General features: G+C 44.0%; 11 protein-coding genes and 2 long non-coding RNA genes across 25 annotated transcripts; 5 read left to right on the top strand and 8 right to left on the bottom strand.

Moving 5' to 3' along the window:
• Nucleotides 1-9,139: 9,139 nt before the first annotated feature.
• CHAC1 (ChaC glutathione specific gamma-glutamylcyclotransferase 1) lies at nt 9,140-11,628 on the bottom strand. Its single transcript, XM_021533625.3, has 3 exons — nt 11,333-11,628; nt 11,221-11,256; nt 9,140-10,971 (listed from the first exon to the last, which is right to left on the bottom strand). Exons 1-3 carry the CDS (start codon nt 11,576-11,578, stop codon nt 10,540-10,542), a joined length of 714 nt encoding a protein of 237 aa, XP_021389300.1. The 5' UTR covers nt 11,579-11,628; the 3' UTR covers nt 9,140-10,539.
• Nucleotides 11,629-38,501: 26,873 nt separating this feature from the next.
• On the bottom strand, nt 38,502-50,685 carry DLL4 (delta like canonical Notch ligand 4). Of its 2 annotated transcripts, XM_021533450.4 has the most exons (11): nt 49,471-50,685; nt 49,068-49,331; nt 48,586-48,643; nt 47,660-47,929; nt 46,912-46,972; nt 46,673-46,803; nt 45,171-45,340; nt 43,821-44,040; nt 42,669-43,377; nt 41,811-41,919; nt 38,502-40,358 (listed from the first exon to the last, which is right to left on the bottom strand). In XM_021533450.4, exons 1-11 carry the CDS (start codon nt 49,522-49,524, stop codon nt 40,353-40,355), a joined length of 2,052 nt encoding a protein of 683 aa, XP_021389125.1. In that variant the 5' UTR covers nt 49,525-50,685; the 3' UTR covers nt 38,502-40,352. The 2 variants fall into 2 exon arrangements, with proteins under 2 accessions (XP_021389125.1, XP_021389124.1); XM_021533449.4 differs by lacking the exon at nt 38,502-40,358 and having other exon boundaries at nt 40,366-41,919; nt 49,471-50,351.
• A 29,723-nt stretch (nt 50,686-80,408) lies between these two features.
• Nucleotides 80,409-113,353, top strand: LOC146767325 (uncharacterized). The gene is made up of 3 exons (XR_014955577.1): nt 80,409-105,451; nt 112,414-112,651; nt 113,185-113,353. It is a non-coding gene; the product is annotated as an uncharacterized LOC146767325 (long non-coding RNA).
• A 52,107-nt stretch (nt 113,354-165,460) lies between these two features.
• On the bottom strand, nt 165,461-172,449 carry LOC146767324 (uncharacterized). The gene is made up of 2 exons (XR_014956008.1): nt 171,487-172,449; nt 165,461-171,356 (listed from the first exon to the last, which is right to left on the bottom strand). It is a non-coding gene; the product is annotated as an uncharacterized LOC146767324 (long non-coding RNA).
• Nucleotides 172,450-182,849: 10,400 nt separating this feature from the next.
• VPS18 (VPS18 core subunit of CORVET and HOPS complexes) lies at nt 182,850-192,049 on the bottom strand. Its single transcript, XM_021533448.3, has 5 exons — nt 191,917-192,049; nt 188,964-189,105; nt 188,688-188,779; nt 186,131-188,001; nt 182,850-185,417 (listed from the first exon to the last, which is right to left on the bottom strand). The coding sequence occupies exons 1-5, from the start codon at nt 192,005-192,007 to the stop codon at nt 184,689-184,691; spliced, it is 2,925 nt and encodes a 974-aa protein (XP_021389123.3). The 5' UTR covers nt 192,008-192,049; the 3' UTR covers nt 182,850-184,688.
• Nucleotides 192,050-201,031: 8,982 nt separating this feature from the next.
• RHOV (ras homolog family member V) lies at nt 201,032-207,880 on the top strand. Its single transcript, XM_021533624.3, has 3 exons — nt 201,032-201,418; nt 204,671-204,729; nt 205,048-207,880. Exons 1-3 carry the CDS (start codon nt 201,223-201,225, stop codon nt 205,486-205,488), a joined length of 696 nt encoding a protein of 231 aa, XP_021389299.1. The 5' UTR covers nt 201,032-201,222; the 3' UTR covers nt 205,489-207,880.
• A 17,784-nt stretch (nt 207,881-225,664) lies between these two features.
• SPINT1 (serine peptidase inhibitor, Kunitz type 1) lies at nt 225,665-244,052 on the bottom strand. The gene is made up of 11 exons (XM_021533445.4): nt 243,935-244,052; nt 243,302-243,774; nt 235,676-235,827; nt 234,220-234,358; nt 232,960-233,130; nt 232,252-232,278; nt 231,222-231,347; nt 230,272-230,322; nt 229,292-229,462; nt 228,631-228,687; nt 225,665-227,574 (listed from the first exon to the last, which is right to left on the bottom strand). Exons 2-11 carry the CDS (start codon nt 243,729-243,731, stop codon nt 227,378-227,380), a joined length of 1,521 nt encoding a protein of 506 aa, XP_021389120.1. The 5' UTR covers nt 243,732-243,774; nt 243,935-244,052; the 3' UTR covers nt 225,665-227,377.
• Nucleotides 237,069-260,092, top strand: PPP1R14D (protein phosphatase 1 regulatory inhibitor subunit 14D). 4 transcript variants are annotated; one of them, XM_085581865.1, is made up of 6 exons: nt 244,134-244,315; nt 244,525-244,655; nt 252,552-252,886; nt 256,956-257,051; nt 257,236-257,268; nt 259,259-260,092. In XM_085581865.1, exons 3-6 carry the CDS (start codon nt 252,704-252,706, stop codon nt 259,325-259,327), a joined length of 381 nt encoding a protein of 126 aa, XP_085437991.1. In that variant the 5' UTR covers nt 244,134-244,315; nt 244,525-244,655; nt 252,552-252,703; the 3' UTR covers nt 259,328-260,092. The 4 variants fall into 4 exon arrangements, with proteins under 4 accessions (XP_085437987.1, XP_085437988.1, XP_085437991.1 ...); XM_085581864.1 differs by having other exon boundaries at nt 244,182-244,315; nt 244,525-245,005; XM_085581861.1 differs by lacking the exon at nt 244,134-244,315 and adding an exon at nt 237,069-242,853 and having other exon boundaries at nt 244,525-245,005; nt 257,236-260,092.
• Nucleotides 260,093-264,061: 3,969 nt separating this feature from the next.
• ZFYVE19 (zinc finger FYVE-type containing 19) lies at nt 264,062-276,275 on the bottom strand. 3 transcript variants are annotated; one of them, XM_021533442.4, is made up of 11 exons: nt 276,052-276,275; nt 275,401-275,522; nt 272,714-272,767; nt 272,053-272,213; nt 270,710-270,855; nt 269,705-269,819; nt 268,932-269,141; nt 268,358-268,437; nt 267,542-267,652; nt 265,973-266,115; nt 264,062-264,586 (listed from the first exon to the last, which is right to left on the bottom strand). In XM_021533442.4, the coding sequence occupies exons 1-11, from the start codon at nt 276,103-276,105 to the stop codon at nt 264,514-264,516; spliced, it is 1,269 nt and encodes a 422-aa protein (XP_021389117.3). In that variant the 5' UTR covers nt 276,106-276,275; the 3' UTR covers nt 264,062-264,513. The 3 variants fall into 3 exon arrangements, with proteins under 3 accessions (XP_021389117.3, XP_085437984.1, XP_085437983.1); XM_085581858.1 differs by lacking the exon at nt 275,401-275,522; XM_085581857.1 differs by lacking the exons at nt 275,401-275,522; nt 276,052-276,275 and adding an exon at nt 274,157-275,356.
• Nucleotides 276,276-278,253: 1,978 nt separating this feature from the next.
• On the bottom strand, nt 278,254-296,705 carry LOC110472151 (astacin-like metalloendopeptidase). Of its 2 annotated transcripts, XM_085581855.1 has the most exons (11): nt 293,518-296,673; nt 293,332-293,356; nt 292,291-292,428; nt 290,876-290,993; nt 290,138-290,316; nt 286,461-286,542; nt 285,424-285,551; nt 283,598-283,713; nt 282,968-283,193; nt 281,746-281,864; nt 278,254-281,167 (listed from the first exon to the last, which is right to left on the bottom strand). In XM_085581855.1, the coding sequence occupies exons 1-11, from the start codon at nt 293,695-293,697 to the stop codon at nt 280,937-280,939; spliced, it is 1,542 nt and encodes a 513-aa protein (XP_085437981.1). In that variant the 5' UTR covers nt 293,698-296,673; the 3' UTR covers nt 278,254-280,936. The 2 variants fall into 2 exon arrangements, with proteins under 2 accessions (XP_085437981.1, XP_085437980.1); XM_085581854.1 differs by lacking the exon at nt 278,254-281,167 and having other exon boundaries at nt 281,730-283,193; nt 293,518-296,705.
• Nucleotides 296,706-306,728: 10,023 nt separating this feature from the next.
• Nucleotides 306,729-508,340, top strand: LOC110472087 (transmembrane protein 263). Of its 6 annotated transcripts, none has more exons than XM_085581868.1 (4): nt 306,739-306,906; nt 320,172-320,262; nt 426,099-426,180; nt 503,468-508,340. In XM_085581868.1, exons 2-4 carry the CDS (start codon nt 320,200-320,202, stop codon nt 503,752-503,754), a joined length of 432 nt encoding a protein of 143 aa, XP_085437994.1. In that variant the 5' UTR covers nt 306,739-306,906; nt 320,172-320,199; the 3' UTR covers nt 503,755-508,340. The 6 variants fall into 6 exon arrangements, with proteins under 6 accessions (XP_021389114.1, XP_085437994.1, XP_085437993.1 ...); XM_085581867.1 differs by lacking the exon at nt 306,739-306,906 and adding an exon at nt 307,143-307,819; XM_085581866.1 differs by lacking the exon at nt 306,739-306,906 and adding an exon at nt 308,636-308,849.
• A 2,450-nt stretch (nt 508,341-510,790) lies between these two features.
• On the bottom strand, nt 510,791-512,736 carry CHST1 (carbohydrate sulfotransferase 1). Its single transcript, XM_021533437.3, has one exon. The coding sequence runs from the start codon at nt 512,734-512,736 to the stop codon at nt 511,477-511,479; it is 1,260 nt and encodes a 419-aa protein (XP_021389112.1). The 3' UTR covers nt 510,791-511,476.
• Nucleotides 512,737-512,776: 40 nt separating this feature from the next.
• On the top strand, nt 512,777-545,996 carry LOC146767323 (uncharacterized). The gene is made up of 4 exons (XM_085581859.1): nt 512,777-523,297; nt 534,864-534,953; nt 535,625-535,765; nt 544,587-545,996. The coding sequence occupies exon 1, from the start codon at nt 519,259-519,261 to the stop codon at nt 520,261-520,263; it is 1,005 nt and encodes a 334-aa protein (XP_085437985.1). The 5' UTR covers nt 512,777-519,258; the 3' UTR covers nt 520,264-523,297; nt 534,864-534,953; nt 535,625-535,765; nt 544,587-545,996.
• The last annotated feature ends 24,417 nt before the right edge of the window (nt 545,997-570,413 follow it).

Below are 570,413 nucleotides of genomic sequence, written 5' to 3'. Positions count from 1 at the left end.
AACTTTCAAATGCATGACCCTTATGCCTTGCACCTCTGTTGTGAGGACTGTGAATTAAGATAAAGCTAAACAGGAAAAGAAAAACTCTTACTGTTGCTCAGAGATTAGAATTTATTAGGAAGTTTACTATGGATTTGGATTGTTTCACAAAACTGATTTTTGAACTATTTGTTAAATTTATTATAATATTCATAACAAGAAATTAGCAGCTTTTTTCTCAAGATGTGTTTAAGAAATGCTCTCCTATTAGGTGAAGCAAATCCTGTTAATCTCACCTCTTATCTGTTTCTGTGGTTCCTCTACATCTTAACTTCCCGACTGGATCTTCCTCTAGGAAGAAATACATTACAAGTGGGAGCCCTCCATCCATACCTTGGTAGAATGTCATCTGTCTTTCAGGTAACTGTCGTCCAGGTTTCTTTTCAAGTGTGGTGTTACAGTTTCCCTTGATGTTACAGTAGAGTTCAAATACAGAAATTCTCATTTTTATTCAGTTTAGTGAGTACATTTTGGAGTTTTGCAGCTGCTGTGCAGACAAGTGGTTTTATGATGCTTGTTCTTCAACAGTGTTCCTGAAGAATTCCCCTCCCAGGTAAGCTCTCTGCTGAGGAAGAACTTTATGTTTGCTGGGAGCAACTATTCTATAATTCACAGTCTTCTGTAATTCAAGTAACTTTCCTCCATAGATAAGTCAAAATTTGTGTCAGGATTGGTCTAAACCCATCTGAATTCCTCACAGAAGTGCTTCCAAAGCAGTCACCTTTGGCAGCCCTTGTGCATCCCAGTCAGTCAGAAGCGGCAGCACAGAGTGCCTGTCTGTATGTCACTCAGCCTATGGAAGGCTGATGGGGGATTTTTTAAGAATGGGAGAGTCAGCACTTTTCACCTGTAGTTGGCTGAATGTTGCTGTGGGTTTTTTTTAAACTTCATTAAGGTTTTGGCATGTGACTGCAATTAGCTACGTGCTGATCAGCAGAGCGTGCTGCTGCACAGTAAATGCAATGGCACGTGGCCCAACACACCCTTGAGTGACGCTTCATTGTCTGTGACAAAGCTCCCAGGCTTTCCTTTGCAAGCAGGGGAAACAGAAGAGGTGCTCAGGTTATATGAACCATCAGAGAATTTCGAAAACCAACTAGCCAGAAATCTCTTGGGGGATTACTCCATGTATCTGGTGGGTGCTAATGGGAGGACTCTTCTGAGTCTTGTTCTTGCTGCTCCTGATCGTTCTTAGAGTTCATGTGAATGCTTTTTTGAACAATGTCAGCATTCCTGCAGACCTCCCTCTTCTTGCCATTTAATCGAGATTTTTCTTTGATTTATTTACAGTCATAGTCCTATGGTATTTCATAGAACTATAGAATGGTTTTAGTTGGAAGGGACCTTGAAGATCATCTACTTCCAAACCCACTGCTATGGGCAGGGACACCATTTTTGTATCTACTTCCAAACCCACTGCTATGGGCAGGGACACCATTTTTGTTGAAGTGGATCTCGAAATAGCTCTAAAGATGCCTAATGAGACATTCCAGTCTCTGGATTTTAAAGGCCCCTGACATAGTAATTCAGCTTCATAATGTCTGTTTATCCAGATGACTGCAGTCTTTCATCATTCTCTGCATGTTCAGAGTTTGGAAGAAACTACTGTAACTAAGTTGCAGTCACAAATTTAGTGAGATATTTATTTAATCTGGTTAGCACAATAAGAACAATTTTTCTTAGTATTCTAGTAATTTGACACTCAGATCAATTCCAATTGACTAATTGGAAGCTTACAGTGTGATTCTGAATCTGTAATGCACAAGGAGGTTTCTAAAACAGTGTTGATGTGGGACTGAAGTCCTGACAATTCCTTTTATTGGCTGCTTTCAAGTGCTTTACATGATTTCAAAACAACCAATCATGAGCTTTGCAGCTTCCCTGGCTTTGATAACTTGCTGTTAGTATATGCAATCAGGGGTATATATTGTATAATTAATGTAATTCAACTTCACTGCAGTTTGCTGTAGTTTGTATCATTGTGTCTGTGTGGAATCAAGTAACTAAATACTAAGATTGAAAACTAATTTGGGAGACTATTCACAGACAGATTAGAGAAGCCTAGCTCTGCTTTGCAATGATATAATTGATAGCATATGGGAAAAGTAATGTTTAAATTTTTAATTTAGACCAGATCTCATGTTTGAGGTGTTACAGGAATTAACGCAAGTGAGAAGTTTGGAACTGTCAGCAAGTAAAAGAGCTTGAGATACTGCAAGAAATGTAAGTGATGCCTATAAAGCAAAAGCACCCCAAGTTTTATAAAAATGTGTCTCTGCTGAGCTTAAATTTTAGTTGCTTTGATATGTAAAAGTTGAAGAATACTGAGAGCAAATCACTAAACTTGCAACCACAAAGATCCTCACTGAACAACCTCAAACATAAGAGTATCCATGAAAATACAAGATGACTCTTGCATGTTTGCATCAGGATGTAGTGCTGATTACAGGAGCACACACTGTTTCTTTTCCAGTGTGGTATTACTGAACACCCAATGTACAGTTCTGAGTACTCTGAAAAACATAATCTCTCAATATTTCACAATGTGCTTTGAAAGTCACTGTATGCTTTTGAAATCATATTCTTGATGTCTTGGCTCCCTGTCTGTACAACAGAAATTACACTTCTTCACAAAGGTCTCATGAAGAGGAATTTAAGCTTGCCAAGGTGCCACAGTGATGTGCAGATGTTGCTATAGTGATTTGCCAGAGAAAAGTCAAAGTGAGGAACAGTCCCCCCAGCATTTGTGTGCATAAAGACACAAACAAATATAGGACCATACAAGAGAAAAAGGAATTGAACTGCTGCTCATTTTCAAGGTCCTCCCATCAAATGAAACAAAGCAGCAGTCTTCTGGGAAAAAAATAGGGGATATTTATTCTGCATGAGCCTAGTTCCACAGTTACTTTTTCCCTCTCAGTCCTGAACTCATCTGCCCTCAAATTATAGGATGTATTCTCAGGAATAGATTCAGTATATATGTAGTTCAGAGACAGAAATGCTTCTAGAATCAACTGTGCTGCGCAGCAGCAAGAGGCACTTTAATCTGGTTCCTGCCCAACGTGTCCAGAGGTAATTGAGTCTCTTAACAGCTGCTGTCAAAGGAAAAATGAAAAGCAGTATCTATCATAGCTGTGGGGACCTGGGCACTCCTGCACTTTTCTCTCTCTTAAGATGGGATTGTGTGTTTGTGGGGAGAAACAACTTGAAGTAAAACACTCTTATAAAGCAGAGCAAAGAATGAGTGTATGAATAACCTAAAATGAATTTATGTACAATCAAAGAACCTGCTAGCTGTTTGAAACATACTTCTGCTCAATTTTACTTCAAGAAATGAGTGCTTCACTGGAAAACAAGAATAAGTGAGATATTTCAGCCCATGACGCCAGTAGAAGCACCCTGAGGACAGAGCTGCTGACGCCAGCTGTCTGTAACAGGATCTCCCACCCCTGTGCACCTCCAGCACGTCCAGCAGCGTGTCAGCCGCAGTCCGGGGAGGTCGCTTGCAGCGCCGGCTGTCGCTTGGTGCTGTGACACGTGGAAGCACACGTGTCAGCGCTGCCCGGGCGTGGGCAGGCCAGCGCGGCTCCCTGCCTCCCTGCATGCCTGCATGCCTGCCTGCCTCCCTCCCTGCCTGCCTGCCTGCCTCCCTGCCTGCCTGCATGCCTGCCTGCCTCCCTGCATGCCTGCCTGCCTGCCTGCCTCCCTCCCTCCCTGCCTGCCTCCCTCCCTGCCTCCCTGCCTGCCTTCTTCCCTGCCTGCCCCCCTCCCTGCCTCTCTCCCTCCCTGATTCCCTGCTTCCCTCCCTGCCTGCCTGCCTCCCTCCCTCCCTCCCTGCCTGCCTTCTTCCCTGCCTGCCTCCCTCCCTGCCTCCCTGCCTGCCTTCTTCCCTGCCTGCCCCCCTCCCTGCCTCTCTCCCTCCCTGATTCCCTGCTTCCCTCCCTGCCTGCCTCCCTGCCATGGCATCACGCTCTTCCTCGGTGTGGACTCACAGTTTGGAAAGGCTGGTACGCTGGTTAGACAAGGAGGGGATAAAAAGCTGCTTTAAAAAGTTTGTTTTCTAAGTGTTTTCAAATGTCACATATGGTTTGTGTAGACAGAGTTTAATATCAGCAGGCTGGCTGGGTCCCCCTCAGGCGGCTGGTTTGTAGACGAGGTTATAATTGCTGTAAAGTGGGCTGGATGTGCGTCTGTGAAATGACTTCCATGTATTCTGTGCTGTTGGTGTCTCAGTCCTCAGGCTCAGTTTAGGGCAAAGCAGAGAGCTGAGGCCAGAAGGTAGTGAAAGCTAGTGCTCAAGCTATCCTGGACCATTCCCTAGCCTCCCTTCACCTGGAATGAGGGCCCTGGGGCAGGTGTGGTGCCGTGCCAGTGAGCACATCCCATGGTGGTGTGGGCAGGTGCAGGGAAGCCCACGGACTGCACAGACAGAGATGTGGCTGGCAGTGCAGAGCGTGGCAGGTGCCCAGTGTGCCAGAGCTCTCTGCTTGCAGGGCACAGGTGAGCTGCACGTACCCAGCCTGTGCCCAGCCAGCTCAGGTTTGGGTTCATCATGTTTCTGAATCTGAGGCTTGCTAACCAGCACAGGTACATGAAACCTTTCCCCTCCAAGCTCTCCAAAAGTCACCCTCTGCCTTGTCTTTTTGTGAGTGAAACTCTTACAGATTTCCAGCTGCTTCAATAGCTGATACCTGCTTGTAGACAAAGCAGCACTTTGGGGCTTGCTCCTGCTATGTGAGTCAGCAGGATCTGGGTAGTGGGATAAAAACTTCCCTTTCCTTTGGTGACAGGGGTTTTAAGTGCCGGTAGTTACCAAGTGTCTACTCAGTTGTCAGGCTTAGGCCAAATTGATCCCTGGTGGTTTTAATTGAAACTTCATGGAAATGAGTCCTTTTAAAACACTGAGGTGAGGGAGGCAAAAAAGCAGAGTAAACAGGAGGACATAAGAGAGAAGTCTTTGTTCTTGTGTTCCCAGAGCAGCCCAGCGTGGTCTGGGAACAGTGTGGTGTCCCCAGCTAGGAAAACAGCACCTCTGTCTTTGAACTTCCCTGACCTTTTACATTATTTCAGTCTCATTCTGTAGAGTTCAAGGTACTGGCTGTGCTTCAGGAATTCACAAGCATAAACACTCATCAGTGTGGCTGGCACTACGATGAGATGAAAAGGGAGTTGAGAAGGGATAAAAAACATCCAAAAGCCAAACAAAAAGCGTACAGGGTTTGTAAACAAATCATGTAGAGTTTCCCCAGTGCTGCCCAGAATGCCCATATCCTTCCACCCTCCCTCTACTCCAGGACTCAAGGCTCCTTCAAACCCACAAGGGGCTTCTCTTGTAATTTTAATACAGCATATAAATCAGGGAGGTTTTCACTTAATGCAAGGCAACTAAGTTAGTAGGAAATTCCTAAGTCCTTTGAGCGGCAGCTAGCTTTGTTGCAAGTGTAGTTTTTCCACAGCTTGACTGTAAATCAATTTTGTTAATCCCTTCCTGTTCCTCCCATGCACAAGGACTGATTTTGTACTGAGCTGGGCTGAGTGCTGATGGCACATCACTGCTCAGTCATGCACTGGGGCTGTCCTTTTTATGCTGCATCACTCCTTGAGTTCTAGAAAACATTTGGATTTGGTGCTACTGAAGTCTGTGGCCTGTGTGAAAACTGGCAGCATCAAACTGACAAAGAAGTCAGACTCGGGGAACATCTCCCATCCAACTTCTGCTCATTTGCTTTCCTTTCTGCCTTTGGGGGGCAATTACTGCACTGAGTGTGATAAAACCTAATTTAACATTTCAGCCCTAGATTGAATACCAAGTTTTGGGACATGTCAGCTGTGCGCCCCTTCTGGTGCTGAACTATCTGGAATGTGTTACATGGAGAAGTGTCAAAGCACACAGGTGACCACGTCGGGATGCTTCATGCAAAGTCTGGCTGCCTTGTGCTGGTGCAGCTGTATACCCAGCAGACCCTCTTTCTTTCCCCTGCTTTCTTTTCCCTCCAAGCTTTCCTGGTAGCAGGAGCAGAAGAACAGCTCTTACCAAGCCAGACGTGCTTTCTGGACAGATCCAGCCTGTTCAGTGTGCACTTTGTGCACTCCCTCTGCTGCGAGGGGAGTGTGGCCAGCACAGCCTCCGCAGGCTCCATTACACGCAGCTCTGGCTGCAGGGACAACCTGGAGCAGCGATAAGCATTCTTTGGGGTTTTATCTTTTGCTATTCCTCTGCCTGTGAAGCATCTCTAGGCAATTAAATCCGTAATTCAGCCTGTCTCTTGAGCAGCAGGCTGACACATATGGAATAACGTGCTACATACAACCAGCTGCCGTTCCTGTAACAGATGCTAAGTCCAGCGTGTGCCGTTCCCTGTGACTTGCAGGCCACCTGCAAGACGCTCCCTGCCACACATGGCAGAGCCCCAGGGAGCCTCTCAAGCCTGTGGGCATCCATGCAGAGCTCTACCTTCCCCCTTCAGCTCCTCCTGGGACTGAGATCCTGGGCTGGCTCCTCAGTAGCCTTTGAAGTTTTTGCTGGCCCGACTCTTGGTATGCTGAAATGTGCCCGTTCCTCAGGTAGCTTTGACCAAGCCATTGGCTGCTTTCACGTCCATTTGAGGAAATCTGGTCTGTTCTCTCTCCTCTCCCCTCTCCTACCACTTCCTTCCCTTGCCAAGTTGCATGCATTTATTGCCATCAGCCACAAAGACGAATTTGGTCTTGTTAATTTTCTGATCTGGAGAAATACATGAAGCACAGGTAAGTTCACACCTTGGAGATGCTATATTTAAACTACATTTTTACTAAAGCTGGAATTACCTTGATGGATTTACCTGTGTGGTCTCCTCTGTTCTGGACACTCCACCTTGAAACTGCAATTATACTGTAGCATCTGAAAACCAGATTTTTTTTCTTGGTTTGGTCTTCTCTGAATCCTTTTAACATTGCTGAGTTTGCTTATCCTTTCCACCACCTTTTAAGTACTGTTTGCCCGCAGGGGTGCTTTAACATATGAAGGCTGGGGCTCTTTATTTACTTTATTTAGTGGGCTCGTGCCACTGCAAAGCAGCTGGGTAGGTCCTGTCTTAATGTACTCAAGGAAATGGTGACTCAGGCCCATGTTCCAAGTCCATGTGGGAACTGCTGGGTGGGAAAACAGAAAAGGCTGAAGGAGGAGCTGAAACCATATGAATTGTGCTGGTTTTAGACTTGGGAAATATGCAATTGATAGCACTTGCAAATGTGTTTCCATTGCAATTGGTTTCTAATGTGAGGTGATCTGATAGGCAATAGCTTGTCATAGGAAGTCAGAGAAAACTGACTTTTCCCAGGCCAGTTGTCAGTGGCAGAGCTGCCGGAAGCTGGAGCTGCACCCACAGCCAGCTGCAAGGCATGGCACAGGGACAGGAAAGCTACAGTGAAATATACCTGGGGCAGGACACTGTCCTGTGTGTCACCATCGACCTGGCACTCCCAAGTGCCATGGTTGTGAGACTGCCTCCAGGCAGCAATTATATCCCTCCCCCTTGGCTCATCAGAGGCAAGCAACCCCCACCTTTGTGTGGCAGTACAAATTCTGGGCATGTAGCAAATGTTGCAGGGTGCCATCTCTCCTCACTCACATGGCCAAAGTTCAAATCTGGGATGTTAACCTTTTAATTTAATCAACTGACCACAACATGAGCAGCTCTCAGACTCACAGGACACAGTAAAAGCCTTGAGAGAAAGTTAACAAATTACCTCAGTGTCTTACTGACTTGAAGATGCAGTGACAGGGTGACAGGACCAAGCTGCCATATTCACCGCTTCTGATGAGAAAATGGGGTCTTTTTTTTGGAAGTCCACTACAAAGAATTCCTTGGGAAGAAATGGTAGTTCAGTGGAGCAGTGTACCTGTGCTTAAAACAGTGAAGTTTTTCAGGAAGAAGAAACAGCCACCGAAGGAACATTGCTAGTGCAGCTGCATTGTTGACAAGCATTCACTGCTTGTCTTTTACCAGATGTGGAAGATCATGGAGCCAACCCAGGCTAGGTAGGACAAGGCAAGGGGCTCTCCCTGTGCAGTGGCAATGGAGGTTGCTCAGTGCACATCTGGTATTAATTCCTGTCAGTGGCATCCTTGTGCCTGTGAAGATTGGAAAGGTGTGAGGATGGTTTTGTTTTACCTGGAGTTATTCTGGAATCTGACCCAGTCTTTTACTAGTGAGGGAGTGCTTCTCTGCAGGTAAATTCAATCTTTAACTCTTTGATTTTCCAGCTGGAGGATACCCCAGTCCCCAGGGTGCAGCTGCTCAGTAAGAGCCTCCACAGGACAGTGAAAGTGTATTTTTCCCTAGTCTATTTTCCCTGCCTTTAATTAGTAGTATATTCAGTTGTTTCAATTAGTTTTCACTCCATCACTCAAGTTTTGAGGCAGGTTATACTGGTAGGTAAAGTGATCTGCTGGTGCTGAGAGAGCTGCCAACTGGAGGAATGGGAATGTGCACATTACCCCTGTACACACCACGTGAGGCACAAGGCAGAAAAAAACAACTGACTCCCTTACTGTAGCCAGCAGATCTGGCTGCAGCTGCAGTTTCTTGTCTGTCCACTATTACTTCTTGGAAACAGCAATGCCACATTACACTCAGAATGAAAATCCTTTCACCTGCCAAGGAAGAATTATATTTCTGTGCCTGCCCTGCAGAGTTTGGAGGGCTGGCTTGTGTCTGTTTTCAGCACCAGCACTCCACAATCAACAAGAGCTGGAAAGAGAAAGTCACTGAACCCCCTTTTCTCAAAGGGAAAGAATCAATCGGTTCTTCCACTATATTTGGCAGAGCCATGCTGCTCAGCAAGATGATTTAAAAAACCAAAACAAAACCACAAAAAAATCCATAGGAACTTCAGCAGCATTAGCAGTTAAGGCTTTGTTTAAAAGAAAAATCACCATTAAAAAAAACACAAAAAAATCCAAACAAACAAAAACCCACCAAAAAACCAACAAAAAGAACCACACACAAAAAAAACCCCAAAAACAAACAAACAAAAAACCCACAAAAAACCCCAAAACAAAAACTCCAAGAATTCTTAGTTTGAACTCTTAAGTCAATGAAAAAGACTAACACCAAAGTACATGAGACTGACTTTGTCAGTTTTTTTTATTACTGGGCACAGCACCGTACCACTTAATATGCATACAAGCCACAGTAATACAAACAGTCCCTAGCCTTTTTTATAATTAAAAAAACACATGGCATTTGGGAGGAGCCAGCAGTCCCAGGGGTCAGCTCTCAAGAGCTATTTTGCTGCAGTTGCAGTAGCAGCAGTTTTCTCACAAAATACTGTGGGTTTTCATGCTGTTAATATGTGAAGCTGAAAAGTCTGAGCTCGCAGCAGTGCCTCTGCTTAACACAATCAAGGCAGGCTTTTGAGCAGCTCACAGGCTTACAAGTATGCTCACTCATGGTGCTCTGCAGTCAAATGGAAGTGTGCCAGACAGACACCCCTGTATGGAACTAGAACCCTCAGATGTTTCTGCAGAAACCCATGTCATCCTGAAGAGGTTTATCCAGCACAGGACTAGTTAAAACTCTCCTGCATCCTGACAGTTTTCCTGCAGGCAGCACAGGCCTCCCACACAGGCAGGACCTTTTCTTACAGAGTCAGTTATGTCTGGAGCAGCACAAGGACAGTGAAGCTTGGAAAAAAAGCTTGTCATTAAAGCAGGCTTAGCTCCTCAGAAAACGGATTTAAAACTAGAAGGCACAAATGCAAGGTTGAGTGTGGGCTGCATACCACTGTGGCATGTGAGTAGTTTAGATACCCCTCCTAAGAGGAAATGTATCATATAATAAATACAGTATGACATTTTAGAAAATAAGTGCATTACTGTGATCCATCACAACGTAAGGAAGTAGGATCCACAAGAGCATAAATAGGATTGTTCACTTTATATTGCACAAACATTCTAAAATTTAGTGTCAGGTCATTGTATTGGAGGTGGGACAAGGCAGGGAAAAAAAATAAATGTTTTATTTGGCAGAATCCGCCAAAGTCTCCACCACCACACAAACAGCTTTTTGCCAATGTGAGGTAGAATTACATATATACTGCTTAAACCCAGTCAAGTCCTGCTCAACTAGTCTTCAAAAAAAAAAAAAAAAAACAAACAAAACAACAAAAGATAAGAAGAGAAAGTGCACAGAATAGATGAGCCTCTTTCTCTACAGAAAACGAGTGCCTCAGGTTTGATTCCCAGAAGCAGGTATTACAGAGCAGAGTTCCTGCGAAGATCCCAGCTCCTCAGCTGGAAAGCAGTGATGGGTATCATGATGCTACAGATATGGAGTGTAACAAGTACTAATTGCAAGTCCTATAGTGTTTTACTCTCCACTGTCTCCCTCCCCAACTACTTGCTAATTCTCCCTTTATTCACTCAGTCCAGTATATTTTATCAGAGTTAAGATTGTCCCCACTGCTTTCTTCTCCCTTACATCCCTTCTATTGAACCCTGCAAAAAAATTTCCTATCTCAACCCTTAGACTTCTGAGGGACACTTGCAGATTCTTCTAGAGACTCCTCTGTGTAGTATAGACAGGGAAGGATGGAAATAAGAGCCTCTTCGATGGAGAAGAGATGTTTATCCTCTGCTTGAGGACAGAAGTAGCGCATAAAGTCTGCCAGCCTCAGCAAGTACTCTATGTTATGACCAGCACAACCACTTGAGACAATGATTTGAGCTGCAATGTCCTCTTCAGATGCTGGGCCGAGGTAAGAAGGGTTCTGGGGTGTTGCAATGTAAACAAGAGCCAGGATGGGTTCCTCTGCATCTTTCTCCTGAGGGTGGAACTTCACCAGCTTGGTGTCATAGCCTCCCAGGACAGCTTCTCGCATGTTGAGATACTCGAGCGATGCAGCAATTTGTTCCCCACGGACTTCATAGGCTACACCCCACGTGCATGCCTAGAAGTCAAAGAGCAGGGTAGTTAGAGATGCTGTAAGCGCACTGGCCTGTCTAGCCGCCGCTAATGTTTCAAAACAAGGCTCCCTTACTCCGGGGGGTCTCCGCACAAGGCAGAAAAGGGCAGAGAAGGGTAACACACCGCACAACCCCCCAGGATCCCGGCGGGGCTCAGGAGCGCTCGGCTGCCACCGCGCCTTTCCAGGTGTGATGCCCCCCGCCCAGGCAGCCCCCAGCGCCCCGGTACTCACCCCGCGGTCCTCCAGCAGCGTCACCACCCGGCCGGGCTGTGGGCACGGAAAAGCAGCGCCGTTAGAGCCCAGCCGCGACACCGCGCCCCGCGCCCCGCGCCGCCCGCCTTACCGTCTTCTCGCTGCCGCGGTGGAAGGTGTCCCCCTGCCAGAAGCGGCGGCTGTACCCGCGGATGAAGCCCACCTTGCGCGACGTGAACTCGAAGCCCGGCCTCCACACCAGCGAGCCGTACCCGAAGATCCACACCGGCGCCGCCAGCTCCGCGCCCTCCGCCCGCCCCGAGGGCGAGGAGGGGGACAGGAGCGGGCGTGGCGGCGGCTCCGGGCGCTCCTCGGGGCGCTGCGGGTCGCGCTTCATGCCGGGCTGCGGCTGCGGGCGGTGCGGGGGCTCGGCCGCCGCGGCGCTTTAAAGGCGGCCCGGGCCGGCCGCCCCGCCCCGCCCCGCCCGGGTGATGCAAGGCGGGCGGGAGGTGTCGCGGCGCCGCGTGGGGCAAAGCGGGCCGCGGGTTGCGTCAGGCGGGAGCCCGGGCCGGGGTCGGCCCGTCCGGCGGCGCCGGGTGCGAGATGCCCCCGGGGATGCCGCGGGATCGGCCGCTGCCAGAACCCAGAGGCCCGCAAGGGAGAAGCTGCGCTGGAATGAGCGGGCCGGCCCCTCCTCGGGAGCCTGCCTCCCACTCCCGGCTGTGGCTTTACTCTAGAACCTGAGGTGCTGCGTTGAAAACCATGGGAACTGCTGGAAAACCAGGCAGTTAATGCTTAACAGGGTGGCGCGACAGCACCTGACATCCGCAGGGCCAAGGTGTAAGGCACATAGACAAAACGGAATAATAATATCCACACTAATGCGAGGACGTGGTGCTGAATCCAGCTACGTGAGTGCATTTTCCCTAGTACTATATCCAGGCTGGAGTGTCACCTTGTAATACGTAACATTTGTTACGTGGAGGGATGCAAGTGTTGTCTGTGTGTGGGATAGACACCCAGCTGTCAACCAGCTCTTGCCAAGTTGTGACAACCAAAGAGGTCCCTTTTTACATTACAAAGTGACTCCTTTTGGTGAGAGGAGGAGAAACAATCAGAAGCAAAATCACCAAAGTGTTTCTCATGATGGTTCTTGTCCTTTGCACTTAATCAATCTAAACCGTCTATTTACAGTCTTTTATTTAGTTTCCTGTTGGTCCCCATCCAACTGGCACCCACCTTTCCATTCCACTTAATAGGGCGTTGCAGCTGCAACACCCGCGGTCTGTGGTGGGCGCTCCCTGCGCTGTGGTGTGCTCGCCACGGGTGACAAGAGCCTGCATGGCTCTCACATCTGCACTCCTGTTCTGTGCCTCACACAGCACATCCTTTTCTCCTGCCCTGCACGAATGACTCTCTGACTTGTCACCGTGGGTGACCCTTAACAAGGTCAGCCTCGTTACGGAGCCCAAAGCTCCTTCATTTTCCTCTCCACTTGCGCTTTCCCCGGTCACCTTCTCTGTCTTACTCAGGCTCAAAGGCATGGGGTTGGCATGGCATGCTCCCAGCCCTTCACACCACACACCCATGCTGGCACAGGCTTGCAGCCTCTTAATCCTTTTCTGGTGGTCCCTTTCCACAGGCAGAAGGTGAATCCGTCTCCTGTCTGTACAGCTGCTCTCTTCAGAGTCCTTAGTCAGACCAGAAAATGCTCCAGAAACTGTTATCAGCTGTTTGTATCAAAGCTCCACCGTGCAAAACAAGAAATTAATCTCTAGTTTTATATTTTTTTCAGTCTTAGGGTTCTTGTCCCCTAACATACAAGATTCCTGCCTTAGCAGGAATTTTTCAGTGCTAAAATGATGTGGCCTTTCAATCAAATGAAACCAGTGTCCTCTGGCAATTAAACCAGTCTTCTGTGTCTCATTGTATATGTAAGGCAAGTGTATATTTTTCATATTTAGTTCTTTACTTTTTGTTTCCTGCTAAAATCAAGGATATTTGAGCAAACTCCCAATATGTAGTTAATAAAAGCATTAAAACACTTGTCTGTAGGTGCATCCTCATTATTAAGAGCACAAAAAGAGACAAATCAGTCTGAAAGATAAGATGAAAATCTTGCTAGGTTCTGGTCTCAGTGACACCAATAAAAAAAAAAAAGTCTGACCTCTTTCTTCGGCTTTTTCCAGGATGTGAATTTTATCCATTTTCTTGGTTTGTTCAGTCTGGAGGAGACTGAGGGGAGACCTCATTGTGATCTTCAACATCCTCATGAGGGGAAGCAAAGGGGCAAGTGTCAGTCTCTTCACTCTCACGACCAGGGACAGGACTTGAGGAAAAATCATAAAGCTGAGTCAGGGGAGATTTTGGTTGGATATCAGGAAAATGTTTTTCATCCAAAAGTAGCTGAGCAATGAGACAGGCTTCCCAAGGAAGTGGTCACAGGACCAGGCCTGTCTGGGTTCAAGAAGTGTTTGAATAACACTCTAAGGCACAGGGTGTGATTCTTGGGGTCAGGGCCAGGAGTTGGACTCGATGATCCTGATGGGTCCCTTCCAACTCAGCATCTTCTGTGATTGTGTGATCCGAGAAATGCACTGAATTATGCATGTGTGACAAATGAAGCTCTAGGTATCTTATCTGCTGGTACTAAGCTAAGGAAAATTGGACCAAGAAATTCAAAATTATATTACTGGGAAGTGACTCCATGCTTGCTGATGAAGGAGAAAAATTGCTCCTTTCCTTTGCAGAGCTGTCTCATTTGTGTGTCTACCTTTGCTAAAAGGCTCTGCTGCATGGCTAAGCCAGATTTGCAATGGAGAGCCAATGTGTACAGCAAAAGCCTCAGGGGACCAGCTTCAAATCCCACACCAGTTAAAGACTACAGGTCACTGCTGCCTGCAGTGCTGTACAACCAGATCAATGAGGTGTGAGGTTCAAAATGCCTTTTCAACGCCTTCCCTGATTTTCTTGTGTAAATTGGGATATTGCTCCATCATTAGGAGAACAGCCTGAGGGAAGACTTTAACTGAAGTTGTACCATATACAGCAAGAGGTTAAGAATTTGTTGTTGTTTCAAGATTTCTTTCATTCATTTATTGACTGTACCTTCACTGTACTTTGGTTAAATAAACTAAGGACACGAGGAACACCAGGGGCAAATGCCTGAGCAGAAAAGGTGTCTTGCAGGCAGTGTAGGTGCAGGTATGTAAGTGAAGCAGGTGGGTAAAAGGAGATGGCTGGAGCTTGTGTTCAAAAGGCCAGGGCAGCAGCCTGCCAAACTGAGCCACAGGAATGTTCAAACAGGTATGAGAGAGGTTGTGGAGCAGCAGTGGAGTTAGCTGTTAGGGAATATGATGTAGATTTTGTAGTACAACAAAAGGAGATGGAAAAAAGCCATAGAATTTCAGCAGTTTGAAAGTGCCTAAGGGAAAAAAGAAATTGAATATAATGGTCATACTCTGTTAATACCATGATAATTTAAAAAAAAAAAAAAAAAACAAAAAACCAGCAGTAAGAATGTTTGCTCTGCCCTGGAACCTTTGGGATAAAGGCAATCATAGCTTTATTTGTTACTCCTGAAACAAGTTTTTCCATGTTTCAGGAAAAGGAGGAGCTAGTTTCTCTTCAACAGCATGTGCTGTGCTTCCCCGGAGCAAGCACTCCCATGTTAGTGTGGGGTGACCAGCAGTGCCAGGGCTGCCTGTTTTTCAGGATACTGGTGAATCACTTTAGAGCCAGAGCAACCAGCAGCAGGGCTGGCATGACACATAGCAGTGGCTTGTGTGTCAGGCTCTTATTTACTTTAGTAAACTGAGGGCACATACTGGGTCTTACCAAAAGTTGATCTGTTCAGAAAATATTAGCTGGGGATAGGATTGCCAGATCATTTCCGGATACCACACATCTTCCAAAAGCTTGGCACTGCTTTCCTCTCTACAATGAGCAGACAGGAGAATATAAAGACTAATTATCCTCTTTTCCTGATGGCTTCAGTAAAGATTAAAGCTACTGGACTTGGAGATGAAGTTCAAACAATGCCACAGACTTTATAAAAAAATGTAAAACGGTGCTATTCACCTGATATTCACAAAGCCACATCCACGTGCATCACAGGGGGCTTACTCACTGCTGTTTGAGGAATCCAATTCTTATGGCATTCACAAATCCCCTCCAGATGTGAACACTTACCATAGAAACATGCAGTCAGCCTTGTTTCAAACATGGAAATGCAGAAGCTACATTGTCAAAGCTTCTGTATTAAAAACTGGGGATCAGGAAAGGCATATATAACAGTAGGAAATAGGTGTATTTGAATTTGTTTACTGCATTCAAAGGGAACACACTTCCATTGTTAAATGCATTAACTCATGGGGTTAAATACAGTCTTGAACAAAGAGAACTAAAAATGGCAAAGGACATACCAGTATGTTAGAGAGAACAAATGTAAAATCCAGAGGAAAAAGTACTGTAAGGACATCAGACTGAAAAACAAGTCCAGGACAAGGTGGTAATTTGGGTGATTCTTCTGCAGGACAGAACTTGAACTGATGCTGACCTACTCCACATTTAGTCTGTTTACCCCATGATTGCAACAGCTCTGACTGCTGTCAGCTGTCTTGGGAGATTTTGCAGTGTCCCCAGTTCACAGATGAGAATGACAAACTTGATGGAGACATTACAAACTTGATTTGTATTTGAATTAGTTATCTGAGGGGAAAAATAAATCAATATATCTAATGAGTCTTTTAACATGCCATCAATATTCAACCAGTGGCTTGGTAGTTGGATGAGGGCTCCCTTAAGAAACCCAGCACTGTCATTTTGGCTTTTGAGTTGTATACCAGTGTGATCTGCTGCACAATGGGTTTTGCTGAGTTGCCCCACCCTGTTCTCACTTCAAGCTAGTGGGCAGTTTTGACTCCTCTGGCAGGAGCTGGACTTGATTCCTCTGGTCATCCTGTCCCTCTCTCATATTCTGTGTTGCTGACAAAGTCCCTCCCAGCACTAGTACATAAAAAAATTATCTATAAAGAATTAGAACTACAATTTCAGATTTGTTTTTTTACTAGGTAAAGGTAGATATAGTGAGCAGAGACTGAAGAAACTGTGTAGAGTTGTAGCAGCTTAGGGAATTTTTCCTCCCTTCAGGGTAGGAAAGAATCTCAAACAGTTCATACTAGCTTAGCTTGAGAGACAAACAAATTGGACATTGAACTTAAAATCAGAGTACAGACTTGTGGAAACTCCTTTTGCTTGAGCCCACGGCATCCCAAACCCAGGTGCTCACCTGAGTGCCATGCTGTGAATCATGGACTAGACTGGCTCATCTTTTGGTACAGGATAACCTCTGCTCTGCTCCCATGGCCTCTCTGCTGCCAAACACTAGAGGGACATTTTGAGGGGTCATGTGGATGTCCACATTGGCAGCTTTAAGATGAGACAGGGATGGAGGAGGTGTGGGCTCACAAGGCCAGGGTTGGGAACTTCAGCCCTGGCTGTAAAAGTCAGCATCTTATTTAGGCTGATGTAATTTCATTTAGTTTTGCTTCAGGAAACAATTTAGATTCAGTTCCAATATAAAAAGAAGAAAAATGGGTTTACAGCTAAAATTTTAAAGAGCTCTCTGGAAAAACCTGAAGGAACTGGTTGATACAAGCAGGTAGACTGAAAAGTCCAAAGACAGAAATATGGCAGAACAGCAAAAATTTTAATTCAAAGGTAGAAAGCAAATCTGTGATTTGCATCCTAAGTAGGGAAACATAACTGTTTAGGGAAGTAACCAGCTGATTTCAATAATAGTTTAAGAAATAATGGGGAGTTCACAAAGGATGGAAAAGGAATAATGCAACAGAAAAACTTCTGTTTTGGCACTTGGCTATGTAATGAAGCAAGAACTGCAGAAGTTGGGGCCACTTTGCACATTTGCAAAGAGTTTAAAACCCAGTAAGAAGCTTTCTAGTCAAATAAAGAGAGGATTAAGATAAAAGTGAGATTACTGGCAGGGTTATGACTTTGGTCAACACCAAAGATACCTTCAATGCAAACCAATAAGAGACAGGATGGTGATTGCTGTGAGTCCTTTAAAAAATTACCACATCTGAAGGAAAAGCACTATCCTTAGAACTCCTGGTGCTTGTGTCAAGGGAGTTGGAAAAAAGAGACACAAGTGAAAAGTTTATTAGCAAAGGTACCATGACATGGAAATAAATCACAATTGAGGAAACTAAAGCCCTGTTATTGAGACTGAAATCACACAAAGGGATATGAGCATTAACCGGCCATGAGTGGCTTAGCTTGAAGATTAAGAAGAATATCCTAACATGCAGAGCAGCAAGTTTTTAAATCTGCATGCCTCACTCCTCCATGTGAAGGGACAATAACAGAAAAATAAGTTCTTTATGTAGATTCAACTGCAACAGAGGTTATTTGATTTCATTACCTCTATTACCCGCTGCCTTTCCATCCAGGGTGCTTGTTTGATGAGCAGAAAGTTTTCATTTCAGGAGTATCACAGGAAGCAGCTGGAGTATAGCCAAGCACCAGAATTTCCCCAGATATGTAGTGTCAGAGAGGCTTCATCAGTTTGCAGTGATGAGGTTTTGTCCTGATATGCTTGTAGCTGTTCTTGTCTGTTCTTCTGTGACCAGGTTGTCACAGTGTCTTCATAACAAGCTTTGCTTCTCTTCTGCTATGGATTCATTTTCTACAACACAGCTAGCTAGGGTATGACCACAAAGCTCTAAACAAGCCCAAACTGAGAGTTCTAAAATATCTGACTGACACATTAATGACAAAAGAAGGGCTGCAGAACAGATGCAAACCCTGAAACACCACCTCATCCCTTGACTACTGAGGAACCCCAGATAAAGCAACATTACAGTATCATCTGGAATTTTGAAGGGTAGAAGGAAGTTGCAATTCATATTCTACTTAGCAGTAGAGAAGTGAGCTGTAAAGTCATCCACCAAGCTTTAAGAAAGAACCACAAGTAGCCAGCATGCTTTTCAAAGAGAGGAAGCAGCAAGTTGCCAAGCATTATAAAGGCACAAGAGATTTCTCCTTGGGAAGAAAGCCCATAAAACACACAGTAAAGAGATGAGAGAGTGGCCTATAAAGAGAGAGTAAAGGCAAAGTCTGCAACAAGACTAAACAGCACAAAGAGGAACAAAGTCCTCCCTCTACCAGGCATCTGGTAACACTGACATACCCCACTGTAAGGAGGGAGGCAGCCTCCCAGCAGCCCTGCCCTTCTTTGTAATGGCCAGAGGGATGGATTTGCACCTGGAATAGTCACTAATAGTATTCATCTGAAAGAGGAAGAAAACCCACCTGCTACCTACTCATACAAATCCTTATCAAGGCAAAAAGGAGGGTAGGAACAGTGCTTTTGACTCTTGATTGCTCCAGGGCAGGAAGATGTGTGTGTCAACTTTTCAATCAAAGCAATAACCCAGCCACTCAATGTGTGGGGCTTATGAATCAGTGTGGAGAAAGAGTGAGAAGTAGCTATCTCAATAAGAACTTCCTCCTTCACTGCATCCCTTCTCTTTTACAGTTTTTAATGTGCCAATATGATTCACATATTTTGTATTCCACTCTTCTGAACATTTGAGCTGCAAGGAAATAACCTACCTAATGTGATGCTTAATTCAGAGGAAGACAGATGCTTTATGCTGTTGTATCAGTAAATGAGATTTATTTATTTATTTATATAATGACTAAAAGTCTCATTGCTGTGACCAAAACCCCAAAATAGTCCTGAGATTGTGGCTCATAGGAAGCAGATTATTGTTAGTGAAAAGTACTGGAATATTTTGCTTTTAATGTAGCCATGCTGAGCAGAATTTTGTGTTATGATGCAAAGACTACTCTGTCTGAGGGAAATTTGCAGTCCTGCTGAAAATATTTGCCTTTCTATTTGAGTATTTGAGTATCTCTGGCACATACATTGAAAACTGTTTGTGGTTTGGAAAATAGATGCAAATGTGTTGTATGTGATCTGGCATGTTTGGTTGTGTGGCATTAACAGGACAGATTCTGTCTCAACAATAGCTCCATTGCTTTTGTGATTTCCTGTCTAATTAGGTTTTGGGCACTTAGTTCTCAGGTGTCTCAGAATAAAAAGTGCTTTCTTTGCACTTTAATTTGGTAACTTAGGTCTGCAGTTTCCTTTTCTGAATCTTCCTGTGATTCAGGAGCAGATCCAAAGACCTGTCCTTCCTAATTACAGGTGCTCTTCCCAAAGAGGAGGAGCAGAACTTGCCAATGATCACCACCTTCCTTAAAGCCTAGTGCTATTTATTTAGAACAAAATGCTATGGAAAAAAAGCTACTTAATAAGCCAAGACATGACTCACACACCTGCTAAGTGTTGCCTGTCTTCCTTGTGGTGCCCTGGCAAATATGATAAGGAAGATCTGCCAGCTCTTTAATTCAGAGAGAGCATCTGTGTATCAGCTCGTGCTGTCTCTCCTCCAGAAGACAAAAATGAGTGCCAGGATAACAGGCATGAGAACTTGTGTGAAGACATGCAGGTTCCACAGAAACACTTCTCATTCAGCCTGGAGCACAAATGCATAAGTAACATGTGCTGCCCAGCAGTCAGTCCTGGAACATCCTGTGGGCCAGCAGTCAGTTCTGGAGCATCTCTGTGAAGCTGGGTAGACTCCTGCCTGTAACCAGTCATGCTGCTCTCTGAAATCAAGTGCCTGCCACCTTCTTGCATGTGGGAACAGCAAAAACTTGTGTGGCTGGACAGCTGAGAATACTCAGAAGTAATCTGTGGCTGTTGGATTTTGTGTATGGCCAATGATGGGCATTGTCCTCCTATGCTCAACCACATGCAAGATCAAAACAGGAAAAGCATCTGCCCGGACAGAGCTGTCCTGCCTGTTGGCTGTGGCCAGTCCTGGGTTGTCCTGGTGCATTCCATGCTTCATAACCTTTGTGGCAGTTTACTGTAGAAGCATTTGAAAGCTTGGTGTTATCATTTCCATCATGGGGATATCATGACCCTCAAATGCTTTAAAACCATTGCAGATTATGAAGATAAAATTATTTCAACATTAAACCTCTTTTGGTTGAGTTTTTAGCAGATATGATGCTTCCAGACCCTCTGGAATGGGAGGTCAGAAAGTGCAGCTGTAGCCCATGTGGAAACAAAAGTTTTCTAGTGAAATAAGATGAATCCTGTCTTGAAGAGAAGTCATGATTTTTGTGGACTTGTTACCAGACAGGCAGTGGCTCTGGTCACAGCCTCGTTGAAATCTGGTTTGGCTTTACAAGAACCCCATATATATGTGTGCCTCACTGTGCTCTTTTTGGGGAGGGAAGGTTTCCTTTCATGAACACGGGGGTCATGTGGCAGACATGTTGTGCTGTCCTGCACTAAGATGGAAACAGAGGCCTTCTGAGAACATATCAAGTCATAGGCTGTGGTGGTAACAGAAGGTAGGTAGGAGGAACACCAGTGTCCAGGCTTCAGGCACTTGACTGCCAGGCCAAGACTGCTGCTGGGGTGGCTGCAAAGGGAGAAGCTGATCAGCAGGGTGAGTCAGGCACTAGCATAAATTGAGGTGAATTCCCTGTGGCTGCACTGTGTGTAAGGGGGTGTGTTTGGGGGAAGCTGACTCCAGGCACGTATAAGACTGGGCTGATTCACCTGTGCTACCTGTGACACATGGCAGTGTCACTGCAGAGCCCTGCACTTCAGGGCTCTAGCAGCCGGGCTTACAGTGACCACTGGTGTTTCTGCCCCAGCTTTGTGTCACCCAGACATGCCTGTGCCTGCAGGCACTGCCTTCACTTCCCTCCTCCAGGCAGAAACCAGGAATCCCTACCCAGAAGCTGTGTCTTTGCTTTTGTTCTCTGGGCATAAGTGTTGGGTGTGCTTTGAGTACAATGGCAGCTCTGTTGCCATGCTGTGTCAGAATGCCTGAGCAAGCAGGGCTCCAGCAGCCCTGAGCAGCCTCTCCATGAGCTAATTATAACTTCTCTGCTCCCAGTGCATGTGTGAGAAGGTTTCTGTCAGCTTTTTGATGGAATGCATGGCAAGGAAGGGTAACTCAACAGCTTTTCTAGGTGCAGAGATGTTTCTGCTGCACCTTCTCTCCGTGTAAGCAGTGTGTGGGAAGTGTTGACAGTGCAGTTCTGTGGCTCCTAATTGGGAGGCAACAGGAAGGTGACTCATGAGACATTGCATCCTCTTCTGTGCAGGCAACATGGTGACTTGAAGAACAGGCACTGGACTGCACAGAAACTGAGCGATTGACAACAAAATGATATAGGCTGACAGTGACCAAGCTCTTGGCTGGTTAAGATCCCGACTGAAATCATCTGAGCTCCTCTTAGGAGTTCCTCATCTATCAATGACCTGTGGGCACCAGCAAATGGAGTTCTTCTCTGTCCAGAGCTGTCATACTTTGCCAGGGTTTTAACAGCTATGGCCGAAAAGAGCATCCAGTGTTGACAGAACAAGGTATTTACTGTTAACCTGTCTGCTTGCGTAACTTCTCCGTGCATGTAACTGCAGTGTCAGTCTGAACTCTTTCCTGCGCTCACCATGTCCTGATGTTGCTGCTCTTTTGGCCTGACCTATCAGTGCTCCCTGTGAGATTGCTTTTCTCTGTCTGGTCTGATTCTGCTATTGATCCTGTTCTGGCATTAACCTTTTCCAGCTCTGCCATGACACATCTCCATTGCAGATTTTAATTCTTCTCATGTTCCTAACCTTGTCTGAAACCCTGCTACCTGCTGAGTTTTTTGGAACTGATGTGAGAGCAGAAGCTCAGGTGAGCCATGCTGAATTCAGTAACTTCATCTCTTTATGTCAAAGCCAGAGATTTCCTTGTAATTCTTCCCATTCTAATGTCATCTCTCAGCAGCTCTCCAGTAGTTTGAGGTGCTGTGGTATCTTCCCAATGCCAAATACCCTGTGTAGTTATATCTGTCTGTATGTGGAGACAGTAACAATGTCACCAAAGCAGAATGTAAGTACAGTTTATCTGCCTTGTCTGGAGTAAAGGATAGTGTAGGGTGCAGTACTACCTGCATCTGGGCCCATTTGGCTCTTAAATAACAGTGGGACTTTTTTGAGAGGAGGTGGAAAAGAGGGAGAAGAGAGATTGTTTGGGTTTATGTGCTTTTTTAGATGTAATCTACTTAAATTAATCCAATCTGAATTCTACCTGCATCCCTGTAACAAGATTTGTTGTTTAACAACTCATTCCTTCAAAGCCAATTGTTACAGCACAGAGTAATGTGGTTTGGTGATGTGGTTTGGTTGAATCTGGATCCAGATTTTAGCAGGGCACCCTCCCTGTTTAATGGCCACTGTGAAATCTGGCAGTGAGTGGTACAGTGCTGACCATGGGGAATCTGTTGCTGAGCGAGACTAAACCTGCAGACACTCTGTTTGCATGGACACTGGAAGCTGATGACTGGTGTGTCAGTGGAATATCAAAATCATAGCTTGAGTGGTTGGTATGTTATGTAATGATTGGACTGGAATGTTGTACACAAGCAGAGGCACCGTCACCACCTGTTTACTAACTCTGATGTTACACATAGCCTGAGGTTACATCAGGCTAAAGAGCACACAGGCAGATTCTCATGAGGTGGGAACACTAGCTGGTGCCAGGACAGCAGCTGACAATGCCAGCTTTTTTTGAGAGGTATTTCCCTCCCCTCATTTCAAGGAAAAGCCTCTAAATGTTCCCTTGATGGTATCCTCAGTATAAGAGTTCAGGACTCTCAGCTAACACATATATTTCAAACGCTCAGAGATGTGTGAATCCCGCCTTGGTGCAGATTGCACTGTTGAGGAAAGACTCTGTCCCATTATCTTTGTGTTTTGTACAGAAACAATTCTTTGAGTCCATCTTCTCAGTAAAAGAATAAATAAGGTCTTACCCCAGAGCCTCCAGACCATTATAACAAGTGGCTGTACAGCTGCTTGTGTTCCAGTTTCTGATGAATGTGGCATTGCTATCAGCAGTGCTGGGACATGTACAACCTGTTCTTAATTTTGTACATATGTGTCATGCTGTGGAACAGTGAGTGGTTTCTAATATATTTTAATCTGTTCTAGTTGTGTTCCCATTTTAGGAAATCTGTGACAGCTAAGACAGAAAGGCTGTTGCCTTGTAGCTTTTAAGAGGTTAATGATTCTTCAGGATAATGATTTTCTCTTTTTAAAATTGCCCTCTAATCTCAGCTTCTTGAGAGCACTTGGCTACAATCTGCCAAGACCCCAGTCTAGCAGCAGGTAGCTTGCATCATCAGCTGGAGCACCTGGGCACTGTCTAGAGGAGAGAGGCTTCATGCAGAAGTGGATGCAGGGTGAAAAGACAGTAGTGTTCTCCTCTCTAGGATTTTGGTTGGCAGAAGCTTATTCCTAAAGTCTCTCACTGTAAGCTGATGCCAGAGCCTTTAGCTCTATTCCCTGTCACACAACCTCAAACTGTGGAATGGGCAGTGACAATGCTGCCCTCTCACAGACTGACCATCTGCATGTATATTGTTATGATCAGACTCTGATGTGTTTCAAAGCTTAGACAAGAAAAAAAGGATCAGAGGTTCCTGATTGAAGATTGATTAGAATGTTTTTAAAACACTTGATGCTGAATTGAATACCGTGCTTAAGATTAAGCAGTTAGTGATTCCTTTAATTTGAGTCTGAGCCTATGCATAAGAGAGATCTTCAGAGTGAGAAGTAGAAAGAATCCCTCCAAATCTGCCAGTACCTTTTCACTCTAATCCTGAAGATGGCTTAGTGATCACACTATTGCCCAAGGACCGTCTCATGCTGCGTCTCCAGCTAAGTCATCATCACCTATTCTTCTCCTGTCCCCCACTCCATTACCTTCTGTGCTGAAATGGGAGCCTCTAACACGAAGTTGTCTCAAACGAAGGCTGTGGGTGGCTGTTCTCCATCCCGATGGTGGGAAAGCTCCAGCTTTTATTGTTGCTTCTCCAGACCTGCTGGCAGAGCTGTGTGTATATGTTTTATCCTAAATGAGCAGGACAAGCAAACTGCTCTTCAGCAGTTTAAGATAGCATCTGATGGTACAGTAGCTTAGAGTGCACCTCCAAGCATCCCTCTTTTCCCTTAACTGCCTCATTAAACTGGCTTTACAAAATTTTCCCTTTTCTGTACTGCAAAGCATCACAGTAGAGCCTTAGGACTTCTTAGCCCTTGGATTTCCACAATGAGCAGACAAAGGGAAGAAGAGCAGACAATTATTGTGTGTCAAGGGCTTGGCTGTGAAAGAGCAGCTGTGGGTGGATGCACAGATAGGCAGGTTTAATGCAGCAGCAGAAAGGATTTAGATTTCACTTCAAGGTAATGGAATGGCTCCAAGCAGTGATGGTGTAGCTGAGGGAGGCTCCATTCATCTAACAAAGCCCATGTACTGCACTTCTTTGCAGTCAAGCAATGCAAATATGGGAGGCCATATCTAAGCCAAGAACCATCTCGTATCTTCCTCTCTTCAAGCAAGGGTGGCTTGGTGTATGTTGAACATAAATACAGCTTTGCCATGTGTCTTCTTTCAAACATCAGCAGGTGTGAGGTCTTCTAGTTCTGTCATAACACCGTTATGCACCAAAGAAAAGTCAAAGCTAGACTCCATAGCTCCTCTGTGGAGCCTTAAGCCTGAGAGGTAACCCCTCTGACAAATTTCAGCCACTTTCCTGTAACAGAGCTGGCCTATTTTCTTTGAGCTATTTTTGGCTGTTCTTTAGAGATATATGTGGTAGAAGAAGGTAATGAGAACAATTAAAGAGGAATTTCAAGGTGCTGTGCTGGAGGCAATGGAAAGAAGGCGTCATGATATGATTGTGCAATAGCCTCACGTTTTAGGTATTGCTCATGGTGGAACGTGCTGTGAGGGGACTCAGCACCTGAGTAAAAGGGTCATTGGGGCATGTTACAGCATCCATGATATATGTGGCAAAGACTGCATCATAAGAAGGCTGAGCATTAGCATCAAAGAGCATCTGAAGAGCCTTTAAGTGGGAGAAATCCATGTGGGAAGGCCAGCTGGTTTTCACATGTGGCTTTTCCCAGAAGATATCAGATCAAAATAGTTACAAGCTGAATCCCACAGTTTTTCTGTGTGTTTGTTGGGAACATAGTGCACTAGATTTGAAAACAATTGATTTCATGCTTTGTGACCAAGCTAGTCACAAAACAGCTACAAATGGGAAACTGAGAAACAAAGGCAGGGCAGGAAACAGAGCTGAGCTCTCAATATGACCCTTTAAATTGAAAAAGCTTAAAAGGCTGGCATAGATTTCATAAACAAGGGAGTTGGGGAACAACACAATTTGAAAGCATTATTGTCTTTTGTCAGATTTTTAGTACAAATCTTTTTCCTGGTATGTTGCCTCTGTATGAGAAATTAAAGAAACCTCTTAGATACTGTTATTTGACAAATATTGTACCAATGGATCCTCTTAAGAAAACTGAGTGGGCAAACTCCTCTTCTCATGCAGGTTTTTTTCCTCTGCTGATCTCTCATTCTCCTAATTTCCAAGGGCCCTAAGCAGGACCACTCAGAATCACAGAATATTCTGGTTTGGAAGGAACCCACAGGATCATCCAAGTTGAACTCCAGGTCCTGCACAGGACAGCTTCAAGAATCACATCACGTGCCTCTTAGCAAGCTCTAATCTGCATAGGGAGAGGTGATGTGAAAGAAAGATGCTGATGGCCATGGCATCTGAAATTAGTTTACGGCTTTAGTAGACCACAAGTATCATCAGAGTTTGTGTTGACCTTGCCCTATTCAGTGCTCTAGCCTGAGCATACCTGTTGCCTGAGCAGGCTCAGATGTTACATCAGTGTCCTCTAGTAATGAGCAGAACTCTTTTTACACCAGTTACTTGAGACTAACTATCCCTCTTGGCAGATGAGTGAGCCAGCCCCACCTTACACCTAAGAAGAGTGGGAAAGTGCTTGACCCAAGTTCAATTGGCAGTGTGAGCAATGTCAAATACCCTGTTTGCCTGCACCCGAGCCCTGTGCATGCAGAAATGGTGAAGTTCCTTGCAGAACATGGGAGAGGAGTTAAGTGTTGGGCTAACATTCTGTGTTAGATATTATATTGCATGTTGGGTAATGTGTTGAGAAATGCACGAGGGGAGTGGGCTCAGGGGCACAAGCTGCACTGCCAAGGAGAATAACAGTGCCAGTGACATGGTAGTCAGGCACCAGGCTTGCACTGGCCTGCTGAGCACTGGCAGCAGGACAGCCTGGGTAGTCTGATGGCAAAAGGGATGCTGGCCTCATTTCAACTGCTCAGCCTGGCTGCATCAGTGCCCTGGTTAGTATTTCCTTCCTTCCTTCTCCTCTAAAGAAAAGACAAGATAATTCAAAGCAAAAAGCCAAGACTTTGCCCTCTGGAGGGATTCCAGGGCTGCAGATGGACCGGGCTGTTCGCAGGGCTGCTGGAAAGCAATTACATTTGCAGTTCAGAGGAAGGAAAGAGGAGGAGGGAGAGTCACTGAACTGACAGCAGGGATAAGAAGGTAGCTCATTAGCACATCATCTTTTCTGCACCCTTCTGTGTGGGAGCAGATCTCCATATGATGACATTCAGAGTCTGGCAGGAATGTCATCCTGGAACTAGTAGGAATTTTTCTGCAAGAAAGTGTGAGCAAGTAGGTTTAAAGAGATCAAAAGTTAGTTCCTCTGTGGTCCAAAGAGCATAAAGGTTCCTCCTTCAAGGTTGTTCTCAAACTTCACCACCAGCTGCTAACCTGGATTATGAATACAAAGTGTGGAAGTAATGAGGTATTCATTAAAATAAAAAATACAAAAACCCCACAAACAAACAAACACCCTCCCCTCCGACCAAAGACCCCAAAACCAAGAAAAACCCCAAACCAACCAATCCAAACATCCTCTATGGTGGATGAATTTTTAACTGAATATTAGAATTAGAGAGCTGATAATATACTGAGCAGGTACTTGAGCTTGAAGAATTCCAGCAGAAGCCATGCAAAAAACCTTCTCTTCACAGCATTTAAAACAATTTGGAGAGCAAGTGAAGTGGCCTGTTGGAAACCCCACAGTACAGCGGTAATAAAGATATAATACACCTAATTATTCACTAAAGGGTGAATTCCTTATGGATTTATTCAAAAGACTCATGTGATTGCTTAACAACACTCCCATCCCCTGAGTCTGTATAGCCCCACAGGAAAAGATAGAAAAAACATACCTTAACTGTTCCCTAAAGGAAAGTTGAGACCGGGAAATGTGTGTCTCTCACATCAGGCGAGCAAAAAGTCTGTGCACTGAGACAGTCCTCGGTGGCAGAGCTGCTCTCCTTTTTATGAAGATTTTCGTTCGCGTGTGAAATTATGTGTAGGGATCTTGAGTCCTTCTGTTGCAACATGGATGAAGGGGCGAAAATGAACTCGTGCCGAAGGCTTTTGAAGCCAGGCAAACACCAACCCTTCCTACTTTCTCTTGGCTCTTCTGCCTCCTCAGCGCGGGAGCGCCGAGCGGGAGGGAGGCCGGGCGCCCGCGGGAGCGCAGCGCCGTGCCGCGGCCGCGCCCGCCCGCAGGAGCCTCCCGAGCGCCGCCGCTTCGGGATTCGCTTCCCGCCGGTGCAGCAGCTGTGCCGTTCGCTTGGGCGCACACGGTGCTGAGCGACAGCGAGGTGGAGGGCAGGACTGCACAGAGGCGTTTGTCCTTAATGTTAACACTTGCTTCCATGCACAGAGGCTCTCCAAGCACTGCACAAACCTGCTGTATCCTCCAGGGGATAAACAAAGCCTGATGGAGGACATGGTGGACAGAGAAACAGGGGATTCTGCAGAGGGCAGCTGCAGAGACTATATAGTAGGAGCTGGGAGAGAAGAGAAGGAATGGATCCCTAACCCTGAATCCCTCTCATCCTGATTTACACAAGTGTAACCGTTAGAGTCAGTGCAATTACATTACTAGGAAAGCTGGCTGAGAAATAAAAAAAATATCTCCACGTCACTTCATCAGTTGTTCTTTGTACTACTAGCAAAGCCTTCTTCACACTCCAGAACACACTCCATCCACTTTACAGAGAATTACATTCTGCAATGCTTTTTATATAAAACTAAGGCAGAGGACAAAAGGAGAACACAAGATGCGTGCATAAAACACTGCTCAGGTTAATGCAAAGGCATTTTGAACCTGATAATCACTCAGCTCTGCAAAATTACAGGTGAGGCTGCTCAGCACCCTGAAGGCAGATGTGTGCCTCCATGAAGAGGGTTCTCTTTCATTTGGCAACTGCAGCCTGTGGCATTAGCTGCCACAGGACACAGGGGGATGGCTGGACTAACAGTGTGTTAGTCCACACAGAGGTGGTGTTTATGGAAGTGCACCTAGAAAGATACAGAGCTTGGCATCCACCCTCCTGGGAAAGGGCTGATCTCTGCTGGTCTGGGGTGGTGTCTTCTCCTGAGGTATCTATCCTGTGTGGCTGCCTAGCAGTGCCTTGAATGCCTCTGCCTCTCCAGAACATGACTTAAAAAGGTCGGAGAGCTGCAGTTCGTTCCTCAGGAAGGAGGGAACAGGGTCTGAAGCAATGAAACAATAGTGAAAGACAAGCAGAGGTAGACAGTGAGAAATCCTTTTCAAAGGAGATGTACAGTGCAGCCATTTGCTATGACATTCTGGTGCCTTTTCTTAGAATCTCAGAATGTTTGGGTTGGAAGGGACCCTAAAGACCATCTAGTTCCAGTTGTCCTGCTATGGACAGGGACACCTTCAATTATACCAGGTTGCCCAAAGCCCAATCCAGCCTTGCCCTGGACACTTCCAGAGATGGGGCATCCATTTTTGATCAGGCTCTGCAATTGCCCACTGCAGAGTTCACCCTCTTTCTCTGTCTCCCACATTGCCCATCAGGTATTGTTATCTACTTCTGGTGTAGGCTTACAAATACCCCTTAAACTGTTCTAACTGCCCTTTCACTAGCATAATTCCAGCATGCAGCCTGAGAAAAGAAAAACTAAAGCTAACTAGCCAGACCCAAAACATCAGTGCTGCAGAAGTGACTAACTGTGCTGGACCCTGGTGACATCTTTAGCCACACCTAAAGAAGCACGTGGGGGTCAGGTTTTTTAGCCTGAAGTCCTACTGCCTCTCCTGCAAACCTTAAGAAGCCCTCTACTCCATGGCCTCTCTCCGTTTGCCTTAGAGGCACTGATCAAATAGCTGTATGTTAATGAGCCTCTGACAAGAAGCACAATGCTGCATGTACAGGTTGCTGTTTGGACGTCTGGAGCTGATTCCTGCCCCCTGAGGGCTCCAGTGCTGCCAAGGATCCTACTGCTGCTGAAGCAGCTGTACAGGTGCCCCCTAAACCAAAGGGGCATCTGAGAAAAGCAGAAAGCTTTTCTGTGCCTTCAAAGCACCAGCTGCAGGGTGGCTGTGCTGCAGCCTTCTGGTTCAAATATTTTCAGTCAGCTTTGTGATTGTGGGCTGGGGACAGCAACTTGCTCTCTCCCACACGGTGTTAGCCTGTCTTTTGTCACTGAGGAACTCCTCCTAGTGCTACAGCTGCAGCCCACCAATCCAGCTCATGGCCAGGGAGCACTCCAGAGGAGAGTCCTGGGGTGGGAATCTGGAACTGAGGGGGAGTGATGCTGTTTGCTCCCTGTGCCTGCTGCTCTGCAGTAATGTTCCCCATCTGGAGCTGCAGGCTGAAGCTGAAACATGAGCAGTGACTTTCAGAGAGATGCCCTTCCTGGCTCTGCACACTGGCACTGAATTAATGTGTGTTACCTGATGTGCTGCATCATGTCCCATGCACAAATTAGTCACTGAAGGCCAGGGTATAAAACTTCCCTGATCCCTGCGGGCTTTGGAAAGGGTAGAGTTTGATTTGTCTCTTTTAGCTTAGAGAGGGTGTTAACATTGAGTCTCATTGAAAATGCCTGAGTTGCCTTCCCTTGCCTGCTGGGGAACGTCCTGGTACCTGTCTGTGCTGTAAATTGGGTTTGGGTGCCACACACCCTCCTCCCATGACTACAACCTGACCCTTGAAGGCAATGTTTTGCAGTGCCTCAGTGCAGTTTCCATGGTTCTTTGTGACCTTGCAATTGGGGTTCCAGAGCTAACCAAAGCCTTTTAACTATGTTAAAACCCCCATTTTGGCCAGACATCTGCAGACTGTGACCGTGCAATGATGCACCTGTACTCCCAGTATTAGTAAGGGTTCCTCGCAGCCACAAATCTTGCAATATTTACCCTATGTTAGCCCCACTTTCCTGTTCCCCATGAGCCACAGTGGACAGAGACAGAGCTTTGTGTGCCTTCAGTTCCAAGAGAGCCACAGTTCTGCTCAGTTAAGGTGCCTTGTGACAGGCAGATGTAGTCTGCCCCTGCTCCAGCCGCTGCAGGCTCAGGCTGTGCTGGCTCTGCAGACCCCTGCCGGCTGAGCAGGGCTGCCCAGGGATGCTGCAGCACCGGCCCCCGGGGGCTGCAAGGCTTGTGGGACTGCTGCAAACACGTGCTCCCTTCTTCTGCTCTCTCCCCACTCTCTGGTACAGAAGAAGATGCTCAGCTTTCCCAGGAGAAAATCTGAGTGCAACAGCTTGTCCATGGTGAATAGTTCCTTCCACACCAGCACTCTCTCCACTCTCAGAGGCTGCCAGTTTGGGTTCACCTGGCAGGATCCATTCCTCTCCAGCCTGTTTTCAGCAGTGTGCCCCACAGCTACTCATTGTTGGAGAGTTTATTCTAAATATAATGCACAGAAAGTACCCTGCTACCTTTGCCTGCTCAGATTTCTCATAAGAACTCTCAAATGGAATGGTCATAAAGCTTTATACTGCAAGGGGACCGCTCATAGTGGTACAGTTTTATTGCCATGTTTTAGTGAGAAAACACTTAGTACAAACATGCATATTGTGTTCATTCAGAGTCAGCTAAGGAAATCAGCTTTTGTTTTTTATGTTATAGATCAGTTATTGTCACTTCCACGTTTTCACTTTGCAGTTTAGAATGCCCAGGGTCTTTCTTGTGTTGCATCTGTGAAACACCTGAATATTATGAAAGCTGCAGAAAAGGACAGGTCCTTCTTCAAATGCTTTACAATTTAAACAGACTGAACAGGCAAAAGGTGAGGGAACAGGAATGTTGGTTTTTGTTGGTTTTTTTTTGTTGCCTACTGTAGGTGAGATGTATGGAAATAAAAGTACTAGCTTAAAAGTTCCATACCTCTGATGTATGTCTGCAAAGCTATTCATTTTTCTTCATATCTGAAAAGTGGTGACACAACACAGTAAGTAACTGGAAGTATATATTATCTGGATCAAGCCCTGAACTGGGTACTGGAGGGGTAGGAACACCTACTAAGGCCCCTTACTGGTGGAAGGGACACCTTCTATGGGCCATGAGTTCCTTGGGTGCTTAAACAAGGGTGTAAAGAGTAGTAGGAGGAAAGTTTTCTTCCTGCCTAAGCCAGGGACCACACCTCAGCTTTAGAGGCTGTGGCATTCAAGGAGAGACTGAAAGGGCTCAGCTGCCTCAGGTACCAAAACAAGACTGGGAACATATGTTTATTACAAGTAATGAGAAAATACCACACACAAATAAGCCCTAAATAGAGTGGAGAAAGGCATAACCAGAAGTGTCTGGATGTTAAAAGCAAATCCAGTGATGGAAATGGAAGCATTTCTACCATGGGGGTGATGAGGCACTGGGGCTCACTGCTGGACACCACATTAATCCCTTGTACTCCAATGCCTTCCTGTGATTTCCCAGTGTTTGCTTTAGGCAGCTCGGTGCCAGGTGTCTGAGTGAGCAGAAAGTCCAGTGACAGAGGGGGTGTCTGTAGAGATGTCACCACCTTCTCTGTCCAGCTGACCCACGGTCTGCAGGGTACCATGCTGCCTTCTGCTGGCTTGCAAAAAGCCCTGGGAATTATCAGCACTTCGTTTTGTTCTCTCCCGCTTTATGGAATGTGTGGGAGTCACTTCTTTAGCTTGGGACTGGGCACCCCGGTGGGCAGGGCGAGGGCAGGTGACAGTGCGGGGGGAGGGCTGTGCTTCACATGGCAGCCAGGAGCGCGCTCTGCCCCCAGGACAGCGTCCACGATGGTGTTTTTGTACGAGTCGAAAGGGGGGTGCTGGGAAGCTGGTTCAGGCCTGGGAAAAGCAGTTGGCATGGTCATAATCAGGCAGGAAACGGGAAATGGTGTTGAGAGGTAACAAACAGGAAGCCATGATGGCAGAGCAGCGCACCAGCGTGGGCTCGAGCTCAAGGCAAACGCTGCTCGCTGCGAGGGACGTGCCCTGCGCCCTGCGCCCGCTCCCTGTGCCCACAGCTGCTTATCCTTAGCAGCTACTCAAACAATAAGAGCAAACCGGTGAAGGCTTGTTTACACTTCCACAGCCTTGAGGAGGACACTGAAGGAGATGAACGAGCCCTTACAACATCCTTCCAAGACGCATTGGCATTAACAATTCCAAATCTTATGTCAGGAGAGAGAAGCAGCCAGCCATAGAAGCAGAGACCTCCTCAAGGACATGTAGGGGTTAAGTGCCTGCATCCCATTCCCTTCAGAGAAGCACTGCCTGCTTCTCAAATTCATGTTTTAGGATGCCTCTTGCACAGCTCAAACCATCTTAAAAGCAGTTGTCAGGTTTCAGTTAACAACATCGACCCTTCCAAGCGTCATCCTTCCCCCTCAGTAATTTCAGATGTCTCTCCAGTAGCAAACATTGGAAGGATCTACCTTTCTCCATGAACCCTAGATAAGTCACACGGTTGGCTTAAATGAGACGCTTCACGCTTGGATGGCTGCAGTGAGGTGAGATGAATCTGCATCTGCTGGAGACAACTGAGAGCAGATTGTGCAGCAACTGCCAAAAAGATAAGGAAATTCTTCCTCCTAAATTTGAAAAATGTATATCTGATGCAAGGGTTCCTTAACATCACTGTCTCCACGAAAATGAAGATTTTTTGGAATTATAAGCACACAGATATTTCTACCTCCTCCTAGGATGTAAGTGAACTCTACCTCCAGAAAATCTGGACAGGCACTTTGAATTATATCTGCAGTTTTGAAGAACTTCAAAAACCTCCTCCTAAGCAACTTATGACAAGCATAAATACCATTAAAAGTGAGAAAATCGGTGTAATCTTCATGAAAGGAGAGGGTTGGGAGGAAGAAAAGAGCCTCTGTACTATAAGGAGACATGAGAGGACAGGAAACTATTGATGAAGAAATTAACACGAGAACCTGGTGGGCTGAATTGAAAGAGGGGATTAGAACAGGGCCATTTCTTTTTTAATTACCATGCTTTTATCTCATGTGGGTTTTTACCCCCCAGATACATGTTGTTCAAATTGTCTTTTGTTTCTTTGTTGACAATCTTCCAGAGAACAAATGAGTTTATGATCAAGAACAAAATGTTTTGGCAATGCTTCGGCATTTTCTGCCAAAGCAGAAAATGTAAGGCAAATATTAAATAGTGTTAATAGAGAAGTACTTTCAAATTCAAAGTGATTCATATCTGTGTCAGGAATTTCAACCCTCCTCACAAACCTCTGTGGGAGCCATGTGCCCCAGTACAGGGATCACCACAGCTCTTGTGTGATGCCAGGAATGGCCAAATCCTGTTCTGACTGGTGAAGGCCTCTCCAGCTATAAACCTAACTCTCAGCAGATCTGTTTGGATGTTAAATACAACTTAGTACAATTTCATTTATAAAAACACACATGGTGTCTCTATGACCTTCTAGGCAGTTAGTTAAAAATATAATCACCAAAACCACTGTGAAGCCAGCAACAAATAAGCCATAAATAATTCAACAAATAAGCTATAAAGTACAGCTAAAAGATGTCATCACCAAACAGCCTCTCCTCAAACTGCATGGTTTCCTCCATTAAACGTCTATTTGCAAAACATTATTATGAGCAAGGTGCTGCTTTTGAACCTTGGGACTCTCCCTGGGGATGACCTACCTGATCTTCATGCTGAGCACCTGGCAGGGTGGGTTGGCTGCAGGGATAGATGGAGTCTGAGCACTGTCTCCAACTTGGTTGGCAAGAGGAAAGACAGAATACTTGCAGAGGAAATGAAGAAGGATTAAGCCCTTCCATGGTGTTTATGTACTATGCTGCTATCTCTGTGAGAGGCAAGTCCATCTCTATTCTACAATCTGTGGAAAAGATAAAGTAGTCATGGGATCATTTGTGTGACGCAGGTCACACACCACCCAGGGCTGTGTTATCCCCAGGTGTAGAGCCCTCAGTGTGCCTTAGCTGTAGGTGTCCCCTCTCACGTGTCAGCCAGAAGTGACCCAGTCAGAGGGGAGGATGGGGAGATGGAGACTTGGGCAGCAGGAGTTATTTTCCAGACCATTCCATGCCCTGCACTTTTAAACTTGACCTACTCTTCCCATCCAGGGGAGCACTCCTGCAGGGTGGGGAGCTGTGCAGAGCCCGTCACCACCGAGTTCCTCGGGGACATGTGTGGAGTGCTGCTGGAAGGCAGTAAAGGCCCCTGGGTGGGAATGACTGCTGGGTGAGCTGTGTAATCAGTGCTGCATCTCTTTCCCTTTGTGTCTCCCGAGGGGTTAAAAGCTCGTTGGAGGGGACAACTGATGTATCTGAGAATGGAGCACCTCTGGGAAGCTGATGATCTGTCATCAAGATCTAAAAGGGAGGAAACAAGAGTACATTCCACAAAGTACAAAGGTCTTTGGAATCAAATGCTGAGTGGAACAATTGCATTGGCATCTGAAATTATTGCTGTGTACACAATCAATTACCTGATGGACCAGAGAGTTCCATCCTAACCCTGCAGCATAATAGACCAATGTGTTGCAGAAATATGCCCCAGAACTGTACAGGGGAAGAGGAGCAAGGATGGCAGTGGAAATGCTCAGCAGAGGCAGGAGAAAGAGATAGGTAGCTTTATGGTGCTTGGTCACATTGTTTCCCAGAGAAGGTCTGAGAGCAGAGTAGGATGGTTTAGAGCAAATGCAAGAGTGATCAAGGAGAAATCTCACTGTTTTGGGTGTCACTGACCAACCTGCCAGCTCTGGGAGCTGAACTGGCAAAACTTAAAAATAGATAGCAGGACTTGGGGAGGGAAAGGCACAACGTGGGCAGGGAATCTTGATGGCGAGGGTGTAAAATTGAAGTTTTGAAAACAGTGAAGTGTGGCAGAGGGCCACTGAGTGATGTCAATTCTCCACAACTGGAGTTTGGATTGAGAGCAAAATGTGCTGGGAGTGTCATATTTACTGCGTAAAACCACTGTGTATTTATGGGTCAGGTATGGGAGATAAGGGAATGACAGGCAAACACAGATACGCAACTGTCGCTTAGGCTGCTGTGGTGAAGATTTGTTAGTGACCATTCCGGCATAAATTATTGCAAGAAAAGACTGAGGAGCAATGAAAATACCTGATACAATTTTACAGAGATAGTTTCGTCTGTTGGACTAGATGGCTGCAATTGCGCAATAATTAATTTACTTTTCCTCGGCAGCTTTTTGAAGGCTGAAAGCTGTTGCTGGTCAAGTCTTGTGCATGTCCTGTATTGACCCTAGCTGCTAGAAGCACCCCTCCCCTACACTAATTTAAGTAAACTCCGTGCCCCGTGCCGTGTCCTGCTGCATGTTGTCTCAGCACCAGTGGGTGCTATAGCTACGGGGATATCCCGGCATCTGTCTCCCTTTGGCAGCCGAGTCGGCAAAGAGGAAAGTGATGCAGGGCTGGAGCCGAACATGAAGCCGCTCAGGGGAAGCACTGCCCGAGGCAGTACCCCTCTCACTCACTCCAGCCCCAAAATTACTTAGTCTGGAGGGCTCTGTGTGGCTGTGGAAAAGTTCTTAACAGGTGCTAATACAAGGGAACATGAAAGAGTTTCTCAGAAGCAGAGTCTGTTGTTAAAATCGTGGTTTTGTCACATGGCTTTCAAGTGAATTTGTGTATTTTAAAACTGAAGTCTTTTAAAACTGAATGCCAAATTTAGCTGCAGTCCTTGTGCCAAATCCATAATCTTACCATAGTTACTGCAAATTATGATGACAGCAATAAATTGTACAGTTTGGTCTGAGAAGTCTATAAGCTTGTCAAGAGCTTGTTAAGAGAAAAGGCACTGCTTATCACAATATTTTGGTCCTGACATGATCTGTGGTCCTCAAGAGGAATCTTTGAAACTGAGGTTGAGGAGTCTTTTCAGCCAGAAGGATCTTAGCTCCTGCTAGTGAATTCACACTCCGTGGCTCAGAGATGTACTCACCTGGGGGGAACCAGGCTGCTGAGCGGTCAGAGCCTCGGTGAGGAAGGTTTTGCCCAAAGATGTGGGTTAAATCCAGGTCTTATTATGTGTTCAGCTAACTTTCTTGTGGTTTCTTTGGCAAGGACTTGGGGATGTGCACACGTGCAGGGATTCACACATGCTTTCCATGTCCCCCTGTGTGGAAGCAGGCACCGCTCCTGTTTTTCCTGTGTAGGATCTGTGATCTATTCCGGTAGCTGCATCGTGCAGTGCTGCCTCCAGTAAATATTCACAGATTTCCTTGTAGGATGATGGTTTTTGTTTTTTTTCCCTCTCTCCTGTGTGGATACACAAAGGCATGTGGTGTACCTGCTTTACCCCATGGGATCTACATAATCAGGTCCACAGGTTTTAATGGATTTCAACTCCTTTCTGTCTGTGGGTACGGTTTCCTGTCATGTTTTGAGCAGGAAGAGCTGAGTCTTTTTTGGTCTAAGCATTCCTGCTTGCTTAGGCATTGGGAAGAGTTCTCTGTCTATTTTCCTGTTTGATTTTTGTGTGTGTTTTGTTTTAAGCAGGACAGAGTGCATGTGTGTATGTAATCCATGTGCTCAATTAAGAGAGGCATCTGTTGGGTTTATTTCACATTGCCGAGGAAGGACTGCAAGCAGGGAGCATCTGCTCAGCTTTTTGTCAATGGCTTGTTTTTCATAATTTGCTCTACAGGGTGAATGTTTGGGGAGGGGGAGGTGGCTTTTTATTTCTGAGTTTCATCTTAAATTTATTTTTTATGGTAGCTGGGGAAATTGGCTGGGATTTGAAAGTTAATTTCACTGTGAAAAGGTCTAAAGTGAGAGAAACAAAACCATCCAAAGTAAACAGTATTTATGTGACCCTAATAATACACTCAGAATGACCCTTATGAATCGTTATTTGCAGTATTTTAATGACAAAGTAAAAATAATTTGTTAGGGTGCTTTTAAAATGTCACTGGGGTTTTTAATTTTTCTCTTTTTTTGAAAAAAATTAGCAAATTTTGCTTAGATTTTATTTCGGGGAAAGATAGGAAAGGCATCCAATATTCAGATGAATTTTTGGCACTTTGTCAACAACAAGAAGAACCCCTGATTTTAAAATAGAGCAGCAGTAGTTTCCTGTTCTTATAGTTTTGCTTTTGTGCACTCAGACACTCAGATCTTGGCTCTATTGCACCTAGCTGATTTAGTGAGAGACTTAATTGCCTGTAAATGTATGTGCTTCAAAGGCTACTAAACCTGCTGGGAGTGTTTATACAAGTGTGCTTTTTACACTCTTTTTTTTTTTTTTTTTTTTTTTTTTTTTTTTTTTTTTTTTTTTTGTGGAAACGTCCTCCAAAAGGGCTGTAGAGGATAATGACTTTGTGATGCCCCGGGAGGACACAGCTGCTGATGTAGTGTAGGGAACTCAGGAGGAGAAAGCCTGAAACTCCCCCTAATCCCACAAGTGAAAGACAAATCTTACCCCTTGCAATCAAACAAACAAGGATACAACCTTACATGTGTAGGTGTAGATGCTGTGCCAGAGTAACCTGTGGACTAGATTTGGATCTTATTAAAAGTGTTTAAAGAAATAGGCTTAAAAGAGATGGTAAGAGTTTTGTTCTGGAAGTGAACCCCAAGACAACGTATTTATTAAGCCACTTTGAAATGGTATTAAATCTGCATCTTTTGTGTCATAAGCTGTCAGGGGAGAGGAAGAGTGAAGCATTAATAAAAATAGCTTTTGTGACAGTTCAATCCCACACCATAGCAGGAGAATGTGTGTATATATATGTGTGTGTGTATATATGTAATTTAAATATTATTTATCACAATATAAATATGTATAACATTTCAAAATGTCAGATGAATGCCACTCAGCTGAACAACTTTGTTGACATGTGTTAACACTGTAACTTTTTAAAATAAAAAGCAGCTGACATCAGTTGGTGTGCAAAATGTAAATGTAGGACTGCAGGGACCAGGAAGATGAGGTTATTTCTGGGGGGCTTCACTAACTTTGGCTGTCACAGAATAATGTGTAAAAGGACAAACCACAACAAACTTTCTAGTAGCAGGAAAGTATTTTCATTGCTTGAAAAAAAAAATAAAATTCAAACTTTTCATCACATTAAAAACATTACATGAGAAGTAATAAACATATTTACACTTCTGTTTTGATTATAAATATACATTATATACAAAATAATGTTATAAAACGTAGAAAGTTCAGTGCTTCTGATTTTTTTTTTAAATTACTGAAATACTAGTCTTCAAAATAAACTACAAACAGACAAACTAAAACCCATATTATTGATTTCTGAAGGTCATCTTCAAAATGGTCCTACGTGGTCAGAGCAGAAGGTCAGTAGTGGACGATATGAAGGGGTCTTGTCTGCACAATCCAAGGGAGTAGATGGGCTAGTCCAACAGGCTTTACAAGGGCAGGAATATCGCTGTCAGAGAGATAGCACAGTCCAGGTTTCCTCTAAGAGATCTTGTTTCTCCCTCCTCATTCTGCCCCATGCCCTGGTCTCATTCATGGGTGTCACGGCACTTTCCACTGGGGTGTCCGGTATTATTGCTGTAAATATGGATAGAAGAAAGGAGCTTCTGCCTGCCTCTGGTTTCCAGGGACAGACACAGCATATTTTCCATGTAGCAGTGGGTGGGTATGAAAGAAACAGGATGAGCCTAAAACCTTTTAACTTCAATTTCCACCCGTCCAGGCAGAGGGCATCTCAGTGGGTGCTTCACTACTGGGCATTTAGAACCAGGATGAAGGACAAGAGTTGGAGTTTTGCAACCAGATGGAGAAATGGCAGGGGAGTAAGTGGGTTGTGTCACACTGCTCCTCCTTCTTCAGAAAGTAACAGCTGCAATTTTGAGACTATTTGCAGTAAAAGGTGGCACCTAATTCAGAAACACTACATAAACCCCCAAATTTGTATCAAAATAAGGCAGGGGGAAGAGAATGAGGAAGGAGAAGAAAGTAAGTAATGTCTATTCACAATCACTGGTAGTGCAAAGGGCATGAAAACAGCTGAGACAGCTCAGCACATAAAAGTTCTAGGAGCTGATTGATTTAAAACGCATCTGTAAGGCCTTATATAGAGCTGGGATCCCCTCCTCCCTATCAATGGGGACAGGGCAGTACACATTCCTTATCACAACTTCCAGAAAAATCATGTTCCACATTGTGGCTTGAGTCAATCAGTTCTCCAAAGCATCACCAAATGAGTTGACATGTAAATTCAGTTTTCTTCTTTCCTCCTTCTCTCACCCCTTACACAGTATCCAGTATATGCAGCAGGAGAGAAGGGATGCAAATGGATGTTTAGCAGAAGTATCAACCACCTCTGCCCAGTATTGTTCAGGTAACTGCAAAAAGAGCAGTCAGGTTTCTGTTTGGGCTTGTTAGATATTTTTGACACATTATAGGCACTTTTAAACCCAGATAAAATTGAGACCTCATTTATACTGTATCCATTATCTGCATAGCAATGTGTCTTGCTTCACACCTTCCATGGCAACATCTGTGAAAGTTATGTGCCTCCTTAACTACCAGCACCCCCCATAACCAGAGTTCTGGAAAGCCAGGGGTCTGTCCATGAGGAACTGGCCTCAGCATCTTTTAAAACACCAACATCTCTTCCCTCTGCCTCCCCTTTTCAATAGCAAATTAGATTTCTAGTATCAAACTTCAAACAAGGGCAGTAAGAACAAAAAGGTGTATTGCATCTTTCAGTAAATTCACAGTCTGTCCAGTTCACTCAGTTCCATCCTCCGCCTGAGAGCAGCAAGTTGCATGTAATTAAAAACAGTCCAATCCAGTTCTGAATTGTAAACAATGCAGCAGGAACGTCCATCTACTGGCATCATCAAATCTGAGGTGCAAATGGTCTGATCTTCAGTCTTATACCTGTAAGGATATAAAATAACACCAGGAATGAGAAGGAATAACAGCATACAGAGTAGTGCAGAACTAACAAACTGTAATTCAGCTATGTCAAACCAAAGCAATTTAAGCCAAACACTACTGCAGTTTAACTCTCATTGCTTAATGTTTTCAGTTGGGTCCAGAGACAAAAAATCACCAGCAAAAATACAATAGTCATGTGTGTGATGAGAGGCTTCTCTACCTGGCCTGAGGGGAGAATGCTTACAAACTTGGATGCTTAACACTAGGGATCTGTAAAAAAGTACATGGTATAGTTAGATAGCTTGTGTTTAGAAGCATTAAGCCTGAATGGTGTGCAGAGATATTCTGAAAATAAAAGCATTTTTGGAGATGCCTGATGTAAATTTGGGAGCCTAGCTTTGGTCAGCAAAATCTCTGAAGACACAGTATTTAGATCACTTAATGGGAATGAAGCGTCTAGCTGTCATTTGTATCTGTCACTTAGTCTTAAACTTTTAATATTGTTGGTTGACTTGTGTTCCAGCTTGCTTTCAAGGGGAAATCTGATATCCACCTTGGAAAGGGAGACTGAATCCTGCAGATCCGACTTCACAGATCACTGGTGTATGGCACAGCAAGCTTCTCTTTCCTACAGGCTGAAATTAGTCCTAAAGATGACTACACCGAAGAAGGCAGGTATTGGTTAAAGTCAAATTGCCTTTAACTTCCACTGAGACATTTTCCAAAAGGCTGGTAGTTCTTCAGGAACTATTTGGTTCCTCAGTATCTGCTTTTCAAAGTCTTTAAAGTTCAGTGTTAGACCTTTTTTTGTGTATCCAACTTTTCAATATAATGTAAAAATTGAGAGGTTTTTATTAGTAACAGCATTAACTTCTGCTAGAGAAGATTTAGCTGCTAATTTTATCAGCATTAATTTCTGCTAGAAAGTATTTAGCTGGAGCTTAAATGCTAAGAGGTTGAAATTACCTTATAACAGACTTCCTAAATGGCTGTTATACCTATCCACTAACACATCCTGCTACCTTCCATCTTCAGCTAGAAATCTATAGCTTTGCCTGTTTTCACAGAACAAAGATTATCCATTGTAGTCACAGGAAAAAACATGGCTTTACATCAATGGGCCTAAGAATGATTATTATTTGCATTTTTTCCTGACCACCTATTTAAGAGGAAATAATCCTACAATGTGCTGGATTTTTATGGGCTGATGTTCTGTGTTTTCATCTACCACTGATTTATCTATGCCCAAAACCTCTGGTTTAATGAAGTCAGAGTGGCTTATTTTTTTATTTTTCCCACTGTATGTTCTGTGTGGGTTGCAGAAGAGAAGAGGAAAATATTGGAAGCATCATGATCCCTGGAAATAAAAGAACCTTCTCAGATACAATACTAAAGGATAATTTAGCCTTTTACCTTGTGAATTTATGCCTGTCCACCTCTGTACTTCCTTACCTCTGTGGCTATGATGCACTCATTCCTTTCTTCTGTTATCACAAAGACAGACTGGTACATTGAATCCCTCGGAGAGCATATAGTTGATATTCTGCATTCTGGCTTTTCACTAAGACAGGGCAGAGAAAAAAGAACATTAGCTGATTACTGACAAGCCTGACTCTCAAAATCTACCATGAATATGGAGCGCTGGAACAAGATAGCCATGAAAGTGTGGAAGGGAAGTGCATGGGATCAAGTTTCGCACATTCCATGTCTGTTGGGATATTGTGCTAGAGAAGTGGAAATAAGGAACAGTGAGAGCTGTTCTTCCTATGCTCCTGCCATGTCCAACCTAACAGCGGGTTCCTCAGAGCGCTCAGTGTAACAACCACACACAGATCCCAGACAAGACCTTCAGTACATGAATCAGAGACTGATAAGCCACTGAACACCTGCACTTTTCTCCTTTAGAAAAAGAGTAGTTGTTTGCACTCCATCATTCTTCTCAGTAAGCAGATCATCTTGCCTTCTTTCAAAGAGAAATACTTATGTTTAACCACTGTATGCCCTTACTGTTTATCCAAGATCTACTGACAAAGGAAAGATACTTCTTACTTTCACCACTGGCCTAGCCACTCCAGGTTCCTTAGTATCCATACTAACACCCTCCACAAACACTCAAATTAATTGACTTAGCTAAGGATAGCACTTGGCTGTGACACATGTACTCCAATATGAAGATTCCTGGCTTTGATCTCGTTTGTTTTGTATATTGTCTGCTTGAGGCTTCTTTTTCCCTCATATGCACACCTGCTTCTAGACTGATATGAAGATGAGTGGCTTTAAGAAAGAATGTAATAAAAACTGCATTCTCACCTGTGTAGTCGGAGGGGAGACTTCTCTCCTAAACACTTTTCACTTTTGTAATATTTATCTTCCGCTGTCCCTCTACTTGTCAGGTCTTTTACCAGATTGTAGTCCAGTTTATGGTTCTTGGGTTTGTAGTTTGATTTCTCCAGCCCACAGTCCACTTCAAGGTCTTTATTTTTATTGGTGTTTTTCAGCTGGGAAGCTGGAATGAGATTGTCCTTCTGGAAGTCAGACAGGTTGTTCATTGTCTCCAACTCCTGCTCTGGGTGCATCCTCATCTGCCTGATGACCATTGCTATCATGCAGAACAGTATGAGCAAAGCCACCAGCCCCACCCCCATGGATATAGCAATCCAGGGAACTGGTTTAGGAGGAAGTGTAACGGGCACTGAATAAACTGGCAATTCACAGCGGTTGCCCATGAAGCCAGAAGGACAGTAGCAAACAAAGTTGGCACTGTAAAGTCCACTGTAGCATGTGCCTCCATTCTCACATGGCCCAGAAGCACATTCATCTCTGGTTTTGATGTCACAGTTCCTGCCACTGTAGCCTGGCATGCATGTGCAGGTGTAATCGTTGATTAGATCATGACAAGTTCCTCCATTGGAACATGGGTTTCTGGCACAATCGTTGATGTTTATCTCACATTTCTGACCAGAGAAGCCAGCCCGACAGCGGCACACACGAATCTGCCCAAGGTAAAAGCAACTACCATCTGAGGGGGAAAAAAGTAAAGTAAAAATTAGTTTGCAATGCACTTCACTCAGAAATCTAAACCCTTCTCCAAGTCAGCATGTTATACTACCTCAAGGAGAGAGAGAGGTTATTTTACAAAACAACCGCACATCTAGAAGTTCATTCTACTTTACCTAATTGTATCATCGTGCCTTAAAATTATGCCCCTTCTAAATATGTAATACAGTTAATTTAATTCAATTCTGCCATCTTCCCCACCACGTGATAAACCTTATGCATTGTTTTGTTGCATAGAAAATGCCAGTGGAAGTCCCGCCCCAGAAAGAGACTAAAATTAGGGTGGATGTGGAATACAGCGGGGGAGAGACTAATGTTCTAGAGGTCAGATTGGATTTCTATCACTTCTGCACTGAAAAGCACAAATGAGTCAGGGTCATGAGATTTTCTTATAAAAAGACTCACCATTTGCACACGGGTTGCTTGTGCACCTGTCTACTTTTTTTTCACAGTTTGACCCTGTGAAGCCGAAAGGGCAAACACAAGTGTAGCTGGCCCCTTGCTCCTTTTCCAAGCACGTGCCACCGTTGAAGCACGGAGAATCTATACATGTCAGAGCGCTGTGCTCACAGTGAGTGCCATAGTAGCCAGGGGGGCACAGGCAGTGATAACCGTTCTCCATATCCTGCAAAACACAACATTAGGCCACTGTTATTTCATGGAAACAAATGATGGCTCCCTCCACACTTAGCAGCAGGGTCGGCAGCAAGCGCTGTTCAGGCCCCTCTCATGCACAGCCTGATGTGGCAAAAGCAACATCAGGAGAGTAAACAACTGCAGGTTGGACTGTGAGGGACAGAGGTGTGGATCAGCCCTGCTCAGCACACAGGAGTAATCGTGCCACTACACACACAGAGCAGATGCGGTTGTAGGCAGCACACAGGCAGCTACACAAAAACATTGCTAACACCACTACTGTCTAATGGCATCCAGAGGTCTTCCCAGATGTCTTCCCAGAGCAGAGTGGTATGTGTTGACCTCACAGCTGTGATCAGGCCATTTATTCTCAGTGTGAGAGCCCTTTTTATTTTACAAGGGTTTAAGTTGCTTTAGCTTGCTTAAGTTCCAACACTTAAATAATAACAAACTGTTTCTTCTTTCCAAGTACTGTATGTCCAAGGCCTTCGGAGAAGGGAGGTAGGGTCTTGTGCTTTAATCTAAAAATTGCATTGGCTTTAATCTAAACACGCATCAGATTACATTTGATATCTATAATCAATCAGCCTTTACCGATCATTGGTAAGAATCCATCATTAACTGGATCCAAAAGCAGGCTGAAACACTATACTAAACTGTGAGAATCCAGAAGTGTGGAATTCTGTTTTACAGAAAGTTTCAGCTGCTTGCTCCCATATTATTTGACACTATCTTTTCACTTTCTATAGCAGAAAGCAAAATTTTCTTTTATTTGCTATTAAAATGCAGACTTAGTGCATTTTTGTAAGAACAGTGGTTTGAGAAGCTTATTTTTAACAGATCTGCTCCCTCATCAACCCTGGATCTTGCCAAGTTCTCCTAATGGCTGCCACAGAAACCCAAGGATCAGTTGACTAGTTCTAATCGAGATGATACATCTCCTCCTGTAACAGACTTCCTCCCCTGACACCTCTCGGAGAGGGTTCAGCATGATGGTTGTGAGCGTCAGCAATGAACCTGTGTCCTATCAAATTCCCATTATGTTGTTACAGAACCATTTCTGAAAAGGTACACCAGGGCTTGCTTCACACAAAGGCTTTACATTTAAAATGCCCCTACCGTGCAACTGCCGCCATTCCTGCAGGGATTGCTGTCGCACTCGCTGATCTCGTGTTCGCAGTCCACGCCGGTGAAGCCGGGTTTGCATGCACATGTGTAGCTGCCCTGGCCAGTGTTCATGCAAGTTGCTCCATTTTTGCATGGCCTGTGGTGAGTGCAGTAGTTCAGATCTGCAAAGACACCAGGAGTTAGGAGAACACCTTTGATAGCTGGGAAAAGATATACATACAAAAAGGCTGTAATCAAGAAAAAAGACAGAATTTCCAACGAAGCATTTCATTTTGGTATCAATGGGAATATTGCAGATTGCTATCCAGGTTATTATCAGTCATAATCAGATTATCATCAATCACTTGAGCTCTGAATTTTGAGAAAGCTGGCAAAAATATAACTCTCTCAGCATTTTAGTACATTCTCTCCTTTTTGTGGACACAAAACTGTTAGCTGCAATGGGATTTAGGTACCAAACTGGAAAATGTACTTCTTAAGCATGTGTTCTCTGAAACACACACCACAGCACTATGGACACTTCATGTACAGCATGTTACACACGTGCTCTGAGGCACATTCTGGAAAGGTAGTGAGGAAAAACAAAAGATGTTTTGGCTTTGAGATTTAAACAAACACTAGAAATCTTTTATTGTTTATTTGCTCTCTTGTTATGGATGTTAGTAGATTAAACTGTCAAATGCCCTGCCAAGCTTGACAGTTTTATTTTTTTTCCTTTAAATTTGACACAGAGGTTAAGCATAAGTTCATAGGACGTAAGTAAGAAAAGCTTTATTATCTCTATAAATACTACAGAGTAATTTGAATGCAATTTATGCAAGTTAATAGATAACTATAAGCAGAAACAAAAAAAATCTGCAACTTTACTTTTCCTGCTTAATTCAGCTTCACCATCTTAATCCTATAACTGCCCTGGAAACACTTAGCCTGCTTTGAGCACTTAATGATCTCAGTGCCAGCAGTGCATATATGGCCTTGAGGACATGACTGCTCAGCTGGCTACGGTTCAGTGATTCAGTGGGTTGAATAGGTGGAAGTGGTCTGGTGTACCTTAAAATGGAACCTGTACTTTTCATTCTTGCTTACATGATTTTTCTCTCATGCTCCAGACTTATCACATGAGTTAACTTCCTTCTATGCAAAATAAGGAAGGCCCAAATGATGGTGTTTACTGCTGCAGGAATTATTTAGCAAACTCTTATACAAGGAATAAGTTTAACTTTGCTTGAGCAGGCAGAAAACTTGTCTGTTCAACACTCATCCAGATTGTTAGGTCTTTCTCCAAGAGAAACTTCTTTTGCAAGAGAAAAATTGCAGCTACCAAAAAGGTTTCCTTGTTTTCAGACAAAATTACTACAACAACTGGTATGTAAGGCTACAGCGCTACAAACGGATGTCTGTGAAGATGTACCTTGGGGAAATTTAATTCCAGATCCAGCGTAGTACTAAGGAGTACCCAACCTAGAGATGTAAGTGCAAGCTTCAGAACTAACCTTGATCACAGAAGAGGCCACCCCATCCTTCATCACATATGCACTGCCATTGTGTTTTACAAGTCCCGTGGCGGCAGCCTATATGGGGAATGCATTCATCACAGTAGCGGCCTTGCCAACCAGGACGGCAGCTAAAAGAAAAGTCCAATTAAAACATTAATGACATGGAGAAGAGCTTAAGTTTCTGTTACAAGGTGACATTTTAACTGATGTTCAGACTGCAATTGCCATCTACTCACATGCATTCGCCAGGCTTGTTGCAATATCCATTCTGTTCGGTACATCCAGCCAGACAGATGGCTGTGAAGAGAACATAAAAAAGCATAAATGTTTAGGTAAATACACATGGCAGCACAGAATACACTTTTGTAGGATAAAAAGCTTTCTAAAACTACATTTTTTACACTTTCAAAGCTTTGTTTTAAAACTTCTTGGTACAGGGAGTTCTGGAACAGGAAGAAGTGAACAGGGAGAGCCAACACTTGACAAGTTGTCCTTTAGTTTTTCTGTTTATGCAACAAACATGAACTCTTGCAACTCTCGCTAGAAAAGCAGCAAGAGAAAGCGGCTTTGGCTTGTGCTAACGAAAGGTTGAAAAACCCCAGTGACACCCTGAGCTCAGAGTAAATGTTCCCACTACTACACTGCGACACCCGTCTCACGTCCTTTGGCTTCAGGAATGGTTGGTGGCAGACTTTGTGCGAGCAAGCTGCTACCCTTTTACCTTGCAACAGCTACTGCTATTCAGGGCTATCAGCCAAGGTCCCTTCCTGCCAGCTCGCTCTATGCTGCTAAGGCTCGCAGAGGTGCAGCACAGCGCTGGGTGGCTGCAGCCAAAGGGGGCAAAGTCCTCAGCGCGCAACTTTGCCTCTCCAGTCAGGGAGCGGAGAGGTCGGCACGGAAACACGGCCCGGGCCACGGGAGGCCTCGGCGAGCCCTAGAGCCGCGGCCGCCCCGCCTAGCCCGCCGGCTGCCCGCGGCACTCACGGTCGGTGCAGTACTCGCCGGCCCAGCCGGGCAGGCAGGCCAGGCTCCCGTCCGCCGCGCACACGTAGTGCCCGAAGCGGTCGTCGCGGCGCTTGCAGAGGCGGGAGCAGCTCTCGCCGTAGTAGTTCTCGCTGCAGACCACGCGGTAGGAGTAGCGCAGCTTGGTCAGCGGCCCCTGATGCACGTCCTGCAACCAGTCCTCGCCCACGGACAGCGACCGCTGGATCGACATCTGGCTGATGAGCCACTCCTGCGGGGGTGGCCGGGAGCCTGCGGGACAGCGGCGCGGGTCAGCGGCTCCGAGCCCTCCGGGCCAGCGGAGCGGAACACCCCGCTCGCACATGTACACGCGTACGTACACACACACACACACACACACACACGTACACATATACACATATATACGTATACACAGGCACGCGCGTGGATGTCGATGTATGCAAGGGCACAAAAAGGTGGCCACCGGGGTGTGCGAACCCGGGCCAAAGGGACGCGCTCAGCCGAGGGGCCTGTGAAAGGAGGGCTGCTGTGAAATATCCTTTTCCTCTCCTCTCAGAAAAACATCCCAAAGCCATTATTCCTTTCCAAAGGGCGGAATTCGAGCAAGGTGTAAAATACAGGAAAAGGCGGACGGGGCTTGCTGGCAGGCTCCCGGCTTTCTCACCGCAGCCCGACTCGCTTTCCCACGCCAAAAATAAACCGGAGGAAACGCAATTGTGTTGGAGATTAGGCCGGGGCAGAATCAAAGCGGCCCCTGATGGATATCATTGGGGGACCGGCTCCTGATGGTGGGATAAAGCCGGCCCTGGAGTTATGGCATAAACAGCTGAGCCGGGGGGGCGCTGGGGGCGGGGGGACGCGCGGGACGGGCCCGAGCCGCTCCCGCCGCGCGGGCGCCCCCTGCCGGCGGCGCGCGCAGCATTCACCTTCCGGCAGGTAGTTGTCGGGCGCGTGCCAGGCCTGGATGATCAGGGAGAAGGTTCCCTGCGGAGAGAAAGCGGCGTCAGCGCGCACCCACCGCGCACAGCCGCGCCCCGCCGCACACCGGCCCTGCCCTGCCCGGCCCTGCCCTGCCCGGCCCCGCCGGGCCCCGCTTTTGCGCTCTCTCCCCGCGGCTACCCGCTTCCCTCCTTCCCTCCCTTCCTACAGACCATGGATACACATCCCTACCTCTAACCCCACCAGCCCCTTGCTTTATTTCTCTTAATAACATTAGTTATCCCAAGTGCTTCTAATCTGGATAAGCTTTTTCATTGCGCTTTTTTTTTTTTTCTTAAGGAAGTTCTGGAAATAAATCTTAAAGCAAAAGTAGTTTGTTTACATTACAGGTTATCAGCCCGCCGCGGTTAGCCTGCTCTTGCCACCCTCCTGCCCCACCGTGAAAATCGGGTTTAAAGTAGAATCTCACCGGCCACGTGAAGTTAAAGGGCAGCTTAATGGGGCTGTCAAATCTCTCTGTATCCTTGATGCTGAAGGAGTTTATTCCCAGAACCGGGGTGATGATGCTGCCGAAAGTGCAGGAGCCCGGGGAAACCACTGTCTGAAAATGCTTCAAACAAACGCGAAAGAAGGTCCTGCAGTGGGGGAAGCAGGGCTTCCCGCTGGCCAGAGACGCGTGGCTATTCACGAATTCGTGTAGCTCCAGCTGGAAGACGCCGGAGCCGGACACCCTCTGCACAAAGGGGAGACACACAAAATAGCCAAATCAGACCTTACCCGGCTTTGCCATGCAAACTTGCTTCCATCACCCACTTTACATTTCGCGAACCCTTTTTTTTTTTTTTTTTTTTTTTTTTTGCGTATGTGATTACCTGCTGCAAAATCGTTAACAGAAACGTCAAGCCAAAGATGCGCAAGGCTGTCATCCTTGTGTTATTCGAGCTTCCAGCTCTTAGTGGGTTTAGTTTTCCTTCTGTATTCCTCAAATGGACCAAGCGAGCGCTTCTCGGTCGAGGGAGAAAAGAGAGGCGTCACGGCGATTCTCTGGGAGCAACCTGCTCTTCCAAATACTCCCCGAGCACCAGCAGAAATCGGAAGGTAAAATCCAGGTGTCGATCCGTCCCCTTCTGGGAATTAATCCTGCAGCCAGCCACCGACCTCTGATCGCTGTCGTCGCCTTTATAAACTCCAAAGCCGGGTGGGTTTGGTGAGAGACGCGGAGGGGAGTGCTTAGTGTGGAACCGCTCCTCCTTTAACCGGTGCTAACAGCGCTCAGTAAATGGAAAACTTGCTTCGCTTCGAGCTGTTTATATAGTTGCCTCGCATCCTCACAAGCTCATTATGTAAACTGTCAGTCAGACTCACGGGCGATCCCTCCCCTTTTCCATCTTTCCTTTCTGGAAAAAAGAACCAAATGTTGCGGAGAGCCCTCATATCCCGAATTAATACCCTGCTGCCGCCGCCGCCGCCGCTGCTGCCGCGCTGCCCGCCGAGGAGCCGAGCTGATTACGAACGAGCCGAGCATCTGTTGAGATATTTACGGCGCTCACATTGGGAGAGAGAGTTCCCTCGAAAATCAGACGCCTCTCCACAGGGCAGCTTTCTACGGCGGCCGAACAATAGAGGATGAAATGTTTCAAAAATACGCTTGTTAGTTAGTTCGTTTGCTGGTTCCCCGTTGCCCTCCACCCCACAGCTCCACGCGTGTCCCCTTCCCCGGCGAGTCCCGGGCGGCGGGACGGGGCGACGTGGTGCCCTGCAGCCGCGGCCGGCCAGGAGCTGCCCTGCCCGGCGGGGGCTGGCCCCGACTAGAAACCAAAAGTAAAACGGTGTTTGCCCGGCAGGCGGGCACCCGAGGCGGCTCCCGGGGCGCAGCGCCCGGCTCTGGGGCGCCCGTGCCGCAGGCGCGGCCCCATTCCTGACCCGGCTGACGGAGCCCACCGAGGAAGGGGTGGATGATGGCAGGGGAGGCGGGCACGGCGGGGATCGACGGGCGCTCGGTCGCCCTTCCGAATTCGGTGGCGAACGAGCGCTCCTGCGAGGTGGCCGGGGTCGACGGCAGGGATGGAGCTGGGTTTTCCCCGAGCTGCTCAGGGGAAACATGGGCAAGGGGAACACTCGGGCGCCTGCAGGCAAGCGGGGCGGGAGCGGGGCCGCGGGCCGCGTCTGGCCGCCTGGCCGCGGCCGGGTTGCGGTCTGGCGTGTGCCATAAAGCCCTTGGCCTGATTGCAGCGTGCACTTATTGTTGGGTCGCGTGTCCCTCATTAAAGCCAAGCACAGAGAAGGCCTTTCATGTGGCTTTTTATTTCAGCTTGTTAAATGGATGGGAGGCCGGAGTGGGGGAGGGAAGGAGGGAGGGAGAGATAAACCCTCAGCTGTATGGTAATGAGGTCTTGCCACCTTTCTGCCAGCGCCGGGCGCGCCAGGCTGCGTGGGTCACCTGGGGAGCAACGCGAGGCGCAGAGAGCTGCCGGTCCCCTTCCGCCCCTCTGCTCTCCCAAAGGGTCTGTTCTCGTGGCGTTACTTCCCCACTCCGAGTTCTTTGTGGGGGGATAAGGAAAATCGGGGGTCTGGATCGTTTGGGGGTGAGGCAAGATGGGGAGGGCACACTCCAGTCAGTCCTCCCAGGCCGTCGCGCTGCCTGGTACGTTTAAAGCGGCTGCTCTCCCCGGAGACCGGCTTTGGCCCAGGGTGTGGTCAGGGCCCAAACGCCCGAGGTGTCACCGGGAGGGCCGGGGGAGGGAGGTGGGGAACACGACACGGCTTCGCAGAGAAAGCGTGGGGGAAAGCCACGGGCACCGCCGCCGCGGATTGGTTTGGGCAGAGGAGCGGGCTAGAAATCGGGGTCGCCACCAAAAGAGGATTAAAACTTCTCCTGGTCCCCAGTGCGCCTGTGAAAGGCGAAGCCGGGAGGCACAGGCTCTGGCAATGCTGAGGGACTGCATCCGAGGCCGGGCATCCTTGGCTTGGCTCCGTCCCGGGTAGCCTGGCTATCGCCTTGGGTACGTGTTTGTGCGGAGAGGAGCCGTGTCCGTGGTGGAGATAAACCGCGAGGCAGAGAGGCACAGGCGAGGAGCTCTTTTGTCTCGGCCTCGTAAACAAGTGGGAAGGAGGAATGTGTCGCCGCTGATGAACTCGGAATTTTGCAGCGATCCACCCGGCCAGATCCCGGCTTTACCAGAAGCAGCGTCAACTGTCAAAATCAAATCTGATGCTAATAGCTTCGGTACTAAATAAAATGAGAGGCCAGATAACATCAGTGCTTGATAAATGGTAATGAGTGTCTAACCTAGGGGAACAGAAGGGCTGTGGGACTCTTTAATTCAGTATTGAAAGGCTAGCTGGGTACTGCAGGCTCTAGCAGATGTTAGTATGTGTGTGTTTTGATTTTTGACTTGTATTGGACGTTTATTAGGCTAACCAGAGCCACCCCACGCATGGCCACTTGGTCCAGGCACCATCTGGCACAAGCAGGGCGGCGTGCAAGAATAGGGCCTTGCTTTGGTGCTGAGGATCCACAAGCAGCATCTACCATATGGACCCGGAGCTAATGTAGGTTAAAGCAAGACAAGCTCATCTCTGCTTTTCACAGCTCTGCCAAACCTCTCTGCCATCCTGGCGGAGTGCACCTTGGCGGCCGGAGAAGAACTGCCACCTCTGCCTTTCCCCAGGTCTGATGAAAGGGGTGCAAGCCCCCCAAGCACTCCTCAACCCACTCAACCACTCCTGAGTGGCCACTGTATTTTGAGTCAAGCTTTGCACCTAGCTTTGCTTGTACCCGGTGGGAGCACAAGTCACTCCAGCTCCCCATGTGTCATCCCCCCAAAAAATAAATATTTTCAGGAGATCGAGTGAGTGGTGCAAAACAGACGCTGAATCCTCATCAAAACTCCAGACCATTATTTTGATTGCAGCTATAAAAAGAGTTTGTAATAAAATAATAACAGGGGAATATAATAAACCACCTGCTGCATGTTGACACACACGCACAGGGAGTTCAGATTAAAAAAAAAAAAAAGAAAAAAAAAAAGAAAATAAGCAGTTTCATTAATAGCATCAAACAGCTGAGCCTGAAAGTCGGCCGAGAGCAGAGCAGATTAGAAGCACAACTCTTGCAAACTCTTTCCTGTGCCCAACATGCCATCCTGGGTCACTTGGAAAGCAACAGCCCAGTCACTTCCCCTAAGATCCTTGGCTCAGTTCGAGGGGTACCTGTGCTCGGGACGGGGGGAAAGCCCGCAGAGCCCTCGGCTTTGCCAAGGCGGGGTGCCCGCGGCCCCTATCGGGATGCTGGGCACTGACCGGACCGGACATACCCGGTGGTCGCTGCCTCCCCTCCTTTCCACCCTGCTCCCTCTCTCTCCAGCTCACTTACTCGAGGTCAGGGCTCTTTCTTCCCCTCTTTCGCGCCCCATTTGCTGCCGGTTTATCTCCAGGCTGGCCCGGCTCAACATACGCGTGGCCGGGCCAAACTCATCTCGCTAACGAGACAACGTTAATTAATTCCGGGCGGGTGAAAGTTGCCAGCCTGCCCAAGCCATCCCTCCCCCCGAGCCCTCGTGCCAGGCTGCCCTCCTCCGTTCCCGGGGGAACGTCCAGCGCTGCCCCACTCGCGGGATGTGCCCGAGCCCCCCCGTGCCCGCGGCCGCCCGTTTGGCAGGCTGCTCTCAGCCTGCCAAGCCCAGGGAAAGGGGCTGCGAAGAGCTCGCTATCGCCCGCACAGACGCAGCCAGCAGCACCTGCATGGCGACCATCAGCCCCGCTTTCCTCTTTTTCTGAGGGCTCCATGATTTCTAATCTTCCCACCTCACCCACGGGGCAAAACTCCCGCGAGGAGTGGGTCTGGCCGTGAGCGGCTCTCGGTGACGTTGTTACCACCGTGCGCTTTCTGCGTGGCTTCTGCTGGGCTGCTTTTAAGGTCCTGAAGATACAGGGCACCCGTACCTACGGCCAGGGCAGGACCTGCCTGATGCTCCGGCCGCACCGTAGTGCCACCCGAGGTTTTTGGAATGGGACAGGCCCGAGGCTGTCCCTGCCTCCCCTGTGTCCCAGATGTCCCGGGCTGTCCCCTAAAGCAACATGAAGCCACAGCCAGGCTGGCCTGGCTTCCTGTCCGGGTCGAGCTTAGGTGAGGGCGTCCTGCGTCTTCCCCTTTCCCTCAACTCTGACCCTTCCCTGTGCCCGGGAGCGCGAGGGGCACGGCTGCTCCCCCCTGCCTTCAGCGCCAGCCGCTGCTTCTCCACACTCATTTGGGAGCGGATCCCGGGGCGCGGAGGAGCGCACTCGCGCCTTGGAGCCCTTTGGTCACCTTTCCCCTGGAGCCGAACCCCTCACCCCAGGGTCGTGGGCTGCGGGGTGCCCAGAAACCCCTTGCAACTCCAGAGCCCTGCAGGCTAGACTACACTTATTCAAATTTATCATAACCATTTTGTCGGTCAATGCAGCATCCCTAGCGCCTGTACGAGTGCGGTGCGGTGTTTCACTGTGCACCGTGCGCGCCTTTCTCGGCAATGTTCCTGCTTCCTGGCACTGCAGTTTGTTTCAAGGCTGCCTCGCCTTTTTGATCACGGAGTGAGTTTGATCTCTTAGAGACTCGCCCATTTGTTGAGGGTTCGGCAGCCCTTCCATGTGCACAACCCGCTTTTTGAGAGGGATTCCCCGATGGCTTTAAAACCCCTTAGCTAGAAAGTTGCGCATCGATTCAGAGCTGACACACCCCGAGAGCCTCTAAAAAAAAAAAAAAAAAAAAAAAAAAGAAAGGAAAGAAGAGAAGAGAGAGAAAAAAAAAAAAAAAAAAATCCCCCTTGCTTGTTTTGTTTCTGCCTAAAAGCCCGTAGCGTGGAGCATCCCTCCAGGGAGCGCCGCTCCGAGGGGTGTTAATGTGGTCGATTTGGGGTACAAATGTTTGGAAATGTTTCCCGATTCGCACAGAAGGAGGGGGGATTTGCAAACTGTTGCTGCCACATGGCCCCTCCAGCCTGCCCATTCTCATTGTAATGAGGCCGGCGCGTGCCTCATCTGCCGCGGGGCGCTGCCACGGGCGGCCCGGGCACGCCGCGCCGCGCCTGGGGCGGGCGGCACCGGCACGCAGCGCCCGCCCGCGCGGGGCCGGCCCGGGCGCCGGGGGAGCCCGCGGCAGCCGCCGCCGGCGGGCCCGGCCCGGCCGCACTGCGCTCCCCGCTGCCCGCTCGCCCCGAGCCGCCCCGCGCCCAGCCCGTGAAAAAAAGCGCATTTCTGTTAAAGGCTGTAACGATCACCATTGAGCCTCTCGCTACAAATCGATGGCTTCTTTTCCATACAAATGCCTGCTTATGCCTTTATGTTCTCCATCTGTTTGTAGCTAACACCTGCCATTCAATAAATCGATTTGGCCATTTAATGTAACAGCTTCCCGGGACATTTTTTCATGCCAGATGCCACAGCAGCTCCAAACCTCTACCCCAGCCCAGCGCCCCACAGCACAGCCGCCCAGCAAGGGGCTGTGCCTTAGCAGAAACCTGCTGCCGGGGTGTGGAGCAGAGTTAAAAAGTAAAGGAAATATGTAAAAACGGCTTTATATATAAAAAAAACCCCAAACCACCAACCCCACCGATTTCACCTTTATCTCTAATACTCTGGTTTCTGTGTGCCTGTGGGAGTGGCGTCTGGTCCTTGCTACCAACGGCAGGTGTACGGGTGGTGATGGGATTCCTGTGGGTCACAGGCATCAGGACAGTCGGTGGCATTTTTGGTTCCCTTTTATTTTACTAACCAGTAGATACTTTGCATGTTTTAGGGAATTATATGTTTTAAGGACACAAAGACACTGTCTGCAGTTTATCACTCCATGACATGGGCAAGGTTCCTTACAGGGTCTTGCAGGATGAGGACCCCAACGTTCTACGTGTTTCAGGGGGTTGTCCCTCTTTGAGAGGCTGCTTTGACAGGCATCAAGGATGAGCTCTCCCAGCCTGCAGTCCCCAACAGGAAGAGCAAGGAGAGGTGAGTGCTCGTGCATACCTTGGAAAAGCTTTTGCTGCCCCAAAACACTTATCCTGCTAAACTGACACAAAGAGAAAGAAGTGGATCTCTCTAGGTGACACCCTGTAGGTCTCAGGGGAGGGAAAACAACATCTAGGGATATGAGAAAGTGATATAATGTAGCATGGGGAAGTCACAGCACTGTCTTCTCATTGAGGAAGTGGGCAGCTCTGGGCCAGCTGAGTTCCTCCAGAGGAAGTGATTTCAGTACTGCTGGGATTTTGTTTGACTGTATTTGTTGTATAATTTATTGTGCTTAGAGCCTTTGAAAGGTGCACTTGCTTTAAATTTGAATAAATACATAAAATGAAACAATACAAAAATAGTTAGGGATATGCACATATTTCAGCTATATGGGTCTGTTTCTTTCTCAGCTAATTTAGTGCAGACCACGGATACCATTTGTAAAAGCACCTGTAAAAGCCTTATTTGCTTTGAAATACACAAAGTCATGCAGTTATTTGGCACTTTTACCCAGGATAGCTGGATAAAAATGGGATTTCTCATAAAAAGCACCCCTGGAAGCTATGGAAGAAACTGAGAGTAGTTACCTGGGAGATGACCAAATCTTTATTTTGAGTCTGAGAGTTGTGGCTGAGTTTGGCAGGGGAGAGTTGGAGGGGAGATTTTTAACTTTGAGCAAAAGTTCCCACATTTTGTTTCATATACAAGTCATGTATGGATCAACATTCATGGATGGGACAGTGGCCTGAAGCAGCATAACAAAACAAGTACAAGCTGCCTTCTTAAAGGGGAAGAATTCCCTTTGCAGGCTCCATAGTAAATGTCCCATGGGCCAGGCTTTGGGAACTCCTGCATCAGAAGGTCTGTGTCTTCAAACAGATGGCCAGGCAGCCTTTGGCTACTTAGAATATGTTTGGGGCTATATTATATAGCACTGAGTAAAGAGATCTGTCACAGAAAAACAGTAAAAGGCAGTTTTAACCCTTCCCCTGGGGAGTGGTGTGGATCCACACTCTGCCTGTGTTAACAGTCCCTCCCCTCCCATCCCCCATCCCGAGCCCACGGGGTGTTTGGTAGGGGCCCAGCATTGTGGAGTTCTCTTCAGACAGTCAGAGGAGGAAGCCTCAGACCTCTGGCATGTGAGAGTTGGCAGAGCAAATCCCAGAGAATGGCCTCAGTGCAGCCACTGTGCAGCCTGTCCCAGAGGACAGAGGAGAGCAGAGCAGAGCTGGGAATAACTTCTGGAGTGGCGAGAGGTGCATGGCGCTCAACCCCGTACGTGTCGGAGGCTGATGAGATGCCATCATCCCAGTGGGGCTTGGGGCTGATCCCTTGTAGCAGGAGGTGTCCTGCCATCAAGGCATTGCGGCTGCACCGGGTGTTTGCTGAGCTCTTCTGCTTCCCTCACTCTTCTGCTAGTCTGTTAAACATCCAGGGCTGGATTTCTGGAGAGATGCATAGGCTAGTACTGGAAGGAAAAAGTCTGTGGGGCTCAGTGGAGTTGCACCTGCTTGTGCACCAGGATAAGCTGCAGCAAGGCAGCAGCAGCAGCAAACATCTCAGAGCTGCACATGGGTAAAAGTTGAAGGTATTTAAAATACAGCTGGCCACTTAAGTAAGAAAATCCACTTTGAAATCCCTTCACCAGAGGTAAAACTTGCTAATGACTGGAGAGAAAGACTTTCCTGACTTATATCCCTAGCAATTATATTTACTTCTAGTAAAAAAAGGCTTTAACCAGGACCAGCTGCTCCCACAGCCAATCAAAACTAGTCCTAGATTGTCCAGATGGAGTCACTCAAGACAGAGACTAGAATGAGAGCTGCCACCGGCTCCAGGATTTCTGGGTTTGTCCTATTTTAAGAAGATCTCACATCCTACAAACACTGCTTATGGGAAATGATTGGGTGCAGAAATCCTAGTGGGAGCCCATGAGGCAGCCTCATGTGAAGATGTGGCAATGTGGCATGCTGACATTTTGGCATAACGTGGTGATGATTTTATGTTAGCATCAGCCCTCCAAGAGGAAAGTAAATATGTGACATATTGTTCAGGGAAACAAAACAAACCAGACAATGAGGTCCTGTGCTGAGTGACTGATGTAGCCTCTGCAGGCCCATGCAAAACCTCTATTCCTTTGTCATCTGGGGGTGCTGGGAAAATGAGTGCATCAGGGTATCCAATACCATCCCTGGACCATCCAGCCCTCCTTGCTTTTTGTCTTTGTGTGCGGCCATGCAGGGAGCAAACACAGAGCCCCCGCTGAGTTTCTATTGTTTCTCCTGTCTAATGGCCCTACTTAGCCATGGAGGAGCGGGATGGATTTGCGCCTTGTGCACATTGTTCTTGGGGTTCAAAAGAATACTTAAACTAGAGCAGTAGTTAGTATGACAGTCGAATAGAAATGAACATTCACTCCAGTGGCTGTGGATGACACAGGGGCTTAGACAATGGGACAAGAGAGAAGAAAATTAATGAATCGGTCTGTTTGTCTGTTGACCTATCAGCATAAATATCTTGTCACTCATATATGACAGCAAATCTAGTTGGCTGGTAAAAGCCCGGCTTGCCTGAGCTCCCAGCTCTATTCTTTAAATCAGAAGTTTCATCAGGTAATTTAACAGACTGAAAAAAGATGGTACTTGACCACATAGTGAGCCCTAAATGGATGAGCAATAAACACTTCATTTGTGAATGTTGAATGATGTAAAACAATGGTTCACTAATGGCAGGGGTACCAACTCCTTCCTCCCGCTCTGTGCCCATGGATGATCACAGACTCGTCTTTTGCACCCTGCACAGGAGCCTTTCTTGAACTGAGCAACTGTGAGGGGTTCTGATGAGGCTCTTAAGTGCCCTTATATAGGACTATGCTGCCACCCTTAGCCAGCAGCCAGGGATCAAGAAATCTGTCACCTGCTGCTCTTTGTCAGAGGTTGCTTAAGGGTGGCAACAACTAAAGTCTCTCCAGGTGACCAGATCATCTGGAGGAGGGCAGACATCCATCACATCCTGGAGGGAATTAAGCTGTCCTGGAGGTGTCCTGAAGCTGTCCTAAAGGAGCAATTAAACAGTTGGGTAAGGCTGATACAGTGTCCTCTTTAAAAGCCTGGGATGAGGCAAGGGCTCATCCTGTGTGGTTCTTCTCACACATATACACACAAATGCTGTATGGAAACCCTGCTTCTCAGAGCCTCTTTACCAACATTTTAATAGGTACATAGGCTACATTAATTATCTACTTTTCCTCTTGAGTAAAGTCCCACTGAGAGGTGGGACTGTATCACTCATTCTGGGACAGGAGTCTGAGCTAGACAGGAGGAATCACCATCTGCAGAAACCCTTCCCTCTCCACTGACTCCAGAGCTCCCCACATGATTGATCAGGTGAGACCCCTTAATTTTAGAAAGCTAAGGCGAGGCGAGGTTGATCCCTTCCTTAGTGCCTCAGGAGAGCAGGGATGATGTGGTTTACCCTGACGCACAACAGCTCAGGTGGAATCTCAGCATCAGTCACTGGCCAGTGCTTGCAATGTCTACCTGAGATTAGGATCAGGAGTGTCTTATTTCTGTCAGGAGCACAGTCCTTATGACAAAACTTGCAAAATTTGGTATAAGGTATAAATAAATACAGTCTCATAGGTTGCTTGCACTTTGGCACTATTTCCATTGAAACCTGCCGTATGCCACAGCTGGATGCCTGAGTAAAAGGCATCACTACCACCCAGAAAGGGTGCAAGCTGGGATATCTGGATTAAGGCAGGGATCTCTACCACAATCATGGTGCTGAATGGATTAATTGGTAAAATCAGGTTGTGTGCTGTGGATTACATTTTGAGCACCCTTTCAACTTTGGGGGAAGGGGAGTCTTATACAGGATCTTGTTTTAGGCCCAATACTAATAAAATCTGGAGCATTGCAGAAAAGGTAGAGCAAAGAATGTTTCACATAACATGTACCAGAATTAATGAACTCTTTGTAGTTACAGAGCATTTACATTCTATTGTTTGTACATTGAGAATGCTCCGAAACAGATAGTGTGATGAATCAATACCTTTTAAAATATGTTTGGGTTTTATTACTTCATTAGGGGATCTCATAGTTAACCCTTGAATAATCAGCTTAAAAGCAGAAGGCAGATTTACTGGCATACGGTTTTACATGGACGCTCTGCTGGTCAGGTGCCAAGATATATAACAGTGTAGATGTCCAGTGTGTTTATTACGAGTATCTAGCAGAGTCTTTAGCTTTCACTCTCAAATGATACAGGGTGGACGCCCAATTGTTGGATATTATCACCAAACTGGGATTCTTTAACTCTTGTGCTGGGACACAACTTATTCTGTTCATGATGAAAAGACACTTTGCATGCTTATTTTGGTGCCTGCTTATTTCCCCAGTTAAGAGTTTTGGCTGCATTTTCATGTTGTGTTTTATTTAATTCTTGCTTCAGACCCCCTGTGGATGAGTGCTGCTTTTTGTCTCATTTTAGAAGCAATTCACAGATGATTAATTTCTGCTAACTCTTCCAGTTGATGAAAACAGTTAGCATTCATTTGCAAGGACTAATTGTGGCCTCAAAGTATTCCTAAATGTAGCTTTTTTATTTGAGTTTTTGCAAGGCCATTATGAGCCTTTTCCCTCATTATTTCCCATTTCTTCTTCCATCAGAAAGGGTAGGAAGAGTTGCAACAGGAGGGTAGTCTGTGTCCTATTGCCTTGAATTTTCACCACTATGATATCTCTGTTTTTCTCAGACCAAGTCTATATGACAGGAGACAACTTGCTTTATGTTAGCTCTCCAGCAGTGACTGCCACCAGTGGAGGTCTAAGAGGGAAGCAATGACAGAAGATGCTGAAAGTAAAAGTCTGTCAGGAGTACAATTTGGTAGTCCAAATTCTGCTTGCTCTCTCCTACCTGCTCTTCTTGCCTTGGAGGAGCCCACTTCACTGGAACACTAAGGGTAGGTGGCACAGGAGCCATATAATCCCACAAAATATCCTCTGTGATGAACCTGTTTCAAAGTATCTCTTCTTTCTTCAGATGGTGAGAAAATGGTTAAAAATAGGAAATATATTCACCTGGCAATGTACTTCTGTGGTTCTCATAAGGCTCTTACTGAAGGTGGCATCACAATTCTTACCCGAGGCAAGGCAACCCTGCCAGGAAGATCTTCCTAAACCCAGAGGCCGGTGTTCCATGTGATGTGCATTGACCTGAGCTCTGTTGCCAGCCAAGCACTACAGCAGGATAGGTGTGGTGAAATGGAGGGAGAAAAGCTGTGTGACATGAAAGACACTTATCCTTGGTCTCTTGCTGGTACAGCTTTGCTTGGAGATTGCAACTGAGGCCAGAGATTGTGGGATATTTTGGATGGAGAATAAGCACTTGAGAGGTGAAGGTGGTGTTTCTTACTAAGATCTCAGCATAAAGAATGAAGGAAAATTAAAAAGGACATAAGAAAACAGTAACAGGAGAAGAAGTATGGAGGTAATTTCTTTATGTGGGGTGGAGAAGGAGGTGGGACAGAGGGCAGGGGGTTGGATTTAAAGAGGTGCCCATGAAGTCTTCTTTAGCCTACAAAACCATGATATCCCAGATTTGGGTTTTTCTGCTCTTCTGAAGGCAACCATTTGGGGAAAAAAAAAATCAATCAACAACTGAGTGCCTTTGCTGTGCATTGGTTGGCATCAGTTCTCAGAATGGGTTCTTAGCTCTGACTCTTTCTCTTCTTATTTACAGATTTATGAACTAGTGAATTCAAGTTCAATTCTAAAGTTGCTGTGCACATTACTTTCATTCACATTACTTTTATCTGCACAGTCATTCAGAGGCAACCAGAAAGGGTGATTAGAAAATTCACAAAAAATCCCCACACTCAGAGTGGCTGCAGCCTGGATGAGGAAGTGCCGATAAAAGCTGCTGTACAAGTACAATATTTAAAAAACAAATACAATACTTTAAAAAACCTGTCTTGGCAAAACATAGCAAAGTTCACAGTATGGTTGAGTTTTGTGGCGTATCAGCACCAGAGTGTTTTCAGTTCACTCCTAAAATAGCAGAGATTGGCAAGTTTTGTTTTTTAGAAATCTGCTGGACAGTCAAAGCCTTGTATTGCTGTGGACATCAAAGCACCTCTAACAACAGACTCAGTGCTGCCATATTTATTGAAGTGCTTTGTGTAGAGCTTAGCTAGCCTGGAAATGTCCTGCCCATAATCCTATCAGACACTGTTAAACCAATGAAAGCAGCCACCAAATTCTGTGTCAGTGGGTCATGGTTCAGACCAGGTTCCTGTGATGCCCCAAACTAATTTTTTCTTGAATTCAGTGCAGCTGGAAGGCTTTTGACACACAATTTTATAGGCTGATACTCTCCCATACTAATGAATCCACTACAGCACAAGCAGACAAAGTGTAAGGTATTGTGTGCCACTCATCTGTTCTGGCTTAACTCCAGCCTCTCACTCACTCCCTCATGGTGGGATGGGGGAGAGAATCAGAAGGGCAAATGTGAGAAAACTGATGGCATGATATAAAGACATTTTACCAGGCAAAGCAAAAACTGCAGATGTAGGCAAAACAAAACAAGGAACTAATTCACTACATTCCATGGGCAGGGAGATATTCAGCTATTTACAGGAAAGCTGGGCTCAATCACACATAACACTGACTTGGGAAGACAAATGCCATAATTTCAAATATCCTCTTACTCTTTTTGTCCCCTCTTTCCCATCTACTCTATATACTGAACATGAAGCCATAAGGTATGGAATATCCCTTTGGTGAGTTTGGGTCAGCTGTCCCGGCCATGTCTGCTCCAAAATCTTGTGCACACATAGCCCACTAGCTGGTGGGGTGGGGCAAGAGGCAAGGAAAGTCTTAGCAACTGTGAAAGCACTTCTGTGCAGTACCAAAAACTTTCCCGTGGTATCAATGCTGTTTTCAGCACAAATCCAAAACATAGTCCCCTACTAGTTACTACAATGAAAACAAAATCTATCCCAGCCAAGGCCATCACATCATCTAGTGTTCCTTCATGGCAATGTGGAGGGGTAGCCAGTAGCATTAGGAAGTTTGTACTACACCCATCAGAAAAGTTGCTTGCACACTTTCTTGTGGATTGGTACCCATGGGCAGTAAGACAGAAGCCATCCAATTCATTGTATGTAAGACAGGTCTTATGTAGGGGTGGCAGTGTCTTTTGGTCACTGACGTGTTGGGTGATGACTTGAAGAGAAGCCACAAGTCCCTGAGCCAGCAGGTCTTGCTGGTGATTTTGCCAAGACTGCTGAGCTGCTGTTTTCCAGCAGTGGTTAACTTCGGTCATTGTAGTCTAAAATGGATGAAATGTGGAGCTCACAGTTGCTAACAGATGGAGATTGATTTACATTGCTTTGACCTGAAGGTTATTAAGTCACAGAAGTAATTTCTGTCTATGAGTCCTTTGTAATTTCAAGTCCTTGAAATGTGGAGTACTAAGTTTGTGGCTATACTTGGTAAATTGTGTAGGGATGGTCTGAAAGTACCTGACTCTCCAGAGTTGTTGTTTCTATCCTGTCCTAATACAATGCCACAGGAGTAGGAAGACTCCACTTAGCTGGGCTCAGGGCTGGGCTGTACATCAGAATTTAGATACTATTACTTTCCTCTCGCCTGTCTAGGTGAAATTGAACTCTGGGGTATTGGACTGCCATTGCCTGCTGGGATATCTGCAGAGGGAGAGCATTTGGGTAATAGGGAGCCAAGCAGCACCAAGCAGGCTGTAAGCCTAATTCAAACATGCAAATCAGGATCAATGATTTGAATTGATCAGAGAGGGTTTTTTTGAGAGACCCAGGTCTCCAGTGGCTGTAAGTGCTGAAAGCTAGTCTAGCAAAGGAAGCTATTTCTGTGGAGATAATAGCTGATAATCTGTGACAGTTCTTTATCAGTAAAGAAGCTCACAAGTCAGAGTAAACCAAAGCATGAAAACTCTGGGAGCGATGACTGTTTGGCCCTGGCCATTTCCCTGGAAACTGAGTGTGTGGATGTGTGGAAGTATGCATGCTAGTGTTCAACTGAGGTTTCTTACTGGACCTATTGTTAAAGTATGTTTTCTCTCTCCCCGAACCAGGGAGTTACTTAAATAAATTGCCAGAGGTTTATAGATATGTGAGGATTTCTGTGGAGTTTGGTAGTGAGCTTGCTGTCAACACCTAACCCTGGGTAGCTGTCTGTTTTGGTGGACTCTCATTCCAAAAGGATCAGAGAACCTCACCACTAATATCCAGGCTGAAAACCCACTGCTTTTCCAGGATATTACTGGATGCTGCATGGTAATAAAAGTCTTTCCCTTGCTCTGTGCATAGGCAGGGTCTGAGTCCCAGGTGACATTTGATGGCCCCATGTTATGTGGCAGCTGATCACTCCTGCCCACTGAATCTGTGAAGATCTCAATAGACCAAATTGTCTCATGCTTGCTGTTATTTTCACACCTTCCTTTAGGAACACACAGGTAGAATCTCAGAAGATTTTAGGACAGGACTTGGGGACAAAACACAGCTGCCTGTACTTCAGATCTGCAATGTTGTCAGCTTTGAAGCTCTGCACAGGGTTCTGGTCTTTCCCTCCACAGGAAAGGGACAGGAAAGGACTATAAAATATTTGAGGAGATGGAGTGGCAGCTCCACCCACATCTGCCAGCAGTGGAATGAGGGATCTGTGAGAACACACTCTGTGAAACCTGAAGACAAAGCTTGTACAGTGCAGTAACTGGCAATATACGTGAACTTGGACTGACACAATGAGAAGAGACTGGAAAATACACTCAGTGGTGTATTTTCCACATAGAGAGCAAATGAATGCTTAGCAGAAACTATATATTTATTGCTTCTGTCCATCCAGAAATCAAAACTATAGGAAACCACTAGAATAAGCAAGAGCTGCCCATTTCCTTGGTGCATTGCCACCCACACACAGTCAGGGGCTATTAATGTTTACAGCAAGTTAGCTTTCACCTACAAGCCCTGTGACTCAGCCCATTAATATGGTTTCTTTGAATCTTGGTTTTATCTTGATACAGCTATTTTAGTAATAGCTGAAGCTGCAGAGAGCTGCTATCACCTTGAGATTATGTTATAGTCTGGCTGCAGTGCAACTCAGAGAAACTGAAAGTGGGCTGTATATGCTCATTTATGGTAAATAAGAAGTTTGCTGAAAAAAGGTGGATTGTCTGTGAATCAACACCTGTACCTGCTTTTGTGGTGTGTCATACCCTGGTATTTGCTGGACTGTGCAGGAAGGGCTGCATCCTTGTTCCTGTTGTGATGAAGTGTTACCCCACCTGCCAGCAGGAACCTCTCTCAGCTGTACAGAGGGTCGTGCTGATGTTGTTTTGCTGGGAGCACAGAAATGGTGACTCTATGCAGTGGATCAGTGGATGTGTGGTAACTTTTTCTGCTTTTAAGTTCTCTCTCCAAGGAGAAAATTCACATTTTGCTTTTATTTTCCCTTTTTTTTTCTTTTTATTTTTTTTTTCCTAAAGTCATAGAATTGCAGCTGGCTCAACCAGGGCCCATCAGAACATGGTTTTGTTGACTCAGGAATATTAATACAGCAGATTTCCATTGGAGATGCTCACAAACGTGGGACTTTCTGGGTTAATCTTCATAAAAGACAGAAAAATTGGCAGCAGAAGGAATTTTTGAAAAAACAAATTAAAGTAAAGGAAAGAAGCGTGTGTGAAGTAAATTATTTGCCATGGAGTGTTTTCCTTTCTGAACTTGCAGAGAATGTAAGGGTATTTCCTGGGGACAAGAATGTCACCTTTAGAGGTGTCCTTCCTTTGCTAATAGAGAGGCAAAAATCCCTTAACAGTTAAATATTTCCTGCTCAAACATGCCCATTACAGGCAGAAGAGGTTCTGTGATTAGTGTTTACTGGACCTTTGGGTCTTTGGTTTAGTTCTCACATACATTTAATTTGTGCTGAAGAATAAAGCTGCAGTACAAATAATAAAGGAAGTTTTTCCAAATCATGTTATTGTTTCATTTTGCCTGAGCAATTCCTGCAAAGAAGGAAACATTAACTAATATAACATATTTATCTCATATCTCAGAGAAGGCTGAGGCCATTGCCAGAGGAGATTTCTGTTCATAAACCTGCCTATTGGGTTTTTCCACCAGAGAGAAAAAAATTTCAAGGTGGTAACTCATTTCAGTGCCCTGTCTTTTCGGTGTCTTTTTGAGAGCAGCTGAGCTCCTGTGAACCCTGAAGAACAGACTGTGTGCCACATAGTTCTTGAAACATCCTGGGGATTTTCATGCTACAGCAGGAGCTTTGGGTCCAAAACCTGGAGCTTTGGGTCCAAAACTTCTGGGGGCAAAGAGCCAGCAACATAAGAAATGAAAAGCAATCAGTGGATTTCTGTCATCTCCCAGGTCTAAGCAACTAGGTCAGGGCATAGCCTTTTCTGGTAGACTCTTTGAGTCTGATAGACCCTGACTATTTGCTGTCTCTTTATCCCTTATAACCTGATCTGGTTGAAGATGTCCTTGCTCATTGCAGGGTCATTGGGTTACATGAACTTGAAAGGTCCCTTACAACTAAAACTATTCCATGATTCTATATTGCAAGCAGAAACAGTGTTTTCTGTCTTTATATCAACATTTAGCTTAGGACTGGCTTCAGGATCTGGAGGAAAAGATGCAAGGCAGTTCTGATGTAGCTGATATGCTTATTTGAAGATAGCAGACATATCTAAAGAGTGAGTTTAGACCTTTTGGCTTTCACTGCTGCAGCCAGCTGCTCTTTCAGATGGGCTTGGACAAGTCTACCCTCAGCTTAGTGCCATGCCTGACTTGCAAAAAAATGGTACAATACTTGCTTTTTTCCTTAACAAGTAGGTTCTGCATGTTCCTCATATCTTGCAGTGGGTCTGGCTTTGTTGATGTCATGAGTTTTTTGCCTAAAGCAACCTGGAATGACGCTTCAGAAATGCTTCCTACACAAGGTCTCCAGTACTCTTGACTCCCTTCTGAGTGAAGAGCATCTTGAGAGCAGTTTTTCTGTCAGACCTGGGGAATGTAATCCCAGGTGTGATCCTGCCTTGCACTGTGAATGTGACCACATGTGTATGTGAGCGTGCAGGGGAGCAACACACTCAAAACTTCTGAAGCTGATGTTGAGCCTATGGAGGTCCCATTGAAAAATCACCCTTGCAATTTAATGTGTTCAGGAGAGTGCTGTGTAAACTGCAGAGCTTCTGTCCTGTTCTGGCTGAGGTACTTTGGGAGTTGAGCCTGTGGTTGTGCCCACTGCAGAAACACCATCACCCGAGAAGTGACAGGTTTGAGGGATGTGGGTATTTGGAGCTAGGAACAATTTAGATTCCAGGTTTCAAACACTGACTGTGAAATATGAAAGGCAGTTTTTAATCACCTTTCAGCCCATTGTATTTCTGTCATTAATCCTTCAGTGCAACTAACCTTCACAGTAGGTGAACTTTTTCCTTTTTCCACTTGTCATACATCTAGGTCCTACTTAGTGCCCATTCTAATTATTAGTGAAATACAGCATCTCTATGATGTCCTGGTAGTCCAGAGACTCCAGTCCAGGGCAGGAAATTCCCATCATTAAGGGTTTGCTGAACTCTCTCTCTCCAGAAAATGACATTTACTAATTACATCATTTTGATGTATATGATACCCAATCCAAACATGTTATAAATTAGCAAAAGCTCATTTGTTTCATGAAAAGTATTGTTCTTCTTTTATTCAATGACCTTTTTGTTCCTCTACATCCTGGACCAATCAAGTGGCGGTGCAGTCACTGACTTCTGAGCACAGACAATAGCTTATTCCGTCTATTCTGTTCAGATGACTGTAGGAATAGGCAGTCACTTTGTCATGTGGAGACTGGAGGTTGTATAAAACCCTTTTTCCCACCATTTACAGAGAGTCTGAATCCTGAGAGGAAAACCCTGTCATAATAATAATAATAATAATAATAATCCAGAAGCTAGAGCCCATTGAAGTTTTCTCAGCTTTATGATTTGGGTGGGGCTGGAATGCAGCCCTCCCCAGCCAAGGCTCCCCTGAATTTTTAGAGCTGTAGCGTGGATTGTGTTTCATTGCACTTCTAGCAGCAGGTTATGTATTCTTCAATGAGCTTCATATGCAGTTTTCACAGAGAATCTTCATTCACTCACAAATGCAGTAGGTCCAGGGGGTGACTGGTGCAAATCCATTGCGTTCTTCTCCAAACATCCTGGGACAGGGAGTGCCTTTCTCCTGTGCACTTGTCAAGCGGCCCAGCACAACAGTCCTGGGCTGGACTGGTGGTGGCTGCTGTTCAAACACACAATCCTCAGCCACCTTCTCAGTGCTGCAGAGCCTGTGGCCTGTTACCAAGGCATGGTGGAAGGCTCTGCTCCAGATGGAGAATTTCTCTAGGAAGGCTCTTGGACAGAGAATGGAAGGAGCAAGGTGATGAGGGAACTGGCACTGTAGCAAAATCCTTAAGCTTCTTTTGTGCATGGCCTCACAAACACCACCTTGGACTGGGGCAAAGGGTGTTGAAGTGCTGGGAAGATGCAGGTGGATGATGACAGGGGTTTCTTCTGTGCCAGGAGGCTCTGCCCGGCAGTGCTTTGTACCATCCATGCACCAAGACAGCTGCAAGACTGGTGTGGCCAGTGGAAGGGAGCGGGGTCCAGTGGAACCTCTTGGGCAAGATCAGAGCTCATGGCTGCCCCACACCCTCAGCCTGTGCAGCCTCAGCCTGCATCAGCCTCTCACCATGCCACAGGGTCCCAGGGAGCAGGCAGGGACAGAGTGAGCAGGGGGCAGAGGCAGGAGGAGGACTAGGACTGCTGTAAATCCCAGGAACGCAGCAGCGCTCCAGCGCCGCTGCTATCCACAGGGGAAGCCCTGAGACGCAAACTGAGAGGCGTCACATGTGTTTGGTAGGGCTAGGAGAGGGCTGAGAGACCTCATTAGCATCATTCATATATTTCTGAGCAGTCATTTGGTACTGCTCTTCTTCCTACCAGCCCTTTTGGAAGGCAGCGTGTACCATTCACAACAAGTGTTTACCTTCCATCTTTAAAGACGGACGTCAGAATATTTCCCTCCTTATTCATGCTCCGTTTTTTCTCACAGCCCAATTATTCATGACATCACCACCTTTTCCTCCTCAGCCCCAGACACAGTGTTTCTGTGGCTACAATTTCCTGGACAAGAGTTTCCAGTTTGCATTGTTGGGGGGGGGGGGGGGGGGGGTAACAGGAGGGGGAAAAAAGGTTGTTTCGTGTGGAAATATTAAATGAGAAACACAGCCATGGAAAACTCAGATGGACTCACTCACACACACACACATGCACACATGCAGAGCAACAACAACAACAACCGCCAAGGTTATTATAATTAATTTAAAATCTGTTTAGAAAAGGGTTCCTTTTATGTTGGACAGGCTCTTTAAGCAGCTCAAGGAGTATGAAAAACAGGAAATCAAACTGCCTCATTAGGAATTGACTCTGCTCAGTAATTAGAGGCTAGAAAACAAAACAAGGAAAAGCAGGTGGCGAGTGAGCTCCAAGCAAGCAGCTATTGTATCATTTAAATGTTTTGCAGGCTAACAGCATTATTTTTTTTTCAGAAAAGTGTTACTTCCATGAAAAAAATGACTATGAGAATCATCCAGAGTTTAATGGGAAAGTGCTGCTAGTTCAGAATCAATCCAGAGGCTGCTAACTTGGCTCAGCCTGGGGTTTAATTCATAATTAGGCAGTATTTTGCTGCATTTAAAATGACAACTCTATTCTCCAGCATCGACTGCTCTCCCACGAAAATCATGTTAAAAGTAATTACCAAGTGATCCCATATTTTGCTGATACAATCAGATGAGATAACCCTAGACATTAATATCAATTATATCTTCTCACAATAACCTTTGCTGAGAAAATGCTGCCAGTGATTTCCAGCAAATAGCTGTTTATGTTTTAGTCATGCCAGAATAAGGCTTTGCTTGCTGTACTCATTTATTCCTTCATTTTTGAAGGAGTTTGCTTTTTGCAGAGAGCTCATTTCCACCCACATTATTTGCCAAAATCAATTTTGAATGGTGTGAGAATAGTCATGCCTGGGGAGTGCCTGCTTTGTACCTCAGGGATGGTTGCAAGGCATTCACTGATCCAAGATCCAAGAATGTCCACATTGCAAAGGGTAAACAATTGCAGGGACTACGTAGCTCTTTAGTGATCCGTAATATAAGTTTGTTAATAAATCAAATAATTTCCCAACAATTAAGTAGATAGATGCAAAATATCTAAAAATCCAATACAAACATCATCAAACTTTTTTTTGTGTGGGGAATAATGATGACGGAAATGGCTCTCTTCACATGGCTCTTCTGTGGGCAGAAAATAGAAGCTACTTTTGTCGTACACAATTTTTTTCAGTGGGAATTTTAGTCCAGTTCTCTAAAAACAACAAATACCCACCAATGATAAAGCATGAGTATTTACCTACTGTTTACTGCTGACATCCTGTCAGGATATGGTGCAGCTGAGTGAGTGCACTTTGGCTCAAGATGGGCCTGGTGACTTTGCAGGAAGAAGCCCTTGATCAGGAATGCTGAGCAAATGGAGGCAGCAGAGCTGTGCAATTTATCCCCTTGCTGGATGGGTATTTCATGGCTCTCTGGTGGCCTGTCCCTTTGGGCAGCCAGAGGCTGTAGCTTGTGGAGAGGGTAATGCTTCCCAGAGTGTCTGCAAGGGTCAGGCATGGTGCGAGGCAAGTCTGGCAAAGGGAAGCTGGAAGACAGCTGCAATCAAAGCAGGTTCTCTGGTGTAAACAGGGTGTCAGTGAGATTAAAAATCAGCCTTCCTGTGGCTGAGCCGAGCCACAGAGCCAGGGAAGAGCCGCAATCGGCACCGGGCTGATTTACGCCAAGAGGGGTACTGTATGAGGGACTGCTGCTGCAGGGGTTTGTGATCTCTGGCATATTTTTTGTCCTGTAACAAAACTGAGATGGACAAAGAAGGAAGTGTCTGCTGGGTGTTAAAGTTGACTTAGGAGTAGCCTGCAGCCCGTTGCCCACAGGGACAGTGGGAGTATGGCTGCTTTATGCTTCTGGAGCAGTGCTCAAGGGGAGGATGTGTCACAGGTCTAGAAAACCCATCAAATAAAAAAACAAAATTAAAAAAAAAAAGAGAAAAGCAGTTATATTGTTTATTATTAATGATGAGTCCTTAAATCACTTATTTCTTCATGGGAAGGCTTCTAGCACCTAGGAGCGAACATGGCTGAACCTCTGCAGTTGTGAAAGGAGCTCCCTGTAGCTTGCTGCTCTGCTGTCAGCATTGAGCATGGGGACCTTTTTCATATGAGCTCTCTCCTTCAGGCTGCTGCCTGCCCTGGACAGGCTGCACAGGCAGGGCAAGGTCAGCAAGGGATGCAGCAGTGCACAGCCAGCCCAGAGCTGCCTATGCGCCGCCTTGGGAGGGAGCTTTGTGCTGAGCAGCTTTTGAAATTGAAGCCCAGGATACTTTTCTGTCCTGAAGACAGTTGCCTTGTAAAAGCTGGCGAGGCTGACTTCTCCTGTTTGCATGCAGCAAACATGCAGCAGAAACATGTTGTATATTGCTGGATTTATCCACTAAATCAAGCAATATCACATCTCCTGGCCAGCAGACTGATGTGATGAATCAGTCCCTTTGTGGAACACTGGCAAGTGCTATGTCTGGTGGAGGAGGAGGAGTGGGAGTGTCACCTTGCCAAAGGGTGCAGGTGAGCATTAGGAACACTCCCAGGTGCTTACAGGCTGCACACCCATATGGGAACTGTGTCCCTCTCACCCTGTGGCTGGTGGCTGCCTTGGAGTACAGTTGTGGGCTGCTGGAAACCACCGTGCTGAACAAAGAGACTTTGTGCTGGCAAGGAAGATCAGATATGCTGAAAGCACCACAGATTGCTAAACCTTGCCTTAGTGGAATAGCCCCAGAAAATGTGGGCGCAGATTTGATGGAGCTTTTCCCTCCTATCACCCACCTCAGTGGGTTTCCTTCTGTCAGGCTTGAGTTGCTTTCTTGTTGTGGTACATGTGTTTGCTGCAGGGCTAAAGGTTTCCTTACAGGCAAGTTGAACCTTATTGCCAGATCTATTGACATTTACTATAAATGCTTAAGCTGGGCAAATAATCCATGAATATATGTTGACATTTCTAAACCAATTTGCTTTGGCTACTGCTACACCTGTCTAGGGATTACTCTTTGCAAACATTCAATGGACTGACTTCTGCTGTAAGGAAAAGTCTTTCAGCATTTCAGAGGCCACATTTGAAATCAGCTCATAAATGTGTGAGGGTTGGACCTGCTACTCTGTGTATTTATTAGGGAGCAGATATACATTCATGGCTTAATTACCTGATTGCAAAGCAACATAGCTACTTAAAACCATGGTAACTGCAACAGGGAAGGCCTTTGAACCCTATATTGCTATGCCTAAAATACACAGCCAAACATTAGAAACTGCATGAACCAGCATCACAAACAAACCTATGAAAATCTTCAATATCTATAAACAAAGCAAAGAATCTCTGAACACATCAAATGTGAATAATTTGTTCAATTCAGAAGTTCTTAGCAGGCACAGCTAATGATTTCCTGTGGTTTCACAGCACAGTGGCCGAGAGGGATGTGGGAAGGAATGCCATACTGTCTCCCGTATTGTTTAAATCAGGCTCTTGTAGGTGAAATTTGTGAACTCATGAGAATGAAAGTTTCCCAGCCCTGGCAGGGATCCAGGCAGAGTTTGGTCAGACATTATGCAAACTTCCCCGTGCATCTCCAGGGGCTGATTTACTGCAGGATGAATGGGGTCCCCATCATCCCTGCTAGCCCAGCCCAGCATTGCCCACGTCTCCCAGTCTCATGGTGGATGAGTGTCTGGGCTGCCCATCATCGTGGCTCTGCCTCCTTCCATCCCTCTCTCCCTCAAGAGGAGGAGGTATTGCTCCCTCTTCCAAAGCAGCTTCTATCCTGATTTGCATCAGGCTTGCTATTTCAGTCCTGGGAACCCCAAAGATGCCAGATTAAGTTATTTCGTTGTTTTTACAAGTCCCTTTGGGGTCGAGCTGAACTGTTAAAAATAAGGCACTAAAAAGACAAATGGTTTCCGGGGGGGGTGGGGGGGGTTGGGAGGGGAAGGGGAGAAGGGAAGAGGCTTAGGACAGCTGTAAAATGCTGCAAGGTTAAATAAAACTTTTGACTGCTTGTATAGCTCTTCCTCATGTTCCTGAAACCACTGACGACCTGAAGAAGCTGGAGGAATCATTCTGCTTGCTGCATGTGGTTGTTTTGTTTTTGTTTTGTTTTGTTGTTTTTTTTTTTCTTAACTTGTTACACAAAACATTGTTTTCTTTCAGTTTCAGGAAGTCTCTTGATGCCCTTTGGTTGATTTTGTTTTGCTTGTTATCTGGACAACTAATATTTTTTCCTGTTAGGGGGAAAAAAAGATTTTCCCAAGCAGATTAAAGATGTTTTTAAGCATATGAATGGTGACATGGTTCACTTTCATTGCTTTGTTTATTTTTAATAATGAAAAACACCTTAATTTATCGTAGCAAGACGTCCATCCTGGAGTAAACCTTGAATTGAGTTTTCGCTTGTTTTTCTGATTTGTTTGTGGTTTCTTATCTCAGGGAGGGCTGCAAGTGTTTTCTCATGCTTTTCTGAAGTCAAGGCACGTGACAGAGTTTTCTTCACAGCACATCGATGTCCGCCAGCAATGACAAACACATATGCAAGAAGGGCTGACTTTATTTCATAGTTCTGAAGCTTACTCTAAATGAATTAGGTTAAACAAGGTAGGCCCATGCAGCCCCAATATCAGGTGGATTGTTTGATGTGGTCTCAGGCCTTTTTTAAAAAGAATAAAGGAAATGGCTTGTGAATGAGGTGCAGGTCTGCAAAAGGGCAGTCGAGGTAAAGCCAACCATGCACATTTTTGGGAATGAGGACCCCGGGTACCTTAGCCCCTTCTCCTTTGTGCCTTAGGTTTCTATTCTGTCCTTTGCAAAAGCAGCAACATTTCAGTGCCTTCAGGCTGGTGGTCTATTTTGCATCAATGCAGATGTAAACAAGGCAAGAGGAAATCAGGCTGTTAAACTTTAAAGGAGAAAGGCCAAAACTAAGAAGGTAATAGGAAAAGGCAAAAAAAAATCTTAATTGTATATTGTGAGTAAAACCCTAGATGCTGTATGCACCACTGGTGCGTGGATGCCAGAGGAGCCCCGTAAGGATGTCCTTTCCAGCCACAAATCCACAATCTCCCCGAGCTCATGCCAGGCTGGCTGCAAGGGCTGTGAGCAGCTGGGGCTTGCAGGGGGGTCTGCCAGACCCAGGGAAGCTGAAGTGCAGTGGCCACTGCGGCGAAGGGACACCGATCTCTGAAGCAGCAGGTGGGCGTGGGTGGGCATGCAGCCGCCTCCAGGCACAACACGTGTCCCTGTTTGTCCCCTTGCTCACCGGGCTGGAGGAAACCACTGGGGCTGTCCTGCTCACCGAAGGCTTGGAGGAAGTTTGGCCAAGGTATTTTTCTTGGCACAGGGAGCTCCAGCATTACAAGCCTGCACATGCTGCCTGACCCCAGCGAGCTGCCTCCTCCAGGGACTGAAAATCGTCTCCTCCTGCTCCAAAGGGGAGCCCTGCTGCCCCTGCATGCCAGTGATGGCATTGGCATCATGTGGGTCTTTTTCAGCTGAATAACAGCATTATCCTCCCCGAACCACACTGGTCCTTTCCCTGTAGGAGTCACTGAGTTTTAACTGCTTCATACATTCTCAACTACCAGTGCAAGTGATATCTTAAACTCATACTATGAATTAAAATCACAGAGAAATTGAGAAAATTTCATCTTCTGAAGTGGACATCCTCTCCCTCTCTAGTTATGTGGTTATTTGCCAAAGCTACAATAGGTATTTGCATTATCCTCAGTTCTGCAGGAACCTGCATTTTATTAAGCCAGCCTACATGCAAGATGCAGGCTAATTCTTACTGACCATTTCAATTGTACTGTAAGTACAGGGCAAGTTTGGAAAACAGGCACAGGTGGATTTATTAGTAGAGCCTGCAAGAGAGGTACAATCCCTTCCAAAATGAGAGCTCATCTTACTCCATAAAATGCCTGAAAGCAGGATTCAACTTTTGCCTTTTCTGACTATCTAATAACGAAACTGGCCATGCATCTCAAGCAAGTGCTTTCAAGGAAGAAAAACAAAATCCATCAGCATGTTTATGGCACAATTTCAACAGTAACTAAAAGGATCTGGGTCTGGTGGTGAGAACAGCTGCACCTAGAGACCTCTTGGACAAACAGCTGGACCAGACCCAAAAGAGAGCTGTAATTGCCACATTATTATGTTAGCCACTGAAACATGTAAGTTATTGCACATAATCTCTTTTCCAAATGATGGTGGTATAGCTACCACTATTTCTATAAGCTCTTACTGTGGCAATAAAAGCCCAAGTCAAGCCTGGAACCCTTGGGTAATAATTTCTGCACAAATGTGGGAAAAAACATTAACAGAAAGGAATGATGGAAAATCAAGATGGGCAAATATTAAAACCATGTTGTGCCTGTGTGTGCAGATATATGCTGTCCTTGCACAAGGGGATCACACCACCTCTGTCTGAAGGAAATGCCATTCTGGGAACAGAGACCAAGAGGAGGATCCAGCCAGTGGCTGTGCCAGGCCTCGAAGGCACTGAAAAACTGCAGAGGCCCTGACCAGTCTCATCTGGGGCTTGCCTACATCCATGGACCCAGGGCTCTATTTAAACTCAGCCCAGGGCTCCCAGCCTTTTAACCTCCTTGTCTTAACCTCTTTGTCAAATGCATTCAGAAGCTCATTGCCCTGTTTTCTACTGCTGACTTATCCAGCCTTTTGTCTGTTTGACCTCATGGCAAGTGTGGGAAAAAGCTGAGAGGGGAGCGATGGAGGATGGATGGGGGAGAGGGATAGGGAGGTTGTGAAGGACATGTCCCAAGTGGCAAACACCTTGCTGAGGTCTTGCTGCTAATGCAAGAGTTCAGACTGCTTGAAGAGGTTCATAGGTTTGCTCTACAGCAATTCTAAATTTCTGGAAAATGGAACACTTTTTAATAACAGGAGAACAAAAGCTGGAGAGGGTATAGCCAGCACTCCAAGCACGTAAAAATCAGAAAGGAAACCAAAATGTTTCTGATGAGGTTTAAATGTGGGCCTTGTAACAGTGCTGGGAAATGATGAAACATCCTAGGCATCCATCATTACCCTGATTTCGAGACAATAGGTCTGAGGGCCTACTTGGTGCAGGGTTAGGTCAGCCTTTCCTGCCAACCTTGCAGGCACAGTGAGCTGTGAGCCCGAGGACACCCCTGCCAGGGGCACAAGGGGAAGCACAGGGGTGATGCACGGAGTCGTGTGGACAACAGTTGAGCTGGTAATGCACAGCCAAGAGCTTTGAAGTGCAGATCCTGTTCCTGTGTCCTTCTTTACTCTGTGACTGCTGCTGCCTGGCTCACATGGGTGGCCTTTCCCATTCTTGACCCCATTTTATATGAACCCCAGAGACCCAGAGCAGAGGCTTGCTTTGCTGCTCCCACCACTGGTGTAGCAGCACTTGGCCTGTCTCAGGTCCTGTGTTTGTTAGGCAGAGGTGATTACTCTTGCCCTTGTCACAGGGCTGATGAGCTGTTGATGACTATAATCTCATTTGCTCAGTGCTTCAGTGTTACTCTGTGTGGACAGCGAGCACTTGCTTGCTTTTGCCAGTCTTCCCTCATCTCCTTGTTAAAAAGCTCCTTTCTGGTTTTCCCCAACTCCCTCGACAAAGACATACATGATATTTCACAGAGAGCCTTGGCTTTGAATTGGCACCTTCCCAAAGAGCTGCAGAGGGATGTTCAGCCCAGAGCAAGGCTTGGCTTTCTCTGTCTGATTTCACATGTTATTTGTACTTGCCATACTCTGCTGCTCATGCTAAATGAGTGACTGTGTAGGATGCTGTGATGCTTCTACCCTGACCTGGCACTCCAATTATGTACCCTGCAGCCAGCTGGCTTGCTAGGTGATGAGATCAACCTCTTCCCCTCCCTCTCCCTCCCTGTGATTCCTATTCCCTGTGCACAGTGCTTTGAGTGCTCTGGAAGGAAACTTGCACATGGAGTTGAGCCCTGTTGCCCTGAGGAGTTGCTGTTGCCCTTCTGCTCTGCAATCTGCAGCTCAGCAACCCCCAAGTGTGCATTCAGTCCTGACCACGGCACCATGGCCAGCTCAGGGAGCATGAGGGACCCATCTGAGACCAGGACTGCGTTTGCTCTGTACTAGGCAGGCAGAGCAAGACAAAGTTTAGCCAACATTTTCTCTTTCATGACAGCCACCCACAGGGCTTCAGAGAGCAGTGTGTGTGAGCGTGTGTGTCCAGGGACACAGGACGCGTGCTCCCACTTCAGCCCTTCAAGAACAGCAGTGTAAATGGGCTCCCCAGGGAGTCCTGGCTGCCTTGCTGCTGGAAGACACACAGCTGCAAAGCATCACTCAGAGAAGAAAGAGAATATGGGAGAAATGGACATTGTTTCATATGCCTTTAAACTGCTGATAGTATTGAAGTTGGAGCTACTGCTTACAGCCTATTCTCTTACTTGATTTTGGGGCAAGACATGGTGTGGTCATTGCTCACAGCTGTACAGCAGTCATTTTTAGGGATGCAGAACTATGAGTTATGATTCTGTGAGATAAAGTGGAAAGAAAATTTTGGTCTTGAAACAGGGAAAAGCCACTAAACAGTTAGGCTTACTGCAAAAATAACCAAGAGACCTAAAAAAAAACTTAGCCAAATATATTCCAGTATGTATAAATAAGCTCTCTTTTCTCCAATGTTCTTCACTACAAAAGGAAATGTCACATTGAGTCAACTTGTGACCCAGATGAAATTACATGTATTTGTTTGTTTTTCTTTTTCTCCTGTTTACAATGTGCTGCACTTGGTGGACATATTTTTGTGCATGCTATTGCACTCCAGTATCAATATTATCAAAATGCATTTTCATGTTTGCCACCCAGACACTGGCTGAAGAATTGTGATTCTGGGTACCAGTAATATAAATGAGCAAGGTCTGTGTGTGTTTTTGTGTGTGCATGTGCACTTGCTAACTCAGAACTCATAGCTCTGCAAACTAAACCTAATTATGCATGCAAAATAGTGACAAAAGACTTTCTGCTTTTTATCAGCTACATGATTTTAAGAAGGAGGAGGAGATAGGCTTGCTGCTCAGGCCATTTCCAGGAAAACGTTTCAATGGACACTACAATTAATTTTAACCCTTTGTTTTAGGGTGTATTATGTATAAGGCACTGTAAGATACCACTCCAAGAAATATATGGGATTATTCTTTCTGCTATCTAGTTATGTTTTTGTGGCTTTGCAATGACTTGCAAGCAGTGAATGTGTATGCTTTGGTTGATGGTGGACTTGGTGGAGGGGATGGCTGCTCCTGCTGTGTGTTTGCTGTGTGGCATTGTTTCGGAGTCCTCTTGGGGTGACGTGTGCCTCACAGGTGGGGATGTCTACCAACTGCTTGGGAATTATCCATAGCTGTAATGCATTATTTTGCTTGATAAGAAGCTATTTTCTCACTAGCCACCTGGATGCTTCACATAAAAACTGCACACCAAGAGTCTATTCATGTTGGCCTACACAATGGATTTCCTTTCCATGAGCATTCTTGGAAATAAAGCTCTGCTCCCTGAATGTTTGTGAATAACAAGGTTTATGGATCCCATCTAAACAAAGCAACAGTTTTAGTAGAAAGAGCATATTGTTTTGCAGCATTTTCCCAGCTCCAGGTTATTTCAGCAGCCCACCAGTGGCTCCAGCTTGTGTCTGAGTGTTACCACACTCAAGGGTTGGCTTGGAAAAGTATTGGCTCAGGAGAATGTTGCAGGATGGAGACCAAGAGCCCTGGATTGTTTTATTGCAGGAATTCGATTAACTCATATGAGCTCATTCTCTGGTCTTCGTTGCATTGTGTTTGGCAGTTCCTGCAGCATGATTGCATCTAGGTTAAGCGGCATTGTTCTGGAGTCAGTGAGGGAACAATCCTGTATTGACTAGGTGTGAGAGAAGGACAAGCTGATCTCATAAGTTTTCACCATTTTTGGTACCCATGTTTCACTTGTATGTCCATTCTTACTACCTTTTCTCTCTTCCTGAAGGTGATAATTCTCCAGATGCAATGGAGGGGCTTGCTTCACAAACAGTGGAGTCTGGCTCAACCAGGCTAGTGCATTTGCAGAACAACGTGCTCTCCATGAACACTGGCCAGGAGACATTCTTACCTAGTCAGGCACTGGACTATGGGCCTGCCTTAAGTAAGTGACTTGTCAGCCATCCATGTTTGTACTCGTCAGCAGTAACTATCCTTCTTTCCTCCTCCTCCACTGAGTCCTGCTCTCCTGAGGGGAGGTAATGGAAAAGTCACAGTGCACTGGTGCAGAGAAGACTCGGACTGTCTTGGGTGTCATCAAGAACTTCAAGGATTACGTCACTCAGGCTCACTGAGGTGCAGTGCACTGTGTTGTTCTGAGCAGACCTCACACTGTATAAGCTGCCTTAGGAGCATATGTGGAGCTCTATCACTATGGACTTGGACTTCCCTGGGAAAAAAAAGGACTGCATAAGACCAACAAAAGCATTTGGACAGCTAATGTCAAAAAATAAATTTCTGATGCTGTGGAACTCTGAGTCTTGCTTTCTTTGTTGCTGACATCCAAGCACTCTGCTTTTAAAGCCTTCATGGGTTAACGATTAAGTGCAGCTTCCACTGAACACATCAACTGTACATCATAGATCTGAGTACACATCAGGCAAGAAGTCTTGATTAAAGGCCAGAAAAAAATCTGCCTTGAACAATAAAAGTAGGGAAGTTTAGTTTTGACTTGAAGGTGAAAGAAACAGAAAGATCTCCTTTTTTTTTTACGTCTTCTCCCTGGAATCCTAACCTTAATTGTGAGAGTGTTTTAGGAGCAAGAATGTGAGTATGGAAGAAAGATTTTCCTATATCACTCTTCCAAAAGCAGCATTGGGTTTCTCTTAAAGATTTGGAGGAGCTTCTCCACATGATTTGTTTCTGGTTTTGTGTCTTTTTGGTGACTCTTTTTGCATTGAATGGGAGCATCTGTAGCTCTTGGAGGGAAGATGTTACAGAGGGGCTGATGAGAAGCAATGGTCCTGGGGGAAATGGGATGCCTGTTGGTGGAACAAAGAGTGTGGAGTCACTGTGTATGTTCCTCGGGTCTAAAGACTGATCAAGGAGAATTTAGGTTCTCCTAGGTTTGTCAGAGGTATGAGAAGCTCTGATCATCTCCCTGTTATGGTGATGACAGACTGGGATCTGCACCCACCACCCTGGTGGGATCTGCAGCACTTGGACCTCTGCAACTTTGAAGCACATAAACTTACTCCTGAACCTTCACAGAAACCCTGAAATAAGGAGTTGTTGACTTAGTTGGAGGCAGCTGTTGAAGGTGGATAGACCTTTCAGTCCTAAAAATGTTTCATGGAAAGAACTTTGTCACCAGGACTTCCTTTCTCCATCTCAATTTCTGTCTGTCAGCATCAGTTTCTGTGCAAACCCCAATAGTTTCTGTGCAAATCCAAAATTTCAGTTCAGAGACAACTAGAGTGGCTTAATCCCTGTCACAATATTTATTTTATCATAATCATGTTTTAAGCTGTGCTTCCTATGCACATGTGACACTCTGTATCTAGGGACATGTTGTATGTGCCAGTCAGTAGGAGGAGTCTTCCTCCCACTGGCTGCTGGACAGGAATTTGCCTGGGTCTCCCTCGTGCTGTGTTTTATGAACCTGCACTTCTGTGACCTATGGGTAGGTCAGATGCACCTGCCTGTGGGTCAGAAGCACCACAGGCATCTCTAGGATCTGGCTGCATGCTGCAAGGCAGGGTGAGCTGGAAGCATGGTAAGTCATGCTGGCAGTACTGGTTTAGGCTATTCTAAGGAAGCTGGGTGACAAAACTCTGTCCCAGGAGAATTTTAGAGGCTTTTCCTTTCTGCTATCACATTGGCAAGCTCCAAAGATATATTGCCTTTCCTGTTATAGGAAGCTACAAATACAACTTCTCATCCATTCACAGAGACTTATCCAGCTTGTGTTTTGCTAAAGACACCAAGGAATATCTTCTGAAAGGAAATCAGTGATATTTTCCCGTTCCAGTGAGAGAAACGGAGGCCCCAATCAGTGAAGTGATGAATAGACCAAGTGCAACTTGAACATTATAACATTATGTGCACATACTCTTACCAGGATGCCTCCCCACCACAGCCTCATGTATAAAACTCCAGCTAGGAGAGAGGGGCAGGGAGCTGAGCTTGCCAGAGGTGCAGAAAGGGAGAGGCAGCTTGCCTTGGGGATCAGCACAGAAAATAACCTTGCAGTGAGCAGTAGGTGCTGTTGCACAGGCATGTCAGGGAAAAGTCTATACCTGTCAGATACATTGGTGAAATTGTTTTGGAATGGTTCATTGGCATGAACATACATCCTCAAAATAATGTCGGGAGCAGAGAACTGTAGTGATACGAAGGCGACGTACCAGTTTTTGGCATTGGAGAGTAGGGTGATAGATTAAGAAAGAACATGGGTGCATTTACTTCTCCATTCTTTCCCAAATCTCTTAAAAAACCCTGGAAATGAGGATGGTTTCCCAGCCAAGGGTGGCCTCATGAACATACTAAAGCAAGGTAGACTTTTACTGACATTGTGAGATCATAAAAAAAATGCTATTCCCTATGGGGTTCCCTCATCTCTGGCAGACATCAAAAAGTGGGTGGAAGAAGCTGGTTAGGAGGTGGGATTTTTGGACTATATGGAGCTTGAAGAAGTAGATGAATCCTGGAGACCTAGGGAAATTTCAGACTCTTTTCCCAACTGCTCAGGTAGAATCAAGGCATGCTGTGGATGTGAGTGAGGGGAAGGGCTGTACAGCTACTCGATAGCTTGGGCACAGCAGTGCCCTTCCTGTGACAGGACAATGTGGCTGGAGGTTATTTTATTTTCAAAGGATTTTCAAAGGTTATTTTCAATGGATGGTATTGCTGTTTTCCCAGGCAACAGCAGGCCAGGAGGCAACTTGGATGGGCAGGTGATCAGGGCAAAGCAGAGAGCTACTATCTGCAGGCAAGATGGGGATGTTATTTACAATAAACAGGAAGCTGTAAGAGAAGGGAGGGAATGCGAGACGGAGCTGGGGAGATCTCCATGGAGACACTTAACCTGCTCCAATGGGTGCCTTCGGAGACTGGCACTGACCAAGCCCCTAGGAAAAAGGCACCTGGCATGGGCACAGCAGGATCCCTGCCACACGTCCTGTCTGTAATGAGATGGATATTTCCAGACCTGTTATTCAGCACAGAAGAAAAATGGCATTGAAATGACATTAAGGTTGGGACCCAAGCCATAGAAAACAAAGAAATTAAAGAAGTAACAGCCAGCTGTTTACTTTCAGCAAGGGGCCCAAAGCCCTGGGAGGGGGTGGAGTGGGCAGAGGAGAGGGAGGGCAGGGAAAGGATGCTGCCTCTGCTGGGCTGATAGTGTGGTGACTCGCTTTGTCTTTCAGGGCGGCAACAAGTATCCTCTATTACTATTTTGGAGCAATTATGAAATCCTCTGAATTTGTTATTATTCTCTTAATATTTTGGAGCAATTCTTGAGAGTGTGAGAGAGGTAAGAATTGAGAGGAGACTTTCCTGGAGGATAAAGCTCTAGATGGTAATTTTGTGATTGACCCGCAGGAACTCACAACACCTGTTCCCCTGCCTGGGGATATGGCTGATTCCACTGCCTCCTCCCTGCCTGTTCCAGCCCATTAGGAAGGCCTGGACTAATATCTGCAGCTAAGCTCTGACTACTTTACTTTGTGACACTGAAGTCAAAATTCCTCCCTCTCCCTTTCCAGCCCCGGGGAAAGTGAGGATGTGTGTCCTGGTGTACATTTCAGCTGTTAACAGTCTGGGTACACCCTCTGTCACTGCGGTGCCTAACCACCCTGTAGCCATGGTGCTCTGAGAGGGAGAAAGGGGTCTGAGGCTGTGGCTGCTCGCTTTGTGGTCTCAGAGGACGTCTGCATGTGACAAGACCAGACTTGTGACCCTAAGCTTACTCACAGCCAGCACACTGCAGCTGAAACCTTCAACCTCGGATTCAAATAGTCCCCTCGCTTTTCCTGAGGAAACTGAGAATGCCACCAGTTACTCCTCTGGAAGTGTTCTTCCAAATGGAAAGCAAGGTTCATGGCATTAGAAGCAGGTAAGATATGGAGCAGCTGCACTCGGTAAGCCATGGTACTTCTGTGGCAGGCACACTCCCAAGCTGTGCTGCACGAGCATTTGCAAGTGTCCTGTTTGAAGCAGGAAGGCTGAGGATGCAAGACTGCAGTTCCTATTTGCACTGGTGTGGGAGGGTGAAGGGAAATGACAGTGCAGAACCAGCCCTTTCACCTTCTTTCCAGGAGAGCCCACAACGCAGAATGCGCTGAGGCGATGCTATGGTCTGTGCTCGGGTGCCAAGAGCTGTGTCACACAGAGGTGGAAACCACCGAGTCCACCTAGCATAAACAAAGGAAATGGGGAAGTGATTTACTGTAAAATTAATAAAAAAGTGATCCATCTCAAAGGGGAAACGCACAGACCACACTTGGGGATTTGGGAAGCATCTACAAGATAGGAGGGGGAGCAGGCCAGAGAGAAAGGTTTCATCTGCAGCCTCAAGTTCAGCTTTTGCAGTGCTGCCATACTCTGGGGTCTCCTGGGAGCAGTACAGTGTGTCCAGGAGGACAGGCCTGAAGGAAAGTGGCACTGGTTCACACACTGAAGGTGTCAGTGGGCTCTGTCTCTGTATGTGGTGAGGGGGAAAGGATGAACCAAGCTATCCATCACACAGCACCAAAGCTCATTAAGTACTTTCTGGGGGAGTTTTCCTGTGAGTCTCAGGTCTGTCAATGCTAACAAATCTATGGCCTGAACAGAAGAAGAAGTGGGAGATGACCTCAGGACTAGAATGGCTTTTGGAGGGCATTACTCCTGACACTCATGTTATGTAGCCCAAGTGTCCTCTGACTTTCAAATGTTATCTTTGAGATCTCCAAAATATCTTCATCCTTACCCCCATGACAGTCCTCTAGGCCTTCCCCTTTGGGCTCTTTGGAAGAAAAGCTCCACAGGGGGGACAGAGAGGGATGAAAGAATGGCCACATTTGAATGGATACTATTTAGATCCAAAACAAGAGCAGTAGGCCACTGCTGAGGGTGTCAGGATGCACTGCTGTGACTCAGGACATGCAATCGTTAATTACCTGAATTACTAATTTGCATTTCCACATGAAAAGCCACTTCTCTGAGGTCTGGCATTGCATATAACCTCTAAAAGCTATGAAGTTATGTAAACTAAATGATTAATAGACCAAAGATTTTTAACATCATTTTCAACACGATGTTTCTTTAGTGAAGCAATGCCAGCTACTAACACAGCTACTAACTTCTTCTGGAAATGCTGGATAAATGCCTGCTCTTACTGGTTTTCCACACAGCTGGAGAAAATTCCTTGAGTGGAAAAGTCCCCGGGCAGAAAGCATACGTCAAAGAAGATCCTCTGTGGATGCCGTATGACCATGCACATCTTCAGAACCCTTCCCAGAAGCAGCATTGACCTGGGGAAGGTGATTGATGAGGGAGCTGGCTCTGCAGTGCTTGTCCAGAGATCCCCATTGGATGGTGGGGCAGAGCTGGGCTGGTGTTTGCTGCTTACAAGTGACCAGGGATTTTGTTCACAGACGATCTTCCAAGGAAGGCACACCTTCTCTTGAAGGATTTCTTTGGTGCCTTAGAGGCAACCTGTCAGAAAGCTTTCCAGCAGCTGTGTGGGATTATCCATGCTGGGACTTTGCTCTCCAGCAGGCTTGGCCCTGCTCGCTTTCCCACAGCCGTGTGGGCAGGTGCCATCACAGGTGTGTGTTTGTTGTCTCCCTCACAGCAGGGTCAGCAGGTCTGGGGGTCACCGTGCCCGCTCCAAGCTGCGGCACAGCTGGGCACTGGGACAGATGTGTACTGAAGGACTGGGAGACAGTGGGATCTGCCATACCTCTGCCTTGAGTAACAAGGGAGATGCAATGAATCACGAGCCTAGATCTTAGTCCTGTCCTGCCTTGGGAGATATTGGCTGTGGGCTGCCTGTGTTCAAGCAGTAAAGAACTGCTCCCACCAGGTAGAATGATTCACACAGACCCTTTTTTCCCTTTAACTTTCACCCTCTTCTCTATTTGCAGAGACCCCACAGTACTAGAAATAGTTTTGTTGAAGCATTTGGGTAGCTCTCTGATCCAGAAGATGGAAGCAAAATACTTTACTAGTTCAAAATAAAACCATTGCTACTGAGGCACAGGGGAATAGATGGGAGAGGCTATCTTTAGTAGTCTTAATGTATTGTAGTCTTGCAGTGGTTTTGTTCATTTAAATATAATTTGTCATTAAATACAATGTCTTCACATAGTGTGAAAAAATGGATGCTAGGATTCTTTTTCAGGACAGAGAACCTTAGATTAATTGACCAAAAATTATTGCTTGCACATAATCTTTCACTGCCAGACCATAATATTTTCTATAAATAAATGTAGGGCCCTCTGACAAATTGTAAGGGCTCCAGACTAGCTCTTGTAATGAAGCTGAGGCAGTCTGTTGAGCAAATCAGCTATTTCATCAGCCTGTATTTATATTACAAGAAACTACACTGTAGTATGACAAATTCACCATCTGGTCACTTACTGCTCTACACATCTGTATTGTATTACTGGCTTACACAGTGATGGCAGGACCCATTCTTTTTTTTGATTTAGAAGATAGGTGTTTAGTTGAAGTTGTGAGGAGGCATCTTCAAATATCAACCTAATTTCTTCTTCCCTGCTAATACCATTTATCTTGGGGTGGAATTAATTATCCTTTGGAAATACCTCTCTTTCTCCCTCCATTTACTTTGAACACTGCAAAGATGACTAGCCTAGACCAAATGACAAAGTGTTACATGGGCTTGGGCTGCATTGACATCTCCTCTGGCTAGGCATGCAGCGAATATGAACATGTGAATACAAAATATGTGTGTCAATATCTGCAGAGAAGGATGCTTTAAATGCACCCAGCTGGGCTCAGACTGTCAAAGACCCATAGCTAACAACCTAATGGTTTTATTTAGATATTAAATCACTTACTAGTTGAGGGGGTTGTCTGAATAAATGTTCTGGACCCAGCAGTCTGGATTTAGCCCCAGTGTAGAGTCATTTCCTGGAAGTTTTTCTTTTGTTGTGTCTCTTATAACTATGAATATCTCAATTTTCTATATTTACTTTCTTTCCCTCCTTTTGTGGAGTGCATTGTACAAATCCCTGGCTATGACAATGTCCTTTTTTTTTTCAGAAAATGCTCTGAGCATCACACCAGAGCAGCTGTTATTTAGTGGTGAAGTCATTTCAAGAGAAAGGTTTTGCAACACATGCAAGGTTTGTTTTGCCTGGAGACAGAAGACAAGGTCTGGGAACTCCAATCAAACAGGGCACACAGAGAAATGCTGATGAAACCTGTGCTGTACTGAAGTCTCCTCAGTAGGAAGAATGAGCAGAGTCCTTCGAGAAGAATATGGATTCCATGCATTTCCCAGGTGCATGTAATAAAGAAAAAAACCAGACTACCTGGAAAGCACAGAGCACATACAGCTTGTAGTCTGTGGGTCATTCTGGGTCATCATGGTTGTGTCCACTAAGAAACAATTGTCTCACTAAAATACAAGGATTGAGTTAAGTTTTCTTAAGATATTTGAGTCTTGCTTTCTGTCATTGATGGCCATTAAAAAAACCAAAGTCACTTGGTACTATCCTTGTTCTTTAAAACCGGTAAAAACAAGGCTGTGCACACTGAGTCCATGAATATGTCTGCCATGGATTGTGTCTCCTGCATTCAGAAAGGTCATCTGAAGCCACACTAATAGGGGCAGTATGAGGCATACAAGCCTGCCACAACATGGAGGCTGTTGAGAACATGTGGCCCTTCCTGAGGGATTTTTGTCTTCCACAGGCTGTTAGTGGGAAAGCTGCACCTGCCTGTTATCTCTGCTCCCCTCTGTGCATCCTCGCAGCCTGTGCCACCTGTTCAGCTCTAGCTCTGTCAGGAGCAGGCTTTTGGAGCTGTTCAAACAGCCACTAAATTGCACAGGCCACTCGAAATTGAGAATTTGCTGAGGTGGAGATTCATATGCAACCCACAGTTTCCATGAAAGGAAAGTTCTGGCTTTCTTAAACTGGTGCTTGTCCTGCAAAGGCACCATGCAAGAGTTATCAGCCTGCCAGGCTGAGTGGAGAACCAGAATCAAAATAGGATTTTTCCAGCCATGAACAAGACAGGCACATGGATGGATCAAACTGGAGGTATGTGAACACACATATATTAAGCCTAGATTGAATGGTGCAAACTAGATTGAATGAGCCTTGTTAGTAAGACATTACTAACTGAAGCATGCAGAAAGTTTTCTTCTTTGTTTTAGCAGTCTAAAACATTACTTCTTCATCTGGATCAGAGAATTGAGATGAAATATCACAAACTGTGCCTTCCTCTACACTTTCAGCAGCAGCAAAGCAAACAGTGCTTCACATTTGTTGCCAAATCCTATTGTAGTATCATTTATTCTTTTGTCTGGGAATGCACTGGCCTTCTCTGCCCTTCCACAGCACAAGCTCACTCTGATCCAAAGGCACCAGTGCTGCTGCAGGCTCTTCATCAGCAGTTTTGCACCCTGACACCTCATTTCTTATGAGAAAGTCTCAATGTGATGACACCATAGAAATGCAGCAGTCTCATGCTGGGAGCTCAGGGTATCTCGAATACAGGCTTTCATGTAGTGGTGCACAGTGCTCCACAAAAGCCAAGCACAGGCACTGTCTTGGTGCATCACCACTGAGTACTCTTGATGTGGATGTGGATGAATGGTTGATACCACATACGAGAAAAGTTTGGGTTTTTTTCAGTTCATTTTTCCTGTATCTCACTTAGCAAATCCAGTTAAAACTTGAAACATTTCCATCAACAGCCATCTCAGAAAGTTTATGCCTCCCCACACAGGCCAAGGAAGTTTATAGCTTGCTCTGAAAAAAGTTCATGAGAATAGGCAAAAACAGACAGTTCGCAAAAAAAATATTGATTTTTATGCATCTGTGGGGTGAAGTGAGATTCCCACTCAGCCTGAGCAGTACCACAGCCAGCCCCTGGAGTGTTCCTTTAAACAGCTCTCTGAAATTCCCAGAGTCGCTGTCTGAAACCAGCACTTCAGTGTGTGACCTTTGCGGGTTACAGTAGAGTTAGGCACTGGGCCACTCTCATGCAAGTTCCGCGAAACCTCAGCCCATTGCTAAACTTACATATTGATATATTTTCTGATTCCAGTGGTGCATAAAAGAAACAAACTCCAGAAAGCCCCACTCTGGATTTTCCCTTTTTCTTTTGTGAATCTTAAATCCATGGTGTTATTTGTTAGTATTGTCCATTCTCTCACACAGGTTCTGTTGGGTGTCCAGGAAGAGCTGCTCACCTTCCAATTGCTGATGTACTCAAAACCCAGAATGGAGTAGCTGAAGATAAACTTCAGCATGTTTCCTTTGCTTGGTTTTCATCTCAGTGACATATTTCTTCCTTTTTTTCCTCATTGTCTTTACATGGCAGGAAGTGATCACATTACATTTTGTCCCAATTCACCTGGGACAGCACCTGTGATGCTTCTTCATCAGTTTTACATTGAAGAAGGACAGCTTTTATCCTTCTCACCACTCTGTGCCTTTGCAGGTGCACTGCATATTTCTGCCTGCAAAAACACCTCAGATGCCAATGAGCTCACTCAGAAGAAGACTAGTCTTTGCAAGGGATCCTTTGGGAATGCAATCTCTGTGTAAGCATCTCCTTTGTCAAGCAACTGATCTTTGTTGTCCTGCTGACTCTGAGTACCCAGGTTAGCCCTTGGAAACATAAGTAACCCGCACAAATTGTGACCGCTGGGTACCTAAAGCCCAAAATGTAAAAGAGAACAAATCCTGCAGTTTTGCTGCATGCCCACTCATACGGGTGTTCATCTAATTGAGCCACTAATGTTTTTCATGCATTAGTGCCACTTCTCTTGCCCTGTCTCTTGCATCTTCTTCTGTGGTACCTCTAGCAGAAGGAATTCAAAGAAGGTCCTCCATGGCAGATGTGAAGTTAGATGTGATGAATGAGGACCCTGACAACTATGTTCCTACCTTCTTGGCACTAATGACTCCTGAGCCAAAATAGGTGGATAAAGAAGATGGAAAAGCCCATCCTGAAGCCCAGGAAGGGTTAATGCAGCTGCATCTGGCTGGCAAAGGAACACAGTAGCAGGAAGACCCAAAATGGGGACATATTTGCACACAGGGGACAGATAGGGATGGAAGTGCTGGGAGAGGCCATGCTGGAGCTGAGGCCAGTATGCCTTTGTTGCCACCTCATCCTCCCTGCAATGTCAGATCTTGCCACAGCTTTCAGTACTGCTAGTGCTTAATGACTTGAGTTCTCTGCAAATGAGAAAATGGGGAATGGGAAAGCAAACAAGTCCTTTCTTTACCCTTTGCACCTCTCTTTGATCTCTTCCCTCACCTTTCTGTTGAGCCTCTCCCTTTTCTGCAGGAATATCTCAGCATGGGTAGTGCCAGTCTTTTCTCCACTTGGGCTGCAGTGGTGTGTGGGATGTGCAACTGGCCTGGCTCATTGGGCACTGACTCATTGCAGCTCAGTGGCACATGGGAGAAAATAACCCTGGGAAGCCACACGGGGTGCCAGAGTAGAGGGCTTAAAGAGTACAAAAGAAAGATGTTGTTTGCACATGATGGAGCCTCTGTGAGCACCAAGGGTGGCTTGTCCTTTCCTGTCTGCCAAGCTCCCTGTGGGACACAAAAGAGTTGAAGAGCTCTGTTCACTTCAGCTATTTTGGGAGTAAATAACAAAAAAATTCTATTTAAGGTTTGCAGAAGTTTCTATGTTTTCTAACTCTCCTCTTCAGAAAAAAGAACCTATGAAAACCTTCTCAATGTCTATGTCTTTGTAAAAAAATTGCCTTTGACTAGTGTCCAAACAGCAACCCACAAAGAGAACAGTTCAATGTTAGTGAGTGAGCGCAGAGGGCCAGGATTACTGCTGAATGCATGATTTGTGGTTATTACTCAAGCCTACTTATATTGTCTCACAGTTTACCAGATGTCTTTGTTTCTTAATTTTCCACTTACAAAACTGGATAACAAAGATTAAAAATCCTGGATCCCTCTTTCCAGCTCTTTTCTTTTTGGTGGAAAGCTTCCTTCTTGGGCTCACGTTTCATCCAGGGAGAGCACTCATATCTCTCCCTGTCCAAGGCAGTGGCAGAGCACCATCTTATTGCTGTCCTGGAGACATGCAGATCCTCCTGCCTTGGGGTATCAGCCTTATGCTGGAGCGGGCCTGTTCAGTGCATGGGTATTGCAGCAGGGTGGGCTTTCTCCATATGAACCTAAACTGCAGTAGGAATGGAGCTGGAATTTCTCCCAGAGTTTTCTCAGCCTTCTGACAAACCCTAATTGCTCCCAAAAGGCATCGATGTTTCGGAGTCACAGTCGTGGGCAGCTACTTGTGCATTTCTTTGTAAGTATTTTCTCTCAAAATGTCTGATGTTTGCTGCTTAAGTTGTCTGTGGTGCTTGCCTGTTTTCATCACATGGTGTTGTTTCTATTTCCTAACTGGAGAGACAGGCCAGCCTTTTGAGCAAGTTTTCAAACATAGAAATTGGTTTATATGAAGCTTTACATCCACATTTTCCATGATGGAAAGATGCTCACGAGCAGAATGCTATCACAGTACTCTTTCCAGGCTTTGCAGGGCCTCAGTGCCAAATCAAACCAAAAATCACTTTTATTTTTTGCATCCTTTTCCAGTTAGAAAAGGTGAGGTTTGTTGTACTCTATGGCTTTTGTAGTGTGATTCCCCTAGAGCAGACAGGGAGTCTCTCCTCACCCCAGTGTTCCCAATGCCGGTTCTTCACCCCTGGCTTTGCCATTCCCTTCTCCTCCCACAAATGCATGTGATACGAGTCTCCCCCTTTTCCTCTCACTTCACCAGCCAGCCTGCCCACATGGAGAGGTCAGGCGCTCTGCAGGCAGGTGCTCAGAGGGAGCGCAGCGGCGCAGGGCCATGAGGGACAGGAAGCCTTTTACTCTAATTAGTCTTTGCAGAAGTTTGGCATTTCTCCGTGGAGCTGTTTCCCCACTGATGAGGAGCACGTATCCAGCTCTTCCTTCTCACCTCGCACGTCCGAGCCTCCCGCCGTCTCCTGCTGGGCTGCAGGGGTTCAGTCATGGATCACGTTGCTTGGAGGAAGCAGGCAGGGGGTATGTGAGGAGATAAACACTATTTTCTGATGCTGGGAGAGATTTCTTTCAACTCAGCCACGTTCACGACCTGAACCTGGATCATTTTTGCTACTCACTCCCATTTGACTCCTCCCTACTGGCCCAGACTCGCCAGGCTTTTGTCTGGTTAATAAGTACAACCCCTTCCAGGGCTTCCTGGGGGCTCTTTGGCCACTGGGTTATGAAGACCCATGAGTTCATTGTTTAAATTAAGTTCTTCTATATGGAAACACCACTGGTTTCCCATATGGTCTTGGCAAAGCCACCATCCGCTCCCCACCTAAATTAAATTTCACTAATTGAATTAGTTACCATTTTATCAGCTGCCGCTTTGCAGTACTTTGTGAACCCCCAGGGGCTCAGGCCACGCTCAGTCAAGAGCTTCCCCACCTCACTCTCTCATTTATCATCGTGACAATGCACAGCACTGGGAGAAGCAGGGGGGTGGAGTGTACTGTGCCCTTCCCAAGCATCCCAGCCATCTCTGAGCATCCTAATGATTGACCTCTGTAAGTGAAGCAGCCCTGCGCTGACCCCAGACTGCTGAAAGGAAGCATTCTCCCTTTGTAAAAATCCCCCTGCGATGGTGGCGTGGGCCAGGCTGAATGCAGAAGTGTCAGAAGGGAAGCCCCGCACGCAGGCAGTGGCGCCCTGGGACATTGCAGCTTCCATATGCCAGGGGACTAATAGCGACAGGCCTGGGCCTGGGGACAATGCCATCACGCTGTCCCGCTGGCGAGAAAGGGAGAGGAGACACGTGGAAAGGGACAGCCTGAAGTGGGTCTGCCAGCGTCTGGCAGTGGAGCGTGGAGTGTGAAGCGTGTCCCCTGCTCCAGCCCCGCCTTCCCTCAGCAGGCACCAGGGGCTCGGCTATTGTTGTACCCCAGCAGGATGCTGGGGACGCAGTGCCAGCGTGGGGCCGTGGGTGCCCAGCACTGCCACAGGTGCTTCTGGCTGCGCCCACTGCTCGGGGCTGTGGCTGTATGCAGGTGCCGATGGCCATTTGGAAAAGTATTGGCTCTCATGTTACAGCTTGGGGGAGCTAGGGAAGTGTAAGAGGCACAGAAGCATCATCACCCCATGCTTCCTGACCCCCTGTCACTGCACTATCATCTCCTCTCTGTGGGGGAGGAGAGGGGTGCACAGAAGCATTAGACAGACTGGGGATGTAACCCTCTGGACTCAAGCCTCCAGGATATGCTTTGTAGGAGCACTGCATAATCTTAGAGGTGTGGGAATGCCTCTGTGATGGAAACCAGGGATGGTAAGCCCAGCAGGGATACGCAGGCTTAGCAAGATGAGCTTAGTAACTCCACCAGTTTGCATTTAGATCCCTTGCTGAAGGTAGACCCCTTCACTTCACTCAGGTGCTGCCAGACCTGAATTTGCTTTGCAGATAAGGCAGAGACCCACCAGTAGTGACGATCAAGTTCCGTATTTGCAGGATGCATCCAAATAAGACCCATCAACGTCTACAGCTGAACTCCACCACTTTCAATAAAATGTGTCAAAAAGTGACTTGGTTTTCCTCTGTGGACCTGCAATGCAGAAGAAACTTAGATGTCCCTAAACAGAGGGAAAGCAAACCTGAGAATGAAGCTGCTACTGCAGTTTGGAGCAGGGACAGCATGGTTCTGTCCACAGCCACCCACACACTTTGCCTTTCTGAGGCACATATTTGAAAACAAAACAAACAAACAAAATCTGGTAAAAAAGGATTGAAACTGAATGTGCATTTCACTGAAGTCTGGCTAACACCCAATATATCACACATCCTTGATAAAATGCCGACTTGTTTCAGAAACTCCAAAATGGTGTTTGAATATCTGCAGAAAAACAGTCCAAGGAGTACTTGCTAGTCTTTCATGATCAGCAATGGGTTGATGCCTAGTCACTGATTTATAGCCCCAGACCAGTTTTAACTTTTCATCATAAATCATAAAAAAATAGAGAGGTCACAGCAACAAATTAGTCAGAAAGTGTTAAGAACAGATTTCTTGGATAGTAAGTGGGATTTATTCAATCTGATTACTGGTTTCACCTTTTTGATTCATATTGCAGGTTTTCATCTGGTTCTCTGTTAAGTCATATCTATTGGCTTCTATTTTTACCTCTGCAAATAGACTGTAACAAAGATCAGTATCGATTTTCAAATCAGACAGTGACTGCACTAGTGAGGTTATTAAATAATGAACATAAGCTGTGAAAATGTGTGCAAAGTCTGGCACCCATCAAAATACTACAAAAGCAGTAGGTTTGAAACCTCAGCATGGTTCAGAGGTTTGGATCTACATCAGTAGTGGTGATAGCAATAGGGGAGTGTCCAAGCTGGTGAGTTATTTAAAGCAGCAGCTCAGCACCAGCATGATGAAGAGGGTGTTGGGCCAGTGGTGGGAGCAGGAGGATGGGGTGGAGGAAACAGACACTTGGGGAGGGACACCTGGCTGTGAGGTGTTGAGCAGTGATGGCTGGGACAAGAAGCAATAAGGGGAGAAGGTGTGGGATGTGTACTCTAGGTGGCACTGGGATGTCTAACCAGCCTGCCTCACCTGACACTGTTGTGAGGCATGGATGGAGATGGCCTGTGAGTCCATCACCTCGGCACCTTCCGAGGCAACAAGTTTAAATGTTGCTGAAATTGGGTGCCGTCTCTGGACACGCCAGATGCATTGTTACAGGCCTGTACCACACCTCCACTCTCTCCCTGTCCATGCAGAGCTCTTGTTAAGCAATCCTCAAAATATTTCCTTTGCTTTTGGAAGACAATGGAAATTTACTCCAGAGTTTTACCTCATCTCTACTAGGACATCTGTGAGCAGCAGTGTTTCCAGCACCATTTTGCTTCTTCCTCTGTCTGGCTCCTCCTCTACCAGAGGCATCTGGCTTTGCAGCACTACTATTTCGCCCCAATTTAATTTAAACCCATTGCCTCCAGTACTTCTGTGAACATTTCATTCACATATTCTTCTGAATTTGCATCAGCCAAAACATTAGTCATTGAAACCTCCTCTCCTCTGCACTGAACAAAAACTGTCCTTTCCACAGATGAGCCCTGAGGAGCCAGGGGCACTGCATGGGATCACATTCCTTCTTCATGTGGTTCTGGCTGAGGGGCACCTCTAGGAGAGAAGACAGATTTGCCAGCACCCATGCGCTAGCTCCATCTAGTGAAAAGCCTACCGTAGCAGCCATATCAGCTTGGGGACGCGGGGCCAGCTCCTCAGACTCCCCGGGCCTCTGGCAGGATTGCCCTGGCTTCTTCAAATCCCCAGGTGGGTTGCACGGGGGAATGTGAAAGTGGCTTGAAACCTGTGGGCAAAGAGCCACCGTGGCTGTGGCCCCAGCAGGACATGGAGGAGTATGGGAGCAGGACAAGGCATGGTGTGTTGGCTCCATGGGTTCCATGGTTTCCTCGCTGAGTGAGGAGTGAGCCAGAGCATCTCCTACTGGTCTGGGGACCAGAGTGCTCCTTCTGCCAGGACAGTGAATTTACAGTGTGGCTGCAGAGTGAATTTGGTCTTTACACACATCTGCTTTCAACTGTCAATGTTTTCATGTGTCTTGGCACCACATTTCTGTGACGACCACTATCATCCACTGCCTGTCAGACATAGATGCCAGCACTAAGCACTTCCTTCTTCCCCTAGACTGGCTGCTGAGGACAGAAATATGAATGCAATTAACCTAAGTTTGCATCATCTGCAAGACAAAAATTGTGCTTTAGTGCGAGTCTATGTCTGCACAGGTTGAACAGTGTCCTGGTTCTTTTCACAGCAGACACAACACGGACCCCCACTGTGCAGAGCTGTATCATTCCCTGGGGGAAAGAGGTGCTTTTGTGCTGTCCAGAACTGACAAAGTCTTCCCTTTTCTGTTACCAGCACTCGTGGTTCACCTTTTGGCAAGCCATGCCCCACCCAATTACCTGTTTCTCTAAGCCTGTTAGGATGATGGCTTATCTTTGTATGTCCCCTTGGCTGCCAAACCCTTTGGCTTCAACCAGATTGTTTTTCCAAACTCTAATTGAAGTGCATGAGTTTTAAGGTGATCTAATACATCATAGTAATTTTAAATTCTGCAATAGCATGACAATTCTGAGCTTAAGATTTGAGACTGAGACTCCTGGCATATTCTTGGCTGCTGCTATTGGACAAGATTAGTAGAAGTAGGGATTCACCTGATATTTCCTTTGTTCACTCTGTAACTCTTTGCTTTAGTCAGCGCATTCCTTCAGTGACCAAAATTAAGGTTATTTTTCTAGTCTTCAGTTCTGCCACCTCATTGCCTATTGAATTAATCACTTTCATGGGAACAACACCCTGAAACATTGTAATCTGGGAAAGAAATGGGAATAATTATAGATAAACTTCTGGGTATGATGACTTAATATGACAATTTGGCAAAAAAATAAAAAGGTCTGTACTGTTCTCATGCTGTGCAAAAGGGGAAATCAGGGTGTGTCAGGAGGTCACTGAAAGGATGCACTTCTCTGGTGGGAACCACAATGGCTTATTGGGTCTGGCTCTGCTACCCATGCTTGGAGACTTTGAAGGAGGCTGAGAAATTACAGATGTGCCAGATAAGATCTAGAAGAGCAAAAAACCTACAATATTAAAACCCCTTCATTTAGTTTAACAACTATTGTCCTGCTTGAAGATGGTTGAAAGTGATTTTGTTTTTGCCTGTAAAAATCTAGATCAAAAGGAAATATCTGATATAATTTAATTCATTTAGTTAATGAGACTAATACTCTCAACTGGCTGGAGGTTTAGGAATCTAAATCTAGAATAAAGGTTACATTTTTAAGAATAAACATAACAGTTCTCTTCATTTGAGCAATCTGGGGAACTGCAGTGTTATTCATAGATTACATTCCTCTCTGCAATAGAAAAAGGATCATTAATCACTCTTGGTTTTTTAAGAGCAGCATTGTAGTAATTCCTATCTCCCTTCCAGGAAAAAGCTAAATTTTATGCAAGTTTTGAAAATCATTTTGTGCTTGGTTCTCTACTGTGTGACTCACAAAGTTTCTTGTGTTTCTCTATATTTTGTTTCATTCCCTCTCAAACGAAAGTATTGGGTTGAACCTTTCAGCAGTCTGCAGGTTAAACAGTGAAGGATATTTTTCACCCTCAGGCCATTTTATGGTTTAGCAAAGATGAAACCTTGTGCAAAACTGTCCAGTGGCATCTTCTCTCTCCCGTTCCCACTGCTTGGAGCACATACTCAGCAGCCATATCATGAGGTAAAAGAAAACAATGGCAAAAAGTGAATTCTGTCTAACCAAATTAGGTCTTCCACTAGAAGGAGAAAAACTATAGTCTTATGTCCTCTTTCTGTGTTGGTCAGGTTCTTCAACCTTGAAACTTAATTTTTCACTATAACCCTGCAGTGTGTCTCCTGTCTGGCAGCTTGATAGAGATTTAAGGAAATGTGGTGCATATACTCGCAGTAATAAAAGCCTTGCAAGAATGGGAAGATTCCAGGAATAGCAAATGTGGTATTACTCAATAAACATTAAGTAACAAACACCCCCTAAAGCCATAAAAGAAAAAAAAAGTTAATTGACCTTTTTGGATAACAATGATTATGAAAAGTGTGTGTGATTTGAAGACGTTTGATGTTCCTCTCCACTGTGAATGCTGGATTTATTTACCGGAATGTCTAAGGCTCAAACTGGAATGAGGGGAAGCAAGAGAGGGGTTTTCCTCTGTGCATACTATAAAGGAGAGAAGTCAAGTGTCTTTGCATTGTGCAACACACGATTTCTGTAACTTAATCAAAATGTGTGTGCAGGGTGGGGGGGGTGGGGAGAGTTAGATTGCGTTGATAGGGCATTGCTTAGAGAAATTCCAGTTCCTGAAGCTCTTAACAAAAGAATTCACCACAAGGAGGGGGAAAGGTTGGCAATGAAGGCCTTTTTTTCTCAAGAACTCCCATTTGGAACATATTATGCTCTTGCAACACGGGATAGATAAACACTGTATTAATGATTAGATGGAGACCAAGAGCTGAATTTGTTTGCGTTTGATAAAGCAGTTGTTCTATTGACCAAATGTCTTTACTCTGGGGAAGAAATAGCTGTTAAGAGAAAGCACGTCTCTTTGTGAGAATTAACTGGGCTCTGTGTAAAGGATGAACAGTCACTTGAACTTGCCTAAAGCCACTGACATTTTACCTCTGTGCAAGTTTCACTTTCAGAAACCAGCTGTCAAGTTATCAGGCTGAGAGATGATAGTTTCAATCTGCTAGGTTTCTGGTGATGTGCATGACAAGCATCACAGGACTGTCATGAACTGGAATCCAATGCATTGCAAGCAAAAGGAAAAAGAAACCATACACATTTATAAACAGCTAAATATAGAAGTGATGCATCACCTGGGCTGATGTGAAGGTGCACAGAAGCATCCAGATTTGCCTTATATAGAAATTCCAGCGTGTTCTTCTGTACCTTTTTCCTAAACCTACCTTTTGATTTTTAAACCACAGTCCTCAAGTTATCAGGTACTTTTTCCAGGTGCAAAATGTTTGGAAGAACCACACCAAAACCTGAGCAGAGCTTCCAGCTGATTGCCTGGACAGGCAGTCCTGCTCCCATTTGTCCTGATTGGCTAAGATGGGGAAGGGATCCCTCAAGAAAAATTGTTTTCCGTGTAACCCATACGGGCCCTGGAAAAGGCATAATTGAAACTGTTTTGCAAGATTTTGCACCTGCTGCTCTCCTACCAAAACTTATAGGAATTTTTTTCTCTACAACTTAAAAACAATTATTCACCTTTTAGATAGGAAATAATAAATTGGCAGCTTTTGACCTGGAATTTCTCTTGGACTTGTCTGTTCAGGAGAAAGACCAGCACTGGGATGACAGCATTAGACTAAAAAAATACATATATATATATATTACCCTCAGTTAAATTTGTAATTTATTTTCAAAATTAACCATATATTCTTTGCTGGTTTTCTCATTTTACTGAAGCTGTGTGGCTTTGGAAAATCTGAATTTTATCTACATGCTGAAGTTCATCCCAGGCATCACAAATAGTGACAAACTAATTCTCAATAAAGAACTTTAAGTTCTTGAGTATTAAAAAATACTGGTTTTTTTCATAAAATTAAATACTTTGTGAGAAGTTGTAACATCCCTAGATAATGATCTGCCAGTGCAAAGAAAGGTTTTATCTGTTGCCTCTCCAAGTGATTTTCTCCCTCCCTGAATCAAAAAGGAAAAAGGTTTCAATAAGCCTGAAGGACTGAAGAGGGCTACGTTTTGAGTTTTCCACCCTTCAGTATAAGGGAAAGTCATGTTCCTCTGCTATTTGGGAATGACTCCATGTCAGACCATAGGATAAATTCCATGAGTGTGGGTGAGATTGTTAGATTGAGAACAAATAAGACAGTGCAAAAAGAAATAGGCTGGAACATCTACAGACACTTGTGATTTCTCAGGAATCCCAGACGTGCAGGTGGAAGAGGAGATTATATATATGGCATGGTTGGGAAGGATGCAAAGTGGGGAGCAGAGATACTGTTCCAGTTGGAAGGAGAGTTGCTCAGGGAACTGCCAGGGTCCCTATGACCAAGAGCTGCCAAGCAACAAGGCATTCCCAAGACATGCTTGCCAAAGGAGGGACTGCTTCAAGTGTGAGCAGAAATTGGGCATATCTCAAACAGGCACATGGGAAGGACAATGGCCAGTAATTTGTCCAGATTAGACATGTTTCCAGGGGAAACACAGGAGATGGAGGCAGATCACTTGGATAGGCACCTCAGTGAATGTGTGAGAAGAGTGGAAAACAGAAGTGTGGGAGAAATTTGTGTGCCTCATAAGGACAATGTACAATGCAGATTTGTTGGGGCATCAAAACACTATCCAGGCAGGAACAGTTTTTGAAGGATTCAGACCTGAGAAGGGTGTAGTGATGAAGACCGTATTTTAGACATGATGTCTGGATGCTCCAGAGGTCTGGGGTTTTGGACCACTGGGTGCAGCAGAGCATAAGGGCTGCTCCTCTGTGCTGCATCTGGGAAGAGGGTTATCTTATCTGGATGTGAGTTACTGTTGTACCACCATCTAGGGTCCATGGTATCAAAAGCAAAAGGAAGAACTTCCAATAGAAGTTGTTCCTCTCTAAGGGATGGTTTACCTACTGCTTTCTACAGGAGGTTGCAATTGCTCTACTGCAGTGACTGCTAAAAAAGGAAATAACCCTAAAGGTTGGGAGCTGCTGCAAGATACTTGCAAGCGTGTCACATGCAATGACAAGGGCTAGGTGATGTCTTCTGCTGTTTTTATGCTTTGTGTTGAAACAAAGGAGAGGTAGGGTGTTTTTGTACTTCATTTTGAAAGGGAGCTCGTAGTTAGGTCAGTGTGCCATATGGAAAAACTCTTGCAAATGTCAGTTGCCAGGTAGCACATGTTGGAAAAGTTTTCTATGGCTTGATTCTGGGTGAAGTTCATATGTGCAGGGGAGTAACATTATGAAGACTTGTGCAGTCAGTAGCTATCTTGACCTAATACTGTGCTGCTAAATTCAGCTTGAAAGAACAGTTGGAGCTTTTTAAGCAACTCAGGAGCAGGCAAGGGAGTGTAATCAGAACCCAGAAGCCTTTCTGTTTCCCTACTCTGGACATTTGTTTTTAGTTCATTTATATCAGCATTTTATGTCTGTAGACACACTCATTACAGGGCATCTCAGAAATCCTCATTACTGACCACTGGTGGGAGATCATATATATGTAAGAGCCAGGTGTAGAAGGAAAAGGTTGGAATCAGACAAATTTGAAGGCCTTTGTGGCAATAGGAAGGATAACCTCTTCCAGCACATGCCTGAGATGCAATGAATGGTGAATGCAGATCTATGGAATCACAGCTAGAATATCCCCACAGTTGATTGCCAGGGAACCTTCTACATCCAAAGCAGGTCCCTCTTGATACTTCTCTAGGTTTTAGGCAAGCATCAACCTCCTCCTCAGCTATTGGTGTCCTGCACATATCTTGGCTCCTGACTGTGCCACTGCTCTCCAGATTTGCTTATGGGAAGTAAAAGCTGGTGCACCTACTGGGTTAATAAAGAAGAGAACTTCCCCAGGGCTTGCAGAGTCCTATTGGAAAATCATAAACTAGGCACCTGGTGAGAAAACAATCGTTTGAATACAAAAAGGATGCCCCCCTTCTCCTCACCAACAGTTTCCCAGGTTGTTTTCTGCATGTAATTTGCATTTTTGGAGACATTTAAAGTCTACCAGATACAGATGAGGGTTGCTGAGTGCTCTGGTTGGCAGCCTGGGAAAGCACTCTCCTAAAAGCCCCAGGAGGGAGCCTTCTGAGCAGAGTGCTGCCAGCTCTGGGCCCACAGGAGCAGGATCTCCGTGGGGTACCGCGCTTTCAGGCGGCCGCGCTGCACCGCGGGCTGAGGGCAGGCAGCAGGCGCCTGGCACAGCCACGACTCCTCTCACAGAGGCAGACCACGAGAGAGAACACAGCAGATAAAGGCTGTCCCTGGCAATGCTGGTGTGTATCAGAGGAGTCTGAAATGTTTTTCTCTACTGTTCCTTTAATGTGGAGCCTGGCAGCCTCAGGATCCAGGATCCAGTGAAGCATGGCCACACTCCATAAACTGTAGATTTTCAAACTTTATTGGACCTCAGTAGATGATCCATCTACCCTTCATAATTTTTATTAAAACCCTTATGGGATTTAATGCAGTTGTTTGATGTTACTAGCAACAGAGCTGCTATTTCCAAGTGTAGAGGAAAATCTCCAGCTGGTCTGATAGTAGTTTTCTCCTACTAAACAAGTGGACAAGCCAATGGTCACAGTGGATGAGGAGATAGGCTCTAATGTGCAAGTGGGACAGGCAGTGCCTGAATTGCAATGGGGAATGGCTGGTGTCCCTCACAGCAGCTTCCTCACACAACCGTCTGCACCAAGAAAGCTGCTCCACAGCATCATTTTCAGCCTCCTTAGCACTAAACCTTACAGCTTTAGGGTATTTACAGTACTACACACCGTCTTTACATTTGGTTTGGTACATGGGTGTAACAATCTCAACAAAATAATTTACTATTATTTAGCTCCAGATAAAATAGATCAGTATTAAAGTCATGCATGTTACTCAGAAACACAGTTAGAATGTTAAGGTAATATTATCTACTCTCCTATTATATGTCTTGTCTTGTGTGTTAAGGTATCGCTTTGGCTGCAGATAAGAGTGTTACTGTGCAATAGTCTCAACCACTTGTTTCTGGCTGACAAGTAGATCCCTTTTCTCTCCTTAGTTGTTCTGACCAAATAAATGTCTGACCAGATTTTCTTTCCTTAGTGCTGTTGCAAGACACCCATTTAAACCACTAAAGAGTTTAAAGCCGGGCGGAGGGGTGGAGCGTCTCCTGCAGCTGCAGCATGGTGGAGTGGAGCTGGCCACTCAGCTGAGAAGCTTGTCCAAGAGTGTCACAGCTGTGACAACTTGTATAACCATATTCATGACCACAGATCAGGATCCAGGAAAGGAGTGGTATATTTGCGTTCAAAAAATGACTGGACATGTCACTTAGTGGCCCAGTCTAGTTGACAAGGTGGTGATCAGTTGAAAGCTGGACTTGATGATCTTAGAGGTTTTTTCCAACCTAAATGATTCTGTGATTCTGTGATGTAATTCTTTGATAACAGCTATGGTGCACTGGCTTCCCAGGGTTAGCCCTTTAGGGAAAATTTTGCAAGAGTGCCGTTAGGGAGACATTCCTAATTACTTCAGTCCTAATCTGACTGCCCAGGAGCTCATGACTTTCCTCAGCACAAACAGATGCATATCAGGTTCCTCTGATGGCAGTGGCATCTTCACTGTGGAGTGCTGAGGATAAGAGGTGTGTCAATCATTAACATCAGGGGACAGTCCCAGTCCTAATCTCTGTTGAGGACCTCAGCAAGCTCTGAAAGATGGAGTTGACCTGGGGTGAAGAGCAGTATTTCTTATTTTTCTTAGTGAAATCCACAGCAAATTGTAACATATGTGGATGTGTGAAAGGCTGGCAAGAGCTCTTATCTTCAGGGCAGCACATAGTGGTTCTGCTGAGGTGGATTTATTGCCGTCAGTTCTCCTCAGCTGATACCAGCACCCCAGACATGGGAACTCTCTTTTATGGTGCCATTATCTTTGAGTCCCTGAAATCATTTGTGTGACTGAGATGCTGCAGAGACCTTTTGTTGTCCTGTCCAATTCCCAACAACAATAACAATGTGTAAACAAATACCATTCCTGTAAATTAGCATTTAATTATATTAGTGGAAGGAGTTCAGTGAGATGTAACCTAGAAACAAGATTTCACAGAGAGGTTCCTGTGGCTTCATGTCCTGAGCACGTCTGGCTCTGCAAGCAGGATGCTGAACCTGTTGGGAAGACTGTGCCATATATTTGCTGAGTGCCAGCATCATCCAGAGGGTCCCAGCAAAGGGGTTCAGTCCCAGCTCTGCTGGGTGGGGACTGCCCATCTGCAGGCTGCTTGTTGGGAACCTCCCCAGACATGCACAGTGCTTTTCAAGTACACTTGAGAACCACACCAAGGGGTGCCAGAGGTCTCCTTGCCTTGTAGCTACAGGACCTGCAGTGGCTGTTGCATCTACACTGACATCCATGCAGCAATGGCTGCCTGTGGCGCCTTGAACTTCAGGGTGACATAGATACAGATTACTGCAGATGTTAATTTCAGCATCCCATGAGGCTTTGTTTGGCTGAATCCTGCACTCACCCTGATCTTATTTCCCATTCTGGTCTGTTCTGTGTTTGCATTTGCTTTGCCTCCATCCCGAGGCTGCGCAGGATTTTGCTATGACACCACCTGTCTTTCTCTCACTTGTGTTGGAGGTGGAGGTAACTGCCTCCCACACAGGACATAATTTTTAAAATCAGTGCTTTTATGTCCTGGAATGGATATGGAAATGCATACACCAGGTTTCATTGAAGAGGACTCTCTTGTTCACACTGCTTCTGATCACAAGAAAAAGGGCAAGAAAGAAAGTTGCTTGAACATGCAAAAAATTCAAATACTTCTGTGAAGAACACATTGCAGTTCCTCCATTCATCACCAGTTATTTCCAGATAGTCCAGATTTTGTGTGCCAATATGGCTTGCCTTTCCCTGTGTTCCTCCCTGCTTCTCTAACACAAAGAAACAAGATGGAGTGCTCACTTCAACAGTTATTTCCAAACTGTTGTATTTTCTTTTCAGAGGCTCTCAGCAGAAGCAGGGAACAGCCTTCTGTACATGTTAGCATGAACTAGAACACTTCCTAGCTTGACCTGCTTCCAGCAGAGTAAACACAGATGCCTGAAATGTGAGTTAAAAACTGTACTGCACACACATAAATAATCTTCTAGCTATGGTAGTAAAATAACACAGCTGTGCTTCTCTAGAACTAAAAGAGTCAGACTCTCATGAGGAGACACACTGATTTAAGTGGCTGCTTCTCTGGTCTTCTGTTTCCCTGAAAGCTATTTTTTTACCCATGGAAGATAACACAGTCACCACTTCTTGGTTTTGAGAGCTATGATGGTGCTGGTCTGTAGTGATCTCCCTGTATGCTGTTGGCTGCTGCCTTGTGCTGTGCCTGGGGGTGGTGTTTCTCCTGGGCTGTGAGTCTGTCCAGTGCTCCTATAGCAGCAGGTGTGGTGGACTCTCTTGGACTCATGTTTTATCTGTGCTCTGACTGGTCCTGAGCTGGATGCAGCCACGTTCACTAGCCTGTACCCAGCCTCCTGCCAGTTCTGAGCAGGGTTGCTGCACCTCAAAACCCTCTTGCTTCAGTTAGCAAAAGCTGCAATGGAGCAAAACCCCCATACCTTGGTTTGCAGGGCAGAAATGCTGTTGCAGCAATGCCAAAATGCTGCCTTCCCTGTGATGGTAAAGGCAGGGAAGAAATGGTAAAGGCTTCGACCCTTCCTGTCAGGTGCCCAGGCCAGGTTTAGCTCATCTGTCTTCAACTGGGTAGCTTCAAGTATTCATGGTGCTGTTCAAGAGTGAAACAAGGTTCATAAAACAGCTGGGTTTCAGAGAACAGTCTTTTGTTTTTTTTGGTTATGTCTCAGGGATTGGTGAACTACAGAGCCCAGGGCAACAGACTTACAGCACTGCCTTCCATTGCTGCCCTAAAGATCTTCTGTTGTGGAGGAGGAAGGGGAAGGATTAGAGCTGGCAGTTTTTCAGTGCCAATTGAGTCAGGGCACTCTCAGCTCAGTCAGAGCACTGCTTTACTTGCCTCTTATCTTTATGTTAATCACATTTTATAATTTTTATGGTTAGGAAAAGGAAATAAAACCTTAGAGATACAGAAAACCTTGAACACAATATCCAGGCAAAGACTCTTCTGGCTGACGTAAATGCAGCTTCTGGTATTAGTTACATCCAGGCTTTGATCTTGCTCCATGTCAGCTCCTTATGCTATCAGAAATAGATATACATTTTGATTTACACCACTGCAAATAAGAGATGCTGTCCAACAATTCTGCATTGGTAGGAATAGTTTGGCCTGACTCACGTTTCAGTTTCTTCCAGAGACTTCTGGCTGTGGTGGAATTGCAGTGAGTTGATGCTCATCTGCAAAGAGGAGCTATTTTCTTACAGTCACATTTGCCAAATCATGACACACTAAATGGTCCATGAGTTTCAGCATGAAAGGGGAAATTCCCCCAAGTTTCCTTTACTACTCTAACAGAAGTCAGCCACATAGATTTTTACAGTTTTGGAGAAGCTTAGAAGCAAAGAATTTATGAGGGAGGAGAGAACTCATGAGATGTCAGATTTCCTTCTTGCTCTTTTCAAAACTCCTGGGATTTCCCTGTTGGTGAAAGACTCTGATGCTTTCCCCACTTCTCATTTCTGTGACTCCCTTAAGGCTGGGCTTGTCAAATCTGCAAGCTGCAGGTAATGCAGACCCAGTGGATCCAGGAGGGATGAGTTCTGTGGGAACAAGCACAATTGGGAGCTGATGGAAATGTCCCAACACAGTAGCTACAGGCTTCTGTGAACAAGCTCAGTTAGGGCAGGAAGGCAGGTGGGGCTGCGGCAGCTGCAGCTAATTTGGGAAGTGTTATTCTGCAGCTGCCGCAGCCCCACCTGCCTTCCTGCCCTAACTGAGCTCTGCAGTAGCTCTGCTTAAGCTCCTGCTACTGATATCTTCCTGTCCCTGCGTTGCAAAGGGTCTGGGCTGCTTCCCTTCCCTCTGTTTCCTTCCCCTGCCCCTTTGCAGACTCATCAAGTAGCTGAAAGGCAAGAGAGGAGCCAGTGCTTTGGCTGCAGGCATTTCTTGATGAGACACACATCCTGTGGGCACCACACAAAGGTGACACTGTCACAGGTAAGTATCCTCTTCAGTATGGATCTGGCAGATGGAGCATGCTCATAGCATGTGCATGGAAATTGTACACAGGACAGCTGGAATTTCATACTCTGAGTGAAGGTGAAACGCTTGGTGTGGAAGAAGCCAATTTCTGTTCTCTTGGATTTAGGTCCCTCATTCTAGGCAAGAAAATTTCAATATGAGAGCACCTGGTAATACTTTGCCACAGATAATGACCTATTTACAGAGAAAAGGAACTATACTCCCTTCTTGTGCACTTTCAAACCAGAGAAACAATTTCTGTATCATCATAGCAATCTAGCCAAGCCGAGATAATCCTTTTTATAGTCAAAATTACTTGATAGTGGCTGTCCAACTGTTAGAGTTGTCTTTTCTGTGCTCTCTGCTTGTTTATCTGACTCCTGGACTGCAGTTAGTCTCTGTTCAGCACCATTAGCTTGAAGAGCAGTTGACTTAACTTGCATTTTTCAGAGTCTTATCTCAGATGTGGATGTCATCATTTTAGCTCAGCCATAAGCCTGTCATTTTGCTTTGATGAGAAGTGATGTTTTTCAAAGTGGGGGGTTGGTATATGCACTTGGCAGGAGGGAAGTTCCTTTCCTTCCTTTTCTTTCCCCCTTTTTTCCTTGGGTTGAATTTTTTTTCTCTCTTAAAAATGGCTTTTTGTTTATTCACAGTCTTTACTCACATCCCTTCTTCTTACAGCTGTAATTCAGCTTTCTTCTTTATGCATCTTCAATGTTATGTTTTCCTAAAATATCTGAGCAGAATCTCTGAGTTACAAAGGAAGAGGAAGGTCTTCCTTAGCCCCCTTAACATACAGTAAATAAAGTGCTGAGAAAATGTTTTATTATCATGAATGAACAGCCACAGCTACTTCAAAATTATAACCCTAATGAAATGTTTTCACTTAATGGTAGAACCTTTAATGCCAAGATGATGTTTTTTTGTTCTGGGCTTCCCCAGAGGTTTCTCCCTGAAGCCAGCTGAGTTGCTGTTCACTTCCCAGCCCTGCTTGGGTTGGGAACAGATACTGTGGTGGCAGCAGCAGGCAAAAAGCTGAATGAGCTCAGCTGCTTCTCTGCCCAACCTAAGGGGAGACACAGGCCTCCACCATCAGGGCTTCAGGTCACAGTCTCTCCTTAATCTGGCAGATTAATCTCTGCAGTAACACTAATAGAGGGGGAAAAGAGGGTTTCCTGATGGTGAGCTGTATCTGAACTTTGCTGCTGTTGGTAGTGGAACTCACAGTGTTAAACAGGAGAGCTGTACTTGACGTTCGCGTGTTGGTTTTAGTTCAGCTCATGAATCTAACTGAAACATTGCTGGCTTCAACCACAGCGAGGATTGAGTGGGGCAGCAAAACAAACAGAAGCCTGAATATCTGCCCGGGTTATCAGCACCTCCCTTCCACCAGCAAATACCCTGGGATTGATCAGTCTGGGAGGTTCTAACCCCTACTCTGTTGTCTTTTTTATTACTAAAATTTCTCTTCAGGATTTCATTGTGAGGAATATTGACCAGGTGAAATACACAGAAATGAGAATAAATCATTACCTATGCTGCCAGCCAGAACTGAGGACAGACAGGTTGGTTTTTCAGTTCATACTGATGATTCCCTTTTTTGCTCTTATGTACAGGATTGACAGTTCGTTGTGACCTGAATAACACCATCTGTAGATAAAGTGCAGGTGCTGCAATTTCTGAAGGATATTTCTGATAATTTTATACCCGGAGTTCTTGTTTCCTTATCAATGCTGAAAAGCTTTCCTTCTTTCAATTTTGTCCTTTTATTTATTGGGAGGTGAGATGATTTTTAGAAAGCTTTCTTCTTCTGGATGGCTTAATTCAGATAGATCATGTTGACCCTGTTAGTGGCTGATCCTCTATACAATTCAGGACTAAGGCTCAGATCTTGGGAGGATGTGTTTTTAAATCAGTGAACCTCAGCTTCTCTCCAAGACCTGTACAGATGTTGCACAAGAAACTGTACTCATACCAGGAGGGTTACACCCATGCAAAATAGACATGAACAATGGGGACAACAGGGCTGTACAATGACCAGGAATAATATCTGTTGACCCTCAGGGTGCAGTTTCCCATTTAGTCTTAATCTGATTGACTGTGGGCTGCTGGTGAAAGGGTGGTCCTGCTCTTCCTGCCTGCTCCTACCCATGCGTTCTTGGCACTCCTTTGCACTGGAAGTTGTGATTCTAGAGGCTACAGAAAGAACCAACATAATTATATATATATATATATATATTTTTTTTTTTTTTTGTAAATTAGTTTTCTGTAGAATTAACAAGCAAATCCAAATCACTACTAGAACAATACCCCTAGGTACAATACAGGAGATCAACAGGTCACCTGAGACCTAGAACTGGACTGGATTAAGGATAATCAGAAAACAGATTATTCAATACCCACCTTTTACACTACAGCCTCTGGGGAATCACCCCTCTCTCCACCTGTCAATGTAACAACACAAAGCAAGTCCTGCTGAGTAGTCAACATGAGAGCAGGGAACCAGTATGAATCCCAGCTCTCTGTGCTCACCTGTGCTGCCCAAGCAGTCACTTTGTCTGCATTTCCCATGCTCTGTCTCCCACTGCGGTTCCAGCTGCACAAAGAACCAACCAGAAAATGCTTTTGAGGGAACCTGGAACACTTCCACAAGCTGTGTCTCCTTCAGCTGTGGTGGAAAAAAGAAATATGTGTAATAGTTTGATCTTGTTCTCTGCAGGTTCCTGGGAGGTTGGACGGCTGTGGGGAGGACAGTGATGTCCTGATTCTCAGACTGGAATACCCCTGCCTGTGATGTGGCATGGTGTGGAAGTAGATTTCTTCCTCATGGATGGCTGCCATCCTGCTCCTCTTGAGGCAGTGCAAAGGGACAATAGCTGCAAGAAAGCCCCTGCAGTTGTAGAGAGGTTTGTGAAAGATAATGGCCAAGCACGTGTAAGTGCACAGGAGAGCCAAAGCCATGGAAGGGGCTCTGAGTAGAAATATATTTTCCGAGGAGCTCTGAGTGGGAAGCCCATTTGCAAAGACATGCTGACAAATGCAGCCTTGGAGGTCTATGTATGTCCTGCAAAGAAGAGACATGCATGCTCAATAACACAGATTGCAAGTGGCAAAACCCAATGCAGCATCTCCTGGATGTTTCCCTGTGTTGTTTAGATGCACTCAGCTGTCCATTTATATTCTTAAAACCCAGCCTCCTGTGTTTCACCTCTGACATGGGTTTCTTCTCAGGTTAATTCCCTCTGGATTCTAGGAGAGCGGGATGTGACCCCTCCTGACATTTGTTTAGTGAGTTATGCTTGCCTTCCGGAGAACACAAACAAGCTGCTGGACTTCCTCCCTTTAACTTTAGCTCTGATCCAGCTCCTTGCTGCACTTACTCTGGCCTCATGCCGATACAGCAGAGATTGGCATCAGTCTTCTCAATTTCTGCTTGCAAAAGTGCCTGGGAGATTTAGAGTTTGTGCTCTGTTTCCATGAGGAACTTATGCCCAACCATATTAAAAGACACATAAGTATGTAATCCCCTTGATTTCACTCAAAGTGAGACTGTCTTTAAGGATCTGGTCTTAATCATTGGAGAAAGTCACTTAGATTTAGGTCTGTAAGTAGTGATGTTCTTTCTAAAAAATGCGCCCTATATTCCAAAGGCACCCTGTCAATGCCAACATTATCCCTCCTGTCCCATCCTGCCCAGCAGGCAATTTGAGGACTATTATGAGAAAAATAGAAATAATTTCAATCTCACAGCAGTCAGACCTGAATGTAATCACTGATGAAACTGTAAGCCCACCATCACAATAATGTTTGGAAACCAAAATGAAGCATCCTCTTTGCTCATGGGAACAGAAATTGTATTCACATAACAAAGAAATTAGGTAAAAGGAAGTATATTGAGGAACTCAGGAAGTGAAAAGTCTTTCATTGCTATATTCTTGCAAGAGCTAATACAAAGCAACATGATTATTCAGTTCTTCAGCAGCTTCCTATTTCCATCACCAGACTACTTTAATCTTTATGCTGCTGAACACTGTTTTTCTGAAGGTAATCTGGATGAACCTGATGCCTGGCAGCGTCTGACTGCGTCTCTGTGCACAGGTGTAGTATGGATGATCTCGTGGGGATCAGATTTCAGTGATATCTTTCACACCACTCATCAGACCTCTCTGCTCTCTTAACTTTTCATCTATCTCAGCCACAGCATCTCTTTGTAGAGGTGCTACTTCTTGCATTTTCACTATTGTTTTTCAGTGCTACTTGACCATGGGATGAGGAGATGTGAGATGAGATGTGTTACATCTGAGCATCCCAGCTTTTGGCCAGGCTGACAACATTAAGGCCATAATAATGGACTGTTATTAATTAGCAAATTCCAATTCTAGGACCATTTTGGTTGCATGTATCAGTGGTTGGCCCAACTCACTTTCTTTTCTCTCAAATGGAGAATTTATTTCTTCATCCGTTCTCATGCCCACAGATTCTAGAACTACAGGCTTGTATACCATGCCCCTCTGTACCTCGTGCCCCTGTGGAGGACGCTGCCTAGACATTTGTGATTTGAGAGTTTGCCTGAGATGGGTGGCTGCAGCAAAAAAGTCCCTGGAGCAGAGCTGGAGAGCAACCACTAGGGTTTCCATATTTACCTATTTTTTCCCTGGAGAGCAGGGGTTCAGTGCTAACAGTACAATACATTACAATAAGGGTTTTCTTTTTTGTCAAAACAACTGTCTATTTCTAAGGTGACTTTTAATGAAAAGTGTTTATCAACATTGCAGAGAGAAGGCTGAGGATGTTCAGCTCTCTGTTGTGTTACTTCTCTTTCCCTTCATTTTAAAAAATAAGGATAGAAGGAAGGAAAGGAGAACTGGAGCTAAGAAGACCAAAAACTGAAATGTTTTCAAGGGGAAGTTTTCTGTTTAGCTTTCTTCATCAGATTTTGCAAAACATTTGCATATTTCAAATGGAATCACAAATTGAAAAGGCCAGGCAATGTCCTCAGTGGAGACATGCTGGCTCTGTGTCAGGCTGCCCCCATGGTAAGGGACCCAGCCTGGCAGTGGCAGCACATCTGCTCCTACACCCACTTCTCTTCTGGGGGACAGAACATCCCAGCCTGGTTTAATCTGCAGAGAAAAGGTAGCATAGGGACCTTTACATTGGTCATCATCTTCCATAAAGCACCTCCATATCTGGGCCATTAATTTCAGCCAAGCCGCTTCGCATCTATGATGATCTGAGAGAAGGAGGCTGTCCTAAATATACAGGACCAGACTCCCATGGGCATAGGCTCATTTCAGTTACATTCAAGGCAATAAGGGACAAAGTCTGATGTGAAGAAGAGAATGAGGAAAATTGGTCTAAAAGCCAAAAGGACATAATAAAAATTACACTGATTAAAACTAGCCAGGTACAACAGCTGTCTCTGCTTGCAGATTTGCAAAGAAGGCACCCCCCATTCTTCAGCACTGCAAACAGGGAGACAAGTAAACAACACATACAACCCCCTTCAAAAGTTTAATAAGGACCTTGCTGTGTAAAAGGAGCCATGCTGATGTGAGGGTTCCCTTCTAGCCAGTCACCTGTCCCTGCAGCCAGCAGGTCGGGCAGGAGCGGTGGGTGCTAATTGGGGCTATTGTGCAGACACCTGGTACTGCAGGGGAGAAACCATCCTGGCTGTTACCACCTGATTTCCCTTCACCTATTTTACTGAGACCCACTTGGCTCTTCAACACTTTCTCTGTGTCCAGTTCGAGACAGGATAGGATTACAGATCATTTCAGGTGCCAGAAGGAATTTGAAATTATGTTTCCTCACATTCATCCTGTTAGGACTATCTATTGTTGGGAACATGTCCTGGATGAATCTGACAATAAAATTGATCAAGCTTAACCCCAGGATAACAGTGGCTGGCATGGCTCAGCCAGCAGCATTGATCTGAGTCCTGGGGCTCCTGTCCCAGGTGCCATCTGGCTGTGCAGCACCTTCCATCTGCAGAGGGAAGATCCTTCTGAAGCAAAATATATGTAACGTCGGATCAGGTCACTCATCCCAAAAATCCAACACGCTCTTTCCATCAATGGCCAGTGGTGCTTCAGAAAAGCATCTCCATTTAATATCGCCCCTTCCCACAAACCAAATAACTGGCTCTATGTGAAGGCTGTCTGAGCTGTTCTCCTTGTTCCTCGGCTTGACGAGCCTCTGTGGGGTGGTGGCATTGCCGGGACAGGTGGGAGCTGATCCAGCATACCCAGCCAGTTCCACAATGCTGTGCCCTCTTGGGCACAGCAGGAGTCCTGTATCCCAAAGTTAATCAGACCTGTTCCTGAAGTGAGGCATTTCCTCATAATTTTCTTCCTGGCTCAGCTACTGTACAAATGTTACAACTTTCTTACAATATTTTGGTACTTTCACTTTGGATGTCAGCTGAAATTGGGAAGTGCAGTGGTGGGTAGAAATACATAAAACCTTGCTATCTTCAAAGCGAGAGCCTGAAAATGGGAGAGGTGTCAAGGCAGGTTAATTTAACAGCCTATTGGTGTTGGCAGCATCACTCTTGTTATTCCCAGAGCCATGCACCTTCCTTCTGACCTCACCGACGATGCTCGGCTACTTGCAAGGAAGTAAACAAAAAGGACTCATGGGGACTTTGGTTCCATAGAAACAGCAGGGAAAATGTCCATGCGTGCCAAGTGGAAAAGGACTAAATCAGTGGGGAAGGAAATTTTATTGTCACGAGTTCAAAGGGGATGTTACAAACAAGACAGTGGGGGGAAAAAAAAGAAAAGAAAAAAAAAAGAACTTCAGAAAGCTGTCCCTGAAGTCAGATCACAAAATACTACTAATGAAACCTTGCCTTAGAGCTGTTGTCAAATATGATGTGTTATTTACATCAACAGTGACTCAGGCAGCATTTACTATTTCCCTTTTAAACACAGCAAGACACTGCCTGCCCTCAGAGATTTGTGGATCCTAACTCTGCAGATGGATGGATGGACCCAGGGCTGGTGGATGGAAGGGAAAACAATGCACCAGGCAAGGGGATGGGAGAACACGCAGACCAGCGACCACAGCTACGAGTCATTGTTTGGTGTGAGCAAAAGAAGCAAATGGTGTGATGGGTGCGGTGGGCAGAAAGCCTCGAGACATTTCTGCACTGAGGGGCTCTGCAGCCAGGTAAAACATGCTCCTGGTTCCCAGCCTGGCAGCTCTTGCAGAGCAGGGCACTTGCTGTGGTGTGATCCAGGCTGGTGTGGTGCCAGCAGTGCCTTGGGGCTGGGGTGGGATCGCTTTAAGCTATGCCATCTGGCCACAGTCCCCAGGGCCACCACTACCAGGGCATGCTGGAGGGGGGCAGGCACTGCCAATGCCCCTTCCATTCTGCCAGTGGTGGGAGGAATGGATCAAGGCTGTCTGGCATGGCCCATAGGGGAGTCCAGGGTGGGGTCCCTGAGACACAGCAGGCCCGAGAATCCAATCATTATATCACATCCTAGCAGTGGCAGCATCTGGGTAGCACAGATTTGTAAACAGGAGAGAATATCCAAAGGTTCAAAAGTGGAAATATCTGAAGATTGTGATGAATTTCACTGTGAGCCAAGCACAAACATGACTTCGCATCTCTGAGAAGGAGATTTAGGGTTACAAACGCAGAGGGATGGTATAGCTGCACCACTGATAATTCTTTTATTTTCCATTGCCTCCTCCAGTTGTGAAAGACCTCCATAAACATGGGAGCAGCAGGAACCCATGTTTCACAGGACAGAGGGCTCGCTATATTTAAGTACCACTGATGGCAATGGTTGCATGTCATTGTTACTGTTGCATACTTGTTACTGTACACTTCATGAAGGCTGAATAAAGGTAGTTTTCATACTCCCCCATTTTCCTGAGATCTTGAAAGGTGAAAGGGAAAAAGTGCTGTGAACAAGAGGGATGCCCTTGGGTGGGCTGTGCCCTCCAGTTTGTGGAATAGCACCTGACTGAGTGCCTCCTTCCTCCAAGGAGCCCTGAGCTCCTCACAACACCATGGAGCAGTGTGATTGTTCAAGGGATCAGTGGGGAAATAAAATACAAGGTGCCTGCTTCTCCTGTTGCCATGTAACTGCCACTGCTCATCCAAGACAGCCTAGAAAAGGCTTTAGAAGTAGTAATTAATTTTGGTAAGTCTTCCAGGCTGTGTTGCTCCTGCTTGCATCAGTCTGGTGGCAGTCTACAGAATCTGAAAGCATCTTAATCTAGATTCTGAAATAAAACCTACAGCTGCATGTTTGAGTTGGTTTAAGGGTCGTGGTGCCGAGGTTTTCAACACACGGCAGCAGGTCCAAGTCACAGCAGCAGACTCCGTCTTTGCTGAGTGAAACTTCACCAAATGGATCTTCATTCCTGTAAAGCTGTGGGTTGGTCTGATACCTCTCTTGGAGGTTGCTCCTGCTTGCATATTGGCAAGTGTGGACACTCACAGAGAGGGAGTAACTTTAGAGGCTCCTTTTGACCATCAGTCTTAAAGAGCTTTGATTTGGGACTATGTGCTCTGGAAGTGGGAGGATATTTGCTAAATTTTTCATGCCAAATTCATTCTCCTTTCACCCTCACTGTAGCATACGTGACTGAGCTTGTTATCTTTTCCTCCCAGATGATTATTTGTTCACATTACTCATTGAAACTTTGTGGCATCCAACACCCTCCATAAGGATCTCTAAGAATCTCTACCACAGTATCAAAAGCATAGGCATGTGCTTTGCAGTGACAGACTCTTGGAAAGTTGTTTTAACAGGCTTCTGCTTTCAATTAGCAAGTAAACTCCTTGGGGCACGAGTCTGGCTTCCCGTCACTCCTGGCAGGCACTCTGGTACTTTCTAAGCAAATCATCCTCATTCTCATCTTCCTACTCAGGTTGGCAAAAATCCAAAGATAGCACAGATTTCAACCACCCCAAACTCTCCATCTGAAAGGCATGTAAGCTGTTGGTGGCTGGGGCTTGTCTTAAAGAGAGGAACATCCCTGCAGCCTACCTTCAGGACCACTCCCCACATAAGGTATCATTTGAAAGAGGGTTTTTTGGAATCATGTCTCTCAGCAGTGCAAACGAGATATGAAAAAGGTGTAAATCACACCTCTGTGAGCATCACCTGGCTAGCTTCTCCCCAGCTTCTCCAATGTACTGAACTGCTGATGCAGTCAGGTCTCCCAGTGTTGCTAGAGCTTTAGCCAATTCAAAATTTGCCTGCTGGGATTTTGACCTCTCCCATCCCTCATGCGTTTGTTTGAAGAGATAACTCTTTATATATATATATATATATATATATATATATATATATATATATACACACACTTGCTCTTTGGACAGTGGGGAAAACTTAATTGTTGTCTCTGAGCTTCTGCAGCATAAAGTTCCAGGATTCCTCCATTCCCAGCTGCTGGATTCAGAAAGCTTTTCCTTTTCAAGCTTCCTGTTCACACAGGGTGGGGGTGGGAAGTGGGGGATGAGGGGGGAGGTTAGGCATTGAATAAAAGGAATTAACCATTTCCCTTCTCTGACCTTTGGGAATTTCCGTATGTGAAAGTGGCAGCTTGTGTGTCTAAGAATTATAAATGATGAGACCTTGCAAGTTACTGAATGGACGTGTGACCAAAGACCACAGGCTGCTCCCGGAGCAGGACTGGGAGTGAGGAGGGCAGAGGGGTTAAAGAAGAGGCAGGAAAGGCTGTAGATACTGGAAGACTGCATGTTTTATAGGAATGGAAACTGCTTATAGTGCTTCAGAGAGCTTGTGAAATTGCAGCTTCCCTCCACCATGCCTTAGTTCATCTCCTGTTCACAGTACACAGCAAAAAGGAGGCCAGGAAGTAAGTTTCCATGAGAAGCTCTCATGACTCAGATCTCCCTCCTGTAGGATTTCATCAGTTTCCCTAGAACAGGGTCACCATCCTGAAAGGAAAAGAGCCATCCTGACTTGTGTTTAACTGTATGTGTATTTAATAAACATAGCGTGTGTGTGCACAATTCTTTCTAGGCCCTTAAAATGGACTTGACAGTGCTTGAAAGTGGAACTTGCATTGCTGTTTTTGAGAAACTAGTGTTTGTGCTCTAAGCCACCCTTACTGCTGGTTCTTGGCATTAGGCAGACTCTCAGTGCACACTCCAACAGGCTCACAGCCACTCCTGTGGCACATCAGTGCACACACATGCAGCAGGGCTGTGGTATTTGCATTTACCATCACCCATTACCACTGTTATTTGTGAGGAGCAGAAACTATCCCTGTGGGGGCACCCTGGCAGACTGGTGTGGGAGTAGCAATTTTATCCAGGGAGGTTTCTCTTCTCACTTTTTGTTCTTTTGCCCCCTAATCCACAGGGAAATTTGCTCTTGAGCTTAATTTTCTAAAGCCACCAAGGGCAAGAGAGAGGGGCTATATAAGCCTGGAGGGTATGCCAAGCAGAAAGGAGATGGCAAATACTGGCAGCTGATGAGAGTCAGCAAGCCTGGTGTGAGTAGCAGAGATGGGGTTTCAGGCATGGCCTCATAAAAGCTGATTTGGCCTTCCAGATATCACCCATTACTCAGTGCTCCCACAAACACACACACACACATGCATGGTGGTACCTATTGCAGGGCTTCAGGCTGAGTGAGCCCACAACCCCCTTTTACTTTCAGGAAGCTGTTTGGGATCACTGAACATGAGGCACTGGCTGTCTGAGTTTTGTGTCACACTATTTCATGTGCCTGAGAAGCGGCTCCAAGCTAAGCATGCACCTTCATCCTGACACCCAAAGCACACCCAGCTCTTCCTTCTCCACCAGCAATGGCAGAGAGATTTCCTAAACACAGGAGGGAAAAAAGCCCTGCTCACAATCACTGCTGGCTGCAATTTGCAAACTGCAGGGGAAAAAATATGTTGCTCAGCAGGGCCCCTGCTGTATCCTGTATGGCATTTCTGTGGAACTAGCCAGGCCCATCTGTCTAAGCATTTACAAATTGTAAACCTAACAGGGGTGACCTGGGGAGTCCCAGGCGCTGCTGCTTTGCCAGGATGACAGAACGAGACCAAAGATGCCTTATTCCCTGCCAGGCTGCCAGAGGATGGGGATGGTGGGAATTGGGTGGCCTCTTACCCAAACTGAAGCACCCAAACAGAAGCACCCAAACTGCATTTAGGGAGAGTCTCAAGGGTGGTTTAGGAAGGAGCTCCTCCTCACCCTTCCTCTTCTTCCTCTGCTGTGGAGATGATGGGGACAGCTAAGATGGAAGCTTGTTTTCACTCTGTAGCTGAGCATCCCTTGTCCGCTGCCGCCCTCAGTACTTTCATCAGTCTGTAGATGCGACAGGGACCAGCCTGTGCATCAAAGGCTTGTTAAGTTACTGCTGGGCTGTGAAAGAGAGGCAAAAAAATCCTGTTGACTGTGACAAATTAGTGAAGTTCAGGGGTGGCACTCACCCTTTTATTGGAGAGCTGCTTGTGTCTGTGCACTGCTAAAGGGATTAAAGCAGCGTGTGGCATGTTTCTGGTTCTGACAGAAACTTGAACACGCTCTAGCAGAGCTATAAAGAGAAAGGCCATGTCAATGGCAGGAGGGCTGAGGAGGGCTGGGAGTGATTAGCCACACTTGGAAGGTACAGGGGCTTGTGAGCTGTACATGCAGTGTTAACTGCTGAGGTGCTGAATCCTCCAAAGCATTGTGTTTGCAGCCAGAGGAGCCAGCTTTCTTTTCCTACCTGTGTTTTTGGACACAGTGTGCTCTCCCAAGGCCTCTGGTGGTGTTGGCTCGTGGAGATTGAGGCCCCTGGTGTGCGGCTCAGCCCCTTACTGCAACACTCCCCTCTAGAGATGGAGAGGGCTTTGGGGAGTGAGGGGTGTCTCCATTCCCATTCAAACCTTGCTCATTCAGCAAAGTAAAAGCATCAGATCTTGATATCACACAAGTAAAGTAATGTTAATGAGATTTAAAAAATGAAAAAAAAGTCATAATTTATTGGGAGGTAAGACAGTCACCATGCTAAGGCTTATCATTCATGTGAGCTTCCAAGGCAACAAGCTGATCATGAATGGGGGCTAACTTCTACCAGGTTACTCTAAGCTAGATTTCCTTAAGGTTTCAAGAAAATGGCCCTTTTGAATGTGGCACAGTGGAAGCCTGCTCTGAGAATAAGCTCAGAAACTAACCCTACAGCCTATGCATAACCTGAATGGTATATTCCTAAGGACACCTGCTCAGTAATAGCAACACAAATTACAAAGATGAAGATGTTAAGAGCAACCTGGCACAACGGGTTTGGAGAGATGAAACAGATATGTTTAGAAGGACATCACATCAAGCAGTGCTTTCCCCAAATGTACCCCTAGAGCAGGATTAGTAAGGAGCTCTCCAGATGGAGGGGACAGGATCCAGACTGGTCATTCATGTACTGAAATTGATTTATATCAGCTCTCCAGGTTATCAGAGCTCACAGCCAGCTGGGTCTAGAAGGCTCTGCAATTGATGAACTGTAAAACTTGAAATGAAATTTAAGTGGAACAAAACACTTCAAACCTCCTGCTAAAAAATTAATAGACAGGCCAATGGGACAATGAATTAGAATCAGAATGAATAACAATTTTAGCTGCTGTGAGACATAAAGTCATTTTAAGAAGTCAGCAAGAACTCATCATCGTGTATCACACTTCCTCCTGCATGATGGCATCAGTGACAGCTTGGTATCTGGTTTCCTAAGAAGTAAAGGTAAAGCAGAGATGAATAAAAGACAGGGGACTTGATGAAAGCAAGGAAAGAAATCAAACAACAATCCCTAGGAGGAATGCTCAAGAAAGAGATAGAAAAATGCGTGTTCAAAAAAGAGTAAGGTAATACCAGTGTGAGAGGTGACAAGAAAACCTCAAATAATGCCTCAGAAATGCAATGCTCTGCTGAGGAAGTTGAGAATAATAAATTTTCCCAGTAGAAAGGTGTAAACAGGAGACAAGGTTTTTCACATTCTTGTGGAAAATATTTGAGATTTCAAAAATGCTAGTATTTCTATTTATGTCAGGGAAAAAACCCGACACCTTTGGAAAAAGATCATGAGAAATAATCCAATTTGTTCCTTCCTTTCTGTTGCCTCAACACAAAAATGAGGACAGGTACACATGTGGGACTGAGATTTGGGTTCATGTCCTAGAATGAGGTGAACACACTGACCTCCCAGACACTAACCCATTTACAAATCTGAGAAAAGTCTGGATGCAACTGGAGAGACTGATGGGTTAAAGTATGTCAAAGTGTGCTCTGGGCTCCTCATCTCTCAGCTCCATGGAGCAAGAAGGAGCAGAGCTGGACACCACCCAGCTTGTCAGTCCTGACAAAAGCAGACCATAGCAGAGGGGAGCAGGTCAGAACAGCTCAGAGCAGCTGAGCAACAGGGACTCGGGAACCTCAAAAGCACTTTTCAGTTAGCTAAAACTCATGTATATTGTTCAGTTAATTTTCACCAGAGACTTGGGAAATCTACCCCACAGAGTATCTTGGAACTCAAACTGCTCAGCAAATTTTAGTTTTTAATTAATCATAATTTGCATACACAAAATTTGAAATATTTTCAGAATTTTTCCATCTAGTTTTCTTTCTGACAGAAATGTTTACAGCGAATCACTAATAATGAACAAGGAGAGACAGTAATAATACCATAAATCCAGAAAAAAAATACATATAAGCATATAAGCACAAAAGGACTAGAGCTTGGGAAAACCCTTGCACTGTAAGAAAAGACATGGGAGACACAAGACAAAAAATTAAATGCATCAATTGAAAGCCTATTTGAAAGGTTTGTGATAGTGGATTCCCCAGCCAATCCATTGTACCTTTCAGTGCCATTGGAGAAAAGCTCATGAACACTGAAGACTGCTGCTGTAGTCAGCATTACTGAGAAAGGCTGAATGAACACATGTACAGCTGCCTTTTGGAGTTTTGTGCAGTTTGTTTTTGTGGGCACCAAAGGAGTAATTTTGGCAAAATTAAAGGAAAAGAGGCCTAAACATTGCCTTGAAAGATCAGATGACTACATTTTTTTAAAAATTCCTCAAAGAAAGCACAGGATGGAGGAAATCAGTCATTGTTGTTGTTCATAAGAAATAATTTTCTAGCCTTCCTCACAAATTTGAAATGTTAAAATACTAATCATCCAAGACATTGGTTAGCCAGAAAGACCAGCTGAGGGAGTTCCTGCCCTAAGTTGTGCTGGAGAAGGAAAAGCACTGAATGGCTCAGGGCTTGACAGTGCAGACCCCTTGTGAAGTCTTCGGATCAGATACCTAGAGCCAGGTTCAGACACCAGGCAGCCTTTGAAGACATCAGTGTTCAGCACATGCTTTTGGCAATGTTCCCAGAGATATTTGAAAGTCTACAAATTACTCTCCATTGTTATATAAATTAATTGCTCCATAGTGCACTTATTCCACCACTTCCAGAGTTATGAGTTACACATTCAACCGGTATAAAACTGCACAACAAGTAGATGACTTCTTTTCCTTCCTGTCTAATTCCCCTCTTTCAAGTAAACATTATTCTAATCACTCAGATGAGGCCATTTTAACTGGTTTACACTAGCAGTCAGTAAGCAAATAACTGGGCTTTGAGATGTTGGATCTCAAAGCAAGATGTTCAGGTGAATTAGTACCATTTCACTGGCTTGTCAGTGATCTCAAGCTTTTGATAAGCAAGTGTTCTGACCAACACTGAGCTATCAAACCACTGGCAAAAAAATTCTTGCAGCATTTTGAGGACTCCCTCGGGTGCTAGTTTCACATTCCTAACCAAAAAGATACAACTTATTATTTTCTGTTATTTGCTGAGTTTGCTTGCTTTGGCACATTACATTAAACCCCTCAATTCCCAAACTCATATTTACAATATTAGTTAGGAAGTTCTGGGAAATGCACAGGGGATTGTCAGCTGCTGCAGAACTGGGGCATGTCTTGGTTTCTCCCTGAGACTGGGAAGTGTCCGCGAACATCCCTTGTCCGCTTACAGTCTTCCTTAGATGCTTTCTTCTGTTGCTTTACCCTGTGCCAGTGCCATCCTGCTGGCTTTCACCCAGTTGGGCTTCTCAGCTGTCCCACACGTCAGACACCACCCATGAAAGCAGAAACTCTGGCTGCCCAACTTCTCTGGCGCCAGTGCCAGTGCCAGTGTCAGTGCAGGGTGCATCAATCCTTCCCCCAGTGATGCCTCATCAGACCTCACTGGGTGCCCAGAAATGAAGCCTTCCTCTAAAGCCCACTGCATCCAGGCTGGTGCAGACCCCAGCCACGTCAGCTTCCATGCAGCAGTGTCATGTCAGCCCCACCAGGGCCAGCTATGTGAGCCAAACTGAATTTAGGCTCACTTCCCACCCCCATCTCCAAACCATGAGTCAGTGCACCCACTCATGCCACCCGCCTGCTGCCAACTGATCCCAGTGGAAGGGTGAAGCATGCCCTGTTCTGCCCATGAGTAGGGGGCATCTGCTTCCTACAGCTAAAACTGAGCCAGAGCTACATCGTGCTATGGAAGAGGGTAAATCAAAACAAAACCTCCCCCTGACATATTGTGTGTGGTCAGTGTGACAGTGCTGCACTCTGTGTACATGACAGCTTCCAGGGGAAAGTACAGGAAGAGGTTAGGTATGAGAATCCCTGCGGCCTGCAATAAAACAAGAGGCTCTGGTTTAACAAGCAGTAAATACTAGTCTATGAGATGTCTCACCCCCAGAGTCTGTAGCTGACACAGTGTGGATTAGTGAAACAGGCACTGAGGACAGGATGGGTCAGCAAGCTGGGTGCATTTTGCAAAGGATGGGAGGGATACTGTAAGTGGGAGCTGAGACTAGACAAATGTGTTCACCATGAGTATTTTGGGAACCTTCTCCTGCAAGCTGGGCTGAACAAGGATGTTTGAGGTGGGAATGTGCTCCTCTTTCCCTGCCATATGGATTATTCTCACTAGGGTGCCTTTGAGGCATCTAGTCAGTAGTAGTTAACCTAGGGGTGTCAGGGAAGGATAGCAAGGACACTTGAGTGATGGGTGTGCACTCCCAGAGCACAGCACTGCCCTCAGTCACATGCAAGTTATTAGGTGCCAGAGGAAGGGCACCTTCTTAGAGCACTCATTGGAGCAGGTGGTACAGATACTGTCTGCCACTTGGCCTTTGGCAGGTGTCCCTTCCCTTGTTCCAAAGCCCTTCTGTCCAGGCCAGAGGGCTTTCAAAGGAGCAGCTGCTTTGAGCCAGCCTGGTTAACTCTTGCCTGCTGATTGAATGGTGGCATTGATTTTGGTATCCCTCATGGATGTGACATCTGCAGCTGAAAGTTCTATGACCCTGTGAGTGCACTGGCCCTCCCTCTGCCAGGGGCAGCTCTGGACACAGCCATGGGCTGTGCTGACCAGCAACACTGCTGGAGGGTCTGGCTGGACAATGAGCCAAGGCAGTGTCTCTGCCAGCATGTCTGCACAATTTAGGCAGGACTTAAAGTTCACCTCCCCAGAGACACTCAGTAGGGAAAACAGACATAGAAATACCTCCAGCAGTGGAAAGGCGGGTGAGCGGAAGATCTGGGAGGTGCAATAGAAGGTCAGCCCAGCCCACGCCACTCTGTGCACAGCACACAGATGGGACCGTGGTCTGTTTATCTGTAAACAGGGGCACTGTTCAGCACAAACATGCAATCAGCCTCAGCTTGGGAAGCTTCACATCCTCCTTGGTAACAGCGTGATAGAAAATAAGACCTTGGCTTGTTGCCCTGAGTACACTGCTGAAATGGCTGGGTGAGGAGCAAGGAAGAGCTGGAACAGAAAAGATGAGCTTTGATTTTCAACTCTGGTTACCTCAACAGTGTAATTTGGGCAGTCCCAGCAAGGGAGACCCTTGGAGCTGGGTGTGTGGAGAGGATGCAGACTCCTAGGACAGCTATGAAGAACTGCTTAGAACCCTGCTTGCTTTCTGGCAAAAGCTGTCTGTGACATCTCAGGTTGCACACTTGAAGGTGCTTTCTGTTGATCATAGGTACCTACAAGGAATCTATTACTCTTGTGTACAAGCATCCCCACAAGTCCCTCTCCTCTTTAGAAGTCAGGTAGAAGTGTCATCCCCATCTGACAAGTAGGGACATGAGGCACAGCAGGATCAAGTAATCATGCAAAAGCCAAAGGCTAAACCTCCACTGGCACAGCTGTTTAGCACAGATCAGACCCATCTGTGTGAATGCTAGGATGTATCTGCCCTAGCAAAAGAGCATCATCCATTCAAGTTCTCATATTAGGGAGACTAAATCCCACTCTATTTGTTAGGTGATATTAATTCATGTAACCCTGTGTGACCCCGTGCTCCTTTTCATCAAATGTGAGCTATCTGCATTAAAGAACTGTCTGTTTCACAGGCAACTGGCAGGAGTAGAACAGCGCTGAATCCCTTCTGCTGATGGAGAAGGGATGTTTCAGTTTCTAGCTGGTGAGAAAATTTCTACTTACCATCACATACACAGACAAAATCACTGGACATCCAGCTATATGAATACAGTTAAACCTAGGCACGAGTGTAACAAAAAAAACCCTGATATGATAAAGCTTGCAGTCCTGTCTCATGGGTTGAGTTTGTGCTTTCCCTGCAGTAATTTGTTTTAGTTAGCAAGCTTTAAGTTATAACTTTCATCCATTAGATTCACCAAATGCTGGTAATTGTCTCCCTTAATACTCGTGCACAGACAAGATCATGGTGTTAAGGTTTCATCTGAGGCATCAACAAACAGCACAGCAAACAGCAAGGGACATAACACTGACTCCTCAAGCCTGTGAAAGGCTGAGGAGGCTTCACAGTCCCAGATTTGAGTGTTGATACAGCAATACTCTTGATGCAACCTTCCAATTCCCCACCCACCCTTTACCTAGGGAACCATTCTGGGAGCCAGGCTGACCAAGGTGCATCCAAACCTAGGTTCTTGGTGTCAAAAAAGAGAATCATGATGGTCACTTCTTTTACAGGAAAATCGCCATTATACGTCCATTTCCCCTCCTCCCTAGGAACATCCATGAGTGACTGGCTCACATTTGCCACAGTATTTCCAAGAGTGGCCTGTGAGCTCTGCAGTTCCTCCCCAGCAGGAAGCCAGAGCAGCACTGTGGTGTCTCTGCCAGGCCTTGAGGGCAGAGTATGGGGAGGGGGTTTTGGGAGACAGCAGCCATATTTTTTCACTGCACATGGGTTAGTTTATTTCCTACTCTTATTCCACAGGAGAACTCTTTAGAAGAAGATACGTGCATGAAATTTGCCTCCTTACATTTACCTTGGGGAATTTTTCCAGACATTGTCCCCAACAGCATCTTATTTCTGAGACATTAAAAAGCCACCCTATTCAAATGCAAATCAAGTCCTTCCTGACAATAACTGTTGAGTAATTTTGACGTCAATACAAGCACTCTAGCCGGACATTCCAAGAATAGACCTGGTGTTTGGGAACGGAGCAAAAAGGAAGCGACCACAGATAATACACAGGAGCAACTCTTTAAAGGAGAGACTGTGAGGGGAAGATAGCACAGCTGGGGGTATCAGGTACCAATGTATCAGAGGTTTAGAGCAAGGGACACACATGTAAAGGTAGACTGGAGAAGGCTGAGGCTTCCTCAGACCTAGCAGGGTAATGCTGTGGCTTTCATCTCAGGTGAGTCCACTTGCCCACAGCCAACCCCAAGCTCTTTCCCTTAGGCTGCATTTTGACAAAGATTTATACTTTTGGATCTTGCTTAGGTGCCTCTGCTCTGTGCTGTGTTATACAATGTGCCCTCTTGAAGTTTTCTTCTGCTGAATGTGTGCTTTTATGTTCCTAAGGCTGGTTGCAGACAGGACACAGAACTTGCTGCCTTCAGAGGGAAAGTCCTTCAACCAGAAATTGATACCAAAAAGTACATTCAGCCACAGCACTAGCCCACCCCAAGCAAGAGATGCACATAGCAGATAGGGCTGATGGGTTGATAGAGCAAACTGCTGGCCCCCTCAAGGCTCTCCAAGGCAAATAGCATGCTCTAGAGCTGAAGTAGACCCCTTAGGAAACATGATCCAGCAGAGATGCCATTGATGTGCCTGCGTGATCAGAGGAATACATGCAGGGCTTCCCGAGTGCTGTGGCATTTGAGCACTATATGGAATACAATGGCCTTTCTGCCTGTTTTGGAAATTTCTGACATTCTAAGTACAATTGTATTTGTACTGGCTACATCTGGCTTTTCTGATCTGCTTGCTCATCATCCAGTAGAGAGCCCTCAGGTACAAATATCTTCTTGGCTCTGCCCTGTTCCACTACTTCATCTTGTGATAATTAATCACTGAGGGCTCCGAGCTTTATAGCATTAACCCATTCACATCTGAAAAACCTCCCTTTCCCATTCACAATGAGTCACATATTTATCTGCTAAGGATTAAGTAATCGGTGAAGCCTGAAATCATCACATTATGGTAGGCAATTATTCCATCACCATTCTTTTGCAAAGCTGACATCCAAATTCACAAGGCAAAGCAGAGAGAGAGATGGGGAATGCACATGGTTGTTCAAACTTTGAGTTCTTCTGTAGCCACTAGCAAAACCTTTGCATGAAAATGCTTTCTCATTATTTCATGCAAATCCAAGCATAACCTCAGCAGTCAGGAGTCCACCTGTAGTCATGGGTAGGACCAGATTTACATCTTGAGGGCCCTTCTGCCATTTTCTAGGAGACTACAGATATTATCTTTCTACTAGAAAGTGTCATGGTAAAATGCTAATGTCCTGAACAAGAAGGTGTCATCAGTTAGTTTATGCCCTGCTAAGAACAGCTCATCAATAGATGCCATCTGCTCTTCTCTGTGGCCTGCTTCTCTTCCATATCTTGGAGGACTACACCACATATCTACACCATGAGAGAGCTGCACTGCATATGTTCCCAAATCTGTTCCACTCCTCCCATACATTTTCTACCAGCTGTGGATCTCTTAGAGGGGACAGTGAAGACATGGTTGCTGGGGCATGCAGCCCCTTTTCTGTCACTGGCTTGTGTGATGTGCTACAGACCATGGCACAGGGTGACCATATAGCTGCACAGCCTTCCAACCAGGCTTGGCTCTAGCTTCTCACCTGAACCCTGGTGTTCCTATCTTGGCTGTCCACAGGGAAGAGAAAAACACCTTATGGGTTTCCTATTTCATCCCTCCTTTTATCTTCATACAGGTTTTGAAACATTTCAGTACATTTAAAGGGAGGGAGATGTTCTCCAGTAAATGTAGCTTTATCAGGAGGGGAAAAAAGAGAGATGGCAGTAAGCAAAGTGCACAATTGCTGAAGCACAGTGGACATATGGACCTCAAAAGAAGTGCTGACCTCACCCTTTCTAATGAATATGATCGATATTGCTCATACAGAGAAGGCTACTGTCAGGAAATGGAGCTCCACCTAACCCTGCTGCAGATGCTCCTGCTGGCTGCGGGGCCCCTGGTGTTGAGACCCCTGCCTTGCCTTTGGGCAAGGAAGGGCAGGGGCTGTCCCAGGCTGGGGGGCTGCCTCTGGGTGTCCAAGGCACACCCTCATGCACCTGGGCCACTCTGGGGCACGTCCAGGCAAGGCCCTACCCTGCGCCAGGCTCCAGACTTTCTTCAGCTGTATCAAGAAGAGGGAAACAAGCTCCTGAAACCCTTGGCTGATTTCATCTGGACCTTGCAGGTACAAAAACTATCTCCAGGATCCCCCAGCCCAGGCACACCATATTACAAAGTTCGCTTCACGTTTAAAGTGGAGAGACACCTCAGATATTCTTCAGACACCCAGTTTCCTTCTCTGGGATACCTCCAGAAACCTCTCATCATCTTCATCCTTGGGTGAGGCCAGGCAGACTGGCATCCCCAGCCAGTCGTTTCCACCGCTCCCTGCCGCACCCACGCTTCACTCGCTCCCCATGGCCACAGCTGTCCCTAGCGTGTGGCCATCCCCTCTCTGCGGGATCCCTGGCTCCCAGGGGTTTGCAGGGCCGAGCCCAGCAAACGCGGGCGCCTGCCCGCGGCAGGCAGGGGCAGCGGGCCGGGCCAGGCGTACAGTGCAGGAAGCACCTGCTCCTGAAGTGACGCTCTCTTATCTGACCCCAGTCACATCAGGTGGCTTCCTTGTTTGCCTTGGCAGCAGGCCCCCACGGCCCCCTCCAGCTGCCACTGGTGAGCTGCTCCTCCGCTCCTTTTTTTTTTTTTTTCCAGGAAAAAGCGCCCATTGATCTGAAGACAAAAATGCCCAGCGAAGTTCCCAATGCACTCCTCTGGCTGCCTCTTTCTCTGCTTGGGGCAACGGTGGGGAACAGGGATGAGTGGCATACGATGAACCCCCTCAATCCCACACTAAACCTGTCCATGTTCTTGTCTACCATCATGCAATGTTGATTCCTCTCTCCCATGAAAAAGGAGAGGACGAGGATCCCTGTGCAGGGCCGTGAATGGTGGGTGGCTGTTGGACCCATTGTGGGCAACGGGAGAGGGACACAACTCAAGGGTTGCCATGTGGGGCCGTGGCTCCCTTGAGCCAGAGTGTCAGGGCTTGAAAAAATTAAATCAATGCTTGCGGTTCCTCTTCCTTCCCCCCTCTGTCCCTCCCTCGGCCTGGATAATTTACGGAATGACGGCTGGTCCCGGCTGCGGGGCGGCCGTGCCGGAGGCCTCCCCCAGGCAGCACCAGGGGAGAGCCCACCTGGCCACACCGAGGTGCCGCATGGCATCCTGCCACCATCCTGGGAGCCAGGAGCTTTCAGGAGCAATTCCCCGCATCTCCTTCCAGCTCTACCCCAAGGGCAAATCACAAGGCTGAGAGGGCGTTTGTGCTGATCTGCATTTCAGTCACAGAAGTTGGCCAGACTCCAAGACGGTGCCTTTTTCAGTTTGACATGCACCTCTTAAATAATCTTCAAAATAAATTTAACCAGTGGGTTAGATATTGGCGCATTGAAATGTAGCACTTCTGCCATGTAAAGATAAGAACAGACTCAGAGCACACACATATTTTAAAACTGTACCCTGGACAACAGTCCCCTGTAAGTTTTAAATGTATGACAGAAATTGTTTGGCTTTGGATTTTATGAGACATGCAAAGAACAGTGAACAGTCCTGCAACATATCTTCCTTTTTCCTTTTCCCTTTTTCCTCTTTTTTTTCTTTAACCTAATCCTTAGTCTTAGACTCTTCTGAAAATAATTTCTCCAGGGGCAAAGTTTGCAATGAAAAACCTCACAGAAGAAACTTTTCATACTTAATATACTATGCAAAGAGGACCAATAAGATAATAATAGGGCTGAATATTCATTATGTTAATCAAATGTTAATAAACCATGAGATAGTGTGCAGCTCAGTGTGGCTCTCATCTCCATCTTTCTTCCTTGTTTGCTTGCTTCTCTCCTCCTTTCTTCTTTTTTGCTTCTCCTCCTGTCCTAGGAGGAGATCAAGAACATCTTGATCAAGATGACAAACATTCAGATTGAAAGCATTATTTATTTAAGAGTCCTGCAAATAGTAAACACTGTCAAACAGATGTGCAACATCTGTGTAGTCCAGTCTGTTTATGAGTATTTCTTCTCCAACCTTGGGGAAGCCTCAGGTCCAGAAACAGATAATAGTTGATAATCAGAGAAGCCCCAAGCAGATGTGTTCAGGTATGCCATGTTCAAGACATAAATAATTAAAAGTGAAGACTACCTCACACAATTGTCACCTTAAAATGGAATAACAGTTATGTTTGGGCATCAATCAGCCTCACAGTTATGTGGACAGTATTTTCATTTCACTGTATTAATTATGTAAGAAAACAAAACAAAACAAAAAAAACAAAAACAAAAACAACAAACCACAAGGCAACACACTCATGATCAGTAAGAGCAAAGGCTTGGGTATAAGATCTGTAACCAGAGATGCACCAACATCGCGTGTCTCTAGTTTCAGGTAATCACCTGGTGTCAAATCCTTTGTGCTGGGGGTGTGCCGCAGAGCAAGGGATAAGAGACTAAAGCAGTGTGCAGTACTGAAATACAACCCAGCAGGATCCTGCCTTAGATATACCATGTCTGCTACAGCAGCAGGCTTCTTCTTTGCCTCCTGCACAAGTAGCCAGCAGAGCAGTCAGCCAAGCAGTGTTAATATGAACATGGTGTGCCGTGCCCAAGCAGCTCTGGGATGCCTATTTCAGCAGCAGCCTGATGGCTGGGGGTATTGTGTGCCCTTGGTCCCTGAGCTGGGCAATCCTCACAGTGGGTAACAATCAGCTCTAGCTCCCTTTGTTCTGATGATATTTAAGCAAGCATGGCATTGGCCTTGTTTTCTTTGGGTAGAGAAGAGACTGCTCAAGGAACAGCACAGCCACCACCTTACAGTTCTTGGAGGTGCCCATACAGTGCAGTAGCTCCTCAGTCCCCAGCGCTGGAGGCTCAGGGTCTTTCAGCAGCACAGTCACGGGAGGCTTGGTCTTTCTCTGCTGGCTGAGCTCTGGGTGGCTGCGTCAGAGCTGCCCTGACCTGGGCTTTTATCACATGTCATGTGGGAATCACTCAGCAACTGCCCCCTGGGAGATGAACATTAACCTCACTAAGTATGGCTGGAAAGGCTGCAGGGTCACTGAAGCAGCCCCACAGGGTTACTCAGGACAGGCCACAGCGAAGGTTGAATTAGGAAGGGGTGGGTTGTGTTGGTGGCTCCAGCGAAGGCACAAGCCTTCTGCCAGCCCAGAGAAAGAAAGGAGCATGCAGTGCCACAGCTCACTCTGGGTGTTAGCATGACTGCTGGCACCAGGGGACCACCTCCAGCTCTCTTGCTTCTGTCACGGCACTCCAGAAGAGCAGTAAGATATGAAAGGCAGCAGCGGTATGCCAGCCCCACTTGCTTGATCTGCAGCTATGCTCAAAGAAGCTGTGCTCCCTCTGAACCCCAAACCCTGAGTATCCCTCTCTGTGGAGAGACAGAAACACCAGCTCCTGCAGGCATGCTGCCTCCAAAGCCCTTATATTTTCTCTGTGACCGTGTGTGTGCCCACTCCTCACTCTGCCTCTTGACAAAGGTCAATAAAGCACGGACACCCAGACTCCTCACGCTGCTGCCCCACGTTGCTGCAGGCCCTGCTCACTGAGCTGTGCGCTCACTGGGACTTCCCAAGCAGCAGCAGGGAATTTTCACCAGGCCAGCTGAAACTAGCAGAGTTTTGCTTTCTGGATCCTGGGTGTTTGCACCACTCTGTGAGACCAGGAACTCTGCTGGGAAAGGTCCCGTGTAGTGGGGAAGCTGCCTGCTGGGTGGGCAGCCAGCAGACTGTGAAATAGCTACAGTTTTTTTAAGACTGTAGCTTGGGAGTATGAGGTGGTCAAGGGATGGGAAGGAGCCGCAATCTCTTTTGTACTGAGGGACTTGCATGTGGCCTGACCTTTGCCAAACTGACCCCAAATGAATATTTCCCATTACTCTCAGCCTAGAACACATAGCAAAGCTGATCCATGTGGACTTGCCTTAATTTGTCACTGGCATTAACCTTCTTAGCCCTATTTTCTTTTCTCTCTACTCTATAAAATCTACTTCACTGCCATACTCCCTATTCCCATCAGTTTCTGTCTCAGATCCACTGTCTTTTTCATGTCGTTCATGCTGTGTCCTCACCACTGTGAAGGTAAAAAACAAAAAGGAAAAAAAAAAAAAAAAGGAAGAAAGAGAAAATAAGACCTCCCAGGAAGATATTTTCAAAATACAAACATCTTTTTTCATGCAGCTCCACTGCTTATAGTTATTTTGGGAAGAAATCAGCCCTATCAGCTGTACATACCTTCCAAATGTGTCAGAATTCAGGTGGATGGATGCCAGGCAGAGCATTCTTAGGCATGTAATGAAAGCTGCCAGGATGCCCCCCAAGCCCCTGCTCAGGGAGACAGAAATGCTCCTGCCTTCCTTGATGCAGCTTCTAACCAGGATGAATATTTCAAAGGTCCAGGTGTTTGCTTGTAAACCAATGCCAATCTAGCTTAATGCCCATGTGCATTACCTTCACTTTTGCCTATCTCTGAGGGGCTGCCTGTTGAGGGCAGAGGTGGGACTGCAGTGTTCCCTGTGTGATGATGTTAGCTGGTGGCTCTGCAGTGTAACAGCTTAGCCAAATTGCTTGTCTCAACAGAGCAGATACCTAAATATCAGGGGCTGAAGGAGGGTGCTGGTGTGAAGCTGGGAACAAGCCTGTGGCTGCTGCTGGGGAGGGCTTTGGGGTTTTTTCCTTAGGTCAGGTTTCTGTGTTTGTTTTGCCAGAGCTGGGGTGCTGGTGACACTGTAGGCAGATCTCAGGACATCACCAGAAACTGAATTTCTGAATTTGTGTTGAAATAACATAGGCAATTCCCTCTCAGCATGCCACATTCTACCCACTCAGCGGCACTTGCTGAGGCTGTGGGACTCTGCTTCCTCCAGCCCATCCCCAGAGTTCTAACTCTCCCCAGAAGAAGTAGGGGAGCAGCACTTATCAAGTTTCTTTGCTCACTGGGGCTAGAGATTCCTGCCTTCCTCAATCCTTTGCAGAACACAGGAGAAGAGCAGAAGCTCAGCCTGTCCTGATGCTCTTACAACACCAATCAGGTGCTCCCCCAGGGAGTATTTCCACAGCAAGAGGAAGGGGATGCAGCCATAACAGTTCCCTACCCCAGCTAATGTCATGTCCCTAGGGACAGAGACAGCTGCGCTCAGGCCAGGTCCACCTTGCCCATTGTAGAGGAGTGAAAAAGCAGGCTGGAAGGGAGGAAGCAGGACTCTGCACACACTGACTGAGTCACAGTGCATGGCTGCTACAGCAGGACTCACTTTTATAAGCAAGACAAGGCTCCATCCCTTCACAAAAAGCCAAAAGCAAGCAAACTTCCTTGGAGGAGATAGATTATGGAGTCCCATCTGCTTCAAGTACAACAAAGTGTTTCCCTACAGTATTTCTCCTCCATCAAAAATGCACATACTCCTCTTCTGTCAAGCAGCTCCTGCCCTGCATATAACACACCCAGCACAAAGTGACTTAGGAAAGCTCACAAGGTCCCCAAGTCCGTGTGGCATTGATCATGTTGTGACAGCCATGATGCAAGTTCCTTGGTCATCATGTGGGGTGTCATATTTCCTCTTGAGGCACATGGTCCTGATTCTCCATTTCTCATCCAGTCATTCTTCTCCAGAGGTTTGTTTGTTTTGTCCCTCACCAGAATATGCTGCTGCACGTTTAAGCTGAGAAAGCAAGACAGCTGACTCAATAGCTGCTGGATTTAGGGAAGGGGAAGGGAGGGATATGCTTTCAGTTTTGACTTTTAACCACAAAATGCACATTGGGTTCTTCCTGCCAAAAGTGACAAGAAACAGAGCCATAGGTCTTTGCTGGAAACAGAGGGAGAAAGTAACAGAGTATATATTCCCTGATGCTTGTGTTTCTCTGGCATTTTCTGGTAATAGCAGTGAGAGGAGGCAATGGATCAGGCAGGAGAAGGTACTGTGTTGTCCTCCACACAGCTGAGCAGAAGAGGGCTACAACTAAGTACATACAGTGAGCTGAGCAGTAGACTTGAAGGTGGAGTAAAGTCTACAGTACCCTTAGGCATCCTGCTTTCATCCATCTTCTTGGTGGTTGTTCCAAGTGTCCCTGCCATGACTTTCTGCTCGGGTCTGACCAGGTTGGTGAAAAGCCCACAGGAGAGAGCTCAGCATCAAATCTGATGTTTCTAAACCCTGCTATTGCTCAAAAAGTGCACTACCTTAACAACTCCAGTGCTATCCAGCATACCCAGTATTACACCCAAATATCCTGGCAGGAGAGGTGCCTGCCTAGTACATAGCCTTGTGCTGTGGTCTTTGACAAAAAGACACCCCCCACCAGATTGTTTATTCAGGACCCACTAACATCCACCATTACTGAGTCTGACACACTTTTTACTTGTTTCTCACTCAGGGAATTGTGTGCCATTTGAAGGCAGAATGATCATACAGTGTATGAGTAGGGGTGGAGCACTGCAGGGCTGCTGACTTGCATAGGGCTTTTAGAGTGGTTTGTGTCTATAGATGAAGATTTGCATCTGAAATCACAAGAGATGCCTTCTTGTCTCCATGGCAGTCAAGACTTATGGAAAACACCAAGTCATTCCCCCAGTGAGGATGTAATGAGCTCTGACAGACTGTGTCTGTATGGATATGAACATGCTCATGGACTTTCTTTCAAGAGTAGCAATACTTTGTTAGCAGGAGAAAAGGCTACTTCTAGGCAGCATGTCCTTGACTGCCTCAGACAAGGTAGCACTTCTCAGTAGGAAATGCTCTTTTGGATCCATTTACTCTATAAATAGAAACAAGGAAGGAAGTTAAGAGAGAAGGACATGGTTGATGTGTCAAAAACAAAGAAACCCCTCAGAGCATGCATTTCTTTTCCAATTTATGGTGCGAGCTGCCTTGCAGATATAGGGCAATTTTTATGTTTGGTAGAGCTTCACCAAGTCAGTACATTTTGAGAGTGGACAAGGCAGGCTCCCCAAGGCTCACTCCTGTGGGGAATGTGGAAGATCTTCAGACTGAGTCAGGGCTTTCTACTACAGCAGCACAGGGTGGCTTGTTGCCCCCATAGCTAATGAGGAACCATGCCAGGGCTACACACTCCAAGGATGGAGAAGGCACTTGCTGTGTATCTGTTTGCCCAGTGAGGAGGAAAGAGAGCCTTCTCAGGTCTCAGCGGGGCTCAGTAATTGCCCAGCAATAGGAGGGTTATTCTGGGATAGGAGGAGGCAGGGGAACCAGAGCTTTGTCATAGCTCAGGAGTGTGAAATTATATGGATCCTTGTGCCCTCTGTTCCCCTTACACAGCAGTGCAGCAATCAGGTGTAGCCAAGCCACACGTAGCCCCATCTCACAAAGGAACATTTCCCATTGTCCCACTATTTTTTTAACTCCATTACAAATTTTATTACCTCAAAGGTATGGAATTAGGAAATGAAAGATGTGGAAAAATTCCTCGGACCAAAGCACTCATTTCCACCATTTCCACCTTGCCCTGGATTTCCTTCTCGATTAGTTCCAGCGGTGTCCTTGATTCGAGTCTTAGAATCATTAAAGTATTTTTGAAGCTCTAGTGCCCCACACTAGTTCTCATTGCTCAGCAGAATGATGCATCAGGAATAACAAAGTCCACTTTGATCAACTACTTCCATCCTTTACAGCTGCTTCTGTGGGGGTGATTAATCCCAGCCCTTCCTCCGCTAATAATAAGTGCAGAGCATCAGCTACATCCTTTGTTGTTGTTATTTTCTGTTTTCATTTCCCTTTTCGGGGAGAACTGAGGAAGGGACTCGATGACTTTGGTCCAGTCTTTGCCAGAGGAATGGCCACAGCCGTAATGGTGGTGGAGAGTATGGGTACCTGGTGGGCTCGGGTGGACCGACCTCTCCCCTAGTTGAGGCCATGAACTAAGCTCCCTGTGCACCTGTTCTGGAAAGCTTTGCAGCACCACTTGTGCCTGAAATCCTACCTACGTGCAGGAGATTAGTGTTTCCTATTGGCAGGGAGCCTTTGGGAGGTGCAGGGCCATGCAATAGGAAACACAAGGCACAGAGAGTTTGCTGGGAATTAGTCCATTTTTTAGTAAATCCTGCAGTCTCTTGGGCTGCTGATCTGGCACCTTGCTCCTCCATGAACTTCTCCTTACAAATAAAAATTATTCCTGGCCTTTGGTTTCTGTTTTAAGCCAACACTGAACCGGAATTGTTCTTGATTTCCACAATTTAATTGAGAGAAAGAGGAAGCACACTGTTTATTTAAGGACAAATGCCAGCTAAAGAAGAGGAGGTTGAATTATCAGTGACCATCAACTTTTACAGATAAGATTCCAACGTCTAGACCCACAGTGCACTATGTTTTGAGGACTGCAGAGAAAAAAAGTCGTGGATGTGGAAAGCAGCCCCTAGAAGAAAAGCATTTCAGGGTAGAAGCAAAGCTGCAAATGCTTGGTAACACTTCTTGGTAATGGCTGACGCAGTCTGGGCTATGCATTATGCACCCTGCCTTCAAGGAGAGGGCATCATACCTTTTAAACCTAATCTCTCTCTACTGAAACAGCTGGTACCTGAAATATATCCTGGTATACATATGCATCTCCAGTTATGTCTTCCCAGTCCACCTGTGCAATATTGGGATACTCCATCCAGATTGGCTTGGGTATGATGAGGGAAGGATTGGGCGTGGCTAGCAATAGTAAAGTGAAAGATGAGAGAGATAGTTGATACCACTAGTTTCTGCCCCAGGCAGGGGTGAAGCAGAGAGAGGAAAATCCAAGTTCTGAAGGGAACAGATTTGTATTCTCTGTGAGATCTAGTCTGGGAAAAGACCAACTTGTTTGGGGCAGACTGTGGTGTCAGGCTGTTCTTCCACAAGCTTTTGGGCCTTCCTATGGCTTGGAAGTGGACTGACCAACTAGACAGGATTTAATCAAGAGACCTAAACTGAAGAAAATAATTCGCTTTTTCAGTCTGAATGTAGCAGATACGCTTTGATTTCTAATAACATTAGGTCTCCGGAAAATGGCTTCAAATTCTGAGAAATCAGGAGAAGTATGTAAGAAATGTGTCGTGCTTCCCACCAAAGTTTTCTACTCATAAACTGGTCTAGATATAAACAGATAAAATAGTCTGACAAAACAGGCTGAAATTTCCAACTGCTTTGGAAGAGAAAACTAGACATCCTTGTCAGGGTTCATGGACCGGAAACCACATGTTCCTCTTGTAGGGCTGGAGGTGGCTAGGAAGAGTGAGTAAGGAAGAGGACACCAGCAGCCCTGAGAAATGGCTCAAGGAAGATACCACCATCACAGCACAGGCCAGAGCTGTTTCACATTCCAATAACATCTGGATTTCACTTGCCGTTTCACTGGAAAGGCATGTTTCAGCAGTGAAATGACCAACCTTTCTCAGGGATCTCTATTTAGAAAAGATATTGAGGGTGCACTTCTGACATTTCTAGGCAGTAAAGCTGCATATATATGATTCCTGTGTAAATGCAGAGAAATGTGTACCAACAAACTTTGTGTTCCATGCCTGCACATTCCTACATATCATACAGATCAGGTTTGTTAGGCTGAAAGATGGGGAGAGAGTGACAAAGTATAATCCAGATTCACTCCTGGCCATCTTTGAAGCCAAAAGGAAAAGGAATATTTAGACCTGCTCATCTGATTTGGCCCACTTTACAGAAAATGAGTGATTTTAAATCTGGGTCCGAGCTGAGCTTCCTTCACAGCAGAGGTTATTTGGATAGAGTTCCTGCCACACTGCTGGCACTACCCAGGAAAGTTAGTTTAAAGCAACTTCAGATGAGTGCACATATCCTGACACTAATCCATGCCCAGTGGCCACCTATTTACAGCTGTCGTGTCTTCTGAGTTTTTCACCAGAACAAACTGTCCCTGGGATTGATAATTCACTCTTTTATACCTGTCCTGTGTAGTGGGAGGATGGATGAGGGCAGGCACAGTGCAAAATTGCTGCAGGACTCCTTGCAAGTCCTGTTTGCAATACACGGTGTTGATTCAACTCAAGTGCCTCTGCTTGCATGCATTGTCATCAAAGGTTAGGAAATATGACAGCTAATGGGGTGCTATTTGCATCAGCTCCTGCTGTCTACTGGGCTACAGGTGTGCTGAGGAGGGTATGATAGCAACTATCCTCCCTTTTCATGCACCTCAAAGCTTGGAAACAGTGATTAAGTCAGTCAATCCCTTCTGATTTTTTATTACCAAATATAGCTCAAGTCAATTCACTAAACTTGATAGAATAATTCCCCCCTCAAAATCAGTATTGAGAATAGAACCAGGCTGATGTGTGTCTTTCTATCATGTGCTAACTTGTTCTGCTATCCTGTGAATGAACTTCTTGTTTTCTTCTCCTTGATAAGACAATTCCACTTAAACCAGGACTGGACACTGAAGTAAATCTGGTAGGAGAATACACTTCCCGTTTATAAAAATATCCTTCCTGTGTGGAAGAGCCCTCTTCCTGCAAACACTCATCTGTGTACAGCATCCCAGACCTGTTTCTGTGTGGACACAGGCAGAGCTGCTGGGGGCGGGGAATAGAGCTATTACAGATATTTCATCAGCCTGAAGCACCAAAAACATGAACACATTGGTTGTACAACCTCTGGAAATCAAACAAAACCCCAACCAACCCCAGTATGGGCTCAAGATGCCATTCTTCTAGAATGAAGGCCTTTATCTCTTGCTTACAGTTAAATCTATCTGTGACAACTTCTGGAACTGGTGTCTCACTGCCATTAACTTATTTAGCCAACTTATACACAGTGGATCCACCTCTTGTGTTTGGCTGTGGCTCATTGCTCACATGTTCACAGCAGCTGAGGATTTGAGCTGTGTGCATGAACTGATAAATTAAAAATAAAATCAAATCTGAAAAGGTAGTGAGCTGTATGTTTCTATTAATATCCCTCACTATGAGTTTTCCTGCAACTTCTGAAAGGACCTCGTTGAGATCTTCATCAGGCTGGATGTATTAATCCACTCCCCCCTCAGGTGGCCCTCCTTGGCACATCAAGCGATTAATGGTGAAAGGACTGCACCCCTCCATCTGCCATGACTCCCAACAGCAGCACAAGGCCCTGCCAAATTTCAGGGGTCAACAGACAGACTTCTTCAAGAACAAGTTTACAAAAGGCCCCAGCCACCTTTCCCTCTTGTTTCATCATCTTCCTCTCCTTTGTATCTTTCCAAGTCCTTTGGTGCCTGTGCAGGATGGTATCTGAAATAGCTTCTCACCTGTCCTGTTTTCCTTTCCCTCTTGGATGGGTCCTCCTTGCACTGTTCTATGTTGGAAGTCAATGTTTGCTATCAACACCTAGCCAACATGTTCTGGCACTTGTCCCAGGTCTGAGTAGCACTCAGATTGTTAATCTGTTATTTTTTCCCGCACAATCACAACAATGTTCATTTCTGCAAATTCTTGTTGCCAGTCAGGGAGCTGGTGACCTCACTGCACCAGCATTTATCACTTTATAGCCACATAATGTTGAGAAATGCTGGTTGGAAGGCAAGGTACTGGGTCGAGGAAAGTTCACCTGGCTGGGGCAGTGCCCGCTCTTTGGTCTTCTCCTGCCCATATCACTTCCCACAGTCCTCACCAGTGTCCCCAGAGTCCCCAAACACTGCTTCCCTGGGGATGAAGCTGTCTAAGGGTGTGTGTTCTGTGCCTGGGGCTCCTGCTCCGAGGTGTCCCAGGACCATGGGCAGCACACAGCCCCCCGGGCCGCACCTGCCTTGTGGGGCAGGTGTGCAGCAGCAGCAGCAAACCCCCTCTGCTGCCCGAGTCCTGCTGCGGCTGCCGGGACCCCCCAGCGCTCTTCCGCCCTGCTTGCCCAGATTTCCTTCATGGGGAAAACAGGATACGAGCGGAGGGGGAGGGGAGAGGAGCGTGCCTCCGGCTCATCCTGACACGGAGGTGACAAACACAAACATGTCCATCTGCACGGGGAGCGCCCCTGGGTCCCACGCTGTATGTACACGCCCCTCTGCTGAGCCCAGGGACAGGCGCAGGAGACCGTGCTCCTAAATTTGGCACCTGTGTTTTGGCTTGGGGCCAGCAGTGCAAACATCCTTTCATCTTCTCTTCCTGCTCCCCGGTTTTGAGTAATTGTCTCCCCAATCCAAGTAGCTGATGATTTGAAGGGTGCTCGCTCTCAGTTTGCCAAGCAACATCACTGTGTTCACTGGGCTCAGCAGCAGAGCCAGAGTCCAATGAAAGGAGTCCAAAAAAAGAAGTCCAACTCCTTACCATACCACACCTAAAGAAATTTAACAAGTTGGCTTGAGGGAATCAGAGACTGGCCTGTTCTCATGCTAGATGCCATCTGTTCAAAGTTCATGCCATGCCTGAATCTGTTTACCATGTCCAGAGGAAAAAAAAAAAAAACAACAAGTTTCACTTGGTTATTTGTGGTAAGACCAGAGGAGTAAAAAAGCAGTTTGTCTGTTTTTGGCTACTGAAATCAGCAGATCTGACTCTGCATGCACACAAGGATCAGACTGGGCAAGTCCTATTTATGCAAAAAGCACTTTGCAGAGGACAACTGCACTTTAACACCTTTCCTGTAAAAAAGGAAGGAAAAAATGGCCTAAGCATTTGAAGGAAAAACACATTTCCTGTAAGGAGATTTAGCCAGTGGAGACTGTACCTCTGGTCTCTGTATACTGGTGTACTTTAGCCTCAGGTATGACTGCCCATGTGAAAGGGCAGGAACTGTGGTGTCCTCCAGAAGGTGGCACATTTCCTGGTGACCTTTGTTCTCATCATCATGAAATCAGCTGATATGATGCTGGGGTTTCAAAGATCCACTCCCACCCCAACCTTTGCTCTGGATTTGTGACCTTTATTCTGCTTGTGACACCTGAACCTTTCTAATCCTGCCTAGACTCCTGCTCAGTCCTTCCTGGACACCTTACAAACTGCAGCTTGGCAAAGGAAAGGCACCAAGCTTACCTGCTGTTTGTTCAAAATTTCCAGTGTAACTTCTGCCCCTAAATCCACCTTCTCTTCTGCTCATAATTGTGGAATAGCTGGTGAACCCCTCTCCACTTGCAGAGACCTAGGATATAATTTGCTCCTGGGAAGAACATGAGGGGCTAAGCTGGCCCTGGGCACAAGAACCTGCAAAACTGTCCACAACTGGGGCCTGGATATGGGGAAAGAAACAAGAAATTTGCTTTAGCAAAGACATTTTAAAGCTTACCTCAATTGTTAATTGGGGTCTCACATTGCTAAAGCACAGCCCTGCCAGAACAACCCAATATATATCACTTTTAACTCCAAGAGAATTCTGTGAAAAACAGAAAAAAAGGCTTTTTTTCTTGGATTACCCTGAGAAGTACAGGCAGGTATTTGGCAGAATGGAAATAGGAGTTGTTGTAGGGTAGGCAGCCAGCCTCTCCTGCCACAGCCACAAAAAATAATATAAGCACCCTGATCCTATAAGCAAAGAGTTGATCCTTGCTTGTGCTATGCTAGTTATGAGCAATTAGGATAGGTATTGCACAGAGTCTGGGTTTTAATTGATAAAGAATGCTGGAGGAGCACCTCCTGCCTTTTACATATACAAGGGATTACATCAAAATTCCTATCCACATTGCTACATTGAGACCATCCCCCAGTTACTTTTGGGAAGTGGGACAATCTAAAAAAACATGGAGAGAAACATCTGGGAAGTAAACTGTCCTATCCAAAGTTTACATTTCAGCTCAGCCCAAACCATTCAGATAAAAAGAGAGCTGCCTCATGTTGTTAACCTCAGAGGCTCTTGGAACCAGATATTTGTGTCAGATCCAAATAAAATAAAAGTCAATCTCAAAATGCAGCCTAAAATGCAAATGAAACCAGAATGGGAACCAGTTGTTTAAAGGAATAATCATATATAAAAAGGCCAAAAAAAAAAGCAGAAAAATCATGTTATTTCTTGAGGAACCTTAAGAGGTTCCCCCTCATTTCCTGCATCTAAAAAATTGAGGCTTTTACTCCCTGCAAAGGTAGGGAGAGAGCGGCTCTATGTAGGTTCAGCTCATGCTGCCCTCAGCTCAGCTGCTGCTGGGCCTTAATGTCTGATGCCTTTCCCAAGAGGCTGAATGAGCAAAACAGAAGTCACAAAATTTGAAGCCCAAGTTGCAGAGCACAAGAACTAACATAAGAGTCAGAGTAGCTTTACCTAACTGAAACCCTGCCAGGCTCATGTCAGTGTAGTGCAGTGTGGGCTGGGGGCTGTTGCAGCTTGCACGAGGCTCTGCACAGGGGCTGCAACACCACTGCAGCTGTGAGGCCAACATCTCTGCTTCGCTGACTTGGAGGAGTGTGGTAACCAGAGCAAGCAAGCTGCAACAACTGGAGCTTGGCATGGGCTTAAAAAGCTGGCTCAAAAGCTGGAAAAGTCCATGAGAGCTTAGCTCATGCTGAGCTCCACATTGCTCCAGCTTGCCTGCTACTGCTTGGTTAAGCCAGCCCACCACTGTTGCTGGCAGGTCTGCATCGTGTGGTAGTGCTGCTGGGGTTACTCCAGTGTGCAACTACTCTGAGGTGCTCATCTTGCCATGGGGCTTTAGTACCTGGAGGGTTCATCCATAGCCCTCCCTCTCCCAGACCTTTATTGCCCCCACTGCTGATTTTATGAGTGCTATTCTAGAGCCAGGGTTATCTGAGGACATATCTGAAGGATCAATACTTTGAAAAGTGCACATCTACACATGTGAAAATCCAGGACTACTTCTCCACTGCTAACTCCACCCAGATGAAAATTGTTGGTGTCATTCCTGACTGATGTTAGAATAAGTAAAAGCAGACTTGAGCCTTCAATTTCTGCATGTCTGTTTTCCCTCATGGAAGAAATGTTTGAATTAATTGTTACACTTGCATAACATTATGCTGAAATGTATTCTTTTCCACTGTATAATTTCTAGATGAAATAGCAGCACTAAAGTGAAGTTATACAATAAAGGACCAAAGAGAAAATGTATGAAAGATCCGCAGAAAATACCCTTGTAACACATAGAAATACCAAAATTTTGAAGTTAAAAAAACAATAAAATAACTCCAAATGCAAAATAACAAATATTAGGAAAAGTATACACCCTTAATCCTGGCCCAAAATAAAGCCTGAACAGGGAAGAGCGTGAACGAAGTGAACAAACAAAAACTTACTCTAGGACTTTTCCTGAAAAACGAGTATCAATTAAGTATGAATTGCAAACACTCCAATGCTGTTAACTCACTACAACTATTCCTGGAGCAGGTGGAGAGCTGTGGGCTGAGCAAGGTGTTGGTAAACACGATTTCCTGAGTGTTTATCCATCCACTGCCCATGCAGCAGGTGCTGTGACTTTGCCCTCCACGGGGTGAAGTGCAGAGCTAGAGGAGGACAGGGCGATATGGTGTCTTGCAGCTGTGCTTCATGCCTCAGCTGACACTCCCTGCTCCTCCTTCTCCCCAGGAGCCAGAAGATGCTGCTGCTCTTCCTCACAGCCAGGGTTGGGTACAAGGGACAGAGAGAGGAAACACAGCCCTTCTGAGGCCATGCACTCACCCTGGCTTATATCAACTATCCTTATTTACCTACGGTCCCACAGGCAGGCTTATGAAAAAGACCTGTCTGATTTGTCTTGGGACACATCCTGCACACTGCTTTCCCAGCTGGGCCCATCCCATCCCGGCCAGTGACTCAACTGTGAGAGAGATGGAAGTGTCACATACCCCATCATCCTGAGTCACCAGCTATTATTATCGCACGCAGGTGGACAATGCTGGTGAGAGGAATTTCTCCAGGGTTGCCAGAAAAAGCAGGATCACCATCTCCACATCACCACTGTAAAAATAGACACTCCTCTTTGGGAATCGCCACTTCAGATTGATTTCTAGAAGCTTGTGGCCTCCTGACAGAGATGGGATTAATTCATCCCAATATAAAAGAAGCTCGGGGATCATGTCCTGTCAGTAAACCTTTGGGGAAAGGTATGTTTGGAAGTCCTGTTTGGGTTCAGGCTCACTTACCCTAAGCCAGCCCCCACAAAGTGAGTACATCTGGATGCTGTATGGGATGAGTGCTGTCTACAGAGCAGATCTGCATTATCATGCTACATGTGGCTTCAGCAAAGCTGCGTTTACCAAACTGAAAACTTCCCGATTTATCAGCTTTGATCACTTTGGCAGGCGAGCATTTCAGCGCTTAACGTTTTTCAAGAAATCTCTGACTACATTGGTCTCTGGTGACGTCCCCTACATTTTCATTTTGGGAGGATGATTCTTTTCTATGCTCTCCAAGAGACAGCCAGGAGTGCCCCGAGAGTTCAGGAGGGAACAAACAGGGCCATTTCCCCTCCAGATGCTGGGGACTTCCAGGCAAACCGAGCTTCTGCAGAGAGCACAGGGGGTCGCAGAGCCCAGCCCGGGGCCGTGGCCTGTCCGCCAGCGGCTGCCTAGTGAGTTCCCAGCTCCCTGCGGAGGTGCCAGGGAATCCCGGGCTCCGTTTCCTAGGGCAAGGTTTAAATCCGAAGCAGGTTTTGGCTGCGGGCTGCTCACGGGTCCCAGCCGTTTCCTGAGGAAACGGGGGCTGATGGCACCGCTCCGCCGCGCTCGGTCCCGTCCTTCCGCAGCCCGGGACACCTGGTGCGGCCGGCCGCGGGCCCGGCCCGGCGCAGCTGCGGAGGCGCCGCACCTGAGCCCGGCCCGGCCCGGCCCGCGGCACCCCCCTAGCGGCCGCGGCTTCCCGGCCCGCCGTGTGCCGCCGCTGGAAGCACGACAGCCGCCGGGAGAAGCGCTGCCAGCGTCCTCGCCAGCGCCGCAGGGCCCAGCGCAACAGCCCCGCGGCCGCACAGCGGAGCTTAGCCCCGGCACGGTGCCCGCGCCTGCCTGGGCTGTCCCCCGAGTGTCCTTCAGTCCCCTGGGCACTGCCCGCCCCGAGCTGCTGCCGGGTGTGAGGAGATGGAAGGTGCCCCCAGGAGCCACGGGCTGGGGGAAAGGCTGTGTTAACTCACAGGGGCCCTCCCGCATTGCAGCGGGACTGTGGCAGGATCCTGGCTTGCCCTGCACTGTGTGGTAACAGCCACGTACCCGCTACCCATCACAACTCTGAGACTACGCAGACATTCCCCACCTCAACCCCAATGACCTCCTCAGATGTTACAGTATCCTACCTGCTTCCCAAGCAGAAACAAACAGCTGCGTCTCGGATGTCTCAGGTCAAGGAGAGACCAGTGACTGTTAACAACCTGGTTGATGTCCCTAGTTTATGTTCTCCCAAATGGGCTAGACCCTGACATCTCCACACAGAGAAGTTTCACCCACCCCCTTCTCATTGGTTGTTTAGTGGGCTGCAAAAAACATGCTGCTGGAGCTACTGCTGTTTTCTGCAAGGGAGAATGCATCTTCCTGTGCAAGACTGGTTTCCAGGTCAGACTGCACTCTAACATTCATTTACCACCCCTTGACTCTCATTAGTGTTTGCTTTTTCAGCAAACCTTCAAAAACAGATCTTCTTCCCTGCTTCTTTTACTATAGTTGAAAACATCTCAGAAATGCAGTCAGGGAGCCCCTCTGAATGACAAAGTAGGTTTGTGCAGGTGGAACAGGACTTGTCTGAAACTGGGATATGGACAGGGTTTACTTTGCAGTTTGTTTAGAGCAAAGAGCAGAGCTGAGTCTTATTTTGATTCCTGACCTGTTAGGCATCTCAGCTTCAACATTCCTCATGCTTAGGCACGTAAATTATCTATAAGTTCCTCAGATCTGAAGAGGACTTTTTTTAGTTGGGAAATCCAGGGTGTATTCTTCTCTACCTAGCAGCTTTTGAATTTCATGAACCCAGTCTATATTTAGCCATAATTTGAAGGATGTGTAGACTGGATGTCCTGTTGGAAACACATGGAAAACTGCCTGCTGACCTGACCCGTGCTTGCATTTCACCCAGAAGCTGCAGTCTGATTGGCACATTAAACACTTTCAAGTCATATTCTCCTGTATAAAGAAATATCCTGAGCTGCCTTGGCTGTGAGCAGGAGGGGAAGTGACCTCTTGGGTCAGTGTTTATTGCAGTAGTTATAAGAAACCAAGGAGTGACTCCATAAGGAGGGGCATGATCCCAGGACAATGCCTCTGGTAGGATGAGAACCTCTCTCAAATCTCCCAGTTTGGAGAACCCCACCTGAAATGGCAAAAATAGGGCTTGAGGGATTGCTGTTTCCTTCTGCTGTTGGTATTCTCTACAGTCTTACACTTCCCGCTTTCCTCTCTGTAAAGCACTATGTTTTGCAAGACCCCAGTGTGACTTAACTAGATAGAGCTTGCATGATGCTGTGGGATTCCTCAGCAGCTCAGCTGTGCACGGCTCAGAGGAGGAGACAATTCAGTCACCTCTTAGCTTGCAGTGACAGCAGTGCCAGGATGCAGATATTGTGAGTCCTTCTGAGACCTTGGCCTGCACAAACTGGCACTTGGAAATAGTCTCCAGCTTGTTCAGTCTCCACTGTCACACGTCCACCCCCAGCCTCTGACCTAGAATGCTGCTGTCCTTCCACACACAATAATATCATTTACGTATTAGGCCATGGGCTTTTCAAGGTCAGTGCCATCAATATGTGGAAAGCACTAGAGGACAATAACAGGTTGATAAATCACATGGCAAATTAGGAAAAGGCCTCAAGGGCTGAAAATTTATCAGATCCACTTATCACAATGCTTTCTGATAGTTTTTCAGAATCCCTGTAGTAAACATCCTGCTTATAGTGCTAAGGTTGCTTCCTCATTGTGTGGTATCAGGCAGATGTCAATCCCAACATGTCTGATGTAAACCTGACATTCTCCTTTCTTTCTCTTGACAGGAACAACTTGAGTCACTCACCCTGCAGAACTGAGCAATCTCTTCTGCTTTCAAAGCTTATGAGACACAGGCATGGGCTCTGTGAAGAAACATTGCTGAATCCCTTTGGATTGTGCCAAGATGTTTCCACTTGTTGAGGAATACATTTGGTATTGTGAGCTCAGTGTGCAGCTGAAGGGCAAATGACTGGACACTCAAAGGCAGCAGGAGCCAATGATGCCAGGCTTTGGCACGCTTAGACTGTTAGGGTATTTTGGGGTCCCTCCTTGGAGGCACACATCTCAAGTTGTTATTTTGTTGTTCCACCATGATTAAATCATTTTAAGGATCCTGACATCTGAAGGTCTGCTATGGGGGAAACCTGGGGCTGAGCTGGTAAGGAAACCTGGTCTGACTGGGATGGGGGGTGGTGTGTAGCCATGAAGGGGCCTTGGTCCCAGCTCAGGTGGTACAAGTGTGACTGCCAGTGTGGCTCCTGGGTGGTCACACAAGAACAACCCTCCTTGCTTTGCTCTACTCAGTAGCTGAGAGGGGAGGGTTAACACCCTCCTTGCTTTGCTCCAGAGTCAGTAGCTGGGACTACTGACTGGAGGTGCAGCCAGAGATGCTTTGGGAATGGTAGGGCAGGGCAATGAGACACCTGTAAAACAGTGATGTGGATGGGGTAATATAGGATCTAGGTTCCTCTATCCTAGTAAAATTAATGTTGCCAGGCACTGCTATATTGCCTGCTCTGTCAAATAGAAGTGTCTATTGTGCAGTTTTGTCCTGTGAAGCAGCTTCAGGCATAGCACAGGAATTAGCACAATGTGGACATGAGTGGTTCAATGCTGGCCTCAGTGCTGAAAAAAAATCCCAAGTTCATTTAACTTAATAGTACAGATGTACCATATGTCTCCAGAGCTGTAATTTGCTGCCTCTTGGAAGAAAGAGCACAGACCTCTTACCTGTCCTCAGCATCTAATTCCTGGGAGGAAGGTGGCTCAGCATTCAGTTTATCAGAGCAGGGACTGACACACCACTGAGCAGCAGCACAGGCACATCCAGCAAACACACTCCTCTCTATCCATCCTTGGGGTGGGATTCATCTCCCCTGAGAACAGCTCTGTCTCCCAGCAGAAGGGTAAAGGAGGACAGACACCTCCAGAAGGTGGTTCCTCCCACCTTGGCCGATGCTAAGTGCTGAATCTGAGTCTGGCTGAAAGATGTTTTCTCACAGCTCATGGGCTGGGATATGCCGAAAGGGTGATTTGTGTTCTCTAGCCAGAGAACAATTCTCCCCATAGGATATGGACACAGCAGACAAGTGAAACATTCACTGAGGAAGAAATGACCCAGTTATCTTCATCCTGTTAGCTCTGTTCCTGCCAAACTGGGTCCAGTGTCACTTGGAGATAAAGAGCAAGCACCTTATTATCACCACTATGTCTGCCCTTGAGGGTTTATTCTTTCACCCCCTCCTGTCTTTGTTTCTTTCCCCCTTCCCTGATTTTTTCTGTGTTGTCTCCCTACTTCCTACCATGCAACTCCCACTTCCCATATGGGTTTCATTCCTACCCTGTCCCCATCCTGTCTGCTAAAATAATCAGCAGTGAAACCCTGAATATGGCTGTTCACATTGTTTCCATGGGACTCGGTGGCAAGTCTCCTAGTGCGATGAATGAAGGCAGGACGCACTTCTCAGAGCCATTGTTTCAAGCTGTCTGCTGTCTCAGGAAAGCACTGCCAGCTCCATTTACGCCGAGTCCTTGACTGCTGTGTTTTCTCCTCCATCTGCTGTGAGTAAGAAAATAATCAGGTCCTTGCAATTTAAACAGTGGCTCCTTAGTTTGTGGAGTGAGTGCTTCATCACCATGCTTCCCATGGGCCAGAGTTGATCCATGAGGAGGATGTCAGATGAGAGCATCATGAGGTGGTCCTTTGTAAGCAGCCATAGACTATATTCACTCCCTGATGTGGTTGTTAAGAGCAGGAATCTGGCTCATGACTGTGGAATAGAATTGACAAACCTGAACTGAGGTTCTCCTCCTCCCTGGAAGCCCTAATGTCATGTTCATCACATTTACACTTTTCAGTCCTCTAAAAGCATGGAAGGAGACAGCGCACATATGTTTGGAGCGAGCTGCACAGACATCTCCTAACTCAGAATAACAATGATGAAAACATGCTGCAGCACCTTTTAGCTACCACACATGGTACCTCCAGTCTGTGCTGGTTATCTGAAACATTTTAGTACATGATCTAAAACTGCCCACAAGGAAGCAGGAATTATGGTAGATGAACCTGGAAGACATCAGTAAGATTTGCAGGTTATAAAATAGTTTCTTTTTGGATATTTTGGATTGTTTTAATAGTTTCCAGGCTTCCAGGATACAGGCAGGACCTTGTCCAATGTCTGAATAGCTGAACCATACAGTTTACAAACATGATTCACAAAAAACAAGACTAAGTGGAATCTGAATACAGACGTAACAAAAGTGAATATGAAGTGAGACATCCCATCTGCTGAAGAAACCAGCTTCCTGGTAATTTACCAGACCAAGTACCAGTTTTCTGGTAATTGAAAATTCAAGGCAGTCTCATCTATTTCAGTAAAAACATCTTCCCATACCAGGAGAACAGCTTCCCATCCATGTTCTGCCCAGTGTTGCAAGAAATTTGTTCTGTCTGTTACTGCTCTTCCCCTTTTGACCCAAGCGATGGACCAACATTTGTCTGTTTGTATATCCTTGAAGTGTGTAGATAGAGGCCATGGTATAACAGAGCCTGGAGGGTCCCAACCTCCTATCCCAAACAAGAGATTCCCTGAACAGAGGGGAGGGTGACAATTTCTTGTAAAATGCCATTCCTTTCAGATAGTCCCCCAAAGCTCTCCTACTTTCCCCCATGCAGAACCAGGCTGTGACGATTCCTCTGTGGGCACAATGAGAGGGTTTCACTCCTTCAGCCTGAGCAGGAGGCAGCTGTCCTATCCAAAGGTCTCTGTGAGGATCTCCCAGCTCCTGTGATCACAGTGTAAAGTCCTTAGGCCTGGTTCTGGGTTTATTTCTGGTTTATTTCTTTTTCTGGGTTGTTTCTTGCTTTATCACATATAATTCCAGGCTAAGATTGAAGATTCCTGGAAAGGGGATTCAGCAGCCAAACTCTTCCAAGCCCGATTCCTCTGAAGAAGGAGGACCTAAATTACTTGTGATGCTGCTATTCATCACAGTCCCTGGCTAGTCCCACAAGAGAAACAGCTTCAGCCTAACAATTTAAGAGTGCCCTTCCCCTCCAAATGCTCCAAGAGGTGGAGCATTTGCTGAGACATGAAGGTCCAGGAGAGAGAGAAAAACTCCTCCAGCTGTTCCTGTGGAAGGAACCACTAAGGACTAGAGAGCAGGCAACATGGACAGCATTTGAGTGTTTAGTGTTCCTGGATAGAAAGAGGGGTGGATGGGTTCAGACTGTGATAATTGAGCAGTTTGTGCTCTTTGTATGACAACTGCATATTTTACAAATACATCAGAATGAACAGTGCCCTCAGAACATCAGTGGCATGGCTACAACATTACGTGAGTAGGATTTCTGCAACACATGATTCACCCTTGAGGGCTGAAGTCCTTTCCCAGACCCAAGCCCTTTTCTAGATCTAAGCCTAGGTGACTCATCAGTTTGCCAAAATCAGCTTGCCTAGGGTGAATAGGTCTTTAACCACTGTGTTATTCTGTGTCTTTTGTTATCTCATAATCTTTCCTAGGCTGCTGACAGTTTCAAAAAAATCAGTTCTTTTAGAGGTAATTACAGTTTCAGTTTGCTTTCCCCAACAGCTGGAGAAGGCGGTACAAGCACAAAGCGCATATGTGGCCTTGTGGGTGGGGAGGGAGAAATTCTTCTGCAGTATTTGTAGATTAGAAATATGGCTGCCAAAAAGCAAGTTCCCAAGTGCCTGGGGTCCACATGTTGCATAAAAGCGGAGTACCATCTTGGCATGGAAAAGGAGCATTAAGGAACTCAAAATCTCCCCAGATCACATTGTCCTTACCAGAGATGAAAGCCCATGAGCTGCAAAGTGGTACCCCATCAGCTGCCTTTGCCGCCAGGCAATGTATTTTGCTTTGACTGCTTTGAAAGAAAACCCCTTACAGGAAACATGTGCTGGGTATACAAACGCAGTGTTTCGTTTATTTATGACACAAATACAAAACCAAACAGGCTTTCACAGTTCTAGGCCACAGATGTCTTTAACGAAAACCAGCTATTGGAATGTTAATAAGAGCTTCTTGTATCGTAAGCAGCAAGTCCACTCAGTCATGCTTTTAGGAAGTTAACAGTTTCAACAGATCAACCTATTAATCACTTGGCCTCCTAATAGCTCACGTAAGGGCAGATCTTACAAATTTGTTAGTGTGTCATGCTGACAGTTTGCTGAGCAGTACATACAAATGCCCCAGATTCTACTCCTCTGAAGTCCAAAAATGACAAGATCTCCTCTGGGATAGCAATGAATAATCCATTTGACCCAAACTGCTTCCATTCATTCAGTCTTTAGTCACTTAGTTAACTCGGAAATGCTGCTGTAGCTAAAAAATATTCATCTGTACTAAGAAGATGACAATTCATGACCCCACACCAGCCACTCTGGAAACCCAAGTGACAAACAGGTGTAAAATATTGTCCCTTAGTGCAGTCAGGGAAAGATGATGATTTATACTAACCATGAGAAAAACTGTAAGGTGAAATTTTTGTTTTCTTTCATTGGTAAGAGGCAGGCAGTCTGGGTAAATAGTTCTAAAATGTGTTAGCTTGGGAAAATCATGGAGTTCTCATAGATTGAATCTATGAGAATAGGTGTTTTCCTATGCAACGTCTGGTGCCTCTGCTCTGCAGCTTAATTCCTCAGAGCCTTTATATTAAGCTGCTTAAATTGATATGGAATGAAACAGACAATGACACCTGTAGGTCCTGTCCAATTTTCAGCCAGAAGTATGCACAGTGCTAAACTTCACCATGTAAGCTCATTACTCCTCTGTATTTTTAGACATTCTTTCAAGGTTAATCACTACTGTTGCCATTAGAAAGCCAGGAAAGATTAGCTACAGCTGGACTTTCCTAAAGCTTCAGCTTCAGAAGTAAGCGAAGATTTTGTGATCTGTCCTGGTGCTTAGCACAGAGGTACAGCCCAGAGAGGATTTAGCTGTTCTCACTCTCCAGTTCCTCTACTGCAGCCCTGTGCTTAATACAGTGCCACAACTCCTCTCTGTGTCCTGAGGCTGCTGGTGGGTGGGTTGAGCTAAGACATGATGTTTCCCAGTGCAGAAGCAGGCACATATCATGGTGGGGACGGTAACTTCTGGCACAGGAACAGAGTGGGGATCTGGAGTCATAAGTCTGATTGCCAGACCTTTAAATCAGCAGTTGGTGGCTGTGCAGAATGGTGTCATTTATCCTTTCTGCTAAAGGCATGAGAAATGCCTGTAGCAATTCTTCATGGAAGAATACAAGGCAAATGAAGCTGCCCATTCTTTGTTCTATATTTGTATCTTAGCCACTGTTTGCTATATTCCCTCCCCTTCTCAGAAGTAACTAGCTGTGTAATCAAGGTGACAGCCTGAAAAATATTTTCCCTTTATTCCTTGCAAAATACACAGACTCATGTTTTGGACCATTTTGGACTTGTGTCCTCCAGCTGAAAATCCAGGTTGTATCAGTGAGATGCTGCTACAGCAGCTTACCCAGTGCTGGGTAGCTGGCTCACAAGGAGGGACATGCTTTGCAATTGAAATAACACTGTCTGTAGAGAGCAGTGCAGACCAATACTCCAAGTGTGCAACCCTAGTCCTTTGCTACACCTCATTCCAACAGAAGCTCCCATTTTTAATCAAGGCATTCCATTATTAAATGAGAAACCTGTGGCTAACAAGAGCTGATTACATGGTGTAATCTAATACAGTACTGTCTGCATGGTGTACCCAGGTTTTCTCCCGACCTCTACTCATCCATACAATTTACTACCCCCACCAGGTAAGCTGGTATATTTTCTTCATTGCAACCAATCATATTCCATTTATAGAGACAATATCACAACTTACATCATAATGCTGGACTGCACATTTAATACATGTGTCTTGGGATCTCTGCCCTAATGGGAAATAAGCACTTATGCCTACCACTTTCCTGCCAGTGTCACCGGGAAAGGTCTGTGCTTACCCCAAAGAAAACACAGTCCCTGCAAACATGTGTATGCACATCTAGCAGGAAAACCATCATCTCTTTCCCAGCCAAGATCAATTCACAGATAATAACTGGTTCGTGGAAAAGAAAGAGGACAAGTAAGGAGAACTGCTGTAAAATGCAATGGTTTGCTACGTAACACTGATGCTTAGCCTGCTGTTTCAAAGGTGAAAGTTTAAGAATGAAGCATCCTTGCCTCCCCATGCTGCATGAGAAAAGCCAGCATCACAGCCCACAGAAGGCAGTTGTTTTTGTGCAGGGTTCCTGTTTGTTACTCATTTCCCCTCCTGTGTCCCAACACTCTGCGTCTTTAAAGCTCTTCCAAGATTCCTTATAGAAGAAGGTCTGTTGCCAGCTCAGAGCTTCCTGTTGTACTCTGAGAGAGCCTTATCTCTGAAATCTTCATGCAGACTGCAAGGAAATTTTGTGTTTGTTTGTGTTTTTACAAACCAAGCCATTTCTATGGACTAAGCAGTCTCTCAGTTCTGACTGTGGTGGGGCACTTTGTCAGAAAAGTCATTAAGTAGTTTTGTTTAGTTTGCAGGTTCCAAATAATTCTCTACCTCTATAATTTCTGACAAATTAACACTGCTAGGTTGCCTTATTTAAAAGTACTTTTAAAAGTTTTTTAAATGTCCCAGAGAGATGCCTAGAGATCTGGCAAGTGGGTCCCTCTGCCTTTCTTTGGTCTGTTTTGTCTTTTGGTTTTCTAGCACAGCTCTCATTCTGGGCCTCTACATCATAAATGTACTCAGGAAATAAGCACTTCATCTTTTGTAGTTCTTCTAAACAGCAAGGGCATCACTGCATTTCTCAGGTCCACTGAAAGTCTGTCAGCATTCAAAATTAATGTAAAAAAGGCTTCATTTCTGAGATCCTCCTTAATTTTAAATGTCTCCTTACCTCTGCATTTGTGCATCTCTGCATAGAAGCTGTATGAAAGTGAAGCTTTAAAAATATTATTGTATCAATAATCCTTTCTTACTGAGTTCTACTCTGGCTCTGGATAAAGATGGCTGTTTATGTCTGTTCAGAGGTACAAGAATCCTTCTGTTGCAAGGCAATGATGTTACTTCTCCAGTGGCATCCCAGCCAGCTGCCAGCAATGGGATGAGAGCACTGGCTGTAGCTGCCAAAACAACTTTTATCCAGGAGAAGGCAACTTGAGCTTGCTCACAAGTCAACAACACAGGCTCCCTGGATCAAACTCCAGATGCTAAATTTATTGAGAAGTAGGTAGCATCCTAAGGATACCTAGGATTAGGACCCCCAGAATGTTCCACTTATCGTAATAACTATTGAGAATTGATATCCTGGAGCATCTAGTTTGTTAATAGCACCAAAGTGACCCACAGTAGGGTTAGTTCTCAGGAAGGTCCCTGCCAGAGCAGAATTCAGAGCAGGGAGTCCTGAATCTCAGCTCTGCCCTGTGCCCATTTCTCTGAGGCCATTGGATATATTTCACATGTTTGGAGGAGAGGTTGTACTGGCTACTTATACACCTCTCATGCTAATGAATAATTACGGACCTTCCCAGACACTCAGTCTATATTAGGAAAGGATTTCTCTACTATTAGTTAAAATAAGAACAGAAGGAAGGCCTAATATCCTGGATCAGTTCTTCATGCAAGAGGAGCCAGGCTGAGCTGTCTTTGCTCTCCTCATGAATCACACACTTGCTGTTGTGATTCTGTCTAGGAATGAGGTATGGGTGCCCTGAGGCTGCTCTCTGGGGAAGAGCTACAGTGTCCCAGTGCTGCCATGGAGAGGGTGCTTTCATATTTCTGTTCTTCTGATTAAACTGGTAGTGAAAATGTTCTGGTGGTGCCCAAGCAGATGACAGTATATCACCTGAGATGCTGCAGTGAACAGTTTGAACATGCTCATGGCTTTGGGATCCACAGAGGCAGTGTCATCTACACACACCAATAGTGACTCCAAAGATGGACAGTTCAAGAGAGCTTGGAAGTGAAGAAGTGGCAGTTTGCTCTGTGTTGGCATGAAAGAATGTCAATTCCAGCTTATTCATGTGTTTGGATTCAATATAAATTTGTGTGCTGAGTGGTAGCTTTCCTTTCTCTTTGTGAGGGAAATAAGTGGGTCAGAGCAGTTCATGACACACAGTATGGATGAGAAGGTGAGCATTATTTCCAGGACTCAGAACAGAATAGTGACAAATGCTGCACTGTGTGACAATATGGGAGCTCCAGGTAATGCACAGGGTGGCAAATGCTTTGCGTATGCAAATGGAAAATGAAGAACTGTTAAAATTGGTGAAAGGAGAAGGAAATAATCTGCTGAAGGAAACTCGTGAGATTCCAACTGGGGGCTTGAGAGAAAAAAAGGAATATGGAAGAGGTGATAAAAGCCCTTCTGGTGCTTGAGATCAAACCAGCACAATGTAGTATGGTATCTCCTCAAGTGAATTCTCAAAAGAGGAGAGCAATATATAGCTGAGAAGTGTGGTCTGGCCTCCCACTTAACAAGCCAAAGGGTGATCATCATTACCAGGAATTCACTTGTGAGGTCATGAGAGGAAAACATCAGCTTTGAGTAGATATGTCAAACTGAGAATGTTAACTATTTTGCCTTTTAGATAAAACACTTGTGGACTTTTCTACAGCACTGACCTTTCAAAATTATTTCATGCACTGCAAGAGCCCTGTTTCCAAATAGCCCCATGAAACTAGCAGAAGCAAATTTTACCTTTCATTTCTCAACAGTTGACTCTTCTTTTCTAATGAGGTTGCTTCAACAGTCCTCACCAGATACCTGTCAAGCCAAATCTGAGCAGACTGTGACTATACCAGTGTCAGATGAAGAAGAAGCAGGTGGCCATGCCCCTAAGCTCTTTTCTTCCCCCACTGTCACCCTTGGAGAATGGTTATCAATGCAGCAGCCTTGCTTTTGGCATCAGAAATTAATTTCCTAGCAAATTATTGACAATTCAAAGTTATTCTCATTTTCCACACAGCAGCAAATAATAAACTATTAATGTTGTCATGATTTTAAGGCCTGTGTGGTTTGCCAAAGCAAGATAATTATTTGGCTACTTTGAGAAGACACCATCAGGTAGCCTTTTGTGACATCCATTTACTGCTGGGTCCCCAAAGCCTCATTATAAGGTGCCCTGGGGAAGAGGTAGAAAACTCCTCTCTCTCCACTGTCAGCGCAAGACTATATATCATGCTCTGAGCCATTCAGAGCATGAACAAGGTCCACGCTCCGGCCCCAGACAGTTTTGGAGGTACTGGTGACCCTTGAGGTGTTACTGGCCCTGTCTGAAGGAGGTATCAGTTTGGCTGCTGTACCCATCTAGAGCACAAGATCAGGCACTTCTAATGTATGGTTCACCTCAGCCTAAAGCTGAGGGCTGGAACAGCTCAGATGATTTTCTGTCTCTCCAGTGACTGAAAAGATACTGGCTCTTAAATTTGGGGGGATAGGTTTGCTCTATTTACCAAAAGCTGACTCTGACAAAGCACTCATCTGGGGGTCAGAATAATATTACAGTGTGACTTTATATTAAAGTGTGATATTTAATAGAAAGTCCAGGGGGGAGGCAGATCTGCCTGAGTCGGGCAGTCTGACCCTCAGCACAAAATGTGATGGGAGCAACATGCTCCCCAAAGGAGAGCTGCAGCACCACAGCTCCAGCAGAACCACTGAATCACCAAAGCACCTCAGTTGCCTCCAGCTGCCACCACCCTTATTGGGTGGGAAAAGGAAGAAGTCTTGGGTGAGAGAGCAAGGTAGCCCAATAGCCAAACCACTTCCTCATATGTGGGTTTGATTCCTGTGTGAGCCATTCAGTTAAGGATTGGACTTGGTCCTTCTGGGTCCCTTCTGACTGAGATTCTGTGATTCTGTAACTTCTGAATGCTTTTGGAGAGCTACCACTATCACGCTGATGGTTTTGCTTGGTCATCTGTAATCAATTCTTCTTCAATCTCCAGACATTGTTTATCTGTTACCTTTTCAGGTTCCCTTTCCAAACATGAACAACCAATCTGCTCTGGGTTAAACATGGGCCAGCCCTGCCGGCCCATGGAGGACTGAAAACTGCCAAGAAATATACCAAGAAAGGATCAATGAATAGTTTCAATGTAGGGTAAGTAAGGGCATCCCCTAGATGGTCACATCACACTCCCAGCTCCTGTTTTCTGTCTGCCCAGGTTGGTCATCCTCTCATTTGAGACAGTTTTCAAAGTTGCCAACTGTCCTCAGCTCTCAACTTCACAACTCCAGGCTCCTTTCACAAATAACCTGGTGAAAAAAGGAGGAGAGTAACAAAGATCTCCTCTTCCACTTCTAACCAACATCAGGAATTTAATAACAATAATTAATTTGATATTTTCTTTTTTCAGTTTTTTTTCCTTTCATTTCCAGACCAGTTCAGGAAAATGAGGAGGAAGTGGCAGACAGTATTTTGAATCTATCAGTTATGGTGTGAGATGAAACTGAAAAGTTTCTAAGTTACTGCAAGGTCTAAGTCCTTGAATGTTCTTTAGATACTCAACCCCTAAACCACAGAAGAAGTCAGAGGTAATGGTAGTCTTAAAAGTCTAAATTACTCGATCAGAGGCTAGCAGCTGATAAGTACACTCTGATACCTTGCAAAATTTTGCCTATTTATAAATGAGCTTTTTCCCTGGCTTTTCTCAGTGCCAATTGAGTGCAAATGTTGGCAAGATCTGTGCTAGTTTGTCTGGACTCTGAACCACTTTGCTGAATACTTAATCAAGCTGCTCGCCTCCCTTTCCCAACAGAGGCCATTTATACAGCAAGAGAATCAGCTGGTCGATGAAGCAGACAAGTGGAGCAGGGGAGAGGGAGCAAGCTCTTTGAATGGGATGAGAACAGAGCCACCGGCACCTCAAGAAAGTTTATCTGTCTCCAGTGCCAAGCATACACAGTGCTAATCTTTTGTTGCCATGAATATTCAAGCCCAGCTGCCAGCAACAGAGGGAGCAGCTGCAGTGGCAGAGCTGGCAGGTCCCCTCCTGGTGCCCTCGCTTGGCGACCCTGGCATCTGGGTCTGTCTGGGTGTGGGGAGGGGGAGATGCTGCTTGCATTGCAGACAACAGACAACAAGCTATTGAGCAGCCCAGCCCCACGCTTCCTAAGCAGCAAGAAGTCAGGAACTCACTTGCCCTGGAGAGCCCAGGACCGTCCTGCCTTGCTAACATGGGTATGCCAGATGCTCCAGATGTTTGGGGTCATGTGAAGCCCTGGAAGGAAGAGGTGTGTATGGGATAAGAAAGAGCAACAGCTGGGGCAATATAGATTGAAGGACGTCTGCTGCTGCTTGGAGAAAATAGTGAGACAAAATCCTGCAGGCTCCCTGGAAAGCTAGACATACATAGCCCTAGGCAGATCACAAGTCTCATGGCTTATTTGGCAAAGATGCCTATTTGTTATGACAGGGTGGGCTGGTGAAATGCCATTACAAGAATGCAGCACTGGTCACAGACAAGTTGGCAGGTGAATGCTGCTGCAGTGTCATGGAAGAGTTGATGGACTTTTGTCATGTGAGGTGGGAAGCAGCAGTAGGAGGAAGCCATAACTCTCTTCAGATGACCAACTTGTGCTTCTCCACAATTTAGGGCAGCATTTCAGGGACAGGGCAATATAAGAGCAAGTCTTTGCCTCAGCATACTCCATAGGGGCAGATGAAAGGTCTGGTACAAATGTCAAGAGACAACAGGTCAGAGCAGACATTCATGCTGCCAAGGAATCACTCTGCCTAGCACAAAATTATCAGAGGCTTGTAATTACCCTGTTTTGGCATGGAAGATCACCAAGACCCACTTTGCTTAGATTTCCCTTGTAATGCAATGAAATACACTGGTTGGGGGGGGGGGGGGGGGGGGGGAAATCAAGCAAACAAACAAAACCAAATCCAAACAAAAAACCAAACAAAAACCAACCAACCAACCAAAAAGATGGGGAAGGCAAAAGGCAAGACCAAGCTTCAAGAAACACCTGAGGCTCAGATTACTTCCCACCAACGCCAGAGTGGTCACTGTCATAGAGCTTTGGGAGGCTGGAGACTGCTGCTGAACTTTTTCCTTCTGTGTGTTGAAGAAGGTGGCTCCTGGAGCCCTTGCTATGGTCAGCTGTCTACTGCTGGCATTCAGAAATATTCATTCCCATTCTTCTGAGGCTCTAATTCCCTTCAGGAAAGCAGAGCCTCAGAGCAGCAATACATTCATATTACAATGCCACAAGCACATCACCTAACCAGAACAGCAAATTTCCTGCTCTCTGGCACATAACTCCATCAAGCTCAGGCATACAGCCACAAAACAGACCAGCTATCCAGGACTCCTTGGTATAGGGCTCAGAACTGTGGAGTGGTTGATATTGCCAGAAAAACTACCAGAAACAGAGATAGACAGGTATCCTAAGAGAGGGAACAGCCTTTGAAGGCTGGAGATGGACATTGTGCAGTTAGCTATTGATCTCCAAGAAACGGGGGACTGGAATTTTCCAGTAGAGGATCAGACCTGATCATCTGGGGGGGTTGTGTCCCCAGAACAATTTCTGTGGGCAACCCATAAGGAAAAATGAGCCACAGACCTGGCTTGGGATTTACATTTTAGAACACAGCATGGACCAGGGTAAGTGCTCTTAAGCAAGCAATAATGCAGCACAGCAAAGGAAAAAAAAGGGATCTCTTGATGATGCTGAACTTTCTAGTCCTTAGTCCTGTCTCTAGCCTTCCAAATTAAAAAGGAAATTCTATCCTAACTGTATCTGCAAATAGGCCATCTCAGACAAAGAGGGAAAAGCAGGAATAAAGGGAGGAGAAATCACATCTATCAAAACGTTCCATGTTTTCTTTGCATTTTTTGTATCAATTTTTAAAAGATAACCTAAATTGAAAAAGCTAATGACATATTTTATATTTAAGTAGGAGCCTTAATGATAAACACAAATGTTATAGTACCTACTTGAATAATCTGATTTTTTGCCTAAATGTAGTTTTCCAAATTTTCTGGCAAAACCCTTCACAGAATAAGAGCCCAGCCACCCCACAGTCCACTTTCCTGGCACACATCCCATTCAGTATTTGAATGGACACAGTATATAGATGCTTCACATAGATTTATGGCTATCTTTGTCCCTAGATTGATATTAAATGATAAACAGTTTGTGGAAAAGAGCTTTATCCACAGCAAATCCACCTCCGCCTGCTGCTGCTTTTTCACACTAAGAGGTCAAGGGTTTAGAAACTGATTTCAGACTCCCAAGCTGTTACCGACAAAGTGCTGATATAGCAGAAGGAAGGGCCATGGTCACAAAAGGTATCTTTGTTTGCAAGAATTTAAAATCCCTTCTCTTATTCCACTACTACTGTATTTCCTTCCTCCAGGTTTCACCTTGGACTGAGCTACATCCTTGTGGCCTTAGTATCATTAGATATATTTTTCTCATGCTTTTTTCTGGATTTGAACACAGTGGATCACATGAAATTCAGTAGCACCGCTCTGTGCTCTGGGAGTTAGCATGACTTTAGCCAAAGTGTTCCTGATGATCCCTCATTGCTTTGAAATGCTGCTCTGCACTCTCAAACCCATCAGGTGTGCACACAGCACTGCTGCTGCACCACACAAGCACATTATAGACCAGATGAGCAAAGAACAAGGATCTGATAAAAGGAAAAGGTGGACAGAGCTGTACCTGGGCTCCCCCTGCACCACAGTGCTCTGGATGGATTCAGTTGGCTCCAGACCTGGCCAGTGTCTGAGCTTGGCTCCATGACATTTCTCATGTACAGATTCACTTGATGGAGCTGGATGCTTGATTTAAGGCTACTATGGGATAGGAGAAGGGCCTATCCAGCAAGATGCATTCCAAAATGAGAAAGGCCCTTCAAACTCTCATCACAAACCACTGCAAAGGCGAGAAGAGTTTTAATAGGGAGGGAAAGCAGGAGAAGTTGACAATGCCAAGAAACAGGTGAGGTTCCTACCTATCAAATTTAGGAAAAGATGGTCAAGGGAATTTTTAGACTTTATTTTTACCTCTATACTACTAAAAACATAGCTGAAATGACAGCAGGGTATACTCAGCACCAGGTGCAAAGAGTTTTAACCCCATCTGAAGGAAGCTAAGGGACTTAGTGTAGCCACATCTAGTTCCCTGATGCCCAGCATCCAGAAAGGAATCCAGATCCACAGGCTGGGGGGAGGAACTGAGTCTCCTCAAAAGACTGCTCCACCTTGCAGATGTAAATGAGATCCCCAAAACTGACTAAAGGGAAGTGTGCACTTCCCACAGAGGAAGGCAGCTCAGCAGAGAAGGGGGTTTGGGCTCCCAAGAGGATGTGGAGTGAGGATCCCTCTTGCACTCATCTTCTGACTCGGGTATTGGGTTCTTTTCCACACAGTGAAACTTTTTAATAGGAGCCATCAAAACTGTATTTTTTAGCAAATACACATCTGGGAATGGTTTAGGTGAGCTCTGAGGAAGACAGGTACTAAGTTGTTCAGAACAACAAAAAGCTTTTTCTGGGCATGTTGATTTCTTTTGAGGGTGGGGAACAAAAAAAAAAAAAAAAAAAGACAGGAGAGTAGGAATTTCTGGGTTTACAACCTGAACTCCACAAATTCTGCCAAACAACCTGTTCAAACACCAACTCTTTGCTTAGGCCAAACAAATAATGAGTACAGTTAATCAGCTGTATTTGCAATCTGGGAATAGTTAGTGCATGTGTTGTAGTGGGAGGGAAAGTGTCATGCAGAGACTTGCAGACTAACCTTTGCTTGGTGTACACATTTCCCTTCATCCCTCCAGTTTGACATAAGATTAGTTACACAGAATGGAAGGGTCTCATTTTGTGGTGATGTGGAACTTCTCAGCACTGCATCCCATCCTCTGCTGGGGGCCAGTTCCAGCAAGGACTGCTGAGGGGAGCATGTGTGCTCAAACACATCAGCTGCTCTTGGTGTTCTGGCTGATCCCAGTACGTGGATGCAGCTGGCAGAAGCCTAGCAAAAGAGGAGGAAGAGCTGATGGGAAATATGTGACATGTCTCTCAGGTGGCAAAAAAATATCTTGTTGCAGCCCCAACTTGAGGGCAATCAGTGAGAAGGGGACTGATTCAGAGGGCTTTCTTCTGATGCTCAAAGGCAGGAACAAACCATGCAGGCAACACTATATTCTGTCCCCCCTCCTGAAATCCAGCCCATGGTGCCCTTTACAGAGAAGCATGTGCTGCTCTCTGGAAGCCCCTTTTCCCAGGTGGGCTGGAGGCACACCCTCAGCCCAGCATTGTCTCCAGCCCACTGGTCATTAAAGTTTGCTAAGCCTCCCACTGCTTCCTGCATGTCTGATATATTCCTCAGCCAGGCTAGTGTCTGGGCTCTTCTCCCTGTTTAAATACAGGCAAGATGTTTTTCTGGTAGTTATTTTGTAACAGTTTCTTAAGATATTTCCTGTTTGGTTGGGGTTTTTTCATTTTTTCCTTTTTACAATTAATTGGGTTTTAATGCCGTGTATTCAAAGCAAGAACCTGCCCAACTCACAGGCCAAAGGACATCTGTCTTGTTTTGCCAGGTGTCAGAAAGAAGCAACTGGATGCTACCCACTGACTGGTGGGTGGCAATAGTCTTCACAGTTTCTACAGCACTTCCAATTTCCAGTTTTGTAGAATTCCCTCCAAGTCTGTATAACACAGATGCTGCTGCAAATCACTCTGACACTGGTTTAACATCTTTAGTTTTTAATGCTAGAGTGATCCAGAGAGCAGAGGGTCATGCCAGCAAATTTAACTGAGGCTTGGCACAGAAAACACAAAGATCTTAATTCAATATTTTCAAATGACCCTGAGGACCTCACACAGTAAAAGGAGATGTATAGTATCATCTATAATTCTTTCTCTTGTACCCCCTCATTTGGAGTCCTCCAGAAAATCTGTGCCCACAACAACAAATAAGGCCAAATCCATACTATAGCTGAACCTATAACAAGCCAAAACCAGCAGCATAAATTTCTAAGCAAGACTCATGCAAAAAATCCAGTTCTACCCAAAAAAAGTGGGCAGGCAGAATTCCTTGAGCCTTTCTATCGTCACAGCAACAGGCTGGTGCTCTGAGGCTTTTGTCCTCAGTGAAATACAGGGCCACTGCCTTGTCAGGTGCTGGCGAGGACAGGCTTTACAATGTGCATAAATTAGAGGAGAAGCTGGAGGATGCACCTTCTGCACTCCATGTTTCAGGCAGCACTGAATCCTACATTCATTGACGTGACACGAGGGGACCACTCTTTCACAATCATCCATCGGCTGTTGGGCCATGGAATGTCACAAGCCAGCAGCCACCCAACACCTGTCAGCCAGCTCAGGGCTGCCCTTGTCTCCCCGCACCCCTTCTGAACCAGGAAGCTGCTGCTGCTGCACTTTCCACGTGGACAAGCAAGCAGAGTTTGCAGTCTACAGTTTTGCTGCAATCCTGGAAGCAGTTTGAAACTCTGGTGGAAGTGGTTCAATATAAGTGTCTGCAGCACACAAGGATGCTCTGGATTCTTAACAAGTGACAAAACTTCCGTTTCAGCATGAGAAGAAGATGAGGCTGTGTCACAGGGCTGGAAAGGGATATTTCAGATACTCTTATGCTATGCCTGCCTATTTTTATCTGCCTTACAGGTTCTTAACTGCTGACGTAGTTCTTTTAAGCTCTGTATTGCTCAGGTCTGTGTTTTCTAACTTGTGCTATCTGTTTGCTCCAAGGCAATCAATAAGAAAAGTTTGAAGACATCTGTAGGATGAGGACTTGAAACTGAACTCAGCCCCAAGTACTTCATCAAAGTACTTCAATGCAAGCACTTTAAGTGGGACCATAAATCATAGCATAGTAAACTTCTAGACTGATATCTGTCCAGTGTAACACTACAATGCCATTTTGATATGCACATTAATACATGGCATTAAAAGCTTCAAAGATTAAAAAAAAAAAGTGGGGCACCTAAACCAGTGATTATTTCTGAGCCCAAATAACTAAACAAAAATCCAAATCTCTGTTTTGTTGCTCTCTTAGTAGTATAATTGTGGCCAGATGTATGCTGCCTATTTTTTCAAAGTAAAACTGAATTTTAGAGCGAAAAAACTCATTTCGCAATTTGCTGATGCAGTACCTCAAGCTGATGCCAGACAAGATCTGGCTGACATGCAAATTTTCCAGTTCATGCATCTTATGGGTAAATTATCATATTTATGCTTCTATGCTTAATTCAATACTAGAAACTTTTCTAGTGAGTCACTAGAAAACTTTATAGCATGTCTGAGCGGTGATTATCTGATGCGCAGTGCTTCCTGCCATTCGAGTGCTGCATTGCATGTGTGTCCAGATACAGCTTGGTACCATGGTGCTGGGCACAAAGCTGTGTCCCACCCAGGCCCTCCAGCTGGGAACCTCAAAGGTCCCAGCAGGGGCAGGAGGCTCTGGAGGGGGAATGAACTACAAAAGGGTAAAGGCACTCCCTGACATTACACAGCTGCAAAAACGTGCACCTGAGAGGGCCCAGCCAGGGAGGAGATGGAAGCCTTGAGCTGCAGTGGAGCTCTAAGCCCAGCTGCCCCTGTGGCAGGTGACAACTGAGGCAGAGACAGGGGTATTTTGTGTGCCTGTCAGTCATGTGCCATTGCCACAAGAGCAGATGGGGCAGGCACGGCACAGGGACCTGCCTGTGCGACAAGTAAATTCACAGAGCTCATTCAAGGCTCTTGCCTTGAATACGCTCCCTGCTTCACCCTCAGCCCAGTCCCGCGTGTGGGCAGTCGGCAAATTTGGCCTCAGGCCCAGCCTTGAGGCTGCTCTTAAAATTCAGCGTGGATGCAGCGGCAGCGTCGGCTCCGGCACCGCACGGCCCAGGAGCACGGCGGGCCCGGCCCGGAGCCACCGCGGGCGCCATTGCCCCAGAGCTGCTGCTCGCTCCTCGCAGGGCTGCAGTCGCAGGCCAGAAGGAACTACTCTTCCCGACAAAGCAAGCTGCATGGAAGCAACGTCTTCGCTTACCCCAAACTGTGAATCACTTCTGAAAAGGCAGACCTCTTCCTGGTGTGTTTATACATATAGAGAATCTGCATAAACATGCCACATGTCTAAGCACATGGAGCCAGCCATATGCACCCATGAATACACGCACGCTTCCTTCCGTGTGTGTGCATGTGCGTATGTATCCCTCTGCCAGCACCAGATTTCTGGCAGGAGCTCCTTCTGCCCTTGCCCCACAAACAGCAGGCACTAATTCTCCCATCTGCAGGCTTCACCCTTCTCCTTGCCTTGCTTTCTTGCCTGCCAGCAGACATGCCCTCTCTTTACCTAGTCAGTCTTGCAGTCTCCCCACCACTTCCTAAACTGGTGCTTTTTATCAAGCAAATTCTCTGTTGAAGCATGGTATCGTCAGGGGAAGTGCTGTAGGGGCCAAATGCTGCTGAGATTAAGACAGCACGATGTGCCAAAGCCTGTCTACACCCCACCTCTGACTGGCACTCCAGAGGCACAGCTGGGCACACCTGAAAAGCCCAGAACCAGAGCAATGACATACCATTTATCTCTGCCTCGGCTTATTGTGAATGGTATTGCATACTGAGGATAAAAACACAATATCAAGAGACTTCAAATATGCTGATTTCTGTTTTTCTTTTGTTTTCTGAATTTGTCTATAGGTTATTGTAATTCTGTGTAGCACAGTGATACTTTGGCTCGAAGCCAAAGGCAGTAGAATTTTGAGGCAGCTGACTGAAAGGTTAGAAATTGGGTTAATACATTTTTAAAAACAGCTTTAATATTAGGTGGTCATCTGCTTTCCCTATTAGATCAGTCTTTTTAATCTTTAGCTATGCTATTTAGCTGCATGCTGTTCATGAGATTTCACAGTTATTTGAAAACCAGATTTTGTCCTGGCACTTCTATCTTATGTGTTTTGAAACAGAGCTTCAAATCTAGCCTCATCCACTGAGAATATCAAACCCTCACAGGGAACTACCTTAGGTTTGATTAATGTAGAAATGCAATTATACTTTCTTTTCCTGACTCTTTACAGAAGTTTTTTAAACCCATACAAGTGTTAAATTCACTCTGAGGTGAAGCTGGTGAGGATGTTTGCTCTGAATGATTGTTCAATTTTACCACTTTCAAAGAAGAGCAACAAATTTGAGAACAAGTCCTGTAGTATTTGTTTTGACAGCATTGCTGAATTAAAAAAGTTTGAAGGACCATCCTGATATCTCTTCAAGCCACCTTTATAGAATTTTATCAGACATGATTACCACGTGTCTTTCTAGCACCATCTTCTTAAAATAAACAAGCAGGGACAAAGGAGGGTAAAAAGAAAACAATGTGTAGATGAGGAAAACTTCTTTTTTTTTTCTTACAACAAAAATAGCTCCAAATCTGGCCAGTATGTGCCTCTCACATGTTTTATCCTCTCCCCAAATCTTTCCTAGGTTGTGTCATTTTAAAAACCTGCAAACTGGAACATCAAAGAGAGTCCATGCATAAGAAGAAAGCTAGCATGGAGGCACTGTAAAGAATTAATACACAAAGACCTGTGGGATTAGTGCCTGGAGATTTAGGTCTGTTCACAGCCACACTGGAGACTGTGCAGGCAGGGCATGAGAAAAGATCTGCCTTGAATATCAGAGTCTCCTGGTCAAGGGTTTTTTCAGCTCTGCTTTGCAGGATGGGAAGGCAAAGTCAGCACAAGGAGATCTACACTGAAACAACAGCTGAGTTACTGCCTCAACTCAAGATCCTTTCCTCCCAGGCAGGGCTGTCACAAAGGCAGGTTTGGTTTTGTTGGGGCAGTTTGTTTTGGTTTTGGAGGGATATGCTTTGTCCTTGAGATTTTTTCTTGTTGGAAAACCAACATTTGGGGCCATGCCATAGATTCCATCAATGCGGGAGCCTGCTGCGCCTTTTCTTTCTAGGCTGAGCCCCCAGCCTGTGAGACCAGCATGGTGTCTCTTGATCCCTCCAAATGAAATTAGGAAAATGGGCTGGCTGACTTGCATCTGCCCTATGCTGCACGAAGTGGCATTGCAGAGAGGGCGCATTTGCAAGGAGAAGTAATAAATGTAATTTCCTCCACAAATTAACTGAGCCACACTGGCTCCAAAGGGGTCGAAGAGAGAACAAGAAAAGAGCCACTGTCTGTTAAAATAGCAGCCCCTGACTTATCAAAGGAAATGGGATATCAGGTCATACTTCAAAACCTAATGACAGCAGTTCAGGAGATTTGGTCAAACCCATTTCCTTCGCCCAATTTTTACAGGGCACTAGGTACCTTAGAGTGAGCATGGAGCCCTCTGTGCCTTTGAGGAGAAGATGACTAAAGGATAGACCAAAGGGATGGAGAGGAGGGCAAAGCAGGGCACTGGGTTGTAACCAGCTGGCTCTGTTGGTGCCTAAAGTGACCTTGTGTAGAAGCAGGAAGAATTTCAGGTCGGCAGAATGTAATTACTCTGGTTGGAAAGTTGCCAAGATTCTGGCATTAACATCCCCATGGCTCTAAAAAATGCCACAGGGGCAGAACTATAGATTTCTCCATGACTAAAAAAACAGCACTGGAGAGGCAGAGGACCATGTAAGCTTTGTGAGCAGCTTGAATTATTATATAGTGTGGGTTGAAAGAGCAGTTAGGTTTTCCAAATATCTCTTTTAGCATAAAAAAACATGGATAAACAAAAGTAAAATGGTGGATATTCCCTTCCCCTCTCCATCCCCCCATCCCCCACACTTTCCTCTCTCAAGCAAGAAGAAATTCCCATAGAACTATAGCAAATACAACCTGGTAAAATAACACACATGGATTATTTCTCTTCCCCTCTTCCCCCACTGTCATTGCTTTTTGCAAATCAATCTCATTCAGGACAAAGTCTATAACAGACAGAACAATACTCAATTCTGGCACTATCATATCACCAGATAAAGACTGAGGAGCTACAGTGCCCCTAACAAGACAAAGGTGAGGTTCTTTTTACTAAGCACCTCCTTCTACTTTGTGACAGTTCAGAGGAAGCTAAACTGAGTGTCCTACACTTGGACAAAGTTTAACAGGACTTTCTGTAGCACAAAGGCAATAACACTATTACAGAGTATTGAGTCCTGTTGAATTCATTGACCAACAGAGACACTTTGTACAACCAGGTGTGGAGGTTTCCTATACAGGTCTTCAAAATCCAGGGGCCCACATCTGGTGCCAGAGGAGAGGAAGTGACACGCTAGGACAACAGCTGTATTGGATTATATTCATAATTCTCAGAAATGTACCAAAACACTTTCCAGCATGCAAACACTTGTGTTTCAGGATTAGTCTTGAAAAGGCAGAATCAAATTCTTCCCTTTCCTGGCACTCTCCCCTTGACCCACAGGGGATCAATCAGCTTGTGAGCTACAGACGAATATTTGCACACAATAAAGATTCAGAGCATTTGGCAGGGGCTCATTAGAGGAAAAAATGGCACTGATTTAGAAAAGGAGTGGCATTAACTTTTCTTCTTGCAAAAGGCAAAGGATGTAGGTTACACAGAAAACAGACACAAAGTTCTGAGAATGGGGACCCAATAGACAAGCCTGAGTGACTTTGAGAGCCCTATGGCATTGCTGCACACTGCATGTGCAGCCATGCTATGTGACAAAGTTGTGGCTATGCACTGTGACTTCCCTTTTGGGTCAGAGCTGTGTCTCTTTATGTGACAATTATACAGAAAAGCTTGAAAAAGCAAGATGGAATAGTCACTGTGACAACTCTCACATCTTTCTTTTCAAATGTTGTTTTAAAGCCCAGGCTCTGAAAGAAGACAATTATTAAATACTTGTATTTTCAAAGTTTGCATCTGTCCTTCTCCGCTATAGAAGAATGTAGAAAAAATGCTGGAGGCCCAAAACAGAAGCAGCAGAACTTAATTTTGTAAGTGTCAAAATTTCTTGGTATCATGCTCTCTAGCTGGCAAGATCGTTTGAAAGCCTCTGGGGCCTCCTTCCTCAGGAGCTTGCCTGACCTGCAACATCTAAACAAACATGCAGGAACACATCCTTTCATTGCTTTCCTACAATTTTTGCTCCTATAATTATGCATATTTTATGAAAGCTAGCAAGGGAGGTGAATAGTCTAACTCTCCACAAGAGCTGTCTTTTTCCCAAAGAAAAAATCTGTAAGTTTCCACAGTATTGTTGCTCTTGTTTGTACCTAAGGGTCTAATAAAAGTTAACCACTCCTGCACAGATTTTTGGTGGAAGTGTATTTGGTACTTTTTATAACAAGAAAAAACAGAAGAAGACTGCCAAAGAAACTCACATGACTGACTGCAAGTGATTCACTCAGTGCTATTTCTTGTGTACACATCAAGTTTTTCAGTCCCAGCATGCCCAGTCCTCAGAGAAGGGTCTCTCCCTTACTATATTTTGATTCACTACAATTGCATTTCTTCTGTAGCGTCAGCCCAAATTGAAGCCCAATTGTTCTGCATGCCAGAGAGAACAGTTCCATTGCCATTAAAAATGGCAGTCATGACATGTCTCAGATTATGCAAGGTGATGCCCTGATACAGAAAATACACTGAGAGAAGGGTAAGTGGAAAAAAAAAAAAAAAGCTGGAAAAATTGACTACAAGTTTGTATTTTAGGCAGGGAAAGGGAGCTCAGCTGGTGGCATTCCAGTACAGACCAACTTTGTTTCACAATTTAAAATGTGTTGTGATTGAAATTGTGATTGAAATACAGTTGTCCATACAAGCATTGCCTGCCTCAGACGTACTCTGTAATTCTAGGCCCTGCTGAGATTTTGTGCTCGTAATTGTTTGATAATGCTCAAGTGCTCAAGCAATGTATCTGCACCCTGAACCACTGCAGGTACTGCTTTTATAAATAACAATTTTCAAAGACAAGTATGTATTAATCAAGGTTCAATACTGAATTGGTATGTTGCCCCCAGATGGCAGCCTTTGAAGTATTCCTCAGTTCCTGAGGAATAAAGACATGAAGCAAGAGCAGCAAGAAATCACCAAGGTCTTCCTAGATGCTCCCTGTAAGGTCGCTGGATTGCAATATGATAGTCCCTGTGGAACATTAGGAAAGAGTATTTTCTTTTTTATAATGACAACAGTGTAATTTTTCTGGCCTCCCCATGAATGATTGGAGGTCTCACATTTCTGGATGATCTGGATTAGTGTAACTTTAATCTGTTGCAGCATTCATTCCATCACCAGCTCTGGCAGCAATCCAGGCAGAGGACAGAAAATCTCCAACCTTCACGTACATGGTGACAGAGCTTTTTCTGACTCAGAAATAAGCCTGTCGTATACTCCTGTTGGCTTTGAGAGCCTGAGATAGCCACACAACCATCTGCTACAGGTATCATTCTTCTCATTTTATCATACCACTATGTGACTCAAAAGCTACAGAGTAGGCAAGTAGCAGAACCAGGAAGATGTACTAAGTTTTTTACACCTTCAAAGAATAACAGCATTAAGCAGACGGCAACTTATATTAACTATTTTATATGGTTCTGGTTTGCATCAGTTTTAAGAAAAAGGTGTTGACTGCTTGAAGAGTCCATCATGAGAGGGGAAGAGGAAAAAAAAAAAATCAATACTCAGTTAAAAATAGACTCCCCCAAAAACCAGACTTTCTTTTGGTCAACCCAGTAAAATGAGAGCAGAAAATGGAGTCCTGCTGAACAAAACCTATAATTGTGGCACTTCTCAAGTGTGGTGGCAGATTAAACTGTGGTAGTTATGGAGCAATCTCTCCATCTCTTCCTGCATCCTTCTACCATGTCTCCCTCAGGCAGGAAGCTGCACCCTCACTGCAGGATCAGCTGCAATCAGGTGAAATGGCATAGCAGTTCCTGTACCACCATCATGTATCAAAGTCAAGTTCACAATGTGGATTTTTTTGCTATCTGCTGGTAATTACCAAGAGGTAAGATACTCCTCACCACCAGATCCTCTTTCCCACTTAGCAGAGCTGTTTAGGCTAGTTCAAGAAGATAAATTGTTGTTCTCTAAGAGTGTGAACACTGATTTTTCTCTTCTACTCAGATCTTCTCCAGCTAACACCACTGCCAAGCAACCATTTTGGGAAGGGACAGAACAGCTGAGGATCCTAATCAGTTCAGACATCTCAGCTTAATCTGTTGCCTATATACTACCTGCATCATCCCTACTCTGCAGCTCTTAGCACTTCTCTAGAGCTTTGGAGCACTGACAGACTTATAAAGTGTCCTGCCTTATGATGGCCTGACCAAGACTCAGGATGTATAGCAGAGTGGAATGCATTGTGAAGGACCCAAAAATTTACACCAACCTGTGGCTGCAAATCTTTCTAGCTCTTATTAAAGATTATCCTTTACAAGTATCCATTCCTCTCTCAGAATTGCCCACGGCATGACACAAAAAACACAATCAGTTTCGCTCTAGAGCTGGGGCTGCTATGAACAAGCCCCTTTAAAGATTAATTAAAAGTGTGCCATCTGTAAATAAAGCAACCTGTACTTGTGAAGGCAGACATCTTCACTAGGAAGAAAGGCTCTCAAGTCAAAACCAATAAAATATCTCAGTAGGACTATTGCAGAGCTTAAATTCCCTCTTTGTAGTAGCACACAGCTCTGTTGTTATATGTGCTAATGAATAGCTCAGCATTTTCAGACTAGTTAGTTAAGCACTACAAGGAATTAGAAATGCCTTGTGCCAGCCACTCTTTTCTATGAAGCCACTGGCAATATTTTTGTAGTAGTTTGTCTCTGAAGCCTTAGAAGTGATATTGATGAGCCTTCTCAGAGAAGGAGGGAAGGAAGAAAGTGAAAGCAGGTGTATTGGAGAAATAATAAAAACTCTGCAATTTATTTCCAAAAAGTCCCAAGATGCAATTTGAGCAGCAGCAAACACAGGTGTTGGGCAGCACTCTGAACAAGCACATGCAAATAAGGATGAGACAGAGACATGTAGAAATGTGAGTTCCCTATTCCCTCTTAGTCCTTTTGGTTATGTTCATCTGAAAAAGAACTGAGGCCAGAGAAAACAGTTAAGTATCTGTAATCAATAAAAAAATCAACTGCTTTGGAACAGGAAACTTTGCACCTCTCTGCTGTCTGAAAAAATAGTGCATGGGACATCTTTCACAGGAGATGCACAGTATTATTATGTGGACCAAAGCCAGGAGTCAAAGCCAGGATACCAGCAGAGAGAAAATAACTGTGATAAGCTATTAACAGCAGTTCAGTGGCTTCTAAGCTTAGCCTCACTTTTGCCAACAGGAAAGGTCCTGGATACTACTTCATTGAACATAACTGCCTTGAGCAATATAGCCTCATTTTTTGAGCATCTGTTTCACCTGCTAAAGAGAAGTGGTTTTGGTCTTGTATAGGCTTGAAGTGACAGCAGCCTTGAGATCACTTTCAAGGAAACTTACGGAGAGGGAGGCTCCTAAAAACATTAAAGCCCCTCTGCTTTTATTTCTGCATTCCAGATGCAGTTCTATTTGTCCCCTAAATAAACCCTTACTCTCTCCATTCTTTGACTTAAAGGGCTGGTGTAGAAGTTCCAGTACCTCTGTGGATCATTGTAACTAGTGTGACAGCCTCAATCTATGCATGGTGCCTGGGATTTCAGTGGCAGAAACAGTCCTGCTCAACCTCCCTAGGAAGGAAGCAGGCTCAGCAGCATTACCCTCTGCCAGCAGTCACATAACTATGCTCTACCAGCTAACAAATGCAGCTGCCTTTTGTAGAGGTTAACAAATCTGGGATGGGGGGAGATGGACACAGTCCAGACCCCATCTCTTCTCCTGGAAAACTCTCCTTCCCCACATGCAGATACCCATAACCCAGCTAAAGTCCCCTTTAAGAACAAGGGACACCTCCCCAGCCTCTGCTGCCTGACAGAGCCCATTACCAGCAGCCTGTGCTGTCACAGTTTCCCAAGTGGCCTGTGCAGACCCAAGTCCTGCCCCAGTGTGCCTCTGTTCCCATGGCAGAGAATTCCTAACCCTGCAAAAGTAGTGCACCTTAAAGTCAGCCCACTACCCTGCAACCAGCTAACACCAGGCAGGTGCCTGGGTAAAGAAAGATGCATCAACACAGTGCTCCTTAGGAGAAACATAAAACCCAAAACCAACTCCCCTCCACCCCCCACACACTTGTTTTTACTTACACTCTGATCAGTTCCAAGAAGTCTGTTTTTCACCCAGCATGCTGCTGTCAGGATACACACAGTCTCGCAGTTGACTCCCATTTGTCATGATTATTGTTTCCACCAAGAGAGCTCCTGCCTTAGGAATACACATTATCTTTACATATCCAAACTCTCAGCAGCATGAGACACAGTAAATTAAATAGCTGACTATTACCAAGAGATGAAAGTCCTTTCCCCTTTGTCACCTCTTCCCTCCCTACACATACCTTGTCAGATCTTATTGCCTGCTGGTGTCATCCACAAGCCAGAAGAATCAAATGCCAGCTCAGATGCATGTGAAGTTTCTGCCTCAGGCTTTTCTCTCTCTCTGCAGGGCTTCTGGGCAAGACCCAACTTAATCAGGGGTCACCTGTTCAACAGAATGGCTAAAAGCTCCATGTTTGTTCACAACGTCACTCTCTAACACAGAACATGGTTCAGCCATTCTCTTTCCAGAAAATAAATAGAACATGTTAATAAGTGTCCTGCAGGATAGCTTGTAGTGTTGCAGTGGTGCTAAATGAGGACAGTTATAGACAGTCTCTAAAAATCCAAGGAACTTGGATTTTTTTCCCCTCACAGTGACTAGTTTTCACTAACAATTGCAGAAATCAAATTAAAGAAGATGCCTGTTATATGAATTAGCATTTGAACTCTCATGTGTCTAATAAGTTCCAGAATCAGAAGAAGCTTTTCCTCTGGCCACAGCCTTCTCTCTTTTTCTTTCATGCAGATTCTCTAGTATATGAAATTTTGAGCATATACCATGGGTCATTCCCCATCATCTATTTAGGAGATTTACAGTAAGTCAGTAACTTTAAATGACATTTAGAGTAATGCCCCATCATCTATTTTCAGGAAATTTACAGTAAGTCAGTAACTTTAAATGTATGTGTCAAATAAAATTCCACTTGGCAAATAAATTCAGAAAGCATAGAGAAAAAAAGCCACAGGCACAATTAAAAAAAAAAAAAAAAAAGAGTATAACAAATGTGCACAAGCTCAGATGCCCAGGCATTGTTTCCTTAGAAACCAGGCAAAGGACAGGAAAATCCTGTCATGAACAGCAATGTCTGTAGCAAGGCCTCTAGTCTTAATAGTAAATCCTTGTCCTTTAGAGTATGAGCTCAAAAAAAACCCAAAAAAACAAAACAAAACAAAACAAACAAAAAAAAAATCCTCCCTCTCTTGGAGAGGGAGGATACAGCTGCAACACATGGACAGGAGTAGATAGTGATTGCCTTATAAGGTTCAGATGCTAAAATTAATAGTGACAAGTGATACAACTGAAAATGTGATAAATACTATCCTTGCAAAGAATTCAAGTCTGAATTTCAAAAATCTCCATCTAGATCTTAAATCAAGGAAAGGATTACCACAAAGTAAAGGGGTTTCATGAAAACTTGTCTATCATGTCTTTCAGTCCACCTGGGGAATAAATGGAGAACACCCCAATATTAGCACCCACATGTGTAAGGTTGTTTTTTGAGAAAAGTTCTTCAATCTAAATCCTTTGCCAGAAGTCATAGTAAAGGGTTAGTGTTATATGGCTTATTTCATATAGAGTCTAAGCACCCTATAGATTTCAAACAGTGAAAATCTGAACTACAGATCTTGTGCAGCATAGGAAACTGGTGTTATAAGATACATAACTCCAGTAACACTGCTCTAGAGTATTGCAGAGAAGACTTCTTCCTGCAAGGACCCTGGAGTAGCTGAGGTGTAGGCTTGTATGTGGCTGTGTCAGTGTGCAAAGGAGAAAAATTTGTTTGAAGAGCTGCAAAACACATTGAAGTGGGAAGTTGTTTTTTTCAGACAAGGTATTAGACAGTGCAAAGGTGATGCTGGTCCAAGGGAGATGGAAATCTTCTTGCCTTGTGGTACAAGCGGGGGAAATTGTCTCACAAAACAGAAAAAAAGAAAGTATTTCTGATCAGATTGGTCAGTTAGAGGTCTTGATCACAAGTGGACTGAATGTTCATTCCCAGCACTCTGGGTGCAGTCTCTGACTCTGGCTAAAATCTTAATCTGCGTGGTGGAGAGTGTGTGTACCTCCAGAGATCTTAACAGTAGCTGGAAGAAATTGGTTCCTCCCTTACTATTTCTTTAACTCAAGAGAAGGTGCCTGGTTGTCTGACAGTGCAATCTTTGAGCCAGTGGAAACGAAAAAAACATGAAACCTGTTCACAAGCTGATTATTATGCAGATCAGCAATCATTATCCTTTCTCTCATTACCTCAAATGCTTTCTGCCATCTGTTGGTAACAAACCTGCATCTGGCAGATTACCAGAGGAGCCCTAATCAATGGGTAATTGGGGTAGAGGATTGTGTGGACAATCCTGGCAATGAAAGCACAGAAAAACTTAGAGCAGGAGAAGAAAGTTTGCCCGTTACAAAGGTGAGATCCTACACCCAGCATTTCTCTGCCATTCTGACATAATTCCTTTTTGGTGGAAACTGTATGGAGGGGTTAGACAGAGATTTGTCACAGGCAATGGGATGAATTATACCAGCCTGTGTAACAATACCTCAAGCAAAAGGTTAATTTCTGACAGATTATGCCAGCAAGTGCTGCCAGGAGAGGCACAAGCAGAGCAAGCACAAACATGCATGAGTTTGCATTTCCACTGTTGCCTTTTAGAACCATCTGTTAATGAGACATAGAGGATGCTATGGACTCATTCAAGTAATGGCTCCTAATCTAGTCTCTCAGTGTCTTCTGATAGGAAATGCTAAAAATATGTCTACTGCAGGTTTTCCTTCTCCAGCCATGCATTCAGGGTTCTGCTCCATCCCACATAGTCCCAAGTCTTCATTACAGCAGCTCAGATCTAATATTCACATTATTCCTCTGGCTTTCAAAGGAAACAAAACTTCTATAATTGTATTTCTGTTGCTGAACTCCCAACAGAGACATACTGACAGATTTCAGTTAGAATTTCAGAATGAGGCAGAGTTTCCAGATTCCTACAATTTTTTGAGGGAAATGACATCTGAGTGGAACAGAGAAACTCAGACAGAATCACCAGCAAGGGAAAGAAAAAGGGAATTTGCTACTCTGCACCCATTGTCAGCTGGCTGGTCTGTCAGCAAATGCTTTGAGCTACTCTGCACATGAGGACCTGTCAAACAACTACCTCTGCTGATGTCCTTCTCCACCATGAGCACCTAGGAAGTAAGATGAAACTTCAAGTGACAATTGTAAAGATTTCTGCCAGAATAATATTTTACTGATTCACGTTTCAAAGAATGGATCAAAACAAAACCAGTACGGTACTGTTTGAAAGTTCCACCCTTCTGCCACTCTATAGATCCAGAGGAAATTATCAACCAGGAAACTGTTCAGCACATTTGACTCTCTCTCCCTCTCCAACTACATTGTAACATTGTAATGGTGCTTGAGATGTCAAGATACCTGAGTTTAATAATGACACAATAAACCAACAAGGCTAAGTGATCTCCCAGCCCTGTATCTAAGGGTGTGAAAAAGGTAGTATCTTTTTAGTATTTTTTCCCCTTTAGTGCTTTGCAGGCCAGTGCTGTGCTATGCCTGTTTGCACTGGCCCTGGCAGCTGGGAAGGTACATACACAACATCCCCTGCCCAGACACCACCCTAGAAGGGTTGCATTCATTAGTGCATGGAAGAAATGAGGAATTCTTGTAGTAAGAAAGTGGCCCAAAGAAAAGAAGGAAGTAGAAATCCCTATAAATATCCAAGTGCTGCCAATGCCCACGCATGCTGGGCTGGGATCCAAGCTCACTGTTTTGGGGTGATAAGAATCCATATTAGGGACTTGAACATGGGAGAGGAACACCAATACCCAAATTAAGATGTTAGTAGGATTGTGATTAAAAACCAACACCCTCGAGTGATCTAATATCCAGGCTGGGATGACTAAAATGTGACAATGTGAATTTTTATTATTCAGAGGGACTAAAAGGAGACATAGGAATGCAAGTGAAAGTTGGTTTTAGAAGCATGTTCCCAAGAGATACAGATCTTATTTCCTTCCTGCTATTAAAGGAAGGGGGCCTTTGATATGTACTGGACTACATAAGGGCAGAGAGCAACACCCCCATTTATTCAAATTGAACAACTTTGCTTTTTTTTTTTTTTTTAATTCAGTGTTTCAGGGACATTGCTGCAGTCTCCATCTAACAGCTGCAGCCTGCAACATGTTGCATTTACGTCCCCACTCAGAAGGCATCTGAACACAATAACTTCTCATAGACTACCAACTTGGATTGCTACCAAACCCCAAGGGTTTTGTATAGCTTGTAACCCATATTAGCTAACTTAAAACTTCCAGAGAGGGAACAGAAATAAAGCTGGTTGAGAGAGATTTGGCACACTGCTTTTCTGGGGGATTGTTTTTCTTTTGAAATAGAGATATTGTGTGGCCGATCTTGAAACAGGGAAGAACAACTCAGTCAGTTCTCTGCAAGATCAGTTTGTCAATGGAAGGAATAGTTTCTCCAGCCAACTTGAGCCTCCCATACTCACTAATAGTTTAAGTGAGAAAGATGGAAGCACAGTGAAAAGCCAAATCCTCTTCACATGCCATTTGTGGCACTGAAAAAGCAGTGAAAAAAAGACAAAAAAAATCCAGACTCAGTTCTTGAATATGATATACTATTGTGGGCAATTTCTGTAGACTTAAATCACAACCCTTGCTAAAACTGCAATCCCATTGCTTTGCTACTGAGATATCTCAGCACAGCTACACTGGACATGCAAGATATGGCATTAGTTCAGACAACACTGGATTGTCCTGCTGACACCTCAGGAATGACTCTGCTGTGTAAGCACCTGAGAGCCTTTTAAAGATCATGAGTATTTCCATATATGCACAGTATTCTTTAGGAAATAAAATCACCTAAAAGCCAGGTATGATAGTCAGCAGCCTCTAGGAGAGCTGTTTATACACCAGTGACCCTCTTGAATCCCAAGTATGCTGTCATACTCTCTAACTCCTCATTTCACTAATATAGGAGGCTTGTAGGGCATCCTCTGTGTCTCCTGCAAATTATAAAATCTGAAACACTTTTTCCTTCACAAACCTGTGATACTCCTGTCTATGACTCAGAGAAAAGTAGTACACTGTTCAGGAAAGAGAGACTTGCCAGAAGCAAGAATTTTCGCAGCTTGTACTAATTCAGCTGTATTGAAATAAGGATTGCAATACATCCATCACACTACCCTGGCACAGCTTTGGTCTGTATCCCATGTTTCATTCTTCTGAAATCTGAAAGCCAGTGAGCCTCTTGTTACCTTCTTCATATAATTATCTTCCTTCCTTATTTTTCAAACTTAGTGGCAAGGAGTGTCACCACTCCCCATGAATTAACCCTTTATTTATGTCAGAATCAAACATTTCTTTGCTAAATCAGTGAGCAAAGGAGGTGAAAGAATTAAGTGAGAGACAAAGGTAGCCGCTAAGATGGTACTGGTCCCAGTGATAGAAGAATCAATAAAAATGATTTTTTAGGTATCACCCTTGACTCAGGGTCTCAAATGAAGGTAGTCAGTTCCAAAAGTGTCCTAATTTCTGAAGAACAGGATAAGAAGAGAGCATTTTGAACTTCTGCCCAAGGTCCTACCTACAGATTTTTGTTGACCTACTGAGAGCATTTAACCTTGCTCTGACCCAAACAATGCAGATGTGCTGAAAAGGACTCACAGCAATATCTATGTTGTGTGCAGAAATCCTTCCTCTTTTCTCATTTTAACATGAACTTCTCAAATTGTTGATTTCATTCAGAGCAGAACCCAGGGCAGGACAAGATGCCTGGTAGGCAAATAATCCACACCTTTACCTTTGGTTCAGCTGCCACAGCACCAAGCAAACAACTCACAGCTGCTAAAACACCATACTGAACCACTCAATTTCATGAAGTTACCACTTTCCAGGAAACCTCTCCATAAGGGTACAAGAGCTGTTCAAGATTCTTCTGAAAACTCCCTTCTGTTTCTGTGACCATGCTGCAGAGAAAAACAGCTTTCAGGGAGAAAACTCTGATTCTACACCAGCAAAGAAACTACTGCCAGAGTCTTGTCTTGCTGCCTTCTGAACACTGCTACACATTGTTCCACTGCATTGTCTCCCAGCACTGGCTGTAGGTACCAATACCAGGTGCATCCAGGAACACAAGACATTTCCCAATCAACAGCCAACAACAAATTTAAGAAGATGCTACTTATAAACAGAAAAGTCCACATTAATTGATTTGCACCCCCTCAAGTTCACAGAAGATGTCATTTCTGTTCACCCTCCATTAGATGTTTCCTGTACTAAAATACTTTTTGCTTTAGAAATTCTGTCACTGCTAGTCTTTGAAGCATATATTGAGGATTACCATAAGCAACTTAGCGGAAGAACATAGAAAGATGACATGGCCCTAGTTGTTCCAATCTCATTAACTGGGCAAGCAGGCAAGTGTTTGAAACAGACTGCAAAACATAAGGAAATATGTTTCTTCCAAAAAGGCTGCTCTGAGACAGTCATATTGTGACACACAGGCAAGTGTTCAACAAAGAATTGGGGCATCTAGGAGAGTAAGCCTTGAGTCTCTTTCCTCCTCACCCAACCACTGATCAATTCTCTCAAACAACATGAGCTCATTTAATTCTACAGTCCTGTTATCAAGGATGGCAACATATTGTTCAACTTCATATGGAATGTTTTATTTAGATCAATGATACTGATATCTTGATAGCTACTGTGAGAAAAACTGGACAACAGATATTTTGCTAAAAATGTGGTAATTAGTCAAAGACCAATTTTTTATTACTCATGCCTTCCTAGGCTCTTAGCAGAGAATAAGTATCTTGTTCACATGGTGAAAAACATGCAGCAGCCATCAAACACAGCCAGGGCAGCTGCTAATAATTGTCATGCAGAGTCTGTAGAAAAGAGTCCTCCAAAACTAATCCATCAGACTTTGTGCTCCCCTTTGCCTGTGACATTTCTCAAAACCACACTGTGTACCTCACTTTTAATAAATGTGTGAAAATAAAAGAGAATCTGTAGATAGGAACAACTTTCTTGTGAACCCAGTTTCACAGTAATAATTTGTTTACTAGAAAATCTATTCAGCATGTACACACAAAGAGATAAAAAAAAGACTGTTGAATAACTGACTAATTGGAAAACACAGATGTCTGCTTAAGCAGAGTCCAGCAGCCTCCAAGTTCAGGCTGTGTTCTGAAGATCATGCCCCATGTCAATTAAGCAGCACATGGATTTAAATTGCATGAGGTAGGGAATATCTGGGTTTGGACACCAAACCAGTTGTTCAATCCTTTTCCTCTTAGCCATTACCTACAATGAACCATTCAGGATAGATCATGAAATGAGGAGTAGGCTATAGTTCAGCTCCTCTGGAACACTTACATGGTAATAAAACTACCAAAAACTAGTATTCTCAGTTCAGATGAAGCAAACAAACCATGTGTTAAACAAAAGACTGTATCTAATCCTCTTCTGAGGACAACACAGCCCACAGCCAACACAGCAGGAATATATGAACTCCTGCAATATAGAAAAATGCCAGAATTACTACCTGCCACATATCAGGTACAGCCTGTATGGCCCTTTATAAAGCAAGGGTATTTATGTGGTGCTAGGAAGCACGTGATGAAAACCTCTGTGCAGTGAGGCACCTGATATCATACAGACTCATCAGTTGTGCTTATTCCCACACCTACCAAACTTTGCAGCTCAAGTTTTGAATTCAAACACCTCTCCCATCACCACAGGGGCCTAGAAGCACTGTAGCAAGTCTGAACCCAATACAGACACGCTGCAAGTTGGAGACTCCTCTACTGAGCTGCCCCTCCACGGCAGAGTATAGGATTAGTTATAGATGTACTTGTAAACTTACTGAGTGCTCCTGTAGCTTCCCTGTTTCTAAGCAACCAGTCCTACTCAAACAAGCTGCCTCCAATACCTCAGGCCATGACAGAGAGGAAATGCCTGAGCCCCTTTTTCTCTCCATCCCAACAAGTTTCAACGGGCAGAGTCTAACAAGTTTGTCTAATCCTTTTCCCCCTCCTTTCACCTCAAAGCAGCTGCAGGCCAGGTTGCTTTGAAATTCATACCCTATATAAGTAGCCTGATGCCTTTCCATGAGATCTGAGAGTGAAAAACCCAAACAGTGAGTTGAGGGGGAAGTACCACAAGTCTCCAAAATCACAGTATTACCGTAAAATGCAAATCCCAAAGGGTTCAGAAGGTGTAAAGTCAGGACTGGGCATAATCAGAGATAGCAGACAATTTAGGAGCTGAATCCATGCATAATTACAATGAATTTAAGGAATGTCTGAAATGTCCCTCTTTCAAGCTCTAAGCTCTTCAATTTTAACAAAGTCCTTATTTCAAATGATTTTTTTTTTTTCTTTATCACCTCAGCATGAGAAGTACAGATCCATCAATATCACAGTTTCACTGGAGAAACTTCTCTAAAGTCAGATACATTACGTTTGGGCAAATTATTTTACAGAAACCACCATTCCCTTTCCCTTCTAGTGCATCACTTCTTTCATGTACAAAACCAACAGAAGACCCTGGACAGCCCCTCTATGCTTTGTAGATGCCATAAGGTTCTCTCATAAACACTACACATACAACAATGAATCACATCTTACTCCATCTATTCTGGAGAAAAATACTTAATCCATCTCAATAGTAACACCTTAAAATTCAAAAATAACAAAAATATTGTCAATTTCAAACCTCAAACTTCAGCTCAGAACCCTTACTGTAAGTAAGAAGTCTAGTTTTAGTCTGTCTTCCCACAGCTCAGTACAGGGTTGTTGGATAAAGTGATGCAAGGAACAACAGGCTTCCCATGAAACCCCCACTAGAAACTAAGAATTTGCACTTGTAAACATAGAGAATCTATATGTTGGCATTGACAGGGCAGGGGTGAATGGGAACTACCCATTCCAAGAAATACATGCTAATACATGACTACAATCTGAGTCAAACTACACCTTATTTTTATAGAATACAAAATGTACCTACTCCCTCTTGCTGTTTTACAGGGATTATGATGCCACAACTCAAAAGGTAAAAGCAAACATACTAGCTTATCTGTTTATGCAAGTCAGTGTCCAATGTCATATTACAAACTCATCTTTACTGGTGCTTTTAAAAAGACAAACTAAATGTGAACACAACCAACTAAGGAGCTGGCTTACACTCTGCTGTCACAAGAGTATGAAGAGGAAACAAGCAGATGACCAGACCCAAGGCCACCAGATTTTGCAACTCCAGACCCAGGGATGATCCTTCTGCAGTTTACTAAATCAGTCAGGTCTATAGGGAACTTACACTAGAATACAATTAAACAAAAGAGGTCACACCTTAAACACCATGTTCAGTCTCAGGCCTCTCACTACAAAATACTGAGGTGCTGGAGCACCAAAAGGTGTCCAAAGAGCAATAAGGCCTCAGAGCACAAGTCCTAGGAGTGGCTGAGGGAACTGGGGTTGTTTAGAGTGGAAAAAAGGAGGCTCAGGGGGAATCTTATTGTTCTTTACAACTACCTGAAAGAAGGCTGTAGCAAGGGGCCAGTTGGCCTCTTCTTCTAGGCAACAAAAAACAGGATGAGAGGAAATGGCCCTTAAGTTGTGCCAGGGGAGATTTAAGTTTGGATATTATGAAACATTTCTCCACTGAACGAGTGGTCAGGCACTGGAACAGGCTGTGCAGGGAAGCTGTGGAATCACCAGAAGGCATATGGATATGGCTCTTGGAGATGAGGTTCAGTGGTGCATTTGGCTATATGGGTTAGCGCTTGGATTTGGTGATCTTAAAGGTCTTTTCCAACCTACATGATTCCACGATTCTATGATGCTAATTTATTAACAGAGTAAATCCAAGTTTTGATGTTCAAAACAATCAGTGATCTGTGAGCTGAAATTGCCATTTAGTTAAAGACATTTTTTTAGCATCTTTACCTCCAATCCTAACACCAAGTCCAAGCTACCTTACACCAAAGGCTGTACACCTCTCCAAAACTACTGGGATCCTACTTCAGTTCCTCACTTTTGTGCCATTCTTCCTTCTGCTACAGAACACTTTCAGCTGTCTGCCGCAAACTTCAGTATTTAAATGGTCAGCAATGACATCTAGTGGCCGGTTAAGAATTTGCCTTTCTAAATGCCCAGCCTGGGCATTCATTTTTAGAAGGCAGACAGAGGCCACTGCTTTCAGCATTTCACTTAGCTGCTGCCAACTAGAGGAAGTGCATCCCAAATTCTCTACAAATTCTTTGAAAATACACACCACTGTGTCCCCAACTCAGAGCATTTCACCCCGTCCCTTGCTCAAAGCCTAGGAGAGGTCATGTAGTAGGCACAAGTTTGCTCTAGGCCTTGCCTGCACAACTGAGTTTCTTCAGTGTAGACGTTGCCACAAATATTTGTTCTGGGTACACAGGTCTGGGGCTTCCATGCACCCTTTTGGTTGTGCTGTTCTTCAGCTGCATTAGGCTAAGTGCTAAGAGTTATTCACACAGACAAGGACAAGACCCAAGGCCACAATTTTTAACAGCTGGTACAGTTCATTCATAGCTTAAAATACATACAAAGGACTGCAAGTTCTAAAATATAACTGTGCTGAAATTACAAGGAGAAAAGATAAAAATGCTATTCTGAATGCAAAGAGGAAGAGATCTCGCAGATTAGATTTATGGGAGAACAGTAAGCAGCTGACTTCCCTCCACCACCACAAACCCACCCCACCTCCCCAAGAAAAAAAAAAACCCTCTACCTTTTTCACTGAGTGATGTTGCAAAATTGCCAAGAAGCACAGATACATGGTTACTGAAACTTTTTGAAGCATGTGACAATATAAAGAAAGTTCAGAAGAGACCTTTATGTACCTTTTTGTATTACTGGCACTAGTCATTTAATCACTGCTGCAGTCTTTACCAGCAGTAACGCTCTCTATAATCTTGAAAACAAATCACTTAAATTATTTTTCAGTTAACAATGAGGAAGAATGTTAACAGTGAGGAAGAATGAGATTTGTGGTACATATATCTGGTGCACATGCCTACAGCCCACAGAGCATATCACACACTAGTCATTAAAAAATACCTACTTCTAGTTTTGTTAACTAAAACCTATTAATACCCATGAATGGAATCAGAGGTGCATTTCCCCACCACCCAATCTCAGGCAAAGAATAGAGGGGTTTTATTTACTTGCTCTGCCTCATTTCCCACAGCTTCTTCCAATACTATGAACAAGCAGATCACTCTGCAATGGTCTATTTAGTGATGTGACTTCTCTAGCACAAACAGGAAAAGAATGGAAGACTATAGTAATTCCAATATACCAGGAAAGCATCCTGTAAAAGCCCAAAACAGATGGAACAAGTATTAAGAACATGTCAAAATAATCTAAAATTACCCCTGCATCAGAATGAGCTGACACCCATGTTCTGCTAAAGGGCAGAAAAACAGTCACTTACCTTTGACCAGAAATTGGTTCGGGTGGGAGGCTACTGTTGCTTTATAATAGCATGTACAACCTTAAATATCACACTGCTTACAGGAAAGATGATGATTCACAGGAGTGGCCAGTTATAACAGGTTTAATGGTAAACTTCAAAAGACATCACATTTAGCTTTCATCATAAATTCTTCTGCCAGACCCACCAATTTATTCAAAGCAAAAGGCTATGCAGAGTCAAAGAAAATCACAGCATGTGGGATTTTTGAACTACTGAAAAAGTGCTTTCTGACAATCCAGCAAACACACACTACGAGGTGGTAATGGGACTTCCCTATCCTGTTGCTCCATCAAAGAAAAGAGCATCTTGAAACCTTAGGTCTTCCTACTTTCATATCTGTTTTTTATTACTTGTGTAATTTTACACGGATAAAATTCAATCATTCCAGGCTGATGCACCAAACAAAAACAGAGATGTTCTTCTGAAGTTCTGAACTCAGAATTCTTAAGTCAGATCCTTGAGGAAACCAATACATATTCTCCTACAATAACATGAAGACCCATTTCTACAACCCTACAAACAGGGTAAGTGGTTAGGAGATTGAGAGAGGTATTCAAGACAAGTACATATATTCATGTGAGAGAAATGAGATGGCCTTTCAGAAGACAGTATTTTCAATTGCCTTAACTACAAGAATTGTGTTTTTTCTTTTAGAACATTCAATTCTTCTGTCAATTACTACCTTTGTGAGTCCCAAACAGCAAAACCTAACTAAAATCTTATTTTCATAAGCAAAACAAGGAACCTTTGTTAAACTGCTAATGATAATTTTCTCTCACTCACAATGTAGTGATTTCCCAGCTACCTTCTGGGAAATATTTGCCAAGTTGGAGCAATAGATAGATGCATTGACTTGCAGCCATCTCCAAAAAGTGGAAGGCAAAAGACTGTTTAGGCACAAGGTACTAGCTTCAAAGAGCAAAGCAAATTTCACACCAGCAGAACATTTCTGTAGACTACCCTTGAGCAAACCTCTGACTTGATCTTGAGTCTAATGCTCAAGTGTAGCTTGAAGAGAACCACAGCAAGATATACAAACAGATTGTGCTCCTGCTTGCAGAGTGTCAGTTGAAACCTTACTACTGCATCTATCAGTTTTGGTTTGGGTTGAAGAGAAAAACAAGACCCACTATACAAAGGCAGTTATAGTAGAGACAGGATGGAAAGAGGAGTGGTGAATAGGCATTTAGAGAAACAGTACCTACAGAAAATCCAAATGTGCTTGGTCTCATGCATAAAGCTTGTGAGAAAGAGAATTATACACCTTCAATTGTAGGCAAATTACTTTTATAATTTTCCTGCAAAATTGTATAATTGAATAATTGAAAATTATACACATTCTTGTATCACATTGTGTAGAAACATGTATTTGTGTAGCATGATGTTTACAAAATATAAATATGTAAGAGCTTCTGTCCTTTCACATTCTTTCTATGTATGTGGTTATAGACTCTCAACAAAAAGGAAACAGAGGGAAATTCTAGCTTTGAAAATGATTAATGAAGACTACACTGCTTAGTGGCCTTCACTACCTTTCTCTTTCATCTTGTCTTCACCAAAACAAATACCACACAACGGGGCAGATAAATCACAGGCTGTTCCAAATTCCTGCTGGACAACAAGGCACACCATTTAGCTTCACACTGAGGACCTCAGAAGAACTGCAAGCAGAAATATCTGCTAAATATATTCCAGTAGGTTAGCTCTAAGTATTGTTAAAGTTCTTAGACAAGCATAGCTATATCTCCACACTTCTCAAGACTAGTTCTCCCTAACCCTGGTAAAAAGACTGCACTACTCTTTGTTTAGAGTTGCACAGAAGTCACTGTGTTCCTGCTCCTGGAGGTTATATCCCCACCACAGAAGCTTCACAATTTGTTTCACAGTTGAAGATTTGGAAAATTACAGCCAGCTTTGCATCTCCTCTTCATACTTTTGGGGATCAATAAAAGGCTTGTCAATGGACCGGATCATCAGCTCACCACAGTACACACACTCAGCTGCCACAATATCATCAATGTCAGCTTTGATCTGTTCCCGGCTCTGCTGCCCCTTCCCCAGGCTAATGGTGTCTGCGTCCTTGGAACGATGGTGGCTCTTGGATGGCTGGCAGGTAGCTGCCAGCTTCTTCTGAAGATCTTCAAGTTTTGCCTGCTTATAGGCAGGAAGGCTAGAGAAAACTGCTTGGAGGAGACAGTCATAGTGAAACATGTGACCACACAGGAAAAGGTAAAAAGGGCGGTTTAGAAGTGGAAAGTCACAAGCAGCACATTTTTCCTGAGGCTCCACAGAGCCATACTTATTTCTCATTTCCTGGATGTCCTCTCGGATCCTCTTGGCACTCAGTGTGGCTTCCTCCATCTCCCTTTTCAGCTCCTCAATGTGTTTGTTGTAATCCTCTAGGGAGTTACAGATTGCCTCCTTGAAATGGTCAATAGTGACAAAGTCTGGAAAGAATGGTAGCACATCTTCAATCTTCAGCAGAGCACAGCTGGAGAGGCAGGCCATTGCCTTCTTGACATCCTTCTCTTCCTGAACAACATGGCGAGCAATCTTCAACCACAGCTTCTTCCGGAGTTCCTCATCGTCTTCAGGAAGATCTGCACAGGACTTGGCAAGATCAACATCCACCTAAAAGTTGGACAGACAAGGAAACAGTTAAACTTCCCTCTTTGTTTATCCATCATTCAACTTCAAAGCCTGCTGTCCATTTTAAGAGGCATTTAGAAAACCTCTATTGCTATCTCACTGCCTAGGACTGCACTACTGGCCTGCTCCTTGTTTCCATGGAAAACACCTCTCCTCTCCACCAGTACTCCTCACTGAAGATTAGCTTGCTACCCAACAGAGAATAAAGGCCAGCTCAGAAAGGGCAAATTCATGTTACAGTATCTTTGCTAGCCACACATTTCAGTGAAGACACAGCAATTCCAATAGAAAAAAAATCCCTGAAGGTCAGACTAACCTGACAAAGGCTTCTGTGATAAATACCAAAGCTAGGAATATGTAATTAGAATCCTTAACAATAGCTATACAAATCTTGCATAAACGTAGATATGTTAAAGGTATTTTATATCAGAGACTGAGCTTGAGACAGACAGTACTCCTCCTTGTTCTTTCTACGCCTCCATCCTCAGTTATGGCTTGTCAGTCAGCTGCCTACTTAAAACAGTTGTGAAAGCACAGAAAAATGTTAAGAGCCAGGTCATTCTTCCAAGCCCCTGCACAGCTGCACAGCTTTGATACCAGTGAGTCTGTCCAGCTTTTCTCAATGCTCTGCTGCTCAAGGTAACTTGAACAAGCTATATTCCTGTGTATCACAGCATGCACAGATACACATATACCTGCAAGGCGAGATCCACAGCCTCCTCATATAATTCCATCACTTTGTAAATGTGGACACAAGCACGGTGGTGCCCATGCTCTGCACACAGGCGTAGTGCATACTTCAGGTCATAGTGGATCCTGTTTGGGTTGGTTCCTGCTTGCTCCAGGTATGACAGCAGTGAATCTGGCCGACACAAAGCATAAAGAGACAACAGGTAGTTGTGAATGGCTTGCTGGGTTTCCTCCAACTGGTAAACGCAGAACTCCATATATCTAATGGCTTCATTGATCTGCTGAGTGCTGGCACTCTGGCTGTAGTTAACAAGGGCTGGAATGAGGTTCCTGGCATCCAGTCTAGAGCCCATAGAAATCCAAGCATCAACTACCTTCTTGGGAATATGTTGGATGAGAACTGGAGAGAACTTGTAGAAGAGTTTCTCGTCTCTGTGCCTGGACAGCACATTTAGAGCCTCATCATACTCGTCATGCTGGCAGTGGTGAGCTACTACACGCTCATAATCCTGCATGATGACTGCAAAGTAGACCATGTGCTCTGTGTCGCCATGGCTCGCCAACAGCTCATAAATAGATGCCCGATTATTAAAAAGACAGTCTTTGTTTTTAGGACTGCTCAGGAAAGTGCGGAACTTCTCCCGTGTATCCAAATAGAGATTTCGCTGTGAGGGATCTCCTTGCAATATGCCCAGCCAGTTCAGGTACAGCTCTGTCAACCACGTGGTCAGCAAAGTGGTCTGTGTCTTCTCTGAAGGCTTTAGGTTACTTAGCTTCTTAATCAGAAACTCCATCAGGGCCTCTTCTTGCTTGGCTTCAATGAACTTCAGAGCAATTTCCTCAAAGTAGTTCTGCGTCAGTGCATAACATTTGGCACTGTCCAGATACCTCTTGTTTTGGAAACAGTGCTCTGCCTCTTTGGCCAACACAATGTCAAGACACTCTGGACGGTCCTTACAATATTCTTTTGCTAAATCAAATTTGTTCATATTCATATACATCTTCCACACATCTCTAGATTCCCGCTGGACATGGTAGCGGAACACTACTTTCTCAGTGTGGATCCATATCTGCTGGACTGTGGGATCTTTAATCATGCGCGTCAGCAAGCCAAACTTCTCCAGGAACAGATCCTGAAAAACAACCTGTCCATTCAGAGTGCAGACAGCCTTCACCCGGTCAGACAGCAGCAACAGAAAGTGGAACTGGGTAAGTACAATGGATATTGGCTTGTTCACAGTTATGTCAATATCAGGAGGATAAACCCAGACCCGTTCATCACTCAGAATTGAATCAGGACGACTGTAATCCAATGTACCGTACAGAACACCGTTTCCCATCATCCAGGCAAAGGAGCGTGGGTTGGAACGCAGTTTCGGAGTGTAAAAGGCTATCTCACTGAAACCCAAGTTGGCTGGAAACTCCCGAAAGCTGGGCAGATGGTCAGCATGCACAGCAAATATGGAGCTGAAGCCTTGCTGCTCTGTCCCTTCAGGCACTTTGCCAACAAACTGAAAGAGTCTCTTCCTAGTAGTGGCTATAATAAAAAATTTCCCTTCTATCCCTCGTTCAATTTCCAAGCAGCAGACTGGGGCAGGGCCAGATTCCTCCTCCAGAGTGTAGACCTGTCGGAAGTACTGGTCAGGGTTAGTGCTGAAGAGGCTTCCTTCGCTGACAGAGATTTCAGCCTCATAGATCTGCCCCTGGGATGTCCCCACCAGGATAGGCCCTGTGTTGGTTTCTGAACCAAGAAATTTGTTCCAGCCCACACTTTCAATCAAGTGTCCTTTCCAGCGGGAGAGTGCCCGCACTTTCTGAACACTTCTGTTCAGGTAGAGGCATTCACTGGTGTTCAGAGCAATCAGGAGATGAGAGCCTGCCAACAGCAGAGGGGTATGGGAGGCAGAAGGAGAGAATAAATCAAGACTGTGCCTAAGCAAGCCAAATTCCTGAAGCTTCTAATCCTAACATTTGATAAACTCCAATATCAACATACTTAATCCAAGACTTTCCCAAGCATTCATGGGAATGTGGGGGATTTCTATGCTGGATCAGAACAGTAGTCCATATGTTGCAATGTTAAATAACTGGTACCAGATGCTTTAACAAGAAGGTATTCTGTTTCAATAAATGTTCTAAGCATAAACACTTCCCAGAGCTCCCTCCTATCCCTGGCAGTTGGCGAGAGATATGAGAATCGCTGTCCAAATTTTTGGTTAGTTTTTCTAAATCAGTCTAGGCTACAGTGAACCGCAGATGTTTTATGGCCTTTTTTAAAAATTCCTATATAAACCATACAGCAGAGAGTGACTGCAAATCCTACTTTGATTGGTTTCAGCTCTGCTCAGAATGGCTTAATTGTTCATTTCAGAGTCTGAAAGCACAAGCCTGTGCTTCACCAATAGCAAAAGTGCAAACCAGTGCGCAGGGGCCCTGGTAAAGAGTCTGGCACACAAAAGATTGATCTGTTCTCCTTATGTACAAAGCAGAAAGAGAACTCCTTCACAAGCACTCGCTCTGCTCTGTTCACTGTCTGCAAATATCCATCACCCACTGCCTCACCTGTGTGGTCCAAAAACATCTTGTAGACTTTGGCTTCATCTTTGCGTCCCAGCTCTACCTGATTAGGTTCATCTGGCTTCCCAAGATCAATCCTGCAAAGAGAAACCATGAAAGCATGCTGCCAACAAAAGTTCACATACCTGTAACTCCTCACCTGTTTTCCATATTGAGCTTGTGGCTTTTTATCCAGTTTTCAAATGTAAGTTCTCTAACAACTTAAGGAAAAAAATGAAGGCAGGGGAAAAACAAACAATAACTTCAGGATTCTGGCATTACCTGAGAAGGGTGTCTTTCCCAAGGCTCATACAGAGCTGGTTAGAGGAGACCACTAAGCTGTTAATTTTCTCAGGAGGAGCAAAATCGATCCTCTGCTTGTTAAATATTGGCGTTTCCTTCTCCAGTCGTGCATTGACATACCCTGGAGAATGAATGTAAACACTTAAAAACTGAACAAGACAAAACCCCACAACAACCCCAAACTACATCAAAATCCAGACTAAAAGACTAACAGGATTGTGTCCTGCTCCAAGTTTTACTGAATAGGAAGTCTGCTCCATGTAGCAGGAACACAGAGAAAAAAACTCTAATTCTAGTCCTACTGGTATTGAAAAAGACAATGTAGTAGTGCTACTAGTAGACAAACCCTTTAATTGTCTATTCCATCAAGGCTTTCTCCTTGCCTCTGCCTTACCTCTAGACCAGCTACAGGATCCTTAAAATATACTTTTTCCAGAAGAAAGATGCACATGTAGGAAGAAACAAAGCAACCACAACCTGAGTAGACAGCCTTTTGCTCAGCACATGCTTTTTTCTTACACATTGATCCACACCTTAAACACCACCCATTTACACAAGTCTGCATTCCTTTATTTCCAGTTAGGTAGAACTGATGTTCATCTTTTCAGATTAGGGAGCTGCAACACCACAGTTTAAATTGGCTAGTATGAACTGCATTTCAAAACACATACAAAAGATACAAGATCCCAAGATCTTGTATCCCAGTCTGTATCCCAAGATACAGATTCACATGATATCACAGCTAACCAATAAATACCTATCTATTTATATATATATAAAAGGGAAGGATTACTCTGGAAAACCCACATCTTACCAGATCATCAAGTCACATTTATCCAGGTAATCTGAAATATTTTTCAGACTGTTACCTGGCAAAGCAAGGCTGATTCAGCAAGGAAACTTAGAGGCAGGAAGGAAAGCGAACAAAAGCACCTGTACAGAGGTAAGGATTTAGAGTTACAGAGAAGCTGTTTATGGTTTAATTCTGTCATAGTTCTGGATTTCAGCATTCTGGGCTCTTTAGGCCTCTATCTGTTACATTTATAACACCCATAGGATTATCACCATTAACATGAGGATTTTAGCTATTGTCCCTAATAGGAGAAGGATGAGCTTCCTTAAGATACAGTTCTCTATGAGAAGGAGATGTCTATTTTAGAACATTAACTCCTTTCACCTCCCTCATCTTGTCCCCAGTGTCCCTCTTCTGTTTAATCAAGATTCTATTGCAGTGTTTCACACCCTGATTTCTGGGCAAAGCTGCATATTTCCTCAAACCTTTTAATCTCTCCAAAGATCTAAGATCAACAGTATGGTCTAGTGGGTCAAAGTAGGCTTTTTAAAGCTGGAGCTACAGTACTTGAAGTTCACAATGCAACAGAACTTTAGGTTGGACAGAGTCACTGCTTATTTATCAACAACCTTGAGAAACAGTACCTGCAGTTTAACAAGCACAGGGAACAACTCCCTGAAACTGAGGAGTAAGTTTCAACATCTTCCAAAATTGCAAACCTAACCTTAAGGACTGCTTTCAGGAAGGTAACTATTGTATCTTTTTACAAAATAAATTTACTTAAACTTCAGATTGTCCACAACTTTTGCAAACCCAAGCTTTATTAAAAATTGCCTGTATGGCCTGACTGAAGAATAACTGAAATCCTGATTAGGCTGTGCCTTTGGAATTAAGCAGTTTCCCAAACTTCCTCTGCCAATATCAACTGTGAGCAAACAGGCAGATTTCTCAACTCTAAGACAGCCATGACTGAAGCCAGTGTTGCAGCAGTCAAGAAGAAAAGCTGAGTCCTGGAAAATTTATTTTCCATGACACGACTTGTCTAACACTGTTCTGTACAACACCTATTCAGGCCACTTATTCTGTATCTAACATTACACAACAAAATAACCATGTATGTCAAAACAAACAAGCTACTTCAGTACCTAGACTCCAAGTAACTGCATCAGTGTATTTATATTCCATAATACACATACCATGACAGAATTTATCAATTCTTAGCACATCGATGAACCTCACAACCCAGTTTCCCCAAAGGTTACCAGTGGGCAACACTATACAAGGAAAAAAAACTTGAAAGAATGTATCCATGTATTTCCAAACTCGTAAGCCAAAAACACCAGCTCTGCATAGCAGCCGGTACTACCATGACAATACCAGGTAGAACAGAATTCTCTCATAACCTACATTTCCCTGCTGCACTCAAAAAACATTGAGAGGTGACATCTAGTAGAAAATGGTAATTGAACCTAAAAAATCTTGAATTTATCATGGAAGAATAATGGAATAAATTTCTCTGACATGAAAGAAAAAACGGAGTGGTCATCACACCGTTACTTTACACTGATAGAACACCTCTCTGAACAGTACAGTACACCAAAGCCTCACATCACTTGACAGAAAAGTGCAATAGTGATACAGACTGTTTTGTCGGCCACCTAGCCATTGTCTAGTCAGTCTAAAGCAACCATTCTAGACAAAGTCTTTGCTAAACTGCGCCTTAGCTAGGAAAGGAACTCTGTGCAGGAACATCTATAATACGGAAAAGCGCGGCTTCCTCGGAGAGGAGCAGAAAAGAGAAGCAAAGCGTGGGGATGTTCCCAACGCGCTGCCACAGCTGCGCGCTGCCCAGGGCTCCGCGCAGCGCCTCAGGCCGGGGCCTCCCGCACACAGCAGCGCCGCGCTTTCGCCGGGCTGGCCTGCACCACCGCTCTGCTCAGCCCGGAGCCCAGTAACACCTCCCACAGCAAGCCCTGGGAAAAGCACGCCGCCGCCGAGCGCTCTGCCCCACGCACCCACAGCGACACGCCTCTGCCAGGCAGCACCGCCCGGCGCGCCCTACTCCCCACCCGCGGCTGCCGCCTCGCCTCCCCGTCTCAGCAGGAAGGCCGCACACGGGAGGCCCCGGCGCACACGTACCGGAGTGCGGGATGCCCACGCTGGCGCGGCCCTGCGGCACGGACACGGAGCGGTGCAGGGAGTCCTCGTACTCGTCCAGGATGGACGCCATGGCCCCGCGCGGCCCCAGCGCGCCGCGCTCAGCTGACCCGCGCCACCCGCCTGCGCATGCGCCGCGGGGCGGGGCCGGCGGCCGCGGCCGGGCAGCGATGGCGGCGGCGGGGCCGGCCGGCTGGGTCCCGGCATTCCCACCCCGGCACTCCCACCCCGGCATTCCCGTCCCGGCATTCCTGTCCCGAGAGCTGGCCGGCCGGCCTGTCCCCTTGCTGCCAGGCCTTGGTCTCCGCAAAGTTCCTGCTCACTGCCGGGGATACCTAAAGGCTAATGTTGAATTAAGAAAGGGCCCACTCGAATAAATAAAGTCAGCATTTTTATACGCCAGTGATAACCAGAAGTTCCTCTAGGTGGGTTGTACGCTCTGGGTTTGTTGTCGAATATAACAAGATACCAAACACCAAAAACTGGATTTGCCACCAAAGAGGGCTAAAAAGATGTTGGGTACCATCCCACACGACCGGCAGAGACCGTTCTCTAATACATGGCCATGTGTAATAAGACCTACACAGTTAATTAGCATATGTACAAGGTTGCTTGGAAATAGCGGTAAACTTCTTGGAATGTAAATACATATTTGTATAAAAAATTGTATATAAGTAATAGAAATGTGAATCTTACTGTCCATAACAGGCAGAGATGCACCTCCCTACTCCCCATTTACCTGGCACTGTAACAAAGTAGTGTCAGCTTTCTAACCTGTAACTCTGGTTTGAAGGTTTTCTTTCCCAGTTTTCAGTGACACTGGCATGTTGTGTGCAGCTACATGCGTGAGAAATTACCTCATTAACACAGCAGCGTGCCCTGCTAGAATCAGTCCTGGTTGCCAGAGCAATTCTACTGACTGCAACTAGGAATTATCTGGTTTAAAACACTCTGTAAAAACTCCTGTGTTGTGGCTCTCATGTAGCATTAGGTGGCAAAATCTTGGCTTTATTGCTAAAATGGTCACAGAGGCACAGCATAAGGGGATCAAGCATAAGGCGGTCCTTATGCTGAACTGTAACTCTGAATTATACTAGACTTGCTCTGCAAGTTTATCCCAGGTTTCTGTGTTGTACCAGTTTCTGTGTCGCTAAACAGTACTTATAACCTGGAGTTTTCTTACGTTCTGGTGTGCCAACAATTTACAATTTTACAATTTTACCCTCTAGCTTAAACTAGCAGAATTTATAACAACAGCATTAACAAAAAGACTAGTTTCTTACACAACGCTTTGGGTTTCATCCTGTATAAAATGAATAGAGATGTATATATGTACACTAAGTTTGCTATACACCATACTGTAAGTATACTATATATTGCGTATTAGATACAAGCTTCGCTTTCTGGAAGCAATGGAGAAATGTCTCTCAGGGTACAGGAGAGCTTGCAACATGGAGGGATCCATTACAAGACACAAGAGGTCTTCCCAAACTTAGTTTACACATCAGGTGGCAGTAAGGAACCACAAGTAGGAGTTTCATGGAGTTGGCTTCTCACAAACAAAGTTACACCTCCTTTTTCTCTGCTCTTAGTGGACACTGAACCTTCAAAAACTAGGGCTGTGATCTGCATCACTCAGCCTCAGACCTTCTCCCCAGGCTGAGCCAGACATGCAGGTCCCACACTAGCTGGGTTCCTGGAGGCTCCCATGGCACGCCTCCACATGGTCACCTCTGCCTCTTTGCTAAAAACAGAACATGGCTTTTGCTGACCTAGCCTGCCTGCAAGCACCAGTCCCAGCCTCTGCTGTTTACCCTCTTTATGTGGTAGCTCTGAGCCAAAATAGCAAAACCACACTCATTTGCTGTCTTATCATTCTGATCTTCATAAGCAACAACTGTTCTCTTTCAGCATCTCAAAAGGCACAAACAAATTACATTAGGTTTAGGGTAATGAGGTAGGAAGGGACTTCTTGGACTATCAGATCCATTCTCCCACTCTTGTAGATACCACATCATATAGTCCTTTCTCTAGTCCTGTCAAGCTCTGTCTGATAGTGTGGATATTTTTTCCCCCGACTGCTCTAGCTCATACCTGTTCCAAACACTCCCATGATTTCAAGTTGTGATTTCCAGTCTTAACATAAGCTGTGGCTAGTCTGAATCCTTTTGTTCTTGTTCAAACACTGTCCTTTAGTATACAGGACATTATTGTGCTTTCATTTCCTCTGTAAAAAGCATCATTGATCGTAGCCTTCATTTGGATGTACCAAATCCAGGATTTATCAAACCAAGAAGTTCTTGACTTCTCTTGAAAAGAGGAGATGATTAGTTCTTTGGAGCATCCTACAATTCTCTACATTGTTTGCAGCTTCAGCTCATGTTTATGTCACAGGGGTGAGCATAATTGACTCCTCATTTGAGATGAGGTCTCCCCCTGTTGTTTTCAGCAATGATGCTTCTACTTTTCCTTTTTGTAGTCGTATTTTTTGGAGTAGAAAACTGAAGGGTTATTTGGTAAGGGGGAAATAAACTGTCTTGAAATATATCTGGATATTAGGGTAAATTGACATTCGTGTGCAAACTTCTCAGTGTGCAGCTCTGTGGGCTGTTTCCACTCAAAGCCTAGATCAGGCCATATTTTATAATGGGTCTAGAAATGGAAGAGGTCAGGTCTAGAAATGGAAGAGGTTTTTGTTCTCATTGTCTCAGATATTATTGCCTGTTAGGGCCCATACCTCATGAGAAACCTGTGTCTGATTTTAATGTGGTTACATTGGAAGCCAGATTTTCACCTTATTTGGAAGTAAAACATCAGCCTAAAGCCAAGCCCACAAGCCTGCTCCATCCATCTGCAGTATCATCTGCTGTGATTATTTAATTTACAAACATGTGCAATAATTATATCCCAGTGCTACATTCACAGATTTTATATTCTGAAAAGAAGGGAAGAGCAAGGGTTGCAGACGAAAGATTTATCAGCTCTTTGATTCCTCAGGAATGTGCAGAGAATCAGATGATTGCATTTTGTGTGTAGCAGTGGTGTAAATCTGTAAGAGGGACTTGTGCAAGAGAATTTAGGAGATTTTGGTGACATGTTTGGATTGGAAACTTCAATCCTTGTCTTGCTTTGATATGGCTGTGGTCACAGCAGCAATTTGCAGTAATTTTGACTTAAACAGTTAACATTTTCTCCAAGCTGTGGACACAGCTATCAACATCTAGGAGTTGCATGGCATGTTATTCTCTTCAAATGCCTAGGGGAACAGGTAATTCTAGATAACTACACTGACAAATATATAATGTGTCCAAGGTTCAGACTCCCAGTAGATTAACCCTGTCTAAATTTGGGCTTCCTCAATGCTGTCATTCCTGACTGCCCTGTCCAACTCCTGCTAGGTGTACAACAGTGGGTATATGATTGCAGAGTGAGACAGTTCATTGCCCTGCAGCAGATAACTCTGTGATCCATGATCTAAACATAGATGCTTGTGCAGAGAAGAGGGCAGGAAGATGTGGTTGTGGAAAAAAGTAAGGTCAGAATCTAGTGACACAACTAAAATTTGAATTTAACCCTGGACTTCCTCACAAATTTCCACTACAGACAGTACCAATCATCACTCCACCTCACAGTATATAGAATATTCCTTCACAGTGATCAGCATAAAAAATATCCTATATTCTTAAAAGCCATAGGCAAATAGGTGCAACTCCTGAAATGCACCAGCCTCCATAAGATACCAACAAAGGTTAAACATACTTCCAGGCTATGAGACACCCCTGCAACTGCTTTGAGGAGAGTGCTGCAGATAGCTGTGTCCCTCACTCAATCAAGAGACCTTGTCCCAAGAGAAGGGACAATGTTTCTGAGTGACCTTTTGAATGATGTATACTAGTTTAATGCAGTAAACAGAATTACAGTGGCTGTGTACCCTGGGTATCACAGTTACCCATGAGAACCTGAACTGGAACCTATGCAGGAAACCATACAACAATTAGAATTTACTCTGGAAGAGATCAAAGCTCAAAATCTTGCCAGAACCCGCCTCCTAACCATTAACCAACCTCCCAAGCTCTTCAAACCCATTGTCAGAAACAGACTCCTGCAGACCAGTAAACACTGGGTGGAACTGTATCATGCCCAAGCAGCAATTGCAGACCTGTAGACCACGGTTCCCCTGACATTTTGTTTTCCCATAAGTGTACTACCAATGACCATTGATGCTACATGTGCATTCCAGAGCAGGCTGCCCTTTGTAAACCCACCGAGTGCCCCCATGGAAACCCTTGTGTGTAACCCATCTGTCCTAGAGTGTGAAAAAAGCAGGATGGGAACATGCTTTTGCAGTGAGAAAACCTTTTTCCCATCACCAGCACCCTGTGGCTAATCCTTCAGTTTTGATCCTCAAGGGAGATCCATAAATGATAAGCCTGAGAACTGAAACTGATAACTTGGCAGAGACAGTGATCTTACAGCATTTTATGGTTTTCCGATCCCTCTTAAACCCAGCCCTTCACTGTTTAGTGTTAACTGCCTACCTTTCCTTGTTTCACAGGGGGGATATGAACTTTATCACCTTTCTCTTGCTAATTCTCTCACCCATTCCTGCTAAACGTTAGCGCCTCTTTTTGGTGTAAAGTGTCCGATTGAGTGACATAATTAAATTAAGCTCAGACCATTGTCTTCCAACCTGTCTTTAGTCTGAAAGTTGCTGTTTCTCTTTCAGATTTAAAGAAAGTCTTTGAACGCCTTAAACTTTGCCTGTTCTTTCACATTCATCAGTTGATGTATTAAAATATATACTTTCTCCAGCAGATGGCAACACGCTTCTAAATTATTCACAGCATGTCTGAGAGGCTGGACTAGTTCCTAAGCAAGTCGGATCGGAGATGAAATTGAGTTTGAGAAAAGGACTTAATGCAATACGGTGTTTGTCTCCCTTTGGAACGTTCAAGAAAGTATTTTTTAAGCTAGTGGCATTGTTATTTCATTTAAACTTATTATTCTTTAATCTGAAAATGTAGCATAATATTGTTGTGGCTCATTGCCTCTACATTTAACAGTAGTGGCAGTGAACAGATGAACCAGGACCTCTCTGTGCATCTTCCCGGCATTGCCTTTATTTCCAAAGAGCAATGAAGTAGTTCAGAGGCCAGGATAGTGGGAGCTGTATTCCAACATTGTTTCTCTCTCCTTTCTTTTTCCCCAAAGGCATTTCGAAAGCACACATCTCCAGTTCACACCAGAAGTATCCATTAGCTGCTATAGAATTGTAAAATATTTTTATTGCTGGAGACTCAGGAACTATAGAATTTCTATCAATCAAAATCTCTAATAAACGAAAGTAAGTACTAGAATAATTCTTCCTTGGATTTCTCCTGTCATAATTTTTCTAGGAATAGGTACAGCCTGATGTTTTACTGACTTGGTGATGTGTCTGTTTCTGCCTCTGCAAAGTGGATAGAAAATGATACAAAGAAGCGTTTGACATCACTTCCTGGAGGTTACACTAACTAGACAAGACACACCTCAAGGGAAAACCAGGCTCGGGTTCTTGTCTTCACCCTTTTGTCTGTCACTCCTTTTAAGTGGTAATTACAGTTACCTTGATTTTTTCCCAGGCAGGAAGCACACTCAGGTGCATGACAAACACTGAGTGACTCAGAACTGAGCTTGCAATTACTAATTCGAGCAGCTGGGCAGCGGCTGTACCTCGATTTCTTCAGTGTCTCTTGACATCACGGGATCCAGTTTGCTCTGGCACCTGCACTCCAGTTTAGCCCCGCTCTCAGTGCAGATCCCCACCCACCTGCCCTGTGTGTGATGGCATTGTCACCTGTTCTCAGGTTGCCCCCATTTCTCATTGTTTAGGTTTCTCTTGTGCAGCACTGTGAACAGGCTCAGAAATGGGATCCCAAGGCACTATTTGCTAAGGAACCATATTGACATATGCAGCCCACTTGTACAAATGCAGGTAACGCTGAAGGCTGGGTTTGCTCACTACCATGTTAGGAGGGGCTGATATTTTTTTTTTTCCCTTTCCCTTGGTGAGAAGGGAGCCATGCTATTTTTAAAACTGCCATCTCCCATAACATGCAATGCTTTTTCTGAGGCAACACGAGTAATTTGCTAGGCTTTGCAAAAATGAGAATGGCTTCCACTCTGTGAGTTTCGGACAAGACTGGGGAGCAGAATATGCTGATATTCTGCCAAGGAGGCAGAATACAGTGTTGTCAGAGGAACAGAGTACAAGGTTGTTGGAGGTCAAGTATTGCTCAGGAGCCACTGAAAGTCGGGAACACTATCTGCTAAAAAGCTCAGTGTCACCATTTCCCCATATTATAACACTGCACTTCAGAATGGAAATTATATTTGATAGTTTGAGCTGATCTTTAGTTTCATCCCCACAAAGGACAAGCCTGTGTGTCCTCCTCCTCCAAACTGGCTTATGTACTGCTCTTGATTTGGTCCATAGGTGGACTTCTCCTGCCACAGCAGCAGTGAGAAAAATTACTATAATTAAAAGAAATGGGAAGAACAGGAAGCATCTTCCTCTAAATAACCAGGTTTTTTAATAACAGGACTTTGTACAGATGCATAAAGTTTGTTTGGTGGTGACAGTCATACACTGCCTGAATATAGAAATATATTTCCACTATAAATCACTTTAATGGAGCAGCTTTTCTGTGCAGCCTAGATAGTGCAGCTCAGCTGAGTAATTGCTAAACACTAACAGGACCTGAAATCTGTATTTGATCTCCCTGGAAAGAGTTTGATCTTCTGCACTTACTTCCTGGTGGATAGGAATTCACATAATGAGAAATACCATCATAATTTGTACTAATTATAATTCCTGGGAGTGAGGCCAAATACAGCCTTGCAGACTGTGTATTTCCCACTCAGGCACAACTGATTTTGGCAGAGGAGTACGTCAGGCAAGCAGCACACAATGGGGCTCTCCTAATGTACCTGCTACCTACACAGGCAGAGTAGACAGTCACCAGAACTGTTGGTTCAGCAGCTCAGGGAATGGGACAGACTTTCACTGCAGAAAAGTCATAACTGTGCAAAATATCTGACTGCTCTCTGCATTGTGAAACTAAACCTGCATCCACTATTAGCTGTCAGGACCAAGGCAAGATCTGAGAAACGAATCCATGGGAGCGGCCCGGTTTGTTTGCTTAATCACTTTGTTTAAACATAGATTAAAAATCACTTAAGCTTATTGACAAATTAAGTGTGTGTCAACCAACGGTTGTCAGAAACAGCAGGTAAAAAGAAGCGTGGTCCCAGAAGGAAGAGATTTTAGGTAAGGAATAAGAGAAAAAGGGCTGGATGCATGGAGTGGGCAACAGTGTATCTTCTTAAGGGAGATACATTCCTAAGCAAACAGCAAATAGGGAACTTGAACTGTCAACTTCTCTTCATCTCTTGTCCCTGCCAACAGTGAACATTTTGGTGAATAATCCCTCATTTACATTCATTTCTTCTGATTAAATGGAAATGTCATAGTTCACAGAAAGTCAGCCAGAGTCTGAAATGCACTGGGAAAGCTTTGTAAGATCCTTGCTTGCTGTGCTGCCTGTCCCATCTGCAATGTAGCATGTCCTTGCTGGTCCCATTGGAGGTACTGCCACGCCTCACACATTGCGGAGTATGGCCTGCCCCAGTGCATTCAGCCTTTTCTGGAGCTGTCACCTGGCTCTGAACTAGCACTGAAGAGCCTGGCACTGGAAAAAGCCAGTCTAATGCAAGCCAGTCCCTTGAGATAGCAGCCACTTGCTGCAGCAAGACTAACTGGCACATGTTTTAGCAGCAGCCTAGTTTCTAATACCATCCCCGTTTTTTGTAGCTGTAGAAATTTAAGGCTGTGCTATGTGTAAAAATACATAAGGGGTTGATTAAAACAAACTGTTAGAGAGAACTGCAGTGGAAAAGCTGTCTTGCATTTCCCAGGAAGGTTATTGGCTGCCTCCAGAGTGATTCAGTGGACACAGTTTGTCCACTGAACCTGAAGAGTTGCAGTGCTTATGACTTTCTGCCAACCATAGGGAAAAGCACTCTAGATTGTGCCTGACTTAAAGATTTCTTCTTAAGTGCAAAATTAGTGTAGGTGGAACATCTTTGTATCTTCTCAGCATGGATGCAAACTACAGCAAGACAAACTCATGAACTGCTAATCAGCAGCTGCTTGAAGCACAGCACTGCCTAGTGCAGACAGATCTGCCTTGCTGAGAGGACTGTGAAGGACATCATGGTAACTAAATGAGTGTTGCTTATTGACAGCCTGAGTTTAGCTCCTCCGTTAGTAAGCAGCTCCACATTCAAAGCTCATGTTGCAATATTGGGTATTGCAGGAATTAATACTTTCCCTCTGGTGTTTCAAATCACTTGGAGGTGCTACACTGGCGTGCAATGATGGCTGAGATAGTGTGGCTGTATCTCTCCTTTTATGTGGTGTGTTCCCACTCCTCTGTTTAGTCATACTTCTTTAGACGGTGAGATCCTCGGGGCAGGGATGGAGCCGTCTTCTTAGCTGCCAAGGGCACAGTGTGGTGTGTGAGCTACCAGAGGTGAATATGAAAAACAGGCAGCAGACTGGGAACTCCTGCACTTGTCCATGCAGCTGGGAAAATACACTTTGTGGCTTTTGCCAGCAGGTAGCAACAGCTTGGCTGAGTCCCAGCAGCCCAGTAATGGCAATCATTTAGTTAACAGATGTGATGACTTTTGGCCATTTGTTTTATATTGTCCTTCACAATATTGACCAGCACTGTTGGTTTTACTTCTGTCCTGATTTCATGGCAGAAATCACAGATGTCCCAAATGGCACCGTGGAGCTGCTTTGAAAGATCAAAAAAGAAGCAGGGGCGACTTGGATGGAGCGCGGCTTTCCAGTGTGTGCGCGGCTCAGAGTACGGCGTGGCACCTGCCGAAATGCCGAGGGCAGGCGCAGCCGGGGAGCAGCGCGGAGGACGGGCGTGCAGCAGCGGGACCCTCGCCCGCGGGACGGCGGCGGGAAGAGGAGGCCGGGCCGGGCCGAGCAGGGCTGGGCACGGGCACCTCCCGGCGGGGCGGGACAGGGCGGGACTAGGGAAATAGGAGCTGGTTTTGTGCGCAGGGCGGCAGGTGTTGTGATGAAGAGCGAAACTCGGCGGGCTGGAGAGGGTGGCCCAGCACGGCAGCCCCGACAGCAGCTCTCTCTCAGGAGCATGGCAGCGGCCCCGCCGCGCAGCTCCCCACGCTGAGCCCTGCCGAGTCCGCCGTGCCACCGTCAGTGCCATTGCCATGCCTCCCCAGGAGCTCCTGGATTACGCGCCCGCGCTACGGAGACACAGCCCGCCCCGGGGCAGCGGCCCGGAGCTGGGAATCAAGTGCGTGCTGGTGGGCGATGGTGCCGTGGGCAAGACCAGCCTGGTGGTCAGCTACACCACCAACGGGTACCCCGACGAGTACCAGCCCACCGCCCTCGACACCTTCTCCGGTAGGTGCCCGCCCGGGCTGCGCGGGGCATGGGGCGGCCGGGAGGATCCAGTCTGCAGCAGCGAAACCTCGGGACGCGGCGTGGGGAGGAGCGGGGTCCCGGGGTGGATGGCGGCGAGCGCTCCCGGGGCCACGGCTGCCCGTGCGGGGCTGCGCACCGGGGCCTCTGCGGGCGGTGCAGCCTGCAGGGATTCCTCCGAGGTTTTGTGAGGTTTAGCAGGTGGAGGTCCTCTGTTCTGCAGCTGTGTCGCGCTGATTTGCAAGTTCCATGAACTTGGGCAGCTTCCAGGTTTTGTGGTGTTGTCATGACTAAATAGAGGGGGCTTCGTTTTTTGGTATTTTTATTGTTTGTGGTGGTTTCAGCTTCAGAAATAGCCGACAGTGTAACGCTGTGATTTTAGCTTCAGCTGATACTCAGGAAAGCCATCATTTTCCCTCCATGTCTGGTGAAGTTAGCATTGAACAGAGGTTGTCAAAAAGCTGATGAGATTTATAAGTCTGGCTAGAATTGCAAGCTGATGAGCTCTCATTAGTTTTCACTTTTGTAAATGCTATCTTTGTTCTTCTTCTACACTCCTCTTCCTTTGGGCTCCAATTTCTAATATAAACCCCAGGAGAATACAAAGCCCTTTGAAAGATTTCTTATCTTCATTTGATATGAAGAAACACAGCACTACTTGACAATGTAGATTGGTAGATTAGAGATGCGCTCAAGTCAGACCAGGAATGAGACATCTAATGTGTCTTAGGGTTGCTTAGAGGGAGTGTTTTGTTTGAATGTCCCCCCTCAGCTGCTCACTCTGAGAGCTGTTGATTTACCTTGACTTTCTCCAAGCTATTCCACAGTCACTTGAAGGAACTGGCCTGGGAACACGCTGCTGTTCATGGTCTAGAAGTCCTTTGTGCACAGATGTAAGGAATCATGAGTCCTCCAAGGGAAAGGTTACTGCTCTCTCTGCATTAATGTGTATGGATTAGACAAAGAGATTACTGTAATTATTAGACTGTACATTTTTGAAAGAGCAAATCCATAATTAAATGGCCCAGAAAGGTGAAGGCAAGATGAGACACCCTGATTAACAGCAGGTAATCTGAAGATAGCTGCGCATGGGTTCAGTTCCAGTCTGGATCACAGGATTTGTAACCGATAGAAATAAAAAACATTAAAAATGTGTCTTGTGAAGTTTACTTTCTGCTTATTGGGAGGAAATGGAAGAACAGACAAGTTTTCCTTCCCACTCCTACACTTACCCTGGATAAGCCTGAAGAAAGTCCTTTCCTGGAGCCAAATATTATGCTTCTGGATCTAGCTCAGAAATTTCAACCCAATTCCTTCCACTTTTGGGGAATACCTGCCATTGAAACAGCTGGCAAAACTTAGCAGTTTAAATTCTAACCTTAATCCTGGTCACACGACTGTGATGCCAATAACAAGATGGGAGAAGGTGTTGCATTATTGGGGGGTGTCTCTGGGACGGTGACCCAGCCATATACAGATGTAGTCTGGCTGCTACCTCCTGCCAGGTAGAGCAGCCTTGAGTGAAATACGTACCCAGTGACCTTTCTCCACCAGGCTATCCTGTTCTGCCAGCCCCTTCACTATTGTACCATGATCCATCCTCATCCTGAGGGTGTGGACCTTGTGAGGGCAGTATTTGGAGAGCTGTTGCAGAGTTGCTAACGTAGCTCAAGCTCGCAACAGATGGGATGAAACTTTGTGCAAACGCTGGAGCAGTAGGTAATATATGTGGCGAGTTTCTTCTGAAGATGACAAGACATTTCTGAGAGGCTAATTCCTTCTCTCTATGCACTTGTGAGACGAGAAAAGCAGATACTAGAAAGTCAAATGCCTGCTGCCTTGAAGATCAAGTCAGGATCTAGCAGGTTCTTTGATCAGGAGCAGGTTTCTCTTCCTCCTCTGGGGCAACGATATGGTAACAGCCCAACTGTTTCCCAGTCACACGGAAGCAATGACTTTCAGCTACTCCACGAGGAGTGGCACTGTGGTGGACACACCCACCCCTTTATTTTTCTTCCAGTCTTGGTCTCCCACCAAACTTCATCTTTTTGTCTTTTTGTCTTTTTGTCTTTTTGTCTTTTTGTCTTTTTGTCTTCTTTCCCCCCCAGACTGCTTTCAGGGAGGAGTGCTCTCCTTCAAAAGCTTATTTTTCTGTCACTTCTCACCTGGCAAATTACTTCAAGAATCACTAACAATTGATCCTGCTTCTGGTTGGGAGATTTTTTTGTTTGTGGATTTCGGGGGTTTTTTTTGGCTTGGTTTTGGGGTTTTTTTTAAATGAAAAGGACAATAAAGCCTCCTACCTGCACACAGCAGTAGAGTTTTGCTAACTCATGTCAAGTGCCAGCCATTGTCACCTTAGCCATGATGTCTGCCTCTATTGACCCAAGCACAGCTCCATCCACCTTGTCAGGGCTTTCAAGTGATTTCCAGCTCCACAACCCCTTTTCCCCTCTTCTCAGTTCCTAGCCTAATTTCTGCTGTGTCCATGCACTTAAACATCTAACAGTTTCATTCTTAATTATCATCAGAGGTCCTGCCAGCCCTCAGTCTGAGTCAGCTGATACCACATGAAGGCATACTGTGATTAGGGAGTGAAATGGGAGCAAACCTTACATGTGTAACTCAGCAGTTTTTCAGTGTGTGGATAGTCTCTGAAAGGGGTTTCACTCATCACTGTTTCCTTAATAGTTTCTTCATTACAAAGGTGGGTTTTTCCTTAGCTAGGACACTCATGTAAAATTTTTTTTAAGAACAAATCTCTGGTCTGGATGGGAAAAATCTCCAATAGCTTGTTTGACAGAGACTGATTTGAATTTGCTTGGCCAAGAAGATAGGAGCAAATTGCCAAAGTTCTCTGGTTTTATTCTTATCTTTTTTCTTGGGATGTGGAAGAAGAACAAGTGGTTGTCAGGGAACTGATTGGCTAAGGGCTCTTCTTGTCTAGAGGAGCAGCTGTCCAGTAACATGGAACTATTCTTTCAAAATTATGGAGACGAGCACAGAAAACCTGAAAGCTAACAAAAACACACCTGCTGCAGTTCTCTTAATGTTTCCAGTGCAAGCTTCAACAGTCTTAGTGAGGTTTGGGAGGATGCTCAGCTAGGAGGAGATGTGATTTCAGTGAGTCTGTTCAGCAGGGTATGAACCAAAGTACTCAGGAAAAGCCTGTATGAGTGTGCATGTACATGCTGGCCAACTGTTTTAGACTCATCCTTTATTCTCCTTCTACAGTGCAAGTCCTCGTGGATGGAGCCCCGGTCCGAATTCAGCTGTGGGACACTGCTGGACAGGTAAGCTCTATCAAAGCAACTGCCAACTCTGGATCTGTGGGACAGGGATTCTTTTCAGGCTTTGAGGAAGGAGGTGTTTAACTGGGAAGAAAGGAAATGCACTGGTCCAGCCATTTGCTGGTCTGGCAGTCACAGACAAGTGAATGACAGATGTCCTCAACTCTGAAACTTTTGTCTGAAATATGGCATGGCCACAAAGTCAGTACAATGCCCTGCCTCTGTTGCTATCCTAGTTAACTTGTAGAAAAGCTACTGCAGCATCATAGTCTTAGAAGAGCAGTCCAGTGAAGATTTTTTTTTTCCCCCCCTTTTCTACAGGAAGACTTTGACTGTTTGCGCTCTCTTTGTTACCCTGACACCGACGTCTTCCTTGTCTGCTTCAGTGTGGTAAACCCAAGCTCCTTCCAAAACATTACAGAGAAATGGATCCCTGAGATACGAACTCACAACCCCCGGGCACCAGTGCTGCTAGTGGGGACACAGGCAGACTTGCGGGACGATGTCAATGTCCTCATCAGCCTGGATCGCTACCATGTGAAGCCTGTGCCCCGGCCTCAGGCAGAAGGTCTAGCTGACAAAATCCGAGCTGAAGCCTACCTGGAATGCTCAGCACTGACCCAAAAGAACCTAAAAGAAGTTTTTGACATGGCCATTGTCAGTGGTGTTGAGCACAAGGCACGTCAGGAGAAGAAGATGACTGCCAAAGGCATCAAGACTCTCTCTAAATGCCGCTGGAAGAAGTTCTTTTGCTTTGTCTGAAGTTGCTTTGAGGGAGGGGAAAAGAAACACCCAATGCCAGTATTGGCTCTGCACCTTCTTGGAGTGACTGCTCCTATGGCCCCAGCAAGGAGGGTATGATAAGCTGCTGGGCTTGGAAACCTGTCTCTTGCTGGGTACAGTATCAGATGCCAAGGAGACATGAACTAGATTTCCATTGTGCTGAGATGTGTGGAATGGTCCAGGCAGCTGTAATACCTGCTGGACATGTCTGTAGTGTCCCAGACTAACGGGAGCCTTTAGTACATCAAGACTCAGTACCCTAGAACAGGCATGTTCCTTACATTGTTCAAAATTGCCAGTTTTCTGGTTGAATCTCAGTTTCAGAGTTCTGATGCACATAATAAACATGAGGGACTTCTGAAATCAGCCTTTATTTTGGCTGATTTACAGACATGGCAGAGAATAGGGCAGGAGCAGTTAAATGCAACTGCAATGTGGTCAGGCATGGGGTGCAGAGTTTGTAACATGAGACTTGGGTTCCCTCTGATTCCATTTGCCAAAATAGGTAGAATTCACTTGGCTGTGAAAAAGCAGCACTCTTTCTTAAAGGCCCTGCACTAGGAGTACTCTTGAGAAGTTAGTTCCTAAATAAAGGTCATTATCAGGCTGAAGAGAAAATGTACTGGGAGCAACAGTAATATTTTGAGCAAAACCTTCTCTGAGAGGACTCTCTAGTCTGCTGGGTGCAAGTGTTTCAGTCCTATCCTAAGAGGTAGTTGTGGACCTAGAGACCAACTTTGAAAGGCCTTTTGTGTGTGTGGTGTTTCGAAAGAAAAAGAGGTGAGGAAGAGTGAGGTGTGGCTCTGTCTAGCAGAGAAAAAACTGTGTCAGCGAAGGGTTTATACCACTACCAAGGGGTCAAATATACATGGAGAGAGAAGGAAGAAAAGGAAGCAAATTGAAAGGAGAAAGATGGAATGAAGAAAGGTAGATGGAGAAGGAAATAAGAATGAATGTCGTTAAATTAAAGTTGTGATTCTACTTAGTTGAGATGCTAATATGCAGGATAACCTTTAGAGACCTGAAAGCTTTACTAGTGATATGAATTTCAAAGTAATATTGTCCATACATTCAGTTCTGAATCAAAAGGAGGGGGTTATAGTGAGAGAGAGTTTCTCTCCATTACTAAAATCCTCCATTTCAGATCTACACAGAAGAATGGAATGTACCTTGTACTGTTCTTCCTGAGGCTGCAGAACAGGAACACAGGACTCAGGGCTTCTTTTTGTTATGCTTCCCTTTTTTAAAAGTCACTGCTTGATCTGCTGAAATCAAAAGCAAAGGAAATCCATGAAGTTTATGCTGGAGAAAATAATTCCTTAAGTTACACTCCCTTCCCCTCTCACCTGTTTCTCAGGGGATTAATATCTCAGAGAGTCTATTCACATTTTATTATATTTTATTACAGAACTTGAATCAATTTATAAATCCTCTTTTGCAGAGACATTTCATTTTGGTTTATGTAGCAGAGAGCGTGATACATCTGTCAAGCAATGTTTTTGATACTCAGGGAGTTCTCTACATCTGGCTACAGGCCGTCACTTTGGGAACACTCTGGAGTAATGTGACAGAAAGAGAAATAGCTGTGGATGGTTTGCCCTAGACCAAAAGCAAGCATAGGTGAGCTAGCAAGCCTGTAGCAAGGCAAATGTGACTAATGCAGTCTGGCTCCAAACAAATGCCTCCCAACATCTCTGACAGCCAGCTGTTTTTTTAATAGTGCAGCTTGTATAGTTCCCAGGATGTGAAACAAGACTGCTGTCTCCTTGGGCAGTATTGCAGGATGAAAGAGGTGAGGTGTTCCTGTGAAGGGAAGTGGCCCACAGCCTTGGAGCTGCTTCTAAGGTAAGGCTCAGAGACCTGACAAGGATGGTGCAGCAAAATGAGCTGAATGTTGAAAGGACTCCTCCAACTGAAATGCCATTTGAGTCCAGTGAGGAGTTCTAAGAGATGGTGAGCACAGAGACAGTAATTAGAAGTGACATGTCTGACACAAGTCTAGGTAGGACTCCATTTCCTGACAAAGCTCTCACTCAGCAATGCATCCCTGTGTGCATATCCTACCTGTACAGGCACCTTTGCTGTATCATAGTTCAGTTTGTCTGTTGGGTCTTTACACATTTCTTTAGCCTGTGAGACCAAGGGCTGTGGTGTGACCTGCCAGAGAGCATGCCATATCCCTGTGGAGCAAATCCACAGGTGGAAAGAGCACCAGCCTCCTTCCTGCTGAGGACAGCAAGGGCTGACCTGCAGTAACTTTGTATGAAACAGGGGTTATTTCATTCTGGAAAACAAACTGTACTGAGAGCTACTTTTGTTCTATATGATTGTGTCTAAAAGTTGTTGAAATAAATTTTTTTAATGTCCACAATTCGTGTTTGTAATTTTGTCACTGCAAATTAAGTTGGGCTTTAATATGGAGAGGGAGTTACTCCATTTTACTGACAAAAAGCATAACAGGGAAATAGCCCCACTTCTCACTCCATGTCCTAACCCCCACTAGCAATGGTAAAAGTCCCTTCATAGCTGAAACTTTGCAGGTTTCTTCTGTTACCTCAGTTAATCTTTTTCTACCTCAGCAGCCACTCAGTATGGAGGCTGCTGAGGGGGATGGAGTAGCAAACATCCAGGGCTTTCAATGCTTCTCCCCAGAAGCCACTCTCCAGGGACCAGTCAGGAAGCCCTCCCAGCACTCACTGAGCCAAGCCCATGCAGGACATGCATCTGGCACCTTAATGACAGCATGCTGCTCTGTCATTAGGCTGATGGGTAGTTGAGCCACCAGTTTCACTTAATTTACCTTGGCAGTTTAACACTGCTCAAGTGCTGAAAAATTTTACCTGTGCTACATAGGATGCAAGGGCTCCATCCAAGACAGCTCATAGGACTAACCCTTGTAGGCCTATCTTCAGTATTACAGACAGGGCTCCTGACAGTCCAGATGTGGAGCCCCATTGCTGCTCCAAAGTCAGAGGGCTGGAAAGTGAGGTTGCTGAGGGAGGAGTGTGGTGGTTCAGCAGAGAGCTAGGAAAGAAAATGGACAAAAAACAGAGTAGCAGAGGTAATGAGAAAATTCAGAAATTAGAAGGGAATAGGAAATGACTACCAATAAAACATGACTTGGGAACTTGTGTTTTGGGTGAGGAGGTTGTTGGGGTTGTTAGGATTTGTTTGGGGTTTTTTTGAGGGGGAGGGGGCATGGTTATTTACCAAGTCCGCAGTCACACTCTCCTTATAGAGAACCATGGTTTACTAGATATAACGTAACCTATGGGAGTATTTGGAGCTGGCTCCCAGCTTTGTAACTTCCTGGCACTAAATCTTACAGAAGCACCTGTGAATGGAAATAGCAGCAAAGTGTGAATTAACTTTACAGGGAGTGAGTCATTCCACTGAGCCATATCCTGTCATATGCACAATAAGCACTCTAAAACTCCCTGAAATCCGTGAACAAAGCTGAACTCCTGGGTGTGGGGAGGTGAATCTATCTCATTAAATGGAGTTTCCTACCAAAGCCACCTGAGGTGTCTGTAAAGCCTTACTCTCATCCTCTTACGGTGCAGTACTGGATCTGTGCTACTACCTGGCTTTGGTAGAGTCTGGGCTTGTTTCTTCCTTGCAGTGCTGCTTGACCAACCTGTATTTTCAGATGCTGCTGAGAGAACAGAGGAGCTCCTGGGAGACTGTTGCTAACACAAACCACCACACCAGGCTGGGTGAAGCTAGTCCAGTCCATTGCTAGGCCAGCACAATTCCTCACAAGTGCTGCTTAGTTTCTTCCAAAAAGGATCCTTATGATTAGTTCATCTGATTTGTTCCATAGCACAAAGCTCAGCATCAAATGCTAAAAGCACCAACATTCCTACAGGGTAGAAACTCTCTAGTACCTTCTTTCTTGCTCAGGGCTCTGACTTGGATCCTGGATAGCAGATTCCTGCATATCCTTGCATCCAACAGAGTAACTGATAAGGAAGACTGCCCTTCCTATACTGGAGAATGCTGGTTGAGACCCAGCATAAGTAACAGTACAAGTACTTCAGTACAGATATGCACCATGTTTTGTAAATCCACATTAAGCCAGTGTGCTTGCTGCCACTCTCAGCTACCATCTCCAAAGGACCTGAGCTTGGATGTCAGCAACAGTAAAAACACAGTATGGAAAGGACCCTTTAGTTTCTTTTCTCTGTAGATGTCGCATCCTAAATGGGCTTAACTGTGCCAAAAAGGTTTTCAGCTAGTAACACTTCCCTCAGCTTCCACTGAACCCTGACTGGGAATTAAACCCCAAAGTGATACCAAATTTCATCTGATTCAGCACATCCTCCTTCCAGCACTGAAAAGGCAAGTCTGAAGGTCCTTTTGGAGATCTTTATGCTCTGTAGGTTACATCTTATTTATTTTGAAGGGACAGGCTGAACTATTACCAGGTCAGGAGCTGACATGAGCCCAGCAGGAGGAATCCTGCTGAAATGCAATTACCTCACAATGGCATCCTCCCCCCATTTCCTGAGAGGGTGTAATTACATTAACAACCTTATCACTTTCTTAACACTCCCCAATTTAATCCTCAGGTGCTAACCAGCTTTTTCTTCAGATTGCTCTGGGTTCAACGTTATTTATCAATTAGGCCCAGCTTGGAAGCAGGGGTTGGTTTGACTTTTCTCACTGGCAAATAGGTAACCTTCTCAGTAGTGGCCAATAGGTAACCTGCTTCAACTCTGCTCTTAATGCATTCCTGCCCCTAATTTGGGTTAGAATGATCTTTTCCCATGGTCCTTTCTGGAGTCTCTCAAAGAGCAGCATGGGAACACCACAAGAGCAGAAGGGAACAGAGGCACTGCTCAAACAGATGCTGTCACCACAAGGAATGTTTGTCTCCTCACAGCTTGTGTGCTAACTGAACTACTGCTCTTCCATTCTGCTGAAGGTCCTTTTTGCCCAGGATTCTGCCTTGGTCATATGGTCTGCTTGTACATCTTGAGTGATTTACATCATTGCCTCTCTTTGACTGTGCTAAATCACTCTGTAGTGAGCCTGGGAGATAAAGCATTTTTCCAAAGAAACCACTTGAACTTTGCAATATGGCTCTAAGACTGTCCTTCCTGTACTGGAGAATACTGGCTGAGACCCAGCACTTTGTCTGCATCTGCTCCCAGAAAAGGAATTAAAGAGCTGGCCCAGCTGGCACCTGGGCCTCCTGGAAGCTGCTTACTCATGCCTCTGCAGAGTCCAGCCCTGGGCTCCCCATTCCCACCGTATAAATACAGCATTGTACTTGCAAAGACCTATTGCACAAGAGGGCAGGGTATGTCTCAACTTATCCCTGAGACAGGTTCCCTTTACTGCAGCCCCATGTGATCCTCGTTCCCAGGGTGACACCATGCCCTTTCCAGCTCCCAGACTGAGCTGCTCAGCATCCAAACTTGCAGGACTTGTTCTAGAGGAGCAGGAGATGTGGCTCCCATCCTCCTCCTCCAACCCCTTATCCCCAGCACTACCCCTAGGGCAGTGTTGTGAACTGAAATACTCTGGTTTCTGCTGCTATGGAGGAACATCAGGTGCAAAGAAATTTGGCTGTGGGACAAGTTTCACCACGAGTCACTGAGCCAGGCTTTTCTTTCCCATGAGATAATCTTGGGCGGGGCAGACAATCTCTTAAAATTAAAATACAATGAAAATACACGGGCTTCCCAGGGTCTAGGGTAAAGCTCCCTTTCCTTGTTTTCTCAGAAAGTGAGCCAGGCACTGCTGAAACCTTCCCCAGGCTTTCAGTGCAGAAGGAAGTACTGCAGTGGCAGCCTCAGAGCTAGGCCTGGTGCCTGCTGCTCCCCCAGCTGGCAACAGGAGCCCACCCATGGAACTTTACTCTGCTGGTGGTAAGGAAGAACTCGACCTCCTGTGGAAGAGAGCATAGTTTAGCAAATCAATCACAGACAGCAAAGCCCCCTTCCTGTGGCTGCACTGCCAATCATTGTGTCGGTGGCATGGTGGAATTTCTTGGTGGGGACAGCCCTGGTGATTGTCAAGCAATTACCTAAATATGAATGGTGGTGCTGGTGGTGCCATGCCAGGAGCTCAGGGCGCTCAAGCCGTGGGCTTGTCCCTTCCTCCACCACCCTCACAAGCATCTCACTGCCACCGAGCTTAACTCTCTGCTTCTCCAGGTAAACACCTGGTTACGTTGCTCAGTGGCAGCAGGGACACAGATCTAGCTGGAATCGGCAAGCATCTAGCTGAGATCTCCCTTGGAAGGCAGGTCAACACCTCAGCCCTACAGACTCGAGATCCTTTCTCTTCCAAAGGAGAAAGTCAGCATCACGTGCTGAAGGAGAGCTAATCGTGGGAGGATTTGGTTTTCCCATCAGAGGCTGCATCCCTGCAGGGCTGGATGGGAGAGAGGCTGGGAAAATGCTGCCCAGGCAGCGCACATGGGTTTCGGATGGTATCCAGAGCCCTCGCTGCTCTCCCGCAGGAGCCCTTTGCGGGGCAGCCCGCCTGGGGAGCGGCGTGCGCCCGGGGACAGCGGGTGCCCGCGCGGCCGGAGCCTCTGTGACGGCTCTCCGCAGAGCCGGGGCTGGAGGAGCACCCGGCCACGGGCAGCGCTTCAGAAAGAGCGCATTCATCTTCCCTGCCAGTAAGCCAGGGAGCGCCCGGGGCAGACTGGTGACGCACAGCACACCTGAGATCATTTTCATGGGAATAGACCCGTGAGAGACAGAGAGAAGAGTCAGGGAAACTCTCCCAGCACTTCAGTCAGTGTCAGCATTCACGGGGCAGATTTCACAAGATAAACAAAAGCCTTTAATAACCGCAGTGGAGGGAGACTTTGAAACCCTGTGAAACCTCTGCCAGGAAAGGAGAGCAGCAGGCTTCTTACGGAGTGCCAATGCCACCAGCCAGCCAGAGTCTTGGCAGGCATGGGAAAAAAAGGCTTGCAAAACCTAAACCATAAAGATCCAAGTGTGGGTACGCAGGCTGTACTCCCAGCTGTGAACAGTTGTACACACAGAGCTATACATAGCACAGAGAAATTTTCATTCCACTTGCTAAGGGGTTTTAATAACACAGAGCAGATGAAAGATGTCAGCCACCCTGGAATATTATCTGGGCAGCAGTGTATAATTTGAAGGGAGGGTAGGAGAGGATATCTAATGTTGTGATATCTTCTGCAGGATGATTTGGTTTTTTTCTTATAAGCCAAATAAATTTGTAGAATAACAAATTATTAGCATCTAACAGTAAAGTCTTACATGTACAAAACTATCAAAGGATACTAAACCTGAAATACAGGGACTGTGCTAATAAAATACAACCATACTTTGGGAGGAAGAGGACTTCCTGCAGTGCCTGCCTGCCTTGTGAGTACCAGTAATGGCAGTATCCTAGCTTTACATGCGGTGCACTTACTCACTATCTCCAAACATCTGTTTTTGGATAATAAAGATACTGCATTACATGTTGAGGGAGAAGGTAAGTCTAAATATAATTTAGGTCATCAGAAACCTGGAAATAATATCCGAGGCTTTAACATAATTTCCCTGTGCAGTTTTGGGTGAATGACTTCCCTTTTCTATTTGCAAAATGGAGTTACTTCCCCTCCATGGCATATGATAAACATTTATTAACACACAGGGTACCATAGCAGGGGAAGGGTTATTGCCAGGAACATCACAATACTTCTTCTCATGGTCCTCAAAATGCAATAAAAGTCCTGAAATGTGTCCATTATTGCCTTCTGTGAGTTTCCAGAGAGAACTGGAAAATCAAATTCTCTTGGTTTTTACCTCCAGCTCTGGGGTTCAGGTAATTAAGGGAGAATCAGTATTCATTGGGAGCAAATATCTCCCAATTTAGTGCTGTTGAAGGAAACATGAGTCCTATGTTCTGCAAAGTTAGGAGATGATTAAAAGGAAGCTCTATGCCTATTGCTACTTATATAGTGCATATGCCACCTTGATGATGTGGTAGGAGAGGAGGAAGACTGAAATATGGTATCTTCACAGAGCCATCAAGTCCCCAGATAAAATAAAGAGATGGGCCCAAGAGCAGAATATGGGACATTCGTGTCTGTTCTGCTTCTTTCAGGTGATGCCTGTAGCACAGGCAGAACTATCTGAGCACAGCCACAGCCCATGTGGATGATAGGATACCACAAAGGAAGTCCAGGAACCCAGCAGCAGCAGGAACTCTTCCAGAACAAGAGTCTGAACTAGCTTTAATTATAAGCATCCCATTCTGAGTTTATCATTTTTAGGAGGGGCAGAGGAGGAAGAGGCATTCTGAATATCGAGACACCTCTGCAGACTTTAGTAGACAAAAGCAGCCGATGAGCAGCACAGGCTTCCAAGAAGGCCAAGGTCTCTGGGTAAGCAGCTGGTGGCCTGGGCAGTCATGTAAAAACCCACACTGAAGTCTGTGCTGCTGTCATGATACTCAATGTGGCTGGATGAACAAGCTCACCACCACCAAGCTCCCACCATGCCTCCAGACTGAGGTGCAAACACATGAACCCAAGGGGCATGAAAGCCTTGCCACCTGCTGTCAGGCATGGCTTGGACCATTCCCCTCTCCCTCTTCCAGAAGTGAGACCAGAGCACGGCTGCTGAGCACCTGGGATGTTCATCAAGAGGAAACAGCACACGCTGGAGTACAGCCTTCTTCCTGCCTCATTCACATAAACAGCCAGTAAAGATACAGTTTTTCTTCTGCTAAATATCAGTGCTGACTTCACTGATGCTGCCTTTTCATGTTTTATTGGCATCCACCAGAAACCTCTGGCTACATATGTTGTCTAAATAATTACAGCCTCTAAGCAAGAAAGGGTGAGGGGGCATCACAAGCATTTAAATGCTACAAATGGGACTCTACAGAAATCTTGGGGTGCTCTAAACTCCTTTCTATACATCAAGGATCACAAAAGAGTAGGAAGAGACTGAGTCCTGTTCCCAACCCTCTATTCTAGAGCATGGCTTTATTGGTAATTAAAAACTACATCTCAGCTTAATTTTCTTCCCACACTTGGCTGTACTCTATCTTACCCCCATCTCAAAGAGACATGTCAGTCCTTTCATATCCTCATCGGAGTTCACAGAAGTTTGCCAGCATTAATCAGAGACAATTACCTTTGCCTCTTTGGGCAGGGATATCAGACCTGAGCCTAGGATGACTCATTGCAAGATCGCTTCCCCCTGCAAGGTTCTTCCAGATATCTCCTTTGACTGGAGACCTCAGCTGTTGCCTTTGGTCATTCTGCTCTTGGGAAACTCTCCTGGCAGGGAGCAAGCGCCAGCTACTGCGTAGCCTCATGTACTCTGCATACCTGCCTTTTCATCTTACACAGTGTGACTGATAAAAGGGTAACAGGCTGGTACTGGCCAGGAATTATCTAACCAACATTTTCACGTTTTGATAGAGTATTTTTTTTTTCAATGGATTTTTGTGTGGAACAGTCCCATTTTGGTGATAACCCATTGCAATGCAACCAGGACTCCTGGATCACAGGCCTGTTTGCATCAGTGAGTCTTTATGAACCCTGGAAAAGACCCAACAACACTGACCATTCCTGATTTAGTCATCTTCATGATTCTTGCCTTCCTGCTAAAAAGAAACAAGTTGCACCTTCAGCCTTTGCAGCTCTGATACCATCAGAGCCCTGGCTGGAAGGATATCTCTTTCAAAATCCCTTGTGTCTGTGGGAAAAGAGATTTCTCAGAGGTGAACACACCATGCTCCTTCTTTTATATATGAGAGAAAGAATTCATGGTTTCCTAGAGGGGAAGCTTTCTGTCCTACAGAAATCCTGGGGTTCAGTGTAGCTCATAACAAAAATCTGCATTGGAATATTTGCCAGAAATATTCTAAAGAAATATGAATATATGCCCCAGAGAAGAAATTGAGTTCCAGCAAGTTGCAGCACTTGGAAGAAAAGTGAAAATTAGTGTTATGCACAATATGAAGTAGATACTATGTTACTATTAGTAACTAATTAATGTTTATGTTATTCAGCTCAGCCTGCCAACACACACTCCTGAATTTTAGCTGTAGGCATCCTTACCACTGAAGTCAGTGTCAACCTCTCAGAGGTGACCCTGGCCTACCAGTCTGCCTGTACCTCCAGAGATCCAAGCAAGCATTTACAGGAGAGCAAAAGAAGTCTGGTGGTTTAAAGTTGCACTTCCATCGTGACTTCCATCACAACCTCTCTGGCTGGTCAGGAAGCAGAGCATTTCGCATCATACCTGCCACACTATGAAATGAGGTTGGAAAAGTATGAATTTTAGGAGCCTGCTGGTATAACTCCAAGAGGATCACTGCCCTTTTATTTCTTCCCTTGCCCTCCAAGCAGGCAGAATTCTGCTCTTCTGCAATAACATGGATGCACTTTCTATAGCTCTGTCTGCTGTGCAAATACACTGCTTTGCTATTCTGGGGTCAAAAAGGAAAAATGAGCAGGAAGGAAAGCAACTGACTAAAAATAAGCCACATCTCAGTAAAGATATGAAAGACTCTAAGGGATAATCTAGTTTTGTGTACAAAGATCAGATTTCTAAGCAACCCAGAGAAGTGGAAAAAGGCCTGCCTTTCATAAAGGCTGGAAAGCATCTTGGAGGGACTCACTCCATATATGACATGCTGCACAGAGAGTCCTGCCTCAGCACTGCTGAGTGAGCAGGGCATGAATGCTCTACACAAAGCATTCCCTTGTAAAGTAGATACTGCTCTGGGTGTAAGGAAGCTGCCCAGTCATAATATGGATGGCTGATTGCAGAGTTGCACAAGAAGAAGCTGATTCTGACGTAGGTGAGAACACCCTGGGATGGCAGGGTCTGGCTGGGCAGCAGCTCACATCCCACAGTTTCCCTGATGATGCTGAACACAGACAATTTCAAAGGCAGCACCTCAACTCGGTGAGAAAAGAGGAAAAATGGACATGAGGAAAAAATGTAAATGGCTTCTGCATGCTACTTAATAACATGCACAGATGTGCTCCACTGCTGGCAGTGAAGGCAAAACAAATGAGCTGTCAGCTCCATCCCAGGCACTGCTGGTGACAGGGAAATCCTTTGATAATAGGGACAGATTTGCAACAAGAAGAACATTATTTTGCTTGGCACTTCCTTTTTTACTAAAACCTTTTCTTCATCTCCTTAGCCAGCAGGTGCATCCCTGGCTTCTGTTCTTAAAAGGTGGACAATATCCTCCTTACCAGCAGGAATTATTACCTCTGTGCTGGGAAGAGGACAGGGACATGAAAAGCATGCTTCTCTGACAGGGCAAGCCTTTCCTTCACAGCAAGACACTGCAGTGCATAACAGGCTACAAAACTGTTTTGGTGCCCATTGTTCCTTTGCATAAAAGCCTTTGAACCAGAGTCAGTAATTATGGGAGCTGCACCGTGCACAGCTCCTCAGCTGCTGATATGTTTATCAGTGGAGCATCAATCTGACTTGCTTCCTGGAGGTTTAGAAGGCATGGGGTCATGCTTGCATCAGCTAGTAAACTCCTCAGAGCTGGGTTGATCTCTTCTGTATCTGTGAGGCACAGAGCATCAATGGAGTTCCCATCCCTAATTTAAATAGCTGCCTCAATTCAGCAATGACAACCTGCAAGACTTTAAGGCTTGGGGATTGGAGAGGCATTGCAAAGGGGAGGGGTGCATTCTTAGAGTTTGGGGAGGCTGAAAACAGATGGGCTTTTAAACTAAATGAGCAAAGAGATCTTGCTATGTTAAAATGTATTTTGTCATGAAAACATGGAAATTTGCTTTCTTCTCACCCTGTCTAAACTTTGGCCAAATATGGCTGGCAAACAAGTGACTTTAAAAGTGTCACCAGCTATGGCAGAATCCTCTTTGATGCATACCCTTGCCTGAGAGGAACAGGGATGCTGGGACAGCAGAGTAGTCCCTCTAATTTGTCCTAGAGGGGATCAGCACTCTTAGCTTCTTTGGACACCCCAAGAATTTCTGAAATCTCTCTTATTTTGTGAGATTCACTGCTAATCCTATGGAGCCAGGAGGTCCAATACTTGTAACCATCACTCTCTGCAGTTTGGGATGAATTCCAAGGAGAAGTTGAGACATAGACACTGGCTAACCTTGTAATGAGATTCTCTGCTTGCACATGCTAGGGATAGAAAATAAGCTTTTTAAACAAAGGAGCAATTTTGGACAAAAATTAAGTGGGTGTGAGTCGGACAAAATTCAAGACAGGTTAGAAAACAGTTTTTTTTTTTCATCAGAGAAGGTTCTGAAGAGGTTAGCAGATGGAACACTGTGAGGACAATCCCTTCCCCTGGAGACTGAACATGTCTTGTTTGTGAAAACTGCTAGATGACAAAGTTGTCTAAAATAGACGGTAAGTGGACATGAGTCAGGAGGCCCTTTCCAGCCCTGCACTCAAATGCAGTTTCAAAGGACTGCTGTGCCTCACAATTACAATCAGGCTGGGGCTGGCTCCTGAGCTTTGCCCAGCTCCACAACACCGATCTCTATGAGAAATTTGGACCACACCATGTGCAAAATGTATTATTCCACTCTAATTGCAGCACAAACAAGCATTGACCAAGCATGGTTTGTCTTAGTGTGTTCAGCGGCCACTTATAAGATGCACCATGCATCATCTTTTCCCTTTTAACAGTGTCCTTAGTAAAGAGCCCGAGTTCCTGATTGTTACTTTTTACCCAGGGAAAACTGGGCAGAGAGCTGATTTCGTTACTGCTTCAGGTGGGACAAGGATTCTGCCCCCTACATGTTCGGAGTCACAAAAATCTACCCCAGACACCAAGAGCACATCTCAGCAAACAGCCCCAAACCCATGTCACATAAGCAAGTCTGGTCACAAGAAGGTGGCTAGTCAAGCTCTGAACATTTTAAGGAGGAGTTGTTTTGTCTTCTGCTCTAAGAAGATGAAAGGCACTCTGGAGAGGACAGTTTGGTTCATATTTGCTGAAAAGCACAATTTAGCTGTATGAGAGAACAGCCAGATCATTTTTATCTTCACACAGTTGCTGGATATTGCCCACAGATAGGAGCTGGAGTGTGGGTCTAATGTGGATTTACTGGGGTGGGTGAACATTTCCTTATCTTTAATTATGCTGTTTACTGAACTGAAGTAGGCTTTCTTCAAATCAGAGGCGCTCTTTTTTTTTTTTTTTTTTTTTTCTTTTTTTTACAGACAGGTGTATTTTCAATCATTAGGGTTCCTGTGGAGCTTTCTGTGAGTTTGCAAGTGTCTCACCTAGACAAAAATTTCCTTAGTGGTTCAAACGGGGAAAAATTATTACTGCTTCCTTTTCTGACATCCTTACATATGGTACAGAAAGTTTACAGCGCCCAGTAGCATACAGAGAGACGTGGGGCTTCTGCAACTGGAGAAAGATGCTATCTCTTGCCTGATGCTGTGATATATACATTGTGCCACATGATCTGTCAGTTCCAGACATCTTGCAATGCATATCAGAAGTCTCTGGGGAAAAAAATAGAAAGACAAGAAAGGAGGGTGTGCTGAGAGTCAAACAAAGGTAGAGTTTATGGGAAAGTGAACGGGAGAGGGGCAAAGGAGCAATATGAAGTTAAGACTTTGAACAAGCCCAGTCATGCCTCAGATACTGGTTCTACCTGTCTGCTGCCTGACCACAGCCCAGTCTGCCCAGTGACTGCAGTGGGAACTGGGGTGCTGAGCAGCACTGAGCATGGGGCTTGTTTGCTGGTCGTGTTCCTGTGGAGGAGAGGTGACCGAGACACGCTGCAATGAGCGTGCCAGTCAGCTGGCAGTCCTTGCCACAGGTTCATGTGCAGGAACCAGAAATGGCTCTGGAGAGGAAACACTAATCCACTTGTGACATCTCCATTGCAGGACTTGGGAAGCAAGTGGATGGTGACAGAGGATCTCTGCAGCACACCTCAATGTGTGTCTGCTTGCTGAAAGGGATGGCAGAGGAGGCCCTGGCTACTGGACTGGGTAGATTCACAAGTTATTGCCGTTTAACATGATCTTCTCTTTACAGAAGAGAAATTACCCTCCCTATCCAGAACTTTTGCCTTTCTCCTATCATACAAAGTATGATCTTTGTATGGTCTGACTTTGGTAAGAGGCAGCACTCAAATAAAACAGCAAACAGATGGGCACACAAGCTCTTCTCCATTTTGAAACAGAAAGAGCATACTCCAAAGCCAATTACAAACTGAGATTACCTGTTCTGCATTTCATTAATTACATATCAATTATGGCATTTCATAAGGAAAGCTCATTAGGAGCTATGAAGAAGAAAGGGCATTAGGTGGACAGAGTTGGGAAAGACAGTTACCTCCCAGGGAAGGACAAGCATCCTGTGCTCTCTGCCATCCTCATTTCCTCAGTTTCCTCTCAAGGTTTGGAGACAACCACTATATATTTCTGCTTTGCTTCTGCTGAAGACAGCGAGTAAAGGGAGGCTCAAGTGCCCAATCTGCAGGTTTTCTGAGACTTGTGATAACTCAGCCATAAAAACTTCAGGAGGCACTTTCTTGAGTACAGGAAGGGGAGCAGGGACTAAAGGCAGGGTTCCCTCCAGCCTAGAAACCTGCTGAACTCTTCAGCACTACTGAAAAAAAAAACCAAAAGGCTTTTCTCCTGACCTGCTGATGGTCACACACACAACCCTGCCAGGAAATATTTGGCCTGTTGTCTCAGGTGACTTATGCAAAGTAAGTGGTCGCTTTTCTCTCCAACATAGGTTCTACTTGACTCCTGGGCATTTGTAGCCTGCTCCTCCTGCAGTAGAAAATCCAGGCTCAAGGGAGAAGCTTTTTCAGTTTCATATGCGGGCTTCACCACCACTGTTTCCGGGCTCTTCCCTCATGGTTTCCTTGGAAAAGACAGTCAGAAGGGTTTCCAGTCCACAGTTAACTAATCACACACAATTAACATAAACCTGAATGCAGTGGGGGAAAAAAAGAAAGCTGGGAAAGCCCCCTTTTCTCAGCAGGTGGATGAGGCAATTTGCAGAAAGCCTGGAGGCATGGGGGAAGCAGGAGCCTTTCATGAGGTTGCTGTGGGTCCGTGTGAAAGGATAGATAAGGGCAGTTTAGGGCAGCACTTGGGCTCCCTCAGCTTCAGCACTGTGGGCCAAAGCAGGACAGCAGGGAAACTGCCTGCCCAAACACCAGCCTTGCTACACATGGTGTAGGGGAAAGCTCTCTGAGCCATGGCGAGGGCCAAGAGCAATGTGACTTGCAGGACAACAGACAGAACCTGGGTGCAGTTTCCTAGAGCCTCAGTCCAGCGCTGTAGAGCCAGAACATATGGGGCCAGGGGAGATGTCAGGACACACTGGTATGGTTTGATGTTTCTGGGTAGCCTCCCTCAGAGATGCTCTCCAAGCCATGCTCCTCTAGGTTCTCTTTTGCCAGTTCTGGTTCTCAGCTGGCACCCTGGGATGTTGGTTCAAGGAGCTGTACTAGCAGAAAACAGATCCTTAAAAAGTGAATTGCTTTTTTCCAGGATGTTTCAGGGGCAGCAGCACTAATGTGAGTAAAGCTAAATGAGTGTAGAACTACTCCTTCTGTAGGACAGACTGAGTTGTAATGCTGAGCTGCTCCTTTGGGCTCAGTTTTCACCATCAGCTCTGCAGGCCACTGCTCACCTGGGGTCCTACCCTGTCCTGCACCCTTGGCTGGAGGCTCCTACCACACAGAGGGCCAGGACAGTCCAGCAGAAAACTCACCCATCAGAGAAACAGAATGTCCTCCAGCCTGTCCTATGAAATAGATCTGCCTGGCACTTGGCAATGTGAAGACCATTGCCCATCCGAAGGAGCACAGCTCACCTCCAGTGCACAGAGACAAACACATTCTGGAATAAGCTGTAGTGGATTGTGAAACACCAGCTGTGAGGTACAGCATGTGAAATCTTAGATCAGTTCTTTGAATCCAGGGCTTTGTGGAGAAAGAGTAGACTAGTGGTGAAAAAATACTGATGAAAACAAATAGCTATTTTCTTGGTACTTGGACTTCCTTCTGGACCTCACCCACTTGCCCCAGGGTTTGCCAACAGTGGAAGTTACCCCAGTACACAACGCTTTAATATTTAAATTGAAGTGTCTGGTACATTGACTATTTCCAAGCAGAGCCCTCCAGATGCTTACTCATTTTGTGATGGCCGGGTATTTGCATTGGGTTTTACAGTCTTGAATATTCAAAACGGTAATGTGATGGGAATGCAAGAGAAAAGAGAGAAGTTAAAGCGCCCTGAGAATGTGCATATACAAGGGGATGAGAAGAATGGTATTGGGCACATACACACTGTGCCAGCACCTCCCTTTACCTGAGAGGTTGCACTCTGCACAGGCACTCTGTCTCTGGCCAAGCCCTTAGCTGCTTAATGGGGAGATAAATGGAAGTAGGATGGAAATTGCATGGCTGAGCAGCAGAGGAGTGGTGGATAGATCAGCTAGCTGGAGACATGACAGTCAAGAGGCAATTCCTGGGGAAATTAATTTTCCATTGAAGTCAGACTAGCCCAAGTTTTGGGGTAAAGCGGAAAAGAGCTCCCCCATCACAAAATTCTAAGGGGAGAGGGAAAGGAAAATTTGTTGACAGGGTGTAATTCTACAGCATAAGCAGGGATAGTTTCTAAATATGAGAGAGAACCAGTTCAAACTGGTTTAACAGAAACTCCATGCACCAAAAACCTCTAGTGAGGACATTAGAATAAGAGCGTTGCATCCTTGCCGGCAGCTCCTGTCTGCTCGCCTGCAGAGCTGCATGGTCCATGCAATGACCCCACAGCTCCCTAGAGCTGTTGAGCCTCCTCAAGTGGGTGACAAATGCCCCGTCAACCTCTAATGTAATGTAGATTTGCAGTGGAGGGTTGTACGGCAAAGCTTGGGAGACAGAGCTACCAGCTTCCAAATTTGATGACAGTCTGTTAAAAGAATTGTTTTGGCTTGCTTTGGTTTTAATGAAGGTTCTACTGCCTGAAGTCCTCTGATTACCGGGGAAGTCTCTTACTTCTTTCAAAACATAATGTGTATGTTCGGGAGAGGAGTAGAAGTCAGCAAAACAAATCTGGGAAACTGATCCAAAAAGCTAAAGAGAAGCACCCACGTGTTTTTTAAGTTGCACTAAGTTTTTGGGGCTGGAGTGGTGACTCCAGTGTCAGGGGCTTCCTCTCTGTTACCCATACAAAACCAAAGGAAAGTAGACCCAAGGCACAGAACACCCACAAGAGGTGTGGGAGACCTTAGGTCAATCCTCTGAAGGTTCTTCTGAAGGTTTTGCCACCTCTCTCCATCTTTCAGGACAGAGACCTGTGGGAGTATGGTAATATGGACCATAACATTAGACCATGATATGGATGGGAGTGAACAGGACCTCACATCTATGGAGCTCACAGAGGCTCACATCTCCCACCTCAGCATCAACTCCAGCACTGCACCGTGTCCCTGCTGCTTTGACAGTACAGTGTTCAAGGCAACATCGAAAGGGATACTAAGATATTGCTGCCCCCTCTTGTGGACATCTCAAAAGGAGCTGGCAAACCACCCTGGGCAGCTGCTCTGGCTGAGCAACACCCCATACTGAACAAAAAATGCAGCAGTGCAGCCTGGAGCCCATAGCAGAGGCAGAAGTCTTGGGGCCCCTGGGGATGCAGCTGAGGGAGGGAAAGGCTCCCACAATGCCTACATGAGAGGGCCACTATAGTTTCATTTAAAGAAGAGTTTCTGGCTGGGGGAGTCCCAGCAGCTCAAATTTCTAGACCAATGTTTTGCTTCAACTGCTCACAAATATTTTTTAACAATCCTGAAGCAGCCATCATGTGGGTCAAGTGTGTCAGGGCAGACAAGAAAGACACAGGCTCTTTGTATGCACTGAGACTTGTGGAAAAATTCCCTTCCTATCAGAGCACCTGGCTGGCTCCAGCAGGGCTCCTCTTCCTCTGCCTCTCTCATCAGCTGCTGGCTGTCATTTTGTGTGTCCTCTCATGTAGGCTGGCTCTGGGCAACCTGGAGAAGATGGTAATTAAACGTTGGGTGGCCTCTGCAAAATCTTCTAAAGCTGTTACAGGAACTGATGGTTAGTTTTGAAACTCCTGACACAGCTGGAGATGAGGACATCTTGGAGAGGCAACTATTGAATAAGGGCCACACAAACTCTGTCACGCCTCATGTGGCACCTTGCCCAGGAAACACTTACTGGTCAGCCAGGTTTCCTTGCAGAAAACTTCCTCCATGCCCTGTTAGGTGCTGCAGAAGAGATCAGAGCTGCTAGAACTTCTAGAGACGACTGTATTTCTCTGTGACTACAAGTTATTACAATAACATACAGTTCTGTGCTTGATAACCAAGGGACAGTATTTACAATTTCTCTCTCCATGATTCCAAGGAGAGAAAAAAAAAAAAATTTGTCTGGGAAGATTTCACAGGCTATTTCTCACACAGGCACTATTTTAGTGAGCAAGGTTTGCTTACCACATAGTGGACTAGACTTCAAATCTGCATATGTGCCATTTAGGAGCTCAAAGCACACTGCAGTAGGAGCAAGTCTCGTCATTCCTAATGCTTGAAGTAAGGTGGGCAAAAATGCGATTCAAGGTCTGTCTTTACATTATGCAGTGCTTGGACCAAGCTGTTCCTTCTTTCCCCCAGCTTTAGAGCTCATCTTTTTAACCAGAATGAACAGTTTAGTCTCAAAACCAGAATTTCTTCCTCAGGCAATAAATTAGGCCTGAGGGCTAAAGCACCTAATCAGAAAGTTTCACCCCACTGAGGCTTTTGTGTGTAGAACAGTATTCTGGCCTGCCACTGTGGAGCCATCCCTTGTTGCATCAGGGCAGCTGCTGCATTTGTTTGCAAAGCCATTGTGGGAATGCCAGAGACACACATGGATGTTTAGCTTCGAGCTAATGCTTCCAGGCCAGTAAGCCACACAAACCCTGTGAGGTCCCCTGCAGCCTGCTGGAATAATCTCAGCCAAAAGCTCAGGCAAATCCTCCTTCCTGACAGTGGAAGCAAGGTGACTAAACAGCTTTGCTGGCCAGGAAGGGCAGGGAGTTTCCATAGTTATCCTTCTGCAGAGGTGGACACCACCAACAGGCAGACTGGACAATGGGAAGGAGCTGTAGTTTCCCCTCAGTGAGGCAGCAGCTCCAGGGGCCTGGCCCCTCAAGGCTTGCAAACAACCCTTTGGAAAACACTGACCTCGGTGGGGAAGGCATTGCCTTTGGGGAAGGTGGAGGTGCAGGGGCTGAAGGCAGGTGGGACTTTGGGGGTATGGGCCCAGAAGCTGCATGGGGGAGGGCTCAGGCCAGATCTGCAGCCTCCAACAGGGCTGTGTCCAACACCAGGGGACACAAAGGTGTGGTGTAAGCGAAAGAGGCTGCAAAGCACGTACCCACCTCTCTCTGCAGACTGTCATGAGAAGCAGTGGTGGTTTCAGGCGGTGCTCCCAGGCCAGGGGTTCCTGCCGGGAGGGGAGCAGTGACCCCTCGGCCAAGCTGAGCAGGGCTCAGCAGAGCTGCTCCCAGAGGAGCCTTCAGGGCACAGGGGAGATAATATCTGCACTTACACCTGTAAGTAGCTGGAGATGGCACGATGGGAGGGCTGGTGTAGAGTGTGTGGTCACGGCAGAGCAAAGCCCACAGCCCAGAACAGGGAGAAAGCGTTCCTGCTCAAGCAGCACTCGGAGGCCCAGCCAGGGTGGCCAGGTCAGTGGTGCAGGGCATGTCCACCTGGTTGCCATACAAACCCACTGCCAATTAGCCAGTTACATTTAGCTGACTTTACATCGCAGTTCTTGAGCGATCACCAGCCTGAAGATACAGTTAGAGCAGCTCCTGTTTGAAGAATAGTGTCTGCTTTTGGTTTCAGACCCAAAGCCCAAACCAGTCTGACCAGCTGGAACTCAGTTTCAGGTTACACCCTGCCTTGCTCTCTGGGTGACTTAGTGGGTAATAATCTTTCTCCCAGAACACCTCAAGCAGTAGTTTCCTCCTCAGGTATCCGCATATGTTGCAGCCCTGCTTCCAGCCCTCCCCACGCCATGGGACCGCTGCTGCAGCAGCTCTCCCAAGATACCACAGCTGAGACAGATGAAAGGGGGTGAGATAGCAGGCATGGGAACGGCACCTGCCCCCTCTGCTGGTCATTGCTCCTCAGACACCACTCCCAAGCCAGATAAGACAAACATCTCTTTATTATCATAGTGAGAACACACACACAAAAAAAAAAAAAAAAAAAAAATCAAGACATTAGGTTTATTGTATAGGCCATGATAGGCTGTGGGAAAAACAAAGAGATGGAAGAAATTATATGAGACATGTCACAAAAAGGAGGAATCTGACCCAGGAATGCTGAGGCAGATGCCTGTAATGGGGAGAGGCATGCAGTCAGATTGCCAGCAGATTCTGGGTAGCATTTTTTTCCTTTCAGCCCAGGCATCAACCCAAGAGGCAGCTGTCCTGCCAATGCACTTGAGAGGACCTGAGCAATGTCCTGAGCTGGAATGGCTTCACCAGAGCACTCCAGAACTATTGTGGCCTTGGCTCTGAAAGGGTCACAAGCATTCAAACTGAAGTCTGTACGTAGATTCATGCTTCTTACACACACACAGACACAGCAGTTTTTTAAGAGCAGCAGGTACTGGAAGTTTAGGGATTGGTGCCAGCCCCACAGCTGACAGCACATCAGCCCCTTCACAAATAGCTTCTTCTGCCTCAGCAGAAATCCTCAGCTCACTGAGGTACAAGCCTGGACCAGCAGATGCAGGACAGAGCTCGGAAGCATCTCATTGCAAAGGGACTACAGCGGAACATATAGGACCAGGACTGGGAACAGGACATTGGCAAAGTGGGGATTTCACATGCTGCCTTGGGGCCAGAGATGAGCTTTGGACCTCCCAGAGCTGGTCTGGGCTCATCTTTCATCAGGAGGGACAAGCCAGCAGGAGCAAGGGAGCCTGTGGATATTAGCTGGTGGTATCCAGCCCACTCCTGTGCACTGGGAGATGCCAGGGAGTCAGGTCAGGCAGTGTGCTCAGAGGAAAATGCAGTAAAATCAGAGCTGTAGCTTTTCTGCACAATCAGCAGGAAAAGTACAGACATTTACTTCATGTGAGAATAAATAGATATTTTCTCAATGTGTTTGGGTTCAGCCTGAACACTGGGAAAGCAACCAGGGCAACTCACTGAGAGAAAAATGATGAACATGTACTGTACACAGGAGACTGAAACACAGCAGCCAGCCAGCAAAACATCTAGATGTGCTTTTCTGTTAAAAAACAAAGCTTAGTGACTTAAGCAGGTATTTCTGTTTCCATCCATGTTGAAAACAGGAACTGCCAGACAGTGTCAGAGAGCCCTTGGATCAGGTCTGAATGATTATGTGAATCCCACAGACCTTGAGGGATGCACCACAACCAGGCAGACTGCTAAAAGGCAGAGCACCTTCCAGAAGGGGAGGAAAATACAAAGTTAAGTGGCAGAAAGTGACACTGAAAATAAATTGCTGGCTCTGGTGAGCTTGCACCATTCACCAACATGAATGCTACACAGATCCAGTTCCAGGTTCCTTCAGGAAGCTGAGCAAAGTTGTGCCCCAGATTTGAGCAGGAAGAAAGACATAATTCAGAATTTCACTAGGTTGTTTGAGGTTAGGAACTGGTGGATGTCAGAGAGCAACAAAATGCTCCCAGTTCCTCACTTTCCAGAGCAGCCATTTAGCCTAGACAATCACAAATACTAGTACTGCCAAATCACAGTTAAATCTTGGCCTGACGCTCCAAATGTCTTCACAGAAAACGAGTCCTTCAGGCACAAACCTGTGTCTAAAAGCAGAACTCCAGAAATTCTGGGGAGTGCCCCAGTGCTGAACTGGGGAGAGAGGCTGTAGGTCAGACTGGTTTGGTGGCACTGCTGTAGAACAGACGCTCAGTGTCCTCTGTGGTAGAGAGGGTTGAGTTGGTAGCAGTGGGAGGCTGATGGCGGTGGCTGCTCTTCTTCCTTTTCTTCAGGAAGAAATAGCCAATGAACACCAGGACCACCATGATGCAGATCCCGAGGAGAACAGCAATCACTACCTCAAAGGCACCTGCAGGAATAAATGAACGTGTTAGAAGGGATGGTCCACAAACTCTGATTAGCAGGAATGGCCAGGATGAAGCAAGCACAAGAGCTGCTGCAGAAACTGTGCTGGCAAAGAGAAGAGGCAACAGCTGACATGACAGCACGGTGGTCACTGCATAACCAGCAAAGAAGAAAGATGGCAACTGCAGGGCACAGCCAGCCTGTCTCTCCCTAATGGTATCTCCCATCATTTCCCAGATGCACCACGCCCTCTAAAGGCTGTTCCCTGACTTTGGCAGGCTTGGCCGTTTGACAACCCCAGGAATAACAACTCCTTCTGAAATAGCAGCCTTGTGTCATACCTCAACAGGGAGGCCACCAAAGGGTGGTCACAGAAAGCACCTCCTGGCTGGGACAACACTGAGGGAATGAGCTATGGAAGACAGGCTGAGTTTGTGGGAAAGTACTCTTGGCAGTGGTGTGAGTATTTCTCCAAACAAACAAACCCCTGCATCATCAGTGGAGCCAGTCAAACATGATGCTTTTGAGAGACAGTGTGAATTTAAAGATTAAACCAATCTCTAGGATTTAAGAAGAATAACCTTCATGTCACATTTAAAAAATAACTTGTATTGCAATAGCATTGGGCTTTTTTAGTGCAGTAGAGAGGTTGTATAGGGTCATCACATTTCCCCACAGTCTAGCACTTGATATTATTCACATATCCACTTGAGCTTTCTTTCTTGTAGAAGTTAGTAGTCCTTGTGTGAAATTGGCCCTTAGGAAAAGTTTTACTTTCCATTTTCTGATGTTGAACTGTGGAACATTAATGCAAGTTGATGGAAAGAAAAACAGGAGTCTCTGTAAGAGCTACTGAGTCACAGACACAGAAAAAAATGGACCACAGTTGCACAGTGCACAAGTACCTCTTGCTACTGCCAGCATCCCACAAATCCCACACTGCTCCCCCAGCTTCAAAAGGGCTGTAGGAAAAAAAGTTACTCTTTGCAAAGAAAGACAAAGTATTTTTCATGACAAGGAAAAGCAACAAGAAAGATTGGTTGGGAATATTGTTACTCACTTAACATAGCAGTTTGGGACTCAAATGATTCCCATCTTCGGCCAATTACATCTGCTTCTGAATTGGGAACACAGAGGAGAGGAAAAAGGTTTTACAAAGAAGGCTGGGAATAAGGGATCAGACAGGTTTCTGAGGACATATTTCCAGTGCTCTGAAGTGACTGAACGCACACAGCATCCCTCCTGAACAGCTGTGGTACTGAGTTCTCAGGGTAGGCTGTGAGGTCCAGTGTAGCTGAGAGAGGTATTTTGCCTCTTAACAGATACAGTTCAGCAGATTTCTTCCTATTGGCCTCCAAAGCAATATGTACCAAGTGTGAGGATTTTCTCAATTTCTTCCCTCTTACTTGGGGAGACCTGGAGCCAAGACAGGAGGTTAGATTCTCTTCACAGCATATATATCTCTGGTTAATTTTGTTATCCTCCTTTGTCTCTTCTTCTACATCAGCACCCCAAATGATTCCAGCTCTGTGAAATGACAGGCTGCATTGCACAAAGATGCTGTAGATCCTCCATACTGTGGGTCATGGCCAGAGTTTGACAGCAGAGCAGCTTTGACTGAAAGCCCCCAAGACACTGCCTCTTTGGGACCACAGAATTTAATCTGAGGTGGTTTCCCCAGTTTGATCAGTAAAACTCCAGCCCACGCTATGTATGCTTACTTGTGATGCCTGAACATGATTTCATGCACTCTTCCTCTTGTTCAAAGTTGTTGCTGTTGCCACCACAGCCCCCGTAGGTGAAGGGGTCACATTTCTCCAGGAATGGGTTATAGTACCAGCGGGAGATGCTCTCAGTGCACTGTCCAGTATCAGGCAAGTCCACACAGTGGCCTGGCAAAGCAAGGTACAGGTGCTTTAGCCTGAGCAATGTCTTCCCAAAGCAGCAAAATTTTCTGCTCACAACAAAAGAGCACAAGCACCATGGAAGAGGAAATCCATAGTCAGAACAGTGGCTCTCAGGTCCCCACTGCTCAGTTGCCAGCTGGTCAAATTTGCAATGCAAAGGTGAGCTGGCACCTGCCATAAATCCAACTAGCAAGAAGAAAAAGGAACTTCAGAGTGTGGAGTCATGGTAAACCCCAGGGTTTACTCCCCTGTGGAAATGACCTGTCCTCCCTGGGAGGCAGAAGGGGACATGAAAAGCTTGGACAACCAAAAACCACAGATCAGCTCAGGTCTCCTCTGCAGTGAGCTACATTTAAGTGATCTGGAATATATTATTTTATCCCTGTGATAGGTCTGCTGTCTACAGTTTAACAAACAAGGCAAAGATATGGGATCAAGCACAGACATTGCTGTGTCCCCCACACTGCTTTGGTTTGCACTATTAAAAAAAAAAAAACCCAAAAAACCAAAAACATGCTGCAGGGTTGTGTACAGGCCAGGTACTGCCCAGCAAGCAACACGCATGAGACCTACCTGGATAGAAAAAGTTTAAGCAGGAGAGTGAATGCCTGCTGTCAACAGCTGTCCTCATGGTCAGAGAACAGGCCCTTGCTCATTTTCACTACAAGGACTATCCAGATGCTACACCTGGTTTTGGATTTATAGAGGGAAGCAGTTTTACCATGGAACAATAAACCGAAGAAAAAAAACAAAAGCTGGCAGAGGTCAGCCTAGGTGCTCTGGATGGTACATACCTTGCTTATGTGTAACATTGATTTTCTGCAGTCTATTGAACTCATGAGCATCTGCAAGGGAAACATTTAATGTTAAAACTTCTCTCACCAGTTGAAAAGAAATGCCTCTGTCCATGCACACATGGGCAGACAGGGCTTTGCTGCACCTTCATTTGCTATCACAATCCAGAGGAAGGGAGATATCATTTGATGTTCTTACATATCTCAAAATTATGAGAGGAACAGGGGAAAGATAAAATGTAGTAACAAGAAACTCAATTTCCGATCCATAGATACAGAGACAAAACTAAGGAAAATAAAGGCTGCTTTCTTATTTTTGTTTTCCATCAGGAAGTATTGGAAAAGTCACTCCAGGTTTTAAGAAATATAAAAGAGCTCTAGTCCAGAATAAATGAGAGGGCAAGAGAGATGAATCATAGGGTTGCAAATCTAAAAAGGCAAGAAAACAACCACATATAGGAAAGAGATTATGAGAATTCAGAAGAGGTGAGGAGGGATGGAAGAAGGTAGGAGATAGGGTGGATTTGGGCATCTCACCACTGTGCATTTACATTAGCATAAGGAGATATTAAGGGGACTGTGCCACTGGACAGACTTGGAGAAATGGTGGTTTCCTTCCCCATTTCCCCACTTTTAGAGAGCAGGTAAGATCATTCAGTGAGAACAATATTGAAAGGGGACAGAAAGGCCTGAAGTCTTACAGATATGTGCAGAGAAGAGACTCAAAGTGTATTTAAGAAGCAGAAAACATCACAGAAGGAAGGCCATCTCTTGCAGTCAGCAGAGATACAGGAAATGGCAGAACCTGCAAATATAATACTGTGGAAAGAGATAATGCAGGGTCAGGAGATAAGAACAGAAGACACCAAACAGTATTGACTCAGAACCTGTAACTTACATGGGACTGGGCAGATGGTAAGGTTGTCTGAGCCAGAATTTAAAGTACTTACATTGCTCACAGTACAACTCATCAGATTCATCAGCACAGTCGGGAGTTTCATCACACTCCAGATAGGCATCGATGCAGCAACCATCCTTGCATCTGAAGAAGGGGGCCTGACAGTTCCCATTGCATACTGCATCAGAAACAGTTCAGATAGCTCATTAAAATGCATTGTTTCTCCCTGCCAGATGCTTTACAAAGGACTTAAAAGCTGCTGATAGGGCTGGCAAACAAGAAACAAGGCAGACTGGTAAAGGTCTCTCCTCAATGCCACCCTAGACTCAAAAAAACCCCCCCATCTATTTATAAAGGAAACATTACTCTGGAAACAGCCATGTTTCCTCTCAGGAAGAAGTACATAGCAGGTGGAAGCAAGAATGAGCTAATCAGGAAGAATGTAGAGACATTGCCCAAGCATGGGGGATTGAATTAGGAAAGCCAAACTGAAATCTGCACACTGGGCTGCAAAAGCTTCATCTAGAGGTGGTCCCAAGTGCTGAGTACTGTGCCCAGTTCTCAGCTCCCCAGTGACAAATAACACTGGCATACTAGAGTAAATCTCAGCAAGAGCTTGGAGCACAAAACCTAGCATGAGGAGAAGACAGAGATTATAGAAGAGACATTCATTTTGGAGCACAGTAATAGGATGAGCAGCAACAGACAGGAATTAGTTGCAACAAGGGAAAGCAATTCAATATAAGGGGAAAAAATGATAATGATGGTCATCAAACACTGGCATATTTTGACCAGACTAAGTGTAAAATCTGCTTTTTCAGAGATACCCAAAACTGAACTGAATAAAGAGCTGAGCAACCAAGGGTGACTCAAAGCTGGGCCTGCTTTCAGTAGTGGGTTGGATCAGATGACCTCTAGAGGTAATCCCCAACCTAAATTATCCTATGACATGAAAGTGAAAGGCTTACTAAATAAATTAGTCTCCAGTGCCTCACAGAGTCCTAATCAAAAGCCACAGGAATGGACATGAGACACTCAGCCCAAGCTTGCAGTAGGATGATACTGTCCTGTGGGAGACTCACCTGGCTGTTGTCGCCCACCAACAGAACCTGAAGAGACAAGGGGGAAAACAACATAAAATAAACTTACCACAGCATTTTGTCAGCTTAAGATCAGCTTTATATTGCTTTCATGTATCACATGAGAAGAGCATATTTCCTGGAAGAAGGCCCTGGATTACAGAGGTGAAATATGGATGCCCACTACTCAGAGATCCAGATGAGTTGTACCTACATGAGGTAAGCCTGGAGGAGTACAGGGGAACTTTCCTCCACAAGGTAGACTATTTCCAAATTGTCTTTCCTTTCCAAGGCTTTAACCTCCTTCTTAAGCTGTGCACTGCAATGGGCCTGGCAGAGGCTCAGCCCATTTATCTGAGCAGCACTAAATTGTTCTCAGTGGCTTGAGGATGGCAAGGAGAGAGATTAATTTCATTATGGGACTGAAGCACTTCTGGCCCCAAACTGCATGATGCTGCTCTCTGAATTTAGGCTTCAGATGCAACACAAAGATTTGATGAGGGCTTCTGCAGCCAGAGCACACTGTCCAGTGCTTTAGGAGCAGGGTCAGATACGTTGGCAGCTTAAGACAATGACTGCCCATCCATAATTAGCCCAGTCTCCTCAGCTTACTGGGCTCTAACTAGGTGTCAGCCAAGAGGCTGCAGTATTTGTCCATAGGTTCATCCCCGTCCTATGAGAAAGAGGGGGCTGGATTTTTGAAGCACTAACCTCTGACATTTTTGCAGGCAAGTGCACACTCTTCTTCCCGTAAGTAGTTATTCTTGTTGGGCTTGCAGCCACCAAAAATGAACTCCTCACACTGCTGAAGGCTCGGGTTGTAAAACCAGCGTGGAAAAGATCCCCGACACCAACCCACCTTCTTTGGAGTCAAACAATGCTCTATCAAGAAAGTTAACACAAAAGGGTCTGAGTTAGATAAGTCCTTTGGAAGATTTCCTGGTTTTTATTTTATGTGAAGGCAAACAAAATCTTCCAAAGGACATGTCTGAAAGGTTTATAAAATCTTGACCAACAAAGAGAAGGAGAGTAGGGAATCATGGAATTCATTTTTTTATATGAAAGAGAAGTTCATAAAACCGAATTAGAAAGTGCCACATCCATTAAATAAAAGCAGCTGCATCCCCATACAGCTCATAGTTAAGCTGTGAAACTCCTTGCTTCAGGAGGTTTCTGCTTTTCAAAGATTACATGAAGTCAAAAAGGGATTTGTATATTATTAAACACAAAGACATCATCTTCTGTTTAAAAACATCTCCTAGCTGCAAAATCCTAGGGGATTATTCAAGCATAGTAGAGAGTTACTGATATGTTCTTGCATGTCATGTTCTTGCACTCTTTCCAAAGTACCAACTTCTGCACACTGTTGAATGCAGTGTATTGGACTTTGGTCAGACCTTTAGCATCACTTGACATGGCTGCTCTTATATTTTTATGGTACCTGTGGTAAGAGACATCCCCTGCTTAGCTACTAGTCAACAATTTGTCAAAGAACTCCTTACCTTAATACACTTGTAATGCTAAACATTTTCATTGTTAAATAAAGCTGTTAAGGAAAAAAAAAAACAAAAGCAGGGATACATTGAATGCCCTGCAGATGACTCTACCTACCCTGCAACCTAAGGCCTTCACAGCAAAACCACAGAGTCAACAAGACCTTTCACATTCTCCTGTTGCACCCCAAGCTTCATCTACTCTGGTGTTACCCAGCCGAGAGCAATGACACCAGATCAGATGGAGTTATTGCAGGTACCATCTCCTGCAAGGGTACATGAAAACTCCAAAATGGACCACTATGAATGCAGAGACCTTGCACTACTGGTGCAGGCTAGCACTGGGAAAAGCTGACGTGCAAGTGTGGACTCTTGGTTGTGCTCTTCTCCCATCCACCCTTCTGAGAAAAGCATCATAATGCCAGAGCAGCACCCAGGCTTGAGGACTCCAGGTAGATATGTGTGGGCTCAGGCTCACCTTCTGTCTGCTCAGAGCTCAGCACCATGATGGTGATGTTGGTAAAGTCTTGCTGCTGTGCAGTGTCTGTGACAATGAGCTGGAAGACGTAAGTCCCCACCTGGAGGTTGGAGATTTCTACCTGATCTTCTTCATGCTTCTGAGAATGCAAAAGAAAGTCTCAGGTAGGAGAAAACTACTTCTAAGGAATAAGTGACTAAAGTTATGCAAGGTTGAAAAATGTCTCAGTACCAGACAATCCCCCCAAATCCATGGACTGGTACCCAACTGGAATAGAGAGAGAACAAGTACCACAAGCATAATTAGATATTTCACGTTTTGGGGCATTGTGAAAAAACAAGGGAAAATAAAACTCTCTGGAGAGGACATAAATACCTGTAGTTTTTACATAACTTTTCAAAACTTAAAACCATTATGAGTAATTTATTTAGTACATAGGGAATAAGGTAGCTGTATTTAATTATTTTGTCAGAAGAGAAAGCTACAATATTATTGACACACTCTTCTTCTATATTTGCAAGAGAATTGGAGATTCATTTCCATGCTATCTCTGGTTTTAATTAGGTTTCAAAAGAACACAGCCTTGCCATAAATAATTTTTATGTAGTTAATACAATATAATATTAGGGGACCTCCCCCCAGCCCCAGAAGTTGCTTTGGCTGGGCTAGGGCAAAGGGAAAAGAAAAGAAGCACTTGCTGAATTACACAGACCCCTTGTCACTCTAGAGTTTGTCACTGCTATTGCTCAAAATCAGTTCTGGGCCTGATGTACTCATTTGCTAATTCTTCCAAAAGGTGCCACAAGAACTTCAAATCAACTCCATGGCTTTCCAATGCATTTTGCAGAAGTTAAAAATAAATAATTTAAAAATTATTATAAAATTATTGTGGCCTTTCTAAAGCCACAATTCACTTTTAATATCTAGCAAATAGGCAGTGTTCACACCCCAGAGATCTTGGATCTCTGTTCCAGCTCAGATAAAACAGGAGGAAGAACTTAACAATTTAAAGAGAGGCAAAGTCCAGGAAAGGCCCCAGGAGAACAGAAGCAGAGCCTGAGACCAGATTGTTCAGAGACAGAAGAGGAAATGCACTGAAGACTAAAACTAAGAGAAGGCCCTTCACTGAATAGGATCTTGGGACCAGAGGCAGCTCTTGCATGGAAGCTCTGCCCTCTCAGTGGCTCCCACACAGGCAGGTCAGGTGTTGCTCACGAAGGCTTGTGTCAGCGTCCTGTGCAGGGAGCCTGAGACCTAATGAGGCCAAAAATGACACTTCTAAATACTGTGTGAGAGAGGGAGGGCAGCCACAAGGAGCGCTCCACAGTTTTTGGGAACAGGCTCCTGTGTGGGCCAACTTGAACAAGGTGACCTTTAAGTCAGGGCTCTGACTGACCAACCTAGTGCAGACCACAGGTGCCACTGAGCAAGCTGCTTATTCCCTGCAGCTCCTTACCTTCATCTCTGCAGAGGGGTCGCCAAGGATCTGTTTCCATTCATAGCTGACTATCCCATGGTCATCCGTGCTCTCTGTGCCTCTCAGCATCACTGGCTCCCCTGGCTGTACCCTCATGTCCTTAGCAGCACGAGCTATTGGAGGGTGGTCATCTGCAGAAGAAATGTAGAAGAATCTTGGGTAAGAGGCTGAAGGGTCCAGTCCTTGTCTCCATTACAGGAAGACAATGGAAAAGGATTCTTCCAGGCTAAATCCAGATTTCAACTGCTGAAAGGAAAACACTTTTATACAGCTGTGCTCATTGCAGCCTGAGCAAGCAACAGGCAATCAGTACCGTTAATACTGCCCTCACTAATTTAGTAAGTCCACAACCCACTATGGCAGATGGCTCTCTTTGAGCCAGTTGGCTCCCTGAGCACTTTTGTCCACAGGAACCACCATAAGAGGGTGGTCCTGTGGCTACAGCCACTGTGCTTCTGAGAGTGGGACCACATCCTGGGAGAAGAGCACAGAGCAATGTCCGCCTTTCACTTAGTGAGACAGCCTGATGTGGGTGTTGAAGAATGTGGAACTGACTCTCATAGTTCCTCCCACTATCTCTAAGCACTACATTAGTGTATTTAGCCAGAGCTACACAATTAGGGACTTCAATAGGAAATCTTTCTCTTCCAGTTCATCTTTCACCCCACTCTCTGACATACATGCCTTTAAAACAGCACAAAAAAAACATTAATGAGATTGTTATTTTTGTACTGTTCCATGGATTAGCTTACCAGCACCTTCCACAATCTAGTAAATGGTTTTTTCAGACTGTAAGTAGAAAAGATGTAAACTGATCCCTGCCTGTCCCAGCAAGAACAGCCTATACAATGACACGACTGAGCCTGACTCATAACTCCTTCTGGCCTGAACATCTCTGATTGCAGGCTTTGTGCATAGCTCAGCCTGTGAAACTCCACCTGGTAGCACCTGTACTAAGTCCAAGACTCAGTGTTCCAGCTCAGCCCGAGTCTTTTGTAAAGGCACCAACCATCATTTATGAGCTAGACAGAAATTGCCATTAAACATTTATATTGACTGTGACTGAAGGATTCATGTCCAAACCCCTTAGAAAATTACTCCATTAGCTGATTATTTTCACTGTTGCAGACTTACTCCTAATTTCCTGTTTGAATCCTGTGTATCTGGATTCAGATCCCCGCTGCTGACTCTTGCTGCAGTCTACTGAAGGGACATTTAATATAAGGCATGTGTACAAACAAACCTGACATTAAAACAGGCCACTTATTTCTTTTGTCACCTTGTACACACCACTGCAAGCTCTGGAAAGGGGACACATTCCTGCCATTCCTGCTAGGCAAACATCAGGAGCCTGGCAGGGAGAAAGGCACCTACTCCCTGCCACTGTCCTGCCAGGGTGAGCCCAGTAGGTGGGTGCAATTGCACAAGGAAAAGACCAGTTTTTCCACAACACAGAAGCTGATCCTTAACTCGTGACTCCAAATCATGTTTTTCCTTGACATAGGTAAGCATGTACACTTTAAACAAAAAATTGCAGGCCAAACATCCAGCTACTTTGGGTTGTGGGTTGCATAATTGAGTAAAAGCTCAGTTCTATTCAATAGGTCAGCAACTTCTCCAGTTCCCATCTCTGATTAGCCAAATTTACTAACTCTCTTCACATCCAGAAGAAGAGCCAAGAGTATTTATTTGTGGTGACTGTCAAGGAATAATTCTCACTAGAATTTAAGGACTTGTTTTTCAAGTCTATCCCTTTTCTCTTTAGGATGCCTGAAAGTTCAGTGACTTTGGAGTATTTCTGCCACACTGACTGTAGGAAGCCTTCCCTGGGAACATGGCTGTTTTCCACCTGAGCTCCAGAACCAAGTGTTGACCAACCCAGAGCGAGTATCAGCAAACTGCTCGTACAACAGAGACTCCACTCTGTTTTGCTCTGAAAGTCTGTCAGAAATATGAAAGTTACCTTTGCTATAATTCTCTCTCAACCATGGAAAGTTTCTGCTGTAAAACTCTGTAATTAACAGGGAGGTTAAAGCTTTATAATGCTATCTGTGGCATGCCTTTTACTGCGAAATATAGTCCTGTAGTCACATTGTAAATGACAATTTCCTCTCCTATTTATATAACACATCAGTAGGTTTTCTTCATGGTTCCAGAGAAAAGTATGATAGAGGGAATCCAAATTGCTTCAAAAAGTTTTACTACTCACACTATATTCAAGCCTGAGACCCTGATTTTCGCTTTTTAAAAAGTTTCTTCTTGTTTAAAAGCTCATGCAATCAGTGGTTTGTCTGGCTTCACCTCTAACGAGTTAACTTGAACTAAAATTGATGGGGAAACAGGAATTTAAAAGATAATAAATTTCTACAAGGGCTTCAAAGGTAAGCATACATGTAGGAGAGAGACCCCACTAGGGACCTTGCTATGCAGGCACCATTGAAATCCCATGGCAGAATGTACTTGCAAAGCTCACAGTTTGGAGGTTTTTCTCTTCTGGAATTCAGATATTAGCTTTTGCCCTTGAGATCTATGGAAAACCAGATTTCCTCCATTCCAGAGCTCATGCAGATACACCCTGAGTAGCTGAGACTACAAAGCAATGGTTAAAAATACCTCAGAAAGATTTGAGGTTGTCACTAGAAAGAGCTGGAAAGCTTTCTCGTGGTGACTGAGGGGCCCTTACAGCCCTCTCCTGACTGCCTCTGCAGGAACAACTTGCAAACAAGACAGGTATGGTTTGCACTGAGGAACAGGCAAGGGAAAGACTTCACTGGGGACAAAAACCACTGCTCAAAGCCACTGACCAGGCCAGCAGCAGACACAGGAGCAAAAATGAGGCCACCCAAATTCCAGCATCCATGATACACCAGAACTTGGAGATTACAAGAATCCAAAGCCAGCAGAACCTGTCTGCTGCAAAAGCAGGTGGGCAACAGTGTGGCTCTTCCCACAAATGCTTAAGTTCTGCTCCTGCATTGCTTCCCAGGAAGTCATTCAAAAGTGAACAGCTTCCTCACCCATCCACACTAGAAAACTCTCCATTTCCATGGGCAGAGGTAATGAAAAGGTAACACTGCTGCCACAGTATTAACTTGCCTGAGGTGGAAAGAGAGGAAAGGGAACAAGGCATCACAGTGCAGTGCCTGGAGAAAGAGAAATACAGGCTCTTTCTTTAGGGCTTCATGTTTGCTTCATGATAAAGCCATACAGTTTTCTAACAGCTCATGCACAGCCAAAAAGCTCTCAGCATTAGTTTCTAGAGGTTTTTGTAGTGGTTTGTAAGTGGTGCACAGAGCAGATCAACTTAACCTCTCTAAAACAATACAGTATGACTGAATGGATTATATTTTCAGAATAACAAAAGATGCACCTGTCAACTAGGTTCCCTCCATCCTTCCTCAGATTGTGGGAAATCAGTCCTATTTGGCAGGCAGAGGGACTCTCCCACAGGTATATACCATTTTAGTGAAGATTGGGCTGTACTTCCATTCTCTTTGAGGAGACTGGAGCTCTGGAGACAGGACATGATGTAGCCACTTCAGTAAATGCTGCATGACAAACACTAATTTCACAGCAAGCGGAGTGGAAACCCCACATCACCCACTCTGAGCAGGGAGCTGGACCAGCTGGTCTTCCAGGACCCTTCCAGTACACATTAGCCTCTGAATCTGTGCTGTGGGTACTTACTGTGCAACTTGCCATCTCCTGGCCTGAGCTTAAGGATGAGCAGCTGGATCAGGGCTCAACAGTATCAGCCAAAGGGGACCTATCCCAGCCCCAGCTGTGATACCAGCGCTGTTCATTTTAGTTGTCCACAGAATGGAAACCAGCATGGGACCGAACATTTGAGGAAGATGAGCTTTACTCTTGGGGAGCTCTCCTTTTGGAATGCATTACCGAAGTTTTAGCCTGCAAATCTCCCTCCATGGTGAGGCAGGAGCACACATATCTGATCAGAACCCTGTGGCTCCCAAAAACTTCTTGTCTCCTACTCACAAGCCCTGGATTCAACAGGAGTAGAAGAGTGTCACTGAGCATTTCAAAACAACCACAAAAGGTTCAGCAAGAAATGGACAAAGGTTCAGGGAGGCTATTTTCCAGTTTCACACCCAAAACTGGTTTGCCTAGACCAGAATAAGCTGGGCTAGTTACTTAAACACTGGGCTCCATTATAACCAATAAAGTGCACGGTGAGCCTGCCCCTCCCGGATGAGCCAGGCAGAAAACTCGCACCAAAGTTCAGGCTCAGGAATCATTTAAGAAGATCATGCCTTTTAACAATACCATCAGAGACTTCAGCCTGTATGTTAGCTGAAACAGGCAAGAGACAGTGTCAAGCTGTCATCACCAGCTTACAAAGAAATCAGAAGCTCTTGTTCTGCAAAATACTGAAAATGCATTCAGAAGATGTGCAGAACCCAGATTTCAGCTGTGTTCATTGTTGCCTGTAGCCACAGGTTTTTCTGAAGTCATAACACTGTAAGCGTGGCCACAGTGGGTTAGAGCAGGTACCCCTGTCCCTGGGTTCACTTGCCATCCATCGCTGTGGGTGCTTGAACAAGAGCAAGAGCACTGCAAGAATATGCTCTCCCTGCTTTCAGCTACTTCCATCAGGCTTCAGAAACACTCCAAGATTAAATTTGTCCATTCAGCAGCCCCCAGCTGTGTGCTTTCCAGTCTCCTAGGTAACTAGTTACCTAGTCTCCTTCTAAACATATATAAACTTCTTAATTCAACAGCTTAATTCCCTGTAGTAGCAGTAGCACAGGGTCTTATAACCTGTGACTTTTCTGTTTAATGTCATCCCACTGGAATCACTAACTGGGTATTTCATTATTCACTAGAAAAAAACATGCATTTAATTCTTATCATTGCAGAGGATGTTGGAAGAGTGATTCATGTAAAGGCTCCTAGGACACCTGACAGCAGCACATACAGGAAAGGAATGCATGATAAAGCAACAGATAAGTTTCCTGCAGACCCTTAGGGCCAGAATCAGGGGGCTGCCAGTAACCTGGGATCCAGAGAAGTCACAAAACTTCACATTTTAGCAGTGATACAGTGCAACAGCAGGAAAACTACAGTTTTGTCTCCAGTCCAAAACCTGGGCCAAGATTTTGGAAGGAAGGCCTGACATGCCAAAACTGGCTTCCTTTAATGCTTGTTTCACCTGGCCTCTTCATGCATCCCTAAAAGGTCAAGAAGCAAAAATGCTGTAGAGCTTCCTTATGCTGCTAGGCAGACACAGTGCCCAGAGGCTCCTTCACATGGCCTCCTGCACCTGCTCCATTGTGCCCTTCCCCTTTTCCCCCTCAGTGACAGCCAGACATCCACCTTCCTGTCCAGACAGGTCCTGCATGGACCCAATTCCAGCATCATGGCTAGAAGGGCCTGGGGTTCTGGTTTGGATTTCTTTGGTTTATATCCCAATCAAAATGGACATCTGCATTTTTAAGTGTCTCATCAACTGCTGTAGGGAAAAGGACTCAGTTATTTCTCCGGTAAGATAACTCCCTTGGTCTCTTTCCCCTGCTAGACCTCCAGTGTCATTCAAGGTTATTCAGAGAGCTTTTGGTATCAAAGACAATGCCTAAAAATTTCAGAGAGGAGAACGCATTTCCAATAAAAGCACAGCACAAACATCACAGCCTGACCCAAATAACAGCAGTGAGCTGCCCAGCGTCTGTCACTACAGCTTGAGACCTGCCTGGCACCCAGCACCCTCTGAAAGTCAAAGACAGCTGTAGAAGAGACTGAGCCCTTCCTACACCCACAACAGTCTGAGGCACAAGCCCCATGAGAGTAAGGAGAGGCACCAAACTGCATTTCTGGAGTGCTTTTCACTTCTCACTGATATGCCCTCCTGGGTCTTCCTGCCCCATTGCAGCCATGCCAGGAACAGTGAAAGGAGCACTAGGGATGGATTGCAAGGCAGCAATTTCATATTGGTGTCTGGGGTGCTGCAACTCGGTGTCATATTTTAGCAAACATGTCACTGCTGGTCACATAGAGAGGTTGGTGACCCTGGGACACTTTCTAAAGATACACACACACAGAATGCCAGACCCTGGGACCAGTCAAGGGATGAGGGTCCTGCAGTCTTCTTGTATGAGGCACTGCTCCACAGAGGTAAAGAGTGAATTGCTCAATAGTATGTTATATTTTAATCTAATCTTGTGAAATCAGGATGTACTAGAGATGATGCATTCCTTTTTCCTCCTACAGCAAAACACGTAGGAGTTTAGACAGCTGCCAGCATGCCACCTCTAGTCTTGGTGATGTGGCCTTCAGTTCCTCCCTAACTGCAGCTCCTGTGAAAAGGATTTTGAGCCTGGAAAGGAGATGCGGGAGAACTACTGAAACAGTCAGACACCTTTGCCAAGAGGCCCTAAAATCCAGTAGAAAGCCATGAGTAGGGACAGAGGACCAAGAGGACCACCTCTGCCATACTGCTGTTCAAACCACCTACACCCAAGGGCTGCTTCAGGGAAGTCATGCTTTGCTCCAAACCCCTCACACTGCTACTCAGGATGGAGAAGTGGTCACTGTGAAGTTTGGGACCATTTCCTTCCTCCAGCGCCCGCAAGGCCTCAGGCTGCTAAATCCCAGCAGAAGATCAACGATCTATCCAGCTCACATCATCAAGCCCTTGCACCCACCTGGATGCTCCCCTTGCCATCTTCACAGATCCTTTCCTTCCCACAGGTGGGCTGGGAGGTGGTGTGAGGAGGATTACCCATAGAGATATCCCCTAACAGACCTGCCCAGGGACCAACAAATGATAAACTGGTTATGGTTGTCAAAGACCCAGCCAGGCTAGACACATGACAACCTTCTTAGGCTTCAACCAAAACACAGAAGTGGGAGGGGAAAGGAGAAGCTACTGTCCCCTATTTTTAGTGTTTCTGAGCACACTGCAGCTCTTTGGAGATGGCAGGTGGTCAGTTTCAGATTAGTTCATTTTCCACCTGGCTCTCTGTGTCCAGGTGCAATCTTTTAGAGCAGGGAAACAGGGGCTGTTGAAGAGAAACCCACCTCCAAAGGGGAAATTTTATGACCAGCCTCTCCCAGCTGTTCCTGTCCCAGCTGCAGTGACCAGCCCCAACAAGCAGAGAAATACTGACACACCTCACTATCCAGGCTGCTGTTAAATAAAGGTAAGTGAATTGCATCCTGCCTCCATCCTTGCCCCGAGCAATTAAGAGATTAATGCAGCCCTTTAAAACCTGGTTATGTGTAGATTTTTAGAGGATTTCACTTTCCAACCTCAAAGGCCATGGGAAGGGAGAAGAAAAATAACACCTTTTTCTCTACATTGTCAAGCAGCAAAACCTCTGACTCGGGTAATCACATACTGCACCTACTTCAAACAGGTTAAAGAGAGATTCTCTATTTGTTCACTAACAAGTAAACTGAGGCACAGATCTTAAAAATGAGTACTGGGATTTGGGAAAACCTTTGTGACAGAAGAAAACACAGAAGCGCCACTCTACCCCGAGTGCTTGGCAGCGCTGCTGCTCATATGATGGCCGGAGGAGCTGGCACCAGGGAACCATTAATGCTCTTCCAGCCCCGCTTTGCAGGGATCCATTACGGGCACCTTACCACTAGGTCTGTGATTCTGCATTGCCAGGTAGGAATCATACACGTCCTTCTTCAAGAAGTTGAGAAAGCCGATTTTCCTGGCAAACCTGCAAACGAAAGCCTTCTCATAGAGGCAATTGAGGAGAAAGCAGCCCTGGATGCGGTCTTCCTCCGAGCCCGGGCCCCGCTCCACGAGAGCCAGGTTACAAGCGGGGTCCTTACAGCAGGCTCTCATGCAGTCCCTGCTCCGATGCACCATGGGGGACGACAAGAAGGTGGCTCCGTTCTGGACGGAGGCGTCCGTGTCCAGCACCCAGTCCGGCAGCCCTGCCGTAAAGTCCTCCAGGCACATTTCGCCGAAGGGTTTTTCCTTCTGTCCTCCGCTCAAGTCCGACACCAGCACCAAGCAGAGCCAGGGTACAAACCATGGACCCGGGCTCCTTCTGGCCATCTTGGCGCCCCGATTCTCACTGTTTTAAGACTTCAGTCCTTTCCTAAAGGAAGGGAGAAGACATATGAAGGTAAGAGGGACAATGTTCAAGTGCATGCCAACCCGGGGCAAGCGGCTCGGCCGAGGCTACGCTCGGGATTCCGGCTCGCCCCGAGGTGTCCTGACCCTGCACCTCGCCCCCAGGCATGTGCTCTCAACCCCACCTGGGCGCTCTGCCTGAAGCTGCTGCCGGGAGCGGGGTGTCCCCGCCGCCCCGCCGTGCCTTCACCCCTCGGCTGCGCCTTCAGCTGCGTCCAGCGGAGACAAAGGCTCGGCGAGCACAGGAAGTGAAAACCAACTCCCTGAGAGAGTGAAAAAAAAAAAAAAAAAAATCAAGTCACTCCTTTGCATGCTGAATTGCGTAAGAGGAAGGGGAGGAGAGGCAAGCTGATACGATCTTCTACTCCCTTTGGAGCCGAGCCGAGGTGGATTCTCTCGCTCCCGCAGGTGCGGGGCAGCCACTCCAGACGAGCATCCCGCCTGCTGGGTGCTAGCTGCATCCCCGTGTTAAGGATGCTCCAAAGGAACTGAAAGTCGACAAGCAGGTGATCTGTGTCCTGTGGCAGTCGCTTTTCTGCTCCGGTGTCGTCACTGGCACTATTAGCCCTTGTCTCGCTAACCCAAATGAGTCAGCCTTGCAGCACTGTGTGCAGTGCCCACCACCGTTGGTGCTGCAAGAGGTTTTGTGCCGGCATCCCGAAATCATGAATTCCCTGCTCTTGGGACACAGTATTTTTTTTTTTTTTTTCCCCAGCAAAAACACTTGGGATCGTACCTGGACGCTCCCTGTGAAGCAGGACCTCTGCTACCCCAGCAGTGAAAATTTGAAGTAATCATCCCCCCACTCATGAACAACTCTTCATTGCTCTCCTCAATTTCATATAGGTTAGTTACGGTCCATTTGTAGTGCCCTTGCTTTGCAGGACAGTGCTGTTTGTGGCCACGGGAATGCAAAGGCTGCCTGCCCATATATTTTTCTCCTTCATGCTTTTATTTGAAGATCCATGATTAAATTCTTCTGTTCAACACATACACCTGTGCCATCCACCCCCTCTATCTGTAAACAGTCCTAAAACCCTTGGGCAAACTGCTCTTATCCCTCTGTCATTGTCCTTAGGAAGGCTGGGAGTGTTGGTAATTTGCTTGGACGTTATTTACAATGAAATATTTCATCACTTAAAATAACAACAGCAAATCTGAGATGGCGTTTCACGGTGTGTCTTCAGAAGGAGGTGGTAAGTAGCAGCCATGCATCAAACAGCAGTTGGCTTTGTGGTTTGGGAGACCTCTCTGGTGTCCAGCATTTCAATTGTTTCTTGCTGTTTCTTTCTGTAACTCTGATCCAGCCTTGTGTATCCTCACAGGATTTCTTGAGAGTCCTTAGCAACATGGTTTCTGCCTCCTGGCTGTCACAAGCATGACAGGAGGAATATAATATAATATTGTAGGAATATAATTTTTCCATATCTCTCATGACTTTCTATGACCTGATGCTGATTTGTATAATACTGACATCTGTTAGGAAAAGGGAATTATTTTGATCTGGCAGTGGTAACATATAAAATAAACCTTGAAAATTGGTAAGAGAAAACATGAATATCTGCAGAGCAAAGAGATGTTTGCTTTCCTCATTGGCTTTATGAGTCTTTGTCTGAAGAGTGTGTCTCCCACCCCATTTACAAACCAGATATTTTGAACCTGCCTGCAGACCATGCAAGCAGTAAAGGGGGAGCTGATCTTGCTTATTTGTATTTAAACATTTAAGTACATGCAGGAGAAATAAAAATGGCAACAAGGTTGTCTCCTTCTTCTGTTCTGCATTGCCTGAGATGCTCTGCTGGGAATTCTCTATTGTGTTTAATCAGGAATAGATTTTTCCTGGATAAAGTTTCAAAGCCTTCAGAGTGGAGCCAGATGAGGCTCAGTGCAGTTCTCTGACACAGGAGCAGGGAGCTCAGGGAGCAGTTGGCCTCATGGCAAACCAGTGACTGTGTTTGGATATCCCCACTGGCAGAATTGTGCCTAAACACTACAGTTTGGTATTTTTGCCTCACTGGCAATAATTTAATCTACCTCAGCAGTAGTGTTGTGTTACAAAGAGGTCACAGATTTCCTGCAAGCCTGAAGGACATGATGTCTCTTCTGCTTGTGCCAAACAATATCAGAGTAATGTAATTCCTACAAACACAGAACTAGGAGGATTCATTGATTGGCATTTCTAGTGTCTTCTGGCACTTAAAAATATTTATGAAAGGATGAGCCCCTTCATAAGATGACGAAGCCTAGCCTTTAGAAAAGGTGTTTTATTGTCTTTTACTCTTAGCAGAAGGCTGTGCTAAGTTCTGCTGCAAGGTTTTCTGCTGTTCACTGTATCTTTATAGTCACTTCAGATTTAGTTTTATTCAGTATATTCAGTAACAATAGCACAGTTTCTAAATATGCCCAGTTTATTCTGGAGGAATTCAGTAATTAAATTTTAATTGAGACTGGGCCCAAGACCAAGGATTTCTACTAGAAGCCCCTCACTGTGGCAGCAGCTCTTCTTCCAACTCGGAACTCAATTTTTGCTCTCCTAACCTTAAAATTCCATTACTGATCTCATCTTCTGCAAAATGAATAAATTCCCACAGCTTCAGCTGAGACATGTATTATTCATGTTAGCATGAAGGGGAAGTAGGGTGTGTGATTTTATCACTTGGGGTGTTTTTAAGGGGTCCTGAAACATTGAGTCATTGTTAACTTTTGTCTGTCTTTGAAGTGTCTGCTCTCAGTCTGGAAATAACTATTCAGAGGATGACTCAGGAGGGGTAAACCACACAGTAGTTTAATATTTGACTAAGATTAAAAGAGGTCTTGGACACACATGCCTTGTAACAAATGCAGTGCAGGAGCCTCCATCTGTGTGATTGTTCTTGAGACCACAGTACCTTTGGCAGCTGGATGCTCACCTTCCAGGAGGAAGAGACTGCAACAGGCAGAAAAGTAAGGAAGACTTGATTCAGGTTCCCCTTTGCACTGCTGTGCAGCCCAGCTCCATGGCATCATCATCCACAATGACTTCCTCTCAGCAGCTTGTCCCACTGCTGCTGCAGATGAATCCATTCTGCTGTGTTTTCCCTGGGAACCAGTCCATGTGTAATTAACACTTGGGAGACAGGTTTGCTTGCTTGTTTTGTTGTATTTGCCTCAGGTTAAACGTCCTGGTGTGGTTTAGGGGTGAGACCCGGATGCAAGGGAGGGCACAAAGATGTGGCAAAGGAAGGAGACAGGAAGGGATCTCATCAGGTTATGACTAACCACTGGTCCTGCAGAACAAAGCAGGAGAAAGGATGACAGCCTGCTGAGTCCTCCTGAGAGCCATCCCCATTGCATCGAGGTAGCTCTGGGGAAGAGAGTTACAATGAGGGTATATTGTTTCTTTGGGGATGTTCTCGTCTATGGTTTCATGGCACTGGTTTTTATTTTAATGTGTCTGGTCAAGGTAAACCCTTAAAGGCAGGAACAATGGGAAAGGAAGAAGTGGAAACAGTGTCTAGACTAGTTACACCAAGAAAGTATTTGCATTTTTGTCCTGTCTATGCTAGGTTTTTACAGGGAGATAGGTATGAAAATGTGAAGCAAAGAACCTTCAATTTGCAGGAACTAGAAGAAACTTACATTTCCCAGTGAAGTTCTCACAGAAAACTTGGTCTGTTCTTCACTGCACCTGTGGGTGGAACAGGATCAGTCATTCTCTATAGATTCTCTTCCATTACTTCCTACAGCAACCATATCCCCAGAAATCTTTCAACACCTTCACACCAGCCTGGAAAATTCTGCTTTCTCCTCCACTTGCAGATGGCAATTTCCCTGCAGGTGTGAGCAGTACAGTCCCTGCAAATGGAATGGTACCCTTACAAGGGGACTAGGTCATAATAAATTTATTAGTGCAAGAGCTGTACAGCCTCTGCAAGCCTAAAATGTTAAAAGCAATTGGAAAACAAGGAAGATCCCCTTCAACTATTCAGACAGTGCTTTTATTGTCTCCAACTCCACCATTCAAAGACTTGCTGAAACTTCTGTGTTACATGAAAACATTGATCATGCTATCTGTGTCTCAAACCTCTTCCTCCAGGGAAACAATAGTGTAATGAGGGAGAGCAACAAACAAGAGGGATAGAAACAAACAGCATAGGCAGGTTTTCAAAGATCTCCAATTATTTTGGCATCTAATTCATGTTGTCAGCTTCACCTAAGTATTCAAGGGGAAGGGGGGGTCTTCTTCCTCAGTGGAGATGCTTACTCAATCTACTACCTCCACCCAGTCTGTAGATGGACACAGAGAAGGAAAATTGGTGTGCTGAAGGAGTGGGTACAACTATTTCTCATTTACCCTTCTGAACTGCTGATGTGACATTAGCTTTTATGCTTCTGTTGATTGCCAGTAACTGAGGCCAGAGGAACGGCAGGTGGGCAGGCCAGCTCACCTGACCTCTTTATTGCTGAGACCTCTCTATTCTTGGGACAGTGCCAAATAGTTCAATTTGGGTCAATCAGTCAAATTGGGAAATGTTTTCCTCTGGCACTTCTCATTATTCCTTCCCAGTGCCCTATGCAAGGTGAGCCTGTCCAGAGAAAAGAATAAGGCTGATTACTGACACCTGGCTGAAGAATGTAGAGGCTTCTCAGCCTGTGCTGATGGGAAGGAGGTAATGCTTCTCAGGTGAAGCTGGGGACTATATGAGCTGGGTATCCCATCCTGCTTCCCTATGTCTCCAGAAGTTGAGGGTGAGAGATGATGCATTCTCCTTCTACTTGCTAGAACTCTGGGGCAATGATGCAGACATTTTGGTTTCCATGCTCCCATGGAAAGACTGAAAAATAAAGAAAGTGGATAATGGACATCAAGGTGCTGGGTGTACTGGGGTTGATTGCTTAGGGCTCTGGATTTTTTAAATCTCCAGTCCTGGTTACACTGTCTTATTGCACAACATTTTTTCTGTGCCTATTCCTGTTCCCAGGAAGGAACAGAAGCTCTTTACCTTGTGGTGTCACTGTAGTATTGATACAGTCACCTCTGCTGGCTTCTCTGGTTTAATTTGTGTTAACCATCATACCTGCAACCACAGGGAAAGTTATTATTTTCTAAAGCAGGTGGAGAGTGGCTTCTGCTGTCTTGAAGGGAAATGTTCCTCACTAGGCTGGGACTCAAGGGAAAGGGGCCAACCTGGTTGTGTGGAAAGATGAGCTGGGGCCCTGCTGAATTATTAAGCACACACCAGAGTCATCAGCTCAGGAAGAAAGAGAAGCACCATCTTAAGTCACAGGTGTGGGATGGAGATTACTAGCTTCAAGAACAGAGGAGTGTAACTGGATCTGACTCATGCCCTTGCATGCTCTGCAGCCTGGATCAGTGTCACAGCTGTTTGGTACTATGATGCCTATGCTCAGCTTGGTTTGGTGGCCCTCTCTGGCACCACAGAGAGTCATAAAAGTCCAGCTCCACAGTACTGAATCCTCCCCTCCTTTTAGGCACCTCACTTTTAGGGTAGGCCTAGAGGATCAGCAACCCCAGGTCACACACACACAAACAGAGGCATAGTGTTTCTTTCAGTCTAACAATTCAAATATGTTGGCCATGGTTAAATGCCCTTTATTCACCAACATAAAGAATATGCAGATTTGCAGAGGAGATGATCACAAGCAGCTGCAGGTCCATTGGAGCTTACATGTGGACAGCTCTTGTGAAAAAACAGATTGTTTGATTAGATGACTTAGTTGCCCAAGTATGTGTGTGCACTCCAGAAATTTTGCTCCAGGTTGTATGCCTGAGGCTATAGGGAGAGATAACTAGGTAGAAAATAAGATTCCATCTCCCAGCCATGTCTGAGTTTCTGTCCAAACTAAATGGTGAATGTCTTTTTTTGTCCCTTTGGCCATGTGAATCTTCTGTGATGCAAGCAAAGGACAGGATGGGGTGTGGCACTATGAAAGAAATCTTGAAGCTGCTTGTTTTTTGGTGGCAGCTGGCAGGTGGCTGGTGCACTTGTAGGAGATGCTGCCTCATTCAGGGGATCAATATCCCCTACCTTGAATGAGACACCCAGTCCTGTTCCTGCAGGAACTTTTGCCACACCCTCAAGGATGGATCTTGCACTGGTTTTGCTTCTTCTTGCTGTAATCATAGATTAAAACATTTTATTACTGGAGGAGGCCTACTTTATCAGTAAACATTTGTTACTATATTGCCACCTTCTTATTACAACAAATTCATGACTAAGCTGAAATAAACCAAAGCAGTATGATGAACATCCTGTAATCTGGCTCATTTTGGTTTGCAGCTTTCCTGAGAAGACCTCTGACATCCTCTGAACGCCTTGTTCAGCTGTAGGGTGGCACTGATTGAGCAGCAGGAGGGCTTGTGAACCGTGTTTGTTCCTTTGTTGATGGAGTACAGGCTGTGGGGTGTCTGTTACTCAGAGAACAGGCCTCTGGACCTTTTCAGATGTGGTATCTCAGCTCAAGTAGTGTTACAACTTAACAGCGGTTCAAGCTATCTGAAGAGCCACTAGAGCACGTTATGTTCCCTTTTTCCTCATTTTCACAGTTCTCCTGAGACTTCTGGATCCTCTACTTCATAAATTAAACCATACTGGCAGAATATGAACAGGCCAAACCCTACCTTTCATGTAGAGATTAACTAAACTGCTCAAGAGTGCTAGAGTTAGTGCAGGGGATGGAGGAAAGGGGCTTCCCTGCCAGCCCTTCAGCCTCTGCAGATGTTTGGGGTGACTCTGGTAGCAAGCAGATTCTCCTTTAAGCCTGGTCCTCTTTCTCTGCTCTTAATGCCAGCCTCTCTGGATATTCTTGGGACCAAAGAAGTACAGTTTCACCCGCTCTTTTCCCCCTTCAAATATGTCAGTCCTTGAACACCAAAATAGAGCACTTCTATTTGGAGATAGGAATTTATCTCCTGAATGTGCATCCTTTGGTCCAGACTTACCTTGTGAATATCTGCCCATTTAAAGCCATATTAACCTTTGAAAAGTCAATAGTTGTAAAGGCATTACAAGTTGTTCAATGGGTTTTACAAGGTTTCCACTAGTTAAGAATCACTGAAGAATCTGCACTCACTAAGTATGATACAAGCCTCTCAACACAGATTTTTCTGTGTAACTTTGATCTAAATAAGGAAGTTTTAGGAGTGGAATTAGAGCAGGGATACAGCAAAGCAGTGAGGAAAAATGGGTAAAGCTGCTAAAATTAAGTAGCTAATAGTTGTCTTCTGAACAGAAGTTTTAGGCTGTCAGAGAAACAGGGGAGATAATATCAGTTTCAGGTATACTTTAACACTTTATTCTTCATGTACATGAAAGCAAATTGCAGAATTTCTCATCTGAAAAGGATTTTTAATTTTTTTTTCCCTCACATTAAGAATGAAAAATGCTGCAATGTCCCTGCTCTTTTTTCTACTACCCTGTGTACAAGATTTTTCTGGCTGGCTGTACTGCCATCCCTCTGGGGACAGAACTATGCCAGGAGACTGGGCAAGCTTTTGAGAGACCAGCCCCTCTGCAGTCTGCCTCATGCAGCACCTTTCAGTCAGAAGTGTTGGTTGCTTTTCCTTTGGCTTATCGAGTTCTGGGCCTCCAAACTGGAAATACCTTGGCTCCTGACAGCAGAGGATTACTTGCTTTTTCCATATGAATCATGAGACAGGGGGTGCTTGATCTTCTTCAGGATGGAGGGTCTCAGTTGGTTTGTCCATGTGGTGGGGCAGCTCTCTGGGCAGGCTGCTGGAGGGCTCTAGGAACAGTTGGATAAAGAGTTGTGACAGTGTCTGGAGGGACACTGTCCCAGTAGCCTGGCACCCTGTGATCACAGCCAGCCTGATTTCTGTTCCTCTGAACAGAACAGCAGTGTGCACTTCTCACACATATTCTTCTAAATGTTATATGGCAATAGTGCTGCAGACCTTTAACCAGGTGGGGAGGAACTGTAAACCAAGCATTGATAATAGATAGTGTGATAGCCATTTATGATGACTCAGCAGGTAAACCTGTTTATCATAAATACTCTTCTGTGGGAAGGAGATGGTGCTATATCCCTAGTGAGGTCTTCCCCTGCAGTGCCATCACATCAAATACTGTACTTTTTTGAGCACAGATATTTTATTTTATCACAGAATTTCCTTGCTAAAATAGTTTCAAATTCATGTTACTGGGATTTCTACAGAAATTTCTGAGCGAGCTGGACTTTACTTAGAGAATATAGAACAAAAAATGGAACTGCTGGGCTCAACTTTGGGTTGCAGTGTCATTTCCTGACCTACTTCTATAAAATAATGAATGAGCTGCCTGATTCCAGAATACTTCTTATCTGTGCTGGGTCCAGTGCATTACCTGGAAAATGCCAAATATACCATCTCAAAGGGAGCTAAACCCTGTAGCTGCAGGCAGTTTTCAGAGTATGAACTGCAGCAGATTCAATGCATTATGTATGGATCAGCCCTCTGGAATTGCACATGCATGTAAGTTATGCCTGTAGGAAAACAGTAATTTAAAACCTCCTTCTTCCCCACCTCTTGGACCTGACTTGTGTTAAATATTAACAAACATGGTTCATCAATTCCCTGGTTCACTTGGCTTCTTTTAACAACAGATGTTATTACAACAACTCTGCCTACCTCCGTGCTCCTGTCAGCACATCTGATGGTGAAACACAAGAGTCTGCAGCTGTAACTCTGCCTGCAGAGCCTGGCTGCTGCCCCAGCTCTGTGACCACCCCTAACTCTCTCCCTAGGACCACCAATGCCTCCCACCTTTGGTGCCTGTAACTAGCTTGTACTGGAGGACACTGGTTGCAGAGAGGCTTTGGTTAAAGGAGACAGAGAAAAGGCGTGAGGGAGCCCCGAGGAAGGTGAGCTCCTGCTGTCAGAGGAGGAGGCGGTGAGGATGGCCAGCAACTCCAGTGCACTGCCCCGGGTGACTTTCCAGACACCAGAGAAACCTGGGGAGGAATCATCACACAGGAAACTGGGCAAGCTGACCATAAAGTACAACCGCAAAGACCTACAGCGCTGGCTAGACCTGGAGGAATGGATCAACACCCAGCTGCAGGAGCTGTACCAATGCCGGGTGAGTAGCTGGGCACATGAACCACTTGCTTGGCAGGTGAATGGATCTAGAGGCCTGTGTGCTGGCACAGAGGTTTGCTTGCTCTGCTTCACTGGAAGTAGTTCCTTTTCTTCAACTTCCAGCAGATATCTCCATGCCCCCTCTGCAGCACTCTGACTGGTGTGTCGGCAGGCAGGGAAGCTTGCACTGATGCAATCCAACTGGCTTTGAACTGCCTGGGGTTGAACCCACTGAGGGGGTGTAGCTATTGCTCAGCATGAGTAGCACAACCTAGAGAGATGTATAAACCCAGGATGATTCTTGTTGCTGAACTCCATGTGGTGAGTGGCTTTGTAGTGAGTAGTATCTAATCTAGCTGGGTTAGAGTGATCAGGGTATCATACCCTGTTCCTTTTTGACACAACAGTGAGGCTCTACCTGCTATTTGAATAAGACACTTAGGAATGTGCTGTGTCTATAACTGTAGAGTCTGGACACACTACTGGCAAGAGGGAAGATTGGGAAAAAAACCTCTTTGCTCAAATGTAGAGATCTTATGCCTCCATTTTCACTAATCCTCAGAGCTGTCTCCCTTGCCTGAGCTTCCCTTTGGACCAGGAATAGTCCCTCCCAAATTCTTCCTGCCTGCCTGGAGAGCTGTCTCAGTAGGAAAGATCTAGGAGTGCCTGTAGCACCGGAATGGTACAGGTTTTTACTTCAGCTGTTGCATTTTTTCACTGAGTTAGTGACGTTCCAGTTCCAGCACTGTCTGGATATATTGAAATTTTAACTCTGTACTATCACTTCTATTCATCTATTGTCCTTAGCTGCATGACACATGCTGGGTGCTTTCAGAAGCAATAGTGTGTTCTTCTGTGTTTGAGATCATCCTTTGGAGTGAAGTACAGTAAAAGATGAAAGACTTTCCCCCATTGTACACCATGATTTTATACACATTTAAATAGCTTTAAGGGTTTTGCTTTTCTCTTTAGGGCAGTGGCTGATACAGTAAGAGAATACAGCTTTCTTGACTCACAGAGGATCGAGAATCTCCATTTTCAACAGATGACACAGATGGGTTTAACAAATTGTGTAAAACTGCTTATTTATGTCCTGGATGGGGATGGACTAAATGAACTCCAGGCCCTTTCTCTCCTGTATTCTGTATTTGCACCCCAGTGCAGTGTTAAGCACACTTTTGAGATACAAGGAAATAAGAGCTGATGATTGTTTAGAGTCTTCCGCTCTGAGCATCATCAGTTTCAAATTGCAATCAACAGTGAAATGGACGTGTTAGAACAGGCCACAAATGGTGGGTGCTACTTGCCACGATGGTAGAAAGAAATTTTTGTCTGTCCAGGCTGATTTTTCTGGGCCTGAGAGTTATAGAATGATGTCACTTTCACAGCTGACGATGCAGACTTCAGGAACTGCTTCTAAGTCTGTCCTTGTTATTGTTGTTGCTGTTGTTTTTATTATGATAATCATTATTGTAATAACTTTCTGTGTGACTGTTTCATATTTGACATTTGTGTGGGAACGTGCCAGATTCTGATGCCATGTTGGGAGATAAAAATAGATCATTTCTGTTTTAATTTATGCCTTATGCAAAGAACAGGCAGAAAACAAATATGGAGAAAAAGGTCCTTCCTTCTGCTGCAAATGCATGGCTCCTCTGAAAATAAGTATATTACTGCTTCTGTTCTGTTAACTGCTTTAGATTTCCCAAACATAGCTTGCTCAGTAAAAATGACTAATCTCTCCAAGTTAGTTATGAATGTCTAGTTGCTTTCTATAGCTTATTAAAATGGTACTAATAAATTCTCAGCTTTATCTTAGATCTCTTGATAATGCATTATGAAACATTATACAGTGCACATGGGAGCAGAAGTTATCAGCAGACCCAGTCAGGCAAAATTCAGTGTGTCTGAATGTTGCTACATCTGAAAAGTGCTAGCATGGTAGTCCTGATGAGTGAAAGGTGTTCTAAAGATTGGTAGTGACAATATTGCTTCCCAACCATGCCTGCACTGGCATTTAAGGGACTGTGCCTGGAGCTGGTAGCTCAATTCAGAGTCCTCTTCCTGCCTGTTGAGGTTTGCTAGAGATAAGCAAGGAGAATGGCTCTTGCTTTGAGTAACAGAACATCTTGCCCTTTGGAGAATCACTGCAGTTTTAAAGAGTTAAATTTTTGTCACTGTTTTTTCTGAGACAGACAAGAAGCACTTGGTATGTCCAGTAACATGACCCAAGATGGGGTTCTCCATGTGCTACTCTTACTTGCTGAAGTGTAGATAGACCTTTTCACTTGCAAAGGTGTCAGAAAAACAAGTCAGTTTATGTTATCACTTCTGTTTTCCAGAGAATTAAGAGCTGTTTACTGTCATCAGAGTAGCTGCCCAAAGGGGATTCTTCTTCCCTACTGCAGAATCCCAGCAGGCACAAGTGAGAAACCCAGCCATGTCCTTATAGGAACAGATTGCCAGTGTATTGCCCTTGCTAACATCTCTTCAGCACAGCAGATTTCCCTGCTTCCTGATGTATTCAGGCCAGCATAAGAGATTTGCTACAGAGACGGTTAACAGGATCTCTTCAAATACATACATGTGCCACAGCAAATCACTTGTAATCACAGAGATGTCCAGCAGGTCATCCTGCTCTCCTCTGTGCATTGTGACAAGACTATTTAGTTGCCTTGCTTCTTTGGGCTTCCTTGTAACCATCGACTTCCATTACAATTGTCTCTTTGTTATCTCTTACTTTGCTCCACCTGTCCTTGGCAGTGCAAAGTTCCTGGGTATCTTCCAGAGATTCAAATGACAGCAAGGTTATCTCAAACATCATCCCCTGATACAGGGAATGTTTACTGTCATGAGACTTTTTAGCAACAAAACAGACTCTGATTTTTAAGATGATTCTTTGCATATGAAATCCAGAAGAGCATCCACACCAGGACTAAAAAGTACAGGGATTTCCTACCCTATCTCACCCTCCCAGCCTACTTGGCTTCTTAACTAGAGACAAAGTCAGACTGGATCAACACCTGTTTTCTAAAAAGTCACATGAAAGCTATTACTTTTAAGAAGAAATACTGTGTGGGTCACAGTGCAATATATTTAACTCTGGTTTTTTATTTATTCTTAAGTCAGCTGTGTATCAAAGCTAAATAAAGGCTTTCTAATTCCTCTCTGGCTTGGTATCAGTGATTGCGCAGGAAAAGTTTCTTTTTTTCCTGTAAGTATTACCTTGAATGTTTAATGTTTTACATACACATCCATAAATGCCACAACCTAGCAATCAGGAATTGTGCTGTTCACCCAGTAGCCTTTATCTTACTGATTACTATGCCAAAATATCACTATTGTTGTGTTGTGAAAGATTCATTTTGCAGATACACTGGAAAAACACAGGCTGCTTTCCTTGCAGAGATTTGTGAAGCTAAAATGTGTCTGTGATCAAGTGTACAAATGTTTCCAGCTAACACCCCTATGCAGTACAAGGTTATTATTCCAGTCACGAAAACTTGGGATGCCTCTTACATTAAACAAGACTATTATATCCCTCTCATATATATTAAACTGACAAAATATTGTTAGGTCTTTCAATAGCATCAGTTTTTCTCCATTACTGCAAAAAGCCTTAGTGTAAATACAAAGTAGGTGAGTACAATTAACATAAAAACCTAAAATCTCCTTCTATTATTTATGCCTTTCTAAGATTAAGCCTGTTGGAGTTCTGTTTGGTGAACTCTTCATGGAGAAAGGGTGTCACAGGCTGGTATACATAGCACTGCAGTTTGATATCCTTGAAAGGGTCTTCCAATGATGGGTGATGATCCCTGAGCAGTGTAGTGGTTGGAAAAGATGAAGAATATGTACCTCAGGATGTGTGGCTGTAGCAGACACTACACAGGGGCTGAAATCCATGCGCTCATTACAAGAACCTCCCTTTTTTGAGATGATTTATATCTTGGCCTCAACTTTGCAGCATAGCTTTATTGTAGCTTAGCTGCTTAGTTCTTTAAAGATGGCCTCTAGAGTTCTTAGAAGTTTGAAGGTTAATTAACTCTGGTGTTTTTTTTCCTTTTTAGCTAAGGGAGGAAACAGAGGCAGCAGCTCCTGAACCACAAATTGATCTTGAAGATCTCCTGGAGGTCCCTAATGAAGAACAGAAATTAAAACTACAGGTCAGATAGAGGCACTTGGTGATTTTAAGTTAGTGAAGTTTTCTTCATAAAGATTAGTGGCATGTGGGGTAGAGAATAGCTGTTTGTAGTGTTGCATGATACTTTCTCGTGCCTTCCTTTTTGTAGGGAGGGGAGAATCAGATCAACTCATAAAATACTAAAATGGCAACTCCTTGTTTTTTAGGAAATCCTCCATGAGTGCTCCAGCCCCACAGAGGTGAGTGAAGCACCATATAAATTTACATGTATACATGTTATACTGTTCTGTTACAGTGTCTTTGCTGCTGCTTGGCTGAGTAGCCAAGACACTACCGTGCTGCAGATTTGTTTAATCATAATGGGAGGTGTTTGCCACTTTATTCTGTGATTGTAAAATTACATATAAATGCACACGAATGAGCTGAAGGCAGAGCACTAGAGCAAATAAGGAATTATGCTTTAGAATCAGAGGAAGTTCTTTCCATGTTTCAGACATCCTAAGCTGATCAGTCTGAGCTGCTATTTGATCCTCAGTGTGGAAAAGCCATAGACAGCGTTGTAGCTCATGTAACCATTTTTACACTGTTAACTGAATGTATTCTTAGCTTAAAACACTCTAGGGTTATGAGTGACAAGAATGTAGAATGGACTGGGCAGATAACTGCTGAGCAGTGGCCATGTAGGTTAGTTTTACATATGGATGTTTTTCCTCCACATAACTTTGCAAGTTTTTACTTTGAAATAGACAGTTAAATCCCACAATGTCCAGACAATTGGAGGCAATACTGTGTGTATGCACCACAGAGGGATTGTCTTTGCTGCATTGCAATCCTGTGCAAAATGTGGTCCCCATCACTGCTTCAGCCACATGCATTGCATGTGAACATTCTGCTTGCACATCATCCATTAGACTCCATGTGTTGTCAAGCTGATGTAGCTGTGCAGTGATGAACATACAGAAAATCAGATGAATGCACGACTGAAATTCAAACACTGAATCAATATTAGTATCACTGAAATTAAACTGGGCTGTAGCAATCATCACAGACACTGTCCTAGCAGGGCTTTCAGCAAAGCTGGCAACATGAAATGATTTTCAGAGTGTCTGAATGTCAGATCTGAGGCAAGAATCTCAAGCGGTAACTGAAGAGAATTCGCTCTGCTAAGTCAGAAGCCATGGAAGTGTCTTGTGGGCAGCACAGTAGCTGCTGAATACAGATCTGCTCTCCCACTGGCAAAAACACATACTTTCACCTGGGGATCTTGAATCCAGTCCCCTTGAAAGATCACAGCAGTTTAACTGCAGAAAGCAGACAGGAAACTGAAAGGACTGACTGAAAAGAAAGGTATGATCCTAGGCATTTACTTCCAGAGCATGTTGTGGCAACCTCTGATCACTCAAGTGAGGACGCTGGGCTTCCACACGGCACAAATGGTAACAAGCTGCAATATTTCCAGTGACCTTGCCTATTTACAAGAACATGTAGTGAGGTCTTTGGGTAAGAAAGGCTGCACACCTCTTTATGGGGACGTTACTTACCATGCAGAGGGTAAAATTTGTGCTAGTTGCATTGCCTTCTACTTGGAATAACCAGATAGGCCAGTTTAGTTCATAGTCCTTGACTGTGTCAGCAAAGTAGTCAGGGTTTGTCTCCATTAACTGCTCATCTATCTGCTCTGCCTATTCCTGAATCCCTGCTCAACATTATCATTAGTCCTACATGTTTTGCTCCACCTCTTTTCTGCCAGCCACTTCCTTGTAGAACTGGCACAGCTCCAGGATGGTTTGCAATTCACAACATGGAGCTCTACTGGTCCAACAAGAGGGACAGCTTGCTTTGCCCTAGATTGGGAGGGCAGCAGAAGTGGGCAGGAGGTTATGGTGGCAACAGGAAGCAGTGGAACCTAAAAGAGAACAGCATCCTGAGGTCATCTCACAGTGGGAAAATCAGGTATCTGGAATACAGAAATCAGGCTAGCTCCTGAGGAGAAAGTAAACATGGCTGCTCCAAACTGAGACGGGGAAGGGGAGGAGCTTTTAGACCCTTCTCATTCATCACAAGGTCACCTTTCCTAAGCTAAAAGATAGGTTTTCTCAATATATGTCAAAACTTTGGTTTCTGCTCAATGTGAGGGTGAATGTGGGAATGATGGAAACGCCATAGTACTCTTTGGGCTGGTGAGCACTGGCATTAATTACATCCTTCTTCACCCAATTCTTCTTGTAGGACTTCATTACAGAATTGCTCAGTCGATTGAGAGGTCTCAGAAGAGTCACCAATCCTCAGAAGAAATGACCTTGCTTACATAGAAAACCCAGCTCTGGTTATAAGGAAACTTGTATCTTCCTGACAAAAGCCAGGATCAGCAACAGAACTTCTGAATATGTTTAGGACTTCTTATTATTGAGAAATATCACCAAGTCTGTGAACTTTGTACCGGTGGTTTGAAGTCTCCACTCCTTCCAGATCTACACACACAGCAGGGAGCTAGATTGTGCATTTTCCTGATTCTTAAAGAGTGTGTTAACCTGAGGAACAGGACAAGATGTCCTTCCTTTAGATTCTTCTAGGAATTTCCATGCTGGCCAAGGAGCACTGAATACAATTCTCAGGAGCTCATCAAGACTTCTTTTTTTTTTGTCCACTGCAAGGAAAACAAGGCATTGGTTATCACTCATTCATCAACATGGAAAATCAGCCACTGTTAAGCTGCACCTCATTTCAGTTTGGCTTGAACCCAACTGTGATCTCCTGCCTGTTACTGCTGTACCTGACTCTACAGCATTGCACATACTTTGTAAGTCTTAATAAGCCTCTGTTTTTTATGAAGGTTGGACAGAAAATATACTATAGTTTGGGTGCACCTGGTCTACTTAAGGGGAATTTTGTGAAACACCTGCTAAGACTAATGGCTATTTTTTTTTCCTTTTTGTGGAATTTAAGACTTAAAACTTAGAAGGCTTTTCTAAAGGAACAAGGTCTGGGAATGATTTTTGTCCTAGTTTAAAAAGATGTTGGAAAAATACTTATTTTATATTAAAACAGAGAAAACCATCCATACACTGCTTGATTTTGCTCTTTTAGATTCTAAAGAAAAACTGAAGTAATAAAATACCTGCTCCCAACTTCCCTTCAGGGAGCATCTCAGAGTGAGTCTTCTGCAGACAGGTGGGTCTCAAAAATGAGCAATGAAGTAGGACACAGTACCTTGCTGCACAAATTCTTCTGGCTACAACTAATATTTGCCTGGAAAAATACAGAGGAAACTACATCCAGCCTCTCAGCAAGTCAGTAACCTGACACATGTGACTAGGAAATAAGACAGCAAACAGAGGCTGATTGCTTAGGTAGAGCGCTCTCACATTATGTATGCCCTGTCCCTATGTTGATACCTGCCACACAAACACAAGAGATGAGTCTGAGTCACATCCAGAGGAGCTCCTACAGTGCAGAACATTCAAGGCTAGCTTTTGAGTACATCTTTTGTCTGTTTGGTGAGGCAGGGGCAGAAGGGACCAACTATGGAACCAGAGGGACATGCAGGTTAGCTAACAAAGACAAACAAGGATACTTGGGCTGGACAGGTAATATCTTAAATGCATTAGTCTTTCCATCTTTATCAGTAGCAGAGTGATGACTGCTATCTTGTTCTTCCCTCCTATTTTCCAGTTGTCAGTGAACAAACTGTAGGTTGTGTCCTCTGAGAGGACAAAATCCAAGCTGCAGTAACAACTGTGATGCAAGGGCCTGCTTCCTTTTACATGCTTTTCTTGTATCTGACTGGTATCTACACTGAACTGGAGAAATGGTGTCTTTATCAGGTCTGATATATATCTTTGATAGTCCTGGGAATATGCCAGTTTTGGCTTAATAAGGGGCTAGTGGGAATGCCTATCCTCATGAAATCTCAACTTAATCAGTAAAATAACAGCAAAAACTTAAATCCAGACCGCAGTGGTTGCAGATCTGGCTTATGGATGACACCTGCTAAGACTCATATAACACACCCCTTGAGAAAGGAGAGCAGCATATTGACAAAAAGCTCTGAGCACTGGTAAAAAAAAAAACAAAACAAAAAACTAGGATCAAACAGAAGTTCAGATGGAAGAGCTAGGTGAACAGGACATGAGGAAAGTGGCCTAAACTAGAGATGCAGTTAGCTACAGTACAGCAGTATATGAGTTCAGATTACTTACATACCCCACTGACAGGCTTTGTTTTATTCTGCTGAGCTGCAACAGCACAAAGACATGACATGCCTCTCCTCTGGCCAAAGAGAAATAGTTTCTTCCCCCTGGGAACTGTTCTGTATTCCCTCAGTATGGAGTGATGCAAAAAGAAGTTTTGTCTGTGCTTTAAGGTATTGTTAGAATCAATGACAAAGCAGGTTCTGAATACTCTGTTTGACCAAAGTTGTCTTCATGCTTATTCTGCAAGTAGCAGGAAAGGAGTAAGATGCAGATCCTATCATGTGCACTTGGTTCTGATACATAATGATACCTGAGAGCACTTGAAATGATGCACACTGAGATCAGGGGAGAAAGGCAACACGTGGCCAGTGGTAGATGGTTTCTCAGCTCAGTGGTGCAAAAGAAAAAACAATGTAATGCAATCAGAGTAACTTCTTTTTTGTTTCATTCTTAAGCAGTAGTAAATCACACTTGGCTTGATTTATGTTTTGGCTACTTTCACACTAGACCACAAGGATAGATTAAAATCAATCCTTGAAAAATTTTTTTTGCAAACATCTTCCAGTTAACATTGCTGTTTCTCAGCACCACCACTAGCATAAGTATGTAGATACTATCTAAGAATGTTGCTTGAAAGGAACTTTGCCCTCTTGATTATACCCAGATAACCCAATGTATGAAAGTTCATGAGCTTTTCTAATTTGAATTCTTGTTGGAGATAATTTGATAATTCACATACAAATTCACATACAAAACATGCTGAGAGGGAAAGAAAATCCCTCATGACTTGCTACAAAGACAAGAGCAAACAAGTTGAATCTCTTTCTGGAAGATGCCAGCCTGTCTTCTGTCATTGAACACCTATGACTGAAGCCTGATCTAGCCTGTTAGGAATTGACTGATACCAGTATCTTTGTTTACCAGCACCTTTTCAAAGACAAGGATAGGGAGTAAGCAACACAGCTAACAGTGCACTGCCCACTTAAAGGTCATGCAGCATTCCTCTTTCACAACACAGATTCAGCTAGGTATGCTTCCTGCAGACAGCCCATCTGGATACCCCTCTGCCCATCCTACATGGAGTTCACTGAGGCAACAGCTACAGTGGGAATGGCTTTTCAGGGGAAGGTTATTGGGCTACTACTAAAATACCCCATTACATGCAGAAAGTGCAGCAGCCACAAAAATGTCCATTAGTGGTGCAGGGAAAGCAGTAGCTTGCATCTGTATGACTTGAAGAGAGTCTTCCATGCATGACTAAGTTCTATTTCAGGTAATGGGTTGGGTGCATTTCTGGATTCCTTGGGATGGCCCCACAGAAACCAATCTGGGAATCTAAATAAACTGCTTCCGGCTGCAACCTGCTCCATTACTACTGATGTGAACAGGGCAGGGCTTACAAGAGGCCGCCTAACTGCAAGGGAGCTCAAAGTTTTGTTGTGGCTGATGAAGCATTCAAAAATGTTGCAAGTATCATACCAACTCATACTAAGATATTGAAAAAAAACATCAGCTGTAAATCAAGAAATAAAATTACTACTAACTGCTTGGAGAAGACACAGGCTGAAGCTCAAAGCTGTGGATCAATTTAGGAGAGAAATAAGAACAGATAGTTGCACCTTCCCCTGTATATGTAAAACATGAAGGCTTTAACCTCAGAACTGGGCTGTCTTACTATCAGACTAATTCTCCATGTCAAATAGCAATGAAAAAGTGTCACTCCTATGATAACATAAAAATCAAAACAAAATGGTGTTCTTTATTTAAGACTGCAAGCTCCTCAGGGCTTATTTAAATAATGTACTTAAATTTTGTGTATCACAGGGTTAATTGTGAGCTCTTGCATCAGAACAACCCAAGTAGTTTTCTCATCTACCTGTCCCAAGGAGACAGGCACTGGTGAAGCAAGGGCTACCAGGAGAAGAAAGATCCTCCACAAAAGTCAGGTTTTGCCACCCCTACCTAAGAAAGGGTTTTAATGGCACTGATGGATACACTTGCCATTTTTAGTGTGTTAACCTAAAGTGTTACTACTCTATCTACATTGCTTGAATCAGGTTTTTGTTGAAGAGTCTGATCCAGCAACACATTAGCAAAAATTCACCTTCAACAGTGGTTTAATGCTGTCCTCTGACCAGAGGTGCAGGTAAACACTGTTTCATCATTTCACCTCGGAGGCACTGACCTTAAGCACAGGGGCAAGGCAGACAGCTGGGAGTGGTAGTGTCAAACCAGACAGGCAAGATTCATTGGAAATTCCCTGTCAAGGGCAAATCCTTTATTTTGTTGCAATTGGAATTTGTCAGCCTTAGAGAGCTCTCTCAGAAGTCACATTATTTGGAAAGAGTTCATCCTGATGGAATAATAGAGCATGTTTACAGTCAGTTTACTTGGGTATTTGAAGCAATTCTGGGTGTTCTGGGCACTGGGAAGTGCCACTTGCATCTGGATTGTCTTCCTGGAGGGATATGGACATAGGCAACTAAGCTTCTCTCATAACCAGATGAAGAGCATCACACAGGTAATATCTTTATCTAATACTCAACTCTTTCAGATTAACATGTTGCTCTTACAGATTACATGATTTTGGCGCAGCCACTGCAGGCCATAACACTGTATCGGTAGCAGATTATATTTTCAAAGGATCCTTCCCTTCATGTCAGTGAGCAACACTGCCCCGTATCTTTTCCAGACATGCCACAGAAACATTTTTGATGACTTCACTATTCTTCATTTCTTTCCCTAAGCCACCTGATACTAGGACTAACATACCATTATAAGAAAGCAACACGTTGTTAAGAACTATCAGGCATTTTCAGGAGAGACTTTAACCACAGGCCTCTGTAAATAACTTTTATTATGCTTTGCAAATTCCCATCACACACATGATCACAATGCAGACATTTTTCTTGGTGCAAAGTGCTTTCCTGCCTGTTGAACCAGTGTGTAAGCTGTTAGTAAAAGCAGGAAGTTATTTATCAGCCAGTCAGTACTGCCTTAAACACGCATCTTTCCTGCTACATTGTTTTACCATCTTTATTTATGGACTTGTATCCACCTCCTCATATCAAGTCCTCATTTATTCCCAAGTATGCACAGCAAACCCTACACTTCTCAGGTGTATTTGTGAAGACCAAGTCACATGCCCTCCAAGACTCTCTCAAATTACAGCACATCCTTTAACTGTCCAAAACATCACCCGTTTTGGCTGCAAATCCACTTAGATTCTTCGCATCTGGCCGGCTCCTCTGTTTTCCCATTCTTCAGTTCCTTTTCTGCCCATAAGCATGGTCACTTCTGTTTGCAAGGAAGATGATAGCGGGAGGTGTGGTGGTCCTTCAGGTCAAACTCCTCATGGCCTTCCCTAAGAAGCAAATACAAAGTGCATTCAGAAGTAAATACCCAGGCCAGGAACTTACCCTTAGCCACTGCACAAGATATCTCCCTCCAGCAGCCCTTAACCAGAAACTTATCCCAAGGGTTGGCTGTGAGGACCTGACTGGCAGCCATGTGGACTAACTACTTAAGATATTTGCTTGCAACAGAAATTTCTGAAGTTCTTTTTGGGAAAGTCTGTTCATCCTTGTCAGCTGGATTTGAAAATGACAACAGGTCCTTCTGTTTCTTTCCCTCTTGAAGAGATTAATGTAATTCATGGCTCATTTTCAGAACTGTGTCTGTGATTCCAGGAACATTAGTAACTGTGACAACAGACAAAATGACAGTCTCCTTCAGAAAACTCTGAAAAATTACTGAAAATTATGCAGTGTATTGGCAGCTGTCTAAACCATGCTCAGGAGCGGGCAGCATTGAGTAAGACACAAGCCTACATCTGCAGTGTGTGGATGATACACTCACCTGCCAGACTGTTAAATCTGCTTTTACTGATGTTTGCTGACAGATGCTTTTGTTCATATGCATTGTTTTTAATAATCTAATACTGCCATATGTTTTCTGAACATTTTCATATGGATTTTCCCCACCGCATTTGTGTTTCCCTACAAATACATAGACAGGAAATGAGAGAATATGCACAAAAAACATCTCTTATTATCCCAACCACATTTTGAGCAACCTGCTGTTACTGATCTGAGAACCCAGCCAATTACCCAATACTTCTGAGGCATGAAAAAAGAGAAGTCACACAACCTGTTAGAAATAATTTTGTATTCAAATGAATTAACCATCCAAATCTGAGACATGAAAATTTTGTCAAAAATAAATCTACACACATTTAAGAACAAAGACTACAGCTGCTGCATGGCCTGACTGGTGAAGAAAGGCTCACACATACATATTTCAATGAAGAATTTTTTAATATGGTTTAGGATTGCAAAGTGTCAACCTTAGAAAACCCTCAGGAATTCATACAATCTGGTCTCTCCCCTTTAAGGGAATCCAGCCTAGGTCATCCTTCAATGGCATTAACAAACCATAGGAGTCACTGAACAATGGTCTCATTTATCCCATCCCACGTAATGCAGCATATCAGCTGCTCCAGAGAACACTCAGACAATGTGCCCAAACATGCCCTGAAACATTTCTGCCTAGGACCAGTTTAGTCCCTGAAGCCTGAAACAAATACTGATCTCACAACATATTTCTCTAACAACTAGCATTCAGCTCAAATCTGGATTCCTCAAACCTTGTCTCCTACTGCCTGTTTTTCTGCCTAATGAGAAAACATACAAAGGGGGCCAAGCTTACCTTTGACCCACCTCTCAGACCCAGAGGAATTGCCAAGACTCACCAAAAACAGCGCTGACAGTAGAGGTCCCCATCACAGCCATGGCAGCGCAAAGTGGCATCTTCGTTGCAGATGCAGCACCAGGGTAATTCATCCTCATCGCTATCATCTGCCCTTGCAAAAGCTGTGGTGGCTGGAGTGTGGCTCTAATTCACATAGAAAACGAGACAGAGAGTTCAAACCCCAGCACAGACAATAAAGGACCTTAACTGTAATGTATGATGGCCACAGTGACCTGTCCCAGAGTACAGTTTCCTCTCTGTTGATCCTAAGTCTGGGACATGAACTTGCCCAGAGTGCAGGGACAGGCTCCATATGCATCTAGTTGTTAAATAAAAACACAACATACTTTCTAGAATTTGGGTTTAAATCTATGTTGCTTGGAATGTAAACAGGTATTCAGTTTTATTTATTGTCTACATCGATGTACACCCACATTGTGTGTGCTGCGTTAATGGGACAAAGCTCAGATATTCTGGCAGGCACCACAATGATACCATGTGACAGACAATTCCTGCTGCAGAAGCAAGAGATCAAACAGTTTTGCTGAAAGGGGCTATGTGGGAAGGGAAAGGAATGTGGAGGTGGGGACATTGTTTTCTCTCTGTTGTGGGAAAAAAACTGTGGGGCAAAGGAAGTGCTTTGCCAAAAGGTCCCTACTATTCATTCATACCTGAGGCTGGGACAAAAAGATCTCCTCAAATCATAATCTAAATATATCCATACAGCCAACTATGGCCACTTTCTCCCTTACAGAGAACTCTTGTGGAACTGAAAACACACTGAGGCATAGTGCCTGGACACTGGCAAAGGCAGCTTCATGACACAATCTTTTCCTAACACTATCTTTTGCATCAGTAATCCCAGAAATGCAAGTTGTCATACCTGAGATGGATGTTTTTGATAATGTTTACAATTATATAATTTCTTCCACTGGGAGCAGACCTGACAGGTGCCTGTGAGTCACAGGTGCATTTAATTCTTGTAATATAGATCAGAGATTATGTATATATTTCCACAGTAGGCCAGCATAGGGTATCCTGCTACTAATTCCTTCCTCTGACATTATATGAGAACATGAACAGTAGAATACTATCTAGAGATTCTATTCTGCACATGCTGAAAGCACTGGTAAACCTCCCATTTCTTCTGCTTCAGACTGTATGGTAGTAGACCATGACCTTGCTGATCTTGTTATACACATATATATACATATATATGTATGCATTTATATATGTACGTATAATTCTCTAGTATCTATATTGTGCGGTGTCTACCAACTTCTCTTGGTTTACACAACTCTGTAACATTCAAGACAAAGCCATCCTGAAAGGAATTGTACTCCAGGGAACAATTCCTTTTATAAGTACAAGGATGATTCACAGCTGAGTTCAGAGCTGGTCAGCCTTGCAGAAGCTGCTTGGCTTGCTAGCTCTGGAGAAACTGGTTGGTTAATTTTTTTTTTCTGCAGCAAACCTAGGATACAACCAACTTTTGTTGCAGAACTGTACTCTCCTGACACCCTGGAACATTCCAGATGACAGTTCAAGAGATCCTGACCAGTTCACTGACCTTTTGCTTTGCTGGCTTACACAGGTTCTGTTGTGATGGTCCTGGTTGGGTGGTCTGATCTGGGGGAATGTTGAATCCACTTGCTTCATCCAGGGCTGCTTCCTCTGTGAGCTGGTAACAACACAAAGCAAGAAGTCTCTTGTTTCATACACAGCTGTGAGCCTCATTCTAGGCCCTAAACTTCCTGCACTTGATGCTCTCATGCAGTAACAGGAGATGACAAGTCTGAATGCAGCTGTTGTTACCCAGAGAGATGTAAGCTTGTTCTGTACTTGGAACACTGTGTGTCCATTGCAGACAGTCTGCAGCAGTAAGGGCCTGCAGCTCACACACTGCTTTGCAGTGCAGATAGCAGGCCCTCAGCATCATGCTAATCACACACATCTTACATATCAGACAAATCTAAGCTCAGGTCTGCCTGCAAGACAATTCAGAGACATTCTGGGGAGAAATGCAGGTGTAAGCTGAGCTACACAGCACACATCTCATCATCCATGTTCTAACTGGCTGGAGAAAAACACAGAACAAGAAGAGAGGAAGTACCAGCAAAGCGTGATTATACAGGAGACACATGCAGACCACAGGAGACACTAAGCACAAATGAGAAAGACAATGTGACAGACTAGAAGTATTGTTTTCAATTGCCTGTAAAATATTGAATGGCCCATGGGAACTAGTATTGGAAAAGCACTAGGAAAGTAAGGAAGGAAACTCTTCTCAGGAGCAGAAACACAACCTTTTTACGCTCACCAGGTAACACACACACGAGGTATAACCAAGAGGAAGAAAAACAAGGCCACAGCTGCCACTTCTGACCTGTTTCAGCACTCGGCGAATAGCCTCCTCCTCAGCCACTTCCTCATCACTGTCAGGGAGCTTATAGGTTTCCAGTGTAACTGTAGGAGTATGAAATGTGAGACTGTAACTCACACCCACTTCAAGCCTTGTGCACACTAATGTACCAGAGACAATTCTTCATGGTGTGAGCTGGCTGTGGCATTCTGGCTCTGACCTTTTAAGGTGCAGGCTCCTCATAAAGGATGTTACTGTTTATTTTTAATACTTGGAAGAGAGACAGAAAAGATTCCCCCCAAAACCAGAGTTCTGCTTTTAAAAGTTTTGTTAAGATCACCAGAGCATGCTAGAATTATCCCAAAGAAGGGTGCAAGACAAAGCAGTCTGACCTTACAGTACAGTTGAGCCTTTACCCTCAACTTAGATCTTTCATAGTGATATGACAAACCAACCTGCACCACTTTGCAGACAGAACCAAAGCTCAGTCTGTTTCTTGCAGAACAGAATAATTAAATGGATAAACACTAATAAAGAATTTACTCTGTCATAGCAGCTTGAGTCCTCTTTTGGCACGGTATTCTCATCTGCTACCCACCTTTCTCTGGGTCCTCGCCTTTGAGTGCTGCCAGTCTCTTGGCAACCTGTAGGATCTTTTCCTGCCTAGTGTTCTCTTCCTGCAGCTCAGCAGCAGCTTCTGCCAGAAGTTTATTCTTCTCTTCCTCTAGCTGTTTTGGGTCCAGATTTGCAGGGCAAACACCATCTTCATTTCCCCGATTGAGATCATTCAAGCTCTGGCTACTAACAGCTGCAGACAGACACACAGAACACACTGTTGACTCAGCAGCAATGTTCCTTGGGCACAGAAAGCATGACAAATAATGCCATGAGAGCAGCTTGCTGCTCTCCATGAAACTAGATAATGAGAGAGAAAGGCATGCCAATAGGATCTTCACTGTACATGAGGAGAAGAAAATGGGCTGATCTGTGACCTACAGTGAGTTTACAGAGAAAGCAATGCAGCCAGGAAGATAATGGTATGCCAGATTCTGATGCTGATGTTTTGTAACAGTGCACAGGTGCATTAAGGGTAGCAACAGCTCCTCCCCAGGGAGGAGTCACTTTAGAGAAACAAGAGAATCTGAATAATACAGCCCTGACAAGAAGAAACTATCTCCAAGTAAAGACACCGAGACACAGCATGGAGCCAGATAGCTGCACTTGGTCAGTGCAAGGGATTATAAGGGGAAGATATGAACAAACTGAACACTCAGCTCACCTTTAAGTTACATAGGGAGGCACAAACTCCCTTCTCAGCATAGCACATACATTATTAGACATCAACTGGTCTTTAGATGCCAAAACAGATACCTTGAGGCTGAAATTTTGGTCTGTAATGCTCATCAATGGCAACCTCCTCAGACAGTTGAGTTAACAGGTCATCTGTCTGCTGGACCAGACTTCGGGTGTCCGGGGGTTGGTGTACCTAAGAAACCAGGGGAGTGTGGGAAAGGTAAATGAGAGAAAAGCAGCATACTCAATCAAAGGAGAATTCTGGCAACCAAGATCACCCTAGATGGGAGCAGTATACAAAGATGCTTCCACTGACATTGAGAATCTCAGTTTACAGTTATGTGGTGTAAGATTTGTAAGGGCTTCATTTTCAGAGGTGCTCTATTTACACAGCTCTAATAGCAGTCACCCAAACAAGGCAAAGGGGTGCTGAGTGTATAGAAATATATGCTGCTGGGTCCCAACTCCAGCTCCACCACCACCTCCAGTATAAACAAGTGCCATTTTCAACAGTGCCAGCCAGCAAGCCACACAGAGACTTGTGATAACAGCTGGGCATACAGCTGAAAGAACCATAAGGAAATGGTATCTTGGGGGACAAGATCATTCCTATAGGCTTTCAAGGCATATATCCAACAAATTCCTCTGCAAACTCAGACAAATCATGCTGGGCTTCTATTTCTGGAAAAATTAAAAGGACTCTGCCCAGCTGATATGAAGTAACTAGAAGATGTAACTAGAAGATAGGGCTGATAAGCCTCCAACACAAACAGCTCTGAAAAACTATAACCACTCATGCACATAAATTAGTTGAGAGTAAAAAACCTCAGCATCTATTGCTAAAAATAAGCACACAAACTACGTCTAGCGTAAAGGAACATGCTGCATTCAAATTGAAGCAGTGAACAAGTAAAGGCTGGTGATTTGCTTCTGGAGAAATGACACAATCAGGAAACAGAGATTTCTGAAGAAAACCACCCGGACACAAAAAAGCTGAAGAAGGAAGAATGGTTAGCATACTGTGACACCAGTCACTGTGTCAGCTCAGAATAAATTTCTGACTAAAGAGCTGAGGGAGCTTACAGGTCTGGAAGCTTGGGAAGGAGGATCTCTATCCTGCAGGACAGCCAACCGGTCCTCCATTTCCTGTGTGGATGGAACAGGTCCTCGGCCATCCTCCTTCAGGGCTGCCAGCCTAGCTTCAATCTCAGCCTGAGTAGGGATGGACTCTGCAATTCACAAAGGGAGGAGATTATTCTGTTATTTAAAGTTAAAAGCTACATGTTTTTTTCCTTAAAATTATATTTCATTCTGGAATCAGACTCTGAACACCTGAGCAAAAACCTCACCCAGCCCTGACGTGAATGAAGGGTCATACTGCAGTGACTCAGAGACTACCCTGATGCTAACTGCTATTCCTTTCTTCCAAGTCCTTGCCTTCTTCACAGTTTATCTCCTAGCAATAACACAAGTATTAGGGTGATGTCATCTGGAAATCAGCTGACTTGGGATTCTAGGGACAGGTATAGAAATGAGTGTAATTTAGGCACTTCAGTTCCATTGATCCCACATCTCCTAATGCACTTCCAGCCTTATCAGACTGAAACTCTCCCCTGCCACATAATGGATGAGAGGCAATGGCTGCAAGCTCTTCCAGGGGAGGTTTAGATTGGATATTAGGAAAAACTGCTTCACAGAAAGTATTGTCAAACACTGGAAAAGGCTGCCCAGGGAAGCGGCTGAGTTACCATCTTTGAACATATTCAAAAGATGTGTAGATGTGGCAGTTTGGGATATGGTTTAGTGGTGGACTTGGCAGTGCTGGGTTAATGGCTGGACTAGATGATTCTATGACAACCAGGTAACCACTCTAAAGGGTGTTCTTTTTCTTCTAGAGACCACATGCAACATTTAAAATAGTTTATTCTCATGTAAGCACCTCAAAGCAGTCCCAGAACCTGACAGTTGTGGACTGGGATGAAAATCCTTTACTTCTTTGTGAGACAAGGCTGGTCATAACATAGTCCCACAGAGACTGGAACTGCTGCAGCTCAAGACAATGACTAACAGGAAACCTTCTTCAAAATAGTTTGGCCAAAGACTTTCATTTCATTCTACTCCAAGTGGGTTTGACACAGGGTTTTACCCCAAAAAATGGAAAATAAGGAAGTGATTTTGCAGTAAAGACACTTCACCAAAACAGAGAAATCCCAAAAACCAAAATGAAATTGGAACATCAATCTAAAATCATTCTAGACGTTGGCCATTGTGGCAGCAAACCTTGGATGCTCTGTCCTATTTAAAGCCTTCATCCCCCTAACGTCACAGCCACTTAAAGCCCAGCACTTCCCTCTCCCTCCAGGTTCCTTGTTTCCCAAATAGCAGTGTTTCCACCCAAGGCATTTATGGTGTTCTCTAAAACTCACTTGGTTTCCTTTCCTCCCTGAGCCTCTCCAGTCTCTCTGCAATAGCTCTATCCTCTTTTGAGAGCCCCTGGTATCTGCAGCCTGCTCGACCTGGGGGTTTTGCAGCTTCCTTCTGTTGGTCTTTCAGCTGGTTTTGTTTAGCCTCAAAAGCTGCTACACGCCTGTGATAAGGATGGAAATAATACATGTCAATTGAGAACAGGGATTTTAACCCAGAGATAAGAAAACATCCTCTGTGAACCCAACAGGCTATCTGAAGAATGCCAGTGCAGAACAGAAATTAAATCACTCTCTCCAATATCAGCACAATAAAGTACTCCTAAGAGTAAGGAAAACCTTAGCTCACAAGAACAACATATCTGGCAGCACTTCCCAGCAGACAAGGAACATTTCACCACAAGGTTCCTGTTTCCAAGCCAACTCTGATCAGCCATAGATAATTGCAGGCAGATGGCTGTTCAGGAGTCTATTCCAAAGAGCATACCCCCCACCCCTCCAAACAAACTAGCAGCCCAAACAGCAAAGCAAAAGCTCCATCCTTAATCTAACTCTGAACAAGCAAATACGCATACCACAAGCCCCAATTTTGTTAGTTAGGAGAAGAGGAAGCCCTAAAAGGCTCATCTGCAGTAGAAAGAACTGCTTGGCAAGTGTAACTCACTTTTTGTAGTTTTCTGGTGGTGACCATTTTGCTGAACTGCTTTGAGACCCTTCTCTGAAAGACAAGAATGATTTCTCTGAACTCAAAATACTGACAATACTTGACAATACTGACAATCATCTAGTCTCTCATCTCAAGAGGAATCAGCAGGTGTTTCTTGACCTCTTGGTACAGCCCTTTCTTAACCTCATTAACACTGAGAAGAATCAGCTTATGCAAGGGATTAATACAATACAGATGCCCACGACAGTGGGAGCCTTCATCTCTGTCCTTTGGTCCAGTTGTTTTGCATCTGGACAAAATGTGACTTAATACAGTCACCAGTGATCCAGGTGGGGCTGAAATGCCCTTGCCTCCCACAGCCTGCACCTCCCACTTCAGATCAGGTGAGGAGTACTTAGGTAAGACTCCCAGTGTAATTAGCTTCCATGCAGCAGGACACTCTGGAAGGAGATGGGGCATGCAACAAACACAGAATTATATAACATACAAATAAAACAAAGTGTTACAAAAGTTCTTATATAACATCTTACAAAACACTTAAACACTACACACCTAAAACATGTCTAACTCTTCTACTTTGCTGTGTTCAGGCTGAGGGACCGAACTAGACACTTATGTAAGTTAGTTAGCATATTTTATTCATTCTTAGAAATCACAGCTAAGGCCCATATAGTAATGACTGAATGCAACATTGCTGGAATACTTTCCAACATTCTAAGGCTTCAATTCTGAAAGCTATTTGCATGAAGAACAACAACATATGCAGCTTACAGAACTGCAGCCTGTGTGTATTACCTGCAGGACAGGATGCCACCCAGAGGGACCTGGACAAGCTCAAGAAGTGGGCCCTTGTCTCATGAGGTTAAATGAGACAAAGTGCAAGGTGCTGCACTTAGATTGGAGCAACTCCTAGTACCAGCACAGGCTGGGGGATGAGCAGATCAAGAGCAGCCCTGCACAAAGGACTTGGGAGTGCTGTGAACAGGAGGCTGGATGTGACCCAGCAATGTGTGCCCACAGCCCAGAGAGCCAGCTGTGTCCTGGGCTGTACCCAGAGCAGCATGGCCAGCAGGGCAAGGGAGGGGATTCTACCCATCTCTTCCTCTCTCATGGGACCCCACCAGCAGTGTTGCATTCAGCTCTGGGGTCCCCAGCTCAGGGCAGACATGGACTTGTTGGAGTCTGTCCAGTGGAGGCCGCCAAATTGATTATAAGGATGAAGCACATCTATGAGGAAAGGCTGAGAGAATTGGGATTATTCAGCCTGGAAAAGAGACAGCTCCAGGGTGACCTAACTGCAGCCTCCAGTACCTGAAGGGAACTTCCACAAAAGATGGAGAAGGACTTTTTATGAAGAGCATGTAGTGACAGGACACAGAGGAATGGTTTTAAACTGAAAGAGCACAGCTTTAGATTAGATACTATAAAAAAATTCTTTACTTGGAGAGGGGTAAAACACTGGAACAGGTTCCCCAGAGAAGCTGTGGATGACCCATCCCTGGAGTGTTCAAGGTCAGGTGGGATGGAGCTCTTAGCAACCTGGTCAAGTGGAAGGTTTCCTGCCCACAGCACAGGGGCTGGAAATAGATGATTTTTAAGGTTTCTTCCAGCTCAGACAGTTCTATGATTCTATAATCTACCTGCTATCCAGTCAGAGAAGATTGTTTTTCTGCTATAGCTCTCTAGTGCTGATATTAAAGTTATGAGACAAAAACACCCAGAGGAAACATCAAGACAGGCAGCCCTGTTTTCTTAATGGCTTTGAAGTTGTGAAGGGAAATCAGAAAATTGTGAAACTGAAAAGATTGAATACTGTCCTTCACTGTTTTCAGCAGCCCATGAAGATGAAGACCTTCACTAACGAGGTTCTTCTCCTTTAGACACCTGCAGAACCAGAAAATTCCCCCCTTGCTGGTGAAAATTTCTTGCTATAGGAGAAAAGTGAGGAAAAGGAACAAGAGAAATGCAAGAGAAAAAGGAGGAGACAGAAGAATTGGTTGACAGAGGAATTCTGGTATACACCTGTGTTCTTGTGTTGCTTGTTCAAGTGTATAATCCTGCTGCTACTGAATTACATGTTTTGTTTTCGACAGGAAGTCTACTGGTTATGCAAATAATTTTTTGCAAAAAACTTATTTTGCAAATAATGGTTTGCAAATAATTTTTAAAGTTTCCTTTTAGAAGCAAAAATTTTATAGCTTTTAGGCTACAGAACTTTATGTCTTCAGGCCACACATAGCAGAGATCCCTCAACAAGAAGGACTTATGTCATAGTTTGCCCACAGAATTAATAACACTTTGAACATCTTATCGTCAGGCTACTCAACTATACACATCTGAGAAGACTGCCAGAACTGGGCAAAAACACACTGTGGCTTAACCTCAGCCCATCTAGTTAAACTGTCCACAGGAATTCAGTGTCCATCCATGAAGATTTAAACCTGATGCTTTCAAACTACTTTGTCAACCATAGAACAGGAACAAATCCTGCTTCCTATTTTATGACTGCACAGCTCATATAATAACAAGTTCAGAGATGTCCTGTCTTGAAGTTCCAGGGTACAGGTAGCATCCATGAACATATGGAAAGCAGAGCTCTCCTGCAGAAATCTGCAACATCACATGGAATGTAAACTGAAGGAAAAAAGCAGCAAACTGTCTCTGGGTGAACACTCCCATCTTACCCAGTTAGTTTTCCATAGCACTGCTTGCACACCTTCTGCTGAGTGTTCCCACAGCGGGGAACAACAGCACTGAAGCTCCGGCAGGCCGAGCAGAAGGAGCGTCCGCAGCTCTTGCAGCCACACTGCAGAGACAGGAGAGAGGGGCACCACAGGGCTTCAGCACCTCGCCACCACACTGGTGCCGCCGGCGGGCACAGTGCCCGTGCCGAGGCACACACAAAATAGTGCTGGGGTTATGCTGATTTTCATGTGATAGAACTGTTTCACCAGCTGCTGCTGAAGATATGGAGACTCAAGAACCTTGGAGCACCAGCAGATAACTCCTGCTGGGAGCAGAGTCACCACTTCACCCTATAGTATAGCAAAGTGTGTGTGTGTGTGAATTGTCTGAGATCATGCCAGAATCCTGGGTGAGAGGGACGGCATTCAATGACTTTTTGGTTTTTTGGTCAGTAATGTCTCATATCTGAAGACATATCGGAATTAGTCACACGAGAGCTCAGTACCCAGGGCAACATCGCCGGGAAGCTGGCCGGGAAGCGTGTCTCGGCGCCGGGCGAAGCAGTCCCCGGTTCCCTTCTCAGACCCTCGCCCGGCGGGGGAGGAACCCGCGGGACCGGCCCGTTCCTGACCCCCCGCAGCCGGACTTGCCTCTTTCTTGAAGACAGAGAACTTGGACGCACACCCATAGCACCGGCTATCCATGGCGCTACCGCCCCAGCCCGCCCTCAGGCACGGCGCTGCACCCCCGCTATCCCAAGCTCCATGGTCTCTCCGGGGCTGCGGCTGCCTCAGGCCCAAGGATCGGTGGCGAGCGGGGATGCCACAAGCCAGGAGCCGGGGACGCCACCCTCCCGTCCACACAACACAGAGCTGGCGACGCACGGCCCTACGGGAGTTGTAGTCCCTTGCTTCTCCCTTCCCGCCTTCAGATGCTAGGTGGCTCTCCACAAATAAACTACACTACCCAGAGCTCCACACGATCCCAGTGCCTGGCCGGCTCGGCTACCATCGCCGCGCGATGCATTGTGGTACATGCAGTCTGGTGCCCCTGCCCGCCATGGCCCAGGGGGCATTAGCTGTTCTTGGGTGTTAATAAAACAAGAAAGTGTATTCTCTAAGGCTGACAGTGTTGCGCTCAAGCTGCTCTGTGATTTTTTTGTTTTTCGTCCTAAACCTTTGGTGAGATCCTGGCTCAGAATAGCAAAAATCAGCTGAACTGCAAAATTCAAGTTATCTCCAGCCCATCCTTCTGCCAGTGTTGATCCGCCTGCCCTCAGGAGTTAAATGTCTTGCAGTGTTTGCAGAAAGAGTCACGGAGTGCAAATGAGTCATCCTGTTAACCGCGTGGGTTTGCAGGTACATTGTGCATTCTTTCCAGTTTAATATATAACCCCACGTTGTAAAGACATACACAATTAAATTAGGAAATGGACTGATTTATTCAAGGAAGTAAAACTCATTAATATCTGAATAAAGCTAAGTTTAAAGGGGGAAAATAGAGGGTTCTCTCTCACTCTTTCAATTTTGGCATTTGTTTGCCACAATTTTTTTGGGTTTTTTGTTTGGTTAGGTTTTTTAATGGTAAAAAACATTAGAAAGACAAGTGGAAGCTAAACTTCGTACCTGTCCAGCAATTGTGTTAGACACCACACGGGCATTCCAGGTATTGTAGGCATAAAGCAGGGACTTGAGACAAATATTAACTCAAATAAAAAGCTTCATTGTCTTTGCTATTGAGCTGCTCAATGGGAAAACAGGAACAGGAGACTTCAATCTTGATGTTACAGTGCAACCTACCGACTTGCAGGTGCAATTTGGCGTGCAGCTCTCGTAGAGAAAATACATCTCCGTGCCAGCGCGCCGCGGAGACGCCGCTCTCTCACCCGGCTGCAGAAGCTGCGCTACACGCTCCCGTGCCCGCTCCCGTGCCCGTTCCCATTCCCATTCCCGTTCCCGTTGCCGTTGCCGTTCCCGCTCCCGTGCCCGTTCCCATTTTCGTGCCCGTTCCCATTCCCGTGCCCGTTCCCGTTCCCGTGCCCGTTCCCATTCCCGTGCCCGTTCCCGCTCCCGTGCCCGTTCCCGCTCCCGTGCCCGTTCCCATTCCCGTGCCCGTTCCCGCTCCCGTGCCCGTTCCCATTCCCGTGCCCGTTCCCGTTCCCGTGCCCGTTCCCATTCTCGTGCCCGTTCCCGCTCCCGTGCCCGTTCCCGCTCCCGTGCCCGTTCCCATTCTCGTGCCCGTTCCCATTCCCGTGCCCGTTCCCGCTCCCGTGCCCGTTCCCATTCCCGTGCCCGTTCCCATTCCCGTGCCCGTTCCCGCTCCCGTGCCCGTTCCCGTCCCCGTTCCCGCTCCCGGCCGGTGTCCGCCAGAGGGGGCCCGGTCCCCGCCGTTATCCGGCTGCCGAGCCGAAAGCCATTTGGCAGCAGAGCAGCAGCAGCTTTCCTTTAATTTCTGTTTTTTGACCGCGGATGTTTCCCTTGGTAAAGCGAACTCGGTTATAAAATCCTATGTGCCTACTTAGCCTATGAGGTTTTCAATTCTATTTGAAGTGCAGGAGAGATTAAATGGGGTTTGGATTGTGTGTCTTCTTGCCAAACTTAGTTTTGCACAGTAAATTTTACATTCTCTGTACTACATAGTTATAGCTACTCTGCTCTGGGCAGCTTCCACCTGGAGTGCTTCATCCGGTCTGGAGTCCTCAGCACAGAAAAGACAAGGACCTGTTGGAGCATATCCAGAAGAGGACCACAAAGATGATTAGGAAGCTGGATCACCTTTCCTATGAGGACATGCTGAGGGAGTCAGGTCGAGTTGAGTCAAGAGATGAGAGGGCTCTGGGGAGACCTTATTGCAGCCCCCCTTATAGGGGGCTTATATGAGATGGGAATAAGAATTTTAGTAGGGCCTGTTGTGACAGGACAAGGGACAATGGTTTTGAACTAAAGTAGGGTTGATTTAGACTAGCTATAAGGAAAAAAGTTTTTATGTGTGGGTGGTGAGACACTGCAACAGGTTGCCCAGGGAGGTGGTGGATGCCCCATCTCTGGAAACATTCAAGGTCAGGTGGGATGGGGCTCTGAGCAACTTGGTCTAGTTGAAGATGATTGCTTATTGCAGGGTTTTGGACTAGGTGACCTTTTTGTGTCCCTTTCAACCCAAACTATTCTATTATTCAATAACCAGGGTTGTAGTCATGCAAGCAAGTGTCATCTCAACCACAGTTATTTGTTTATGTAAGGGAAATGTATTTTAAATTAAAAACAAAAATAGACCTATGAGTAGTACATTTTTGTGTGCTTCTGTAATGCTTTATTCCAGGCTGTTTTTCTCCTGCAGCAATAATTGACAAATCTCTATTCTGGTTCTTACAGCCTACAAAAGCATAGCACTCAAAGGCTCTGATTCGCCTCCCAGGCAGGAACCAGGACAGTCTCAAAGCAGGTAAAAAATGAATACATGGACACAAACACTCTTACTTCTTCCACACACACAAGCCTATGGAAGTGCTTCTCTCTTTAGAAACATCTGGTTTTGTATGCAATTAAGGTAATACCTGTTTGTGTCATGAGTTATGTACATCTCTGGGAATGTATATATTCCTCACTGCTAGATACCTCTGTGTTTTATGGTTAAATACTTACATTTTAGATTTAAATAGTGTGTTAAGTGACTGCTGAACTTTAATATTAGAACTTCTGAAAATCCTCCTATTGTACTATTTGAGTCCTAAACTTTTGACTATACTGTCCCTTGTGTCTACTAGCTGATTACTCTTCCTTCATATAGTTCAGAATATGAGTGTATTTATACATGGGCAATGTTCTACTTAAAACCATATTTCTAGTGCAAGACCAGTATTCCTGTATGTGGTATATTGCTTTTGCTCTTTTACCAAGTATGAGTAAACATCTAAAACATTGCACATCTGTAGAGCTCCACATCAGATTGAGGGGAGGCAATCTAAAGTAATACTCAAGTACAAAGCTTTTCAGCACTGTCTGTTTAAAACAGGGACCCGTTCAACTTTGTTATATAATGAGAGTTGTCATGGGGTTGTTACTTTTGCACCTCCATCAAAGTCCTCAGATTCAAGGAGAAGAATTAGCATTTTTGCAGTCTGAAGCTGAGCTTAAAAATAGAAGTAGATTTTAATTTTCTGACATACTGATGAAATGGTTACATTCTCCAAAATTATGCCAATCTAAATTGTGAGCCAAATTAAATGAAGGAATGCTTTTTATAGCCGGAAGATTTGAGCTTTTAAGAAATACAAATATTTGTTGCCTGCTGTGCTTGCACTTTCCCACCATGATGCAAGAAAGCTCTAAACCCTGACATCCACAACTTATCAATTATCATTCTTCTGTGGGTGAAAATTAACCAGTGCCTAAAAAGCAAAACATTACAGATCTTAAACCCATCCCCCCTGCTGCTACAAAGTCATCATAATTAAAAATTGTTTTGGTTGCACCAGGAAAGCAAATTGGCAATTTCTATGTGCTCTTCTTCGCGAAGACATAATTTCAGCAAAATCTTTTATTATTCATTATGGGTTTGCATCTCCCAGTTTGGCATTAGTATTTAATTCTGAATACATCAAGTCAAGGCAAAGTGTTAGGTGTTTACAATGGTAATTTCTTTCTCCACTCCAGCTATCTCTTTAGAGGAGGAGGATTTCTCTCTACAGACAAGGTACTTCACACCTAAAATGCTCACCAAAGAGAACATTCAATGGTCTTTGCATTAGGTCTTCAGTCCTCAACACATTTTTAAAAACTATTTTGGAGACACCTTATGGGCAACTTCAATACCTGACTCAGGCCGCGGCAGGTGCTTCATTCCATTCCCTCTCCCTCACTGCTTGTTTCTGCCACTCTTAACTTTAGTTTCTTTAGTTAAATTTGTTCCCTGACCTGGTTCATCTCACAGAGGAATAGTGCAAATCTTTAAGGTGAGGTACTCTATTTCATGTTGTTCTAAGACACCACTTGTTCTGTATCAAGTGGTGATTTCCAGGCTAAGCTCTGGTGTTAGTATGAACTGTGTAAGTGATCTTGGCTTCAACATGTAAATAATGTGTCTGAAGATTTTTCTGTATGCATGCTGGAATGCACATCTAGGTTGGGTAATAGCATTTGCCAGAATACAGGTTAAAGTTGCTACACAGTCATGTTCTGAATTTTTTTATGGGCACTATAAACTATAAAGTTTCTACCACTAGAAGTTCTTCAAAATCTGCTAACATAGTTTCAGCTCTGCTGTTGTGTTTGGCTGTGCAACACCAACAATAAGAATACTATAACAAAAATCATATCGTCTCAGACAGAAGCATCTAGTGGGCAGGAGCATTTCTGTCCTTGATTCGCCATGAAGTTACACCACTGTAGATGTAAGACTAAGAGGTCAAACTTCATGCTTATTAAAGGTATCAGTGTACATATTTTTTTTCTGAAATTGGTGGCACCTTCACTTTTACCTGTGGCTAGCTGGACTCTTTACTCTCATTCTGTTTTTCAAACCCCGTCTGTATTATACTTACCTAGCAAATGTATAACTCATCACAAATCCAGGCAACTCCCACACTAAATCACTGTGGAATTCAACCAGCACAAAGTTCCCAGTGGAAGTAAAGTCTGCAACTTTCTCTGTCCCACAATAAGGGCCAACTGCAGGTGACATAGGGTGGCTTCCATCATGTATGAGTAAGTAGTCAAAGATGCATCTGTCACTATATTCCAGCTCAAAGGACAACATTTTGAGAGATATCTGGAGAAAATACAACCAAAACATTTTGTTTCCAGGTTGCAGCCTTTTATCTTACCAATTTTTTAACAACAACACTACTCTAAACTCAACACAACAATACTCTAAACTCATTGTGTGCAGGCACCATTTTTTTATTCTGTGTGTGCACCACATCCTGATTCCATATGGCAATGCAAATTAGTAGCAAATTATTTGCTTAATTCATCAGTATTTGGTTTGGAAGGAGAGGCAAGGGACAAGATTGATCTTCTATGCTTCACATTTTTTCCTCTAGGGAAATATAAAAACAGCACCTGGGTGATGTTTCAGTTTTCTAGTGGGAGCTCTTACCTAGGGATTATTTTGAACAAAGCCTTGAGATACAGGACAGGCTAGATTCATGAGTTCACTTGAACGTGTAAAAGTTTTCCCTTGCTGAGCACCTCAAATACCAAGTCCAGCATAAATTCTTAAAATTAATTTTTACTGTGAGAATATCTGTTGAAAACATGACATAACAGCTCTTATTCTTCAAGGGAAACAGATGTTTCATCAGAGAACAGTGATGAAACCCACTAATGAATTCATCTATGCCTTACCTTGTATCCTGCTGGAGAAGTGATGACCCAGAAACATGCCCGGTTTTTGGGGTATTTTTTGGGGTAGTTTGGAGAGGTGATGACTCCCTTTGAATCTCTGAAAGTGGCTCCACAGTTCACTGAGGAGTAAAGGAGAAAACCAGATATATTAACAAGAGTGTTTTGTCAGTAGAAATGAGCTTGCTTACACCCTATTGTACTATTTCTTGAAACCAAAAAAAAAAATGTGCTACCATGCAAATCTACTGCTGAAGTACTTTATTTCTTCACTTAGTATTTGTATCAGCAGCTGTAGTGAAGGAACTAGAAACATCTGATAAATAGTCTTTGGAGGACAGGGAACATCTGCATCTAAAGCTGTATCTGACTTTCCAATCAACTGTTACCATATTAGCATAGCATTCTGTTGGCACTGACTGCCCTTCAGAAAAAAAAGCTCAAGTATTCAAGATTGCATTATCAATCTAGTTTTAGTGCTTTCTAGAAATGATTCCATTGAATAAAGCAAAAAGAGTAAAAAAAGAGTAAAAATAACACTTTTCTAAGACTTCTTCAATTTATGCTCTAAAGAAGCTTGGATTTTCAGTTGAAATAAGGCAACTTTGGGCTACTGCCTTCTTGCTGAATGCATAACACAGAACAACAGAATTTGGTCTGGCAGTCCAGAATGCATTTGTGTTTGCAAAAAAGACACCCCTCACATGATTACAGGAAGCACAGTGTTCTGTGTAAATAACAGAAGCTTTTAATTCAGAAGATGTAAGGTACCAAAGGTCAGTACCTCTGCTTCTGCATAAAATCCCACAAAACCTTGAATAATGTCTTGCCCAGATACTAGCCTTGCATCTCATTGGTTGAGGTATCCTGTTGATTCTGCAGTCTTTGTGTTCTTTGGTTGTACTGCTCCTATTTATTTCAGTCATTGCATTGTTTTTATTTAAAGACATTGTTCTGGAGATATGAAGAAGCCTTACAGAGGCTCTCAGAAGAATGTGAGTGAGACCTTGGGATAATAATATGAGACCCATGTGACATCCCATTTTCTGTCTCCTGTGAACCTTTAGACACATCATTTCCTGGCCTTCTACATTTCCAATTGCCGTGAAAGTGTGAAGAATGACAGCGAAAAGACCTACTCTGTAGTGTTTAGTAAAAGTTTTCAGTTCTTCTGTACAAATACTACCAATGCTCTTCTCCAAGCTTTGTAAAGGAGTGTTCATACCCCTGTTGTAGGAGGCTCTGAATCCTGTGGCTGTAATGCTCTCATCACTTGCAAACTCTACCAGCATTGTGGATCCAGATGCAACTAAGGAGGGCAGTGGACCCTTCCCACAGTACTTGTCCAGCAAGACTGGGGAGTTCTTGCTGTTCCCATTGTAAATTTTTATATAATCAGAAGAACAGTCTGAGGAGCGTTGGAGATCAAAAGCCTCAAACTGCAGGAAAATCTGGAGAAACAAAAATGCACAAGTTGGGTTTGATGTTATACACAAGGAAAGTCTCGAACCTTCATATTCATTTTACTATCCATGTATTATGGAAACCTTACTTTCTATATAAAAAAGAGGACAGAATTTAATCTAGCTGTCCTATTACTGAGATCCCAGAGACTGATGTCTCATTACTGCTTGTCTTTGAAAAGCCATTCTATCTGAACTGGATAAAAATCAAGCTAAATAATCCCTCTAATAGTCTTAGTTCTTACAAAAATTGTTGAGACTTTCATTTACTGCATAACAAAATAAATGTCATGATCCATGAGCTGACTCCCAGGGGTTACTCATGGTAATGAAATAATACTGTGCAGCCTGAATTCTGTGCTTGAAACCTTTTTCTTCCTAATAAAAATTACCTTGCTTCGACGGATGCGGATCAGCCACAGACAGTGGCTATTGTTCGGGTATGGGGATGGGTAATTGATAGAGGAGAACGAGCCTTTGGGTTTAGGCAGCACAGAGCTACAGCAATCTGAAGGGAAGAACCAAACAACATTGAAGAGAATGAAAACTGCACAAAAATATTCCCATAATGCTTGACAAGTCTCTCCAACCATTTGCAGCAGTCAAGCTTGTATAAATTAATTATAATTCTTACAACTGTATTGCTGTTCCTGGTGTAAAAATTATTGAAAACCTGGAAGTGATATAAAGGTAGTCAAAGTACTTGCCTGTTTCAGCTACTAATGGTTTTTTAAAAGACAATAGGGCTTCGTTCACATATATTCGTTTACTAAAAAAAGGCCTGGATCTTTCATGAACTCCCTTAACTTCAACCACAGAAGTACTTTCAATGACAGCAGTACATAAATTTCTATTAGCAACTGTGTGTATTCATAAGTGTATGGAAAAATCAAGTTTGAAAACAAGATTTGTCAAAGTAAAGAGAGGTAATCACTGAGGGAAAAACATAACAGAGAGCACTGAAGTCAACCTACAGATCCAGTGACTGGTATACAAAGTCTGATCTCATCTCTCTTATTTTTCCACATCTTCATTTTTCGCATTTTATGTAACTCCCCAAATTACAAAATATGAATATATGACATCTGTTCATAGTAATTTTTGACATTTTTTCTCTTAATTCCTACTTTTCCTGAGACAACCAGAATTTTTATGTTTTTTTTTTTTAGTTCCTAAGTTTTTTTCTCTTTTTAAAATTTAATGCTTTTCTTCCAAAACATACAGATCTAATTATGAAATTGCATAGTAATGGTATTGAAGTATGATTCATCCCAGCCCTACTGTTGAGAATAAATATCACTAAATACTTGTTATCACTATCTTTGAGACCCATAAATTGTAAAGTTGTCTCATCTGCAGTTGTGAATTTGGAAGACCCACTCTCAGCAATGATTTCTGTACCTAATAATCCAACTGAAGGAATGCTGATTCCTTCTAAATTCTAATTATTTAACTAAGTTCTAACGTAAGAGTAGAATTTAGTGCACTAATATTTAGGTCTCGTTAATGCTTCTTGCTGTTTTGGTGGAAACTAATTGAATAACATCTCAGAAAAGTCAAATACCATATAAATCAATTAGCCTTTGTCCTGGGAGTTAAAGCAAAACCTGTGCAGTGCAGGAGCATGATGTTATACCTATTTTGTGCATCTTGGCTGAAGAGTTCCTGTTTACAGAGGAATGTTAAGTATTTCTAGACTTCAAGATACCACAGGGATGAGTTGAGAAACAGATGTGGCAAGAAAGTAGGTATCTATACAAAATGCCTATGGTTTTCTCCTGCAAGGGGTTCTGATCAGGCTGAATGGCACCCATGCTTACAGCCCTTCAGACATTTTGTAATTAAGAGAAATCACAAATCTGGCACTACTGATGCATGTGACTCTAAGCTCACAGCTGAGGAGAGCTTACATGCTTTGCTACCTTCAGAGCTTTCCTGAAATGAGAATTTGACAGAGGTAGCAACCATAAGTTCTCTGGTGGATTTACTTATCTCAAAGAGCAGGGATTAGGTAAGGATAACTCAAAATGAGAGTGAATTATTGAAAGTAAATTGTCCTTTCCAAGAAGGCAGCAGTTTGGCACAGGGACAGTTCTGTTTCTTGTTGTAGGGTGAAAGAGATGTAGTGAAGGGACTGTGGGCTGCATTCCTTTGGGGGATTCTGTCAGTGCCTACAGACATCAGCTGTATTCATATGCCTTCTATCTACAGCACTTACTGCACTTGTAGAGCTTGTTGATTTTAGCTACATCCAAGTTACTCAGCCCTTCTCTCTGCCCAATAGGTATAGAGGGGTCAGGAACTGGTACAATAGTTGGTTTTCCAGGTGTGCTGGAGAAATCATACCTGTAGAAATAAGGAAATCACATTTCTAAATTGCTTTTCATAGACAGGGAAGTTCTCTAATTGCATTATAATTTCTCATGTACCATGTAAACAGAATTTTAATGGAAATGGACAAGAAGCTTCTCAGAGACCTAGCAGCCTTCCCTGAAGAGGACCAGCATGACAGATGTTTGGTGTTCAGCAGGTGAAAGCAAGCAAGCAGAAAAAGCTGCTCTGTCCTGAGTGAAAAGGCCACTAATGTCCAGCAAATCCCACCTTCTTGGTTCCTGAGGCAGAGGAGCAGAAATTGTTCTGTTTCAGTTACTAATTGCCTATTTGCTATCTGCAATTTCCTGCCTTCTGCTAGTCTAGTTTTATTTAATGTTGTTTTTTTTTTTTTCAGAAATTGTTACTTGCTTGTGGAAATAAAGGAGAAGGTACATGATACAAGCTTGTACATTATGGACTAAAATGCAGCCTTAGACAGTGTTCCCAGATTAACAGAAGGCAGCCTACAACATCTCAACAATATAAAAAAATTCCATCTTTCTTGACTCTACACTTGAATGTTGCTGTCTATGATCAGCTGTTACTACATTTACGAAATAATTTAAACTTCAGAACTGGTTTAGATCAGTGGTTCAGCAGAATTAGACTTTGGGCCACAGCCCTGTCAAAAGGCCTTTAGCAAGAGGCAAGAATATATTGGAAGAAAGATTGTCCTATGTTTTGCTGCTCTCCATATCAGCCCTTGTTTTCCAGGAATCCTTCTGACAAAGAAAGTGTGCTCACCCTTAATTATGTCCATGCACTCAAATGACCAGCAAAAGTCACTCCCTGCACAGAGCAACTTTTTCCTAGATCTTCTTCCTAGCAGAAGATCTGAAAGCTGTTTGCTCATTTGAAAGGATATTTCCGCAAACAACTTACGCGCCATAGTGCATCACTGAAGAGTAGTCATAGGGAAGGCCCAGGTTTTTGGAATTAACTTTTCCAAAGTTCCCTTGTTCCCCTGTAAGGTGGGAGAGCAGCATTACAATTATTCAGAACAATTATTACTTCTCTAATAGTACACTGCCTGCTGTCATAATCCAGAAAGTAACATAGGATATTAATACGTGTTCTAATGAGATCTCGGATCTATCAAAACCACCAGAGATTTTTGAAATCCATGTGAACCCATTTTTACAGTCTAGTAGGTTTCAGAATATAAAGTTAATCAAGTAAGTTTTGCTATAATCAATTAATACATTCTACTCTTCAAACAAAAATATTCCTCTCTCAATCTTCATTAGTGTGTCTCCAAATACATTTCAGTGCCATTATCTTGAATACTATAAGCATCCAACCTATGTCCCCAAAGCTGTATCTGTACCTTGAGAGGGAAATCTGTCTGACCACCTAGATGAAAAATTAGGAGCTATGCATGGGTGATGTCATGCTGAGCCCTAATGCCACAAAAGAAAGGAACATATTTTCCCTGCTACTTGTCCCAGAGCCCATGCTAGCAGACATGTTCAGGCTTTGTCTCTGATCAAACCCATCAGCAATGACTAGAGTGAAGTGATATGATTCACATGAAGCAGAAAAAAAAATTCTGTCAGAACAGCTGCTGAGCATCTCATCACTTTTCATCAGCCTTAAAAAGCCAATATGAGATAAGGTGTTACACTGATACAGGGCTGGGGCCCAGGGACAGAGACTGGATTTCATATCACCTAGCTTTATTTCTTCAAGTTAGGCACTGAAGCTATTCCTCAAGGCTTCTAGGATAGTCAGAGGAGAGGGAAAGAAAGAGAGACACAGTTGGAGGGAGTTTCATGTGAAGAAGGCACTTATTTTTCTCACTGACTGGAGATCATGAGTATGAATTACGTGCTAGGTCTCTTCTCCATGGTGAGACAGGCAAATGAGCACTGTCAGAGCAGGGAGCTGAATGCAGCCAGCCTGGCATTAAGACTAAAGCCCTAGCCACTGAGCACTCCTTTCCAGTTCTGTACCTTCATTATTATAACTACAAATGTGGTTTGTAAACCACAGACCATCTGGACAAGAGTTCAGAGTTGGACATTCTTGAGATCTACACAACTCAGCTGGTAGGCTTCCAACCAGAGCAAATCTCAGCCTGTAATGTCCTTCAGCAGTGGTCCTGGGCTGAGGGCTAAGAGATGCAAAAGGAAGATTTGAAATCCCAACTAATAGAAAATTTGGAAATAAACATGAATTTAGAGCTTTTCTTAGCTGTAAAACTCAGTTAAGGCTTAAACTGTTTCTCAACAGCATTGGCCTCCCTGACTGTGTTTTAATTTCAGTCCTTATCTGTATACCAACTTCAGAAAGAGTTATCATAAGGTGTGCAGCTTTTTTTGAGGTGATGAACAGAGAACACAGTTCAAACATGGTGAAACACTGAAGCATATGGCTACTGTTTGGCACAGAAGTGCTTTGCTGAATTAGTTTGCTAGATAAAGAAAAAGTGACAGCATCCTAGCTGGACTGAGGTGCTGCCAGCAAACTACTACCTACCTCATCACATGCCAAAGAGATCTGGCTGTCTAGACCTGCACATGTTTGGAGCTTACCCCATCTTTTCCACTCTCAAAAAAAGGAAAAAAAATATCTACCCCTGCCAGAATGTAAGTGCAGTGACTCAGAAGAGCTGAAAAGCAAACTATGGCTGAAGAGTCTGAATATATTTTTTTTCCCAAAAATGTAGGAAAAACAAGCTGAGTTTCAAGTAGCTAAGTGGACAGCAACCAATCGGGCTGCATTTTGTCAAAACAAAGAACTAGGATGTCTTCCAAGGTAAATTGCTGGATAAAAACAAACCCCAGAAAACATTCACAATGTAGAAGTCCTAGCAGGAGAAAAACAGCTTGTGTGAGAGAGCTGAGATGCTGGAAAAGGCCTTAAGGTGTAGTTCTGCACCACCAACGTCAGCAGGAGCTCTGCCATCAGCAGTGTTAACAGCAGCAAGTTGTAACATTACAGTCCTCATGAACGTAACTCTTTCTCCATTTCCTTTTCCCTGCATATCTTTACATTTTCTCCCTACAGTGCTTGAGCTGCACACTCTGCATTCCAACTCCCTTGCCACACCAATCATCTCATTCTCCACCCATGGCAAACACTCAAAACACTGATGATACACCTCATCTCCTTTGGCACACCCTTGTCTTCTTTACCTCTTCCCCCTCATTTATCATTTCATGATACTGTGCCTGAATCAGAGCTTAGTTACATCTGTATCCTTTAGGAATTATGACATCTGAACCTGTGGAGTTCTCTTTGCAAAACTACTGTAAGTCTATGTGTGTTTAGTGTATATAACTTAATGTTTTCAACTTCTCTTTCCTAGCACATCCTTTGCTGACATTTCATGGCACACCCTTGTCGTACAATGGCAAACAACTCACAGCAAAATTACACCTTATCACTGGAGCTGAAACCTCAATAAAGAACAACACAAATGGAATTTACTTAGGATATCATGGGAATAGCTGAAGAAAGTTTGGAGAGCAGCGTGTTAGGAATTTGCAATGAAAACAATCAAGTTCCATCTGGAGAAAGAGATGGATATATTTTTAGCTGTGCATGATATTGCGTAGTTGAGTATCTTATTTGTTGAAGAGATTTAATAGAATTTTGTATTCAGTTGTCTGGCCTCATTTACTATTATTTTCGATAATGAACTAAATAGATTATTGTATTTTTATAATTGTTATGGATTACTCAGCTCTCTAAATAGCTGTCAGACAAGTGACAACCTGCATACTTTCTTCTGGTATTTTCCTTCTATGTACCACTTTCTCCCTTTCCCTTGGATCTCTTGCCATTCTCTCTACCCTTTCCTCCCCAGAGCCTGGAGCTCTTTTATATGGTGAGCCCATGTTCCCAGCACACAGATCATGGCCACGTGCCCAAACAATTCATTCTGCACTCCTTTCCATAAAGAGTATCCACTTGCTTTTCCTCTACAGAATTACCACTCCTGATTGCTTCCTATAGCTCCTAATTTTCATGTGTATATGATCCTGTCCATGAGGAGGATATAATTGCAGTCTTTCCTCTCACATCAAGCCAGGTCCCAGAATTTTGGAAATGCTAATGGCTGCATGTGTTTCCACACTTAGTCCCTTGTTCATATATATTTTTGGATATGTGCCAAGATGCCTACTGGCTGCCTTCCTCTATTTCCATGGCTTTCCTGGGATAGAACTGTTGTGTGATACCCCAACATGATCTTGAATGTCACACATCAACCTCCCTCAGTTAAGGGTCCCATAGTCTCGCCTCCTGGCCAAGTCTTTGCAATGAGATTTTGTAATCCTCATGATCCTGATATCTTGGGGTCTGGGCTCAAGATGGCAATCAAAATAAGAGTATAGAGCTACTTTTAGGCTGCATCTTTCACAGTGCCATAGGTGAAACCACAGAAATTCTCTTAGTACAAACATTGAACAAGAAATTCCATCACACTGAATGTGCTGCTGCTGCTGCTGCAATTCAGCCAACATTAATCATGGTTCTTATTTGCATTGTTGTTCACAGGAGAAAGGTTCTCCTGTAACTGTAAGTATATATTTTCTAAGATTTAGTGGACATACCTGCCACTATGTGTTCCCACATAATCTTGACAAACCTGTCCCGATCACTCCGTGCCTGTTCATGGATAAAACCCAGTGCATGGTTCATTTCATGCTGAATTGCTCCTTTATCCATGCAACCATTTTTCACCAGGCCTACTGCTTGACGTCCTCCAATCTTTCCAAAGTAAGACCAGCAGCTAAGAACAAGCAATCAATAACCAAAAGGATCACATTTAGCAAATACAAATATATAGATGTATTGATTAAGTCACCAAGGTTCTCTAGATATGCAGCCACAGCAGGGGACATGAAAATAGACACTGGCATGAGATATCTACACTTCTGAAAGCTGCCAAATGACGTGGTGGGAAGGAAATGAAATCTTTGTGATGAGGATGGCAAATTTTAAATCAGTAAATTTGCTATATCAAACTAAGGCAAAGCAGTATCAAGTGTTAAGCGAAACCTGAAACAGTTATACTTATTTAAATTTTTACAGCAATTAAGGAAAATTTCTTATTTTGAATTACACCCCATTATCTTTAAATCCACACATATTTATTCCTGCAGCCTATTAGCTGATGTAATTACCACTATATTTAAAGAAAAATGAAAAATTGCACCTTCTCTCTAAATCTTTACTGCTAACATGGAAAAAAAAAAACAACCCAAAGCAATTGCTTTATCCAAAACAAACCAGAAAAAAATTGAAAATACCTTTTGAGTGCTGCTACTCTCAGGAGACAAGGAGCTTACCTCTGCCCTCGTTCAACATAAACATAGTCTGTTTCTGTAGTGCGATTTACAAATTGCACACAGGTCAGCGTAGAGATCTCTTGCAAAGCATCAGCAATCCAAGACCTCTCTGCTATTGCTAGAAAGAGAAGGGAGAAGGAGAAATCTTTTGTGGTTAATCAAAAACCAAGGTGCATTGATGGGGTGCATTCCTTAAAAACTTCACAGCACTCATTAGCTCTTTATCATACAAGTATAATAAAAAAAGGGTACCAAACATTCAGAGGTCTTCAAACTGGTTGGACTTTTATGGGGAAGTATAGCAATTACAGCTATTCCATATGCATATTATTTAGGAGACAGCTGATGGAAAGCAAAAGATTGGCATTGTTCCTTCCACTAGGCAGAACAGACTAAATGAGGCAGTTTCAGATACAAATAGTTGGATTAAAGTATCCCAAATGAGCCAGCTGATTGTAGCTAAGCACCAAAACCCTATTTTGTTTATCAGAAAGGGCAAATGCCTACCACAGCCCCCTTGAAAGCACTTGAGACAGCCAAGGCTCTGAAGATCACAGTGTTTCTATTCAGGTACCAAATAAATATCAGAGTGTTTATCTACATTTTGGCCTAATTTGACTTCCTCAGTTATGAATCATCTGCCACTGATGTGTATCTCCATTTCCTAATATTTAAACTTTGGAGAGAGGCAGATAGAGGGAATAACCCTCACCTATCCACAAAAGTATATACTGCAGTTCTGGAGGCACATGGGCAGAGAAGCAGCCCAAGAGATTGAGCTTTCCTCCCTTCCTTTCCCTGAGCAACAGGAATCAGGCTCAGGTTGTATTTTACTTCCATGTCATTTACTCTCAAGGAAAGGTCTTTGAAGAAGCATCTGTATGGAATTCACTTCTGCAGCTTTTTGCATAGGACAGAGCTATTGACTGACTAGAGGGAATCAACAAAGGAAAAATATCTCCAATAGCTCCATTTTTGTCTCTACAGGGGTTCTAGTGTGGGAATATTTCTATGAGAGATTTAAAAGAAAATCACACCATTAAAAAACAAGTTACTTGTGGTAATTTAGACAAAAATTAATTCATAATGGGAACGAATTGTGCCTCTTCTAATGTCAATATCAAAGAACATTGATAAATATCAAACTACATTGTAGCTAACAGGAGCAAGCTAATATTTGAAATTACAATTAATTACCTGACTATTGGCCCAAGTAACCACGTATTTTAGTGTGATCTGTTTGGAGTCTTAGCCAAACTTCCATGGGGCTAACATGATAGAGAAAGAGATATATCAATAAATTCTCACTTGTCCAAAGTTTGCTTTTGGTGCATGCCATAGAAACATAAAGTAACAGGGAGTTAGGGACTGGAAAATCAAGGCTAACTTTAGAGCATCCATTTGCATGCACTCACAGAAATCAGAAGAGATGTTAACTGGAACCTTGACCAGTCCATCTTGTGACTTGGGCCACAAACAACTCTCACAGTTAATTGCACTGCGTCGCCCTCTTCTCAAGAGGATGTCTCCTTCATACACAGTTATTTCACTACCTGGCAGGTGCAGAAAGTAAAGAACATACAAGGCACTGAAAAGGCAAATACATGTACAGAAAGGGAGATGAGGTACACTAACCAAGATTTTGCAGCTTTCAAAATTTCTTTCACTGAAGTTCATTTCCTAATAATGTGAAGAAAGATTAGTATGCTGAGACTGGTTAGGTATGCCTTGCTTCCTGGATAGAAAAGTTTAGTATAAATATAAATGCCATAGTGCAGCTGTAATCAAAGATGTGACTAAATAAACTTTAGCTTAAGAAGCTTTGGGAGCGTTCAGAGGGGACTGCTGTTATAAGTCATTGTTTTCTTCATTAGAGCTTGTGAAGTTAAAGAAAAATCATAACTGACCTCTGTAAAAATAGGATTAATAATACAAAATAAATTAATATTTTTATCATGCATATTGAATGTATGCAAGCTATTAATGACCAAATTAACTGTGAATTTGTCATAAGACATTGAACTTGCTTCTCCATTCTGACTCTAAAATACTGGGAATACATTTCTCACAGACAAAAGCTATCTGTTATTAGGCAAAAAAATTACAGAAGTCTTGGGTATAGCAGACAGAAAAGTACCATACATCACATAAGATAGAAAACAAAGTGAAAAATACCCTGATTTGCTAGGGCTACATATGGAAAAAAACATTTTTATGTAGCAATTGTTCAATAATTCTTCATAATTTTTTTATCACAGCAGCATAAAAAATCACAATGAATGCGACTTTAAAACACATTTGAATTCTGTGAATTTCCTTCCACTGATGGCGAGAAAAAAAAAAAAACCCAAAACATTTTCAAAGAGAAAAATATACCAAATCATGGTATTGAAGTATACAGATACAGCTCCACCAAAACCTGTAGTTATTTATATAACAATTACAATCAAACTCACCTAAGTCATTCTTTCTTGTAGCTATCTGGAAAAAAAATAATACATATATTTTAGTACATGCTCATCTCCATAACAGAAAACTTCTATCACGTAGATTCGCAGCAGTAAGAGTTTCTAATTAATTTTAAGATAGAGCAACTCAGCAGCAGCAATGTAAATTCTCAACATCTCAGAGCAGGGACACACCTGGACGGGTTTACTGAGTGCAAAGCTACAGAGAAATGCTAAATGAGTTGGCAGAAGAAAGTACTTCATCTTCAAATTTCCAAGGTGAACTTCTCTGCTCTGCAGCTCAGTTCTCAAAATTGTGGTTAGTTTACTTGGGGCAAGTTTTATGGGAAAGCTGCTGCTGTTGTTAACAAGCATAACAAAATTAGATAACAAGCAGTATTTTCACAAAACAAACAAGCTGCAGGACCTCTCAAGAGAATTTCCAGGCTCTCATTTCTTATTTATCTTTAGAAAACAGAGGAAGTGGAGCAATAGGAAAGAAAATTCAGTAACCTTTAAGTGACTCATCTTTAATTCTAAGAAGAAGCCATGAGCTGCTGCAGGTCCCCTCACTGCTGACCAAGGGACAGGATATCCGGCTGCAGTCTGTTTACAGCCAAACTCCATCTCAAGGAACTCCTTGATCCATCCACATTGACTACCTGCAATAGTAACTCCTCAGCTTGCTGCCAGGAGACACCCTGCTCTGCAGAGCCCATCTACCTGCCTGTCCCCTCTGTGCACAGCTCCCAGCCAAGCATTCCTGCCCAGGAGCACTCAAAATCTGTTGGAGTCGGAGATGAATCTGATAGTTGACAGAAATTGTTTTTTCAACATGGTATCTTGCAATATAATCATTGCTGACAGAAATGTTGTGTCTTTCTGCAAGTCTGCAAGTACATAAAACCACCAGGTCACAGAGTTTTGGCTTCCCTGCCTCTGGGAAGCCCTTCTTTCTTTGAAGTCCATGAATAGAAACAAGACTAGAAAAGCAGGCTGAATCCTAGAAAACTCACACTGAATAAGAGTAAGGCAAAGAATTAGAATATTCATGCTAAAGCCACACGAACATCACTATAGGAAGGTAGATCCTGTTTTCTTTTCCCAGCTTCAGTCCCTGCACAAATACTGAGGAGCTGTAGAAAATGGTAAAGATTTCCTGTATCAGATCTTTAAGAAACAAGCAAGAAAACTTTTGACAATTTCTACAAAGACAGGAACCTATGTGGTTCACAGCAAATCAAGATGGCAAGTGCCTTTCCAGAGAGATATGTGGGCTGGTCCTTTGTTTTTAAGGAGTACTTTGCTAGGAAAATTTTGGCTGATATTATGTAAAGCTTTGCTACAAGTATTTTAATTTTACCCTACTAATAGTTTGCTCCTCAACTTTCTAAAACAGTCCACATTTCTGTGACTTCCACAATTTATCTGCATTTATCATTTCCATGTTGAAATATAATGAGGTGCAGATAAAAAGGGCCCTTTTTTCTTTGGCTGATCAGAGAATGAAGTTCAAAAGTCCTCATTAGTTTGTTGTATCATTGACCAGAGGCTCTGCAGTACAGTTCCAAGCAATCTCTGTGTGTATTCAAGATCAGGCTCAAAAGAGAGACAGAAGGAGTCACAGGAGCTTATTTCTGCTGGTACACATCACAAAATGAGACAAAAGAGGAGAGAGCAGAAGTTATTAGGCAATAAAAGCAAGGGAACAAGACCAGATCACTGTGGAGAGCCTGCAGCTGGGTCACTCCAGGTGTGCAGCAGGCAGGGATGGGAGGGCTCTTTGAAGTTCTGCCATACAGTTTTGCATATTCATTCCATGGGAAAAAAAAACCAAACAAAACCAACCAAACTCAAATCAAGAGATTTATCCCATGGTTTAATTAGTTTTCCTGACTGCCAGAAACAACTGAGTATTTTTCAAGGCTAATTTATAGACCAAAGTCTTGTATCACCTGATAACACATTATCAGGAGTTGTCTCATAGATGCAGATTTCCTTTTTGATGCTGCTTGTCTACATTACCTGCTTTGATATTCTACCAGAATACTCTTCAGGTCTTGGTTTCATTATCTATCCAAATAATTTGACTACATAACTCTAACTTGCTTTACTTCTCCCATATGCCTTTTCTTATATTGCATTTGAGAGTTCTAATTCTTAGCCACACTGTCCTTGCTCTGCCACATATTTTATCACTACTATCTGTTAGAAATTTTAATATTATGTTTATCACATTTTTGGGGATGCTTACTTAGTTTCACCTTTATTCCACGATAGAGAATGGTTTTGCAGTTTACAGTCAATACAGATATTGCAAGGTGCTTTAACCATGCAATCCAAATTGTTCTTGGAAAAGCATTAAATGACAAAGTTAGAAAAAACAAACACCTGAAGGTGTTTAAGTAGAAGGTTTTTCCCTAGTTCTGTATCAGTAACAGGTATCATCACAAGCATTAAGTATAGTATGTCCCATGTTTTTTCCATAATGAGAAAGTACAGAGGCATTTTCCCTGGCTATAGTATCAGAGTGAATTAACCTATGAAGGGTTCCCTTCCTGGGAAGGGAAACAAAATTCAGGAGGGTGAATGGCCATGTGATTGTCTAAGCATCCAGTGGAATATCACATTAAAGCTCAGTTCCTCAGCTATTCACTCAAAGGTTATGCAGACAATTTCTAGTGAACAGTTGGCATAACTCAACTGTGTGTTCACCTTAGGAAGCTTATTACCTCTGAGGTGGAATCACAGATATCTCTACATGTTTAAAGAGGCCAACTGTCCTTATTACATTAAAAATCCCAATTTTAAAAATAACAATTATAGAAAGTATTGCACTTATTACATGACAATTCTTTTTAAGGCTGTTTTGAGCAATTCTGCATTTAGCAAGAAGTCAGATTCTGAGGAAGAGCATTTTAAAATGACTTTGTAGCCATTAAATGAAGTTATTATACTACACTATAACAGGCTGGAAATAATTAAACAATAAAAACACACAAAAATTCCTTTGTGTTTAAAATTATAATATTTTAGAGTTAGCTGCTTACAGATATTGTGTCTTTCAGGATGCTAGGATTAGTGAAAGCATGCAATTCATGCCTCATTAACTGATTGAGAGAAGAAAATGAGCTTTCCTGCTTTTGAGTTGTCAGTCAGTTAATCAGTTTAGAATAATTAAATCACTGACCTTGATCAAGTGCAAAATAGTTTTGGCTTTTGCAGAAAAGGTCAAAATCACAAAAATAAGATTTAAATCTGATCCCTGGTCCTTACTTTGTCCCAGTTACCAGGCAGCAAAAGCCAGCCTTTCATAGAAAAGGTTTTGAGCAAAGCATACACTTGATACAAAAAACCTTTGAATGCTAGTTTTAATATAATCAGTCAATTGAGGTGCATGTTACAGCATTTTATTCCACTGCATATATTGACATTCCACATTTCCACATTTTGGGTATGTTTTTATTAAAAAAAAAAAAATTATTCTTTAAAAGAAAAAACTCACCAGTGTCAATACTGAACTATGTTGAAATCAGTTTAAAACCAACATGTTTTAACCAACTCTTTTCCTCCCAGACCTCCTGCAGCAGTGTGATCTCTGCTATTTTACCAACACTTATCCTTTACCTTTCCAGTGCCAGAATGATACCATAATACTAGAAAGGAGAGGTGCAAGTCCAAGGACTTTGCACTGGAGATAACTGCAGGGGTCAGTGAACCTTAACCCCAGATGATGCCTAGAGACAGGAATCAGCTAAAGCATTTACAGCACAGTTGGTTTTCTCTGATTTGCAGTAGTTGTAGGCTGAAGAGAACTTTACTGTATCTTTTGAACTTGATGCATGGGGAAAGTTGGGTTCCTGGTGACAAGCCACAAAAGTTGTTTTCAGTATTTGAGTATTAGGCACCCAAGGACTGAGCCAAGTGGGATTCGCTGGTCTAGAGCTTCCCTGGTTCTGATAAAATCTGGTCTGAAACCAGTGTCCAACAGCAAACATCACACTAAAGCATTGGTTTATGTCCAGACACATAGCAGAAGTCCTGATTTAATGCTGCTCTCTAGTGGTTTGCCATTTGTGCAAGTGGGACACATTTTCAGAAACAATCAGGAATGCCCCATCACCACTCACAGCCTGTTTGCTCCTTTGATCTCTGTCTCAGCAGGGATCACTAACTGCTTCCTGAAGAAAATGCTTACAGGCATGAAGAGTCTGTCCTGTAAACTGTGCTGAGAAGTGATGCATCAATTTTAGCTTGAACCATCTCAAAACTTTGGTTTAGCTTCTGCAGCTTGTGGCTGCAGTACACACATCCTCCAGACACTGACAGATTATACATACAAATTCCACAATGTGTTTCTGAGGTGCTGTGATGGCCTATTAGGAAAATGGACCATTTAACTGCACCATTTCCTCTAAGATTCTCAAATCTCAAGATTTGTTTTCTTTATGAGTCCTCCTAGGAGCTTTTACTGCAGAAACCAAATAATCCTCCTACTCTGTTCTAGCTCCACTTTAACTACACAGCATAGTTCATTACCCCTTTCCTTATTTGCCTTGAAAGAGAACCAAGACAATGGGCCAGAAGGGAACAGAAGGGCTACTCTATAAGGGGGGCTCCCCAGAAGAGCACAGCCTGTTTGATGTGAATTGCATCTAGAAGCTGAAGGCAGAGACAAGACTAATGACAAGGACACAGCATAGAACCAAGGTCCAGGAAAGAAAGCAAGGCTAGACCAAAGACACAGTAGGGAAGAAATGCAGTTGCTAATCCTGGATCCTTTTTAAAGTTTGATTGCACTTTCCTGTAGCTCTGGCCCTGTGGTGATTTAAGCAGTGCTTACTGAGCTTACTCAGCAGCTGAACAGTTTCATATGTTCAGCTGCCTCTGAACTCCTGGGCGAGCCCCATCTGCTCCTAGTAAGTTGTAACTATTTACTGCACTGATTGGTGCTAAAACCCTTTCTTGTCAGCAGTGATATTTTCTCTGAGACATTCTTCTGAAACGTGAGATTTCCTCAGATCAACTCCCGTAAAGGATGTTTTATCAGGAACATCCTTATTCTGCTCTGTAGCACATCAATCTAAGGGATGCACAGCTTTGCTGCAGTAAGCGTATCTTCTCATTTACTACTTGATTTTCCACTTGATTCCATCAAGTTTTTGTTGGTTTTTTTTTTTTTTAATTCTCATTTAACCCATGTTATATGATGCCATTTGTCAGAATATAAACTGCTTCTTATTTTCACTATTCAGATCTTCCATTCTTTATTTCTGCTGTTTCTGTGTCTAAGCATGATTGTTTCATTTTTACAATGTCTAGTACACATTTTATTTCCATTTCAGATAATTATATTTTCTTGCCATTTTCAAGTTTTTATCCTTTTAGTTGTTCCTTTTGTTTAACTTCTTTGATTTTTGGGAATATTTTAAAGGTTCATATTACAAGTGTGCATTTTTCAGGTCTTTCTCTGCAACCAGAATTTGGACTTTATAAAAACAGAGATACATATATACATGTGCATACATTTCCACAACAGCTTTCAGGGCAAGAGAGAAAATAAGCATTGAGTACCTGGGAGAAAGCAAACATTTCTTTCATAAATCTGTCAGGCTGATACTTCAGAAATCAAATAGATTCAGTTTCTCTGAATATTTGTAGAGACAGCACACGTTTTGGGACTATACTGCTAAGCTAAGAAAGGTCAAAAAATACGAAGTGGACAATGATGTTCAGAACTTTCTTATCATGTCTCATTGAAATTACTATGAAACTATATTAAAATATTACACTGAAAAATGTGGTGAGTAGCTGCATTTCATCAATAAAGAAATTCAGATGCTGACTCATGGAAAAGCATATCCAGGATCTCTCAGTAGTAGAATGAGAACTGAGTCCCATGTTCTCACTCTGTGGATTGCTACACATTCCTGACAAGCAATATTTGGCAAAGGAACAGGGCCTCCAGTTTTTAAGCATTCTCTTGTAAGCACTTACAAATCATCTGCATGCTATTATCTCATTTCTACACAGAAATTAAGGTCAAACCTGAAACAGGGGAAATCTGAGAACCTGCTGTAGAATCTTAGTGCTGGTTGATATTTAAGTCAGATATTTTAGATGCTTACATTCTGCTAGGAAAAAAAATTAAAATTCACTTGGTCACTGTCTTTCTCCTGAAGATTAAAAGTAGCTAAAACTACTATATAAAGGTACATTTTTGTCTCTGTCAGCTGAAGAACCAGATACCTCATGAACAGTAAAATAAAACCAAGGAAAGAAGGAAGAGAAAAATATGGTGACAGAATCTGAGTCTGTGGTATCTGAACCTGTGCGTTCTGACAGCTGTGGGATTGCCAAAGCATTTTATGCAGTTCTGCTACGCAATCTTAGCAGTTTCCCTGCTGCAGTGGAGAACTGACACCTTTAGCATTTTGCTTTTCAAATAGCTCATATATTTTTCAACAGTTACTAGAATCCATATAACTTGCCTGTGCTTTTATCTCCAGGGCAATGGTGGTATCCTATCTCCATGGTAGCTGTACAACAGGCAAACCGAGGTAATTTTTTTCCTTTTAGAGCTATAATTATCAAGGCACAGACCATTAGTGGAGAATAGCATGAAGGAGATGAAAGTTCCCTTTCATGGCAGTAATGGTTCCACCACATTTCAACAGGTTCAGAAAAAGGATTAAGTGTACGTGCTAATCCCTGTATGCAGGCATAAAAAAAAGCCTAAGTGCATAAACACAGAAACAGAGCTTTGCATAGGGGCAGTGTCTCTTGCAAGACCTAAGCAAACAAACACTAATAAATATTTGCTCTGCAAGGGGTTTCTTAAGGGTGTATGAAATATGTAACAAGCATTTAAACAGTCTGTGAAAAATACTTGTGTGGTTTTGTGGTGAAGCCAAGGTATGGATCTCCCTCCCCACCCTATACAAACCACTGCTGTGAGTTGGGTCTGAGATGGAACTGGATTCCTGTCAAAATGATGGTTATGTATTATATCATCAGCTCTGAAGCATTGTTGTCACCCACTTTGTGTGCAACTCCAATTAAATATTCAGAAATACATGAGAGTGGATTCTTTGATTAATGTACCGCCAGGCATTTTTTTTTATATGTGTGGCCCCATCATTCCTGTTCATACATCACCAGTGCAAGGTTTAATTCATGGTAAATTACTCCCTCTTTCATGCAGCTTTTGCTTCAAGTAATTATCTGAGAGTCTCTGTTCTTACTAAAGTGAGACCAGCACCTGCAGAATGACAGACAATCCTCCGGAGTTCATTTATCATCTGAGCAATGGAACTGGCTCTAACCCTAATCTATGAGAAGAGAGTCAGTCACCTGTGACTGCAATATCTGTATTGATTGTAAACCTACACATGGCTTGCATATTACACCAAATAAGGAAACCCTATTCTTCATTTAATACTGGTCATTCTGGGATTACATATATCTGGCTTGAAGTGTTTGACACTCTAGACACCATTCCAGGTGCTGGCATCTGCCCTAGCCTGACATGGTAGGCAGCTTGAACACAGACTTGCCTCTGTGGATGCTGTCTGGGGGATTTTTTTAGAATTTTTTTTGTCTAGTGATTGGACTTCCCCATCAATATTAAAGTGTATTGTTAGCGGCTCTTGGTGGAAATTTGTTTTGAGCAGAAGCTGTTGAATGTGGGTAGTTTTAAAAGATACACAGTGTGCCTGTGTGAGAAGTGAAGCCATTTCTGGCAGTTACTGTGTTAATGTGGTGACACTGACTGTCATTCTTCTTTTTGCTATATGTTCCCAGGTAGATGGTCCCTGCCTGTGTTACCCCAGTTCAACCACACTGTCACTATCCCAGAGGGTGTCTTAGAACATTAATATGGATCTAATGCAAGGCAGTGGGTGCTTTGTGGATCAGTGGTCAGGTTGGAAAAATGATCTGAGAGAGGGAGTAAGAGGGTAGGACAGAGACAGTTGGTTAAGGCTGCAGTGAACAAGCAGATCTGGACTTAGTTACAGCCCAAAGTACACTTGTAAATCTTAGGAATGTTCACACAGTGCCCAGCAGAGAAACAAGCCACTGATGTTAATATCTCATCTCTAAAAGAATAGGGGAAAGGAAAACTCCACTTACTCAAAAGGAACACAGAAACTCAGCAAAAGCTTAACCGAGTCAATATTTCCTTACGACTTAACACAGAGACATTAGTATTCTTTCTGGACCACAGATTCTAGGCTTGAAGACAGCTAGTTGATTTTTCATCCCTGTTGTCAACATTGAGAAGAAACTTTACCTTGGAGAGTGGAGATCATACAATGGATGATAAATTCATTAGAGGATGTTGGCCAGAAGCACAGATTATAGGAAACACCATAACTCTGCAAGCATTATCATGTCAGTGTCTCTTTTCTGTAAAAGAATTTAATGTCTGTGTAGGTGGAAAAAAAAACCCCAAACTTAAACTGGTCAAAAATACCCTGTAAAGAGGAGAATTATCATATGAATGTTATTGTTCATGATAGGGGTGAATTATTATCAAGAGTCTTGTTCTGACATCCTGAGAAAAAAATCACTGGTGATACCAAATGTCAGCAGAATCTACTAGCAGAGCTTTGCTGTCTGTACAGCTCCAAGTCTTTGGCATGAGTTCAAAGTAAAAATTAATCTGAAAATTCCTGAAATCTGGGAAGCCCATATGTGAATCCTGTTATGTATCCTGGTATTTTGGCAGAAACAGTTTTCTATTGCAAGACTTTGAAGCCTACGTAAAAATTGAACTGCCTTCATGCTCTGTAACTAAAGGCATATGATATAGTGCAGCTTTGTTTAAGTGAAGCTAAAAGTTCAAACTTGCCTATTTCAGGTTTTTTTTCCTTCATTAAAATTATCAAAATCTGCTTTTATTGCCAAACACATGGCTTTTGATGAAATGCAGCTTTCAGTTACTTTTTAGGCTGGATTTTGCAATTAATCTCATTTGAATTTTAATTTTGGAAATGTATAAATATAGATGCTTTCAGAGTTTATTTGGTATGAAGTGATTTCAAATCTTGTTAGTTTGTTTTTCTCAGTGATTCAAAGTTAGCCATACACTACATGAACAAGCTGTCTACCTTTATTATATTTTAAAGTTAAACTAAAATAAGTATCTTCTTAATTCTCAAAAAACATGAGTTCTAACTAAAAATAATTCTGTCTTCAGATAAAATAAAATTCTGGACCAATTTGAGAGTTAAATAGATGTGGTATCTGATGTATTTCTCTTGTACTGAAACAAAAGAAAAATCCTATGGAAATTACTGAGACTTTTGTATGACCTCAATGATGAAGTCCTAAATTTAATATCTGAATGCTTCTATAACTATTATCTAATGAGCAGAAGGTGCAACCATTGTAGTTTTGCTTCTATAATGGCTCTTTATCATTTATGCCATCTTTATAGGTTGTAGCATTTTCTATCTATTGTTTGCAGAGATGTGCATGATAGAAGATGTAGGTGAAAAATCAGGCTGTAAGAATCCTTGGTTGCCAACAATGTGCCCTTTTTTTATACAACCCTTTCTGTACAAGATCTCACTAGAAGATGCCATCATCTGTTGGTGGAAGTGCTGTCCATTTAATAGAAGCCTCATGAAACACCTCCTGCCATAATGAAATAGAAACCCATTCTTTCTTGGTGCTCTGAGAACAAGCAGACCATGTTGATAGTCAGTGACTCCTCATATCATCTTCAGTGTATTTATTTTCTTGTCATGTAACAGGTTGAGAGAGGCTCTGTCACAGGCATTAAACAGCTTGCTCCATTTAACAATGATCTTTCAAAGAACTATAAAGAAACACAACAAAGAACAAAAAATAATAACCCAAGCTGATGTTTGGAGTTCAGGATTCTACACAACTGAGCAAAAAGCATTTGCATTCAGAGAACTGGGCAGACTGATTACAGCTCTACTAGGTAATGGGTAAGTGCTCTATCTCTGTGCAGAAGGATGTTTAATAGAGATTTGAAATGGATTTTAGATAAGAACTTCCCCAATAAGAGGAATATATGGTCACAAAATGTGGTTGATATATAAAGAGAGTAATACATTTTTACTTTATCACAGAAACATCAAAATCTCTTCCTTCCATAGGCAAGACCCAGATGTTATATACATGAAGCAATATGTCAAATCCAGTTATAACTAATTTCAGAAACTATTAATAAATCTCCTACAGTTACCATCCCCTAAGAAGGCATTTAGGAATATGCTGACTACTTGTCTACACTTGATTCTATTCCTTTTCTTGATACCTCTCCTATTTCCTGATAAAAAGACTTCCCACTGCCCAGGGGGAACTGTAGCTTATCTTTATTTCATGCAACACTGAGCCATTATTTTGCATTTATACATACATGTACACTTTGCACCTGATGCTAAAATGCCATGTGAAATACTGAAATTTGCACAGGGGGAAAAACCCCTGCTGCATATGGGCTTTTGGCATGCCAAATTCCTCAGCTTGAGTACCAGAGGCCCTTCACAGGAGAGGGCAGGTCGAAACCTGTGGACCTCTAAATGGTGCTTTTTACAACTATGAATCCGATGATCACAAATTACAAGACTGTCTACACTTTTCTTGTTATACCATTAGGATTTTAGGGTGTTTGAAAATGAATAGGAACTCCTTAAAAGGAGTCAGTTCCTGAGTTGCAGCCTGCATTGCTGCTAGTAAAGTCCAGGGTAAAAAAGCAAAAAGAGCCTTTGCATGGTACCCACTGATGTTTTATTCAGCCATGTGGTGAGATGTTTAGAGTCAAAAGCACACACACATGAATGCTGGGAGAGGAATTTCTCCATGAAAGGACATAACTTTTAATTTACATAAAGTGGAGTTTATGGAAGCACATACATTAGCCATTTTGCTTCAGTAGAAACACACTTTTGAGGTGAATCTCACCAGATCAGGACTGGAGTACTTTAAATGGACTAAATCCTTTTGGATGAAACTAAGTAATAATTTTGGTGCTGCTGAAATAGTTTAACGAATAAAGTTATTTCTGTGCTTAGCACAAAGTAAACAAATTGCTTTCTCATTCTTTGCCCCCCCCCCCCCATCCACTATTTGTCACTCATGCAGAATAGTCTGATTTTTCAGTTGGACCATTTTTTAAATGTTCTGCAGACATTGCAAACATTAAAACCCTAAAGTTAACTTATTTAAAAGACTGCACTTCAATCTGTTTTATTTTATAGGCTTAGGAACTTGCTGAGAAAAAATTCATGTTCATCTGAAATTCACTATTATTTTAAATGGAAAAAGTTGCATTTTGAACTTCACTAGAATTGATCATTTAACCTAGATGAGGGGGAAGATATTTTTCTCTTTAACCCTTTATACTTTAGTAAATATTGTTTTATTGTTAATCAGGCTATAATTTACATGTTAAACTCAACACAAATTTTATATAATCTTCTTTCTACCCACCAAAATATGGATTTGCATTATACAATTAAAATTTTAATGTAATTCTATTGATACTATTGACAAGATTATTTGATATAAATTTTATTTATTTTGAAGGAAGGACTTATATTTTGGTTATATTATTACAGTTAGTTTTATATATCTAATATAGATGCACAAAAACATATGTGCAGAATTTAGTGTGGTATTTGAAACCTTCACTGAATTCACTGGCTTCCACCACAGCTCTTCTGAGAAGATTCACATGCTTGTGAAGTATCTTTATATTTACATAAGAAATTATAAATTCTGCTATGAGAGTCTGTGCCAGGAAAGGGGTGCAGAATACTTCCTTTAAGAAGTGATGCAGATAATTATGTAAGGTGTGGATGTGTTGTGAAAAGCACAGGAAATGAATCTTTTTAATTGTCAGCCCATGTGAGGTGAGGGAATTACTCTGTTTAGTGTCTTTCAAGAGTTCCCTTTTTAACTGAAAAATGGAAACCAGTCTTATGGTATCACTCCAAGGAGGTTTTGCAATTAAGAATGACAGTATGGGACAAACAAAAAATTAACTGTGCACTGAGAGAAGGTATTCCTAGGCTTTAAGCGATGTAATTGTTCTTTTTATGGTTTCTTTCTGAATAGGGTCCACTGTATTCCAGAATGCCTTAAAAGACACATATGGTGGCTAGGGTACTTCTTCAGAGAAGAAATTGCAACATTTCTTAGTCAAGATGTTAAAAATGGAACAAAAGCAGTTTTTTCTCTTTTGGATTCAACCACTTGTTGAGTAAGTTATGTTCTCTACATATGAACTCATCCTCATATGTAGAATAATATTATATCAGAGAAAAATGAACTCTTAATTACTGTCATTCACTTAATGTTGTTTTCTCTTCCTATTTCAGCAATCATTACATTACTACTACTACTTCTTTTTTTTCCACCACTCTTCTTTTTGTTTTCTTTGTCTGGCTTCCCTCATTGCACCAAACCATCCACTGAGCTGAACATGCTTCTACCCATGTGTATGGTTGTGCTCAGCGATAGTTTTAAAGCAATATATGAGAAAAAAAACCCTTTCGATGCCAAAGATTATGTCCAGATTCTTTTCTCTTTGCCACCAGTCTGTACTCCCTTGCGTGAAGCAGCAGCATGGGTGCAGCCCCCATCCTGCGGGCTGGAGCCAGGCTCCGCTGGCTGAGCATAGTGGGAGGAGAGGCTCGGAAGCCCCACACCCTCCCGGGCACCCAGCTTGTGACTGGGACCCTTGTCCTGCTGGTGAGGGGTCTGGGGGAGAGGCTGAGGGACAAGGGGAAGTTTAGCCTGGAGAAAAGGAGGCTCAGGGCGACCTTTCTCTACAATTCCCTGACCAGGGGTTGTTGCCAGCTGGGGGTTGGTCCCTTCTTCCAGGTAACAAGATGAGAGGACATAGTTTCAAGCTGCACCAGGAGAGGTTTAGGTTGGACATTAAGAGGAATTTCTTCACAAAAAGGGTGTTTAGACACCGGAGTAGATTGACCAGGGAATATGGTGGAGTCACCATCCTTGGACTTAAGATGGGATGCGGCATTTAGTGTCATGCTCTAGCTGACATGGGGGTGCTTAGGTTCGACTCAGTGCTCTCATAGATCTTTTCCAACCTAATGGATTCTATTTGATTCTGTGAATGCCAGCAAGCCTGCAGCGAGGGCAGAGCTCGGAGAACTGGCTCCTCATCTTGGCCAAACCAACACTGCTTCCACGTTTGACTTAAGGCTGAGTCAATTCATCTCCCTTCGCTGCATTCCCAGCAGTTTACACTGGAAATTGGAAGAGGCCAGCACGCCCCGCAGGTGAAGCACTCCAGCTGGCACGCCGGGAGCGGCGTTGCCTGGGGGGTGTCTCGGTGCGGGCTGCGCGGAGCCCCGCCAGCCCCCGCCGACATGGCGCCCCTGACCCCCGCGCTTCCTCTTCCGGCCGGGTTGCCATGGCGCTGCCCCCCGGCCCGGCCTCCCCCCGCCCGCCGGTGTGTGTTTACATCGGGCAGGAGGAGCCGGAGCCCCAGCGCCGGGGGAGACGGGCACGCAGCCGCCGGCCGCCCGCCCTCCCTCCATCCCCGCCGGGCGGTGCTCCGGGAGACGCGGCATGAAGGTGATGCTGGCGGCTGTCCCCGGGGCTCGGCTGGGCCGCGGCGGCTCCCGGCGGCTGCGGGGGGGCGAGGGGCGGGGGCCGGGCCCGGCGGTAACCGGGGGCGGGAGGTGGCGGTGGCCGTGCGCGCTCGTAACCAAGTACACAACTTCCAGAAGCTTCCAACTTCGCGGGGGATGTGGTGTCGCTTCTTGGGTCCGTCTCCCTGGAAAGAATCCCCCCTTCCCTCCGTGCAAACCCGGCTCGCTTCCTGCGGCGCTGAGACGGGGAGGGAGTAGCGTGGGAGCCGGGGGAGGCTGCCTGCCCCTGCCCCCGCTGCCCTTCTCGGCTGGTGTCTGCACGGAGAAATGTCCCTCCCTCCCCGGGCATCTTCCCTCACCCACAGCATCTCGTGGCGGTGTCGCTGCCGGCGGCCGCGGGGTTCGTGCCTTGGCGTGCGGCTGGGGCGGCGCCGGTGCTCACCTGTGCTGCTGCTCTCGCAGGCCCTTCCCTAAGCCTGGGGGCATCGCCGCCTTTCTCCGTAGTTTGCTGTGGAAAACTGTTAGAATAGAGAACGTCTAACCTCAGCCGGCTATTGGTGTGAGTGCTGAGGCTGACTGGACTGTAGAAGTCGGAATATATAACACTCAGGTGTGAGGTTGTTAGGAGTCGGCAGTGGTGTTGTATTGCTTTTGCTTCACTTTATGTTGTCATATTTCCGTAATTTTCAGGTGTATGACTTGTGAAGGGTTTTCTCGCATTAATAAGTCTGAAACTTGAGGCACACCAAGCATTCCCTGTCTCCTGAATTTGTCTAGCAATAAAATAAAAAATGTATTAGCTAGGTTGTAAGCTTTTTGAGGCAGAAACTCTATAGGTCTGTACCGATCCTGATGAAGAAATTGGGCTCGGGCCTTTCTCCAAGCCTCTGAGTCAAGTAAGTGTGTGTTAGAAGTTCAATAGCTTGTGCAGGTGCTGGGTTCTGGGAGGTGCACGTGTGGCAGTCACTGGGCTTAACAATTGTCTCTGGGCACCAGGGACTCTTAACCATAATATCTACACAGCTGGTGGGTGAAAGAAAAGGGGCAGCCTCTGCATACATGAAATAAATATATGTAAAAAGAGCATGCCCTTCTATGCAGTCTTATGTTTTGTTGTACATTTGTACAAAGCCTGATAGTAAAATGTGTATTTTTTCTTTCTCTCTGAATATTTGTTAGTTCCAATAGTGTAGGATAATGAAAGGTATGTAGTGAGAACATTATTGTTAAACAGGACTATGGCTTTGAGTGTTTTGTTGACTTACACTGTAAAACAAAAACCTCAGAGTGCTGTCTGAACAATACATCCAGTTTGAGGTACAAAACTGAAAAGATTTCCTTCAGGTTCTGTTTTATTGCATGCAGAGTAAACAGCTGCTTATTCTTGTGAAGACCATTACTTTTGCTGAATTCCTTTTTTGTCCCACTAGAGTGGGGAAACCTTATGGCTATTTAAGATGAGCTTATTCAAAATACAAGATGTGAGTGGAATCATGTTCTGACTGCAAGAAAAAATGAGTGTGTTTGGGGGGAAAGTTGTTTGTTTTTAACCAATCGTTTTTCAGGTATAAGCACTGTGTTAAGCTTTTCAGTATAAAAGGGTTCACATTTTTTTTTATCAAATTGGGTCATTTCTTTCAGTGCACATTTCTTTCCATGTGTGCCACCCTTTGCTGTAGGAGTTGCTTCAAGTTTCTTCTAGGTAAGATCATTGCTGATGCAGGATTTAAATTCTTAAGCTGGGGGTGGGGATAATTACCTTTTCATTTAAGGAGTGGAATGCATTGAAATGTGCAGTATTTTCACCCCTTTAAAAGGGTGAGGAAGGGAGAAGGGAAGGGAAGGAAGAGGTTCTGTGTGATGCGAGTTGGATCTGAATCCCTTTTATGGGCCTGCTCGTGAGCGTTCAGTGTGACTTCAAAACAAGTAAGTTTAAATTTTTGATCATTTCAGGGATGACATCAAAACTAAGCTTTTCAAGATAATTGCGTCAGTTTCTCCCCTAATTGTTGTTGTATCTTGGGAAATACATTTGAGTTTGTTTGTTTCTGTCAGCATTGGTTTTGATGCCGAGCTCATTGATGCTAGTTAGCATGTTGCTGAGAAGGCAGAGCAGTCAAAAGAAAACAGGTTAATGTTAGTGTGCATCAAAATGGTCTGCCTATTTAGGGAAGAAGCAGGAAAAGGGAAGTAAAAGGTAACATCAGGGGATGTTCTTCTGCTGTAGAAGTGATCCTGTCAGTATCGTTATCAATGCTGATCATTGCTGGAGAAACTGAAGCCTGATGCGGTTTGTTTTTAACATAATCACTTAATAAGTTTCCTATTGAAAAGGTAGAGTGAAGTAAAGTAGTATGGCAAAGCAATGCTTTAAAACTTGGTGTTGAATCTGGAGTGGATCCAAGATAGTCTTTATGTCTACTTTATTTTTGTTCCCATGTCTTTTGAGCTGTGTCCATGCTGAAGGATGGTATCTCTGGGCCCTTCCAGGCTATGCAAAGTACAAAACTGGCTAATGTCCCTTTTCCTTCTTTGTAGGACAGGAGTGAGAGGCAAGCAGCTCAGATTGTGCCAGGAAGTGGACCTTTTCTATATGTAGTGATAAGTGATACCTTTTGAATATGTCAATAAAGTTTGCTTTCTTTCAAGGGCAGATGATCCTGATGGCAAGGAAATACACCTTTTCAGGCTGCATTAGGAGCCTGGGTAATATGTCTGTCCTGTGGGGAGGGCAGTTCTATTTTTTAGGGCAGTAGGGAGATAACCAAATCCCCGCCTGTCTATCACAGTCAGCTGCTGATCACTCTCCCACAACATAGTATCTTTCCAGTATTAATCTCTCTCTTGTGGCTAAATGCTTGATTTCTCAAGTCTTAGGCAGCACTGGAGAAGGTTCTTGTGCCCTTGCTAACAGAACCTCTTCATGCTGTATCTTCAATCTGTGAATGAGTTGAGGCATTAGGATAGTTCCTGGTATGGTTCTGCTGTGGTGACTGCTTCTAACACTGCTGCTGTCTCTGGGCTAACCTAAATCCAAAATCAGAGAAATGAAAGGCATTGAGAGTGGCAGGTCATATTGAAGTTTTTGTTCGTGAAAGCAAGCTCAAGATGTGATTTCAGTTAAGTAGCTGTTCCCCTCGTTATTGAAAGGATTCTTCAAAGTAGAATGAAAGCTTGTGGTGCTTTGGCATGTACTCAGAGTTAAGTTATATAGTTTGGATATGACAAGTGTCATAAATGTCACATTTTACTTTGAGAAACTTAACGCTATATTTAAGAGAAAGAATGTGAACTTACTGCCTATAGTTCTCTTTTTCTGACTGCCTGTGATAGTAAGTGTTGACAGATAAATTTTAGAGATCAGAGTAAGGCAAGATATTTTGAAGATGCAGTATCAAATTTATGGAAAGCTCAAGTAAATATTTTTCTTGCTTGTGTTTACAGACAGCTCTGTTCCTTAAGGATGTTGTGGGTTGTCCTGTCAAAATGATGTATATGTAATCTTTATTTTTACATGTGTCCAATCCTGTTTAGCAAGGCTCTTTATAGTTGAAATGAAAAGTACTTGGAAAAGGAAATATAAAAATAAGAGACAAGAGTTATTGCTTTCTATGGAGTATATAGTAATATTTTGTTTTCCTAGTATGTAGTCCTAAATGTGGAATCAGGAATCAGGAAGAGTGTGAATGTAAGTGATAGAGTAAAAGAAAACATGGAGTACATATTCTGTAGATAGTTTTGATTTAAATGTATGCCTGTGATTGGTCACATCTGTTTATTGCTGAGCTGCTCTACAAACATTGTAGTAGTTTTATTTTCCAATATTTCAGCTGAATTTCAGAGATACAGGGAAGGGTTACTACCTTCAAAGTTCTGGGCAAAGGTATATTCTTACATAGATGGGACAAATAGTAGAGCTCCTAAGTTTCTTCAAAATAATGTTCTGATTGAACTTAGTGGGCATCACAGAAGTGGCTTGTGGTGGTAAGTCTTAGTCTTAATATGTCTGCAGAGATGCTCAAAGTCTACTGCAATTCTTGGGCTTTGATTCATTCTAAAAACATTTTGGAGAGAGAACTTTTGCACCTCACAGATCTTTAAAGTAGAAGGCAGCATTGACCAGAAGCTATTGCTTCCTGAATGAATTCTTGCTAGTGTGTTGCTTGTATTCATAGTGATCAAGTGCTTTTTCTGTCTCATGGCTGTTTAGTTGCCGAGTATAGTAACTGGTTGGAATCTTGTATACAGCAAGTTGTGACCTTTCTTACTATTTCTTGGAGTGAGTTTGGGGAAAAAAGAGCTCTCTATGGAGCCTGAAATAAAAGGGGTGTTACTGCTGGCAGTGCTTCTGGCAGTCAAGTTTTGACTGTGCAGGCTAGGTGTGAAATTGCAGGACTTAACAGTACCAGAAGATGTGGCTTTTGTTCTCTAGAGTTAGTAAATATTTTATCTGAAATGTTTCTTCTTTAAAGCATTGCAATAAGCGCATAGAATACAAGCAATACTGATCCTGAAAAGCTCTGACGTGAGTTCAAAACTCATTTGTAAGGAAGGAAATATTTAACTACCTAACCATCCACAAAATAAATTTAAAAGTTACTCTTGCAGTAATGTCTCTTGTGACTCTTTTGGGGGAGAATGCTTATATTTTTCAAGCTGTATATATGCTAATGTACTTTGAATTCAAGTCTTATAGTAAAAATTCTGATGTTCAGCTGTAAAAGCCCTCGAAAATTACTTAAATTTCAGCTCATTAAAGCTAAAACAGTAGTAGTGCACTTTTAAGGAAATAAATGCATGGAAAATGAATCATATGAAGTCATACTTATAGAATACTGCTTAATGCATCTTTCTGTGAGGTGTTTTTTTTTGTTTGTTTGTCTGTTTTTTATTGTGACCCTACTTAGGATAGTGAAAAGGGTATTACATTATAGATCTCTAGCATGGTTGAGAAAATCTTAATGAGCTCTGTCATCTATGCCTATATTATTAGACAAAGGACTTCTCATTTTTCAGACAAATTTCTCATGCTATCTGCAGCTCCCTAGAGTGATACTTCCACCTCTTGTTAGGAAAATGGAGAATATTATTTCTGTAGAGTGCATTATCTCATTTCTTTAGGCAGAGTAAAACTGGCATTAATCACTAAATCCATCTGTCAAGGACCAAGCTGGAAAAGTACATTTATAGTATATTATGTTAGTTATTCTCTTTGGGCCAGGTCAGCGCGTGATCAAACAAAATGTGATTTGTTTGGTTTGGATTTTGAAAACAATCTTATATTCTTTCTGAGCTAACATTGATTTAGTAGGTAAAATGCAGATGGAAAATAAATGGTCGATCAAGACAAAATTCAATACAATAATTAATTCAAAATCCAGAACTGTCTGATCTACCACTGAGCAGACTGTATTGGCTGTTTGTTGTATAAATGGTCCTATCTACCCCATACAAAACATGAACATGGAAAGTGTAAACCATCAGTTTACTGGCTACCTGAATGGAGAATAGACTATGGTGTCATTAGTACTCTTGAAAATTTATTTATGCCAAATAAACCCTAATTTGGATTACTGACAGTACAAAGTTGTTTTATTGCTGTAAAAATAGGATTTGACTGTTCTGCTGGGGATAGAACATAATCTTGACTTGGCATTTGTAACATTAAATCTTGCTCTCATTGCCTTTCTCCACCAGTTCTGTTGTCAAGACAAAATTAAGTGTTAAAATTGTAACCTCCATAATGTGTTTGTCCAAACTCAGAAAACAGCAAGTAATCTAAGCAATTTTTCTATTCTTTGTTACAGTGTACTTTGAACAAAGTGCTGCAATTTTACACTACTGTCCTCAGCGCTTCTATTTCTGTACTTTCCTTTAGTGTTCCAGGGGATTTAAAACTGCAACTCAAATTCCCCTTGGGCTGAAACCTGGCACAGAAGCTCTCATTATAAGTGAACTTTGTTTTGCAAAATTAAAAGCAAAGCATCTATCAAGAGGCTTTCTTAAAAATAGAGGAAAGCAAAAAAAAAAAAAAAAAAGTTTATAGTTGCAGATCAATTTTATGCCCGCTGCAGGAAAAATCCAACTGACATTGGAAATCCCAGAGGTGTGGGTGTGCAATCAATAATGATGGCAGATTCAATGGAATGCTCCTATTGCATTTAGAAAACTTTAAATTAAAGTCTTAATTCCTTTATATGCTGAAAATTCATTGCTGAAGTAAAAGTTGCAGCTTCAAACTGCCAAACAAAAGTACAGTGATAGTTTTAAACTTGTTCGCAGTGTCTGAGCGTGGTAATCCGAACAGCAGAGAATAAGGAGATGGTTTGGTGGTTATGTGCTTCAGCTGAAGAGGACCTGTACGTCCTAAGCTCCCTGGAAAATGTTGTCATCATGTTGACCTACCTACTCAGTGGCTGGTTGTTTAATTTTTCTTTTTCTTTAAACAACAGCCCCCCTTTTTTTTTCTGTAGGATTTGAGACCTTATGTAATTTTGTAAAAAGCAGAAAGGACATTGTGAGCCACAAGCGATTTTCAGATATGGAAGATGGAACAATTTAATTTGTTTAAATATGAAATATCCAAGATAAGTTCTGAGCAACTTTGTAACAGTGCCTGGATAGAGAAGAGATCCCAAATTAAGTGTCATTAATTGTGTCATTTTAGGAAAGCCTGATGAGGGTCAGCTTCATTGTTACTGGGTCTGACAAGCCCTTTGGCACCTGCAAACATTCAGTTGTAATGTGTAATCTCACATTTGGAGAAAGTTGGGATGAAAAGAGCTGAGGTTTTGATTTTGTGGTGTTAGGAAGGGGCAAAGTATGCTAATGTGCAGGAAACTGTGGGTTTTAGTCTTGTGGATTTGAAGTATGTATTCTTTAAACCTGATACATAAATAGCCAGTGCTTTCACTGGGATAATTTAGCATCCCAAAGCACTTAACTGTCCTGTGTTTGGGGATTACTTCACTTGTTTCTTCACACAGACTCCCTGAGGCTTGTCATTCTTTAGGGGTGCATATAATCTTTATGATTATCACTTGACATATATTTGATACTCTATAAAAAGGGCATTGGACCTGTGCTGGGAAGCTTACAAGGGAAATCACAGATGTGGAGGTATGAAGCCTGGGCTGCCACGAATTTTCCTCTGCTTAATTGCTTTATTGGAATTGTGCCTACATCGAATACCAGGTCTGAAAGTCACTGTTAGGCAGGACAGAGGACATGTGATTTATGGTGGCAGTTGAGGATTTGCATAGAAAGAAGCAAATCTGACCTTCTGGGCTCTTATGGAGAGGCTTTAGGAGGAATGAGGCAGTTTCTTACAGTGCAAGAAGTAAGATTCTAGGATCAAGTCCAGAATGTAAATGAATGAAGAATAATGTCAGAAAGGGGAAACTGGAATGAAGTGTTTAGAAGCAAGAATGGGGATATGAAGGTTTAGATCAGGTAATAAATACCATTTTCACTTGAAGATACACAGGGAAAGTAGTAGCTAAAGCTGCAGATTTTAGAATTATTTCCAAAGTGTAGTCTCAGAACTGAGACAGTAAACTGCTGCTGACATGACTATGAGCTTTAGATTCCTTCAACTTCTGTTCTGAAATGGGGATAAGATTACTTATAAGTTTGAGTATAATAGAGAAGAGTATTTACATGCTCTATTTCCTTCTGGTTCTGCTTATGGTAGGGGATTTAAAAAAATGTTTTTGTCATTTGCGAGTAGAGTAGGAATGGTGAAAAGGAGCAGAGTTATAAGATATGTGGTTCTCTGAAGAAAATGTGAAGTTATTTTTCCCAAACTTGTTCAATATTTCATTAATAATTTTTCACAAGATGTGTATATATATATATATATATATATATATATATATATATATATGTTTTAAATTTGATTGCCCTCCCTCATAGTTGCCCTTCTTGGACTTTGTTTTGGAGTTTTGTATTTTGCTGCTCATTAACAAAATGAATTCCTGAATCAGTGAACAGTTAATTGATAGACTTCACTTTAAGATTCTATACCACAGTTAGTATAATGCTAAGTACAAAAGTAGAGTTTAAAAGGCCTGAAAGTGATGGTGGTGCAGGTAGGATTTTTTGGTTGCTTTGAGGTGACTCTTTAGTAAGCTGAGCCATATTGGGACATTTGCAATGAAGTCTCATGTTGGTATTGACTTAGGAACAAAATGAGCTGACACAGATCACTTGGTGTTAGGATTGTTCCTGCACTGTGTGGGTATTTTGAATACTTTGAGATTGAGGTAGTATGGCTCTTTTTGTGATTGAGCATGCTGGTATCACTTGTTAGTACAAATGTGGTGATAAATGGAGCTCTTGGTTTCAGTGTCATAAACGAAACTCTGTACCTTGTGGAAAATGCTGACCCTGACTGGATAGGAACTTGCTTTCTGTCATGTATGCATTTACTACAGCACTTGTACAGCCTGTAAATATATTGAAAATCTGAGCGTATATTATCTCAAAATATTGTGTCCTGTGGAAGAGCATGAGGTATGCTCTGAAATGCCTGTATGCAATTCGTCCTGCTTGTTTAGTTCAGTACTGGCAGCTCTCCCTATTCATAAATACATAGCCTTCTATGAAACACATTATAAATCCACAAACACTAATTTGCCAGGTCACAGCAGTCCGTAGCATTTGCCTTAAACTGCATTGTAAGACCAGTAGTCATGCCATGTGATCAGGACAGGGGATTTTATGTGAGAATTCTGTGAGAATAGAATTTTGCTCCCGATCTTTATAATGTGCTGAATTCATACAAAACTTTTCCATTTCCTGAGCACTTCATTGAAACTGTTGGGGGACAGAGTGAGCTACCTTGAAATCTGACATCTGTAATTTCATTTTGGAAGGGTGGGTGTTACCTCTGCTTGAGTTTACTTGTTCTTGTTCAGCTTGAAGGTTGTGTTAAAATATGACAGAAAAATTGCCACTATGTCTTAATGGTGCTCACAGTCAAGTACTCATCAAGGAATTGTATGAAGTGCTTGCTTGTTCCTCCTTGTGGGCACAGACTGTCTTTGAAGAGCTAAGAGGTTTTTCTTAGTTATATATTCTTAGGCTTTGTGCCATAACCTTTCTGTTGTAATACCTATTTAAGTTTGTGCTTCTCCAGTGGTTCTAGTGAGGAATAGAAACTCATTCCCAATTTAAGAGGCTATACAAACCCTAAATAATTGAAAGTATATTGTACAGTAATATCTGCTGATGTTTCTGAACTGTTGATACACCTTCCTGCATCCCAGATGCTCCTGAGGGAGTGTCAAAGCAGAAGCAATCTGTGTACATTCCTTCTGCCACCACTGCAGCTCCAGAGGATGATTATAGAACCTGCAAGCCAATAATTTACAAAGTTGTATGCATCCCATTCTCCTACGTGTCTGTCATGAATCCTTAAGAATGAAAAAAGGTGTAACTAATGCCTCATTTTTGATATGGTAGTGTAAAAAAGATTGAAGCAAAGTTGTTGGACCTTAGGATAGTTACAAACCTTCTGAGAAGATAATTTCCTGGATTTTTTTTTTTTGATTGTTGTAGATGTCTGTGCTGCTAGAACTGTAGATATGGTACATGCTCATTACCAAGCTTGCAACAGGTCCAGTGAATTGAACTCAGCAGATGTAACTAAAAAAGCAATGGACATGCTAACACAAGAAAAAAAAAGCTCTTGTAAAGAGACTTTGTAATCTTGTTAATGACGCCTGTCAGTGTTTGAGCCTTAAATATTACTTCTGGATATGTATATGAGAACCTAGAGTTTCATCTACTGTTAACTGCTTCACATTTTTATTAGTGAATCTCAGTGCCATGCACAGTTACTCACTGGCCTCAGTAATTAGACAGACATGCTGAAGTCTGATAAAGTGATGTTTACTTGACTACTTTTAGAAGCTCCCTGTATCATAGGTGAATATATATTGTGATGAGATATCAGTGAGCTGAGAACTGGATTTATTCTGTAGAAAACATTTTGAACTTTGTTTTAGGAACTAGGAAATCTCAAGATTGCTAAGTTTCCTGCAAAACAATTCTTGAAAAACTTAAAATTGGGGATTGCTTGACATGTCCATGCTTCAGTTGAGACTTTTTTAACATTAAATTGAGAAAAAAAAATTGTAAATACTTTGACGTTCTCCCCCTCGCACAGCCCCCTGAATATCAGGCTAGCCCAGAGGTCCGAGGTGAGGGGAGGAATATCAGGAGATGGCAAAGATTTCCAAAAGAGGCTCTTACCCCAAAATACATTGGTTCAGCTCTCTTTATTCTGTGGTGTCCAAGGGGAGAGCAGGGCAAAAGAGGACGAACAGGAAATGTCAGGGGTCTGTGTAGACTTTGGACAGGGTGGGCTTCCCTGGCTCTCCACCAACCCCGTTGGGGCAGGAAGGAGGGGTCCAGGGTTATCTTGATCAGAGTCACAGGGTCCTGGGGAAGGGGGCACAGAGTGCCCATGAGCTCACTGTAACAATACTTTTTTTGGGGAAGCATTCTCAAAGCTATACAAGAAATGTATGCCAAATACAGTTAAAATATGCTGTGTTATGGTTAAGTGGTTTTGAGTAGTGAAAAAAAATCCACACAAATTCTGGTCATGTTTGTTAGACATTCAGCATGTTCTGTAGAAGCACTAGTCTTGGATTGAGTATTTTTCTTCTGTAGTATTCCAGTAGCAAGTGTTAAAAGTTTTTAATTGGAGGGAAATAGGTGATGGCAAACAGTGACTCGGCCATGGACTTCACGGAGGTCTGTAATGGGCTCTGTTTTTTTCACAGCTGGATTTGTTAATGCAGCTTATGTACAAGGCTGACCTTCAACTATGATAAATCTTTGTTTTGGAGTAAGTGTTCTTGTTTTTTGTTTGTTTTGGAGTCAGTGATATCCACCATACTGGAGCATTGTATTGCTCATGAACACCAAGCAGTAAGTAGTTAATAAGTGAGGAAGAAAAAACTGTAATGCCACCTACTCACTTTTGGTAGCATTTTGCATCCTCTTTGTATTTATATAGATGACAACACTGTAACCAAAGGAACACCACTTATCATAGGCTGTCATTGAGAGAAGCTACTGAGCAGGTTTGTCTCGTAGGAAATTGAGAATACTGACTATTTTGAAGAAGGAAAGATAAGGCTTTTCTTGCTGGCTTTTCCATAGTCCCTGGAAGTTGGATTGTTTCCTTGAGCAGCATTTAGCTAGTATGTGCAGATGGCTCTTACTTGTTTTAAGAAATTAAAGTAATTTTAGTGTTGTAAACCAGAAAGTACAGGCATAGGATTCACATTCAAGACCCCTGCTAGTTTAGGAGTTCCATAGTTGTGGTTCAGAATGCTTCCAAGGCACATATTGGTGCCTCATATCTTACATGTCCACATGCTTGATATTAAAAATAAATCTTCTGATCTGGTTTACTACTGTAGCCTCATCTTCCCTTTTTCTTTTCTCTCTGTGGCACTGATGGGTAGGAAGGAAGTGTAAATTAATATATTGCCTGTTGATGTAGATACTTAAATACATAATTTATATTCAATTTGTTGCTCTTACCCAGAATTGTTTACGTGTTCTTAATATCTAGACCACATTATTTAGTTAAAATGAGGAGATGGTTAGATCTTGATGTTGATAACTGACTCCTGTTCTTTTTTTTTTTTTTTTTTTTAATTGGATTAAGGGGACTCACTACTTTCCCATCTGTACCATGTGGTAAACACTTTCTTCCCTTTCTGTAATACCTACCACAAGGCATGACTTAATGTTTGAACTCTTCACTGACCAAAGCTGGGCAATGTTGATACTGGGTGTTTTTAAGTGAGGAGAAATAGGTAAATAGCCTAGGTAAAACTTGCATAGTCACAGATGGCAGAAATCCAGGTTGTGACCCTGGCACCGTAACAGCAGACCTGTACCTTTCACTTGGACATTTTCTCTTTTCCCTGCTGTGAAACATCTGAAAAGCATGATGGTATTGTTTTCATGTCCATTTTTTGAAAAAGAGGGGGAATGGATGAAAATGGATGGAAATTGAAAAGTGTGTTATTCTTCATAATGTGCAAATTGAAGAAAGAAAGTAGCCAGTGCTGCTGAGGGTAACCTCTCAGTCACAGGGTTTGGAAAGGATGAAATTAAATACTGCAGCTTTAGGACTATGAGCCCCTTTCCTTCCTGAGTTCAAATAATAACATTTTGCAAGCTGTTGATGTACCAGCTGTATTTCTGTAATGTTCCAGCTGCATATGTTAGTACACATTTTCAGATAGTTCACACTACAAACCTAGTCATGCTTTCAAAGTGCACAAAAGCTTCATTTCCTAATGACTGCTAAGTTTGTCATTTTACTCTTTACTGTACTAACATTGCAAAGAAAATTAGTTTGTTTTTTTTAGGGGAGCCCTCTAGCTATGCCTAGTGTTTACTCTTCTGTAACTTGAAAAAAAAAAAGGTAAGTTGGGTGGAAGAAGATGGTGAATTTTTTTTCCTGTGATAGTTTAAAAAAGAAACTACACTTTTATAGCTCCACATGTCATGAAAATATTGTGTGTGTAAAGTGAGTTCAGCTGCAAATCTTTTAACTGTGCTCATGTTCTTCCATCAGTAACATTGCAGGCTCTTTACAGGATCAAGAAGGCTAGAACATGGAAATGCAAAACCTGGGAGAGTAGTACAGTAATTTTTCAGGAATTATTAGTTTGGCATATTACACTTGGAGGCACAAATAGGGGAAAACTCCATGGTCAATGGACCTTCTTAGGTTAGAAGATAGTAAATGAGTTTGCTGTGTTTTCCTTTGAAAAAAGTGACATTTCAGAATCTAGTCTTGATAAGGCAAAGATAAGGGTTTTTTCCTGAAAATTCCAGTTGATGGTGGATCTGCTGCTACCCTTGATAAATGAAAATTTTAATGTGTTACCGCATTATGTGTTTTGGAAATAGTAACTCAGAAATTGTGTTTTATTGCTAATTTTCTGGTTTTCTGTCAATGAAGAAATTAAGACCCTTGTAATTTTGCTCTTTGCTTTGTGTGCTTTCTTGAGAAGTTCTCTTTTTTTTTTTTTTTACTTTCCCCTTTCTGTAATTTGACTGCAAACAAATCTCCCAGTTCTTTCTTTCTCATCAGCTAAAGTGTGTCCTTGTGTCCTTACTGTCCAGTATATTCTGTAGTCCTGTAACCATTTTTGTGGTTCCTGTCTGAACTTTCTGCAATTTACCTCCTCTTGCTATTCTGTTCTGCAGGGCCCTAGCTTAGAAACACAGATGGTGGATGATGAAACTGAGACTACAAGTGAAGAATTGCCTCCTCATCTGCGGGAAGAGCCTCCCGAAGGTACAGTGCTGGCATTCAATATAAACTCTTTGCAATCAATTGAAGAAAATGTTCTGGCCAAGAAGTCTGATTTATCTGTCTGACTTGAACCTGTATCTGCCTGTTTTCTGAGAGGGATAAAGCTTTGTCAGAGCTGACAGTTTAGCAAACCTCCCAGCCAGAGGTCTAACCAGCCCGTAAGCCTTTTTTTGCATTCAAAGGAAGGCTTTACTTTACCCACTGAGGTGCAGACACAGTTCTGCATTCTCTTTAACAATATGGCTTCTGATTAAAATTGTCCTCCTTGATCATCCTGTCTTCAGGCTTACGAATAAAATGCTTCCTCTACTATCTTGTTTGTGATGTTTTGAGTCTTCATTAGGGGAGGCTTCCTAAGCAGTCCTCTCTTCTCTCTTTACCTCTCTCTGCAGCATCCTGCTATTGAAATTGTCCCCAGCAGGGACTTGTCAAAGTTAGGTATTCTAGTGATTTTGTTTCTTTTCACTGTCTCTCTTGGGAGCCAGTTTAGCCATATGAGGAGGAGGCAATGAGATGCTGTCCGTCAGCAGGAGGCTCAAAGATGCCAATTTTAATTAAAAACCTTATTTGCAATGACATGCCCTGGATTTTTACAGGGAACAGATTTTTTTCCCCACTGTGCAAAAGTCACAGACATTGTATATATGCAGCAAAATAGGTTCTGCTTTCTTTTGAATAGAAGCTGCTAACATTGCTGCAAGTGATAATACATCCTGAGCTTTGTCTTCAGTTCATTGGCTTATAAAACACAATCATTCATAATCACTGTGGATGGCTTAAACAACCCAGAGAGTGCTGAGATCCTTATTAGCAACTTACTGTTAAAATACCATGACATGTCTCTGGGAAACATAAATGTGTTTTATACTTTTCCTTTAAGAGAAAAAGATGCTGATATAGCATTTATACTGACAGCCATTCTTAAAGAGAATATGAACCAAGTGGGTGGTTCTAGGAAGTTGCTGCTCCCATCCCTTCTTGTTGAGCATTCTGTTAAAGTTTTCTTATTAAGTTGTAATTTCTTGTTCTGCCATTTAATATACTTTGTGTTGGTAATTACAGTATATAGAGGTAAGTGAAAGGTAGGTTTCTTTTGTAATTGTTATAAAGCTAGAAGCAAATAAATGTGGAGGATGTTGTGATTATTCTATGAATACATGGAGGATATAATATTAATATTCCCTTCCCCTCCTTTCTTTCGAAGTAATGCCAAGCCAGCATGTAATGACAGTTCATTGAAGTAAGAATTCTGGTCACTAGCTGAAGCTGATGATTACGTGAGTCTGGAGACTATATCCTGGAATGTAAAAACCATCTTGTCTCATCAGTTTATCAGGAATAGGCTTAGATTTTGGATTATGGCTTTGACTTGTATAATCAGAAGAGTTTTTTCCAATGTATTTTTGCAAACTTACTTAAAAAAATGAAAGTACATTCTTCTGCCTGCAACCCTGCTGGTTTGAATGACAATGAAATATGTCGGTCTTAACATTCTACTTCTGTGACTTATTGGATGGTCTGAGAGAAGTATGTGGTCTGGATATACCCACTTTATTGGTGTGAGGAAGAAGAACTGTAGCAGTTGAGCTGATTAGGTTGAGCAGTGGTACAGTAGATGAAGTATGAGCTCAGTATGTACCTTTTGAATTTGTGATGACCTCAAGAGTAACAAAATAGGAGGGATGTTGAGAGCACAACTGAAACTAGAGTCTGCTTTGGAAAAGAAGTGGAAAATTTGTCCTGAAGGAGAGCAATCGGGATTATGCTGAACTTATAGCTGACTTTGGATATTGGTGGAGCTGAGTAACAGAAGTGTTCCTTAGAAGCTGCTGTCTACCAACATAGACCTACCAGAATTATTATAAAGACAATATAGTTGCAGGAATCATTGCAAATGCCTCATGAAAGAAAAAGAGCTCTGAAGTTCTTTGACTTAAGATAGTACTCTGAATGGTATTTATCTTTGCTGCACTTCAGATTTCTTGTTTCTTCTGACAGTACTTTCCTAGTTAGATGCTTTTCAATACATAAAACAATGTTGTGACTACTGCAGTCTTGTTTCCTGGGATCTGTGAATTGGAGACCATGTCTGCTTGCCTTCTGGTAATGAGTGCATAAGGGAGGGAAAGGCTCTCCAGAGTCTCTCTGTCTAGCACTAAACCATTATTTCCCCAGATTGCGTCATAGTAACTTCATTTCCCATCTTGCACAGCATATCTTCTGCCCTTCTGAAAGGAGGGGAATTGGAAACACTGTTCTATGTACATATTGCAATAAAATAAAACACTTCATGGAGTGTCATATTTCTAAACAGTGCTGCCCATTGGCCTTCTACAAATAATGGGACAATTTTGCATGTCCATCATGTGCATAACTAAATGGAGTAGGTGTATATGTGGGTAACAAGTGGTATGGATTAGCAAATGTCGGTCCCAAGTGCAGTGTGGCAGCCTGGCAGCATGTGAAGCAAGAGAAATGCCAAGACAGAGGGTGGTATCTGTGTGTAACCTGAATCTGATTGTTTTATCTGCTATTAAATTTAACTTTTTTTTTTTGTATTTAACTAAGTTAAATGAGTGAAAAGTACAGCTCCCGCCGGATCCCGCAGTGTATTCGGATACGAGAGGTGGCGGGGGTTGCATTCTCAGGGCGGCGGTGCGGGGCCGCGGCGGCCGCGCGGGGGCGCTGCAGGCCCGGCCGTGCCGCGGCGCCCGGCCCGCGTTGGCGGCAGGGCCCGGCCGCAGGAGAAAGCGTTTAAAGCCATGAGCTCCTCTCCCCTGAGCTGCCTTGTGGTACCGCACGGGAAGCTTCCTCACTGCCGCAAGAAGCCTGTTTATGCCCTAACGATACTTCTTGACATCGTGATCCATCTGCCAAATTCACGGGGTTTTTTAATTCTCCCTTAATCTTTAGCATCTCTGTGATCCTTGTGACAGTTTTTTTATCCCTTCATTTGAAAGGCAGGCACAGGGGAGCAGTAGCAATTAGCATCTGGAGTGCTGGTGTGTTTAGCACTTCACAGGGCGGGCTGTGTAGGGCAGGTTTACCATCAGCAGACAGTGGGCAGTGGGCTCTGCAGAGGAGTGCACTGCTCTAAATTATATGAACTGCTTCCTTCTTTGCACGAAATTCAGCGTTGCTTATCTGTGCTGCCACACGTCTGAGCTACTTTAATGTAGTTTTTGTGTGATCTTGAATGTTAAATTGAAGTGTGATTGCAGTGAGAGAACTAGCTTTAGTTACTCAAGTACAGCAACACCTTGCTGTATCTGTTGCTTCTTTATTCTCCATTTCAGAGTTCTGTTGCTGATCATTTAATACAGTGCAGTGTTAATTGATATGATCACTTTTCTGTCCTCTTCCAGTGAATTAATCAAGAAAAATGATAGCAATGAAATCTGATGGTGATTAAAACTTCTGTGATGTTCTCCATTAGGTAATGCTGTATACATCTCCCATTTATTGCACTATTTTTTTATGGGAGAAGTAGCTTTACTCTGTCAAACTGCTAAAAACTATGCCTTTCAGGAGTGTCTACTTTGTTGATACTGGGGCATGGCTGTAGTTTGTTTTGGCTATGCATTACTAAGTAGCACTGCATATACTAAAGCTCATTTCAAGGTGGTGTGGTCTAGTTGCAAAGCTATGCCACTGGTTAACAATGACAGTCTCTCTTGGGAGTTTACAAATCATTGGTTTCTTCCATGGCCTTTAAGTACTTAGCATGAAGATTTTTATCAGCTAACCTACTATGATCAGTTTGGCAATAAGCCTGAGTCTTGTATCTTAGACCTAGCAGAGATGTTCCTTCTTTGTTGCAGACAGATTGGACCCTGTGGAGTAAAGTTTTATTAAAAGCAATGGGTCTTAGCAGCTCTGCAGTATATAACAGATCTCGGGAAATTTCCTTTCCAAATAACTGTGGTGTTCTTAATTCAAATTGTTTTACACTTGCTGTGGGTAAAGAATACACAGAGATAGTTACTGTAAATCAGATGATTTGCAGGAGTTTAGAACATAGTATCTTGTGTGAGCCTTATAATCTGCCTCCATGGAGACATGTAGCCTTTGCTGTTTTATATCTTCTGCAGGATAAACCTATATTGCATGCTTCTGTAGGAAGCTTTAGGACTCCTTATCCACAGTTTGAGAATCTCCAATCCAAAGAATTTGGGAGTTTTGTGGATTGGTCATTCAGGATTGAGCTTTGATACCAACATTTTGCCTAGATCTTTATGGATCAAACTAAAATCAAGTAGTGTTTCAGTTGAGGTACTACCATCCATTTGAAATGTCTGAAATTAATTAGACTATTAACTTCATGTTGGTGTATTCACTTATAAGAACATGACAGTTCATTGAAACCAGCAGATGCCAGAGGAACATGCCTTTTCAGGGATCTCATCTGTGATGAGACCTTCAGTTGAAGTTTATTATACAGGTGTTTAATTTCAAAAAGTATATGCCTGTAAACAGATCCAGTTTTGATGAGTGGATGGCACTTTTCCAAGTATTGCTGGGGCAAATGTCTGCTGCAACAATTGCCATACCAAGATTTAAATGATGCAAGCTTTATCTTCACTGTTTTGCATTTTCTTATTGTAAGTAATGTTTAGTATGTCTGTCTCCTAACTGCCTATATCCAAAGAACCTTAAAGAAGTTACCTTGGAAAATGATGCGGTTAATAGCAGTTCAATTTCCTTTCAGGATCAAGCTTTCTGCTAGATTTTGTTGCCTTTTCTCATATAAAGGAACTTATCAAAGTTGCACATAGTGTCCTGTACTACATAGTTAGGTAAGTATGTGTGTACATAGTCTACCAGGCCAGTATCTTGAAGTTCTATGAAGCTGGCAGGTGCAAAGCTGTGGTATCTGCTGAGCCCTCCTCTACTTTCCTGAGTCAAACCACTCTCTTCATTGTGCTACCTCATAAGGTCCCACAGTCAAATCCTTCTACAGAGGACCTCTTTAAATGATCTGCTTTTTTTGTCTAACTGCCAGTCATCCTGGATTGACCTCTGCAGCTCTGTGGTCACGTAACAAAAGCAAAAGACTGGGAAAAGGGACAGCTATAATCTATCCCAGCAGTGTGGCTTGGCAGCCAGGAGGGCCAGCCATGCCCTGGGGTGCGTTAGGGACAGCATCACCAACCAGGCAGGGGAGGGGATTGTCCCACTCTGTTCTGGCACAACCCAAGCCCTGTGTGCAGTTTTGGGCACTACCGTGTAAGAAATACATTTAACTATTAGAGAGCATCCGAAGGAGAGCCATGAGAATGATGAGGGGCCTGGAGGGAAGCCATATGAGGAGAGGCTGAGGTCTCTTGGTTCCTTCAGCCTTGAGAAGACTGAGGGGAGATGTCATTGCAGGCTGCAACTTCATTGTGAGGGGAAGAGTAGGGGCAGACACTGAGTCAGGAGAAGTTTGCATTGGGTATGGAAAAGGTTCTTCACCTAGAGGGTGATTGGGCACTGGAACAGGCTCCCCAGAGAACTGGTCCCTGCACCAAACCTGACAGAGTTCAAGAAGTGTCTGAACAATGCTCATAGGCACGTGGTGTGATTCTTGGGGTTGTCCTGTGCAGGGCCAGGAGATGGGCTTTGAAGATCCTTTGTGTCCCTTCCAACTTAGGATATTCTATGATTCTTAACTCTACTGTTGATTTATTCTGTGGCTCTAGTCAAGGAGTTTGGCCTTCCTTGAACCACAGTGTTATTTGTGTATGAAACAGAAGTTACTGTTCTTGTTTATAAATGAGGATGGTGAAAAAGCAAAGCTTAGTTTTTGGGCTTTTATAGGTGGAAGATACCTGAAAATTGAAACAGAAATTGTGATTGTAATGTATAAATAATACAACACTTTGCCTGATACATAACTTGTCCATTTTTGTCTCTTTTTTTTTTTTTTTTTTTTTTTTTTTTTTTTTTTGTCTTTTTGAGTCCTCAAAAAAATGATTGGACTTGTCAGATAACCTTAAATAGAAAGGCAGGTTTCTTAAAAAGCAGAAAAAGAAATTAGCAGTAAGGCTGTCTGTTCTTTGGAACTGGGACTTTATGTACCTGGCGTGTCCTCTCATCTGTAAAAGCATTTCCTGAGCTACTTCTGTAAATGCCCTGAGGCTGAAGAGCAACGTTTCAGTATCATCTGTCTCTAAGGCACAATTCGTTGCAGCCGTGCTCTTCTGTTGGCCAAGCCAGTTCTTGTTTCTGCAAAAGAAGTGACCTGTAGTGTCACCTCAGTCTTGTGCACAAAGTATGGCTTAGTATTTCTGTTAGATTATAAAACACTTTCATATCCATCAAAAGTTCTAGTGTGTTTTTATTAAATTTATCATCACTGTTTTAGTAAAGCAGGGGCTTCTGTAAATTCTCCATTGCCTATGTTGGCTTACTCATGCTTAATTTAGTTCTCTGGGGGAAATTGACAATCTGAAATGTGATTAATAAACATGTCTTGTATGTACCCCTTTCTCCCTCTCTCAGCCCCCACCCTTCTGTATTCCTGTTGCTGTGTGCTTGTTACTGGCAACAGGCTTCTTCCATTCAGCAGCTACGTTACATTGTCTTCTACCAACAGCATGAAAGCTATGTAAATTGCTTTTATTCCACTTCTCCCTATATCCTATTCTTTCCTCTCCACTATTTTCATATGATTTAATGAGAGGTTCCTTTGACAGCTCAGCATCCCTTTTTTCTAGCCTACTCCATGCTCTGCAAATCATTCTGTCACTAAGTGTTGTATGTGTGCACAGCATATGCTTTTAAGAGCAGCATAAATAGCCTCAAAGTGCCTGGTGGATTGCAGAAGAAAGGTTCTCATAACTCGAGTGTGGGAAACCTCTTATCAGTGGATCTTGTTAATACAATAATGTTGTGAAGTGTGTGAGTAGCCATCTGGTTTTCCCTGAGGGTCTTTGCCCATAGGGTGGGGCAACAGTAGCTTTACCATTTGCCTGTGGACAGTAGCTGTAAGAAAAATGTGAGATCCAAATGAAAAGATATTTCAGTGTGAAAGGTTAGTGGGAAGCCTCTGTCAGAAGATACATCTTGGTCAGTTACTAGTCAATGTGTTTTATTTTAGCAATAGAGGTTTGTACTGTGTATCTTATTACCTGGCTGAAGTGGCAGACATTTGTCACTGTTTTTATACTAGTTAGAGATAAATGAAATGGTGTAAAAAATGTATGTTCTTTTACTATGTGTTTTTTATTTTGGGGGGCAAATACATTAACATAAAGATGCTGGCAGTTGTTCTTAAATAAATGTAGTGGTTTAAAGCAAGCCAGCAACCAAGGCCCACACAGCTGCTCACACACTCACCCATCAGTGGGCTTGCAGAGAGACTCTGAAGGATAAAAGTGAGAAAACTCATGTGTTGAGATAAAGACAGTTTAATAGGGAAAACAAAAGCTGTGCACACTAGCAAAGCAAAAAAAGAAATTAATTTACTGTTTCCCATGGGCAGATAGATGCTCACCCATCCCCAGGAGAGCAAGGCCTTGGGAAGACAAACATCATCACTCCTAACATCCCCACTTCCTTCTTTCCTGCATTTTATATGGTGAGCATGATGCCATATGGTCTGGAATATCCTTTTGGTCAGCTGGGGTCACCTGTCCTGGCTATGTCCTCTCAACTTCCCATGCACCCCCCAGTCCCCTCACCACTGTGGCAGTATGGAAAGCAGAAAATGTGTTGGCTTTTCTGTGTAAGCCCTGCTCAGCAATAATAAAAACATCTCTATGTTATCATCACTGTGTTCAGCACAAATCCAGAACATAGTCCCATACCAGCTGCTGTGAAGAAAATTAACTCTGCCCCAGCCAAAAGCAGCACAATCAATCTTTCAGGCTTGTAGTTATCAGTCCTGTTTGAAAGCTGAAAAAGGAAGCAGTTCCTGCTTGTTCCTAATGGACTAAAAAAAGAGTCAAGTAAGTCCCACTTTTACATATAGCTACAGTCTGAAGTACTAAATAAGAATGAGCAATGCAGTAAATCCAGGTCAGGAGTGAAATTGAATCAATATATCAGTGTGTTAACAATGATGATATCTTGAACTGCTAAACTATCAGAGTATTATAGCAGGCAATTAAATCATAAGGTCGGTACATGAGGCTGTTAATTCTGCCTCAGAACCGAGTGAAATGCCCAGTTAACATTTCATAAACATCTGTAGTCTCAGCCTGGCTGCCTGCCTTGATTTCAGCTGTTTGTGAACAATGTGAGCCACTACTTTGATTACTAGTATAATTGTACAATTGCATCAATCTGGCCTCTTCTGGACTCTCATCATTTTGGATCACAAAAACCAATCTGATTCTGAGGAATAGTTTTTTTCAAGGCTGTTTATGAATTTATGAATAAGTCGTAAAATGAGGAGGTTTGTGACAGTTTGCTCACCTTTAGGATAATATTCTAGAAGAAAATAATCTAATTTGAAACTGGGTAACTGGGTGGAATTCCAGAACAATTTTTACAGAGAATGGTCTTGCACTAGTATGGGTATGTGTAATTCTATCTCTTCTTTTTTTATGAACATGTTGAAGACCAATGCATGTTCCTTATTAATGTTTTGGATTATTAAACTATTGTGATACATTTCTTTGGCATATTATGGGAATATGTCCTCTTTGTATCGATCTGAAAGTTGTGTGGTGAGAGATTTTATCTAAGGCTACATTTTGTCTCCTTTGCCCTTCTCTACCTATATGTTAAAGTTAGGGTTCACTTTGGGAAATGCAAATTGAGATTCACAATTTGGTTTAGTATCTTTATAGCTTAAAACTGCTACTGTTACTGTTGCTGCAGTATTTTGTTCCTAGCATCCTAAGAGTTGTTTTTTTTTTTTTTCCTCTAAATATTAGACATATTGATCAAGAAAGTGGGTAAATTCTTCCAGTCTATGCATCTTGTACTTTTACATTGAAAAAAAACGCATTTACTAAGTTTGATTTTTATCTAAGAATCTACTTCACATTATGTAAAGAAATCTGTTTTCTGTGATATCTGGAGATGTTTAAAAGATTGTGACTAGATGAACCCAGTTCTAATTAAAAACCAGTTTGGTCACTGGTTTAAGCTGAACATGTGCTCACACAGCTCCTGAAAGAACTACTCTGCATTCCACTCTGGCTGCAGGTTACCAGTTTCACCTCCCTGCATGGCCACGTGTGCTCGGGTGCCAGCACAAAATCTGCTGAGTGCCCATGGAGACAAAATGCCTCTGTCTCGAGTGGGTGTAACTGGAGTGAGTGAGCCTTCACATCATTCCCGCGATCCAGAGGCTGGAGGATGGCTTGTCCAGCTGAGTAGTAGCTGTTGTGTGCGTGCGTGAGCTTGTATGGAGCACAAGGACAGGCTTGGGGTCCTGTGTGTGCTGCAGAGCTCGCCTGGCTTCGCCGTTGTTCTAGCGAGGAAGAGATGCAGCCGCAGGCAGCCCTGAAAATCTCTTTTGTCATGGCATACCAGAGGTCAGCTCCTGATGTTTGTGTTTCTAGCAACTTCCGTGTGTAACACAGTGATTAAGATAGTGAGGAAAGCAGAGGGATCTTGGCTTTTACTCCTCCTGGGTCTGATCCAAATAGCGTTAATACGACATAAGACGTTCTGTTAATATTTGATTAATTGGGAGGCTTGTTCTTGTTTTGTGTGACACATTGTAAGTTAACCACCCAGCATGCCGACATGTGCGATTAAAAACAAACACTTGAAATTAAATTGAGGAGCCGGTTGCCAAGCGTGCCGCAGGGAGGGGCTGGAGCAGCCTGCCCTGCACGACTCCACTGGGACAGACCTCACCCGCTGCTCTCCGGAGCTTGCGTCGGCACCTTCCCAGTTCACTGCTGCTTTGCCGATATTTGTTCTGAAACATTTTATTCAGCTGTCTTGCGCAGTTAAAGCACTCCCGACGAAATGTGGGAACGGCAAATGGCAACTTAGAGCCGCGTTGCTGAAGCAGCCCGTCCTCGGTGACGGCCGGTGTTCTTGGGGGCTGTCGGCCCCTGCGGGCGGAGCGGGAATGCCCGGCGGGAATGCCCGGCGGGAATGCCCGGCGGGAATGCCCGGCGGGAATGCCCGGCGGGAATGCCCGGCGGGAATGCCCGGCGGAATGCCCGGCGGAATGCCCGGCGGGGCCCGCGGCCGCAGCCCGGCAGGGGGCTGCCGAGGGCCGCCCGCCTGCCCCGGCACCGGCGGCTTTCATCCCATCGCGCCATTGCACTTGCGGTTTTCCTCAGCTTGAATCCCGGGACAGCAAGAATGCGTCTGAGCTCATTTTATAATTAGATAATTAATTTCACAAATAAGACTTGGAGAGTTAACAAAGACTATTTCCCCTTGTCATTGCCTTCTTTATTTATTTTATTTTAGCCTCCCGTCCTTGCTGTGGAAACAATTCCTCGTTTCTCAGTCAGCAGCAGGCTGTTTTTAAAGGTTGTGTTACCCAGACATGGAGCTGGGTTTGTGGGTACTAAGCGTCCAAAGCATTGAAAGCCATGGCATGCACAGTAGCTGTTGAAGTCTTGGTAACCTTTAGCTTTATTATCAGACCTGAAGTGCACTTTCACAGTGTTAATGAGAAACCTTCTGCTGATTCAGTGGGCACTTTCAATTCCACTTAAAGCAAAATGTGCCCTCTGACCTGTGCACAGATGTGCAGTGATTGTGAAAACTCACAAATCCTCTTGAGTGGAACTGCTGACCTACGATTATGTGGTGTTGGGGTGGCCTGGGAAGGGCCCCTGTTAGCGCCTCCTGGAAGGGACCGTGCTGGGAGAGGTGCGGGAAGGAGGGAGCCCCTGCGCCTGGCAGAGCGCGGGGGCTGGGGTTGCTGCAGCACATGGCTCCTGTGGCTGTGGCAGGGCTGTTCTTGTCAGCTGAGAGCTTTTCTTACAGGTTGTGTGTAGAATTGTTCCTGAAGTAGAGTAGTTCCTTAATTGATTATTGACTCTGTTAGAAAGTATTTTGGTGAAGGGCTAAGCAGACCTTGTATAAAGCTATCTTGTTCTTCTGCAATATCAGTATCTGCTTTCTTTTCATTTGAGGCAAATACCAAGGAAAAAATACCTTTAAATGTACCTGCTAATTCCCAAGTTGAGATTTTAAGCATTTCGTGTGTAATGATTTTTTTTCCCAGAGGAACAAATTTTATGCTTGCAGATCAAGGACTGACTAGATTAGAGGGAAAACAGCAGCAGCAAGTGAACTGCTGGGAGGGGACACACATATACACACACATATATTCCTGCTGCTGTCATGAATTACAGCCAAGACCAGAAATCTGTAAAGACATTTAAAGTGTGGAGCAAATAAGAGTGTTTCCAAATAGCTGGAGTCTCATGACATACCAGCAGTTCTTTTAAATGTCCTGTGAATTTATAGTAGCTTCTGGCTAAAAACTATTTTCAGAGTACTAAAGCAGAGTGTTTTTTCACCTGACTTCTTCCTGCAGCACAAAAAAAAAAAAAATGGAGGACTTCAGATGGAGATAAGGAGGGTTTTGCAAGGACAGCTTGAAAAAATTATTCTGACAGCCTCTCAGAAGGACCTAGTTGGAGTCCATTAGTAGTCATAGGTTTGATTTGAGATCATGAGAAATCTTTTAGTTCAGAGAAGGCAACCATCCCTTGCCCTCACTTCATCCTGAACAAGCTCTTGTTCTCAGATGATCACTTGAGCTACATTGCTTCTCTCTGCCACACTAGAAAATGGAACTGTGAGTAATGAGTTGACAGCAAAGCAAATCTTCAACCTTTCTTGGAGTACCTAGGATATTTTTCGGCTGCTACAACTGATAAATAGGGAAAGGGTAGTCTTTGAATTGCACAGCAACTTTTAACTTCAGATTTAATTCTTATTGCTAAAACTTGTCAGAATTTTCCTTTCAGATGTCCAGCCCTTCAGATTTTGAAATCCATCTCTTGTTGGACAACTAGGAGTTTCACAGCCTTAAAGCGTGGGCTTGAGGGGTGTAAGCCTGCCCCCATGTATTTTTCCATTTCTGAGTGCTGAGTATGGAATGGACACTATTTGAGCTTAAAGCTGTCTTCATTGCTACAGGCAGAGCAAAGATATCTTACTTTGCTAGAGAAAACAATGTGATGTTAAAAACTAAAGCAATAAATATGTGCACAGCTGAGTGACTTTAGGACAAGGAGGGAGGAAGTACAGGAAGGGAAGAAGATAAGTAAACTGACTCTGGTGAAGGTCTTGACGAGAACCTAATAATCTTAAATGAGATTTGTCCCCAGCAGACACTGAAGACATCCTGACCTTTTTTAACTCTGATTTATTCATTATGGGAATGGATTTTGTACCTCATCTACTCTGTGACTGATGGGCAGGAGTAATTTCTCTCTCAATACAGAAGAGTATACTGTGGTAGACTCTATTTGCTGCACTGACAGGAGCAGAATGCCATCAGCCACAGAGTTGGCTTAAGAAATATTTTCTTGTTCAGTCTTGCACTCTTAATGTGTGCCTAATATATGTATAATGGTAGGATGGGGGAAAGGCTACTGAATTGTATGAAAGTTGAGTCACGGATTTCCTCTTCTGAGATCTCAGATTACAAGGAAAAGGAATACCTATGGATTTACTTGAAAGAATTCAAAGAAGAAAAAAAAAGCAATGAAGAAAATTTCACACACACCCCCAATCCAACTCATGCTCTTTCTCCTGTAACATAGTTTTATGAATCTTTGCTTGCAAATATATTCCTTCTATCTGTAGATTCTTTAATCACCATGATCTCTGTATCTTGAATTTGCTCTGTATATCTGTCTTGTCATAGGATATCATTGAAAGTAGTAGTGGTCAGCCTTTTAGAAGGGACAGTTATATCTTTTATTTCAAAATACTGCAGGCAGATTATTTTTCACTATTTTTTCTTGTGGGTAGCACTGGGGCAAGAGTGGGAAATACAAGAAATGAGATGGCAAGATAATAACCTGTCAATCAATACCTGCTAAGTGTCTTTGGAGAGGCAGTAAAATATATTCAGGAGCCCAGCCAGCATCTCATTCAGACAGAGAGAATACTGTGGGGCAGGACTTGAGGGGTTTTAAAAAGGTTTGCACAGCTGGGCAGCAAATCATTGTTTCACTGATTTGTTTGGAGTTCTGTTGCTGGCTGATTTGAGACTTGCTTGGGATCTCAGCTTCTTCATTCAGAAGTCTTTAAAACTTTTGAAGGAAGTGTAAGCAGGTGTAAAACTGTTGCACAAAACCTGTGGTATCTGAGGAAGTTAGTTGCTCTTTCTGGAAGATTGTTGAAGTAGAGGCATGTTTATAGTGACTGAAGAAATTGAAATGAATAATAGGTTGATATTTTTCCCTTTAATCTTTTTCCAAGGTTACTCTGGTCTGTTTGGTTGCAGAGGACACTTCAATGAACTAACTTAAGTCACAGTAGGGGCCAACAGGTCAAGTAGTCGGCTTGAAACAAAATCTTCATGTTAGCTTCCTCATTTTTAGGGATTTTTCTCTAATGACACATACACTGAATGCAACTAGCAGTCTCAGAAAAAAGACTGATCTTACTCTATTTATCTCAGCAAATCAAAGCTTGTATGTTAATTTCACAGAAACCTCTGTAAGTCTCAGCTGCATCTTCTGAGGCTGACTGTTCTTTATCAATGTCTGCTGTGATATTATTAATAATAGAAAGCTTTTCCATACTAGGAAATTAATATAGGAATGCCATCAAATATACTGGACTTCATACTGAAATTAATGGATGTCATGTGTGATTTTTTTCTTTTTTCTTCTTTTTTTTTTTGGTAATTCATCTATAATTATAAGGGAGCTTCCTTTTATCTGTCTGAATAAACCTTTGCAGAATATGAAAATTCCACCACTGAATTTTGCACTTGCCTATTACTTGATAAACAGTGCCTTGGTATTTGACAGCTGCATGATAAAAGCCTTGGTATTTGCAGAAGAATGAGGATGCTTGTCAGGATAGGATGATTTAATTCCTTCACACTCCTTGCTGCTACTGGACATGGGACTTTTTTTCCTCTTTTATCTTTAGTGATTCTTTCCTTCCTTCACTTTGAAAAGATAATCTACCACTGCCTCTTTGTTTTCATGGCTGTTTGCTGCTGATCTTTAACAAGCCCTGTAAATGCTCAGCCAGGTTGTAGGATTCGTACACTTTTTAACAAATAAGGAAGTTACAGAGACGATAAATATTCCAGTAGCAGTGAAGCTTTTTTAATTGCATTGACCCCAAAACTAATGGCTCTAAGGGGACAAAAGGAATAACCATTACAGAAATGTCTTTTCCCAAAGGGCTGTTACCTTTTTAATGGAGTTTCTCTATAATACCAGTTCTACTTTGCATTTCCCCTTTTCTCCATAAAGTGTTGGCACTAGAACAACAACTGTGATATTCTGAATCCTTTCCACTAGCTTTAGCCCACAGACCAGAACCAGAGATACAGTTTGTGTTGATTGCTCTCCCCAAACTCTTCACCTTTTCCTTATTTGTGTCTATATGGATCTCATGATAGAGTTGAGACATACTGTGAGACACTAAGGTATGACTCTTGGGGTTTTTTTTTAATGTTTAATTGGTTGGGTATTTAATTTCAAGCCTGACATTAAGATTAATAATAGTTCAATAATACTTAAAAAAAAGTCCTTAATTAAACAATTTCATGCTGCTGTTCAAATACAGCCTTCCAGTCTCTCTATAAAATGTAGCCATGCTGCTGCTTAGCTTGTGCATTAAAACTATAATGGCCTGTGTGACAGAGTCCAATGTGCTGTGATATTCCCAAAGCTTAGGATTAATTTCATTTTGGAGGGTGAGAATCTATGCCTAATCAAATGAGTGATTCTGGTGTTAACAAGATGCCAAGTTCTCTAGTATTTCCAGCTGATGGTGGATAATAGGTGCATTGTTGATGGAATGCTGACACCTCTTCCATACTTTTCCTTCTCAGAGGGTTTAAATAAGCTTTTGAAATAACCTTGGGAATTTTAATCATTACTAAGTATAGCATTTTTTCTTTGGTTTGCCTCTTGCTGCTAGCCCTACTGTATTTCCTTGCAAGTGCTGCATCAGAGATAATAACATCTAGATGCCTGAGTGATAAGCTGGTGTTGTTTCTTATTGAAAAAGAAAAGAAAATTCTGTTTGTGGGTTTCTACCAAAAAACCCCTTAGCACTGGCATGGCACTGTCCAAATTTACATGCAGGATCCAGATCCCAAAGATAAGTAAAAAAAGATTTTTTTTCTGATTTTTTTTTTCTTCTCTTAAAATGAATGTGCTTAATCTGTTGTACTCCATAGCCTAAGTATTTTGTGGGTTACTTGTGTAAGATTGGCTAAAAATGCAGCCTTGTAAGGACTGCTTGACCATGTGCTATTAATTTCCAACCTACCCACCACATTTAAGGAAATCTGAAAATACATTCTATTGTGTAACACCCATAAAGCACAAAGGATTGCAGAAGAGCAGTCTCCGTGAAGTGAAGGATTCCTTCTTGCAGCTTATCAGTCAGAATTTTTACTGGAATATATTGGACTAGGTTACAACTGCAGTTTTTGGGGTCTCTTGTGTCACGGGACAGACAGCTTAATTTTCAGTTCTGCCATTCATTCTTCAAGTGCCAGGCTGCCTCTTTGGTTTTGAATGACTACTTCCTTAGGATACTGTGCCTGGCAGTCTCAAATGACATATGCTAAAAAAGAACCATCTAGCTTAATTTTTAACTTGTCAAAGGAATAAATTACTTCTTTGTTGTTATAAATGACTCATTGTTTCCCCTAAATCTGTTAAAACAGGTGCACGTTTGGATGGATTATGATCTAAAAGGTCATATTTTATGGGAGGGGTCAGCCTTTTCTCTCAGGCATCTAGTGACAGGAGAAGAGAAAATGGCTTCAAGCTGTGCCAGAAGAGGTCCAGATTGAATATCAGGAGAATTTCTTCACTGTAAAGGGATTTAAGCATTGGAATGGGCTGGAGAGGTCATAGAGTCACCGTCCCTGGAAGCGTAGAAGAAATGTGGCATTTAGTGCTATGGTTTGCTTGACCATGGTAGTGTTCAGTTAAAGGTTGGACTTGATGATCATGGAGGCCTTTTCCAACATTAGTTATTTCTGTCATGTCCATCCTGCCCAGTCCTAGAGATAGCAGTGTAATCATTTATCATTTAAAACCCAACCAACACCCCTATAATTCGCTGTATTATTAGTGGCCAGTATGCAGTGCAAGTACATAATAAATTTTTATCTTACCTTATATTATAAAATTTTCAAGCAGGCAAAACCAGTCTAAGAACACATTAGTCAATAATGAATTAGGTAGGTCTAGGTAAGGAAATTTTGACCTTTATTCTGACACCTCTGGGCACACTGTTTGCAGCAGGTTTTTAACTTCTATTCCAGAACTTTTGTTGCTCTTGCAACGTAGTGGGGCCATTTTGATACAATCCTTTCATTTTACCATAAATCATGAGGAGGGGAAAAAGGCTGGAGAAGATTTCCTGAGCATACTTTCTCTAGTGCACATCTAACCTTTCTGATCCTCTTCAAGAATTCTTGGTATTTTTTCTTGGTTTTGTAAGACTATGTGGATGCTTACTATTTGGTGGAAATAAATTTAATCTGAAACTGGTCTTGTTTCTTCTGTGAAAGATGTGAAGTTGTCCTGAGAGGATTTTACGATAGAAATTTCTTCTTGAGCAACCTTATGCTTTTAGAACCCAAGAGATGTGAATTCTATCATCAAGCCTCTACATATAATTGGAAGGATAGTGAATTGGGAGGCTAAGGTTGATACCTCTGGTATCTGACCTGAATTTGATCCCTTGGATTCGATTCATGTTTTACCCTTCTGTTCGTGCTCCTTCAGTGTCTGCAATTTTTGATTTAACAATGTAACTTAAGTGTATATAAAAAAAAAAACCCAAACAACTCTATTGCTACTGATGTTGTATTTTAATTGGACAATTGTATAGCTTAGAGGATGGGCCACAAAGGAACAGCCAATTATTCTGTATCTGTCTAAAAGCCTATTTGTTACAGAATACTGATTAAGATTGTATAGTTTCATACTGTTTCATGTTATTGATTTCTCCCAACCCAAGTCAATGGTTCATTAATTGACAATTACCTTTTTTCACCATGTTTCAGAAAATTGACGTGAGCAACCTGAGGTGTTAAGTTCAATTTCAACTGGGTATCAGTGTGCCTGTTTAATCTCTAACAACACCCATTAGGCTCCCTGTTTCAATTTTACACAGAGCATAAAGGCGTCTCCACAGGGAGGCTATGACCCTCTCACTCTAAGGAGAGCAAAGATAGTCTTTACAGAAATAATAGGGAATATCTGTGGAAGGGCTTTTTGCCCATCTGTGTTGACAGGAGGAAATCAATATTTTGCCTATCAGAAATGCTGCCGCAAAGCTGGGGGCCACTGACATGTAGCAACTTACTTGAGTTGTACCTTTAATTTGTTTCACTGTATGTGTTGCATTGGAGTTGTTGGATGCAAGAAGTGAAATCTTTGTTTTACATGTCAGAGGTGAGAATGTTTGAAACCTAAAGCACAGAGCTAATTCTTTGTGGGGGACGAACCTTCTGTATAAAACTTTGTTTTGTAAGATAAACATGTTCTTTGTTCAAGACTCTTAACTTCCCCAAAATGCTTGCCTATGTGTAAAGCACTCAGCCTTTGATCAACAGTATGCTACATCTACCATTCTAGCACCTTCATCTAGGTCAACTAGTGCCACTAGTTAGTCCTTCAAGTTCCATGTCCTACCAGACAAGACAAATCTGTTCCTGAATTTCAATCCTTTTGGAAGTGGCAGTACAGAACTTGAGGACATCAACATGCTGATCATGTCACAACCCCAGGCTCTTCATTAACTTTCCCAACAGTGCTCAACCACAGTGAGATCCTTCTCTATGCTTCAGGGCAAAGGATCAGTTGGCACAACACCCTTTGAGTTTAATCAGAAAACTGAAAATGGAGCTGCTTGAGAGCAGCTCTACCTACTCTGGCCTCTCTATGTCAGCAGGACTTTATAATGGTGAGTGGCATGAGAAGTTTTCTCATTGTGCTTACTGCTTGTTCAAGCAAAGAGCAAAAGTTATCAATGCTGTGGTGCTTCAGTTGGTGTTTCTTGATCTCATGAGGGGGCTCAGTGCTATGAAGTTATGCCAAAGTTTGCCCGTTTGTAAAGTAATTGTTGCTTTTCCCAATCTCTGTCATCTTGTGCACTTCTGTGTCCCACTGTACTCCACTTGTATGCTCTTGACAAATGCATAACGAGTTGCATTTACCTTGGAAAGGCTTGTCTTCTGCCTGTTGCATGAGCTGCACTCCTACCTGACACACATTGTTAAGAGTAAGTAGATCCTTCAAATACTCATCAGCTTGAGGTGGAAGGAAATTTACTTGTCAGTATAAATTAACTCATGTTTGGAGCATGCAATGCCATGTGCCTCCATTGATTTAAAACCTCCTGCTTGTTACACAAAAATTCAGAGGGCAAAGAGTAACTTGTGCTTACTGTTGCAAGGCCAAAGGTCAGGAACTTGATTCCAAGTGTAGAGAGAGGTGAGAAATTTTGTATTATTATTTTCAAAGAGTTACCAGGAACTTCACTCAGATTTGTAAAATTGATTAGTTAGAGACAGTCTCCCAGAGCTCTCCCCAGCCATTACTATTGTGTATTGCTCCACAGGACTCATCTTTCTGTCTTCTTGTTTTAGTTCTGATTCACTGGGTAACCTCAAAATTAGAAGATGATCTTCAGAGAGTTTCTTGGGAAGCTGGTGTTAATTTAGATTAAAGTATTCTTCAGAATGTCTTGGGTACTGTCCAAGTTGAGACTATAATCCCTCTTTCCCAAAGGTTATTAATTCATTGATTATTAATTGTATCAATGTTATCCTCAAGAACTTGTGACTGGGACACAAGGACTCCAAGTTTTAGAGCCATTCCTTTTTGTTCTTCATACTTTCTTTCCATTTTTTCTCCTGATGTGGATTTTAATAAGAGATAATTTTAATATTACTTTGAAATAATATTTTGTTTTTCTACTGCTAAGTATATCCCTGTAAATTTATACAGTTTTGTTTTATTCACTTGATCTCTCTGAGAACAAAGGAGATTTATAGTTCAATTACAGACACGTCGATCTTTAATGAATTGTGATAGAGGAGATTGTAGCAATTTTCATTGAGCCAGAATTTGTTACCACAGTTTTCCAAAGAAACAGTTACAACGTTTTCCATGCTGATGAGTTTAAATATTAATTTTAGCTTCTCTTCAGGTTAAATAGTCAATCTATTTGAAGTTGATTTCAAAAATTCTGCTGACTTGAAAAGCACCAGTATTTTACCCTTCATTTCCTCTTTCCCATCTTAGAAAAATATTATTTTCCCTTCAGCTATTGCATCAGGCAGAAGTGTGTTTCTGAGATTACTGTACATTCATTACATACATGCAGTCGTATACCCATGTTGGTTTCCCACAACCTCACTTTTATTTATTATTATAACCTCACTTGTCTTGATCTGTTTTATAATTTAATCTCTCCTGTGCTTCATTTCAGGATGAGGCAGTATGAAGGAAGAGGTGGTTGCTTTGGTTTTGTTATTTGTTTGTGTGTTTTACTGGCTTTTTCCCAGAGGAGAAGGAGCTGTTTTTAACATTTCCTGTCCCCCTCTCATCCTCTCCTTGCTTCATTTGGTTCTACTTCTGGAGTGGGTTTGGAAGGGTAAAAGATACAATAAACTGCAATTTTATTTTATTTTTCTTTCACACTTAAAGGATTTGAAGCTTGGTAGGTCTCCTTTCTTTCTCTTTAAGCCATTGGCACAAACCGAATTGATATGAAGCCTCAGGCCTTCCTCTCCTGAATTTGTCTAGAGCATGAAGAATCTCATTATTACAGAGTGCACTTGAAGCTTGAAGTACAGAGAGGATGATGACTACATTGATAGTTAACTGCTGCACCCTATGAGTCAGTGTCATCAGTGCATTTAAATGTCTAGGCTTGTGCCAGCATTCACATTCATGTGCTTGAGTGATGGCAGACAGTAATGACTCATGCTTCATTTACTGGTGTCCTATCACTTTTTCTCTGGCTTCATGGACTTTTCGTGTAATCTTGAAGAGCAATTACTGGGAAAGAATGAAGTCTCTATGTGTGACTAAGGGTCAGAGAACTCAGAGGGATGCTAAACATTGTTTTACCAAAGAAAACAGGATGTTCTTGTTTCTTCAGTTTTCCTGGTTTGTGTCATGTTTTCTGATTTTATTAGAGTCATTTAATAAGTGGCTGTGTTCATTTGTCCACTTCTTGGTTGAAAAGTAAAGTAGATGTGGTTGCACTAATTTAAAAATTACAGCAAACAGAAACTGTGGTATTTAAATAATGTTGCACCAAAAGTGGTTCCACAATTTCCATCTATATGGGGAAAATAGTGTGTTGTACTTATAAAGATCTGGAGAGATTTTAAGCTAATTATTACTTAAATAAATACTGCTTTAATAAATTAAATTTATTAATTATTTATTATCTAAATTGACAACCTTTGAAAAGTACTAGACAAAAGACATGTGGCACTTACCATCCTGCCTCCTCTCTATTCCCTGTTTTCCTTCCTGGCAGAAGCAATGCAGAGTAGTGTAGCTGGTGCCATAACCATGTGACTGTAAAGTGACCAAACCAGGGTCTATTCTAAAGCTGCTTTTTGATACAACATCACCTGGTCTGAAAGTTGCAAAAAATTGACCACCTTGATGTGTTTCTCAAGGAGCTGTAAGCTAAGAGGCATCCACAGCTACTGAATATGGAATATTGCAAAAAGGAAGTTTTAGGTCATATTCAGAAATGAGAAAATATTTTCTGGCATGACTAGTCAAACATCTGTGAGAGCGCTGGGATTTTTGTTTGACTCAAGTCAGATGTGAAGTGTTTTGCAAATTCTCTTGTGTGTATGAACAACTAAAATTGTTTTCTCATTAGTGGGACTGAGAGCTGTAAACTTAACTATCTACAAGTGGAAGTAAAGAGATATATTAGAAAATGTTGGGGGAGTAATGGATTTTTGAGGAAGCTTAAGATGGTCATGTTGGCTGCAGGTCTCTTTCTTCCTCCAGTTGAGAAAGAAACTGAGGCCAAAGCAACTTAGAGGGTCTAATGCATTAATTTTAAGGCAGCTTTGCATGTAATCCAAATAGGTATGCAGAGCAATGGCTGTGATTCTTTAAAAATGAGGAAGCTGATATAAATAATAGTTCTCAAACTAAGTTATTTCCATGTAGAGATACTGAAAAGGAAAGCTTGGGAAACAGCTCTCTGCCACAGCAGCTGTGGACCAAGTGTGTTACTTAGCAAACAAGGATGAAGCTATGTGAGATCTCCTGACTGTGAAACTCTTGATATTCCTTAGCTGAAGAGTTGCAGTCTCTGCTGCAGATGTTTAGTCCCATGCTATATACATTTGCAGTGCTCCTTGGAGAATGGTGTGTGTTTGTCATCGATTCAAAAATCCTGAGTAAGTGCACAGTGTGTTAGCTTCCTCTCCTGTCATTGAAGACTAGTCCTTCTGAGATGGTGCAGCATTTGAGACATCAGTAGCACCCTGACTGTCAATAACTTGGTGGTGGCTTCTGCGCCTTGTTACATTTTAGGGAGCAGTGGTTTGAAATCTGTCCTTTTTAAAGCATGGTTTTGGGTCAGAACTTCATTACAGCCTGGCAGGCTATGATAACAACTGGTGCTGAAAGATGATAGCATACACTTACACCAGCCTGAGAGACACACTCATGGCCTTCCTTGGCTCTCTAAGGTGTAAGCTGGAGTTGCAGTCTTAACTCTGCAACAAAATTGTGGTTTTGTTCAGTATCTAGGCTTCCCCTCACTGACACATTAGGAGCTCTGTTCACGGTCACTAGGGCTGTGCCCTGTCTGAATGCTCACAGATGTACTGGGCTATTTTTGAGGCAATATTCCTAACTGAGTATGTTGCCCTTGGAACAAGATAGACTTTTCTCCCTGATTTTTTTCCCCTTTTAGCCATCAATCTTTTTCAATTGATTTTAAAAATTAAAAGCAATTAGGAAGTTTTAATAAAAGATTGAACATCAGATAAACTTGCTACCCATTAACAAAATCACTAGAAGACAGTGCTTCCTATAGGGAGTTAAAAGGGATGTAAAGAGAGCAGAGCTGGAGTTTCTTCCCTGAATTATCATTATGCTGTGTAATGAAGCAGAAGCTTACACAGCCATGAACTAATTTGTTATGGCTCCTCATGAGGTCTGCAGTCCAGCTGGAGAGAGGTAAAGAGATGACAGTAGTTTGTTAGGGAAGGGAAGGAAGGAGCTTTCTTTAATAAGTTGTTTGAATTTTTGGCTTTTCTAATGCCATCTCTGTTCAAAAGACATTTAGATTAAATCAATTGTGGCTGATCCATAAATTGTTAGTGCTTACCTTCTTCCCCCATTCCCCTGCTCCCGTGCTGGGTTTTTTTTTAGCAGTATGAATGCAAAAAGAGAAGATGGCTAAACACTGACGAGCAATGCTGTTCACACATTTTAGTCATCTGTTACCAGCTTTAAGGGTAGGATGCTGTTTTGGATCTGTTTAAATGAGAAATATGTTTATCACAAGTGTGCTGAGCTGTGCTTCCTTTTTGATTCCTTAATTTTTAATGTGTAATGATTCTGCTGAAAGCACTTCTCTTCACATTTTTCTTAAAGCACTGCAAACTTCATTAATAAGAGCAGCACTGTAGTAAGGTGCAGTGTGTTGCTGCTGTATTAAATAATATATATTTGAAAACTGCATTTAAAATTATGGTTTGAAGTTAGGTTTCCCATGAGCAGAACAGAGGAGCTGCTACTTCGTCCTTAATTCACCTTGTTATGTTACAGATTGGAAGAAATACAAGAACAGTAACATTTGGAGAAAGTTGTTTTCTACTTATGTTTTTTATCACTGTGATGTGTTGATTTCAACATAGGCTGTAGATAATGTCCTAATATTTTTTTATTAACATATTTCAGTTTATCATACAATATGATAAAACATGTTTAAATAATTTAATTCTATAGCTCAAAAATCTCTTAAACTTTTTTTTCTTAATACATGAGTAAGGGTTTCATTTTTATGAAGCTAAGATCCTGGATGTAGAAAAGAGGTCTTTCAAGGTCTTTACAAACATTTGATGCACCAGGTACTAGAAGTTAGTTTTCCTGCTTGGCTGCTCACCATTCTGTTAGATGATGTCTGTTTATGTAGCCCTTTAACACATGGATATTTTGCTTTTTACAGATGAAAATGGTATATTTATTTTATTGTTTATCTTATTCCTTCTTTTAGAGTTCCTTCTTTAAGATTATGGAGTCCTTGACTGAGATTTCAACAGCAAAACAAGCATATGTGCTAGTGTGAATCACAGTTGCTACCAGGTTTGCTTGCAAGTGGTCCCAGAGTGCAGCTCTGTCTCTTACAATCTGGCTTTTCTGGCATGGGGCTCATCTGCTTTCCCTTGATATGGAACAGGGATTTTTTCTGAAGCCCTTTATCACTCGACACCTTTCCCTCCCCTGCATGAAGAGTAGCAGACCCAAGAGTGCAGAGTGTCTGTCATTTTTCCTTAGCTTCCCAAGGACTTTTTGGAGGAAAAAAAAAATCCAATTCCTGTGTTGCAGCAAAGGGGATGATACCTACTTGTCACTAACAACCATTCTAGCTCTTTTGGCTGTCTCTTTTAAAATGTTAGAGGTATTTAGAAACAGTACTCTCAAATTTTAGGTATTTTTTGCATACTTGGAGAATGCCACATAGTTCCTCTGAGCTCCTCTGGCAGTTTTAGACAACTAGTGTCTTCTTGCAGGAAAGAAATATGCAAAATGCTTGTACTTCCATTTTGAGTTTGTCATAGTGAGCTTTGATAAATTGGCATCTAGGGAATATTGAAACAGCACATACTTATCAAACAAGGATAAAACATTTATATGTCTTGAATCTACTGGTGTACCTTGTCCTTTGCTTTTGTATGGGAGAAGAGGGTGATAAACTCTTTTGTTTGTTCATCAGGTGTGTTTGCCTGCCTGACTCCAGCAACCATGCGCATACCATGAAATTCAGGCTAAATTCTCAGTAACTGGTCATCAGGCTCCTAATTTGTCCTGTACAGAATGCCTAACTCCCCTGTTTGCTGAAACCTACAAAAATTGGTAGAAGGGAAAAAACAAAACAGAAACTCCCTGGTGAATGAAATGTCAAAAAGAAATTAGACACTAGTCAGAGCAAAGGTAGTGAGTGTTGCCTTGCAGCTGAATTCTGGCATTGTCTGTCAGGTATTTAATGTGTAGGGTAAACTAACCAGTGGTTTAAAAAACTCTGGAATTTTGGTGTCATGAACAAAGTAAATGCGTTTCTGTCTCTTAAAGCTGAAAGCCTCTAAACTGCGGAAGCTGGACACAGTCAGGAAGTCTCTGAATTGATAATCATAGAGACATGTAACTAACTTGTGAACTTGCTTGCTATGATGAGTATCTCTCCTTTAGTTTTATGAATTTGGTTGTTGTGAAAGATAGTATTGAGGGCAGCAGTAAAGAGGTGTCATTTGTGAATAAGTCTCTTGTCTACTGGTGACTGCCTTTCTGCTTTACTGGTAGTGTGTAGAGGTTGTAAAACAATACTCTGTGTGCACTTCTAACTAAAAATACATATGTGTTAAAAATGTACATACAGAATGGGGGAAATAAACAGTTCGTTATGTTAAATAAGAAGTTACCTTCAAGCAAACATTATATTGAATTGGCACAAAAATAAAGGGTAGTGACCACTGCACAGGCAAAAGGAAGCAAATTATTCCATTGCATAAAACTGTATTATGTGTGATTGGCAGAAAGGAGAAGGGAAAACCTTTTCCTTCTCTCACACAATAACAATCCAGAACAATAATTCTTTTGTGCGAGTAACTCTGTTGCCAAGTTCCAAAAGTGAATCCACATGGTTCCAAGTTGGTACATTTCCCCCACTTGTATTGTTGGCTGAATTAAATTTCCTTTTGGAGATCTTGTTTGATAGCTTCTTTGGTCACTCCATGTAACAAGAGGATTCATCTCACAGTGTCTATTTGGTATCTAATAACATTTTGATTTCAGAATAATAAGCCAATATGCTGTTTGCAACAGGTCAAGCATTGCTAGGCCATAGTGTACTTTGGACATGTGAGAAAGCTTCTCTTAATTTAAAAGTAAAACCTCAGATGTATCTGAGGATAACTTAGGCAGAGAATGCTATAATGGTGTTCTTCTGAAAGTCATTTGAAGTTATTTTGTTTAGTGTATATAAATACAGTTTAAATATATAACTTTCATTTTTTCCTCCCCATTAGCTTTCCCAGCTTTACAAGCATTCTGCTTGTAAAGCAATTTTCTTTAAAATCAAAATAGATAACTGTTAAACTGAGATCTTAAGCAGTGTGCTTAGATCTTAAGTAAAGTTTACGATCTGATGCATTTAGGAACAACAGCTGCCACCATTTTGTTTTGCTGTGACTATCACTATGGTAGAAAATAATGGAAAGTGCATCCCTTGTTTTATCTGCTTCAGACCAGTCCACTTCATTATCTTAAGCTGCTGAAAAAGGTGAGTTTGAGATAGATTGTGGCATAACGTGCACGCACACACACACTGGCTGGGCTTTGTAATGGAGGTTGTGACCGCTCAAAGTGATAACATTCCCATGTGTATTTTCCTGGTGATTTTTTTTGAAGGTACAGCACTGCTTTCAGAAGTCACCTCATTTGTAGTGTGGTTTTAGGTCATGGAACCAAATTGTCCGTGTTAGTAGCCTGAAGACAGAAGGATGTTGGCACTCCAGTATGTTCTCAATATAATACTCTTGAAGATATGTAGCAGAGGGAATGTGGTATATCAAACTGCTAGCTTTTCATCACTGTTAACACATTTGAAACCTTTCAGATGATGTTATTCTTTAGTGGTAAGGCTTTGATTTATGTAGATAAGGAGGATCATTTACTGCTTGGCCCCAGTAAGTTGGCATATGTGTGATGGTTCTTCCAATAGACTAGGTTTGTTAAAGTTCCATCCAGCCTGGCGTTGAACACTTCCAAGGATGGGGCATCCACAACTTGTCTGGGATGTCTCAGTGCCTCACCACCTGCATAGTGAAAAAATTCTTAATATCTAAAAGAAGCCTACCCTCTTCCAGTTCAATTACATTCCCCTTGTCCTTATAACTATATGCCTTTGTAGAAGGTTCCACTCCAGCTTTCTTCAAGATCCCCTTTAAGGTACTGGAAGGTTGCTATAAGATCCCTCAGAGCCAACCCATGTGCAGGCCATGTTGGACTTCATGAGGTTCACAGAGACCCTCCTCTCAAGCCTGCCAAGGTCCCTCTGGATGTCATCCCTTCCCTCCAGAGTGTCAGTCACAGCATACAGCCCGGTGCTGTCAGAGCCTTGCTGAGGGTGTGCTCAGTGCCACTGTCCATGTCACTGACAAAGGTGTTAAACAGTGCCAGTCCCCGTACCAACCCCTGGGGAATGCCACTTAGCACTGATCTCCACCTGGACATTGAGCCATTGGCCACAACTCTTTCAGTGTGACCATCCCATCAGTTGCTTATCCATCAAGTCATCCATCTGTCAAATCAGCCCATGCCTCTGAGACAAAAGATGGCATGTGGGACAGTGTGAAATGCTTTGCCATGTCCAAAATGTTCATCTTTGTGGTTTTCAGAACATTACCATGTGGTCATGGAGCTGTACATTACACTGTTGTTTAGCACCCTCTTTATTTACAAGGTTTCTTTAAGGTAAAAGATAACAAACTTATTACTTATAAATTATATTTATTTATATAAATTATACAGTCAAAATCTCTTGCTTTGATTCTGTTTGCAACTTTGTCCTCAGCCAGCTGTTATGCTAGGGCTCTGCTACTTTGACAGCTGTACTAAATTTTTGACTTCAAATAACATGAAAATAAATCCAGCCTGCCAACCCTGCATTTAAATCCAAACTGTGCAGAGGCACTTGTAACAAAGCAGTGTAAGAGCTCTGATGCTCCTGTCATTCAGTTTCTTCCTAACTTGTGTCACCTGGCAGTTTTTGTGATTCTGAAGTTTTCCTAAGTTGAATCTAGCACTGTGAGACCTTGTTGTATTTTGTTTAACTATATAGGCTAGAGTAGTGCTTCTTTACACATTACTCTATGGCTTTTGCTCAGAAGCCTATGGATAATGTAATCTAGCCCTGCAGCGAGAGCAGAGGCTTGGGCTGTTTTTCTGTATTACAGCAGCCGTGCTGAAGTCTTCACTCTGATAAGAGTACTTTATCCTAGCTCATGCTGATTCAGCAGAGCAGTGTCTGAGTCTGTACTCCCTGCTTTGTGGGGTGACATTCTGTAGGAGGATGGATTGCAAGCAACCTCTCCCTTGATGAGTTGCAGCTGTACTAATTACCAAAAACAGCCTCGCCCCTAATATGGCCAATAAGGATGGGTGTAATAAAAGAGGGGGTTAGCTGGTTGAGAAGAGTAGTCTGCTGTGAGGAGGTCAGGATCTGCTGGCTGTGCTGTGAGGAGGTTGTGTGAAGGACAGACGTGGGTAGGCTGTTCTGTGTGGAGAAACAAGTGTCTGTCTCTAATGTGAGGTATGTAGTGACAATATTCCAATTTTTTTTCTTTCTCCAGTCTCAATTCCCCCTCCAGTTTTGAGAAATTGTGGGCCAGAATAGCATCTTTCTTTGTACTTTTTAGTTATCTTGAGTGCTGATGAGATTGATACACTGTAGATCTGCCATGCACAAAGATAGGCCATGCTGTTCTGTACACTAGTGTCAGTGAACATAGCTAGACAGAAGGTCTCCAAAGGGTGGGCAGCTTTCACTACAGCAAGAAGCATTCATGTATTTGAGCCTTTGTTCCAGAGATCATTTGTAATGCTACTGAAACTCAGTGTCTGCAGGATAAACCATATCTTGGAGTTTAATAACCATAAATGACCCTGGTCTCTACTCTTTTTCTCTAGGCTGTGTTGTTAGGTACCATAGACAGCATATAATTTTACAAAGTTATCCATTTTTGCTCTTTTTCCTGCTAATTTGAAGATATTGGTACTTCCTCAGATTGTTATTTATACAGAAACAGTATGTCTGTGATGTTAAGACTTTTACTTTTAGGCAGCTATGCAGATGTGGGTGGAGAAATAGGAGGCGAGTTATTTTTTTGCTTTTATGAGTTCCCTGTGTCTCTGGAGAAGCATACTATTGCCCACACCATAAGAACAAATGTAAGGAAATTAGAGCATATTCTGGTAGCACACATGCAGTAATTAAGCTTAGTATAGTTAAAACAGGAACTCAAAGTTGCAGGTAAAGTAGGATACATAAAATGAAAACAACTGCAAATAATCTTGGCTGATGAAAACTTTGATCAGCAATGGAGGCTGATTGTACTCTTGTTCATTCAGGTTATTATAAGGTCAAGTTCTAGGAGAATACTAGTGCAGGAAGGCAGTAGTTGTAGCCTGTGTGGGAGGGAGGGAATTCTTTGTTTCCACTTTGTTAGTTATCCCGCTTGCCACAAATTATGATCTAGCTGGGAACCAGAAACTCTCTTTGAGTACTTTACCCTAGGCTAGAAGCAGCAGCACAAAGTGGTGCTGGGACCCTTTTCCTAAATCAAATTTTCTCAAGGCAGGGAAACCCATTATATTGGTGTGATTCTTTAATGCGTTTTCAGTATCAACAGACATTGCCACTCTCCCTTCCCTTGCTCCCCAAACAAACCAAAACCTAACCCAAAATCTTAAAAAGTAGCTGCTTTGGTCTGATGTTTTTTGAGGAAGAACTTGGCATCAGCTGGTGCTGGAGTAGATAGGCTGTATAAGGGCCAATGTACAAGGCCAGCAGGCTGCAAAGCAGCACAGAAAACATGAATATTGTGAGAGTGTACTAGTATTGATTCCTAATGTTTTGGATATTGCTTGGTTGTATTGTTTTTGTTCAGAGTAGTAGTATGAACACTGGTGGTTTCAGATGAAGGGAAAAAAGTTAAATCCTGGCCCTAGTACAAGGTGTCATGCTGGACAGCTGGAAGTCACTGTACACCTTCTAGACAAACTTTGCTATCTCCTGAATCTTAAAATGATCCAGTGTTTCTTCAATAAAGACTGGTTCTATGAGTTCTCAGATTGATGCTTCCCATATTGCTTTGCTAGAAATCCATTTCTAATCCTTTTTTGGTGGGTGGACATGACACTTCAAGAACTTTAAGAGGATGTTAAATGTGACTTGAACAGAGTTGCAGCAGAGTGCAGTGGTATGATTCAGATGAGTTCTCACAGTGTTTTAATTTTGGGAAAGGAATTCTTAAATCTGGTTGTATACTAGTGATGTATAATCAACATATTTTCCTTGCCGCCTCACCTCATGACATTGTTTCTTCCTGTGGTACTTCCTTTTTGTGACTGAGTATATGATTTTTAAGGTGAACAGTCCCTGTGTGAAAGGACTGTGTAACTTTGTGACAGATTTAATGCAAGTGGTAGCCTCATATAGTTAGTTTGCAAGTCCAAGGCAGGTGTTTGATTTTGTAATTCTAATGAAATGGGGTTAAAGGTGGAAAAGGCTTAGAAGTCATCCTGTCTATCCCTCAGCTGATGCTTGGGTCATGAAACATTAGACTCTTGTGGTGTTTGTTAATGCTGCAGCATGAGATTGTCCAGACTGATTTGTTCATCCACCCATCATCATCTTAGCTTGGAAAATGGTGTCAGATATGATTGTCATTCTTGTGTTTTGTGCTGGCAGATTATTGTTGTTGGTTTCAAATACCATTGCAGCAGGCAAAGAAAATAGGCCTTTTCCTCCCCCCTCAAATTCAATTACAGCTTTGGTTGTGGATATCAAATACATTCATAGCATCAAAGAACAAAAATAGTCTGAAGATGTTTGTCATAGCCATAGGCTGCAATATCATACTGACTCATTTCTGTGTGCAGTGAAGTATTAGGGAGGGAGAAAAAGGGGGAGATGAAGCAGAGTGCAGATGCTATACCAGGCTGTCTAATGCATAGAAATAGATGAGTAGCTTTTGTGGGGCCAGGCCTTTTCTCATAGGAAATCTTGAATTTACAGATTTGTTCTAGGTGATTTGATCTGTACCATTTCCCGTCACACAATGTGCTGTGTTCAGATATTGCAATGCATCTGTTATGGCAGATCTGGTAGATTTGGGGAGTTGTATGAATAGTGGAGAAGCTTAGCTATTCATAACTCTCCTTCAGGATGGCTACCAGAACACAGCCACTTAATTTTGTGGTTAGTGGTTATTCACTCAGTTCATTGCTTAAGAAAACAAAAAGATGAGTACTCTGGCACTCTATGTATTAACCTTTGCTGAAAATTCAGCAGGTATTCATGCTGCTGCTCTTGGTCATCTTTCTGTCTGTGTCTTTATTGCTTTTTTGTTGTATCATATCTGTAAGTGTGTTCTGTGTTCCTTGAGATAGTAAGCTTGGCTATTTTGGTCGGCATTTAGAGGCTTTTGAGTGCTTCTTCAGGAAGAAAAAGTGAAATAAAAATGTGCCTGCCAACTAGCAGAGAGGTTGCTTCCTCCCTCTTGAGAGCTTCTCTGTTTGTTGATACTCTGTGCAAACAGGAATGGATCTGGGGAGAGCTGTGTGAAATTCCTCCTTTTGTCTTGTATTTCTTTGGTATAGACCTTCTTAGAGTAAACCACGACTGAAATAGCATTTCAGAGATGGGGCAGTGTCTCAGATGTTTTGTTTTGCATTTCGTGTGTAGGTTTCCTTTCCTTCCTATCTTTCTCCTATTAATTAATCCTGTGTGGAAAATCTGGTCTGCTTGCTGATTGTTGCCTTCGTTATTGAGTTGTAGCACTAAACAATTGCCATTATCCCATGAACTACTTTAATGTCTTTAATAAATTCGCTCTTACTACTTTGCACAGGGTTTTAGATCAATAGAAAAAGCTCAAGATGAGAGAACAAGTTTTTTCACTGTGTTGTGCTAATGTTCTGTCTCCTTTGAGCTGCTAGCTGTGGTCCTTGAGCCATAGGCATAAGGAGAACAATCATTTAAATTGTTGCTTTTCAGTGAAAGAATGAAAATGTGTTACAGTGGGTGCCCCATCTTTACGAAGTTGCATGAATGTGTTCACTGGAATAATAAAGCTTGACGAATACACACACAGATGGATTTTTTTCCACCTTGAAATGAATGTGTGTTTATGATTGTGTATGTGTTCCCAATATCAGAAATAAAATAAGAGAGAGCCTTGCCCAAAGACAGGCTTCTCCCTTTTTTTACTTCTCCAAATGATCTGATTATGCCTTTGGGCATTGAATGACTTCTACCACTAGGAGGAAATAAACAAAGGCCTTTCTTTAAATAGTCCAGAAAACAGTTGTTGAAGTTGAAAGAAGTCTCGTGTATTGATTATCTTTTATCTTACTTCCCAATCTTGGCCTCACAGCTTGTCCAATATGGTAAGTTTCGCAAGTGGATTGATGCTTGTTTTTAGTTCTTCAGACCACTTATAGTAGAAATTAATTTCATGAGTAGCTAGGCTCTAGGACAATCTTAAATGCATGCTCATGCTTGGAATGACTCCCCTCAATCCAGAATAACAGAGCAGCAAAACTAGTGTGAGTGTGTAAAGCTGTGCCATCAGAAGAGTTGTGTGCCTGTTCAGACAAGACAGGGCTATGGTGAATGTATTAATTTTACCTACTCGGTGGACATTAAATCTGTATAACCCAGGATACAACATATCTCACTGATACTTTATGATAGAGTTTGGCCCTTGTCCTTGTGTTTATTGTGTTTCAATGTGGGCTCAGGCAGAGCAGTGGCAGCCAATCCACTATAATTGTGTTGAATTCTCTTAAAGAGAATACAGTGTTCATCAGGATTAGCAGACAGTTTTCTTTCATAGCTATACCGTTACATTATCTCTCTCCTTCATGACACTCTCTCCTCCTTGCTGAAAGATAGCTATATTTTTCTCCTACAAGTAAGACTGATTACTTGCTATTACTCATGTGAAGGATGAACTTCACCTAAGTGGGAGAAACGGGCAAAATCCTTTACTTGGATACAATTATTGTGGTTCTTCCTTGTGTCAGGTAACTTAATCTCTTCAAGCATACAGTGCCTAAAAAAGGGAATGTCCTTTAAAGCCAAATCATTAATCTACTTTTCTAACCTGAATAAACTTCTGATGTGTCAGTTACCTCCATGGATTGTGTCATTGTCACTGGAGGATTCTACTGGTTTTTTTTTCTTTTGTTAATCTTTCAAAAGTAAGATTTGAATACATAACCAATAGTAATATAGAAAGAGAAATCTGTAGTAGATAGTGAGTTGCATATAGGCAGAGAAAGCTGCCTTGGTTTGGCTAAAGATGTTTAGAACAGCAAAGTGGAGGCAGGAACTAGTTGGTTGACTAATTCTCATGCAATTGTCTGATTTTCCTGCATTGGGCATCTTTTCTGAATTTATCAGACTGCAGAGAGGTCTTAAGACTGATACAAAGGAAGTGTTCACAGGATAAAGATGAACCTGTATTAGTGAAAAGGTGCCCTCTAGATTGTCTTATCAGCCACAGCAGATTGGGAACAAAGTTGCCTTGGTATTTGCATATTAATGGTTTTTTTTTTATAATAAACTCTCAATTTACAAACTCTTAAAGGGTAGAGTTAAATTCATTTTTTCTCCTGGCAGTCAACTTCCTGGGGAGATGTCTGTAAATGCTCTGTGCATAGTAAAGCTGACACTTGGATGGAAAGAGATTGAGGTGTTTGCTTCTTCCTGTGTGCAGCAGAGCTACACAGAGCATGGCTGTCACAGTGCTTCATGTCCCACCCCCCTTTTCTGCCTAGTCCAAAGCACACAATCTGGAGCAGTAGTTTCTTTAGAAGAAAAAAGATATGGCCACTTCTTTGTGTGTGCTTTGCTTACAGCATTGTTGCAAGTCTTCTCTAAGTGTTGATTCCCATGACTTCTGAGAAAGGAAACAGAAGTAATCCTACTTCATGGGTGAGAAGACTGAATAAAAAAGAAGCTCACTGAGTTGTCTGAAACTACACAGCAAGACAGTGATGAAGACAGGAAATCCTTAATATTCTACTCCCTACTCTGACTGGCCAAAGCAGCATTTATAACCTTAAAATTGTGGTGCAGACTGAAATGTTCCAGAAGCATGCATTCTGTTCCTGCATGAAGGAGTAAGATCCCTAGATTAGACCAAACAAGGGTTGTAATGTATTGTTGTTTCTGGACTTGGTTATTTCCCAGTGAGCCATCATGTCAGTTGTGCAGTTCTAGTACACTCTGAGTTGGGTGCTCAAGCTGAATTACACCACGCTGCCTTCTGCTCAGAGCAGCCTTTATCCCTTAGGGAAAATTTGAAGAAAGTTTGGAATGGTGGAGAAAATCATCCCTTTGAAAGGAACACAGTGCAGTCATGGTGGGATTTGTATTCTCAGATTTATCATAGGTGTTCCTAACTGTACTTTACCACTGTTGTTAAGGATAAACAGGATATCTGATTTACAGTTGAAAATTGGTTTTGTTTAGGAGATTGTTGCTGTGGAATGTGCTATTTAATATGTTTTCTGTTTCTGCAAGGACACAGAAGTAGCTGTTTCATCTGATGAAAGGGAACTCTTAATAAAGAGGCAAAGTAATGCAGGGTATTTAAAGCTCTCAAGTCACTGTGGCGAAAATACATTTTCTCTTAAGACTTTACTGTGGGCGTTGTGCTTTCTCGCTAAACTTTAGTAATGATCTTTGCAAGCTAAGCTGTTCTTCCCATGTGTTGCTTTTGAGAGAAAGCCGAACCTTGTATAGTTGCAGGTATATCTGCAATGTAATTTACTGTGTCTTTTCTTCACAGTCTTCATAGAAGACTTTGTCTGAAGATGGTAGTATCAACCAGCAGGACTTCTGTACAGAACTTTCAGCTCAGCCTTTCCATTATAGATCTCCCCAGTGAGTGGCTTATCCTCAAGCTCAGATGTTTGAAGTGCTTTCAGCCTGACACTAAATGTAGAAGTTCTCTGCCTAGAAGCAATCCCCACCCTAATATTCCCTTAAAAGCAGGTTAGCTGCAGAGAATGTCATGTAATCCTCTGTCTGCCTTCAGCAGCTTCCACATGAAAGTGTTTAAGTACTTTTGCAAACACTAAAGTAATACTTGCAGCACTTCTGTCAAATCAGTGGCTTGATACCAAGGATAAGTAGATCAATTTCATACATATGAAAACAGAAGAGCAGAGTGGCATACAGAAGGTCATGATTGCCGAGCAAGGAAAATAAGACTCTAGTGTCTCAACTTCCAGCCTGGTATAAGAATAAGAGTCCTTAAAACAGCTGAGCAGTTGTTTGGTTTTTGTGTTTCTTCTATCTTATTGTTCCCAGAGATTGGTGTGATGGTAAGTCTGATTTTTCAAATGTGCTTGTATGACTCTTGACTAATTGAGCCAACCTCTTGATCTGGATTTCTGAAAGTAGCCTTAATAAAAAAAATTACTCATGTTAAGATTTTGTAACAAATGGCCTAATTATATGTCACTGTAAGTAGGGAATATAGTGCTTTAGAGCTTCCCAGCATCCACTTTCAAAGCCTTCTTTAAATGGGTTACATACATAGGTGTATATTTCAGTTGGGCAAAATAAAGTTGAGCTTTGCTTTGCATTTATGCTAAGAAATAGATCACATTCAGGATGGACTCTTTTGTTTGTACTTGACATGATGATGCCAGTTTCATTCAGGAAAACAAAAGCTTTTGCTGTCAATGCTCCTGTACTTGTAGGGTGCAGTCAGATTGTTGGAATGTGTTTTATAGTAGTTTGACCAAAGAAGAAAACTTATGATCTGCATACATTGGATGGCTAAGTTTTTTGCTTTAGTTTCTGTCCTGTTCCTCTTTTTCTGTATTCTTCTGGTTTAGTTCCAGCAGATATGAAAATGGAAGGAAATATGATTTTGATTAGATTTTGGGATGTCATTTGAGTTCTCTCTATCTTCTCAATGTGTATGTCCTCATGACACATCTTAGCCTCCATGATTTCATTAGGCTGTTGTTCTTACTCACTTGCCTCTAGACAGTAGCTGTCCTATGCCTTGTTTGAATGTTCTTCAAAAATGTTTTCCTGTAAGCAATTGGTCACTGAATGTCTGTCTAGCTATTTCCTAGTCTAATTACCTACTCAGCAACCAATCACTGTGCAGTTGATGTTTGGCATGGGTATTTGGAGAACTATGGGAGGCCTGGGTATACAGAAGTCTTGGCAGATGCTTGAGGCAATCATCTTGCTTGTCTAACCTGAAATCTTCCATCTGGGAGATGGAAAATGGCTTGTTTCATGCTACAATACATCTTCAAAGTGTTTATATTTATAAAGAAGGAAATGGAAGATTTAGACTTCTGCAGAGTCTTTGTCTAAGCCTCTTGTGTCTCTGTGTTAAGACAACTCTTTGCTATGCAGCAACACAAATAACTGAGTTTCTGTGCTATTATCACTTTCAGACCAAATAGCAGCATTTATATATTTGTGTTTAATAATACAGAATTGAGTGAAGGTCTTTAGTTTCCTGCAGAGACAGGAGATGAAACCTGTGAAGTCTACACAAATGAATCAAGAATCTGAAGATTAACTTACTTTATGAATTACAATAGGCCTCTGTTTGCTATTGCATTTTAATAGGAAGATGAAGGAGGAATGTGATAAAGACACAGCGTGTGTGGAAACAGAGATTCCATTAACCTGAGATCCTGTAGCTTCTGATGCTTGAGCATCACTCGGGAAGCATCTGCTCTCAGGATGTAGTTACTCCATGGCACTGCTTTATGTATGTTGACCAAGGGATCCAATGGTTACTTTCCAGGTCTCTGTAGGGCCAGATAATTGAAGTGACTTGTGTAACTGTGTAACTGACTGGCGCCTGCATCTCATGCTTGTTGCCGTGACACAAATAGGGAGACTGCTGAAAGAGATCTGAAGTAAAGAAGTCAAAGGATACAGTATAATCAGAGGTGGTACTGTGGAATGCTGGGGAGGATGTAGAGAGGGAGAAAGGAAGCAAATTGTTCAACAACAAATATTTCAAGTTCAAAATGCTCTAGGAAAAGTAACCTGTAGGTTTTGATTTTGACTTAATGTACTGAGTTTTAGTTTTTCATCCTCCATAAGCAAACAAATTAGGGACAAAGGAAAGTTTGCAGTCTTTTCTTCTCCCTTAATCTGCAGCTCTGTTTCTTTTATAGAACTGTCTGCATTCACGAGGCAACCAGATCATTGTTGCTGAGAGCTGTATGGCTCATGTTTAAAAAATGTGTACACTGGAGGCAGCATTCTGCCTAACACCTGTTTGCAGTTCTTACCCACATGAAGGCAGTTCACAGGTGACATTGTATTCAGGTGACTAATGCCTTGTGCATGAAGTACCGGAGAGCTTCAGATAACACTTAAATCCCACAGAATACACACTGCAATCAAACCTACTGCATTTTTTATGTTGCAGTTTTTTAGTGTAGACTGTTCACAAAGTAGTTTTGTGTTTTTCTTTTCTATTTTTTCTTTTTACATTTGGAAAAATAAGTCCTGTTCCTCAAAGTCAAGAATATGTGACTAGAAAGCCTTTTTGGGTCTCTTGGAGTCTCTGGCACATATTGGTGCAGAAGTCTGATTCGATGAACAGACATAAATTTTCAATTTGCATCCCTTTTAAAAACTCCCTCAATGCAAAAGCTCCTGTGAGCTGAACTAGAGCAGATTAGCTTCCTGTGTCCCAGCTCTCCACAGGCACAAGGCTGCAGTCACTTGACAGGGATCTATTAAAAACTGTTTATATAGATGAGTTCTTGTGATCACGTGCATGTGAGTACCTATAGCAACACTGTCTGCAGTTCTCCTGAAGATAGAGTTGTACCAATAGCTAGCACAGTAGGTGGGACTGGCTTTTGTACTGCACATAGGCTTACAGATCTGCTTTGATGTATTGCTAGAAATAGAGAGTAAAAGCTCATGATTGGTTTTATGTTGGATTTTCTTTTTTTAATAACTTGTAATTTGTTCCTTGCTTGCTATTATTCTTTCTTCCCTCACTGATAGTGGAGACAAGCTTTAACAAACTTCACTCTGCTTCTGTCCTTGCATTCTGCTGTGAAGTGTGTCCTACTTTGCTTATCCACTCTGTGGTCATGTGACTATTGGATTTTTTTTCTGGGAGTAGATGGACTGAAAGACATTATGAAAGACATTTTCGAGATATTGTACTGTTGGGAGAGCTGTTAGAAATGAGAAGGAAAAACCATTATAATCAGCTGCTGAATGATATTCCTCCTGACTTCCATGCAGAGAATTGCTCATTAATTTTAAAATTAGCCCCAAAAATAGGTATCTACCAATTACAAATTCTGAGCATTGGTTCACCAGTCAAATTTAAGTTATTGCTCCTGGCAGCCAAACCCCAAAAAGGAATAGTATCTTGGCAATCAGACATGAAAGACCTTTCATCCAAGAGGTCCTCCAAGTCTCTCCCATCAGAAAATACCAGATGCAATGATAAACTTTAATCCTGAAAGTCACAGCTTGTTTGTAACTAGCAAGTCACTGAACCCTGAGAAGCCAGCCAATACAGACTTTTCACAGCTGCTAGATGTTGCCATGTGCTGTGCCCATGCTGTTCTCTGGGGACTTGTCATGACAGCATTGTCTCTGTCTGCCAAAATGCAGGGTTGGCATCCCTGCCAGGAAAAGTCTATGTGTTCTGAACATCTGTGATGCAGGTAGAAACTAACAAATTAGGCCAAGATGGGAAAACAGAGACTTGTCAAGCTGTGGCCATCTCTAATTTATACGTGTTGCTACCAGTGTATTCATGTCCTGATGTTTTGGTATTTGGCAAGGGAGAGATTTTAAGATAAAGCTTTTTAGTCCTTGGGTAACAATTTTTTTTTTTTTTTTTTTTCGTATTTGTGCTGCTTTATTTCCCTTGACTCTCCACAATCAGTGGAAAAGTTTTCCCAAGGGAGACAATAAAGCAAGAGCCTGATGTAACTGTTCTGGATTATCTCCTAGAAGATTCTTCATCTCCTTGTATTGACTATATGGGGATGTTGTAGAGCTGCAGATCCACAATCTACTATTATGCTTTATAAATAGTTCCAAATATTTTTAACCAAGGTTTATAGAAGTGGTTTGAGGTAGTAAAGTACTAGAATGTTGGTTTCATAATGATGCTGCTTTTTAACAAAACGGTGACTTGAAGGATTTACTTACGATCTTGAGAGCACCAGAAGTAGTTTTGGTATTGTCTTCTGTTGCTCAAATGTCATAGCCTACACACATGAGGTTTCAGTCTTTTGTTATAGGCTAAAGTTCCTAAGAGCTTTATGGACATCTTTTTTTTTTTTTTTTTTTTTTCCCATGGACATCTTTCTTTCCCTGTGCTCCTGGGTTCTGTGAGTCTCTATTGCATAGGATCTTTTGATGTTCACTTATTGTATGCTCAGTTTCTAAACACATTGAAGTTATGCCCAAATCTGAAAACCAACCTTGCCACCAGTGGTAATACATTTCTGGCAGAATTGAGCAGAATCTGGACTCTTGCAGAAGCAAGATTTCAATAACCCAGTTTAAAATAAAAGCAAAGGTTTTGAGGGGAACAATCTTATTTACCTTTTCTAAGATTCCAGCTGCATGCAGGTGTCCACTGTCAGTCTTATCTTTGGTCACATAATGCTGTCTCTGTAATGAACATCAATACAAAGCTAGAATGTGATTATATTGTCACTCTGCAGGTAGGATATAAATAGAGTTTTAACGGAATCCGTATCTCTTGCAAGGCTCCTGCTGCTCACTGGTGGTGGTGATGCCTTAAAATGTTTATTAAAATGACTTGAAGTGTTGTTTAAGCAGAGTGTCTCGCAGAGTCAGCTAACTTAGATGATGTTTTCAATTCACTGTATCAATCAGGACTTTAGGTCTCTACATTTTAATTTCTTTTGTGTCAGAATCAACTTTGTCGGCTCGTTTCTGCACCTCAGTTGAATAAATTGCCTCCTGAGCTGTCAGAAGTAGGTAATAGACTGCTTTGTAAAGAGCCTGTACTCTGTGGACTCTGGAAGGCTTCTTCCAGACCAGACATTTTTTAAGTCCAAACTTACAAAAAGCAGTTTTAGCTGTTTCTTCTGAAGTTTAAGCATTACAGCCTAGGCACTGCCTAGTATTTTTTATTTAACTGATAGTAAAGGTTCAGCCATGGGACCTTGTCAGCTGCTAAATGCTGACAAGTTCTGTCAAACATCTGGACTGTAGATAAATTTGGCAGTATTTTGAGATTCTAACCAAGCAAACAGATGTAGAGTACTGATGAGTGTCCAGGACTCAAGTGGTATTCTTTTTTTTCTTAAACTTGAAAAGCTTAAAATGTGTGCTTTAACCTTCCAGATTAATTCCCTGTCTGCCTTAGGGAAGCAACAGGAGAGAGTGTTGAAAGCAGTGGTGCTGGCCTCCTGTAAGCATGAACTTGCACTTTAGTAGATCTAATGTTTGATACAGACATTTTGTTTTAACTCAACTGTAATATTTCCATTGTAAAAGCATAAAATCGACCAATGACTTGGATTTTTTATGATCTGAAACCTGTGAACAGCCTTCAGAAGAAACATGGCTTCTTCTAGTTTTTTCCTAAAAATGCGTATGAATGAGTTTGCTTTCTGTGTTTTCATCCTGTGTCATAATGTGCATGTCTGGTACCTTGTTTTTATCAGGCAGGGCCATATACCCTTCTATATAAAATGATGAGAAGTCCTCCTGAGGCGAGTTAAATTATTGGTCCTTGTACTAAGTATCTCCTCTTACAGTTAGAATCTCTTAACTTCTTATGTAAAAGGGCAGTAGAGCATGTCAGCAATTTGGATCCTTGAGACTGCAAAGGGATTAGTCACAACTTCCTTCTCAAGCTTCAAGACTGACCTTTTTGATGAACACAATCCCTGGTTTAGGTGCTAAAAATTTAAACACTGTGTGTTTTATTTGCATATGCTGCTTGTCTTTTTCTTCTGTGACTAGCGGAATTATACAGCAATCAGAATCCTGTTGTTTTCCTCTACCTCAGAAATTATTCTGCCAAACACTGACTATATTTTATTATTTCAGCCTTCTGTTCCTTTTATTAGAAAATATTCTGTCTTTGTCACTTTCATGTCACAACCTTTGAAAGGTGAGCTGTTCGGATAACTCTTCGGGGACAGTCAGTTCTATCTCTTTCCCTTAAGATGAGACTGCAGTGAGGTTAGCAGTTGTTGGAATTTGAATTTCTAATGACAGTCAGAAAAAAAGGATCCTGCATTTATGACTATTCATGAAACTTTTGAAATACTCATAAGCTTTCAGTGGCTATTTCCAAGCTTAAAGGCTAAAAGCTGTGGCTGGTCAACCCACCATAGTGATTCATAGCAGTTGGCAATTTGAAATTTGTTTGCAGAAAAACTCCTGTGTTTCAGTGTTTAAATAATAATAAAATAAAGAGTTGAATTGTGATTCAGGTAGCGATCAGGTCTCTTGTGAGACAAAGGAGGCTGCTGCTTTTTGGAAACCAGGGGTAATACAGCCTTCATGTCCAATATTTGATCCTGCAGAAGAACTGCTGGAATGGCTCATTGTTTTCAACTGTCTCATTTTAGCATGTTTGGAGCAGAAAATGGTCTAGTGATATGAAAAGTATCCACTATGCAAAGCGTGCATAATCTGTGGCATCTAAAAAAAAGACAACAAATTTCACACCAAACTGCAAGATCACTGCAGCTTGCCATGGATTTAGTGGCGGTAAGAATAGTGTGGATCTGAAAAATTCACACCTACAGTATTTCTTCACAGTTTTCCTGATACTGTGTTCCTGTAGTAACAGGAGAAATGCAAAACCCAAACTCTGAATTTAGGTTCAATTAATGCATGCTTTGATCCCACCCTCAAACTTTCAGTTTCTCATTGCTGTTTTCAGTAATGTGTTGGAATTGCAGCATCCAACATGAAATGCATTTTTTTTTTTTTTTGTTAGCTCAAGTGAGATTGGTGGTTCTAGATGAGATCTTAATTGCTTTTGGTTCATAATACGCTCTGTGTTGCTAGGTAGTACATAGTGCAGCACAACATCAGTCTGCTGAAATGAGTCTCAGGGGAGGAATAACAGAATTGGGGAGCTTGCAAATTAGGTGTGATGTACAATGTCAGAGAAGAGGTGGTGAAGTGGCCTTCAACAGCTTCTTCTAGTCCAGGAATAAGAGAAACTGACACAGAGATAAATTTAACACACGGGGTCAGAACTGCAGTAGCTGTCTGGACTGCAGGTCAGAGCTGAGGCATGTCATCAGGGCTCTGTCTGAAGGTTTTAACAGCATCTGCCTTCTCTCTGCTGGACTTTGAGTATATGAGCTTGCCTTTGTGAGTGCTAAAATATGCTCATATAAAAATATCTATCATATACTATGTGTAAGGGTTTACTATAGATTTCACAGGAGAAGTGAGAAGGATATAGACTCTTTTTGCAGTGTTTATTTGTAGATGACAACTCAGCTTTGTCAGCTCTGATGTTTTCTTTGAAAGGGCATGCTCAAAAGATAAAGCAAAAACACTGAGAAGAGAATGTTTTTAAAAGGGCACATACTAGATGAATATGTTGCTGACAGCCCCACTGTATTCTTAATAATCCATTTCACAAGAAGGAAAACTTATAGTGCACAGCCTTGAATTTATTTTACATCTATCATGTTTTGCAGTCCTGGCACTGCCTCTGAGATTTTTTTTAAGCTCTTCATCTCCCAGGTAAATGAGATAGTATTGAAACAGCTGTGTGTTGCCTCTCAGAGTATTGCTTTTATGTGAAAGACAGCAGTGTTCCATAGGACAGAAATTAGATATGTTCCTCTGGGGCAAAATACTTGTAAGTCTAAATGCCAGCCAGTTGAGTGCAGCACCCATATTCTCATGTGGTTTTCAGTGTTGGTCTCTGCTATTTTTGCTGAAAAGATGTCCTGACACAAGAGAGACAAATGAGAATGTAATATCTGCAAAGGATAAGGGACAAAAAATATATACTTCAGACATTGCTAATTCAGAGTATTAGATGCATTTGACCTGCAGTTGTTGAAAACTGCATCTATCAGATCCCTTTCATTGACTTAGTGCAGTAATTTTACCAAAAGAAAATGGGCAAGACTTCGTGACATTTAATGCTTGTGAACTCAGTGCTGCTCTTTGCTCACAGTTTTTTCATCTGGTTCTTTGTATATTTTAAAAATATTTTTCTATTGAAATCTCTGTATGAAGAGTGGAGAGGTTTGTTTGTAGAACTTGTGTTACCTTCTCATCTTTCTCCTCTCTATTTTATCATTCTTTTCTTTTCCTACAGTACTTGGAAAAAAAAAAAATGATGCACTTAGTTATGCCAGCCAATATTTTTGTATTCTAAGATGACTATTATTTTGGCCCACTGATGCATGTTAGAATTTCTGCGCATACCTAGACTACATTAAAAGAATGTGAAGTGTTGCACTTGTTCTAAAACTGCTTTGGCTAAACCTTTAGCCACTGACTCTTCTGTATTATGATACTGATTAGTAACATGTTCACATACTGCTATAATTTCTCACAGAACAGCTGCCTTGGTGTATTGGCTTTTATTTTTTCTGTGACTATGCCTTAGGTACTGCACACAGGGCAAATATTATGGTAGGGTCAGAAATAATTTATTCTCTCAGGAGTGGTTCTGTAGTATTACTGTGATACCAATGACAAGTGTGGGTACTAGTTGCATCCATAGCAGTGAAACAAAGTATTTCCATCCCAACAGAAATTGCAGCATAAGGGGATCTGTGGTTCTGTTGTGCTGGGCTTTGTGCTCAGCATCACAGCAGGTGGCTGGGAAGTGTCCTTGTGTTGGCAGGAGGGTGGGGTGGGAGCAGAGCTCTTCCTGTGTCTGCTCCAGTGCCTTGACCTAATGTAGTGCTACAGCAGTGAAGGCTCCACTCCGGGCAGCTGAGGCAGGTGGAAGCAGAGCCTGTGATTTTCTTCCCTGATGAGATGTGTAAAATGGATTTTTTCAGAAGCTTGTAAACAAATCCAGTGGTTTAGATTTTTTAGAGTGGGAAAATCAGGGTTCACAAGTGTTATGTAGTTGTCACGTGTTTTGCCTCCAGCTTGCTCATAATCTTTAAAAGTTAATGAGTGGTGGTTGGCCTCTGATTGTATTTTAATGTAATGTCACTCTTCTGTTGACAGCCCTTGATAATTAATTGTTAGTGGACAAAACGTCTCTGTGTGAATCAGTCACACCTTCGTTTTCTAATTCCATCTGCCATCCAAAATATTTTAGTTCTATCTGGTCTCAGTACAAAACAACTGGATACCAAATTGCAGAAGTTTGAATATCTCCCCTGGTAATGTGTAGGAATTATTTTTTCCTCCCACAATTGTGCTTCTGTTATGGAACTTCAGAGGGTCTGCCTCGGTGACACTGCTGTGAGTATCTCTGAGTCTATAGAAAACACGGGACCAATTGAAGTTGTTAAGAGAACATATACAAACATTTCTTAATAAAATCAATGTTCTGTGGGAGGTAATGATAAACTGCTTTTTCAGGGCTTTCTTTTCTGTTTCCATTGACCTATATAATGTATAATGAGGTAATTCATTTGTAGATAGGGTTATTCTTGGTTTTGCTCCTGTTCTACAAGGGAAGTTACTGCACTGGTATTTTTTGTATCACATCTCATGTAGCAATTATAATGTGTAGTGTGAAACACTTTGTTTAATTATCCTCAGATTAAAGTAATTTTTCTTTGAAGTAATAGAAAAGCTTTGATTTTCCATCTTGGATAAAATTGTTGTAAGGAGTTAAATTTTATCTTCTGATGTGTTAGAGTGCCAAATAAAATTGATATCCATACTAAATCTGCAAATAAAAAAACCCAAACAAACCCCCTTTATTTTCTGTGTTTAACCTCTGGTGTTACTAGTGCCCAACAGAGTTTATTTAAACACTTGATACTATAAAAATTAAAATATATCTAGATAAAAATATATCTAATAAAAATAATCATAAAGGTATTCGATGCAGGCAGTCACATAATTCTAACTTGAAAAATTTGTTCGATGTAGAAAAACAAATAAAGGCAGGAGGGCGGGTATAGAAGAAGCATGGGCATCAAAGTGTTCTGTCCAAGAGTAAATGAGAACTGCATAAACAAATGGGACCTGGACAAACCTCACTTCCTATTCAGCAGGAGCCAGGAAAGAACATGAAGTCAGCTGGGAGTTGCTTAGCAGTCTTTATGGCATGGTCCATAAGACTGAGTCCACAAAGCACAGAGCCGGTCTTGCATGCTTTCAGCAGGAGAAATAGCTTGTAAGTCTGCAGCTGTTGTGTGCAGAAGCACAAGATATGTGAGTTTACTTGCCAAGCTTTAGAATTGTAGCTGGGGTTTTGCTTGAGCTGGGAAATCAAGGTCTTAGGGAACACCAGGCAGATAGGCAAGAATAGGCATGAACAGTACTCGAGCCAAAGCAATGCTGAATGTTACTGATCAGAGAGCTTCAGGTCAACTGAGCAGGATCAGTGTGCAACGTTGTGAAAGGAGTTAGAAGCCCTTGTGCCCTAAGCATCTGCAGTGCTTTAAAGTGGCTTTGTCTCCACCCACACAAACTCATAGCTGGAGCCAGCTGTTCACAGCTCTGACTTCAGCAGTGCATGCATCTCTAAGGATTCTTTGTCCTATGTGCCTCTGCCAGCTTAAGGCTGAGGTGCATCTCTGAGAAACTGTTTTTCTTTTCAGTTTTGTTATGCTTCATTAGAGCTCAAATCTATATGTAATCCTCTCCTAGAAGAAGGTAGACGCCACCAAGGAACAAAAGAGCTATGGTCACTTCTGTAATTTCCGTAGAACAATGTTAATGCTACATTAGCATCTCTAAAGCAATACCCAGATGCTTTGGAGAGATGTGGCGTATAAATGAATATGAAAAGTGGAATTTGAAAGGCTCTTGATGTTAGGACTAAAGGAAAACTCAGTCATACCTAATGATTAAATGAATGGACAAAGTCTGTAATCAGATTGACTATCTGGCACTGAATGCTGTTTAAGTTGGTAACATGCAGCTTGTCTAGTGCCTCTTGGGTAATATATGGAGAGCAAGGTCTGAAATCAAAGTTTTTCATGCTCCCGAGAGTGACTCAACTGCTGAACTATCGTTTCCCAGATCTGCTTACCAGTTACCAGAGTCACACAGTATTACTCATCCATCTCGTTAGCACTGCCACCTGCAACAGGGCTTTATGAGCAAGTAAGCTGAATTTTAGTCCTGAACTACTGTTCTTTTGTTTCCTACCTCTGTTTGCTTTCCTGAGGCTCCTGTCCCTCTGTAGATAAACTGAGGATGTGTTTTGGAGAGATCCAGCCTGCAGTTCATCTAAAATGACCTCTTATGGTTCCAAGGAGGCTTCTTTCCTATTGGTGCTGGAATTATTCTATAGATGTCCCTACTTTCAGCTCTGATTAGATTTTACAGAATAATTTAATGCCAGATAGAAGAGGTACTGAAGACATGTCTGGTCAACTGCTCTCTCCTGAGTCCTTGTTGAGTGCAAGATTGACTCTACTGAATATTTATGAAGACTTATATTTTTTATTTCTGAATATTTGTCCAGGAGTGGGTGCTTGCACTCTTGCCTTGAAGAGTATACCATATTCTCATTCTTCTAACTCTGGAAGCTTTTCATCATACCAAGACTCTATTCTCTCCAGAATTATGTTCTTGCTAACATCTTGAATAGTATATTTTACTGCCTCTCCAAAAACACTTAGCAGGTATTGATTGACAGGTTATTATCTTGCCATCTCATATCTTTACCTTCAAAACAGTAAATATTTTTCTGTCTTCATTTGTCTGCTTCTATGAGGTTTTTTTATGTTACTTATGGCTGCCTCTTTTATTTTGCTTCTCTTCATCTGAAGTGTCATGACTTTGGGGAAAAGCTTGTTTAGCCCACTGCATACTGAGTCAGCAAATGAATTAATGGAACAATTTAGGGGGTCTGTATGCTTGCAGTACTGATTTCTCCCTTGCCCCCCTTCAGTGGACTAACTAAATTGATTTCCACCTGGAGAGATCTCAGGGGTACCATTTATACTTGGAGTAGATTGATGAAATTTAGACACAGTTTGTTAGTCTGTGGTTTTGTTTGCTTGGTTTTCTTTTGTTTTTCTTATTCATTTTCATGCTAACCAAGCATTGCCATGCAAGTGGCTGGTACTATCACCTTGTTCCTTTTCCTTGTGCTGACCATGTAAAGCCAGTGGATTTGGTGCTTGACCACAAGCAGAGTACTGAAATGTTCATATCTCCAGTGGGGTAGCTGTGATTTGAGCAGCACAGTGAGGTTTGGGGACTCATTCTCAAAACCTCTTTCTGTCCTTAGGACAATTTATGTCCATATATATCCCTCATCGAGCTTTCAGTTAAAAAATTTAAGGCAACTGAAAAACCACCCCCAACAAAATCCAAACCCGTTCTAGCTGCCTAATCTCCACATGGGGCGTTACAGAGTTTTCCCATGCCTAATAAATATTAGTAAGTTTCAACAAGTGTTATTAATTATAATTTTGCAGCATGTTCTCTTTTCCTGACAAAGGGTTGGCTTTTACATGGATCAGGTTTCTCTGAAGCCTTTGAAAAGAAATACCAGCTAGTGCAGCTTCTGTCCTAGAAAGGGGTTGGCATGCTCTCCTTATTCACGTACTGTGTTTGTAAAGGAGCCCAGGCTTTCTCCCGAGTTACTGATCTCAGCTCTGAAGACTTTACCTCTTGTTGATGTGGAAGGCCAGAGGTGTCTTCTACCTGCAGAAAGGAGTGATCCTGGGGGCTTCCCAGACAACTGTACAAAAACCAGTTCTATTCCCAGGCGAAGAGGGTAAGACCCTCTCAGCCAAAGCTCTGGTAAAGAAGTGCTGAAAGTAGAAGAGAGAGGAGGAGTGATCCAGAACTCTTCTTCAAAGATCTGTTGTGCAGCATAATGACCCATGGCCTGTTAAAAGCTATTTGCTATGTTTAAGTGAAAACTGGGAAGATATGTGAATAGAAAGTTAAAAGTAATATCTTTAGCTATTTCTTAACATAATTCTCCAATACTCTCAGTAAAATTGTTCCAATTCCAATTGTTGTGGATATTCAGTTGCCATTTGGACAACACACTGAAGTGGTCAGCTGCCATCTGCTAACAGAAGTACCAGCCTTTCCTGCAGTGTACGCAGATGTGGCTAGAAGATCTCACTTAACAGCCAAATACTGCATGTGTGAATTCCCAAGCAAACTGGTGAGAATGCCCTGGGAGTGTAGCTTTCTGTGAGTCATGCCCATCCCCAGACTGATTGCATCCATGTGTCTCAGTGCTCTGAAGCCTTTGAAATGAGTATCTCTAATAGAGGAAGATGTGATTTTTTTAAGGCAGATCTAAAACTATTTAGGAAAAAATAAGTGAAATATCCTGGATAATGAAGTCTTTGAAAACTCCAGTGATGCATATGGAGGGATAATGTTCATTGCTTGTTTTTACCTTATTAAATGCATACTAGCATTTGAATTGTATTGTTTTAACACCTCCAAATAGCACATGCTCTGAAAAGGAAGAGTTGACATCACAGTAAGTGTTAGCAAGGGACTTTCAACTTGCACAGCATTATCACTCCTATTATATATGAGCACATGAGTATACAGATAGGAGGGACTACTGGGTCTTTGAGTATGTTCCTCCATAGCAGCAACAACTGTACTAAACTCAGAAACAGTCTCAGAAAATTAACTCCACATATTATTGGTGATAATATGCTTCTTATCAATCTAGTATGAATTGATAACCTGTAATAAAAGATCAGATATTGCTACTCAAATGTACCATGAAGCAGAGCTGAAAAGTTTGAGGCTATCACTAGAGTGTTAGACCAATGTATTTGCATAGCATTTATTAGCCAAAATTTGTAGATTGTTCTAGGAATTAGACTGTATATCTCATTATAGACAGTGACGAAAACCAATGTAAAAACGCCTCCTGGCTTTATGACTGGACTGTGAGGCAGTGGCGTGGTATAGAATTTCCTTCCTCTCCAAATTCTTGGAAATGCTTTAACATCAAACATGAGCAAGTCACAGTACTCTGGCTGCTGTCTGTACCATTGCAGTAAGAACAGCAGCACATGGAGTGGTCCATTCTGTGGCATCTTGGAGCTTTGTTTGCCCTCTGCAGTGTTTCTCTGTGCATGTGTCCAGTGTTACTATATGCATGTGTTTAGACCCCTGCCCTCCCACCTCAGGAGAGGAAAACATGGAGGCCAGAACATGAAAAAGAATTTTATCTCACAACAGGTTTGCTCTAAAAAACAAGAGATGAGGTTGGGAAAAGTGTTTGGCAGTGGTTTTTCCTGAGCCTCAGGTGTGACAGTCTAGACTGGAGTCCTCTCTTCTCTGCTCCCACGGTTTCTGAGCTCTTAGAGCTGCCTGGTCTCTCTCTCTGCAACTGTTTCACTAAGATTTCCTACCTGATTTGCTCATATCTTCCACTGCTTTTGGACTGCATATCCATCCCCAAATCAGGCTTACCTTCCTATCTGCTTGCTTGAGCAATCAGTGTATAGTTTCTGTCAAGGAGAGAATGAAAGTATGGAGTGGGAGGTTTGTGATGACAGCAAATCAAATGCTCTCAAACACTGGAGTAAATACAGAGTAGTTTTTGCTTGGGCTCTGCATAGGTGCTACCAAGGTCATAATACTGCTCATTTGTAAATCTGTCCTGAAATGCACACAGATGCCTACTGAGTACCCAAATCATATGGAGATGAAATAGAAACAAATCTGCTTCCTGGTTTCTCCAATATAAAGTTAGCAGATGTGTGTATATTGCTTCCTCATGCTGCAAAATCCCTTATGACAGTAGCTGGGACAGAGTTACAGATATTTGCTGCCTTTTGAAACTGGTCTTTGTTTTCTCCTTCCTTTTGAACTTCTCATGTAATTGGTATTTTTTGCCTACTGGATGAAAAAGTGACCAAGAAAAAGATTTTTTTTTCTTCATCTTTGCCTTGGAAGCCTGACAGATAGGGACTCTTAAGCCAGCACACCGTTGCTAAATTATGATACATTATTGCTCTATTTCTCTGCTTTTGTTGCTACTGGAAGGGTAGGGAGGTTAGGAAAAAACAAAGGTTCAGGCTGCTTTTAGAGGTGGGAAACCTGAGGAAGGAAGACAATGACAAAAGCAATAAGAGAAAAGACACATTGTAAAGGGGAAGGAAAAGGTGCCCAACAGAGGTGAGACTGCACCAGCAGGCAGGGGTTCTGCACCAGCATTCACAGAAGCAGGATGTAAACACTGAAAGCAGTCCTGAAAGGAAGGTTGAGATGTGTTTGGAGCTTATCACTGGAGGCACAGGCAAGCTTGAAAATCCTGTTGAAGTGGTCACGCAACAGTCTAACCTTGGCACATGCTGAAACATTTTGTTAAAGCATTCACTTAGCAAATGTGTGTCCATTTAACACACAGAAAATATCGTGTGTGTTTTGTAGATCTCTTCCAAGACAAGAGAGCTAACATGTAAATATTTAGTTCTGTTCCCTTTGGTGGGATGGAGACATTTGCCATGGCTTCCTTGAAGCTGTGACCTGTTTGCATGTGGTGTGTGACCTGCTTGCTGGTGCCTCTGTGGGGTTTCTCAGCAGGGCAGGTGCACTCTGCTAGGTCCCCCCCAGCTCGGGATCTCAGGCAGGGCTGAAACAAATGGCTCCATGTCTTGCTAATGCATATACTCTTCTCAGGCTTTGGAATTTAAATAAAACCAATTATAAAGCCTAGGCTTGTCGGAAAACTAAACAACAGGTGAAAGACTATATATAATATACGTATAGGGAGACTAAGGGTTTTTCTGTATGTATAGGTATATATCTAAGAAGAAAAAAAAAGAGTAATTTTCATGTACAGCTGGAGGAAGGGAAGATTGAAAGACTGCCTTGAAAGAACTGGAGGTGTAGAGGAAGGGCAGGCATAATGTACTTTTTTTCCTGATGGAAATTAGAGTTCAGAATTTTGCTGTAACTTTTCTGAGCAAGAGCAGCAGTTGATTGATTGTGTTTTAATTAGGTGCTGTAATGTGCACATGCTGTGGATGCATGTTTCTGTAAATTATGCCCTAAATTAACTCAATAGTAAGAAGACTGCCTTTTTAGTGCAGTTAACAAACCAAAAAAAAACCCAAACAGAAAAATGCCCTTAATCTGTACTGATCTGTAGACAATTTAACTCCTAATTTAGTAATGTTACTTAAATTGTAAACTTATTTTCTGGTGTGGTGTATGAGCACCTTTTAATTGTTGGATCACTTCAACAGTGATTCAGGAAAGGAGACTTGCTAATTGAGTGTTTCAGACAACAGTTAAATCCAGTTAAAGTTCAGATATCTTGAGCACATGTTGGTTTTAAGACATGAATTTGACTGCTTTGAGCATGAGTTTTACAAACCTGTATGTCTTTAGAAAGCATCCATTATTCCTCAGAGAAACATCATGGGCAACAAGATACTTGCTTTGACACAACACTTTGGTTGAATAAAGTGTTGAAACCAAAGCACTTTAGTTGAATAAGGTTTTAAATTGTCTACTGAAATTTTGGGAAACCATTTTTACTCTTCTCAACACTGTGAAAAAAGTAAAATTACTTATCTTCATTTTGGAGTTATTTATAGTTTTAATAATGCAGCATTTCCCAATAATACTGCCATGCTATTTTGGTCCCCCTAAGAATTTTGAAAATGTAAATCTAAATTTTTAAAAATAAATCAGATCATGCTAAATTGAGCATCAGTACTTTTGCAGGAACTGTGATCTAGTCCATTAAAGCAGACATAGAGTTTTTACTATTTATTCTTTCCATATTCTTTCCATGTTCTTCTTCATTCAAGAGTTGAAGTTAAAGCTTGTCAAGCTGTGGGATTCCCATCTGAATTTTAAGAGGAGGGCTAAAAAATTGCTAACATTCTGCAGAAGAGATTTTAAATGTAGATAATTGTGTCAAGATTGTGCATGAAAGTTATGCTGAGGAGCAGAAGCTGAGTTCTTGGCACAGTCAAAGCTCTCAGGCTGTCAGCTCATGTGTTCCTTGCCTTGCTTGTGGCAGTGAGTGGCTGATGAAATGGGGGTGATCTCACAGGACATGGGCTGAGTTTCAGATTTGAACAAGTTTATCTAGACAGCCTGAAAGCTGCAAGCCTGTGGTTTGTCAGGTGGTGGTGTTAGTCTTGGTAACATTTTGTTTGTAATGAATCAACTTCAAATATAGACTATTATTAAACATCGTCCTTCATATGTGTATTTCATGTGTATTGTATGTAAGCAGATGAGCAAAGAATAATGGTAATGGAGAGGGAATAGCTTTCACTGACTACTCAGGTGTATGAACCTCATGTTTGTTTAATCCTGGAATGTTAATCAGTAGTATTGGAAAGAGTCTTCCAGAATTAAAGTATTTTATTAGTTGGGAAGACAGTAAAGGAATTGTTTTCCAATTTCTGCTTTTATGGTATGCGGTTAAAATGGAGAAGTAGAATCCATCCTCCTGATCCTGCCCTCTGGCAGAAAGGTCAGTAGACATTTGTGATCTCTGTCATTTGTATCTAAATTCAGCTGGCATGCTCTGTTGACTTGTACATTTGTAATGGATCACAAGTTCATAAATGATAACAGCTATATAACATGGAGAGAGGCCTAAATGCAAAGGGATTTGCAATGTCAGCTTTATTAACATGTAAGCTTCTCTCTAATATCTGTGATAGCTGATATTGCATATCTCTCCAATATTTTGATTATCATTGACAAGAAATTTAGCTTGTGACTTTTGTCTGGTTTGGTGCTTTGACTATAAGTTGTGAAACAATTAATTTCTAGTGAGTGCTTTGGGGGAAGTAGTATTTCCAATACATTTGCCCTTGAAAGCAAAGGCCCCTTATTAATGGTTCCAGTTTTATTAGTTGGCTAAAAACAAGCCTTTAAAATATTTCATTCTCTTTTTGAAAAGTTATTATTCACCCAAATGTAACTTGTGGAGGTAGAGTGAAAACTTTGAAATGGAGGATTAAAGATTATTTGTAGAGATCTTCCTCAATGTATTCTAACTTTTTGAGATGTAGAGCTCTTTCAAGGATAGAAAATAAATGACTTTTCAGGGTTTGGATGAGAACTAATTCCATGTATTGCTCTGGGTAGTAAACATTGATTTCCTCTTTGATTGAAGAAGCTTAGAATGTGAAATCCTCTTTAAGATGAAGAGTTCTCAGTGCATCAGCAGGGCCAGCTTTTCCTGCAGTTACTGCAGTTTACTGCACTGCTTACACTGTTGTGAGTTGAGCAAGGACTTTTATTCTCAGTACATAATTTTTCAGAGATCAACATGGGAAGCAAAACCTCTTCCTTGTGCTACACTTTTGGAAGGCATTCTCCATGTATTTATTTTCCAGTTATATTCTTTACTTTAAAATCAGATGTTTATCACAATAAACTTCTCATATAAAAAGATTGATCCTTTATTGAGAATAAATTACAACAATACTGTGTTGGTATAAGGTAGGCAGATAGATGTCTGCCTAATGTATTTATTGCCATTCTGTTTTAGCAGATGTCTTTTCTTTTCCTGACACAATATTTAAAAATACATGGCATATATAGTTATCCTAATGAGCTAGATGCATTCCTGAGTTTAAAAAAATCTAGTCATAAGTTTTTGAATTCCAGGGCAAATAAAATTATTATTTCCTTTATAACCACTTTAGCAGTTGCTGGTAGCTCAAGTTCAGTGTTTGATCCTGCCGTAGGTGGTCACTGAACATGTACTTTAGCAGACTCTATAAAAAAACTGTCTCTGCAAAGCACTGTCATTAGTTAACATACTTTATCTTCTGAAGAAGTGGTGCCTTTTCGTCAACTTCTCTAAAGTCAGATAATATCAAAACAAGAGCTGTAGTAAGGATGGATGCATATATAATACATGTTTAACATCTCCTTGATGAAGCCTGTCAAAGTATTTCCTTTCTGTGGACATAATCAAATGCCTGGATTCACTTGAGGTATAGAGAAGTGAAGTCTGTCCTCATCTTTATCAGGAATAGAAAAATTAATGTACAATCAACACAGTGCAATTGTATTCAGAATCCCTGTTTTTTCTGGTTATAGAAAGACTAAAACACTGGGTTTTTTGGTGCCTATCAAAATGTTCAAGACTTGAATTTGTTACTAGTGTGTTTATTTTAACTGCCTTGTATGTGAAGATACATCTGCTCATACATAAATGTAATTTCTCAGATAAACCTTGAGACAGAGGTCCTCTGGTGAGGAGATAGTAGATTGCTCTCTTTGTCTCTGCCAATATAAATTTCAATAACATGTTTAATAGTATCTGGGTATCATTTTGTGGGCAGTTTGCGTGTCTGCCAAAGATCTATGTTGGGAAATAAAGTAGGAGATTCCTGATGTAGTATTTGTACCTGGAAAAGAGCTGAATCTCCAGTGTGAAGAGTGTAAAATAAATTACATGTTACATCTTGCTGTACCCATTGAGTGACTCTTGGAGGGAGGGAGATAGTTCTGGACCAGTAATACTCAGCCCATTCATTAGTGCTTTTCATTTTGCCATCTGGATCACAGTTACTAAGTTTGCAAATGATGTGCACTTGGGAGGGACTGCAAGTGTGTTGAAGGACACTCTGAGAATTGAGCATAATCTTAGCAGGTTGGAGAAGTGGTTTGGGAGGAAAGTGGGATGACCATATGAAGAAAAGCATCAATTCCTAGACTTCAGAGTTATAAGGATCATAAAATGCATGAACACAGAGTAGAGAATAATTGGCTAGCGGGCAATTCTGTAGAAAAAAGATCTGATGATAATGTTTAGTCTACAGTCCACCAAGGCTGAAGGGTTAGACTTGTGAAAAAAATGTCAGAGTGCACACAATGAGCCTTCTGTAGTAATCCCTAAGGCTCAAACTGAAGTGTGGTGTTTATTCTGGGCAGCCTCCAGGGAGGAGATGCAGCGGGAATGCAGAGGAGAGCAGTGAGGATGATCAGCCTTAGATAACTTGGTGCTTGGAAGAGAACTGAAGTATCTAGGCTGGTTAATCTAAAGAAGAAAAGATGGGAGAGGGGATTTAAAAAATAATCTTCTAACACTTAAAAGTCTGCTGAAAAAAATAAAAAAAATCCTTTGTGTACAGGGTGGATAGGAAAAGTAGTAAAGAACTCTAAACTGATCTAGTAAGGTAGATGCTAGTTGGGAAAATACTTCTAACAGAAAGAAATCCAACAGTCAAGACTCCATGATCTCCCAATCTACTTCACAATTTGACAGAATTCTTTCTCATCTGCTGTTGGATTTTTTCTCAGGAAAACCATAAACCTTGATTCTTCTGTGGACAATGGATAGACTAGATGACTTTTTATAATTTCTTGCATTCCTTTTATTTGTGTTTTTTTATTTTGGTTGTTTTTTTGGGGTTTTTTGGGGTTTTTTGGGTTTTTTTGCTAGGTTGTGGTTTGGATTACTTTTATTTTGTTTGGTGGTTTAGGTTTATTTTTTCTTTCTGGCACTTCATGTTGGACTGCAGATTTGTCTCGAGTGCTTTTATGGATGAGACATTTTGGACACTGAATATGTCTTTTCAAGTGTAAAAAAATACTGTGATTTAGCCTGCTGGGTCCAAATTTCTCTGAACAATTCTCTGAGATCTAGTAGTAAAAGCAAAAATGTTTTTAAGAAAACCGACTTTTAGAGATTATCAAGAATGGGTAATTTTTCTTCTACGATGATTTGAGAATTATGGCTTGGGGTCACATCAAAACTGCAAGCAGGTCTGAAAGTGAAATTGTTTCATTTGTCAGTTGTGTTTCATTTTATCAAACTGTCAATAATGGTGAGATGTTTTAATTTTTCATGTTTCACTTTTTAATTTGATCTATTAAATTAATTTTAAATATAAACTAGCTTCCTGGACCTACTTAAGGCTGTTTGAGTCTGAATATCTTGGCACATTTAATGTAAGTGGAATAGTGTATAGCAATTTCTTATCATCTATTCTGTTTTTCTTTTTACTGACCTCCTCATTCAAATATACATAGCACATGCCCAGCTGGTATAACTCAATTATGTTCAATTTATGTAACTTAATTATTAAACACCAATTTTTAGAGATTTGATTTCTATGCTTCTTTGAGCACTGTTGTTGGCTTAAAGGAACAGCTGTATGGAAGAATACATTTTAAAGAAGAAATTCTTTAGAATTTACACCTTTGGTTTTACATGTTTTCCCCCTTTTCTTTCTGGGATCCTTTTCTTTCTGAATTTCAATTAGGTTGGTAAAATGCTTCTTTAAAACAACAAAAAAAAAAAGCAAATTTATGCAATAAAAACCAGAAGATAAAGGTGTAGTTTTCCTAAAATTTATTTAAACTACACTTTAATTTAAAATTAGACTGTAGTATGTTCATGAAATGTGGCAGTGTAACAGCAGGATAATTTTTTTTCCCCACTTCTCAGCAGAAACTCCACGGAATGGTTGTCTGAACATAGTGCTGTGAGTGGCAGGTTGAAAAGTTTGCTGCTGGCACTGGAAGGCCATGGATCATCTGTTGTGTGTCTGATTGGGCAAGACTTTTTGTGGGATGGAGTTAGATTGCTCAAGAACTGGAGAGCTGAGCGATGTGTACACATAGACATTACCCTTTATGAATGTTCATCACTCCCTTCCTTCTGTGGTCAGTGAGGTACTTCACAAGGGTGATTCAGAACTTGGTGTGAATCATCTTCTGCAGGTCCTGTCTGTGTAGGAAGATAAGGAAAATTGTGCCTTTCGTTCAGGGATTCAGTCAGCTGCTTAAAACTAGGCTGGATAGATCTAAGCCAAGGTCCCTGCATCTTTGAAAAGTACAAACTATAGAACAAAAGAGAATTCACATTAGGGTTACCTGCCTCGATGTGTTAGATCCATTTCAGGACATGAGGTGACCTTTCAACACAAGATACTGGGGTGCTGAGTCCCTGTCCCATTTTGCATGTGCTCTGGAGGTGTGTGTCAGGCCATGTTCCTGGCTTTAGAGGGACACAGCAATTTGCATTTGAGAGCCACCATGGTGCACGTGGAAAAAAGTCCTCAATGGGAAACTTACAGCAGGTGAAGGCTTAGTATGGTAAGTAGGTATACTTACTACTTACTGTAGTAAAATAAATAAATGTATACTCACACATTCAACAGTCCCTGCTCCCCTAACACCTGCTCTCCCCTCATTTCTGGAATCTTTATTTGAGAGAGAAGTATGGTCATACACATCCATCCATGCATCAATCCATTTGTCCCAGTTCTACTTCTCATGAAGTAGGCAATTAGTTCTCATCACCACTGTGGTGATGTTATGAGCACATCTGGGCTGAAAACAAATACAGTTGGCCTAAACAATTCTTTTTTTTAGCACAGAAAATGTTTTAGCCTGTATTTTGAATATGTATTTCTAGAATACTTGCCATTTTAAAGCAAAAAGTTCATAGTGAAAATGTTGATAATTTTTCTTAAACTGTTTTTGCTTAGGAGTTGGTTTTATTCCAAGAGGAAAGATAAATTCAGATGTTTTTCTTCTTCATGGATTCATTTTTTCCTATCCATTCATTAACCACAGCAAAAATACTTGCTCTGCTTTGTTAGGTGTGTCCTTTTGGACTGCATCTTATAGGCTGTGTTCAGACTAAATTTAGAGGGAGCTTCACCATTCGTTGCAGCCCTGTAATTATAACTGCAGCAACCTCAAAGCTGATCCAACTAAATTAAAACACAAATTGCTTCTGCTGCTCATGCTGTTTGGATCACCTGAGTATTTCTTCAGTTAGTGATTCTGAAGTTGGAGAATTTTTGATTTTGAAGAAGTGGGAGAAAAGTAGCCCAGCTGAGCTTTGACATTAGAAACCTCTCTTGGCCCTATTTCTGATCATTTCCCTCTGTTCCCACTCTCTGGGGGCTTTTCATCCAGTCACGACCCCTGTGGCAAAGTGCCTGAGCCCTGCTGGTGAGAAGATGTCAATAATTCAGATCACATTATGCTGGCAATTCAATCAAATAGAAAGTTACCTATGTTTCAGAAACATTTAAAATTCCTAGTTATGTAGGAAGTTAATTTGAAAGAGCAGCTGAATGCCTCCTGGAAAATTTGGAGAGTTTCTCTTTAGTACCCATTTTGCTGGCTTGCTCTTATCATATATTTTCTGAATTTCTCTAACCTTGTTCTTGATGACAAAAGACATTTGCATGAAAACAGGATCTTTGTTTCTTAAGTGCTCATCTGTTCCTGCTGTTTATTTCCAACCTAAAGTCATAATCCTCTGTTTGTGGCATCACAATTGGTTGCAGTAGAAATTATTATGTCATCACAAATGGAGGATTATGTCTTCAGGTGGGGGGGATAAGCAGCAGGAACAGATGAACTCTTAAAAGCAAAAATGCTGTTTCATGTAAATGTCCTTGGTAATGAAGAAGAAAGGGAGGTGATATACAGAAAACTAGAAAATTGGTATGGACAGACTTGTGTCTGAACAGTAGGGCAGCAGATTTTCCTTCAGGCAGGAACAGCTATTTTAAATTAAGGACATGCCCATGTAGAATTTAGGCTTTTAAATGTTTTCCCCACAATTAAAAAAAAAATAGAAATACTGATGTTGTTACTCAAATACTAAGATGACTACACTGTTCAGGGAGAGATTTTTCATCTTTGCTGAGCATTCTTTTATTCCTTTATGTATCTGTTTGTCAAGTCACTTCTAATCCTAAGGGAGTTTCCCTTTTTGTGCCTGCTTGATAGGATTTTCAAGCCCAAACCCCACCATTTGGAATGGAGCATCTGCCCTGTGTGAAGCAGGATGACCATGGTGGAAGCTCATCTAAACCACACTGCTGAGCCAATCAGTCAAATGCTTTTCACAGGCTGTTTCCATTTAAAACCACAAGCAGCAAGCTGACATTTCTCTTCAGCATCATAAGATGGAAAGCTCTGAAATACCCAGAAGCAATCTCAGCTTGTACTTATTTGGCTTTATCTGAGCATTTTCCCCCACCCCCTTCCTCCTACAGCTACTCCATTCTTTAGTAAAAGGAGGTTAAAAGATTATTGATGCAAACTAAAAGGTTTATATAGTAACAAAGCCTAATGTCTGTTTTCTGTGGTGGAAGCCAATTTGACTTGATTTCATTAAAATTCTCCTTGTTAACTTGGGTGATGTGCTGGTGATGGACTATTTGATGTCTGAGAAGTGGTGAGAAGTTAGCTGTCTAATGATGGACTAATTAGAAAGCCCATCCTAGCAGGATCCATGGAAATTGATTTGCACAGTGCCATTTTTGCTAATGACAGTCATGAATACGTTTGCAGTCCTTTACTTACTCTTCCTACCCACAGCTAATGAAAGAGAGGCGATCATTAAGAGCTCGGCTATAGTCTATCTGAAGTTTTCTTTGCCTTATTGGAATAGACATACTTTAAGAACTTCAGCTTTAAGTAATATTCTTCTTAGAGAAATACATGCCTGATGTCTGCCTCTAAAATGAGCATGTTTTTCTGTTGTATCTGGTTTTGAGTTATCCTTACTGAATAGAGAGTAAGTGTCCTTTCTGTGCTCTTTACAGAAAATGACCATCACTGCATGGGACTAGAAGAAGCCATAAATATGTGGTCTGAATAAAATTAAAATTAATTAGACAGTTTTTCCTACAAGGGCATAACATGTCCATTCACAACTAGGTCAAGCATTTTTATCAGTCTAAGGCAAACAAAAACTATTCCTCTTAGTATCTCTTCTTGTGATTTTATTTACCCAGTTGCTTTCAGATCCCTTTAATCTGCCCAGATGGTATTTGCCCAGCCAGGTCCATATGGCCCAGTATTCGCATACTAGAAGTTTTTGCACAAAGATCTGAATAAAATATGACAGTCAATGCAGTGTGGCTACCCATAAGTACATCCTTCATTGTCCATTGGGCTCTAGATTTCTACCACCTTCCAAGCTTCTCAAGGATGCCTCTGGTGAATAATGATCTGGCATTGCAACTACCCTTCTGTTTACTTCCTCTACTTTAACTTCTGTTTTACTTCTGATTAAGTTCCTGTAAATTCTGCCATAATTAAAGAAAAATACAGACCTTTTCAATGATCCTTAAACTTATCTCTTTTAGGTGTGTTCTGACAGATGAAACCAGCAGCTGGGGGTATTGCATCAAGTTCCAGGAGTTAGCTGTACCATAGTTTTCATATGTTTTCAGTGAACTGGATGTCCTATAAAACCTGTCAGATAAAGGTGGAATCTAAGAAATAGAAGTGAAAAGTTTAAGTGGACAAGCAACTGAGAGTTGAAAGTAAGAGGGCAAGCAAAGAGAATGGTGAAATGTCATTGCTGGCAGCAGTGAAGGAGCCGGAGGTTGTGCAGGAAGACTAGAAACAAGGGGAGCTGCTGGTATCTGGATGGATTAGAAGAAGGGACAGCAGAGGAATCATAGTGAGTTATCAGAGACAAAATAAGAATAGAAAATGAAGAAAGAAGGTTTGAATGACTGTATTTGAGTTTCTTAGGTATCTTTGTAGTTAAAAGAGGCTAAAAGAAAACAGGAATTCTTGGGGAGCCAGAGACAGCAAGAAAGTGGGGAAAACTTGGAGGTCTTCATGAGAGATTCTCCTAAGAGGACAGCAAATTTCCTCTGTAACACGGAGACTATATGTAGACAATATCACAAAACAACATAATGTTGGTTTCAATGTCTGATTTAAATATGAACAGTCCACTTAATTGTAATGAAAATTAATTACCTTGACATAACAAGGTGGGGAAAAAAAGATTGTCCATCTTGCCACAAAGGAATTTATGTGAGGTCAGCACTTTAATTTATTTCTGAGACTAAGCCTGCCCAATTTATCCTGTGCCTGCATTCACTCTTTTACTTTGAAGAAGTTCCTATACATTAGTTCTTATACATTAGTTCCCTGAAGCAAAAACCTTATCTGATTTTAACAGTGAAAACAACTCTTAAGTATATTCAGCTAATAGCTTGGGGTTTCTGCTGAAAGAAGAAATTTTCTAATTTAAAAATTTATTTCTAGCCCCTCCATTCAAGTTTTGTTTTATAGCATCTGTAAAATATATATTCATGCGCATATTATACTTGTATATATATGAGAAGCAACTAAATCTGATAGGTGCAAGATTTTTAATTTCTTTGCTGTTTCAGTATTACTCCCCAGCACTAGCTACTCATTAGTTTTGTGGGTTTTCAAAATATTTATTCCTTTTTGTTCCTATAGTGCATCCTATGAAAGATATTAAGAAGAAATAGCAAACCTTTATGTATCTCCTGCACTATTATTGGAGAGGGCTTTCAGTAGTCCTGTGATGCATAGTATTCAGCATCTAAATATGCTAACACATCTAAAGAAACACCTAACCCTTTCTTTAAATTAGCCCTTTTTGGCATTTTTTGTATGCTAAACTTAACTTAAAATTGCTGGAATGCAATTGAATGGATGCATAACTCAGATAAATATATTCCAAAATGGCAATCAGGGATGACTATCCAATAGAGCAGACTAGAGAAGATTTATATGTAGACCATATTAGGACTTTCAGAACTAATATTTAGAAAAATAAATTATGAAAGGTATGGGTATACAGTAATGTGGTCTGCTAGCATTGCATAACATACGGTATTGATGACTGATCTTTTAAAAGAAATATTGCTATCTACAGGCTCAAAGTTTGGTTTAATTTAAAGTTCAGGTCATGTAGCTGTTTACTTCCAAATAGTCTAGATTAATGACTTGTTGGCATACTTAGAACAAAATAATTGTCAATATGGACAAGTGGTTTGTAGTGTCATTTACTCCTGCAATTTAATTCTGATAAACATATTAGTTAACTGTATTCTATTGTTTAAAGCAGATATAAAACCATATTGAGTGACAGAATTTTGCCAAGACATGATTAACATTGATCATGTGGCTGAGTATCTGTGTGCAGTACTCAAGTTTGATGCGTTCTTTCTGTATGGAAAACATCCCTGTTTCTGAAGAGCTGCTATATTTTAGAAGATTTGATAGCTGTTGATAACGGATGTGATGGGAATAGGCAGCCACTGTACAGTGCGTTCACTATAATAATTTAAAATGCTCTGTGAATAAATCTCTTACTGGTCCAGTTCAGGTCAGAGGTGTAACCTTCATAGGCACTGAACTACCTGGCTTCAATGAAGCCAAGCAGTAAAGGAAAGGCCACATTAATGAAAAAGCAATGAATGATGTCAGAAACCTAAGACACTTGGAAAAACAGTAGTGATCTACCTAGCTGGTATCTGGTGTCCGAGCATCTGAAAAGAAATCACCCACACAGTTCTGTTCTCACCTAAATGCAGCCTTTGTTCTCCTTTACACTTTCTCCCCCTTCACATATGCTTCTCATCTTTCTTCCCTTAAAATACCCTTTCCATTTAATATTCCCAGTGGAATTGCCCTACCTCCTATGCAGACTCTTTTCCTTTTTCCCACTGCTAAGAACTTTGTATTCTCTCTTCCCTTTCTTTGTCATTATATGGTATTTACTTGTCACTAAAATTTGCTTTTGTGAGCTATAGTATTCTTGCTTCTCCTCAACTGTATTTTAAAAGAGGAAGAATTTGGGTTTGTTTTGTGGTGGTCAGTGTTTTAAGGTGGATGTGTACCATGGAACTTCCATAGCTCTCCACTGGGAGTTTTCCTTAAACAGAGCCAGTGGCCTTGCAAAGCAGAGATTAGATGATTGCTGTTACTTCTTGCTCAAGGTTGAGATTGTTTCAATAGACTGGCTGAAATATCCAAAGATACCTAACTTCTGTGTCATGCTTTGTTGGCAAATTTCTTTTACAAGATGTTTGGATTTACTTTCAGAAATTAAAAGAAAATAAATTCTATTGCCCTTGTCACCTTCGGTTCCCTTGAGTTTACTGCAGTCAGACAATACCGGTGAAAGCCAAGACAACAAGCGAGCTTTGGGTAAACTTTAATGCTAGGAGCTTCTCTGGAGCTGCCATTGCTTGTATGAAGAATCTCTTCTGAGTTTTGCTCCAGATTTTACTTTGCTGTAAGAAGGTGATAAAATGTAGCCCTTCATAGCCAGTGAAATCAAAGCCACTGTGCTCTTGGTAAAGCCAGTATTTCTATTCTGGAAAGGCTGTCCTGGGTTGCATCATTTATTTAAGACCACTGAAGTATTGGAAGTATTTTCATCATTTTGAAGTGTAATTGAAGGAAGCAGTTACAGAAAGCCTTTTGTGTATTTTCAGTGGAGTGGTTAGGAAGCCTAGACGGGGAACAGAGAAAGTCTTCAGAATTAAGGTGATGAATCACAATGTTCAAGTTCAGCAATAATGACTATTAGAATAATTTTTGAGTAACTCATTGACTGGAATATGTTTTAATAGTCATATTTCATGTTACTTAAAAAATGGGAACCTTCAATTATTTTTTATAATATAAGGGTTGCACATAAAGAATAGACAAGTTATCTTGGTTTAGTTGCCTATTTAGAAGAGAAATGAGTAGAATATTCTTCTGTTACCTATTCATCAGTCATGTAAATTTTCTCTGTACTCTGATTTCACCAGAGAAAAGTTAATTTATCCCTGGGGAATTGGAACAGTGAGCTTGTGAGTCATTCTGCATTGGGTAGCCCTCCTAATCTGCCTTTTCCCAACAACCTGTCCTAGCAAAACCAAAAAATTAATCTGCTTTGGACTTCAGTGTCCCCTCCTACTCCCATGATTATCCTTGACTGGGTGTAGTCTGGATTTTATTAAATCAGGTGAGGTGAGGAAGAGGACCTCATTGAATTTTCTTGCTCACCATGTTGCTTGGCTCACTGCCTATCTGTAGATATAATTTGATTTTTCTCTTTATCCCCTTCACACTTGGGTGGCATAATTTAAAGAAAAAAAACCCCAACAAAACAAACAAAATCTTCACAGCTTTGAAAATCTGTAGTAAAGTATCCATAGCTTTATTCAGAACTTGAGAACAGAATAAAAAAGATCATATATATTTCTCTCTACTGTCATTTTTCAGGCTGTGCTAAAAGGAAATTAAGACCTTTGCTTAGAGAAACATCCTAGAGAAAACAGGAAAATATAGTTAACTGGATTTTTGATACATTTATTAGTTTCTAAGCTTACAGCCTGAAGTCCCCCAGAGCATTTTGTTTACATAGGTGTAGTCATGGGTCATAGAACACCATTGTTTTCAGTATTAGGAATAAGTCTTTGTCTCAAGAACCCCCAGAAGTTTGATATCCCAGAAGTACAGTGTATGAAAGCTGAAGAACAGCTACAGGAATGTGATTATCAGTGCAGCCACTGCTGAGTGTAACACTTTGCTCCTGTAGCCTCGTTTGCTTTGTTCAAATGACTTAACAGCACAAAAACAGGAATTTTGAAAATGGCAGCTCACTTACGAAGCATCTGTTAACACCAAACATTAATTAACTTAGAAATGGTTGTGGTTGGTTTCCCACAGCAAATGTGCCCTACACAAACAGGCTTTGTATGCGTTTGCTCTGTAGTGCAAGAATTTAATTCTCTAAGTTAGGCATGATTCCATTTAATTTCAACACATACATTTTCATCCAAATCAAGTTATGCAGACTAGCTCCTTGATTCAAATAAATTAATTTTGAAAGTCCTAGCCCTGCCTGAGAGACTCTGGACCCAAACTCTTCCTAGGACCTCACCTGTCCAGAGATGCTGCCCAAAATTCCAGGCCATTCTATTCCAATTTCAGCAGATAGCAAAGGCTCCAGTGCTGCCCTAACTCTCCAGAAAGGTGTGTGTTTGTCACCTCGCATAAGTTGGCTGTTACTGATGCCCTGTTAGTATTCTGAGACTTGAGTGAAGGAACTGTGCTTGTGCTCTTGGCCCAGCTGCTCCTGCACCTGCCAGTAACAACTGGATTCCAGTTTATCACATGACTTACTGGATTTTGCAAAAAATAGGTTTCATTCCCATATGTCTGAAATATGGAAATAGTCTTCTAAAACCATGAAAAAGTTGTAGGGTGCTGTGAATAGTGACAAAACAAGAGATTGGTTTATTGTTGCTGGGAGAAGAGAAGTGCATGGTAACTGTTACTGAACAAGGCATCCAACTTGCTATGACAGGTAAAAATCTTAGTGAGCACAGGTAAGGTTTCTGTTGCATTATGGGTGCAAATAAAGTTAGAGAGAGCAGCTGAAATACATTATTGTGTATCGTGTCTGCTTGAAATACTTTGGATTTGTTGGTAATGGGTAGTGTGCTTGGGAAATTGTACCATTTAGCCAATGTTCAAAGCAATAGACACATTTGAAGTAAGTCAATGCATCTTTCCCTAATGACATTTTAAATATGAGAGTATTTTGCCACATAATTATCTATTTCTAATGTGTATGAGGTATCTTCTTGGTTGAGTACTTTACAGTCTTCTGTGCAGGTCAGTGTCTACTATAGCAAGACCATTTTCTGACACTGAAAAAAGAGATTTATATTGACTAACTAATGGCCCATCCAGTGACTAAACTTGCTGATTCTTCTCAAATTCCTAGCTACTAGAAGGAGAAGCCAAAAGTGAGAGGAAGTGAAGGAATAAAGTAGAAGAAATAAATCTATTAGCAGTAAAAGCATAGAGATAATATTCTCACTTTACTAATGGATTTTTTGAATCTTAATTTCTCCATGTGAGTGGATAGGCAGTAGATATCCATGCGTGATGCTTCTGCAAACATATGTTTCAATTTATACTCATTTATTGATTATATTAATTTATATTCATGTAAGCAAGTAGAATGTGACTATTCTGCTTCACTGAGTTGGAACTATGTACTGCAATATTGATTTCATCTGTCTCCTGTGTTAGAGACCAAGGGTGAGGCAATCAAGAATCTACCATGGAATATTTTTATCTGGCACGTTTAATCCCAGGTGCCTGTTGGGATGTAGCATGTTCTACAATGTTCCTCTCAGAGTACTTGAGTTCATGAGATGCCGCTTTGAATCTGCAGAGAGACTAGTAGGGTGAGGGAGGAAGGAATACTTGTCTTTCCTAAAGTTTCTCTGTCAAAATGTTCAGCTGTATTTTTATAGTAAGAGATTCTGGAATTATGCTCAGGTGTGTCCACAACAGTCTTCTGCACCTAGTATAATAATTTTGCTTTGTTGCAGGAATATTAATGCTAATCTTGTGGCAAGAGTGCCTTCACAAGATTTCAGGTCTGTCTCTACAAGCCTAGAGATCTATTAAAGAGACTATTTTTTAAATGGAGACATATATGGGCTAGACCTCTAAATATTCAAGTTTTTCATAGGTAGACGTCAAAGGCTGGGCAAGGTGAGAGTTCAAAGCACAATTATTTACTTCTGTGTTTTGAAGGAAGATGAAAAATTCTTATTCTTTCTAGCAGTAAAGTAAGCGAAGTAGGTGACATAGCAAGGAATGCTTAATGGCAGGTGTGCTGTCTCATAGTCTCAACCTGAAACTGTTGGGGAGACAAAACTAGATGAGATTAAACACTACAATATTGCTTCTACTGGAGCTCTATGGAGGTGACTGGGTAGCTGGGAAATCATGAAGTGTCAGATGAACTGGCAGTGTCAGCTGCTGACAATGGTGATAGTAGTGATTGCTGAACACCTGAGCGATGCTCTCTAGTACTTCTGCTGCTTAAAACTAGGGACTTCTTATGAAATCCTGCTGTAAAAGTGCTGTGGCTGTAGCAGAGTGAGCCTGAGGTGTCCTGACAATGCAACATGAGCTACACATAAGCGGGACTTGGTACACGAGCTAAACAGTGTAGGTGGCTTTGGAGCAGAGATGTTCCTTGAGGTCATTTTTGGACCTGTCTTCCAAGGCCACAAGTAGCCTGTGTAATTTATGGAAGTGCTTATTTATGTCTAGTTGTGACAGAGCTGCCATCATTTTGACACTCAGGGTGTCACATCTAGAATGTCTGTCAAGCTTTGAGGAGAATATAAGCAGCAGATTAGTCCAGTCTCCCTCCCCTTTCCTACCAAGGAAATTTAGGACAAGATTTTTTGAGGAAGAAAAAGGATAAATACTAATACATTGCTCTTAGGTATTGCCTCTGAATACAAGTTAATAAGTTAGATTCACTGGTAAAATGAAGAGAATCATGACTGAACCTAATAACCATCCAAAGTGACCTTAGGAAGAATGGGGCAGAAAGAATTTTGCTGAGACTCAGAGCGTTGTGATAAGATTGAAGACAGGATGTTCAGTTTTTTTATGAATATAAATAGCATTCAAAATCACTACCAAATAGGCTTCAAATGCCCAACTTCATGTTAGGAATGTTAGTGACTGTTAGGAGAGGAACACAGAATAAAACTAAAAACATAATTATGGCACTGAATAAATTAATGGAGCATCCGCATCTCCGGTTTTTTGTGTGGCTTGTGTTCCTTTGTTCCTTCTATCATCAGTTCCTCCATCTCAGGGGAAAAAAAAAAGACTGGGAAAGATGTAAAGTGGCAAATATAATTCAAGGTTTGCAACAATTTCTGTATTCAAGTAGACTGCTTCTCTATACTGTGAAAAAGAAACTATGTGGAGGAAATCTGGGATACAGGCTTCTTAAATTGTGGGTATCAACAGTTGCTCACTATGTCTCCTCATACAAGAACTGGAGATCATTAATAAAATTCTTGAACAAATGAAAGGCAATGTTTCTTTTTCCTCATACATTTGTAAACTGGGATCTTAGTGTCATGGGTTATTTTTGATGCAAAAGTTCACAGAGGTCTGAAAAGGGAAAAGAAGAATTTGAGAAAGGAAAGTTCATCAGGACCTATTAAACACAAGGTTACCAGGTGTAGCTTAGTTCAGATGGAAATACCTAGAAACTAGGAGAGCATACAGAAGAAGTATAATTCAATATAAACTTTCTTTGTTCGTCCTTTCATTTGTGCCCAGGTGTTGTAACCAAGCGAGAGAGATAACCAGGTGGTGTTTTTGGTCTGATCTATTTTTCAATCATTCTCACTTTAAACAAAAAATAAAATCTCACTTTAAAAAAATCTCACTTAAAAAAAAAAAAAAATCCAAGGTTCTTGCTTTAGGACATAACTGATGTTTCCTTTAGGCTAGTTAATTCCTTTATGTGCTTTTCCCAATCTGCCTGTAAACATCTGATAATGATTGCTGTGGAAAGAAGTCTTACCCATTGACCCTTTCAGCCAGTGATTTGTATCTCACTGTACCTATGCATTCCAGTATAAGTTTCCTTTTTCTAAAATATAGAATACTTCTATACCTGTGATATTTCATGCAATTGTGGCAAGTGCTGGAATTATTAAAAAGATACTGTGAACTCTAAAGTCCAACAGGCTCTTAGGGACACAGGTGATATGTACTTAGGAGTGCTTTACTGATAGTGTTTAAATTCATCTTCCTTTTTTTATTGACACCTTTATTGTAAAATTGAAATCTAGAGCTACAAATGTTACGTAGACCTATTTAATGCCCTGTGTTGAAGATCCAGTGCTTGCCCCGTGTTTGGTCTGTTTGTACTACTCAAGAGAAACAAATGAAGCACTGAATATACCCGAGCATGGCAACACCTCCAAAGGCATTTGTATTATGGTCACAGCAGCAGCAGCAGCGGTGTATTATTAGTGTGGCAGGTGCAAACCTCCTTTGAACTGCAGCTGCTCAGGACATGTTACTCTCAAAGTAGCTGCTCAGAGATATCCCCTCAGATGGCCTGAGCAGATCTGTGCTGTGTCCTGCAGAGCTCTCTCACAGTAGCATTTCCAGCCCCCGACTGGGAGGCAGCCTGTTGGAGAGCACTGCCAGCCTGCTGATCTACGTCATGTGCAGGCCGCTCCAACTCACTGTGGGGCATGCTAAGAATAAGCTGTACAATGGAATAAGCAGCTTATTTGTCAAGTCATACTAACATTTTATGGTCTCTTTTTAATCAGCATAATGCATTTTACAAAATTCTAGGTAGGTAGATACTCAGCTAGAGGTTCTTCTGCCTTCCCCTTCTGTGTCCAGTTACGTGCATCTTCCTAACCTTGAAGATGGGGTGAGCAATCTGCTGCTCTTCTCCTCTAGTCTGTGATGTCTGGCTGTGTGGAATGGAGTTTCTAAATGCCTGTCACAGACTGTTTTGCACACGAGTGCAAAAAGACAGGTTAGTGGGAAGTACACAGAATTGGTGACATACTGAGTTGCAAAACAAATGTCGGTTGCTTCGAGGCTGTAGAAGGCAATACATACAAATGTTAATTCATTATGTTGATACAAATGCTCTCCTCTTTCAAAAGCCTTGGGATGCCCTCAGCCATGTGGTTGTCATATAACAGCACATGGCCCTTTCCATGTAACAACATATGGCCCTTTTTGTCTTCTTCATTAATACTACAATTAATTTTCAGAATTAAGGAATATTTTGCTTGAGTTTCAGATATGTCTTCCTTTCCTTATGTTTTCATTTAAATAGTTTCATTAGTCTCTGTCTCACTAAGGCCATCTATTATAATGCAGTTCTCCTTGCTTTTGTGACTTCTCATTCCTTTGTAGGAGTTGCCACAATCAGGCTTTTGTTCTGTCATTGGAGAATTTCTTATTGTCATAGTTGCTAAACAGGAATAAAGCAGTTATTAGCATTTTCAGATACAGAAGGATAACTGACACAATTGAAAGAAAACCGATGGTTTTCACCACAATTTGGGGTACAGTGTTACTGATAAGATAGTTTTCAACTTGTCATTTGTTTAAAAAGGGAAAGTCTGTTTTTTCCAAACTGAAATGAGTTCCTTGACTCCTAGCCTGATCTACACTCATCTTGATGATGAAACCTAGAGTTTTTACAGATAGAGGAGCAAATATGGGATCAATGGCACCTAGGACAAGACTCAGTACCTACTGCAACTGGAGGGCAGGCAGCGCCACAAATAAGGTCCAGTGCAGAACAAGTATGTCCCAAGCCAGCCCAAGGATGTTGAGGTTGTTGTTTGACAAGCACAGAGGGGCACTGGCATGCTGGGTTGATTTCACCTTGGGTCAGCTGAACTGTCTTCTTAATTTGAGCTGAGAGTTAACTCTAAATTTGCTTAGATTTAAAAACAAAACCCAGAACTTCTTGGTTGGTTTTTCATTTTAATATGGCTGCTTATGTTGCTGTTCTTTTCTTATAACGAATGAAACAGGTGTGGTTAAAATTGAGTTGCTAGCTCACTTATTTGGGTTATTTTCATTGCAAGCTCAGGAAGAAAAAAAGTATGGCTGGAATCTGTTCTGAGCTGTCTGTGCAGCTCAGTGCAGCATGCAGTGTTTACTGCAGACAAAAGAGAAGGAAGTATGGTTAATTCCTGCTGCACCATTTTCTGCAAAACCTGAAAAGAATGGTAGGAGGATTTTGATTCTGTTTTCGTAAAAGCCGTTTCACGTTTCCTAGGGTGTTGTTCACAACAAGCCAGATGTCAGCAGAACCCAGACCAGAACCCAGCCCTGCTTTTCCTAATGCCTTGTGGTGCACTGGACGCCTGGCAGGAAAATCTGTCATCCATCCTTAACCCATCCTATTCTGCCACCATTTTCCCTAAGCAGCAACCCAGCAGAGTCCTGCCCCACGCTGCTCTCGGCTGCAGGCTTTTCAGTCTGCACCGATAATTAGACTTTGAGATAAGCCATCTGCTCGGCGGCCCCTGGTGGTCTGTGGGCTTGGCACCGAGCTGCCGAGGCCAGCGGCAGGTCTGCCGCCGGAGAGGCCGGCGGTGACACGGCAGCTGCTCGCCGGTACCGAGCGCGCCCCGGTTGGGCGGCGACGCGCCGGGGTTCCAAACACCGCTGCCCGGGAGCGGCGTGCGCTAATGAAGGGAAGTGCGCTGGGAGGGCAGAGGCCTGAATTCCGTAACGAATTCATTATTTCATCGTGCTTTTCAGCATCCGGGCAGGGATGGGAAGGCATGTTTTGCCCAAGTTAATTCTGGCTGATTATAAATGGAGAAGAGCAGGGGAAAAGCTGGCTCTTAGATGTTGTTTGCTCTGAATTTTTGGCAGTCTTATCACCTTTATTCAGATCAGCATTACACGAAGCTGCAATGGGATAGATAGCTCAAATTAACACCTTTTAAGTTGTAAGAGGTTTAGATGTCCTAGGCATCAGTTTCACGTTTTGTACTGTGAATGAAAGACCTTCCTTCGTTTAGACTCACTTCCAGTTCTTCCTTTTGTTTTTCCTCTTGCCCATTAGAGGGATTTGATTAGAAATCCCTTCCCTGTTGCTGACTTCTTTCTGCTGTGACTCTAATGTTGGAATGCAAAACCATTGTTGTTATTATTATTATCATTATCATTATTCCTCCAGTCTAGTCCTGTTCTTACTGATGAACAAAGAACCCGTTTTATTCTTCTTTTTCCTGTTGTGCAGTGAATATCTTCCGTGAACGGAGAGGGATAAATGTTTGGTTTCTTTGCGAAAGTGAGCAGCAGCTTAGCTCAAACCAGCCTCTTTTCTCCTGGCTAGATTAACAGCAGGATAGCTGCAATTTTTGTTTTATTTTATAGGAAACTCTTTACTTGTATGGGTAATCCCATGAATTCCAGCTCGGTGGGTTGGCTGGCTTCAAGGGCATCCCAGAGGGTGTAATGGCCTCATTCTGGATGTAGGAAAAAAATTGAAGTCTTTCTATTAACTTAATAGTCAGAAGCTTAAAGCCTAATATTTGGAGATTAAGTTCATATACTCTTCTAGTGATGGGGTGTAATTGTTAACAACTGCAAGAGAGGACTAGGTGCCCACCTCTGCCTTCAGAAAAAGGAAACAGAAGTGTTGATATGTTAATTACTTGGAACATACTTCTGATTCTGCAGTGATGGAAACTGAAAACCCCTGCGTTCAAAGCAGATGCAGCAGTGACTGCCATATGCAGTGTGGGGGCAGTGTGGTGTGAGCAAGTGCCAAACCATCGATTTAATTACAGCTGGGGTCTGATACCCCAAGCAGCAGTTGCCTTTCTGCCTTCCTTGGTGGATGAGATGATACTGGTATCAAGAGAGGAGAAGGACTCAGGAATAAGCAAAGGATAACTGGGCAAAAAATGACAGCCTATCAGTGGAAACCGTATCAGATTAACAAACTTTAATTACATTTAATTTTAATCCTTAATATTTATCTAAAATGTGATTGAGGGAAGGTTTATTAGGATTCTGTGTCCCTATAGTCCTTCTTTGAAAGAACACTGAACAAGATGATTGCTTGTGTCTCTAATTAGAAGTTTTTCCCCTCTTGATCACCTAAAGTCAAATTCATTTACTCAGCTTGAAACAAGGATTTAATTTGATTTTTTTTTTTTGCATCAAAAGATGTCTCTTAAACATGATACAGAACCACAGCCTGCTAATCAAGACAGAACCCATTACCAGCCCAGTTTTATGAATATTCACATCAGAGGGCAGCACCAACCTCATTAGGAAGGGTGTTGCAATCATTATTAAACTGTTGGAGTCCATTATGATTCCAAGTGCTGTAATGATGACTGATACCCGCTGAGGGCAGCTGAGAAGAATACCAGAGCATAATGACCTCACCTTTTTTCATAAGCCTATAGGGCTTTTTGAGGCTTTCAGCTAGTGTAGTTTGTATTCTTTTAATCAAGTGCGTGAAAGTGGTCTTAATATCCTTGATTCTCTTGTTCAAGTGATGTGAAGAGGAACACAAGAGCAATTAGGGAATCTGGAGGTTATGTTTGGGTGATATGGAAGGTCAGTAATATGAATTCTTTCAGATCTTAGGTCTCTGTTAATGAGTAGATTCTTGTCAGTTGGACTAAAAGCTCAAAATTGATAAGCTGGATCAAGCCCCTTCTGTTCCTTCCTTATAGAGTGAGAAGGCATACTGCTGCTAAACTTGAGTTTGATCATTTGGGCAGCAGAACTGCTGTAGTTAATGGACCATCAGCACTGTCAGCACAAGCCCTTTCTCCACTCCTCTTCTGCTTCTCTGCTCTGAGGATAACACCCACTTCAGGTTAACTGTTGTTACAAACAATTTGCTACCCCTGTCTTGCTTTCATCAGATCCCTGCTTTAATCAGGCAGAATGAAAGAAGGTTAGCCTGATTTTCTGAGTCTCAATCCAAATACTGCCTTAGTTATATGAATTAATTTTGTGCAAATTAGCACAGTATTGGTGGATTTTTTTTTTTTTACATATACAATAACCTGGAGGATGTGTGAAGCTGTTAGTATACTTTCTGAGCTCAGAAAGAAGTTTCTGATCCCAGCTTCCACGTAATTAGGAAGTAGCTGTACCTAACCAGAGAAATTTGTATTATTGCAGTGTCAAATGGCTGAGATGTCTATTGTTTTTTTGAATCCTCAAGACAATTTACCATCATCTTTTAATTATACTCCTCTGTTCTTTTTGCATCCTAGAGATCGCCTTTCAACCCAGTAAGAAGCTCCCTCTGGAGTCCTTTGGGTTCCCTCTTTGCTCAGCCCTGAAGGGTGCTGAACAAGTTGTGAAGGCTGCATGTGCCACCTGTTTCTCCTGCAAGCTGGGACTTGGAACCTTGGTGTCTCTCACAGTGCATCTGTTTTAATGTGTTTTTAATTGACATTTCTTGCTATAATCTTCTTTTTATAAACTTGCAGGAGACTGTTAATGCAACTGGTGAGGCTGATTGTAAATTACTTTGTGATAATTATGCTATAAAAGGGGAGGCATTATGGGAAACCAGTTGTAAATTTCATGCAGGACGGTTATGTGCCACCAAGGAACATCATCTCTTTCTTTATGCTTCTTCCAACTTGGCTTCCACACTAAACTGTGAGAGATCTCTTTGACTTGAGAGCTCTCCCTCCTTCAGCTCCCCATATTATGAAATGCCAATGAACGCGTCCTAGTTGTATGTTAGAGCAGTTCATGGTAAAATAACATTGGTCTTTGTAGGAAACAAGAGGCAGGAGCTTTAACCAACTCCAGTATTAATTAAATCTGGTGAAGGGAGTGGAAATTAGGGCTCTTGTAATAAGCAGGGAAGAATCTGCATTTAATCAATGATATTGCCAGGTGAATTAATTAGAAGATAAACTCAAATACTGCCTCAGTGGGTTTGTGGAAAAGAATGTCTAGCATTTCAACAAGGGAAGCTGCAGTGGGCATCTTATAAAGACTGGGACATATCTCCTTTACAGTGATTTGGCAGAAATGCCAGGTTGTGAAGCAGCCTGTGTCTGGCAGCTGAGAGCATCTCCTAATTAGACAGTTTGCACAACACTTGTTGGCAGGAGAACATATCTTATTTAGGATCTTTGGGGGATGTTCCTCAAGTAAACCTTTCCAAGATGAGCATTTAGATTAAGTCTTTAATGTTTCTGTCATGTCCTGATTCACCCCAGTTTCAAAATTTTATTGCTGGTAGTATCAACCATTTATCCAGTAATGTTCAGCAAAGATGATCTCTGATCTGAGGTAAACATGGACCTTATGAGAGGCAAATTTTAGGCAAACCATTGTTGGATGGCAAAATTATTTTTACCACTTTCTAGGTGAACTTCATATTTTGCTGAATGATGCATGGTCACCTTCTTAGGTTGGCATGTTCCTTCATTATATGGCAATAAGCATAAATGGAAAAACTACAATTCAGGCATTCCATGTCTTTTGGAATCATTGTAATTTTGTATTTACAAAACAAGTGTAGAAAGCTCATCACTGGTATGAGAAACAACTATTTCTTTAAAGGGAATTTCCCTTGCCCTGGATTACATTTCATGTGTCCTTTTAAACAGTTTTATTTCAAATAAATCTATCTTAATTAATCCCCTGAGAGCCTCTGAGAGGTTCCTTGCTGCACCAGGTTTTGCCCATTAATGTGTTTTACAATTAATAAAGGTATGTAAATACCAGGGTTTTTTTAAAAAGGGTTTCACCTCCATTATTTCACAATAGGTTTTCCATTCCTGCAGATATTTGCTGATGTTAGTTAACAACAATGCCTATTCCTAATGATCATCTTGTCCTGCAAAATAACTTGTGGTATGTTGCATGGGCCTGAATGAGAAGCAATAGATGGGCTCCAGTAGCTATATCCAGTGCATCAAAGGAAAGCAGAGTTTGCTGTTCCTTCAGGGCTTAAATTCTCAGGAGACACTAAAGATGCTGGCTTCCCACCTGCACTGACTTTTGATAGTATTTCAGTACCTGACTCTCTTTATTTTCCTTTAAAAATATCTCCTTTTGTGATTTGTGCAATCCTGACATTGCTAGAGAAATTTTGTCTTTATACCTCTCTGAAACTTGAATTACTGACTTTTTTTTAATCACTTGAGTACAGCTGCCATTTATAGCAGCTCATTTTGTTTGGCTCTTGATAGACTCACATAAATCCCTAGCCAGAAGAGTGATGAAAGGTAGAGGAAGTGCACCCACCTTCTGAGATATAATTGTATGCAAGACAAATGATAGGAGAATCTTTGAAAGCAGATGGAATTAAAGCACTGACACAATAAGTATAAAGCCTGAAACAGTTTTGTTAGCATCTCTTCAGTATCTATCACAGTTGGTCCTTCTTGCAGCTTGTCCAGTTTTCTCTTTGTTAGGCATCAGAGGATGACTAATACACTGCTATTCAGAAAAATGAGGCTTTTATTGGCAGTAGTCGTCTTATGCAGCAGTAATGCTATTTTTAAGCTATAACACGCATTTTTCACATAAATCTGTGCTGATTTCACTGTGCCTTTTTGACTGTTTTCCACAAAAAGCAAAGCAACCTTATTCTTCCTCTGATAGTTGGTTTTAAGTTATCATTGGTCCACTGACATATAACCTGATGTTTTCAGGAGCACTAGGCATCTGTTTCTCCTGTTGGTTTTAGTGTGCTCTGTTCTGTCTGTATGAGGAGTGGGTCATTTTTGGTGTCCAAATATACAGTTTGGAGTTTAGCTTTTGGCATCTAGCTTTGGCAACTGTTAAGATATCCTGAAACTTAGAGTGAGAAGTTTGACCCCAGTTAAACAGACGTTTAGCCAGGAATTTTCAAGGGGCTTATTATTTCCAAAAACTGCTGAAGTATGATTCTGCCTGTCCCTTTCAACTGATGGCAAGGACTATATGACAGCTGGAGTTTGTGACTGTGTGTACCTGAAACACTCAGAAAAACAATCCAGTGCATTTCCCATCTCCTGTTTTCCATATCAAATAGTGAATCTTCTTAGGATTGCACAAGCTAGAGGTGTTCTGAAAGTAGACTACAGAAAGTGCCTGTTTTCCTTTTTTCCTTGCTGAGAAGTGACCAGCTCCTTTATAAACCTGGTTGAGTAAGAGGAGAATGGTTTGTCGTATCTTCTCAGGTTTCTGTACTCTTCAAATCATATGTCAATGGACAATTGCTTTTGGACAGATTCTGGCTTTTTGATGATGCTTTATATAGAAACATGTGCACATTTTTACACATGTTCATTTCAATGTAGTTACAATGCAGTTCCTGGAAAATCTGTTTCTGATGTGTTCTTTCTGATAAACCTCTTAATAGTCATTGTCTTCAGGGATAGGACACATTTCCCACATATAATTAGCCTGTCTCATTTCAGACTTCACAAGGAAAGCTAAATGAGTGCTTTTCCATCATATTGAATTTGTCTTCCTGCTTCCAGCCCACAATCCAATTTCATATTTCAGGCTTCCTCTCTGAAGTGAAAACTCTGTTCTGAAATAATAGGAAGGAAGTGCATAGCAAATCAGGAGTAAGTTCACTTCATAATGTCTTATGTTTAAATGTGCAGCAGAATATGTTGAGTACTTGTGCTTTCATGTTTAACATGTGTTACTCATAACAGCCACTGAATCCTTTACCATAGTGAAGTTTGTGAGGAAACCTCAGCCAGCTGGAACTGAGGTAGATTATCTGTGAGAATGGCACACATTTTTGCTTCCCTGTGATACATATCTTTACATGTGTCTATTTGACATAAATTATATGACCTCACATATACAGGATCTACAGTTATCTCAGTATTCCCAGTTTAATGACCTGCTTTCAGTCACTTAATTTTGATTTCCTTGTCAGCCTAGGCATTAAATTCTTTGTCTTACTTTCCCCCAAAGGTAAATACATTTGAGAAATTTTAAGGGGGCTTCTCTGAGCACAAGAGGGGTGAATAAAATGTTTGAAGACAGTGGGTAGGGTTTTTCAGAGCTGTGTTATATCAGTAGAGCTGCAGAAGTAAGAAGCTGAAATTTATCATGCAAGTGCTTCCCCGTGACAAGAAGTGATTTTGCATCTTCCAGTGAAAACTGGCTTGGTGCTTACAGTATGATTCCTTGAAGACCTTTTACCTGATTTATTGTATGACTTTGGTAAGAAAAGGTGTCCAATTCAGAAAAAAAACATGAAGACAAATGCTCTTGATTTGTAGTCCTTATAGTTCAATAGAAGACAAGCCCTCTGGATCTTGGTGTTATATATGGAGTTTTCTTTCTAGCATTGCTTTCTACCATCTGAGCATGCAATGTGAAAAAAAGCCTGAGAATATTGTCCTTCACATATTTTTCTGCTCAAAATTCAGGCAATAGCAGCATTGGCACTGCATGCACAGCCTTGTTGCTTTTTCTTTATGTGAATATTTTTGTGCATACTGTAATCTAAATGCCTTGTCACATATTGCCTCCCAGACGTGTGCGTTTTTGTGCAATCCATAAATCCCTTGGATAGTACCTTTTATGTTCCTCAAATCTTGTCTGTTTTCTGCTCCTCTCACTATTGCTATGGTTTAGAATCTTTATATTTTTTTACCTTTATCATCAAATTCATTATATGCATTATGTGACACGTAGAGAGTAGTAATGGAGTGCATGTGATTGGTCAGAGGAGCAAGTATTTGTCCAAGTGATTACAGCTCTGTGAGGTTAGGGCTACAGATCATAAGCTTGGGTTTTACACATCTTTTTCAAATAACAGCCTTGCCTGCATCAGGTAATTTCCAGAATTACAAGGGCCACAAAAAGGCATTTTTATTGGAAAAAGAATGGTGCCAGAACTCATGCACTTGCTTCTAATCTTGGAAAGTGCCTACATATCTGGATATCTGGAACAAAAGTTCATTCTTATATATTTTACTAAAAGTTCCTTCTTATATGTTTAATAACTATTGTAGGGATGTTACAGGTTTTAAAACATAGCAGTTACAATTTTCTTTTGTTGCCAAGGCATTCACAGTTGGACTTAGGGTATTAAGGTGACTTTTTTTCCATAGGCCATATAGAAAATAGTGCCAGTAAAATGCCACAGAAATCTTTAAAATAGCCTAAAATAGACCAGCTTGGTGGATGTGATTTAAAAAAAAAAAAAGTATTTTTATTTTGTAAAAGTATTTTATTTTGATGGACCTGTTGGAACAAGTCCAGAGGATGACCACAAAGGTTGATCACAGGGCTGGAGCACCTCTGCTATGAAGACAAACTGAGAAAGTTGGATTTGTTCAGCCTGGGGAAGGCACTGGGGAGCTGTCACTGCAGCCTTTCCATATAATTAAGGGTCTTGTAAGAAAGGTGTAGAAAGACATTTTACCAAGACCTGTAATGACAGAGAAGGGTGAACTGAAAAGAGGGTAAGCTTAGAATAGATTTTAGGCAGAAATTCTTTACTCAGAGGATGGTGAGGCACTGGAACAGGTTGCCCAGGAAAGTTAACTATGCTTCATCCTTGGAAGGTGTTCAAGGTCAAGTTGCACAGAGCTTTGAGTAACCTGATCCAGTGAAAGGTGTCCCTAGTCATGGCAGCAGGGATAAACTAGATGGTCTTCAAAGGTCCCTTCCTATCTAAACTGTTCTCTGTTTACACCCATGGTTCCACAGTGCAGTTAAATCTTTTTTGTGTTCAGCTAAGACAGAGGAGAGGCAGATGGGCAATTAGAACTCTTTATTCTTTGGAGTCGTGCTCCTTCAGGTGAAGGTCTTTGAGACATCACATCCTAACAAGGTACCTACTTTTAGGGACTATCTCATGGATTATTCAGTTTAGTTATGCAGCAGTTGTGCTTGAATTGGAATGATGCAAGTAATGGTAACCCTGTTGCAGTGGTGTGGCATGATAGGACAGCCAGCAGTTTGATAGGCATTTCTAACAGATATGGGATGTAATAGCTAAAACTTTTCCTTCAGTGAAGGGTAAACCCGGATGCTGAGCTCATGTGTTTTGTTTATGAAAAAGGGAACATCTGGACATAGTTCAAATTATGTTTAATATTGAGAGTGAAGGAAAATTATGCCAGTGCCAAATGTGATCTAAAATGTAACCAATTTAAAAAAAAAAAAGCTGTTGTTTCTTTGTCTGATGCTTTATTCCTATCTCCAACAAAAAATGTGAGGTGGAAGGTGGCAGGTTTTAACTCCCATATTGACATCATCTAACAGGCTCAGTTGAAGTGGGAGAAAGGTCAAGCTGACCAGGGACACCTGTAGCCCCCTTCTGCATCAGTGAATGTACACAGATGTGCAGGTGGGAGGTTACACCTTTTCTGTGACCACAGCTCCAACAGCCAGGCTTGCATCTCACAGTTCAGGCACTAACTAAACTAATTTCCAATAGTAGTGGGATTTCAAATTAGAATATGAACATATGGAAGGGACAAGTATGCAGGCTTTAACATAACTGAATAGTTGAATTTAACTTGCAGAGCCCATCTGCTGGGGCAGTCTGTCCCATGGAGATGCACCATCAGAAATGTCCTGAATAAGGTTAGAAAAGGATATGTGAGAGTGCTAAAGACACATGTGGTTTTGTTCTCTTTGTCTCAGGTGTTAAGTTGATGGTTAAGTCAGCTGGAGAAGATGAATCTGAAGAGGCCACTTACCTCAGTTAGATCAGTTTTCTCGGGGGGGGGGGGGGGGGGGTGTGAACACAAAAACCACTGTTTACCATGTGTGTTATCCTGAGAAGAGAGATAAAGGCAACTTTTCCTGCAAATCTGGAAGTCTCAGCATTTTAGTCCAATATCATGAATCGAGCAAACAGGGTTGCTCTTACATTAATGAAAGTAAGCAAGTGTTAAGGGTGACAAATTGGATTAAAATGCAGAATTTTTAAGTGTAACTGATAACCTTACTGCTGCCCTTTTACTTTATGAAAATAACAGGAGAAACCTAATTGTCATTCAGCACATAAATTTGTATGGGCAGAGAGAGACTAGTAGCTGAGGGTTTTTTAAATTTTTTTTTGAATACACCAGTAAGTGTGTCTACCAATTGCCAATCTGTTTCTAGTGGATTTCCCAGAAACCCAGTGTGCTTCATCGAAGACAACTGGAGAGGTGGCTAGGAAAGATTGTCTGCCTGGTAATGCTGGGTTTTTATGACATTTAGCTACAGCAGAAAACAGATCACAGATCTGAGAGAAAACAGCCTAATGAGAGTATTCAGAGGTGTTGAAATACAGATAATATTGTCTAGGTGGTGACATAAAAGACAACTTTGTGTCTGGAATGGTAATGAGGATGTTTCCATCTTTTAGTCTCCTGGCAGACTTTGAAGTAAAAAGGGGAAGAAATATGGGCAAAAGGGAAGAGTCAGTGGTGGCTGGAATACCAGGTTGGAGAAAGCTGGAAATGCACCCATCCTATGCTTTGCCTTACATTGTAAAAACTAAATGGTAATGCCATGGTTTTACTGTTTGAAAACTGGCTGATAGCTCCAAATGGGTGTAGTCTAAATAAAGAGCCGAAAGAAACAGTCTACAGAGAGCCTGTTGTTAGCCCCATCAGAGCTCTCCCAGGACTGTAGTGTGAGCACCATCACACACTGGTGTTTGTGGCTGTTTGCAGGCATTGCTCCACCAGGTCCTGCTGCCTGCTGAGAATTCAGCCAGCAGCAGGGAAGGTTTTGTCCTCCCATGAGATCTCACCCATCTCATTTCTTCTGCCTTGAGGCTCCTGCATAACTTAGTTTACTGTCTTGCAGTGCTTCCTTGCAGCCATCTTTTGAACATGCCTTTCTGTATCTTAAGGTTTGTAAAAGCTGCGGTTGATTCATAGCCCACGATTGCTTGGAAGCTGTGTTAAATCCCGTCTTTTGGTTAGCAGAATGAAACCTGTTAGCTTGACCTAGAAATTGAAAGAAAAGAGGTAGAAGGGAAAGGAGAGTTAATGGATTAACTCTACAGAGCAGCTGTGATAAAGGTTCCATGTTTCATTCTGCTGCTTTTTCAACAAAGAAAGGTTTTTCTTTAAGTGTCTGCTTTAACCTGTGTGGATGGATCTCTGCTAGCTGGTGACCCAGGAGAGCAAAGAACTTTCATCTGTACCAAAAGGGACTGCACAGGTCCTTTTTCTTCCCTTGCAAACTGATTTTAAAAATACAGTTCTATGTTATTTAGTGAGAATAATGAGATGCCAAAGGTGAGAGGCTAAAAAGACAGAGGTAAACAACAGAGGGAAAATGTTTCCTGGTTAGCCTAATGGAGAACATGGTTAGAAAAGATACTGCATGTGGCAGGGACCACAGGGGGAGAGGTGCCTGTGCTGCCAGTGAGAGAAGGATCAATTCACTGATCAACTCTCAGTTATATTTTAAAAATAAAATGTACAGCTATCACTGGGTTTTTGAAAGCACATAATGCTTCTGTGTATTTTGTGGGAGCCTTGTGATTGATTCATTGATTGAGCAGTGGTCTAATTTCCATATTATTCTGAAGGATTCTAAAAAAAATAATAGTGTTTATTTACTGCCTTGCAGGTGGCAAAGGTCTGCACATTTTCTTTGGATAAGCTCATTTCCTATTAAGAAGATGCTGATCACTGACATTTAACATCTGTGTCCAATAGAGAGTACACAGTTCTCTGGGGGAGCTTAGATTTGGGAAGGAGGCAGGGACCTAAACTTGGTTGTGCTCCACTGAGACATTCATATTTACTGATGTCTGAGAGATGGTTAAAGGGCTTGCCTGATAACTTATTCTACTGTCTTGCTTGACTCTGTGGCTGAACATTGGAAAGATCGCATTTTGTCGTTAAATTAAAAACGCAGGGACAAGAAGGTGTCTGCCTGTGTGATGGCTTTGCTGGCACCATCCATCTTGCAAAGCTGTGCACTTTTTAGTGACCTAAGAGATAAACTCTGTGTCACACAGAGTACCCTGCTTCTGTTCAGCTGTTAAACAATCATTAAAAGAGCTCTGGCCTTTCAGTTTCTTTCTTTTCCAGTTTCTGGTGTGATCTAACAACGGTAGAGTAACAACCATGGTTGGTAGTTCCCCAAATAATTTTCTTCTGTTTCATTCAGAAACACTGTTCCCCAGCCAAGAAATTCGCAACACAGTTTTTAATAGATTTTATATACAGTTTTATTTTTCATAAAAAAGCAACAACTTCTCTTTGCTTGGGATTTGAGACATTCAGATTCACGGCATATGTAATATTTTGTATTTTTTCTTTTGTTTTAACTTCTGAAATTTTAAATCTGTAATTTGATTATTTTGTAGATTATAAACTTGATTTTTTTTCTTCTTCTGAGAACCTTTTTATTTTAGTAATGTAATTTTAATCTTTTCAAGTCTAAGGGCAGTTCAGTTACGTGCTCTCTCTTTGCATTTAGACAGTATTTGAAGTACAGGTCTGCAATTTATCAGAGAGCTGAGATGTGACACCTGAGCTGCTTGGCCCTGCAAGTAATACTGATTACGTGGACACTCAGATGGTTGAACTGCCTTGTCTCCCTTAAGTGAGTGTGTCAGTGAGGGTGTCTAGGGTCATCTTGCACTTATGATTTCTCTTCTGAATCAGGGAGGGAATCCTGGAGGGATGTCCTTATATTTATTGGTGGTCAATTAACTGAAGGTTTTTGAGTTTCAGTAACTGTTTCTTTGGAGGAATGCACATTGGTTAAAGAGCTACATTATCATCCAGAACAACTGGGCTACACAGCTAAATGGGTCATCTAGTAGGGATGGTCATAGGAACATTCTGAACATGACAAGTACCACCTGAAGCAGGGACTAAACAAGCTGTACCTTGAAAAATGGAGGTTTTAGCCTCACACATGTGCAGAGGTGATCTTCAGTGCTGTGGATGATTCTTTATCTGTACATTGCCAGATTTTCCAAACCATGACTTGGTTAAGTTGGGACTTCCAGTTTTTCTTGTGCCGTGACTTGTTGCTCTATACTTGTTAAGCAGAATATGAAAGCTCAGAATATTAGAGTACTGGTAGGGAGAAATTAAATAAGACATTTATACTCTTATCACATCATAACTCTGTGTCTGTAGTGCACGCTTTGAGATAGGCTTATGACAAGAATAAATTCTGCACTTCAGCTGGTTGATGATGTAGTTCTTGATCCTTAAGTAAGAATGAAGGCTTGAGGTAAAATATGTTAGTTCTGTAATAGTAGTAAACATATATATGCACACCTAAATGAATTGTAGTTAGGCATTTGAGACCTTCACTTGTGGTCTGTGGACAGGACAAAGTCTTATCATAAAAAGAAATGAGATTCAGGAATTTCAGACCCCAGACATGGATGAGAATGAAATCTGTTTGTAGCCTTTGAACCGAAGCTCTGACATCTGACAAGTTGCCATAATAATGAGATGCTGCAGTTGCAGATCTTAAATAAAAAATGCACGTCATTTATATTTTTGTTCTTAATGATCACACACTCAAGATTTTTTTTTTTCATACTCCAGATGAGATTCTCCTCTCATTATGCATCTTGGGGAGCTTAAGCTTTATACAGAATGCTAATATTGCAGGCTTTGTGACAAAACCCAAAATACTGACAGTGCTATGAGAAGACTAAGTTGCTTCAGATTATAAACATAATGAATTTTCAAGACCTGTGATGACTTTCAAGAATCTTTTGTTGTTCTGTTTTTTTGAAGGTGGTGTATGAAAATCATCTGAGAGCAAACAGCATTTAGAATGGCCCAGGAGGGAGTTTTTCATCACTGTTGTGTATATCATTTAGCACAGCCTTGAGTTCTGTCAGACTTAAATGGCAAGCTTACTGTTAATTGCAAAGTTTAAAGTGTTCTTTAATCTTTCCCTTATTTTGCTCGATCATAAATAGCATTATGGTTTTCACTGATCAGTTCCAGGGTTCCCACCTGTACTATCAGGTTGTCCTCGATAGGTGGAAGAATCCATCTTGCTAAGGGTTCAAGAGATCTTTTCAGGAAGCAAGGCTCATCAAATACGGTTGAGCAGCAGGTCTGTTTACAGTGAGGAGCCTGAACATGCATTTGGTGACTGTCTGGATGTCAGAGCTGAAGAAAGAAATGAAAATAAAGAAAAAGAAATGCTAAGTACTACTAAGTACCTGGCAATGCACTGAGTAAAAGAAAGAAATTCATAAAAGGAGACACTTATTATTTTTATTAAGGAGTCTTCTTAAACAAGGATTAGTTCTTACTTTTTGAAATATGTTCATGGTATTTTCAGTTTCTAACTAAATAGAAAGGAATGTTTTGTGAGAAGCTCTTGGATTCAACCTTTCTTCCTGTACAGCTTTCATGCTAATGAACTGCAGAGATCCCAGGAGCAGTTTTCTATATGACTGTGTCAGGTTTGTTAGTAGATTATGTGGCTGAGGTGGATTTATAAAGGGATTTCATATGTTTGGAGCTTGTGAGAGATTTTGAGTTGCAAACTCACTTCACTTAATTATTTCCAGAAGAGATAAAAGTTTGGCAAAATGAGGGAAATCTCCCATTTTAAATAATCTGACTTGGTCCCTTGCAATCTAATATAGGTAAAACATAGGTAATATTAATATTTTCAGTCCTGGAATTACAATCTGGTTGGCTGGCTTTGGTCAGAAAGTGGGTCTAGAGCCCAGTCTGCATGTAGCCCTATTGATGTTTGGCTGGATTCCAGTCTAAGCATTCAGATTGGTAAATTACAAATTGAAATTTCCATTGCTAATATGCTGAGCTGGCTAGCTTGTTTTATTATATTGTTTAGCAGCATGTTGCACTGTTGACCAAGTCCATGTCAAATTGGAATGAAAATATACTATGTCAGCTCACAAAATATACTATGTCAGCCTCTTCTCAGAAGCCACTGGAATTTCATGATATCTGTATGACTTTGCACTGATAATCTTCCACACAGACACTCACAAGACTATAATACCTTTGTTGTTGTACTAAAGAATTCTCATAGTATTTTAAATGATTTTTTGCTTTATGTTGTCTATATTAGAAGTGCATTTTCTATATTGTGACTGTAGGACTGCAACTGTTGTCTTTTTCACGGGATCAGTGTAGGTTACTGGTTTTAGAGCTGTTTTGCAAATGCAATTTTTGTGAACTTTAGTTTATTTTTTTGTTAATACAGAATGCCAAAAGGTGAAGGTAGCTTTTCAGCTATTCATAATTTTCCTAACTTTTGAGGGCATAGGAAAGATAGTGAGGTCAGTCACTGTGCTGGTCTGATTGATGTTATACCTTCAGCTGTGGTGGGTTCAGTTCTCTGCTACCATCACCATGCGTCCTTGAAGGCAGGAGAATCAAATAAATATGTGTATTCCAGACTTGCCACCATCGGGGCAGAATGTCAGCCTTGCACCAGTGATCTAATACCTGCTTTAATTCAACCCTGGGCATGCCTATCAAATCTCATCAAAGGTTGTCTACTCTGTCTTTATATGAGGAAGCACTATCAGCAGCATAAAAGCTTGTTTAAAAAAGATGATGATAAAGAAAATGAGATTCCCCTGCTGATGCATCTGTAGCAGGGTCACATGTACTGGAAGGCACAGAGGAGCTGAAGAGATCTTCTCAGCCTTTTGAAAGATGCAGCAGTGTTAATTTAGGCTGTTGTTATATAAGATTTACCACTCTATGCAAGCAGATGCAGGTAGAGTCACTGCTGAAAATAATTATTTGTAAAATGTTCATCATTTTTTCATGTGTCAATTGTATTTGTGAATAGCCTTAATTTCCCTTATCTGTGTGATCTGGCCCATATTCCAAGGTCTCAGCTTGAAGGGCCTTGCATTTGAAGAGTCACAGGATATGGAAGAGTTGTTCCAGCCATTAATCCTTCTGCCAAGTCAGCACCTGGTCAGCTCCCTCATGTCCAGCTCCCTCTGCCCCTTTGTGCTGCCCACCTGTGTAGGGCAGCATGGGGGAGGGCAATGGAAGCCAAGGGGAAAGAGGGCAAGAAAACAAGTCCTGGCTGGAAACTGCAGAAGAAGTGCGATACTTTTGATGGGGCAAAATGATACTTTCCACAAAAATAGTCACTAAATTAGGTGGATGTTTTATAGGTGTTTGTCAGGCAAAGAGCCTGTGGGGCCATTCAGAGTTCTCAGGAACACTGTTTGAACTCAGCAAAAGGTTGAACATGGCACAGTTAGACTGGCTTGCTGGCTTTAGACTGTCTTTATGTTGATAGAGCCTATTTTTTTCCTAATCCTGATGATTCTGTGGAAGATGATTAATCTAATTTATGTATTAACCAACCTCTACTTTGATTAGTTGTACTTTGAGGAGAGGGGTTGTGGTTTGAGGAGGCCTCCTCCAAACTGACCGATTCCCTGGTTCTTTGGTTCCATACTGCAGGCTGCCAGTTCAGCTCCAGCCATGTCTCTCTTTGCAGTCAGCAGCTTTGTCAGCAGTGTTGACTTGCTTGTGCTATCTGGGGGCACCAGCTGGAGTCATTTGGAAATGCTGTCTGTGAAGTAAGTCACGAGGTATTTTCTTAGCACAAATTTAGTTTTCAGGGTAGTGACCATTTCCAAAATGATGTCAATTTGTCTGTCGTGCAAAGGTCCTCCTTTGCCTGAGACTTCATAAGGTTTATGATGATTATTTCTGGGTTTGGAAGTTACAATCATAACAGTTCTTCAGGCCAACTAACTTTACTCTTGCATAAATTTTGCAGTGCTTTTTGTTTGCTAGTTTGCACAAAAATTTCTGTAATGTAAAATGTAAGGCTTCCATGTTGGGATGAATTATAATTGTTCTCAAAAGTGCAGATTATAGTGTGGGAAAGCAGCCAATTCCTGATTGAAAGTAATTTCATACTACTGTGTGTAGGCTTGACACAATTTACATAAGGTCACTGTTCTATCTGTTGATGCTTGTCACAAACTCAGGAGATTATGTAGTCTGTATGAAACAGAACAGGTTTTATTTGTTGTTGTTGCTGGGTTTGGGACTTCTGCATTTTTGTTTGTGGCTTTGTTTTAAGTAAACACATCCTACTGATGCCAAACAGGGTTTAGAACGTCTTCTTATTAAGGACGGCTGTAGCACCATGTGTTCTCAGCTTTATGTTCAATACACTGACAACTGTGAAGCAGATTCCTTGTTTTCAGGCGATGAAGCTCAGCTTTGGGCTCTCCTGGAATCATCCTGGTTAGGTGGTATGTAATTACATGTATACAGTGTATGCTCATAGCTGTTTATAACCAGAACAGTGCTCATATGGAGAAAGATTTGGTGAGAAGAGCTGCTTTCAGAAGAAGCTTGAAGAGTTTCTGCTCCCTGTGATAAAGCAATTTCTAAATTTTACTGGGTATTTTAGCTGTGGTTTGACTCATGATAATGTTTTCAGTCAACTTTGCCTCAGACAGGAGTAATTCTCCCCCAACCATTTGTTCTCTAGTCCATCTCTTTTATTAGTGTAAAAGTTTATGCAACTTTATGTAAATCAAATTGAGGAGCCAACATGGGGTTTTTAGTCGGGACCAAGGGTATGCCTAAGGGTAAGAAGAGACTGGGATTGGGGAGGAAGGACTGCTTTCAGCAGCAGTCACTTCATGGCAGCTTTGTCTATTAGTGATACTGCAGCCAGAGGCACTGGGATTTTTCAGAAAGGAAGCATCAGTCATTTCCTGAAACTGACTTTTGTAAACCACTCTAGACTAGATGTGGTGTGTGTTGGATAAAAAAATCTATCCAAATCGAAGAAACCAGTTTCCCCTTGATAATACTCTGATGGATTAAGTATGTGTTTGACCTTTTAAATTGCTCTGCGTGCATTTACCTTCAATGTGCGTGTGCGCCTACTTCAACACCAAGAGATTATAAACTTAGCTTGTTTCAGGCTCCTTAGTCCTGTTCTGAATCATGTCAACCATGGGCATAACACAGCTGTAATTCCATTCTGGGGCTGAACAATATCAAGTCTTTTGCTCACAGAAAGCCTCCAGATTCAGTAGTCATATGCCAGGTAACCAGTCTGGGCAGGACTCAGGGCCCATGTTCTGGCAATTGCTTTTTAGGAGGATAATGATTATGTTCAAAGGGTAGAATGTACATAAGATGAGAGAGAGAGACCTTTTTCCACTTTTATTGTAAAGATGCTGGATTGCAGCTGGAAGCGAGTGATAAGGAACATAGCAGAGCTGGAAATGAGCACTGACAGTCTTGCCTTCTTTCAAGTGTGTTGTGCCCTCTTGGGACATCAGGGAGCTTTCTGGTTTATAAAGGCCAGTAAATGGCTGATTAGTGAGCAGAAAGGAGTTGTAAATCCTTCCAAAAACATACTTTGCATTTTTATTACGTAAAAAGTCCCCTTGAAAGACATATGATCAAATGTGTTTGTATTTCCTATCAACTAAGCTAATTGATATGACTCACTGTACAGAAAAGCCTCTTTCTTGCATTTCTTTGCTTTATCTTAGTCTAGATAAGCTAGAAGAATATATCCTTCTTGTAAACTGGCAGTGACCTTCAGGGCCAATAAATTACATAAGTTTTTAAGCAGAAATAACCATGTTGTTCCATTGTTCTCTGCCCTTTTTCCACAGCTAATCTAGATGCCCTCTAATGCTGCCCACCAGTAGAGCATGCAGTTTGCTTGTTCATTGCTTTTGAACTGAGGAAAGCCTTAGGAAACCAAATTAACTTCATTCATTGTGAGATGTCAATACAGTTATGAATGTGATCACCAAAACCAGGGAATGTAGCAGCAAATGGTAGCAGCCACAGATGTCCTCCAGTTTCTTCACAACCCCTATTAATGCTGTCAACTTCATTTGAGATGAGGAAATAAGTTGGACTGGAATTCCAGTACTACCAGGGAAGCCTGAAGCAAAGTCTATGGATGAGTGTCTCTGACTGACTTGAGAACTGCCTGCCCTTACTCTTCTTCACTGTGAATGGATTTTAAAATCTTCCTATTTTCAAGTGAAATAATGTGAGCAGCTAGAGAGCAATCTGAATCCAGGCTTTTGTTGTATGGTTGCTTTAAGAAAATGTGTATTTTCATTAATCAAATACAAATGCAATTAATTTTATTGAATTACTTAATTAGAATGGAGAGAATTCTGTGGAGAAAATACATGGAACTGATGAACTTGATGCTATTTAAGCATCTGGAATTGAGGTAATCTTTAATTTCAGTGCACATAACAAAAGTAATTTGGGTTCAATTAATTCTCTGTTTTCTAGACTGTACCTTTACAATTCTTAACACCTGGTAAAAGGAAAATATTTCATTGCCTTATCTTTCCTTTTTCTTTGTCTGCTTTAGTTGAATTTGGGAGGGTGAGGGTTGCTCCAGTGGCAAGTGATTAGCTTGTCACTGTGCTTTTTTTTCTCATTACTTGCCTGTCATTTTCAATCCTCTTCCCTAATTCTTTCCTATATAATATCTTATATGCATTTCTTCTATCATCTGGGCATCTTCTGCCTCTCCTTTTCTCTACTTACTGATTTTTTAGTTTTCCTTTCAAGTATGCTTATTACTAGCCTGTGCTGTCTGGAGTCATAAATATGCATGTTGCTTAGTTTTCCATGGCTTAGAGAGTTGGCTAGCACCTTGTTAAATAATCTGTGACTATTTCTCGCAGATGGACTACGTGCTAACTATGAGAAGGGATCTCTGTGCCCAACTGTGCAGTCACCAGTGTCACCATGGCTCCTTTGCTTTGCATTAACTGCGTAGTTCTAGCTCCTTTCTCTGAATTTGCGGACTGACAGACTATAAAATGTCTCTCCCCTTTCTATGTTTTTTTCATCTGCTGTCTGGGTGTGTTAGGATACAAGAGAGATTCAGTGTGAGATAGGGTTGTGTTCGTGCTTGGATGCTGTAATTACCTGTGTAAATCTGAGCTACTCTTTCAACTGAATCGCTGCATTCAAGTGTTGTTTTCTGCTGTACCAAAAAGCTGTGTATTTGGGCCTACTTTTCTTTCCCCTTCCTTTTTCAATCCATGGCACAACAGGTAGGATGCCTCATTTGCTTTATGTTCTCAAGGCAGGCATATGTGCAATCAGCTCCTCGAGACAAGATGCTGGGTTCCACATTGCTTTGAAACAATCCTGACTTTCAGTTTCCATTCAGTATATACAACATTCACTTAAGTTTCAGTGTAGTGAAAAGCATCAGGGCTGTGCAGCTAGTAACACTGTTCTGTTCCCTTAACAACTACTGTTCTCCAAAAGAAAGGGAAAGGAGGAAGGGCAAGGGAGGCCATAGACTTTCCTATGAATCAAATGATACTGTTTAAATGTGTTTAATCCACCCTTAAGGAAAGGATCTGATGGTAGTACTGGGTTTGGAGTTTTTAATCCAATAATCCTTGATTATTGGATTAAAATCCCTGATGATGAATCTTAACTTGCTTTTTCTGGCAGAATGCTTCATATGTATGACTCAGGGAGAAAAGAAGTAGCTGGGACTTTGGATTGCTCAGTGAGACAGCTAGGAAAAGTATTATTGCAAATCCATGCTGATTTGTTCATGGTTTGTTTTTTTTCTCTCAGTTTGAAAACAGAAGTTACTTCCAATTTTTTTTTTTATCAGCATAAAACCAGAGGAACTAACCTCAAACTTTGTTTCCTCCTTCTCTCTCTCCCTTTATTTTTTTGTTTTGTTTTGTTTCATATGCCACAGCTTTTTATTTCTTGCTCTTACAGTAGCTAGCTGTACTTGCAAAATGCTACTTCTAGTGCACACTGCCAGCGACTGGGACTGAAAGAAGAAAAACCAAAGTTTTGCAAAATGAAGCACCACACTGCCAATGTCAGCAGATTTGTGGTCTGCCCTGTTCCTCCCCTTCCTACTCTTCCTGACCCAACATTGTGACTTCCTTTAAAGTCTTTCTTTGATTAAGTCATGTCTATAGTGTTAATCAGCTGTGAATGCTCAGAGACACCTGGGAGGAGTGGTAGGTCTGTTGACTGAAGTGCTGGCTGCTGTGTTTGGAGGTAGCCTGGACAGGATAACCTCTGCTGAAATGCAGCATGATCTGTAGCTCATCTGTGGATGTGATTGTCAATACACCTGTTCATTATCCAGATACCATTGCAGCAGAAAATGTGACTTGAAGACGGAGGAGAGCGCTTTGTGTGAGAGCACAGTCTGTGCTGCCTGGCATGGTAAGTTGGTCCTGCTTGCCAGCTCATCACCACATTGTTGTGAGGTGCATCCACACTTCACGTTTATTGTGTCCATGGTGATTACATTAATTCTGCTCCTTTGATGAACAGACTAGAAAAATCATTGGAAAAAGAATAAGAAAATGTGAAATTTTAGAAGGGAGAGATGGAAGATAAAGGAGAGGCCTACAGCTGTGTAGTTTGATAGGTGTTCACTGGGTCCTGAAGGTTAATTAACACTTTTACTGTCTGTGTTGAGGCTGACTAGAACTTAAGGAAACTCCTTTACTGAAAAGAGTTGATCTAGCATTTAAATGTTGGTGCCATGTGATACTTTTTTTTCAGTCACAGGAAATCCCCAAACATTAAAAGACATTAGAAAATGGTTTATTTCACTGAATTTTCACTTGGCTAAGAGTATAAGAACTCCTGAAGTTGGTCTTTGACACAGTGGAAAACCTAATTTTTCTTACTACAGCTAAGACATCTCTTCCTTTTCCTTCCTTCTGCTAAAGTTTGGAATAAAAGGATGTGGTACAGTAAGGAGTGTTACACTCAGAAAGTTTATTCTTAAAATATGTTGGCTCTATATGTTTAAGACTTTACAGAAGGCTTTGCTAAATCTTCTCTGTGTGTTTGCCATACCTTCCCTGCAGAGCAAGAGCACCTTGGTGCTGCCACCATAGATAATGGGCCTCTAGTGTGGATATTAGCCCTGAAAATTTGTTCTGTCAAACTGGCATGGTTGGAGTTGTTTGGTCTGAGGTAGTTTAATAAATGTGAGACTGAAAATAAGACTTAGCCTGGCTCTGTGTGCAACCAGATTGTCTGAGACTCAGACTGTACATTCAGGATAAGATATTTGAACTATGTTTGTCTAATAATAATTTTCATAGACTGTGCAGCTAAGGGGAAAATCAGAGCATGAGTGCCAGACATGAGGGAAACAGGGTGGTTCAGGTGGTGTCTGTTTTTTCTGCTGACTGAGAAGGAATAATTTCAGAGATAAATCCGTTCAGTTGTTCTCTAAACATTTTAAAGTTTCTTTCAGACTCTTATTGTTAGGGAGAGCTTGTGACACAGAATCACAATGACAGTGCCTTGCAAGTTTTTGTATAATACTAATTAAGAAATGTAATGTATCAGAATTCCTGAAATACTGCAGCATTGTCTCTGTACTAGATGTGCATAATGTCCATTTGCAAGAAGAAATAAACAAAGGAGGGAATTTTTTTGCATCCTCCAACTTCTTCATATTTGCTTGAAGTACTTATCATGGGAAGAGGGAATGAAACAGTTTGATCCCATGTCTGTTCTGATTTTGGCCTTTTTGCTGACACAGCTAAGAGGAGGGTAGTTATGAATTGTTGCTGAAACTGCATAAATTGTAAGTCAAAGATACACTTTGAAGAGATTGTGCTACAGTGTCCTCATATGTATTGAAGAGGTGGTTCTGCTGTACATTACTTTCTCATTTAGTGTGCTGCTTGCATTACATGCAGGAATCTGTAATCTTCTGCAGTCAATTCTTTAAGATGGTAGGGCACAATGAAAACAGAAAAAAATGGCTAGTGAACAGAGCACAGGACTGATAGTCAAGTGAAATAAACCCATTTTCAGCTCTGCTACTGCTGCTTTGTAAAGTTTGGCACATTACTTAATTTTTGTGCCTCAGTTTCAATACCTTTAAATGCCACGAGTCCCTAGAAATAACTTTGGAATAAAAGTGTTCAATGCTTTCTCACAAGGGAACCTCCATGTCACCACTGTATGAGACTCAGTTTTTAGATGACTGCTGCACAGCTGTATGAGAGCCCCTGCATTAGCAGAAACTAAATTTATCAGCTGCTGAGAGCTCCTTTGAAGGTCATGCTGTCCTGAATATTTACTGGATTCTGTTACATTTTTTTGTCTGTCAGGAAATCTCCTGACTCCTATTGCTCTGTAAACAGCACTTTGAAAACTGGAAGGTTTTTTTTCAAAAGTGCTTTGCTCCCTGTGCTGCTGCCCTGGTCTCCCTCTCCACCTACCTCAGGCTCCTCTCTCTTTCTCTCTCTCTGAGTCTCAGTGCTTCTGGAATTGCTGGCTGAATCTTGCACAGCCTTCTCTCCATCCCTTCTAACTCTTATTAAATGCAGTTTATCTCTCTGCTGTTAAGTAGTCTATTGATTCACTTTGGAGTTTATTAGATTATCGCTGTCTGGCTTTTGAATTTTTTTAAGTGCTTTTTCAGACGTGTACGTGTGCACATATGAAAATAAATCAATGATCAGGGACAATGCACAATTATTTACACAGCTACAGCCACCACTCTAATGTAATATTATCATTTAAATGCTTGCTGAGTATTCAGTCAGTGAAGGTCTATACTGCATGCTCCACAGTGCTGGAGCCTGAGGGTAATGTTTTACATAGCTGTTTATTACTAAATACTCTTGATGGAAATACAAATACTACCAAAGCTCCATATGTGGTTTCAAGTACTGGGGGGGGGGGGGGGGGGGGGGGGGCTGTATTGCTTCAAAAATGGCACTAAAATTTAAAAATGCATCTGAAAAAGAAACTGAGATGCAGTGGGTCTATTCAGGAGAAAAGAGTGATAAAACCAAGTAGAAAATTGATCTGCAAAGCCTGTAAGTTTATTTGCAAAATTCCCCTCTAGCAGAAGCTTAGACACTTGACTGAAAACATGCTGCCAGTGCTGAGGTTAACCCTTAGCAGCCCAGAGCAGTTTACATCGCCTATGCCTTCCTAAGGAGACCTTTACTGTTGCCTCTGCATGATTTTTCTGGTAAGGAAAGGCAAACAATTAATCCCATCCATGCCTTACAGTTGTGTCTCTGAAATGTTTTTGTTTATGGTTTATATTTGTTTAAGTTTGGAAATGCACTGCATGGTTTTATATTGTGGTGGAGCTGTGTCATGCCCAATGGGGTAATATTTTTCAATGTGCTGGCAGGGCTCAGACTTCCTCTGGTGGATCAGTTTCAGTTTCACCAGCTGGTGGGAATAGTGACAGGAATTTGGGGATTACAGATGTTCGTGCAGCCAAAAGGGAAACAAGCCAAGTTAAAAGCACATTGTTAAATCTATCCCAGGGGCTTGGCTTTTATTTTCCTGAAGATATGACGACCTCAAAAGACTTCTTAGTGTTGTAGTTCTTCACTCCCCCCATTTCTTGGTAACATATCTTCCATTAGGAAAGCATTCATCTCAGGATTTTCAGTTCACTAAAATGACATGGTTGCACCAGAAAAGACTCATTTTTTCCATGCAGAGCCTCCAGTTTACTGTGGATGAGTTTATATAGGCACAAGCTTCAATTTAGCAAAACATTTAAGCACGTATAAAAACCTCTGCTGTGGTGATTGAATATTACATTTAGAATGACAGAATGTGCTCAGTTGGAAGGGATTCACAAGAATCACTTTGTCCAGCTCCTGTCTCTGCACAGGATCATCCCTAGAAGTCACACCATGTGCCCAAGAATATTGTGCCCAAGAATACTGAACTCTGTCAAGCTGGTGCTGTGACCACTTTATTTGGGAGCCTGTCCCAGTGCCCAAAGCACCTTCTGAGTGAAAAACCTTTTCCTAATATCCAAACCATTAGTGACCAGTTGCCAGCCTGATGTAAACCCATTCAGTATTACCCTTTGTGCTCAACTTGTGAGCCATTTCCTTACTCATCAATTGATGTGTTTGTCACTCGCAGTATCCTCGGGGACGCTTGGGGCCCCACTCTTGTGGAGGAAAAAAAATAAGTATACACATAGGCATGTATGGTCAAAGGAAGAGATTTCATATCCAGTATTAAAACTGACACAAAGCCATTGATGTGGATTCATAGATTTTTTTTTTTTTTTGGTAAGGTAAAGTCACTTTCAAAGAGCTTCTTGTTTGTCACCTCATTTTTTAACTGATTTTTCTTTCTTCACTGAACAATTCCTTTTTTGGCCCCCATTTCAGTAGGGTATTTTCTTTCTGTGGCACAGCCATTGGTGTGGCACAATCAGAGCTCCTCTGTTCCATTCTTGTGCTAAAGGCTTCCTCCAGCCTAGCTTTATTTTACCATCAAAGGCTGATGAAAAGCGACTCTATTGCTTCCCTGCTTGTATTTGACAAGCTCCACTGTAGGGTTTGCATTAGTTCAGCTGGAGTTAAAAACACATAGTCCTATTCTATACCAGATTTTCTCAGCTGCCATATATACTGGTGTGTTTTGTTTTTAGTGTGGTTCTGCAGCCAGTGATCTCCTGCACAGCCTAATGTGGTCATTTCATTGTCACTTACCTGTGGTTTTGTTGATACAAAACCAAGGGCTGATTGTTGATGTTATCCAAAATAGATTACATTGCCAGAGGTGTGCAGGGTTTAATTTCAGGTGTTAAGAATTTCTATTCTGAGCACCATGCATCTCTCTGCTGCTCCCCTTTTCTGCACCTGCTTTGCTGGAGCAGTTTCCATAGCAATAACCTCTTCAAGTTTTCCAGAGGTGTTACAGGAATGATTTTCTATCTCCTCCTCCTCAACAATTCAGGAAAATGGAGCTTATTAGAGATACTTTTTTGTCCTCTGTGCCTTGATAGGAGCCTGGCAGGGGCACTCTGCAATCCCAGGTAAAGCTGTCTGCAGCACACAGCTGCTTGTCCATGATGAGGACCCCAGCCGGGCTGCCCACTGCTGCAATTTGCTTGACCTAATATAGGTTCTCTTTGCTTCTCTCTTGACTCAGGCAACAGTGTTCTTATGAAAAGAAGGAGCAGGACAGATGGGGAAAAAAAAGTCTTCTGAAAATGAAGAAAAACTGAAGTCTTAAAGACTGGGAGCCAATAATTCAAGTTTCCATCACGTTTTGTTCTTTTGCCAGGCATGTGTGAACAACTGTTCAACTTGCAGCTCAGTAGCATATTGGAAAATATAAATTGCTAGAGAAGGAAAGCATTAAGCAGGTGCCTGGAATCCCTCAGGAGCCTAACAAAAGGGGGAGTTGTATTTTAACATGGGCTATTCAGTTATTATCTTAAAAAATATTGCATTTAGCAGCAGATATGAGATTGTGGTTTGAAAGTGAGATGTAGATGCTGAATTCTGTAGCAGTGTGGCAAAACCTTTGTGACCTACTAGGCCAGAGCAGAGTGACCTGCTGAGTGCAACTGTCTGTACAAATAACACCCAAGGAGCTCTTCTGAGATACTGCCTAGAGCTACTGCTCTAGCACCAGATATTAGCCCACTGCCATTTCTAAATTCATAAGTAACCTATTAGGCTAGGAAAAGTTGTTACTATTGGTCAGAAATGTGCTGAAAGCAGTTTATAGGCAAACCTGTGAAGTCTTCTAGAGTGACACATGTGAAAACAGCTCCCAAGCACAATGAGGATAAACTCAACTAACAGAGACCTTGGCAATAGCTGATTTTTCTGAAGCACTGTCTGAGACACAAGTCTGTATGGCTGCTGCTTGATGTTCACATTTGGAATTTAAGTAGTTGGGCATAAATTTGCTTTATTTTTTTGTTCTCTGTCCAGATTTGTGACCAGGCAGCAGCAAAGTTGTGAAATTCATGGGAAAAGCCTCTCTGGACACAGGAGATGAGCCCCATCCCAAAGCTAATGATCTCCATGTGCCCTTGCCCTTATCTGAAGTCTGTCAGAACCCTCAATGTGCAGGCTTTTTCTCTTTCACCATTTGTTGCAACCTTGAAAAGACCTCTTTGAATGCTTTAAAATAACTATGTTGTCATTCCTTAGTTTAAAAAGAGCTTTTCTTCTCTCTGTTTTTTCCCCTTCAACCTCTGTTGTTCAGACATTTTAATAATTCATATCCCTTTTGACTTCACACACTTGCTTGTGCTACCTGTAGTGCTCAGTGAGAAATGTGCTCTTTGCAGAGCTCAAAAGATCAGCTGAGAAATTAGTTAGAATGATGTAGGTGGAGGTTATGTTTCACCTCCTAATTGAAGTAGTAAACCTACAAGTGTTAGGGCTCCTACAGCAGCTTGGTCAAAATGCCAATGTATTGCTGGCTGTTTTCTCCAGGAAGCATGGATGCAGGCTTTGTAGAAGTGAATTGTTGCTGAAGAAACCATGAATTGGAAATTCCCTATCTCTGTGTGTCACATTTCAGCTGCAACGCTGAGCTCTTGTGTTTTGCACACAGTTACATGCACAGACTAATACAGCGAAGTTTGGAGAACAACAGTAGTCACCTGTCCCTTTTGCAGTTTCTCTAAGCTTCCTTTATGTGGAAATCCCAGGTGTTGTGCTGTCTTACTGGCTTGAAAAAATACCATTTTGACAACCTAATCTTGCAAAAAGACCAAGTCAAGTGTATTTCTTTGGGAAGTGTCTTAGCTGCATACATACAAGATTTGGGTTTTAATTATTGCTACACCCTCTAGCTATAATAAAAGACCTATCAGTGTATTCATGCTGTCCCCTATTCATATTCAGAGGGTTGGCAAGTAAAGGTTTAGATTCATTCTGGATTGAGGTTAGGCAAGCAAGGTTTTTTCTTTGGCATAATGACTTTCAGCTCAGTTTGGTGACTGATCAGTTCAGTTATCTGAATTGTGTATGCGCAAAGAGAAGAAGGGTTGTGCTTTTGCATACATTCAATTTTTATATTTATAAATCAGAATCTGCTTCCATTTAAAAAATGAAGTATCGTTGCCTTCAGCTTATAAAGAGCAGCTGCCACTGCTATTAAAACTTTGAAATGTTCCCTTGAGAACTCTGAGGATGCATCTATCTGAGCCTAGTAGTGGTATGAGCTTACAAGTGGGAGCAAAGTGTCCCTTATTGCTCAAGAGTTTAGGCAATAGATCAAAGACTTCATGTTTAATCAGCCATCTTTCTTTGGTGAGCCTGTCTGCATGGGTAGTCACAGAGTTCCAGCTGAAAAGGATAGTCCTGCTACAGCCAAACTTAGGCAGAACTGCTGTTGACTTTTTTTAGAAAGAGTTTGTTGTCTTGAGCTAACAAACCATTTCACAGCATAAGAAAGGCCTCAGGTTGCTTTCGGGAGAAAGCTTTTTCTCATTGTTCCAACAGCCTACATATAGAAAGACAAGTGATGTTGTGGAGATCTGCAGATAAAGGCTCTTTCCATCAGAGGTGGTGTATTGGGTGAAGGCTCCCCTGAATATTTAAAAGAGCACATCCACACCTTATGATATAAAAACTTGTAAGGTAGTTATGAGTGGGTTTGCTCCAAAACGGGAAGCAATTGGTCCACAGAGGTGAGTGAGGTACAAGGCTAAGGAACTAAGGGACACACCTTCAATGTGTGAAGGTGTGGCTGTGCTGGTTTTGGGACTTATGCTGGAGTTTCCATCTGGCATGGGCTGACAATTACGAGGGGAAGGAAGAAATGTAAGAGGTCATTGCCGTGCTCCTTGGCTTAGGTTCCTCAGCTTGTTTCCGTGGGGCTTTGGCACCATGGGCAGTGCTAGCCTGCAGCTGTGGTGCTACCAGCAGTAGAACAAACACCCAGGAGGGGGTGAGGGCTAAGGTTGCATCCAGGGTGGTATGCTGGGACTGTGCTGCCTATAAAACTGTCTGCCCAAGCCAGAACAGGTTGCATCCTCATGCCTGGCAAAGTTCTATTGTGGACGTGCTAAGGTGCAGAGGCTGATTTCTGAGCATCTTTTCCTACCAGGTCTCAGCTTCTGGTAGGTAATTGTGTCCCTGCTGTGCACACCACACAAGGAGAAGGAAGGCAGCATTACCTCTCCTCATATAAACATCATTTGCCATGGCTGCACTGGAAGGATGCAATGGCACGCATGGAGCAAGCTTTGACATGTTGCGTTTAACCTTAAATGTTTAGCACATTAGTAAGAGATGCAGTTGCATTCTATGCTGCATTTATAACCATGTCTCAGTTTTCATTACTGCAGAATGGTAACTACGTTTCAAGGATCTTAAAAAGAGATTTCTGACTACATCTTACTGTAGCCTATACCTCTGGTTTTGCAGGGCCCAGTCACAAAAACTCTTGGGCTACATTTTGAGTTAATACTCGAATTTAAGACTTGGATTTAATATGCAGAAAATGGGAGGGAATAGAAGAGCTAAAGTTGACTAGTGGTGTAATTTCATGGTGTCTTTTGGCTTTGTGGGTTTCATATCTAATTAATTAACTGCTTTGGCATCTCTGTAGGTTGTACAGCTCTGAGCTCATTATTGGCACCTTCCACAATGACTGGAAAATGCTGAATGCTTTGAAGAAAGTGGTAGTGCTTGGTTGTTTTCTTTTTTTTGTTTGTTTTTGGGTTTTTTTGGTTTTGTTTTTATTTTTTTTTTTTACAAACAAGGTCATCAAGATTGTCTTATTTCTTATGTCTTTTTCTTATTTTGTTTCCTTCTTCTATATTTTTGAAGGTCTTTCCAAAGGCCTATGTATGACAAAGAAACATGGTGGGTATGTGTGCTCCTCTGTGCTGGGCATCAGGAAAGCAGAATTGTCTTTTTTCCTCACAGAGCATTACAGCCCTTGTGTTAAACTGGTTTCATTTAGCAATAGGGATATCGTTGTGCAGTTCAACTATCAGTGCCAGAGAATTGAGTGATGACACTTGTTTAAGCCCACACTCATTTCATCTCTGAATCATGCCAGCTGAAGTGGGATGATATTCTAAGTGGGTGGGTTTTGGCCTTTCATTCCACAGTTAGGCTTTTGAGACTGGTAGGTTCATATGCAGTAAATATCGCAAATGACTGCTGTGTACTTGGATGGATAAGTAGGGTATAAAACAAGTGTAAGCTCAGACCAAGAGTTTTGGCTGTGGCATCAGCTGGTTTCACCTTGTCGATTGATGAGTGTTATCTGGAGCTTGGCAGCCGTGGTGGGGCAATGGCATTGCTGTCTGCTTGTGAGCTCCAGGCTTCTTGTGTGGCTGTTTCCTGAGGCCAAGGGAGGACAGAGGAGCCAACAGGGCAGGCACAAAGGTGGCCCCTCTCAGGGGGATCAGTGTAGTCACAAATGGGTAAGTGTCAAGCCTGCAGACCTTCCAAGTGCAAGTGTTTGACTGCACTTGAATTCTCTTTCCCTGGGGGAGAAAAAAGAGCTTTAATTTATGAAGTGAGGTGTCACAGCACATTACAGCATATCACATCCCAACATACTGTTACGTGGAGCTGACATTTGTTTGCTTTAATTCCTCAAAATAGCTTTTATTTAGAGCAAATGTTCCCTGTTAATTCAAACACTTCTCATTTTTCTGTGCACTGTACTTGCCAGTTCCCATGGGGACAGTTGTTCCTGTGGAGCTTAGCCCTGTGTTGGTGAGCTGTCAGGCCTTTTCAGAGGTTTCAGTTATTTTTCTTATTAGTAATGGAGAGCTTCTTTGTTGCCCCTCAGTCCAAATAATACTAAACAGGAGGCAGTGATGCTTATACTTTTTAATTACACTTCTGTGACATACCAGGTGCTTTGCAAGGAATGGGGGTGTTTCTTGGCAGAGGAGCAGTCTTTGTGCATTTGGTGATCACCTTACTGGCTGAGGCTATGGGCTGCAAGCTCTGTTCTGGATGAGATTGCTCTAGGGCGGGCTGTGGCACTGCCCACCTACAGAAGGTCTGTCTGCAGAGTCACCTACCTAGGATCAATACCCTATTGCAGTGGGGACTACACAGGCACAGAACAGATACCTACACCTGTAGTGAAAACCTAGAGAAGATTACTGCTTGCGTGTTCAGCAAGGAGTTTCCATCTGGTTTGTGAACATGTCTTGTGGGAGGACAGATAGTTGCTGGACCCTGTTCAGAGGTGTATGTGGACTCTTACTCTTTTTTATCAACTTCAAGACACCTAATAAAGTCCTTGGGTCAGGATTTTGCTTCCATCTCTCTTCATTTGGCGTAAGCAGAAGAGTGAGGTGAATGTCAGTGGTATTGCAGTTTCATTCCTTGAAATCTTTTTTCTTTTCCCCCAGTCTCCTTCACTATCCTTCATTTTGCTCTGTCTCCTGGGAGAAGAGAGCCAGAGCTGCCTGTGCTCAAAAAGGATTTTTGCCTCTCACTTCTCCAAATGATTCAATGCACTAGCAAATGCCAGGTCTATGTTGGATCAAGCCCCATATCACACTACTTCTATGGAAAACTGCTGCTGTCAGGAAGTGTGATTATGAGCAAGGTGGAAAGGACACTGAAAAAGTAGGGAAAGCTCTAAAATTCCTGATTCTGTGTTATGTGCATTCCTGCAGACATTTCTTGATCTCTGCTTGGAACCATACTCATCTCTAGGTAAGTAATGCAAAAACAAAATGGAAAAATATCCATGTGACCAGCAAGCTTGCAATGGATGAGCATAATACGTGAAAGAGGCTCCATGAACAGTTTGTGTCTGTGGTGCTTCCTTTGATTACTGTCTCCTGGACTTTGGGAATCACAAATAATTTAGCCCTTCTTCAGATAACACATCATACAAACAGATCTGCCTAGACTTCTGAACATATCTGAATTCTCTGCTTTGGATGGAGCAATAACTTGGGCTGTTGGGTAAAGCAAGAACTTAAGATGTCAGAATAATGTCAGAATTGGTTTATTTTCAGAAACATTTTCCCGTATGGTTGAACAAGCTAAATGAGTAAGGGAGGCTGTTTTGGAAGAGAGAGTGTGTGGGGGAATAGTGTGAAGCAGGAGGAGATAAGTGAGCAAGCAAGTTGATCTGTTGATAGGGGAGTTTCAGTTCAATCAAAGCAGTGTTTATGTAATTTAACAGCAAAGTGTGCCTCTTGCCTTCCTTTTCCTTATGTCAAAACTATTTTATTCTATTACATTGTAACATAACCTACGTACATTTAATCCTAAGTGGTCATGATTTTTGCTTCCCATAGTGTCTCCAGATGTCTGTGTAGGACTTGGCTTCCTTCCTGAAGTGTAGAAACAAGGTTGTAAGGAGACTTTAAAATGCAATGTCCTGAGCTTTGAGCATTTGGAGCAGTTCTTTCTGTAAACAGAGGGATCAGCTAGAGCTCCTGCCACTCTAAAGTTATCAAAATGGCAATGAATACCCATAGTGTGTAGAAGGTCTGGTTGCATCAGCTCCTTTTCTCACCAGTGTTAACACCACAATGGTAAGCTGCCTTTAAGCAGAGGCTAAGGGATCATTTGCATATAACAGCCTATAAAAGTTATGTATGGTATTTTTTCCCCCTTCATAACAGCATGTTATTTCCCAGCTGTCCATCAGCATTTCTGTGGAGCTGATTCTGTTTCAACTAAATAGCATCCTCCTTCTCTGGGCAGAGACCCAACTCACTTTCTTCCTCCTTTTCTTTATTTCTATTCCTCACTATACTCTATATCCAATGGTAGATAAATAATAACTTCAATAGAAACCACAATTGCACAGCTTATTCCATGTTGTCTGTGCTTTCTTTTCAGCTCATCATGGTGGGATTTTTTCAGGGTTATTATTTATGGGTTAGAACTCAGAAAGCTTTTCCAAGTACAAAAAATGCCAGAATTTTCCCTGCTTTGGGTGTTGAAGGTTTAAAAAAGTTTTGACAGTATGCAAGAAGTAGTACAATTTTTTTTGTGTGTGTGCAATTTAGTGCACAAAAAATCCCCTCTCAGCTTATGAAAAACAGTTACTATTTTGTATTTGGGATAACACTGTGTTACCCATTGATTCTCCCAAATCCAAGAGTTGTGGAATAAACCTCAAAGTGTTGATTTTCTGTCTGCAAGGATTATGTGTAAAACTGCTTCTGACAGTGTTGTTCCTTGTCTGAGACACATTTCTCTCAAGGGAGCTTGTGTCACTTCAGTTCCATGCCTGCCTTGCATTCCTCATGTAATTTAAGGTGTTGGCTTTAACCTTTAAAGCTTGAAATAGGGTGAGTAGTGTATAGTATAGCTCAGGTGCATCTGTTGATTTTCCCATCCTGCTAACAGCCAGTTAGCTTAAGGAGGAACAGTTTAACTGGAAGCCTGTGGCACCGTGGTACCTGTCATGTGCTGTCTTGCAGTGTCTCAATATGTCATCCTTTAAGACAATGGAGAAGGTGGATTCTCCTGTGTGTTGGATGTTAGAAGACACAGGAGCAGTCCTATACTTGTAAAGTTCTGTGGGAATCACGAGGTATGAGGATATGCATTATGTGTATGTCCCCTGCTGTTATCCAAGCATAGGATACCTAAAATTGTAAAAGCTGTTAGAAATTTCTAAAAGTGAGCATGAGTGGAAACAAATATGGAGTATTTTCCTCTGACAGGTCAAATGAACAAGCTAGAGTCACATTGAAGTACCTGGTGCTTTGTGGAGCTGCCTCTCCCTTTCCTATTTTTTCTATCCTGGGAAAGAATTGGATCCAGACCAGAGGCTTCTTCAGCTGCTGTACTCAGGCAGAGCCCATGGATTCACTTCACCTTTTGTCCTCTGACAAGGGATCTGTACTTCATTCACACCTACTCCTTGCTGCCTATTGAAAGTGATAAAAAGAACTTTCTGGAAAGCTTTCTCTTTAAACTATGTTTATTTGTATTGCCTAGTGCCTTAATGCATTGCTTTGCCTTCAGCAAAAGAAAAAGGTACTTGAATGAAAAGGAAGGGGTAATAGCAGTGAAAGAAGAGGGTTGTTATGTATCATGTTAGCATTCTTAGGAGAGATGCCACTCTAGTTGGAGGAACTAATCTTTGCTTGCATAAGTAGACAGAAATGCAGGCAATTTACAGCATCCGCTCATACCCAGATGTCAACTCACATTTCCAAAGAGAATCATCAAGTCAGGAGATAAACAGCTGGTACAAGCAAGAGGAAAATAAGCTTGTAAGTGTTTAAAGAAAAAAAAAAAAGTGTTAATTTTTATGAAGTGTAGTGTGCTGGCATCTAAACAAATGAAAGTTAACAGCCAAGAATGGGAAAGTGGAAGGGCTTCTTTTTTTTTACTAACATGTGAGAATTGAAGTCTTGGTACCTCTTGTAGCAGCTCTAAAGCATCCCTGTATTTTTGTATCAAATTCCTTCTTGAACAACTTTTTCTATGCTAGCAACAAAACAAGAGGTAGTGTTGATGAATTTTGGTGCCTTGAAGTGCATTGAACTGACCTGAGTATCACAGTATGTCCACACACACCTCTAATTTTAGATTTTAACCTGATACACGTGTCTTGCAATTGGAGAGAGTCTCAGTGGCAATTTCAGTGGCTTCAGGGAGACTGCTGACTGAGAGGCAAGGCAGGCCTTGGAGACATGTTCTGGATGTCACATACTCAAGAGTCTCAAAATCTCCCTTTCTTCCTGAGAGGTGAGTCATTTGCCTAAATGTGTAAGTATTGATCACTAGATAACTATTAAATATTTTCATGTAAAAACAAAGTGTTTCCATGGTCAAAAAGCATAAAATTGTAGCTTCAGGGAAAGCCAGTACCGGGGTTATTGCTGAAAGAGCATCTAATAGAGAATGCTGACTTGCAGCATCCTTTGCATGGAATGAGAAACAGCAGGTCTGCTGCTTGCCTGCAGACATCTTTTTGTGCAGACAGGAGGTAGGTTCTCATCCTAGTTGGCTTGATAACAAAGCAGAGTAAACAAATCTCAGCAAAAAAAAAACCCCAAACAAACTAAAAGATAACTATAAATTTTGTACTCCTTGAAGGAAAATAAAGTATGCAGTGTTTATTGTCTTCCTCCCTCCCTCCCTCTCATCCCCACTCCAGTCTTCTAATGCTCACAGGGCCTAGGAGGGTTTAATGTGGAAATCATTTGGATTATCTCTCAATTTTTTTCTCAGATAATTCAGTTGAAAGGTTATACAGAACTGAACAATTTGGAGACTGGGAATCACTAAGCTAAGGGCTTTAAGATGTTCTCAGGCTTCTATACAGACAGAACAGTTCAATAGTTATTGGATGTGCTACTAGTTGGCTGAAAAATCCATCTTTCCTACTTTTAAAAATTTTTACCAAGGTCATTTTCTGAGGTTTGGCAAGGGCAGGAGAGAGAAGCAAGCACCCCAGCTTTCTGACATTTCAGCCTGTCTGAGAGTACTGAAAATGGCTATCGTGGCTTTCAATTTAACCACTTATTTCCAATGTAGTGCTTTCCAAATGGAACAGTGGCTTGCCTATGATATCTGTCCTGTCCTGGGATGGGAATCCCCACAGTTTAGCCTGACCTATGCAGCAATTGCAAGTCATACATGACAGTGCGTGGAGAAAGCCAGGTAGCACTGCTTGGAGACTAGACCTGAAGGCATGTTTATGTGCCTGCCTTACTCAGAGAAGGACTCCTGGTTAGCAGGGCTAAAAGGTGCAAGTACAGGTTCCCAGCTGCAGGGCACCACCAGCAGCCATGCCTACAGCAGCAGCCCCTGTGGCACCTCTGTTCTACATCTCTTGCAGTAACAGAACCTGCAGCTGCCAGCCCTTCCCTAGACTAGTGCTTGATACAAATAAATTATAATAAGCTGTCTTAGCTGTTACAGTATTTACAGGATAAATAGTTTCCACTTCACAGCCATCAATACATGCACCCTTTAAATCCATTAAATTCCTGACTGCTATATGCTCCCTTAGCAATAGGCTGACACTGATTTAAGGCTGGAAAACCCCTATTTAAAACTTACATTAGTGTGAGTGAATGTAAATTGTGACCACGCCATTTGGCCTGGGACTAAAAATAGCTGCAAAAGTGACACATTTCAAACTGTGCTTTGGCTTGAAACAGTGATGGTTCAGTGTTCTTCTAGTCTTAGTTGGTGGATTAGCAGGAAATCTGGAAATTAGTAGCACCAGCTTTCCTGTGAGTTTTTAATCTTAAAACTAGAGAAACATGGCTGTTATGGACTGCTCTCTAGCAGGTCTGAAACCTAGTTCTGCCCTGGACCGTCATGCTTGCCTATTTTGGTGATGTTGCTTCCCTGAATCAGTGAAAGCCTTCCAGAAAGATAAATATTTCAGCCATGTTCAGTTCCTCTCCTGGACCTGTCACAGTAGCATCAAATGGTAGCTGTTTTTAATCTTCTTTAACTGATTGGTTTAGAGGAATTGAAACAGACTTCACTTATTTATTGATGGCTGGAAACAAATACCCTGCAGCCTCCCTCTTGCATTTGTAGTATGACCAAGAGAGGAGAGGCGTAGAATTGGAATAGAAGATCTATCACATTCAGCCTGCAAGGCTATTATTTGAGCTACCTCAGAAATGTTTATTTTTTTTGTTGTTGTGTTAAAACACTGGCAGTCAGATTTTGATAAAAAAGACACAGGATTTATTTGTATTCCACACACATGATCTTCAGGGATTTATATACAACAGAATATAAAGCTCCTTCCCATTTTTACATGTTGCAGATTGGCCTTTCTTGTCATGTGATACAGAGACTGTACATGTTTCAGAGCCTGGGAGGAAGGAAAGGGGAGGGTGAAAAAAGAGGTGAGTGAAGTGCATCCTTCTTATCTTCCCCTGGTGTATTTAGTGCACAGTTGGTTAAAGCCTCCACAGCCAGGTACAGCAGGACACTGAGAAATGCAGGCCATGCAAGGACAATCAGTCGAGTCTAGGCTAGTGATGGAATGCCATTTCAGGCTCCCACTTGCCTCTCATGGCTAGAGACTCTGTGCCATGTGTATCAGTGAGCAGCAATTCTGTAGGTGGAAGTGTATGACCCTGAGCAGCTAATACAAGAGTAGCTGTACTGTCTTCATCCCACAAGAGCAATCAGCACTGAACCCATCTTCTCCAAAAACACAAACCTCATGTAATTTTGCTGCTGATGTATTTCTCATGAACCTTTCCTCTCCTGCTTAGATTGTTTCAGTCAGGGACAAAGAGCAGGCAGTGAGAATATGATTTCTGACACTGCGTATCCTTCAGTACACAGTGAGAACCAGTCTGATTGTCTTTTTTGCTATTTGTTTTCTTCCTCTTACTGGTAGGAGATTGCCAGTCTCTATTAGAAATAGGCCTCCTCAACTCCATTTGAGGGAGGTCTGTGTAGAGAAAATACATGACAAGAACTTGTGAAATTCAGCCTGTCAGTTCCAGGAGGTGAGAAATAAAAGGGATGGTTGCTCTGCAGTCTGCCAACTTCGCTTGTGGAGTGAGCAAGGATGGGAGGTTTCCTACAGGCCTATTTGTGGGTAAAGCAGCAAGGATATTGAGCATGTATTTCATTATTAAATATTACAATTAGCTAATTTCTCAAAGCCCAGTCAGTTTAAGAAGGGGAGCATTCTGCTTTTTGCTGTGTGTATATCTGCAGGTTACTTAATTTTCTTTGTGGATGTGATTACTCTATTTGATGGTTGCTAACTGAAAAACAGTAAAGTCATTAAAGGGCCATAGGTGCCCTCTGGAGCCACTTGCTGAATGTTGATAAAGGAAAATGCTACTGTAATATAAAGTATAGTCTGATCATTGCATCTAATTACAGGCAAGAGTAAGCTGCTAAAGAAGGGTTCTGTAAGAATGTTATAATTGCATTCATACAGTATTTCCAACTTGAAAGCTATGAGCAAATATCGACTAATCCTTCCAAAAGTCCCTGAGGGTGGGAAAGTAAATCTATTACTATTTATTAAGAATTTGTTTCAATTAACTTTAGCCACTGTTAAAATAACTATGAATTGATGAAAAAATTACCAGCATTTGCCTTACAACAGTTTTGAACGTCTTGGATGCCCCAGTTTTGAGCAGCGTTTCTGCTACCTCTTATAGATGGGCATTATTTGACTGGAATTAATTTTGGAAGCATTAGAGAAATGCCTATTACTTTTTATTTCCATTAGTATTAAATACTAAATATTCGTGTTTGTTAAATATTTAACAACCAGTGTGAGGCTTTGTAGAATGTATTGTATTCAATAAACTTACACAGCATTGTATTATTATTGTATTATTATTTCTACTATTATTATGATTTGAGGAAATATTTTTCTGTACAGCATAAAACTGCAGATGTTAGTAGTAATGTCTCTTTTTACAGCATAGAACCATTGATATTTGCTCCTTTAATTTGTAACATTCTCTCCCAGCCCCAGGCTTGGGAACAGGGGTGGAAATTGGGCATAAAATCATTAAGTGCAGCCCAGGCCACCTGCAAGGCATGAAATGAACAAAATGTTGCTTTGGCTGCTCCTGGTTTTCAGGTTCTAGATCATAGTCCTTGATGCTGATTGTCTGGCTGACAGCCCTGAGAAATTTCTACTGGTGTCAGGTTGTGCTATGGATGCTTTGCTCAAGCCTTCCCAGTAGAGGAGTGGCATATCCTAGGAAAGGCTGCTGTAGGAAATATGGTACTTCTTTTTCCATGTCACAGAGACTGAGAAATTCTTGTTTCCTTTTGTAACATGTGTCCTAATGTCAAGTCAAAGATGGGGAGTAATTTTTGCTTTGTTTTTTAGTTGGTTGGTTGGTGGTTTTGGGGTGGGTTTGTTTTTGTTTTGTTTGCTTGTTGTTTTGTTTTGGTGTTTTTTTTTTTTCTAGTGGTTATACCTTTATTCCGAATTTATGCCTAATGTGTAGGCCAAAAAATTGAATATTCTATTTGAAGAATAAAATGGATCATTTGTATTAGTCTCATGAGAACTTGGCTTAGATTAAGTCTGAGGATTTATGCCCTGGGCAATCTTTGGGGAAAAAAACCCCATAGTTTTGGGATTTTGTTATTTATATTATCATACATCATTTGGAACTATCCTCTCCATGCAGAAACATGTGGCAGGGTATGTGTTGTATTCTTGTTGCTTTCCCAGTGAATGTTTCTGACATAATTTTTTATATAAAACTCCTGGATTTGACTCAATGTTTAAATAGCTGTCATGTGCTTGCAATAGATGGCTGAGTGTCATGTGCTCCATTTTTGCTCATGTATGTTGAATGAAAAGCTGCAGTTTGTCACTTGTTTGGCGGGCTCTCAGTGCCTGTGTATGGCTTGCATTAATGCTAATGGGAGCTGCACACACTCTGAAGAGACAAAAGAGCCAGGTTCCTCCTTAATCTACACAATCAGATAGTGAATACTTTGTCATAGTACCCAAAGTGGCCTTTTGCTGCCCAGAAATTCAGTCTACCATGCCCTTATTGTTTAAACTGCTTCTAGAAGCTAATCAGATTCCTCCCCCATTCTGACAGGTGAAATATGGGGTAGTGCATGAAAGACAAAGCTTGAACAAGTAGTAACAATTGAGTAGGCAAATGGTGTGTGCAGATCACCACATCTTTCTTCCTTTGGCAGTGGAAATCACTGGGAAACGCCAGGCTGGTGCAACTGAAGCTTTTGGGCAGCTTTCCTCATTGTTTGTTCTTGTTCAAATGTAGCTCCTCACCCTTCTGCTTTTGTCTGTAGGTGGTGTGCTGGGTACCTGGCACCTGCAGCAAAGAGTCTGTCCAGGGAGGTGTGATGAGAGGGTAAGCAAGCAGCTGATTCTTCAGCAGCCCTGGGCTCTCTTGAACTCCTCTTGCCTTCCTTCTTCTTGGTCTTTTCATGTTTTAAGACTGTATGTCTGGTAGTTAAGAATTGCCTTTTTGTCTTCAGTGTCTCACAATAAAATTGCCAAAGGAGTTGGGACAAGGCAGAATTCTGCCAGAAGCTGCTTGAAAGCAGAGTCAGTGTTCCCTGCCTGAGTGGTTCTCTTCCAGGTGTGTTTCCTTTACCAGATCCCCTCTGAAATGACTCTATCGCAATACAATACAGTGTTTTGAAGCTTGGTAATTTCCATACTTTACCTGAATTTCCTTTTTATGACACTTGCAGCCCTTAAGGACAAATTAAAGTGATTGTGCTTTTTGGTGACATTTATTTTGTGTTACTCTGTCTTTGGAAGCACAGATTGAGGCTCTTAGCTGGGACTCTAGGCATACTTACTGTGCTGCCTGCTTCTGCTTTTTTCTTGTACTGGTGTGTTCTTGTTGTTCTTGAGTGCCTCAGCAGCTCCAGAGTTGCTTTTTCCATAGTCAAGAGTTGATTACACTGATTTTGAGCGAGGAGAGTCTATTTTATGACCCCTTAGCAAGCCTGAGCATAGTCTTCCCAGTGGAGCTGCTGACCTGCTTTGTATGAACTGGCTGCCAGAAGCAGCAGCTGTGGGTCTTCATCAGTCGTGCCCCTTTTACAGATTAACCTCTGCTCTTTTCCCATGGCAATTTTTTGTAGGCATGTTGACAAGCTGCTTTGATAATGAGAAGTGGGTGTGTATCAACTGGAAAAATGTTTTGGCTCACCTTTGAATATTGTATGAGCCAATTAGGCAGCTGTGTCCCTCTTGTAACTGGGATCTGGGTGGATAAAGCCGGTGGCTAGCTATAGGTGGCAGCAGCTTTCTAATGCTGCTGTATGTGCATGTTGTTGGGTTTCTCTAGAGTGGAGATGATGCTTCACTTGGATTTCAGCTCCCATTCTTCTTTGTTTAGCTGAGGCTTTTTTAGCATAAGCTTTTGTAGGAAAAAACCTAGCTGGGTCAACAACTTCTACTTGAAGTATTTCTTTATCAGCAGAAGAGGATATGCTCTGATTGTCATGATCCTCGATACTTAGTAATTTTTAACTTATATGTATTTCCAGAACTACAATTCCAGAATGTTCAAAAATATTTCTGACTTGGCCTGATTTCTGACTACCTTCTCTGCTGTGCTGCCATAGGTTTTCTTGAACTTGGTAGAGGTCTGCAGCTTCCTACACCAGCATCAGGCTGGTACTGTGTTCTGTGTGAACAACCCTTGAACTGCCTTGCTGTGGCACAGCAGCAGCCTTCAAGTTGCCATCAGTGGGCCCTTGGGGACCCATGTGCTAATTGAGGGGGAGCAGTGGGAGTCAGTTAAAAGCAACTAAGAAAAATCAATTGACTGTGGACTCAGGCTTGCTTATAAGGCTCTGCACCTATCCTGGAAAATGCCTTCAGGAGTTTGTAAATTGTAAAGGCTGGAAAATACTGAGTAATATACTGTAAGGAAAAACAAATCTCTGCACTTAAAAATCACCTTTAAAGCTGTCAATGTTAATGCAACAGACAAAAACATTTTTGACAGTGAAGCCCAAGCACTTCTCTTACCAGTGCTGTAATATATTGGTTTGTGACAGGGTTGCAGCAAATGTGGTGATAGACATTCTAGAAATAGAAGAAACCTGCATCTCTCTTAAATCCCTTGGATTGAAAACTGAATTAGCTTGCAGTTTTATTTGCTAGATCAAAACTTTGCACTTTTCTTCATACCTGATCTTTCATGTGCTTACTGTAGGCTGCTTCTCAGTCTGGTGAGCAGTGGTGTGGCGCAGACAGTGAAACAGGGACTGCAACAGGACGTTTCAGAAATCTTGTTCCTGAAGCTACCTGAAGGCATTTTGAGAAAATGAAATACTTGGGAAATTATGGTTTGACAAACAAAAATGGTTTGCATTATGGAAACTTTCATTGGAATAGTATCCTGTTTCCAAGGAGGAATTTTAAGTAAAATTCAAGAGACTCCTTTCTATGTTCAATACTGTAACTTGCCATGTAAGAGAACACAATTCAGTTTCTTCCTCTCCCTGAATTAAAAGCAGGGCTTGGGCTTCACTTTTCAAGACTAGGTGAGAGCCCTGGCCACTAAATGACTTGGCAATTCTTAGGAACTTTCTTGTTTGCTCTGGAGTAAAATCTGAAAAGCCTCTTGGTTTCATTCAGGAGGATGTATGGAATTCTGGAGTGGAGTGGGATGAATTGCCACTCACCTATAGGCACACACCCTGTTTTGCATCTGGACACCTGTTGACTTCCATAGCCTTTCTGTCAGTATTCTGGTAGGTGAGCCATACATTTGTTCTGTACAGTGTATAGATGAATTTCCACATAAGGACTTTGGTGCTAAATGCAGCTGCACAGCTTTTAATATGCAGGATAACTAGCTAAAGTTTAGCTGTCGTCTCAGTATAGAACCACTTACAGCACTGAGAAATCAAATCTAACCTTTCTTATATAGCTGAGAGGATAATGCTTCTTATTCCAGAGGGTTGGATCTTTTCCTGAGCCCCCAGTGATACTTTACTATCCTTTTGTTTCTCACAATGCTCCTTTCACCCCCAGTGTTGCACATCCTAACTTGACCCTGCAGTCAATTAAAAGCACTGGGTTTCCCAGGGGTTTGGTGTGTCCTTGCAAAAGCCATTTTGCATGAGTTTGAGCTCAAACCACCAGGTGGGAGATGTGTCTCTCTTGCCTTATGCCTGTTCACTCTGCAGCTTTCCACTGGCCAGGAACAGACAGCAGCATGACTGACTGGTGATATTTCCAGTTGCTGCTGTTGCTTAATGAAATGCTTCAAAGCCAAGGGGATAATGTTCTGATTTGTAGTCCAAGCTCAGAAAATGGTGGTTGTGAATGAGACTGAGTTCATAACATAATACTTTCTGTCTCCTTGTAGAAATTACAGAGCTCCAGCACCACTCATATTTTTTCAGTCTTCATTCCCTCTTTTTGTTTGTTTGCTATATACTTTTGAGAGGGGACTGTAGTGGGACAGTGAGTGAATGTAACTATTAAATTTTGCTGGAAATGATGAAATGAAAGTGCTTATTATATTCATACCTAATGCATCATTCTCCTGCCTTTACCTTCCGGCCCATCACATTCCAGTCTATTTCAGAGATTTAGATGCATTTATGTCAGATCTCCTGTCCCAGAATACAATCTACATCCAATTATCAACCCTTAGGGATACATTAGATGTAACTATTATATCTTCTTCTGTCAATAAAATTATAATCACAAAATGCACAAATGTCGTACTTTGGTTTCTAAAAGCATCACAGATAAGATGAGATTAAATGAAAAGGCTGTTATGCTACATTTTACACATGCTTATATGCAGAAGATTGCCAAAATCTCAAGCTGAGGTATGTCTCTATTTTTTTCTGTCTGCTACTAACAAATCTCATCCCTGAGCAAGCAAGCGCCTGCACAGTATCTGACAAAATTACATACAAAGATGAATTAGTCTTTTCCTCCATTTGTTCACATGCCACGTTCAGGAGCATCAGGAGTGCATGAGGGACTTGTAAAGGTTCAGCAAGGACTGTCACATACAGATTTCACAGGCCTGTCTACCCAGGAGTACTTGGTTAAGTGAAACCACGTTAATGAAAAGAGTTGAATTTCAGCTACATTAGAACTCACTAAACCCCTTCAACACTCTCAAGAAATAAATTGCCCTGAGTTCTCATTAGCTGGCTCAGATTCATTTTGACTTTTGACTGAAAACATCTGTATGGGAGTTCCTTAGTTAATGCATCTTAAATTTACACCTGTACGTAATTTGGCTTACCTTGCCTAAGTTTCCCTTAATTGCAGACCTACCCTAAGTGAAATAAGCCATATTAGCTCAGGAGAGTCTGGAGAGCATCAGTCACTCTCTATCAGATAGAAGTCCTGTTCTCCCTTTCAGGCTGGCATGGTTAGTTTCCTTTGCTCATGAAACAATCATCACTGATGGTAAAGAAAGAATTTTATATCCTTAAGAAAACTGCACAGCACTTAAAATTAAAGGGGAAAGGGAGAAATTATACTGTGTGCAGAATATTCTGTAATAGTCTGCTCCAGTGTAGTTTTGCACTCTTATCTAAATTTTCTGGTATTGACTATTGTCACAGCGCGAGGAGCAGGCTTGACAGTCTCACTGATTCAGGAACATGGGAATTTTTATACTCTGAGCTAAGCCTCTGTGGCAGGGCTACAGGCAGGGCTAACAGACTGCATAAAACAGAATTTCATTTTTTAATACTTATAACTCAAGCATTTCAAAAGCTGAAATGCCAATGAAAAATACTGGTATCTGGCAATTTCTATTGTATTTCTCAGATTTTAAGCTGGACCTCATGCCTGACTGCCAGAGAAATGGGAGGAAGAGGATGTCTTAAACTGCAGAAATATCTGAAAATACAATAACTTGGTAAAGGATCTGGTGATCACTACAAGTAAAGAGAAAACAATAGGCTAAGCTGGGTTTAAAAAACAAAAAACAAACAAAAAAAAAGCCACCAAACAAACAGAACAAAAGAAGCAACCAAACACAAACTTCTATTTCCTTGGACTCTTCATTTAGTGGAATACCACTCACCCTCCAAGAGGAATTTTTTTGTCCATGTATCAATTTAATATTTTACTTATTGCCACAACTGAAAGCACATGGTAACAGTTGCTTGACCATGTAATATCCAAGGGGAATGTTTATCTAGATTCAGAAACATACAGTGATATCAGTGAGATTTGTGCAGTAGCTTGTACATAGACTGAATGGAAGAGAACGGATTTTAGAAAAGTTTATGAGCATAAATCTGATGGTTAACATTTTAGGAGCATAGAGTTTAATGGTAGTCAGATGTTCAGTTCTGCCATGAGATTATATTGACCAGAAATTTTGCTGGGAGATGCCATGGTGAGCATCTGTAAAACTCAGACACCTATTTCACGCAATCAAAAAGTTTGCAAGGATTGAACTGGACTAAATATCATCCCAGACCTTAAAAGGTTTGTTATCAGTAAACCAGGTACAAGTTATGACTGGATGAATGAAGTTTTTAAATGAGGAGGCTTTGATCTTTTTTCTTTCCAAATTGTCCTTTGCTCTACAATACTGCCATATTGAAGTGGAGGAGCTATCACTATAAGAAATTCTGTGGGTCCTTTCACTTTTCATTGTTACACTCTTTCTAGGTACAGCTATTTTTGAAATCACCAGCAGATCTGTAAGATGAAGATTAGTTGTATGTTTAAGTAAACTTCCTTGCAGAAATTGCTTTCCTTGGTGTGTATACATGCATGTGCACACATCTGTACTCTGGTATATTAGACAAAAATGACTGGCTGTTTTGGAAGGCTACTCTTTTTTTACCCTTTTTCCTTTCTGTGACTCTAATTTACAGTGTCCTGTGAGCAGTTTGTGCTTGAGTAGATGACTGCAATATAAGTTCAGGAAGAAAACAAACGAGTCTTGGAAGCAGCAAAGCAGATCTGTTTGCAAGAGGATGGGTTACAAAAGAAATGTGCTGAAAAAATGCTCTCCTGCTCTGCACCTTTGGAGTGCTATATAATTTATAGCTGTTCTCTGCAGAGTGTCTGAGGCAGTGCCAGGTGGTGGGGAGTTAAATTAACCCCCGTGGCGTGTAGTTATCGGCAGAGGCCAGACCTGTGGATCGATACGTCGGTGCTGTGAGTCACCGTATCAGCTGGGGAAAGTGAATCTGTAAGCTCCTTATTTCTCCATTCTTTTAATCGCAGCGCTGTGTCTGGCTGTGATGAAGATGGAGCAGACGCAAATGCCTGATGCTTGAAGCTCTTTGATTTCTGAGTTGATGGGGTGAAGCCAATGAAATGCTCTGAGAGACTCAGAGAGCTGATAGTATATTGTCTTTTTCCAAGTATCCTCAGTTCTTGTTGTCTTTTTCTTCCTTCCTTACCCACAGATCTGGTTACACGCAGTAGCTGCATGATCTGTGCTTTGCTTGACCGACACAGATAATTTCTAGCATCACTAGTTAAGCCTATTTTTATTATTAATAATAAAAGCTGTTTTAGTCTCGCTTAAATAGATTAGCCTTGCTCCTGCCTGCTTTTTGATTGTTTTTGCTGCTGGGGGCTCACTCTTCCAATGAGAGTTCTTGCAGATAGAGTTATTGCCAAGCTTATCCATCACTGAGGCATACCTAATATGGATCAAACTGGATGGAGTAATTGGGTTTTCAGAGAGCTACCACACCAGGACAACATGTCATCCTCCAGGAATGAGGATTTTTGTTGCAGATATGGAAGATACTTGCATAGCTGCTGAGTCAGCCACCTCCTTTTGTGCGCCCTCACACTTTGTGGGCGCACCCATTTTCTGCGTGCTGCCCCCAGAATTCGTGCTTGTTGACAGCTGTCTTCTTGCTTCCCTGAATACCGTGTGTGTCTTCCAAATCTATTGCTACCCCCTCCACCTCTCTCTTATAAAAATTAATATATAAAATGCTATATCCTTCCCTGTTATAACTTCCTAAACTCAGACTTACCCATAAATTGCCCATGTGGAATGCACTGGTAAATTAAGTAATGTATTGTTCTTTCCTAGCTGCACCCACTCTCTAGAGGTTTGAAAAAACTCCATCTGTAGTCATCACCCAACAGAAAAATAAACAGGATTGAACAACTGCAATTCATTTCTTATAAAGCCAAGTATAATATGCCATGCCAGTCAAACCATTCACCTTCATTTCCCTCACAACAAGTGAGTTATTTTCTCTTTAAGCAATGACAGTGACCCTTGGCCTAAAAACCAGTTGCCCCTCAGCTGAGATGTGAAGCACTCACAAGGTGAGCTGGCCTTACAGTTGAACAGTGGTAGATGTGCATGAGCCTGTTAAGTTACTGGTTTTGGTGATTAATGAAAGCTGAATTAAAAGTGGCTTCTCAGCTAAACATCTGAGCTTTTGGCTGTTGTACTGTGTTATATCTGTCCTTTCTCTCATCTTGTATTCTGACTTTAACCTTGCTTTCTAGTTCAGTTCTTGCCTTTGTTCTGCATCCAAAGTTGCAGACGTTGATCCTTACCACTGGGCATGACCGTTCATGTCCTGGTCTCTTTAACAAAATCATCCAAGCCAGGACTGAGCTTTTCAGATTTCTTACTGCTCCATTCTCGACCAACTGTCATCTTCTCCAAGCCATAGGGAGTAAATACATATGTGCAGATTTCTGCATTGCTGTTACTAGCATAGCATGGGACATTCCTGTTTATAATTTATCTATTAGTATGCTGACTGTGTTGTCCAAATTGGTTGTCCCCCTTCATCTTCTCCCCAGCTTCTAGCATATGGTCAGTTCTTTATCCCTTATTCATATATGAAGGCACATGTAATACTTAGGTCAAATACAAAATACTTCTACAATTAAATGTCTAGAGAGATTTTCATCCAATAGTTTTATTTGGGAAAACATTGTGTAAGGCCACACTGGAAACTACATGTTGTTTTTAGATACTTTGACTGGAAAATGTCTTTGTGAGTTTCAACAGAAGTAACCAGTTTTAATTCTTATAGCTTTTACTTCAGTGCAAGTTTGTTTATGGTCCCAAGGTAGTGGGTGAGACACATGTGAAAGACTCTCAGGGTGAATTTGTGGGTCTTTGAGCTTGGATGACACCAGCATGCTTCATCTCAGCCATAACAGAAAAATAACTGTGGTCATAATAATTTGTGTCAGCCAGAGGCAAAGGGCTGATATTGCAGCAGGACTGCATTAAAGGCGTTTTCTTTGGCTCACTGGCACTTGAGGAGTGACTGTAAACAAGCCACTGCAAGGAAGCCAGTGAACAAACAGGTAGACAGTAGCTGATATTGTCTGTATCCTGCAGATGGGAAGTTACTGGCTTTACTGGTGTTCTTCTGACTTGGCATCAGCTATGATTTGTGCATCAGCACAGGGGTTCTTGCAGAGGAGTAACTGAGATTGAAAAGTACTGATATGAAACATTGAGAAGCAGTGTCATATGCATAAAAATGGGAGGAAGGATCAGTGTTCTGTTTGTTCATCCCAGCATGATTTGTCTTTTGGAGGGCTCTTGGCAGAGTTGTGAATGAGTTTTCCATAGACTGACTGGCTAGGTGAGGTCACTGGGCTTTTGAAATATTTGAGGTAGTGGTTTTAAACAAGTGACTGTCTCAATACAAACAGGAATAAAGCAATCTTGTATGGTCTTGGTCGTACAGTAACCACTTTATTCTGCCTTCACTGCTCACAGTGGAATGATTTGGCTTGTTAAATTACAGACTTTACATCCCTTCATGTTCATCTGAAGTCTGCCTGAGTCTGCATTGCAGATTTTCTGTGCTTTGCTTCTCCATAACTGAATTTATGCTTTCAGTTCTTAGAGTGAAAGAATTGAAGCTTTGGTGAAAACAAATAGCTGGAATCAGATCTTTTTTTCATGTAACCCTGACCCTGACAGCATGTGATGCAATGCAAGGGACTGAGGGGAAACACCCTGCATCCTAGTTGATGCAGAACAAGCCAGCAGCTGAGAAACTTGCTGAAACCAGATGCCTTGTGGTAGCAGTGCCATGGATACAGTTGTGCACTGAGAGAAGTTTTAATTGGGGTGTATTTTTTTCCCTTTTGAAAGAACGTATCTAGCCAAGGACAGATTACACATAGATTTAGTTCTTAAATGTTACTCTGTAATTGTTTGGCTGATTTATTTATAAAAGCTTAGCATTAAGTCACTGAGTTTGGGTTAAGGCTGAATTACATATTTCTTGGCAGTCCTGGATTTCATTATTGACCAGAGAATTAAAAAAAACAGCATTGTCTATGTCTGTGAGGATCTCTCAGAAGTGAATGTTGAGCAAACTGGCCCCAGTGTATATATTTGGTTTTTTAATGCTGGATTTAGAATTATCTTTTATTTCTGTTTTTTATGTATAAGCCTCAGTGCTGGAGGGTTGGAAACAGACAAGATTGAATGGGTCAATTGTATGAATTGGCAAACACAAGATTCTCTCTTTCACACACTATGCTTCTCTGTTAAATGTTCTGCAATAACAAAGAAAGATGAAATGTTTGGTCTGTGTGGTGTATGAGGGCTTTCTCAGAGGCTAAGCACTTCAAGTAAGTAAATAAGCAGTAGTTTCAAGTACAGAAGTTATTTGTGAAGCAGAGAATGATGCTACACACACATCTAACACAAGCCTGCAAAAGCAAAGAAATGAAGAGCTGAGTCCTTGCTAGGAGGTTAAACAGCAGCTTTCCAGTAGTAGCTCAGGGCGCTTTGCCATCTCCATAATCCTGGTGGATTATACTGGAGGTCGAGTACAGCCTCTGAATCCAGATGGTTCTAAACAAGTTTGGTGTTTTTTGCTTTCTTAGTAACAGGAGCAAAAAGAGGAAAAAACTCATCTTTTACCAACTCTTTTATGCCTGAAAGTTTCAAACATTGCTCTCATTTTACTCTCTTTCCTATCTTTCACTTCTTGCATCATATTTGATGTGCAGAGAAATGGCATCAGACACATTGTTTCCTCTCAGTGCATATTGGTATCCTTCTGTAGAGCTGAGATGGATTTGGTTGGACAAAAGGAAACCTGTGGCCCCAGATCTACACACCTACTTCTGTCAGTCAACAAGCTACAAGAGATGGGCATTCCTCTGAAGTTTCTACCAGAAATACATTATTTTTTCCCTTGGGGACATTGCCTTGAATCAGCAGAACAGCTCCATATTGCCTTAGATCCACCTCATGAGCACACCACCCCACTTTGGAGCAAGGCCACAATTCTGCTGACAATGTGGGAGTCAAGTTTCCCACTGCTGAAGTATAGCTGCCTCTCAAAGGACAAGCAGCTGTTTTATGACAACCTTGTTTGAGAAAACTACTTCTGTAAATGGTGAAACATTGCTTTTCAGCATAGCATTCATTTAGAAATTATATATAATTCAGAATTAGTATTTCCTTCCAAACATGAAATAAAGGTGGTTTTGGGGTTGTGCAGCTCGAAGTAATGTACTTTGTAATAAGACATGCAGTGTGTCTGGGAGTTGTGCAGCATTACATGTGCCAGAGGTATATTCATGGACACATTGTGGGTAGCATCATACCTTCTACATCATGCAGTGTTCTGTCTTCCCACCTGAAAATAAGCTTTTTTAGCCTTCATGGCTTTGCTATCTGCTTATTTGAGATGACTTATCTGTAGTTGGCGTTGTTTTGTTGGCAGCATACATCAGGCATCTTGTCAGAGAGCAACTGTTCATCTTTTCCTTCCCCATTATATCCCAACCCACTTGCATGTCAGCTTCACTCTACTGTTGTCTTATCAGTCATCTTGGAGAAGGGGTGGTTTGAATTATTTTCACCAGAAGCTTTGTGCCTACTAGTTTTCCATGAGAAAAAGGTTTCTAATTACCTCAAAAATAGAAGAAAGTACTGCCTCATCCCTTGTGATGCTCAGTAGTGGCAAGACCCTTGGGGTTATATTTCCTTATCCTTCCACCTCAGAGGCTGACTGTTTTGCTGAATTGTGTAAAAAGACAAGGTGATTACCATGTTTCTACCTCATTCTCCTTGTGTTTTTCTTAGGATTGACTTGGCACACGGCTCAGCATGGATGTTATTTCCTGGTTTCCATGGAGGTTAGCACAGCAGAATAATGGATACTCCAGTAACAGGACCTAGGTGGCCAAGTTGTATGCTGGACGTTCCAAAATCTCACGTTTTCACATATCTGATCCAGTAATTAGTGAAATGCCCATGATGCCTGAGTTTGTGAGATGTGAGCTTCATGAGGTGATAGGGTTCCCCAGAAAAAAAGCTTACAAAAGGATCAGAAATTTCTCTGAGAGAAAGCATTGGAAAAGGAGCATGTGCAATATATTATCACACTCAGTAGGAAGACAGATTTTTCTGGAAATTTGAGCTAAGTAGAGCTAGAAATCAGTTGTGTTTAATCATCCAAACAGGGTTATGCCACCTGGTTGGAGATCTTATGACAATCTAATCCATGTGGATTTTTTTAAACTCATCATGGGAATCAAAATTTACACTTGAATAAATAACTTGCCAGTGTCTTGATTTTTGCCATCTTTGAGGTCAGCAGGAACTATGAAGAAAAAGGTATAAAACTGAAACACTTGGAGCAGTAGATTGAGTCAAACATAACATAGATAGCATGCCACATTTAGAAATCATTTAGGGTACACTTAAGTCACAGACCACAGCAGTCCCTCTACTGCCAGGGTTTAAGCTTCTCTTGAACCTACTGCCAGATAATCAGTCATTGCTGGCAGAGAGCTGAGAGCTTAGAGCTTGACTTGAGGGTTGAATGTAGTTATGAGGCTAGTGTGCATCATGCTGTCCACTGGTGTGAAGACATTATGGTGTAGAGTAGAATGATTCCAATTACTACTCCTCCTTTGCTCTCCTACTTCTGAAATTAAAGGCTGCTGCTGTAACCCACAGTTCACTCTGATTCTTCTCTGTGTGGATTTCAGGGTGTTCACATATAATTGTAACATTAGGTTTTATCAGCTATTATCCTGCTCTTGTGAGCATCACCAGTGAAAACAAGCAGATACGACCCATAATTACACAAAATTTTATCAGGCAGTGATACTCCTGCCACTCTGTTCAGGCAAGCCCGGGCACCACATTGGCAGGAGTTTGAGCTGCCATCAGCATTTTCATTCTTGTTTCTTGTGATGCTCTTGATCAAAGAGGTACAGAGCAACAGTGAAAAAATTAGGAAAAGCAGTTTTTAGCAAATTTTTAGTGGAATGATAGAGGTTTGGCTTAACTTGTATTCAAATGGCCCATCCTACTTGCATCTCAAGCATTTCCTTGCTTTGTAATAGGAGACAGCTGGTCTTGAAGTTAATCTCTAGGGTTTTAGAGGCTTTTTCTTCTCCTGGCAAACTTGAGAGAAAAGATGCTTCAGAAATATTAGCCATCGGCTGTCACTTAGTAGAAACTATAACAGTTGGTGATGGTAATAGCATTGGCTTGAAACTAGCAGGGAAATGCAGGTCTAGCATATGGGCATCTAAAATCTGTGCAGTGATGGAGCTGAGGAACACGACACATTCAACTAGCTTTTGAGTTGAGGGCTCCGAGTTCAGGTTTTACAGCATCAAGCTGTCTTGGAATTTGGCTGCAGTAGGCAGTTAGTGCTTCAGTAGAGAAATTTCCAGTTAATCTTTTTACCTGCATTTGCCAGGCAGACTGCACTGAGTCAGCTCAGCACGGTCCCCACTGTGCAGCGGCTGCAGCCAGTCTCACTCCATCACTTTTAATGAATCTGAGTCTCTGTGGTTTTCACTAATTTACTCATTCGCAAGAGAAATGAGGAGTGTTTTCCTGTCTCTCCCTGATAATGAATGAGATATGAAAGAGCTTCATGGCCAGTAAGCACCCTGGAGGGACATGAGTTTGTCAAAATGTGCAAGGCGTCTTCATCAAAGCAACAAAATTATTTTCTTTCCCCCTACTCTATGAATTGAAAATTCACATGACAACAGCCAGAAACATGCCCAGTTTTGCTTAGACAATGGAATTGACTGTGAAAAACTGAAAGTGTGGCAAAACTGATAACATCTTTTTCATCAGTGTTTTTCAGAGGTGTATCTTGAAATAATAAATGGTTGCCTGAGGCAGGCTTTAATATGGGGCTTTTGCTGTAGTCTGATTTGGTGTTTGTGAGCCCCCACTTGCACAGTGTGGTGTTTTGCACTCAGTGCAGACTGTGGGCAGCAAATTCCCCTTCAAGGGATGTGTTCCATTCTGTTTACCATGAATTTTCATTTCTGTTTGCTGCTGTCTTCAAATGTACTTTGTATGCATCACAAGGGCAGAGATAAGAGTTTACAGAAGATTAAACAGGCACAAACACATTAGGAGAGACAGTAAGGGGTTCAAATTGTTAAATAGAAATATTGAAGTCCACTCTATAAGTCTTCGGCACTTTTCAGTACCCAAACTTAATAAAATTAGCCAAGTGCTGCAGCTTGGTTAATTTTAGCACTAGCTCTAGTGCTTGCCATTTCTATCAGAAGCAATCAATAGGAGATCTAGCTTTATATGGTATATAGCTTTGAGGTACAAACTGTAGGTTCCCCTTTGAAGTGAAGGACAGCTGCCCAGGAATATTGTGAGCCATGCACTTTCAACAAGGTAACTTGTCAAAGTGCTCCTGATTGCACTCCTGTACTTCAACCCTTTTTAAGTCACAGTCCCCTTTAAAACATAGAGTAAATAATTTGAACTATTGCTCCAGTTTTATGTGTAAAAGCAGACAGTGCTTGTAGGAAATACAAGTCTTGGAAGGTGAGCTGAACACTTGTTAGTCCAAGGATTAAATTAGCTGGCCAAGAGAGAATTATCACCCTACAAATTAACCTCCCATTAAAACCTGAAGGGGTACAAGTATTTTTTGCTGTTACGTTTGAACATATGGTTATTCAAGTGATGACAAATATTCACTGAACCAACTATTTAAATATTATTACATACTAATGGAATATTGTGTCTGTTGCATGCAGTTTGAATGTCACTTAGTAGTCCCCTGTCTCTAACTACTTCAGTTTGACTTTAGCATTTTCTGGGCTCTTAAGCATTTGTCATGTATTGATTCTCACGGAGTTCCCAATTTTTTATACCCCCACAGGGAGCCTAAATATGCTTCGTTCTCAGGTCTTTTTGGTTTGGATGTATACTAGATGCTGGCTAGGTGTGATACTATTTCAAATTTGTTCAAATTTTAAGATTTTATGGCTTGTATCTGACAGGACCTGGTGGCACCAAGTTCAGGTGAGTGTTGTGGTGTGTGCTTTACATGCTTATGACAAGACAATTTCTGGTACAAAAGACTTGTCTGTGTTTTAAGATGAAACCCATCAAGTGAATGCAACAGGGAAGCAGAGGAGTAAAATTGAACAAACGCATCATTATATGGATTGTCTTCCTGCATCTTTTGCCAGTTCAAAATACGTTTTTTAATATGGTTTAACTATTAATAGCATTCAACCCTGTTAGCAAAGAAAATGTCTCCAATGCCTCCTTCTGTATGTGCAATAATTTACATCACAGTTAATGCTCTGCAGTCGGTGGCTTGTCCCTTGAGCATGGAGGGCACAGGACAAGCTTTTCTGAGGTAAGATGAAGGTAGCTCCATTGCTCCTGCAATTTATTAGTTTTCATCTTAACCTAGCTTAAGCTTAAAATGCAGATCTTAGGAAGCAGCTAAGGCCATTTGGGCTCTTCTGTGCTGAGCTGTGGTTGTGCCAGCACATCTCCCAGGCCCCACAGCCTTTGTGGGGAGTGACTGAACAGCAGGAGCATCTATTGGAACAGCCCCTCACCAGGGCCGACCAGTCCCTGCCCTCACTGAAGACAGGTCTAAGGAAAGACACAGGCTGGCACATCCATGACCTTCTTCTGGAAGGAGCAGGTGTGGGGGAGCCATTTGGCCTGCACTGACATCTGGACTCTCCCTGGACACCTGTGCCTTATCAGTGCACATCAGCAGACTGGTCAGACTCGCAGCTAGCAATGTTTAAGAAGTGATCTCTGAGGTTATATTTCCCTCACAGCCAGATCCTGAGCAACAGACCTGTCATCACCTGCAGTACCTGTTGCAACACTGCGACAGCATGAGTTTGAATTTCAGGTGTTCCAGTGCTCTATGCAACATCTCTAATTCCTCACCTCCTGTAATGAAAAGTTTTCACAGTTCCTGTGCTGGATGACATTCTATGTTAATCAGGAGTGTGAAATACATCTCACCTGTACAAATACAGAGAAGTTTCTTCAAATAAATATTTGAGTCATTAAGGATGCATTTCATGGAGCAGATGCTCCACACACAGTTTCCACCACTGTGGGTCCTTTATCAGCAGAAAGAATGATTCTAAAAATCTATTTAAAATTAACAAAAAGAATCATTAAGCAGAGTAGGATTTTTTTAAAATGCACTTTCAAGCTGGGAAACCACCTCATTTAATATAATGAGTGAGCAGATCCTTGGGCCCTGAAAAGAAGCAAATTGAAACAAAATGGCTGCAGCACTGACTTGCATAATGATGGAGTGAGCACGCATCCTCATGTAATGATCCCATCTTTCCCACGGGGCTTCAGCAAACAGCACTTATTGTGGCACTACCTCTGACCAGGATACTGTTTCCATGAGGAAGAGGAAAAGGGCTGGTAAGAGTTTGGATTTGTAGTAGAAGAAGAGAACGAGAAAATTTAGCGAAGTTTGACGTCACAAGCACTGGAGAGGAAAACAGTGATAATGCTCACAGAAGTAGAGTGGGAGGCAGGAAACACCACATCCTTGAGCTGGGGCACTTGAAAGATGCTTCAAGGTGGGGGCATTTAACTGGGATGAGCAATTCCTGGTGGGATAACTAACCCTCACATCATCTCTTGCCAGTCCTAAAACCTTCTTTCCATCTCCTTTTTCCAAAGCAGCTTAAAGCTGTTTTGAGAAAGAAGGAACCAGTGCACCAAACACCAGCTGATAGTAGCAGTGTACCTGGTAGGTGCATGTACTTGCACCTGCCCCACACTCTTCTGCCTTTCCAGTAGAAATGAATGTAGCTGCATGTACTGGTATCTGCCTCATGCTCTTCTACCTTTCCTGCATAGTGAAGATTTCCTTAAGTGGAAGTTTCATCCTTGGCCTCTCTAGTGAGTAATGTGGTGCAGATGTTATCTCCTGAGAACTGGACTGGATCTTTCAACAGCTATTTCATGTTTTCCATGCTAGAAATTACTGGGCAGCTGTGGAGATGGACACTAGGATTTTCCTGTGCCACCCACAAAGACCTTGAAGGTCTTGCTCCATTTGTAAATTCCAACTGCTACTTAGTCTGTTCTGGCTAAGTAGGTTTAATGGGTCACTGTGCTGAATATTGCCCTGCAGCAAAATCACTTGTCCACTTTGCAGGTACAGTCTGGAGAATGGAAAATCCTTAATTAATGACCCACTTTGCGATGGAGGCAGGGGGATTGCTTTTTCCAGAGTGTCAGCTAGTCCAAATGTGGTCATAGCATAGGTAATTTAAAGCTAGATTATTACTCTTTACACTAACATCAGCAAAAAGTCCAACTGTCCTTATCTGTGCTAGCTAAGAATTCAGGAAAAGCCTGGAACTAATGTAGCAACTGCATGCATACTCTTCAATACTCGGTGGTCCCAATGGAACGAGGCAGTGCACTGTATCTGTTCTGCATGCAGCCTGCTGCTGCCTGATCTGTCATCCATTCTCTTTCATCTGTGATTGTGCATGGGAAGCAGGGAGGGTCTTTGCTCCTCTGTCTGTGGCTTCTGTCATTTTTTTTATTATTGCATACTGTCAAAATGTTGTCTCTCCCTACACTTCCCTTTTGCCTGTCTCCCTTTGGAATTTGTGATGGAAGATGAAAGCAAACCCATCTTTCTTGGCTACTAAAAAAGCAGAAGGTTTATTCTGACATGTGCATGGCCCATGGGGACACAGAGATCACAGTGGGGATGAAAAGGTGAATACTTGGGTGGAGAGAAGCCATCTGTTTCTCCAGCTAGAGTATAGTCTACCTTCTTTTGGGCTCTGGGAGGTTTACTTACTGAAGGGACACTTATCATCTTGCTTACCTAAGCCTCCAGCCACTTGAATGTATCTGTGACCCAGTCTAGCACATTATTACTAGGCAGCACATCAACCTCAGCCACAGATAAGAGCACATAAATCTGTGTTTCTTACTCCTGCAAATTTCCAGTGACCACAAGACTGTCCTGCCTGCTATCTAGTCTTTCCTGGGAAGGCTGGCACACACAAATGTCAGTCCCTGAATTTTCACTACATGCACCATTTAGAGTCAGCTCTTTCTTTCCATGGCAGAAACTCCTTCAAAATCACTCAATGAGGAGGAGGGGATTTGAGAGCAGGCCGATGTTGGCATTTGGTGTGAGGGTCCCTGGAAGAATCAACAAGCACTTTAGCTGCCCAAGGGTAATGCTGGGAAACTGCAAGGGAAGCTGTGGTCTCATGAAATGTTGGTCTTTCCAGCAACTTTGCACATTAGCAAGATTTAGAGTGGAGAGTTGTCTTTACCTCTGATCTGAAATAGGATTTGTGTATCCCCTCATGTGTGTCACCATCCCTGCCACCCTGAGCAATAGCTGTGTTGATGAAGAACTTGTTAAGAAATACAGTTTCTAATGTGACCTTTGAAATTTGGCTGTGCTCCCTTGCTCTTTTTGTTTCTTTGTTTGTTTTCTACCTTCTTTTTATATTCACTGTTTTGAAAACTTTTCCCTTCATGTTTAAATACATCACAGAAACAGAGTAATTTAGCTTGGAAAAGACCTCTGAGATCATCGAGTCCAACCTTTGACTGATCACCACCTTGTCAACTAGACCTCGGCACTAAGTGCCACATCATGTTGTTCCTTGAACACCACCAGGGAGGATGACTCCACCACCTTCATTAGCAGTTCATGTCAATATTTAGCAACCCTTTCCATGAAGAAATCCCTCCCAATGTCTGACCTGAATCTCCCCTGGCACGGCTGGAAGCTATGTCCTCTTATCCTGTTGCTGCTTGGCTGGAAAAGAGGCTGACCCCTATCTGGCTTCACCCTCCTTTCAGGGAGTTGTAGGGAGCAGGAAGATCTCCCCTGAGCCTACTCTTCTCCAGACTAAACAACCCCAGCTCCTTCAGACAATCCTCAAAGGACTTGTGCTCCAGACCCTTCATCAGCCCCTTCTCTGGACCCGCACCAGAACTTCAACATCCTTCTTGTAGTGAGGGTCCCACAAGTGGACACAGGACTTGAGGAGTGGCCTCACCAGTGCTGAGTACATGTGTATCACTTGTGTGATCCCGTTGGCTACACTATTGCTAGCACAGGCCAGGATGCCTTTGGTCTTCTTGGCCACCTGGACACACACTGGATCATGTTCAACTACTGTCAGCCAGCACCCCCAGGTCCTTTTCTGCTGTGCAGCTTTCCAGCCTCCCTTCCCCCAGCCTGTAGTGCTGCATGGGGTTGTTGTGATCCAAATGCAGGACCCAGCTCTTGACTTTGTTGAAGTTCATACAGCTGGCTTTAGCCCACCATCCAGCCTGTCCAGATCCCTCTGCAGAACCTTCCTGCGCTCCAGCAGATCAACACTCCTGCCCAGTTTGGTGTCATCCATGAATTTACTGAAGGTGCACTGGGTCCTCTTATCCAGACATTAAGGCTGGGCTGCAATGGAAGGGGCTGAACTATGGTTAGTGCCACACTGACACTGCAAAGTACCTGCATGTGGTAGGGATAGTTTTATCTCCCCAGCACTCATCTGCTACCAGGAACTTTGGTGCTGGAGAGGGATTGTAACTGACTTCAGATTTAAGGATTGCCAAAATTCTAATGTTACTGTTCAGAATTCCTCATGCTTCTCCATCCAAAGCACCATTCTTAATCTGTTTGGATCCTGAGGTATTCTTAGATGTTCTGGTTCCGTTTCAAAAACACCTGAACTGTTGAAACCTGGTGCTCTGATTGGATTTCAGCAAATGTGGCTATGACTGTGCATCTCTCTGCAGTTTCAACTGGATTCTCTCCTATTTGCTTCCGTCTTAAATATTTGTATAATGGTGTTATGTTTGTTCTGTCACACATCAGTGACCACTGGAATTTAGTGTTTATAAAGTATAAATTGCCTTTTTTTGTTTTTAAAATGAAATGCTGATTGTCGTTTGAGTGCCTTAGAAGGCCATTAGATTTGTGCTGCTTTTTTGGAGGCTTTTTCAGTATGTTCTTAGTAACTTCAGTACTGTTACAGTAAGTTACAGAATGTACAGATGTCCCAAAGATTTCCTGCAGCATTAGTCAGAGTAAGCAAACTCTGTTATGTGCCATCCCACCACATGTCTCAGCAGTTCAGCTGCAATGCCAAGTGTTGGCACCTCACAGTGTGATCCCAGACACTGACCTCCTGCAAAAGAGATTGCTGACAGCTAATATAGCAGGACAGGATTAGGAGAGGAGGAGTGCATCATGTGAATACAGACTAATAGTAACTGATAAACAGAGAATGGAATCTTCCTGAGCTCAGAGGAAGGAGTGATCAGTTATAGAATAGGAGTTTTTCCTTTTCCCTTGGCATGTGTGGGATTTTACTTATTCTGCAGTCACAGTCCGGGCTCCCTTTTAAAGACAGTGAAATATTCTGATTAATATCCTTGCTATATGTGAAATTGAAGGTTTATCACTGTCCTTGAAAATAAGAATTAATGCAATTGCTTCTATAGTGCCAATTAAATCCCCCATTTAATTCTGTGAGCCAGCTGGAGATGTTTGTGACTGAGACTTTAGATGTACTCATCTTAATCTGAGTTACTGGTGGTGTTTTCCCTCTCTTTGGTGCCTTACATCCAGGACAGCTGCTTCTGAGGACATCAGCACTTTCTAAGCCTCCTTGTTCAACCCCTGTCTTTGATTTCAGTTGGAAAACTGCATTTAGTTGTCTAAATATGAAACCCAGGGTGGTCTCATCCTTACCTATGAAAGTGAAAAGTTAAGAATTGGTTTAAAACTGCCCAACTGAACAGAAACTTAATGCTTGTTGTTAGGATTACAGTTCCTTCTAGCAAATCGTATTTGGTGTGTGGAGGTAGCAGGAATGAAGTTATTTGTTAGTCAGAATTTCTAGATGTTTTCTAATGCTTCTTGTAAAGCTTGCTGGTCCCCAAAAAGTTTCTAAAGTAATTGCTGTTCTGGGATCTGCCCTTTACCAGCATTGTCAGTCTTGTTGAGCTTTTAGGAAGTCTTTGGCCAGTGATAGGGTGGGAAGAGCTACTACTTTATGGATTTCTTCATTTAATGCAAATTCCCTCTTTATTTTTTTGCTGCTGCAGCATCTTTCCTGCTACTTGCTACAGGTACAAGCGAGTGAAGGCTGGTATTCAGGGAACAACATTGAGTTCAAACTGAAGGCTCTGACTCATGACCTAGCCCATCTGTGTCCACCAAACTGGAATAGCTTCTTGTATGTATATTGTTATCCAGCTGGAAGTACTTCGGTTGGTTTCACTTTCCCGTGAAAGAGGATTACTGGATTTGTGTTACCTTACTTTACTTTTCCCACTGATAACCACCACCCACAAAGCAGAGCCTGATAGTTTCTGAATCCCAAACCACAGTACCTTGTGAGTCTCTAATACCATAAGTTTATGAATTGTGAAACTTTGCAGTGACCAAATGATAAATAGCAAATGGGAGTGATTTTTAAAATTCCTTTCTTTCTATGGTAATCTCTGTTTAAAACTTAGTGAGCCTTTTCTGATTGTACCTTTGAAAAGCTGTGTAGACTTAACCAAGTATTACCATATTCAGAACTTGGTATGAATACAGCTAGTTTCTTGAGCAATGGGATTTTCATCGAGCTGTTTGCTCTTCTTGCAAAACTCCAAGGTTATCCATAGCTGTGAGTGTTAGAAGCCTGGTCAGTCACACTTTCTGAAGAACCCATTCCTAAGTGTCTGCACAGAACCAAATGCCCTTTACTTAGGACTTTGTGAAGCAATAGAAGAAATTAATAAAAGGAAAGTGAGTCTTGCATGTTGTCCTGGTTTGAAGAGCAAAATCCATGAGAGGCTCTAAGTCAGAAATACAATTTATTAGGAAAAGGGAACAAAGAACCAAATATATACAATAGCACAAAAGAAGAACCACTGACAGAGATACAACCTGACATTTGCTGGCTGGGGTGGTGGTAGCAGATGTGGTTCTGTCCAAGCAGTGGTCCTGTAGACTGATGTAGTTTCCCTTTAGAGGTCCAGTGTAGAGAAGGTCTCAGCTGTTCCTCTTGGAAGAGGGGCTCGACTTGCTGTCTGCACAACCTTGCTTATATGCTTGATGGCATCATTTGGCTCATCCCTCTGGGTGGAGCATCTCACAATAGAATGCTGTGATTTTATCAGTCATGTGGCTATAAGAACAGGTCCTCCTGGAGGGAGTTACCTCTGAGTCACGAGATAAGAAAAAAAAAGGAATTGCAGCTTGAGGTGGTAATGGAATGCACCCCAATATTATAACCTAGGACACATGTTTTCTGGCAGTCAGTTCAGTCAGCATAACCTGTGCTGTCCAGCATCGTAGAGCAGGAGATCACTTCGCTAGTGCTCAGAACTTCCCTTTTCTCTTAGACTTGACTCACTGGAGTACTTGTCAGCTGGCCTAGGTCACTCATCATGTTATCTGTTGTGTCTCTTCAACTAGCATGATTGATAACTCTTTAATTGGGTTATTATGGGAGGATGAACCTGGATGCAGATCTCTGTTAGAAGCATCATCATCCATTCTTTAAATGAGTAGTGCATTGCCTTATTTCCCAGGAGCTCATCTAGTCCCAGCTAACTTTTCCAATGAGACTTCTTTTTTTAATGAAGAAAACAATCTTTTTATTTTTTTAAATTTATTTTTTCCCCTCAGAGAGACCTGATATTAAGATATTCAGCTGTCTGTCTCATTTGCTAACATATAATTTGTCAGGAAGTGAGTTTCCATTAAATTCTTGATAATTAGCATACTTGGACTTTGATAGACATTTTTCCTTTTTGCAACAACTTTTTTTTTTACCCTCATTATCTGCATGCAAGATCAGTCAGCTAAATTCTTGTCTGTCAGACATCTCTATCATTGCTCATTTTTAACCAGTTGGAGGTCCATAAGTATTGCAGTGAATTGCTGCACTGAATCTCAGACTTTACATGGATCACAGGTGAAATGAGCTGGAAAGATTCTACCTAGAACACGTTAAATGCTTTCTCCTTCCATGCCCCTTCCATGCCACCTGTTTTAAAATTACAGTTTTCCCTGGATTTTTTTAATGCTAAAAAAGAGAGCACTTCTTCAGATTAGGTAGCAGTGGGGTAGTATCTGGACAGCCCTAATCCTTTAAAACAGGGTGTTTAGTACTCAGTCCTCCCTTCCTTCCTTCCAGGAAGGAACTGGCAGGACTTGAGAGAACTCTCTATGTGCATTATGCTTAGTTCTAGCTCGGTTTATTGATGCTATCACAGGCACTGATTTCAACTAATTTATTATCACAATGAATTATTTGACTAAATTGAGTTTTCCATTGCTACTGCAGATGTTTTTTTCAAAAGAACAAGTTATAAAGGCACTGCTTCTATTTTTTTTCTGAACATACTGCTTAAAATCACATGGGACATGGCTGTATTAAGAAAAAAAATCTCTTCTTGCTCAGTTACTCATCCACTTGTCTTTTGTGGGTGGCTGTTTTAAAAGAGCTCTTGGAAGTGCAAACGGTGCTGCTACTTCTCAACCAGTTCTGTCCAACAGCTTGTCAAGATGTCAGAGGAGAAGACAGCTGCAGCAAAAATCCAAGCCCTTGCCCTGGATGACATCCATGGCAACATTCAGTAATTTTTGCCCCAGGGTAATGCTAAAGCAAATTACGTATTAAAAATGAGGTAGGGGAAGTAGCAAAGAAGTAGCTAATCCCACTAAGCCATGGGCTAGAGAGAGCTTTTGGCCATGAGCATGGAGTGGATAGATCCCAGCTGGCCACAGCAGACCATCCAGGCACGTTAACTTCAAAGGGGTGCTCAGCAGCTATGGGTTCTCCTAGGGATACTAGCACCATCCAGGAGCAGAGGAGGAGAGGATGCTCAAAGGGGGCAGACTGCAAAGGCCACATGACATTCCTGAAAGGAGATTAAAGGAGAAGTGAAAATTGTCATGGCTCTGTATAAGTACATTCCTCTCTGAAGAAGCATGGAGGCTCAGAGATGCTATCACAGTAAGGCAGGAAGCACAAACAGCAAATGACATGAAAAGCTCTTCTCAAACTCTTCTTCCAATCAGTCCTCACTGTGCATGTGTGCTGTGGTGGTGTACTTCATGTCAGGTACTGTGTAGCTCTGACTTTGAATCTAGGGCAGACAGCGAAATGGCATTTAGGAAGAGAGCCAGACTCTTCGTGGCCTGTGTTACATCCCTTCAGTCTGGAGTGCAGATGGAAGCATGAGCCAGTTCTTTGGACTTTCCTGGCCCCAAGCAGCATGGCTGTCAATGGGCCTCAGGTCCCCTATTTGCAACTGATTTGAATCTTGTGCACTTCAAAGGTACTGTCTGTGAAAGATAATGATGAATGTTATGCATCAGCCTGTGGCTTCTGGCAGTCTGACTCTAAAAGAGGTAGAACAAACTTTGAAAATAATACCAGCTTTTAGTTTTAGTTCCTATCACTCTTACCTAAACTTTGCTCACACTGCTGCCTAGTTAGTGTTGAGAGAAAGCAAGCATGTGGAAATCAATGCAGATGTTGAATATAAGCTAAAGAGCAGTGAGTCACACCATGACCTGACCATAATTCTGGGACACCAATTTCTTTGGGAGCCTTCAATCTGTGTGAGCGACTTGGACAACAGAATGCAGGTTAACAGGGCTTGAGTGTTTGCTGTTGAATTATCTCTTCAGATACATATATTGATGCAGGATGGTGGGTGAGGTGGTCAGACTTCTTGTTCAGGTAGCTGAGTCGCTTAAAAGCCACACAGCTGAAAAGTTAGCCAAGGATAAAGAGCAAGCTGCTTTCCCCACTGAGGTGGCTGCAAGCCATCACACAATGGGGTGAGGTTTGCAGGCAACTTGTCAGTGTGGTGTTGAGGGAGCTGCCTCACAGCTGCCAGCTGATCAAAGTCAGAGCTCCTCCCTTGCTCTCCTTCAGAAGGGGACCCTGTCCTCATTTCTGAGCTGCTGCAAGCTGAATGGCTGCTTTTAATAGAGTGTGCACAGAAGATGGTTGTAGGCAATTGAATTAGGATTGCGTTATTAGTCCATCTGTGCAATATGCTCTGTTTATTGACAATCTGGTTAGAATGGCTGGAGCTTGTTAAAGGTAAAGTGTTTCCTACTGTTGAATTGTGGGATTTGTCCACCTGTTAAGAAGCAATGCTTGAGGAAGGGCTCTCTTTAGACTGAAAAGTAGCTCCCTAAGAACTGTCTGCACTACTTTTCTGTCTTTCTGGGAGGGGGAAGAATTGCATGGGAAAGGCTCATCAGATAGCAGGATTTGCTCTGTAGTTCATTGTGATGTGCACGTTCCCAACTCCATGCGCTTGCGGCAAGGGACAGCTGCTGGCACCTGGGATTGGATGCAGGACTTCAGGAAGAGATCTCTTGCTTACATTTCTAAAGGTTGTCTGATAGGTTCTGATCTGTGGCAACCATAACCAAAGTCATTTTCTTAATGTCATTGGGTCCATATAGCATCTTTGTGAACAAAATCTGTGCATCAGAAAGAAGAAGCATGTGCGGAGCTGTTGGTTCAGGAAAGCATGAACATGACTTTTGCAACAGGTTTTGTGTGCATCAAGATCTTTCCTGTAACACCCTCACTGTGGTGCTTGAAATTGAAAGCTTATCTCTAAGGTTGGTCACTAAGAGAGTGGGGAACCAATACAGCAACTGCTTATGCAACAAGTAGATTGCTTTTTGAAGATAGTAGGTGCACGCTGTTGCCTGGGGAATAGAAAAATGGTCAGAATCCTCTTTACAAAAAACATCAGGCTTTTGACTTTGCTGCAAGCCTTTATTTCAAAGCTTGGCTGTTAGTGCCTTCCCCTTCTGCTCACCAGCCTCAGATGTATATTCTTGTATACCAGAGCTATCCATAGTGGTGCAGTCATGGCTTGTAAATAAATCATTTTGCTAGGTCTTTTTCAGTACTGCATCCCTATAAGTGAGCTCAATTGTTGCACTTTACAAGACAATACAAAATGTCTTTGTTATCTGTATTTGCTTATACATTCATAGTGAACACCCCATCTAGAGAAGCAGCAGTGATGACTAAAAGGGGTGTGGGAGTGACTTAGGAGAACAGACATTGAAAAGCTTACATAGGTGTAACTTGACTACAAGGCAATTTATAAGACATGCTGTAACTGTATTTGGAGTTTGAATGTAACAGGAATATGGATAATTGTTTAGGGTGATCTAATGGAGATTCAATTTAAGCAAAGGATCAAGTATCAGAATTATTTATGATATGATTCTTCACTCTGAATAAAAAGAACCTCTGTCACTTTCTCTCTATAGAGGACAAAGTAGTCTTTATCTATGCAATAATACTGCATAACACAAGAGATGCATTTAAACACTTTAAAATATATACGGTTTTTGAAATTGTGTTAGGAAGGAACTTCATTTTCTAGAGATCCAAGCTACAAAGGACAACTCTTGAACACTATAAGGGTTCTTATTGTGGCTAATTATTTTCAAAATAATCAGAAGGAGCCAAACAAAAAGCTTCTACTGAAACACAGTACTCAACTTGGAAAATTTTAAGCAGTTTTGTTTGTACCAGCGTGAAGGTTGATGTAAACCTGGGACAGCTTATCTTCTGTTACCTGAAGCAACACAGTGTGAAAAGAAGAGAGAGTAATAGTGTACAAGAATGTGCTATTCTTCAGACCATCAGCTTTTTACTGTAGTGTGTCAGTCCTGCACAGGAGCATCTCTTCACAGAGAGCTGTGAGACTGCAAAAGTCAGTCCATATAAAAATGAGCATCACAGTTCAGAGACAGTCTGTAGTTACAGGGATCAAACCTTGAAAAGCCAAAGATCACATAATATATTTACATTGTGTATTCCTTCTCTTTATCTGGAAGAAGGAAAAGTTTAATAACTTGTGGAGTTGCGTTATGTATATGTTTTATTATCCCTGTATTATGTATTGGTTTATTCCTTTGTACCCCCGTGTGCAACTTGGTTTATCCCCAGTTTTCCCGCCTTGTCCGCCCTTCCCGCCTTCCCAGTATCTATCCATCACCCTGAAAGAGGCATTTTACCCCCCCCGGGTGCCTTGTCTATCACTCGGTGCCCCTTCCCATCCATCCAGAAGCTTCCACTCAGGGCACCGGGTGATTGGGCGAGGACCTGGGGCTCCCCCCATATCCTTCCCCCATTGGACCCCACCATATCCCCCCATCCCGGAGCCACCCCCTATCCCTATCCCCATTGGTCGTTGGATACCCCTCCCTTACAGTTTATAAGCCAGTGCAAGCACCTTGTGCTTGTTCCTGTTGGCTGGCACCGTTCTAGGATATTTGGCCCCGTTGGGCTACAATAAACTCGGACTTAGCCCCCAGCAGGATCCGCTCTTCATTTACCACCGCGAGGCTTGCTAGCGCTGCTCGGGACCCACAAAGGCACTCTCCAAACCCCAGCTGGGAGCGGCGGAGGGTGCCTCCATCGCCCGCCCTCGCCCCAGGAGAAGAGCTAGCCGGGGCTGAGACAAAGGGAACCGGGGCGGGAGCGCGGCAATAACTGAAAGCTAGACCAGAGAATCGAATCCATCTAGATACTACAGTGGGGGAAGACTGTGGAATATCAATGCACTTTGAAATCAGTATCCTGGTAGACCCTGGTGTATTTGTGATGATTTGCAAGTAACCTGACAGTGCATGAAATAATTGTCTTTGTAGATATGAAACAACATCGACATAGACTTTGAAATTTAAATGAAAGAAACAAAGTTCTTTTAGATTCATAACCTTGGTGCATTGACTTACTTTTTTCTTTTTAATAGGTTGATTACTTAAACAGGTATTAGTTAAATAGGTTTCTGGTTTATTACAAGACAGAAACAACCATGTAAGGATCCGTGTTCTTGAACAGTTACAGCATATTGCTTCCCACCCTGATATAAATACAAGCTAAACCAAAGTGATTTAATTGTCTGGGAGTAAATAATTGTTACTCAGGAAATACTTTGTTTGGACTGTCCTGTTGCCACTGTGAAATGCAAATCACAAAGCAAATAGCAGTATAGTCTCATTTGTTCGTGTGCTGTGTGTGGTGCACACAGCAAGTGTGGAAGCACCAGCTCTGGCAGCCAGTTAGGAAGCTGCACTGGTATCCAGTGTCTCCAGTTCAATTTCTTTCTAATAAAGAGTTGTATTTGAGAAGAAGTTTTCAGTGAACCATTCTGTCTTTTTCAGCATCTTGGGTTTGCTGTTGTATGGCATCTGCAGATTAGTAGAGAGCTATTTAATATGAATAGGTTTATTTTATCAATTTAAGCGTTTATTAAAGGAAGTTCCCTAGTATATGATAAAATCTTTATTCAAAGCTATGAAAAAGTGGTAGAATTTGATGATCCTTCTACTGCATTTGATACAAAAACATTTCACCTTTCCAACAAAGACCAGTGCTGCCCTAATTACAAACTGTTACACTCTAAATAATAGAATTTAATCTTGTCTAGTCTCAATATCAGCATTTGCTTTATCAGTCTTGTGAGGTGGTGTATGCTGGAAGGGCATTCAATTTCATGCCATTTTTAGCAATTTCATTGGCAAAGAACATAGAGTCACAATGTATTTAAATGGAAAATGGAAATTCTCAGTAAAAAATTCTGAAGATCTCATTTGAATTAGCATATAGGTCTCTCTGGGACATGAGTCTATGTGCAATTCTAGGTCTTTCTGTAGCAGCATCCTTCAACAGTCTTCTCCACATTGCTTTCTGGAAGAATAATGGGTTTAGATTTACATTTGGCACCCAAGTTCCCTACTCAATAATTGAAGTAAATTCACAGTGTAATATACACATAATTAAGAATGTCCAGGCAAACACAGCTGAGGTGAGCTCTAGCTGTTAGCCAGAGCTAATGGAGCAAGGTATTGTGTTGTGAGTAGCTTAAAAGTTATTTTTTCCATAAAGCCAACAGAAGAATGCCATAGTTGGTGTCATTTTTGGTGGAGAGGGAGGACCAATTGCACTGCTTTCTGTGGCTTTGCCAGATTCAAGGTGTGTTCAGAACCAAGTGCACTCTGGGGAAAACGTGTTGAAGTCCTAACAGCAGTACAGGTATGAGCACATGTGCAATGAAATGGATTGTCTCTTCTGCTATAAAATGTGGCAGGGAGTAACATGCTCTGGCAGGAGGTTGAGTGGTAAAGAGAGACTTTTCGCTCTGGGGGTTTGATCCCAAACCTCCAGGTGATCTGCATGCTTTCCTTTTGTTCTTAAAACCACAGCTGTGGCAAGGTGCTGACTGCTGGTATTCTCCTACGTGCTGATATGAGGAGTGTGTGTAAGCTGTAGAGGAATATTTGCTTACCAGGATTTCTTACTTTCACTCTTTTCCTTTTTTTTTCCTTTCCTTACCTGTAACACAGGGGAATAAATCAGTAATAAGTGAGAAAATACTGCTTGGGTTTATTGTTTAATTCCCTCAGTGCTTGGTTTCTGGAGAACATAGGTTTAGTTTAAAGCAGTCCCTAAGCAATAATCTGGCTGTAATTCATGCTTTCTTTTCTTACCAAGGCACAGCAAGCCCTAGGTCTTCACAGAGATGAGTCTTTCTGAGACTGGAAATATATCCTCATTGCTCTTAAGTGTGCTTGAGATGCTTTGTCACACTGGACAATAGTCACATCTTGGTAATGGCAACCTGAGTTCCAGAAGTATTACATTTGCCCTAAAGTCTGTTTTTTTCACCAGTTTTTTCCAAAAGTTGTTAACATGAGAGCAATATCCAGCTCCCACTGAGAATCTGGCTGTTTCTTTTAAGTGCCTCCATGGGAAATAAAATATTTTCAAAATCTGCCTCCAGTTTGTGCTTGATGAACAGGCTGAACATATAATTCCTAAGCTGCTGTTCAGGCATCTTATTTTGTGTCTTAACTGCAGAAATCACTGAAATCAGGAGAGGTAGGAATGCAGCTGGTAATTTGTGCTAGCCAGTCTTTTTAGCTTGCTGGACTTAATGAAAGTGCCATTTCAGTTTGGTAATATGAAGCCTGTTTTTTTTACTGCTTGCACAGACTTTTGTGTGAAAGAGATCAGATAAAAGCTGGAATTGTAACTGCAAACCAGAAAAGGAAAGGAAGTCAGAGCAGGAAATGGGCATGTCATGTCCCATAATTTGCCAGCACTTCTTAATCCTCCATTGTTGTAAACTTCATATTCTATTTCTGTTTATCCATCTTTTTCTCCAAGGCTGCAAACTCAGAATAGCTTTGCTTGTGCTATCCCCATCTGTCCCAGCTGTGTGCTATTTCTGAGCAGATGATGCCATTTGCAGCATGCTGCCATTCTGTGTAACTTCTGCAACAGGCAAATATCCACCAAAGCCTGTGGGGACAACACCAAATTTTATTACACTGGTGACCTCACTCAGCTCTCCAAGAGTTGAAGGTTAATGCACTAATTTATGGTATCAGTCTACCTTCTACTGTGGTACTGTTTCAAAGTGTCTTCTGCGTTTCAGGGAGTGTCTTGAGTTCAGTACATTTAAATCACTTTTATAACATTTTAGGTTCAATAAGGTAAATTTGTTGCCAATATAAAATGTCTTCAAGTATTTTGGGAAGAAGGTTTGATTTGAGCTGGTGTTCATTATGGGAAGACTAATGGGGCCACTGATCCCATTAATTTGTTATTGACCCTTAACTTCCTGCAGTGGGTCAGGCATCCTTACTTTAGTTTCAGGACAAGTTTACCCAGTGAACAAATTCTCATCCTGTTGTATAATATCTTTTTTTTTAGAAAAGTTCCATTCATAATTACTGTCTGATTTTAACAATCTCTACTTTGTATCCAGTCCTACATATGTGTAACTTGAGCTATTAGAAACAGGTTACACAACTTTGCCAGGGTCCCATACCACATCCTGGTGTCTCCCCAGTACTATAATATAACTGCCAAGAGATCTGTGTGTGTGTGGTCATAGATAATATCTTTTTCCAACTTAATCCATCTTGGGTCATGGCTTTTCTATTCCATCATATAGAGACATATATGAAATGTTCTGCAGAGTACTTCAGGGAAGAAGAATGCTAACTCAGCCTACTTCTGGGAAGAAGAATGCTAACTCCAGGAGACTTGGCATTTCTCTAAAAGTGCTTGTGCTGTGGAAGCACTAAAACACAAGCTCAATCAGTAGTATGCATGGGGATACAGCTTACTTGGATCAATTGGTGGATAGTGAATTGATGGTCACACTCAAAGGGTTGCAGTCAACAGCTCAATGTCCAGGTGGAGATCAGTGCCAAGTGGCATTCCCCAGGGGCTGGTACGGGGACTGGCACTGTTTAACACCTTTGTCAGTGACATGGACAGTGGCACTGAGCACACCCTCAGCAAGGCTCTGACAGCACCGGGCTGTATGCTGTGACTGACACTCTGGAGGGAAGGGATGACATCCAGAGGGACCTTGGCAGGCTTGAGAGGAGGGTCTGTGGGAACCTCATGAAGTTCAACACAGCCAAGTGCAAGGTTCTGCACCTGGCCTGGGGCAATCCCAAGTGCAAACACAGGTTGGGCAAAGAATGGCTTGAGAACAGCCCTGAGGAGAAGGACTGTGGGGTGTTTGTGGATGAGAAGCTCAACACGACCCAATCCATGCTTCTGCAGCCGAGAAAGCCAGCCAGCTGTTCATGCTGCACCAAAAGCAGCATGAACAGCAGGTCGAGGGAGATGATTCTGCCTCTCTATTCCTTTTTCATGACACCCCAGCCTGAAGTACTGAGTCCAGCTCTCCAGTCTCCAATATAAGAAGAACATGGACTTGCTGGATCAAGTCCTGGGGAAAGTGATGAAGATAATCAGAGGGCTGGACCACTTCTCCTGTGTAGACAGGGTGAAAGTGGTGGAGCTGTTCAGCCTGAAGAAGAGAAGGCTCCAGGAAGATTTTATTGCAGCCTTTCAGTAGTGACAAGACAGTGGGGAATGGCTTCAAACTGAAAGAGTTTAGATTAGATGTTAGGAAGAAGTTCTTTACTGTGAGGGTGATGAAGCACTGGAACAGGTGGCCAAGTGAGGTTGTGGATGCCCCATCACTGGAAGTGTTCAAGGCAAGACTGAATGGTGCTTTGAGCAATGTGCTCTAGTGGAAGGTGTCCCTCCCCACATCAGGAGCTTCAGATCTGGATGCTTTTCAAGGTTCCTTCCAACCCAAACCATTCTAAAATTTGATGATTCTATAGGTGTTGTCATAATGATAGCATTCCTTGGTTTTCCATAATGCCTTTCTTCAGCTTTTTGCTTCCTCTGTCCCCCTGAAACAGAGTCTGCATACTTTCCCTTATGCAAGAAGCTTTTCAGGAAGGACCTCTTCTGACAACTGAGAAGAATGCTGTGTGCTGCAACAGTGCCTTATCAGCCAAGCCAGGGTGACTTTTTGTCAGGTGTCTACTGTCTCTGCAAGCAGCTTTTCAGTCTGGCTTCCCTGGTTGTCAGCCTGGCAGCCAGAGCTGTGCTGAAGAAGAATAGTGTGTATCTGTGCTTCTCTGTCTGACTGTAACATTCCCAGCCCAGGGTGCAGTGCCTCACCTCCACCACATTGAAGCGATTAACAAAATTAGGAGGGAAGGAAGGAGTGAGTGAAGTGAACTTCTTCAAAGCTTTATGACAATTTGTCTTTAATATCTAGACAATCTATGCCTTTCCTTGAAAATCTGTGTGTCTTCAGGAACCTGTCAGTCTAAGACAGCGAGCTGGTCCAGGGTGGAAACCTGTGCTGTCTCCTTTCCTGCTTTCCTGAAAGAACAGTACATTTCCTGCACCATCCTGCCCAGGGCTGAGGTGCAGTCCTACAAATGCAGTTTTAGTATGGCAAGGTACTACACAGTAGCTCTCAGCCCACCTCCCTGGTTTGTAAATAAAAGCAAAGGGTGCCTTCATTGACATTTGCGTGTACATTTGGAACCCCTTTAAACAGACCTTGCTGTGTGTACCATCTGTGCACCCTACGAGCGTGTTGTGTCCCCCGATGCTCCCTCATCTGCGTGGCCTGAAGGCAGGCAGCACTGTGCTTGTGTTCATCAGCTCATGCTGCCTTCTGTGCTCGGTGTTTTGTTGAATTGCTGCTGTCCTGTCCCACAAGATGCCTTCTGTCTTGACTCTTGTTGTCAGACTGGAATGTTACCTGGAAGGGGAGAACATGGCCACCTCATCTGGCTGTTGGGTCTGGTCTTTTGGCTTGCTACTAACGCTTTTAATGACCCAGAATTTAGTATAAACTCTTCTAAGAAATTAATCTTGTAAGTTTATGTTTTCTAATGGGCCTTTTTTATTAGGAAATCTTACTTATATACAAACATACAGTAAAAATATGAGAAATATGTACCTTGCTGAAAGCATACTGACTGCAACTTAAAAGGCTTTTTTTAAGCCTCTATTTTAGTTCCCGTTATGCTTTTTATCTTTTGAACTACAGAGAACAATTTCCTCTCCTTTGAGGAAGTTCTGTAATTTAACTTCTCGTTTCCAACGTCCTCCTGTGTCTTTTATCTCATCTGTCAGAATTTTAAGGAATATCATTAGCCACTTTAAGGACATTGCTTTAGCTGGAATCTGCTTTTCTCTGTAAAGTCTTAAAAATATTTTAAAGCTTTATATTTCTTAGAGTGTCTCTTATAAGGGTTGTATTTCACATTTCAACTAAAAGTACTCATCTTGCTAAAGTCTACATCTTCCCTGTAACTCTTGGAATGAAAAGAATTTGGAGGGTTTCCAGGTTCCAACTCGGTCTTGTTTCTGAGGACCTCCCCAGCTCCTTCGCTCCTCCCGGTAGGTCTGGACCTCCGTCTCTCACCCGTGCTCTCCAGGGAGCTCTTGCTGCGCACCCCAGGCCATGATCTCTTTGGAGTCTGAGCAAAAAGGAGAAGATGATCTCAGCTGGGGGCTTGTTTTTCACATTGTCTGAGTTTCTTCTGCTTCTTCCCTGGAACCTCTATCTCCAAAGCATGTGCAGTTGTAGTGCCAGATTTTCCAGGTGTATTTGTTTTAAAAGTATGGCCTTGTGTTCCTTTGTAACTTCTTGGAATAGCTCGTCTTGTCCAAAGGTTCTGCTTTCACTAATACTGCTTAGCTGCAGATTAATAATGATCTTTTAGTCATCATGCTTATTAAATACTGATATTGTGGTAGCACATAAAGACTGTAAGTGAGGTCTAATTGTGCTGATTTATTCAGACCAGTTCCAAGACCTTTGGTACTACTAACTCTAAGCTGGAAACCCTCCTACGTGTCCCTGTCCCTATCATTTTCCTTGGTCAGCTCAGCTCATGAAATGGATCCCCGATTCCCTGGTGTGGAAACAGAACAGCCGAAAACTGCAGTGTGCCGACAGCTCCCTGCACTTGTTCTCTCTTCATCCTTTCTTTGATTTATTCTTGAGTTTTCTGAAAGAAAGGGACAGGGCAGCCTGTCTTCTGAAGTCCCCTGCAAATTTTTATCTTTATCAGTGTGTCTTTTCTATGTATGTTGATTGTAAAGATCGTGAGGCAGCACAAGTGAGCAACTGCCTGCTTCCCCCACACACATAATGCAAATTGCTTCTCAGCTCAAACTATATAGCTCAGCTGCTGCCTGTGCCTTATACATGTTGAAGAATCTTAATATCTTTGCCATTTTTAAAAATTTAATCTCCTTTAATCCTGACAGCGCTGTAAAGTTCAAAGATGTTCTACATTATGTGCAGGTAGGATTATGGTTTACTCATTAGTAGAAGGGAAAGATTGATTTTTTTTTTTTTTCATTGCATTCGTGGTAGTTTTTTCTTTGCTGAAATCCTAGTCGGTGCTTTTTTTCTGTGCTCAGCCTGACTCTGCAGAAGGTGAAGGTATAACATTCAATACAAAAAGTAAATGCCACAGGTCCTGTTGAAAGCAGAAAACTATCATTACTCTTTCTGTGACAGATGTGTACTATTTTGAATCAAGCTGTGCAAGGTGATCTGTCTTTACACCATCCACTCTCCTCTTAGCCACTGTGTTATTATCTCCAGTTTTCATTGTTTTAATGGGTGCTCTTGTCTAGAAGGAAGAGAATTTTGGATCCAGAGCAAGACATAAGCTTGTCAATAAATATTCCCTTCTTGCTTTAGGATTTCCTTAAACTCGTAAGGTCCAGTTGTCAACACAAATCTGTCATCTTAGGCAGCAAGCCACTCTGAGGCAAAGCAAAAGAAATTCTCAGCTTGAAGTGCCCCCAAACCCTTCTTATAGCGATAGGAGTGCTGCAAGATGTGCTTCGCCTTGTCTCTCTGGGTGACTGAAAATGGAGCTTTGTTGACAAGCTACAGACCAATTGTTTATTTTAAGAAATTGGAACAGAATATATTGTTGCATTACAGAGCAAACTCATCTAGCAGAAGTAATGAAGGAAATTTTGAAATTACATAGTTATCTTAACTTTAGGGGTTTTTTTTGGGGTTTTTTTTGTTTGTTTGGTTGGTTGGTTGGTTTGGAGTTTTTAGGGGGAAGGTGTGGGAGTTTTTTTGTTTTGTTTTTAGTTTATTTTTGTAATAGCTGAAAGTTTTTATTAGGACTGTGATGAAGGTAGTAATCTTTTGTTCATGTCCTCATGTTTTGTAAGCACTGGACAGACAAAAGACAAGTGAACCCTGGTATTACAGGTCCTTATAGGTCCAATGACTTGTTTTGCACAAGCACATTCTCTATTGTACAGCTATTTCTGTATATCAAAGAGGCTCTTAGGGCTAAAAACCCTTTGTGTCCTAGTCACAGCTCAGTTAAGCCATATCTGTAGATTATGATTACTCAGATCTGACATGGGACCAAGAGTTTTAAGAATTGCAGGGGTTCTGTCTAGATTATAAAGTGGATGTAAACTATCCGTGTAAGGAGAACACAGAGCAGAATTGGATGCTTCAACATTTGGAAAAGACACGAATAGGAAATCTGGTGCAACTCTGAGTATGTCCAGAATTTACACAATTAGCATGGTAAGTGAGGATATATGGACATGAGAAAATAGGAGGAAGTACAAAAATAAACCTTTCAGCAGTTCAGTCTGGAAAGTTTTCTGGCGTGATTCAATGACTGGTAATTAATAAGCAAGAAAGATTCAGAAAAAGAAGGGAAATATGAAAAAAATAACAAAAAAAAAAAAACAAAAAAAACCAACCCAACAAAAAGCAACAGCAAACAACAGTGAATGCATTCAATAAATTATGAAAATTTATTGAACGCATTCAATAAATTTACATTCATGGCCATGCAGAAGAGTATGGGAATAGACCCAGATGCCTGGGGTGGGGATTCTCCATCTATAGTCAGAAACCTCTGATGTAACCTATGAGTGAATTTGAAGATGATTAGAACATGGATGATTAGAACTACAATTAGAGCATGGTCACAGTAGTCTCAGCTATTCTGAGTATGGCTTTATGCAGCATCTGGAATGAAACCATCTGCAGATTCATGTGGAGGTTGTGTCTGGGCTGAGCAGGAGTATTTGTGATCTGTGTGCTGGATGCCTGGAAATAGGTCTGTGAGGTTTGTGGGTGATCAGAACGTTGTCAAACTTGGTTCCTGGTGTCCTGGTTTTAGCCTGACCCTCCTACGGTGGCCCATAAAGCCACTATTGGCACCGATGCCAGCCCAACATGGATGTTTACAAGAAGGAGCAGAGGCCAGTTACCTAAGCTGTAGCCAGAAATATGGAAGAGAGGGATCTCAGACTCACAAGGGAAACTGGGGGAGCATTGTTTTCCTTTCTGAGGAATTCCTGTTGGTCAGGTATGAGGTAAGCTTCTATTCTGGCCATTATAAGATTCGTGCCCTCAGTGCCTTAATCCTAAGGATTTTCATGCCAACACTGTAAAGTTAAATAGTTCTGCTTTGTAACTGTGAACATCAAAACAGGCTAAAATGCACAGTGCTTCTCTTGCCAATGGGTTTTATCCTTGGTGTGCTGGTTGAAGACTAGATTGATTGTTTGGTCCTCCTTGTGGCGCTGGTGAGACTGCCAAGAGTGAGGCAGCCCATTAGATTCTGCAGTATTTAGATTATTATGGTGGAGAGTTTTGACTGACTAGGAACTGTTTTGAATAAATCCAATTCCAGCTAAAACAGTGAAATTTTATATCTTCCTTCTGATTCCTGAGCCATTCAGTTTCCCTTTTACAAGTATTTTCAAGTAAAGAACGTGTGAAGTTAGAAATGTAATGTGAGCCAGAGGGACCCGAGCAGCAGGGGTGAGACAGTCATGCTACTGTGAACAGAGGGCATGGAAAGTGTGGCTTCTCACTATCTCCCAGTCTTTTCTAGCCTGCCACTTTCTTTCCCCTGTGTACAGTATCTGCCGTCTGTGTGAGTGTAATTTAGTGCTAATTAAGAAGTGAGTGGGAGCCATAAGCTCATTTCATTTAGAACCTGGAAATGGCCTCCTGGGAGCCCGGAGAGGGTACCGGCTGCTCTCTCGCCGCAAAAGCTTCTCCACCTCGCAGCCGTTATTCTAACCACCAAGCTCCAGATCTCAAAATTCAATGCCAACTCAGATTTACGGCGCATTAAGCGACTGAATTAAATCCTCAGCATTCACTTGGCGTCAGCCTGACTGAGTAAAGGATTTCACGGGCTGGGGTGCTCTACAAGGCCATAATTTATAACGTTATGCAGAAGCTGCTCCTGTGAGTTTTATTTTGGCTTGCCGCAATTTCTTTTTATTAAGGCCCCAATAGTATTTGTTGTTTTTCTGTTTGCTTTGATGTGGGAGTTTTAGATTAAATCTAAATAAATAAATGAAGTTTAAAATTAAATTATGTTTCATTTGCATGAGTTGAGGAGTGAAATGCATCTTTCTTTCACCATATAAAACGTAACAGACCCATTACCCATCACAGAGCCCTCAGTTGTTCCTGAAGAAAAATGACATTTCCCTCTGCGTAGAAAATACTTAAAAGTCCCAAGAATAGATTTATAGGAATATTTTAACCTTTTCTTTGATCCTTGAAATGTCATTGTTCTGTAGGCTACATTGCAAAACGTGACCTTTTATAGGAACCGTGGGATGGATTTGATCTTTGGAAGACGTTTTAGAGATAATGCACTACAGGGTGCAAAGAACTCATGAAAAAAGAGCTGGAAATGGTTTTGTCTGCAGATATTTGTTTGTGGTGTACCTGGAGGACAAAAGGATTGTTTATGATGAGGCTGATACTTCAGGGACAACAATGAAGAAAATAAGATAATACAGCATCTTCTGGTTTAATGTGCAACAGTTTTATTTTCATTACATTTAAAAGAAAAATGTAAGTAGCAGAAGTTGTTCACAGGGAGGATGCTTGCAAATTGATGTGTCTGAAATGTAACAATTTTTTATGAGCAGTAGATGTTTGCTTTTCTGTGTGCACTCTGACTTCCTGACTGGCAAGACAAAGCTGAGCAGTTCGGAAGGAAAAGAACTGTCAGTTTGCTTCAGATTCGTGTTTGCCTTGGTAGTCATCTCCTCCATGGTGCTGCAGTACGGCTCTCCTGAGCCCGTACTCTAGTTAACTTACAACCAGCATTGTCCATGCCATTCACAGTATCAGTTCCCTGGCAAGAGATCTTGCCATGAAAATATGTATTTCAGCATTTTCAAAACGACTGCAAAAAGCTTGTGAGTGAAGGTAGATGTGAGTCCATGGAATCACACGGTGTGGGTGCTGACTCTTTGCTTTGCTAGTAACTCTTCCAAACCAGATCATTCTGAAAAATGTCACAGATATTATGACCAAATACTGTCAGCTTATACCTAATTCCATAATTGTTGCATGTGCAGAATTTTCACTGGAAGCTATTGTTGTTGGCAATATGAATTGGCTTTTCCCCAGAATATGGGAGATGTTGTTTCTGTCCCACTAGAGCTTGCAGCCTAAGCAAATCCAGTGAGAATGCAGTAAGAAAGAAAGTGTGTGAGAGAACAAAGATCCCAGGTTGGCACCCTAGTTATTGTTTATCCAAGTTTAGGATGAAATAGAAGGCAAAAGCACCGAATGAATTCTGAGGTCATACCAATATTAAGAGCTCTTGGCACTGGCTCTTCGGGGTGCTGAACTACCTGACCCCTACTGAGACTGTGCTGGACCCCTGTCACTTCAGAGCTTGTGATGGAGGTTTAGTCAAGACTTCACAAACACCTTAAGAAATCAAAGTGCTGAAGACTGAAGGGTAGGAAAGAGATACTGGCCTTGAGGAGATGAAGTTCTAGATGGCAACAACCCTATCTTGCAGAGACTGAGAACTGTGATATGTCACAGACAGTCCTAGGGACCTTTCAGGGAGGCCATGGAGACCTGAGCAACATTGTCTTCAGAGACACTGGGCCTGAAAGGATTTCATACACACCTAATGTGCCGGAAAAAAAAATTAGTGTCTGGGAGTCACTGGCCTTTTTCAGTGTGACATGCCTATTGGGAAGTGATGGCTGGTGACATTTTGAATGTAGGAAGTGAAATGAGAAAAACAAAGATAGCTCAATGGCAAGTTTCATGAAGAAAATGATGCACATGTATATTAAAGTAACAGTATAGATTCCTCATATTGCTCAAATAATTGAGCTGTTATTCTGATGCTTTACACAGATGACTTTTTACAGGGTTGTCCCTCCACTGGGCAAGCAGGGTTCTGCATGGAACGGACACCTGTCTGGTGTGTGTATGATGTTTGGTCTCTGTGTGCTGCCAAAGACAAGTTGAAAAACACAAGTGTAATGGTATATAAATTTTTCTCTGATTCTGTGATAGTAGTGTTGAAGCACTTAAGCGTAATGTAGTTAACCTCAAAATGCTTTGAACAGCTAAGAAAAACTTCCAGAGAAGCATGGGATGTTTTGCTTGTATTGTAGAAAAAGGTGATGATGTACAAACCCTGTTGTCAAGTGAGTTGTCAGCAATATTAATGTGATGTGTACCATATCTAGCTGCATCGTTCACTCTGTTAGAGGTCATGAGATTATCAGAAAATCATTATAGCATGAATACGTTTTGTGCTTGGCAATTCATACAACACTGTGAGATCAAAAAGAGGATTTTGTTGTCTAGGGAAGCAGCCTAATCTGTGATAATCCAAGCATGTAGTAAATCATAAGAAATCACTGTATCTAAAAAGTCTCCGCCAACAACCAAAAGCAAACTTGCCCCCAGATGCATTTAGGGTTGCCTTCCTCCTATATGTCATTAAACTATAGTTGTAGGATAGTGTACTTAGCTGTATTAGAGAATAGGTGAGAGATAAAAAAGGCAGTATCAGATGCCTTAAGAAAAAATGCCCTAAGAAGAAAAAATTCTAGATGTTTAGTAGGACTATACTTCTAAGTCATGATTTGAATGCATGAGACACCATATTGCATTGTGAATTCAAGCCCTCTGTGCCAGTGCTTAGGAAGCATTTCCAGCTTAGTTCTCTGAAATAATACTCAGCAGTGAAGTGTTGTTGGGTTTGTCCTCTACACCTTGATGTGGGAGGAAGCACTGGGCAGAATCCAGAGCAGAAAATCAGAATGAAGTTTCAAGTTGATATTAACGCATTTTGTTGTTTTCGTCATTTCCCCAGAAGACTGCACAAAACAAACACTTCCCAAGATCCAAGGAGGCAATGAAAGTCTATGGCAAAGTTCCTTCAGAATTACTGTACCTGTTTTTCTCTCAACTGCATAATCCAAATAATTGCCTTTGTTCTATAATCCAGTGAAGTTTATTCATCCTATTCTTAAATCTCTTTCCAGCTGGCACTCCCAAGGTGATCTGTGATACTAGGCATGCCATTCCACAGGCACAATGAATCTGCCTGGGTCAGTGATCAGACTTGTCTTCAAAATGTGATGCTTTTGAGACTCTTAAGTGTTATTGTGTGTTTTTCACTCCACCTCTAGAGGAGGTTTGGGGTGAATATTCCCCAATGTATCTTTCTAACTTCTAACAATCTGCATTTTAGGCATTTTCTGAGCCAAATACTCCATCTCAGCCATCATATCTGATAGTCACTGATAGACCTGTCCTCAATCTAACTACATTTGGAGCCATTTATCCTTTTGACCTCCAGAGAAATCCATGGTCTAATTCCCCAATTCAAGTGTGTATTATTTTTAAAAATCCTTTTTCATTTGTTTTAAACCTACAGCTTGATCATTTTACTGGCTACCTCCTAGTTTGGGTGGTATAAAAAATAATGGGCAATCATCCCCTATTCAATTTCTGTATACCATTCGTGGTTTTAAAGCTTTCTATCATATTCATCCTCACTCATATCTCTTCCAAGCTTCAGAGATCTAAACTATTTATTTTGTTCTCATCTTGAAGCGGCTTTGTAACTCTCAACCAACAATTGCAACATTATTTTGTCTAGTTCTATGATGTTCTTTTGGTGGAAAAAAGGTGGGAAAAAAAGGTGCATAGTATTGTAGATGTGAACTCCATGTTGATTTATACAGTAGCATATTTAGAACTTCTTAGTTCCTTCTTAGTTATAGTTCCTTCATGAGGGCTATATCCTTGGTTTAGTTTTGCAGCAGAAGAATGTAGAGGGATGTATTTGGAAAGCTGTGGTCTAACACAATCCAGTCAAGTCAGAAGAAGCCACGTTCTCCAGAATTGCACATCTGTAGCTCAGATCATGATTTATTATTTTCTTTGCTATGGTCTCCATCCATCACCCTTCATTTCACATTCTAATGATCTCGTTTCTCCAGTGTCATGAATTGCTCATCTAGAAAACTTACTAATGGAAGATGTCAGAAATGTAGGTGGATTCTGCTTCTCTTCTGCTTACTTAGAAAAATTAACTCCTGGATGCCTTACATTTCTGAGCTATTTGTTTTCACTTTGGATGCTGTATTTTCAAGGAGTTATTGCTTAATAATACCAAGGTTCTCTAGTTATTGCTTAAAAATAGCAATAATAGCAAAAATAGAAGGCTGAGTGCCTGAAATTTGTTTTACTGTATGAAGTTAGTGCAACCCCATCTCTTCAACCAAGACCACTTTCCTCCTATTTTAAGACGTACCAATCAGAGAGTATGAGTACAATTATATTCCTGTTATTTTGTGACATGAGCCACATTGCATGAGCCCACATATTAATTTAAGAATGATTTTGTCATTCCCATTGGCATTTAGTGGGTTTCACTGTGCCTAAGCTTTACCAGCCCTCCTACCCACAAAAGGTAGTCTTTGAGTTGAATGTTCAAGGGAGCATGAGTTTTGAAGACTGAATTGAATTGCTAAGTTCAGAATGTTATTTGTTTTCATACTGGAAATTGCATCCATATCCCAAACCTTTTCTTTCATCTGTCACTTCACTCCTCCACTCCAAAATCCACACCCTATTAAACTGATTGATAATCTCTTGTGCCATTCTTCTGAACTTAGGAAAACATGATTTTGGGAAATACCTTCTCAAGAAGATGTTGTTGAGAACCTTCTATAGAAGTGCAGTGGGAAAGATGTGCTTGGGAGGGAGTGGCTGTGGCCTGGGCAGCTCAAGGACTACACAGTTGCATCTGTCTAAGAAAACTCCAGCTAATCAAAAGGTGAACTCAGCAAACAAAAAATAAAGCTTTCCAGAAGCGTAAAAGCAAGGTGCTGTATCTTGGACAACTATTATTATTATCCAGAGTTGTCCTGGAACTCTTGCAGGAAGCTGTGGCCCAGCTCTACTACTCTTGGAAGCCACAAGTTCCTTTTCTTCTTGAGGATCACCCTTTTGCTGCCAGTGATTCTCAAGATAGACCGTCACAATACAAATGACCCACCCCTCTACAGGATATACCCACCACACTGCTTGCATATAGAACAATATATAGGCTGTGGAAAGCATTTGCAACTACTTTAAAGCAGATTAAGATTTTTGCGGCCAGTCTCCTGACAAGTTGTGCTTGGAGAAATAAGAAGGAAAACCAGATGTATCAAATTATGGGCTAAAAGTTCCTTGTATAGATCTGTTTGAGATTTACTGTTGTCCAGTGCAAAAGCATGATGCCTGACCAGGGATCACAACGGTGAGCCTGCAGGGTGGCTTTGACCCTAGTGGTGTAATGTCACTTGCAATGATGAAAGAAAACCTCTCTGGCTGTGTAAAAAGACACCTGAACTTTTTGTCACCTTGAACACTGTGCTTATCCTAGCTCTTCTCTTCCCCTCTGAGCCTTCATCTCTGCTAAGGTTCTTAGAGCAACATTTTTTTCCAAGTGTTTGGGGAAGTGTTTTTTCCCAAGGACCGGTATGTGCTGTCATTTAGTGTAGCTCTGTGATGCACGTTAGAATATTTCCTCTGCCTCCACCTCACAAAGCCCAAATATTAAACCTTTCCCTTTCCCTTTCCCTTTCCCTTTCCCTTTCCCTTTCCCTTTCCCTTTCCCTTTCCCTTTCCTTTCCGCCTTTCCTCCCCTTCCCTCCCATTCCACAGCAAAGCACAAGTGATGCATTAGCAATGCATCTGAACTCAAGTCATGGCTGTCTGAAATTTCAGTCCTTATGAGAGACAGCAGACTGTGGAAGCCACAGTTTTTTATTGTGCCCTAGGGTTGTTGTGAATGAATCATCAAAAGAGTATGATTCAGTTGTAGCCATAACGTTGTTTTTCCTCTGGTGCCACAGGCGTGGAAATGCAGAATTGATATGCTGCGAGTGCTGGTCACAGGTGCTGCCTGATCCCTTTAATGCACAAACTGTAATGGTTCTTATTTCTAGTGAATCTAATCCCTAGTACACAACTCCTCTTCTCAGGCTAGGCTTAATTCAGGGACAAACTAATGTAAAGACTTTGCTTGTCTGGCTCTGTCTCTTGCTCAGGTACTTCACTCTCCAGTGCCTTTTTAGATCTTTCCTATCAGAGCACAGCCATCTCTGACACAGACACCAGCCAAATGTGTTCAGACAGCCCATGCTGCAGGATTTTTGCTTGTTTCAAAATGACTGTCACCCATGCTTCACCAGTGTGGGCCTGGAGCCCATAACTGCATAAACAGTGTCAGGGATGAAAAGGTGACAGATACAGGCACAGATTAAGACAAAGGACTAGGTAGTTCTAGAGACTTCATTTCTTGGTGTAGCTCAGGTTAGCTTTGTCAGATTGTCAGTCTGTATGGCATGATTCATTCATGAGATGTTAATTCTGTCTGGATCACAGACTAACAGCATACTTGCCTAAATTCTTACCCCAATGCCAAACCACCTCCCCTTCCTGTTCCTACTTATAAAATGTGTTGTACTTGTGAACTTCTGGAATTAAACTCTTCATTTCAAACCAGACGGTAGCTGCAAAAATCCCGAGGAAACATCTATGGGGAATTTTCTTTATGTGGTTTCTGTTTCTTCCCTGCTTCCTTCTCCTTTGTAACTTCTGAGAGCAAAACAATACCTCTGTGGACATGTTTAAAAATAGTGAACAGGTTTCATCTCAGTGTTCCTCCTGTGCTTTGCAGACACAGTTCTGCATTCTTGTCTTCAGACCTAGGCTTACACAATAATTGTATGAGCCTCTGCTCTGCATCTCCTGCCATGAATCAGCTTTACTACTGTTCATTATTTCTGTGTCTGTCAGGAAGCTAGATGGAAGTCACCTCTTCAGATCTTCTCATTCTTTCTTTCACTATTGGACATGACAAATAAATGAAGTTCTCCAGAAAGTTTACGGAAGTCCAGAGGAAGAGAGATGCTATGCAAGGTGATTCATTGCATGGTTGCACTGACTAGAGAATTCTTGTTTGCCTGCCTTTAGCTGATGTACTGGGAAGGATTTGCTTATGGTACCCATACAGGTCTTCCTGGAGTGGGAACAGGTGAAATGAAGCAGGAGGTAGAGCAAATACAGAGAAAATCTTCAGAGTGACCACTAGAAAAATGCTGAGGATTGTAATGGCATTAGCAAAAGCTTCAGTTATGGGGGTTTGATTGTTTATCTAGCTCTTGCTTACCAGATCTCCATCACTTCCCTGAGCTCGCACAACTAGAGAATGATGGCAGGACTATGCAGACCTTGATGGCCCATTTAACTGATGGGAGAGGTAGAATGTTTGCCTGCTGTCCACTGATTTCCAAATGTCATTAAAGAACCTTCATTTTTCTTTCACATTTCATGCACTTTCTTCTACTCCTTTACAAAGAAATAACCAGACAAAATCCCATTTTTTACAAAAGTCTATCTAAAATTCTGTATGAGTGGATTCATGTTGTAGTGCATTTTCCAGAGTGCTCCCAGTCCTTTATGCCCAGCTTTTGTGTTTGGTCTTGCATCATTCCTTTCAAAGGCATCCTGACAAAGAAATCTAATGGCTGACTTCTAAAAGATTGCTCTAAGCTTGGCAGGACCTCAGTTCATGGAGTAGAATAGTACATCAGTGTAAGACAATGTCTGGCAGTACTAACAGGGCAAGCAATTAAACTGCAACAACAGTGACCCTTGAAATGCAATGTCCCAGCATATGGTAAATTTTTTCATGTTAAAGATTATGTTGCTTCCTCAGGAACCATTGTGGGAGATTTTTCACATCACAATCTGGATGTAATTGGTGCATGCTGCAGATTTATTCCTCCAACAGGTCAAATAACCCATATATTTCATTGCTTAGCTGAGCGGGGCTTTTATTTTCTCAAATTATACTTCTATCAAACATTTGTTTGTCTGTTTCATGGTTCACAGAAGATTTGGACCTTTTGGTGCTTGCAGTAAGTGGATTTACCCAATGGGTCTATTCTTCCTTCAGCTTCTCCTTTAGTGGCAGCTGTAGCCAGCAGAGGAAGTAGTTTGTGTGGCCACTAGTGCCTCATTCATGCATCCATGGGTTTCTTCCCCTGCCTCTGTCACTCCCAAGTGGAAATGTGAAAATACATGACAAACCATCTTCAGTAGATGGCTTGTAAACTCCTACTATTGCAGCAGTCTGCTGTCCAGTAGCAGTTGCTGTATTTATTGTGCTTTCCAAGAGAAGCAGGCTTCCAGTGTGAGTGGTTTACACTGAGCCTGAATTTCCTAGTCTGTGCCCTACCATGGCTCAATAGAGAGTACAGGACTCTAGAGAGTCAGAGAGAAAGCAGGAGAACACTAAGGAGGCAAGAGAAACTATGCAAAATTCTGAAATTACATCTCATCAGTTTTTGCAGAGAAATCCTGTCTCTGCTTTTTGCTGCATTTGCATTACAATATTATATCTAATAATACTATGACAATAGTTCTCAAATAAAACATTATAATGGAATATGGTAATTTGTATGCAAGTTTAGAAACATTTGTAGGATTTTAATTTTCTTATGCTATGTTTCCCTATTTTCATTGTCATGAGGTGTCTGAATTGGACCTCTTACAGACATTCTCAGTAAATAATTTGCACTAATAATTTTGCAAGTAACCTTCTTAGACATGTTCTTTCCTGAAGCTGAGGCAGCTAATGATGTACCTGGTTTGACTATTCATACATATGCTGAATGCAGTACTCCTTAACTGTAATTTAGGGAATAAGGTAAATAAATAGGGATCTAAATTATCTGCAGTCATGCATTAACCCTACACGTGATTCAACTTCCTTTTTCCCCCAGGGAAATAAAGTCCATCTCTGGTCTGTTAAGGTCAGTCTGCGTATACTAAAACTTAAATTACGTTTTTTTAACTGCAATTATTTTTCATATCTAGTTGACCTTGGCAATGCTTTTTATAATGTAAGTATGTTTGAGGAAAGGGATGGGACATAATTACTTAACCATTTTCTCATGTAAACTTCTATTTTCTAGTAATGTTCAATAAGGAAACAGCAAGGGGGAGGCAAGGAGCTGTTACAAGAAATTACTATCGGAATCCTGTCCTACCTGTGGATGACTTCTAGTTTAGGTGCTCATGCAGAAAATAGGAGAGGTAGATGCAAGTCCATCCTTTTGGGTCAGAGGGCTTTGCATTTGTTAAGAAAGTTCGTTTCCTAACAAGTTAGAGTGTTTTGAGGCCAAGGCCCTTAGTCATGCTTCTTTCAGTTTTGTGAAGGCACTGGTGGTGAGAATCCTGAGTTGGCAGGGAGAGTGTTTTAATTCCACTTATTGCTCCATTGCATGTTTAATTATTTTTGCATAGAAAAAAGTGCTAAAATAAATCCATTCCAATAATAAAAAAAAAGAGTAACTTAAATATATGGTACTCCACAAGCAGTTTAGAGATAAAAATTTGAATCTTTAGGGTCACTAAGCCTAGTTTTCTTCTATCCTTGGTGAATGCTCTCACCTCTGAGCTGTTACATAAAATTTAATGCACTGCCAGTTTTGTGAATCCAGCCATTCATTTTCATAAATTTTTTTCTGACTAAAAAGCACTATAAAGGGTATGTTGTTTTCTGGATAAACTAGAGTATTTCCTGTTGAGCAAGGCAATGATTTCTGGTTCTGTCTTCTCTGTGCTGGAGGATTTTATATTGAACTTCAGTTTAACCAGATCTTTCTCTCAGTTAGTATTTATTTTCATAATATGTCTGTTTCAACATACTTGGGATGGTATTATTGTTATTATTATCATTGTCATCATCATCATCATTAGTAGTATATAGCTTGGGACCAGCCCTGGATTATTTCAAATGGGTCTGCAAAGTTTGTTAAGATAAGATAATAATTGCAAACATTTGCAAAATGCCACATTTGCAAAATTTCAGAGAGATCAGGATCTCTGTTAGAAAGTCATTCTGAGACCAAAGGTTGAATTAATGGAAAACCACAGGTCAAGTCTAATCCAGCAAGGCACAGAGACGCCTGCTTAATTTTAAGGAATATGCAGTGTCCTATGGACACTTTTATGAGTCTCATGGTTTTAGGAAGCATTTTTCAGGACTGAGGTAGAACACTTGGTGCAGGACAAAATCAACTCTTTAATGAGCTTAGCAGAAAACCCCACAGGCATACTCAGCATGTGCTTTTTAAACATGTATAATTGGGTCAAATGAAAACTAATTCCCACTGGAGTCCAGCCATGCCCAATGAACCCTTCCAAGATTATTCTTTGAAATCCTTCAGGCAGAAATATTTCCATGCCAATTTCTACTTCAAAACCTTTTGATTGTGGAGCTGTTCAAGAATAGGCTAATAAGAATTCTTCCTCTATGAGAATTTTTCCTGTTCCCCATATCCCTCCCCTACCATCCTTCTCCCTTTTGCTTTCCTCCCTGCTTCTCAGCATACTGGAAAAGGTCAGAAGCAATTTGATCAAGTGTCCCAAGAAACTAGTGTCTTTGAAGAGGGTGCAGGACTGTGAAATTTGAATATGAGAGGTTAATCTTTTGAGGAATTGTTGGGTTGGAAATAGAGCTTTATAATGAAAAATCACCTTTGAACCTTACATCTAAGTATTTTAGGTTAAAGAAAAGTAAGTCCTTTCATTGAGAAAAAAAATGCCTTCCTACCAAAGGTGTCTTCTCTCTACCTTGCTGCCTGGATAATATGTTTGGGCTGGGTTTTTTCCCATCCTTTGATGCATACTCTACAGACACCAAATGAATTAACAGCCCCAGAGGGCTGTCAAAATGCAGAAAGTTATAAATTAAAGACAGACTTAGCCTAAATTGGTGTCTGAATTTGTGAATGAATTGACACATGGCTGTGCTTGTTCTCAACAGCAGAGCTGTTGAATCTCTTCAGCTACTGACCTTATCCTCCCTCACCAGGGCTGCCTAGTCTTTTCTTTAGTTGATAGTGCATAACAGGTGCCATATTGCTGTTGAAGTGTACTACATTTTTATCTGCTGGTAAAAGCTGCAAAGCTATCTGTTTACTTATTGATACAATCTGAGACTTTAGTGGATCCCTGGCACATGTTAGAATATGATTTCTCCTTGATATCCCAGAAGGATTTATCTACATTGGAGACTGAGCATCTTCAGTTTTGCTATAACTCATTTAAAAACATGCAAGAAATCAAGCTACAAAGCAACTAGTTGACTTTGAAAGTGGAGGGGGAAGCTTACACATGTTGTGCATTAAATCTGGTTCTGATTTGGGTTACACATTTCACTGTCGGGTGTTTGGTCTTTTCAGTAGTAGCAGGATTCCTCCTCATAACTGAGATACGAGGTGAGAAACCCTCCAACACTTAGAGACAGGCTCTAACTCAAAGTGTTTGGTGCATTTCATTTTGCTCTTGATTCTCTGATTTCCACAAGTTCCACTTTATTTTGAGATTCTTGGGTTGTTGAAAGCTGACACACAGTGTGATAATTCTCATAGAAAATTCAGGTGCGCTTGCCAGAGGACGGTATCAGCCCTCCCTGGTATGGGTCGTTTAATGTGTCGTCTCTGCTAAATGCATCTTCTCTTGGGATATTTTTCATTCTTGACAGTGAGGACAAACAATCTGTTGAAAACAAAGGGGAATTATTTTTTGGTTTTTGGCAGTGAGGTCTCTCTTTGGTTTAGGACTGCTGAGCAGAACAGCTAGATTTCATCTCTGGATGAACTTTAGTCTTCACACTCCTGTAGGAATACCTGCAGGCAAAGAGTGTTTAACTTCCAGCCAGTGACAGGAGAACACAGCTGATATCATATACTTTCTCTAGCTGCAGCCTCCTCCTGTAATAATACATAGCTGTCACTTTGTCCATGCTGGACTGTGTCAGCAGGGAACTAATAATGTCCAGCAAAGGATAGAAAAATGATGATATCTGTTTTATTTTGAACAGAGTAGTTTGGCTTTCTGGCTTGCCTTTTTTTTTTTTTTTTTTTTTTTTTTTTGGCTTTTTGCCCAGGAGGTTATTTTAGTGTTTCTATAAGGAAAAATAAGTGCTCAAGATGGCAGCTGCAGGGGGTGGATTGGTCACCATGCTCCAAGCAACTCAGTAGAGCTGAGTTCTGCTGTAGGGGAAGGCTCCTGGTCCTGCAGAGCCCATTAAAAGGGAGAGGAGCCTCCTGGGTTTATATAGCCAAGGGCAGAGTCTGGCCCCAAGCACACAAGTAGGCTGCTGGGGAGTGCAAGTCTTGGGATTTTCCCATCAGGCAGCAGCTCTGCTGTTTGGTGAACTCAACATGAGGTAGACTGCAGTTTAGCCAAATGCACACTGGTGCTTTGGGAGGGCCCAGAGCTTTAAAGTTTTTCTGCATTTGAACAAATTAACATAGTCATGGCAGCAAATGACTGTGATTTTTCCTAAAGATGAACAAACTGTGGCCTAATAGAGACCTGCTATTTCTCAGGAATTAAAATGTTGCTTCCCTAAATGAGGCCAGGGAGGATGATCAGATGTATAAAGAAGGAAAACACTGCCAGACAGTATCTGGGACTGGATAATTCACATGATGATACTCCCTGTGTCAGAATCAAGTAGTCTCTGTGATAAGAAAATAATTTTTCCCCTGCTCAGAGGATACCGAGTACCAAGATTTTTACATCCTCTTAAAAACAGCCCCTTGTTCCTATCAGTGCTGGTGGCTTATTTTTTTTTTCCAGTGGACAAACATTGATTTTTTTTCTTGCTGCAAAACCCTGCATTTCTAATGGAGCTTGAAATTAACACGATTTTTTTTGTGGTTGTTGTTGTTTACCTCCTTGTTTGCACACCAACCACCTAAATGATGTTGGCACAGCTTGAGGAACAGGTTTCTTGAAGTTTTAGTTGAATGAAAGAGGGAAAGCACAACACATCTTTTTCTCCAGGCACTACACAAATAACGACAGCCACATGATATTGAGGGGTGGTTTTGTGTGTCTGTGACACTGATTGAAAGGTTTGCATTTGTTTAAGCTATCTGGGATCCAGAGCACATTCTTTAGGGGAATTTGCTGGGATAAGTTCATTGTGCTATACATACAACCCTGAGGTAGCAGCTGCTGCAGTACCCTGTAAAAATGAACCTATTCCTATGGAGAATCTATTCCCACGTTTTAGAGGAACCTTTTGTGAGGTCTGTAAATTAATCAGAGATATCTTGATTCAGAAAAAGTGGCAATTAAGCTGAGATGAACAGTGCTTCTAAAACTGTCTTATGTATCAGAATTCCCAGTCCCTCCCAACCTTATACATTGGGATGCTGAATTAGGGTGGTACCCTTGTACAAAGCCTTTGTCAATACAGTAATCTACTCTTGTCCAGCTAACTTTTGCAGTTTCAACTGGCTATAAATTACAGCAATACCTGTTACAATAAGTTAAAAATCTAAATATCTTGAGTATTTTTTTGAAACGTCACAGCTGTCCTTTTGTCACAGTACCAGTTTCCCTTAATCCTCTCACTCAGAAGAATCCTTGTAGTTAGAGATAATGGTCGTACAGTATGGCTGAATCTCCTTGCTGTAAGTTTGATTAGATAATAATAGCAACAGATTTCTCCCTTCCTTTGATGTTCACATAACAGTTTTTTTAAAATTATGTTTTAAAGTCTGTAACTAGAAATTATTAAAGATAATATACTCCTGAGCTTTTGCATTTGGACCTTTTGATAATGTGGGTTATTTGAGAGAGCTTTTTACCCTTCCACAGCAAGAAAGGCTATGACTGAATCCCAGCTCTGCTATCAGCAGTTTGGATCCATATGGGCCTAGTCTCATTTTCTTCACCATCTATTGAATAAGATGTGATCATGCAAGAGCTCATGCTTGCTTGTATTGAGAGTGGGAGATACACACCACAGAACCATTCTGTGTCAAACCTGACTGGCAAAGTGTCCAGAGTATTAGGTCAGCAATTTTCCGTCAAATTGCTATCAGTTATTGTTGATCCAGTGTGAAGGTCATGAATTAAGCAGAAAGGATTTGGGCAGTTCAGGGTCAAGATCTGAGCAGCTCTTATTCAGTGAGTAAGAGCTTCATATCAAGGTCCTTGTTAGCTACTGCAGCTGGAAATACTTTTGAAATTATTCTGTTAATGTGCTGTTCTACTTAGGAAAATGATTGAGCAGCAGTGTGACACTCTACATTTTGTGTTTGTTTTTACTCACTGACTTACAAAATCTGCTCACTTTCCATTCTCCAGCAGTGATTTTTCTTCATGCCAGAGGCACAGACTTCACCTGGGATCTGGAAAAATCAATCCATGGCATTGTCGTCACAGTGGAGCAGACATAAGGCAGGACTCAAGGCACATGTCCTAGAAGTGCAGAGCATCCTCGTTGGTGCTGTGCTGCAGATTCCAGTCTCTCTCACAGCTCTGCATGTTGGTCAAGTCAGTAGGTTTAAAGCTTAGGAGGGGGCAGGGAGCAGACATAGTGGATAAGACCACCATCTGCACTCTGCCTTTTCTTGCTCATTCCCTTCAGTTTTCTTGGTGCAAAGCCCCCAGAGATGAGGCTGTACACCATGATAGAATCATATCATGTGGGAAAAAGCCAAGAAATTTGTGGTCTAAGACAGTTCAGAGGAATTCATTTGGGGGTAAGGCAGCAGTCTGCTGTCAGTGAGATAAAGATGTTAATGAACCAGCACATTTGTTCGATCAAGTTTATTGCAAGCCAGGATTAGAAAGATTTTTTTCTAAGGACTTCTGCATCTCTTGGCCACGGTGCTATGGGGCTTGACTCAGCAGCATTCAGTGGCTTTCCCTGCACTGTGTGTTACTCCTATTCATTTCTGCTCTTAAGATTGAAATGTCTTACTAGATTAAGAGTTCTACACATGTCAACACCATGAAAGGCTTCGCTTTCACTTTAGCAGGAGGGGGGACTGAGGTACTGTGCTGCTGAGGGCGTCTGATGGAGTTTGGCTAATAAGATCTGATTTCATGAGGTTTGCGTCCTATTAAAGCAGGAAGGGATCAGGCCTGTGAGCATGATAGAAAAGTGCAAACACAATAAAACTGCTCTTATGAATATTAATAGGCCTTGAAACAATACAAGGCAAAAATGGTGATGAGGTGGGGGTTGAGCAACTGCTATCTGGTGTAGCACAACAGCCTCCCTTTCACCTTCTTTCTGCTTGCAGCTCATCACTCACAAACCCTGACAGATTTGGGGATGGGGCTAGGGAATTTGATAGCTTCCCTGAACCCATTTCAGCTCTGCAGCTTGCAGTGTCTGTGTAGGTATGAGTGCAACTAAAGTAGCTGATCCCTATGCACCAATTGTCAATCTTCCCTAGCAGCCCTAACCAAGCCAAGGTCTGCTCTTCAGTTATCCAAAGCATTGTTTTTTAAAAGTAGCTTGGTTTATTCTTTATAATCCCCTTCATGGACGAGATACTATCCATGTCAATGATCCCTCTGCATCTCTAACCTCAATATAAAACATTGGTGGGTAAAGCTCCTATATTTCCCTGCATTTCTTGTACTGGCTCACAGCCATGGCTCTGTCTCCCTCTGCATGGATTGCTTCCTCAGCTGTAGCTCAGGCAATTGCTGGTTATGTTTTTGTATGATCTGTCCTGTGATGCACCAGCTTTGATGCTTTTCTGCAGTATTTTCACAGAGGAATCAATTAATGCCAGCCTGTTATCATCCATTGTAACTCAATTTTCCTGCCTGCCTAGCAAAGAAGTGCCCTTCTTTGTGCATCTTTAGATTTTGGAATGAAATGCAGATATGACCCATTCCATAATCCCATGGCAGACCTTCCCTTAGCCCCATTTTGTGGACTGAGACACAGAAGCAAAGGAAATTAGGATCAACGGGACTAAATCTTATGCTTTGAGTGTGCTCCCATGAGCAACCCTTCAGCAGCCCCCTGCCCAGCCACCACTGCCACTCCCCTTTCTTCATGCAGCACATGGGAGTTGCCAGACCTCTGGGCTACAAGAATTCAGGGAATGTATTGGCCTTCCAATTTGTTCGCATTTTATTTCTTAGAATGTTCGTCTCTCTGCAGAAGTATCTGAAATCCCCAAGACATTGATTATATTTCTTTAAACACATTTCTTTATCAATTGAATTATTTAGTAAAGAGGTATGTTCATCTTTTATTGATAAAATTTGAGGTGTAATCTCACTCCTTGTCCCTTAGCACTTGTTTAAAGAAAACAGCATTTCATCCTCTGTTGCTTTGGTTTGTTTTTATTTCATTCATCCCTGAATCTCTAAACATTTTAATTTTTCTTTGGGGGGAGAAAACTGACTTGTGGAGGTTAAGTGATTTGCCATTTGTAGAAGCAAGCAGCAGTCAATGAGAAGCAGCATCTGGGTATCATGCCTGCAACTCTGGCACTGGCCCCACTGAAGTGGTATCAGGCAACAGATGTGCCAATAGTGCTGTGCTCCCGTTTATTAGTAAACTGCCCATGGAGGGGCTTTTTAAGGAGACCCCACTCAGAGTGATGCTTTCAATTGCTTGATAATGGTTTCACAGCTTGCATTGCCTTTCTTGCTTAACTGCTTTCTTTCATCATCTTTGCTGGTCCTTTAAGTTGCTTCCTGCCTCAGTTTCCCATCTGTTAACTGGGGACAGCTGCATCAGCTCGCTTCACTGCAAAGGTGGATGCATCAGAGCCATAAAGGGTCTGACACTGTGAGGACTGTAGAAGCTGGGAGGCCAAGATATCCCTCTTCAGCAATCTGGCTCTGTATTAACAGGAAAACTCCCTAGGAAAATGGGACCTGAGCAAGTTTGACTGAAGCACCTAAAGCTTGTTAAAGAAGTCAGTATGGTAGCTTCAATAAACTGCCTTCTGCTCTTTGGCGGTAGAGAATTGAGAAGCCAAGTCCTGTGCCTGCACCATTGTCTTTGGCCCCTGGTGGTGAGGGAGGTGTTTTATGCTTGGGCTGTTCCAGGAAAGGCTGCTTGTTTGCATTGTATTTGTGGCATAATTACTAATGGTACAGATCATTTTTATTAGCCAAGCTGTCTGCATTAAAATGATAGATTTTTTTGTATTATTAAGAACATCCAAGGGAGTCTCCACAGCAGCAGGAGAAAGATGATAATTTTTCGTTTAGCTTAAGAGCAGATGGTTACAGAAACATTCTATGTAAATAAATTAAAGAGAAGCCGCCCTTGCTAATAGTTAAGTAAACAGGTTTGGAAGCAGCCATCTCAGAACCAGGCTTTTCTGTTTTCTTCCTTTCTCACAAGAGCTTCATCTGCTATTCAGCTTACAGGCCCATATGGATAGGGTATTAATTAAACCAATTTGTTTGGGGGCCAAAGTCATCTAAAACAACTTGAGTCCTGCTAGAGCAAGACTATCACTCTCATGCAGCTTTCTTGAGCACTAGAGAATACTCAGTCAGCCAAAGCATCTGGGTTGTAATCGATGTTATTGATAAGCATTTCCACATGCCTTTTGTTATGGTAGCAAGGCTGTGAGTGATCTGAGAGGAGTATTACTACCATTGCTGTATTTTAGAGTTGCATCCTGCAGTCTCTGATGAGTACTGTAGTCACAATGCCATGCTGCCCTCAAGAATTTCAACCCAACAAAACAAGTAGAAGTGGAGAAATGAGAGGTAATTAGGGGAGGAAAGTAATTTTGTAGCACAAGGACTGCAAATGCCTCAGATATGGTAGCTGCGGAAGAAAGCAGCTTTTCTCCCCACCATCCAAAAGCAACAACAGATACTGTAAGGAGAAAATTGTGAAAGGGCTTGTGAAAGGATCTCAATAGGTTCAAAAAATGAAAAGCTGCAAGAGCTTGGAGGACCAAGAAAGCTATGCTTGATCTTTTATGAGTGGTTCTCTCTATCCATGGAATTGGAACAGGAAGGGAGGCTGGTACTCAGAAAACACTGTCGGGACAGGACAGTTCCCTCCTCTGTCTTTGCAACCAGACTGATGCAAAAACATCACCTGGGCTTCTTCCCAAAGTCTCCAGTCGCACAGCCAAGATTCAGTATGTTTATAAGAGGTTTTGGAGTCTCAGGGAGTAGTAAAATGCAGTTTGTGCTCATACCAGGAGGAGATCACATGCTGATGAAATGGTGGTTTTCTCAGTTGGTAGAGTCTGTAGCTGGAGGAAAATCAATCCTCTTCCTGGTCTGGAGCAGGTACTTGCCTGGGATGACCTGCATTATTTCTAGATTCCAGCACAGATTTTTTTGTTGGATATAGATATATGAAAAAGCCTGATTCAAACCAATTAGAATATTGTCATTACTGAGAATAACGCTTGGATGTCATACAGCAAAAAGTGATGACTAATGGCAAGTAGAATAGAAATGTAACATTTGTTAACAGTACCAGGAAAAAAAAAAAAAGTCTGTAACCTAACTACTGGTAACAAGAAGTATGATATAAACTGAGAGCTCATTAGGGGGTTGAGGGAAGAGAAGGGTTAGAGGTTAGAGTATGTTAGTTAATGAAAGAAATTCCTATACCCTATCAGTATACTGAAAACCAGATGCAGTTCTAGATTGTATAAGGCAAGCTGTCCCTCGAGGGAGAAGGCAGTGTCATGGCTTTGTCAGTTCTCTGAACTCAGCCAAACACCACATGCGAGGAAATCAACATTAGACTGCCATATAGATAGAGGGAAAGGCTTAAGGGGACAGTGGAGAATCCACTGTATACATGAGAACTAGAAGTGTTTGGCTTGTTCTATACAGCAAAACAGAGGCAGAGAGGAGATATGAATGTTCTCTATAAACACCTCAGAGGAGTAAACACCAGGGAAGGAAAACTGCAATTTAAACTAAAAGACAACATTGCCACAAGAAGAAATGGGTATAAATGGCCCATAAATAAATTTAGGCTGCAAATTAAGTTTCAAAGCAAAAAACCAGTATGATATTTAGATATTCAAGTACAAATTCTAGGTAAATAACCTAACTCTTTATAAAATAGGATCTGGTTACTTTTGTAATAACAACAAAAAAAGGTTCTTAGCTGTGACACCTCCACTACCACACGTGATACTGGCAGACGGGAAATTATTATCCTGTGGTTTTATATTTGCATATGGGAAGATCAGTCTGAAAAAAGCATTCTCCATATTTGATATTTCCAGAGTCTGAGACATCATATGTATAGCTTGTGTGCTTCACTATAATTTCTACTATTTAATTCTTCATAATTAAAAAGAAGTTCTAAACAAATGAGGGTCTGCCCTCAAAATTTAAAGTAAAACTTGTACTTACCCAATTAGCTATGGTAAGGTCCTAAATTATTAAAGTAGGCTCTTTTTTTCAAGGTCTAGGACTGCTTCTAAGCTGGGAAATGCTTCGATGCAGGTATTAACAGCTATAATGTCAAGACTCATATTGTCATTTGTGCACAGTGAAAATTTCCCAGCCAACCTTAAGTGCTGCTGATCTTTCACCACCCAAAGCCAGTGACAAGCCTGTTCTCAAGCAACATATATCCTCACTGCATCAGTGACTCTGAAAATTGAGAAGTGATCTGTGTGTGGTCTACCTTTCTCTTGTTTGATAGACTGATTTTTTTTCATTCGTTCCTTACAGTCTGTGTGTCTCAAAGCAGCAAGCTACTTTAAAAGAAGTAGTTTGCAGTGAAGAAAATTCTGTTGTTCACTAGAAGTAACCACACAAACCACACAGTGAACTGCATTGACCAAAATAAAATATGTAAGGTTTTGATATATGACATACACTTCAGTGCATGACAGAAGTATAGATTGAGGGGGAAGTTTATGCCAACAAAAGATTTTTGTCTAGACAAACAACATTCATATACTACAGATTTAAGATTTTAAAAGCTACAGGCAGGTACCAAGTTGTATTTTTTCTCTAAAACTCCTTGTTAGCAATTTCATATCCAAATGGTGTAAGGTAGAAATGAAGGCAGAAGGTTTTAAGGAGGTAGAGTGGGGTAAAATTTCAAAGCCTTTCAAATCTTCCTATTCATTCGCTTTCTGGCATATAGGGTAGTTGGGAGTTAAATGTCTGAGCTGTGGATCTGCAGCCTTCTGCTGGCTGGATTTGCAAAACTGAAGGATTTTTACTTTGATTAACAGGATAATTAATGCTCTATTGTAAGCATAAGCCTCACTGAGCTTTGTAAGTATTAATTTCTTACCTTGACCTCAGAGACTCCCACGATCCTTAATGCTGTACAGACCAGACCTAGGGTGTCTATTTAAAGACCTCCAGTGCCTTTAGCCAGTGCCTCTTTTCTGCCCTGCATTAAGCTCTCCTTTGGCAATGGTGCAATTTCATACCTCCTAGGTGGTTTTTTCCAGATTTCTGTCAATCAGCTTAAAAAATTCTCAGTGAGATCATTAATGCAGTGAAGTCATGTGAGCCATGAGAGCCAGGGTCAGGAAGCTGTGAGCCTCTATGTCACCAGGGGACAGAGGAGAGGCGACTGGTAGCATTATAATGGGCCGGCTTGGATGCCACTCCCCTGTGCTGACCCAACACCAGTCCCCATATCTTTGTCCTTCCATTCCCTCTGCTCCTCCTTTCACAGTGGAAATCAATCCCACAAGTCAGTCTAACTTGCAATAAAGTCTTTGTACTTAAGTTGCTGACTCCAGAGAAAAGCTGGATATTGTCATCAGTCATTTTGCCTATACAATATCTCTCAGTAGGCAAATTTTCTGCTGGCAGCATCCACTGTCACTCTTGAATCTTTTTTGCAAAGTGCCCATTAGGTAACTCCAACCTATACACTAAACTTGAGAGAATTCAGAGTTACACATCAGGAATCTGTGCTGTTCTGAACTTCCTAACTGAGGGAGTTACTTCATAAGTAACAAACTGATGAACTGTGATTTTGAGCAGGAAAGGTTGGATGTGGGGCCGTTGGTCTGTTAGCTAAGGAAGCTCAGACACGATCTGGGAGATCTCCCAGAAATTAAACAGGTGGCACAGCACAGTTTGTTTAGCGTAAATCAATCAACATTAAATCAACACTGATTCTGTGTTTGCAGGTCTTACATTATAATTAAATGGGAACTTGAGATGCCTGAAAGTTTGCAACCCCTGTTGTGATGCTAAAGTAGTGGGCACCTCCCAAAGCTGGGATACATGGCATTTCATCCAGGTGGTTACTGCCCTGCTGACCACTCTTGAAAAGTTGTGGTGTTTTCCGAGACCAGGAACAGCCTTTCTAGACAGATTTTAGTTTTTCCAGACCCAACAACTGCCTTTTTCATTTCCCAGTGTTAACAGATGGAAATTTTGGTGTTCCAGAATCTTTCATCTTAGTGAAAGCTAATTCCCAGACAAGCTTCAATTTTCCATGGAGAGCCTGGACAGGTTGTGGGGCAGAGGAGGCAGGTGAAGGCAGAAGTGAGTGGACTGCAGTGCTGTGTCTGTGCTGCAGTTCAGTGGTTTTCCTGGCATTCAAGACCAGCTGGACTGAATACCTAGAAATGTTCCTCAAACATGCCAGCTCTGTCTTGGTGCACTGCCTCCTGGGAAGCTCTGCTATGTGGAATCCAACCATCCTCAGGGCTTGCCATAAGAATAAATTTGTAAGCAGACCGGTTTTGGCTCTTGCTGTAACAGTCTCTGAAAAGAGCCATTCTTTCTGTCTTTCCTCCACCTCCCTTTCAGAGACATGACCAATGTTTTCCACAAATGGAGAAATTTACAGTTCTCCGCATATACTAGCTCCTGCCAGAAATTTTGTTTTAGTTGCCACAGCAACAACTTAATGGATTTTTAAAGCCCCTGCCACTGGCCATGCCTCTGCCCTGTTTGTTCTTCCTGTGCATTCCCCCAGCACTGTGTGAAGCTGCAGAGGCAGTGACTGAGAGCTCTAATAACGCAGTAATGGATCCAATTATGGCCATTGGTGCTTCTGTTGAGAATACATGAATAAGTAAATCCGTGCATAAGGATAAAAGAGTATGTTTTTAAAGCTGCCTGAGCAGTCGCAAGGAGTGGTGGCCAGCTTGCTTTTGCCAGGCCCTGGTGGAGGATGGCAGCTGACGACTCAGCTCCCCTCAGGACCATGCCAGCCTGTGGGAACCCAGGGCAAGGGGAATATCCCCCTGTCTGCCCTGGGGTGCTCTGATTCCCAGGAAAACACTGACTTTGACCCTCATTCATGGAGAAAATTTCCAAAGCCTCAAGGTAAACTAGAAACCACAAAAGTGTGAAATAGATTGTAGAGATTGTAAACAGTAGTGTAGTATGTCACATGGGTGAGAAATTCAGGTTTTGGGATTTTTAGTATGTTATAGATGGGTTCAAGATAGAGGATATAGGATATTGTCTCAAGTTCCTTTCTTCTTCTTCCTTCTTCTTCTTGGGTTTAGGTGGTATCTTCTAATTGGGTAGAAAAATCCACATTGTTGGTCTTTAGGGGTCAGTTATTGGGTTAGAAAGGAAGATAATTTAGGTGTCACTTCTTAATTGGGTAGTTTAGTTTTTGATTAGACTTACAAAGACCTTGCAGCATGAGGTTGTTGGCCATTTTTGTGCTGTTTTCATGCATGCAAGGTCTGGGCACAGACAGTGTGTGCTGAAATTTTGATAAGATAACACTAAACAGAAGCTGAAGACCAAAAAAGTTCAATGTGTCTCTCATTCCTGACATAGAACTGCTCCAGGAGGGTCTCCCCTGCCAGGGGAGCCCTCAGGGAGTTGCCCAACTTGGGGCCTGCAAACTCACACCAGCCCACAGGCTCCCTAGCTTGTGGCTGTTGTCTTACAGGCATGGCCTCACACCAAAGTATTCATTTATGCTGCTTCCAGTTGCGCCTCAAATGTCCCTGTGGGGCAGCTGAGTGCTGGTGTGTCTACTGACAGAGCCTCTCCCTTGATGACAGCCCTAACACAATAAATAGCACTCCATTTTCATTACTAAGTGTCACTGTGTTCACATGGGTATGAAGGTTGTCACTGGGAATGGATTGGGCAGGACAGAAAAAGTACTAGCAGACTTTTGCAAGAAAAGTTGCACGCTTTGAGTGCTGCTCTGCAAGTGCAGGATGATCCTTGCATCCTCTTCACACCACCAGAAAATCTGTTTCTTCTCGTATCACTGTGTTTCCTTCACCATCTACTGATGGAAGAGGCATCCATCTTTACCTGGCTGGCACACGTGGTGACACATCTCTGTGGCCTTCTACCATCCAGCAGTTGATCAGACAGGGAAAATTTGCCCTCTTCTGTTGCCAATCTTCCTTCCTTGTCTGCCTTTTCTGAGCTTATGCATGGAGTGGTAGAAGAATAAATGTCTTTTGGACAGTATCTGGCAGATTTTGAAAAGGAGTCTAGAGTATCATCTGTCCCAGAAGAGAGCTGAAGGGACAGGTATCTGAGCAGGAGAGGTTGGCTGCAGAAGACCTTTCAACACTTTTCTTTTCCCATTCCCTACATATCTGTGGTGGCAGGAGGAGATAGTCATCCAAGATTCAGGCAGTGAGCTCATCACACTCAAAGTCATTTGTAGGCAGCAACTCCTACTGTTATGTATATACAAACGTAAATTCTTATGCTTGTTCTGGCTACTCTTCCTCTTTCTCTGTCATTGTCCATGTGTCCTGGACCCCAGGGTTGGACAGCTGCACTGCCTGGGTTTATTTTTCTGGTATTCTTGGAGTGTCTCTGTATGGATTAGGTCAAACTGACTCCCAAGGCCATAGTGGTAAGTCTCCAAAGTCAGGCTTCTGTACTTTATGGGTAGAAGTTGGTGAATCTCTTGAGAAAATTATGTTCTGTAAGACACCTAGTGACCCCTGTAAGCACAAGGGTGATGGTCTCCCATTAGTGTTCAGAAAGATCTGTGAAAGGGATTCAGCATCAGCATTTTCTGGATTGAAACTACTGTTTTCCAGGGAGTTGTTGGAGGGCTGCTTTGCAGATGAACCAGTGAGAAATAGGCTGGGAAAGGCTAACAATACATCTGTTATTGGATGGAGATCTCTCTTTGAAACCTGAGATTCATTTCTATGCATGTTCGTTCTATATTGCCTTTCTTTCTGAAGTGAGGTTTTACTTTCCTGCCCTTCGGGGCTTGCAGAATTCACCAGCCCTTGTTAACTGTTGGAAATCCGAAATATTAGGGTAGGAATTACAGTTTGGAAGAGGTCCCTTGTAGTGGTTTGACCCTGCTGGTTGCCAGGTGCCCACCAAAACCACTCTTTCGCTCCCCTTCTCAACAGGACAGGGGAGAGAAAATATAAGGAAAAGTCATGAGTTGAGATAAGGATGGGGAGCGATCACTCACTGATTGCCATCACAAGCAAATCAGACTCAACATGATGAGATTATTTCATTTATTACAAACCAAAATCAAAGTAGAATAATGAAAAGTAAAACAAATCTTTAAAACACCTTTTCCCCTACCCCTCGCTCCTTCCCATGCTTAACTTTATTCCCAATTTTCTACCTCCTCCCCCTCAGAGATGCAGGGAGACAGGATGGGGATTATGGTCAGTTCATCACATGGTTCCTGCTGCTGTTTCCTCCTTAGGTGAAAGGCTCCTTCCCCCACTCCAGTGTGAGGTCTCACCCACAGGAGACAGTCCTCCATAAACTTCTTCAACATGAGTCCTTCCCCCAAACCACAGTCCCTCACAAACTGCTCCAACTTTCTATGAGTTGCACTCCTTCAAGAACTGTCCAACCTGGATCTGCCACAGGGTCACAGGTCCAAGCAGCAAACCTGCTCCAGCATGGGCTCCTCAATCCATGGGTCTGCCAGGATCCTGTCTCAGCCTGGGCTTCCAGCAGGTCACAGCCTCCTTTGGGCATCCACCTGCTCCAGCCTGGGGTCCTCTGGGGCTGCAGGAGGATCTCTGCCCCCCTGTTGACCTCCATGGGCTGCAGGGACACAGCTGCCCCACCATGGGCTGCACCATGGGCTGCAGGGGAATCTGAGCTTCGGTTCCTGGAGCACCTCCTGCCCCTCCTCTGCACTGACCCTGGTGTCTGTGCACTTGTTTCTCTCTCATATTCTCACTTCTCTGGCCACAAGTACTTCTGAGCAATAATTTTTTCCCCTTCTTAAGTGTGTTGTCATGGGGGCATTACCACCATTGCTGATAGGCTTAGCCTTGTCCAATGGTGGATCTGTCTTGTAATGGGCTGGCTTTGGCTCTGTCAGACATGAGGGATACTTCTGGCAGCCTCTTACAGAAGCCACCCCTGTAGCACCCCTGCTACCAAAAGCTTGCCATGCAAATCTAATACATTTCTGAATGCAGTTTCTGGTCAGGGTGCCCATTTCACTTCCAGATCCTAAAAAAGTTGAAAGTACTCTGCAAAATAAGATACTCTTTATATTTGTCTCCCAGACATCAGGGGGGCTGAGAAGAGAGTTAAAGATGGCTCACCTCCTCCTTGCTCAGCTGATACCTCCAGGTAAAAGGAGTTATTCTTTTCTCCCCTCTCCTAACCTCACCTAGCTGTGTCACTGGAGAGTTCATTTCTGTTATGCATCATTAATCTGAGTTTCTAATAGCAGTAAAAGACTCTGAACTTGGTTGACAGAGAAGTTAACAACCAGTTTGCCTGAACCCTAACACTTGATCACTTAGCCTTGGTTATTAACTGCAGGCAAGGACCAGTTTCTGGGAGATAATTGGGGTCATAAACAATAGCTGTGTAATGGAGAGCATGCCCTAGGAGAGGGACTAAACATATTCAGCTGCAAGAAACTTACTGCCTTTGGACGGCATCCAGGTGCTGCCATCAGCCAGCTAGGGAACGGGCAGCCAAGTTGTTGCTGTAGGGGAAGAGAGGCCTTTAGTGCTTGGCAGAATGCAGCTATGTGTGCACAGGATGGCCCCAAGCTGGAAAGATGCTTGAATGCATCCTCAGGAGGTTTGATAAAACTTCTTAAACATCAGTCTGGAAGTTGGGGGTTGGAGGCCATGTGTCTTTTAGTCCATTTCAGAAACAGGACTCAGCATTTAGGAGTAATAAGTTTTGCAGCTTGGGCTAGTTTTGGTGGTGACAACTGGATTTTCCAAGTTGAAGGCCCTCTTGGCCTGATCTTGGGTGCCTTTTACCTCATGGGGAGAATGTGGAGACCCCTGCTGCAACATGGGCAGCAGAACAGTGGCACCTCAGCTGTGCTAACACCATCCAGAATGTGGTGGGATGTTTTGTTTGGGCCCAGGGAGCTCTCTGCCTCCTCCAGATGTGCCAAGGCTCCTGTGAGATGTGTCACCCGCTGGTCACTCTGTGGGCCAGTGCCCTTCCCAGTACGTGGCCCATCCCAGCCTTCTCCTCAGAGACCCCATGCAGAAGGGCTTCACTGCAGCACCTGGTGCCAGGGCCTCGGTCTGTGACTCCTGCTCAGTAAATTGAGGAGCAGCTGAATTTGGCTCTTGTGCTGGGGTCTCTGTCGGTGTCTCCTGGTCAACAGCTTGAGGAGTGGCTGCATTTTCCTCTTGTGCCAGAGTCTCTGGGCTGCCTGCTTGACAGACAGAGAGAGGCCAAATTTGCCTCCTCTTGTGCTGGAGGTGCAAGGGGTGTGGAGTGCCCCTCTTCCTCCGGAGCACCAGGCAAGGCTGGCTGGTTCTCTGGCACTGGCAGGCTTGCCCACCCTGCTGCCCCTCCCAGCTGCTCACTGGGGCCAGAGGCTTCCAGTCTCTCCAGCACTTCCTTTTTCTTGCCAGTGGCATCATTCATGTGCAGGTCAGGAGGTGATTTCACTTGTATTCCCGACAGGAGAGCAGGGGATTTGCAGAGGTTGCCTGGCTCCCTCCAGCCAACACCTGCTGAGCCCTGTTTGTGCACAGCAGGCACGAAATGCTAAGTGCAGGGGCTCCTATGCCATTTAGGCTCTGTGTTGTTGGAAAATTAAGATTCTTCTGCCCAGAATCCCTCAATACAGAGTTGGGTTTGGTAGAGAAAAGCTCCAGAAAAACACCAATATGAGCTAGGAGGGTGTTTAAAAATAGAGAAGTTTTTTGTCTGTGGTTTGTAAAATAAAATTCAGTTTCTGACTACTGAGCCCATTAAGAAACCCTGCTGGGAACACAATATATGCAGGGGCTCTCCAAGCCATGACAAGATGGTTTGTTTCAGGGGAAAGCTTGTTGGGACTGGAAGATAACTTGATGGGATTTCTGATGTGGCATCAGCCCCTGATTAGATTCATGTCACTCCAGTGGCTCCCTGTATGCATCTGATTGGAAACAAAAGGAAGAAAATAAAGGTGCAAATGAGTTTCTATAATGATTGCACTAGCCAAGCTAGCGCATGGCATGGTGGGATCTGGAGTTTCAAAAGTTTTATTCTGTCGAGAAGGAGGGTAGCATGTACATGCATGGGGAACACAAGCTGTGCTGGAAATCCTTATGTGAAATCTGGGAAGAGCCTGACACATAGATCCTGCAGCTCTGCAGTGTGGTACTTGAAAGCATCCTTGGATGCTCCCTCATTTTTAAAGGAATCAGTTGTTCTGCCCTGTTGCTCCCCTGTGTGTACAGAACTGCAGAAGAAGATTTAGGGGAATCAGTAGAGAAGGGTAATGTTGCTCTTAATTTCCCAATAGTAGAAGCATGACAGCACTGCCAGGCTGGGCTGCATCACAGAATCAAGACAGTAAATGTCTTAACTTGAAGGCCTGAAAGGCTGCTGTAGGTGTGCTGCTGATTTTTTTTCACAGAGCCCTTGTTCTGACAGCCAAGTTGACTTTGTTTGGCTTTGCTTCACAACAGAAGTATTAGCAATGTTTTTGGAACTGATCATACATTAAATCCCTGCTGGGAGCTGGATTCCCCAGACTGAAGGGACATCTTCGAGTTAGGGAAGGTCTTGCTGAAATGGGTTGATTGTTTGATTTTCCCCTTCCCAGTGCAATAGAGATGCACTGCAGAATAAATACTCTTCCAGAGAACTAAAACTGGAATAGAGAGGGAATTGGGCTCTCTCACTTCACACACTGTGATTCTACTACTTTATGGTCTACTGGTCTTCTCCAGGCAGTGACAGGGGATATCCCAAGCTAGAGTCAAGACTGGCTCAGGAGAAAGCCAAGAGGCAATAGGGGCTCCCCCTTTTCAGATAAAGCAGAGCCAGTTTATCAGGCCCTCCCATGAGAAACTGAGAGCATAGGGACTGATTTGTGCCAGCACGCCAAAGTCTCTCTTATTCCACATATTCCTCCAACTATGTGAAGCACTAATCTTAAATGGAGGCCTAGATATCCTAGCATTTCTGAGAGCCAAACTGGACCCTGGCTCCTTGGCAGTCCTGCCACAATATCAAAGGAGTCCAATTTACCTGCAGCACCAGGGAGAGCCCTTCGGTAACCACCCAAAAGCCAAGTGTGCATAGGTTCCCTGCTGTGCTCTACTGAAGTCTGCCCTGGAAAGAGAAAGGACATGAATATGGAAGGAAGCAAAGGGAACTGTCACACCTGCAGGCTTCTGCTCCAAAGCAGCAGTTCTGTCTGGGCAGTGCAGAGGCAGAGGTTTGCTGTCTCTTTGGGCAGTGTTAGTGCTATCTCTCATTTATGCATTCCAGGCTGAGATTCCCAGTGATGGGCTCACTGAGGAAGCCACAGGTAGAACCAGCTGGCTCTCTCTGAAGTGACAGGGTGAGGGGACACTGAGAGGTTTGGGTGCAGAACTGGGGGATGATTTTTGCGCTAGAATAGATCTAATAGTCTGAGACAAGGATGGATCCCATCCTGCTCTGTTCAGCCTGGCTGTGGGGGAGGAATGCTCTGCCTGTTTGCTCCCAGAGGCAGCATACCTGCCCACTCATGACTGCAGTGCTCTCCCCTTGTCAGCTGAGATGTGACACTGAGTTTTTGAGACTAGGCCATCAAATACCTTCCTCTAGCAGAATAATAAAGGTCTATCCTACCTGTTCCTGACATACTGGAGCATGAGCAGGCAAGCATATCTGTACCTCCCCAGTAAATCCCCCACTCAGCTGCTTCTGTAGGACACAGCTTTTAGCTTAACTGCCTTGTTATCCTTTGGATAGACAGAAAGATTCCTGGGTAACCTCTGGGATGAACGGGTCATTTCTTTGAGTCAGAGGTCACTTAAAATTTGTGCCTTTGCTTTTTGAGCTGCCATTCATTTTTTTCTTCAATTTTTCCGTGTCCCTTGGAGAGGAGTAGAGAACATGTAATCAGAATAAATGCAGAATTTCTGAATATTTCACTGGTGCCAGCCATCCCGCTGAAAAGCATCAGCATCCATTGCTCAACTGCTCCAGGAGTGGAAAGAGGAAATGTCTGGACCTGGATCCTTCCCTACTGCCAAGGCAGGATATGTTCCCAACTTTATTAGGAATATTTTTGAGCGAATTCTTGGATACCTCAGCTGTAAAATGCTCAAGTTGCAATCATGAATCATGTGTTTCCAGAGATTAAGAGATGAAGCCTTTGATAATATAATGGCAGAGTACACAAAATATTCATGGCAGTTGGTGAACAAATAGAGGGAACTTTTGGTGTCTGATCTTGGCAGCCTAGAGCACCTTCCTGTTAGTTAGTCTCACTCTTATGCTTCTCCTCAAACTACTGCTGGAACCTAACTTCATGTGGTTTTTTTTGATAAATTGTGAGCTAGCAATGCTGTCATGGGAAGGACTTTTAGACTCACTGGACAGAGGAGGCTTAACGGAGTCTGCCTGTGTTTAAAATCCACTGGGTAGCACTGGAGCATGGAAGAAAAGTTATTTCTTACATAAGCTTGGATTATGTTATTTACTCTCCACTGTTTGTAAGGGCCTCATGGCACTGTGAAAATTACCTTTATTTCTCTATGGATTTTGTCCTTTTTCACTTTACAAATATTGATTTTTTTTTTTCCTCCTGTGTCTTTATCAGAGCTGAATTAACAAGACTGTTTAACAAGATACTCTGATTCATTTGTGGTCTCTTTGTGCCAGGTACTATCACAAGCAGCTGAAATCAGCTCAGTGAAGAATGTGCAACCACTGCTACAGAATTGACAGAGGAGGTGATGTGCCTTGACAAGAGCTGAGCTAGCATGGGTCACAGAGCAGGCTTAAAAAGATGGTCTCTTCATCCTGGGCACAAATGCTAGGAAGGGTTATTTGTAAGGAATAAATTTTTCTGTTGGAAGGCTCTCCTCCTCATACCTTTAAAGCTTGAGGCCACTGAAAATCGTTGAGTCTGCTGGATTACTCCTGTTCCACCCACAGATCCCCAAGTGGGCTCAAGAGTCCATATTCATGACAAGGGGTGATTCCTGTCCTTGTGATCCAAAATCCCAGTGTAGCAGTGATGAGACTCCAAAGGAAAAGGAGCCACTGGTGAAGCTTTATGTGCTCCTTCTTGCCAAGTTTTTAAGCAAGCCTCTTAACTGATCCAAGTGCTTGTAGGTAGAGCAAAAAGTGGAAATTTAAGACAGGCAGGAACATTAAGTTCAAACAAGTCAAGTCTGATTTTGATGCTTTTGATGCTTTTAACACAAATACAGGAAAGGTAGAGCCCAGTTGATAGCTGTCCCTTGCTGTTCATGTTTGCCATCATGCACCAGTGCATTTTCTAGCATAGGGCCCAGAGGGTGGTGAGGGTAGGGAGGAAGCAGTCACCGTGCACAGTTCTCTGTGGCAAGTTGGAATCTCTTGCCTTTCAAGATCATCTTTCCACTCTGTCAGCGACTTGAGACATCCTATAGGCTCTTCAGTGATCTGTCTGGCCAGCAGCAAAAGCCTGTTTCTTTATCTATTCCACATGAAGAGAGATATTGCAAGGGAGATAGAAGGGGGAATGTCCAGATTTCTTTCTTCCTGAAGGGCTGACACACTGGTAGTTTTGCTCTAGTTCTCTCCTGTGGGCTCATCTTTCTTACAACTTATACACCATAGTAAGAGATGATATTTACATCAAATGAGACAGAAGTCTTAAACCAGCTGCCCATAGAAAGGGTAAATCCTCATCCTTAAGCCCTTGTGAGATGCATCAGATGGATGGCAAGCTTTGGAGAACTTTGTCCTGGTGTGCATTTGTTTCCGAGATGAGAGGCTATGTCAGTGGGAGCTGGGAGATTGTTTCTAAGCACCACAAGGCCCTCCAGTTAGTGTTCATTAGTTTCCCCCCGGCAAAGGGAGTGAAACTTCTTCCTTTCCCAGCTTGCTGGGCTTTGAAGAGCTGGGATTGACTCCTGCCTGCCAGCTCACTCCACTGCAGGTCATGCAGGATCCCCGGCACGTTGTCTGGGCAGTCACAGCATCCATGGCTGAAACAAGCCAGGAATGTAGAGAGCAAGCACAGGAGACAGCTGTCAGCAATAATGCTGAGAACAGAGCTGGGTCTCAGACTCCTCCTTATCCATATCCTTTCTAGTAGATGATAATACCTTTGTGGTTCTTGTGTTTTTCTGGAGCACATGGACCATTACCTCTGGACTGTGGGACATTCTGTCTTTAGACACCATCTCTGTGCACCAGAGTAGCTGAAGTCTTACAAGAATCAAAGGGTCCCAGGAAATCCTGGTTAAAGGAGACTCTGGCTGTTCCTGACAAACTGTTATAGCTATATAAAAGAGATATTTCTGGATCAAAATATCCAGTCACCTCCTACAAAGAAATGGCAAAGCAAAGGAACAACTGTTTTTCAAGAAACAGAAACCCCTGTCAGAGGAGATCTTGGCTCTGGTATTTGAAGGCACTTAGAAAGTGAGAGGGTAAGTTTCTGTTTCTCCCCCAGTTAGTATCTCTTCTTGCAAAGTAAAACAGTTTTTTAAAAAGTGCAAATAGCTGCTGCTTGGGCCATTTACTCTCTGTGTGTGTGGCTGGCAGTGTCCTTGTGCTGACTCAAGCCTGGTCAAATCCCTTGACCACCGGGTTATTACCTGCTCTGAGCCAATCTCCCTGAATTCTTTCTTCAGTGAAAGTCTGAAGAATATCCTCGTGTTTTTACAAAGAGTTTCTGTTCTGGTGACACGAAGCTTCCCAACAAAAAGAGTCAGGAAGCTTCCAATCAACTAAGCCTCACACTTCCAGAGTCAGAGCTTTGTCTGCTTCTCCCCCAGGGTTCAGCTGAGGAAAATAAGCCACTCCATATCACTGTTCGTTTACCCTCCTGAACTCTGTCTCTCAGTGCTTCAAGGTAGATGCTTCAGCAGTTAATACTGCTCCTGGAGCACGTGCAAGGAACAATTAAAGCTCACTGTGCCAGTGAAGAGCCCTGGGGTGAGCTGGGCTGCAGAGACAGCTGCCCCATTTTGCTGTGTGCAGCAGCTTCCTGAACAGTCCTGTTGCAGAGAGATGAGTATGTCTTGCTGATTGCAGAGTTAAAGTTTAAAACTCCAGGGCTAAAATCCATGTGGCATTTCTAGGCTTTTTGCTGGTGGCAGCCATCATGTTTTGTAGCATTTGGTGGCTGGGCAGAGCAGGGCTGGGTAGAGCCCAGCTGCTGAGCCTGCAAAGCCTTTTCCAGCAGCTGCAGCATGGGACCGATGGCAGGAGTGAAGCACGAGCGTTTGAAGAACAAACACTTTGTAGCACTCCCTTGAACATTTTGCCTGTGACACTGCAGGATCTAGATCTTTGATCCAAAAATGATAAAAAGGAAATGAACAGCAGTTCCTTCCTCTCAGACATAAATGCCTGTTACAGATGTGACCTGCAAGATTCAGCTAAGCTTTCTCCAGCAGCAGACAGGGCTTGGAAGAGGGCAGTGTTGGTCATTCTCTGGAGAAGGGTCCTGCTAGGTGATAGTGAGATTTCATTTGTGCCCAGCAGACAGGTGGTCTCTGCCTGCTTCAGCTGCTTGTGCTAGCTGAGGAGCATATCACCCAAAAGAAGAGTCTCAGCTGCAGGAAAAACTTGTGTAGCCCCACAACAGCAGGTTGGCATGCATGGGGATGGGGCAAGTTTTCTTTTCATCTTTGTGATTTGTCTGGAAATTGGAAACCTCTCCAGAGATAAACTGGAAGTTGTCATTGATGTGTTTACTGTCAATGGGGTCAGGAATCATATCGGTGCCAGTCATGATGATACAAGTACAATTTCTTTGTTTAAAGCACTGCACCAACTATACCTAATTAACCTTCATGACAGCACAGCAATACGAGGAAATAGGGATCATTAATTTCGGTTTTGCTTTAGTGAAAGGGAAGAGAAACATCAGTGCCAACCCCATGCATTTCAAATTGAGGTAGGCTTGGAAAAGTCACAAGGTTAAAAATAACAATAATCCACTTGGGGTTCTCAGAGCTTTAAGAGGGCACTTGAATCATACTTTCAGTTTTTTCTCCAAGAAACATCAGGACTGGAAACTTCTCTCCCACATATGCTTGTTTGTGACTCAACAACCAAGGCTTTCAGAAAATCACACATTTTCAGTCACAGTGGGGCTGAGGCAGTAAAGGTCAGAACAACTTCTTCAGTGTCTCTTAAAAAAGAGCTGGGAAAAGATGGAACTAAACTTCGTGAGTAGTTGACCCTCCACCCCCTGCTTGTTCCTCCAGACCAAACGTTTTCCTAGGTGAGGGAACCTGCTAAATCAATCAGTGGCCACTTAATAGCTGTCAGAGGAGTAATTCAGGTTTGAACTAGTGACCTCACCCCTTCCTCTCACATCTGCTGAGAGACAGACTGATGACACAAATGTTTTCATTAGGCCTCTGAGCAGCCTGGCTGCTTTGTCTGGGTCCCAGCAGGAATGGAAAGATGCAGAACTAGTGCTGCTGTCTGACATTGCTTTCCTGGCTTGGGGCTGTTTTTATAAGTTAGTAGGAAAGAACAACTTGCACAAGTCCTTCTTAAAGAGTTCACCCTGTCTGTCATATCACCTGCTGGCAAGGGCTCAGGGCAAGAGTAGTGCCTGTGCAATTTGTACTGGGCACCAGCACAGGCTCGCGTTTTGTCTCTCCAAATGACTGCACTGCAAAGCCATGCAACGTGTCATCGCAGCACAGAAATTTGTGTCTGTTATTAACAATCTCACTTCTGCCTGATTCATGGATGCTGTTAGGATCAGGTGAGAACTGCCCCGGTGGTCAGGCCCCCTGCTCTGGAAGAGAAACCAGCGGGGAGTGCAGGTGGTAGTGGCCAAGGAGGAGAGTGTGGGGAGATGCCTCTGTAGTGTGGGGTGCCAGCCCCAGCCCAGAATGTAGGCATTGATACAGGAGAACCTTTTAACCAACTCTTTTCTCCTACCTATTCTTTTGTTCTAAGCTGACATGGAGTGAAGTGAAGCTGAAGGGACCCTTGAAAAGGCCAGGTCATTGATGGAGAGGAAAAGGGAAAGGAAAATTCTGCAGATTGTGAAGAGCTTTCATGAGCAGCATGGGCTGCAGCCAGCTCCAGGGAACAGAACTGTTCCCCTGCTTAGGCGGTGTGTCTGTCTCTCTGATTATTTTGTGTATTTCATCTCTGCTGTCTGTCTTGCTTTTAATCTGGACTCCTCTGTGCCAACAAAATGCTTAGCTCTCTCCATTGTCTGAGAGACTAATTTGCACTGTAAATCTGATGCTTATCTTACATGACAGCTTACTGTGGGGTTTATTGCAATCCTGAAGACAAACTAACCAGAGATGGCTTGAAAGCTTTCAACACATCATCTGGAATATAGAACAAAAATGACCCATTTCAGCTTGCCACCAGCTTGCCTTGTGGTTGGGGTCACTGGGGATTTATCTTTTTTCTGTTCAGATCTATTCAAACCTGAGCATCTTTGGGTTTTGGTTTGTTTTTTTGTATATTTGGTCAATAGGTTTGGGGGTATTTTGATGTGGTACATCTTCTGCTTTGAGTTGGAGCTGTTTGAGTGTTTCTGCAACAGCCTCCCACCCTTCCAGCGCCAAATCTTCCATCCCTGAGGAGTTTTAGGGACTGTGAGAGTGGCTGCAGACCAGGTGCAGGCAGTGTGCAAGCACTGGTGCTCGAGTGCACTGCAGCTTTGTTGTCTCTGCCTAGCTTAAGAGAAAGAACCTTTGTCCTTGCCTTGTCTTCATTAGTATTTCCTGACACTTTGTCCAACACATTCTACTCTCTGCTGGCAAAGTAATGTCCTCCCTAAATCTCATCTGCAGTTGCCACCTTCTCTCTGGTCCGTAGGCTGCCCACCTGCAGGCATTTACATACCATGTAAGAGATTCTTACACTAGTGTAGTTCAGGTAGCTGGGCAGCTCCAGAGGCATAAATCTTCCTACAGATAGGTTCCAGGTAGCCTAAGATGCAGTTTTACTGGGGAAGAGCCAGAAAGATTATTGCTACTTTGATATAGGACTTGATTCTGCAGCTGAGCATGCCAGTAGGTGTTTAATGCCTAAAGCTTCTGCATTGCAGTCCTCTGGGACATGAAGGCTCCGTTTCCTCACACAGGGGAGCAGGAATACAAGACCTGCCATCTTTGATGAACAGAGGTTGTTTGGAGGACCACTCTGGCTTTTACCTAGCCCTGCTTTACAGTTGCATGGATTTCTGGACATCTTCATCTTGAGGAACTGCTGAGGAATAAGGAAAGAATAGGTTGTATACTGGGTAGAACTGTACACTGGAAACTCTTCTCCAACTCTATATTTCAGTCTGTGTTATCAGATAGATGTGCAATTTAAGGCTTATTACAAATCATCAGAGCTAGTGAACATCAGACTCACTGCCCAAGGGAGATCTCTGTTCAGACTGGAAGAAGCTTAGGGGAAAATGTATGAATCCAAGAAAACTCCAATCTGTGCAGAATTTTAGAGGAATCCAGGTCAAAAATACGTAGGGAGGGATCACCACACCACCTGATTCTGGTTTAGGGTTAGGGTTGAGAGAGTCAAAGAGTCTACAGCTCCAGAAATACTGGGGCTTGAAAAGGCATGGTACCACTGCCATGGTGATCGCAGCAGGGCCCCAGCATGGCTATTCCCACATTTTTCTGATATGGAGACACTTGATACTGTAGTAGGGTTTCTCTTAGGCTAATGGGGAATATTTCAGCACCTTCTGCTGGCCTGTGATAAGCAGGATCTGGATGTTTTCACAAAAAAGTTGAGTCTGATATCACTTTATGTAAATACAACAAAACTGCAGTGATTGAACAGCTAGCAATATCCTCCTGTATTCCTCTCCACCTAACAAGATGCTCTGATGAATAAAGCCATGGGAGCTTCCATCCTTCAGGAAAAGATCTAACAAAACCGTTGGATAACCAAACATGTGCCAGCATCGCTCTCAAGTAACTGCTATTTAGCTTTTTACAGACGTAACTTATGCTCTGCCTTTTTTTTTACCTTTTTTGTCTGCATTTTTTTGCTGATGCTCACTTTGTGATTCATTGATGGGGGGAAAACACAGCCTATAAACATTTAGATTTTCTTCTCCTCTTACACAACTTGTTGTCCATCTAAAAATTATTCCCACATAGCACCATCTGCAGTTGCAGAAGCACAAACATTCACCGCTTTGCTGTCTCTGTAACAGAGCTGGAAATATAATGTTCATTACCCCAGCTGAAGCTATTTTCTTACAATGTGAGGTCAGAGGCATTATTTCATGCTGGAGAATCAGGAAGATTAACAGATAGGGTGGACTGGCCACTTTCTGAACTGAATCACCCTCCCAGAATGGAAACTTCAATGGATTTGATATCACCTGCCCCCCACATCTACTTTTGTGGGTGTTGTCACTTGTGTTTGAACACAGCACAAGCTACAGTGAAATAATAAAAGCAGAAAATTAATTCTCATAGTTGGACCTGCAAACCTTCCACATCCTGTGGACTTCAGGATGAAAGCACTCCTTTTTTCTCCAGCTGGGATTGCTTTATTGTGCTTTTCAGTTATTAGTAACTCATCTCATGGACAGAACTGGCATTGAATCAGAAGTCAGAGTATCCAAAATACCTTGCCCTATGAAAAGAGCTGCTCTTGTTTGCTGCCTGCACACCACTTCGTTAGCTGATGCAGAGGGAGAGGGTTGTGTGCAGGCCAGCAGGAGAGTTGTCAGGTTTGAATCCGTGAGAAGCAGTTCAGAGTCAACTCTTTCCCAAGAAGTGGTGAGCTGTGAACGTTATGTCTGCAGTGTTGTGGGCAGGTGTGATGGCAGCTTGGGTGGGTATATCACGCTGGCCTTGATCCAGCTGGCACAGGTAAGCCAGCAGTGACACAGTGTAGTAACTTAAGCACTGTCTTAACACTATTAAATAGATAGCTGAGATCTCTGGAGGGTTCGTACAACCCGAGGTGACATTTCTGTCACTGTATCTTTACTGCAGTTTGCTATCTCTGCTCATTCAATTACAGCTCTTGCAGATAAGTCTGTGCTGTGCCTCAGCTCCACGTCTGCCACGAGCCCAGACCTGCTTCCAACCAGATGCTTCTGAGGACCTGCAGGCCACCCAAACGTCAGCTGTTGTTGTCTGTAGTTCATGCCTCCTGTGCTGGCATTAGTCTTTGTGATTTACTGGCATTAGCCAACACGCATAGGAGGGGAATTACATCTCTTGTAAAGTGGGATTTGCTTTGCACTGCAGCACAAAGGCTTGCAAGTTTGGGACTGTAACTGACCTGCCTTTTTCCCTGCTCTGTCACACAGGCAATTCTGTTCCCTCTCCTACCCTCTCAAAGTCCTTTCCTGCTATGCTGTTAGCCTGGAATCACCTTGGTTCTCCTTCATACACCAAAAGGTCTAGGGCTGCAAGGCAAGGCATTGTGCACATGAAAGCATGTGCCATGTGCCAGGACAACTAGCCTTGGCTGGAAGAGGTGCCCAGGGAGGTCTCCAGCATGACCACTTCTGACATTCCCTTTCTCTTTCTCCCCACAGATGCCAGCAAGGACCACCCACAGCAGCAGGCAGGAGTCATCTGGAGAGTGACAGGCGGCCTATTCAGTATCACCCGGGGAGCTGTGGGGGCCACACTGGGAGGAGTTGCCTGGGTGGGCAGCAAGAGTCTGGAGCTCACCAAAACAGCTGTGACCAGTGTCCCCGCTGCTGGCGTTGGACTGGTGAAGGGCAGCGTCTCAGCAGTGACCGGCGGCGTCGGAGCTGTGGGTAGCGCAGTCGCCAGCAAAGTCCCTTTCACTGCAAAGAAGAAGGACAAGGCTGACTAATCCCTGTCGCAGCTCCCTTGCAAAAGATCAACCTGCCCATACTGTCCCCCTGCCCAGCACCTCTTTGAGTTGGAACCAGCCACTTCAGGGAGGGTCGAGCACCCGAGCAGACTCTGGCTGCAGCCTGCTCAGCACCGCCTGCCTAGCTCAGAGCTCACAGAGCCACTGTCAATGCCTTTCACTCCCATCACCTACTGGGAACCATCTTTACTCTGGGGACTTTAAAGGTGTGGTTGTCTCTGTCTTGTACTTTCCTTCCTCCCTTCTTGTTCTTGTAAGCATGGAGGGATGGGAGAAGGCATCAGGCTCCATCTGCCTGGAGGTGGAGGGAGTAACAGGGGATGGGGGGGAACTGTGCCTGGTTTGAAGTGTGGTTTGTGTGGTCAAATTCAACTTAAGTTGGGAAGATAGCCTCTGAAACACCCCTTCTCTGTGGAAGGTGTGTTTGGGAGGTGTGTCTGGTGGAGAGCTGCAGTAGTCCACTGACACAAAGGAGAGATACTGTGAAGAGCGGGAAGCCTCCCTCTTGCCCTGCACCTCTTATATTTTCTTTGCAGGGCCTATCCCCACAAGCTGCTTCCAGTCACTTACTCCCCAGCTGAATTGAATCCTTCAGAGAGGGAACCCTCAAGCTCAGCAGAGCAGCTCTGGGGTGATGCCTCACCAGAGCATGATATATCCCAGACCATCAATTTCTGCACAGATTTTCTTGGTGAGGGGCAGGAATATGAAAGCTGCTGTATGTTCCCATTTGGGGAAGGAGCTGACAGTGGCACTTGCCAGGCCTCTGTGATATTGCAGTACAGGCAGTGATGTTCCACAGAGAGACCAGGCCTTTTGTTTGACCCTTGAAGTCCTTCCAGTATCCCACTCTGTAACAAGGGCGTTTTGTCTCTTGGCCACACTCACACTCCACAGACATCACTAGTAACCAGGAGCAAGTGTGTTCCCAAATGCCACCCAAATTCTGCTGCAGGGATGGAGGGGAAGCTGAGAGTCTTGCTCTCCCCACAACTCAGTACCCTGGGAGTGGGGGCCTGGGTGTGAGTGGGCTGCACCATGTTGTAGAACACTTCCCAAAGGGCTGAGCGTGCTCCAAAACAGCAGTTAGCCTGCAAAGGGCACCAGCAACTCCTCTTCTGCACGCTGCTCCTGCAGCCCCAGCCCGGCTCCTCTGAATGCCCATGTTGCACTAAATAGCCCACCCATAGTCGTAGTGCCGCAGAAACGCAGACACCTGCACCCATCTGGGAGTCACAGCCATCCTCAGCCTGGCCTGTGATGCTACAGGGGCCATGTGGCATTGTACACACACATACAAACACAAACGTGCACTCCCTCCCTCCCTCCCGCACTCCCAAGGTCCCCTGTAATTCTTGGGATGAGGAAAGCCACAGGCTCCACCATTAACTCTGCTGCTTCTGACTTTGGCAGGTGATTTGCCTAGGTCTGTAGGTGTTGGATGCATAGGCAAGTGAAGCAGTGTTTGTGCTGTACTTTATAAACATGCATCTGTGTTACTGTGTGTGTGTACATGTAAGTCCACAGGCATGTCTTCAGCCAGGGAAGCAAACCTGTGCCACTGCCTCAGAGGAGTTCACACAGTCATCTTTGGCACTTTCAGCGTACAGTTTTTATATAGGGTCCTGGTCAAAAGAAAATAATGTTTTAGAGGATGTTTTGCCCTCTGTTGCCCAAGAGCATAGTTTATTGAAACCAAAGGAATGTGAAAAATCCCCTTTCTCCTGTCTGTGCTGTTTGTTTTCTCCCAGCCCTATCTTTTGGATGTTGAAGCCAACTTTCTTGATCTTCATTTCCCCTTGGAGGTTGTTGTACTTCCTGACTGCTCTCTTGTGCTTAGGACTTAGACATCAGGGAATATTTAAATACAACACACACACACCCCCGCCACCATTTTTGCTGAATGTTCTCGAGCTTGTGATGCAGTTTTTCTTCTGACCTTTATTAGATCCACATTTTGGGATGTATGTTGCTGTGTCCCTCTGATAATCATGCTGGTGTTAGTTACTCTCCAAACCCTTTGCTAGGTAGCCCCTGCTGCTTGCACTGGTAAGAAGCTGCTGATCTCCACAGTTTGTTACTCATGATAACATGAGAAAGGTTTGACTTAACATTTTTGTTTCTGAAGAGGAAGCAGCATTTGGTAGGTGTGTGCATTTCCTCACTTTGTGCCCTTTGTTCTGGTGAGGGCCAAGTTGACCCTGACATGCTGGTTTTGTCTCTGAAGGCAGTGGCTTCACAGAAAGATTGGGCCTTGATGTGTGCCTGTACTTTGCTGGGATGCTCGTGGCAGTTGTCAAGGCCAGAAGAAGTCTTGTCTGTTCTCCCTTTGTCTCAAACGCCCTACAAAGCTGGAGGACAGTTTGCACTGCACGGATGTCTGCTCACTCCTCTCCCTGAGCACGACTCATCTTTTATTCCAGAACACAGACTTCCTCTGAAGCAAGCTCTAGCCCCAAAGCTGAAAGCTGTTTCTGTGTAACTAGCTGTGTTGTCACCAACCCTCTGAGAAAGATAGCTTCTGGCCAATTGGGACAGAAGAGTCTTCTTCCTAAAAGTCTCTCCCAGGTCTTGGATATGAGAAGACAGACTCCAAGAACCTTCAGCAGCCAGCCCTGGGTGAGTGGTGGGAGGCTGATTGTGCTTTTGGCTAAATAGTGTCTCACACAGGCTCTTGCTGGAGGAGGCAGTAGTACATCCTGCCCAAGCTCTTGTCTGCAGGCCCTGTGTGTACAGAGCAGGCGTGGCAAATGGTATAAAGGTGATGTTAAGGAAGACCACTGGGGCCCTGAGGGTTTCCCCAGCTTTCTATTTCTTCTCTTCTGTGCATCCTTGCAGGAAATAGAGTAAAGCCTATCATTTGTCTGGAACTGCCATTTCCTTGCAGGATGGCCTGGAGAAGAAGAGATGAGCTGGAGAGGAGCATTCACAGCTGAAATCGCTGTTCTTACAGCCCAGCTAAAAGACAGCTCAGGGACCATGAGTAGCAAGAGATCAAATTAGCAGGCAAGGGTAGAAGATTAAATCTACTCCAAAAACAAGGCCTCACACTGCTAAACAAGCATTCAGGAATAAGTAACTCTCCAAGACAAAAAGGCTTTAAGAAAGTCTGTGCTAGGCCTGCTCAGTTCCCCATGGTGACCTAGTCCCAGCCTGCTATTCTGGGCATGTACAGTGCCAGAGCAGAGGGAAAACAGGGTCAGTCTTCCTATTCTAAAAGTAAAGATGCCTTCTGACAGTTTTGGTTGCAAGACAGTGGGATCTGGATTGGATGGGGAAGCTGTTGGCTCTTGTCAGATGCTCTCTTTCCTCCTCCAGCCACCTGGGCCACTGGTGCAGCCCTTCTCTCACTGCCCGTTCATGGTACAAAGGGCAAAAACTGTGTTGTGCATAAATCCCATGGCTACTGGATGGGGTAGCTTGGTACTAAATAGGAGGGGGTAGCATCAGGGTAGAAGAAAGGATTAAAGGGAGTTGATACACAGATGAGGAGAGAGTGGTGTGACAGGAGGAGTTGAGGAGTGAGGGAACAAGAAAATGGGGACCATGGAAAGAATTTGTTTCTTAGGACAGGTTTTGAATCAGAAGATGAGTGCAATGGAGTTTGTCCTAGGGAAAAGCACAGAAAGGGGAGTGGGTCAATATGGGTTTTGGTGTGTGGTGGTGGTACATGCCTGGCTTGTGCCCTGCTTCCTTAGTAATGATGATTCCTAACAATTTCCATTTAGACAGATCAGTGGATGGTTAAAGCATCAGATCAGCTCCCTTCTTATCACCCACCCTTCCCAAATCTGCCCCAGGCTTTTCTCATTATCTCCCCATGATAGGGCTGGGTCTCCTCCACAGTGGAGGTGGGATGTGGCCCTGTTTGCAGTCCTATGTCCCACCTTGCCTGGCTGTTCCCTGTGCCCAACAAACATGTCCTGGCTGAAGGGAGACCCACAGGTGCATCTTCTCCTCCCTTTTCCCTGACCTCATTATCCTTTTCTTTTTATCCCTCCCTTAGCTTTCGGTCTGGCCTGTGGATAGAGCTCCCCACAGCTTTTGCTGAGACCTTCATTAAACATCCACACTCGCAGTGTCTGGGAGGGCAGAGGGTGACTGCCCCCACAGCTCCCCTGCCTGGGACAGAAGTGCATGTCTTCCACCCCTCTCTGTCCCCTTGTGTTTTGTGTGTGGAAAATCTTAACCCACTTCTTTTTCTCTGCGTTCCCTTGTTGGCTCTTATCCCTGTGGGTGGGTCATTTCCGTATCTCCATTGCAAAGTCATCCTTGTAAAAACAACAGCATGAGTGGGAATATGGAGATGGTTAGAGAGAGCCGAGAGCCAGGGCCCAAATCTGCTTCTGTAGGAGCTGAGGAGGCCTTTGGCAACCCAAACTGCGGCCACACGGTCCTGTGCACAGTGCTGGGCTCCAGAGAACACTTTTGTTCTTTATCATTTCATTGTCTGTAATTGGTTTCCTACTGAATTTGTTTGCTTGGTTTGTTTTGCAGTGTGTTTCTGGGAATATTCTGCATCTCTGTATTTTAATTACAGTAAAATTTGAGGATAAAAACTGTGATTATGCTGGCTCTTGTTCCTAGTGGGGGGAAATGAGGAGAGGAAGCACAATTGAAGGAAGATGTTAGAGATTCCTTGGGAAATTAGATCTCTCCCCTAAGGGCTCTAGATGAGGCACCAAGCAAGGCAGAATCTCCACCCCTGCTTAAACTAGGACATAGCTTTCAAGCGTGGTTCAAAAGCCATTTTGCTGCAGGCATCTTTCCTGACTGGAATGGTAAGAACAGTTTGGATAAGACTTCTAAACTCAATTTTTTGTGTTGGTTTAAAGACCAGTTCATAGGAGGACTTTCAGGTTGGAGACAGCTGGCCTAGTCCTTAGAGTGGGATCTCAGCAGCTGAAGATGGGAAATTTTGCTTCTACAGCCACTGTTCCTTCAGGCAGGATTGCATAGCCACTTTTCCCAGCTGAGGAAGCAAATTCTCCTCACAGCAGTCTGCTCCTTCTGCAGGAGATGGGGGTTTGCCATTTTTCCCCAGGGCTGCAGCAAGCCCCCATGGAGCAGCCTGACCCTCTGCTGGCTGGCTGGCAGTGTTGGTGCTGGGGGGCACAGCCAGCACCTCCAGCCACCTCATCTGCTCCACGGGCACCTAACCCAGGGCAGAGCCACGCAGTGCTCCCAGGAATGCACAGCCCTCAGGGAGGATTGCAGGCCAGTGGCTGGGCAATGGTGGATCAGCCACAAGACAGGATGTCCCTTTTACTGGGTCGAGGCCAGGAACCAACAGCTCAGCATTTAAGTGCTGACAAAAGGATTAATTTAGTAACTAATAACAGGGCAATCAAGCCATTTATTTGGTTGGCATTTTGCTGCCAGCTGCTTGGGAAGAGCAGCACACAGTGCACCAATAAGGCTGCACCAATAAGGCTGTCTGCAGCCACCTCTGCCACTTGCCCTGTTCCTCCATCCCCGCTTGCAGACTCAGCCAGTGTGGCTTGGAAGGCACCAAGCTGGTGGCAGGAGCAGGTTTGGCAATGACAGGGAGGTGAAGACACGTGGTCTCTCCAGGGGCTGCCCCTATGCACTCTGTGGGGAGGGAGATGAGGAAAGTGCCCATCCCACAGCAAGTGCACACTATCCCTGCATTCCTCCTCCCAGAGCTGGAATGATCCATGTAGTCTTGCAGACAGCACAGATGAAGTACAGGTGCTGGAGCACCTGAGAAGCTCTCAGGTACTTCACAGCTTCTCACCTTTCCTGCAGCCCAGCTGGTTTGCCACATTAAGCCAAGTTGAAAAACACCACTAACAAGCTGCCCCTCCAGAGGTCTTGTAAGGGGTGAAAGGATGATGCAAAATCACCTATAGGTACAGCTTTGCACCGTCTCAGACAGCGTGTCCTGTATCCCTGTGTGCAACTGCAGCACCCAGTCTTCTCCCAAGTAAGAGTGGGGCAAAAGCTGGTGGGCAGCAGAGCTCAGAAGAGACCTTTGGAGAGAAGACTTGCCCAGGTAGGTGGGCTGTGGGTGGCTCAGACACCTCTGGGCTAGGAGCGGGCCCAAAGCTGGGAGTGTGCAGCTGTGAGTAGATGTCACAAGTTGTAGTCTCATCTCTCTGTGGGTTGCTGCCCTGCCTGGCTCCAGGAGCAACTGGAAAACTGCTGGGCTACTGTTGTCCTCTGTACCCTGGGGACTGGCCCCGGTGGCTTCCCATCTGCAGCTGCTTGTGGTCTGCAGGACGTGTCTCGAGGGCTCAACTGTTGGGACTCTGCCAGCTGGGCTGGAGGAGCTGGCCAGCTGTTTCATCAGACAGAGATCAAGTAAGTAGACCAGCAATGTCTTGTGTAAAGCTTTCAGTGTTCCTGTCCTGCATGCCTGGCTCCCCCATTTAGTAGCTTTCTGATCTGCCTGTCATGGCTGTAGCTGGCATGCAGCTGCCAGATAAATATGGCCATATTTAGTATACAGCCGTGACACCTGCCCAGGTGTCTTGCAGGCAGCTCATGAAAGAATACTTGTGTATTGCCAGGATCATCTTGTTAATTTATTTTCATTCTGGCAGTTTCATGACCTGCACCAGAACACCTTCATTGTCCTCCAGGGTAGGCCATGCCAGCATGGGCAGCAGCACTGTCAGACATGGTGGGGGGCAGCCCGATGGGAATGGTTTCGCTGTGCTGGTGCCATTAGCACTCTGGAGTCAGGCACTTCAGCAAGTCCCATGCCCCATGCAAACCAACAAGTTTTCAGGTCAATAAATAACCACGGGTTCTTGCTTTTGGCTTAACTGCTTGCATTTTGACACACTCCAGATGCAAATATGCACACACCTGAGGAGGTGGCTGCAGCTCCCTGCCACCCTGAGGGCTGCAGTGTCTCCTCCCCCAGCCTTGTCCTACCCGCTCCCAGCCTCGCAGGAGCTGGGCAAACCAGGAGATGCTGCTGTTTGCCTGGTGCAGCATCCACCCCAGTATACTTGCTGAGGTCTTTCAGTTGAAGTTCACCCTCAGGTCAGTTTTATTGCACTTTTATTTACAGAAAACACCGAAATAAAGCATTAAATGTGCTGAGCTTTTACCAAATTACCCAGTCGCTTTTTTCCCTTTTTTTTCTTTTTTGTGGGTTTTTGGCACAAAGAAATATTACAGGTGTTATCAAACAACCAGGTAGGAGCAGCTGACCAACTGCCCAGCCCAATAATAGGACTTAAACAGACAGACATGTCACACTGAGATCAAAAATGAGGAGGTTGTTCCCTTTTCAGCTTCCAGTCTAACCTGTTCATTGGGGGCAGGGGGAGTTATTCTGGAGGGGATGACACCATTCATAAATAATATTTATATTTACCTCTTACATTGTAAAAGTTAACAGTGCAAAAGTACAGTACCCCAGATACCCTTCGGTTTGGAAAGCTTGAAGGTTGCTTTATACATTTTGTGTGTTTTGTAAACATTGTTACCCATCCAGAGTTCTAGCTCTTGATTGGAGACACCCAACTTCTCCTGGCATCCAAAACGTATTGAGGGGCAACAGTCACTTCCCCTGGACGCAGCCTTTGAGATTCCCGCTCAAGGTTTAGTGCAAATTTTGGAGAGAAAAAGACAAGAGAGAGAAAGAGGGGAAACAAAAGGAAAGAAAATAAAATAAGGCATCAGTTAGAAACAGTACGCATCAAAACCAGGCCTGTTAGGGCTGCCTTAGGAGAAGGGCAGGAAGTCTCTCTCTTCTACCAGGCTGATGGAGAGGTTCTTCAGCTCCTCCTCGGAGCCAGCAGTTTTGTAGCCGAGCTGTGCCAGCACCTGTTGGCAGGCGTGCTGGGTGAACGCCACGATCTCGTAGGACAGACGGAAGCGCCACTTCTCCGCTGTCGCCGCCGAGTTGCGCACCGTCCCGTACTTGTGTTTGGAGGAGGACCTGTCTCCTCGGGTGTTGTTCTGTATCCAGCGCTCGACGTTGCTGTCCATGGGGATGCCCAGGAAATCGTAGATCTCCTCAGTCTTTTTCATGGGGTTCCTGGCCAGGTCTTCGTACCGCACCAGCATGTACTTGCCCTTGAGCCATGGTGGCCGGTTGAGGCCGGTGGACACAGAGTTCCAGAAGTCCTCGCACACTGTGGTGAGCTGGGTCACGTCCAGGTTGTATGGCTTCCTGCCAGTGCCATCCCAGATCCTCCACAGCCTGTAGGTGTCTCGGAAGGTCTCACTCCGGGATGCCAAGATCCCCCGGGGGTCCCGCACCAGCTGGATGACCTTCAAGTTCAGCCGCGGGTCTTCCACCAGGGCCCGGAGGTCGCTGACCTCGGGCACCCGTACGGTTTTGATGGCCACGTGGCCGTGCTCTCTGCAGGACTCAGTGGCCAGCGTCAGGTTCAAGGTCCCACACTTCTTCACGCAGTCTCCTTCCTCCAGGTGGAGATCCACAGCTCCCAAGGACTCACATACAGGTGGTGAGCACAGGGCCTTGCTGGCTCCCCTGCGGAAGAGGCGGTCGGTGGTGTGGTTGACAGGCTGGGGCTTGATGTAGTTCTCCAGGAAATAGAGGTCGCATTCATACAGGCTCCTCAGCAGGTCTCGGCTGGCCCCCAGCATGACCCGCCTGTCTGTCGTACTCTTGCTCTGGGTCAGCTTTGGGATCAGGGTGTACTGGACATGGTAGAGGGGCTCAAATAAATAGAAGACATCGAAGTGCTGGTTGAACAGCTGCCCAACAAATGAGGAGCCACTGCGGGTGGTGGCAAGGATGAGAACATGAGTCTTCCTGGAAAGGTTATACGGGAAAGTGGGATTCTCATCACACAGCCTGTCAGCCACATCAGTGTCCTGGCTTAGGCTGCAGTTCACAGGATTAGGGATGGGACAGCTGTGGAAGGACTTGGCAGTGAAGGTACGAATTGCTGTGTACTGGATTGCGATGGATGCCAAGGCTAGAAGGAGTACAGCCTTCCAGGAACATTGCATGGCTGGTCACCTTCATGGAGCTTCTTCGCAGGTTGTCTTGGTATCTGCAACCCAACAGAGAATTCACAAGATGACCATGGACTGCCAAGTATCCAACTGATGCAGGTACCAACAAACGCCCTCCTAATGTAAGTCCATCAGTCATAACCATGTGAATCCCAGTCACACACTGCAGAGCCCCATTTCAGACAAGAAAAATAACAGGCAGAGGCTGGTAAGCCTGGAGAAACACGTCCAGCCAGGACTTCAGCCCTCAGGATTTCCTTCCAGGATGTGGGTGTACATAAATCTTGTGGCCCATAGCTCACCCCATGCACTGCAACCCAGGCAGGGAGATGTTAGAACCTGGCAGTGACACTGTCTCCATCCAGCTGCTGCAAACTCTCTTCCCCAGCTCCCTTGTGAGTCACTTGTCACTTGGACCCCAGTGCAGGAGCTGTGGCAGGGAAAGGTCAGGGAATGGTGCTATCTTGTCTCCATCCATTCTGTCCAGCTGTCAGGATAAGGCATGGCCCATCCAGGCCAGCAACCTCCTGCCTAGGAGAGTGGCAGTGTCTCTCCTGGACCTGCGAACCTCTTTGCGCGGAGGTTCAACAGCCAGCTCTGTCTGTCAGCCTCTGGGGATGAGTGCAGCCTGAGCTGTGCCCTCAGCAATAAACTCAGGTCTGGTAAGATCCTGCTTCACTCTGGGATTCAGGGCTCTCCTATTCTGAGCACCAGAGGGGAAAAACAATACTGGAAAGGAGGAAGCATGTGAAACTGCATCTCTTCTATATCCTATTGCCAACCAGGGCAGTAGCCCTTGGCACCAGGGATGGGTGCAAGGAAGAGTGGGGCTGTAGTTGCAAAGAACAACTTCAGTGGTGCTAGCCCTGCCTTGCTGCTGCCCACACATGGGCAAGGGTAGGGGAAACTGAGGAGGACCCTTGGATAGAATGCTCAGTGACCATGACAGGGGTGGGGAGTACCTGTCATGCCTGGGGAGCTGGCACATTGCTGGGAGGGGATGTAACTGTGGTGGTGCTTCAATATTCCCACTGTTCACTAACCAAAAAATGTTCATGGACTGCCTGCTGCTCTCCAAAGCACAGACATTTCACATCCACATACTACTGTTCTAGGAGGATCAGTGGGGCTGGGAGACAGAATGTAGAGGATGCATCCCAGAAACTCCAAACAAGCTAAAACACCTGTGTGTGGGAGACACACTAGTATAAGCAATGGTTTTGAAGCTCCCCTGCACCCATTTTCCCTTGCCCACCTTCCTTCCATGTCTCTCCTCCCACAGTGTGGTACATTCACCTGCCCATCCACCTCAGGCAAACCAAGGGGACAAGACCCAAGTATCTCTGCTCCTCGCCCAGCAGAGCCCAGTGTATCATCACTGCCATTGCTGCCTCTTCCCTGCTCTCTCTGGGTCCCCAGGGAGAGCAACACGCTGGCCCCAGGCTCACGGTGAGTGCCCTGCTCAGCCCCAGCACCAGGTCACTGTGGGTGGGACTGTCAGAGCCAGTGCTATTGCTGCTTGTATGAGATCTCTGGGGGAGACCAGTGGGCCAGCAATGGATTTCAGCATGTGAGAGCTATTCTAACCCAGAGCACATTGAAATCCCTGATGGGCTTGGGACAGTGCAATGTTCCTGGTGTATGGTCCTGCAAAGCCCAAAGCAGCTGCCACGGTGTGTTGTTCTCATGTCCTCAATGTGTTCCACGCCCTAGGGAGACCCTGTCACCCAGCAAGTGACACCAGGAGGGCTGCTCAGACCTGCAAGTGAGTAAAAAAAACCTTGCTTTTTTTAAATTAATATTTTTATTGTTTACTGATTGCCCCAGCTGATTTGTGGAGGCAGGAAGCTTCAGGAACTATGAACTCCAGAGACCTGGAGCAGGGCTTTAGGGCAGGACCCCAGGATGGGGGTGCTGGCACAGCTGTTGCATGCAGCCCCCCACTAGCTATGTTCCCTGTGTCTGTGCACTAGGAGCTGTGCTTTAGATCCAAAATGATGCTTTGAATACAGGTTGCTTTCACCTGGACTGCTGCCTGCCAAGGATTGTGGCACATGGCTGGAGGACTGAAGTCAGAGATGCTTGGCTATTGCTGCTGCTGGATTGGGGTTACCCACTCTGCACAGGGGAAACCCAGCCCCAGTGTCTACATGAGATATTCTATCCCTTGATAAAGTGTTTTTCTAGGTCTGCTAAGGCAGAACAGGACAGGAGAGTCCCTGCTGGCATCTTCTGGCCCAAATATCTTCTGCATGCTGCCCAGGTGGAAGCTGCAGTGGGAATGCTTTCCTGCTCTCTAGTGATGGCCAACCACACTGCATCCCTCACACACAACCTCAACTCCTACTCTTTGCTTCATTGCTGATGGATGCTGGAGCAGATGATTATCTTGGTTATAGCAGAAACCTGCTGCTGACTCCCCAAAAAAGGCAAATCAGAGACCAGATGCTTTCTTGGTCCCAATTCCCACCAGACCACTCACTGGCTGTGATCATTTCTCCACCCACACTGACCCATTCCCCTTTGCAATGTCCCAAATGGCAGAGGGGAAAAAACGGGGCATTGATTCACCTCCTTGACTGAGCAAATGCTAAACCACAGCCCAGCTTCAGCCTTTGCTGCCCCTTGGCGTGTGCCCTGCCCATCTGCTGAGCTGTAACCAGGGAGGGGAAGATATTGGGAGAAGACTTCCCTCCCTGATGTCTCATCTGTGGCCTTTAAAGCCAGCCAGAGCCTCCTCTCACCTCCCAGCTGGCTCTCCTGCCTCCTCCCATCACTGCCTGTCCCTGGGGGACTGCAGCTCCTGCTCAATCCAGCCCTGGGCTCCAGGGACAGTGGTGACTGGCAGCTGATGGATGCTCTAGAGGAGCTCCTGGGGCAACAAAAGCACATGGCACCTGAGAGCTGCCAGGACAACTGGGAACCACTTTTACTCCCACTGCCCCTTGTTCATCTGTCAGAGTCAGGCTGGTGTGAACACCTGCCAAGGAGGAGCTGTGGGAACTGCACATGGCTTCAAGTGGGCTGGCTGAGCAGTGGCTGCAGCCAACATGCCCCAGGAAGATGTGTCCTGCACAGCAGGACAGGCACTCAAAATCCCATTCCTGCCCTGAGGAACCTTGTTCTTAAATTGGCCTGATACCCAGGGGCAGCAGTTCAGCCAGCAGCTGGAGAGAAGGCCATGCCCACATGGGGCTGCATCTGAGAGTCCTGTGTGAGGCATGGATCATTTTGGCTCCTCAGCCCCAGACCATGGGAGTCATCTGATATGCTGGCCTCGTGGATGTTTCTGTGCTAGAAGTGTTCTCAGCCAAAGTCACCCTCTGCTCTGTCTCCAGCTCACCTCCACCACCATAGATGATGAGCAAATACAACCCAAGGGTGGGAGCCGAGTTCAGTGTGTCCCTGCAGGCAGCTGGGACTATGAGATGGAGCATGGGGTGGGGGTACATCACTCACACCTTCCAGCCGCTGGCACTGCTGGCACTGCAAGGGGCCAGCCGGAAGGCACATGGGCTCTTTTGGGACTGTGCTGGAGCCACCACTGCCTCTTTCCCTACCCTAACCCCCTTGTGGTGACAGCGTGACAGACTGAACTCTGCTGCCTTGCCTGCATTTCTGTGCAGCTGCCTGCAGTCGCACTGGGACCAGGCTGTCCGCAAGGGACACACGGCATCCGGCAACCGGCTCTAAGTGCAGCAGGAGGCCAGCCAGTGCCTGGCACAGGGACAGGAGCATTGTCTGTGCAAAGAGGAAGGTGCTGAGCCTTTCCTCTCCCCTGTCTCACTTCCCGCAGCCTTGAGCCTAGAGGAAGGGAAAGGATGGGCGCAGGCAGTGCAACCTCCCCCACCCTGTGCACCTGCCAACAGCAGCGGATGCATAATCACCTGCCTTCCTCTTCCTCCTCCTCCTCCACTGACTCCCAGCACTGCTCTGAGGGAGATGAGCAGGCAAGAAGCCAGCAAGACAGCCCAGGAGTGCCAGGGAGATCGGAGGTGATGAATTAAGCTGAATGGCATCTGTGAGTCACCAGTGCGGTGAGGAGAGCAGGGAATGCGGCCGGCCGGCCATCGTGCAGCAGGGACCGGGGGCTCCTGTTCTGGGCATGGTCTTCCTAAGTCTGATGGGAATGGATGCTTTTGGAGCCATGCAGCCAGGCCATGGCACTGAAGGCTGCACTGGCAGCTGAGTTCAGGTCCTGCCAGGCAGGCTGGAGTCTGTGGGGAAGTTGCAGGGGTCAGTATAATTCACAGGTCTCCTCCGCTCCAAAAGCAGCTAGGTGCAGGGCAGTGCCTCACAGTACTGTGGCACTCTCGTCCTCCTGGGGGGCTCCCACGGCATCTCCACATGGGGAGCTGCCTTGATTCCTGCCCCAAACCTTCCCTGCCGGTTTCCTTGCTGCCCGGAGGTGGCCGTGTTCAGGCAACTCAGGGGTGATGGCAGCTTAGGCAGGAGCCCTTGCAGTTACTGATTCTGTTCCTGCTGTTCTGAAGGCTCTCTCACAGGCCAGTCAAAAAAAATACTGCTCTTTTTGGTTGCCTTCCAGGCTGTTCCTCTCTCTCAACAGCTCCCTAGAAGCTGTACCCTCAGCCTGACTGGGCTCATCCTGAGCTCCCTTTCCACTGTCAGGGAAACCTCTCTTCTTCCCTGTGGCCGGAAGGAAGGAAAAAGGGAGTTGAAGATGTCAGGGTCTGTGCAACAGAGGTGCCTGCTCCCACCTTTGTAAAAGCCCCGGCACACTGGAGGAATGCCTGAGCCTTGCCAGTCCTTCCCGCAGGCCTGCCTGGTGCCAGTCCAGCTACCGGCACCCTCTACCCCCAAAACCGATTCCCGCCAGCAAGGCTGTTTCCATGGAAACGGCAGAGTGACTCAGGACTTTGGGACCAGCTGGAAAACACAACTGCGAGCAGTGATCGCCTGAGAAGCGCCGGGCCGGGGTCTCAGTGCCAGGGAGAGGGGTGGATGACTGCGGGGGTGGGCAGGGCTGCCTGCCCACCTGCCCGCACGCTGGGCACAGCCACACCGGCACAGAGGAGCACACGGCACACCCTGCACAAGGCCGGCGAGTTGTAAGGCAAAACCCCTCTCCTGACATAAGTGAGACTGCAGCAGGCTCACCAGGAGACGCATCCCAAAATGTGACTCATGGAAGACAGCCCCTGTTCCCCCTTTCCCTTCCCCCACCCAGAGACTCATGCATGCGTAGTCACCCGGAGAATTCACAGCACCAACTTCAGTGCCTGCTCAGCCCTGCACCTGCACCTCTGTGTCCTGCTGAGCATGTAACACCCCTGCATGCCATGCCCAGAGCAGTTCAGCTTGTTGAGGGCTGCTGGAGGGGACAAGTGGCAGCCAGCACCCTGCAGTGCCTCCCTGCCCAGCCAGCACCTCCCTCCTGCAGCCCCAGTCCTCCCCACCTCACCACCCAGGCACAAAAGTTAAGTTGCAGGTTTGCAAAATAACTCTCAGCCAGTGACCCACTGGCAAAGGCCCTAACACATCCCAGCGCTCTCCCACCGAGCAAAACACTGTACTACAACGTTGTGGCCACTGAGGCAGTGAATACAGGCTTCTGGTGGGGTGCGAGCACCCACCTGGTCACAGTGGCTTAGTCATGCTGTTGGCTCTGCATAGGCTGGCAGACTCCAAACATGCCTGTGGGCCACCCAGCCTGGATGCTGTCTGGCTGCACCCCACCACTCCCCAGAGGAAAGAGACCACTGAAAAATAGCAGTGCTGAGCTGTCCCCAGTCCCCTACTTGACTCTGGGCACCACCCAGGGTGGTGAGCAGGGCTGGTCTCTGCCCCCAAGCCTCCCCCTCAGCAAGCCCCACCAACATGGGATCTTATGTGGTGGGAATGAATTTTCAGCCTTGTCTTCTCTTCAGCCATGCAGGAGGATTAGAGCTTTCCTACATTCACAGCTCCAAATGCCATCTGGGACTCATGCCTGCCACCTTCCTCGGGTGCCTCACCGTGTGCCAAGTGGAGGTGCTTTGTGCCCCCAGACTCATTCTGCTCTTGCATTCATCACCTCCTGGAGTACTTTTCTTACGATAAGGTACAGGACTCCTGTGTTCAAAACCACCCTGGCACCTGCCCCCTGTTCCCCTATCTCTGTTCTTTCCCTCTGCATTTCAGAGGGACTGACAGATGCTTTAACGCCAAAGATTACTGCCCACTTTGACCAGCACTTAAACAATCACAGGACTTTCAACAGGGAATCAGTTCTCTTTCCTACTGGCACACAGCATACACATTTTCAGCTAATTAATCACTACCAAGTAATGCCAACCCCAGCCAGTCGCAGAGTTTTCTTATCGCAACATCCACCTGTGCCTGTTTATCCCTCATCCTCTGAACTGCATCTGCCTCTTGCCGAGGATGCGAATGCCTCAGTAAACCAAATACAGGGGGTTCCGTGCTCTCCACCTTCCCCTGAGCCATCCACCAGCCTGCTAGTGCCTGCTCACTCCCGGAGCACTCCCTGGCAGGAGCTGGGAAGGCTCTTTTAGGATGAACGCGCTCATTTTCCACCTCAAAACAACCCTTTTTGCAACGTTCCTAACATACAACCGCGGCAAGAGCCCAAATCTCGAACGGCACAGCTTTCCCGTAGGATTGGTCCATGCTATGGTGCGCGCCCCACTCTGCGAGGTCTCCTCGCCAGCCTGCGCCCTCACGGCAGGTTTCTCAGAGCGCCTGGAGTCTGAGAGCAAACGCCGGGGCATTTGCTCCGCCGGCCGACGCGGCTACGCGGCCGGGCAGGGCATCTGGCCTCCCTGTGCCACCGGGGACTTACTCACTTGCTCCAGGCGCAGCTCCTCGCCCAACAGCAGCCCAAGTTTGGCGGCAGCTCGTTCCGCCGGGCTCTGGGGCCAGGGCTGCTGTGCCCTCGCCGCTAAGGCAGCCCCGGGCGGCGGCTCCCCCTGGTCGCTCGCAGCCCGGGCCGGGGTCCCGCCGCAGCCGGGCTGGGCACCAGCGGGAAAAGTCCTTCCCGCCGCTGCGGGTGACGTCTCGCTGCCTTGGAAAGTTGGTGGCGCGGAAAGGGTTAAGAGAGAGCCCCATCCCGCCGCCCCCGCCGATCTGCGCCGCTCCCCCCCACCCCCGGCGCCCCTTACCTGGCGGAACGCGCCGGCGGGCTGCCCCCCGCATCCCCGGCCGCGGATCCTGGGGCGGGGGACGCCCAGCCCGGCCCGGCCCGGGGGCGGCAGCCGGCGGAGCTCAGCGGGCGGCGCTGCGGGGGCTCATCCCTGCCCGCGCTGCCGCCCTGCCCTGCCCTGCCCTGCCCGTGCGGGCACCCGCCGAGCGGGGCCGCCTCTCCACGCCCTCCGCGCCGGGCGAGGGGCGGGCGGCGAGGGGGCTGCGCCGCTTCCCTCCCTCCCTCCTTCCCTCCCTTCCTCCCTGCGCCCGGCAGCGCGCACGGGCGCACGCAGCACAGCGCCAGGCACCGGCATCGGCTCCGGCACAGCCTCCGCCCCGCGCCGCCCGCTCGCCGAGCAGGAAACTCCTCTTATTTAGCTCCCCGAGCGACCGGCCGGGGCGGCCAGAGCCCCTCCCGTCGCGGGGGCGGGAGGGGGCCCGGCGAGGCACCCCCGTGAGATGTGTCACCCAGGCTTGGCCGCTGATAAGGACGGGGGATCCCTGCGCACCGGCCGGACGCGGGTCCCTCTCACCCTCCTCTCGCCCCACTGCTGGGGCACCAGCAGCTCCTCGGGCCCTGCCGGACCTGGTAGCGATGATGGTGCACATTCATCCCCACTTTTCCGGTGGCCTTTGCTCATGAAAAACAATATTGTCATGGGGACTGGTTCTCCAGCGCCAGGAATCCTCCCCGTGCCGCCTAAATCAGGGCTCACCGCCACGGGCGGTGTCCAAAACCATCCTCAGTGGTGCCAGTGGAAAAATACTGGCAGGTGATGGCACCTTCCCACCATCCATCCCGCCTCGGAAGGTGGGATAGGACAGAGGAAAAGAAGCATGGCAGTGTGTCAGAGCAGCTGAAGTGGCTGTGCTCTGACAGACACATTCCTCCTGCTTCTGTTCGACCCCTAGAAACAGGTCAGACATTTACTTTTGGCAACTTTTGAATGTTTCCCTTTTATCCAGCGCTTGCCAACTAAAGTGCATTTTTAGCAGTTTAACTGCAGCTCTGCTGAAATGGCAGCTGCCAGCAAAAGATAGGTTATGGTTCTGGAGATGCTACAATGGATATTCATTTTTTATTTTATCCCTGTTCTATTTGGGGCATATTTGGACCTGCCTGGGCACTGGGCACAGCAGTTTTCTTCTTACATCCATGTGAGCAACATCCATCTCCTGAAAAGCCCTGAAGTCTGCAAGGAGCTGCCTCCCCACCTCAGGGACTTCCAAATCTTTACCACTGACTCTAGGATTTGCAACATGTAACTGTGGGATCACAGTACCGGCATGTTCGGCTCACAACTACCCTTGACAGAGAGCAGGCTACGAGTAGCAGTGGGACCCAGGTCTCTGCGCTGCACTTGTGTCAAGAGAAGAATAAATCCCTGGGAACAGTGGTCTTGCCTTCCACTCTCAGAGGCCAGCCAGGCTGCAACAGTGAGTTCAGGGCTATGAGATTTTCTTTAAAACTTGGGAAGTACAACGGAAGATTGTCACGTTTGTTGTTTTGCATTTTGAACTTACATTTGCTGTTTTAGGAGCACTCAGATCTTGTGTGTCCAAAAATACTGGTATTTCTCAAGTTTTTTACAATATCCTGACAGCCCTAGCCCTCTAATCTAATTTTAGAAAACTTTGTAGGGATTTTATATTTATAAACAGTTGGTGCTTAAATATTATTTCCCTCACCATAGCAACAGCTCCCCATTGTAGCATTCACTATACAGCGCTGTTGCATTGGTGTATTCCTGTTTTGAATGAGAAAGCCCTGAAGCCACCCGCTCTCTTGCTCGTTTTCCTACACCTTGCAAAGGACAAGGACTGAGGCTCCTGCCTGTCTGACTCTTCCTGGAGCTGGGAAAGAGCCATGCCACCAGCTGCAGCTGGAAGCAAGCCGGTGGCCCTGGGGTTTCTGTTACTGGTGCTTCTCAGGTGATGTGCTGGCTCAGGCCATCCTCTTCCTGCTGATTCATTTGCCATGGTGTAGCCCACCTTGTACCTGTGCAATGGCCCTGAGTGACACCCCTGTGTGGCTTGCAGGCCTTTGACAGCTCCAGGTGCCCATGGCATGCACATGACCTGTGCTCCCACTTAGCTGGCACCTCCAGCAAGTGGTGGGGAGCAGCTGTGAGCAGGCATCCAGCTGGCCCACAGCCATGGCTGTGCTCCACTCCCACTGGGGGCCAAGGCAATGGAAGTGCAGGAATGGCAGGATTTCAAGGAGTTTGGCCAAAGGGGGCATAAACCAGTCCAGGGATCAATGCCAGGAAGAAATCAAGGGGCTTGCAGTAAGAATATGAGACCCACATGCTTCCCAGTCTTTCCAAGGAGTCAGGGTTTGCTCCTCTCTAACACAACACTGAGACTGCTCTAAAGTTCATCTGCAGAAATCCCAGGGTGTCCTGCAACTTGAAACAGTCCCAGAGATACTTGGACTCCTACCCACAGATGCTGTAGAGGCTGTTTCATACAAAATAAAGCAATTTTAAAGAATGGTGCTAAAAAATGGGGAACAAAACCAGGTTTGAAGGAGAAACAGATGCTTCTGATGATTTCAGCTGGGCATGATCATGTTTTCTGATGCTGCCCTGGTATTTTAAGTGTTAATCTAGAGAGATGCTGTTTGTTAGTACATATTACAGCTGTCTATCTCTGACTGTTGTGTATTAAAATATTAATTAGGGTCTATGGTGTGTGTTTGTGGTCAGTTTGTTTTCAGAGGGAAGGACTGCTGTGGCTGTGTCTTACCCTCATCAAGAAAATTTGGTTCTGATTAAAAGGCATAATTTTTCCCCTGTGTGGCTCCAGGCAGGAGAGCAGAGACTGCTGTTGACTTGGTGAGTCAAGTAAACTCACCTCGTAAATTTTCATCTGAGCCAAAATGCATTTTGAAAATATCCGATTTCCATGCTCTTCAGCAACAGATTTCTGCAAAGGGTTTGTATTTTCTTCTCTAAAGGTCCAAAAAACCTACCTTAACAACATGTTTGGGAATATATGTAATAAAATATCAAGGTGGCTGTTAAGGTGATATGAAGGTTACTGTTCTCATCACTCCAAATGCAGTCGGGAGCAAAGTTATGATTCCGTCAGTAACCTGGCCACATTACACACCCCACGTATCCTGCACAACGTCGGTAACATAAAGAGCAATGCTTTAAAGCGCGTAGATTTAAAGGTAAACTAGAGAACATTATTTGTGTGCCTCAGCACGGCATTTTGCAAGTCCGTGTCAGACGGCAGTGTAGTGTTTGCAAGCCCACCTGCGTGCTACGTGTTTTTTCTGCCGGAGGAGGGGAGGCTCTCCCCGGGCTGCAGCGCCGGCAGCCGCTCCGGCAGCAATGCAGGAGGAACTCTCCCGCCTGGCTCAAGCTTTCCGTGCTGGAAGGAAGCGCCTCTCCGGGCCGAGAAGGTAAAAACTTTGCTGCCGTTCCCGGAGGATGGGGAGGTGTGTCTCGCAGAAGAGCTGCTGCTGGCTCGGCAGCGGCTGGGGCATTGCAGCAGGCTGGGAGCCGCGGCAGGGCTGCGACGAAGCGCGGCTGCCGCTGCCTTCTCCCCGCGCTGTGGCTCCCGTTGAAGGGCTGGAAGGTGCAAGCCTCACTCCGAGGAGTCTCGAAAGTCTGCCAGAACCCGATTGGTTCCGATCAGAAATCATTCCTAAGCCACTCAGGAGCGCCAGCCGGGATTTCTCACAGAGTGATTTTTTGATACCTTGCTCTTAAGGGACAAAGACTGGAATATTTTAGGGACACCTGACTTGCAAAAAATGTTCTTTCTCATTGGCCTTCATGTAGAAGCTTTAACAAAATACTTGACACTTACCATGCTTCTGTAATTCAGAAGCGCAGATAAACAGCTCATGCTATAATCCCTTCTCTTGAGTAGCTTATAAATTCTGTGTGTGCAGGAGTGGCAATGTCCCAAGGATGTGTTTATTTACCCCTGCCTTTCACTCCCCCTTCCTCTTCGGTTTGCCCTCCCAAGAGCCACAAGAAGTCAATATAACACATAAGGTAAAGGAAATGGATGAGGACAAAAGTAACTGCCTCAGTGTTATGCACTCGCTTTGACATACTCACAGAATCGTGGCTACAGATCAGTTTTAAATTGCTGGGCAGGCGTGGTGGGAGAAATTCCCCTCCTCTATACAAAAATAAACTCAATCAACCACCCGTTTGTAAAATCCCAGATTTTCGGTGCCAAATAATCCTTGTGGCTGCTCAGCCTTGCCCTATGTGTGACAGGCTACAGCCTTGTACCCAGTAATTCCCACACCAGAGCTGTCAGCATGGGCACACCTTTGTGTCAGGAGAGATGCTTTTGCTGCCATAAATGAGTTGTTCCAGAGCTTGATGTGCCTGATGGTGAAACATTCCTCTTATTTCTAGGCTGGAGACATTGAGTTTTGGCTTCCAGCCACTAGATCACATTATGCCTTTGCCTATTAGATTAAAGAGCTATCTGCTATCTGAACTATTTCTCCTGTGTAGGTATTAATAGATCATGATCAAGGCACCTCTTAACCTTCTCTCTGAGAAGTTAAATAGACTAAACTTCTTTATCTCACATACTGAAGCAGAGTTTTCTAGGCTTTTAATGATTCTTGCTGGTCTCTCCAGCATGCCTGATGTCTGTTTGAAAGCACATCCCCTACAAGCACAGAGACCATCTTAAAACTGAGCACGAGAGCAGCTGTGCTAACTCAGCTAAGGATCCTGCCTTGGCTCAGCACACCTGCTTAGCACACCGTGACCTATAACAGCCTGGGCTGGTCATCCCCCTAGCATCCCATCTTACTCCTGAGAAACCTCCCAGGAAAAGGTCAAACCTTATAAGCTCCTGGGGTCTACCTTACTCCTAGCACAGAAAATAACATAAATGGGACACAGTGCAGTTCTCCCCCAGCTTTGCTCAGCCACCAGGTCATCCCTCCCAGACCTGTTCCCACCTCCCTTGAGGTGAGGTCAAGTGGAAAATCATCTACTGATGGAGACCCCAAGCCAGTATCAAAAGCTATATTGGACTTACACCTATCTTTGTATTTTTGTTTTCTTCTCTTTAAAGGTGTACTTCAGCCTTCACAATGTTAAATATGCCCCATAAATCATGCTGTATCCAAGCCAACGCTTTTACTCAGTCTGTATCTTTTGAAATCCCATTTCCTTGGGAGTTAGAAATACAGTAGTAACTTTAACACTGCTTCTGGTGTTTTTAATAAAAATCATTCACATAATACAAATCTGCAGAGGGGTTGGGTGTGAATTTACTAAGACACTCCATATTTCACTGGACTGAAAAAGGGGGATTCATGAAAGTGTCAGTGAGGACTGGAGATTGAAAGCCTGGTTAAAGAGCAATTTGTCTTTTTGACAACCCACACCCCTTCCTAACAGGTCCTGGGCTGCTGCCTCCCTGCCAGCCCCACAGAGCCTTCCCAGCTGCCTCACACAGGGAGAAAAAACCCTCAGAAACTATCCTCAGTAATCCTCAGGTATATGGGTTGCTTTGATCCCAGAACAAATGACAGGGCCATCAAAGCCAGCCACAAGTGCCACCTTCATGCCATGCCAGGGTAAGGTGCTCCACGTTCACACACTCACGTGTCCTGAAAATTCCTGTCAGTGATTGAAGAGCAGGGGTCATTCAATCATGGTGCAACACAGCAAGGTCTTACAGAGGGGAAGGTGACTTTATTATACAAAATCTCTAATGTGTTTCCCCATTCACATTCTCTTATGTACAAACAACAAGGGTTCCCTGTGACCCAGAGGACAAGGGATGCTGGTTGCTGGATCCTCCCTATAATTCCTGCGTTCCTCTTGCTGGAAATCCTGAAGTAGTTTTTTGGGCTGATAGTGTCTGTCTCTTGCAACTATGTTCCTACTGGGCTAACAGGAAGTAATAACATGCTGCTGTCTTCTTGCTAACACAGAGTTTGTCCTGAGGCTTATCAGACCTGGGACTGGTGGTGCTCTGCTTGACTAACTGGAAATGCATCCTTGCTTATGAATACAGCCCTTCTTTTAGCCTTCATTCTGCTTTTCCTCCAGTTCATACACACGAGTTTGCATTTGTCTAGCATCCATACCAGCCTTAGTATTTCCATTAAAGGACTCTGCAAGGACTAAGACAGGGAACAGCCTGCCACCTGCTAGGCCTGGATGCCTCATGTCCTGTGTGTAGGAGGAAATGAGATCCCTTCCTTGCAAACTGCCAAGGCTGGGATGCTGGCCAGAGAGGAAGGTTTAGGTTCTGCTGGATCTCAAAGCAGGTCTGTCTGAGAATTCAGGCATTTTGGGTCAGTTTAGTTTCCCATTTTGGAAAAAAAAGATGAAAGGTCTTAGATTGTATGTGGTGCTGTTTGTTACTTGCAATGCTTTGGGGGTTTTTAAGTTGCTGTGAGGTCAGTATGACCATGGCCACCACATTTGAGAGGGATCCCCACAACACAGAGGCATCTTGAGAGGAACTGACCAGTCCCCAGGGAAACTGCTGCATCCTGTTTGCACTACTTGCAACTAGAGAAAAGTCTGACTGGAGGGCTATAGTTCTGTCCTGAGATAGTTTTGCCTCTATTCCAGCTCAGGGATTACACTGGTGAGGGCACGTCTGCCATAAGGGATCAGGGTGCTTTCCCAGGAAGGGGTTGCTGGCCTGGCCATGCAGAAGCAGGAGGTGATGTTCCCCCAGCCCTGACCCCAATAGGCAAGGACTATCTCTGGCAGTGTGTCCAGGGCAGTGGTACTCTGAGCATCCCAGAGCTGTGTCTCTCCTGGAGAGCCAGGTGTGACCCACATCACCGGCATGCACAGCATCTGCTCCGCCTCCCCAGCCCTTCTGATGTGGTTGTCACACTTCTGCAGAACCTTAAATTAGCTTGGATCAGTGGAGTCTCTCATTTCATCCTAAACTGCCTGAAGTTTACAAAGCCTCTGCAGGAGCCTGCACATCACTGGGATGCACATGAGTTGGTGACATTGCCAGTGCTAGCCCAAGCAGCTCCTGTCTCTCTAAGGACAGATGGGTCCCCAAGGAGACTCTGCCTCCTCCAGCTTGTGAAAAATATGTTCACTCTCCTGTGAAAATTTTAAAAGTTTAATAAAGGACAATAAGAGACAAAAAACAGTAAAGCAAAGATTACGGCCGGGTGCAGCTTGGCACTCAGCCAAGAGCACACCATCACCTTCAGGGATACCCCTTAAATACCTTTTCCGTTACATCAGCCCGTTGCATATTTATAGACTTTATGCATAAACTAGTTTACATTTTCCAGGAGCTATTTTACATGGCCCCTCCTGGGTCTGCTTTTTTAGAGCATGCATATTTCTTGGCTGTGGTTTTGGCTCCTTCTCCTTATCACTTCCAGTTTGGGCCTTGGTCCATATTTTCTTCAGATGGCAGATGCTGATAGTTGGCCTGTCAATAGCAGGGTCTTCATGACATGTTCACTGGATGTTACCCTGACCACAAAGACAGTTCACTCCTAACTATATCAGCTACCACTACTACTATGTCTAAGTTTTTGTTAATAGCAGAAATAAAAGCAAAGTTATTTTAACATTATAGGTATAACATTCATACTAATGTTTGTGAAAACCAACAACGTAATATGTACTTATAACAAGCTCCTGCTCAGAGGGTGCAGAAGGCTGTGCTCTGAATCCATGTGCAGTGTTGGGTACCAGCCCCATGCCCCTTTCCCAAAACACCATAGCATCCATGAGCCTGAAAGGTCTTCCTCACTGCCAGCCATGCACTGCTCCTCGCTAGTGTGCAGGGCTGGTGGGGAGCTGCTGCTTCACCCTGTCCTGAAACCCCAACCCCTGAAATGCTGCCCTTGTGTCCTGGCATGGGATCTGGCCCCAGGTCTTCGAAAGAAAATGCTGTTTAATGTCTGACAGGTCATGCAGCCAGGTCATTGTGGAAATAATTTTCTCTTTGACACACCTCTCATGAGAGCAGGGTGGGGGGCTTTGCTTCTGGCACCCTGCCACCCCTTGCGAGGTACGTCCCAGCCAGGCCTCCCTTGGCTGCCGGTGCCAGAAGCCTTGGGGCCAGCTTCCCCAAGCAGGAGTCCTTCCTTCCTCTGATTTGTGCGTGTGCTGGTGGCTCCAGGGGCCTCACTTGTGTTTACTGGTGGCTGCAGAAGCTCCAAGGGCCAGGGAGAGCTGGCATCCTGCCACTGCTCCCTCCCCAGCCAGGCTGGATCCGCTCAGCCGTGTCCCAAGGCGAGGGGGAGCAGAGGGCACAGGGAGCACTGCAGTGGGGGTGGCCTTGTGGAGCAGAGCTGCAGCTTCACATGGAGGGGCTGGGAATGGGAGACAAGGTCAGCTCTGGAGAGCTCAAAGAGACGTGATGCTGTGCCAGGGTGGTGAGGCCGGCAGGGCACGGGGCAGGAGGAGCAGAGCCGAGGCTGCTCTCGTTTGGGAGCCGCAGAAGCGCATGCCAGGTGCCTCATCCTCCTGCAGCTCCTGGCTGCGGCAGCGTTACAAACCAGCCCTCTCCAGGAGCCCTGTGAGCTCGGGGCTGCCAGCGGCAGGCACGGGGCAGGCCGGCCCTGCGGCCAGCGGGAGCAGGGACACCCCCAGTGCCGCCGCTGTCCCTGCTCGCCCTGCCGACAATGAGCCCCTCAGGACCGCAGCAGCCCGGCCGGGGCAGGGCAGGGCAGCAGGGCCAGCAGGCCGCAGGCAGCAGCCTCGGGGGAGCCAGGGGCTCCTCCTGCAAAGCCGGGGCATCTCCCACCCTGGCCACGCCACTCTGGTGGTACAGCTCGCTCCGATCCTGGCCCTGCAGGTTGCTTGATAATTTGGCTTCCCCTGCAAGCCAGGCTGGTGAAGAGGTGGAAGGTCAGGGCTTTGTTCAAGATGCCAAGAGGGAGTTCTAGATGGTCCCATGGGACCATGAGGGCCACGTGGGAGCTTAGGTTGGGCACCAGGCAGCCGAAGAGGCCACAGCACCACAGCATGGGGCACAGGGGATGGGGTCCATGGGAGTTTTCACTTCAGACTTCCTACTTGTGTGCCTGTGGCTACTGCTGTCAGTATCTCAGCATCGAAATCCTGGATTAGCTCATGATACAGATTCAGGAGGTACCTTCCAAGTTCACCCAGCTCCCTAAGAGCTCCTGCTGCTTCCTGCTTCCCCTGCCCTTGCTCAGGACTTGCCCATGCTTTTGGCTGTGCTGGAGGAGGGACAGGGAAGCAGCCTTTTTCCCCACAGGACACTCTGCTGCTGCGTCTGCATGTTGGTGCTGCTTCTCCTCCGGGCATAACACTGGAACTGATTCCCAGGCTGCTGACCCAGCACAGGGACAGGAGCAGGCAAGGACACTGTCTGGGGCAGGCACCCTGCCTGGTGCCCCAGAGGAGGGCAAGAGGATGTCTTGGGTCCTCTCAGGCCAAAGCAGTGAGCAGGGTCTCTGGGCTGCAACACCCCCACTCTAAACAGGCACAGCCTGGCTTCTCCAGGAGATGCCCATGGAAAAGGTTCATGGATGCAAAAGTGAATGACAGGGTACATTGTGTTTGTGCACTGTTCTCACAGAAGCCAGCAATATATCTCAGGACTGTCTCAGGGTCTGATCCTTCCCTGAGGAGTGTGGTTAGATAGTGTGCAGTGAAGTCAGAAAAAAGGCATGGTCACACATGGAGCAGGAGGCACTAGCACAAGAGGTCAACTGAGGCACAGGGCCTTGCTGGCTCCCCAGAGAGATGCAGGAAATCTCTGCAGAGAGCAGTGCCTTGGACTCCACAGCAGGATTCGTGGAGGCCTGACACTGGAAATGTGATGTCTTGAGCCATTTTGTTGCCCCACATATTTTGTGCTCTTATTCTTTGTTCTTCCCCAGTGGCTTCTCCTTTTGTCCAAGGCAGCTGTGAAGCTCCTTGCTTGCACCTTCCAGTTAGATTTGGTGGGCCACTTGATTTTTCCACTTGTTCTTTTGTCGTGCCTGTTTTAGAGCTGTATTGATTTCTCTCTTTGCGTGACTTCCACAAAAGCTGCTCTTTGCTCCCAGCTGTGGATGCTGTTTTTTGCCATCTATTTGCTTCCCTTTGAAAACATTCACTTTGCTAACCCCTGCAAGCAAGGAGACACTTAAAACCCCTGAGGATGGATAGATGAAAGGCTTGGATTTATTCCCCAGTGTAAACTACAGCAGCTTGGGGTCTGCTGTAGTTTAAACAGCCTCCTCTGAGCTGGCTGTGCCTCATCTATAAGCCACCCCTCTAGAACTAGTCCAGAACTGGCAGCAACTTGATGGAAACCAAGGGTGATATTTTGGATTTGATGGAACTGCCCTTTCCCAAGAATTTATTGGATGCCATCTCATTTCATTGTGGCTTTCACCTGACCAAGGGAACCCTCCTGTGACTTCCTAAGGATGGAATTAGAGACCATCATGGTGCTTGCAGAGTCAAGGTTTCTTCTGACTTCCTGTAGCCTTTGGAGAGGCAGAGGAGAGCTAAGCAGGGATTTCAGGCAGTCACTGGGGATGGACTGTACCCACCATCTTTGCCAGATGAAGAGGTGGAACTGGGAAAATGCCCTGCTCTGCAAAGGGTCATGACTGGCTCCCAGGGGAAGGGACAAAACCAGGTGTCTGACTGGACCTGAGCGGGTTTGTGTATTTCCCAGCCCCCTCTGGAAACCTGTCCCCTTTTCCTCCTGGCCCAAGGCAGTAGTCCCCAAAGCCCTGGGGGAACAGGTGAGAGGGCTCATTGCTTTCTTCTGGAGCTGGGGCAGCCTGAACCATCTGACAGTGGGGTTGTATCCAACAGGCACCATCTGCTGCAGCACGATGCCACCTGTCCCTGCTGCTCCCACTGCTGTCCCCTCTCCCCCCCGTGCTGCCTGGTCCCACCATGCTCCAAGCAGAGCCGACAAGCCAAGCACATTAAAAACCTAATGTAAAACTAATTTGTCAGCCATAAAAAAGTGGAAAAGGCTTCAGCACATTTTCTGCTCATTTTATTCAGCTCCCCCAGCAGACAATGTGTGCCTGCCATCTCTGTCGAACCAGCTCTCATTCAGCACCATGATGGGAGCCTTGCACTGCCAGGGAGAGAGGGGCTCCCTCAGGGAGTCAGTCAAGGGGAAGTTGGAAGGAGTCTGTGAAGGAGGGGAACCTTGGAGGAGGGAGCTTCTGGCTATGAGGGAAAAGCTTCAAAGAAGATGCTGCCACCAACTTGAGCAAAGTTTAGTCCCTTGCAGCTTGGGAAAGGTCTGGGACCACCTCTCAAATTTGTGTCGGCAGGGGCTTAGGGCCACAAGAAAACTCACAGGAACTTCATGAGGTTTCAAGTCCTACCTCCTCAAATTAGGATCAGCTATGGGGCCAGACTGGGCTGCTCATGGCATTATCCAGTCAGGTCTTGCAAAATGCCAAGGATGGAGGATGCCATGATATTTATGGGAATTTTCTCCTTAAATAGTGGCACCAGATCCAGTTTCTAGGACTGTGAACTGTGTGAGGGACCTGGGCATACACCTGCCAGGGGAAGGGTTGGGTGAGGCATGAGAAGAGAAAGCTTGATGGTCATGTTTCATTGTCTTGCTAGGGAGCAGGGATGGGAGAATGATGGATCCCTACAGGACTGCATGTTGAAACTGAGAGTAGCAGTTGAGGTTGGCCATGTCTTTGGCATGTCTGAGGCAATCAATGGGCAGTCTGTGCCTCTAGAGAGCCCCAAGAGCATCCTGGGGTACCATGTCCAGCCCAGGGTGGCTGCCAGAGGCTGGAACAGACTGGGACACTTTGTTTAAAAGCAGGAGAACAGGCTGGAAAGCTGGTATGTAGAGAGCAAAAGAGCCCCATGTCTGCTTAAGAGATGGAGCCAGGGTAGCAAATACCCAAGAGAGGAGGGAGAAGAGGGATGAAGCTAGAGGGAAAGAAGTAACAGTGAGTCAGAAGCTGCCTGACAATCCCAGGTCCAAGGCTGCAGGATGGACCCTGGGAAAGAAGTGTAAATCTTTCACATGAGCCTGGACAAAAGTCCTCAGGCAGTCAAGCACCAGCCAGAGAGGGCTGTGGGCTGTGGGGGCTGTCCATGGCATGACCTCTCCCCAGGCGGCTGTGGGCACAGCAGGCATCAAGGAGAATGCGACATCCCTAGAGGACTCCACTCTTCCCGTCATGCTGGTGACTCACTGGCACCATGGAGCTAAGTGGCAGCCAGGCCCCGCTGGCTGAGCAGCAGGAGCTGAGACATCTGTCCCCAGGAGGGAGCTGCTCAGACAGGGCACGAGTGAGCCCTCCTTTGGAATGTGTCCACGTCAAATTGCCCCAAAAAGCATTATCTGAGAACCAAGAATGTTTGTCCTTTCCTGCTGTTCCACCAGCAGGGCCTGACCACCACTTAGCCCTCTGGCCACTGGATGCTTCTCCAAAATATTGCATTAGGGTCTTTGAAAGCTCTAGATTAGCACTGGCATCTGAATGTTGCCCATTTCATATTAGCATGCACACAGAAGTGCAGCAATTCAATACAAACTATATACTGGTGCGTTGTACTAAATGCATATTAATCCAAAGTGCTTCGTGTACTGAGTGTGCAGTGAGGTATTTAAATTTGTAACACCTATTACTACTGACTCACATTAAACCAGGTATTTATCAGAATTAGTGTTTTGGTATCTGCAATATACTACCAGAAGACCAGAAGCTGTGATTCTTTTTAGACTTCCAAAATGTTTTTTCCCCTGGTTACCATGTCTGTGATACCACGTCAGATTGAGTCAAATTCCTAGGAGCTCTGGAATAGCAATGCCCCCATGGAGACATCCCTGCCACAGGAAGTGTTATTGTGGAAATCTCAGAGGTGGAAGCACTGGGACTTCCCTGCTGTCATTTTTCTGCTGGATCAGTCAGTGCAAATGCTGTTGTATTTCTCTGCTGTAGTCATGTGGCAGAACAGCACGTGTTTGCCACTGCTCCCCCCAGAGCACACCGAGGGGCTGGAACTGCTCTGGGGAGCCTGGCAGGGAGGGAAGGAGGCATTGGTGAGTGGGGGCACAGGAGGGCAGCTGTGGCATATGTAGGAAGGCTGTACCTGGCTGTCAGGAGGGTTTGCAGGTGAGCAGCACAAGGAATGCAGGCACTGGATTGCAGGGGTGCTGCAGGCACTGGATTGCAGTGGTGCTGCAGGCAAAAGCCCCTGCCTCTAGGGGTGGAAAATTCAAAGAATGGGAGAGCAACTCAATGGAAGTGGCATCAGGGAAAAATACCAGAGTAAGGAATAGGCTTCTGCCTCTGAAATGTTATGGTCTTGGGCAAAATCATTCAAGTGCTGGGCAAAAACTGGCCCCATCCTCTCTCACATGCCTGTGCCTCTGTCTGTGCCCTGGGCTGCTGGGCACTCCCAGCCTCTCTGCTGCCCTCCCTCAAAGAGAGAGCACTGAGCTCCCTCCTGGCAGTGTATAACCCATACTGCAGCCCTGGCGGGACTGCCCAGGACATGGCAACAAGGATGGGTTTAGCTGTCTATGGTCCACAGTGGTGTATTCAGAATGCCCCATCTGCCACAACTTCCATCTCCAAGGATCACTGCTGTGCCCACAGTGCCAGGCAGCTCCATGGACTTTGTTGGTCTTTGGAGAGTTCAAGCCAGCAAAGCCCACAGAGCCAAGGTGTGAGCATGTCTGGGATTCAGCAGAGGAACTGCTTGGTCCCAGCTGCCTTCCTCAACTGCTGTCTGGAGAAGTGAAGGATAATGTGCTCAGGCAATCAGTGATGGATGGCAGGGCAAGTCCTGAGATGAGGAGATGAATTGCACTGCTTGTGGGAGGAGCAGGAGGGAGGCTGAAGGGCAGGGGCAGCGCATTCCCTGGAGCTGTGCAGAGCTGCTGACGTGGGAGCACTGCAGCATTGCAGCAAGGTCCCCGACGGCTGAAGGCATGGGAGAAAGGCTACAGGAGCCACTGGGAGCAGCAGCAGTACCTGAGGGGCTGCTTAGAGCCCACTCCCAGCACCTTCTTGCTGGATGTGTGGAAGACAGTGTTTGTCCCCCAGTGCTGAGCTGCTCCAGATGGAGAGAGCAACATCCTGCCATGGAGGGGGCCTCCTTCCCAGGGCACAGAAACATCTTTGGCTTGGAACAAGGGAAGAGAAGGAGCAAACAGGTGGGGACTTGAACCACCTTCTCAGGCAAACAGCAATCACAGCCTGCCCTGGGAGGCCAAGGGGAAGTGATGCTTGTGCCCATGCAGAACAACCTGGCCTGTGCTAGTGCTTACAGCATGATTGGGATTTGCTTTTATATTGATGGGCAAAATAATAAAGGAGGGGTCTTTCTCCAAAGCATCAGGCAGCTCCTAAGCTTGCCTCCAGCAAGTTCCCCATTTCCCAACAAACCAGGCAGTGATTTTTGGGTGGAAAGGGATACAATGAATCCATTACTATCCACAGGGCACCTGCTGCTTCTATAATTTCTAAGTAGCTCTGTGAGAGGAGTGAGTGGGAGTTACTCATTTCTGCAGTAATCTCTGTTTCCCAACAGCATCAACAAATGCAGGCTGTATCCCAAAAAATGGCAGGGGAAAAAAAGCAATGTGTCCTCCTGGCTAAGGGCAGTGCTTTTTTCTCCAAGCAGATCCCTGCTCAGATATGGAAGATTTGCCACAAGACAGGGGGACACCCAAAATGTGCCCAAACCCACACAAGAGTAAACTGCTATCCTATCTTCCCCTCTCTTATCCAACTGGGAGAGAGGAAAGCCATGTTCTGGCATCCAGAGTTTCAAGCATCATCCTCTGATGGATAGTCACAGCTGAGGTTCCGGTCCAGCAAAGTGGGGAGAGGCAGCCCGTGGGGGCCACTGTGACTAGAGCACTCTTGGCTTCAATGTGAACCCACCTGAGAGGGAAAGTGGGTCAGGGCAGTCTCCCTCAGCTCCCTATCAGGTTAATTTGATTCCTCATTTAGCCGGAGCAGAAGGAAATTGTGGGCTCTGACTCCCACCCTTCCCTTTGATCTGTTTCAGCTGCTGCAGGCACTTGCTTCTTTCTGCAAAGACTGGATTCAGAGCCCTGGAAAGCCGATGATTGTTTGCAAGACAAGACTCTGGAGCAGGGTAAGATGGATGTGGGGGATGGGCCTGGGAAGAGCCCCTTCCCTCAGCAGAGCAGTTGCACGGGTCAAAGCACCAGCTTTTTGCACATCAGCCTTGCTAACCTTGCCTTGCTGCTGGGCTGCAGCAGCAGCTCCCCAGGGCTTACCACCAAGGGTACCTGGACATCACTGTCCCCTCTGCAAAGTGCAGTGGTGAGTCCAGGTCTTCCTCTCCCTGGGAAACAGAGACACCATGAAGCACTGTGCTAAAAGAACCTGTTCCCATCTCTGCTTCCAGTGGTGAGCATCCAGGCTCTGGGGAAGGGGAAGGCCACCCTTCCCTGGGCTGATGGAATGAGATCACTCCTGCTCACCTAGAGCCCGGGAGAAGTTGGACAAAGAGCAGCATGGTGCTGGCAGGTGGCACTGGTGCCTTTGTGGTCCCAAAGCTGTGTTTTTGTCCCAAGTGCCACAGCTGCCCTGAACCTGTCTGGCTCCAATGCAGCCATTGTGGCCTGGCTGCAGCTTCCCACACCGCAGGTTTTGGCTGAGCGGGAGTTGTGGGATTCACCTGCCCAAGCACCAGGCAACATGGATCCACCTGTCCATCCATGCTGCTGCTGCCAGGGCTGGCTGCACGTGCTTTGGAGGGGGAGAGTGAAGCCATCCGAGTGGTGTTGGTTTATTTTGCAGGCGACAATCATTTTCTGCCTGCTGTACACTCTTTAATTAACTGCTCGGAGGATGTGGGGCGAGAGACATAATGAGCGCTCCGTTTGCATATCAAAGGCAGCATCATTAATATCCCTGCTCACAAGAGCTCTCAGAAGGCAGGTGGGTCACGGGCAGGGGGCTGAGGCTGGGAGCCCTGCTCGGTGTGCTGAGGGCCCCTGGGCTGCTGGGCTGAGGGCAGGGAGCTGGAAGCCTCAGCCTCGTGCCCTGGATCGGCAGCAGAAGGGCTTTGTCAAGGCAGGGAGGTAACAGAGCACTTTCTAAGCAAAGTGGGGGTCTCACTGAGGATTTCTGGTGATGTTGCCCAATTCCAGCCACATCCCAGGCTGCTCCAAAGCAGTTTCTTTTCTTGACTCTCCTACCAGCCTGAAGGAGTTGTCCTCAGGCGACCCCCTTGCTGGCCAGTTCAAATGGCCCTGGAAGGCTGCACTGAAGTGGCTGATTGTTCAGATAAAGCTTATCCTGTTACCCAGGCTGTTTGCTGCCATACAGTATTTGCACAGAGAAGTCCCTGTAGATCTCAATTTGGCCATGCTCAGACAGTGGGATTAAATGTTCCTTTGCTTCTGTCTCCTGCATGGAGGAAATCAGCTACCCGGGTGATGGTTTACTCCTACACATGCACTTGTCTTTCTCCTTAACTCTCTTCTAATTAAATATAAAAATTTCCCAGGGGATAGGGAAGACAGCATGCCAGGGCATCCTTGGCTCTCTCTGTATGTCTGGACAGAGTGTGCTTACTGGGATTCTGTCCTTGCCAGGCTCTTGAGGTTTTTTGTCAGCAAGAGAGTTGTTTTGAACACTTGGGTTAGCCCATGCACTTACCAGCCGGCTGAGCAGACAGCCCCAGGTGGGACTTGTCTGGCAGGCACTTGGGTTCACTTCTGAAAAGCTGGGGAAAGTCTGTGTAGGCTTTGCAAAGTTCTGGGATGAGGAATGTGATGCCCAGGATTTCTTCTGCTCTTGCTCCCACTTTCTCTCGGCTCCTTCTGCTTCCATAGTGCCTGTGTTTGTGTGGATAACCTCACCTAGATGGTCTCAAGGAGACAAGGATCTCCAGCTTCTAGGGGAAGGGGATAAAAGAATTTCTAAGGCTTGATTTTCTCCCTTGATCATCATTCCTTTTAGACAGGGCACTGAGAGATATTGTTAGGGGCTGCCTGTAGCTAAGAGCACACAAGCCGAGACACCAAGAGGGAAAAAATACCTGGTGGAGGTGTAGCAAATACCTGGCTCTATTCCTCCCTATTCAGGTGCACATGGAAATGCTTTTGGAGGAAGTAACCCTATCTGAACAGGAATACATGCACTCCCTGAGTTGATGAAACCCTTCCTGACTCCCCTGACCCTGCCTGGCTCCCCAGCAGCCAGCTCTGCCTGAGCCCCTCCATGGCCATGGGAAGGACAGGGAAGGCTTTGTGAAATACAGGAGCTCTGGTTCAGTAGCAGAGCATGTTATCAAAGGGAATTCTACCCTCCAAGTTCATTATCCATGCTGCCAGTCAACAAAATAAACTGATTTCTGTGCTGTGCCTCAAAAACTTTATATAAAAGCCAACCAAGGATACACTTAAGTTGATCATATTGTAAGGCAATTTACTACCAGGAAAATTTACTACCAGGTTCATTTAAGCCAGGTAGAGGTAGAACAACACAATGATCAAATTAAGGGCACAATTAAAATTAAATTTATAGGTCTGAATGTTCAAGTGCCAAGTGAACACTGCAGATAATCACATCAAACAGTGAGGCTGATATTAGAAAGCATGACATGGTATTCATCTTCCATGTGCTCTGAGCATCAGGGGAAAAGCTGAATCACTTTCAGGTGGGGCTTCTGCCAGTACCATGAGGGCATGGAAGCAGGGAACCAGCTGCAGGATATGCAGGTCCCTAAGATCAAGCACCTGCTGCTGAGTGAAACTCCTGGTAGCAATCCTCCACCTTGCTGAAGCTGAAGGTGCTCAGGGTAGGGTGGCACAGTAGTGCCATTGGACCTTTTGAGTTTTGGATTTGACTGTTGAAAAGACACACATAGAAGAATAAAAGTAAGTTTAAATGAGTATTAGTTCAAAGAGCTGATCATGGCCACCAAACACTTTCTTGAATTGACAAGTCCTTACAATATGTTATATATGGATATTGAGCACATGGATTTTAGTATTTTCATCCTGCCTCATGAGCCAGATATGTGCTTTCTTTCATATTTGCTGCGATCAGAGCAAAAAAGTCCATGTAAACAAACTTTCTTGTCATTCCAAAAGATCTCACTTCCTTCTCTAGAGGGTTTTCTGGACTTTTGGGCTTCATTTCTTACAGCAATGCTGCTCTATCCAGAGCTCTTTTTCTTGGGAAGAAAAGGAGCTACTGCCCATGAACCACCACAAGAAGGATGCATAGCTCACACAGGACCTGTGGTGATTTGTGATTCCCAGCATGGCTTGCCTTGATGAGCAGATATCTGGGATGAGGAGGCCAGGATCTTCCTTCATGCATAGCAAGGTCTCGTACTCCTGTTTTGGAGATCACTTTCCTGAGGAGCATTTGGAAACATGTCTGTGAAGCAGGAGGAAGGATTAACCATAAGCATCATCACTGTCATATCTGACTGAAATATGGGGGCTCTCAGTACTGACACTCAAAAAGGAGGAGCTGTTACAGTGTGTGTCCCATGCAGGTGCTGGGTGCTCCTTAGTCCTGTCCCTCTTCACTGCCTGTTATTTACCTCCACTGCTTCAGTGCCTTTCCCAAGGGCTTAAGGACAGCCAGCTCTTCCCATCAGCAGTGTTGGCACATATGCATGTAGCATTACATAGGAGAAGAAGCTCTCTCCCCAGGCAGAGGGGACACAGCAGTGGGGGTGGCTGGCACAGCATCACTTTTTGGGGAGAAATCCTGACCATCCTTGTTTTTTGTCCAGGACAGTTTAATTGCATTTCCTCAGGGAGAAGCATTTCAATCTAATTCAGCTCTTAATTAACCCTATGCACCCCAAAGAAGCACCATAACCATTTGTAAATTAAATATGAAAAGCATTATTTATCTAGGAATAGCAGCCTAATGGCTGCAGGTCTGATGTTTATAGTCACTAATGATGATGGATATGGGAGAAAGAAGTTGGGAAGGAAACGGAGGGGAAGAGTTTCTTTGCTCTTAAAAAGGTACAGATGTGAAAGGGGCAGAAATGTGTCCCTGGGCCTGGAGTCTTTCCTCCCTTGATTGAAAATTAGTGTGAAAGAAGCACCAGGATATTGGAGGAGCACATTCCCACTGTAATAACCTGTGTTCTATACTGTGTTGTGGCAAGGTGAGCCACAGGGCTAGTGTTGCTGGAAAAAGAGGAAAATCAAATCTTCCTGTCGCAATGGGAAATAGTTCTGTGGCTGATAGGAGCCACAAAGCCACAAAGAAAAATGCTAGGACCACTTCGACCTTTCCAAAGGAGGGCATGAGAGATGAAGATGCCATTAATGGGCTGATGCACTCACCCGTCGCCCCTACAAGCCCTTTTTGAGCCTGGGCTTTACCCCCAGCAGGGTGATTGCAACACTGCTCACTCAACACTGGCTCTGTTTGTTGGCGTCAAAAAGAAAAAAATGAAAATGCCCACAAGCACAGCTGCCTCTTCGGAGGCTCAGAGGGGGAGAGAAACCAGGAGAGTGGCAGGCTGGGCTGATCCCAGCGCGAGGGCTGGCTGGGCAGAAGCTGGCACAGCCGTGGGCCCAGAGCTGCGTGCGAGCGGCAGGAGCTCGAGCAGCCCTGTGAGCCTGCAGCGTGGATTTCCTTAAGGCTTTCCACTTCCTATCCTGTCTCTGCTCAAAGGGTTTGTCCCTCTGAGCAGGCAGGAGAGCTGAAGCCAGCTGCCTGCCTTCTCACAGGGGAGGTTTCTTCCTGGCACAGATGGAGGCGAGGCATTCCCAAGGGCTTAGAGTGGCTTCCCGTGACAGGTATGCAGCTGTAGTGCAGAGGTGGGGGGTGAAGGCCGTGTTTGGGGCAGTTCCCCTGCTATGGGATGCTCTGTCCTGAGATTTAAGACTGTCAAAGGTTTGCAGGCACAGGGCATCAAAGAGGAGAATTTTTGTTGCTGGGAGCTTTTCTTGTGCCACCCTCCTGCTGTGCATTCATTGTCCCATTCAGCAGCGCAGTATTAACTCTTGATAGCAAGGCTTGTTCAGGTAGGAGCTGCTTCTGCATCTCTGGAGGCAGCCCTGGGGCAGGGAAAGGAGCAAGGAGTGAGGCTGGCACAGCAGACATGGGGCAACCTGGCCCCCCAAGTCAGTCAGAGCTCCAAGCACAAGGCACAAATGCACAAAATGTTACCAGTAATAGTGATGCTCTGGGTTATGTGTTTATCTAATACAGCATCGAATCTCACTGAGTTTCTGCCTCAAACAGCTATTTCCTGTGTCAAAACCACCGTTTTTAATCTCACATCGGGTGAAGTGTTTTCCCACCTTATCCCTGCTTTTGTTTCACTGACCACCCCTTCTGCTAGGCAACAGGGAAAACTCTGCTTTCACATCTTCTCTCTTCCCCTAGTTAATTTTTAAGGCTGGGTAGTGTCTCCCCTCCCTGACAGCTGGGGTCCCCATCCCTGGGTGTCCCCCCCTCCTCTTGCTGTCCCCACTGGAGCCTGGTGCCCATCCCCGTGTTACTCTGCACGTCACCCAACCTGTCCTGGCTTCATGAAGTCTTCACAAGCTGCTTCTGCTCTGTCAGCAGGGATTGTGGCCTGAGGTGTTCCTGGGGCATTCTCAGCTTCTTCTGGAGGATGGTACAGGAACCACCCCAGGTTTACAAAAGCCTGCAGGTTTTGTGCTGCCAAGTGCATTTCTTTGCATCAATACAATTTGTCACTGTAGTACCCATCCACAGAGCACCTTTGGGACTTTCTGATGCTCCTTGCTGTATCCTAATGCTCACTAATCACATGAAAAATTTTACACTTGTTCCTGCCTCCTCTCTCTGCTCCTCCATCCAGGCTGTTAATAACACCCTTGCATAGCAGGAAGCCTAGCATGTCTCCCGACTTCACCACTGCTAATCTTCTGCCATTATAAACCCAAACTATTTATCCTCTCTGCTTTGAGACTCCTTGCCAGGTTTCCATGCAAGAAAAAGATGGTGCCTTTTGCCTTCTGGCTAATTAGCTTTTTTAGCAGCAGTCTGGACAACCTTTTGCTGGAGGAGCTCTAAATAAATAGCCACTCCGTTGTTCTGCATCCGCCACTGGGCTGATAACGTTCAAGGAAATCTGGGAGATTAGTGAGACATGGTTTTCCTCTGAGACATGCACACTGGGCTGTATTATGAGATGTTCTGTTTTTAATTATCATTCCAATCAATTTGGTGCACGCAGATGTGCAATTTACTGATCTGTAATTCCCCAAATTACCCCTGGAGGCTTCATTTTTATTGTCAGTGTAACATTTGCTACCAACTATCTGCTGTTTAGTTTTTTTTGGGGGGAAGGCTTTCTTCTTGTTTTTTTTTGTTTTTACACCTTCAGCCATCTGCTCTCCAGAAATCCATTTTGCCTCATTTTTTTCTTTCTTGTTACCTGCTGTAATTTCTTGTTGCCAGGCAAGGTTTTGATTTCCCCATTTGGGAGTACCCCTGTGTGCTGCAGCCGAGCTGCAGGTACGTGGAGCCACTCTGGGCTGTCACAGCGATCCACTCTGCAGCCAAACCCTTTCTGCTATGACCCCACCTGGGCTTCCCCGCTGTAGCAGGCAGACACCGATCCCACTGCAGCTCCACATATACAGCTTAATTAATTAGTGCTTGTAGAGTGCAGCCAGGAGGTTCTGGGGAAGATGAACGTGTCGTAAGTGCCGTCTTTACGGAGAGATGTAATTGCTCCTCTCGGGGAGCGGCTGGTGTGAGGCAAAGGCAGCTCACAGGGCTGGCACAGGCACACTGTCTGTGAGGAGGGGGGCACTGGCTATGCCTCCTCGAGGAGACACAATTTCCTCTCAGGAAATGAGTGAACAAAGCAAAGAAATGCAGCAGGATGGAGATGTCTGCATCTGGCCAACAGCTCTGCCACCTGTGGGGCATTCCCTGTGGGGCCTGGTGCCAGTCTCACAGACCCCAGTCCTGGTCATTCCTGGATTTGTCCATTCTCCAGCAGCCCTGGAAAATCCTTTCCTTATCTGAACCTTGCATTTGTGTCCCCAGAGGATCCCAGAGCCCAGGGTTCTCCTTATAAACACCCACATCTGTGGCTCGCTGGTTACCCACTCAGCACTGGCCTCCTCCAGGAGGTGCTGAATCTCACACTCCTGGGATGCTCTGTGTCCCATGGGCTGCTGCAACCCTCCTCTGCTCTCCTCTGTGGGTGCTTAATTACTAATAACAAATTCCTCTAGCCCTGCTGGAGACAAGCTTGTGGCCCCTTGAGCCTCCCATACTGGACCTAGGCAAGAGACACGGGGGAGATTAAAATCCAGCCCTTGTGATGGTGCGGGACCTGGGCTGCCAGCTCCAGGGGGCAGGGGCTGCCTGAGAGGGAGATTTAAAAAGCACAGTGACCTGGCAGTGGCAATGCATGGTACATTGGAGTTAATCTCCATTTAATTCTTTTTCAGATAATCCAGTCTTGGCTGTGGTCCCATGCTCCCTGACCCCTAAATCCTATTGCCACAGAACCTGTTTAATGGGGAAGATGGTGAGAGCTTCTGTGAAATGTTTGGGGCATCCCTCTGGGCCCCAGCTCTTTGTTTGCCCCACTTGCCTCCTCCATTCCTGCTGACATGGATCTGGCAATGACATACCCCCTTTCTCCCCCTTCTCTTCTCAGTTCTCTTTCCTCCCTCCTGGCTGAGAGAGACCCTCAGCCCCAAAGCAAAGAGCAGGCAGGGAAGAGGGATCCAGCTCCCAGGCACATTTACTGGGCAGCTGTGAGGTGATCTATCTGGCAACACCAGCTAGACACCAGTTCTGTAAGCTTTGCACTGCTTTGGAGAGGGGTGATTGTGATGGATGCAGCTGGAGGGGGAGAGCAGAGCAGCCATCCCTCGTGTCCCAGCTTTCAGGAAGGAGGCTGGTGCATGGCAAAGCAGCCAGTCAGCAGTGGTGATGACATCGCCAGGAGGAAATCTGAGTTATAAATTTCAGAACTAGATGGAAAAGCAGATGAGTTTGCAGTACAAAATCTCCCCCACTGCTCTCCTCCTTGCTAGTGAGCAGGCTGCTCATCTGGGGACCAGAGCAGAGCACAGCCGCCGGGGCTGGGTCCTCCTCGCTTTGGTCAGCTGGAAACACATCCACCTTGCTGTTCCTACTCCATTTGTATTTCCAGAGCAGTGGGGCTGGAAGCATTGCCCCTGGTGTGCAGATACTCTCACGCTGCTGAGGGCTCACTTGAGCAGCTTCCCTGGGTGCGCAGTGAGCAGTCTGCAGCTCACAGCGCTCCTTGGGGATGGGCTCTCTGTTTGTGAGAGATCCACGTAGCTCAGCTGGGGGGGTCACTGCTGGTGCCTTGCCAGGGCTTGCTGGGTTTCTGCTCCAACCCTCCTCTGTGGCTGTAAAGCCACTCATTCATGAACAAGTTGTTCCTGGGAGTCACGCAGTCAAGCAGTGTGGTCCTCTGGGGACAGGAGCCGTGCCTGACTGTGCTCCCTTGTTGGCTTCCCACCATCCTTCTCTGAAAGGCTGGTGGGGCTTGGATGCTGCCATGCCCTGCAAGTTCCCAGCAGGAGCCTTTACCCTCCACTGAATTTGGGAGTGAGAGCACAGATGTTCAGCTCCTTGGAGCCAGACAACAGGGAAACAACCTGTTCCTGTTCCTCTTCACGCTTCCCTGGACTGACACTAAGGGCAGATTCAATAATTTGTGAGCCTGGATAGGAAACAGAAAGGTGAAGTGTCCTGAATTGCCTGGGAAAGTTCATGTCTTTTCTGCCTTGCTCATCACCCTGCATCCCTCCTCAGTGGGAGTAAGGGCACAGAAGACACGGGATCACAGGATAGTGGATTCAGTGCAGGTTCCGAGTGGCTCCCAGGATGCTCTTTTCTGTCAGCTTTTCCTTCAGTGTCTCTCCTTGGCTCTCCAGCAGTGCCCACAGAACTGGAACCCCGTGAAGGTGGTGGATGGCTCTGCTAAAACCATCTTTTGAACGCAAAGTTTTGCAGGGAGGCACCTCATCTCGTGGTCCTTTGCTCTTGCATGCATATTCAGCCAGGAAATGTGCTGTTCCCCTAAGGTGAAGTGGTAGGATATTAATTTTCTGAAGTTCTTGATAAGGTATTGAAGATTAATTTTAGGGAAAGCCAGGGGATATGATGGATTGGAGCCCAAGCTTGCTTAAATATGCAATATTAAAAATTGATCGTTGTCTCTCCTTGTCATACACCCTGTCCTGGTGTCTGGGGCAATCCCACAGTCTGACAAAATGCCAGGAAAATACTCAATAAGCCCCACGCCCAGCTGTGTGCAGATTTTAATAACTTGTGTTGTCATTATTATTTTTTAAATGACTTTTATGAGTTTTTGTTTTGTTTAATGCCTGGCTCTGTTGTGCAGATTAGCAGCTGGGGGCTTGGAAATCCTCTACATGCCAGGCTGTGAGACATCAGCACAACCTCCTTCCCTGTCCTCTCCACCAACCCCAGCCATGGGGGGGATGCTCCAGGTGACTGAGGAGCCACAGTGACGGCAGTCACGGTGGGATCAGGGGCCTTGGCCAGGGAGGCTGGCAGGTGCAGAGGGCTGGTTCAGCCTGGAGACATCCAGAGGTGGTGGATGCAGCATCATTCATACTTTTGAGGTTTCTTGGCTGCAGGAGGCAGCACTTGGTGCACAAGTGGAAGTTGCAACTCAAGTCTTTCCTTCCTCAGTTGGGGCTCATGGGCAGTTAATCCTTTTGCATCAACATGGCATTGTAAGCATGGCATTCACTCTGATATTTCTCACTTGCAGAGAAACAACAAAATATTGCCAAAACATTGAAGTTCATTAAAGCAGTGAAGAACTCGTACAGACATTTTTGAAGTTGGCTGCAAAGTAGGGGTCCCTCTGCAGCATAGAGTCCACAATGACTTCATCAGGGCACTCAGCAGCAAAAGAAAGCTCAGTGGGATTCCCATTCATTCCTGCCTGGCTGAAGGAAGTCCAGGCAAAATCCACCTTATCCACTCTAATCAGAAAGCTGCTGACATTATTTTCCTCCCTACAGTTAATGATTGCAGGAGGAGGGATTTGCTGGCATTTGCACTTCACAGAGAGCTGTGAGAAGAGAAAGCGAGTCCCACAGAGGTTTCAGGGAGAACAAGAGGTATGGTGTAATCTGGTATCAGACTTTTATAGCTGAGGTCCACAAGCAGCATAACAATATTGAGATACTGAAGTGCCTGATGCAACATAACCATCTTCACAGCCAGTTTGACCACTGGCTTCTCCTTTGTTGTTTGGTGACTGAGTCTCAGCTGGACTGCAGAGGCATGTGTGTGGGACCCTGAGGGGTGGCACTGTGACCCATTTTGCCACACAACCCCTGAGATGAGGTCAGCATAAGGAGCCACAGTTGAATACAGAAGAGTAGCATGCTTGAGCAAAGAGCTATTCTTTGCCAAAGGTCTAGTCTTCCCTGATTTGCACTTGGGCTGTAGTAGCACTTGTCCTAATGATTCATCCATGCTCTCCATTGCAGCAGGCTGATGGTGAGGAGTGATGTGTTTCCATAGCTCCCAAGAGCGTGCTTGAAGTGCTGTGACCCTCGTTAGCAGCCCCCGCAAAGGCACAGGTTCAAAGCACTTATCTGGCCAGTTTGAAATAGATGCCAGCTGGCCTCCACAGCTGTAGTCAGTGTGGCCACCTTCTTCTCACCCATGTCCAGAGGTCCAGGAAGGGGGAGGCCCAGCAGAAGGGGAGGAGCACACCATCAGCAAGCCCTAGCTTGCATGGACAAGCAAAAACTGATGACAGGCTGGTGTGTGTGCCGGGGGACAGTGGTGATGCAAGCACTGAGGAGTGGTGCCAAGCACGAGTGTTCCATGGGCATTGGTGACTTAGGATGGTACAAGCCGAGGCCACACTGGGTCACTTTGGATGATAACTCAGGACACAGCATTTTTGTGACTACACATAATGACATGCTAGAGTGTGACTCTCTGCAGTGTGACCCCCTCGATACCCAGCAGCTCAGGCAGGTGTGCTGACGTTGTGCTCTTGTGCAGATAAACCCACCCTGCAGAAATATCAGCTCCTTGCACACAGCAGCAGCCATGGGTGCAGCACTGTGTTCCACCATTGGCAATGCCAGGCAAGGGAAGAACAACAGCAGGAAGGGGCAAGGAGTGGGGTGTTTCTTTTCTCCACCAAATGCAGTTTTATTTCTACGTTAAAAATTTATAGAGCCCTTCATTTAATATTTATAAAGTGAGTGTCTTGGTGATAAATTACTAAGGAACACAACAGGGCAGCCTTACTGCTTGTCTTGGAGTGCTGGATAGGGACTGGGAGCTCCTCTTTCATCCAGTCTGCGCATACCCTTCATCCAGCATCCCTAGTGATATCTCTATTTGTGGGACAGATAGAGATACAGAACTGGGAAGGAGGCTCCTCACTTTTCCTAGCCAAATTTCAGGGTCCCTCTGACTGAGCTGCTTTCTCCCCTTCACCCTCAGTTTGAAGAGTGAGACTGCTTTGAGCCATGAAATGCTATGATGGACCCTGGTCTGGGATCAGAAGGGGCTCCCAGGCAGCCTGCAGCATGTGCTGGGGACAAAGAAAATAGGGGTTCAGGTGAGGCCAGAGAATCACCATGAAGAGCTCTGGTTGGAGAAAGACTGGGTTTCCATGAACTATGATAATATTTTTAAGTGACCTAAGCATCCTTTGAAAACTGGGCTGGATCAATGCTATTAATCCCCCTAATCATTTCCTCTCCAACAAAACATGGAGCAGAACTCCTGAGTTCACAGACAACCCATCAGTCTACTGCCACAGTGTTCCAGGGACTAGCCAGGAGCCCAAGGACTCCCATCCTTGTGGATCTGGAACTATGTGACACCTCCAGTTTTGTCATGGTGTGCTAGAGCCTGCACTCCCAAGGGAAGGAACACAGGGCAGTGAGGAGGGTCAGACCCTGACACTGGGGAAAGCACATCCATTCCACATGGCTCCCCCACCTCTGAGATGGTTGCTCTGGCACAGGGCAGTGGTGCTGGCAGGAGAAAGGGACAGTTATGACATGTTACCCAAGCTCTGTTCTGGACTTTCCATGTAGTAGCCATACATCCCTGAGTTTTCCTGCTGCTGCAGGTCGTACCTGCAGCCAGCAAAATAGTGAAAGCATCAGTGTAGGCAAAATATCCTAAACGAGCTGCATTTCAGCTACAGAGTCACCGTCTGCTCTGGACCAGGTTAAATGACACTTCCCTGGAGCATTTCAGGAACATTTTCTCTCTCGCTCAAGCTTCCTAACTAGGCCCAAGGAGGCAGCAAGGGAGCAGACGAGGTGGCCAAAAGCAATTTCAGCCCTTCTAAAGAAATAACTGGCATGTAACAGTGACAGGAAATTGTGCAATTAGTACAACAGGGCAATGTCAACAAGCTCTTAACGCCAGTTGTTATGGCAACAGCAGGAAAAGCGATGTCGGTGCTGGAAAAATCCAGAGACTGAGAAATAACAACAGCAGCCGCGGCTGCCGGGACAGCTCTGGCTTTGCCTGCGGGGCTCCGGTGCGGACAGCATCCCGAGAGCAGCCCCGGGTCGTGACCACCGCCCCCAGGCCACCCCGGCCCCGTGCTGGAGAGCGGAGGACAGCACCTGATCCGGCATGCAAGAAGCCAGAGCCAGCAACAGGGGCCAGGGAAGACTTTCCTGCATGCAGCCCCACGAAGCTCTTCCCTGTGGCACTGCCCCGCAGGAGGGACAGCCTGGAGCAGCCCCCAGCATCCCTGGACACACGAGTAGAGCATCAAACAGTGGGGAGCTGGCATCCCCAGCTTGGCTCATCATGCCAGTAAAGTGGCAATGAGTGAACTGGTGAGAGAGAAGATTGAGTGGTTTTCTGCTGGCAGAATTATGGTGCTTTGGGTCTGGCAGCACATTCTCTAATCCTGGTCAAACGTGCAGCTAGACATGTCAACCAGGTGTGTCTCATGTGGCTCTGTGGGCAGCTGGCTCTTTTGCATCCATGCCAGGCACAGCCAGGCCTTTCTAGCCCCCTGTGTGCCCCCACTTTGACCCAGCACCTCACCCTCCATGCCCACAGTGGGGTTGGTGCAGGGGAGAGGATGGAGGCAGAGAGCTGCCCTGGAATTAGCTCAGCCCTCCGTTCCTGCCTGAGCCACGCTACAGCTGTGACCTGTACCAGCACACAGACCCTGAGCCACTGGTTTGGCTTTCCAGCTTGAGCATGGAATTGCCTGTCCGAGCTGAGGCTGTCCTCCCTGGGTGTCACCAGCCCAGCTCTGCACTCCTGACTCAGCTATGGTGGGAAGTTCAGCCACCTGGAGAGGCTGTGATTTGTGGGGCGCAGATGGAGAGATCTGTGGTAATGTGAGAGAGAGCTATTGATGCTGGAGCTCAGAGCAACTGTGACACTTACCAGTAGAAAGGCAGGGAATTTATCAACATGCACAAAATGTGCCTCTTTTACCCTGTCCCAAAAATGTCAAAATGGAAAGGATTTGATTTCAGCTCACTGGGGCATGCAGCAGCTCCCTCCCTTCCTTCCTTTGTCCCTGTGCTCCTGACAGCCAGGGCAAGTCCCTACAGCAGGGTTCCCCCAGGAGTCATTCAGACTTCTCTGTGGTTGTGCCCTCTGGCTTACCCCAGCATAAGCCAATCTATACTCCTTTCGCAGCATTGATAGAGCTCTCTTGGTACGAAATTTGGTGTCCACAGAGCAAAGCAAAAGATTCGGGTTACTCCATGCTCCCTTTTTGTGTAACATTAGATCTTTTCTGGACAAAAAAAAAGCCTTTGCAGGGGGAGCAGGAGAAACTGTAAGATGCTTTCAAAGAGAGCCAGGACTGCCAGAGTCACAGAGAGCATCATCCTTTGCAACTCAGCTCTGTTGTTGAGGTCTCGTCTAAGGCTTGAGAATCTGGAGGGGCAAGAGCAGAAGGATGCTGGTCCATGAGAAGCTGCTCCAACATGCCCTCCCATGAAAGTTAAAAGCATACGGCTTCAAAGGGAGTAACATTCTGAGTCCTTTGGAGAAAGCTGAGCAATGGAAAGATAAAAGCACTAGAGAGAATTATGTTTTGTTTAAAACTGTGGTCTTACAGCAGCTTCTGAGGGAATCTTAAGAAAACGTAATGGGATCTCTTAGAAAACAGCAATGCAAGCCTTGCAGCTGGTATAATGAAGACAACCAAAGAATTCCATGTGTTGTTTGTGAAATGTTATTGCCCTTGAAGCAGTAGCTGACTTAGTCATTCAAGTAAGATGTTGGTGTCTGAGTTTCTGAGTACAAGGGGGTGCTTTTCTACCAGCAGACAGCTATGTGTTGTGCTTCCATCTGACCAGACACTAACACCTTTCTTCATTCCACAGAGCATCTTTCCATGGGACCTCTCTTATTGATTTTGCTGGAGCTGTTTGCAGAGAAAACGCTGTAATGTGTCTTTAAGGAGGCACAACTGAGTCCTCAGTGAGGTGGAAGCTTCCAGAAAGCTAATGAGCTCCTAATGAACGTGGCTGATTACCTGATGCTCTTGCCTGTGAAGGCACTAACAGCATGTGTATGATGGTAGATCACTATAGCATAGCTTTGAAAAACCTCTAGCACTGATCCTTCCCAAAGATGACAGAACCATCAGGTCTCTGCACTTCCAGGCCTGGTGGGATGTGATCTGGTGCATCAGTCCACTCTGCAGGTTAGGTCCAGGTGAAGGAGCATGACAGCAGAGTGCAGGAGAGTGGGGATGGACTTGTGCTGCCTCTGCATCCTTCTGCAGCTGCTATATCAATTTCAGAAAGAGAAAACTATTCTAGAGAGGTAACAGGGAGCTTTGATGAGCCTATTTCCCATCCCAGCCCACCTGCTAGGAAACATCTGGAGAGCTTCAGCATGGCATTCCCTCTAGCACAACTGGTTGGTTCCTTGCTGGGGATCGCAGTGAGTATCCTACACTGCCTGTGGCTGTTTTGGTCTCTCACTGGTTTCCCACCTGGGATCAGAAGCAAAGCAGGAGTGATCCCATATCTCACACTGACCCTCAGCTCCATTTCATCCTTGTCTTCTTCCTTCTCTTCATCTGTTTGTTTCCTGATCCCAGGTTATCTGCTGGTGTTATTTAGAACTGAGGGAGGGAGACTTTCTCCCCATCCCAATGAGCATGGTCACTCTCCAGCCCATGCTGAGCATCAGTGGTCAGGAGACACTTTGTCTACTCTAGGAGAGCAGCTCCAGCCTGTTAATACTTTTCTTTCATCCTTGATCTTAGTGAGGTCACAAGGAGAGCAAGTCTCTGATGTTACAAGCAGCCCTGGGACACCTGTGGGAAATCACCTTCCTCCTGAAGACACCATGGATGAATGTTTACTTACATCTGTACCAACTCTCTACTCTGCATGAATACACAGAGTAAAGAAACTGTCTGTTTTGGAGTGTAGCTTGTTTGACTTCCTGAGAAGTGTATCTTAGGGAGTCTTCATCCTTTTTAGGAGGGAATAAAGTGAGTGGGCTGGAGAACACGTGAAGGAAATGTGGGCAGAAGGACAGCACACTGGCAACACAGGAGGCAGGAGTTCTCCAGCAGCAATCCCAAGCTCACCTTGGCACACTTGAGCTCACAGCAGGGAGGGAAAGAAGAAAAATCTTTATCAGGATAGTCAATTCTCTCCTCTTCCTATGCTCCCTCTCTCAAAGACAACCTTGGACATGGCAGCACTGTTGGTGTGCTGCCAGGACACATGGCTGCTGCAGATGAGTGTGACAAAGGCTCTGCTCAAACACCTAGTGCCTCTTTGTGCTGTAGTCTAAACCCAGAAGAGGTCAGAAGCAAAGGGAGCCTGAAATATTGGAAAAGGCTTGCTTCTCCAGCAGGCAAATCTCATCAAGGACTTTTGAATATGAACGGTTACAGTTTGCACTGAGGAAGAATTTGCTGAGAGCACCAGAAATAGGACATAGGGCCTGTTGCCCTGGGGTTTTTGCAAGTGATTTTTGCACTTTTGTGTAAAGTTTTCCAGAGGCTGCAGCAAATCTGCAGATGAGAGGAATGGTGCCCCTGAATCATTGTCTTCTCAAGGGCCAGGAAGCACAATGTGAAAATACATGGTGAAAATAGTGTACACAGTAGAACTTCTCTTAATGAATGGTGCAGAGAGGAGCAAGAAAGGAATCTGATTTACCCATCACCATGTATTTCAGCATCCCAGCTTTTGTGCTTCTGAGGCATGCAACCCGAGGGCCTCTCCTTCCTCCAGTAGTCAAGGTTTTTGTCCTGGCTGTTATGTCCTCTTGCTCCCAGCTCAGTTTTCCAAGTCCTGTGATCAGCTGAGGCTGCCCTCACCACCCCCTACCCCCACCCCCCACCCCCCCAACCCCTCTCCGGACCATTCCTTGGATAATACTTTCAGGAACAAGAGAGAAGTCATAACTTCTCCAACCCTCCAGTGTAAGTTTAACTCCCAGAGCTTCCCCTCCCAGTCCTCTTGCTCCTTGGCCATACTGAATATCTGCTGGTTCTGTGCAGCCTCCTTTGATATCTGCAGAGGAAGCCTTTGCCAGCAGTGGATGTGTCTGATTTTTCTCACTTCACCGTGGCAGCTTTGGAGCTGCTGAGATCCCTGGAGACTCAGCAAGTCTTCAAACAGTCAAAGGAGCTGAGATACAGTCTCCTGAGACATCTGAGCACAGCACAGCATCCGCCTTTTGATACAATGCTATCAGGACATTTCTCTGTATTTCTTTTTTTTTGCAAATCAAGAGAATGGTGCTGGTTTCTCTCCTGCTGTTGTTGGGGGCCGTTGGAGAAGGAGGTGTTTTCATTTCAGCTCTTGAGTCAGAGAATAAAGGAGGAGGAGAAGGTGGGGGAGAGGAGGCAGGAAAGGAATATCTGAGAGGATGACAAGGGAGAGCATCTGCTCATGGCTTTTCTGTGGGGCTGGTCCTCTCTGAGCCATAGGAGGAGGCAGTCAAAGGGCATTGCCTGGTGTGGAAAGAAAAGCCCAACTGGCTGGAGGTGAGCAGTAGTGAAGGGGAGGTGGACAGCTGGAGGCCTAGAGGGGGCTAGGACAACACTTGGCAGGACAGGACTGAAGGTGTCACTGGCTTTGCTGAGCTTCCAACCAGATGCCTTGACCCTTTGGCATATAAACTGATGCGGCACAAGCCAATTTCGTCCTTTCACCCTTGCAGGGATGTATTAGTTTTGCCTCCCCCCAGTTCTGTGAGGCACCTTGTTGTACCTCTGATGCCATGCAAAGCCACCCACAGGGCTTCCTGACCTGTCCTGTGCTCTGCCCTGCTGCCCAAGCTCCCCTTCAAGGACTCGTGGTTCCCTCATCTTGGAAGCCACCTCTGCCAGTGCTTCCTGGATCCCAGTCCCTGCTCCTGCCCTGGAGTGTTTCTCACTGAGGGTGTCACAGGGATCAAGCTGCTCCAATCCAGTGATGCTCCAGGTTATCTGGATGAACACCCACGTTGTCCCTGGGTAGCCCCTGCCAAGCAGCCAGGCCTGGAGCAGGATCTGGCAGCATTCTGCCTTGAGTTGTAAGGCAAATGTATTATTCCTAATCCCCACTGAGCTCCTTCCTTGAGTTTAGCTTGCTACCATTAGTATAAAAAATAGCCTTGGCATACAGTACCCCTCCTGCTTGGCTCAGCTCCAAACTTCTGCCCCACTGGACATCCCAGAGCCTTCTGCAGGAGTCTGCTTCATCCCAGTTCTGCTTTGCCATGCTGTAATTTCTGCCTCAATAAAATCACCTTGAAACCAGAGCTGTGCTGAAGCCCTCCAGGCACACTCCGTGTGCACACAGGTGCTCTCTGTTCACTTTCCTATCATGTCCCTTGGCACCAGCAGGACATAGGATCTTCAGCCAAGTTTCTGCTGTCTTGGTGGGTCATCTCAGCAGGGACCTTTCTTTCCCTTGGAGCTGGCTGCAGGTATGGTGCCACTGATAATAGGCCCTTAAAAGTCTCTCTGTACATGCAGGGAATGCGTCAGCTGTTAATACCCATATTTCCCATACTGCACATACTTATTCCCTGCTTCCATATGCATATTCTCTGACAAGCTTCCTTTCTTCTGCCCGAAGCAGGTTCATTTTTAATTCATCTGTGATTTCCTCTAGCTGCTCAGGTCATACAGGCTCCATGGCTGCATCCCTGCATCAGAGAGAAGGGAGAAATGAAGGATGCTGGCAGACTATGGCTCTCCTCCCCCACCTCTCTGCACTTGATCCCAGCATCTTGAGAGTGCATCTCTCCCTCATTCTCCCCACAGAGGGTCAAAGAGGCTTTTAAGCCCCCCTCACACAGGCATGCACTCAACTCTCCACTAATCTGTGGTGCTATTTATTAACAGACCCAGCAAAGGCTGGGCAAAACTTGTGAGTCATTAATTCAGCTGGAATGATGAGCTAATGAGAGGAACCTTGCGAGCTTCCCTCCCCACTCCTGGTTGTTCAGTGCATATTAATCTTCCTGAGTACCTGTGCCAGCAGCATCCCCAGCAGCTGAGCACACTGCTGCATGTTTGCTTTATGGGCCGTTGTTCCCCGTGCCCAAGACCTCTGCTTGACTTGCTATAGTTCTTCCCAGTGAATTTGTTCCAAACCAGATGATTTAGTGGCAAGTGGAGACCTCGAGATAGCAAGGAGAGGCTCTGCACATTAATGAAGCCCCTGTTAGCACCCGTGTGCTGTCACCTGGGCAGGGCCACAGCTAAAGTCCCCAATTCCCTTTTGCCTGGTGGGACAGAGCATGGTCCATCCTTCTGCACATGGTGAGGGGCTCTGGGGTATGAATTTGTCCAGATGGGCTGTATCACAGCACTTCAGCTGTATAGGGCAGTCCTAGCATAGCTGAAGTATAATTAATTCTGTGCACCACCCAGGGGGCAGTGGGGAGTTTGAATGTGAAGGCTATAAAACTCTCCTGGGTGAATGCATCCATCCTGATTTGAGCTTTGTGAGCTTTCCCAGTTGTATATCTCCTAAAAACATTCCCACAGAGTCACAAATTCCTGTAGAGGAACTGAAAGGCTGCCAGCAAGAGGCTCACTTTTCATACTGTTAGAAATAGCCCACAGCACTCTCGAGATCCATTGACCCCCAGCTGTAAACCACCGACCTGCAGCTCGTAGAGGAAGCAAAGGAGAGGGCAGCACTGTGATTTCCACCCAGATAAAGCTGTGCACTCCAAAGGTACCAGGGCAGGCTATTAGTTAAAAACCCCTGCCTGCCAGTATAAACATGGCCAAGGGCTGCATGGTCCCTGAGATGCTGGGAGCAGGCACTTGTCCAGTCCCTGCCAGGGTCTGGCGCAGGACGAGGCTCGGCACATTATGGGCTCCAGTGCACATAGTCTGCAGCATGGTTTTCAGTTTGGTTTCTCTTTAAAGGAAAATTTCAGAGGTCTGGTGGCTGCCCCCAGTGGAAGGACAACCACTGGGTCTCAGCCTGGGCCAGGAAACAGAAGCAAGTGTGGTTTGATGCCATCAAGCAACAACCCAGTTTTAGGTTTGAGCGTGGGAGGATTCTGCTTCTTCCTCAAGCTCAGATGGCTGCTATTGCCTGAGCCCTAGGAGCAGGATGTATTTAAATATTACTGCTAATTGGGAGTATTTTAGGTCTGTATTTCTCCTAAAAATTAGTTCTCCTGATTGGAATCTCTAAGCCAAGGCGTAAAATAACTGTAGGTTGATAAGCCTCATGTAAATATAAGTACTCACAAAATGCATGTTTATTGCTCTAAAGTTAATGCTGAGCCGAGAACTCAGGAGGCACCCAAAACCTGGAATGAAACACAGCACCAGAATAAGGCAGCAGCAAGGGGCTAGGTGCAGCAAAGCACTGTCCTTGGCTCAAGGATGAGCTTGGTCACATTTGAGAGTCTGCTGAAAAAACCAAAAAGGAGAAAGGCTCATTTTCCACCCTTGTCCTAGCAGTGACATCTGCAAGGCTGAAATCTATACTGCTGAAAATCCACAAGGACCTCATAGCCAGAAACCAAGCTGAGTTCATTAACTGCCTCTAATGCTGCCTTTAATAAATTGTATGGCTTTTAAATGCAAACATATTTTGAGACCTCTTTTGTCTTGCATCTAGGACAGGTAAGGCAGGATCATAAAACCAAGCACAGATTCTGACTTTGCACATTTCGGTTAATTACCATCCAAATTAAAGCTTATTCAACTGATGAATTTTAAAAAATCATCTAGTGAATAAATGCAATATTAAGCCTTTCAACATAAAGTGAAAAAAAATCCGAATAAATGTTAATTACATAATAGCTCTAATAAGCTGGTTTAACTACAGTGGAAGCTGGCAAAAAGCAAGTATTGGGTTTTGCTGACCAGCACCAGCTTGGTTCAGGAAAACAGGGAAGTAGCTCAAATGTGAAACAAGATTAGAGTGGATTATTTAAAGGCTTCCTGTTTACAGATTTAGATCAACTTGAATTGAAATCAATTCATCCTTCCTGCCTGGAAGTGATTTGCTGAGGAAAACTATGACGGTGGCAGATCAGGGATTGTGGCAGGTGTGATTCCCCCTCACTACCTTTTCAACTCTCTCCACAGAGAGGTGTTGTACCTAGTTTATATTTTTCAAAAGAAGGCTATGAGATGAGTGGATCATCTATCAGTACTTCTACTGAAGAGACATTATTGAGCAAGGCATTTCCATTTAACCTAGGATGCCACAGCTGCTGGGTCATGCCATGGAACTGCATGGTTGGCAATACCCTCGTGAGGCCCTCACCCTTGTAAGGAGGGAAGCAGGATGCTGGGTGCCTGGTTGCAGTCCCCAAGCACCCCAAAGCTGGAGTTAGACCCTTGTGCCCCCATGTGCCCAGCCAGGACAGGGTCTCCTCCTCACCACCTCCCCACAGAGCTGCTGCAGATGGGGCCGGTGTGACAGACAAATCCCCAGCGCCCGGCCGTGCCAGATGCCTGGCACGTCAGTGTTGCTAAGCAAGGAGAAGTTTTAACGTGTTGATTAATGCCCTGACTCTGGGTGAGTAATTAGAATTAATGTGGGATATCAAATCAGGAAATCAGGCATTATTAGGAGGAATTAGTGATTTATTTTCATTTTACGCCTGGCTCACCCCAATCCCCCAACACAGACGGGGGATTTGGCAAGAGATGAAGTTCCTTACTTAGAGCACAAGGATGGAGAAATAAGTGGTGATGGGAGGAGGAGAAAGAAAGTGGAGAGAGAGCTCCTACATAGTTAATCTCATCACAGCCAAGTCTCATCACTGCCTGTGACTTCTGTGAGCAAGGTGCACAGCAGCAGTGAGGGACCATCGCTGCTGCTTGGAGTCCCAGCCAGCTGCAGCTGGAGACATGGCGAAGGCCCAGAAGCCACTTGAGCAGGGAAGTGCCATTTTGGCATGAACCCTGGCTCTTCACTGCCCTGGTTGCTTTTGCTCATGCAGACTGTGGATAGGACAAACATGCCAGAGGTAAATCCATGCCCCTACGAAGGCAATATGGCAGGATGGCAAAGTAGGGAAGAACCTCAGTGGTGCTAATGCTGGGGATCTTGGTCCTCAGAGAGGTCTTGCTGTAGCACAGCAATGGTGGCCAAGTGGTTTCAAGCCCCACTGGGCTGCAGAAACTTTGCCCAAACACCCTGCCACATCAGAGCCAATTGCTCCAAAGCGGCTGTCAGTCACACGTGGTTGCAAGCCAGCGCATGTGGCTGACTAACAGCTTGCAGCAGACAGCTTCCCAAGCCACCACGGGGTGAGGGCAGGCTGGAAAGCATAGATTTACCGAATTGTTAAGGTTGGAAAACACCGTCAAGATCACCAAGTCCAACCATTAACCTAGCACCACCAAGTCCACCATTAAAGCATATTCCAAAGTGCCACATCTACATGTCTTTTAAATACTTCCAGGGATGCTGACCCCAACACTTCTTTGGGCAACCAATTCCAATGCTTGACAACCGCTGCAGTGAAGAAATTTTTCATAATGCCCAACTTAAACATCCCCTGGTACAGCTTGTGGCCATTGCTTCTTGTCCTATCACTTGTTACTTGGAGGAAGAGAGAGACCAACGCCCACCTCATTACAGCTTTGGTGAAAGGAGCAGGAATGCTTGGGGTGGCTTAGCAGGGACAAACAGCAGCAGAAGCATCCCACTAGCCTTTCATCACCCCAGCTCTGCACTTCCAGGGAGAATTTAAATACTAAGGAGACCAGAGCTGGTGGTGGAGTAGGAGACTCAGAACTGCTGGTGCCCAGCTGGAGTGCTGGTAGGAAGAGGCAGGGGGTAACCTCAGGGAGCAGTGTCCCAAAAAGCTCCCTTTCATGATCAGACCCATTTGCAAATTCATCTTCTTAGGCAGAAGTTTCAGGCAGATTTTTTCACTCTTTCTTTTTTTTCCCCAAGATGAAAATGTCATTGCTATAGTTCATAGTACCCCCTGTAGCATCTCAGCTGTATTTAGTGCCTTTGATATGTACAGCATGCATCCTCTCTCCCTCCCATGCAGTGGGAGAGAGCTTCAGGAGCAGTGCTCAATATGCACAAAGGCTGTCTCTCAAGAAGTTTATCTTCACCAAAAAAGGCAGGCAACCTTTCTATTTATAATTACTTTGAGTCTATAAACAGGTTAAAAAGCCTTCTCTCTCTCTTTCTTTCCTTTCTGTTCATTTGCCAGAGAAGAGAGGAAAGCAAACAAGCTAATACAAGATGCAGCACTGTGTGGCTCAGTCAGGCCATGTAGTGGAAAAATCCTGTGCTGTCCTGGACATTACAGGTGAAGCCTGAGTGCTCAGCCTTTACCTCATACCTGAACTTTTTGTCCCAGCTGAAGAGGCAGTCGATCTGCTCTTGCACAAAAAGAAAGCAAAACCTAATCAATGAGGTGCCCAGGAGAAAAACAATCCCTGCCCTGGCACACAATCCTGTGCAGGAAGGCAAGGATGAAGAGCTGGGTTTGGCAGGGTGTGAAGACAGCAAGAGTCCTGTCTCCCAAGCAGGAGAGCTTGGGAGGTTTCAACCCGCACTGAGGTTCATTGACCATGCACCCTCTGAGGAGGCATAAGAAATTGCAGAGCCAGCTGCTAAAATGCAGCCTGCTGTGAAACATCACAACGATTTACATGTAGATTTTAATCAGAATTGAGATGTATTTGTTTAATTAGCACCACAGGCTTGGATGGAAAAGCTTTACTCGGGAGTCAGGTTAATGCAGAGCTGGACACTGGGCACCCCAGGAGGACAGGTTGCATCCAAGGAACCTGCTACATTGGGACAGCTCGATCACTCCTGCATGAGGAGCCAGAAGAGGCTTTCTAATGTGGCACTAGCAGGGCAATTGGCTCTTGGCTTTGACAGAAGGTGCTTTAGCCAGAGGAAGAAAAGCTAGAGGCCATCACAGCAATCTGCAGTCCTAGCCCAAGTGTGGCAGGAAAGAGTGGTTTTTCACCAAAAGCAGCATATGTCAGTCAGTTGAGTTAAGTGAGGCTTAAAAACAACAACAACAACAAAAAAAAAAAAAAAAAAAAAAGAAACACCAAAAAAAAAACCAAAAAAAAAAAAAACCCAAACCCAAACAAGCCCAAAGAGAAAGAAACATGTCTTTAGAACAGTCTCCTTTCTCAGCCAGTGTCTGGAACATTTAGTCTCTGCCCGAAGACACCCCAACCAAAGCTGGAGCGGGAGGGAAGGGGTGATGCCAACTGGCACCTGCCAGCCCAAACACAAGGACACTCTTCAGAGCAAAACCAGGAGCTGCCTCAGCTGCCTCTGAAGGAGCAGGGTCATCCAGCTGGGGTTGCAACATACTCCCAGCTGCTTTGTGGTGGCACTGACAGCCCAGCTATGCAGTTTCACATCAGCCCAACCAACAGCCAAGAGACATGAAGATACTGTAAAAAGCCATCAGATGTCTGCATGGAAATTTTTGCCATATCAGGTATTTCCAACCTCAGAGAAAGAAGCTGGGCATCTGCTCAGACCTGCTGGCAGAGGAGTGGTATTCTGGGCCCTGGGCTTGGGCACAGCTACTGAGGGACACTGTAGCAAGGAGCTGATGAGGGGCAAGAGGCTAGGGGGAGAGAGAGACAGAACTACATGAAGGAGAAAGCCCAGTAAAGAAAGATGTGAAATCACTAGTGGGACAAGGCAGATGGCAAGGGACAGAAGTCCCAGCTGGCAGGTACTGCTGGCTGTGGAATAGGAACTGTGTCCTCCTCTGGCCATTTTCAGGGAGCAGTAAGTGGACAGTGACTTTTCCTGACCAGCTGGGCAGGCAAACTTGGATTACTGCAGGTGTCACTTTTGGTGCTGACTCCTGTACAGGGCAGGAGCAGGCTGAGGATGTTAAATAATGAGGCACGATACGCCTGTGAGCTCAGTGATGGATAGAGAGTGGCATTAAATGGGACTTGGTGCCTGTCTTTATCTTGTCTTTAGCCATCACACAGTGGGTGACATAAATGCTGAGCACTGAGGCCATGGGATCTGCCGCCTTTCCAGGTCTGAAGGCAGGTAATGGCAGCAGCAGAGTGCAGAAGGGGCTGGGGGCATCACAGACCCCACAGCCCTCTTTGCTCCATGGTGTTTTGGAAGGACCATTCTGAAAAGAAATATGTTTCAAGGTCCTGTAACCCTGGCTTACTAAAAATTCTTCTTATGTACATCCTCAATTCAAAAGAATTTGAGGAAGAACAAGTGAAATGAAAGCTTTTTTTAATATGAGGTACTCTATCTCATCATATGGAGCTAAAAGATGTGCCTCCTGCCACTTATGTCCCTGTGAACCTCTTCCTTTGGTGCTGTCTGCCTTGATGTCACAGGGATGGGCTTGACTCACCCTGTGCAGGGCTGCAGCTCCTCCTCCGTGGGCAATATTTCCAAGCGAGTCCAGAGTGGGAGAGGGTGGATGGGCAATCCCCAGTGTAACCCTGAATGCCCAGCCCTAATGCTGGGCTCTGCAGAGCTTGTCTTGGGGGCTGCAATCCCGCTTGGCACATGGGCTGCCATGCTGCCTTCCACAGTGCCCCTCTGCTCCTTCTTGTCCTCATCTCCTGGAACCTGCAGGGCACACCTCAGGCAGCCCAAAGCAGGGGTCTGCTGAAACAAAGCTCTAAGGAAGGGAGCAGCAAGTGCCACGTGGGGACAGGCCAGGAGCCAGAGCAGGCACAGAGGTCCCTGGCTGCATCCCAAAGCCTCACCTGCTGCCCTGGCCCCGGAACGGAGCCCTACACTCCCAGTGCTGCAGGATGGGCAGCTCCCAGGCAGGAGGGCAGGCATGCTGGCAGGCTGGCCACAGGCAGGAGGCTGCAGGCAGGCTTTGGCACTGGCAGCGGCAGGCACACAGACAAGGCTGGGCTCCACTGCTGCAGATTGATAGGTGTCTGGTGGAAAACATCCTACTGATAGTGGAGAACAAAACGCAAACAGGGAGAAATGACAGCTGTTCCTGTAGCTTTTCCATCATCTCTGCCGATAGCAGCCGCAGCGCCTGCAGCTCCGCGATTGATGCATCTCCGGGGACTCCGGGAGTGCGGATGCCACAATCAGGAAGGATAAAAGAATTGCTGCTGGAACCCAGAGGAGACTTCGGATCCTTATCAGGAACAAAAAGGACATCAATCTGGTGCCAGCACAGGCCTGTCAGATGCAGCCACACACTCAGCAGCCAGCCCAGCAAGGCTGGCAAAGCACATCCATCGCTACCCAGCCCCCTCCCTCCCAGAGTAGCTCTGTTTCAGCCAAGCAGCATCGGGCAGCAGCACCGAGACCCAGCCACTGCTTGGCCAAGAAGGATGTGGTAAACAGAGCAGGAGATGAGTCTCTTGGGAGTCCCAGCTGGCTCTGGAGGGACTGGTGCTCTGGCCTCACACAGCCTGACAGACAGCTGGCTGCCCTGTGAGCCCCAGCCAGAGCTGAGGTGCCTCCCAGCTGGTCCCCTGCTATCCAACCCTTCAGAGTCCTGGTGCCTTCAGCACATGGGACTGCTTTGCACAACACTGCCAGTGGTACGCATCAACTCCTCCACAGTGCACAAAGCTGGCATTTCTCTTTCAGGTCTACAATCAGGTTTAGTTTCTAGGCATGCTGAGAGGTAGGGAGGAGGCACAGAGCACACCTGTTGGTGTTTGTGCAAACTGGTCTCCTGGGACTTCCAGCCAAACCCTGCTGTGGGAAGTCCAGCTGCTGCACCTCTGGTCTGTGTGAGGGGCCTGGTACTCATATGCCATAGCAAACACCAGGTACTCACCAGGGCCAGGTGTGGAACTTCTTTACTCTCTGATGTGTCACGACAGGGCTGAGGGGACCAAGGCTGCTTTCATCCCCATCACCAACTGTCCTGCACCCCAAAGCAGATGTGTAGCACTAAGAGCACCATCCCCATAAAGCTAGGAAGAGATGACTGACATCACCGTGCAAAGAGCTATTGCCCAATGCACTTGTGACAGCTTTTGGTGAAAATACAGCCATTTCTTAAAGCTCACCCCCTGTCTGACGGAGGAAGTAGGACAGCACATCAAGCAGCAGGCTGCTCTGAGCTGCTCCCCCCCTGCAGACTGGCTCAGGGATCATGGAATGTCATGGCACAGAGGTAGTCTGGGTGTGCAGGTACACCAGACCTATTCTTTAAGCTTTCCTGGTGGGTAGCAAAAACGGTTTTCAGCCACAGAGGTGTTTTGTTTGGCTCTTTCTTTGGCACACAGACACACGGCCCTGACGCGTGCTCCGCCACAGGGAGCTGCGCTGATCGAGTTAAGCGTGGCGAGACCTTGCTACGGTCAGAGCAAGGGCTGATGCTGTGTGAAGAGCTCTGCTCAGTTTAGAACCCAAGCCAAGAGAAAGTTTTCAACATCATGGGAAAATTACATTGTGGCTATTGCAATGTCCACTGCTACTCCCTCTGGAGAAGGCTGGAGATACTTCTCCCTCATCTGGAACATTTGTCTCTGGGACTCTATTTTGCATGAGTGCTTCAGCTGATACAGGGCTAATGGAGAGCGGAGCTCCAGAGGAGGAAGGGGTTTTGGGATGGGTTTGGAGTGCTGCAGCCCACACATGGGGCCATGCAGGGCAAGCTGCAGTGGTGAAGGAAGGTAGTAGGAGACACTCGGAAAAATATGAGGATTTGGGGGCAAGGTTTGGACACTCACAGCAAGATGGAGAGCTGTAAAGGGTGACCCCATTGCTGTGCCTTCCTCAGGACTTGCTGTTTCCTCTGCAAACCCAGTTCCCAATGGCAGGAGCATGTTTTTCTCTCTCTCCCACCTCACTTTTAAATAAGCTTCTATCCCTCACTGCTTGGAGAAACACTTTGAAAAACTGACCCTGATGCACCCTAAAAGCTCAGAAAGCAAGAAGTAAATAAAAAGAGCATTTTTTCTTCTAACTTAAAAAATCACATTTAAGAAAAAAGCCCAGCAATCTCCTAACCCTTCTTGCCCTGATTCAAGAGAAATTTTTTTCCTCTTTCCTTTCAAGGCTAGTGCCTCTGGGGGATTTGGAGTTGTGGTGCTAGTGCAGAAGAAGCCAGTGTGGCCTCTGTGCCCCTTCCTGAGGACATTTAGTTGTCCCAGTAGCTGATGAATTCTGTCACCTGCCAACCAGCATTTAGTGGCTGTGGGGGACCATGGCACTGACATCCTTTCCTGATGTAGAGCTTTATCACAAGCATGGATGCAGCCACAGAAGCTGTACTTGTGCTGAGAGACTTGCCACCCTTCTCTGGCCTCGGTGACTTTGCAAAGTCTATTTTATAGTCTGGCCAGGGGCTAATGCACTCACCTAGAGCTCTCTGGTGGCCAGAGCTCTTCTGGATCTTCTGGTCCCTGTCCTAGTCCCAGAACCATGTCCTGGGCACATGGGGGACTCTGGCAGAGAGGGCATCCAGCCCTCAGAGCATCCATGGATGAAGGTGCTCCATATCTGCTCCCCACTTCTACTCATCAGCTGTAGATGCTGGCAGGAGATCTCGAGCTGGAAGGCTGTGAGGCACTGGCAGGTAATTGCTAAAGCAAGCAGGGCTCTATTAATGGAGGTGATGGCAGCCAGCAATGTGCTCTCCATTAGGCTTGGCTCTGCAGCAGCCTGTGGGGAGGCAGGAAAGACAGGGGAACAGGGGACAAAGTCTGCTTGACTACAGTGATGCTTCAGGCAAGGCACTGCAAGGGGGCAGATGGGAAAGCTGCCTCCCTCTGGGTACTCTGAGCATTGTTAGCTGCGCCTCTGCCACCCACCGTGTCTCCACACCCCGCTGGTGTGGCTGTGCCTTATCCAGCACTGGAACTGGCTTTGCTGATGTGCACTGGGGGATCCCTGCCCACTGAACAGCCATGCCAAGGAGATGCAAGTGGCTGACGCAGCCTCAGGGTGGGAGGCAAGCAGCCATCTGTGACAGGCATGTGCAGGCTCAGCAGGGAGGGGCGGGGGATCTGCAGCCCCCCTTTTCACCTCCTCTCCTCCCACCTGCTCTAGAATCGTGTTTGGGGGTACTGTAGGCCCTAGGGGGATGTTGCAGCACCCTGTTCCCAAACGACTCATTAATGAAAAGGGAAGATATTGTTCATGCAACACGTGAGAGTGGGAGAAGAGGGAGGCGATGCAGGCCAGGAGTAAGGGGTGTAAGCAGAACTGAGGAGGGAGCTCAGGGCTGCCAAGGCAGAAGTTTGGCCTCTTAGAGCTGGGGAGTGGCTGCAGACCTTGCTGGCTGGAGGTGCAGCAGGATAGAGGGGCACAGCACAGCCAGATGTGGTTCAGGTCCTGCTGCCTCAGATCTTGTCTGGGGGCACCCTGCCAAGCTACTAGAGCAGGGATGCTTTGGGTTAGCCTGGACTTGCCAGACCAGAGGATTCATAGCACGGTCCAAGGTTGTTCTGCCACTGTGGAAGAACTGGGAGCTGTGGCCACAGGAGCTAATGAGATGAGCAGGGCTGGAATGGGGTGCCCAGAAGATGGGCAGCAGCCAGTGACCACCTGTGCCATCCTCCCTGCTGCGTGTCATGGGCTGGGCTGCTCTGGAGATGGATGCTCCTGAAGCAAGCGTGTCCCATCCACCAGAGATGCACCACTGCCCAGGGAAGGCTGTCATCAAGATGAGGAACCCCTGCTCTGTATGGGGTCCAGAAAACAGGTGCAGCTGCCCAATGCTGTGTGCTGTAGAGGTCAAAGCCACCCTAATCACAGGTGTTCCTTTCAGCTCAGCCACAATGGTGCCCACTGAGCTGTAGGGGAATGGTTCAGGAGAAATGATTTAAAAAAACAGCCAGTGTCACTGATGTGGGATGTGAGAGCCAAGGGTGAGGGCAGAGCCCCTCCCCTGTGTAAGAAAGGGGCCTGCAGGCACTGCATGGCCCGGAGATGCTCTTTCAGCAGTCTGTCTCTTCCACACCCAGCACACAGAGGCATGAGGAGGGACACCAAACACCTGCAGGAGTATAAACATCTCCTCTGGCCCTGACCACCTGGGGCTTAGGGACCCCAAAGGCAGAACCTCACTGTATCCCATAGTGGGACAGCTGGCAGGGAGAAGGGAGGAGCTGGATGCAGCTGTTATGGCAACAGAAGTTCTCAAGATAGGGAAGGGAAAAGACACTCTTTAAAGCATGTTTCCATGGCAACAAGCATCTTCAAAGGCCTCTATAAAAACAGAAATTAAAAAAAAAATAAATAAAAAGGTTTCCATAGAGGTGGGGACTTCTGTGAGCTGAGCTCCCTAAGGTGCTTTGAGAGCTAAATGAAGAGCCTGGGACTTCCTGGGAAGGGATAGGGCCAGCCCTACAAGGCAAAGGGGGACTGGGGGGCAGAGTTTTGCAGCCTGGGGGCTGTGTCATGCCCCTTTCCTCCACCCCATGTTTGCTGTTTTTTTGCCAGGTGGTCCTTTGCCCCATAGGATGGCCAAGTCTGGCAAAGATGGCCGAAAACAAATAGCCTGCAAGAAGCTGAGGGGCAAAAAATGCCTGTGCTCTTGCTCTGGCTCTTCCAGCCATGCTTTCCCTACCCAGGGAAGGACAAACTCACAACCTCCCTGCTGCAAGAGCTCGTGATCTCTGCACCCCCCAGGGATGGAGGGCTGAAGATGGTGAGCTCTGGGTCAACACTGCAGCTGGGAACGTGCAGAGTGACTGCCTGCTGAGGACAGGGATGTGGCAGCGTGGCCATGGCTGATGAGACAGCAAAGGGCCAGCTGTAAATGTGGGAGCAGCAGTGACAGTCTGCTCTGTGTGAGGATGGGCTGGCATGGCATGGCATGGCATGGCATGGCATGGCATGGCACGGTGCCAGCGTGGTCAGACACCAGGTCCACCCTGCACAATTCCAAGCTCTTTTTGTGCCATGTGTGCTCTGGTGCTACAGGAACTCTGCAAGGATAGACAAAAAGGATTTTTTTTCTTTCTTCTTAGCACACACCCCTTCACTAGAGAAATATCAGACATTCCTCTAGGGCACAAGCTCCTGACAAAATGGTATTTGGTCCTGGTCCTGGCTGCACTGTGTGCTGGAGGTCTATGTTACCTCAACTGGGCACCACAACAAATGCTTTCAGAAGGGGCTTCAGCCTGCTTTGTGTTCTTTCCCCTCTGCTCTTCAAAGGTAAGTTAGCCCCAGCTTTCCCTATTGTGTGACCACAAGTCTTGAGCTCCCTTTCCTCATTCTGTGGGGTTGCTGCCTGGTCTGCAGCAGGGACTGGCACACAGCACTGCAAGCAGAAATGGGTGTCCATGGGCTGGCTTTAGAGTAATGAGCTTCATCAGCTGGTGCTGAACTGCAGCCCCTTTCTCTGATTTTACCACTGCCCTCACACACCCCCTTACCTGGCACCACTAGGGTTGTTCCACCCTAAAAACAAAGCCCCCCTTTGCTTGCTCAGAAATGGTGAGCACTGACTTTTCTTTACTTTGGGAAGAAGAGTAGTGGGTAGGAGAAGTGCCCTCATGCTGGAGGAACTTTTTGAGACTGTGGAAAACCATGGGAGCTCCAAATCTTTAAGAATTGTTCAATAAGACAGATGAAAAGACACATCCCAGATAGCCTTTGCTTCTTGGAGCTCTTCAGTCTGGGCTGCTCTCAGTTTCAGCTGATATAATTTAATCTGTTGTCATTCTTCAAGGAAAAGAGCTTGCAATTAAAAGGAGGGACAATCGCTGTCACAGTCCTGGCCCTGCAACTGCCACTGGTTTTCTATCAGAGTGGTTATTGACTTCCTTGAAAGGAGAGTAACCACCCTATAGTGCCTGGCTCCACATCAGAAGACTGTCCAACCCCTTCTCTGCAGAAATCTGGACTTCCATGTCTTATTTTAACACTGCTGCTTAGCTTGTTGACTAACAAACTCTACACTTAAGTGATCCTGATGCAGAATAATGCTCCTAATCCTGCCACTAGCCCCTTGGGATGCTGGAGAACAAGCACTTTCCCAAATCCGTGCTCTACAATCACATACTTCCTGTCCTTTATTCCTGATGCTATAGTCCTGCACATGGTCTGGTCTCCACTTTTACCAGTAGATTTTGAGATGTAACCTTATCTAAAGAATTATTTGAGAGGCTTTTTTGTTTAATTGTCTGCCACAGCACAATATTGTTGGCAAGTGGTGCAGGAGAGTTTGGTTTCACACAGTGTAACAGGCTAGAGGTATATTGAAAAGGACAAGTAATAAAACAGAAGCACATTAAAGGGCTTCCTTCAAGTGTGTGAGGGAGATTCTACAAAAACAAAAAGGTGCAGCTTAAAGGACTGTCTGAGCTAGCTGGATACAGCAGGGCTGCATGGCAGAGCATTTTCCTAGCTTGGAGGAGGCAGGAGGGGAGAGATCCAGAGCACAGCATGGTCCCCTGTGCTGCTGCAAAGGCAGGAGGCACCACAGCTGCACCCCAGCTACTGTAAACTCCCACCAGCAGCTCCAGGTAATAACACCAGGGTAAACCACTCACTTCAGTTACATTTATCAGGCAATCAGAGTCACACCAGCAGCTCCACCAGCACAAAATGAGATATGAGAACCCGTGTGCTGGGGAATGTGGAGCTCAGCCCAGGGTTTGTAACAAAGAGCATGGTTAGTGATCCTGGGGGGATCAGAGTGATGCCATTCCAAATGTGCTGGGAAGTATTAGCAAGGGATGAGCTGGGGACAAGATGCACACCACCAGACCTCACTCCTCTCCCTGTCAGCCCCCAGGCACCTGCATCAGGACCAGTTAATGTAGAACATGGTGTGGGATGGGCTGTGCCTGTGAGATTATTCCCCTCCAGCCTTTGGTATTTGTTTTTCTCTAGCCTGTCTACCTGTCCCGCAGGGAATCCTGGAGGTCAGACAGAGCTGGAGTGGGGCAGAAGTTATGTGAGTGCTTGTGTTCAGTGAGCTCTTGGGAATTATCTTTATAGCCTTTTTATATCCTTTGATTAATATGTGGAAGCAAGGAAGGGGTGCCTGCCTTTTGGTTCTTACTGTATGGACCCACACAGAACAGGGCAGCAGGGAGGCAATGCCACAAGATGCACTTCTGTTACCAGAATACAAGCTGCTGCAAGAAGCCCTGCAGCTCCTGGGTTATGTTACAGTAGCCAACAGCTCCTCTGTGAGGCATAAACTGGCCCTTCTATGCTTTAATCCATGGAATAATTTTCAGGCTGCAACTTGATGTGCATTGGAGCACTGTCAGCAGCCCTCTTGCTGTTCATATCCTGCATTCTTGATACACACAGGAAGATAAAAGGGATTGTTTCAGTTTCACCGCAGCAGGAACACTGAATCACCTTCCTGCCCAGCCTGAGCCTGCTTCTCAGCCTCACACAGGCTTCTCCTCAATTGCATTTACATTTCTATTTGCACAGAATCACAGAAGATGCTGTGTTGGAAGGGACCCACAAGGATCATCAAGTCCAGCTCCTGGCCCTGCACAGGATCATCCCCAGAAGTCATACCCTGTGTCCAAGTGTATTGTCCAAACCTCTTGAACTCTGTCAGGCTTGGTGCTGGGAGCAGTTCTCTAGGGAGCCTGTTCCAGTGCCCAGCCCCTGTCTGGGTGAAAAACCTTTTCCTAATATCCAATCTAAACATCCCCAGACACAGCTTCAGGCCATTTCCTTGGGTCCTGTCACTGATCACCAGACAGAAGAGATCAATGTCTGCCCCTCCTCTTCCCCTCATGAAGAAGTTGCAGACTGCAATGAGGTCTCCCTTCAGTCTCCTCTTCTTCAGGCTGAGCAGACCAAGTGACCTCAGCCATTCCTCATACAGCTTCCCCTCCAGGCTCTTCAACATCCTTGTGGCCCTCCTTTGGACACTTTCTAATATTTTCATGTCTTTCTTATATTGTGGCACCCAAAACTGCACACAGGGCTCAACTTCACTGAAATCCAAAAGGATTATGTCAACTGGCTTCCCTTGATCAACCAGGCGGGTTTCCTTGTCATAAAAGGAAATCAGGTTTGATAAGCAGGACTTTCCTCTGATGAAGCCCTCTGGCTGTGGCCAGTGACTGCGTTGTCATTCAGTTGTCTTTCAATATCTCCCAGAATCATCTTCTCCATAACTTTATCAGTCCCTGATGCGAGATTGACAGGCCTGGAGTTTCTGGAGTTCTTCTTGCTCTTCTTGAAAATCAGGATAACATTTGCCAGCTTCCAGTCAGTTTAGACCTTTTTGGATTCCCAAGACTACTCAAAAAACATTGAGAGAGGTTTTGTGATGGCATCAGCAGTTCATTGAGGCTTCTTGGATGAATCCCATCAGGCCCCATAGATTTGTAGGGATCCAGCTGGAGCAGCAGATCCTGCACAATTTCAGGATCAGTTGGGAGGTGATCATTCTCACAGTCATGGTCCTCGAGCTCAGGGCTCTGAGACCCCTTTAAACCCTTTATCTGTGTTGAAGACAGAGGCAAAGAATGCATTAAACACAGCTGGACATCCAGGTACAGCTCCTGCCTGTGGGAGCCCCTCACTTGCTTTCCTGCTGCTCCAAAGAAGTTTGGGAGGTCAGGGTTCCTTGTCCCGTTTCCTCCCATCCATTCATGAGTGCTGGACTCCTGTGGGTCTTTCAATCTTATTACTATTCTGGATGTAAGAATGTTCAACATCAGGTCAACAGGAGCCAGAGGTTAAAAAGCACAAATATAATGTCATAAAAATTCTCCTGTGCGGCCAACTGGAATGGCAGGGGAGGAGGCAGCTGGAGAGAACTTCGCTGTCAGCCTCCACTCTGCCCTGGGTTCCTCTGACCAGGACTTTTACTGACTTGGGTAGTAAAAAGTAGTGCCTCCTCAGTACCAAAATCCCAAACTACAGGGAGGTCGAGGATTTCAGCTTATTAGTTTTAGAAGACATAGTTACAATTTGATCCCCTGTGCCCCATGCCAGCTCCTGTCCTCCCTAATTGTTCACAGGTCCTTCAGGTGCAACAGAACTGGGTGCTGGCTTTAAAGCATCCACTCCTGCATTTGCAGCATGGTCTTCATGCTATACATATTTATTTAATAATAGCCAAGGCCCAGTGTATTCCCAGCCAAGCTTGACCTAAATTCAACAGCAATGTTTATTCTGCAGCTTGAATTGCAGCGGATGGGAGAGTCTGCAGCAGCTGGGGGAAAAAAAAACAAACCTTGAAAGGGAGAAACTTGGATTGAATTAAATCTGAATCAAATCACATCCATTTCTTCTGTGTTTCTTTAACTGGAAGTTCAAATTCCATTTATTGTTCCCAGCTCCATCATTTTTAGTTTCCAGTGTGCTGCAGGATTTGCAATCTCAAATGGCTGTAATTGTTATGCAGGGAAATTTTGACTGCTGTGGCTGCTAGAAATTGAGCAAGGGCTGTGGTGTAGTTTGGATGGTGGTTTACCAGGTTCAGGGTTAGCCCTGGGCAGAAGGTTGCTGCCTCTGTGAGACATTACTGGTTTGTTCTTTCATCACCTGTGGAAAGTATTCACTGGGCTGATTTATTTTGTGTTACTGCCGTGACATTCAGGCATAAAGGGCATAAAGAGGTAGCTTCAAAAACTCTGTTCTTGGGGAAAAAGAAAATATTCAGGGCTTAATAATGACAAGATGAACAGATCATACTCACGTGCCTTTAACCATTCTAACCCCAGGAGGGTTAGACCAATGATATACTTAATCCTGGCCTGCTTGGCCAACTCTTAACTTTGTTAGTCAGCTCCCTGGAGGAGGAACAAAGCTACTCACGTATGTACAGCTCTAAGCTATTGGCTGTGCTCCAGGAAACAGTCCTCTCAGCTGCTGGAGAGGGATGCTCACCAAAGCTTTGCTTGTGCTCATTCAAACACAACCCCTTAAGAAATTAATGCTCAACAGATCCCACCTGAAATGTGCAGAGAAAGGAAAATGCCACTCTTCCCTGAAGAGTGGCACGGGCACACTGTTGGCTTCAAGTGTGGGCAGGAGCCAATGCTGGGAGCTTTCTGTTGATGCCTTGTGCCCCTGAAGAAGCTCAGGCTCTGACACCCTCTTTAGCAAAGCCTTGTGTCCACTTCCACCATCTTAGCCAGCTCAACAGTGCTGGAGGAGACTGGGACCAGAACTGGATGGAGTAGGATGAGGAGGGAGATGCCTCAGCTGGTCCTCCTTAAAAATACATCAGAACAAACCAAACACCTGAGGGAACCAGG

The sequence above is a fragment of the Lonchura striata genome, chromosome 5 (assembly GCF_050655825.1).
Source record: "Lonchura striata isolate lonStrDom1 chromosome 5, ASM5065582v1, whole genome shotgun sequence".
In the NCBI taxonomy this organism is placed as follows: domain Eukaryota; kingdom Metazoa; phylum Chordata; class Aves; order Passeriformes; family Estrildidae; genus Lonchura; species Lonchura striata.
Note: the sequence above shows the minus strand (reverse complement) of the source record. Positions and strands in the feature narration are given on the sequence as shown.

What these genes read in the sequence shown, in the direction of transcription:
- CHAC1 (XM_021533625.3), bottom strand. Translation starts at nt 11,578, where the DNA reads ATGAAGCGCGACCCGCAGCGCCCCGAGGAGCGCCCGGAGCCGCCGCCA. An exon ending in ACCGCGGCAGCGAGAAGACG is followed by an intron (nt 11,257 to 11,332) that starts GTAAGGCGGGCG and finishes CCGTGCCCACAG; the next exon opens with CCCGGCCGGGTGGTGACGCT. An exon ending in CGCTGCTGGAGGACCGCGGG is followed by an intron (nt 10,972 to 11,220) that starts GTGAGTACCGGG and finishes TTTGACTTCTAG; the next exon opens with GCATGCACGTGGGGTGTAGC.
- DLL4 (XM_021533449.4), bottom strand. Translation starts at nt 49,524, where the DNA reads ATGACAGCCTTGCGCATCTTTGGCTTGACGTTTCTGTTAACGATTTTG. An exon ending in CCTTTAACTTCACGTGGCCG is followed by an intron (nt 48,644 to 49,067) that starts GTGAGATTCTAC and finishes TTCTCTCCGCAG; the next exon opens with GGAACCTTCTCCCTGATCAT. An exon ending in CGGCGAGTACTGCACCGACC is followed by an intron (nt 46,973 to 47,659) that starts GTGAGTGCCGCG and finishes TTCTCTTCACAG; the next exon opens with CCATCTGTCTGGCTGGATGT.
- VPS18 (XM_021533448.3), bottom strand. Translation starts at nt 192,007, where the DNA reads ATGGCGTCCATCCTGGACGAGTACGAGGACTCCCTGCACCGCTCCGTG. An exon ending in CGTGGGCATCCCGCACTCCG is followed by an intron (nt 189,106 to 191,916) that starts GTACGTGTGCGC and finishes TTCATTCTCCAG; the next exon opens with GGTATGTCAATGCACGACTG. An exon ending in GGGAAAGACACCCTTCTCAG is followed by an intron (nt 188,780 to 188,963) that starts GTAATGCCAGAA and finishes TTCTCTTTGCAG; the next exon opens with GATTGATCTTGGGAAGCCAG.
- RHOV (XM_021533624.3), top strand. Translation starts at nt 201,223, where the DNA reads ATGCCTCCCCAGGAGCTCCTGGATTACGCGCCCGCGCTACGGAGACAC. An exon ending in CGCCCTCGACACCTTCTCCG is followed by an intron (nt 201,419 to 204,670) that starts GTAGGTGCCCGC and finishes CTCCTTCTACAG; the next exon opens with TGCAAGTCCTCGTGGATGGA. An exon ending in TGTGGGACACTGCTGGACAG is followed by an intron (nt 204,730 to 205,047) that starts GTAAGCTCTATC and finishes CCTTTTCTACAG; the next exon opens with GAAGACTTTGACTGTTTGCG.
- SPINT1 (XM_021533445.4), bottom strand. Translation starts at nt 243,731, where the DNA reads ATGGCCAGAAGGAGCCCGGGTCCATGGTTTGTACCCTGGCTCTGCTTG. An exon ending in GCAGAATCACAGACCTAGTG is followed by an intron (nt 235,828 to 243,301) that starts GTAAGGTGCCCG and finishes TTTCTTCTGCAG; the next exon opens with ATGACCACCCTCCAATAGCT. An exon ending in ATCATGTTCAGGCATCACAA is followed by an intron (nt 228,688 to 229,291) that starts GTAAGCATACAT and finishes TTCCCAATTCAG; the next exon opens with AAGCAGATGTAATTGGCCGA.
- PPP1R14D (XM_085581862.1), top strand. Translation starts at nt 252,704, where the DNA reads ATGGCCAGCAACTCCAGTGCACTGCCCCGGGTGACTTTCCAGACACCA. An exon ending in AGGAGCTGTACCAATGCCGG is followed by an intron (nt 252,887 to 256,955) that starts GTGAGTAGCTGG and finishes TTTCCTTTTTAG; the next exon opens with CTAAGGGAGGAAACAGAGGC. An exon ending in AACAGAAATTAAAACTACAG is followed by an intron (nt 257,052 to 257,235) that starts GTCAGATAGAGG and finishes CTTGTTTTTTAG; the next exon opens with GAAATCCTCCATGAGTGCTC.
- ZFYVE19 (XM_021533442.4), bottom strand. Translation starts at nt 276,105, where the DNA reads ATGGATAGCCGGTGCTATGGGTGTGCGTCCAAGTTCTCTGTCTTCAAG. An exon ending in CAGGGAGGAAAGGAAACCAA is followed by an intron (nt 270,856 to 272,052) that starts GTGAGTTTTAGA and finishes TGTGAATTGCAG; the next exon opens with AGTCCATCCCTACTCAGGCT. An exon ending in TACTGTCAGCGCTGTTTTTG is followed by an intron (nt 264,587 to 265,972) that starts GTGAGTCTTGGC and finishes TTTGCTTCTTAG; the next exon opens with GGAAGGCCATGAGGAGTTTG.
- LOC110472151 (XM_085581854.1), bottom strand. Translation starts at nt 293,697, where the DNA reads ATGCTTGTTAACAACAGCAGCAGCTTTCCCATAAAACTTGCCCCAAGT. An exon ending in TACAAGAAAGAATGACTTAG is followed by an intron (nt 292,429 to 293,331) that starts GTGAGTTTGATT and finishes TGCACCTGCCAG; the next exon opens with GTAGTGAAATAACTGTGTAT. An exon ending in TAACATCTCTTCTGATTTCT is followed by an intron (nt 290,994 to 292,290) that starts GTGAGTGCATGC and finishes TTCTCTTTCTAG; the next exon opens with CAATAGCAGAGAGGTCTTGG.
- LOC110472087 (XM_085581868.1), top strand. Translation starts at nt 320,200, where the DNA reads ATGATGAAACTGAGACTACAAGTGAAGAATTGCCTCCTCATCTGCGGG. An exon ending in GCGGGAAGAGCCTCCCGAAG is followed by an intron (nt 320,263 to 426,098) that starts GTACAGTGCTGG and finishes TACATGTTGCAG; the next exon opens with ATTGGCCTTTCTTGTCATGT. An exon ending in AGGGGAGGGTGAAAAAAGAG is followed by an intron (nt 426,181 to 503,467) that starts GTGAGTGAAGTG and finishes TTCTCCCCACAG; the next exon opens with ATGCCAGCAAGGACCACCCA.
- CHST1 (XM_021533437.3), bottom strand. Translation starts at nt 512,736, where the DNA reads ATGCAATGTTCCTGGAAGGCTGTACTCCTTCTAGCCTTGGCATCCATC.
- LOC146767323 (XM_085581859.1), top strand. Translation starts at nt 519,259, where the DNA reads ATGAACGCGCTCATTTTCCACCTCAAAACAACCCTTTTTGCAACGTTC.